The 572,756-nt window shown below is 44.4% G+C and overlaps 10 protein-coding genes and 4 non-coding genes across 18 annotated transcripts; 6 read left to right on the top strand and 8 right to left on the bottom strand.

Annotated features, from left to right (window-relative positions):
• Window positions 1-6,179: 6,179 nt before the first annotated feature.
• On the bottom strand, window positions 6,180-82,771 carry PAFAH1B1 (platelet activating factor acetylhydrolase 1b regulatory subunit 1). 2 transcript variants are annotated; one of them, XM_065896345.1, is made up of 11 exons: window positions 81,640-82,296; window positions 47,915-48,135; window positions 24,276-24,360; window positions 23,894-23,968; window positions 22,828-23,034; window positions 17,862-18,030; window positions 16,007-16,109; window positions 15,061-15,289; window positions 13,534-13,635; window positions 11,014-11,170; window positions 6,180-10,102 (listed from the first exon to the last, which is right to left on the bottom strand). In XM_065896345.1, exons 2-11 carry the CDS (start codon window positions 47,944-47,946, stop codon window positions 10,029-10,031), a joined length of 1,233 nt encoding a protein of 410 aa, XP_065752417.1. In that variant the 5' UTR covers window positions 47,947-48,135; window positions 81,640-82,296; the 3' UTR covers window positions 6,180-10,028. The 2 variants fall into 2 exon arrangements, with proteins under 2 accessions (XP_065752417.1, XP_065752415.1); XM_065896343.1 differs by lacking the exon at window positions 81,640-82,296 and adding an exon at window positions 82,464-82,771 and having other exon boundaries at window positions 9,732-10,102.
• Window positions 82,772-156,366: 73,595 nt separating this feature from the next.
• On the top strand, window positions 156,367-211,216 carry METTL16 (methyltransferase 16, RNA N6-adenosine). Its single transcript, XM_065897452.1, has 10 exons — window positions 156,367-156,464; window positions 161,428-161,555; window positions 174,135-174,334; window positions 179,077-179,217; window positions 180,859-180,974; window positions 184,374-184,516; window positions 197,783-197,852; window positions 198,936-199,025; window positions 209,655-209,828; window positions 210,339-211,216. Exons 2-10 carry the CDS (start codon window positions 161,428-161,430, stop codon window positions 210,960-210,962), a joined length of 1,686 nt encoding a protein of 561 aa, XP_065753524.1. The 5' UTR covers window positions 156,367-156,464; the 3' UTR covers window positions 210,963-211,216.
• A 14,016-nt stretch (window positions 211,217-225,232) lies between these two features.
• Window positions 225,233-241,103, top strand: MNT (MAX network transcriptional repressor). The gene is made up of 6 exons (XM_065897438.1): window positions 225,233-225,305; window positions 230,727-231,285; window positions 231,854-231,895; window positions 232,041-232,152; window positions 237,236-237,428; window positions 237,567-241,103. The coding sequence occupies exons 1-6, from the start codon at window positions 225,233-225,235 to the stop codon at window positions 238,313-238,315; spliced, it is 1,728 nt and encodes a 575-aa protein (XP_065753510.1). The 3' UTR covers window positions 238,316-241,103.
• A 5,886-nt stretch (window positions 241,104-246,989) lies between these two features.
• Window positions 246,990-282,624, bottom strand: SGSM2 (small G protein signaling modulator 2). Of its 2 annotated transcripts, XM_065896598.1 has the most exons (24): window positions 282,568-282,624; window positions 277,776-277,851; window positions 263,465-263,627; window positions 263,025-263,186; window positions 262,696-262,763; window positions 262,453-262,598; window positions 261,997-262,131; window positions 261,351-261,475; window positions 260,867-260,934; window positions 260,564-260,724; window positions 260,257-260,383; window positions 258,575-258,709; window positions 253,742-253,895; window positions 252,941-253,005; window positions 252,688-252,833; window positions 252,032-252,160; window positions 251,622-251,804; window positions 249,597-249,974; window positions 249,232-249,356; window positions 248,717-248,799; window positions 248,444-248,553; window positions 247,929-248,025; window positions 247,274-247,441; window positions 246,990-247,078 (listed from the first exon to the last, which is right to left on the bottom strand). In XM_065896598.1, exons 1-24 carry the CDS (start codon window positions 282,622-282,624, stop codon window positions 246,990-246,992), a joined length of 3,150 nt encoding a protein of 1,049 aa, XP_065752670.1. The 2 variants fall into 2 exon arrangements, with proteins under 2 accessions (XP_065752670.1, XP_065752671.1); XM_065896599.1 differs by lacking the exon at window positions 258,575-258,709.
• Window positions 282,625-283,945: 1,321 nt separating this feature from the next.
• On the top strand, window positions 283,946-294,306 carry TSR1 (TSR1 ribosome maturation factor). Of its 2 annotated transcripts, XM_065897655.1 has the most exons (16): window positions 283,946-284,065; window positions 284,253-284,356; window positions 284,680-284,899; window positions 285,019-285,153; window positions 285,527-285,951; window positions 286,725-286,884; window positions 287,310-287,467; window positions 287,726-287,922; window positions 288,683-288,845; window positions 289,195-289,305; window positions 290,048-290,180; window positions 291,489-291,605; window positions 292,016-292,156; window positions 292,261-292,335; window positions 292,461-294,055; window positions 294,177-294,306. In XM_065897655.1, exons 1-15 carry the CDS (start codon window positions 283,969-283,971, stop codon window positions 292,637-292,639), a joined length of 2,415 nt encoding a protein of 804 aa, XP_065753727.1. In that variant the 5' UTR covers window positions 283,946-283,968; the 3' UTR covers window positions 292,640-294,055; window positions 294,177-294,306. The 2 variants fall into 2 exon arrangements, with proteins under 2 accessions (XP_065753727.1, XP_065753728.1); XM_065897656.1 differs by lacking the exon at window positions 294,177-294,306 and having other exon boundaries at window positions 283,963-284,065; window positions 284,680-284,730; window positions 292,461-292,862.
• LOC136139600 (small nucleolar RNA SNORD91 family) lies at window positions 289,447-289,541 on the top strand. Its single transcript, XR_010657120.1, has one exon. It is a non-coding gene; the product is annotated as a small nucleolar RNA SNORD91 family (small nucleolar RNA).
• Window positions 290,313-290,407, top strand: LOC136139599 (small nucleolar RNA SNORD91 family). The gene has a single exon (XR_010657119.1). It is a non-coding gene; the product is annotated as a small nucleolar RNA SNORD91 family (small nucleolar RNA).
• Window positions 292,108-307,629, bottom strand: SRR (serine racemase). Its single transcript, XM_065897657.1, has 8 exons — window positions 307,533-307,629; window positions 297,974-298,145; window positions 296,437-296,563; window positions 296,144-296,247; window positions 294,545-294,664; window positions 294,338-294,412; window positions 293,526-293,735; window positions 292,108-293,193 (listed from the first exon to the last, which is right to left on the bottom strand). Exons 1-8 carry the CDS (start codon window positions 307,541-307,543, stop codon window positions 292,996-292,998), a joined length of 1,017 nt encoding a protein of 338 aa, XP_065753729.1. The 5' UTR covers window positions 307,544-307,629; the 3' UTR covers window positions 292,108-292,995.
• Window positions 305,882-541,441, top strand: SMG6 (SMG6 nonsense mediated mRNA decay factor). Its single transcript, XM_065897653.1, has 19 exons — window positions 305,882-306,118; window positions 308,727-310,461; window positions 311,011-311,203; window positions 311,678-311,788; window positions 315,106-315,212; window positions 315,445-315,523; window positions 323,647-323,757; window positions 324,125-324,337; window positions 356,473-356,534; window positions 364,004-364,149; window positions 405,228-405,344; window positions 413,786-413,954; window positions 426,037-426,238; window positions 519,132-519,308; window positions 523,027-523,173; window positions 532,682-532,835; window positions 535,817-536,028; window positions 536,341-536,422; window positions 539,705-541,441. The coding sequence occupies exons 1-19, from the start codon at window positions 306,031-306,033 to the stop codon at window positions 539,833-539,835; spliced, it is 4,236 nt and encodes a 1,411-aa protein (XP_065753725.1). The 5' UTR covers window positions 305,882-306,030; the 3' UTR covers window positions 539,836-541,441.
• On the bottom strand, window positions 337,258-337,330 carry TRNAW-CCA (transfer RNA tryptophan (anticodon CCA)). Its single transcript has one exon. It is a non-coding gene; the product is annotated as a tRNA-Trp (tRNA).
• LOC136139552 (U6 spliceosomal RNA) lies at window positions 484,023-484,131 on the bottom strand. Its single transcript, XR_010657075.1, has one exon. It is a non-coding gene; the product is annotated as a U6 spliceosomal RNA (small nuclear RNA).
• Window positions 541,442-542,425: 984 nt separating the features above from the next.
• Window positions 542,426-546,258, bottom strand: HIC1 (HIC ZBTB transcriptional repressor 1). 2 transcript variants are annotated; one of them, XM_065897313.1, is made up of 2 exons: window positions 546,045-546,258; window positions 542,426-544,602 (listed from the first exon to the last, which is right to left on the bottom strand). In XM_065897313.1, the coding sequence occupies exon 2, from the start codon at window positions 544,580-544,582 to the stop codon at window positions 542,426-542,428; it is 2,157 nt and encodes a 718-aa protein (XP_065753385.1). In that variant the 5' UTR covers window positions 544,583-544,602; window positions 546,045-546,258. The 2 variants fall into 2 exon arrangements, with proteins under 2 accessions (XP_065753385.1, XP_065753384.1); XM_065897312.1 differs by lacking the exon at window positions 546,045-546,258 and adding an exon at window positions 544,922-544,958.
• An 8,557-nt stretch (window positions 546,259-554,815) lies between these two features.
• OVCA2 (OVCA2 serine hydrolase domain containing) lies at window positions 554,816-556,199 on the bottom strand. Its single transcript, XM_065896673.1, has 2 exons — window positions 555,993-556,199; window positions 554,816-555,642 (listed from the first exon to the last, which is right to left on the bottom strand). The coding sequence occupies exons 1-2, from the start codon at window positions 556,174-556,176 to the stop codon at window positions 555,143-555,145; spliced, it is 684 nt and encodes a 227-aa protein (XP_065752745.1). The 5' UTR covers window positions 556,177-556,199; the 3' UTR covers window positions 554,816-555,142.
• Window positions 556,200-556,365: 166 nt separating this feature from the next.
• DPH1 (diphthamide biosynthesis 1) lies at window positions 556,366-565,384 on the bottom strand. The gene is made up of 12 exons (XM_065896672.1): window positions 565,315-565,384; window positions 563,345-563,497; window positions 563,161-563,224; window positions 561,459-561,580; window positions 560,892-561,049; window positions 560,641-560,762; window positions 558,731-558,799; window positions 558,169-558,325; window positions 557,936-558,036; window positions 557,013-557,091; window positions 556,626-556,766; window positions 556,366-556,455 (listed from the first exon to the last, which is right to left on the bottom strand). Exons 1-12 carry the CDS (start codon window positions 565,382-565,384, stop codon window positions 556,366-556,368), a joined length of 1,326 nt encoding a protein of 441 aa, XP_065752744.1.
• Between the last annotated feature and the right edge of the window lie 7,372 nt (window positions 565,385-572,756).

Here is a 572,756-nt window from a genome sequence, read left to right as displayed (position 1 = left end):
TCGAAGAGTATACGACGCAGAGGCCTAATTGAAGACACGTGAATGGAGCGCGTGGGCATCAGTTCCCAGCTGGCGGACAGGTGCCCCCTCGGGCCCCCCATCCTCAAGCAGGTGTGCGCGAGTGCGTCTGTGCCCGTGAGTGTCCTGCTCCGCCCTTCCTGACTTGTACGTAGCCCCGAGCCGGTTCCGAGTGGGTGGGTGATGTCCAGGTGAGATCTCTCAGGTCATTTCTATGTTTGACATTATGGCTGCTGCTTTTGCTGCCACTACCCCCGGGCCCGACCTGGCTGAAAGTCCAGGTTTGAAGCCGAAAAGAGGGGAGCTTTCCTGTGTCCTGGGTTGGGGAGCCAGAGCTCTGTGGCAGGGCTGGATGGTTGGGGAGCACTTTATGGCGGGGTGAGGGCCGCAGCAGCTTTACTAACCACGGGTGGGCCGGGCCTGGCCCGGCTGTGCTCGGGGTTGGGAAAGGGTTGGGCATCGGTGGCTCCCCAGACACCCCTGTGCCCAGCCCTGGCTTGTCGGCCCTTGGGCCCCAGCAGGAGGTGCTGCCTTCCCACTCCCCGCACCCCAGCTGGGGCTAACCTTGGGGTATAGTCTGAATGTATCCTTCTCCCTGTTGAACAACCTCAGCTGCCTAATGCACAGGGGGGTGGGGGGGGAACCCGGACTGAATCATGGATCCCGGGGGAGACGTCACAGATACAGGAGTGACTGTCCCTTGTTTGTGGAGCTTAGCTCCCTACCTGGTCCTAGGACACACAGGCACCTCCTACAGAGAGGAGCTCTGGGAGTGGAAGGGAGGGGGCTGCCCGTGCCGCTTCTCTGGGCCTGCTGTCAGAGCCCTAGCAGGTGGGCGGAGACGGCCACCCTTGGGAGCTGGAGGGCGCGGTCCTGCGGCTGGGGCCTCCACCTGGTGGCTCTGCACGGAGCCGCGGCCGGGTATGGCCTGTCCCAACGCCTGGTTTCAAAGGGAGTGGGTGCGAGCTAGCAAGCGAGGCATCCCCACAGCTGATCAAGAACTTTTTCTTGTTTTTAAACCATCAGTCTTCATTTCACATTGGAATAAAGTGAGTTTTTGAAACCTGCTGTCCCGGCCTCTCCTGTGTGTTCTGTACCAGTCTTGTTTGGTTGTGAGAGCTGTTTCCAGAAGTGGTACTAGTAAAAGAGTTTAAGGCACATGAATGTGTAAAATTAGGTCACACTCAAAGCTATCCTTATAATGTCATTTAAGTGGGAGGAAAGCGGGTAGAGCCGCAGGCACCCACCTAGGGCTTACCAGTCTGCCCATCAGTAGACCCATGGGAGTGGCATACAGATGAACATAACCTGTTGTTGGCCACAGAAGAAAAGGCTGAGAATCACTCCTATACAGGGTCCTGTGGTTCCGGCTGGGGTGAAGGGTGCTGCAAGGTGAGGGCCCAGGCCTGGGCGTGCTGGCCCTGGTAGGCCGTTGAAGACCTAACTGGGCATCTGCCCATGTCCCTTTGCTTGTCAGGAGGACTGGGCGGCGCCCCTCAGAAAACTAGGAGTGCTAGAATGGGGGGGTGTCTAAAGTTTGCCGTCCTAGGTGGGCCCTCGTGGAGATCTAAGGAACGGGGGGAAGTGGAGCCCACCTAGGTGGGCTTGAGAGGCCGGGCCTGTGAGATGGGAGGGTTGTGGGCAGGAGGCCTGTCTCAAGAGCAGAAGTGTCTACAGCAGGCGAGCCCTCAGCCTCATGCGTAGTTAAATGCCTTTTTGGATACTTGGAGAGTCCTTTGTGTCTGACGTGGTGGAAAAAAAAAAATTCCAACCCTGACGTCTGTTTTCTGGAGCCAACTGAAAAAAAGATGTCCCTGACATCGTCGAGGTTTTCTTCTAAGTGATGCCCAAGGATGCTCGCTCGTACCCCGGTTTACAGTCTCCTGGTTGTGTTCTGAACGTGCATCCCTTCCTAGAGCATCTATCCTGTGAACGCCAGTCACATGTTTCTCAGCACTTCTAGAATTGTGGGCATGATCTTGTAAAGCTGAGAAGGGATCAAGTGTAATTACCGTTGTACCTACTAGTCACCTGAGAGGCCCATTTTTCATGGTTGATCCCTTAAGCGTATTGGTGCTGTCAGGTGCCTTTTGACAACCAAAATGACGAGGGATTGTTGTTTTATGAAGGATGCAGAGGTGTGAAATCCACCTTTTCTCCTCTTAGTTGACAGGTGGCAAATTTTTGAAAAGGGTGAACAGTGGTATCCAGGAAGGGTTAGTGTGAGAACTGGCCTGCAGGCCGTGGGGCAGCTGTGCGAGGTGGAACACAGGTCTAGCTTGTGTGAGCCTCTTTGTGTCCCCCACGCTGGTCTTTCCCTTTCTGCTCTACTTTTCTTCCCTGTTTGCATTTCTCTTAATATGCATATTACTTTTACAACTTAAAAAATATTTTTAAAAGAACTGTTACTACTTTTAAGTTGTATCATCTGTCTCCACTTGCTCCTGCCTTCCAGACTCATTGTTTTTTTTTTTTTGTTTTAATTGAAGTATAGTTGATTTACAATGTTGTGTTTCTGGTGTACAGCAAAGTGGTTCAGTTGTACATTATCTATACCTATGTGTGTGTATGTATGTGTTCTTTCTCGTATTCTTTTCCATTATGATTCGGTACAAGATGTTGAATATAGTTCCCTGTGCTACACAGTAGGACCTCGTTGTTTATCTGGTTTATGTATAGTAGTTTGTATCTGCTAATCCCGAACTCCTAATTTATCCCTGCCCCACCCCCTGCCCCTTTGGTAACCATAAGTTTGTTTTCTATGTCTGTGAGTCTGTTTCTGTTTTGTAAATAAGTTCATTTCTGTCATATTTTACATTCCACATATAAGCAGTATCATATGGTATTTGTCTTTGACTTAACTTAGCATAATAATCTCTAGGTCCATCTGTGTTGCTGCAAATGGCATTATTTCATAGTTTTTATGGCTGAGTAGTATTCCATTGTGTATATGTACCACATCTTTATCCATTCATCTCTTGATGGACACTTAGGTGGCTTCCGTGTCTTGGCTACTGTATTGTGCTCCTATGAACACTGGGGCGCATGTGTCTTTCTGGATTAGGGTTTTCTCCGGATATATGCCCAGTAGTGGGATTGCTGGATCACTATTTTTAGTTTTTTAAGGAACCTCCATACTGTTTTCCATAGTGGCTGTATCAATTTACATTCCCACCAACAGTGTAGGAGGGTTCTCTTTTCTCCACACCCTGTCCAGCATTTATTATTTGTAGTCTTTTTAATGATGGCCATTCTGACCAGTGTGAGGTGATACTACATTGTAGTTTTGATTTGCATTTCTCTAATAATTAGCAATGTTGAGCATCTTTTCATGTGCCTGTCGGCCATCTGCATGTGTAGAAATGTCTATGTAGGTCTTCTGCCCATTCTTTGATTGGGTTGTTTTTTTTTTGTAATTGAGTTGAATGAGCTGTTTGCATATTTTGGAAATTAAGCCCTTGTCGGTGGCATCATTTGCATTGTTAAATATGAATATTGAGAGAACTGTTAGACTTAGTTGAGGAATTCCTACATATCCTAAAGGTGAGAATAAGGTATCCTGATGTGGCCCGAGTATTTCCTGCCCCCCCCCCCCCAACTCCCAGTATCTACACTAGCGATCAAACAAGGCATGCATGATCAGGACACCTTACAGAGGACAGGAGGGCCTCCTCAAATGGAAAGAAATACCCCCATTAAACAGGGAAATCCACTGATTAAAAAAAAGAACTCAGACACTGGGATGCAGGCCATTCAGGACACAGTTGCCCTGAGAATAGTCATTTCATATAGAATGAGTGAGGAGCCTTCCTATGTTGCAAGTGTGGGCAACGTTAATTCTTATCCATTCCCAGCCTCTGCCCCATTCCTCATGGTCACCCCACAGTGGAGCTGGCAGTGTGGTGACAGAGAGGGGCTTGGGGATGGGATGAGGGTCTTTCCTGTATGGCTAAAAGTAGGTTAAATGATTGTTTCAGAGATGTCAGAAGGCCCTGCTTATACTTAAATAGCTAATTATATGCTTAATACACGCAGAAGCAGATAAGGGAAGGAGCTAGTGCATTTGGGTTCAGGTCCCAGCTCACTAATTAGCTTAATACCCTTGGCATATGACCTCACCTTAAGTGAGCCTGTTTTCTTGTCTGTAAAAATGTGCTAATATCCACCAGCAGGGGTTGTATGTGAGGAAGACGGTATGTTGAGAATAAGGGTGTTGGCTTGACAGGCATTCAGATGCTGGGTATTTTCCTTCCTTTAGTCCCTGCACCAGCCACTTTCATTTAAGAGGGCTGGTGACCAAGTGGGACTGATGACAAAATGGTGTTTTGTGAAAGTGATGGTTATTTATTATTATTTATTCTTGTTCAGAAGCAAACAGTGATCTCAAGACACTCTTAGGAGAGTGTTTGCATGATGTGTCTAAACAATTGCAGGAAAATGAAATCTTTTTTTAAATGCAGGTGTGGCAAAGTGCTGAATTTATTCATTTATAAAATTCACTTTTAGAAGTTTGTGTTTCTGATATGATGGGGGAAAAATGCAGTGTTTCAGTTCAGCCTTTTCATTTACTGGATTTATGTATAAAAGATCTTGGAAAGGCAGTTACTTTGGTGTAAGAGAAAAATCCTTGCCCTTTGTCCCTGGATGTAACTATCCTGTATGTTTACATAAGAAATAATAAACTGGAGATGTGAGTGGAAGAAAAATATTCACAAAGGAACAAAACTCCATGTATGAAACTGTTGGCGAAAGAGAGGTTTGAGTTCAAACCCCAGCTGGAGGGCCCCGGGACCAGTGACTTGTCTAAATTTTTGTCTTCGGTTAAAAGTTAGTTCATTTAAATCAGTGGTTCTCAAACTTGAGCCTGAATCAGAATCATCTGGATGGTTTGTTAAAACGGATTTGCTGGGTCCCACCCTGTGACAGATACAGCAGGTCTGAGCTAGAGCTCAAGGACTTGCATTTCTAATGAGCTCCCAGGTGATGCTGATGCTGGCACGGGGAGCACACTGAGAATGACTTTCCTAGAGGGTTCTGGTACATCAGCAGTGGAGAATCGTCAAGTCTGCGGGCAAGACAAGTTCCACCAAAGACTAACAGGGATAGAGCTGTCTCACCCAGGATGCAGCACCATTTCTCCAAGTCTCCCATGTTCCAGTCCTTGTCCTACACCAGGGAAAGACGCAACCATGAGTCTTAGAAGGAAGCTTGATGTGTGTGACAAACCAACAGGTTTTGAAGAGCTAAGTGCACTTCTGGATAGTGATACTAAAGCTGGTAATCTCCACTCTCAGTGGTTCGGCTCATCATCTGGATCTCAGCCTAGGGGAAAAGAGGAGCCCTGCAAAGAAATGGAAAAGCTGCAAAATGCAGGAAACTAACTTCAAGCAAATTACTTTGGTGCTCTTGGCCCAGCTTCCTTCCCATTTGGAGGAGGGGGGTGGGTAGAGAAGCTACCTTCTAAATGGCAGGATGACAGTTGGGCTGTAAGAAAAGAGCCACCACATCATTCAACTTGTCCTTTGCGGGAGACCTCACGGGTGCCCTAAAACACTTATGCATGCTAGCTGGTCAGTAGCCCAGGGATGAAAGGCAGGACACGGCCGACATATGTAAAGCACATAGAAAGCCGTGGGGCTTCTGGGAAAAGGGTGAAGATTCTTGGTACATTTCAACCAAAATTTTAAAAACAGTATTAATAATCTCCAAGAATCCAAGACCACTGGGCAGAATTAAAAGGCTCATTCATTAACAGAACAAAGGCAGTTAGGGTCACTTCTCCCCGGGGCCCTGAGGCTGTAAAAGATCCTTCCTGGCCTCAGCTGTAGTCACTGTCAGAAAGGGCTGCTGGAGGGCAGGGTGGAGCCTTGGAAAACAGTCTGGAGCTGCCTGACCCAGTGCGTTGTGCAGGCCCCTCAGGCAAGAACCCCTGCAGCTATGCTCCTAGTTCCCTCCTGCAAATAGGGTGAAGGAAGCAAGACAGCAAAGGCAGTGCTGGCCCTGCCCTGAAGAAAGGCCTTCCATCCAGGCCCTGCTAGCAACTTGCATATCTTATTCTCCATATGACTGGTGCTGAACACAACCCTGCTTCCTATTAGGACTCAATTTGAAAGGTTTTAAATCTGTGCACAAAAAGACTAAAAAAAAAAAAAAACCACATCTAGTTTTATAGGCATTTAATAGTTTACCAATTGGTACAATAAGATTTTTTTAATATGCAGAAAACATGAATAAATCTTGTTTTACACAGTCTGAGAGCAACAAATCTTACTGTAAAACACAAGAGCAATATTATATACATTCCTTTACTGATTTTTTTAAAATTGTGTCAATATCTTCAGTTAACTCTTATAATCTGGGGAACTGTTTTCTCCAATCACCACCTCTGTAACTGTTCGTATGAAATCAACGTTCGCCTTCATGTCAGTGTCAGGATCAACTTCTAACTCGAAGATTGTGTGTTTTGTTTCTACCATCTTCAGAGTGAGCTTTAGGGATGCTTGAAGGATAGGCAGGACAAGAAAGCAGCCACTTACATTATATAGTGGAAAGATAAAAAGGCCAGTTCGGTCCAGTCGTGACTTGTAAATCCAGCTTGCCCTCCCCCTCCCCCACTGAAAAAAACCAAAACCTTTTTCACCGATTTCGTACATGTTGCTTCTCTACCAGGCGATTCTTCTTTGCATCATCTAGGTTAGTTAACACACTGGACTTATATACAGCTGGACAGAGAGGAACCATTTTAAGTGCCTTTTCCTTCAACAATTTTATCTTCAGTTGCTTAAGGATTATCAAGCCACCACTGTCAACAAAACAAAATATCCTTTACTTCTAAATAGTTTTTCTTTAAATAAATTAAAAAAAAAACTATTTAATGAGTGATATTATCTGGACGTTCACATAGAAACAGAAAGAGGCAAACAGGAGAGCAGGGCACTGACAGTAAGGAGACTGGGCTTGGTGATCTAGAGCCAAAGCTTCCGAAGGCTACAGCGAGCGCCCACAGCCCTGACGACGTGCTAACACTAGTGAGTTTTAGAGCAGTGCTCTGGGCACACCATTGGTCACACCACAATGGACAAAACAGGACAGTCTCAGTCTCCTAAAGTGCAAGAGGCCATGTCAAAAAGCAACTATTCTCCAAGCCATGTCTAAACCAGTTTCCGTGGCTTGCACTTTCAAGAGTGCAGCTAGGACTTCTTGGGCACGTTGTATTAGGGTGGCAATGGAATGTCTGTTTTCACACACACAAAAGGTCAATCATCATCTGAGGATGCAATTCTACCAGCTTTTTATTTCTTAAGTGGCCAATTTGATTGAGACAGTGACAAAGCAGCAGTGAACCTCTAAACCAATCAATAAATTCCTCTACTTACAATCCAAACCAGTAACCTCATCATTGTACTTATCCCAGGCAAGGCACAGGGTTAGACAGCAGACAGAGAAAACGCAGGAAACAGGAAGAAAGGGCATCAACAGGGCAGTGTCAAACAACAGTGCAGGAAACCTCTGCAAATCTGCTTCCGGATTGTGGATGGATCACTCTCCCCACCCCCTTCATTATTCAAACAGGGCTCGTTACACTTGGATCCAGTTGAGGACCATCCCTGAGATTCAACGTTCGCTGCTTCGTAAATGGAGGATGTCTGGTAACTCAACTAAGCAGCAGGCTGTGGCAATCTCCCAATAAGGATGACTGTTTACAGAGTGATAGCTTCTCCTTGTCAGTGGAAGTCACTGCAGGCTGCAGGGAAAACCCAGCGACAGTGGCTTTGTTTCCTCCTAAATCGGTACCATTTTTTTCCTTTATTGTTCGTATCTAGGAGTGATTTCTAGATGTTGTGGCTTACCCTTAAACAATTCGTGTTGCTACATGCTAAAAATGAATTAAAATACAAGACATTTATACATGTACAAACAAATGTTAAAGATGCACCATTTCTATGTATTTATATTTCTTAAAATAGGACAGGAAATAGCAGCAAACAAGAACAAAGATATCTTCCATAGCTTCTGTAGAAAAATCCAGTCAGAACAGCTAAGGGGAAACAAAAAAAGACTTCTTAATGTGAGCAGGGTTGTGAGGCAATATTGTCCTGAAAGTTATTCTACTGTATTTAAGAAATTAGCTTAAGTTGTAATTTTTGTCCTCAAAAATAGCCATTAGTTTTCAAAACACTTCCTTCCAGAGACATCTCTCAGGAATTATTAAAAACAAACAAGCAAACAAAAAGACAAAAGCTAGACATAAGGCTGCTTCTAGTAAATATATGGCCTGTTCTCTGTGTGTGTATCCACAGGACATTAACTCTAACCCTTTGTCTTTTTCAGGAACCAAATTTCCACTGAATACTAAAAGGGATATTTTTTTAAAAAATCACATATTACACAAATGAATAAATGCAATCCAGGATAAATTTCTTTGTTAAACTATCTTTGTTATTTCATTGTTCTGTTAACTTTTCAAATGACCTTCTTTAAAAAAATGTTGGTTAGCTAAGCAATGGGATTATTTATTAATAATCTGCAAGGGAATATTGTTTTCAAAGTCACAGATAAAAATTATCTTAAACCTACTTGTAGTAACTTTGGACCACAATATACAGTATATCAGGGATGTGTAAAATGCTCAACAGCCAAACTGGGGGTGGAGGTGGCGGATAACGGAAGTGATTTTCCTTTAGCTGGGAAAAATTCCCACAGAGTCAGACCTGGTTTTCAGAAGCGTTAGGATCAAAAAGGATTTGTTCTAAAGCATGGTATTCCACAGCAAGATTTATTCTATTTATATGTTTTAGCACTTCTTCAAAAACCCAGGACCCAAGGACATGGAGGTTGTATGTGTGTGATATACATACATATACAGACTTATCCACTTATAGATAGGCCCATATACTCATAAACATTTATACATAAACAAAAGGTGAAAACACAGTACATTTTTATGCACGCTCCATTAAACCCTGTCTTTTTATAAACTTGTAAGTTAAACACAGTTCAAATCGATATCAGATTCATGTTGAAAAACAAACTGCTGTATTTCTCCCACTCCCTTAAAATGGGCAACATAACCTTTTCAATATTTCTTTGTCATTATGTTATGCACATTGCACATCCCTAAAAAACATCAAAAACAAATAGTGATTTGTACCATGACACACTCAATGGGAAGACTAAACTCTACTTGGAAGTCACATCACTACACAGTCTAACAGTATGGAGAATACAACTAGAAGTGTGTCTAGTGTGGAAAACAGAAGCTTAGAGTATTACAGTGTTTTTTGAACCTGTTTACAAAGCATTAAGACCCAAATGAAATAAATGATTTGTTATTAGCTGCTGAGATTTTTCTTATTTCAGATTTACAGTCATTTTCTTACATAAATATACCACTAGCCTTTGCTTGATAGGCTGCCAAAACAAATGTATCCTACTGATTTGGCAAATGTGTCATGACAAAAATTCCAATGTGTAATCCCCATTAATTACGTAGATGGTTCAGAAGATTCTGAATTGTAGCCTTATTATCTAACATCCTTAAAGAAGAGTTATTAAGCACACTTAAGTGATGTTACATAGATACACATTTCAGAAAAAGCCCTAATAACCACCACTTTCCCCCAAATGAGGCCATCAAGTCAGGCACCAACAGACAGCAGAAAGGAAAACAGGAATTAATAATCCAACATAAAACGACACTGTCAACTATTCAGTTTAGTGCCCTAGTTCAATTTATTCAACTTCTGCCTTCTTAGGCCTGGTGTGACCAATGCCAGCCCAGGTTTTTAAACCCTATGGTACTTCTAGACAACGTATGTAAATTTACAGTATACAATTTGGATTCACCATGCATGAATACTTTGTGTGTAACATTTAATAAGCTCAATCTACATCCAGAATAATTTACATGAAAGGACAATATTTATTTAAACAGAGCTCAATGGGGTAACCATGGTATCATCAGAGTGCATCCAGAGGAAACAAGGGAGGAGGGGCCAAATGAAACTCAATCAACGGCACTCCCACACCTTTACTGTTTGATCTACACTGCCAGTAACCACATATGGTGCCGTCTTATGGAAATCTGAAAGAAAAAGAGAAGGCTTATTTTAAAATCAGACTGAGCCAGATACAACTTTCAATAAGCCACAAAATAAGCACATCCAAGTGCCAGGAATACTCATTCTTTTTCTCTACACAGCCACACATCTACCCCTAGCAGGTATATCAAGCTTATCAACTAGGTGAGGGAAGCTGAGCCTTCATGATTATATCCTGTACTACTAACACCCTAAAAAAATACTTCCCCCACTATCCTCATCCCAACTGAGGCTGAATGAACACTGAATTCTAACAACAAGGCCAGCCTCAATGTATCCATTTATTGAACACTTACTGTGTTCTAGGCTTAGTACTAATGCTTTATATTCACATTTGATCCTTCTAATGGCCCTGTAAGGTTAAGCATTAGCCCTGTTCTACTGAGGCTTTACCTTCATTATCAGATCCATCATACCCTAGTGTATTGTATTTTACTTTATTCACATCTTAAATTCTAGATTCAGGTCCAGATGATACTGAGGATGTTTATTAAGTGTAAATACAGTTCCCTGAGTTTACAATAGTATATATCTGCCAGAGTAAAAAGGTTGAGTAAGAGTTCCTCTGAGAAACTTACAAACTAGTAGGGAAGAAAAATTACCCATCAGAGTGCTCAGTAAGCATCCTCTTCATAATTCTAGCTTCCAAACCAATGTTGTGCAATGGAGAAAATAATTTTTTTTTATTATAAGGCTGATGATGGAAAGAGAGAGTTAAGAAAGGAGAATTTAAAACAAATGGCAGGAATCCATAAGGTTTTTAACCTGTCTTCTCTATTCTGCCCTGAAAGAACATGTTCATTTCTTACCTGGAAACATCCACATGGTTACATAAAACTGTTAGGTCTGGCACCCCAAAACCTAACTGCTCAGAAACCTCGTAACTTGTACATACCCAAGGAGGTAACAAAGTGTTCATGCGCGTTGAGGGTCTTCATGCATCGCTTGTTCTTGTAATCCCACACACGCAGGGTCTTGTCATCAGCGCAACTCAAGATAAACTTCCCCCCAGAATGGAACAGAACTCCACGTACCCAGTTATCATGACCCACCTTAAAAACAAAGAGGTATTTGACTTAATAAAGGGATAAATAATTTAAAAAGCATCTATGAAAACAGCAAGTCATTACTCAAAGTGGATTGGAACTACATACACTAAAAACGTCAATGCCAAAAAAGACAAAAGGGGGAAAAAGTCTAAGGAATTCTAGGTTAAAGGAAAGTGGAAACTAACAATATATGACCAGTAAATGCAACATATAATACTTGATTGGCTCCTGGACAGAGGCTAAAATAAAGTTATAAAGGACACTACTGGGGTAAATGGAGAAAATTTAAATACGTAGTGTATTAATGTTAAATTTCTTCAGTGTGGTAATTTTATTATAGTTATACAGAATACCCCTTGTTTTTAGGAGATACATGTTAAAATATCTGGGGTCAAGTGTCATGATGTCTATAAGTAACTTTCAAACTGTTCAACAAAATCTACATATACACACACAGAGAAAAGAAAATGTTGACAACTGGCGACTCTAGGTGAAGGATATATAGGTATTTACTGCATATCTTTATTCATCCATTCATCTATCTATATCCCCTGTCCAGCAGTTTCATTTCTTGCAATCAATCCTAAGAAATAATTAAGAATGTGTCTAGATGACTTGGTTAACGAAGACGTTCAGCAAAGCACTGTATGTAATAAGTGTATCTGATGATATGAGCAACTGCCACATACCTTCTAAATTAGAAGTCTGCTGCAAAGCAGTACGTACGGTATACCATTTTTACATAGAAAACCCCCCACCATATTCATCTACATAGTAATTTAAGAAAAAGGTTTAGAACTGCACAGTCCAACAAGACAGCCATTAGTCACGTGTGGCTATTTAAATATAAACTAAAATTAAATACAATCAACAATTCAGTCCTTCAGTCTCTAGCCACATTTCAAGAGCTCAACAGCTGCCCGTGGCTAGTCGCTACCATGCTGGATAGTGTAGACACAGAATATCATCACAGAAAGCTCTACTGGACAGCTCTAGTCTACGAAAATACACTTGGTAGGTATTATTAGGTATGGTAAAGTGATCTGAGGGTGATTTTTATTTTCTTTTAACTTTTCTGTTTATTTCTCAAATTTTCTAAAATGTAAATAGCTATATTGCTTTTGTAAAAGAACCTCCCTCCCAAAGAGCTAAAAAAAGAAAAAGAAAAGAGACAACCAAGGTGACATATCTTTTGCCTTGGTTTACTTTTTTTGCCTTTGCCCTTACTTAAAAAAATACTTTGTTGGGCTTCCCTGGTAGCACAGTGGTTGAGAGTCCGCCTGCCAACGCAGGGGACACGGGAAGATCCCACGTGCCGTGGAGCAGCTGGGCCCGTGAGCCATGGCCGCTGAGCCTGCGCTCCGCAACGGGAGAGGCCACAACAGTGAGAGGCCCGCGTACCGCTACAAAACAAAACAAAAACTTTGTTATCTGTAAAAGCCACCAATCACTGGAGTTGTAGAAGCTTCAACAAAAATCAAATCACATTTCTTGTGGCCACACCAAAATAAAGCAGAGAAAAGAATCCTCCTTCAGTTGAAAAACAGGAGCCAGAAACCTCCAGGGAAATTAATGGTGACCTGTGTTGTTACAGAAGAGAGCACGTGCTTTCTGATTTTTAAATGTAGATCATGTTTTCTAACAGCAACATAGTATACCTGAACTCAGCTCAGAATACTAAGAGGAGAGTTTAATTTTCTAATCAGTTCTTGATGATACTTCCATATGTGTCTATCATATGCTACAGAGAGACAATCACTTCAAGGTATGATTAGCACTTAAAGAATCTCTAAACCAACATGGATACCAAATTAGAAAAACTGCTACTGGATTAATGTCCACGGATCCCCTACTATCATTTATATATCCTCATACTAAAATCTAGATGAAATAGGCTCCTAAATGAAATAAACATTTCCAAGTCATAAAGCTAACACCATTAATGTCAGAATGTAAACCAAATGAACTCCAACATGCAAATATATAGGTAATAATTAGAAGGATTCATATTAAAATTAAATATAATGAAATCGAAAAGCAAACAGCTTCAAAAAATGAATGAGTCTGTAATATTACTGTTTCCCCTCCTCAGGAGATGTCACATGATTTTTAGAGGTACAGTGGCTAGACTCTCCCTCCTAGCACTGACTGGCTTTGCAGACCCTTTGTATAACATAATATTCTACAGGAATGACCTCCATATCACTGCAACCATGGACTTAACGACAAGAAGTCTATTTATAAAGAAGTTATTTTAAAACCTCAAATAATTCAGATTATTTAATAAGATATCACAATGCATCTGACCCAAAAAGATATGCACACAGTAAAAATGCGAAAGCAGCAGTAAGATGATGCAAACTTACAAGGGTCATAAGGCACATGCCAGTACTGACGTCCCACATCTTGATAGTCTTGTCTCTGGATCCAGACAGTAAGAATGGTCCAGGCTTGCCACTTTTTTTAGTCTACAGAAAACATATAAAAATTAAGTTTCCCAGGCAAGAAGTTAGGTAAGGACTTTAAATGACAACTACCTAGCAATGATCTATATTTCTAATTTGGTAAAAACCATTTTCTGACAATAATAAAAATTGTATCTATTCAAGGTATATATACAACTTCATGTTCTGAGACATGTATACGCTGTAGAATGGTTACTATAATCAAGCTAATTAATGTAAACATCACCTCACAAAACTACGTTTTTTTGTGTGTGATGAGAACACTGAAGATCTACCCTCTTAGCAAATTTCAAGTATACAATACAGTACTGTTAACTTTAGTCACCATGCTGTATGTACATCAGATATCCAGGACTTATTCATCTTGTTTTTCTCTACTGAAATACAGAAGTCTTTTGACATACCTAGGTTACACAGGAAGGACCTAGATAATATAAAAGTAGAAAATTTCCACTTAGATTAGGATTCAGTTTCTACAACACCAATGGATGGTAAATTTACTGCTCAAGACTTCTGTAATCACAAACAATTTAAGAACTATTTAATTTATCCTTTATATAAAGTCCAACCACAACGAATTTATGACATATGGTACATAAACACCACCAGGTGGCAGTAAAAAAAAAAAAAAATCTGAAAATGCAACCAAGCCAGCCAACTAGAAAGAGATTACAATAGAAGATTCATTTTGAAAAATAATTGGGGGGTGGAGGGATGGGGAATCCTCCTTCATTTATTAAAATGTAATTTTAAAAAACCCATGATAGGAACGTCTCTATAAAAAAGAAATGTGAAAGAAAGAAAAAAAAAGCAATGTGGTCAATTTTGGCTCATACAACTTATTCACAGAATTAATTATGCTGTAATTTTAAGGTAATAATTACAAAGAATGAAATCATGAAGAGCACAAATTAAGAATCATGAAAAAATAATATAACTCCAGATTCAGCTAGTGTTTCTAATGATCAAGAGTATCAGAGGCCTCCATATAAAATATTCATTTAAAACAAATATTTAAATGCTGAACTGCATTTCACCATAAATTTATAAATAAAATAATTATGTTCATTAAGGAACACTATTCTTCTAAAAGATAACTTAAACCTCTCCCATAAGTTTTATTTTTTGCATTGGTATACTCTTATAACAATGACATTTCTGACTAATTTAAATGACCACTTTTACTCTTCAGGAGAACCCCCATCCCAGCACACATCAAGGGTCAGCTGACAGCAACAGTAACCACTAGTTAAAAAATATAAACACATCTATCTGCAAGTTGGAACAGTAAAGAGTTTCAAGATTCAGAATTCTGGGATGCAGATTTTTAAATGCATTAATGGCATGAAATAGAGAATCAGGAAGGTTATTTAAAGTTCTGAGATACTAGCAACAAAATCATGACATAACATATAAATCATACAGTACCTCAGATCCTGTCGCTTCAGAGATGCAAGAATAGGAGCTTTCTGGAGCCCAGGAAATGCATTCTACCACATGCTCATGTTCTCGAAGCTCAGCCTTGCATTCCTTTGTTGCTACGACCCACACGCGCACAGTCTGGTCGTTGGAACAACTGGCTATCAGAGTGCCGTCTTGATTTGGCCGCACCATACGTACCCATTCTCTGTGTCCTGTGAATGTCTTCACACAGTAGCTATCAAAATAAGTAATAGTTTGCATCGTGAATGGCAATCATTGGGACCCTTCCCAGAAGTGATACAAAACTAGCTATGCACTGGAATGAAGAGAATGGCATCATATGCAAGTCAACAGAATACACATACATTCCTGGTTAATAAAAGATGGGGACAGGCTGGAAAGTCAAACATCAGTTAAAATAAGCTGATGGAAGTATCATTAAGGAGCTAACCAAATCAAAATCTACAAGGTAAAAAATAGAGAGAAATAAAATCTTTTAACTAAGCACACACAGTAAACCTAACAAAAATATTTCTAGCCATGTTGGGGAAAAGGCATGCTCTTACTAATCTGGACAAAACCAGTAGGTTAAGTAAGGTTTTATTATAACAATCATGTAATTCTAAGCACAACCAAATTAAGCCTAATAGGGGCATACCTGCACAAATGTTATTTACATTTTAATTCAACCCAGAGAGATAACCTAAAAGAAGACCACAGAGAAAATAAGCCATCACACAGAAAATGGCTCTCAAGGATATAGTTTCTTTCATAATTTCTGTTCCTTTTGGATAGACATTTAGAGATTGAAACTTAAGTTTTAAAATATAACTGTCATGGTGATCATTCTGGGTTACAGCCAAATTTACTGGAACAATCAGAATATAATTGTGGGTTTTTTTGTTGAATATTATCTCTTTAAGCTGACGCCTTTTCAACTAAATCTACTTACCCAGTTTGCACTTCCCACATTTTTATAGTTTTATCCCTTGAGGCAGATACTATATGATCTCCATTGGGCATGATGGCTACTGAAGAAACATTGTGGTCATGGCCTAAAACACAAAACACAGTAACATATTAAGTAATATATCATCAACAGCAATTAAACCTCAGTTCACCTGAGATTTCATCATGGGATTTCAAATATCACAGCAACTTTAAATACAATGGAGTTTTATATAAATTTGATAAGAAACCTGGATTTACACAAAAAAAGTTAAGGGATTAATAACAATAAAATAATCCACAATGAAACAAGCAGCCAGCTCAATTTATAATTACATTTCAACCTGTACAACTGTTTTAAAATCACAGGGAATCAGTATCATCAGCATTTGAATATATTAACACACTGAATGTTTATGAACACTAAAAAAAAAAATTTTCTATGGTTGTTATTCTAAGATATAAGATAGAAATAAGATTTACAGAGATGAACAGAATGGATAAGAAAAATGGGGATTTGGTTCCATATTTAAAATAGTTGTTAAAAATTATTTTTGTTGTTGTTGATATTCATAGGGGTAAAAAAAATAAAATGCATTATTCACAATGCTAGTTAGCTATCCTTTGCAAAAAAGCCTCAGAGAATCCTTATAAGTATCACATTATTTTAAGCAACATAAAAGAACTCTTTAAGTTAGAGCAATAAGATACAGGCTACTTAAAGAAACAAATACAGATTTTACAAAAGGATTCAACAGAACTCCCTTGATCTGTAAGCTTCCCTAAGGCACTTAATTTGGGGGAGTGGGGCGGGGAAGCATACCATTCAAATTACACCATCTGTGTAGTCACACAGCTTACTCAAGTGCTAATGTCACTGGATAATAATTAAAAAAAATTTTTTATTAACACAGTATGTGTTCCTTAAATAAAACCCAAACATTCATATTTCAACATGTTTAAAAAAACAACAAAAATCCTTATCTAGTGAGCACCTCCTAAGTACCAGGTACTAAATCAGATGATTTGAGTATACAATCTCATTTTATCCTCACAACAACCCTATGACTTCAATTCTTAATTCAATACTTAAGTATTATTCATCTTATAGATTAGAGCTTACAATTTCCTAATGCCGTTAAGTAAACAAGTAGGAATTGGAACCCAGATATCTGATTCCAAAGCCCATGCTCTTTCCATAAAGCCAAACTGCTTCAGAAAACAGTCTCCATGACAAGGGCTGGGAAAACAACTTAACAATGAGACTATAGTATATGTGGAATATTAAAAAGTAAGCAAAGGAATATGGGTTCCAGCTTTTACTACATCTACTCTGACTTCAGTTTCCCAACTGCAAAAAATGAGAAACAACAATAAAACAACCCCAATAAATTCATTTTCTCTTCTTCTCAAGAACACATAGATGTCCTAGCAGTTTTTCTCATTCAAAAATATTTGTGAAAACAAGTATTTTATAACCACTAAGAGATACTTAAAACCTCATAACAGAAAACAACTCTCAATTACCATGATTATCCATGGACTATCTACATCATATGCTCCTCCACTACAGACAATAAGAATTGAATGTAGGGACCCAGTTGATTGCATGACTGATTTGACCAATAAAAGAGTGATGTGAGTAACAAAACAAACAAACAAACAAAAAACACAGTCTGTTCTAGAACCATTAAGATTTCTGTGTTTGACTACTGTTAACACTGTAAAATTAAAACCCAGTAAAGAGTAAAAAAAAAGAATGGAATGTAGGAAACTTGCACACTGTTAGAAAACATTATCCTTCTCTCTGGAATACCATGTTAGAAACTAATATCAAAATGCTATCCTCCACCTCTTACCATGCATGGTTCTGATGCATTCGAAGCCCTGAAAATCCCATAGTTTAATGGTCATATCCGCAGAACATGAAGCCAGAAGCTTGCCACTATGGTCGAATGAAATATCCTGTACAGAGTCTGTATGCCCCTTAAGAGTTCGTTCAAAATCTCCAGTCTCATAATCCCACACCTGTCAAGTGAACAGAAAATTGGTTAGCATCGTATCACTGCTTTCTCAGTTCACATCTGCACTCGGCAGGCCAGTCTGGCACTATACTGACTAAACAAGTAACAAAGGGTAACTCTCTTAGAAACAGCACATCTTCAAGTATAAATTGGACTCTTCTCTATAGAGAAAATCGATTATTAAATAGACCTCTAAAACCACATTTACTAAGCATCTACCATATATCTAACCATGCTAGTGATTAGGTATATAATGCAACAGGACAGAGTCCCATCCCAGTCTGACAGCAGGCAACAGACATGTTAAAAAGTAAATATAAGTACCGGAAAAAAAAAAAAAAAAGGGTTTCAGAGTCCTATGACATGAATTTATATGTAGAATATTAGGGGAATGATAAAGGAGTATTCAATTCTACTAGACAAGCAAAGCTCAGACATCTAAGAGGCCAAGGAAAGACTTCACAAGATGTAACTATCCTTAAATAGCAGATTTACAGAAGCATATGTCATTATGATATAAAAACACTGAGCCACAGTCACATTCTTAAAGATAATTTTTCTAAAAAAATAAAAATAATAAGCTATCAAGAATAATTACTATTAGAAACAGATCTCAAGAACATACTAAACTTCTATCCTGGTGGCCAAATACTAGTCTGAAGTTAAGTCTTTAACCAACACTAATTACATGCTCTAAAATCAAGTGACTGATTTCATTCTTTCCATAGTAAGTTCAAAGGTATCTGTGGTAGAGTGTATTTCACCCAATTTAGAGAAACTTAGAAAATGTATTTTGAAAATATGGAAACAATCTAAACATCCAATATTAGGGAAATGGCTACACAGATATAAAATTTGCTACTGTAAGGAATTTATGGCATGTATACAATAATGTTATATAAAAAAGACACAAAATTACACACGATTACAACTCCTGAACCTACTATGTTTTTTTTGTTGATATGGTATATCACACTGATTGATTTTCAAATGTGGAACCAATCTTGCATTCTGGAATAAACCCTATTTCCTTATGACATATTAACTGTCCTTTTTATGAACTACTGGATTCAATTTGCTTATAATTTGTTAAGGATTTTGCATTTATGTTCATAAATGGTATTATATCGGTCTATAGTTTTCTTTTTTTTTGTAGTATCTTCACTCATTTTGATATCTAGTCAACTCTTCAACACCAAGAGTTCAGATGAATACTTTACATACTGAAAATAAACAAGGTATGACCTTGAAGTTCACTTCCATTTAAGTTAATTTTCCTTCCATGCATTCATTAAAGAACACTGAAGCATTTTCCTCTAAAATAAATATACCCAGAATATGAACTGTGTCTCTTCATAAATGGTAAGCAAACAGAGCATTTTAGTGTTTATAAATGTCAGGAATTAATGAGAATTTTTTCTTTACTTGATATTTACCTTTTGTATGATTATAAAATAAATGCTCATGATAAAAATATAACGTACTGATATAAAGGCAATAAAAAATATCCATTATCCTACCAATGGCATAGTTTTTCCATTTTTTCTATGCTCCTTTTAAAAAAGTACGGTGACCGTGTATACTTCATTATCCTGTTTTTCCCTTTGCATCTTATCATAAGGATTTCTCCATGCCATTAAAAACTTATTAGCAAACATTCTTTTAAAAGTAATTCCTAATATTTTCTAAACAAAAGGAAAGACCTTTTCATTATAGAAAACATTATAGTGAAAACCTTTGAATAGTGAAAAATATCTGTCCTCATTCTGCAATAGTTAGGTCAGACAGTGATGGTGAAGAATTGAGTCAGAAAGTGTAAGCTTTCTAGCCCTTCATATATTCTATTAAATTGTTCTCCGGTAAGATTGTATCAAATGTAATGAGAATGCTTGCTTCATCAAATTCTTATCACCTCTGGGAATTCTCATTTAAAAAGTAAAATATCTTGGCAGATTTGATATATATTTTAACCTGCATTTCTTCTTCTATTAGTAGTGACGCCAAAGCTCTACTGTTGTTGGTTAGCCACTTTTTCTTCCTCTGAATTGTCTGTTCATGTCCTATAGTCCATTTTTCTGTTGAGATGTTACTGTTTTCCATATTTGTTTGAACTCTATATATTAAAGTTGGCAATCCTTGATCTGCTTTATTAGTTGAACGTATTTTTCAGTTTTGTTTGCTGTTCATTTTTCTTAACATTTAAGAACTAATTCTAAATGACAACCAGAAATAATGTTTCAAAAATTTAAATGACGCAATTAAAAAGTCATGAGCTATTCCAAATATCCATCCTCTATCATTTTTCTTAAATTGTTGTAGTTCAAATGTTGATAATGTAAATGAATGACTCTAAAAGGAACATGTTATATTTACTAGATGCACAAGAGAAATTATATAATAAAATTTTAATTTTGTTATAACTATAACATTATCTACAGTTTATTGGTGACTTACCATCCATCCACCAAACACTGTACCGTTATATACATTATGTATATATTACTTCATTTCAAGCAAAAGAATCTTATAGATATTTTTAATCCCCCTTCCAACAAATGAGAAATTTGAGCCTTAAACATATCAAGCACTTTGCCCAAGATAGTCACAAAATTACAGAAAATTCTGTCTCTGTGTGCTCCTTTGAGTTTTTGGAAGGTAGTTCTGTCTCAATCATCATTTAGGAATCCCCTAGCTTTACCGTAATTGAAGAATGAAAACCACTGGTAGAAACAGGTTTCTTTTCATTCCACAAAATATCCAACAAAATGAGAAAGACTTATGTATAAAATAGAACAGTATTACTTAAGATAGTAGATGACTGGAAATAAAAATCCAGTGGAAGATTTGTTAATGGTGTTGAGACACTGCTGACACTGAGTACTCCTTCAGTATTTTAAGCAGTTTCCATGTATTATTTAATCTTCCCCAAAGTCCTGTGACACAAGTACTAATTATCTTCATTTTACAGATGAGAAAAGAGAAGTACAAAAAGTTAATTTGCTCATATCACATAAATCATTAAGTGGGGGGGTCAGAACTTGAACCCAGAGCTTGTGCTCTTGACCATTAACTACTCTATAAAGTCTCCACATATAAGTAAAAAGATCAGTTTAAAATCATTAAAAATGATGATTCATTAGAAACAAAGAAAAGTATTTCTAAAATAAGTTTAATCAAAGAAGGAAGCAAAACTAAATACAAATGTTTTTCGTATGTGTGCACATTAAAGACTAAATGGAAGGGAGAACTTTTACTAGCTGTTGACATACATGGTATGGTTATAGATAAAACTTTTAAAACTTCCATTTGTAATATTTTAAAGTTGAACCAATAGCTAATTTTAAGATGGCATATTAGTGGTTTTATTTACGCTTTTAGACCACTGCTGCAAAATCAATAGTTAAGACTGAGTTTTCCATCTATTTGATAAATCTATCTTTACCCCCATGCTTCATGACAGCAGTGCAGTTTTTAGTAGACAAGAGCATCGTGAAATTAATAAACTAAATACATGTCTACATAATTTGAAAGACAGTAATATATTAGTGTATTAGGCAATCATCTCAGCCTACAGAAATATTTAATGCAAATAGAATTTAAGACTCTCTTCCAATTACTTTGCAGCCCGACCCATGGATCACCAACCCACAGGATGAAAGTAAGCCACTGATTTAGAAACTAAAGAATCCACAAAAAGAAAACATACAATCATGTTTAAAGAACAGGTTAAGTATATATATTTAAGTCATGCCTGCGTTTTATGCTGACTGCTGCTATGTGATAAATACAATCTTAGCAATCTACTCACATTTTCTTATTTATACCTCTACAAATGAAACTTAAAATCTAGAACTTGGGAGCTTCCCTGGTGTCGCAGTGGTTGAGAGTCTGCCTGCCGATGCAGGGGACACGGGTTCGTGCCCCGGTCCGGGAAGATCCCACATGCCGCGGAGCGGCTGGGTCCGTGAGCCATGGCCACTGAGCCTGCACGTCCGGAGCCTGTGCTCCGCAATGGGAGAGGCCACAACAGTGAGAGGCCCGCGTACCGGAAAATAAAAAAAAAAAAAGAAAAATCTAGAACTTAATCTGAAATAAGCTTTAGATAGAGAAACCTACTTAAATTTTTAAAACTACATTTTACTTATCTTTCTGTACGTGGTTTATACAACTATCACTGTATTGTGTGTCTGAATCAAAGGAAATTATAAAAACAACTTTTTTCCTGATTAAAAATATTAAAATGTATATGCTTATCATGAAAATTTTAAAAAATGACAGAAATAAATAACTTATAAAATGGAAAGCTGCTACATTTCCATACCCCTAGAGAGAATTACTGTTTAGTTTGGAATCAAAACCATCAAGGAGAGTGCAATTTAAATAAATCCTCTATTGAATTTTTTTGTGGAAGATATTCACCCCCGGAATCACTAGTTTTGTAATCCTGTATTTTCATCTATCACCTCTGCTAATAAGTAAGGCACATACGTATACTTTAATTCTTCAAGAACAAAAGTTATTCGAGCACTGGGTGACCTATATTTGTCCAATGTTACATTAGTGACACCCAATTTTCTCAAAGTCATCAGTGAACTTATTTGGCAGCTTGTCTCTCAGGAGCTACAATGAAATTTTATTCTGTCTTTTAAGGTTTAGAATCAATCACACAGTTTCAGAGAGGCCCTCCTGTTCCTCTGCATAGGTCCTCATTTCAGGATCTTTTCATTTCTTTCACTCAATTTAACATTAAAGTTGCTTCTAACAATTATCCTATTGTATCTTTCAATTTTGAAATCACTACCTTGATTGTAGCATCCTCTGAAGCAGAGACCATAACACTGAACACAGGATGGAAAATGACTCGAGTGACTGGACTCCTATGACCACTCAATGCGTATTTTTCTGGTGGACGGGGAATCCATTCTTTTGGGTCTCTTTTTTGACCAAGAGGTCCACCCGACGTAAATTCTTCTTTTGCTTCATTTAGCTTTGATTCTAATTCCATAACCTTAAGAGGAACACATAGTTATGTACAGATAAATTCTGATAAAAATAGTATATTTTTAAAAACCTGCCTTTATTTTGCATTCATATACGCAGAATAAAATTTCAGTAATTTACAAAGCATTTGTCAGATTTAATTGAAAATGATCTATATTAAATATATCACTAAAATCTTAGTGTGACAAAACTAAAAACTGAGAAAAATGCAATACAATTGTCTTACCTCCTTAACTCAAAGAAAAATTTGGAAGGTGCCAGGATACAAATTAGAGGAAGAGTAGGGAACCTATCTTGATCCTTTCTAGTTTACATTGTACATGCTAATCAGAATATTCATATTAAAAGCTAACATTACTGAGCATCTGTGTGGCTAGGCACTTTTCTAAGGGCTTTTTATGGATTAACTCATAACAATATTATTCTAATTTTGCCTACTAAAAGTATAAATTTTAGGACCAGAATATTACCTATTGCCTTCACTTTATAGATAAAAATAAAAGGTCAGAGATGAAAATGACTTGTCTAAGAGCACACTTTAGTGCTCTTTCCCCAGCATCATATTGGCTCCATGTGTTCTTCCCATCTAAGTGCATAAATGGGTTCTTCAGTACCAATTCCTTGAAGTCAGGGTTGTGTTAGATTCAACTCAGCCAGTAGCCCTGGTTGCATAAATTACCATTTACCAGCAATGATCTGTATAGGTCATAATGCATAGAAATAATAATGCATAGAAATGTATTTTTATTTGCCTTTTCAAGGTTAAATATAATTATTAATGTAAAAGAATAATTTATGTTGTTGATATTTTCAGTTTATATAATACTTTGAATACAACTAACTTAAAAGAAAAAAGACTTAGTTACCTTCTTTTGTAATCTAATAACAGATGTCCATTTTTTTTCCAAAAGACCAGCATATTTCTTATCTAATTCTTCATTCTAGAGAAAAAAAATGAGAACATTAAAAAAAAAAAAAGGCAAAAATACAATAGTTCAAGCCATACAAACCATTCAAGCTCTAGGTTCAAACGTTACGAAAAATATCCTGATTATAAAAATAAATAAATAAAAACATCTGATTATACCAAAAAAAGGGGGGGGGGAGGGTGAATACTAGGTTTAGTGTCAAGTAAACCACAATAACAAATGACAAGATCTGTGAATAACTCAGGTGACTGTTAACTAGGGATACCTAAGTAAAGTCCACTCATATATACTATGAATAACTGTAAAAAGTCAAACATACCATATCTAATTCAGCTTCCTTTTTAAAAACTGAATATGCTTCTTCATAGCCATTTGAACGAAGATAATCTGCTATAGCTCGATTTCTGAAAGAAAACAAATGCAAATGACTCCTAATAAACTCTCATTTCTATTTTGAAGAAAGAATATTTTATTTAAAAACTCATAAATCTTAAGACACTCTTTTAAGAGTATTACCTTCCAAATCATACAAGTATTTCACAAGAAAAGGAACCCCCCCCAAAGCCTCTAAAACAGCTAATCCTGTCATAGTACATCCTTAAGATTATAACACTGTTCTTGAGCTTTTAGTTATGTTTCTAATGTGCTGCTTGCCTCACAAGCTGTAAGATCAAGATGTGGCTTATATAATTAGTTATCACTTTGTGACAGTAATGAAATTTAGTTTTGTAAGGAGAATTGTTCTGATAAAATTACAATTAATAAGTATTTTAATTTTAGAGACAACTTTAAACCATGAGAGTGGGTTAAAAAAAAGGCATAAGCTACAAACTTAGCATATTATCATAGAATGAGAAATTAATTTAGAGTTAGAAAGAACTCAAAGGTTAGAGAAGCTGAATTAGCAAATGAATTTCATGCTCTCCTTATATTCTTTGAAGGCAAAAATCAGCTACCTGTCTCCTAAGGCAACCTATTCCAGTGTCTCTCAATATTTTTGAGCCTAAGTCCCACTGTGATAGAAATAGTTGTTTCCTTAGTATTGCCTTTAAAACATTTCAAATTAATTTAAATAATTTAAAAGTTTATACATACACAAGGTTAAACAAACTTTAAATATATAAGTATACAATAAAGTGTGGTTTCCACCAATGACCTCCAATATTCCATCCCAGAAGCAACCACGTTACCAGTGTTTTGTGTATTCTTTCAGTGATAATCTACCTATAACTACATATCCTTGCATAGTCTTCTAGAGATAATATGTGTTTTTAAAACAAACTGCAGTACACTACAGATAGTCTTACACACAATGTCACATAAACTCATTTAATCTCAGCAATCATTATCAGATGTAAATCTGCCTCTTCAAAAAAAATATTGTATTCCATTACAGAGAGACATATGCTTTTACTACTACAAACAATGCTGCTAGGACTATCCTTGTATAAATGTCAATGCTACTGCCCACCTAATGCTTTAGGAAATAAAACACTCTAGCAGTACTGTAGAATTGGTGGGACTAAGTTTTAATTCAATGGCATGTTAAGAACAAACAACGGAGAAAGATAATATGGAATTTGAGCAAACACTTCATATTCCAGGTAATTATTAGCATACCAAAGATTAAAGTACAATAACTAGGGACTTCCCTAGTGGCGCAGTGGTTAAGAATCCACTTGCCAATGCAGGGGAGACGGGTTCAAGCACTGGTCCAGGAAGATCTCACGTGCCGCGGAGCAACTAAGCCTGTGTGCCACAACTCCTGAGCCTGTGCTCTAGAGCCCGTGAGACACAACTACTGAAGCCATGTGCCACAACTACTGAAGCACGTGCACCTACAGCCCATGCTCCACAAGAGAAGCCACTGCAATGAGAAGCCCGTGCACCGCAATGAAGAATAGCCCCCGCTCACCGCAACTAGAGAAAGCCCGCACACAGCAACCAAGACCTAATGGAGCCAAAACCAAATAAATAAATAGATAAATAAATTTATTTATTTTTAAAGTACAATAACTAGTGGAGGGGCCTAATCCTCCAAGTGATGGTATTTGGAAGTGGGGCCTATGTGAGGAGGTCACAAATGGCGTTAATGTCCTTATGGAGAGACTAGGAACCAGGAAGTGAGCCCTCACCAGACACCGAATCTGCCAGTTCCTTGGTCTTGGACTTACTAGCCTCTAAACTGTGAGAAATAAATCTTTGTTGTTTATAAGCCACCCAGTTTATGATATTTTGTTAGAGCAGTCTAAGAACAGACTAAGACAAAAAAGATATACATTTTTTAGGACATTTTGATAGCGGTTGTCAAACTGCTTCCGAGAGTTGTAACCAGTTTATACTCCTACCAGCAGTTGCGAATGTCATCCCTTTACCACCTTTACTTTTCAAACATTTGGGTTAGCATTTACTGACTTAAAACAAACAGTTGATGCCCTTTGATTCTGCTTATATAGCTTTTAAGAAAGTGTAGACGTTAAATTTTTAAGATTCTGCAATATTTCCAAATTCTATGTGGCCTAACCCAACATCTATATTTTTAAAAAGATGCTGTGTGGTAAATGTGATTAATTAGAAAGATATAGGTAATTCCAAATGTGCATAAAACAGCACCTCAAAAGAGTTGTATGTTACATTTATACTTTTTATAAAATGTTAAATCTAATTTAAAAAACAATATTCACTGTCTCTTTTGATCCTAAAACCATCCTGTAGAAAAGTATATTACTCCTATACTATGTAACTGACAGACTGATTTATCCAAAGTCACAAAACTAAGATGAAGTGAAATAATTTAGGATAATAATTCCAATCAACATTCATTAGGTAGGTGGGGAAGAAACCGGCTAAGTAGGTGGAATGCAAAACCTTCCTCCTTTAACTAGAATTGTTCCATTTTCATATACTTCCATATATTGTATTTCTTCATAAGTGTTTTAAAAGTGGATCTATACTGCAATTAAAAAAGCCTGACACTCAAAATTTTTTTATTGAAGTAGAGCTGGTTTACAGTGCTGTGCCAATGTCTGCCGTACAAAGTGACTCAGTTATACACATACACACACACACACACACACACACATATATATATATATATTCTTTTTTTAAATATCCTTTTCCATTATGGTTTATCCCAGGAGATTGGATATAGTTCCCTGTGCTATATAGTAGAACCTTGTTGTTTATCCATTCTATTTTTTAAAAATTTCTTTATTTATTTTCTGGCTGTGTTGGGTTTTCGCTGCTGCAGCAAGTGGGGGCTACTCTTCACTGCAGTGCACGTGCTTCTCACTGCGGTGGCTTCTCTTGTTGCGGAGCACGGGCTCTAGGCGTGTGGGCTTCAGTAGTTGTGGCACACAGGCTCAGTAGTTGTTGCTCACAGGCTCTAGAGTGCAGGCTTAGTAGCTGTGGCGCACGGGCTTAGTTGCTCTGCAGCATGTGGGATCTTCCCAGACCAGGGCTCGAATCCATGTCCCCTGCACTGGCAGGCTGATTCTTAACCACTGAGCCACCAGGGAAGTCCTGTTTATCCGTTCTAAACATAATAGTTTGCATCTACCAACCCCAGACTCCCAATCCATTCTTCTTCCTCACCCCCCCTCCCCGCCGTGGCAACTACAAGCTTGATCTCTATGTCTGTATGTTTCTGTTTTGTAGATAGGTTCATTTGTGCCATATTTTAGATTCCACATATAAGTGATATCATATGGTATTTGTCTTTCTCTTTCTGACTTATTTCACTTAGTTTGATAATCTCTAGTTGCATCCATGTTGCTGCAAATGGCATTATTTCGTTCTTTTTTATGGCTGAGTAGTATTCCATTGTATATATGTACATCTTTATCTATTCATCTGTTGATGGACATTCAGGTTGTTTCTATGTTTTGGCTTTTGTGAATAGTGCTGCTATGAACACAGGGGTGCATGTATCTTTTTGAATTATAGTTTTGTCCAGGTTTATGCCCAAGAGTAGGATTGCTGGATCATATGGTAATTCTATTTTTAGTTTTTTAAGGAACCTCCATACTGTTTTCCATAGTGGCTGCACCATCTTACATTCCCACAAACAGTGTAGGAGGGTTCCCTTTTCACCACACCCTCTCCAGCATTTGTTATTTGCAGAGCTTTTAATGATGGGAATTCTGACCAGCCTACACACAAATTCTTGAAACCAAGAATGACTCATACTTTTAACCATTAAGCTTTTGTTTTGGTAACTGACTAGATCTGGGAGATGGGAGAAAACAGTTGATTTACAAGTTTCTGGTAGATGGTAATAACATTTACTTGGACAGGAAACAGGAGAAGAGGAGGAAGGAAAAAAGGGCGGGGCAAGAATATTATTAGTTCAGTTTTAAACCTTTTGACTTGAAGTAGCTATAAGATATTTAAGTAAAGATATATGATACAGGAGGTAAATGAATATACAGGTCAGAAGCTTAAAAGATCGATCTGATGTAAGGAAAGGATTTAGGAAAATTACTAAACAGGTAGTAGTGATTCAAACCATGTAAATGGTGAAAGACACTTTAGATGAAGGTATATAATGGGAAGAAAAAAGGAGACTAGAAAGTAAATGATGGAACCTTGAGAGATACCAATAATTAAGAAGCCATTAGGGAGTGAAGAAGCCTAGTGTGAGAATTAAGAGATGTCAGCAAGTCAATGTAGAAGGGAGTTTCAAAGAAATGGAAATGGCTAACAATGACAAAGATTTGAGAGAGGTCAAGTAGAGTCTAAAAAGTGTCCAAACAATCTGGCTACCAAGAGGTCCCTGCTCACTTTAGCAAGTGCAGTTCCAGAACTTAAAGTAGCCTCAGTATTCCACTCCACAGTAAGGGTTCAAATGAGCACTCTAAAATACTGGAGTTGGGGAGGAGCAGTGAGATTTGAGAATATCAGGGATGCATTCTCCTTCTATCTAATGAAGGTTAAATGTTAACAGTATTACTTGTTAAGAGTTTAGAAAAAGAGCTATTACATAGCATTAAAATATCATAATACTGAACTACCGAAGAGCAAGGGATATATACAAAAATATGGCAAATAAATTAAAACTGAAGTTTAAGCGAGTATGATACCATTAGGGGTAGTACAACATACTGATGATGTACACAAAGTCTACAACCCAGTCCCAGAAGAGTCTAGTCAATTTTATTTCCACATCAAATATAATTTAGACCTCTTAGTCACACTTCTAACCACAATGTCAGGTGAGTGGTGTTGACAGAGTCAAAAAACTTAAGTCAGGTTCCCATGGCCAGATAACCTTGGCACTACTGCCCCTGTTACCTCATCACTCAATATCTAAGCTAACTATCTGATCCAGAGAATGTGGAACCTCTAACTCAGGCAAGGTGTACCACCATCACTTAAAGTAAGAATAAATAAGACTGAAGAATCTCTTGGTTCTAACAGCCTAAAAGGTGCTTCTAGAGTTTGCTACTAATTTCAATTGTTGACCTAGAGTTGATTTTCATCAGTTTTATTAGGATGGAAGATTTATCCCCTTGGAAACAAGTGGACATCAAAGCACAAGTTTATAATAATCTCTCAAAGAAACTTCATACACATGAGTTAAATAAATCTACTAAGCCTTAGGAGATGAAGAAAAACAACTATCACTAGAATCAAAGAAAAATTCATGCAGAAGTGCAACATTCTGAGTAGAACCAAAACCAGTAACCCCATGCAGAATCAGAGAAAATGGTTAAAATCAAAAGAATGAATTGAGATGAAGGACTTTTATGTATGAACAAACAGAATTGGTTAGACAGAGTTTAGGCTTACATATGGAATAGTACCACATTGGATATATTCTACTGCTGTCCTTTGAAATTATTATAATAACAAATGAGATTGTGTTTGTTTTCCTAAACTATTTCAAGTTTTTTAAAATGCAAGGATTATATTCTAAGCATTTTAGCTGACTTCTTACACTCTCTTCATTGTTCTTATATCCCTAGGATAATTTTTGTAGCTGTGGTATCAGTCATAACATAATATGCCACAGTACCAATCCATACACACCCTCACACTCTTATAAAGGGAGATAAGAGTTTCAAAAGTTTTTCTAAATGCTATGAACTGCTAGTTAAACAAAAACAACTCTAAAAAGACTGGATAGCACCAACAATAAAGGCGGAATACTTCAGGGTCCCCTGAATCTCTTACGAATATAAATTGAAGCAAAAGGTATTACAGAGCATGCGTTACGGGAGACTGAGATGGAAGCTGTTTTTCACAGGTAAAGAAACTGAGGCTCACAGAGCTTAACTGGTATTTTTGGCTAATAAATGATGAACCTGAGAATCAAAAATTCGGCCTTTTGAAACCAAAATGACAATAACAGTATTTCTTCAAACTGTGTACTCTATTTTGTTTATTTATTTTTTGTGGTGCACGGGCCTCTCACTGTTGTGGCCTCTCCTGTTGCAGGGCACAGGCTCCGGACGCGCAGGCTCAGCGGCCATGGCTCACGGGCCCAGCCGCTCTGCAGCATGTGGGATCTTCCCGGACCGGGGCACGAACCCATGTCCCCTGCATCGGCAGGCGGACTCTCAACCACTGCGCCACCAGGGAAGCCCTAAACTGTGTACTCTAGCATTCTAAGGTTGAATAAAAATGTTCTAGGAATTCTATAAATAGTTAAAATTTATTGTTTATATGAGGAGAAACAAGGTTAAGTCAGTAGCTGACAAACAGATGTTTTCTTACCAGGCCCATCAGAAAAGATACACTGATCTCACATATTCAAGAATGAGGAAAGCAATGGAGTTAATGTGCACTGTTCGAAAAGTCTGCAGTGGCCCAATGACTGTGGGATGTCTGCAGGGTTAGGAGGGCACACCACTAAGATAATGAGAAGACCCAGCAGGATCAAGCATACAAGTTCACACCCCCAGAAGTACATCATCATCTTTAGTGCCCTGTTCCAGAAGACAACCCTCACAACACCCCAGGCTATGCCATTTTAGACAAACACCAAGATGAACTACATAGTACTGGGGAAGATGTGAATAAAGTTCATTTCAAGTGCAGAGACACTACTGCAGGTCATTCCATAAGCTGCTGCCATAGGATATTAGCCAAGTCTTAGACAGGTAGGTAACATGACTTCTTAAATATGCTACAGCCACCCACTGAATCTCTGGGGAAAGGGGAGCACTGATATGATGAGTTCCTGGCCATAGGTCTTACACCTCTCCAACCTTATGGGCCCTGACAAAGGGTTACAATGATCATCCTTCATCATCACACTTGAAGATAGTTACCCCAAAAGGGTAGTCCAGGATTCAACTACTACCAGTCTTGGGACAAGTATAAGCACAGCAAGAGGTTACAATGAGACCTTATTCTGGCAGTGATGAAGTAAAGGAAAGTAAATTTGGGTGAGCCAGGGTGAGTGGACCTTTATCTTCATCATTAAGCAAAAGAATATGTGCCTGGTATACTAGCCTGTCAGTTACCATTTCTCTTCAGCAGAGATCTGGGTCTGAGGTAACATCCATCCCTCACTCTCCATACCACAGCAGCAATAAAATGGTATATAAGTATGCCATGTTGGATTTCTTTTAAAAAGGCAAAACCAAAAACATGAACACACAAAAAAAGCATTATTACTTTTCATTCTCATATTTAGACGAAATTTTTTGAGTAATGGAATGACAACAAAGCAGAAGGCACCACTGAACAGTTCAGTTTTGATCCTCCCCCTCGTTTATGTCTTCTTCTTTACTCTTTTAATCTGTTAAGAAAAGTAACCTTACTGAGCTTCCCTGGTGGCACAGTGGTTGAGAGTCCGCCTGCCGATGCAGGGGACACAGGTTCGTGCCCCGGTCCGGGAAGATCCCACATGCCGTGGACTGGCTGGGCCCGTGAGCCATGGCCGCTGAGCCTGCGCGTCCAGAGCCTGTGCTCCGCAGCGGGAGAGGCCACGGCAGTGAAAGGCCCGAGTACAGCAAAAAAAAAAAAAAAAAAAAAAAAAAAGGAAAGGTCTTCATTAACATTAAAAAAGATATTTCTTATTCTTTTGACAAAATTCAACACCCATTTATGATAAAAACCCTCCAGAAAGTAGGCATAGAGAGAACTTACCTCAACATAATAAAGGCCACATCTGACAAACCCACAGCAAACATCATTCTCAATGATGAAAAACAAACCATTTCCACTAAGATCAGGAAAAAGACAAGGTTGCTCACTCTTACCACTATTAACTCAACATAGTTTTGGAAGTTTTAGCCACAGCAATCAGAGAAGAAAAAGAAATAAAAGGAATCCAAATTGGAAAAGAAGAAGTAAAGCTGTCACTGTTTACAGATGACATGATTACTATACACAGAGAATCCTAAAGATGCTACCAGAAAACTACTAGAGCTAATCTATTAGCTCTAAACTAGAGCTAATGAATTTGGTAAAATAACAGGATACAAAATTAATGCACAGAAATCTCCTGCATTCCTATACACTAATGATGACAAATCTGAAAGAGAAATTAAGGAAACACTCCCATTTACCACTGCAACAAAAAGAATAAAATACCTAGGAATAAACCTACCTAAGGAGACAAAAGACCTGTATGCAGAAAACTATAAGACAGTGATGAAAGAAGTTAAAGATGATACAAACAGATGGAGAGATATATACCATGTTCTTGGATTGGAAGAATCAACATTGTAAAAATGACTATACTACCCAAAGCAATCTACAGATTCAATGCAATCCCTATCAAACTACCAAAGGCATCACAGAACTAGAACAAAAAATTTCACAATTTGTATGAAAACACAAAAGACCCCGAATAGCCAAAGCAATCTTGAGAAAGAAAAACAGAGCTGGAGGAATCAGGCTCCTGCACTTCAGACACTACTACAAAGCTACAGTAATCAAAACAGTATGGTACTGGCACAAAAACAGAAATATAGATCAATGGAACAGGATAGAAAGCCCAGAGATAAACCCACACACATATGGTCACCTTATCTTTGATAAAGGAGGCAAGAATATACAATGGAGAAAATACTGCCTCTTCTACAAATGGTGCTGGGAAAACTGGGCAGCTACATGTGAAAAAATGAAATTAGAACACTGCCTAACACCATACACAAAAATAAACTCAAAATGGATTAAAGACCTAAATGTAAGGCCAGACACTATAAAACTCTTGGAGGAAAACATAGGCAGAACACTCTATGACATAAATCACAGCAAGATCCTTTTTGACCCACCTCCTAGAGAAATGGGAATAAGAACAAAAATAAACAAAAGGGACCTAATGAAACTTAAAAGCTTTTGCTCAGCAAAGGAAACCATAAACAAGATGAAAAGACAACCCTCAGAATGGGAGAAAATATTTGCAAATGATGCAACTGACAAAGGATTAATTAATCTCCAAAATTTACAAGCAGCTCATGCAGCTCCATATCAAAAAAAACAAACAACCCAATCCAAAAATGGGCAGAAGACCTAAACAGACATTTCTCCAAAGAAGATATACAGACTGCCAACAAACCCATGAAAGAATGCTCAATATCACTAATCATTAGAGAAATGCAAATCAAAACTACAATGAGTTTTGCATTAGAGAAATGCAAAACTACAAAAACCTCACACCAGTCAGAAGGGCCATCACCAAAAAATCTACAAACAATAAATGCCGGAGTGGGTGGAGAAAAGGGAACCCTCTTGCACTGTTGGTGGGAATGTAAATTGACACAGCCACTGTGGAGAACAGTATGGAGGTTCCTTAAAAAACTAAAAATAGAAGTACCATATGACCCAGCAGTCCCACTACTGGGCATATACCCTGAGAAAACCATAATTCAAAAAGAGTCCTGTGGGCTTCCCCGGTGGCGCAGTGGTTGGGAGTCCGCCTGCCGATGCAGGGGACGCGGGTTCGTGCCCCGGTCCGGGAGGATCCCACGTGCCGCGGAGTGGCTGGGCCCGTGAGCCATGGCCGCTGGGCCTGCACGTCCGGAGCCTGTGCTCTGAAACGGGAGAGGCCACAGCAGTGAGAGGCCCGTGAACCACAAAAAAAAAAAAAAAAAAAAAAAAAAAGAGTCATGTACCACAATGTTCACTGCAGCTCTATTTACAATAGCCAGGACATGGAAGCAACCTAAGCGTCCATCGACAGATGAATGGATAAAGAAGATGTGGCACATATATACAATGGAATATTACTCAGCCATAAAAAGAAACAAAATTGAGTTATTTGTAGTGAGGTGAATGGACCCAGAGTTTGTCATCCAGAGTGGAGTAAGTCAGAAAGAGAAAAACAAATACCGTATGCTAACACATCTGTATGGAATCTAAAAAAAAAAAAAGGTTCTGAAGAACCTAGGGGCAGGACAGGAATAATGACACAGATGTAGAGAATGGACCTGAGGACACCGGGAGGGGGAAGGGTAAGCTGGGACGAAGTGAGAGAGTGGTATGGACTTATATATACTATCAAATGTAAAATAGATAGCTATTGGGAAGTAGCTGCATAGCACAGGGAGATCAGCTCGGTGCTTTGTGACCACCTAGAGGGGTGGGATAGGGAGGGTGGAAGGGAGACGCAAGAGGGAGGAGATATGAGGATATATGTATATGTATAGCTGATTCACTTTATTATAAAGTAGAAACTAACACACCATTGTAAAGCAACTATACTACAATAAAGATGTTAAAAAAAAAAAAAAAGCTCTAACTCAAAAAACAAAAAAAGACATCTCTTATTAACATTTTAGAGATTTCCCTGGTGGTCAAGCAGTTAAGACTCCACGCTCCCAATGCAGGGGGCCCGGGTTTGATCCCTGGTCAGGGAACGAGATCCCACTTGCCTGCTGCAACTAAGAGTCCACATGCTGCAACTAAAGATCCTGCATGCCTCAACTAAAGATCCTGCATGCCTCAACTAAAGACCTGGCCCAGCCAAATAAATATTTTTTTAAATGTATTTTAAAAAGAAACCCCTTAAACCTTCAACCAACAAATGTTATAGTTAATGGTAAAGCACTAGAAATATTTGCATTAAAGTTGAGAACAAGAAAAGCATGCTAAAATCACTTTTACTTAAAATTGCTCAAAAGTGATCTATCTAAATAATAGATATAAAAATGGAAATGAGACTAAGATATGAGAAAAATGGCTGAAAGACAGGACAAAACAGATTATGAAGGACATGCAAGGCAAGAAAAGGTAGTTTAGTTTAAGTGATATTTTTAAGACTTACTTATCAGAAGCATATAGGAAGATTAGATGGGATACTAACTAACTAAAGGAAGAGCATCATAAGTTAGCCAAGCCCTAAAGCATAAAAGTAAAAAGTAAAGATCCCTTAAAATCAAGTCATAGTCACAACAAGCATCCTCAGAATTACCTGGCTAAATACAAGTTCCATTTGCTGACGGAGCATAATTTTAATTCTGCACTGAACAGCAAGATGGTCAATGATCTACAATACAGCTAATAATGGATTTGTATTTTTAGAACTGGTATGAGTCAAGTGGTTGTCATTCCAGTGCTGCCTGATGAATCATTCACTTGTCCCTGGTCTCCTTTTTGCACACTCAAATACCTAATTGCATCCCACCTTTCAGTTGACCTTCAATCTCACATAGACAATAGGAGCCACTCAGCATATAATTTTCTCCACTTCCTTAATAGTATTGGTGGCACTGCCTTCCTCTCTTTTACAGTATGACTTCTCTTCTAATACAATCCTCTAGAATACAATAAAAAATTTCAGTGAAATGAAATGTCATATGACACAATAAAAGCTTTGTATGAGTTCTATAGAAAAATCAACAATTTTGAAATTGATGACCACATCTTTACTATCTTTAGAGATGCCTACATTTCACTCTTCCCTATAAATGTCAAAATATAGTTTTTGAAACATTCAGCAATTTTATAATTTTGGTTTAATTTCACAAATGAAGTATGTGTTTTTGTTTACTAGGTTATTGTTTTGACAAGTCTAACATTAACAACAGGAGAAAATACCAGTACTCCTAAATTATAGTTAAGTCATTATTTGTTATCTGGAATGATGAGAATATGATGCATTCTACTGAATGAAATATTTCAATTAAAAACTTACAAAGAATAAAAAGATTAAATATAACACAAACTGAGAATATTTTAATCTTCCTTTGAAGCCTCAGAAGGCATCATACTCTTTCACCCCAAGGAAATATGGTTACAGGTTTCATTATTATCAACCTTTTAAAGTTTAAAAAGCAGCAGAACCTCAAAACATAAGCCAGATGAAAGCAATATATTAAGAAGTTTATGTTTAAATATATACTTATTTTTATAGTCAAAGAAAATACATAGCTTTTTAAAATAAAAATTTGAAACTGAGAGGATATGAATTAGTTACAGTCTCATTTCAGTCCCAGCACCCAATTCATGTATTTTACTTTTCTTACGCAGTATTAGGAAGATTCTAATTCACAGAGGTAGTAGTGTACTCCCATGTACAATTTTAAGTGTGTAGGGAAGTACAGATCTTTACTTTTTTTTAAAGGCCAGGACAGAACCACTCTTTAATAGATACTAAATATATACAATGTTCAAATGTATGCAGAAGAGAAACTTGAACACCTCAACTAACTGAAGAGGTTAGTTTTTTAAAGCAAAACACAGCTTAAAAATATAGTAACAAAAAGACATGAAGGAACCTTAAATGCACATTGCTAAGTGAAAGAAGTCATTCTGAAAAGCCTCATACCACGTGATTTCAACTTTTGGAAATGGCAAAACTACAGAGACAGTAAAAAGATCAGTGGTTGCCAGGGGTTTTGGAGAGAGGAAGGAGGGACGATGCAAGCACAGGGGATTTTTAGGGCAGTGAAGCTGTCTACAGGTAAAGCAGGATTTAAGAGAAGGGTAAAGAGAATTAGCTTTACACGAGCCGGCCAGAATTAGCTAACAGAGACAAACAATAAATTATCCAAAAAAGCCTTGAGATCACTTGAGGAAGATTAGCTCACCTGGGAAGGTCGTAGAAAGCTGAGGTAAAACACCCCAAGGGCAAAGGACTGTACTAATATGGTAGAAAGGTATACTAAGACAGCACACTCAATTTCAAGCTATGCCAGCTTTGTCTCACTTTTTCCCACGAACAGAACTGCCCTCAAAAATGCCACAAAGGACCCGTGCAAACTTTTTTAAGAGGAGAAGAGGAAAAGTAGCAAAGCAAGTAAAATAGAAAAGCATGCTATAGAGAGGAAGAATAACCCCTGGAAGCAGCAGAAAATTATAGATGAACACTCTATACCTTCAAAAAAAATCTAAGGTAACATAAAACTAAAAATAAATCAAAACAAAAGGAATCCAAAAAGACATAATACGATATAACCAAATACTGATATAATAAGAGCAAATGTTCTTAAAATAAAGAATATCCAAAACCTACCTTGGTGAACATGAAGATAAGTGAACAAATACTATGGATACCCTAGGCAGAAAAGCAAGGAGAAACAGGCTGACCTAAAGCTTCTCCACTGCAACCTATAATGCCAGAGAAATACCTAAGGCTTCTCCATTGCAACCTATAATGCCAGAGAATATTAATTATCTACAGTTTTGTTTAAAAGAAAATCCATTATTTTATTTACACAAAAAGTAAATATATTTGCTTTCTAAAATACTGAAACAATACTGTCAGAAATCTTCATTCTACCTTTATCCAATTTCATTCTTCTCTTCAGAGGTAACCACTGTTAACAGTTTAGTGTATATCCTTTCAGGCCTTTATCTGTGCATCTACACAGATATAGGCACAAAGAGAAATGCATAGTTGTGTGTGTGGGTGTTTAACAGAAACGTATCATACCATCTTATTTAACAACCAGATTATTTGACTGAACAACAGATTTTACACCTCTTTATGTGTAGATACACATAAATATACCACATTTTTAAGCTGATATACAGTATCCCATAGAATGGATGTACTATATTTAACATACCCCTAATGATAGACCGTTTTAGGTTGTTACCAGTTTCTTACCACTGAAAACAATGCAATAAACATACATAATTTTACACAGCTATCCATACAGAAATATTTGCATATGTGCTAAAAAGAGCTCTTTATAAAGAAAACTGTTAGATCAAAGAACATATTTTAAAAGATACTGTCAAACTGACCTTTAAAGAAATTATAACAATGTATACATCCATCCGGTACCTAAGAGAAGCCATTTCCCTTCACCCTTGCTAGCCAAGGTTATCATCATTTTCATTTTGGACAATTGTTTAAAGAACAAACTGTATCTTGTTTTGTTTACAGATGTTAAATACTATGTCACATGTTTACTGGCCAATTTTATATTTTGTTTTGTTTGTGAATGGCCTTAGTAATATTTTTTCTTTTTTCTACTGGTTGTTTGTGATAATTTTTTAATCAATTTTTAGGACTTCTTTATATACTCTAGATGCCATTCCGTTGTTATATGTGTTGCAGATATTTTCCACAGCAGGTCGCTTGTATTTTAATTTTGTTTTAGGTCTTGCTTCTTATAAAAATTTTATAATTCGATATAGTCAGATTTACCACTTATTTTGTTTTCCACATTTGGTATATTTAGGAAGTCTTTTCCTACCAAAAGGCTGCATTTTCTTCTACCATTTCTATACCACATTTATTTATTTATTTATTTATTTATTTATGGCTGCGTTGTGTCTCCGTTGCTGTGCTCAGACTTTCTCTAGTTGCGGCAAGCTGGGACTACTCTTCGTTGCGATGCACGGACTTCTCATTGCAGTGGCTTCTCTTGTTGCGGAGCACAGGCTCTAGGCGCGCGGGCTTCAGTAGTTGTGGCATGCAGGCTCAGCAGTTGTGGCTCGCAGGCTCTAGAGTGCAGGCTTAGTAGTTGTGGCACATGGCCTTAGTTGCTCCATGGCATGTGGGATCTTCCCAGACCAGGGTTTGAACCCCTGTCCCCTGCATTGGCAGGCGGATTCTTGACCACTGTGCCACCAGGTAAGTCCTCTACACTGTAATTTTTATGTGTTTAACAACATTTGGGCTTTTACTTCATCTGAATTCAAGTTTATCTTAACAATGTGCTGTACTAACACTATTTGCTGAACAGTACATCTTTTCTCTATTGATGTGAAAAGGCACTTTTACCATACGCTTAATTTCTATGGATAAATGGGCCTGTCTCTGAACTTTATCTGTCCCCTTAACCTATTTGCCTAGTCCACAAATATTTTACTTACCACCTTTGTATTAATGTTTGGATATCTGGTACAATTAGTTGCTTTCTCATTAATCCTTTATAATTTTTTCATACCCATTTTTCTCTTCCAGATCACTTTTCAAATCAAGCTGGTCAAGTTCATGAAAAATTCTATTTGGATTTTGATTGGGATTCTATTTAATTTTATTAATAATATGAAAGTTCTGACGCCTTCCCATTATTCACATTTTTCACTAGAAACAGGGCAAAGTAATCTTTTCTACTGTATTACCTGATAATAAAAACAATTTATTTTTGAATGCCATCTTGTTTATGGCCACCATACTAAACCCAACCATTCTATAGTTGATTCTGTTGGATTTCCTATGTAGATGCTATCACCTACAAATATATTTGGTCTTTTCCTTTCCTGTAGTTTTATCTAATTCTTTTTGTTGCCTCACTGCATTGCCTAGAATCTCAAATAAAGTTTAAATGGTAGCAGGAACGTAGGAATTCTGAACTTCTTCTAGACTTTAATGGAAATGCACTTGATATTTCTAATGTTTGCTGTAAATTTCTGGCAACAAGCCTTAATCATGTTAAGAAAATATCCTATTCCTTATTTTCTCAGAAACTTCTAACAATCAGGATTATTAAAAATACTATTTCTGTATTTCCTGGATTGATCACATTTTTTTCTCCTATTTATTAATGTAGTAATTACACTAACAGGTTTCTAAATATTGAAAAATCTTTGCATTCCTGGGATAAATCATACTTGGCCATGATTAACTTTTCTCATATGCTACTGGATTCAGTTGTTACATTATTTAGTATCTTTATATCTGAGTTCACATAAAAAATTAGTGTGTAATGTTCGCTGTTATTTTCCTTTTGCCTAGTGTCGCTATCAGGGTTATTCTATCTACCCTTACAAAATGAGCTCCTAAGTTTTCCACCTTTTTCTATGTTCTGGAATAGACAACATAATCTGGGAAGTTACTGGTCCTTAAAGACTTGACAGAAAGTCTAGGCTTGAAAATCGTCTGGACTTGGTATCTGTAACTATTTTTACCATTTCCTCTACAGTCAATTATCTATTCAAGTTTTCCACCTCTTCCTGAACAAATTTTATCATATATATTTTCCTAGAAAATCACTCAGGTCATTTAGATTTTCAAATCTAATAGGATAGAACATTCTCATAATTCTGAAAATTCCCTGAGTTCATTTTATGCTGCCTTTTTCATTACTATATTGTTCATTTGTGTCTTTTTTCTTTCAGTTTTGTCTATTTTTTAAAAAACCTTTTCATATTTACATACTCTGTAACATCCTTTTTTTAGACTTTATTTTTTAGAACAGTTTTAGATTTACAGAAACAAATTGAGTAGTTAGTGCAGCATTCCCATATTCTCCCAGCCCCACTGCAATTTCCCCTACTATCAATTTTTTAAATTAATTTTTGGCTGCGTTGGGTCTTTGTTGCCGTGCACAGGCATTCTTTAGTTGTGGTGAGTGGGGGCTACTCTTCGTTGCGGCGCGCAGGCTTCTCATTGCGGTGGCTTCTCTTGTTGCGGAGCACGGGCTCTAGGCATGGGGGCTTCAGTAGTTGTGGCTCGTGGGCTCTAGAGTGCAGGCTCAGTAGTTGTGGCGCACGGGCTTAGTTGCTCCGCAGCATGTGGGATACTTTCTGGACCAGGGCTCGAACCCGTGTCCCCTGCATTGGCAGGTGGATTCTTAACCACTGTGCCACCAGGGAAGCCCCAGTTTTGTCTATTTTTAAAGCTAGTTTTTAATTTTACCAAACAAGTTACCAAGTTATATTTTCTATTTCATTAATTTCAGCTCTTATTATTAATTCCTTCCCTCTGCTTCCTTTAACCTTATTTTCCTTTTTTCTTGAATTGAATGTTCATTTCTCATCTTTGTTTTTTTTTTCTTAAGAGTAAAGACCATCTAATTTTCTGTATGCTATGTAGGCTATACAGAGGTGAGTACCCTCACTGAGGTGAGTACCCTCACTATTACTGATTTCTTCCCTTCCTAAGTTTTATTTTTCTCTCTTTATTCCACAGTTATTTAGAAGTATATTTTAGAAGTATATTTTAGAAGTATATTTAGAAGTATATTCCACAGTTATTTAGAAGTATATTTTTAAATGTTCACATGAATAGATTTCTCTTTTCTCTCCTTTTGCTATTAATTCATAGCAATTATTATTATTAATCTCTTTTCTCTCCTTTTGCTATTAATTTATATTTTTATTGCATTATGGTCAGCAAATGAGCCCTATGTGATTTCTGCTTTTTTGGAATTTGAGATTTTCTTTGCAGTCTAATGCATGGCAATTTTTTTCCTTAATATTTATAATATTATAATATTATAATATTTATAACTCTGATTGGGAAAAATGTGTAATCTAAAAATTGTTCACTTTTCATTTGTCATTCATTTTGGGAGCAAGAAAAAATTAGTCTCTAGCATGCAAAGACCCACAGAGGTCTATTTATGAGTCCATCTTCAAAAAGGTACATAATGACAAAATCTACCCAGCAATAGAGGAATCAAAATAAGAATACAGGGGCTTCCCTGGTGGCGTAGTGGTTGAGAGTCTGCCTGCCGATGTAGGGAACACGGGTTCATGCCCCGGTCCGGGAAGATCCCACATGCCGCGGAGCAGCTAGGCCCGTGAGCCATGGCCGCCGCTGAGCCTGCGCTCCGCAATGGGAGAGGCCACAACAGTGAGAGGCCCGCGTACCGCATTAAAAAAAAAAAAAAAAAAAAAAAAAAAGAATACAAGAACGGTCCAAACTCATCAAATTGTACACATTAAATAGGTACAGTTACTTGTATATCAACTATACTTCATTACAGCTGTTAAAAAATACAAGAATGGGAAAGTTGTGGCACAAAGGAACTAGGGGTGAACATCAAATCAAACAGTACAAATATTATCAACCAGGACAACATAAAAGTAACAGACTTCCTTCATCTTTCATAGGGGGAAATCAATGTGGAAAATTTGATTAAAAAAAACAATAGAGGGCTTCCCTGGTGGCGCAGTGGTTGAGAGTCTGCCTGCCGATGCAGGGGACACGGGTTTGTGCCCCGGTCCGGGAAGATCCCACGTGCCGTGGAGGGGCTGGGCCCGTGAGCCATGGCCGCTGAGCCTGTGCGTCCGGAGCCTGTGCCCCGTGGAGGGAGAGGCCACAACAGTGAGAGGCCCACATATCGCGAAAAAAAAAAAAGAGGTATAAGTTTATTTTGCTATAAGTAGCTATTAGATGAACTAACAACAGATAGTACCATTTCCAAACTCAAAGAAAGGGTGACAAAAAGTATTAAAAACAGGTTGTAAAGTATAATTCTATCTTACAACTCTTAAGGAAAAACAGATGTTCATGTAAGTTTTGTAAAAACATGAAAATATGTGAAAAAATTATAATATACAGAGGTGATGGTGGACACTTCTGGAAAGTGGGACTGAGAAAGTAGGGGGTTATGTTTACTTTTGACATATATTAGTTTTGGTAATGGAATTTTGTTTAATGAATAGTGAACTTAAAGTCAGAAAACTGCCTCTATTAGTGTCATAAAATTGGATAATTTTAATTTCTCCCATCCTCGATTTATCTATAAAATAAAGATGTTTGTCATATCCACAAAAATGTTTTCATGTTATTATTCATGTTTATATGCCCTAGAGTAGTAAGAACACAGAGGGCAGGCGATACACATTTGCTGAGCTGAATCACAAATTACCTGTTTCAAGTTTGTTAAAATTAATTTCATTTCTTTTCCAAAAACACCTCAAAGAATTTTATAGCCTAACTGCTATCCAACCTTCAGAAATGCTAAAATGTTACAAAGGCTAACAGAGGTGCCAAAAAATATCCTACTTGTAAGAGGGACATAAACATTTGTTTCTTGCTATCATAGTAAATATATGTTCACATCATTTTCAAAAACAGGAGAAAAAGCAAATCCCTTCATTTTATTTCCTTACTAAAAATTGGAAGACACTAAATCTACTTCCCAAATTTACATTTAGATCTGTAAGACAATTTTTTTTTGCTTGATGAGCACTTTTAAGTCAATTCTTATCTCAAATTCTATAAAAACCTGGCCACCTGAAATTAGGTTCTCCCCTTTCTCAACTGATTTTTAGCCAAATTACAAGCTCTATTCTTGGGCCTTCTCCGGTGGCACAGTGGTTAAGAATTCACTTGCCAATGCAGGGGACATGGGTTCGAGCCCTGGTCCGGGAAGATCCCACATGCCGCGGAGCAACTAAGCCCGTGCGCCGCAACTACTGAGCCTGCGCTCTAGAGCCTGTGAGCCACAACCACTGAAGCCCGCGGGCCTACCACAACAAGAGAAGCCATCACAATGAGAAGCCCGCACACTGCAACAAAGAGTAGCCCCCGCTCGCGGCAACTAGAGAAAGCCCATGTGCAGCAACAAAGACCCAACGCAGCCAAAAATAAATAAATAAATAAATACACACACACACACACACACACACACACACACACACACACACACACACATAAGCTCTATTCTTGGCCATGTTTAAACATTCATCCTGATTATGAGAGTAATACGCATGACTTGCAGTCAGCTCACACAGGTATCTAGAAGAAAAGGATCTGAAGTGACTTAGAAACAAGAATGATTAAAAACCAGACATGCCTTCAATAATATAAAAGTACATTTGTAGGCTTATAAAAGTACATTTACAGGCTTCCCTGGTGGGGCAGTGGTTAAGAATCCACCTGCCAACACAGGGCACACAGGTCCAAGCCCTGGACTAGGAAGATCCCACATGCCCCGGAGCAACTAAGCCTGTGTGCCACAACTACTGAGCCTGTGCTCTAGAGCCCGCGAGCCACAACTACTGAAGCCCGCATGCCACAACTACTAAGCCTGCACATCTAGAGCCCGTGCTCTGCAACAAGAGAAGCCATCGCAATTAAGTCCGTGTACCGCAAGGAAGAGTAGCCCCAGCTCGCGGTAACTAGAGAAGATGGGAAGGGGACGTGATGCAAAACACAGAAACTGAAACACTAGAATACATGAACCTAACTGTATTTCAAATGAATGATATAACGACATGAAGAGTGAAGAAAAAACAGTACAAAACAAATCCACGTAACTTACAAACACAGTATTTGATTATATACTCTCAGTCTTGGGCAGGATGGATGGGGGGATAACTGCATACAAACTCTGGACCCTTTCCAGGAGATTTGTTTTTTGTAGTAGTATGAGCGTAATAATTCTAAAACTATTTTGGAAGTATGACAGCCCTCCTAGAGGACAGTGGAAACATCTGGAGATATTTTTGGTTGTAGCACCTAGTGGGTAGAAGCTAGGGATGTTGCTAAACAACCAAGAGCGTACAGGACAGCCCCCACAGCAAAGAATTATTCGGCACAAAACGTCAACTGTGCAAAGACTGAGAAACTTTAGTACACATATGAGCTAGGGGGTCTGTATATGTATTAATACATACATGTATGTCCGAGTTCTGTCTACTTAAAGCGCCCAGAAGCAAAGACATCCCAGTAGTAATGAGTACACTTAGTGCCCATATCTTGGTCTCAAATACCATTCCCCACTAAGAGGAACCAGGGCTTTCTAGAGCAACGGCTGATTCTAAGGTTAAGACAGGATAGGTAAACGATAAGCTTGGAATATCCTGTTATCCTAGAAAGTAAGGAGGTGCTCACAAAAAATGACAGGGGCATAGATAAGAGCCAACTGAAGAGGCTCCTATGGGACAATCTGGGACAATTCAAGCACCAAAACAGTACAATAGTAAAGAATGATAACTGAAAATGCAAGAACCCATGAATTAATACCAACAATGAAAAGAGAAGTATATAAAAAGGAGAAAAAGAAGGTCCACTGATTACAGTAAAATGCTGAGTGCTAACAAATACAGAATGAGTAGTGGGGTTAGAAAATCATCACTTTGCCACCACTGTAGTATAGAATCATTCAAGCAAGAATCATCAATGGATGTTAAATCTAGGAGAGAAATTATCGACAGGAAAGAAAAATGTTTGCATGATCTTAAAATATCTCCCCACTTATCTGCTGAAAAGGAAATAAAAGCAACTATATAGTGGAGACATCAGACATTTAGACTGAGTGATCAAAATTAACATCATCATTGAGGGACAAGTGGACATTCTGTGTCCCTAAATATGATATCCTGAAAAGAATACAAAATTATTTATGTAGTATTCTGTCCAAGAATGCATAAACTGGGTCTAATCATGAGGAAACAGACAAACATAAAATGAGAAATACTCTATTAAAAAAAAAAAAGACTCACAAATAACAAACGCTGGCAAGAAAAGGGAACCCTCATACACTGTTGGTGGGAATGTAAATTGGTGCAGCCACTGTGGAAAAAGGTAAGGAGGTTTCTCAGAAAACTAAAAATAGAGCTACCTTATGACCCAGCAATTCTACTCCTGTGTACATACTGAAAGAAACAAAAACACTAATTTGAAAAGATACATGCACCCCAATGTTCATAGCAGCATTACTTACAATTGCCAAAGTATGGAAGCAACCTAAGTGTCCGCCAACAGATGAATGGGTAAAGAAGATGTGATATATATACAATGGAATACTACTCAGCCAAAAAAAAAGAAAGAAAATCTTGCCATTTGCAGCAACGTGGAAGGACTTGGAGGGCATTATGCTAAGTGACCTAAGCCAGACAGAGAAAGACAAACACTGTATGATATCACTGATATGTGGAATCTAAAAAAAAATACAACAAACTAGTGGATAAAACAAAAAAGAAGCAGACTCACAGATATAGACAACAAGCCAGTGGTTAGTTACCAGTGGGGTGACGGAAGTGGGGAAGGGGCAACAACTTAGGAGTAGGGAGGAAAAAAGGGTTACTATGGGATTATATAAAATCATGTGTGAAGCTTCTGAAAACTGTAAAGCACTATAGAATTTAAAGAATCTTTCATTCAACAAAAAGAATTTTTTTAAAGACTATTCAAAAATATTAATGTCATAAAAGACAAAGAAATGTTGAGGAAATGTTCCAGGTTCAATGAGACTAAAGTGACATGACAACTAAATATACCTAATCCTAGACTGGATGGTGTACCAGAGAGGGGGAAAAAATGCTATAAAGGACATTATTGGCCCAATTAACAAAATTGATGTAGATTAAATAAAAAGTATTGTGATGATGTTATATTTTACTGAAATTGCTAACTGTACTGTGGTTTTATAAAAAAATATAGTTATTCTTAGGAACCGCACAATGAAGTACCTGGGGGAAAGGTCGTTCATGCATGCAACTTACTCTCAAATGGTTTTAAAAAAAATACTGTGGAGTGAAGTAAGTCAGAAAGAGAAAAACAAATATCGTATATTAACTCATATATGTGGAAGCTAGAAAAATGGTACAGATGAACCTATATCCAGGGAAGGAATAGAGACGCAGATGTAGAGAACGGACATGTGGACATGGGTGGGGGGAAGGGGAGGGTGGGACGAATTGGGAGATTAGGATTGACATATATATACTACCATGTATAAAATAGATAGCTAGTGGGAACCTGCTGTATATAGCACAGGGAGCTCAGCTCAGTGCTCTGTGATGACCCAGATGGGTGGAATGGGCAGGGCGTGGGAGGAAGGTCCAAGAGGGAGGAGATGGAGGTATACATATAGCTTATTCACTTCATTGTACAGCAGAAACTAACACAATATTTTAAAGCATTATACTCCAATTTAAAAAAAAATACTGTACACACAACTAGAGTGCAAATGGTAAAAAGTAACAGTAGGTGAATTTGGATAAAATGTATGTGTATTCTTTGTACTAATCTTACAACTTCTCTATAAATTTGAAATTATTTCCAAATGAAGTTTTTTAAAACCCACAGAAAATCTTTTATTATATCTTTATTTTTATTTATTTATTTATTTTTGTGGTACGCGGGCCTCTCCCGTTGCGGAGCACAGGCTCTGGATGCGCAGGCTCAGAGGCCATGGCTCACGGGCCCAGCTGCTCCACGGCACGTGGTATCTTCCCGGACCGGGGCACGAACCCGTGTCCCCTGCATCAGCAGGCGGACTCTCAACCACTGCGCCACCAGGGAAACCCAGAAAATCTTTTAAATACCTAGAACATGAAGTTAAATGTTCCCCCTATTTCCTCACCTACAAAAATAGAATATTATAAAATATGGGATGCTATAAGATACTATAAAATAGCAGTAGTCAAATCATTTCATGCTTCTTTCATTAATGCACTTGCATTAACTATACTAGCCACCTCATAAAGTTCAAATACAATAGCCATTGGATGATAAAAGATAACACAGTAAGACAAAAAGGAAAGGCATTAGCAGTAAAAACAACAAAAAAGCTTTCATTTTTCTAATACATGGATTCCAGACAAAAAAATTTTGAAGAGCTTTGAAGCACCTACCTTCCTATTAAACATAAGATAGTTAAGACACGCTTAGGATAGAACTTATCCCAACTAACTTACTTGTTTGCTCTGCTTTAAACATACACACGTTTATGTCAAACGGGTAAATAATAGTATGTCAAAATAAGATCCGGTTTTAAAATCAGACCAAATAGTCCAAACCAATATTTGAACTCTCATAACAATAGTTTTAATTTAGAATATGTCTCCCAAAGCTGTATTTTAATTTACTACTTTGTCCTTTATGAGAGGATTTTTTAAAAATCACAAAACAGAGAAACTTACAGTTCATCTCGTTGTCTCTGGGACAGCACCATTTTGGCTGTAATGTCAAGCTTATTTGATATAGTGGTATGTCCCTCCTTTGGGAAATCAAAAAACTTTGCAATCCCTGGATTTATAATTAAATATGCCACTAAGTGGCTTCCACGCAGGGGAAAATGATTCTTCCACAAGTGAATCCAACGAGTAACCAGGAGATATTCAACAGGTAAGGTTCATTCCACCTAAGAAGAAAGAGAGAAAGATTATTTCTTTCACTTAGAATTTAAATTATTTCTAAATTATTATTTGCAGTATACACTTTCAAAGGTGAGGTATTACTATGATGGTAATATGAGTATCAGATGATGTTTTTTAACCTACTGTGAAAATCAATGCTAAAATAGTCATTTTACGAATTTTAAATTATCTTTAATAGTTTACTGAGCCAAAAGAACACTATTTTAAAATTTACCCACTCACAACCATGTCACCTACTAGATATATTGATATCAATTTTATTAAATTTTGAATATTAACATACAACTTCTAGAGAAGACAATAATTTTCCATTAATGATAAAAAAACAAATTTTCTAATTTACAAAAAGAAGCATTACCTGAAAAAAGTAACAAAGATAAGTACGTCAGAAACTGTCCACAAGCCAAAGGTTCCAACCATAACTGAAGTAACCTTCAAGATTGAATATTAGTTACTAGTGATCTTAGAATAGCTGATATTACTTATAATGTAAACAAGCCATTTAGCAATCTCATGCCTTCTTAACCAATGCATTTAATCAAGAAATAATTTTGGGACTTCCCTAGCGGCACAGTGGTTAAGAATCCGCCTGCCAATGCAGGGGACACGGGTTCGAGACATGGTCCAGGAAGATCCCACATGCAGCAGAGCAACTAAGCCTGTGCGCCACAACTACTGAGCCTGTGCTCTACAGCCTGGGAGCCACAACTACTGAGCCTGCGTGCCACAACTACTGAAGCCCATGTGCCTAGAGCCCATGCTCTGCAACAGGAGAAGCCACTGCAATGAGAAGCCTGTGCACCGCAACAAAGAGTAGCTCCCGCTCGCCGCAATTAGAGAAAGCCCGTGTACAGAAACAAAGACCCGATGCAGCCAAAGATAAAATAAATAAATTTTTTTAAAAAAGAGGTAATTTAGCATTATTTCAATTTATTTTGTGTGCTTAAGAAGTATGTGTTTAAAAAAAAATTGAAAACTGAATGAAGTACATCCTTCTTTGTGCTCACACAGTAATCCAATTCTGTAACCCCATTACCTAATATTTCAGAGCCCTTTCTTTACACTTGCAACACTATAAAGCCAATTTCTATACAACATCTAAAAAGTACTGTGATCAGCTCGATGAGAGGAAATGTAGGTAAAAGAAAAATCAAGAACTGTTTCTTAAAGAATTATTCTTCAGGGACTTCCCTGATGGTCCAGTGGTTAAGACTCCGAGCTCCCAATGCAGGGGGCCCGGGTTCAATCCCTTGTTGGGGAACTAGATCCCACATGCCACAGCGAAGATCCCACATGCCGCAACTAAGACCCAGCACAGCCAAATAAATATTTTTTTAAAAAAAATCATTCTTCAAATCTCCTGTATAAACTTACAAAAGTTTAATATTAGTGTGTCTCATCACACCGTATAAAAATAGCTAGACAGAACGTCCACTGTAATTAGGAAATACAGTTGACCCGTGAACAACACGGGTTTGAACTGCATGGGTCCACTTATAAGTGGATTTTTTTCCAATAAATATGTACTATGGGACTACACAATCTGAAACTGTGGATATGAAGAGTCAGCCAACTGTAAAATTATACGCAGATTTTTGACTGTGCGGAGGAGGTTTGATGCTCCTAGCCCCACACTGTTCAAGGGTAAACTATATATCTGAGTAAGTTTTACTTAAAATGCAGACTACTGGTACCTACAAAATTCAACTGGAAGGGACACTTCAAAGAAATAGGAAATCATCTTCCACATGAAATTAACGTCTAATGAAGGGCATGTAGAACCACCTACTAAAAGACACATCATGGACAGAGGAAACAAAAACTATTTCTTTTTGTTTTAAATACATCACATCTTGGACGTTCCTGGCAGCCCATGGTTAAGGCTTTGCCTTCCAATGCAGGGGGTGTGGGTTCGATCCCTGGTCAGGGAGCTAAGATCCCACGTGCCTCGCAGCCAAAAAACCAAAACTTAAAAAAGAGAAGCCATTGGGAGGGCGGGAGACGCAAGAGGGAAGAGATATGGGAACATATGTATATGTATAACTGATTCACTTTGTTATAAAGCAGAAACTAACATACCATTGTAAAGCAATTATACTCCAATAAAGATGTAAAAAAAAAAAAAACAGAAGCCATAACAAATTCAATAAAGACTTAAAAAAAATAACCCTTTAAAAAATATATGGTATCTTTTTAAAAACTGAAATATATTTGACATATAACATTGTGTAAATTTAAGGTATATGTTAATTTGATACATTTAGAGATTATAATATTATCATTGCCTTTGTAGTGATAATTAGTACCTCTATCTTATTACATAATTTTTTAAAAAGTGGTTGGAATAATTAAGTTCTAGTCTTTTGTTGAGCAAGTTTGATGATTATAATACATTACTGTTGTCTACACTCACTATACTGTGCCTTAGGTTTCTAGGACTTCTTTACTACTCATTGCGAGTTTGTGCCTTTTTTTCAATTTTTATTTTTTATTGCAGTAACACTGGTTTATAACATTATTTTAGTTTCGTGTATACAGCATTGTACTTCTACCTCTATGTACCCCACAGCGTGCTTACCACCAAAAGTTTAGGTTCCATCTGTCACCATACAGTTGATTCCCTTTACCCACCCCTTCCCCTCTGGTAACCACTACACTGTCAAAGACCATTTCTTGAGTACCCTTCCCATGCCATGTCAGGCACTATTCCAGGCACTGGGGATAGCGAGTCGTGAATAAGCCAGTCAAGGAGGAAAAATGAGAGAGCAGACCCTGCTTTTAAAGAGGAGCCCTGAGTCAAAAAGTGAGTACTCATATGTTCCCAATGGCAGCTGCTGATTTCAATGGAGATCCTTCTCCACTGAGCAATACTAGTAAATATAATCAGAGATTTATTTTATAATCTTGAATGATTCTTCTGACCTGTAGCCCAGTTACCTCAAAATAATAGCTGAAAGCCACCACTACCACTATGTCTAAATCCAGAGAAATGTGACTAATGTGAGTAATAAATAGTGGATTGAGAACCAAGCACAATGGACAACTCAGAAAACCCACCATCTTTGGTATTTAACATCTCTTAATTATTTAAGCCTCACTTTTCTAAATCTCACTAGTCATGCCAAGCCAAACTATCTTGGAACTCATACACTCTAACGAAGGTTACAGTAGGGTAAGGATTATCTGATGTTGGTGACTGTGTGAACTGTCTACAGATTTCCATTATCTGGGACAATGGGAATCCACTGACAGAGAATTAATCATATAAATCAGAGTAAAAAAGAAACATAGCAAAAATCCCTGTTTTAATCAGGAAAAAACTCTACTGTATTAGATACATTACAGGGTCCAATTTAAATATGGAGAGACTGCCTCTAGACAAAAAAGCAAATTAATGCACAAGAATTACAATAGTACTGGAATACTAGCATGATCTAATAACAATAAAACCAAGGCATGCATAAATCACTGAATGTATAATAGTGTACAGCACAAGTTTATTTATTCAACAAACATACACAAAACAGTTACTATGAGCCAGGCATCAGGTTTAATGAGGGAAAAGACAAGACTTGGTCTTTACACTGAAGTTACAGTCTACTGGAAGAGTCAGCCAAGAAACAGGCAATTAAAACTGCGTGAAAAGTGTGACAAGTACTTCCACATAGCGGGTGATGATTCAAGATAAAGCTGAAGGGGACCTCCCTGGTGGCACAGTGGTTGAGGGTCCGCCTGCCAATGCAGGGGACACGGGTTCGAGCCCTGACCCGGGAAGATCCCACATGCTGCGGAGCAACGAAGCCCTTGCGCCACAACTACTGAGCCTGTGCTCTAGAGCCCACGAGCCACAGCTACTGAGCCTGCGTGCCACAACTATTGAAGCCCGCGCGCCTAGAGCCCATGCTCCGCAACAAGAGAAGCCACCGCAACGAGAAGCCCACGCACCACAACGAAGATTAGCCCCCGCTCGCAGCAGCTACAGAAAGCCCACGCACAGCAACGAAGACCCAACACAGACTAAATAAATGAATGAATGAATGAATAAATAAATTTTTAAAAAGATAAAGCTGAAGAGGTAAGCACAGGCTAGGTCACAAAACAAGCTCTGGTCTTTACAACTTATCCTAGGGACAATGGTAAACCATTAGATAAGTTTTTTAGAAAAATCATTCTCATTTGTATAGTGAAGAATGGATCATAAGGACGGGAAAGGAAGAAACCAGATAGAAGGCTTGCAGTAATGAAGGTGATAGATGATGGAGATCTGCACTAGAATAGCAGCAGTAAATAAAGAGAACTAGAAAGGTGAGAGTAAAAGGTCAGTCAAGGAGTCAACTCAAAAAACTTCTGGATTTCTAGATTAGAAATAAGTTGAACTAAGTAGAACTATGTGTGAGGGGATGAAGAAGTAAGTGTAACTCATTCCATCTTTAGATACACTGAATCCAAGGTGCCTGTGAGATTTCTAGTCAGAAGCTGTACAACCAAGTCAGTTCTGAAAATAACCAACCTATGTGGGGGGAAAAAAAGGTCTGGTACTTACCAGCTAAGAGACGGTATAACTGAAGCCATGACAAAGGATGAGATAACCTATGGAGAATGTGTAGAGTACAATGAGCAGAAGCCCTAGCCTAGAGCCAGGCAGAGCAACACCAACACTTAAGTGTCTACAACAGAGGCTAAGAGGAAGCAATTAAAGAGGTAAAAGTAAAAAGAAGAGAGAATATGTCACAAGCCAAGGAAGTATTTCAAGGAGAGGCAACCAACAATAGCCAAAGTTACCCAACTGTCAAGTAAAATAAGGTCTGAAATGGGTCTGTTCCATTCAGTATAGAGCTCCCACTGATAACCTTGATGAGAATGGTTTCAGTAAAATGGTAAGGGCATGGTTCAACACCGCAAAATCCACATCCAAATGGGCTGATGAGTGCAAGAAGATGAAGTAAAGATGGTACCATGAATAAAAATCTTAGAAACAGATGGAAATGTTAAAAAGCAGTTTTTCTGGGTTGTTGTTTTTCTCAACCAAGCGAGATGCTTAAATGCTAATGGTGGAGAAAAAAAAAGACTCAAGAGAAATAAAGGAATGAATAATTTTAATATGACCATTTTCACCCCCTAATTAACCAAAGGCAAACAATGCAACAACCAGACATGATGTATCCACTGACAGAATAACAACACGCCACCTATAAAGTATTCTTGCCACAAAATGAAATCTGAATCTGTTCAAGTCTCTGGCTCCAACTATCAATTTGCAAGAAGTATACAGGGCAGAAGAATATGTTAAAGACACCATGGGGATATAACCAGCAAAATCCAGATTGTGAAAAGCCCTATAAAATGACCCAGTTTCTTCAAATAAATTCCAAGGAAATTAAAAAAAGAGTTGGAAAGGGAAACCTATAGATTAAAAGAGATAAGTGATATAACCATTGGACTTCACTGACCTTACTTAGATCTGAACTTTTAGAAAGTGTAAAATAAATAATTTTTGTAAAACCAATTAACAAACATTTGGGGAAATGTGAACATTGACTGGATGTCTGATGATATTAAAGAATAACTGAGTTTTTCAAGGGACAACAGTATCGTGATTATTTTTTAAAGTCGTTTAGAAATATACAATGAAAATTTTATCAGTGGAATAACATGTCTGGGATTTGCTTCAAAAAAATTTGGAAGTGTGGATGGAGGGACATATATGAAACAATATTAGCTTTGAGTTGATAACTGCTGAAGATGAATAATGAATGGTTATTATTCTCTACTTTTGTTTATGAGTCTGATGTTTTCCATAATAAAGTCTTTTTTAAAAATCAGAACAGGGAAATACTCAATGGAAGGAGGAGGAAGAAAAAGGAATGAGAGATCCAGATATAAAGATGGTTTACCTCTTCTACTGTATTAGAAAGGAGAAAAAGATGCAAAAATTTTTATATTCCGGGAAAACAGGAAGTAAGGTCATTTGCTGGCTGGGGGAGAAAGGAAGAAGGCAATAAGAGGCTTGAAAGAGCTGCTATGAAGAATGAGGGCAAAGAAACACAACAGGAAGTACAGGAAGGACATTTTTAAGATCGGAGACCATGAATTTTTGCTGGTGCCAATCTACAAAGATGTGATTTTTCTGTAGCAAGTATGTATAGTCGTCTGGCTACAGAAACAAAAAAGTCATACATTTAGAGATCTAGGATTGGGTTGAGGGTTGACAGGATATGTGAGATGAATGCATAATGAAGGGAGTTGAAACAATGGATCAAAGAGCCTAACTACATTGTGCAGAAAGTGATAACAAGAAAGGCAAATAAAGAGTAGAGGGATTAAGAACGCAGAGGTCTCTATCTCCTGGGAGATGAACACTTGAAAGGTTGTAGTAAGAGAGTGGGATGATTAAATTTAAAACGTCTCAATTTGCTAATTATAATTAATTATGTTATTATTTACTACTATAGGTTAATAATGTTTTTATTACAACTAGCTAAGTATTGATGACAAATGGTAGAGAGAGACAATAAGTATGATGAGCCCTAAATGCAAATTAAGAAAGAAGATGTGGGTTCGAGCCAGTCATCAACTCTATAAATCTGAGTAATTCATCTAACTTTTCTGGAAAGAAGATAATATCTAAGGTTCCTTTTAACTCAGATTATTTTATCCTCTATTAATTTCCTAGCTTTAAACTTTCTTGCCTTTATTTAACATACATATTGGTTACCAGAAAGCCCAAGTATCATACTTAAGAATTTAATATAGACAAGGTACAGTATTTCTCAGATTTACCTTTGCAGTTACCTTTTAGCTTAATATTTTAACATAATTGCAAAATATCCCATAACAACAAAAATAAATGGTTCTCAAATGGAGCAAAAGACAGAGTTTAGAGTACTTTGCAATGAACAATCTATATTTATAACCAACAGTACAAATAAACCAGGCAGTATTTTCATACCACCTAGTGGAGGAGTTCTAAATCTTTTGAGGGGTCACTGGACTCCTTTGAGAATGTGATGAAAGCCAAGACCTCTTCCCTCATAAAAGGACATATGAAGATAAACAAAATATTACATACATGCATTTTAAGGGGGTTCAGAAATCCTTCCGAAGTCAACATAATGAATGAAAAGACTTATTTTTGAAATGTACTTTGGCAGTACTTCAATAATCCCCTCTAAGCTACTTGTATATATCACAAACATATTTCAAAGAGTTTGGTTTGTTCATTTGCAAAGAAGAGTTTGGTTTGTCAATATCCAGACGTTCTTAAGAGATCAGATCTGTGTTGCCTGAGCACTAGAAACAGAGGCTTCTTCAGTATGCTTTCTGGAATGCAGAATTCTTAAGTATTCTGTATTCTAATACTATATCCACTTTTCTGCTACACCAGTGCAGCTCTCCTAGACAAGTCATAAACAATGTTTATGACTTGGATAAGTACCTCACCACAGAAAGAGAAAGAAGAAAAGTAAAAAAGAAAAGAGAAGTAAGAGAATATTAAAAAATAATCTTACAAATCAGGATGGTGAGTAAATTATTAAAGTTCCTCTCATTTTGTTTCAATGTGTTAAAAACACTGGCTAAGGTTTCACACTTAGCCAAGTTTGCAAGTTCTTTTATCTCCCATGGACTTCCCAAGGACACCAAGGCTCAATGCTAACGGATTCACACTTGAGACAGATATTTCAACAACAATAATACCGTCCTATAATCTCTGAGCAAACGATTTGAAATTTTTCTCCTGTCAACTTCTTTTGTATTAGGCTGTGTATCAATAGTTAGTTACGTTAAAAAATTACCTGGAAAACTACAATAGAAAGTGGTAACACACTGAAAGAGACTACACGGACAGGACAGAGCTACAAGATCTGCAGAAGTCCAGTTTTACCAAGGTGGGAAATAAAGTCCACCACACAGCTCTCAATTTCACCCCATTGCAATGAGAGCTTTTGGTCCGAAAGTTAGGGACTTAAAGCTTCAAGGCTAATGGGAATTTTCTGCTCAAACAATATTGTTTTAAATGCTAAAGCCTTCAATATTAACATATTGATTGGTAAGGTCTTACCCAGGGATTTTCCAGTTGAATATTTATTAAAAAGAAGAAAATCACAATACTTAGACCATTCTTAAAATGGGACAATCAGCCTCATGTAAAATTGGTGTAAATCAAAAGAATATCCTAGAATTTGAGGCATTGTCATGTTAAGGCTTCAAATTTTGAGATCAGTTTCCAGCTTCAAGGAAACTAAAGCAGAAGGTTGTTACATTTTTTTATGAAAGGCTTTTAGTAGTTTTTTACAGTTTGATTTTAGCAGAGTTTTATTTCTATGCAATGCAGAATTCTTCTGTATTATTCTCTCTCTTCCTGGTAACACAGTATTACATACAGTTTTGAAGTAATGATGCTTACACAACAGCATTTTGGGGGAATGTTACATTGATCTCAAATTATAAACACTACAAAATGTCAAAATTATGAGGACTGACACAACTTTGCCTTAAAGAGTACTAGACTGGAACTTGTCATATTATGTTTAAGGAAGACTTAGAGTGTTCACTGATGTTTATGATTTTAATATTTCTGAAGGCCATTATAGTGACTTGGATATGTGCTGAAAGCCAAACTTTTAAATTTTTTGGCTTTTTAAACAAAGAACTTTTTTTTTTTTTTGATTTATTTATTTTTGGCTGTGTTGGGTGTTCGCTGCTGCGCGTGGGCTTTCTTTAGTTGCGGCGAGCGGGGGTTACTCTTCGTTGTGGTGCACGGGGTTCTCACTGCAGTGGCTTCTCTTGTTGCGGAGCACAGGCTCTAGGTGCGCAGGCTTCAGCAGTTGTGGCATGTGGGCTCAGTAGCTGTGGCTCACGGGCTCTAGAGCGCAGACTCAGCAGTTGTGGCTTGCGGGCTTAGTTGCTCCGCGGCATGTGGGATCTTCCCGGACCAGGGCTCAAACCCGTGTCCCCTGCACTGGCAGGCGGATTCTTAACCACTGTGCCACCAGGGAAGCCCAAACGAACAACTATTTAAAATAAATCCTATGTCAACACAGACACACACACACACACACACACACACACACACACACAAAACACCTTTATAAAATATTATTTCACTAAAAATCTACATTGTTCTTTGCTAACCAGGAGTTTATGAAATAGGGGAAAACAATACAGAAAATAAAGGATGTGTCTGAGGGAAAACATAAACAGCCAATTATATGGTAACAGTAGAGGTGTAGTGACATAAAAAATGGAAACTGTCAGATTTACTTATTATTAGATGTACATTAAGTGATTACCAATGGTTCCTGCTCTCATGAAATTGTCACTCAACAATGCCTTATTTAAAGAGGGTCAGCATGGCTTCCCTTGTGGTGCAGTGGTTAAGAATCTGCCTGCCAACGCAGGGGACACGGGTTCGAGCCCTGATCCAGAAAGATCCCACATGCCGTGGAGCAGCTAAGCCCACGTGCCACTAATGAAGCCCGCACATCTAGAGCCCATGCTCTGCAACAAGAAAAGCCACCGCAATGAGAAGCCCGCGCACCACAACCAAGAGTAGCCCCCGCTCGCTGCAACTAGAGAATGCCCTTGCACAGCAACGAAGATTCAACGCAGCCATAAATGAATGAATGAATGAATGATGACAGCTAAGAGAAAGGGGTATATTTTTTTAAAAAATAAAATAAAATAAAGAGGGTCAGCAAATTATCTACCTTCCTTGAATAGCACATATTATATTATAGCTCATAACCCTAATCCAAATAATATATTCCAGATACAGCAATGAGGCAAGGCAGAAGAATTATTGAGTACCTTTTCATACTAGTTTTCTAGAGTTAAACAGAATCTCCTGTTTCTTCATAAACTGTGCGCTTCATGAGAAATGAAAACTGAAGCAGTCATCTCCCCAAACATGGTCCTGGTCCCTGGATGAGAAATGTTTTTTCACTTGTGCTGTCTTCTCTTCCTCTCACCATCCCCAAATTGTCTGCACCACCCAAATCATTCTGATTTCCGTACAACTAACCCAACAGAACATACACATATGTGTTTTGATTTGCACAGTCCTCACTGTACGGACTCATCCGTGTCAATAGTGGTGGGTATTTTGGGTGTGCCAGCAAATTCTTCATCACTTCAGATGATGCTCCTTACCACAGCATCAGACATGAGGTTACAGGTTTCTCTAAGTTCTCAATATTTGACTTTGACTATTATTCTAGGTAAAAACAATGTTTAAAACTACATCATTAGTGCCATACTGCAATGCAGTCAAATAATGAAAAAAAAATAGGTACACTTACCTATGAAATCAATGCATTGCATATTCTGAAAAATACCCCAGTCAAACTTAAATTTTTAAATTTACAGTTTAATTCTGTAAGATTACATCAGACAACAAAGTATCCCCGAAAGTAACTTCATTTCCTTAAATCAATTTTTGTCATTTCCTCACTCTCCCACCTACAGAGATAAGCTTCTAGAGTTCTGAAACTGTTTTCTAATAAAAATAAGATGACAAAAGTAACTAAAACATTAATTGTCCTTGCAGTATCTTGTGGTCTGCATGAACAATTAACATGAAGAAGTTAGATTTCCCCTATCCTCACAATTTGAAAATGTTAGATCACTGAAAGTTTTTAATCAAATACATAGGTTTTTTGTTTGTTTGTTTGTTTATTTAGTTATTTGGCCGCACTGGGTCTTAGTTGCAGCATGCGGGATCTAGTTTGCTGACCAGGGATCGAACCCAGGCCGCCTGCACTGGGAGCACGGAGTCTTAACCACTGGATCACCAGGGAAGTCCCTCAAATACCTAGGCTTTAATGTCTACTTGTTCTTATTCTCCTTCAGCTTGGAGGTCCATGATTCACTAGGACCTGCTATTGGCAGGCAGTAACAAAAACTAAAGCAAAAAAAGACCAGGTTGGTTCATAATTGAGGGACAGACTAAGCTCAGGCATAGTTCACTTTTTGAAAAAGTAAAGTTCTTCCAACAGCTGCACCATTTCCTCACTTTCCTATTAGTTACAACTGACTACCATATCTCATTTTGCAAGATTTAAGTCACTCATCCAAAATACTTTGCATTTTTCAATTAGCCTTGGACCAATGACTAAGATATCACCTTTTCTACTGAGAATTACTCCTACCAACCTCAAGTCTAGTAACTCTTAATATTAAAGGCAAGTGTTGCAAATAGATGCTCTACAGCTTTAGATTATAAATCTGAAGAAAGGAGATAAAAGTATTTTTAAGACGAGATGAACATTTCCATCAGTAGACTCTGAGTAAAGCAGATGACCCTTCATAATGTGGGTGGGCCTCATCCAATCTGTTGAAGGCCTTAAGAGAAAGACTTACACATCCCCCGAGATGCCTTTGGACATGGAGCTGCAACATCAACTCTTCCCTGGCTCACCAGCCAGCCAGCCTACCCTGCAAATTTTGGACTTACCAACCTTCACAACCACATGAGCCAATTTCTTAAAATCTCTCCCTCCCCTTTCTCTCCCTCTCCCGGCGATTGACTGTGGTCACTTTTTCCTTTTAAATTTATACGTAAATCCTATTGGTTCTGTTTTGCTGGAGAACCCTAATAAAGTGCCCCCAAAACCTCAGTTCTGTTATAATAATATAGCAGCCTTCATTATTATAGCCTTAGCCTATCACTAAACTCTACTGGAATGAATACTCTTCACCCCTCATACTGCTTAAACCCTACTCCCTGGATACTCTCCAGGTAAATCAATGCCTTCAACGGTTATCAAATGTAAAATACTGAGTCCCACTTAAAAGTGACAAGAGAGATGTCCTGAACAAAGGGTTACTACTGAGGTACAAAACAGATAACTGAGAACTCTCCTATCCTCTGTTTCTTCATCACTCTCTCCACTAAGTTTTTGATGTTCACTGCCATTGCAACTTACAAGCGCCATCTCATTACTGTTGACCTTTCAGCTCTTCTCTTTCCTCTCCTTGTTTCTTTTTCTTGGCCAGTCTACCTCATCATTCTTGGCTTTCCCTTTATGGACATTAATCAGGATGCCTCCTCATTCTCACAGCACACCCATCAAACTCATGCTAGATATAATCTTCACTTCAGCAGTGTTCACTTGTTGATGGGTGCTCAAAGATCGCTTGTTTTTTTCTTATTTATTTTTTGACTACATTGGGTCTTCGTTGCTGCATGTGGGCTTTCTCTAGTTGCGGCAAGCAGGGGCTACTCTTCGTTGTGCTGTGTGGGCTTCTCATTGAGGTAGCTTCTCCTGCTGTGGAGCATGGGCTCCAGGCGCACAGACTTCAGTAGTTGTGGCGCGTGGGCTCAGTAGTTGTGGCTCGCGGGCTCTATAGCACGGGCTCAGTAGCTGTGGCACACAGACTCAGCTGCTCCATGGCATGTGGGATCCACCTGGACCAGGGATCGAACCCGTGTCCCCTGCACTGGCAGGTGGACTCTTAACCACTGCACCACCAGGGAAGTTCCAAAGATCGTTTCTCTGTTGATTAAAATCCCTCTCTGACTTAAGGCATGAAGCCATTTGGAACACCTGATGGTTCCTAAGAAATGGAATTCTGACTGACCTGTTTAGATTTTATTGTATATCGCTTTCTAGTGCTTTTTATCTCAAATCAGTTTTCTGTGTGATACAACTGTGTATGCCTATAAACAGTGAAATAGAATGTGAAAAAAACCAAACACTTGTTGTTTTAGTATGCTCTTAGAGGTTGCAGGTCACTTTTTTCTTTTAACTTCACTCTGGTGTCAAAATACACTTAAATGAAAACAAGAGGAAAAGATCTACTATTTAAACAGTTGTTTTACAGACATACAGCCTGACAGAACTACTGACAAAACAAAATGAACTATTCCTTCTAAAAATATTGAGTCTCATATAAACTGTGTTCTACCTCATTAAATCCATTATTTCCAGATTCACTGGGATTCTATGATGCCAAATAAATATCTCATAAAAATAAAGAATACTGAATTATACTACTTGCTCTCTAATGTGAATTCCAACTTGTATTCTACTATTCTATTGAGTGACATCAAAAGAGAAAATGAATTTACGAAACTGATGCTGATGAACTCTGTGAGTATACATAAATTTAGGCAATGAAAAAAAAAATTTAGGCAATGATTCTTTAGGTTGAAAAACACCTCTGGGACACAGAACAATAAATGCCACATATGTATTTTTTTTCAAATAGGATTTACTAAAATAGTTGAAGGAAGTAACTATGGATTTTAACCAGGAGTGTACGTTAGAACCCCCTGAGAAACATCCTGAAAATAATTTTGGCTAGACCTTATCCTCAGAGATTCTGAGACGCCATCTAAATTTTAAAATTTTCTCCAGATGATTTTGATACACATCCTTAGCAGAGAACCATATACTCAACATTACAGACTACAGCCAGTCCTAAAGGGCCAAAAGCAAAATTATAAAGAAGGGGAAATTGAGAAATCAAGTGTCAGAACTCATCTGTGTTCCAAGGGCAAAAATCAAATCAGGAGGCCAAGGTACTCAGATTTCAATGGTAACTGCAACAACTGTCACCCAAATTCAAAGAAATATTTACAAAGCCCTTCAGATATATCTGGAGGAGAAATTTTATATCAACAGGAAAAAGAGGTCAATACAACACTTTGAAATAACTAAATATTTTTCATTATAGTTAAGCTGTTATTAAAGATTTTTTTTAATTCTTCAAGAAAATACTGCTGGCTTGTTCATCATACAACTCTGTGTCGTCCTCATATTCCTGGTATGTTCTAATAAAGACACATTCTTTTGTAACTATATTATTTTGTCGCTTTTTGTCTGGATTCTATCTCCTTTCCTTTGTATCTACACCAGGGGTCAGCAAACTTTCTATAAAGGGCCAGACAGTAAATATTTTAAGTTTTTGGACCTTATGGTTTCTGTAGCAAGAAATTAACAACAATAAATAATGTATGTGGAATATGTGGGTCTCTGTTTCAATAAAACTTTATGGACAATGAAATTTCAATTTCATGTAACTTTTAAATAAATTATTGATTTATAAAATTAAAATTTGAAATTATTTTAGAAAATAAATTGTATAAAAATTTTTACAAAATATTATTTTGCTTCTTTCCAACCACTAAAAACTGTAAAAATCACTCTTAGCACGAAGGCACAGTGGTTAAGAATCCACTTGCCAATGCAGGGGACATGGATTCAAGCCCTGCCTGGTCCAGGAAGATCCCACATGCCGCAGAGCAACTAAGCCCGTGTGCCACAACTACTGAGCCTGCGCCCTAGAGCCTGCATGCTACTACTGAGGCCGCGTGCCACAACTACTGAAGCCTGTGTGCCTAGAGCCCATGCTCCGCAACAAGAGAAGCCACTGCAATGAGAAGCCCGTGCGCCACAACGAAGAGTAGCTCCCACTCGCCGCAACTAGATAAAGCCCACGCACAGAAACGAAGACCCAATGCAGCCAAAAATAATAAATAAATAGATGTAATCTCTCATCATTAAAAAAAAAAAGGAGGCAGAATTTGGCTTGCCAGCCATAGTATGGCAAGCCCCCTTATCTAGACAAATGAAGTTATCTGATAGTCTATTTTTAATAACAGTAATATCTCTTTCATAGGGTTGTCAGGCAGATTAAATGAGTGGATACATTTAGAACAGTAAGTGCTGTATGATTTTACACACACACACACACACACACACACACAAAGGAGATACAGAAAGACACTAAGATAGATATTTCCATATCTTCTCTATTTTGTTTACTACACCTCCATTTGTTAGCCTATCACACTGAAATGTTTTGCCTAAAATCTGATTGTTATAAAAAAGAAAAATCAGGGGACTTCCCTGGTGGTCCAGTGGTTAAGAAGCCACCTTCCAATGAAGGGGACAAATCCCTGGTCAGGAAACTAAGATCCCATGTGCCGCAGAGCAACTAAGCCCGTGTGCCGCAACTACTGAGCCCGTGTGCCTCAACTAGAGAGCCTGTGCACCACAACTAGAGAGAAGCCTGCATGCCACAACTGAGACCAAAAAATATGTAGCCAAAAAATAAAGAAATAAACATTTTAAAAAATAATAAAATTTTTAAGTTAAAAAAGAAAAATCATTGTTGAGGTAGAAAACGCATCCAGTGATGTTTCATCAGCTTTTGTTGAGGTAGAAAACGCATCCAGTGATGTTTCATCAGCTTTTTCTAGAAACTAATTTGCTAGTTCTCTTTCTCAAAATCCAAAGTAAATACATCCACCTGCAATTTATCCACAGCAGTAGTCTCATATATGAGTCTCAGGCAAAAAAAAAAAACCCTTACCTACTTACTGAAGTAAACATTTACAAAGATCTATATTAAGACCTCAGAGGAGGACACAGGGATCCTAATTTTCAGTACACTAATGCAACTGCAGTTAGGAAGGACTTTGTCTATAAATGCACCATTACATTATAACCAAGACACGGCTTACAAATTCAGGTTTAGAGTACTTTTTCCTTTAGTTAAGTAGTCAATTTAATTAACCAAGGAAAGTCAGCGACTCTCAACCTGGCTTAACCCAGCCTAATACTAAAGTGTGAGTCAAAGAATGTAAGGAAAAGCTATGTAGAACTCAGGTGAGGCCATTTATCTCCAGAAAGGGATAATGAGGCAGCATTCCACATACCGAAGTCTTCATTATGGATATATTTCACTTTCGGTGCATGCCTCTCACCCATATGTTTTGCAATTTTTCATTTCCCTTCAAGATTCAGCCTGGAGGGGACTTCCCTGGTGGCCCAGTGCGTGAGACTCCAGGCTCCCAATGCGGGGGGCCCGGGTTCAATCGCTGGTAGGGGAACTAGATCCCGCATAGCCATACCACAACTAAGAAATCCACATGTCTCAACTAAGGCCCAGGCGCAGCAAAAATAAATAAATAAATACTTTAAAAAAGATTCCGCCTGAAGGCAGCGCATCACCACCTCTGTGAAGCCCTCCTTAGCTAGCCTACTCCCTACTCTTCTTTAATCTCACTGTGTCATGTACATATAATCCTAGTAGCTACCACTTACGGAATGGCTTTATATGCTGGGCCCTTTTCCTGTAATGTTTAATTCTTACAACACCCAGCAAAAAAACTAATATACTTATTTAACAGTTGAGGAAACAAGTTCACTAAGGTTAAAGCATGTATTCAAGGTCAAACAGCTAAACAGTGGCAGGGCCAGGATGCAAACCCGATTTGTCTCTGACTTCCACACCAATGATTTCAAACAGTAGGAATGAGGACAGAGAGGAGGCCAAATAGGCAGGATTCTGTTTTTTATCTGTTTATATATTGGATTTCTGCATAAAAGCTCTTTGGAAAAGTTTCCACTGTTAAAATAAATTTGAAAAATCACTGATTCTACCCTGTGCTGCCTCCCACAATCTTTTTAACTATATACATGCTGTCTCTAGTACCAGACTGATCTCCTTGGGGCAAACACTGAACTGAATTTCTTTGCCTCTCTAGTGCCAGGTACAGTATCTAGCACCCAACAGATGTTTGTATGGAGTCAAGCTATGAAAGCAAAACTTTCCAAAGCAAATAACTATATTTCCATGGTTACAAGCAATTATAAAATAACTACACAGCAATTTATAGTTACTAAAATTCTTTCATATATTATCTTTTAAAAAAGAGAAACCAAATGAGCTTTAAAAAATGTTTTCCAGGGCTTCCCTGGTGGTACAGTGGTTGAGAGTCCGCCTGCCGATGCAGGGGACACAGGTTCATGCCCCGGTCCGGGAAGATCCCACATGCCGTGGAGCGGCTGGGCCCGTGAGCCATGGCCGCTGAGCCTGCGCGTCCGGAGCCTGTGCCCCGCAATGGGAGAGGCCACAACAGTGAGAGGCCCGCGTATTGCAAAAAAAAGAAACAAACAAAAAAAATGTTTTCCAAAAATGGCACATTTATTCAATATTCAAAGCTTTATTTTAATAAAATATCAATTATCTAACAACTGTCAAAACAGTATTGGCAAAAGACACTAAGCATGTTTCATTTTCTTGTTTTAATTGCCATACTGAAATACTATTAGAGTTAAACCATATAAAATTGCCAATAATGGCAATTACACAGGTTCAACCTAATGCTTATCAATGGTGCTTAAACACCATTAGCAAGCTCTCAGCAGCTAGCAAAAAGAGAACTTGCAGGATTTATTTACATAGTTTTGACAAAAAAATTAAGCAGAGTAACTCGCTCCTCTGTGATTTTATAGTTCTTTGTACATACATATATTTAACACTTCTCACACACACAGTAATTATCTGCCTTGATGTCTCCTCAACAACACTCCTCCAAAGCTGCAACCCTGACATATTCCTCATTATATCTCTACCAAATGGCATGGTAATTAACACACAGTAGGTACAGAGTGTTTCTAAATGTCTGCTACAGGAATCACAGTAAAACTGAGATAAAGATTTACCATGTTCGCAGAACTAAAGATGCACTATATCACTTTATTCTCAGCTTTCTTTTTTAAAATTCCCAAAAATCAAATTCTGAAACATGGGCAATAAAATACATTCAAAGTCCAGCTGCTTGGAGCTGGTTTCGATGTAATTATTTTCTTTTAAAAGATTTAACACTAATTAATATATGTCAGAGAAAGTATACCAATTTAAAAATCCTGTAGAAAATCAACTGTCTCAAACTTAATACTAAAACTTTAAAACTTAAAGGCCTTTTAACCTTCTACCATGCATATTACTCTTTTGGCTTTTGCTTACAAAGGCTACATTTTCAAGTGACAATTAGACAAACATAGCTACAGCCTGTATATCTTTTTTTTTAAATCAAAACTAAGTCACACACACACACAAATCCACTGCCTTAAAATTCAGAGGAAAAAAGCTTACTAATACTTCTAAGCATACAAACAATAACAGAAAACATACTGTTCTGTGTACCTTTTTTTTTTAAGTACAAGTTATGGTGAATATTAATGCAGATAGCCCAAAGGAATTATGACAATGCAGAAATCACTGCAATTCTTAAGCAAGGGAGCAATGTTCTAAAATTGATGTTTCATGGTGATTTTTTTGGAGATGTATAGGAGATATTAGAACAAGGGAAGGCTACAATTAGAAGATAAAAGAGGCCTGGACTAGGATGGAAGCAGTGAGAATGATTTGGGGAAAAAAGAGCTTTAGAGTCAAACGGCAATTATGCAAGAGTGTAATTTTTTTTTGACCTCGTCTACTACTTGCTCTTGGTCTTAAAGATGGCGTTCTCAAGGATATGATTTGGTCCTAACGGTGGATCCCCTGTTTACAACCAAAGCCACTGTCCAGGTGTTGTGCCAATCCAACTGGAAAACTTCCATTGTCTCTCAAATGAACTGATTTCTAGTTTACTACTATCCACACCAATACTTGACTCCAATGAAACAAATAATGAGAAATAACTACATTCTCAGTGTCAGTTATTCAATTTATTTACTGAGGATCTACCAAGTGCCAAGTATTCAAATCAAACAACACATATCTGTGTTCCGTGTAACTTAAGTGTCTCATCTATGGAAAACTACATGTGACCTAAAAGCACTGCTGATAGATAGTCCCTGTCCATAAGAAACTTACAATATGGTTGAAGATGTGAGCTATATATACATATCCTTTAATTCATTCATTGACTATTCTGCTAGGCTCTGTGATATAAGGTTTTACTATAAATAAAGGTGAATAAAATGGAATCCACCCCCCTAAGAGAATGTACAATCTAGAGTAAAATGGGAGAGTGGAGAAAGGAAAGGAGGTGATAAAGTATATAACATGAGCCCAGGACTGACTGAGTCAGCTTTATAAACTGAAAGGCTAAAGATGGAAATGACTGGCAGTTTTTTGAGGCAGGTTTTAGAGGAAGGGAAAATAATATGTTGAATATAACATGAATACAAAATAACCAAATGCAAAATTATTTTAAGCAGCTGAAAAATACAGTATTGCTAAAAAGTTGAGGCTACATATGGCAAACTGAGAAATACAAAGGGCAGTCATCAGTAAGAAAACAGAGTGGTATAAACACTGAATTCAAGAGATTCAGTAGTGAAGGTAACAACATAAAAAACTGAGTTCCAGTAGGGTTGAACAAAAAAATCTTACTTGGGGAATCGAGCACATGTAAAGAAAGAAGGGGCAGAGCCACATATTAGTATGTTTCTTGAGCGAAGAGACCATATCTATTATAAACATAAATAAAAACAATACCTCCTTACATTTAATCTATGCTAAAAACCACCAAGAGTCCATTTTCACAGGAATGGTCTGCTGAAGCAATTAATTTCCAGCAGCATGAAACAGAGTTGTGTACTGACCCCCTTTCTCTTTAAATCTATTTCTTAATGATTTTACCAGTTTTGTATACTCTGGAAGAATACTGCTCTTGTCCACCTTCAAACAAGACAGGAATGTAGCAGATTCTAAGAAGAATCTTAACCTTCAAGCAATCCCAGTTTTATTTGGGTAAAACTAAGTTTTCACAAAAGTATTTAAATCCTACAAATGAATGGTCTGTGTTTGATATATGGAACACCTGCACTTCAGGTACGTGTCAAGGAGCTTAATCTCAATAAATATCAACAACTGGATTGAGGGAAACTATATCCATTGGTCAGACACCAAAGGACAATCTACCCACTCATTCAGACTGACTCTCATGTGATGTGGTTGGTCTTCCCATATTGAGTGCTGTTAAATACTAGACATCCATCTATCTTAGAGATGTTGATGAGGGAAATGATAATTACACATAATCCTCTTTATGAGGACCCCTATGAGAAGTTATAGTCCGATAGTATCAAGTTAGTTACCTTTCTGAACTGTTTATTTTTATCTTACGGACTTTATGAAAAACGTCACCTCATAGAAAAGCTCAGAGTCAAATCTGTGCTCTCTGCCTGCAACAAGACCATTGTGATAGACCTTTGTGGCCTAGATTCTCATTCCATTTTGTCCTTACCCTTTGTTTTCGTTTCTTCTTTCTCTTTGTTTTTAATTTGTGGTATTTTCTAGTTTATACATCTTTATAAATTGCCTTAAATAGGTTACAAATCAAATACTTACAGAGACTAGGCAGGTAAAAGTGTGAATCAGCTAGAAATAAGGCAACAGTGGTAGAACTGGGTTTTTAAAATAAGTCGAATTAAAAACAAAAACACTGAGCAGACAAAACGCATTTTTGATCCAAATCCTCGACCATCCATTTGTAGCCTCTGAAAAAGGTACTTAATAAGTACAGTGCTGAAAGGTAGGATGGTTGAGAAGATTAAACCAGTTTCAACCCCTCTGCTTAAAATCTTTCTGGAACAAGGGTGTATGTAACAGCTAAAAGAACAGGTAAATATCCTGCATTCGCACAAAACTTCACAATTTACAAGCCATCTTCATATCCTTTTTTTTTTTTTTTTTTTTTTTTGGCGGCACGCGGACCTCTCACCGCTGTGGCCTCTCCCACCGCGGAGCACAGGCTCTGGAGGCGCAGGCCCCGCGGCCACAGCTTACGGACCCAGCCGCTCCGCAGCATGTGGGATCCTCCCAGACCGGGGCATGAACCCGCGTCCCCTGCATCGGCAGGCGGACTCCCAACCACCATGCCACCAGGGAAGCCCCTTCATATCCTTTTGATCTTCAACTTCACTATGTGGCAGCCCTCACAGCTATGTGCACAAAATGCAGAGATCACAAACTCAAAACAATGCAGGTAATATAAACCAGTGAAGCAGGAAAGGCTGTGATCTTTCCATACAAGACTCATTTTGTTTCCATATTAATCATGTTACAATATTCTTCACTTCCAGAGAAATATGCTATTCTACTTTTCTTGAATATTGCAGTTGTCTAGCTACACTTTCCCCCCATTTTTTATAAAAACATCAATAGAAAAGTATTTCTTCACTATAAACAACAGTGCAAGGGCAATAATAAACAGTAACAGGAAGTGGTAGGAACTTGTTTTCCTGGAGAGCTTATGCCCATCTAAAGGAGGGCAGCTGTGGGAGTTCCCTGGTGGAGCAGTAGTTAAGACTCCACACTCCCAATGCAGTGTTCACATGCCACAACTAAGGAGCCCTCCTACTGCAACTAAGACCCATCACAACCAAATAAATAAATTTTTTTAATAAATAAAAAACATAAGGGAGGGCAGCTGTGACTCAGCTTAGGCCAACTGTTGCCATGGGAAAATGTGGGCCCCACTGTTGCCAACGCTTCTAATTTTTCAGGATAATCCAAAAATAGAGACTTTACACAAAATACTTAACTCCAAAATATTGACTCAAAAAAATTTTAACGATACAAGGCCAAGCATTTACACTGAGTTTGTCCTACAGGCCGCCAGTGTGCAACTCCTGGCTCAATAATGAGTTAAACACAGGTTTTTGAACAGTTGAACAGACTGAGGAAAGTGGTACAAAATTTAGGAATTTATGGTCTAAAATCAATGTCAATATTATTCATTCTATTTATTCAATTCAAAGCATAAAAATTACTAAAGAACAAATATTTAATTAACCTTAAGATAAACTGTGCAATGAAAAAACAAAAAACAAATTTTATCATCTTATCTGCAGATACCTTTCCCATGTTCACTGCAGCACTGTCTGTAATAGTGAAAATCTGAAAACAATCTAAAGGCCTATTTCTGTACTGTAGGTATAAACTATAGTATGATTATATATAAGAAATTCTTTAACATAATAAACTAGATCTACATATACCAATACATCTAGAAAACATTTTTTAGGTGAAAAAAACAAGTTGTAGAATAGTATACAGTATAACATTCATGTAAACTCTAAGCATTATTGTACATTGTTTATGGATACATATATGTATAGTAAAAGTATAAAAACAGAACAAAAGAATATATGCAAACTTTAGGAGGAACTTTACCACTGGGAACAGGGAGGGAGGGGAGTAGGATTAGAAAGAGGATATCAACTCTAACTGTAATGCCATATTTCTTTAAAAAACAAAAACTCCACAAAAACTCTAAAGCAAATATGATAAAATGTTAACATCTGTTAATTCAGGTAGTAGTTACGTGGATATTTTGTTATATCACTGCAGGTACTTCTCCTGCATGGTTGACATATTCCATAACAAAAATAAACAAACTATAAATATGTTAAAAAAAATTTAGAAGAAAAAACAAAAGTACTTTCCTATGTATACGTCCCATGATAGGCCCTCTTAAAACAAGCTGAATATGTAGATGATATGAAAGCAATGAAGGAATAAATCCTACACTTTTGAGGTCCTACTGTGTAGAATTTTGGAGTCAAATAGTGGAAGTTCAAATATCAACTCGGCCACCTACAAACTGACCTTGGGCAATCTTCAAACTTCCTAAGCCTGTTCGCCCACATATAACTGGAGCTACCACCACCACCTACTCAAACAACTGTCGTGAAGCTTAACGAGATAATCAGTGTTAACGGCTTGTCTACCATTTTACTTCCCTCAGTAGAGTTCTAGAATAGTGAACATGTACAAAGAGAATAACTTCACTTTGAAGATGATACAGCACAGTACCTTTTGCACTTCTATATACATTATCAATGTAAAAAAAACACTGCTTTCCTAGTGTCCAAGGACAGAGAACGAATCAGTTTTGCCATCACAAGAAGGCAGAAGGTAAAGGCAGACTGCCCTATTACTATTACATCAATTTGTTTTAATCATCTTAACATCACCATAATAACAACCACCATTTTCTGAGTACTATGTGCAAGGTACTGTTCTAGGCTCTTTAAATACATTAACTCACTTGATATATCAGATAAAGTTTTATATAAGCTATAATAAGAAACAAAATAGTAGATACCTTAAGATTATGAATTCAAAGAAAATTTCTTTCAGGTAAAAAAAAAAAAAATTAGGGAAGGCTGCCTGGAAAAGGAGAACCTGGTATGCAGATGTGAAGGATACATAGGTCGGAAGATACACAGAGAAAAAGAGAAGGGAGGGAGTGGTAAAGAGTGAAAATGCCATAAGGAACAGAAAGTATCTTCATAAGGCTGAATCATAGGATACATGACAGGCAAGAAGAAAAAGAATAAGCAAGTGAGCTACGACACCAAAGAAAAGACCTTGAGTGTCCATTTAGGATTAAACAAACATCTATTAAATACCATGTTTCTAGTAAGGTACCCTTTGCATTTATTCATATACAAAGCTGATTAAATATAGTAAAAACCTGGCAATGGGTTTTTGGCAAGAAAGTGACTTGAGAACCGTGGTTCAGGAAAATTAATCTGGCACTTTATGTAATATCCCACACATAATTCCTCCTCTTAATCTCTACCATGGATGGCTAATGACGCCCAGTTTCTCAATTCCACCCAGACACCCAAGCCACAAATCTGAGATGTCTTCTAATACTTCCCTCTCCTCATCACAGACTACTCATTCACAATTCTACCTCCTAAGCCTTTCTCCAATCAACAACCTTCATTGTCACTGTCTTATTTCAAGCACTAATCATTCTTTCCTGAAAAAGCCTCCTAAGTGACCTTCAGACTCCCATCTGTATTCCTCACTGCCACCTACATAAACTACCTAAATACACCTGATCAAAATGCTCACCTTTGCTTAAAATTGTGTCTTCCAAATTGCCTACAAACCACACAGACTTTGTAAATTCTATCAATCTGGCTCATATGTACCTTTCCAGTCTCATATTCACATGTACCCTACAATGCCCTCTGCAAACTACTTTCCAGCACACACATAATAGTTTTTCATGCTTTTGTACCTGTATATGTTGCTCTTCCCTCTACCTCAAATGACATTCTCCCATGTCCACTCCAATTATTCATTCAAGATTCAGTTTAAATATCATCCCTCTCAACTGTCTTTAGTGGGGAGATTTGATGAGCCCTGCAATAGCGTAATTGACAGATATCATACGCTATGTACACCACTACAACCCAGGACCCAGATTTAAAATACTATATGAGGACACTGAATTTCCTATCCATTTAATAATTTCATTAAGAATCTAGAGAAAATTCAAATTCAAGAAAGTTCCAACTTCAACCAAGTTTTCCCCTTTTTATAAAACTGAATGGCAAGAAAAAATATTCTTAAAATTTGACAAATCTAGATTTGGGGAGTTAAGATTTATCAAAGGAATGAACAGGTGATGAATATTCTGCCTATCAAAGTTATTTACCATATATGAATAAACAATGAAAAATTAGATATAATAGAATTAACAAATTTTAACCTCTTTAATGATTCAGCAGTCACTTCAAATTTTTACAGCATTACTATGGTGCTATATTTTTATAATCACAAACCTTAATATAAAGTTATAATATAAATACATAAAAAAATCAATATTTAAGCTTTCTAGCTCTTTGGACGTGGGCTAAATGAGAGTTTTCCACATAATAGTGGATCTTTAAAGAGAAATTTCTCTCCACCTACTGAGAAAAACAGCAAAGGCCTATACATTAAGAGAAATTAAAAACTATCTCAGGCCATTATTTCTCATTTTTATGGAAGCATCATAACATACACCAAAGCCTCAAATATAACTAGCATAGAGGACATCTAAGATCCAAAGTACGTGAAATGAATACTGCTTTAAAAATGTTAGAGATAATATCTTATGGGGGAATCAACCTTGACTTTTTTCTTTCTTCTTCTATATTCAATCAATTACCTGGATCTGCCAAGTTTACCGCCTCAATATTTGTTGAATTATTCTCTGTCTACCCTTAACAGTACTACCACAGTTCACACCATCATCTCTCACATGGACAGGACCAATTTCAACAGGTCTTCTTAAACCTAGCCTTGGCCTATTAACATCTATCTTCTACTCAGCCCCAGAATCATCTATTTAAAATACAATCCGACCATATCTCTTCCTTACTTAAAAACAACCCTTCACTGGCTCCCTATTTTTTATTTAACAAATATTTAAATAGCACTTACTATATGTTAGTCACTGCTTTAAATGTTTTAGAAGTGTTCATTTACTCCTCACAACTACCTATGAGAATTTAAATAACGAGCTTTTATATTGTGTGTGTGTGTGTGTGTGTGTGTGTGTATGTGTGTAATGTAACACAGCTATGTAAGCAGCAGAGTTGAACACAGGTATCTGGGCTCCACAACTGGGGCCTTTATTCACTGCACTATGCTGCCTCCCTATTTCCTGAAGTCCACATGCTTCAACACAGTTTATAAGGTCTCTGATTAGTATCTGGTCCCTTCCCACATTTCAAGTCTTATTTCTAACCAAGCCCCACTTTGCTCAAACTCCAGTAACACTGAGCACCTTGTAATGCATGCCTTCCCTCTCCTCATTTTGTGACCTTTATGATTTTACTGCTGCTGTCCCCTGTCTGGAGTACTTTCTAGCACCTCAGCACAGTTCTTGTAACAGAGTGCACTGAACACACTCTGATGAAAGAATGAATTTTTAATGCGTCATAAGAAATAATAAACAAAAATGTTCTACTATTAATTACACTGGTAGACATATAAAACATGAAAACACCAAATATCTTAGAATTCAAGTCTCCAATACACCTAATAGTTTTCCTGTTAAAACACATACAAACAACAACCAAAAAATCTTCCCCCGACCTTCGTTCTCCTCAACTCTTTCTTGCTCCTTCCGAACACCCATATCTGCTCAACAGCCCAAAACAAAAAACACCTCAATTCTTCACCTTCCTCATTCCTTGTTTCTCTTACTTCCCATATCAAACTGGTTACTAATTTATACATACTCAATCCCTTTCAAATCCATTCTTTCAACCTGCACTGCCTCTTAAGTAGTCTCCACAAGTCTATCTACCTCCATCCACTCCACAGCTGCATCTTCCACAATGCTGACAGTTGGCTTTTTAAAAGGGAAATCTAATGATGTCACTTATCATAACTTAAAATCATCCGCTGGCACCTCAAGGGTAAAAACTGGTTTCAGTAAGCTTCTCAACTAGGAAGCTTACTGACAATGCAGATATCCCTGGTGCCCCCCACCACGGAATTTTTATTGCTTTTTATTGCATGAGTCTAAGATGAAGTCTGCAAACGAAGATGGTCCATGTGCCAACCCACTTCACAGGCCAGATCAGGGTAATGTCCTCACTCCTCTATACTCACCAATCACTCCAGCCATACTGAACTACAGCTACATGTAACTTCCCTCACTAACCAAGGTGTACTTATGAGACTAGGTACAAATTACTCCCCAAACAACATGACAAGATTTCTTCAAAAATGTTTAACCAACATCTTTGTGAAGACTTCCTTAAAAACTCTGGGCCCTCAGGACTTCCCTGGTGATCCAATGGGTAAGACTCCTCACTCCCAATGCAGAGGGCCGGGGCTCGATCCCTGGTTGGGGAACTAGATCTCACAGGCATGCTGCAACTAAGAAGTCCGCACAACGCAACTAAAGATCCTGCGTGCTGCAACTAAGACCTGGTGCAACCAAAATTAATAAATAAATATTTTAAAGAAAGAGAAAACTTTGGGCCCTCATCTCATCAAGTACATATTTTGATTACAGCACTATTATGCTACCTTTGCATGTTAAATATGTGTTCATAAATTTTAAGATCTTTGAGGGCAAGGGCTGACAATCATGTTTGTATCCCCAATTCTTAGAATATAATATATCTAAATAAATGTTTGCTGGAGAGAAAAACTGATGAAAATTTAAAAGAGAAACAAAAATATGTAATGGTACTGAATAAGTTATTTTTAAAGTAGAAGCCCAATGATATTTTCTGTACAAGTGATACAATGGAAGGGCAAGATATAAAAACAACTGAAAGAACTGTAATAACTGCAATTCTCAAGAATTACCTTGCACTCAAGTTATAAATTCTCCTTAGGGTAAAATAAATATCTTTCAGGACACAGATCTACCAGTTCTGTTTTTAAAATAAGAGTCCAATTGGTCAAAAATACCATCTTTTCTGCTGCAGTATTTACCAGCTTTTTGAGGGAAAGGGAAGAACAAGGAGGATTCAAATACTAGCACAGCACCAATGAATAAGATACCCTATTTGCTTTGCTTCTCAGATTACAGCAGTCTCCCTCCAAACAAGCCCCCAAATGTGGAGCTCTTCTCTAAAATCCCAACACTGAACTTTACTCTCAGAGTAATTTCTAGACGGATATATAATTCACTTAAACATAGCTCCTTCAAAGGCTTTCTCAGATCTTTATTCTCCAAACCACTGTTAAAATATTTTATATTTTTAAAAAGCTAGAAAAAATTGGGGGTTATTTAAATTAATAATATTTAAAATTCTAAACAAAATTTTCCTGATAGTTAAAATAAAGATGTAAATTGTTTTAATAAATGGGGAAGAGGAGGTGAATCCACCTTACAGAAGAATTCCAAATAACATATGTAAACAGACACTCCCCCCCCACACACTCCCACCGCCGACATGGAACTGGAGTCACTTCCAAAGGATAAAGTAAGAGAAAGGTAAAATAATAACTTTATAAGAAAACTGGCAAACACTACGTTAACCAAGTTGTGAAATATCATGTAGCCTCTGACATGATGTGATGACAAGTGCACTTCACCTCTGTGGTATTTTTTCCAAAAACCCATAACCCATCTAATCATGAAAAAACACCAGACAAACCCAGTGTGGAGGACATTTTACAGAATACCTGACCAGGACTCCTCAAGACTGTAAAAGTCACGAAAAACAAGGAAAGACTGAGAAACTATCACAGACCAGAGGAGAGTGAGGATAAAAGACAACCAAATGCAACGCGGTACCCTGGATTAAATCTGCAACAGAAAGAGGCCATTAATGGAAAAACAGTGAAATCCAAATAAAGTCTGGAGTTTAGCTAATAGTAAATACCAAGATTCACAAATGTAGCACAGAAATGTAAGATGTTAACAATGGAGGAAATTGGATGCAGGGTATACACAAGAACTCTCTGCACTATCTTTACAACTTGACTACAAATCTAAAACTATTCCAAACTAAAAAGGTTTCTTTAGAAAGAAAAACAGAAAAAAACTGTTTGGGATTATTTAAATTAATATTTAAAAGTACAAACAAAATTTTTCTTAAAATAAAGATATAGGGCTTCCCTGGTGGCGCAGTGGTTGAGAGTCCGCCTGCCGATTCAGGGGACGCGGGCTCGTGCCCCGGTCTGGGAGGATCCCGCGTGCCGCGGAGCGGCTGGGGCCGTGAGCCATGGCCGCTGAGCCTGTGCGTCCGGAGCCTGTGCTCCGCGGCGGGAGAGGCCACAACAGTGAGAGGCCCGCATACCACAAAAAAATAAAAATAAAGATATAAATGTACTCTGCAGTTTAAATAACATGCTTAAGAGCAATATAATTTTATATTAAACAAAGGAATTAGTCCATTTGGCATTGATTTACATAGCACTTCTTGCCCTACTAAGAAACTCTGAAGTCATCTCTGGTTTCAGATACACATAATGGATAAAGGGGAAAGAATCCCTAATACTAATTCTTAAGAAATACATTTAAAACTATAAGAGCTATATTAATGTATTAATAACTGCTTATTTATGATTAAATTGTATGTTAATTCTCTTCCTTAAAAAAAGTCTCTAACAATAAAAAATATCTACTGAAGGGTTTACAGGCCTTTTATCCAATAATAGCAACCACCCTATGAGTTACATACTGTCAATGTTATCCATTTATAGATTAGGAAACTGAGGCTTATTGCTCAAGGCTCATAGCTGATAAATTGTTGAGTTAGGATTATAATCTAAAATATTCATTTTTGGTTTTAGTCAACAGCTTTATTTAATTTTCTCTGATAATGTTAAATGTATAGCTTTTTCCCACCCTTAAAAAATAAGTTAACCAATAATAATAATAATAATCAATACAATTGACTTTTTTTTTTTTTTTGGCCACATCACATGGCTTGCTGGATCTTAGTTCCCCCACCAGGGATGGAACCCAGGTCGGTCCCCGGTAGTGAAAGCGCAGAGTCCTAACCACTGGACCGCCAATGAATCTCCAATACAATTGACTCTTTTATCTTCACTTTCCCTTCTTCTGCAGTCAGCATATTTTTGATAAAATAAAAACAACTATGGAAGGGAAGATGAAAAGATAAAATATATGCCTTACACATACAAAATACTAAAATCATATCCTTTTATTCTTTGCCGCAGATTAAAAGTGAATTTAATCCACAACATGCAAATCCTTAATAACATAAGCTTTCAATTAAATTCCTTAAAAATTTCCCAAATTCTTAATTTCACTGTTATCAAAAGACAGTCTCTCAGAAAATTTCTTAACAGCCTCAGTTAACTGTCAGTAATTCTTGTCAGCACATAAGCGCTCAAGGACCAGCTAATCAAAATGCAAAGAACAGAAACGCAAATGTAATTTATCCAGCTGGGTTAATTCATTTCTTATAGGTGAGAGTTTTGTGGCCCTGAAACAACTATGTCATAAGTATGACCCTGTTCCTGGGACAACATAAAATCTCTATAAAGGAAGTATGAACACTTTTCCCTCCTTCACCTTAATTCCAGAGAGATCACTGGAAGTTAGCCACTACAAAGAACTATAGGATATCTCATTTCCTTTCACATAACCCCATATTCAATCAAATGCAAAAAGTATTTATTTACTTATTAATACCACTTGTATGTATTTAAATAGATTTAATATTGATTTACTGATATTATTACTACTACTTGTATGTATGCAGCAAGTACTTATTTACTTATTAATATTACTATAAAGCAGTATTAGGCATTTTCTGCAAGTCCCTATTCAAATGCCTTATGCAAGCAAAATAGTTACAATATAAGACCATGTTAATAAATGCGAATTTAAATGATGCAGGCAATAAATGCCACCAGTTTTCACCATTTTAGAAAAGAAATTAACAAACATAAAAATAGTTATGAAAAGAGTCCATTCTGTCAAAAGAAAAAGGAATGTTTGTTTGATCATGCAAGGCAATACCCAAGTGATTCACTGACTACAATATTTACCTCATTCTAGCTACTAACCCAACATGTGACCTTGGGAAAAGAAATTCTCTGAATTTTAGTTCTCTCATCCATAAAAAATACTATTCTATCTCAAAAAGTAGCTGACAGAACAAATGCCATGTTCAATATATTTACAAAGTTCTAAGAAAAGGTTTAACAACAATGTTAGATGACAGTAACTTTAGAGGATACTTTTCCAGAAGTATCCTTGACAAATCCACAAATCAATCCTAAATAGGTAAGTTTCAACTAAAAGCCACCAACTTTTAAAGAGAAAACAATAAATCAAAATAATAAGCCCTTATGATACCTGCATCCAATGACTATAAAGCATTTCACCAATATCAATTAAAATTTGTAACTGCTGTGGCAAGGTTAAAAATTATACACACAGCAGAAGTTAAACTAAGGTTCCACTTAAATGACTAGCCAACATGCCATATCAAACCAGCAACAAAGCTAAAAGAATTCAAAAAGCCTTCACTGCAGTTACCTGTTACGCTTATGTAATATAGCATCTTTCTTCATGAAATACAGATTTCTCAAAACATTTGGACTTCAGCAACTAAGATTCACTCTACAGCTAAGCATCTTCAGGAGAATAGGTTTACTTTTTCTTTTCAGAAGTCCCTATATCATCAGTTTTTCTGTTTGTTTGTTTAGTTTTATTTTAAATAGAGCAACTTTTAAAGTTAAAAAAAGTTGTATAGTAAAAGTGGCAAAGAATTCCCACTTTAACTATTTCTCTCTCTCTAAAGTGCATAAAAACAGATTACCCATCATAATGAAATATTTTCACAACAGAAACTTACAACCAAGTAAAAAAATCTCTTTTAGGACCACAGCGGACATGACAGGCGTGGTTTAAAACCAACTGAGCCTCAAGTCCCTTTGGCAAAAGAGTGCATGACTCACTGCTTTAGAACTCAATGGGAAGAATTGGAAAATTCACTCTGATTGCCCTAAGATTTTGTTTTGGATTTGTTTTTTAAGATATCTCCACGTCCTAATGCTGACAACTGCCACAGTTTCTATGGCTTACCTATTGAGATTAAGATGACAAATTCTGGATAATATGAACCACAGGTAAACAAAAAGTAAGGTCCTATTTTTTCTTGGACACCGAAAATATGAGCCATAAGGTAAAGTCATATATACAGTATTATTTATTGCATAAGAGGGAGCAACACTTACACTGAAAAAACATAGACAATGAAACATGGGTATTCTAACTGGAAAACCAAAAATTATCAGATAGTTATTTTTCCCTTCCAGAAAACATCTCTAAATCTTTTATATACCAGAGTAATTGTATCTGGAAAAAAAGATACCAAGTAAGTCTACTAAAAAATTAACCCATCCCAATCTCATTATAAGTTTTATAAGTATAGAATTAAGAATTTTAAAAACTGCTCTCCAAATTAAGCAAAAGATTCTGCCACATGTACCAGAAACACACACAGATACACATTTGTAAGTAAAAGCTCTCTTACTTAAGTCAAATTATTTTAAACTCCTAATCAACTAATAATCTACTGAAAAATCTCAGCTCTTAGTATGCTTTTATAGCTAGAAATACTAGGGGTGGGGATATGTTAGACACATAACAGTGAATTATCATACTAACCTCATTCCTCACCACATGAACCCTTCTACTTTCTAATCACATTAAAAATAACAAAAATGTAAAAATATATCATACACTGACAAAGTCATAAGGCCCATCAAAATCACATTTACAACATGAATTTGACATTCTTCTGAGAACATCTATTCACATGAATGCTTGATACAAGACATTAAAATGACCTACCCTCTCTTACGGTAGTACCTTACTGAAAGGTCTCTTCCAAAGGACAACACAAGAGAAAGGGTCTGTATAAAGAGCATTTAACACAAATTATCTTATCCTTTCTTACTCACTTTGATGTTCATTATTTTGAAATCACAGATTTACTGTTTTAATGCAAACTAAAGTTAAAGAAAACATCTGCAATGTTCTGATTAGATTTTTGCAATATTCCTACTACTATTTTTTGCCAAATATTTCTGGCATTAGTTAATCTACACTTAACTAAAACAATAAAAAACATTAAGAAGTGTGTATATTTATGTGTGTGTGTATGTATACGTACAGATACATAGAGACAATAAGTATTTGCTTTAGAGCAGGGACATTGCTTTTTACCCCAATCATTCAATACCCACCTTGCAAAAAAGGTGGAAACTAAAAACACGAGATTTTAAGATTTACTACAGAGAAACGCCTTTGTTGTAGTACCAATTAGCATCAAATAACCTTACAAAACATAAGCAAGAGAAAAATGCTATGAAAGGGCAATCTAGCATTTCACAGCTTCTGCTCTCTTACTCCACCCAGTCTCCTCGGCTCAATGGCTGTTCACAGCAACCACAAATATTAGCCCATTTTTAAAAAAGGTGTGGGAGAGGCACCGAAACAGGGCTAACTCCATCAAAATCAAGATATACAGAAATATTCTGTGAAAAATTAAGTTCCATTCTGATTTATAAAAATAACAGCTTTGTTTCATTTAGGAGATCCTCCCCTTGTGAACAATCCAAACAATGATCATTTATAATAGAACATGAAAGAATAAATCACCCTAAACACAGATTACTCTTCTGCTTTAATAAAAACTGCAATTTGCAACTGCCAATTATTTTGCAAAACTGTGTCCTGAAAGATACCCATGAGAGATTAAAAGCTAGCTAATGCCTTAGACCCAAATCAGAATTTTTTAAGTAACAGCTTTTAATATATTCAACATTATATCACTACCGACATATCCAACCAGGAAATTTTCCCGATTAAAAGACTGGACCCTGCAGCAATCAAGCTTGCTGCAGAAAAAAAGAAAAAAAAAAAAATTTCAAGCAAATACTACTGTGGCAAAAGGGGAGGGATGACATTACTGGTATGAAAGGCCCAAGCACTGTCTCCTCCGCCCTAGCCTCAAAATGAAATTCACACAAAACGATCCCACCTCCGAACAAAAATAGAATAACCAAAAATGGCACAAATTTTTTGTTTAGCCTTTAAAACGTTATAAATCTCAAGGACTGTGTGTTAAAGTAAAGGTCGGAACATCGGTAATATCTTTATTCTCTCCCGACTGCCTCTTAAGGGGGAGGGGGGGACCTTGGCATGACATCGCCCATTGAGAACGAAACCACAAATCTGGTTCTTCGCTTCCAAAGCACAATTTCCTAACCAAAGGATTGATATAAATTGGACCCAAACCCCAGCCCCAAAAGAAAATCTCCTGCCCTGCTCCCAAGGAGTTTCTTGCTAAGTCACCGAAGAAAGGCAGAATCACAAATACAGCCAAGGCACCTTTCTGTCTTGTCTCACGATATTGAAAACCTCCTCCTCCTCTCCACTCTTCTGTCTAGAGAGAGAGAGTGAAAATTTGCCCACCACCTCAAAGGCATTTTCTCACCTGGGAGGCTACGGAAGGCACTGCGTTTCCTAAATGAGTGGGGAGATTAGATTAGAAAGAGAATGGCTGAGGGCCTCGAAGCTCAGTGCTATAACGTCAAAAGGCAACTCCCGTTGAAGGAGCCGACGGCAGAAAAGAAAATCCTGCCTGATTTGGTGGGTGGGTGCTGCGGATGGTTCGGTGGGTCGGGCCGCTCCTCCTCAGTGGGTGCAGAGGCTGGACCACTGCACAGGGGGACCAGGGAAGGGCTGGACCATCATTCTCAGGTCAACCCCATCTTAAGGACAGGTGGGGGACAGAACGCCTGAAGGCCTGTGAGTGCCGAGGCGGCTTGGGGCTGAGCCCGGTCCCTGAGCGCCAGCCGCGGGTGGGGTGGGGACTGCGGAGCTCGCCTTCCGCGGCGGGGGAGGAGGGCCGAACCCTTTCCCCAAGATCAGAGAGAGACCTGCTCTCCACGCCCTTCCTACCCAAGAATACTTTTCTTGCTAAGTCACCAAGGGAGGAGGGCGATCCCTTCCCAGGGAGGGCCGCGGGTGGAGCCGCGGCGGCCCTGGCAGCCCCCGAACCCGAGCCAGGGAGGAGGGGAGCGAGGGCAGCGCCCTCCCCGGCCTGTCCCCCCTCCTCCCGTGTCTCTCACTCAACGGCCGTCGCGGCCGCCATTTTGAGAGCGAGAAGAGAAGAAGAAGGAGGCGGCGGCAGGGGGAGGGGAGTATGGGAGGGAGGGGACCGGCGCAGCCACATCGTCAGGCCGCCGGGCCCGGCCCGCAGCCGCCGGAGCGCGGTGGAGAAGACAGAGGGGAGGGCGCAGACCCTTGCCGCCTTACCGGAGCGCTGCACCGCCGCCTCCGCAGGGCCTCTTCCGTCCTTCACTCCCATCCACCGGCGGGGGAGGGGGAGAGGGAGAGGGAAGGGAGGAAGGAGGGAGGGAGGGAAGGAGGGAGGGGGAGGATGGCGCGCTGGGCCCTGTCCCGGGGAGGGGGAGGGGAGGGGAGCGGGCGGGCTCCTCAGCCGTTCCGGGGCTCGAGCCGAAGCCTGGCGCTCGCGGTTTCTCCGGCTCGCACCCGAGCGCTCCCCTCCTTCTCCTTCTCGCTCCCTGGACCCCGGCGTCGCTGCTCGTTCGCTCGCTATCTCGGCCGCCGGACTCCGCCGCCGCCCCGCCGCTCCAGCTCCGTCTGTCACAGGAGCTGCCCCAACGCCCTGACGTCACCGCGCCGCCGCCGCCGCCGCCCCAGACCCGCGGGGAAGAGGGAGGGGAGGGAAAGGGAGGGGTCCCGGAGCGGAGGAGGGACTGCGGCGCATGCGCCGGCCTGGGCCGGGCCCTGAGCCGCGCTGCCTTTCGCTTTAGGCGGCGGGTTGCCGGTGCGGCTTGGCTGTACCTAGGGGTAGACGGATGAGTTTGCGCGCGAGGCGCTTCTTCTCGCCCTCAGCACGCCTCTGTAACCTGGAAAAAGGCTCTCGGCTCCCTTTTTCTAGACCCTCGTCTGACTGCTGCGGCCCCTCACGAACTCGGACTCTCTTCACGTCCCCGCCCTGGTCTTGGCCACGAACGGCGCTCTCCCCTCTTCCCCCCGGCCAACAGAAGAGACCAGCTGGCCCCGGTGGATTCCGGGCCCCGATAGGCTTCAGAAAGCGGAGCCCGGACCAGGATGTCGCCCCTTCTACCTCCGGCCTTTGGGTTTTATTTCCCAGGGGCCGGGGGCGGGGGGGAGGAGAGGGGAGAAGGTTGGCTTGGCTTGGGGAGAAGAGCTGTTGAGGTTGAAAGGCTGATGGAATGCCTAATTATCTTCATTTTTATTATAGATTTCTAATTGGGAGGATTCGCTTTTAGATGTGATTCAGCTATTCTTTTCCTTAGTCACACACACGCACGCACACACACATCTGCGACTCTGGAAGTCTCGAAACTGATGCCCAAAGAAAGACCTGGAACTTTATCCCTACAAGGCTTGAGCGCGCGCGCGCGCGCGTGTGTGTTTGCTAATTTATGGGTTGAAATACTGAGGACAGGTCTTGGGGATTTGTAGTCAGTGTTTTGCACACAGACATTTGATTTAAAAGCGGCCAGGTTTGAGGTTCTGAATTATCCAATGTGGAATATCCTTTTAGTAAGAGTTGTTTAGTGTGTTTATCTCATCACTAATTTGTATTGTCCAAGGAAACTCTTTTCCTAAAACATAGGTTTAGGCTTGTGTTTATTGATTTTATTGCTTTCCTTTATTTAGGTAAATACATACACTGCTTTTGAGAAGCAGCTGGGTTAATGAGAGAGAGAACTTGGGTATGTGTAACTGTGACCTTGGGTAAATTACTTTTTCTGGCCCCAGTTTCTCTATAAAATAGACCTAATAAGTAACTTGTAAGGCTTTTGTGAGAATTAGGAGATGCTGCATGTGTACAGTATATGGTAATTCATGGTTACCATATACTGGTAACTCACAGGTAACTCATGTAGCAATTACTGTTACTTAATACCAAAAGAAGTTTCCTTTTATCAAGAAAGATTGTATCTCTAACCCTGCGGGTGTTCAAGAAGAATATGAGTGAATTGCCTGGAGGGGTTGGGTTCTCTCCTTTATGAAGGCAGGGAAGGAAATCAGAAGGTCTCTGGAATGTTTCTTCCAGGTTTACAGTTCTGTGATTCTCTAGCTGGGTAAGGACAGCAAGAGAGGAACAGAAGTTTGGTCTGTGCCACGTCCATAACAGTCAATAAACATGGAATAAATTAACATCCCCTGTTCTAAGAGTTGGTTCATTTTTACCTTTTAAAATATTATTGCCTGACATCACACTATTAAGATTTAATCAGCTGAGTATATCAGTTCTTCTTTCTTAAATCAATGTTCTAAAAGCCAAAAAAATTGCCCAGAAATCAGAATCACATTAATAAACACTGATTTAATACAAACAGCACTAACCCCCCTAAACCTTGAGCTCATAGACTCAGGTATTCAGAATACTTTAAAATGTGTATTAGGTAATTATGAATTAAACTGAGATCACGTTTTATTTCTATAGCAATCCTTCAAAAAACAACGGACTCCCTTGGGAGGAATGCATAAAAGCTTTCTCCCTGGATTATAATTTTTCTGAAAAGAAATAAAACTGTGTTACGTGCTTAACTTGATATGGAGCGATGTGTTCTAGTTCTGTGCACTTTCTTTTCAATTGCTAAAATGATAGATGCATCTTAATAAACACTTGTCTATTGAGAATGGAGAATTAGGACATCTATGCTATTAATCATAATTCATAAGGACTTATACAGAACCTACTACATCCATCCAGGAAACATTTAATAACGAATATTTTGGGTGATGTTTCTTGAAAAAAAGTAAGTATAAACATCGATTTTACTTAACACAATCTTACAATCTCCCCATTCATTTGAATTGCAAATCTTTATTTTTCCAGCAGACATTTTCAAAATGGAAACATTTGTTTCAGTTGCTGCAGTAAAATTAGTGTTAGTTTAAACAATTCTGCAAATAAGCTGACTGGAAGAAGCACTCTAAAAATATTGCTATTGGGGAGTGGACAAAATATCTTCTAAAAGTAGCTCCAAAGCAAAAATCTGTTAACAATGAGCACAAATGTTAACACATTATTCTGAGAATGAAACTGTCCTCTGTTTGTAGGCAAACATACATCACTGTATGTGTGTACCTGATAGAAAGCAATTAGCAAATGGTGAGAAGATAGCTTTCAGGCATACAAGTTATGTGTATCAATGTCCCATTTGAAAGAAAACCATGAACCAACTGGCAAGACTCACTCTAGGAGATTTTGGCTAAATAATTTGTGTACCTGCATTTCCCCAAAGCATGGACATGTCAGTGAGGGCAAGTCCAACTAAACCAGTCATTCTTCATCTCAGCATCATGACATCCTCATGTGTCATGAACATCGGGAGGCCATAGAAATAAATGACAGACTATTAAAGGAGGTGAAACTCACAGCCTGGACATAGAAGAAATATTTAGAAGCAGCACCTGGTAATCTGAAACCTTAAAAAAAAATACATATATATATATATATACACACACACATAGAAAATAATTTTTTAAAGTGCTAACATAAAGAAACAATACAAAAGGATGTATCAGATTCATTCTAGATGTCACCTCAGTAGACCAGGCAAAGGGTAAAACAAGCTTTCTTCCCCTTTATGCCTGTTTGTACGCCCAGTAAAGTAAAAGATTAATTCTCACCTAGAGGACTCAAAGCTTTATGAAGGAGGTGATTTAAAGCAAACTTTTTAAAAACGACTACAGGGCTTCCCTGGTGGTGCAGTGGTTGCGAGTCTGCTTGCCAATGCAGGGGACACAGGTTCGTGCCCCGGTCCAGGAAGATCCCATGTGCCGCGGAGCGGCTATGCCCGTGAGCCATGGCCGCTGAGCCTGCGCGTCCGGAGCCTGCGCTCCGCAACGGGAGAGGCCACAACAGTGAGAGGCCCACGTACCGAAAAAAAAAAAAAAAAAAAAAAAAAAAAACGGCTAGAGTTTTCATTCATTCATTCAACAAATATTTAATTGAGTATCTTCTATGTACCAGACCCTGTGCTGAGTGCTCAGTATACACAATGAATAAAACAAACAATCCCTGAGCTCATAGAGTTTATATTCTGGTGAAAGACAGAAAAAAGGTGACAAAGCTATGAAGGCAATAAACAGTTTTGATGGAGAAAAATAGGAAGGACCACATGAGTCAGTGTGGTAGAAGAAGACATTTCTGAGGAATGAGTGACATTTAAGCTGAGACTTGAGTAGCCAAGAGATTCTAGATTAAGGAACAAGTGCAAAGACCCTGAGGCAGGAAAATGATTGCTGTGTCCTAGGAAATTAAAGTCCAGGCAGGTGTAATGAAATGATGGTGAGAAAGGAGGTCTCTTGACTGCACTGGTCCAGGGGACACCCTTCACATTTTATTCCCTGAATAGCTCAGAGAAGAAAGAAGAAGAGAAGATCAGAGAGACAGTTTGGAATCAGATAGTACAGGACCTTGAGACCATAGTAGGGAGTTTGGATTTCATTTTAGTAGCTGTGGATAAAGGTAAGGACCAAAAAAAGAGCACATTTTGACTATGTCTTTTGATCTTAAGGACTTTAAACAGATAATTATGCTATTATCTTACCTTTTTAATGTGTAAAATTTCAAATATATAAAAGACAGAGTGATATAATGAACACTCATATACCCATCACCAGGTTTGACAATTATAAACTTATGGCTAATCTTGTTTCATTTATATTCTCACTCATTTCCCCCTTCTTATTTTGAAGCACTTCTAAATATCACACTATTTCATTCATTAACAGTTTAGTATCTCTAAAAGAAAAAAAAAGCCTTTTCTAAAAAACATAATCACAATACCATTACTACACCTAAAAGAATAACAATAATTCCTTAGGATATTTTGACCCTGCCCTTTGATTTTTGCCTCACCAAAGACATGGCGTGATCAGAAGTTCTGGAGAAATTGGATAAACAGTGCAGTTAAGCAAGCTTGGACAACAGAACTATCCTGGGTTATTTGAGATCTCCCCACTATTTTCTCATGAATAAGTCTAAAAATTAATATAAACAATTGGTTTTTTATCCAATTAAAATGAACATTACTGGTAGAAATGAGTTGCCTAGCATATAAGCAGCAATGGCTAAAACTGCACACAGTGAAATTTGACCGAGGAAAATTGCATGTGGTGAAAATCATGGCCATGAAAGGATTCTCACAGCAATAGAAAAAATAAAAGAGAGACTGAAAGAAAAACCCTGATAAGTACATCAAACTTCCTTTGTAAAAGTATTAGAGGAAAGAACGTTTCCCCAGTGAAAATAATTTCATTAAAATAAAAATGAAAATAGAAAACTTGGAAATGGTTTTACTCTGCAAAATAGAGAATTGATCAAATAATTGATTTGACTAGAGTCTGTTCTAATAAACACATTTGCCTTAAAAATTCACTGAAGTTGGTATAATTATGATTACAACACTAGGATTCACAAATGCTGAGGTAACATGTCCTTATACATTTACCTATATCAATATATTTTTTTTTAAAATTTTGTGGTGACCACATTTTAAAAAGTTAAAAGAGATGAAATTAATTTCTATCTTTTCTTTGTACTCTTTGAAATCCAGTGTGTATTTTACATTTACAGCGTATCTCAATCCACACTAACCCTATTTCTAGTAGCCCATGTGGCTAGTGGCTATCCTACTGGACAGTACAGGTCTAGAAGAAAGGTGATCCAAGTGGAAAGAGTGGTTTAAGCAAAGGCGTAACATTGTAAGTGTGGAAGGCAAGTTCTGGAAACAAGTAGTGATTCCAGGGTAGATGAAAAGGAGTGTATATGTATGTGAGAGAAGGATGTGGGGAGAGTGAAGGGTTGGAGAGGGAAGAAGGGAGAAATGTACGGGCTCTAAGACTGGAAAGATAACCTGGACTGGAAGGTTTTGAGTATCTTGATCACTAGTCTGTCCTGTTTGCTAAAGGGCTGCTTATATTTGTCTTTGTGCAAGACCATAAACCATCTTCCAAAGAGAACTTTTCTGACTCTCTTCAGTAGTGTCCTCTTTCCCCCTCCCAGTTGCTGTTTCTACTGTCCCTTCTTCCCCTATTGACTGTTCAGAGAAAGGAAGGACTGAATTCCAGGTCTCCAAATGATGGTCCAGGAAAAACCACTAATGCTAGGTTACATCAAGACATAACTTAAATCATGGCTTTTTTACTTTCTTTTTTTCCAAAGCCTTTTTTTTTCAGACAATATACTGTACAGAATGCCCATGTGCATATAAACAAACAAACACAGAACTTCCCTGTTTGAAACAGAGTTTGGGGCACAAACTGACACCCCCTCTGCCATACTATCCCAGCATCTCACTGTGCATCTTTGACAGCATTCAGAACTCACAACAGATTCATTTCTTCATTTAAAAAAAAATTAGTACACTAACTCTTTCCTTCTTTAAAGGTGGATAGATTATGGCTGCATATCTAAAATTTTCTATTTCTTCCTGGACTACAGTGCACAGTACTTAGATAAACAAAATAATATTCTTTTTTCTACAATCACTTTTGATACATGTATATATAAAAGTATGTAAAATTTTGTTCCAAACTTCTTCCTTATAAAATCGGGGTTCGTTTTAAACACCTATGCATCTTCTAGGACTGCAAACATTTTAGTGGGAGCACTCTGACAGGTGAGATAGGAAATTAATATAGGACAGAAGGCCCGTTTGGCCCACAAATTACCACCTGCTTATTTTAGAGAATGCCTTTTCCGTCTCACTAGATATATGTTTGTTTCCTTATTTCATTTATTTATGACTCATGCTATAGCAAAAATTTTGGAAAATTCAGAAACCATGAAAAGAAAATGAAAAGTCTCAAGTAATCCCATAATTCAGATATAACCACAGTGAAAAACATCACATGTACCTTTCATTTTTTTTGCAGATATTGTCAATATTTTTCACAAAATCAAGATCTTAGTTTAAATGAAGTTTTGAATCTTAATAGTTTTTAGTTGAAGGTTAAAAATCAACAATTTCCCATGTCATTAAGTAGTCTTCAGAAACACAATTTTCAATGGTTGCTGAATAGCCTATTGTTTTAGTGTTTATCCCAAGGCCATGCTCCGCATTTTGGTTGGAACAATACTTTTTTTTTTAAGTTTTATTATATTTTTTATCTTGAGATAACTGTAGATTGACATATAATTGTAAGAAATAATAGAGAGATCCCTTACACCATTACCCCCTACTCCAATGGTAACATCTTGCAAAACTATAGTACAATATCACAACTAGGATATTGACATTGATATATTTCCATCAATGGGAGGATCCTCCACGTTGCTCTTTTTTACCCACAGCTACTTCCCTTAACTGTCAATTTAAGAATGTTATATAAATGGAATCAAGTAGTATATAATCCAGTCCTTTTGAGATTGGGGTTTTTTCTAACTCAGAATAATTCTCTGGAGATTGATCTAAATTGTTGTATGTATTCAATAATTCATTCCTTTTTATTTCTGAGTACTACTCCATGGTATGGAGGTAACATAGTTGAACTATTCACCTGTCAAAGGGCATCTGGTTGTTTCCAGTTTGGTGTGATTACTAATTAAGCTGCTATGAACATTTGTGTCTATGTATTCCTGTGAACATGTTTTCATTTCTCTTAATTTTCATTGTTTTCATTTCGCTAGGATAACTGCCCAGGAGTGCAATTGCTGTATCACATGGTAGTTGCATGTTTAGTTTCCAAAAAAACTGCCAGACTGTTTTCCAGAGTGGCTCTACTATTTTATATTCCTACTAGCAATGTATGAGCAATCCATTTTTCCAAATCCTTGCCAGCATTTGGTGTTGTCACTAGTTTTTATTTTAGCCATTTTTATAAGTTTTTTTCTTTAATTAATTAATTTATTTTTGGCTGTGTTGGGTCTTCATTTGTGTGCGAGGGCTTTCTCTAGTTGTGGCGAGCAGGGGCCACTCTTCATCGCGGTGCGCGGGCCTCTCACTGCTGTGGCCTCTCCCGTTGTGGAGCACAGGCTCCGGACGTGCAGGCTCAGCGGCCGTGGCTCACAGGCCCAGCCGTTCCGTGGCATGTGGGATCTTCCCAGACCGGGGCTCGAACCCGTGTCCCCTGCATCGGCAGGCGGACTCTCAACCCCTGCGCCACCAGGGAAGCCCATTTTTATTAGTTTTTGTGATATCTCATTGTGGTTATAATTTTCAATTACCTAATGGCTAATGATGTTGAACATCTTTTCATGTGCTCATTTGCCATCTGTATATCCTTTTTAGTAAAATGGTTCCTTGTGTCTTTTGCCTACTTTCTAATTGGTTTGGTTTTTATTGTTGAGTGTTAAGATTTCTTCCTGTATTCTAGAGACTAGTCCTTTGTTGGACATGTGGTTTGCAAATATTTTCTCACAGTCCATAGCTTATATTTTCATGCTCTTAACAGGATCTTTCACAGAAAAAAAAGTTTTCAATTCTGATGAAGTTCAATTTATCAATGTTCCTTTTAAAAACTGAGCATTTGGTGTCAAATCCAAGACCTCTGCTTACCCCTAGATCTCAAAGATTTTCCCCTGGTTTTTTCTTTTCTGAAATTTTTCTTTTTACATTTTACATTTTTACATTTTTCTTTTCTGAAGTTTTACATTTAAATCTGTGATCCATTTCAAGTTAATTTTTGTGTGAGACTTAGGTTGAGAATTTTTTTTTTTTTGACTATGGATGTCCAATTTCTCCAGTACCATTTATTGAAAAGTTCATTTTTCTTCCACTGAATTGTTTTTTACACCTTTGTCAGTAATCAGTTGGGCATATTTGTGTGAGTCTATTTCTGGGTTCTTTATTCTATCCCATTGATCTATGTGTCTATCTCTTCACCAATCCATCAACAGTATACAGTCTTGATTACTGCAGTTATATGATAAAACACAGCATTGAGAAGAGTGATTCCTCCTACTTGATTCTACTTTTTCAAGATTGTGTTAGCTCTTCTTGTTCCTCTGCCTTTCCATATAACTTGTAGAAAAATCTTGTGTATAACTACACAAAAACTTGTTGGAATTTAATAGTATCAATAGTTGCATCAAGCCTGTATATCAGTTGAGGGGAGTAGACACCTTTACTACATTGAATCTTCCAATTAATGAATACCATATGTCTCTCCTCTTTAGGTCTTCCTTCTATCAACAGTTTGTAGTTTTCAGTACATAAGTTCTGTACACGTTTTGTTAGATTTACGTCTAAGTATTTCATGTTTTTTGAGTGATTATACATGCACTGTACTTTTTATTTTGGTTACCACATGTTCATTGTTAGTATATGGAAATACAACTGATTTTTGTATGTTTATCGTTTATCCTGAAATTTTGCTAAAGTCACTGATCAGTTCCAGGAGGTTTTCTTTGGAGAATCCTTGGTATTTTCTGTGCAGACAATCATGTCATCTGAAATCAGGACATTTTTATTTCTTCTTTTACAATCTATGTGCCTTTTATTTCTTTTTCTTGCCTGTTGCCCTTCCAACCCTATGTTGAATAAGAGTGATAAGAGCAGACATTCTTAATTTGTTCCCAGTATTTGGAGGAAAACATTCAGACTTGCTTGCTTGCTTGCTTTCTGTCTGTCTTGGCTGCACCATGTGGCTTGCAGGATCTTAGTTCCCTGACCAGAGATTGAACCTGGGACCTGGCAGTGAAAGCACTGTGTCCTAACCACTGGACAGCCAGGCAATTCCCCATTTAGACTTTCAATGTTAGCTGTAGAGTTTTCGCAGATACTTTTTCAGGTTGAAGAAGTTCTCCTCTATTCCTATTTTTGTGAGTTTTTATCATGACAGAGTATAATATTTCTTCATTGATTTTCTGTAGCAATTGCTATGATCATGTGATTTTTCTTCTTTAACCTGTTAATATGGTAGATTACATTGATTGATTTTCACATATTGAATCAGCCTTGCATGCCTGGAATAAATTCCACTGGGTCATGATGTATAATTATTTTTATATATTGCTGAATTCTATTTGCTAATATTTTGTTAAGGACTTTTGTGTATGTATTCATGAGGGATATTGGTCTATAGTTTTTTATACTGTCTTTTCTGGTTTTGGTATAGGGTAATACTAGCTTCATAAAACTAATTGGGAAGTGTTTTCTCCTCTTGTATTTGCTGGAAGAGATTATCTAGAATTGGTGTTAATTTTTCTTTAAATGTTTGATTTCCATCTGGGCCTGGAAATATATTTTTGGAAGTTTTTAAATTATAAAAAAGAGAGAAGACACAGTTTACCAATATTAGGAATGAAAAAGGGGATATAACTACAGACCATGCAGACATAAAAAAGATAATAAAGGAGCATTATGAAATATACTACGCACATAAATTCGACAGTTTATAGATGAAATGAACCCGTTCCTCAAAAACCACAAACTACTCCAGTTCACCCAATATGAAATAATTCTAATAGCCCTATAACTATTAAGGATATTGAGTTCAAATTTTAAAACACCCAATCCAAAACGGTCTTTGATCTATTTTGAGTTGTTTGTGGGTTTTTTTTTGTTTTTTTTGCGGTACGCGGGCCTCTCACTGTTGTGGCCTCTCCCGTTGCGGAGCGCAGGCTCCGGACGCGCAGGCTCAGCGGCCATGGCTCACGGGCCCAGCCACTCCGCGGCACATGGGATCCTCCCGGACCGGGGCATGAACCCGTGTCCCCTGCATCAGCAGGTGGACTCTCAACCACTGCGCCACCAGGGAAGCCCTTGAGTTGATTTTTGTATATGGTGTAAAGTAAGGGTCCAACTTAATTTTTCTGCAGGTGGATATCCGTTTTTCCCAGCACCATTTGTTGAAGACTGTCCTTTCCCCATTGAATGATCTTGGCACCCACAACGAAAATCAGTTAACCATGTATGCAAGGGTTTATTTCTGGACTCTTTCTTCTATTCCACTGGTCTATATGTCTGTCCTTATACTAGTGCCACAGAGTTTTGATTACAGTGGCTTTGTACTAAGTGTTGAAATTAGGAAGAGCAAGTCCTCCAACTTTGTTCTTTTTTGGCTACTTGGGTTTCTTTAAGATTCCACATGAATTTTAGGGTAGGTTTTTCTATATCTGCAGAAAATGCCATTGAAATTTTGATAAGGATTGTATTGAATCTATAGATCACTTTGGGTAATATTGTCATCTTAACAATGTTAAATCTTCCAATCCATGAATATGGGATGTCTCTCCATTTACTTAGGTCTTGTTTAATTTCTTTCAGCCATGTTTTGTAATTTTCTTTATAATCTTTCATCACCTTGGTTAAATTTATTCCTAAGTATTTTATTCTTTTTGATGTTATTGTAAATGGAATTGTTTTCTTTTTAAAATTTATTTAATTAATTTATTTTTGGCTGCGTTGTGTCTTCGTTGCTGTGCGCGGGCTTTCTCTAGTTGAGGCAAGCGGGGGCTATTCTTCGTTGAGGTGCACGGGCTCCTCATTGCGGTGGCTTCTCTTGTTGCAGAGCACCTGCTCTAGGCACGTGGGCTTCAGTAGTTGCAGCTCATGGGCTCAGTAGTTGTGGCTCACAGGCTCTAGAGCACAGGCTCAGTAGTTGTGGTGCATGGGCTTAGTTGCTCCGAGGCATGTGGGATCTTCACGGACCAGGGCTCGAACACATGTCCCCTGCATTGGCAGGCAGATTCTTAAACACTGCACCACTAGGGAAGCCCTGGAATTGTTTTCTTAATTTCCTTTTCTGATTGTTAACTTTTAGTGTATAGAATGCAACTGATTTTAATGCACTGATTTTTTCTTCTGCAACTTTGCTGAGCTTATTAACTCTAACAGGTTTGCATATGTGTGTGTGTGTGTGTGTGTGTGTGTGCATGCACATGCGTGCATGTATAATCTTTAGAGTTTTCTACATTTAAGACTATATCATCTGCAAATAGAGATATTTTTACTTTTTCCTGTCCAATTTCAATGCTTTCAATTTCTTTTTCTTATCTAATTGTTCTGGCTAAGACTTCGGGTCCTAAGTTGAAATAGAAGTAGTGAAAGCAGGCATCCTTGTCTTTTTCCTTATCTTAAGGGAAAAGCTTTTAGTCTTTCACCACTGAATATGATGTCAGCTGTGGGTTTTACATTTATGGTCATTACCATGTTGAGGAAGTTTCTTTTCATTCATAATTTGTTGAGTGTTTTCTCATGAAAGGATGTTGAATTTTGTCAAGTGCTCTTTTCTGCAACAATTGAGGTGATCAGGTAGGGTTTTTTTTTTTTCCCTTCATTTAAAAAAAATGGTGTATTACATTAACTGATTTTTATATGTTGAACCATCCTTGCCTTCCAGGAATAAATCTCAGTTGGTTATGGTGTATAATCTTTTAAATATGCTGCTGAATTTTATTTGCTAGTATCTTATCGAGGATTTTTACATCAATATTCATAAGGGATATTAGTAGTTTTATATCTATTGTAATGTCTTTGGCTTTGTTATCAGAGTAATGCTGACTACATACAATGAGTTTGGAAGTGTTTTTATGTTTGTTCACAGTATTCAGGGTTTCCAGTTGCACTTAGAAAGAACAACAGGGAAAAGTACGCCTACTCCATTTTTCCAGAAATGAAAGTTGGGACAATCCTTTTTTATGAAGGATGTGTCATGTCCCTGGTCTCTGGGCATTAATGCCCAGTACTCCTCAGTCATTGTAGCCCAAGACGCTCTGATTGGATTTACAATTATTCTTTCATTGTGCATCAAGGTTATTTCTAATATTTCATTAAAACATAGAATATGATGAAAATTCTTGAACATAAATCTTTGCTGCATTGCACTAGTTATTTCCTTATGACAGGAAATATCTTATTCTAATCCAAAGATTAGGATTACTAGGCCAAAAAGTGCATACTTTTTTTTAAGACTCTTAATGCACATGCAAAGTTACTTTTTAGAAAGGCAGTGCCAGTGGCTTCACTCCCCCTTAAAACACTGAGCATTATAAATTATTTTCTGAAAAAAAGATTCTCTTTCATTCATTACAGAATAATCAGGAAACAAACATGTAAACAAATAAAAAGACAAGCAACATGAAAATAAATCCTCTCACACAGGGACAACCCCTTTTTCTGTCTTGGTATCTATCTTTCCATAAACTTTTTTGTTTGTTTGTTTTTGTTTTTGGCTGCGTTGGGTCTTCGTTGCTGTGCACGGGCTTTCTCTAGTTGTGGTGAGTGGGGGCTACTCTTCGTTGTGGTGCGTGGGCTTCTTATTGCGGTGGCTTCTCTTGTTGCAGAGCACAGGCTCTAGGCATGCAGGCTTCAGGAGCCACAGCACGTGGGCTCGGTAGTTGTGGCGCACAGGCTTAGTTGCTCTGTGGCATGTGGAATCTTCCTGCACCAGGGATCGTACCCGTGACCCCTGCATTGGCAGGCGTATTCTTAACCACTGCACCACCCATGAGCTTTTCATTGTAGTTATATAGTTACATTTGCATATATATTTTATTTTTTAAAAATTTAATCATATCACATATGCTGTTTTGTAGCCTGCTTTTTCAATTCAGCAATATATCATAACTATCTTTCTATGTCAATAGACAAATTTCTACAACATATATATATATATTTTTTGGCCGTGCTGCATAGCTTGCGGGATCTCAGTTCCAGGACCAGGGATTGAACCCGGGCCATGGCAGTAAAAGCCTGGAATCCTAACCACTAGGCCACCAGGAAACTCCCAACATTATCTTTCTTTCTTTCTTTTTTTTCCCCCAACATTATCTTTTTAAAACAAACATTACTATCTTATAGTTCCTGTGAATCAGGAATTTGAAAGCAGGTTGACTGGGCAGTTCTGGCTTGGGGTCTCTCAAAAGGCTGAAATCAAAATGTCAGCTGGGGCCATACAGCACCATTTCAAATAACTGTTGTACTAGTACTCTTCTGGTTGCAAGGAACAAATACAAATTGAAATAACTGAAGCAAAAAGAGGGATGTATTGGTTCGCATAACCAACCATAGAAAAGGTAGGAATGAAGGACTAGAACGATAGATGTGAGTTTTTCCAGAATTCACTCTTCAGCCTCTTGTCAGTGCCTCTTTCTGTGTGTCAAATCCATTCTCTCAGATTGGCTTCTTCAAAACATTTGGAGAAATGGCAACCCATAGTGCCTATGCTCACACCCATTGCAAACGTTCCACTACATGATTGTACTTTTTTTTTTTTAATTCATTTAATTTATTTTATTTTTGGCTGCGTAGGGTCTTTGTTGCTACACACAGGCTTTCTCTAGTCGCGGTGAGCCGGGGCTACTCTTCGTTGTGGTGCGTGGGCCTCTCATTGCAGTGGCTTCTCTTGTTGCGGAGCATGGACTCTAGGTGCACAGGCTTCAGTAGTTGTGGCCTGCAGGCTTCAGTAGCCATGGCTCGAGGGCTCTTGAGTGCAGGCTCAGTAGTGGCACACGGGATTAGTTGCTCCACCACACGTGCGATCTTCCTGGACCAGGGCTCGAACCCATGTCCTGAATTGGCAGGCAGATTCTTAACCACTGCACCACCAGGGAAGCCCATGATTCTACTTTAATACATGGATATCCAGTAATATATTAAGAACTTCTACAAACCAACAATAAAGAGACAACCCAACTCATACTTTTTTTTTTTTTTTTTTTTTTTTGTGGTATGTGGGCCTCTCACTGTTGTGGCCTCTCCCGTTGCAGAGCACAGGCTCCGGACGCGCAGGCTCAGCGGCCATGGCTCACGGGCCTAGCCTCTCCGCGGCATGTGGGATCCTCCTGGACTGGGGCACGAACCCGCGTCCCCTGCATAGGCAGGCGGACTCTCAACCACTGCGCCACCAGGGAAGTCCACTCATACATTTTTATACTTGAAAAAATTTAAACATAGCACAGGAATGATTGATTCCTTGAAAGTTAGAAAGAATTTTTTCATGAAGCTATCTGTACATAGCACTTTTTTGAGTAGTTGTTTGACAAGGACCTCAATTTCTCCTGTGATCATTGGTGTTTTAGATTTTTTTGATTTTGTTTTGTTTTGTTTTGTTTTTTGGTTGTGCTGCACGGCTTGTGGGATCTTAGTTCGCTGACCAGGGATTGAACCTGTGCCCTTGGCAATGAAAATATGGAGTCCTAACCACTGGACCATCAGGGAATTCCCAGTATTTTAGGTTTTCATCTTTTCCTAGAGTCTTTTTTTCTTTTGGTAAATAATACTTCTCTCTCTCCATCAGGTTTTCAAAATTTTGACATAGAATTATATAGAGTAGACTCATATTTAAAATAAATCTTAGGGACTTCCCTGGTGGCACAGTGGTTGGGAATCTGCCTGCCAATGCGGGGGACACGGGTTCGAGCCCTGGTCCAGAAGGATCCCACATGCCGTGGAACAACTGGGCCCGTGTGCCACAGCTGCTAAGCCTGTGCCCTAGAGCCTGTGAGCCACAGCTACCGAGCCCGTGTGCTGCAACTACTGAAGTCCGTGTGCCTAGAGCCCATGCTCCGCAACAAGAGAAGCCACCGCAATGAGAAGCCGGCGCACCGCAATGAAGGGTGGCCCCCGCTCGCTGCAACTAGAGAAAGCCCACGCACAGCAACGAAGACCCAACGCAGCCAAAAATAAAATAAATAAAATAAATAAATTTAAAAAAAATAAAATAAATCTTATCTGGGATTTTGACTGGGATTTCATCAAACGTATACCTAAAATTTGGAAGAATTGATACCTTAATTTTAGCCTTCCAATCTATTAAAAATGGTATGTATCTCTATATATATTTGTATCTTCTTTAACTTCTCTCAGTAGTTTTCAGTTAGAAGAAATTACATATCTTTCATTAGATTTCTTCCTCCATATGGTGTTTTTGATGCAGAAGAAATTACATATCTTTCATTAGATTTCTTCCTCCATATGGTGTTTTTGATGCTGTTATAAAGGCTGTTTTTGTTTTGTAATTGCTTAATGTGAGTATACAGAAATAGAATTGATTTGTGTATATTGACCTTGTATTTTATGATCTTCATTTATTAGTTCATTCATTTAGCTAATTCATGTATTAGCTCTAATAGGGCTTTTTTGGGTAGATTCCATAGTGTTTTCTACATGCACAATCATGTCATCTGCAAATAATAACAGTTTTACTTCTTCTATCTAATCATTATGCCTTGTTTCCACTATTAAGAGAAAATAGTTCACCATTAAGTACAATGTCAGCTGAAGTTTGCTTTAGATTTATTTATTTATTTATTTTTGGCTGTGTCGGGTCTTCATTGCTGCACACGGGCTTTCTCTAGTTGCGGTGCATGGGCTTCTCTTGTTGTAGAGCACGGGCTTGTAGGTGCACAGGCTTCAGTAGTTGTGGCTCGCGGGCTCTAGAGCGCAGGCTCAGCAGTTGTGGCGTACGGGCTTAGTTGCTTCGCAGCATGTGGGATCTTCACGGACCAGGGCTCGAACCCGTGTCCCCCACATTGGCAGGCTGATTCTTAACCACTGTGGCACCAGGGAAGTCCCAACTGAGGTTTGCTTTAGATGCTTTGTAGCAGATTGAAAAAGTTCCCTTCCATTTCTGATTTGCTGAGGTTTTTCAAAATTATAAATATATAGTTTCGAATTTTGTCAATGCTTTTTTTTAATCTATTGAGATGATCGTATTTTCTCCTTTATTTTGCTAATGAGGTGAATTACATTGATTACTTTTTAAAATGTTAAACCAGTGTTGCATTCCTAGTATGAACTCCACTTGATACTCTAAATATTTTGTTTTCTTTGAACTTTTTACCCTGTGCATATATATTTATTAAAAATTAATCACTTAAAAATGTTTAATGTATACAACTGTAAATGAATAGGGCTAGTTCTGGGCATTTACCCTAAGGAAAAACAGGACAAATGCACAAGCATGTGTCTATTCAAGGATGTTCATTTTTGCTTTTTTTTTTTAATACTATCAAAAAAAATTATAAACAACCCAAATAGCCACCATTAAGGAAGTGGTAAATAGATTAATTTATACTCAGGCAATGGCATAGTAGTCGGCCATTAAAACTCATAACTTATGTCCATATATGAGCATAGAAATACGATTAAGATAGCTTACCAATTTAAAAAGAAGGTAACAAACCATATGCGTAGAGTGACCCCAGTTTTTAAACATATACACACACACACCAAGAAAGAGATCTAGAGGATTGAGGTAGATAAATAGAAATATTGACATGGAGAAATCTACAAGGCATATAATTAAGTGAAAAAAAAATCAAGTTGCAGGACAGTACATATAGTATAATCCCATTTACGGCAAAACAAAAAAATATACTGTATATAAATATACAGTTTTGTGTGTCAGGGTTCTTTGCTGGCAAGCAACACAAACTGATTGGCTAATTTAAGAAAACAACAATAGGAAGAGTTTATTGAGTAATTAGGGATCCCCCAGAGACTTAAGGAAAATGTGAAGAATCAGGTCTCAGAAAAAACAGAAACAGCCCTAAAGAGCCGGCAAGAAGCAAACCTGTGGTAGGCTCCTCATGTTACCACTCTTAGAAGAACACACTCATATAATGTTTTCATTTTCCAAACCAATATTCAAATTACAGGGAAAGAGAGTTTTGATCAGCCTAGCTTGGGGTCATGCACATGCCCACCCTTTGGCTGACAACCCAAGAGACTATATCTAATATGGATGGTAAAATTCGAGGGGTAGTTGTACAGGCAAAAACGAGATGATCTCTTTGGTATACAAATACACACTTTTCTCTGGGGAGTGCATAGCCTTTCACGTAAACTATGATGAAATGGCACCCCCTGGATTTGTGCAATTCAGCTGCTGTGGAAAGCAGATTTACAATAGTTACTTTTGAGTTTCTATGTTATCTGAATTTTGTTACAAGGAGAATGTATTCTTGTGCTCTCTGTGCTGACTGGGGCCAAAGCTGCCTGTGGCTCCAGTCCATGACAAATGCCAATATTAGACAATGAGCCTCACACAGGAAAAATGGCAGAGCCAAGAAATAAAGAGAAGAAAGAACCTGATGGGCTCTACACCCTGGGTCCAGTCATGCTTGAGGGCACTTCCATCCCTTCCCTTTTTAAGATTTAGAAGTGTGAGCCACTAAATCCTCCCCACCCCATTTTTTCTTAAATTAGTTTGAATTTGACTTGTAATTGAAAGAACTGCAAGTGGGAGTAAGGAAAGATATCAGTGCTATTTGTATAACCACAGTAGCAAATAAGCTTGTCAAAAATAACATTAAAAAAAAACAGGCCAATACCATATAGTTAAAAATTGTAAATATACAGTGAAAAGTTAACCTATGAAATGGGAGAAAATATCTACAAATCATATATTTGATAAGGGTTTGACATCCAAAATATATAAAGAACTCCTACAACTCAGCAATACAAAATCAGATAACTTGATTTAAAAATGGACAAAGGACTTGCATAGACATTCTACAAAGATGATATACCAATGGCCAAGAAGCATACGAAAAAATGGGCAACATCATTAATCATCAGAGAAATGCAAATCAAAACCACAATGAGATATCATCTCACATCTATTAGAATGGCTGCTATCAAAAACAAAAAAAAATAGGAAATAATAAGTGTTGTCAAGGCTGTGGAAAATTGGAACCTGGAAATTGTGCACTGTTGGTGGGATTGTATGGTGCAACCACTATAGAAAACAGTATAGTGGTTCCTCAAAAAATTGAAAATAGAAGTTCCATATGATCCAGAAATCCCACTTCTGGGTATCCAAAAAAATTGAAAACAGGGTCTCGAAGAGATATTTGCACACCCATGTTCACAGCAGCACTATTCACAATAGCCAAGAGGTGGAAGCAACCAAGATGTCCGTGGCAGGATGAATGAATAAAGAATATGTGATGTATACATACAATGATGTATTATTCAGGCTTAATAAAGGAAGGAAATACTGTCACATGCTACAATATGGATGAAGCATGAGGACATTGTGCTAAGTGAAATAAGCCAATCACAAGTACTGTCAAACATCCTAAAACAGTCAAATTCATAAAAACAGAAAGTAGAATGGTGTTTACCAGGGTCTAGGGGGAAGGAGAAAAGGAGAATAGTACCTTAATGGGTATATAGAGTTTAAGTTTTGCAGAATAAAAAAGTTCTGAAGGTCTGTTTCACAACAATGTAAATATACTTAACACTTTTGAACTATATACTTAAAAATGGTTAACATGGAAATTTTGTTATATGTTTTTTACCACAATAAAAACATTAGCATATCAAATCTAGAAAGCTCATTAAAATAATAACATTATGACCAAGAATGATTTATTCTAGGGATGTTAGACTTTTTGACATTTGAAAATGTATTAATATAATTCATCACACTAATTGAACTAAAATGAAAAACTATATGATCATCCCAGTGGGTACCTTTAATAAAATTCAACAAACACAATAAAAATATCCAATTGAATAAGAATGTCAGAAAACAACAGGCAATATTAATTGAAAAATATTAAAGAAATTACTATTAAAGTCAGGAACAAGACAAGGATGTCATTTGTTACTACTTTAGTTACAACTGTTCTTAAAATTTTTAAACTAATGCAGGGACTTCCCTGGCAGCCCAGTGGTTAAGACTCTGTATTTCCACTGCAGGGGGCATGGGTTCGATCCCTGGTCAGGGAACTAAGATCCCATATGCCACACAGTGCAGCCAAAAAATAAATAAATAAAAATTAAAGTTCCAAAATAAATAACTAATTTAAAAATAAGCTAAGTTAATAAGATATACACAAACAGAGAAAGAGGAGACAAATTAATTTCCCCCTTTTTAAATTTTTTCCCCCTTTTTTAGAAGAACAAATGCTCATTAAAATATTTAAACAACGTGTAAGGTAAAAAAGTAAACATTACTCATTATTCTGTCAATTCTGTTATTTAGAGGTAATCACCTTCAATAGACCCTTTTCTATGTATATTTCTGAGGTATATACTTGGATTTTGAATAAAATTGGGATCGTGATCTATTAATATCTTAGGACACGCAATGGTTAAGAATCTGCCTGCCGGGCTTCCCTGGTGGCGCAGTGGTTGAGAGTCCGCCTGTCCATGCAGGGGACACGGGTTCGTGCCCCGGTCCGGGAAGATCCCACATGCCGCGGAGCAGCTGGGCCCGTGAGCCGTGGCAACGGGAGAGGCCGCCACAACAGAGAGAGGCCCGCGTACCGCAAAAAAAAAAAAAAAGAATCTGCCTGCCAATGCAGATTCAGAGTATGGTCCGGGAGCCCTGGTCCGGGAAGATCCCACATGCCACAGAGCAACTAAGCCCGTGCACCACAACTACTGAGCCTGTGATCCAGGCCCGCAAGCCACAACTACCGAGCCCACGTGCCACAACTACTGAAGCCCATGTGCCTAGAGATCATGCTCTGCAACAAGAGAAGCCACCGCAGTGAGGAGCCGGCACACTGCAACGAAGAGTGGCCCCCTGCTCATGGCAACTAGAGAAAGCCCACACACAGCAACAAAGACCCATCACAGCCAAAAATAAAATAATAAATTTATTAAAAAAATAATAATATATTAATACCTTGCTAAATATTTTTTAAACATAACAAAATAGCATGGACTGATTTCCAGGTTGGTACTAGAGATTTACCTTATTCTCTTTAATGGCTTCTCAGTATTTCATAGCATAAATGTACTATAATTTATTTAACCATACCCTACTGATGAACTGTAAGTTGTTTGAAATTTTTTTGCTATTAAAAAAATGCTTTGATGAATAGCTGTATGCATATATCTTTGTTCACTTGTGCAGGATAGTCTTTTAGAATTGAAATTGCTAGGTCAAAGGATACACAATTTAAAAATTTTCACAGAAACTCTCAAATTATCCTTCAAAAATACTAAACAAGTTACAGGCAGAGCGTTTGAGAACATCCACTTATCCATATTTCCACCAACAATGAAATATTATAATTCTTGCCACTTTGCCCATCTGGTAAATGAAATCCCCCCTAAAGTCATTATTTGTAGATTATATGGTCATTTTCCCGGAAAAACCAAGAAAATAAACTAAATAAAGTTTAGACTAGAGAGCCGGGTATGTGTGAAGGAAAGCACTTCATACCTGAAGGAAGTATGAATTGTACTCTGGATGGCAATTTCTCAGCATGAGTAAAAAATATTAAAAATATGCATCTCTTCTGATCCAATAATCAAAATCCAGGATTTTTTTCCCTAGGGAAATAAGGAAATGTGCAAAGATTTAGCTACAATAATTTTTACTGACGCATTGTTTATGGCTATGAAAAACTGAAAACAACCTAAATGTCCAACAAAGAGACAAGTTAAATAAATGAGGGTTTGTTCATACAGTCACACACGACACACCCATTAGAAGTGATATTGTAGATTAAAATATGTTGACAAATTAATATTTTCATGTTACAGTGCTCATGAAAAAATCACAAAACAACACGTACAATACGATGCCAATAAACATGTATATATATAGTACTGTATCATCCATCAAATTAATTTTGGTCAAATGTAATCTGCTCTAAAGGTAAATTCATTTTGAAGCCCAGGACAAAACACCAGTCCAAGTATAAGCTGAGCTTCCTGACATCCCAGTTAAGGTACCAGGAGTGCATGTAAATATAAAACTCAGAGATAATCCTGACCTCAAAAGAAATGTCTGTTCTGGGACCTGAAAATGAGGCCTCTTAATGAAATTAACAGCTGTTTGAATGACCTCTCTCTGTTTGTTTACAAAGAACACAAGGTCTGCCAGCGTATCTCTGGATTGTTCTAAGTACCCCTGGGGACCCCACATTGCGCCTGTCATTTAGAAGCTTATCCCTTGGTTGGAAGAATCCAAACAAGATGCTTTCAGCTCAACATTGCAATAGCCCCAGCAAAAAGGAGGGCCACTGTTTGCTCTGTGACAATTCCCTGTTTTCCCAAACCATGAATCAGCCCCATTGTCCCACCCGCCCCTGTGCATCATTCATTCTGTTCATCACAGCTAATGGCAAAAGCAGGAACACGGCAAAGAAAGAGGAGAACACGAGACCCCAGTATTTAATTCTGCTTGTAAAGAGAGAGTCAGGATTTCACTCTGCTTCAGAGAAATACCTGGAAATGTGTCAAAAGGCTAATTTCACGGAGAGTATCTAATTTACAAAATAATACTTGGCATTTGACCAGCATTTTTCATCCAAAGGTGGAGGTGTTTCCAAATGTGAATGTATAAAGGTGTTCTGGGCACCACACCATGTCAGACTTTTCCTTTCCTCCTCCACTGGCTTCCCTTCTACCCCAGTTTCTCTCCTCACTCCTCCTCCCTGTTCCATCCCAGTTGTAAACAAATGATAGTTTAAGCTGGGTAATACTCTCTCTTGTTCTCATTGTACAAGCTGATTGTTCACTCAGATGGTCTGACCCTTTCATGCAATTTATTTTATAAAGAATAAAAGGGGAGAAATTTTTATCTCCCGGTTATAGCACCCATTGCCCAAAAAATCAGCTCTCTTTTAAAATTACCATAAGCCAGTTCAAGACCATGTTTTTCTACTCCATGATAACTCAATTTACCTCCATTGTATTAGTTAGGACTCTTTGGTTGTAAGTAACAGAAATCCTTTTGAGCTAGCTTAAGGAAAAAAAAAGGGGCGGGGACAACTTTTAAAGGATAGAGAGGTGCTTTCATAGCACCAAAGGACAGGTAGCAGAGAGGCCACTGAAGGGTCTGGAACCAGGAACAGTTAAGCAGTCTTGAGCCTCCACCTTTTCCCTCCCTGCTTTATTCCTTTTCTCTCTGAATATCTGCTTTTCTTTCTCCTCTGATCCATTTGACATGCAGAATGTGGCTGCTGTATAGTTCCCAGTTCACATGTTAAAATTCCAGCCAACTGCAGAATGATTATCTGTTTCAGTTCAATCCTGAATTCCCCAAAGAAGAAATCTAATCATTAACAAGGGTGGCTTGTCCCCCTCTGGCACAAACAGCCAGGGCCAAGGAGGCAGAGTCAGGTGGTAGCAAAACAGTTCCTAAGGGCCCACTCCAATGATGTGATATGTGGGTGTGCTTCCCAGGGAAAAGGGGGTGGCTAGTGGGCTGAAGAAATGACTGAAAATCTAAGCCAAATCCATTTATTGCTTTGATACTGAATTATTTATTAACAGATTATTTTTTCTTGTTGAAGCTCAGGAATATCCTTTTAAAATATTACTAATTACATTTTTAAATAAATTTATTTATTTATTGTTTATTTAGTTTTGGCTGCGTTGGGGCTTCATTGTGGCGCGTGGGCTTTCTCTAGTTGCGGCAAGCGGGGGCTGCTCTTTGTTGCGGTGCGTGGGCTTCTCATGGCGGTGGCTTCTCTTGTTGTAGAGCACGGGCTCTAGGCACGCAGGCTCAGTAGTTGTGGCTCAAGGGCTCTAAGCGCAGGCTCAGTAGTTGTGGCGCACGGGCTTAGTTGCTCTGCGGCATGTGGGATCTTCCCGGACCAGGGCTCGAACCCGTGTCCCCTGCATTGGCAGGTGGATTCTTAACCACTGCGCTACCAGGGAAGCCCCCTCTAATTACATTTTTATACAATGAAGTTTTCATGACCATGGCCAGTTCACACATGACCACTTCTCATGGGTAGTGCAAATGGCAGTCCTCCTGGATCCCAGTTGCACCAAATCTCTTAGCTTTTCCAGTTTTCAAAGACCAGTAGCTCCAAATTAAGTAATGAGTACTGACTTTTGCTTCCAGTGCTCCTGAGTACTGGGCAGATTTATGGGAATAACTTGGATCTTGGAAAAGCAGCTCAGTGTTTACTGAAGATCGATAATGTATTGAAAATACCACTGAAAGCTTTGTCATCTTGGCTGAATGCTTAGCTTCTCCGGTTCCCTTCTTCTGTAAAATAGGAGTAATAATATTTTTATTCCTACCTCTCAGGGTCGATTGTGGGTCAGAGAGAGTATATAATCAAAAGTACTTTGTGGGGACTTCCCTGGTGGTGCAGTGGTTAAGACCCAATGCAGCCATAAATAAATAATTAATTAATTAATTAAAAAAGAAACCCTATAATGAGATACCACACCACGTACCTACCAGAATAGCTAAAATAAAAATACATTGACAGGGGCTTCCCTGGTGGCTCAGTGGTTGAGAGTCCGCCTGCCGATGCAGGGGACACAGGTTCGAGCCCCGGTTCGGGAAGATCCCACATGCCACGGAGCAGCTAGACCCGTGAGCCATGGCCGCTGAGCCTGTGCGTCCGGAGCCTGTGCTCCGCAACGGGAGAGGCCACAACAGTGAGAGGCCCGCGTACCGCAACAACGATAAAAAAAAAACAAAAAAAACGTTGACAGGATGGGACAGGGAGGGTGGGAGGGAGATGCAAGAGGGAGGGGATATGGATATATGTATACACATAGCTGATTCAATTTTTTATACAGCAGAAACTAACACAACATTGTAAAGCAAGTATACTCCAATAAAGATGTTAAAAAAATAAAAATACATTGACAATACCAAATGTTATAGAGTATACAGAACAACTTGAACTCTCATGCATGCTGGTGGAAATGCAAAAATGGTATAGTTTCTTTGAAAAACAGATAAACAATTTAAAGTAGTTAAACATACATTTACTGTTTAACCCAGAAACTGCACTCCTAGGTATTTACCCAGAGAAATAAAAACACAGGTCTGCACAAAGACCTGTATGCAAATGCCTACCGCAGCATTATTCATAAATGCCCAAAACTGAAAACAAACCAAGTGGCTGTCAACTGTGAATGGATAAATACATGTGGTATAGCCAATCAATGGAATACTATTCAGCAACAAAAAGGAGCAAATTCTTTATACACTGTCATGGATGGATGAATTTTGAATAAATTGTGCTGATTGAAAGAAACCAGGCTCCAATGATTCCATTTGTCTGACATTCTGGAAAAGTCAGAACTATAAGGACAGAAATTGGATCATCAGTTGCCATGGGATAGGGGTAAGGGTCTGGGCTAGACTGCAAAGGAGCACAAGGGGACTTTTGGGGTCATGGAACTGCTCTATCTTGATTGTGGTGATAGTTACATGATTGCATGTGTTGGAGAAAGCGCATAGAACTGTACACCTAAAAAGTGAAGTTTACTGTATGTAAATTATTCCTTAATAAACCTGACTTTAAAAAAAAGAACACGGTTTGTCAGTTCCTCAAAAAGTAGAATTAGCATATGATCCAGCAATTTCACCCCTAAGTATATACCGAAAAGAAATGCAAGTAGGGACTAAAACAAACATAGCAGCATGATTCACAATAGCTAAAAAGTGGAAACAGCCCAAATGTCCATCAAGAGATGAACAGATAAACAAAATGTGGTATATACAAACAATGGAAATTGTTTGTATTATAAGGGAAAACCATGAAAAAGGAATTAAATTCTTATCCATGCTACAACATGGATGAACCTTGAAAACATTATGCTAAGTGAAAAAAGCCACATACCAAAGGACAAATATTGTATGATTCCACTTATATGAGGTACCTAGAATAGGCAAATTCATAGAGACAGAAAGTAGAATAATGGTCACCAGGGGCCAAAGGAGAAAGTAATGGGGAATTACTATTTACTGGGTAGAGTTTCTCTTTGGAATGATAAAAAAGTTCTGGAAATGGAAAGTGGTTGATGATTGCACAATATTGTACTTAATGTCATTTAAAATTATACACCTAAAAATGCTTTAAATGGTAAAGTTTATGTTATGTATATTTTACCACAATTTTTAAAAAAGAACACAGGCGGACATGGGTTTGAATCCTAACTCTGCTGTGTACTAGCTGTGTCCCCTTGGGTAAGTTACCCAGACCCTCTTGGATATGATACAGTGGCCAGGTTGTGTTGCAGTTAAAACCAAACCAAAACAACCCTGAAATCTTGTTACCACAACAAACAAAGATTTATTTCTCAGTTATAGTGTATATCTGACATGCAATAAGGGTCAGTGGGGGAAGTGGGGGAGTCTGCTCCAAAAGACACTCAAAGTACCTGGTTGGGGCTTCCCTGGTGGTGCAGTGGTTGAGAGTCCACCTGCCGATGCATGGGACATGGGTTCATGCCCCAGTCTGGGAAGATCCCACATGCCGCGGAGCGGCTGGGCCCGTGAGCCATGGCCGCTGAGCCTGTGCATCCGGAGCCTGTGCTCCGCAACGGGAGAGGCCACAACTGTGAGAGGCCCGCGTACCACACACACACACAAAAAAAGTACCTGGTTGATGCTGGCTCCACAACCCCATCTGGACACTGTCCTTCTGGGCATCATGCAGGGGGAGAGTAGAGCTGGAGAGTCACGCACAGGCTTTATTCTGCCTGCATATCCGGCTCCACCCAACTGCAAGGGGTTGGGAAATGTGGGGAGCAGGCGGAACGTTGGGGGAGCAACATTGTCTCTGCCATACTTCTCCATGATTCAATTTCTTCATATATAAAACAAGAATAGGAATTTTTTAATCTCAGGTTGTTGTGTGGATAAAATGGTATGATGTAAGTAAAGCACTTAGTACACATAGTGAATGCTCAATAAAGTGTTATGTTTCCAAAAATTAAAAATAGAACGACCATATGATCCAGCAATCCCATTTCTGGGTGTACATCCAAAGGAAATGAAAACAAGTTATTGAAGAGACATCTGCACTCCCATGTTTCTTGCTGCATTATTCACAGTAACCAAGATAAGGAAACAACCTAAGTTTCCATCAAGAGATGGATGGATAAAGAAGACGTGATATATATATGTGTGTATATATATATATATATATATATATATATATATATATATATATAAAACAGAATAATATGCAGTCATGAGAAAAAAGGAATTCCTGCTATTTGTGAAACAAGGATGGACCTTGAGAATGTTATGCTAAGTGAGATAAGTCAGACAGTGAAAGGCAAATACTGTATACCATCCCTTATATGTGGACTCTTAAAAAAACAAAAACAAACTTGAAAAAATAGAGAGTGGAATGATAGTTACCAAAGGCTGGGAGATGGGGGAATGGGAGAGATGTTGTTTAAAGGTACAGACCTGTAACTAGTAGATAAATAAGTCCTGGAGAACTAATACACAGTATAGGGACTATAGGCAACAAAACTGTACTGTAAACTTAAACTTGCTCAGAGACTAGATCTTAATTGTTCCCGTCACTAGAAGAAATGATAATTATGTGATGCAGTAGAGTTGTTAGCTAACAATGGCAATTGTACTGTAATACAAATGTATGAAATCAGTATGTTGTACACCTTAAACTTACACAATATTATATGTTGATTATATCTTCACTTCTTAAAGAAAGTGTTACAGTTCATCCATGATTTTATCCTGAGGATCAAGAGCAAGATGTGGAATTACTGGATCTGTTTTTTAAGGTGTCTGATATTGGACTCCACATCTATGAAAGCAACCATTTTGTCTCTGTCTCAGCGGTGTTGTGTTCTAGTCAGAGGTCCTCTGGTTGTAAGAAAAAGAAATAGCTCAAGGTTGTGAGTTCCCTGGCAGTCCAGTGGTTAGGATTCCACGCTTTCACTGCCAAGGGCCTGGGTTCGATCCCTGGTCAGGGAACTAGGATCCCACAAGCCACACAGAGCAGCCAAAAAACAAACAAACAAAACCTCACACTGAAATAGCTCAAGGTAAATGAAAGTTTAGTGTAAATATAGCTTGGAGAAAAGCAAAAATGAGCCAGCAGCCTCAAAGAAGGGCAGGAGCCAGTCATTTTGGGACCAGTGATCCTCTCAATCCCTCTGTGATGGTTTATCTGCTGCAATAGGGACATCTGCTCAGCCTTCTCCTAGCTCCCTCGCAACTGTCTTCCCCGATCTTATTTCTTCCCAACTCTGGCTCACATGTGCCTGCAAACATGCCGCACCATCCTTGATTACACATGGTGCTTCCATCCCATTGGCTACCTTTGATGAACAACTTCCCTCTGTGTTATTTCCCAAGAGAGGACTATGTTAGGTCAAGCTCATCTTTTCTAACTTGGCCACATAAACCACAAATAGCTCACCTGTTGGTGGATTGGCTCCATTCAGATAAGGTGTTTGTTCCTTGACCAATCAGCTTCAGTCCTTCACACTTCTTGATTAGTAGAAGTGAATATTATCATAGAAATCTATCACATTAATTTGATATATGAAAAATGATTCCACTTTAATTTGCATTTTTTATTAGGAAGATTGAACATTTCCCCCTCTATTTATGTATTTGTAATCTCTTTTTGCTTGTTTAATTTTAATGTTCTTAGTGTATTTTTCTATTGCTGTTCCCATCTTTCCCTTGTTGATTAGTAAGACTATTAACCATTTGTCTACTCTACATATTGCAAATATTTCCCCCAGTTTGCCATTTGTGTTTTAACTTTGTGGTGGGATTTGGCATAAAGAAGTTTCCGTTGTTTTTTTTGGTAGTCAGAATTGTTATCTTTTCCTTCATGTTTTCCACCCTTAGGGTAATATTTAGAAAGTCCTTCTGCTCCCCAAATTTATAATAATGCTCACTTATTTTCTTCCTGGAATGTTTATGGTCTCATTTTGTACATTACTTTGCATGTGGTATAGGGTAGAAATAATAATAGCTAACATTTATGAAGCACATTTTGTGTGATAGGCACCATGTTTTTATTTTTCAACACCCATTATCTCTTTTAATCCTCATAATCACATGAGGTTGTCACTTTTATTACCCCATTTTTAAATATGGGAGAAATGAGGCTTAAGGAGGTTAAGCATCTCGCCTGCAATTACACAGCTAATCAGTGGCAAAAGTGGCATTCAAACCCTGTATATCTACTTAATTATTGCTGTGTATATTTTCTCATTTCCTCCAAAAGTCATTAGTCATTTGTTGTAAAATCCAGCATTTCCCTCACTGATTGAAATGCCACTCTAACCACCTAGTAGGTTTTGCTAAGTTCTTCAGTCTATTTCTGCCCTTTCTTTTCTGTTCTATTGATTCTTCTGTCTATTCCTGTGCCAGTAACATACTGTTCTAGTGACTGCTGCATTATTTATACATTCCATTATCTGGTAGGCCAAGTCATCCCTAGATGTTCTTCTTTTTCAAAGTTTTCTTAACTTTTCTCCATTATTTCTCCTTCCAGAAAAACTTTAGAATTATGTTGCAAAATCCTCAAGACTTTCCACTGAGACATTTGCTGAAAATGTTGGGGGCTAGGGATGCCTTGCATGCTGAGTTGCGTTCATCAGCTTCCTCAGTTCAGAGAGAGCATGGCTCTGTAAGTAAGGCCCTTTGCTTATTTTAACCCCTCCCTTATCCTTGGTATACATTCTCCATCCCCTTCCACAGAAACACCCACCATTACGTGTTTGAAATGCACCCTTGGATATGTATGTATTCTTTTTTTTTTTTTTTTTTTAAATTTAAGGACATATTTTATTGAACTGAATATATTCAGATATTATCATTTCAACATGTGACACAAGCCTCATTTCTTTTTGCGGTACGCAGACCTCTCACTGCTGTGGCCTCTCCCGTTGCGGAGCACAGGCTCCGGACACGCAGGCTCAGCAGCCATGGCTCATGGACCCAGCCGCTCCGCAGCACGTGGGATCTTCCCGGACCGGGGCACGAACCCGCATCCCCTGCATCGGCAGGCGGACTCTCAACCACTGCGCCACCAGGGAAGCCCTGTATGTATTCTTATAAAGCACATACTGCTGCTCTGTGCATGTGTCTTAAATTTACATAATTGTATTGGTCTAAGGATCTTTTTTGGTTTCCTTTGTTTTTCTGTACTCAACACATGCCGCTGCACGTACATCTAGCTCATAGATCCTCCTACTGAAGAATTTTACACAGGATGTACCCAAATATTCCACGAGTGATGGCGCCACAGATGTTCCCAACTCATTTTCACAACAGAGGTGCAGTGAACATCCTTGTACATGGTTCGTTTTTGCGGTACGCGGGCCTTTCACTGCCGTGGCCTCTCTCGTTGCGGAGCACAGGCCCTGGACATGCAGGCTCAGCGGCCATGGCTCAGGGGCCCAGCCGCTCCGCGGCATGTGGGATCCTCCCGGACCGGGGCATGAACCCGTGTCCCCTGCATCGGCAGGTGGACTCTCAACCACTGCGCCACCAGGGAAGCCCTCTTGTACATGGTTCTTTATGGACCTGAAAGCTCTCTGGAGTACATACCCCAGGTTGGGATTGCTGGCTGTTGAGTCTTTGCATCCTTGAGGTCCCCAATTCTGCCAGATTTCTTTCCAGAACATCTGTACCAGTTTGCACTCCCAGAATGACAAAAGGATTTTCATTTCTCTGATTCTCCTAATCACCTGAGATTTTCTAACTCTCATTTTGTCCCTCTGTAGATACCAAATGATATCTCATTGCTTTAATTTGCATTTCATTGATACCAGTGAGTTTGAACATCTCTTCTTACGCTTCTGAGTCACCTGCATTTCCGCTTCTGTGAATTACCTATTGACAGCATTTGCCCATTTTTCTAGTTCATTTCCTTCCCTCTTTTTTTTTTTCCTTGTGGTTTTTCATCTTTCACGTATTAGGTATTTAATCCCCCTGGAGTGTAGATTAGTGTAGGAATGATAGGAATCATACTTTATTTTTCTCCAAATAGTGAGACAGTTTCCCTGACATCATCTATGGAATAATTCGGCTTTTGCATATTGACTTGTGGTGTCATTTTCACGTTATATCAAATTCCCATAGGTTTGTGGGTCTATTTCTGAGCTCTATTCTGTTCCTCTGGTTCATGTATCTATTCCCACAGCATCACCATTCTGGTTTTATGCCTATGGCTTTATATTATAGCGTAAGATCTGATTGAGCTAGTCCCCTCTGTTGCTCTGTTTCCAAAATAAATTTAGTTATTCTAAAAAGAGTAAGTTTGTGCAGTTTCTCAAAAAATCCTGATGGCATTTTGGCTGGAATTGCATTTAATTTATGGATAGATTTTAGGGAGAATTGACTTTTTAAAGTAATATAAGTGCATACATTTTAAAATAAAATAAAACTATAAGGTTTATAATAAGGTTCAGCAATCCCTTGCTCTATCCTTCTCTGACCTCAAGCCCCACTCCCCACAAGCCACCACTTGCACCCTCTTAGCTCTTTCTTCTGGATATTAAGATATTTACTCTGTCTTTTTAAAATGTTCCTATTTTGTATATTATCTACTGACTTTTTACCATAGAAATAGGATTTTGCTCTATTTTACAGCAGATGTAGACACATAAACACATCCTTCCTCATCCTCCCAATAGAGTTCTACAATTTAAAAAAATTGATACTCAAGTCCTTAACTTGTTATAACCGTGTAACATCGTTTACAGCTGAGTCATATAGTAATATGCCACGTTTAAATATCCTTTCTTTAACAACAACTTTCTGTTTTCCCTGACATTAAAATGACCTTGCTTTGTTCTGCTGGTTGGTTTTCTACGTACCTATCACATGCTCAAAGTCTGCAGCAGCTCTAAAACTGTTCTCAGAGAGCAGTTTAGAGAGAGTCTAAAACTGCTCTCGGCACAGTCAAACACAGCTGTCTTGGTGATATTGCCTCTGAAGCGTCCCATCCTCCTGCTCCAAAATATATTAGTGACTCCTAGCATCCACTGAAAAACTGGACTTCCTTACATGTACATCCTTGGTCTCTACTGTATGTTGGAGCCCCTGTTACATGGGCCCATGGTATCCTCATTGTGGTGGAGATATCCTCCTGGAGCTTCCTGAGAAATTTACTTGCATGGGAGATACATTTTTGGAGACCATGCATGTTCAAACATGTATTTATTAACCTTTCACGTTTGAATTATGGTTTGACTAGACTTTCATGTTGGAAATAAACTTTTCCTCAGAATTTTGAAGACATTTCTCCATTGTTTTCTAGCTGCCAATATTTATGATGATATATTCAGTATCATTCTGATTCCTGACACTTTGTATGAGACCTGTTTTATTTCTCTTAACAGTTCCATTGTCTCCAGTGCTCTGAAATTTCATGAAGATTGGCTTGGGTGTGGGTCTTTCCTCAATAATCATGCCGGGTAATTGGTCAGTCCTTTCCATTTGAAAATTCATCCCTTAATTCTGGGAAATTACCTTGTGCTTTAATATTTCCTCCCGATTAGATTACTCTGTTCTCTTACTTCCTGAAACTCCTATTATTTAGTTGTTGGACTCTCTAAATAAGTAATCTTGTCTCTCTCCTCTCTACTCTCCCCACCCTCTCTCTCCATTTTAGATTTCTTTAGCCTTACCTTCCAATGCATTTTGTTTACATATTTTTGCTTTAAAGAAAAACTTTTAAACTTTTTAAGAAAAACTTCTTACTTGCTAAATGTTCCTTTAAAAAATCATCCTGGGGCTTCCCTGGTGGCGCAGTGGTTGAGAGTCCGCCTGCCGATGCAGGGGACACGGGTTCGTGCCCCGGTCCGGGAGGATCCCACGTGTCGCGGAGCGGCTGGGCCTGTGGGCCATGGCCGCTGAGCCTGCGCGTCCTGAGCCTGTGCTCCGCGACGGGAGAGGCCACAGCGGTGAGAGGCCCGCGTACCGAAAAAAAAAAAAAATCATCCTGTTCTTATTTCATAAATGCGATGTCTCTCCAAGCACTCTGGGAATATTAATCATAGTTGGGTTTTCTGTAAAGTATCTTCTCTGCATTGTCTCTATTTCACCTGAGCTCCATCAAATGTCTGATCCTTATCTATCCGTTTATTTCTAAGAGTGAGGCAGACAAAAGGTCATTAGAAATTCTGTAAGGAAGCAGACTCGCAGACATAGAGGACAAATTTGTGGTTGCCAAGCGGGTGGGTGGGGAGGGATGGATTGGGAGTTTGGGATTAGCAGATACCAGCTATTACATATAGAATGGATAAACAACAAGGTCTTACTGTATAGCACAGGGAACTATATTCAATATCCTGTGATAAACCATAATGGAAAAGAATATGAAAAAGAATATAAGTATGTATAAATGAGTCACTTTGCTGTACAGCAGAGATTAACACGACATTGTAAATCAACTATACTTCAATAAAATTTAAAAAAAAGAATTTCACTCCTCTTAAAGGCTAATTAATATTCCACTGGATATAGGCACCACATTTTGTTTATCCAGTCATCTGTTTATTATTATTGAGTCTTTTTTAAAAATTTTATTTATTTATTGGCTGCACCATGAGGCATGCGGGATCTTAGTTCCCCAACCAGAGATCAAATCCATGCCCCTGCATTGGGAGCGCAGAGTCTTAACCACTGGACCGCCAGAGAAGTCCTTATTATTGAGTTTCGTATGTTGATCTTCTATCTGGCCTTATTGCTAAATTCTGTTTATCTCTAAGAACTTGATTCTGCTGGGTTTATATACAGATGATTATACCATCTATAAATAATAATTTTGTCTCTTCTGTTGTGTATTAGTTTCCTATTGCTGCTATAACAAATTACCACAAATTTCGTGGCTTGAAGCAACCAAATTTATTATCTTATTACAAAGCTACACAGTTTCCTCTAATTATTTATTTAACTCTGTTCTATATATATTGATATATAAATTCTCTATTGTTGATTTAAAAGATACATCTATTTTTATTCTCCTTTGGGTTATCCCTAAATAGCTCAGTGCTGATAAATATTTAACAACTGGTTCTCTGTGGAGAAAAAAAGGCCCTTATTTGTAGTGTTTTATAATTTCCATGGTGTAAATACTTCCATCATGGCCACTTCGAAGCTTCCAACATGACATCACTGGACATGGAGTAGGCAAGAGAGGGGCAACAGCACACCATTATATAATATTTTTACCATGCATATAAAATAGATGTAGGGATTTCCCTGGTGGCGCAGTGGTTAAGAATCTGCCTGTCAATGCAGGGGACACGGGTTCGAGCCCTGGGCAGGGAAGATCCCACATGCCGCGGAGAAGCTAAGCCCTTGCACCACAACTGCTGAGCCTGCACTCTAGACCCCAAGGGCCACAACTACTGAGCCTGTGCGCCTAGAGCCCATGCTCCACAACAAGAGAAGCCACCGCAATAAGACCATGCACCGCAACAAAGAATAGCCCCCGCTCTCCACAACTAGAGAAAGCCCGCACGTGGCAACGAAGACAAAACACAGCCCCTCAAATAAATAAATAAATAAATAAAAATAAATAAAATAAAATAGATGTAAATAACCTCACAAACATAGATAATAGTAAAATGAGTTTTAGCAGTTTTTACTTTTTTTAAAATATAATATAATAATAAGTATATATAAATTAATTGTTAATGATATCTGCATTTAACAACTGGCTCACTGAAAATATAACCATCAGCTCTCACAAGCTGCGTGAGCCAGTTCCAGCACACCACTGTCCCTAAATTAGTAAAATCCAAGTTTATATTTACTTTCTCTATCAAATTTTTGACAGTTTTATTGAGGTATAATTGACATATGATAAGATGCACATATTTAAAGCATAAAAATTTATAAGCTTTGACATATGTATATATCTGTGAAAACATTACTATCATCAAACCTAAGTTTTAAGTCACCTTACTTCCCATGTATTTCAAAGCTGCTAGAGGTATTTGCTGTTGTTGCTGGAATGCTTCATCCAGGGATGTTTTCACGGGGACTCTATGTGATGAACATTCTGATGCTTGGTTCTTCTGCTGACCTTGCCTGGAGTCATTCATCTATTTGTAGTCATCTGGGGTCTTAACTGGGACTGAATGGTCTAAGATGGCCTCACTCACATGTCTGGCAGTTGGCCAGTGGGACATAGGCCGGCTGCTGGCTGGGCGTCTTCAGTTCTCCTACATATGGCCTCTCCATTGAGACAGCTCAGGCTTGTTCACATCTTGACCTCAGGGTTACAGCCACAGCCAAAAGGGGGTAAACCCTTTTGCACAAGCACTTTGCAGGTTTCTGCTTACATTGGTATTTTCTAATGTCTCATTGACCAAGCCCAGATTCAAGGAGTGAAGGAATAATTCCCATTCCTTGATGGGAGGCACAAAGTCACTTTGCAAAGGGACTTGCATATAGGGATGGGAAAAATTATTGCAGCCATCTTTGTAAACAAATGACCACTCCTACCATCTATTCAATATATTTTCATTTAGTAAATATTATGCGCCATATGCTAGGACCCATGTATAAAAAGAAAACAGGAATATTTTCTGTCCTCAAGAAGATGTGATTTAGTGAAGAACACAGACAAACCAGCATCATAATCCAGTGCAACTGGAGTCACAGCAAAGTTTAGAGGATACCATGCAAGTAGGTGGGAGGCCACATGATTCGCCCTGGGTGGAAGGCATAGGAAGGCTGCCTGGAGAAAGTGACTGGTGAGGAGAGTCTGGAGACCCTGTCTACTTTGCCTTCTCAGTAAGTAGAGAGAGAGGATGGAACAGGGGAAATGAAGTTAAAGAACTAGCAGCCTTACACTATAGCACAAGGAACTGTATTCAATATCCTGGGATAAACCATAATGGAAAAGAATATAAAAAAGAATGTATGTATGTGTATAACTGAGTCACTTTGCTGTACAGCAGAAATTAAGACAACAATGTAAATCAACTATACTTCAATAAAAAATAAATTAAAAAATGAACTAGCAGCTTCAGTCAGCCTTCAACCTTCAATCATCCTACTTTTGCACATAAGTATGAAATCATGAAGTGAAGACGGAAGCCTGAAGTCAAGCAGAACCAAAGAAGTACACCGAGACCATTTTTTCCTGGAGCACCCCAGTCTCTCAAAGTTTCATCAGATTACGTTCTCCATAAAAGATCCTTTGTCAAGGTGACTTTCCTAGACCACATTGTAGGCAGAGTGGCCGCTGCTTACAGCTTTGGGTCTGGAGACAGTCTTTGCCACTCATTCTCAGCGATGCCACTTGTCGCAAGTTTCTGGGAGAAGGCACCATCAGGGACTTCCCTGGTGGTCTAGTGGTAAAGGATCTGCCTTCCAATGCAGGGGACTCGGGTTTGATCCCAGATCCCGCATGCCTCGGAGCAACTAAGCCTGCATGCCACAACTAGAGAGAAGCCCCTGGGCTGCAACAAAGTCCTGACGCAGCCAAAAAGAAACAACTAATAATAAAGAAAATAAAAAAAATTTTTTTAAAAGGCACCATCAGCAACACAGCCAAGATGCCCTAAAGCACAACAGAAGAATGAGGCTGAAAACGTAACAGTGGTACAAAGTACATGGCTGGTGCTCAATAAATGATTGTATAATTTTAAAACAATGTTCAGAGGAGGAATATATACCTAATAGTTATCTGTGTTTACCTCTGGTCTAGTCACTGGAATTTAGGGGGAACAGGAAATTTCATGATTTCCTATATTTGCTTCTATATTTGAATATTTTATAATCAGCAGAGAGTATTGCTAGTACTCTAAGCTTTAAAAAAATTTTTTTTTTGGCTGCACCTCATGGCTTGAGGGATCTTAGTTCCCCAGCCAGGGATCAAACCTGGGCCCCTAGCAGTGGAAGCGCAGAGTCCTAACCACTGGATCACCAGGGAATTCCCATCTAATTTTAAAAACTTTGAAAAAAGCCAAAGGTCTGAAACATTTCCAACTGATACCGTTATTTTTAATTAATTAATTAATTAATTTTTGCGGTACGCGGGCCTCTCACCGTTGTGGCCTCTCCCGTCGCGGAGCACAGGCTCCGGACGCGCAGGCTCAGCGGCCATGGCTCACGGGCCCAGCCGCTCCGCGGCATGTGGGATCTTCCCGGACCGGGGCACGAACCCGTGCCCCCTGCATCGGCAGGCGGACTCTCAACCACTGCGCCACCAGGGAAGCCCTCTGATACTACTATTAATACCAATAATAATGCTTTAAATGAACCATTGGTATGTGCTAAGCATTTTACAAGTATTAAACATATAAATAACTCTGTGAATTAGGTACAAGCATCCTTCCTGTTTTATGGATTAGGAAACAGAGACTCATAATTTCCCCAAGATGACATACCTAAGAAGTATCAGAGAAGAGTCTGACTCTGGGCCGTTTGGCTTGAGAGTCTATTCATAAGTACTGTCCTATACCAAAATACCAATATCAGCAGGGAAAGGGACAAACATTCCTGGAAATTGGAGAGTAAGGCCCAAAGCAGCAAGTATGACTTCTTCAAAGCTTCCCACTTTACCCTTAAACTTCATCATAAGTTACTTTCTGTCTCATAATACATGAAATTTATTTAAAAATAAAAGCATACAGGGACTTCCCTGGTGGTCCAGTGGGTGAGACTCCGTGCTCCCAATGCAGGGAGCCAGGGTTCTATCCCTGGTTGGGGAACTAGATCCCGCATGCATGCTGCAACTATGAGCCCGCATGCCGCAACTAAAGATCCCCGTGTACTGCAACGAAATCCCATGTGCCGCAACTAAGACCCGGCGGAGCCAAAATAAATAAATAAATAATAAAAGCATACAAATTATTTCCCATCAAGTCAAGTAGATGCTCCAGGCAGATGCCCCTTGTCTGTCCCAGAGCTTCATGTGTCCTGGACACCCTACTGTGTACATTGAGAGAACTGTTTGCCCCAGGTTAATAAACACGGACAAAATTGGTTCTCTGTATCTCTGGCACTCTCTGGTAGATCAATGAGAGCAGAATGTTTTCCTAAAATCCTGGAAGTGATCAAACATCAGTTAACTCTGGACTCTTCCTAGTTCAGGGCATAAATTCTTCCTCGTAAGTAAAGACACACCAGATGACCTGTCTGGTGACAGCTGACAGATTGGCAAACCTGCTGGCCTAGATGTCCTAGATGTGAGATTCCTCAGGCTGGCTCCAGCTGTCTCAGACTTGGTCAACCCCTCCTCACAGACCACAGCCCACTTTCTAGGAATTCACCCACAATGACTGCTGCAATGATGCAGTGCAATCCAACACTTGGTTGTTAAATGATTAATAAGCACAAAAGTTATCCTCAAAAAAAAAAAAAAGGAATTATATAGTGGTAATGGTTGCACAACTTTGTGAATGTAATTAAAGTTACTGAATTGCATACCTAAAAATAGTTAAAATGGCAAATTTTATGTTACATGTTTTCCCACAACAATAAAATAGTAAAACAAAACAAAAAACCCTAAACTTATCCACAAGTAAACAATATTCAGTTCCGGCCTCAAGGATATTCTGGGGTTGTGGGGGCGGTAACTATGTTCCAAGTGGATGGAACTACCAGCCATGGGGAGAGCAAATCTAATCTGATAATCTCTCACTGAAACCCCTTCAGTGGCTCCTTATTACTCTTGGGATAAAGACCAAAAGCCTTAACAGGCTTATGAAGCACTTGGTGGTCAATCTTTCTGACCTCATTTTGTGCCACTTCCCTCCTTGCTTTTTCTGTTCCAGCCACCCTGACCTTCCTTCTCTTCTTTTCAACATACCAAGTTCCTTTCCACTTTAGGGCCTTTGCATGGGACTTTACCTTTGCTTGAAAATCTTTTCCATCCCACTATATTCTTGGCTAACTCAATCCAAGCATCTCTTCCTCAAGGAAGCCCCCCAGTATGGGTCAGATTCCATGTTATATATGTTTCCAGAACTACATATCTTCCTGTTATAGCTGCAGATCACAGGAAAACTCCAAATAACAGTGACTTAAACAAAATCAAAGCTCATTTCTCTCTTGTGTTCTGAAGTCCTGGGTCTATGGTGCCAGGGACACAGGCTTATCTTAGTGTTCCACTTTCATTCCCAAAGTTACCTCATGGTCCAAAAGAGCAGCTGGAGCTCTAGCCATCGCGTCCACATTCCCTCAAGTGGAAAGAAGAAGGAGGGGGAACAGGCAATTTTCCTCCCTTTAAAGACATTTCCTGGAAGTTGTGCATACCACTTCTGCTTACAGAATTTAGCCACATGACAACTTCTAGTTGCAAGAATGGTAAATAAAATGTTTATTCTAGGTAAGCGTATATTCACTTGGAAGTGGAGGATTCTGTTACTCATAAAGGAGGAGAGAATGGGCATTGGGGGACCACTAGACTCTGCCACAACAGCAGTTATCTTATTTTGTAACCATACATTCACTTATTTATTTATAATAAATTTATTTATAAATAAGGTGATTATTTAACTAAAGTCTTTCTCCTTCACTAGATTGTAAACTCCATGACAGCTGGGCCTTGTCTGCTCTTGTTTATCATTGTATTCTCTGTGCCTAGCATGGTGCTTGGTGCACAGCAGGCATTCCATAAATATTTGTAAATATTTGTAAACCAAATGTGGAAAGGAGGCTGTCTTAGCTTGGGCTGTTATAACAAAATACCATAAACTGGGCGGCTTATAAACAACAGAAATTTATTTCTCACAGTTCTGGAGGCTGAGAAATCCAAGATCAAGTCACCAGCAGATCCAGTGTCTGGTGAGAACATGCTTCCTGGTTCAGAGATAGCCATCTTTTTTTTTTTTTTTTTTTTTTGGATTCTATTCTTATCAAGGCACTAGTTTCATTCATGAGGGCTCCACCCTCATGACCCAGTCACCTCCCAAAGGCCCAAAGGCCCCACCTCCTAATACCATCACATTGGGGGTTAGGATTCAACATATGAATTTGGGGTGGGGGGACACCATCCCTAAGTCCATAGCAGAGGCCCTGGTGCCATTAGGGTGGGCCTAAAAGCTATAAAATTTCCTGGCAAGAGTAAATAAAAATAGATAACATTTATTGAGTACTTACTATATTCTGGACATTGTTACCTAATCCTCAGAACTGCCCTAGAAGGGAGGTTTCAGTGTTATTCCATTTGTTTAGAGGAAGAAGCTGTGATTTAGAGAGGTTAATGTTTTGCTCAAGGTCACATGGCTGGGAAGAATCAGGGTGAAGACTTGAACCAGGCTCTGGCTCTGATGTCAGTGCCATTAACCATCCCTCAAGTCTGTTTCAGGACGAGGTTGCAAGGTGGTAAACCCCATCTCCCTTAGTCCTGCCTACCAGTCACAGGCTAGCTCAGTATCTCCCAGTGCTGTCTTGGCATCTTCAGCCAGCTCAGCCTAATTCAACACATAGTCTTCCATTATAACTAAACCACTGCCATATGGAGAAAGACTAGGAGAGAAGAGGGGAAAAAGTCAGTGCTCACACCCACCAGAATGGCTATTAGTAAAAAAAAAAAAAAAAGAGAGAGAGAGAAATAAGAAATAACATGCATTGGATGGGTGTGGAGAAATTGGGACTCTTGTTATTGCTGGTAGGAATGGAAAATGATGTACCTGCTATGGAAAATGGTGTGGCAATTCCTCAAAAAATTAAACATAGAATTACCATATCATCTAGCAATTCCATTTCTGGTGTATACTCAAAGAAAGTGAAAGTGGAACTGGAACAGATATTTGCACATCAATGTTCATAGCAGCACTATTCACAGTAGCTAAAAGGTGGAAGCAACCCAAGGGTCTGTTGACAGATGAATGGATAAACTGAATGTGGTATATATGTACAATGGAATATCATTCAGTATTAAAAAGGAAGGAAATTCTGCAATATGCTACAACATGGATGAACATTGAGGACATTATGCTAAATGAAAGAAGCCAGTCACAAAAGGACACATATTGTATGAGTCCACTTATATGAGGTTCCTAGAATAGTCAAATTCATAGAGACAAAGTAGAATGATGGTTACCAGATGGTTACAAAGTAGAATGATGGTTACCAGAGACAAAGTAGAATGATGGTTACCAGATGGTTACAAAGTAGAATGATGGTTACCAGATGGTTACAAAGTAGAAAGATGGTTTAATGGACACAGAACTTCAGTTGGGGAAGATGAAGACGCTCTGGATATGGATTGTGTGATAGTTGTACAACACTATCAATGTACTTAATGCCATTGAACTGCACACTGAAAAATGGTTAAAATGGTAAACTTTATGTTATGTATATTTTAACACACACACGCAAAATCAGTGTTTCCCAGTAGAACTCCTGGGCTGGGCTTCTAGAGGGAAGAAACTGGAGAAGCAGAAGGGGACCTTTGCCCAAGCACCTGGTCCTGTCTTCCTTAGGTGGTCTGCTTCCAGTGGGGGTGGGGCAGGGGGCGGGGGAGAAGGGCTGGATGGATGTTGTTAATTTGTCCTGGTCCCTGGGTTCTTTAGCAGAAAGCCCAGCGAACACTAAGTCCTATCTGTCCACCTGAAGCTCTCCCACCTCCAGCTGCAGCTCGCTCACCACTGGGCCCCAGTGGGACGTGCAGGGTCAAAGTAATTAATTGACAGAACCACACCCTGGGCTCTTTCCCTCCTCTCCTCTCCTGGCACTGTCCTCTGGCCTTAAGGTTCCTCCCAAGAGTGACTGTCTTGCTGCTGTGTCAGCCTCAGCCCTTTGATTTTTTTGTGGAAGAGGCCTTTGCCATGTGGCTGTCAGAGCCACAGGGATGTGCGGGGGAGTCCTTTCCCACCCTCTTAGTCATTCAGCCTGCGTGGGTGAGATGTGCCATCTTGGTCACTGTGCCCAACAAAAATGTTGCCCAACCAGGATGAGAGGAGGAAGCAGGGATCCACTTGACATCACTGGGAGGAGAGAGAGCCAAAGCAGTGCCACAGCTGTTTTCAGATCATTGAAGGGAATTTTTTTTTAATTCCATTAAAATTTTTATCTTTGAGGGACTTCCCTGGCAGTCCAGTGGTTAAGACTCTGTGCTTCCACTGCAGAGGGTGCAGGTTTGATCCCTCGTTGGGGAAACTAAGATCCCATATGCCGCAGGGCGTGGCCAAAAAATAATTTTAAAAAAGATTTTAGGGCTTCCCTGGTGGTGCAGTGGTTGAAAGTCCGCCTGCCGATGCAGGGGACACGGGTTCGTGCCCCGGTCTGGGAAGATCCCACATGCCACGGTGCGGCTGGGCCCGTGAGCCATGGCCGCTGAGCCTGCGCATCCGGAGCCTATGCTCTGCAATGGGAGAGGCCACAACAGTGAGAGGCCCGCATACCGCAAAAAAAAAAAAAAAAAAAAAAGATTTTGAAAATAAAATAAAATAACATTTTTATCTTTGATAAAATAAGTACAGAGCTAAAAAGTCAAATAAAAGAAAAAGGCCTAAAGGTTAAACAGCAGCCCTCTGCCCCCACACTCCCACCCCAAGTCTAGCTCCTCAGATTTAACCACTTTTAACTCATTTTTAGCTGTTTCTTCTAGTATTTACCCCCATATATCTAATAACAAGCTTATACTGGTGTTTCTTGAAATTTCATTTGCAGGTATTACCCACGGCTTCCTGTTATGGACTTGGAGGATTTAACTTTTACTTCTCCTACTCCTCTCCCTTCTCAACGTCTTTTAACCCAATTTTGGTTAAAGCCATACCTCATGTCTTGATTATTAAATTACAACCCCCTCTCCCCACCCCTCCCCCACCTCTTGCAGCCCCTCCCCCACCTGGACTGGTTGCTCTCTGGGCCTCTGTGAGGTTCCCTTCCTGAGGCTTTCCTTTGCTGACCACCTGGGAATTCCAAAGAGAATTGTTTTATAACTATTTTTAAATTATTTCAAAAGGCCTACTTGTTTGTTGTAGAAACTTTTTAAAGGCACAAGAAAGAAAATATAGATAATATATTCTTCTACCTAAACATAACCATTAACATTTTCGTGTATGTCTTTATAATCTTTTTTATATTTATCAATATACATCAAAGAGGGGAAAATACTGTCTAGAAAATAAAACCCACGGCTGTTGCATTTCTACACCTGGGAGAGTAGCATGATTCCTGTCTGAGCAGTAATTCTTCCACAGAGGAAAATAGCTCGTTGGACCCCATGAATCTACGAATATAAAAAATGCCACCTTGGGACTTCCCTGGTGGTCCAGTGGCTAAGGGTCTACGCTCCCAGTGCAGGGGGCCCGGGTTTGACCCCTGGTCAGGGAACTAGATCCCACATGCCGCAACTAAGATCCCACACGCTGCAACTAAGACCCGGTGCAGCCAAATAGATAGATAAATATATTTTTTAAAGTGTCACCTCCCCCAGCCCCACCAGAGCATGGTTAAAAAAAGGAAGGGGACAAAATCTTTTTAAAAAAACAAAGAGATCACTCTCACCTTCTGAGATGGCCCACACTCTGTCTGTGGAGTGTATTTCTCTCTAAATAAATCCACCTCTTACCTATCACTTTGTCTCTCGCTGAATTCTTTCTGCGATGAGACATCACGAACTTGAGCTTCATTAAGTCCTGAAACCAGATACTGAAACCCCCACCAGGTGGGAGAAGTTAACTGTCTGCTGCCGCAAGCACATAGACCACGGACTGGTTGCAACCAGAAGGTTGATGATGCTGATTCCTACTTTCCTCACCACCAACCAATCAGAAGAAGGTCCATGAGCTGATCACGCCCTCCTCTTTGAACCATTGCTATAAAACTCCTCACTATCCCCTCCAGGTCGGGACACTCAGTTTTGAGAGCATTAGCCCTCTGTGGCCCCCTTTGCGTGGCAAAGCAATAGAACTATTTTTTTCAACTTCACCCCCAAAAAAAGGAAAAAAAAAAAAAAACCAAAGAGAACGAATTGGGAGATTCGGATTGACATATATACACTACTATGTATAAAATAGATAACTAATGAGAACCTACTGCTTAGCCCAGGGAACCCTATTCAACGATTTGTGATGACCTAAATGGACAGGAAATCTAAAAGAGTGGATATATATATGTATAACTGATTCACTTTGCTGTACAGCAGAAACTAACACAACGTTGTAAATCAACTATACTCCAATAAAAGTTAATTGAAAAAAAAGCGAGAGCAATAAAATGCTCTGCCAGGAGGAAATGGTAGGAATTAAGACACTGAAAAATTAAATTGAAAAAATTAATGTATTGAAAAAACTGACAGCTTGAGAGAGGAAAAGGGTTTAGAGCCACATTGTCCAATACAGTAGGCACCAGTCACACAAGGCTATTTAAATTTAATAAAATTAAAAATTCAGTTCCTCAGTTGCACCGGCCGCATTTCAGGTACTCAACAGACACGTGGCTAGTGGCTACCATATTGGACAGCATAGAGTAGAACATTTCCATCATTGCCGAAAACTATTGGGGGGACTTCCCTGGTGGCACAGTGGTTAAGAATCCGCCTGCCAATGCAGGGGACACAGGTTCAGTCCCTGGTCTGGGAAGATCCCACATGCCACAGAGCAATTAGGCCCATGTGCCACAACTACTGAGCCTGCACTCTAGAGTCCCCGAGCCATGCGTGCTACAACTACTGAAGCCCGCGTGCCTAGAGCCCGTGCTCCTCAACAAGAGAAGCCACTGCAATGAGAAGCCCACGCACCGCAACGAAGAGTAGCCCCTGTTCACCGCAACTAGAGAAAGCCCACGCGCAGCAACGAAGACCCAACACAGCCATAAATAAATAAATTTAAAAAAAAAGAGCCCTCATCCTTCCCTCCACCTCTTAAAAAAAAAAACTCTGTTGGATTGCCCTGGTCTCTAACAAAGATCAAAAACTTGCAGTGCATGGACCAAATTTAGTTCATAGAAGTAAAGCATGATAGTTAAGAAGTCAGTTTCTAGAGTCAGATGCCTGAGTTCAAATCCTGCTCTGCAATTTATTATCCATATGACTTCGGACAACTTAATCTCTGTGCCTCAGTTTACTCACCTGTAAAGTGGAGATAATATTAACTACCTAATAGGTTGTTATAAAGACCAAACACTTAATATCTATAATGTGCTTAGGAATGTACCTGACATATAGTACGTACTTAACAAATACTTTGATTTGCCTGTTAGTTACTAACAAATGAAGTTGAGGATTTCTAAGTAAAAATCTAGGTTTCTGATCTTTTGGGGTTTTTTTCCTTTTGTAATGCCTAGTAACCCTGGCTGGAATTCTTGCAATGCTGCAGTTGGCTGGAATGGAGTAGCAGTTGCCCAGTTAAGGTGGAGCACAAATCTCCAGGTGCCCACGTGTTCTTCTGGGGCATAGTTTACATCAGCTTCACTCAGAGCAGGCATTTTCCTCTTATTTGCACAAAGAGACGGGGTAGGCTAGTGGGCCGCCCTGGGGGAAGTAGCAAACACACGGGCATCAAGAAATGTCTTTAGGAGGGAGAATGCAAGTGGTTATCTGGGACACTGTTATGTCATGTTCAATTTGGAGCTATAGCCCAGACTGTAGAGTGTGGTGATTCTGAGCCTCACATCTTTAGTAAAATCTGCTTGCACACAGAGTTTGAGGTTAACGGTGTAGTATTTTTTGAGAAATGAAGGAATAAGGAACAAAAATAGTGATGAGGGGGCTTCCCTGGTGGTGCAGTGGTTTCTTTACCGCCTGCTGATGCAGGGGACACAGGTTCGTGCCCCGGTCCGGGAAGATCCCACATGCCGCGGAGCAGCTGGGGCCCTGAGCCACGGCCGCTGAGCCTGTGCGTCCGGAGCCTGTGCTCCGCAACGGGAGAGGCCACAACAGTGAGAGGCCCGTGTACCGCAAAAAAAAAAAAAAAATTAGTGGTGAAAACAGAGTGAAGACAGAAATTTTTTTAAGTGTCCAGAGGACCAATGAGCCTCTTGAAAAATCTTAGGAGCTTTTTTGAGGGTGGTCACCAGAGAATGTGGAATAGAGGCTAGAGTCATTCTATTTGAATAATCAGGAAAGCATGACTCTCTAAGGCTGGAAATAGTGGCAATCTCTGCAGACTTTTGGGTTATAGACTCATGCACATTAAGGAAGGAGAGCAGAAAATCAGACTACAGTATTGGCAACTTTGTAATTTCCTGTTATCTCAGTGTATCCTGAACCATGCCATTATTCTTTTACCTCAGTAATTCTCAACGAGGGGAGAAGTCATATCAGAATCAAACCATAGGAAAAAAAAAAAAAGAATCAAACCATACAGGTGCTTCTTCAAGCCACACAGGTGTATCAGTCAGGGATTGGGTGAGGAAACACAACCACTTCCAGTGTTTAGATCAGAATGGATTCAGTACAAAAATTAGTGAGCGATAACCAAATCCCTGGGTGGGTGGGCGGAGAAGGCTCAAGGGGGGCCATTCCCTCTGCCACTCTTAAGAAGCTTGAGTTCTAGGACATACTTGTCTTGCTACAATCCAGGTAGCAAGGGACCAGAAAGCTGGGACCACAGGGCTGCTGCCACCACACTAACCTGGACACTGGAATGTGGAATTCTGCCATTGTTGCCTCTACAATTTCCTCTCAACATCCTTGAACCTGGAGAATGGATGTTGGCATCTCATGGCTTTGTTTGCCAGAAGCAAACAGCCCAAAGCAACAAGAATATGGCATGACCTCCACCTCACTTCCATTTTTCAAATCTCGTAGAAATGCATCTAAGTGGCAGGACCTAATTTGTACCCAGAATCCTAGCTGTGTGCAATCTGGGAAGTAAGTGTAGCTCTATTTTCTCAGCGTCTGTAGCAGAGGAAGGACCGCTGGTGTAAATGCTGTGGGCCCATCAACCACATCCAGCATAGAGATTCCAGTATGTCACCTCAAGAAATCGTCTCTGTTATGGGCAGAGCTATTTTTGCCCTCCCTGGGGTCCACGTCCCATTCTAATAATAGTACTTCAGATTTCCTTGGGAGAATCACCTCTCCCACTTGCAATCCCTGTGGTTGGGTGAGGCTGATCCCAGACCCCAGTCCCAGGAGAGGTACATGTACTAACCCTGGGCAGCTAGTGTACTTCATCTCCTGCTCTTGTTCAGCACGTAATCACTCAGAGAATATTTGAAGGGATGTGATATCATATCCCTGGAGACATCAGAAAGAGAAAGGACAGTCATTATGTTGGACTGTTGAGACATTCACCAGCCTAGAAGCTGGGAGAAGAATACTGGCTCATTGTCACTTTCTGCTGTACGATTTGGCAATTGTCTGGTCTGGGTGATACAGATGAGCAAAGGCTTCACAGATATCTTTCAGAGTTTCAAACTATCTACAAAGAAAACAATCCTGATTTTAAATATTCTGCCCTTTAATTAAATGAAGCATTAGATCACAACCTCAATAATATTTGAAAAATGTTGCCCCCATAACACCTTCAGACTCGGCCTAATTTTCCCCCCAACACACACACACACACACACACACACACACACACACACACACACTTATTCTAGCCCTACCTCTCACTTTCTCTTACTTCATTCTTCCCAGGTTGGGATCTGCATTCCTCAGCACCAACATCCACACAAGCTGGGTCACTTATCTTCCCAGGAATTAAACACAAGCACACAAAACTAAAAGGAGGAAGGAGAGGCAGAGAAGAGTGATCTGTTTAAGAAGTTCCTGGTCACTATGTGTACTTGGAGACACAAACCCGCTTTCCATAGGGTCCAGTCCTGTTTGGCTGAGGGCCTGGGCAGTCTGTAGTGGAAACAGCTGTGAATGACACCAGACGCCTGGCTCCAAACATGCACAGCCAAGGGACCCCGGGTAATCTCTGTGGGTCTCTGTTTCTCACTTATAAAATGAATAGGTTGGACTCATTTATTTTCTCATTTTGATGGTTTACAGTCACATATTGAGTCAGCGTTTGATTTGAGGGTAAGATCACACAAGGCATGACAGTTTGCTTTAGAAATACCCCATTTGTAAAGAAGACAAATAGTATTAGAGAAAAGCAAGAGATCTGAGTTAGGAGTCAGGAAACCTGGGCTGCATCATAAACTGAGTATCACTGGGCAAGTCGCCGGGCTCCTCTGTGCTGTAAAGGGAGAGGCTTGGAGCAGGCGGTATCTAATGGCCTTTATAGCTCTGAGGTCCTATATGAGCCCATGATCGAAAAGTCATCAAGAAGGTATCAACTTCAATGTTTCACTGAGAAGTAAATCAGAAGGGAAAGTGAATGCCCTCAGCTGGGGGAAGAGGCTTGATGGCCTCCTGCATACATGGGAGGCTTCCCTGCTGTTTGTCCCTGCCTCACTCCCAATGTCCAGATTTAAGGGTGGATCTGGCACATCTGAGTCCCGAAGCCAGCTAAATGAGCAGGACCTTGAGTTCTGCTGAGTCCTCCCATGGCTAGAGTGCAAGGGTTGAAGACCAGACTTTCTCAGCCACTTATCAGGGCCCATTAGTGGCCCAGCCCAAGTGGCTACTTGGCAGTGAACTTTGGTTGGTCTATTAAGTGCCCCAGAAGTGCCACTTTGGCTGGCACCTGCATCTAGGCCAGGCCCCACACCACAGGGAATTTGTGACCTCCAAGTCTGGCTGCAGTGAAGGTCAGTAAAGGGCAACCATCCTTGGAGATTTTCCAGGCTGAGCCACTTCAGGGAGGTGTCACATGGACAAGGACCACTTCTGAAAAGAACATGGAGTAAGGAAGCCTGGTGGGAACAGAACAGGGGCCCGGGGGAGGAAGCAGAGGCTACAAGGGAGGGGGAACAAGGGTGGGGAATTCTGGATTTAACGCCAGAGGAAGAGCAGGGCTTGGGCTAAGTGAAGTGAAAAGAAGTCCCAGAAATCGGTTCCAGTGCAGGTAGATCTTTATGTGAATAACAGATTAAAATGTGTAAAATAGCATTCCAAGTAGCCTAATTACATACGCTACCTTTCACTGTTTGTTTCCCCTGATTTTAAAAGTAATGTAATTTAAGGTAAAAAATACAGAAAAGAGTAACCAAGAAAAGAAAATAATCTCACCACCTAGTGATAACCACAATTAATATGTTGGTGTGTTTCCTTCTGGTCTTTTATGTGTATATACACAATATAAATTTTAAAAGGATGATACTATATAAGATTTTTTCTAATCTGCTTTTTTACCGGGCACCATATCATGAATTTTTTTCTTCTCAGTCAATACTGATTCTTGCCATCATTTTTAATGACTGCATGATGTTTGATCATACAGATGTACTATTTTTTATTTAACAATCCTTTATCATTAGATATTTAAATCATGTCTATTTTTAACTATTAAACACATACTTCTTTGAACCTCCTGGCACATACATCCTTGCATATCTGTCCAATTATTTCCTTCAGGTAAATTCCCAAAAGTGGAGGTGCTAGGTCAAAATGTGCTATACATATTGACATGTTGACGAATTTCTTTACCACCAGTGTCCGATGCTTGATCACCTTGTTTTGGGAGGGCCAGGATTTATTTATTTATTTATTTATTTGGCTGTACAACCCGCTGTGGCACTCGGAATCTTCGTTGCCTCGTGCAGGATCTTTAGTTGCGGCACGCGGGCTCTTTTAGTTGCGGCATGTGGGATCTAGTTCCCTGACCAGGGATCGAACCTGGGCCCCCTGCTTTGGGAGCACAGAGTCTTAACCTCTGGACCACCAGGGAAGTCCCCATGCTTGATCACCTTTGAGTTAACAGCTTTGCACTTTTTGTATTAAGACCATGAATTCTTTAACATCAGAATTACACAAGTTTTATCCTTTGACCCCATAATTTCACTTCTCAGAAAATTTCACTTCTGAGTAGGGGCTGTCTGAATAAAGTAGTTGTTTTGGGCAATCATCATTGTCCCTGTGGACTGGAAAGGGCAACCTTAAGTGTGTCAAAGCCTTCTCCCCATCTTTGCTCACTGAGGGAGGAGGGGCAGGCAATTACTCCTAGTTCCTTGGATGGTGCCACCATTGTGCCAAGGGTGGACCACCTGCTTATACCGCTCTCTCTACCCTCAGCCTCCAGAACCTTCCCTCACCTTCCTTAATGACATCAGGCCTTGGTTCATACACACCTGCCCCACCCCATCTGTCAAAGGTCACCAGTGATATGTACTCAAGTATTTTTTCAGCATTATCATGAGGCAGGATGATAATTTAAGATGATAACTGGTATGTTCTTTCCCTTCCTCAAAATCCCATTTAGTCTAAGACCACCATCCCTCCTTTGGGGTTGTGAGACTTGAGGGCACCTAGAGAAAAAGAGTCAACAAAATGTCGGCTTTTGGGAATTCCCTGGCGGTCCAGTGGTTAGGACTCAGCACTTTCACTGCCGTGGGCCCAGGTTCAATCCCTGGTCCGGGAACTAAGATCCTTCATGCCATGTGGTGCAGCAAAAAAAAAAAAAAAAATTAGGCTTTTAGGGACTTCTCTGGTGGCACAGTGATTAAGAATCCGCCTACCCATGCAAGGGACACAGGTTCAAGCCCTGGTCCCACATGCTGCAGAGCAACTAAGCCTGTGCGCCACAACTACAGAGCCTGTGCACCACAACTACAGAGCCCGTGTGCCACAACTACTGAAAGCTGCATGCCGAGAGCCCGTGCTCCACAACAAGAGAAGCCACCGCAATAAGAAGCCCACACACCACAAGGAAGAGTAGCCCCCGCTGGCCACAACTAGAGAAAGCCTGCACGCAGCAGTGAAGACCCAACGCAGCCAAAAATAAATAGATAAATAAATAAATTTATTATTTTAAAATAAGACCTTATTAGAGAGGGAGGACAGGTGGAGAGTTTGAAGAGGAAACAAAACAGCAGGAACTGTGTATCTGACCCCATCTGAAGTTCAGTAAACACCCTTTATTGATTCCTAGGCAAGGCTGAGGCAGGCAACAAATAAGCTTTATAGGCAAATCTCCCACCATTATGTGAAGACACTATGGAGTAGAAATGACAGCTTTGCATGTCTAGGCTTGGGACCAGAAACAGTTTCTCCCAGCTTCTACACCCTACTCCTGGTAGGGGTAGTGGGTGGGGACTCCTGTCTGGGTTCGGAGAGGCCACATGGAAAGATAGGATGTGGCTACACATCAACAGGTTGTCAGGATAGAGGGGGAACCTTTCCCAACTCCCACTGACACACCACCACCCCTGCCCCCTTTCTATGGGCCAGACAGGGATGGCTCACCTGTTACACTGGAATAGGAGGCCACCATGGGACAAAGCAGATGAAGGTCAAGGAGAGGTTGTCCCTTCCCCATTTACTCCTTGGTGACATTTGTATAACTCCTTCAGAAACAGAGAGGTGAAGAGCTAGAAAGAGCAGAAAGATTCTGATTATGACTGAGTTTACCTAGAAGTGATTATTGATTATGTTTTTTGTTCTAGAAACCTGGGGCTTAAGAAAGAGATTTAGTTCAATTATAGGAAAACAAAAAGTTATATTTTTCTGCACTTGAGGTCATGCAACTGTGAACTTTGAACCTCCTTTTTTTACAATAGTGAAAAATTGCAAAACCTGGAGTATCCAATAAAAGGGGAACAATTGCAGTGTTATGCAATCATTTAATGTTGACAAATACTGTACAATAATATAAAGATGTTTATGAAAAAAAAGATGTTTATGATATGATGTTAAGTGAAAAAGTAGGATATAAAAATGTATGTCCTGGGACTTCCCTGGTGGAGCAGTGGTTAAGAATCCGCCTGCCAATGCAGGGGACACGGGTTCGAGCCCTGGTCCAGGAAGATCCCACATGTCATGGAGCAACTAAGCCCGTGCGCCACAACTACTGAGTCTGTGCTGTAGAGCCCTCAAGCCACAACTACTGAAGCCTGAATGCCTAGAACGTGTGCTCTGCAACAAGAGAAGCCACTGCAGTGAGAAGCCCGCGCACTGCAAGGAAGAGTAGTCCCCGCTCGTCTCAGCTAGAGAAAGCCCACGCAACAACAAAGACCCAACGCAGCCAAAAATAAATTTAAAAAATTAAAGAAAAATACTGTGCAAGCTGAAACCCATGCATAGCAATCTTAATCATCAATGAGAAAAAAAATCAATGAGAAAAAGTATGATTGTTCTGTGACTTTTAAATAGTTTGGTCAAAACATTAAAAGCTCGACTGTCAGTTATAAGTGTTCAGGAAAATGAAAAAAAGAAAAGAAAGTTAACATTTACTTAGTACACTGTTATTTAAAACACTAGAAACATTGAAAATTAAAATGTTTTATTTCTCTGTAAAAGTTATCACTGCTTACCTTCTCATATGATTTATGATACAGAGCAAGCACCTTTTCTATGACTTGGCCAATTGTTATACCCCTTTCTAAGTTCAGATCAGCTTCCCACATTTTATCCTTTGAACTTTCAATGTCATGAAATATCCCTGAGACTTCCTTTAATGAGGCCACCCAGCTAAGCTCCTCCCAAATTCCTAACCTATAGAAGCTGTGTGAGACAATAAATGTTTGTTGTCGTTTAAGCTGTTAAGTTTTGGGGTAATTTGTTGTGCAGCAATAGGTAACAATCAGTAGTTACAATAAGACTAAATACTTCAATTAAAAGAGAGATTCTCAAACTGGATTAAAAAGGAAGCATATGCTTCCTATAATAGGCACATCTTAAATATAAGGACGCAGAAAGGATGGTTGTAAAATAATCCAAAAAGGTATACCACGCCCTAAAAAACAACAATAAAACCCCCAAACAACCCAATTAAAAATGGGCAAATGACTTGAATACACATTTTTCCGAATAAAATATACAAATGACCAACAAGTTCATTGAAAATATGCTCAACATCATAACCACTAGTGAAATGCAAATCACAACCACAGGGAGATACCTTCTCACTCTCATTAGGATGTTAATACTTAAAAAAAAAAAAAACAAGCAACGACAACAAACAGAAAATAAGTATTGGTATATTGTGAGTTGACTGATTTTCCAATAAAAAGGAGGGCTTCACCATGCATATGCTAACAATAACAACAAAAAACCGGGTGTAGCTATCTTAATATCATACAAGGTAGACTTTAAAGCAAAAAGCATCACTAGAAATAAATAAGGACATTTCATAATAATAAAATATTCAACAATCTGAACAATGTAAAAATTCTAAATTTCTATGCTCTTAATAACACGGTCTCAAAATTGAGCAAGCAAAAATTAATGCAACTGAAAGTGAAAATAGCCAAATCTACACTCACAATGGGAGGTTTTAATACCCTCCTGTTGTGGTAAAGATATAAAAGATTTCAACAAAAAATGAAAAAATTATTAAAGCAAACAAAAAAAATTAGTAAAGATATAAAAGATTTTAACAAAAAAATCAGTAATGATATAAAAGATTTCAGCAACCAACCTGATTTATTTAACATGTATAGAACACTCAACAATTGCAGAATACAAACTAGCATTTATTAGGCAGATGAAACATTTGCCAAAATTGAGTATGTGACAATATTTGTGAGTCTTCATGAATCGTAGAGTATTTAAATCATAGAGTATTTTCACTGACCACGATGGAATTAAACTCAAAATGAACAACAGAAAGGTTAGCTAGAAAATCTCTGTATGCTTGCAACCTTTTTGATATACTTCTGTATGAGGTACAGGTCAAAGAAGAACTCCCAATGGACATGAGAAAGTATTTGGAATTAAATGATAATACAAATATGACATATCAAAGCTTATGGAATGTACCTGGGCTAAAGGAAAGTTTACTGCCTTAAATGCATATATTAGAAAGGAAGAAAGACTGAGAATTAATGTTCAAAGGAGCCATGTCAAGAAATATTTTTAAATGACAGATTAAACCCAAAGATAATGAAAGAAGAAATAATTAAGATAAGAACATACTTCAATAAAGTAGAATGCAAACATAAAGTGGAGACTATTAATAAAGACAAATGTTGATATTTTGAAAAGACTAATTGTTAAACCCTTGGCAAAACTGATAAAAAAAAAAGAGGAGAAAAGGTTTAAATAACTATTATCAGGAATGAAAAAAATATATCACTAGAGAGTCTACCAATATTTTAAAAATGATATTACAGACAGTTTTATTCCAATAATTTCTACACTTTGGTGAAATGGGCAAATTAAGAGAAAAATTTAAACAACAACAAGAACACAAGAAGAAATGGAAAAATCTGAATAGTTCTATACTTATGAATAAAATTAAATCAATACTTAAAAACATTCCACAAAATCATTCCAGGCCCAGGCGGCTTTGTCATTGAATCCTGCCAAAATATTAAAGGAAGAAATCATGATAATTTTACATTAACTTCATTTCTGAGCCTCAGTTTCCTCACTGGTGAAAAGCAGGTTGGACTAGCGAAGCTCAAAAGTGTCTTCCAAAAAAAAAAAAGTGTCTTCCAGTGTCTGCCCTTGATATCTCTCTTGGTGCCCCTTCTGGGAGACCCCTGTCCAAAGGTGAAGTTGAGGACATTTGTCTTTGGTGGGAAAGGATTTCAGAATTCTGCTTTATAGTACACGCTGACCAGCATTGGGTGAATGGAAGTCACCTGGGCCGTGTTCTCCATGCTCTATAATGTGGTATGGATGTTGCCATCTGAACTGAGATAGGTTCCCCTCCAGTGGTCCCATAATGCCCACCACTGTCCTTTACTCCCAGGGAAGCATAGGAAGCTGAATAGTGTCCTGTAAGAAGAACCACAGGATGAAGCGGGCAGAGGGTCGTGGGTGTAATATTAATTTCAAAACCTCAGTTAGCCAGAATCTTCATATATACCCTTTAAGCATTAAAACTCTATTTTAACCATCTTGATTGGACATTATGCTAAATATATTTTATCCATCTTTTCTTTCCTAAGTATAGATGAACAAGTTTACTTTCTTTAGCTTTTTCTTCAGAATACAGGGTCATAGTGATGAATATTAGACATTGTAATCTCAGAGAAGCAATCAGGGAAATTAAAATACATATAGTTATTTGATTCTATACCAACTAAATCTTTCCAATCTTCTGTGATTTTTGAATTCTCGTCTGCCTTAAAAAAAAATCTTCTTCCTACATTTCAGGCTGTTTGCAGTCTCACCTTGGGTAATATAAATGTGTTTTCTTAGCAGGAACTTTTCCCTTTTTCAAATGTGCTCCTATTTTTCTGTGAGTTAAGAAAAGAGACTATCAGGTATGTTAGGATTGTGTGTAAACTAGGAGTAAATAAACCCCGATGAAACTAAGATGGAAACGTTTTACTGAGATATTAACCTATGCACGTACATTCTTCCCCTTCATTCAAGCAGATAATAGACCTTGTGCTACTAGTCTCAGGGAGAGTTTGTGGCTCCTACTGAAGAAACAGGGATTAAGAAGAGATGAATTTCTTCTGATCAGGGTTTCTTATGACCTGGGGCCCTTGAACTTGGATGGGAAAAAATTACATTTTTTTTTCTTTTCTCTAACCTGTATCTGAAAAATAGCATTTCCTTCAATTTTGAGTGTAGGCAACAAATTCCTGTTGTATGAACAGTATCTGTGCCTTTGTCATCAGCAGAAATTAGCTATTCTCATATCCTTTTATGGTTGTTGCAATATGTTGAAATATTGTTTACATATATCACTACCTAAAAAGTATGAAGTTATTAGACCATCACTAGATCTCGGTATTTAATGTGCTTTTTAGAAAACCCACGTGTTACTTTATCATAAGTCTGTTTTTAAGAATATTTTCATAATCGTGCATCAGTATTTCCCCTCAGGCTGGTGGAAGGAAAGAAAGAAAGAGCAGAGAGGGCTGTGATACTGAGAGCAGGAAGGCTGGGTCCTTGGGGAGGGTACAGCCGCTCACTGCATCTAGGGACAGAGTCCCAGGTCATCAGATTAGAATGCAAACAGTTGACAGAGCCACTGCAACCTGCGGGGACCAATGCCTGAGGGCCTGATGGACCCCCCCAAAAAAACCCTTCCCAAACTGTATATAACCTGTGGGAATGGGGGACCCCCTAAAAAACCAAACTGTAGTTCTTATAAAACTGAGTTTGGGAGCTGAAGTATGTGACAGCTACAAAGGTTTCTCTACTGACTGAAAGGCATGGCTTCAGTTACAAGACTTCTATGCACTGTAAACACAAACAGCCCGGAAAAGGTTAAACACCTGCGTCAGGTTGTAAGATCTAGCCCAGGTTTGCTGTGTATATTGTAATGTTAAATGAAAAAAGAACTCCCTTCTGTGTTATAGTCATTTGGTCTCATATATGATAGTTGAATAATTAAAAAAAAAAGAAAGAAAGAAAGAAAGAAAAAACAACCTCTAATTGGACTGCTGAGGGCCTTTGATGGAATTCCTGAATAGGGGCTCTGTTTCAGAGAGGAGCTCAAGTATGGCAGCCTGCATGAGTCCAGAGCTGGGAGAGGCCGTGTATAGCCCTGGCCTCTCTGTTTGCTGCCTCACAGGTCAGGGGATCAAACTGGGACCCCGGACATCTTTACACTGAGCCCAGTCTCCACTGCCTCCATCAGAGTCTACACTGGCAGCCTCACAGACCAACTCAGCTCTCTCTCTCACCTCTTCCCATTTCTCCATTTCAAAAATAAATTATCAACTCATGGACTGAAAGCAGGACCAGGCCAAAAGCTTCTTCCTGTTTCTTTCTACCTTGTCCACAAATTCCCTCCCCCAAATAGAAGACTCCTTTAGGGGTGAGGAGGACCAGCCCTGCCCCTTCAGCTCGTGCAGAAAGCTTGCTTTCCCACCCCTGTTTCCTCTCCTCAGGCCTCTCTTACCCTCAATGCACCCCAACCCCTGCCGGGAGGGGGAGTAGGGTCTGAGGGAAAGGTAGAGCTAGTGTCCAACTTTTTTTGTTATTCCCTACACCCTGACCTTTCCCTTCTTAGCCGAGCCTAGTATGGGAAGAAGAGTCTCAGGCCTCAGCTTGCCAGATTGTGCAATGGACCAGCTGAAAGGTGAGGTGGGCACTTCCCGCCCCCAGGTAATGTCAGCAGTTTGAAAAACAACATCTTCTAAGGTTGAATGCCTTGGCCTTGGATGGAGCTGGGAGGGCTGAGTGGCTGCAGGTTCCTCCTCCCACACCTCTATGCCTCAGCAAGCATCAGGGAGGCAAGATGATGGAGAAACAGGAGACCTGAGTTCTAGCCCATTATCTGCTAATAAAGCATCCCTGGTCCATCCAAGTCTCCACCTCATCCTCGTCTTAGTTTTTCCATCTTTAAGACAAGTGGGTGAAACTAGATGAACTTTAACATCCTTTCCATCTTTTAATGTCCTTACACATTATTAACATCCCCAAAGACAATATTCTCTATCTTACAGGCAAGCCAATAGGGTCCGTGAAGATAAGGGGCCTACCCCAAGCCACACAGTCAGGTGGGAGAAAGAGGGGGCATTGAAACCCACCTAACCCATTCAACTGCATTGGCCAAGGCAAAACCTCACCTCAGGAACTCTGCCCTCTTCCAAAGGTTGGGTGGTCTTTGAATTAGGAAATATGACAGACAGAGAACATTCAAGGCCCAGGAGAACTCCAGACCTGCTGAGTCCATGGGCAGTGAGGAAGGGAACAGGAAAAGCTCATCATCAGGGATTCGAAAGGAAGCCTGGAGACCCAGTCAGATGTGAGACCAGCAGACAGAATAGAGTGGGTGCCAGGGGTGCTACCGGATAAGAAAAAGTAGGTGGTAGGATGGCTTGCTTGTTCAGAAAACAATGTCCCAAGTATAGTCTTGCTGTCAGCAGAGAAAAATGCCATATTAGCTAAACATGCAATCAGCTTGGCTGGGTCTAAAAGAGGCCATTACTTAGTGACAGATACAGTCTATGAGAAACAGATTGGGAAGAACCCAGTCTCTGAATGGTGAGATGGAGGTGGATTTTAACAAGCTTCCATTGGTCTCTTTAGGCCTGATGTCTTGCTTCCTGGTCCATAGTGCCTGTCGGAGGAGAGACGGGGTACCCAAGGATTAAATAACCTTGAGAGAACACAGTAGTGGCTAGAGGATTTCATCTTTCTCTCTTATTTTTTAAGTTTTGAGATGTTTGATATAGCCAAAAGAATATATGTTATGTATATATGGTCATATGCATAATAATAAAACAAACACCTATGAACTCATGGCCCAACTTAAGAACTAGAAAACACTACCATTGCTCAAAGCTCTCATCCCCTGCCTTACCCAGAGGGGACCACTATTCTGAATTTGTCCCACAATCTTCTGTTTTTCTTTATATTTTCCTACATATAAATGTGCAAATAATAAATTGTTTAGTTTTGCTTATTTTTTAATTTAACAAGAATGTATTTTTTCTAGGATTACTATTTTCACTCATTATGTTTCTAAGATTCATCCATGCTGATGTGTGTATAGTTCACTCATTTGTAATATGCATAGTGTTCAATTGTGTGAATATACCACAATTAATTTATCTATTCTTTTGTCCAAGGGCATTTGGATTCTTTCTATTTTTTGCTGTTTTGAAAATGCTGCTAAGAACATCCTGGATGTTTATGTTTCCTGGAGCCCAGTATACAACAGTTGTATACAAATATACAACTTTCTCTGGAGTATACACCCTGGAGTGGAATTATTGGGTCAAATTTTTTTTCTGAGTGGTTAGAACAATTTACATTTCACTCACTAGAGCTCCTGTTGCACTACATCCTCACCAAGACTCGGTGTTGTTCTCCCACATTCCAGCACCATCCCTAACCTCGGTTATCTCTGCTGGTAATCTTGGGGCGGCTCCCATCTTTCCCAGCCCAAGCCCATGGTCTTTTAATGCCTTAGTGAATGTGGTGAGATGTTTCTATGTATCCCTATATTCCTAACTGAGTAACATCGAGTACAAGAGAGGAAATAACAGTTTAGGGATAGACTAGGGGTCTTAGGGGGGTCTGTGTGAACATCAGAATCACTGGATCCTTTTGGAGAATGAAGGTCAGCAGGTAGATTTGTTAGTTCTATCCGAACCCAAAGCACACTGGAGCCTGGTCCCCTGGGGTGACAAAAGATGCCTAATTAATTTCCTTCCCTATCTGCCCCCCACAGCCTCTCCTGTTTCTCAAGTGAACGCTGTTTACCTCCTTCCACTTTCTCCTCCACTCTCTAAGTCAGTATTTCTTCAAGTCAGTATTTCTCCTAGTGGTCCACCAGCCACCTACATCAGAATCAGCTGGGGTGCTTGTTAAAAATGCAGATTCTCAGAATCTAAAAAAGAGTGGATATATGTATATGTATAACTGATTCACATTGTTGTACACCTGAAATTAATACAACATTATAAATCAACTATGATTTACAACCTTGGGGTATTGTATACCCCAATAAAAATTTAAAAATTAAAATAAAATTTTTAAAAAATGAAAAAAAAAGCAGATCCTCAGACCCTTCCTCATACTGAAGCAGACTTTCTGGGGTTCAGCTCAGGAACCTACTGTTTAACAAGTTCACCTGGTGCTCCATGTGCACATTGAGGTTTGAGAGCTGTTGCTCTAAGCACCACCATCAGGGAGTTTAAGCCAAGGTCATCTCCCGGCAAGTTCAGAAGCTCTCCCAACAGCTCCTCCATAAAGAATGAGTTGAATCCCATCTTCTCATGACCCTTCCCCTACTTCCACTGTACCCTAGGGCAGCAGGGATAAGACCACTTAAATGATAGCATCTGTGTGTACCAGATGTGCATCCCACCACTGTTTACAGTAAAGAGAAACTGAAAATGGCTGCCTGCTGGTAGAGACCTGGTCAAATTCATTATGGTACATCTTTCCAATGGAATGCTATACAACTAGTAAAAATGACTTTATGTCTTTATTATTGCATCTCCACTTTCATGGAATCTTTAAAAAGCATGTTTACATGTTTCCAGTTTTGTTTGAGTTTTCTACATAAGTGAGCATTATCTTTATGATCAGAAAAACACAATAAAAGACAGAAACATCCAGAAGTGTTTGCTGACTATTTTTAAAGGAGCTGGTTTAGATTATTCTACCAGCCCTGAAAACAAAAATCTCTTTAAATGATCAAAGGAAATACTACAGGAAAATTTCCCAGATCTGAAGGGCCTGAGTGTTCCAGATTGAAAGGGATCACCAAAAAGCTAGCACAACAAACAAACAAAAAATGCAGATATTTGTCATCACATTTCAGAACTCCAGGAATAAAGAGAAGATCCTAAAGACCTTCCAAAGAGAAAAAAGGAAAAACAGGTCAAAGACACAGCCTTAAGAATCAGAGTGACATTTGGGCTCCTACAAGAGTCATTGGATATTAGAAGACCATGAAGCTTTGCTTTCAAAATAGTGAGGAAAAATGATTTGTATATCTAAAATTATTTATGTGTGATGGTAGAATGGAAACGGACTGAGACATACAAACGCTCCAAATATTTAATTTCCCAAGCACTCAATCTTAGAATACTCCTGAAGGATGTATTTTAGCAAGTTGAAGATGTGCAACATTAAAGAGGAACTCATAGACACTGGAAACAGGAGATCAATCCAGGGCACTTGTGAGGGCAGGCCCAGCAGGACCCATGTGTGCACAGGACCCAGGTGGGTGCAGCTAGTTCAAACTGGGGCAGGAGGAGAGGGATGCCTCCAGATTCAAAAATGCAAATGGGGGCTTCCCTGGTGGCGCAGTGGTTGAGAGTCCGCCTGCCGATGTAGGGGACACGGGTTCGTGCCCCGGTCCGGGAAGATCCCACATGCCACAGAGCGGCTGGGCCCGTGAGCCATGGCCGCTGGGCCTGCGCGTCTGGAGCCTGTGCTCCGCAACGGGAGAGGCCACAACAGTGAGAGGCCCGCGTACCGCCAAAAAAAAAAAAAAAAATGCAAATGGAACCAACAAAGGGTTCAAACTGTGTTTGAGTGTATGGAAAAACTATTGAAAGTCATGTGACACATCTTTTGGAGCATATGGGAAAAGGTAGTGAAATGGAGACAGGCCATGGACTACTAAGCCAATGAAAATATGACAACTGATAATTTCAGGAAAACCAAAAATTTGTACAAGAAAGAAAACATAATTAGAGTACTGGAAGTCACAAGAATGCCTAAAATTGATAAACTATGAAACTGTAGCAAATGCATATTATTTAGAAGTATGGAGAAAAGCAAGTGAAAAAACAGTTAAAAGAGTTGAAAGTAGTTGCCTCTTGGGAATGGGACAGAGGTATGCATAAAGGACAGTTTTATTTTGCCATAAGCCTTGTAGCACTATTTTTTTAAAACTATGTACATTACTTTGACTGGAACACTCATACACTGCTGACTGAACATAAAATGATGAGCCATTAACTTTAAAAAGTTAAACAGAGAGTTACCATAGGACCCAGCAATTCCACTCCAATTCCAGAGAATTGAAAAGAGGTGTTCAAACAAAAACTTGTACAGGAATAGTTCAGTACTACTCACAATAGCCAAAACATGGAAACAACCCAAATGTCCATCAGCTGATGAATGGATAAGTAAAATGTGGTATATCCATATAGTGGAATATTATTCAGCCATAAAAAGGAAAGAAGTATTGATACCTGCTACAACATGGATAAACCTTGTAAACATAACCCTAAGTGAAAGGTGTCCGACACAAAAGGTCACATATTGTATGATTCCATTTATATGAAATGTCCAGAATAGGCAAATCCATAGAGACAGAAAGTAGATTAGTGGTTGCCTGGGGGAAGGGAGAGAGGGAGATGAGGCGTGTCTGCCTAAGGGCTATGGGGTTTCTTTTGGAGGTGATGAGAATGTTCTGGTAATGGCTGCACGACATTGTGAATTTACTAAAAACTGAACTGCATACTTTAAAAAGGTCAAATAGTTTTTGTTATGTAAATTCTACTTCAATAAGGATACATTCACTTAGAACACACAGTTCGAACTGCCTTAAACAATTAAAAGAGATGTGTTTTGAGTCGAAAGTATTTAAAAACAAATACAACCCAATGTGCATGTTTTCCTTCCACTCTTCCAGGGCCTAAAATCCACTTTGCTCCGAGACCCTTGATCACAAGCCCTGCAGAGGTCCTGGGGAGGACAGCACATGGTAGAGGTAAATAGATGTCTGAGAGCCAGACAGTTGGGGTTCGAGCTCTGGTTCCACCACTACTGCAGGACCTTCTGAAGAATTCTCAATCTAAGTCTTAGTTTCTTCATCACTACAATGGGGCAATAACAGTCTCCATCTTATCCGGTGGTTGTGAAGATTAGAGGAGAGAACGTCTTTGAAGCCCCAGGCACAGTGCCTGGCCCATAATAAACACTTAGATCAGCCGTTTAATATTAGTATTGGACAAGCCCCTAAACACGACGTTTGGGAACGCCCCTCCAGCTCCCAGAGTGAGCGATATTATTAAGCCTAATGAAGCAGAGCGGGTAGGAGAGGATTTCAGGGAAAAGCATTATTAGCGAATCTTTTTTGAGCGCTCACTCGGTTGCAGGTTCTAAGGCCCTTCCGCGCGTGAGCTCGGCTCCCTACCCACCTCGCCTGTGCCCCCGGCCCCGTCCCAGGAAGAGATGAGCCGGGGACCAGGGATGCAGGCGGCCGCGGCCCCGTCCCAGCTGCAGGGAGGAGGCTGGCGCGGGGCTGAGAGTTGGGGCAGTGGTCTGCGGCTTCAGCCGGGTCTCGGCCCGGGCAGAAGCAGCAGCCCGCGCCCGGAGCAGCTCGGAGCTGCCGGCGAGGAAGGCCGCCCTGAAGGGCCCGAGGGAGGCGGGGACCGAAAGGACCAGGGGATGGGAGGGCGCGGGGGCGAAGGGTGCAGGGACCCAGGGGCGCGGGAGGCGGGGGGCGTGAGGAACCTGGGACCTGAAGGAAGGCGGGGGTGGGCTAGGGGGTCGCGGGAACCAAAGGGGCATCGGAATCCGCCCGGCGCCGCCCCCACGAAACGCCCTTGACCGTGCTCTGCGCCCTTCCCCTTCCAGCCCACATTCTGGGCTCCGCGCTAACCCTCCCTGTTCACAGGGCTGTGGTTACTCACTTTGTATCCTCCACTACTCTGAGCTTGTTCTCGAAGTTGCTTTTATTTTGTTTTAAACAGTGGATACAGGATCCAAACTGTGTCCCTCTCCTGGGCTCCAGCAGAGACCTCTGGGCTCCTTGAGAGCAGGGCTGGTCTTTTATCTCTACATCCCCAATTCCTGGCACATGGTAGCCTCTCGGTAGATGGTGGGTGAATACATAATGAATGGCTGTGTGATTGAACTGCCTTTCTTGGGACCCAGATCGCACCCCTGGGACTCTAGAAGCAGAAGTGGAGGGATGGGGTGGAGGTGGGGTGGAGGCTGGCTCAGGAATGCTAATATTTACTACAGTCCCTTCTGTGAATGTATTGGTGGACAATGTCAGAACACGCTCATCGTTCTTCCCTCTTCTGAGCCTCACACTATCCTTGGGAAGTAGATGTGGCTAATGCTGTTCTCATTTTACAGGTGAGAAAATAGGTTCAGAGCTAGATGTTATGTAGAACCCAGCCTTGCCTGCTTTCTGAGGCCAGCCTTCCTGAAATTCCTGCACCAGGCCTGTAGCTACTGATGGCAGGAGGGCTGGCATTTCTCCTGCTTCTCCTTTTGCCCGCTGCAGTATTCACGGCTACAGGGTGCAAAGGGAGTGCCCTGGACTGGTGATTATAGTCAATACTAGGTGAAATGTTGGTAAAGGTATTGAAATAGAGAGAGCAATGCTGTTTAATACCAGTCCAAGTTTGATTCAATGCCAACCCTTTATGGGACTATGTACTTGGGGAGGAGTGCAGGCCGATGAATGAGACACAGGACTTGCACTCGGGGAGCCAAAACTTGGTAGGACATTAGCTTTATATATATAGGATATTCAGGAGTTCATGAGGTTTATCTAAAAACAGCGATTCTCAACCAGATGTACACAGTATACCTGTGGAGATTTTTAAGAATACCTATGCAAAATACTGATATCAGAACCCCACCTCAGACCTACTGGGTTAGAATTTCCTGGAGTGGGATCAAAGCATGTAGATTTTTAAAAAAGCTTTCCCTGGATTCTGATGTGTACTCCTCGTTTAGACCTGTTGCTCTAATTCAAAATTGTTGTTAAAAAAAAAAAAAGATACAGGGAATTCCCTGGCGGTCCAGTGGCTAGGACTCTGTATTTCCACTGCGGGGGGCCTGGGTTCAATCCCTGGTGGGAGAACCAAAATCCTGCAAGTCTTGCATGGCGGCCAAAAGTAATACTAATAATAAAAGATACAAATGAACTTACATACAAAACAAATAGACCCACAGACATAGAAAACAAACTTACGGTTACCAAGGGGGAAAGAAGAGGGAGCGATAAATTAGGAGTTTGGGATTAACATATACACACTACTATATGTAAAATTTATAATCCACAAGGACCTACTGTATAGCACAGAGAACTGTACTCGATGTTTTGTAATAACCTGTAAGGGAGAAGAATCTGAAAAAGAATATATATATAGATGTATGTATAACTGAATCACTTTGCTGTACATTTGAAACTAGCACAACATTGTAAATCAACTGTACTTCAATAAAAAAGAGAGAAAAAACCTCTCTTAACCAGAGAAAAAAACATAAACAAAATTGTTGTTAAGTGTGGACCAGTAAGAGAAGCACACAAATAGCTGTAACAGGGAAAATTGAGGTGAGCACTTCATAAAGTGACAAACCAAGTACTATGGAGTTTAAAAGGAGGGAGAAGTCACATCTGCATGGAGGAAGCAGGGTAAAGGGGCAATCTGCGATGGGATATAAAGTATGTGTAGGATATGGACCAGCAGAAATTGTGGGAAGGAGAAGAGGAGGACATTTCAGGAAGAGGGAGGATATTTCAGCTTGAGCAAAAGAAAGGAAGAAAAGAACATGAAGTGTGTTCAGGGTCCAGGTCATAGTGAATTCAGCTGGAGGGTGGGTAAACATGGGAGGAAAAGGAAGAGTGGGACTCTGTTGTGAATTTCTTGTATGCTGAGGTGAAGTCTTATTAAATATAAATGGAAGAGTCAATATTGTAGAGATGCCAATCCTCTCAAAATTAATCTATTTAATGCAATACCAATAAAAAAATCCTAAAATGATTTTTGTAGAAAACTTAATAAAATGGTTCTGGAGTTTAGTTGGAAGCATAAACATGTGAGAAGAGTCAGGCAACAGAAAGCTACAATAATTAAAACAAATGTGTACACGTGTAGAAATAGGCAGACAGATCAACGTGAGAAGTCTAGAAGTAAGCCCAAGCATATGTGGGAACTGCATAATTGTCCAAGAGGACAATTCAAATCAGTGAGTTAAAAATTGTATTCAGATGAAATATTGTGAATGAATTTAAGTCACAAAAAGATATACTGTATGATTCCACTTATATAAGCTATCTGAAATAGTCAAATTCATAGAAACAGAAAGCAGAATGGTGGTTACCAGGGCCTGGGGGAGGGGAAAAGGAGATGCTGTTTAATGGATATAGGGTTTTCATTTTGTAAGTTGAAAAAGTTCCAAAGATCTGTTTCACAACAATGCTCAATGTTAACACTACTGAACTGTACACTTAAAATAATTAAGATGGTAAATTTTATGTTATGTGTATTTAACCACACACACAAAAATTTTTATGTGTGTGGTTAGATACATAACATCCAGCTAGCCATTTGGAAAAAATCCATACCACACTAGATTCTAGATAGATTAATGACAGCAATTGTGTGGACTTCCCCGGCGGCCCAGTGGTGAAGACTCTGCGCTTCCACTGCAGTGGGCACGGGTCCAATACCTGATCGGGGAACTAAGATCCCACATGCGGCACAACGTGGCCAAAAGAAAAAAGCAATTGTGAATATTTAAAGAAAAATTAACACCAATCCTCTTCCAACTCTTCCAAAAAATTGAAGGGGAGGGAATACTTCCAAACTCATTCTATGAGGCCAGCATTACCCTAATACCACAAGACAAAGATACCATAATAAAAGAAAAGTACAGATCCCTTATGAACACTGATGTAAAAATCTTCAACAAAATACTAGCAAACTGAATTCAATAGTATATTAAAAGGATTATACACCATGACCAAGTGGGTGTGTTCTTGGAATGCAAGGATGGTTTAACATACAAAAGTCAATCAAATAATACTCCACATTAACAGAATGAAGGGGAAAAAATGCATGATCTTCTCAATTGATGAGGAAAAAGCATTTGACAAGGTTTAGCACAATTTCTTGATAAAAACATTCAACATACTAGGAACAGAAGCAAATTACCTCAACATAATAAGGGCTATATATGAAAAACCCATAGCTAATGTCATTTTCAGTGGTGAAAGACCAAAAGCTTTTTCTTTAAGATTAGCAACAAGACAAGGATGCTTGCTTTTGCCACTTCTATTCAACATCATATTGGAAGTTCTAGCTAGAACCATTAGGCAAGAAAAATAAATAAAAAGCATCCACATTGGAAAGAAAATGTAAAATGATCTCTGTTCACAGATGACTTGATCTTATACATAGAAAACCCTAAAGAATCCACAAAACACACATACACACACACAAACCCACAAAAAAACCTGTTAAAAACTAAAAAATTCAGCAGTTACAGGATGCAAAATCAATCCATGAAAATCAGTTGCATTTCTAGAGACTAACAATGAACAATCCAAAAAGGAAATTTAGAAAAAAACTCCAGGGACTTCCCTGGTGGTCCAGTGGTTAAGAATCTGCCTTCCAATGCAGGGGACTTGGATTCGATCCCTGGTCGGGGAACTAAGATCCCACATGCCATGGGGCAACTAAGCCCACGCGCTGCAACTTCTGAGCCCGCGCACTCTGAAGCCCACCCACCACAACTACAGAGAAGCCCGCTCGGGGCAATGAAGAGTCCGCTCGCCACAACGAAAGATCCCGCGTGCCGCAACTAAGACCTAAGGTAGCCAAATAAATAAACTAATTTTAAAAAACAATTTAAAAAACCCCTCCATTTACAATAGTATCAAAGAGAATAAAATACTTATGAATAAACATAATGAAGGAGGCTCTATTCGTTTGCCAAGGCTGTCATTGAGGGCTTCCCTGGTGACGCAGTGGTTGAAAGTCTGCCTGCCGATGCGGGGGATGTGGGTTCGTGTCCCGGTCCGGGAGAATCCCACATGCCGCGGAGCGGCTAGGCCCGTGAGTCATGGCCGCTGAGCCTGCGCGTCCGGAGCCTGTGCTCCACAGCGGGAGAGGCCACAACGGTGAGAGGCCCACGTACCGCAAAAAAACACACAAAAAACCATTGACTAGGTGGCTTAAACAACAGAGGTTTATTTTTTCACACTTCTGGAGGCTAGAAGTCCAAGATCAAGCTGTCAGCCGTTTTGGTTTCTTCTGAGGCCTCTTTCTTTTGCTCACAGATGGCGTTCTTGCTGTGTCCTTTCATGGTCCCTCTGTCTGCATTATCTGTGACCTAATCTCCTCTCCTTATAAGGACACCAGTCACATTGGATTAGGGTCTACCCTAACAATTTGACTTGGTGTGGCTTTTTTTTTTTTAATTTTTATTTTGGCTGCACCGCGTGGCTTGCGGGATCTTAGTTCCCCGACCAGGGATTGAACCCAGGGTCACGGCAGTGAAAGCACTGAGTCCTAACCACTGGACTGCCAGGGAATTCCCTGGTGTGGCCTTTTAAAATTCATTCAGTTTGGTACACAGTAAACTCTTTCAATATGAAGGCTTGTATCTTTCTCAGATTTAGGACATTTTCTTCCATTATTCTTTTATTCTGTTATCACCTTCTGGAACTCCTACTAAACAGAGTTGGAGCTTCCGGATATAGCTTCTAAATCTCTTTTATCTCATATTATCCAACTTTTTTTAAAAAAAATAAACTTATTTATTTATTTATTTTGGCTGTTGGGTCTTTGTTGCTGTGCTCAGGCCCTCTCTAGCTGGGGCGAGCAAGGGCTACTCTTTTTTGCGATGTGCAGGCCTCTCACTGTCATGGCCTCTCCTGCTGCAGAGCACAGCCTCCAGGTGAGCAGTCTTCAGTAGTTGTGGCACGCGGGCTCAGCAGTTGTGGCTCGTGGGTTCCAGAGCTCAGGCTCAGTAGCTGTGGTGCACAGGCCCAGCTGCTCCGCGGCATGTGGGATCCTCCCAGGCCAGGGCTTGAACCTGTGTCCTCTGCACCGGCAGGCAGATTCCCAACCACAGCACCACCAGGGAAGCCCCATATTATCCAACTTTGCTTCCCCTCCAAACTGTCTTTTCCTGCATGAGCTTTCAGGATGCGGTTTTTTTTTTTGTTTTTTTTTTTTAGGATGTGGCTGTTTTGACAAGCCTGATTTTGTCTTCTTTTCAGGTTATTTTTATTATTTAGAATCTATTTTTAAATTATACAAATGTATATCGATTCATTATCATTGTAAAACACTTAATGCAGAAAAAAATTTAAACTCTCACATCCTACCTCTATCATTCCAACTCAGTTTCCCCAGAGTAACCACTGTTTTCAGTTTAGAGTTTTTCCCTTCAGATTTTGTCCTATGGCTACATTTACATGTTTACATTTTCATATTGAAATATGTGTTTTGTTTTTGCTTTATATAAACGGTTTCAAACTGAAACTACTGTCTCACAATTTCCTTTTACCTTATTCTGTATCTTGGAGATTTTCCATGTCAGCAGATATTTGTTTATTTTTAACACCTACATAGCATTTCATAATACAGATGTACCATAACTTATTTGCTCATTCCTGTACTGAGGAGTATTTACATTGTTCCTCTTTTTTTCTCTTTTATAATGTACAATGAACAGCGTGTTTGGTTTTTTTTTAACAATGAACATCTTTATACCTACCTCAACCTCACTGTAAATATGTATTTCTCTGGGACATAACTTAAAAATGGAATTGCTGGTTAGAAGAATATGTACACATTTATTTATTTTTCAGTATACCCTTAGTATAAGATTCAAAAGGTACAAAATCAATCATACTGAAAAGTAAGTCTACTTCCAGCTCCTGTCTCCCAATCATCAGTTCTTCATTCCAGAAGCAATCACTGTTATCAGTTTCTTCCTTTCACGGATATTCTAAGATTGTACATTTTATTTTATTTTATTTTTATTTTTTTAAAACAAGTTTATTTATTTTTAATTATTTATGTATTTATTCATTTTTTGGCTGTGTTGGGTCTTCGTTTCTGTGCAAGGGCTTTCTCTAGTTGCGGTGAGCGGGGGCCACTCTTCATCGTGGTGCGCGGGCCTCTCACTGTCGCGGCCTCTCGTTGCGGAGCACAAGCTCCAAACACGCAGGCTCAGTAGTGTGGCTCACGGGCCTAGTTGCTCTGCGGCATGTGGGATCTTCCCAGACCAGGGCTCAAACCCGTGTCCCCTGCATTAGCAGGCAGATTCTTAACCACTGCGCCACCAGGGAAGCCCGATTGTACATTTTAGATTTTAATATATATTGCCACATGATCCTTCAAAAAAGGCAATTTATTTTTTCTGTTCCCCTCATCCAAAAGTGAAGTCTATTTCCCCACTCCTTGCATTGGGTTGCCCTAGGCCTTAAGAGCTATTTTATCCATAGCTTACTTTCTCACTCTCTTGGAATGTTGCTGCCAAGTGAATAAACCCAGTCTATCTTACTGGAGGGTGAGAAACAATGTGAAGTAGAGATAAATACTCCAGATTAGGTTCCCTAGACCAGGGTTGGCAAACATTTTCTGTAAAGGACCATATAGTACGTATTTTTAGATTTGCATGCTATGTGGTCTCTGTTGCAACTATTCAACTCTGCTGTTGTATTGTGAAAGCAGCCATAAAACAATATATGAATAATAAGCTGGGAAAAGACTTGGCCCACCTGCAGTTCTTTGCTGATCCTTACCCTAAACCAACCAGCCTGCCAACTGCCAGGCACGTGAGTAAGGTCATCCTAGACCATCCAAACCCCAGCACAACCTCCAGCAAACTGCAGACATCAGCTGAACCAGCCCAGAACAGAATACCTGTCCAGCACAGAACTGTAATAATGTCTGATGTTTAAAACCATTAAGTAGCCCCTGGCTAGCTCAATTGGTAGAGCATGAGACTCTTAAAACCATTAAGTTTTAGGGTGGTTTGTTACACAGCAAAAGCTAACCAACACACTAACCAACACACTTTGCCATTATTGGATACTATTAATATTTTTATTAATCTGATATATTTAAAATGATATAGTTATGTTACTATGCCTTTCTATGGTTATGAATGCATTTGAGCATTTTTTCATATATGTTCATTGATCAACTATATATGCTCTTTTATGAATTTCCTTCATATCCAGTGCTCATTTTAACACTGAATTATTTTCTTGTTGATTTGTCATTTTCTGAGAATATATCTTGGATTTTAACACTTTGTCTGCTATATTTATTGAAAATATTTTCTCCCTGTTTGCTGTCTATTATTTTAGCATCTTTTTTTTTTTTTTTGAGGTACGGGGGCTTCTCGCTTGTGGCCTCTCCCATTGAGGAGCACAGGCTCCAGACACGCAGGCTCAGCCGCCATGGCTCATGGGCCTAGCCGCTCCGTGGCATGTGGGATCTTCCCGGACTGGGGCACAAACCCATGTCCCCTGCATCGGCAGGTGGACTCTCAACCACTGCGCCACCAGGGAAGCCCTGTAGCATCTTTTATTATATTGAAGTTTGAAATTTTTATATAATCAAATTTAGCAAATATTTCCTTTATGGTTTTTGAGTTTTGTGTCTTCAGAAGGCCCTCCCTATTCTAAGCTTATAAAAGTATTCTCCTATATTCTTCTAACACTTCTATAATTGATTTCATTGGTTTTTAATAATTGTTCTATTATCCATATAAGATTTATTTTATATGTGATGTCATCTTAATTTTTTTCCAAGGGGAAAGCATAATTACTAGCTATCCTTGCACACTTTGTTTTCCAGATAAATTTCAAAATCATATGCATTTCCATATAAAAATCTCTTGGCATTTTAGTTGTTATTTCTATTTGTTTCCTATTTTCTCAGAATGTCTTCAAATTTTCTGGTCTGTCAATGGCACTATTTCTGGGTTTTCAGTCCTATTTGGAATTTATATTTTTATTTTTTTAATTAATGTCTTCTGTTTTGTGGGACCTGGAAAAGGAGGGAAAGTAGTCAGAGGTACATTCAGATCCAGCTCTTCCACCAGCTATTAAATTTTGAAATTTACTTTTCAGATTCTTGAAAGAATTCAGCATTATTTATAATAATGAAAAATATGGTGTCCTAAGTGTAAACATCACTTGAGTAGCTGTCAGTTATATAAATGTAGGCTGAGAAATAGTCATTTTTCTGAGATTAAGGTATAGCTTTTGTGACTTAATTAAGGGAGCCATTAGAACTCTGATATATTAACTTGGTCCTTAAGCAGGAGCTGGATGAATTTACATAAGGAGGCCAGCATCTTCTGGGCTAGAAGGAACTGGTACTCCATCATTGCTCCCTGAGACATGAAGCTAGAGAGACCTGTGGATGTTGACTGCCTGGCCCTGGCCAGAACAGTAGCAGGGAAGAGCAACATGGTCTTTGAAATAATTAACTTCAGTAAAGTGGGAATCCAGGCCCTCAAGAGTTGAGTTCAGCACAATAGGTGGCTGATGCTAACAGCAGCTCTGGTAGGAGCTATGCAACGTATCAGAATTAGCAGCATTACCCGCTGAATGTGCAGTATCAATTTCCTACTATAAAGAGGCAGCAAGGAGCAAAGTTTGTAACTGACTAATTGGACACCTATACTGTCCTTGCTGAGTGTGGAACTTGGACAGACTTCTACCAGATTAAATCCTTAGGGATTTGACAGTATGTCAGAGATATAAGCCCTAAAAGGCAGATGTTGAATATCTTATTAATCTATTTTGTGGAGTCTCTAGACAATTTCATTTTATGTAAAAAAAAATTGTTTTTAAGGAGATGTATTTATAATTATACCACAGTTTTGTTTTTTTTTTCTATACACGGGCCTCTCACTGTTGTGGCCTCTCCTGTTGCAGGGCACAGGCTCTGGACGCGCAGGCTCAGCGGCCATGGCTCACGGGCCCAGCCGCTCCATGGCATGTGGGATCCTCCTGGACCGGGGCACGAACCTGTGTCCCCTGCATCGGCAGGCGGACTCTCAACCACTGCGCCACCAGGGAAGCCCTATACCACAGTTTTGAGAGCAGGCCAACCTATGTCCACCCAGAGAGAAATGAGTTTAAAAAATCTGTGGCACATCCATGCAATGGAATACTATGCACTTATTACAAAGAATGGTATAGAGCTATATTAACTGAAGTAGGAGAACCCCCAAGACTTGCATTTTGTGTGTATATATATATACATAAATATATATAAAATGCTATTACTACAAAAATTATTTAGTTATATATCCTTATGAATATATACAGGTCTAGAAGTAAGGTTATCAAACTTTGATGGTGATTGACTCTAGGGGGTGAGAGTTTAGATAATTTTTGCTTTCTTTTTCATATTTTCCTATATTATTTAAATTTCTTACAAATTTTCTTAAATGAACATGTTTTATCTTTATGAAATAATTTTCTAGAAATGGAAAGTGACCACAGAAGTCATCAGGAATAAAAATAATAATAGCTTACTATGAGCCAGAAATTACAAGTGTTTTACACGCATTATCTGATTTACTTCTCACAGCAACCCTACGAGAGAGATTTGCATATTGAACAAAGCAAGGCTTGAATAGTTTAAGTAAATTGCCCATAATCAAAGGGTTAGAAAGTGGTGGGAGCAGGATTAAAGCCCAAATTCCCTGGCTGCAGAGCTATGGTCTCTCTGGTTTGACCCACAGAGGAAATGGAGCTGTTTGTAGCTAACAGAGAAATTCACCAGCATTTTACAGACAATCCACTTTCAACTTTACCAGCCTTAACTTCAAGGCCATTTTCTCTTTTTACCTTTCCAGAAGTAAGCACTAAATACTGTAAAAATAAAAAGACACTACCAATTAAAGACATAAAACTTTCTGTAGTATTCTGTTACATTGGGGGACCCAGCGAACCATGCCTTCCAGTACTGGAAGGTACCCTGGCATAGGCCTCTACTCTTGAATTTGGGCTGGCCCTTTGACTTGCTTTAACCGACAGAATATGGTGAAAGCACCAGTCCTGAGGCTAAGCCTTAAGAAGCCCTACCAACTTCCACTTTTGTCTTTTTGGGAGTCCTAATCCAACATGTAAGAGATATGGCTTCTCTGCTGAAGAATTATGTAGAAAGGTCATATGGAGAGGGAGAGAATTTGAGACAACACGAAGAGAGAGGCCCAGTCATTCCTGTGGAACCAGCCCCCAGCTGATGCTACGACCTACAGCAAGGCTAGCAGAATGGCCTGGCTAATCCCAGCCCAGATTTCACAGTGAGCAAATAATATGGTTGTTGTTTTAAGCTATACATTTGGGGTGGTGGTTAAACAACAGATAATTAAAACACCTCCTCACCTCTTCTGGAGTGACAACTGGTACACTCAGTTCTGCATAAAGCTGAAGTCTCCATCCCTATCTCTTAACTGTATTACAACAGTTTGCCAGAAGCTTTCACATTAATTGCTAGGACATAGGGAAGCTTTTTTTTTTTTTTTTTTGCGGTACGCCGGCCTCTCACTGTTGTGGTCTCTCCCGTTGCAGAGCACAGGCTCCGGACGCACAGTCTCAGCAGCCATGGCTCACGGGCCCAGCCGCTCCGCGGCATGTGGGATCCTCCCGGACCGGGGCACGAACCCATGTCCCCTGCATCGGCCGGCGGACTCTCAACCACTGCGCCACCAGGGAAGCCCGGGAACCTCTTTTAAAGGAAAGAGGTACTAGATAGGGGTCCAGAGGTTCAGCCTTTAGCCCTAGTTTTGTTACTTATTGTATGCCTTTTGAAAGTCATTTACCTTTTGGTTTCAATTGTACAACGGGGAGACTAATATTCACACTACTTACCAGAGGAGGGTAAAAATTAGTATAACCGAGTTGAGAAGAAAAATGGAAAGCATTTAACATTGCTTCCAGCTGAAGAGGCAGGTGAGGAAACACGTGGATTTGATGTCATCTGGATGTAAGATATTGAACAAACGACTTCATATTTCTGATCCCCAGTTCTTTCTCTGTAAATGAGACTACCCTTCCTCACCTCACAGGTTTATCTGTGATGATCAAGTGAGGCATCGCACGAGGAGAGACCTATTGCAGAATAAACGGTAATTGCCGCCGTGTAATCCAAAAACACCCCTCCCCCCTTCCCCGCGCAGCCATCCTTATATTCTTCGCCCAAACCCAGAGAATGTGATTTAGTAAATCTGGAGTGGGGCACAGAAGGCTACATATTTTTTTTTAATCTACATGTTTAAAAAACAATATCCCTAGCAGATTTAAAACCAGGCGTCCTAACCCAAAGGACTCTGCTTGCTACCACGCCCCCTCCCTCTGACAGAAGGAACCGCGAAGTCCAGGTTCTCGCGACAGTTTCTTCTTTCTCCAGAATCTGCCGCAGGTCGCGCGAGAATGGCTCGTCCAATCACGAGGCTGAATGGAGGCCCAAGATGGCGGCGCACTGACAGCGTAACATTTGCGTTTCTAGGATCTTCGGGCTGCTGGTGGCTTAAGACTCTGGGGTTGTAGAGGCCCACACTAGACTAGTCGTCTGGAAGCAACTTAGACCTCAGAGGTGAGTCCCTTAATATGTTTCACGCGGGTTGCGAGTTCACTTAACCTGTGCATCGCCTAGGTTCCACATTCTCCTGTTCTGGGCCTGTGAGGTGTTGGTTTCGGGGTCTAGGGAGAGAGACCAGATGGTGTGTGTGTACATGTGCGTGCGCGTGCGGGGGTATATGTGTGTTGAGGTGGGTAAGAGGAGTTGGCAAATGGAGTGGCGACTAGTGCTGAAGTAGGAAAGACCGGCGGGGCGGAGGAGGTTTACAGAGATCCAAAACTGAGGCGGGAAGATAGTCTGAGGGGGTAATATGAGGGCGTGGAAGGAGTGGAAGGGATGGAGAACTGGCAGTGGTCGAACTAGTGGAAAAAGTCGGATTTATGAGGGAAGGAGAGGAGAGAAAACGGAGATTAGGAGTGAAGTGGTAGGGATCTGTGCAGAAGGAATTTAAAGTTCTGAAAGCGGAATTTAGATTATTTTACAGACTTATGTATTAAGACACATGGTAGTTGAAGAGGATTATTAAGGGTCAGGAGAAACCAAGGAAACAAAAGCGTGGAGATGGGAAAGATCAAAGAAAGTCGAAGCGGAAGCTTAAGTGAAGGTCTACTACTTTGGCTTTCTGGACTGACTCGGGTAACCGGAAGAAAAAGGTCCAGCCCTAGGCCTGAGCCTTTTAGAGACTTTAAGATGGGGACTGCTTATCAAGAATGAGGGTGCTGTGTTTCAGTGTCCTGGACAGTGTAAAGAGTTCCATCGTGCTTTCAATCAAAAAACACTTATTGCATGCCTGCTCTCCAGGCCCTACTTTAGGCTCTGGGATATCGTAGTGAATAATAAGATAGAAAAAATATTTTCCCTCATGAAGCTTACTGGCAGGGCAGATTTTAAAAAAATAAGTAAAATATATGGAATGTCAGATGAGTAAGTTTTATGTAGAAGACTGAAGCTACTAAGAGAGACAAGGAGTGTGTTCACTCACTGCTTATTTAAATGGAGGTACTCAGGAAAGGCATCAATGAGGAAGAGACGTTTGATCAAAGACCTGAGTAAGGTGTGAGGGTACCTTGTATGTATGTATTTCTGAGGGAATAACAGTTTATGCAGACCAAACAGCAAGTACAAAAGCCATGAGATAGGAGTGTGCCAGACTTGCTAGAGAAACAGCAAGGAGGCCAATGTGGCTAGAGCAGAGTGAGCCAGGAAGAGAAAAGTAGATTAGGTTAGAGAGAAGTGAGGAGTGACAATGCTGATGCCAGGTAAGCGCTGATACTCAGTTAAACTCTGAGGAATGGGATAGATTTAGCTAAGAACCCATCGCCTGTATTGGGAGCTTGGTTAGCAGAGAAGTGGCTTTATTGACTCATTGTGCATCTGTTCTGACCAGAAGGGTTGAATAATGAAGGAAATGAATCTATCATATTTGTCATTTAATTTGTCCACGTGTGTTCAGAGTGTGCACTGACATCAGGGTACACGCATGACACTCTGAACAGGGAGGAGAAAGTGGCAACACATGAGTTTGGAGGGGTAGATTATGTGTGCCTTGTTAATTATTTTGGACTTTATCAGCCTAAAAGCTTTAGGAAGGCACTGAAGGGATTTACCAAGGAATGTTCAGTTTTGTATTGGGGCAGGAGGAGGGGGATGTTGTTGCTGGGGTGAAGTGGATTGCTGGGGCAAGAGTGGTTAGAGAGGGCTTCCCTGGTGGCGCAGTGGTTAAGAATCCACCTGCCAATGCAGGGAACATGGGTTCAAGCCCTGGTCCCGGAAGATCCCACATGCCAGAGAGCAACTAACCCCGTGCGCCACAACTATCGAGCCTGCGCTCTAGAGCCCGTGAGCCACAACTACTGAAGTCCGTGTGCCTAGAGCCCGAGCTCCGCAAGAAGAGAAGCCACTGCAATGAGAAGCCCGCGCACTGCAACGAAGAGTGGCCCCCGCTCACCGCAACTAGATAAAGCCCACGTGCAGCAACAAAGGCCCAACACAGCCAAAAAAAAGAGTGGTTAGAGAGACATCAGTTAGAGGCTATTGTAGTCATCCAAGAAAGAGATGATTATGGTCTGTGGCCTAAAGATATGGAGTTATGAAGGGCGAAAAATGGATAGGGTCAAGAAATAATTAGGAGATAGAGAATATTCAGGACATGGTGTGTTTGGAATGAGGGAGGCAGGGTGGAAAAGGTGCTAAAGGTTTCTCGCTTTTGTGCCACAAGGAAGATAGTGGTATCATTCAGCAAAATAGTGAAGATTAGAAGAGGACCAGTTTGGGGTGGGTAGAAGTGATTTAATTTTGGACATGTTGTGCATGAAGTACTTTTGAGCCTTCCAAGTGAGTAGTCTGGTGGGCAGTTATATGCATGATTTGGAACATCTCGATAATTCTCTTTTGGACATGGTTGTTAAACTTCCAGTGTGGAAAGCTGTCAAAAACCTTCTGAGTATTAACATATTTATTACCATGTAAAGTTACATCTTTAACAAAGCCTGCAAAGGAACGGTACTTACTGCTAAGAGACTTTACAATAGCGGATATGACTGAACTGGGGAGATTACGGAAGGAAAGACCTTCCTGAAGAAGAAATGCTTGAACTGTGGTAGTAAGGATGAGTAGGAATTCATCAGGTGAAGAGGGGGAGGAAAGAACATTATAGACAAAAGGAGTAACCTGGGTAAAGACCCTATTGCCAGAGTGGAGGGAAAGAAAGAAGAGCAATGGGTGAGACTTAAGCTGATGGTGAAAAAATAGGTAAGGCCACACCATGCTGGGTCTTATATGTATGCTGAAGTAATGTAAAGTTTTGAGCAAGAGGGCATGGGAGGAGGACACAGTGAAATTTACGTTTAGAAATGATCACTGCAAGGTGGAAAAAGGAATGGAGAGAAAAAGTGTGGGGTCATGGAGACCAAATAAGAGGCTGTCTGGGCTTCCCTGGTGGTGCAGTGGTTAAGAATCCACCTGCCAATGCAAGGGACACGGGTTTGAGCCCTGGTCCGGGAAGATCCCACATGCTGTGGAGCAACTAAGCCCGTGCGCCACAACTGCTGAGCCCGCATGCCACAACTGAAGCCCACGTGCTCTAGGGCCCGTGCTCCACAACAAGAGAAGCCACCGCAATGAAAAGCCTGCGCACCGCTATGAAGAGTAGCCCCTGCTCGCCACACCTAGAGAAAGCCCACGTGCAGCAATGAACACCCAATGCAGCCAAAAATAAATTAAATAAATAAATTAAAAAAAAAAAAGAGGCTGTTGTAGCAGTCTAGGCAACTTGTACTGGGCTGCTATTGGTGGACATAGGGAAAAATAGATGGATTTGAGAGGTATTTAGCTGGTAAAATCCACATACTTGATTTCTTGGAATATGAGAGGGATAGAGAACTATCAGGTGACTCTTAGGACTCTGACTTACACAATACCATTTAGATGAATGCACATTATGAAAAAAATGGAAAATGCAGAATGACATAAAGGAGAAAATAAAAATCACCTACCATCCAGAGATACACACTAAAATATTTTTTAAATTACCAACTGCTTAGAGATTTACTCAACCACTGCAATGTGTTTTTTCCGGTTTTTATTTCTTGCTATAAATGTGTTCACTTTTTTCCTTTGTGTATTTTCGAGGAAAACAAAATTGCTATGTTTGTTTTCATTTGGTTTTAGCTACCTGGAAATGACAAGACTGAAATTTATAAAAGAAGTTGGAATAGAGGATTTTTTTGGTAGAGTTTGAAGTCGGGAAGTTAAAAAAAAAAGATGTTTTTTGAAACTTTAGTGACTTTATGGTGCACTACCAAAGAGTCAGTCCATGCAAGACCACTGTAAAAGCTAACCTCTGACTACAATATTCTTGGCTGTAGATTATGTTGCCTTCTGTCACTTTGATGCATTTAAAGGAATAGTTTCCAGTTTTCTTCCCTTGGTTTAAAAGAAAAAGATTCATCATATGTTGCATACATTTTTAAAAATTGTGGTAAAATACACATAACATTTAAAATTTTTAAGTATACCGTTCAGTGGCTTTAGGTGTATTCAGTGTTGTGCAACCATCACTACTGTCCATTTCCAGAAGTTTTTCATCATCCTAAACAGAAACCATGTACCATTAAACAGTAATTCACCATTCTACCCTCCTCCCAACCTCTACTAACTTCTTGTTTACTCTCTGTCTGTATGAATTTGCCTATTGTTGGCACTTCATATAAGTGGAATAATATAGTATTTGTGCTGTAGCGTGTGGCTTATTTCCCTTAGCATAATGTTTTTAAGGTTCATACATGTTGTAGCATGTGTCAGAATTTCATCCCTTTTTAGGGCTGAATGATATTCCATTGTATGTATATCCCACATTTTGTTTATTTATCTGCTTGTGGACACTTGGGGTTGCTTCTACCTTTTAACTATTGTGAATAATGCTGCTGTGAACATTGTAAGTATCTGTTTGAATCTCTGCTTTCAGTTCTTTTGGATCTATACCTAGGAGTGGAATTGCTGGGTCATATGGTAATGTTTAACTTTTTAAAAAACCACCAAACTTTTCCACAGCAGTCATACCATCTTCATTCCCACCTGCAATGCCTGAGGGCTCCAGTTTCTTTACACACTTGCCAATACTTGTTATTTTCTTTCTTTCTTTCTTCCTTCCTTCCTTCCTTCCTTCCTTCCTTCCTTTCTTTCTTTTTCTTTCTCTTTCTTTCTTTCTTTCTTTCTTTCTAATAATAGCCATCCTAATGGGTATGAAGTGATATCTTATTGTGGTTTTGACTTGCATTTCCGTAATGACTAAATGATGTTGAGCATCTTTTCATGTGCTTATTTGTTGTTGCATATTTTCAAAATATAACTTCTTTTTTCTCACTTGGTTGGCAAAGATGTATTGGCTATAACTGTTGACTTGGCAACCACAGCTTTTCCTGTTGACTTTTTTTACTAAATATGCGATCCCCCCCCCACCCTTTTTTTCTTTTTAAAGATGGCTCTGAGTAAATCAATGCATGCAAGAAATAGATACAAGGACAAACCTCCTGACTTTGCATATCTGGCTTCCAAATATCCAGATTTTCAGCAGCATGTTCAGATAAATCTGAATGGAAGAGTGAGGTAGGTAACAGATGAAGAATTCTTTTTTTTTTTTTTTCAGATGAAGAATTCTTGATACAGTATTATTCTAGTGTAATTTGAATGGACACAGCATAGTGGAAAGCGTACTGGACTGATAGTAGGCCTGAATACTAATTCCAGACATTTTCTTAAACTTCTCATCTGACCTTGGACAAATCACTTAACCTCTCTCAGTTTAAGCATTTTAACCTATAAAATCAGAAGATTGGACCAAATGCTTTCAAGTTTCCTTCTGGCTAAAAAAAAGAAAAAACAAAAAAATTTTCTTGATGTCCAAATTATTGCTTACCCAACAGAGATCCCAGAGTGCCTGCAGAAACCTTAGGATTGTACTCTAAAACTTGGTGACTGGTGAGGGTCTAAAGTCCTTATTTTAAGTGTGTGTTTATTTTGATGTGAAGTAGGAAAATAATAACCAGGATATCAAAACTGATTTCACTTCATTATTACTTAGAATGTCACTAAATTTAAGTTTAAAAGTTAATTATTAAAAATTAAGAAAATAATAATATGACGCTTCAGGAAATGGCAAGGATTATGATAGTGGTATGGTAGGAACTGATGTTTGTGTTATACCCTTGAGAAGGAGATCTTTGACTGCCATCCTAAACTCTATGTGAGTTACAGAGGGGATTGGAAATTTCAAGCCTGCCTTGGGAAAATATGGTGCTTCACCTGTGGGGAGGAGGAAGAGCAGGATTTGTGGAGCACTAGGAAGGTTGGGAGTAATAGGATCAGAAGGCTTGAGGCATTTTGCTGACCTCATCCTTCCTCCTGGCAGACTTGTAGAACTGGAGGCCCTAGGCCAGGACTTAACCTGGGGGCCAAGGTACCCTAGAAATCCTAAAACTTAAAAAAAATATATATAATACATATTTATTTACATTCATTTTTCTGGGAGATAATCCTTGGTTTTCACCAGATTCTCAGAGAGATTTGTGACCCCCACCAATACACAAAGGTTAAGTCAAATGCCCTAGAACTGTGATTTCCAAGCTTTATTGTCTATTCCACTCAGTAAAAAGTTGAGCACAGCTCCATATATGAATGCTTGTGTTACTTACCATGTTACTATATTAAACACATTAGAAAACATACTTCAAACTGGAAATTAAAAATATATTTAAATAAGAGTTCTAATATTTTCTTTGCATACTCTAAAGTTTCATCTTTGGCACCTTACTTTGGAGATCACCCCAGAGATACAGAATTGGTGTTTCTCTTTGTTTAGATCATCTCTACCCATTTTTCTTAAATCTTTGTTTCATAGTTATGTATGTGGATGTTATTTATCCTAGTAGCTTTAGAGCAGATACAGTTTTGTTATTCTTTGTTTCCTCTCTACACTTATTTTTGTACTTAATTATTTAACAAATATCTGTTGATTAACCATTTTGCTCTAAGTTCTGGGAGAACCATAATAAACAAGCAAGACTTAGTCACTGCCATATTTGGAGTAAACATACTAGTGGAGGAAGTCGACAAACAAACAAGCAGTTAGCCTTTCAGTGTGGCAGAACCTGTGGAGTATACAGTGGAATCACACAGAAGGGAGACCTGACCCCAGCTTTGGGATTTAGAGAATGATTTGAAACAGATACAGTGTCTTAGTTGTGTTCTAAAGAATGAGTCTGAGTTAGCCAGGTAGAAAGAAGAGTGTTACAGGCAGAGGGAGTAGCGTGTGCAAAGAGCACGGAGTAGTGGGGGACTGGAAAAGTTGAGCATGCCTAGGGTGTGGTGGACAAATGACAAAAGATGAAGCTGGGAGGATGATGCTTGCAGTACTTTATAAGGGCCAGTAAGGAGTTTGGAATTTATCTTAGGGACATGTACAGAGAGTTCTTGTGTCTTCAGAATTACTCATCCCGGGCTTCCCTGGTGGCGCAGTGGTTGAGAGTCCGCCTGCCGATGCAGGGGACATGGGTTCGTGCCCCGGTCCGGGAAGATCCCACATGCCCTGGAGCAGCTAGGCTGTGAGCCATGGCCACTGAGCCTGCGCGTCCGGAGCCTGTGCTCCGCAACGGGAGAGGCCACAACAGTGAGAAGCCCGCGTACCGCAAAAAAAAAATTACTCATCCCCAGTCTTATGCACTAAAGTTTTAAAGCAGGGAAATAACATTCAGAATTGTGTTTAGACAGGTGACAGGTGTATTCTAGGAGCATAGTAGAAGATGGATTGCAGGGGGAATTAAGACTGAAAGTATAGGCAAGTAAGTAGGAAATGGTTTTAGTAATCTACATTAGACATATTGGTGGCCTAACTAGGTAGAGGGAGGAAGGACAGAGATCACTGGATGAATTTGAGAGAAATTCATGAATATAATTAGCAGGACACAGTAGAAATTAAGTATGAACCAAGTATGGTGCTTGGTGTTCCAACTTAGCAAGAGATTAGGTGGTAGTGCCATTTCTGCAGTAAGGAACAAGGGGGAATGAGCTGGTTGGGGGAGAGATGATATATTTTCAGTTTGGGGCATGTTGAATCTGAGAAGTCTATGTGCAGTTGAAAATGGAAGTCAGAAGAGAAGGACACAGCAGTGGTGTGGAAGTGGTATTAGTGAAGGCCTTGGGTCTTTGAATACTGAAAGATGAATAGAAGGGGGGAAAGAGTTCCAAGTATAGAGAACAGAATTTTTTGAAAGACCTGGTAAGTTTGCAGAACTACATGTAGATGGGGATGAAGTGGGTATAGAATAACAGCTTAGGGAATACTAGGAGATGAGACTGAAAGGAAAACAAAGAACAGGTCACAAAGAGCCTTTCATAGCTCTTAGCTCATGCAAAGTAGAATGGACTTGCTTGCTCAGACTTTGAGGAACCAGAGGAAGATTTTTAGGATGGTTAGGATTTTTAAGATGGCTTAAGATTTATATATTTTAAGAAAAATCAGTCAGAGCAGACCAAACAGATCTGTTATCACAACATATCTGAATGGCTTAAGGGTGTCTGACAAGTAATAGACATTCAATAAATATTTGTCAAATGCATGAGAATAATTCTTCTATAAAATATAACTGTATGCCATTTACAGATGGCATAACTAAAACAAAATTGCAGATAAATAAAAAATAAAGGGATGGGCAAAAATATACTAAACAAATGTGAGTTCCCTCCAAATTAAAAAAAGGTAGAAAAAACCTCAAATTCGAAAAAGAAAACTAGTTTGTATTGACAAAAAAATTACGTTCAATGAAGACTTAAATAAAGACTTAGCATATTGAAAAATGTAACGTAAGAAATATCTTTTAAAAAGTGTTTGATATAATTCAGAGACATTTTTTCTTTGTCTTTCCAACCAAGTAGAGAAAAATAAACAGAACAATGGCCTCAGGGACTTTCAGAGGATCAATGAATGCTTCAAAGACAATTAGGTAAAAATACTCTGTGTATGTTCTTTTTCTTGGGGAGATAGGGTTTAAAGCTTTAACCTATAATTTGAACTTCAGTTTTAAAAGAGTAACTGACCCAAAAAAGGTTAAGTACTGCTGATAGCCTAAATAATATAATCAATGAATTTGATTTAGTGATATATTTTAAACTTTTAATCCCCTCCAGGGAAGTCCCACACATTCTTTTTAAATAGTGACTGAGTTGGAACTCTCTCTGGCTCAGTCTGTTGCTTCCCTTATTTATTTAGAGTTAATAAGATTAGAAGGAAAAAGAATTACAATTTTACAGATGGCTTGATTATTGTCTACCTGAAAAAACATTTGAGAATTACCTAAAAATATTCAGATGATTGCTGAATAAAACATACATATAAATATTTTTAAATGTATATAAATAAATAGAAAATTGATAGGTTTCCAGATATTAGTTGGAAAATATAGTTGCAATAAAAGATCCCATCCACAATAACAAAGAGGAATTGGCAGAAACTTGGCAAAGAAATATGTTAAGATCTATGTGGATAAAGCAACAGAATTACCCTCAGGGGTCTAGGGGAGACAGTGAATCTAGAGACACCGTGTGTTTCTGGATGGGGAGGCTCAGTATAGTTAATATGTCGATTCTTCCCCAAATCAAAATCCTTCTAAGGTTTTTGGGAGAGAAAGCGACATAATGTTTCTTCTGTTCAAAGAAAAGATACTCAAAACAAATGTTATAAGTGGGTGATGGCAAGGTGAAGGGGTGTAAACTTTCCCAGATGGGTATTTAAATATATTGTGAAGTTCGAGTAATTAAAACATTAGCCCAGTAGTGCCACAAGAATGGGCCATCAGTTGTCTGGCACAAAGTGGCATTCAAGTCGCAACAGCATGTGCACATTAAATAGGGTGATTCCAGCCTGCTTTCTACTCAATAGTATACCTCCCAGAGGGAGGATAGAGTGGGAGTGTAGAGTGGACAGGGTGAATCTTCCTTTCTTGATCAGTTTTGACTCCTGTGTGTTTCTTATAATGTGAATATCTTACAGTGCTATGAATGATTAAATAGCTTTTTCAGTGTTCTCTTGGATTTTCACTTTATATGCTTACTTTGGAAGCTGACTCCTAAGTAAGATACCACCCCACCATGTAAAGACTGTAACATAGAATAAGGACATTTCAGGTTGTTAAGGGTGGAGGCAGACACCAATGGATTTTTAATAGATGCATTGGAACAGCTGTGGGGAAAGTGTATTAGATTCCCTTTCCTATATATTATGCAAAATAAATTCCTGATGGTTTGATGATTTCACTATATTTATTCTATTGAAGTACTAGAAAAAAATACATAGGTGAACTGTTTAACTTTCGGTGTAGGGGTGGTCTTTCTGAGTAAACTCCAAGGGTAGAATTCATAAAGGAAATTTTATGGATTCAACTACATAAGAAGTAAAAACTTTTACATATCAGGAAATAGTAAAAGGTGACAACACAGTATAAATATTTAGCTCCCTTAATATAAAGAACTCTTAGAAGACAATAAGAAAAAGGAAAAAAACCTTAATATATAGGTTAAGGATAAAAACAGGCAATTTACAAACGAAGAAAGACAAATGGACCAAATTAGCAAAGAAAAAATATGCAGTATCCATCAATGGCAAAAATGTAGTCAAATAGGCATAGTGATAAAATGCTGGTAGAATTGCAGCTTTGAAAGTTCTAAAAGCATACTTAAATGAAATAATGTATGTTTGAGGATGTTTATCCCAAGGCTGTTTGTAACAAGGAAAATTGGAAATAATTTAAATTTCCAAAATTGTAGGTTCTTACCGTGCAGTTCCATACAGTGGAATACCACATAGCCTATGGAATGGGTGTTGCAGATTATAAAACATCATCATTTTGTTTCAGACTGAAACCAGAGTATCTGTGCTGATATGCTGTGTATAGAAAAGGACTAAAAGTTATGAACTTGATGTTCAAAGTGGTGGTTTTGTGATAGGCAAAAGTAATTTTTAAATTTCTTGCAAGGAAAAGCAAATTTGTCTGTGAAAGGATGGCAAGAGGATGAGGCAAGCTTGAGGAGAGCTCCTCTTCTTTAATAATGGGAGCAGTATGAGCTTCCCTATGGTTGGTAGTACAGCATATTTAGAAGCAATCTATGATAGAGGAAGAAGAGAAGATACGTACTTTTTTTTAAATGTAAACAACCTACCTGCTCCTGGACATCATCCTCCTTGTTGCTTACTTAGGTAAGAGTTGTTGATGATTATATGCGTCAGTAGAATGTTCTTTATTTTTATAGTGGCTTTTTATTTAACTCAAGAAGATATGTGAAAAAGAATGCTCAAAATGTAAACCCAGGTAATGATGGAAAAGGAATACCAGGCAGAACATTAGACCTGAGATGGATTGAAGTGTCATTTATTTGCTCAGCCCTTAAGTGCTCTCTTAAGGGAAGCAGGGTGTGATATGGAAAGAGGGGCACTTCTGAGTGAATCATCCTAAGGACCAGTCTTGAGAGTGCCACTTACCAGCTGTGAGGTTTTAGATAATTTTCTTAGCTTTACTGAGACTGAATTTCCTCATCTAAAAAGGAGGGATAAAAGGACATACTTTGGATGATTGTCATAAAGGTTAGCAATGATGTGTGCAAAGTGACTGACACATTGTAGACACTTAGTAAAGGATAGATATTGTTATTAAGCCTGGTACACTTGATAAGGTACTGAGGATTGCTGGTGTGATCTCTCTCTCTCCCTCTCTCTTTTCTCTCTCTCTTCCCTGCATCCCTCACTGCTTTGTTGTAATCATATCTGACTGTTTCAATTAAATTTTAGTTTGTGCTTTTTCACAGAAACCAGCCCTATAGGAACATCCTGCAATTTACTTGAGCCCTGTCAGTTGAGTTTGAATAGAGTATGACACTTAACTGATTTGTTTTTAAATCAAAGACCTGGCATTGAAGGGCTGTGTCATAGTTTGTGACTGTACCATTTTTAGCACCTCAGTGAAGATCTAATGAATAGAAACCAATGTTGGAGTAGGGTGGGGAGGCTTCAGCCTTTATTGTTACATAAGGTTCAGCCTCTACAGTATTAGAATGATTGTTTCTTTAACCATGGTTACAGAATGTATCTTTCCAAACGCCATCTAATAATGGTAATACTGTATTCATCAATAGCAGAGCAAGAGTCATCATGGGGAAATCAGACCTGAGCCTGTTGACAATAGGCTGTTTTGTTTTACGAAGCTGGATGTGTTAAACAAACAACAAAGACTGATGGTATAAATTGCTAATTTCCACGTGAGAGCTAATTTTAGTCCCTGTGCCTCTCTGTGCTCTCAGAAATGAAAATGAAAAAAGATCTTGCCTGTGTTCAGGAATTTTGAATGTCCCAGGGTGCTAAAGTGACCTAGATATTTAACTAGTGAAGTCAGATGACTTCACTTTTGTCCTACAAAAAGATTTCCAACCCTCAGATTAGTGTCTGTATTTTCTTAAAAGTAAGAAAACAAACACTCATTTTGCTAATAACAAAGTCTAAGAATCAGCTCTTCATTGATTTTTGTGTATTTTCTTCAATTAGACTAGCTTCTGCTTGATGACTTATACTTTTTGGTGATTAGGATGTAGTTCCTTAGTAATAAGTTGTATGCTCTATTCCATCAAAGTAAGCACATTTTTTAAAATAGTGAGAATTGTTTATATAAACAACTCTGTTTGAAGGCACTAAGAAAATATATTAATTATATCGCTGTTTCTCTTGCTCCAAATGTTTCGTGAAGCCATATAATCAATGCTCAAGCTGCACTACTATCTTTTGGGGATTGCTGTCATTGTGGGAAATACGCTGGTTTGGTCTCCAACAGAATTGGCCCCCTTTCATGGAAAACAAGTACTCTGGAACCAAGGATCTATTTTCCTTTTTTGAAAAAGGAAGTGTTTTTTTTTAATTATTCTACAAACATTTATAGAGCCCTTAATGGGAAAATTATAGAAATATATCCTTCCTACCTACATTTATAATGGGAATGTTGCATACGTAGAAGAAAAAAGGTCACGGTTCTTCCACCCCAGAGATCAAATTACTTGTGTTCCTTTTTAAGCCCTGTCCTTATGCATATATAGTAATATTTGTGGTTGTAATTTTGCTATAAGTACAAACAAAGGACTTCTTTTTACCCACACTTGACATAAGCATTTTCCATATAGTTATAAAACACTTATTGTTGTTATGAAGGTATTATGTAACATGTGTTCAGATAATACAAAAATATGAGAATTTCCACATCCAGAGGTGGTTCTGACCCTTCCAGATTGTTTTCTCTGCATGTTCACATATAGGGTCTTTTTTGTCTTGTTTTTATTTTTACAAGAATGTGATCATAATGTACATATATGCTTTTACCCAAACTTGTGGGAGTTTTTTGTTGTTGTTGCTGTTAATTTATCAAGGAACCCTCTTCGTACAAGACTGTGTGAATCAGCCCAGTCTTACTCCTTATCATGACTGCAGAGTATTCTCTTGTGTGGATGTGGTATAGCTTATTCAGTCAACTCCCTAATGACTACTTTTAGATTGTTCCTAAATTTTCTGTAATGCAAAACTTAAATATATTTAACTGTTTCCCATACTCTTGGACTTTTTTTTTTTTTTTTTTTTTTGAGTTTCACTGAATTTAGGGCAAGTCACTGGGCTTAGCTAGAAAAACTGGAGTACTCTTAACTGTAATTGGAAAGAGCAAAGAAGTGTTTGGATGACTAAGTTTTTCTTCCCTGTCATTTGCTCTTTAGCTAGCATAGCAATCCACATTTAAGAGACCAACTTGATTGATCAAGGTAGTTTCTTACTATTTTGCATGTAGGATTTTGGGTTCTTTGGCTAATATAGGGCTAATAGTAATGGTCATTTACAACTGTTCCAGGATCTTTATTTTTATATGATACTACTATCTCATTGCTTATTTGACCATAGGTGTGATAAAGTTAAAAAACAAAAAATTCTTAAACTCAGTTGTGGGCAGGTATGAGTTGGTGGAAAACACAAAACACCATAGGTTTGGCTTTTGGTTCTGTTTGACAACCTATTATTATTATTATTAAGTAGTAGTAGTATGATACTCGAATTCAATTAAATTCTCCATCTGTACTTTGGATCCCATACCCTCCCCCATCTCAAGAACCTTACATAGTCCAGTATTCCTTTAGTTAAATATTTAATGTCTGTCAACTAGTTTCTTCTTTTTGACTTATTAAAAAATTTAGATACAACTCATATATCATAAAATCACCATTTTAAAATGTACAATTCAGTTCTTAGTATGTTCACAAGGTTGTGCAAGTATCACCGCTATCTAATTCCAGAACATTTTCATCACCCCAAAAGAAACCCTATACCCATTAAGCAGTCACTCCCCCCTGCTGTGTCTCATCAACCCCTGGAAACCACTCATCTGCTTTCTGTCTCTACAGCTTTGCATGTTTTGGATATTTCATGTAAATTGAATCATAATATGTGGCCTTTGTGACTTTCTATTGACTTTTAAATGTGTTTAAATCTTCCATTAAAAAATTAGTAAAGAAACCTCTCTGTCAACCCTACCACTTCTGCCCCATCTCTCCCTTGCATAACTCAGCTTCTTGAAGAATTATCTATTTTTACTGTTTCCATTTTTTCATACCATACTTAATCTTTAGCACATTCCAGGGTGGATTCTGAATTCTACCACTACGAAGGCAGCTCCTGAAAAGGTCTCCATGGTCTCACATCACTAAATCCAGTTTCAATTTCCAGTTGACTCCTGAGAAGCACTGGGGTAACAGACACTCTTACCCTTCATGGACACCCTCTTCCCTTGGGCTCCTTGGCACCACATCACACTCTCCTGGTTTTTCTTCTTCCACCCTGTCTCCTGGTGTAGCTTCCTCTGTAATGATTGTAAGTACAACCATTAAAGGATTCTTCGAGGCTTAGTGTTAAGTTGTCTTTTCCTCTCACTTTGTGTTTTCTCCTTAAGCACACTCTCATCTGTGCCAGGCCCTCATTTGTTTGTTTGCAAATCACTTATACATTTTTTCCAGATTTCCAAATCTCTTTTTCCAGATTTTCTGGGCTCTATACCTAGAGATCATACTTACTCAATATCTCTACTTGGATATCTCAAATACAGTCAAATTTATGATATTTCTCCTCAAAAATGGTTCTTTGCCTGAGTTCCCAATTTCAGTGAACGGCACTGTCTATCTTGTTGAACAAGCCAGAACCCTAGGAGATGTCTGTAAACGCATCCTCCCTCACCTCACATATCAGTCCATCAACGGATCTTGTCAATTTTCCCTCCTAAATGTCTCTAAATTCCTTTCACTTTTCCCTGTCTTTGCCACTGACACCTTTGTCCAGCTTCTTAACTCAGATGACAGCAGTAGCTTTCTCATTGGTGTCTCTGCTTCCACTTGGTCCATCCTTATTCCATATCAGACATAAATCCTTAACATAGATTATAATTATCCTGGTGTGATACTTTCACTTTCAGAAGTGTCCCGAATTAATTGATAAAATTATATGGTTACCCTAATTATAAGGTCCTATATAATCTGGCCTCTATCTTCCTCTCCAGCCTCATTTTAAACCATGCATGCTTACCGTGCTATCTGCATTTTAGACACAGTTGTTAGAAACAGCTGTTTCTCAGTATGCCCCATGAAGTCTCCTGCCTCAGGGTCTTTGTACTTGCTCTTCTCTTTACCTAGGACCCTAGAATACCATGTTCCCTTCCCCCTGTTCTTTGTTAATTTTTATTTCAGTCCTCAGGGAAGCCTTCTCTGACCTTCCTAAGGCAGTCCCACTTATTATGTAGGTTTCCTAGCACCTCGTATCTATCTTTTATAGCAATCATCACGGTGACAACTTTACATATATTCGAATGATTCTTAAATTAATACCTACCCTCTACCAGACTGTCAGCTTCATGAAGGGAGAGATTATGTCTGTATTTGCTTTTACTACAATATCTCCAGCATTTTGCACAATGCCTGGCATGTAGCTGACATGTAATACCTGTTGAATGAGTAAAGGAATGAATGCCAGCAATCACAACCTCTTAAAAATTCTAACCTATTCCATATAACTCAGTTGTACAAAGTAGTGCCCAAAGAGAGTGAAACACTTTTATACTTCTTTAGAAGTTTGGAGTAGCCAAGTACCCCAACTTTCTTTATAATTCTGTTATTTACAATAGAGGTTGCCACCTGTCGGCCTGTGAATTATATAAGGTTTGCAGTTATTTATTGTCCACATATATTTTAAGAATCAATGAAATTTCATATAAAAATACGGGTTGCTGGTTTCATTTGGAAATTTTAGAGATCTAGCAGAACTGGGCCAGCAAACCCACTTGACATTAATTACCTAGAACTGAGTAGTGACCATCCCCTTTGAAATGGTCACTTGTGTCATCTGGCATAGTGCTACCGGAAGTGTGGCCATTGGTCTGCCTGCTCGGCCACAAACCATTTATTACTGTCCACAGAGGCGAGGACCTTGTGCCACACGTTTAGTTCAGCAGACATGTCTTTGGTTATGACTCTCAGTGTGTTGATTTACGTTCTGGCACAGGTTCTGTATCTTGTCAGGGACTGGCATTTTGAGTAGTATGTTGTAAATATTTGAGTTTGCAATTCCTGAATTTCACAATTTTATTCAAAATGTCAGTGCAAAATAACATTCAGAAATTTTAGGTTAACAATGCTGTAAATAGGTACTGCTCTTAGATGATACTGCTCATCGTTTATTTTATAAGGTATCTACGTTATTAAGTTTCTTTGATAGAAAAATTCTGAAATTTCACATTTCAGGTTTTAAGGCTTTGAACATAGACATCAGAATTGATTATATTCCTTTTGTGCGTCTAGCAATGAAGCTTAGTAATAGATTGGGCTACCGCTATAGAATAAAGAATGTGAACTTGTTTGAATGCTTTAGTGTGGTACTCAGATGTGAACTTCTTTCCATGTGTAAAAATTGACTATCGGGCTTCCCTGGTGGCACAGTGGTTGAGAGTCCGCCTGCCGATGCAGGGGACACGGGTTCGTGCCCCGGTCCGGGAAGATCCCACGTGCTGCAGAGCGGCTGGGCCCGTGAGCTACGGCCGCTGAGCCTGCGTGTCTGGAGCCTGTGCTCCGCAACGGGAGAGGCCACAACAGGCCCGCGTACCGCAAAAAAAAAAAAAAAAAAAAAATGAAGTACTGACACATGCTACACCATGGATGAACCTCATAAATATTATGCTAAGTGAAAGAATCCAGATGCAGAGATCACATATTATATGATTCATTTGTATGAGATGTTCACAAAAGGCAAATCTATGGAGACAGAAAGTACATTAGTGGTTGCCTAGAGCTGAGGGTGGAAATGAGGAATGACTTGCAGATGGGCACGAGGTTTCTTTTTGGGGGTGACAGAAGTGTTCTAAAATTGGATTGTGGTGATGGTTGCACAACTCTGGGAATATACGAAAAACTATTGTGTACTTACAGGTGAATTTATAGTATGTAAATTATTCCTCAGGAAACCTGCTAAAAATAGTCACATTTAAAAATTTGGTGCTTGTAGTATTTGTTATATTTAAATATGTTAACCTGTTTTCATTATTAAACATTTTATACTGCTTCCTTTCCACTTTTAAGTATGATTTTCAAAGAATGCTACCATCAAATCATGTTATTTGATAATAGTAAAAATAACCAGCACTTGTAAAACAGTTACTATGTAGTAGGCATTATGCTAGTACTTTTCACAGATGATCTCACAGCAACTCTACATATAGGTATTATTATCCCCATTTTACAGCTGAGGAAACGGTCTCATAGAGGCTAAATAACTTGTCCACAGTCACATAACTAAGTAAGGAGACAATTAGGCAGGAATTGGAACAGAGGTACTCTTGTCCTCTGTGCTTCATGTATGAAGATGCAGTATTTTTGGTGGAAATTTATGCTGTCTTTCACATACTGTGACTGTTAAACGCCCATATGTGTATGCCACTGCACTGAATGTGCTACGTAACTATTTATATGTGTGATCTCCTAAGAAACAGGTGGGTGTTTGGTCCTACCTGGTTGCATTAAAGCTTGTAGAGCGCAGTGAGTCTTACTAATCAGTTTTACTTCTTTTTCTCCACCCCTCAGTCTTAATTTTAAAGACCCTGAAGCAGTCAGAGCTCTGACTTGTACTCTCCTAAGAGAAGATTTTGGACTTTCTATTGATATTCCGCTGGAGAGACTAATTCCCACAGTTCCCTTGAGACTCAACTATATTCATTGGGTAGAAGATCTGATCGGTCATCAGGACTCTGACAAAAGTACTCTCCGAAGAGGAATTGACATAGGTACATGGTTTTCAATTATGTTTTGGCTAAATATAAGTTTTATAAATTTTGCGAGGTCTTTGCAAAGTCTTTGAAAACTTCTGGGTATTTGTTGTGTGAAGGAAGCTGGCTACAGATATCACTGTTCTTATTTGGGATACCTAGGCTTTTCTGCTGTCACCTTCTCTTGAGAAGAGAAGGGATTGTCAGCACCAAATGGAGCAAGGGGATAAGAGAAGTGCAGAATGAAAGTGAGGCCCTTGTTTTCTTAGCTTTTCAGATTACCACGTTGATGTCTGTGTCAGTTGGGCATTATTTTTACTCTGAATTATTTGGTGTTAGTACAGTAGTCCCTATATTGGGATTTTGTGGTGATGGTCACTTAATAAAAGATCATGTAGGACTGAATACTTTTAGGAATCTCTTAGGTGATTATTTATAGAGAGTATTTAATCCAAAATTAAAGGGAAGAAAAAAGACATCGAGTTAAAAGAAGATGTTCTCTTAATTGTAATCTTCTGCAATGGGGAGGACTGTCCTGTTTGATTCATTTGGGAATGTAAGTAGAGAAGCAGAAGGAAATGAAGCCATGGTATGTTTTGTGATTATAAATGCATTATATGTTTTGTCATAGCCAGTATTTTCATTTGATAGGGTTTGAAATTTGTTAATCTTTTGGCCTTTACTAATCCTTTATAGAAAGAGTGAAGAATTGAGTTAAAAACTGTGGACCCTATTTCTAAACATAGTTAATAGGAAACAGTTTCTAGATAGTAGTAAATGTTCAGCATTTGTGTGTGTTTTCAGTGCTCATCGTACATGAGCTTTTCAGCAGCATTTATTGACCCCCTCCTTTCTCCTTTATGCACTCTCCTCCATTTTCTTCCACGACACCAGACTCCTCTGGTTTTCTGTTTTCGTTTCTAGTCACTCTTCTCCCCTTTTCAGGCTTACTTTCTTGTATTAAATGTTGAGAATCCCTAAAGCTCAGTCTTTAACCCTTTTCTTATTCAGCACTCTACCTCTAGGCAATTTCATCCATATCTATGACTTTATTTTCTGCTTCCATGCAGATAACCTACAAATTGTTTATTCCTCCAACTCAGATTACTTTTCTTGAACTCTAGTCCCAAATATATGAGAAACTTGGATATCTCAAAAACTTCTCAGACTTCGTGACGTCCAAGACCAAACTCATATTCTTTCTTCCTAATCTTGTCGTCCTTGATATTGACTTCTCTCCATTCTCACTGACAATGTCTATCACCGTTTCCTGTTTTTCTCTCTTAAATATTTCTTAAATCGTCTATTTTTCTCCTTCTCAGCTTCCACCATCCCAGTCCAAGTCACCATCATTTCTCCCTGTCTACAGAATAGCTTCTCAACTATTCTGTTCTTGTCCACTCTGTTGCCCCTCCATTCCATTCTCCAGAAAGTATGTATAAACCATATCTGAGCACATCTTTACCACTTTAATGGCTTCCTATTGCTTCTGTGATAAACACCTGAAACCTTTATTAGGCCTATTAGAATTTTCATTGTCTGATTCCTGCCCTCTAGGTCTCTCTCTAGGTCTCTCTAAGCCTCATAGATTTCTCTTTTTTAATAAATTTATTTATTTTAATTATTTATTTTTGGCTGCATTGGGTCTTCATTGCTGCGCGCAGGCTTTCTCTAGTTGCGGCGAGCAGGGGCTACTCTTTGTTGTGGTGCATGGGCTTCTCATTGTGGTGGCTTCTCTTGTTGCAGAACATGAGCTCTAGGTGCGTGGGCTTTAGTAGTTGTGGCATGCAGTCTCAGTAGTTGTGGCGCACGGGCTCTAGAGCTCAGGTTCAGTAGTTGTGGCTCACGGGCCTAGTTGCTCCGCAGCATGTGGGATCCTCCCAGACCGAGGCGCGAACCTGTGTCCCCTGCATTAGCAGGCAGACTCTCAACCACTGCGCCACCAGGGAAGTCCCTGCAGGCAGATTCTTAACCACTACGCCACCAGGGAAGTCCCTCTAAGCCTCATCTTATATTCTTCTCTTTTTTGTTTTTGGCACTTGTTCTAATAAGATGTCATGATTCCAGGCCTTTGTACATGTTGTTCCTTCTGCCTGGAACTTCCCACCTTCACCTCATTAATTCTTATTTGTACTGTAGTTGTCAACTCAAGCCTTATTTTCTCAAGAAAACCTTCTCTGACCTTCCAGCATAAGACAGGTTCCTTGAATATGAGCTTTAGAAAACCATGTTTTTTCCTTCATGGCATTTTTTTTAGTTTTAAACTACACATTCACTTGTCTGATTGATTAATATCTTTCTCTGCCACTAGATTACAAAGTACAGAGCCTATTACTTTTTCGCCTACTATAATATCCAAAAGCCTAGCAAAGTTTCTGGCACACAGTAGGTGTTCAGTAAATGATTTGTTGAATGTCGATGTATAAATACATCATTCTTTCAACATTCAAAATTCTGAACATCCAATATGAGCTAAGCACTATGTAAAAATAATGGGGTTTAACAAAAGTTTTTTTTCTTTTATGTTCATGGCAGAAGATTGGCTGATGGGTTATAAAAAGCTTTAAAAGCTTGAGAGCCTATTTAGTACTAATTTATTTTAATTATGCCCCAAACCCTCTAAAATAACACTTGGGGATATAGGAGGTTAATGGATTTTAGCTCTTCACAAGGGGCACTCTTGCTGAAATCACATTCATTCTAATTAGGGTTTTATATAAATTCTTCCCCCAGACTCCATTAGTTTGCTCTAATTCTATGGTTATACACTTTTCATTTTTATTTATCATTACAAGGATTATTACCCATTTAAAAATGTCATTCATGGGCTTCCCTGGTGGCGCAGTGGTTAAGAATCCGCCTGCCAATGCAGGGGACACGGGTTCGAGCCCTGGTCCGGGAAGATCCTACATGCCGTGGAGCAACTAAGCCTGTGCACCACAACTACTGACCCTGCGCTCTAGAGCCCGCAAGCCACAACTACTGAGCCCATGTGCTGCAACTACTGAAGCCCACGTGCCTAGAGCCCATGCTCCGCAACAAGAGAAGCCACCACAATGAGAAGCCTGCACACCGCAATGAAGAGTAGCCCCTGCTCGCCGCAACTAGAGATGGCCCGCATGCGGTAACAAAGACCCAACACAGCCAAAAATAAATAAATAAAAATTTTTTTAAAATGTCATTCACCTTTCAGAGGGGATCAGGATGTTAGAATGCAAGTCTTCTGGTCTTAAGAATTGAGAAACTTGATTTTTTTTGGCGAAGGACAGGTCTTTTACCTGCGTTTATTACCCTCTTGGCACCTGATATTAGGGCAGCTGAGGGAAGGTGTCCTTTTTTCTTTTTCCTTTTAAATGAAATTGAAGTACGAAGAGAGAGGTAGTTGTATGAGAATCAAATGCCTGGGATCTGGTTTGGATTTTTTTTTCTACAGAGCTGGAAGTGCTACTTAAATTTCCTTAATTTCCTTATTCTGAGTGGCTAGCAGGGGCTAAATAATTGTGAACTCTGAGAGGAGCTTGAGTACCCTTTACCACTCCTTCCTGCACCACCTCCCACATCCCCAAGGAGATGTTTGCCCAGTAGCATCAGGGCCAGGATGCTGTTAGGTGAACATGATAGGGAGTGTAGCAATCACTGTAACTGTCAGAACTTAAATGTTCTGGCTATCACTTGTTGTCATGTCTTTTACTAGTCTGTTCTGAGTACTTAATGAGAAAGCAGTAAGATGAGACTGGCTTTCCTCTGGGTTAGGAGTATCTCTGGCCTCCAGCTTTTCCTGCCAAATCCTTAGAAGGCTAGACTGGCACCATGATGTGGTCAGTGGAAAGTGGGCGTGGAATGGCTAGTATGGGCTGACTACTGTGGGCCTCCGAGAAGAACACCAGCTTTTCTTCTCTTGAGTATGCTCTTTAGGATCTTATTGGCCAAGATCAGTTAAAGTTTGTAAAAGCAATTATTTGTGGTTAGTATATACTCAAACATATACTTGTCCAGTCTATGGTTAGAGGTTCTACATGCAAGTTTAGAACCAAACCCTAGTTGTCAGAGAGATTTTTGCCTGGACCATTTGCCTTTGAACGTCTCCCTTGAAACTATGGTGGGGCAAGCCAATGACTGATGTTTTGGATCTGGATCAAATGTTTTTCCATGTCTCCACATCTAAGAAATGAATCCTCTCTTTAGTTTCAGGGTTTTTTTGTTTTGTTTAACTTCTGGTTTCCTTCAGGTAACAACTTACAGATAGATATGAGGGGAATTGGGTGGTTTAATATTATAAAAATTTTATACCCTATGTATTTTTTTCTGCTTTTGTAGAATGGGATGTATACATTGATCTATTTTAAGATATTACTGTGGTGTTTTAACAAATAACACTGATTTCTTTCAAGAAAATCAAGTTTGGGAGAGATTTAAAATGAAGACTTTTTATAAAGTAAATTAAATTGCTTTGACAATTTTCAGTTAGTCAGTCATGTATTTCTTGATCACCAGCCAATTATGCATACTTCATTTTACATACAGCATACAAAGAAGACAGCAAGGTTTATACCCTCTAGGAAATTTGAATCTAATTATTATGAGTTAAGACTAACATACAAGAAGCCAGTAGCCACAGTATGTGTGTAATCAGTACCAGCTTGTGGTTTAAGCTGTTAAGGCTATAAGAAATTCTAAGAAGTGAAGAATGGTGTTTTTGCTTGTTGGTCTCACCTTCCTCTCAGGTGTGAGCAATGTGTTTTGAATTCCTACCGTACTAGGTACTGGGGCATCCTGCATCTATCCTTTACTTGGAACAACCTTAAATGGCTGGTATTTCCTTGCAACAGAAGTAGATGACATGTGCTTCAACTATGCAAAGAAGAATGTGGAACAGAATAACTTATCGGATCTTATAAAAGGTTAGCTCTGTAGAATAAATACTCCTTTCAAGCTTTGTTTATTAACCTGTCTTTCTAATTTAACACATCTCATTGTCTTCTGCTTTAATATACAAACTTTGGTAATTTAAAACAATCTGGTACATTGTAATTTGGTTTGCTCCTTTGTTACCAGACTTAACTCAGAAAGAAACAGAGTAAACACAGTCGATCCTCATAATTTGTGAATTCTGTGTTTGTGAATTTGCCTACTTGCTAAAGTGTGCCTCCTAGGGGCTATTTTTAGCCTCCACATCAATACTCATGGTACTTTTGTGATCATTCACAGACACGTGCAAAGCGGCAAAAAATTTGAGTCATCCAGCATGCGTGTTCCCAGCTGAAGTTGGACAAGGCAATGCCCTGCTGTCTTGTTTCAGCTCTCATACTGTAAACAAGTGTCCTTTTCATGGTCTGTTTAGTACCACTTTTTCTTTTTTTTTTTGCAGTTTTGTGCTTTTATTGGTGATGTTGCTGTTTATAATGTCCCCTAAAATAGTGCTTAAGTACTGCCTAGCGTTCCTAAGTACAAGAAGGCCATGATGTGCCTTACAGAGAAAATTCATGTGCCAGATAAGTTTCGTTCAGACATGTTATAGTACTGTCGGCCATGAGTTCAATGTTGATGAATGAGTAAGGATATGTATTGATCGGTTGATTAAAATGTTGGGATCAGAGGCTCAAACTTACCTAATCATGTATTTCTCTTAGGAGCTAGTGGTTCAGTATTCACTAATGCAGTGTTCGTGGTGACTATAGAACACAGCTACCACTAAAGATGAGAATCAGTTGTGTATAAAGTAACCTAGTCATCAAGATTTTTAAAAGGAAGACAATCCTGCTTTTGATTAAACTATGCGTCTTTTTTATTTTAGTACATGGAACTGTGCTACAAATAGTCAGATCTCCTTAATGCTTAGTTAATTTTTACGCCTGTGCTTATTGTATATATATAAAGGGCTGGGTTTTTTGTTTTTGTTTTAGTTTTTTGTCATTAAAGAGACTTTATATCTCTCTGGAAGAAATAGGCTTTTCTTACTAGTGTTAAACATATCGCAAGGGGAGATATTAATATATTATTAATGAGTTTTTTAGTTATCCATTCCTGTGTTACAAATTACTCCAAAATCTGGCAGCATTAAACAATAAACATTTATTAATAATCTCGTGGTTCCTGTGGGTCTGGAGTTTGGGTGTGGCCTAGCTGGGTGGTTCTGGTTCATAGTCTTTCATGAGGCTGCCCTCTGAAAGCCTGGGGGTAGAGATGTGCTTTCCAGATGGCTCACTTACATTGCTTTTGGCAGCAAGCTTTAGTTCATTGCCATGTGGATCTCTCCTCAGGGCTACTTGAGCATCATTACAGCGTGTCAGCTGGCCTCTCCTAGAGCAAGTAGTTTAAGAGATAAGGCAAGGAGGAAGCCAGATTGCTTATTATGACCTAGCGTCAGAAGTGATACCCTATCACGCTCATCACATTCTCTTCAGTGAAAGCGAGTCATTGAGTGAAGCTACACTCAAATCGAGCTCTACCTCTTGAAGGGACTAGTAGCAAAGAATTTGTGGACATATTTGAAAACTACCACAGTCGTAATCGTAGTTAACAGTCTCTGTTTTTTCTCCTAGTTGTAAAAGTACCACAGAAGACACTCCTGATGGATGCTCTTAAAGAAGAATCTGAGATAATCTATGACTTTTGCATGTGCAACCCTCCCTTTTTTGCCAATCAGTTGGAAGCCAAGGTAAGATATCTTCTGCTTTAAAGTAGTGGAATATTTAGTTAAGTTTTCCTTGTTGCAAGATAAGAGCAACTTTTATTTTGGAAGCTGTATCAGTTAGGATGCTTCTGGTATCAAGCACCTGAAAACCCAATTCAGATTGACTTAACAAGAAAGTTTATTGGTTTACATATCTGAGAAATCCAGCAATAGCATGGACTTCAGGAACAGTTTGATCGAGGAGTTCATAATAATATCAAAGCTGAGACTCTTTTTTCAGGTTCCCCTTGGCTCTTATCGGGCCCTTGGTTGTTTTTGTTCTCAGGCTGGTTTACTTGTGGCAGAGTAATATTTGGGGAGTGGGAGAGGGTGAGAAGAGAGCTCTTTTCTTCCCCAAACCATTTAACATTTGGATATCTTCTGATTGGACCAACTTAGGTTACAGTCTACTCTACTGCATTGGGCGTATTGGCTTAAGGAGAGGGTCACTGTTTTTACTGCCAGCTGTCATCTGATAGCAAACAAATGTCTTATTTAGTCTTTCCAACTTGAAATGAATATATTCATTTCATGAAATAAAATATATTTGCTTATAAATATGGAAAGAGATACATTGGCTAAGAAAACTAACCTATTAAAAATCAATAAAATATTATTGATTTAACCTAAGTTTTCCTTCATCTAGAGAAGAATTAATAGAAAGTGAATAATATTAATCAGAAGGAAACAAGGGGGTGTGTATGCTTAAAACTTTGAGAGAATAAATTGTTTTTAGAATCACTCAGATACTCTTAAGTACCATTTACATACCTCATAACAAAATAAATTCCAGGTGGATTAAATTTGGTTGCGGGCAGGGAGGGGAAGTGGACAGAAATTTATTAGCAATACCAACATTCTAGATTGGAACATGAAGTGAGGCAGGATTTAAGAAATCTAAATTTTAGCCTTCAGTGCAGATAAATTTGAGAACTATTGATAAAAGAGCCACATCCTGGTGTACATTTCTTTTAAAAAATGTTGAGATACATGGGCTTCCCTGGTGGCACAGTGGTTGAAAGTCCGCCTGCCGATGCAGGGGACACGGGTTCATGCCCTGGTCCAGGAGGATCCCACATGCCGCGGAGCGGCTGGGCCCGTGAGCCATGGCCGCTGAGCCTGCGCATCCGGAGCCTGTGCTCCGCAGCGGGAGGGGCCACAGCAGTGAGAGACCTGCGTACCACAAAAAAAAAAAAAAAAAAAAAAAAAATGTTGAGATACAACATATATACATAAAAGTACACATGCCATGAGTGTAAACTGGATTTTCCAGAGTGAATATTCTTATAGAACCAGCATCCAGATGAAGAAATAGACTATAACTAGCACCAGAAATAAATATCTTTTTATAGCAACTTTACTGAAATACAATTTACGTGCCATCAATTCACCCACTTAAAGGGTAGAATTTAATTATTTTTAGTATATCCACAGAGTTGTGCAGCCATCACCACAATCAATTTTAGAGCATTTTCATCACCCACCCCGCGAAAAAAACAAAAACCCACACCCATTAGCAATTACTCTCGGTTTCCTTGCAGCCCCCTTAGTCCTAGGCAACCATCAGTCTACTTTCTGTTTCTGTGGAGTTGCCTGTTTCGGATATTTCATTAAAATGGAATCATATAATATGTGGCCTTTTGTGACTGACTTCTTTCACTAAGCATAATATGTTTTCAAGCTTCATCCATATTGTAGCATGTATCAGTACTTCATTTCTTTTTATTGCCGAATAATATTCCATTGTATGGAAATATCACGTTTTACTGATACATTCATCTGTTGATGGACATTTGGGTTTTATTCACTTTTTGGCTATTTTGAACAATGCTGCTGTGAGCATTCATGTACAAGTGTTGTGTGAACATGTTTTCATTTCTCTGAGGTGTATACCTAGGAGTGGAATCACTGGGTCATATGGTAACTCTATGTTTAATTGTTTGAGGAACTGCCAGAATGTTATCCAAAATGGCTGCACCATTTTTTATTCCACTATGAGTAGTGTATGAGAGTTCCAGTTTCTCCACATCTTTGTCAACACTTGTTTTTATCTGTCTTCTTGATTATAGCCATCCTAGAGAGTATGAAGTAGCATCTCATCATGGTTTTAATGTGCACGTCCCTAATGGCTAATGATGTGGAATATCTTTTTGTGTGCTTATTGGCCATTTGTGTATCTTCTTTGGAGAAATGCCTATTCAGATCCTTTGCCCATTTAAATTGGGTTGTTTTTCTTTTTATTATTGCTGTAAGAATTCTTTATGTATTCTATATGCAAGTCCCTCATTAGATATATTATTTGCGAATATTTTCTCCCATTCTGTGGGTTGTCTTTTCATTTTCTTGATGGTGTCCCTTGCAGCCTGGAAGTTTTTACTTTTGAGGAAGTCCAGTTTATCTATTTTCTCTTCTGTTGCTTATGCTTTTGGTGTCATATCTAAGAAACCGTTGCCTAAGGCAAGGTCATGAAGATTTACTCCTATATTTTCTTCTAAGAGTTTTATTGTTTTAGCTTTTTACATTTAAATCTTTGATCTATTTGGGTTATTTTTTATATGGTGTGAGGTAGGAGTGGATTAAATATTTAAATTTTAAAAGTGGCACCATAGGGCTTCCCTGGTGGCACAGTGGTTGAGAGTCCGCCTGCCGATGCAGGGGACACGGGTTCGTGCCCCGGTCCGGGAAGATCCCACATGCCGTGGATTGGCTAGGCCTGTGAGCCATGGCCACTGAGCCTGCGTTTCTGGAGCCTGTGCTCCGCAATGGGAGAGGCCACAACAGTGAGAGGCCCGCGTACTGCCAAAAAAAAAAAAAAAAAGTGACACCATAAAATACTAGAAGAAAACAAAAAAAAATTTATATAATCTTTGGTTGGAATATTTTCAGTGTATGATACCAAGAGAGAAAACATAAAGAAAAAGTGACAGAATTGGCTAGATAAAAAGGTAAAATGGGGCTTCCCTGGTGGCACAGTGGTTGAGAGTCCGCCTGCCGATGTGGGGGACACGAGTTCGTGCCCCGGTCCGGGAAGATCCCACATGCCGCCGAGCGGCTGGGCTCTTGAGCCATGGCCGCTGAGCCTGCGCTCCGCAACGGGAGAGGCCACAGCAGTGAGAGGCCCGCGTACCGCAAAAAAAAAGGTAAAATGTTAGTATGTTCAATCACAAAGATGGAAGGTAAAGACCCTGGGAGAGAGTATTTGCATGAATGCCATTGTTTCAAATGCCAAGATTATACGATTTTTAAATCCCAAATCTAGCATGATACCTGGAAATGGAAATTATGTCTAAGCATTCTTGTGTAAAACTAGGTTACAGTCAAAGAGCTGGCCTTAAGGTGTAAAGGTTTTTCACCAGGGTTTGTTGTTGTTGTTGCGTTGTTCAGGGAGTAAACTCTCGAAACCCTCGAAGACCCCCACCTAGCTCAGTAAATACAGGAGGGATCACAGAGATCATGGCAGAAGGAGGCGAATTAGAGTTTGTTAAAAGGATCATCCATGACAGTTTACAGCTTCAAAAAAGATTAAGGTAAGTTGGTAATAAGAATATTATCGACTATGTAATTCAGGAAGAAACCATGTCAGTGAGAGGAAACAAAATCACTGTGGTCTGAAGAATAAACAGATAAAACCTGAAAAGGTAGAAGGTCCTACGGTCTGCAAAGACCTTGTTTCTGAGGATGCTCTCATGCCTTTAATTGATTTGTGTTTCCTGTAATCATCTACAGTGCATGGATAGAAAGGAGGAAAATACCATATTATTGTGTTGCTCCCATTGGTATGGTCCTGTGATGGAACAAAACTGATTCAAATATGGCTTTTGATTAGAAAACAGATGGGTTCAGATCTGCCCCATGAACCAGAATAAATTTGTTGCCTAGTCCTTGAAGCAATTTATGTTCTTGGAATCCGTCTCTCAAACGATGACAGATGTGAGGACATTGAGCTGTCAAGAACTTAATGAAGGGAAACTGAAGTCACTAACCAGCTCCAGAGGAGAGTTAAGGCTATTCCTTTTTAAAAGCTAATTATTTCGGACAACACACCTGTCATTAAGCAGCATAAGGTACTCAGAAGGAGCTATTTGTCTCGCTTGACTTCTCACCCTGCCGAGTGTCGGTAAAATGATGGATAATGTGGTAGTTCAGACTAAACGGGCTTTCAACCCTAGGATTTAGCTTTGTGACATAGAGAAGAATTTTTAAAAATTGTGGTAAAATATGCATAACATAAAATGTCCCATCTTAGCCATTTTTGAAGTGTGCAGTCCAGCGGCATTAAGCACATTGTGTTGCCGTGCAGCTGGCCTCCAGAACCCTGTCTTCTTGTAAAACTGAAACTCTACCCGTTAAACAGCTAGTCCCCGTTCCCTCTCGTCCCGTCACCCCTGGCAACCACCGTTCTTCTTTCCATCTCTGTGAATGTGACTATTTGAGGTACCTTATGTAAGTGGAATCATATTTGTCCCTTTATGACTGGCTTCTTTCCCTTAGCGTCAGGTCCTCAGTATTCATCCACGTTATAGCATGTTTCAGAATTTCCTTCCTTTCTAGGGCTGAATAATATTAATATTACATTGTATGTATATACTACATTTTGTTTATCCGTTTATCTGTTGGTGGACACTTGGGTTACTTCCACGTTTTGGCTATTGTGGATCACGTGGCTAGGAACATGGATGTACAAATATTTCTTAAGACCCTGCTTCGAATTATTCTGGGTGAATACCCGGAACTGGAATTGCTAAGTAGGGAAGCCTTTCTTTTTCCACCCCTTTTGGATTTATACGTGTTTAAAGCCGCTTATTTTAGTAGGCCAGTTCCAAAATCAGCAAATATCCTGATTTGTTAAATGTGAGTTTATTTAAATATGGAAAGCAACTGGATTCTTGGATGATCTGCCTCAGAAAATTTACACAATATTAAAGCCAAAGGTTAATAAATTTTTGCCTTAAATTGATTTCTTCAACGAAAAATGGTGCAGATGAACCTGTTTGCAAGGCAGAAATAGAGACACAGACATAGAGAACAAATGTATGGCCAGCAAGGGGGGAAGAGAGGGGTGGAGTGAATTAGGAGATTAAGATCGACACATATACACTAATATGTATAAAATAGATAACTAATGAGAACCTGCTGTATAGCACAGGGAACTTTACTTAATGCTCTGAGGTGACCTAAATGGGAAGGAAATCCAAAAAAGAGGGGACATACGTATACATATAGCTGATTCACTCCACTGTACAGCAGAAACTAACACAACATTGTAAAGCAACTATACCCCAATTAAAAAAAAAAACACATTAGGGTGTAAGGAAGAAAGAGCCTTAAGTTATACTGAGCATTGAGAAGAGTCTGAGTAAGTAAAGTAAACTTAAAGCAACAGAGCACTGAGACTCATGACAGTAGGTAACCAGGGCCACGTGGCCATTTCAGTATCTGTCAACTTTTGAGGGAACTGGAGTCATTCAACAAAATGGGGAAGGTTGTTTTCAGGAGCCTATTAATCAGTAAGTTTCTATTATTTCCAAAGTTCCATTTGAACTGTAAAAAATATGTTTTAAATGAACACCATTCTAAGAGAGAAGAAATTGGTCAGTACGTTCCAAGTACGCCTATACCTGGCTCTGTGGCAGCCCACAAATTGAATGAAAGGTGAACGTTTGCTGGGAAGGGTAAATTGCTAGAGCCCATCATGTCTCTGAAGAGTCAACCGTTTCAAGGTTGGTGTCACGTATAGGAAAAGTTACCCAGTTACGATTCATACAAAAAAAGGGTTCAGCAGTCTTGTCTGCTCTGTTAGGACTCAGGCAGGTTGAGAGGGAAGATAAAAGGAAGAAAGGAAGAATGAAGTGATTTTCATTGAAGAGAAAATAGAGCAATGTTTTTTGAAAGAGTTTTGCTCGCAAATATTGTTTACAATTTCATGTCATACTTTGGTGACTTTCATTCGTATATGTTACCAGTTCATGTCCTGCATATTTTTGTAGTTGACATAATGTTTATACCACTATGCAACTCTCAAATTTTAAAATGCTGTGGAAACTGCATATTTTGAAGCTATGAAAAATAAGGGATTGAAAACAAGTATTTAAACCCCACCATCTGCTTCTTATCCCCCTTCTTGTTCCTGAAGAAATGCAGAAATTAAGCCAAATTTGTAGCATTATGGAGTGAAATAAGTTAAATTTGTTGGACTGATCTTAGTGATGGCACTCCAGATGCCTCACCTCCCCGTTATGATTCGTGCCTTGCCTAAGTCACGCTCAGCAGCAAGTGCAGTTTTGTATCTTAAGGAATTTTGCAGCTGGGAGGCCCTTGAGAGAGAAAGTTATCCAACCTCTTAGTTGTACAGATTAGAAATTTGGGACCCAGATCTCCTAATTCTGGTCCAGTGCTCTTTCCACCACTCTATGTAGCCTCTGTAGCCCAGACTGCAGTTAGACTTCTAAGTACACAGCCTTTTCTACTCCTTTTCTTTTTTCTTTTCTTTATTGTTGAGGTATAATTGACATATGACATTATTAGATGGCCTTTCTACTGTTGATGAAGATTTACAAGTGCTTGTCCTAATAGCATTTTCTTTTTTTAGAGACTCACTCACCTAACCTTCTAAATACATTAGCAGACTTTATCAAACCCCTTATGGCCTGGATTTTACACTTGTCATTGGTTATTAGGTCTATAGCTGATGCCCTTTATGGCAGTGATTCTGTGATTTTTCCAGGAACCAGATTTACCAAGTTCCAACTTAATACTGGTTTTACTCCCTGTTTTTGCTTTTTCCTTTCCATTCCTTACCCCCTGCCAGATGGTGGAGACTTCTTGATTCTGGGTAAAATCCACATATCTGGTGATGGATAATAAATTAAACAATCTAGGCCTTTTGAAATGTGATTCTTTGACTTTTTTTTTTTTTGATGTGGACCATTTTTAAAGTCTTTATTGAATTTATTTCAATATCGCTTCTGTTGTATGTTTTGGTTTTCTGGCCAGGAGGCATGTGGGATCTTAGCTCCCCGACCAGGGGATCGAACCCACACCCGCTGCATTGGAAGGTGAAGTCTTAACCGATGGACTGCCAGGGAAGTCCCTCTTTGACTTATCTTTTAAATTTTTTCTCATTGGTAAAGTGAGATAATAATAGCTACCTCATACTTCATAGGGTAGTCATAGAATTGAATGAATATGTATTTGATGTAATTAAAAATAATAATGAATAGTAAATAGGATCTTTTAAACTCTTGACCATTTTAGGAATCCAGTAGATTTAAATGCTATGGTCTACTGTGTTGAAAGGAAATGTTAAGAGTACTCTGTTATTTTACTTTAATGCAAAGTCCCCCTCCTTTTTTGTTTTTTTCTTAAAACTAGGTGCTAGCATAGTTATGGGGTGCTGTAAGTGATGGTTGCAAGGAACAATTGTAGGGCTTCCCTGGTGGCACAGTGGTTAAGAATCTGCCTGCCAATGCAGGGGACACTGGTTCGAGCCCTGGTCTAGGAAGATCCCACATGCCGCGGAGTAACTAAGCCCGTGCACCACAACCACTGAGCCTGCGCTCTAGAGCCTGCGAGCCACAAATACTGAAGCCTATATGCCTAGAGCCTGTGCTCTGCAAGCCTTGGCACAACAATGAAGAGTAGCCCCCGCTCACTGCAACTAGAGAAAGCCCGCGTGCGGCAACAAAGACCCAACATAGCCAAAAATAAAATTAAAAAAAAACCAAAAAGGAACAATTGTAAATTTTATAACTGAGCTTTTAGTTAACTTTCCAGCTGAAAGACTGTCCAGTTCTACAACAAACTTTGACTTACCTTTATAAAAGGGTAAGCCACTTCATTTTCCTTGTCTGTAAGGTTGGGATAATACCTTTTACGGTATTAAATGTTAAAAGAACATAGGAGCCAGCTCCCACATTGTTAAAAGAACAATATGGGTCAATATAAGCTCAGAATGAATAATGACAATAATGGATTATAACCCACTGAATAAAGTAAGCAAATAAAATGCAAAGGGGATAGAGGAAAAGCTCCTCTAGAATGCCAGCTAATAAATGTAGAAGGAATAATAAAATTAGAAAAATGACTATTTTGCAATCATTATAGTAATAATTGATTCATGGAGGAATCAACAATGGAAAGTTTGAAAAGGAACAGGATATTTTCATAGTTTCAAAGTATTTCCCCAGTTACAAAGTATTTCAGTTACAAAGGGATATATGGTAACTTTATAGTGGAGAGACTGAGGGATACCACCTTGACCAGGTGATCACCTCCTGATGGGGGTCAGGGGTCACCTAGAAGGACACGTAGCACCTCTGTGCTCTTCATGCCCAAAATGTTTTACCTGAATCTATGAGGAAATTTCAGAGAAACCAACTTGAGGGGTTTTGTAAGACAATTTTTCAAAAATATTAAGGTCGTGAAAGTAAAAAAAGACCACAGAACTGTTCCAGATTGAAAGAGACTAAAGAGACTTGACACGTAAATGAAATGCATGATCCTAGATTGGATCTTGCATCAGGGGAGAAAATTGACATGAAGGACGTTATTGGGATAATTGGTGAAATTTGAGTATGGACTGTATTCCAGATAATAGTATCATATGAGTGTTCAATTTTCTCAATTTGATCATTGTTCTGTGGTTATAAAAGAGAATGTCTTTGTTTTTATTTTTTGTCTTTGTTTTTAAAATGTACATGTCAAAATATTTAACATTAGGGGCATTATGATGTCTGTAGCTAACTCTCAAATGGTTTAGAAAAAAACAGAGCAAGCAAATGGGGCAAAGTACAGGGAATCTGGGTGAAGAGTGTACTGGAATCATTTGTACTAACCTTGCAATTTCTATACGTTTGAAATAATTTCAAAATAATTTTTCTTGAAACCTGCTGTCTCTAAGGAATTACTAAATGCTGTAATGAGTGGAGTGCTACTTTCATCATTAAAATAGTATAATGGGTTCAAAATCTCTTGGGTAACTGATCTTCCTTTTCATTTTTTTTCCTACATGCGTTTTGATTAGTTGTCACAAGATGCCTGTTGAGAGTAGCTAGGATCTAATGGGTAGGTTTTTTTTTTTTTATCTGGCTGCGTCAGGTCTTAGTTGCCTGCGGCACACAGGATCTTCGTTGAGGCCTGCGGGATCTTTCGTTGTGGTGCGTGGGCTTTTATCTAGTTGTGGCGCACGGGCTCCAGGGCGAGTGGACTCTGTAGTTTGCGGCACATGGGCTCTAGTTGAGGCGTGCGAGCTCAGTAGTTGTGGTGCACGGGCTTAGTTGCCCCATGGCATGTGGGATGTTAGTTCCCTGACCAGGTATTGAACCTGTGTCCCCTGCATTGGAAGGCGGTTTCTTTACCACTGGACCACGAGGGAAGTCCCTCAGTAGGCATTTTTTTTTTTAAAGTGAAGCTAAAACAATGTTTAATACACGCAATTACTTCTGCTTTTTCTATAAGAAATATAACTTGCAGAAAACAGTTGATATATTGATGAGATTCAATCTTCAAAGATAGGGAATTCCCTGGTGGTCCAGTGGTTAGGACTCTGCGCTTTCACCATCAAGGGCGTGGGTTCAATCCCTGGTTGGGGAACTACGATCCTGCAAGCTGTGTGGCCAAAAAAAAAGAAAAAAGAAAAAAAAAACAGAAAAGATTCACGATATACTGTTTAGCTTACAGTAAGAGTTAAAAGAAATGAACTCTGCCAAGCCCATGTTAAGTACCAATGACATATTACAAGCCTGAGTTATTTAAATATTTGCTTCCCTTCATTTCCTGAGGAAATTTGTAGCATCTTTTGTCTCTGTTCTGGGCCTTTTCTTGGCTTCTGGTGACTCTGATCTAATCTGTTCAGGACATGGATGCAACTGCAGATTATCATACTAAGTGAAGAAGTCAGAGAGAGAAAGACAAATACCATATGATATCACTTATATGTGGAATCTAAAATATGGCACAAATGAACCTATCTACGAAACAGAAACAGACTCACTGACATAGAGAACAGACTTTTGGTTGCCAAGGGAGAGAGGGGATGATGGAGGGATGAAGTGGGAGTTTGAAGTTAGTAGGTGAAAACTATTACATATAGAATGGATAAACAACAAGGTCTTACTGTATAGCACAGGGAACTATATTCAGTATCCTGGGATAAACCATAATGGAAAAGAATATAAAAAAGAATGTCTGTATGTGTATAACTGAGTCACTTTGCTATACAGCAGAAATTAACACATTGTAAATCAACTATATTTCAATGAAAAAAATTTTTTAAAAATCTGTTCGGGCTTCCCTGGTGGCGCAGTCGTTGGGAGTCTGCCTGCCGATGCAGGGGACGCGGGTTCGTGCCCCGGTCTGGGAGGATCCCACGTGCCGTGGAGCGTTTGGGCCCGTGAGCCATGGCCGCTGGGCCTGCGCGTCGGCCGGCGGGAGAGGCCACAACAGTGAGAGGCCCGCGCAAAAAAAAAAAAAAAAAAAAAATCTGTTCAGGAATGCTAATTTTAAAAGAAAGGTGTTAATTAACCTATTTTATACTGTTACTTTGTGAGCACTAATTGCTCTTAATTTCTTATCCTTCATCTTGTTCCTAACATACCAAAGGCTTTTAATTCCTGGTTAATGATTTCTCCACTGCCTTCTTAAAGGGAGCATATTCTTTTTCTTCCAGACCTTGTAAAGCCGCCAAATGAAATAGATTATGCTCTGAGTAAATTTACCCAGGTTTGTTTAAAGTAATTTAGGTAGGACAGTTATTTATTTCAAATCAGAAAAAGGATTGATTAAACAAAAATAAGGATTGTCATCCGTTGTTGAACCCACAAACAATAAAAACAAATAAAATATTGGTTAATGCACACTACTTCTAAAGGAGTATAATAGTATTTGTCATACTTTTATAATTAATAAGATTTTCATCTGTATTATTTAATGTATTAGGTTGAACCATATAAAATTGCCAGTACAACTTATAAAAATGGAAAATTTTTGTAGTTTTAACTTAGCATGTGATTTTAGAGGCTCTTAAATTCACTTACAGTTTTTGTCACTTTAAAATTCACCTTCAGGGGCTTCCCTGGTGGCGCAGTGGTTGAGAGTCCGCCTGCCGATGCAGGGGACGTGGGTTCGTGCCCCGGTCCGGGAGGATCCCACATGCCGCGGAGCGGCTGGGCCTGTGAGCCATGGCCGCTGAGCCTGCATGTCCGGAGCCTGTGCTCCGCAAAGGGAGGGGCCATGGCAGTGAGGGGCCCGCGTACTGCAAAAAAAAAAAAAAAAAAAAATTCACCTTCATAGTAGCTATTTTGCATACAGACAAATACATATTGAATGTATAGCCCCTTAATCTGAAATTTCTCTTTAAAACTAATATGCAATTAGATGAATTTCAAATGACAGGAGTAATTATGATGCTTGGTGAAAAAAGCAGGATACAGATTATGTATTGCTAGTATAACTAAGCTATGTTATAAAGCAAGAAATATGCAAAACATTACTGTATTGTTAACTATTCTTTATGTATATTTGAAGATATAAGGTACATCATTATTTAGAAATTTATATATTTAAATCAGTTCTATTGAGGTATATAACTTGCATACAGTTACATTCTCCAATTTAAGTGTATGATTTGATGCATTTTGACAAATGTGTACATTACCACTACCACAATCAAGATATAGAACATTTCCATCACTGTAAAAAAGTTCCCTTGGTGGCGCAGTGGTTGAGGGTCCACCTGCCAATGCTAGCGGACGCGGGTTCGTGCCCCGGTCTGGGGGGATCCCGCATGCCGCAGAGCGGCTGGGCCCGTGGGCCATGGCCGCTGGGCCTGCGCATCCGGAGCCTGTGCCCCACAACGGGAGAGGCCGCGACGGTGGGAGGCTCGTGTACCGCAAAAAAAAAAAAAAAAAGTTCCCTTGGGCTTCCCTGGTGGCGCAGTGGTTGAGAGTCTGCCTGCCGATGCAGGGGACGCGGGTTCGTGCCCTGGTCCAGGAGGATCCCACATGCTGCGGAGCGGCTGGGCCCGTGAGCCATGGCCACTGAGCCTGCGCGTCCGGAGCCTGTGCTCTGCAACGGGAGAGGCCACAGCAGTGAGAGGCCCGCGTACTGCAAAAAAAAAAGAGTCATGTACCCCAGTGTTCATTGCAGCTCTATTTACAGTATCCAGGACATGGAAGAAACCTAAGTGTCCATCAGCAGGTGAATGGGTAAAGAAGATGTGGCACATATATACAATGGAATGTTACTCAGCCATAAAAAGAAACAAAATGAGTTATTTGTAGTGAGGTGGATGGACCTAGAATCTGTCATACAGAGTGAAGTAAGTCAGAAAGAGAAAAAGAAATACCGTATGCTAACACATATATATGGAATCTAAGAAGAAAAAAAAGGTCATGAAGAACCTAGGGGCAAGATGGGAATAAAGACACAGACCTACTAGAGAATGGACTTGAGGATATGGGGAGGGGGAAGGGTAAGCTGTGACAAAGTGAGAGAGTGGCATGGACATACATACACTACCAAACGTAAAATAGGTAGCTAGTGGGAAGCAGCCACATAGCACAGGGAGATCAGCTCGGTGCTTTGTGACCACCTAGAGGGGTGGGATAGGGAGTGTGGGAGGGAGAGACACGCAAGAGGGAAGAGATATGGGAACATATGTATATGTATAACTGATTTACTTTGTTATAAAGCAGAAACTAACACACCATTGTAAAGCAATTATACTCCAATAAAGATGTTAAAAAAAAAAAAAAAAGAATCCGCCTGCCAATGCAGGGGACACGGGTTCAAGCCCTGGCCTGGGAAGATCCCACATGCCGTGGAGCAACTAAACCCACGTGCCACAACTACTGAGCCTGTGCTCTAGAGCCCACGAGCCACAACTACTGAGCTTGTGTGCCACAGCTACTGAAGCCCGCACGCCTAGAGCCCGTGCTCTGCAGCAAGAGAAGCCACCGCAATGAGAAGCCCGTGCATGTCAACAAAGAGTAGCCCCCACTCGCCACAACTAGCGAAAAGCCCGCACGCAGCAACGAAGACCCAATGCAGCCAAAAATAAATTTTTTTAAAAAATATTGCTTAATTTCTCTTGAGATTTCTTCTTTGACCCATGTGTTATTTAGAAATGTATTGTTTAATATCCAAGTATTTGGGGATTTTCCAGCTCTCTTTCTGTTACTGATTTCAAATTTAATTCCCTATGGTGTAAGAGCAGATGTTGTATGAGTTTTATTCTTTAAAATTTGTTAAGATGTATTTTACGGCCCAGAACACGGTCTGTCTTGGTGAATATTCCATGTGAGCTTGAGAAGAATGTGTATTCTGCTGTTGTTGGATGAATAGTTAATAGATGTCAATTAGAGCCAGTTGATGGATGGTGCTGTGAGTTCAACTATGTCTTTACTGATTTTCTGCCAGCTGGATCTGTCCATTCTGATAGAGGGTTGTTGAAGTTTCCATCTCTAGTAGAGGATTCATCCATTCCTCCTTGCAGCTCTATCAGTTTTTGCCTCATGTAGTTTGATGCTCTGTTGTTAGGTACAAACACATTAAGGATTGTTAAGTCTTCTTGAAAGATTGTCATCTTTAGCATTGTGTAATTATTCCTGATAACTTGCCTTGGTTTGAAGTCAGCCCTGTCTGAGATAAGTATTTCACTCCACTCTCTTCTTGCTTGCTTGGTTTCTTAAGACAAGTTGGATGTAATTCTTATCAATAGGTAAGGTGTATCTTTTTCTAGCTTCTTTGAGGATTTTTTCTTTATCTTTTTGATTTTCTGTGTTTTAAAAATCACATGCCTAGGTGTAGTTTTCTGGGCATTTTTTCTGCTCAGTGTTCTCTTAGCTTCCTGGATATGTGGTTTGTGTCTGACATTAATTTGGGGGAAATTCTCAGTCATTGTTTCAGATTCTTCTGTTCTTTTCTCTTTCTTTTCCTTCTAGATTTCCATTACACATATTTTATACCTTTTGTAGTTGTCCCACAGTTCCTGGGTATTGTATTCTGGTTGTTTTCCTTTTTTTTTAAATCAACATTTTAAAAAAATATATTTATTTATTTGGTTGAGCTGGGTCTTAGTTGAGACAGGCGGGCTCCTTAGTTGCGGCTCACTGGCTCTTTAGTTGCGGCACTTGGGCTCCTTAGTTGCAGCATACATGTGGGATCTAGTTCCCTGAACAGGGATTGAATCCAGGCCCCCTGCATTGGCAGGTGGACTCTTAACCACTGTGCCACCAGAGAAGCACTGGCTTGCATTATTTCTGATGAGAAGTCTGATATTAAATATTTATCTTTATTCTTTTGAACAAAAAGTGTCTCTACCCTCTCCCTGCTTTTAAGATTTTCTTTTTATCTCTAATTTTCTGTAATTTGATTATAAGTTGCCTTAGTATGTTTTTTGTTTTGATTTTTATTTTATATTGGAGTAGAGTTGATTAACAATGTTGTGTTAGTTTCAGGTGTACAGCAACGTGATTCAGTTATACATATAGATATATCTATTCTTTTTCAAACTCTTTTCCCATTTAGGTTATTGCAGAGTATTGAGCAGAGTTCCCTTGTGCTATACAGTAGGTCCTTGTTGGCTATCTGTTTTAAATATATAGTATGGTTTTCTTTATGTTTCTTCTGTGTGGAGTTCATTGAACTTCTTGTATATGTGTTTATAGTTTTTATCAGTTTTGGAAAATTTTTGACCTTTTTTTTCAAATATTTTTGTCCTCCTTTTGCCACTTTTCTGAAACCCCAGTTATGTGTACTGCTTGATATTGTCCCATTGGTCACTGGTGCTGCGTTTTATTTTTTTGGTCTTTTTCTTTTTTTTTTCCCCCCTGTGTGCTTTATTTCAGGTAGTTGTTTTGCTGTGTCTTCAAGTTCACACATCTTTTCTTTTGCAGAGTCTAATATGCTGTTAATCCCATCTGTGAATTTTTTATTTTAGATATTATAATTTTCATGTCTAGAAGTTACATTTGGCTAGTTTTTATATCTTCCCTCTTGCTCTTCATCATGTCCATGTTTTGTTATGGAGCATATTTCTAATAGCTGTTTTGATGTCCTCATCTCCTAATTCCATCATCTCTCTTATTTCTTGGTCTGTTTCTAATGATTGATTTTTAAATTCTGGTTGTGAGTCATTTTCCTGCTTTTTTTATTTTTTATTTTATTTATTTATTATTTTTGGCTGCATTGGGTCCTTGTTGCTATGCGCGGGCTTTCTCTAGTTGTGGCGAGCAGGAGCTTCTCTTCATTGCGGTGCAAGGCTTCTCATTGCGGTGCGTGGGCTTCTCATCGTGGTGGCTTCTCTTGTTGCAGACCATGGGCTCTAGGCTCACGGGCTTCAGTAGTTGTGGCACACGGGCTTAGTTGCTCTGCGGCACATGGGATCTTCCCACACCAGGGCTCGAATCCGTGTCCCCTGCATTGGCAGGTGGATTCTTCACCACTGTGCCACCAGGGAAGCCCTCCTGCTTCTTTCAATGTCTGGTAGTTTTTGACTGGATGCTGGACATTGCATATCTTATGTTTGGGGGTGCTGCGTTTCATTCTATTCTTTTAAAGTGTGTTAAACTTTGTTTTGATGCTTACTTCAGTTACTTGTGATCAGTTGGATCCTTTCAAATCTTGCTTTTAAGCTTTATTAGGGTAGATATAGAATAGGCTGTAGCCTCATTACAAAGCAGTATCCTTTCCAGGACTCTACTAGATGCCCCTTTTATTAACAGGGTCTTTCTGCTCTGGCTAGTAGATCCACAAACTAGTCCCAGATGTCTGAAATCCAGGAATTGTTCAGCTTACTGCTTTCTGAGAGTTCTTTCCCTAGCCTCCACCCCACAGATGTAGATCATCCTGCAGAATATTCCAGTGACCTCCTCTGCAGATGCCCAGAATTCTCTCCGTATGCAGCTCCTTCCTCTTATATTTTGCTCTTCAAATTCTTACTGCCTCAGCCTCTCTGAACTCCAGTCTCTGTCTCATCAATTCAGCAAGATTATTAGGTTCTGTTTTAGTTTCCTTTCCCTGCTTTGCAGCTTGGGGATTTCCTTTAGGCAGTAAGTTCTGGCAGTTATAGGGCTCACCTTGTTTTGCTCTCTGAGATCATAGGTCTTCACTGCAGTTGTCCAGTGTCTGAAAAATTGTTTCATATATTTTGTCCAGTTTCCTAGTTTATGGTGGAAGGGCAGTTTCCTTACTAGTTAATCCTTCATATGCTGAAGCAGAAGTTCTGTATAAATTTTATACTTTGCAAATGTTTTAGAATAATCAGAAGAAATAAAGTCTGTCCTTTTACCTTTTAACCAGTTTACTCCATCTTCATACTCCCTCTTCTGGATTTGTATTTGCTATAGAAGAAATTGATTTCATGTTCTGTTGAAACTTTAATGCAATATAGATTCTTAAGTTATTTGCAAGTGAGTGCATCTCAAAATACAGGTTCATGCTAGATTTTACAATTTCTCTTAATATGGTGGGGGGGGTGTGTATGCATGTTTTTTCTGTTGTTTATTAACTAATTTCTGTCCCAAAGCTAAATGATCTTCATTCTGAGCATTGCAGGTGAGACCTCTCTCTCTTACTCTCTTTCCACATACATACAGCCCTAACATCATTGGAGAGGCTAAGTGGCTTTTTGTTTAAGTTGCTTTGGGCTATTGATACAATTCTTGTTATTGTCACTTGTAACTTAACTCAATATTTGTTTCCTACTCTTATCTTTTTCACTTGAGTAATGCTAATGTAAAAATGTGTAACCACATAAACAGTGTTTGACTTGCCTGATTTCCCGCCCCCTACAGGTGGTATAGCTGTATGCTGGGAAAGAAATGCAGCCTGGCTCCTCTGAAGGAAGAACTTCGGATACAAGGGGTAAGGCTTTGTCTTTACTATTCTGGTGTATCCACTTTTGATGGTACTTGGAGTATAGATAGAACTTTCCTTTATACCTAGAAGCTCTAAATGTGTTTTTTGTTTATTTTTGCTTGTTTATTTTTTAATGTTGTAATTTTGGGGCTAAAGGGAACTTTTTATAAATTATTAAAATAAGGCCTTCTTTGACCAATCAGAAAAGATGGGGAAAACAGGATGAGTAGAATGTCAGAGAGAAACCAGACATCAAAAAACCTGGTGTCTGCCTACCACTGACCCCACATCTGACTCCATTATAACTGCAGAAACTGAAGGTAAGGGGCTTGTTCCAGGTCACACGTCTAGTTCACACGTCTAGTTATCAACGAACAGCTGAAACCAGAACAATTTTCAGTCCGGTGTGCAATCTTCACCCCACTATGGTGTGACCCACACAAGTTCAGCCCCTTGCTTTTGTTTTGAAAAGCAGGTGACAAATACATACTTCCCCAACTCCCCTCCCAGTTTATGGTGTTTGGGCGTGAATAGGCAGGAGCAGGATGACTTTTCAGAGAAGGGGGTCAGATGTGGGTTCAGCGGTAGAACCAAGTTTCTGATTTCAGTTTTCTTTCTGACTTTCTACTCATTCTATTTTCCCCACAACACCTTTTCTTTGTTAAAACTGTAACAGCTAGAAAGTAGTTCTGTTTTCTTTCCTAAAATCTGGTAGACAAAAGGGAGACTACATAGCTGTGTCTAGCTAGGCCTTAGAGGCTCTCTTTCCTAAACAAAAGAAAACAAAAGAACATTTGAATCATTTTACCAGTGGTTCTCTGAAAGGCTGTGTTTTGAGTGTTTCATATATTGGACCTTCAGGCCAGAACTATAAATCCTCTCTCGTGTTTTATGGCAGGGAGAAAGCCCACAACTTTGTCGAGAGGTAATTTATTCATTGATTATTAGGCAGCTGTGCATAACTGTTTTGGGATGGTAGTGTTTGTTAACTGATAAAAAGGACGACCAACATATAATTTAACATGAGGCAGGAGCCAGAAACATAGTAGAATTACTAGAATGATGAGATGCTGTGTTTGCTGGTTTCAGGTTCCTAAAGTCACCTACACTGAATTCTGCCAAGGTCGGACAATGAGGTGGGCTTTGGCTTGGAGTTTTTATGATGATGTAACAGTACCAGTAAGTAGAGACCTTCCTTTAGCTTCTCTGAATTCCAGCACATGGTGGGTTTTAGTAGGTCATAAATGAACTAAATCTGTACTGTCCTGTTTTCCTGAAGTTTGCCCCAAATGCTTATGTCAGAATGGAAAGTGGAGGGGCTGCAATGGGGAAATGAGATGTTGGTCAAAGGTTATACTTCCAGTTGTAAGATGAATAAGTTCTTAGGATCTAATGTACAGCATGGTGACTATAGTTAACAATACTGTATTATATACCTTAAAGTTGCTAACAGAATAAATCTTGCATTCTCACCACAAAAAAAGAAGTAATTATGTGAGGTGAATTGAGGTGTTAACTAACCTTATTTGGTAGTCATTTCACAATATTTGTGCAACAAATCATCACAGTTGTACCTTAAACTTACACAATGATATATGCCATTTGTACCTCAATGAAGCTGGAGGAAAAAAAAAAAGAATGGAAAGTGGTTGTAAACCAGACATAGTCCTGGAAGCCTGACTGTGGTGACTGTGGAACCTTTCTCTGTGAGTTTGTGCACCTCATTGATTCTTACTCAGCAGACATAAATGAGTTGGAAATGCATCTTTTAGGAATTAAAAAATTCAGGTACAAAAATTTTGTGGGTATGATTATTTTGTTAGATATTCCTCAAGCACTGAAATTGAAGTCTGTTTATTTTCTATTAACACTGCTGTTTTCCTAGAGTAGCTATCTCCTGGGGTTCCTGGTGGATGTAGAAATTACCATTTGGGCTTGCAGGCTTTTGGTGTGTAAAACTTAGAGATCATTCCAATGAAGGGTTCTGTCTCGGCTTTAAGGTTAGCACTGGAATACTAATGAGTTTTGAAGCTGGGTGATAGTTCATTACCCTATTTTGTCTACTTTGCATGTGCTTGAGCTTGAACATTCTTCCGTAATAGAACGTTTTAAAACATGATTTGTTCCACAAAATTGTCTTTGTCCTCTGTGTTGCTATATGCAAAAGAAAAACGGTTCTGAACTAGTTAGACCGAACAATTTTTCTGGGCCGTGCTAATAGGTGGTAATAGAATAGCATCTGTTTGTTCTCACATTTCCCTTGGAAGAATGATTGACTTACTGTTGCCTGGAGCTGTCCGCCTTAATGTTCATGCACACGTTGCTCAGCGTGGGCTGCTTCTTCCCACAGTGTTTACGGAGGCCTAGTACCTGGTCCTTGCTGTCTCTAATCCCCTGTCCACACCACAGGCTTGTTCTGGGTGCTCCTCTCCCAAGGTCTTGGCCACGCTTGGTCTCCAGAGCCTCTCTTAAATGTTGCTGTGTCTATGAGGCCCTTTCCTTCTCCCATAGGGCAGAGGAGTAGAGACATGTGCAGAAGTACAAGGGGATGATTTGCAGATGTTTCTGAATACATGAGCTCAGATTTGAAACAGCCTTTCCTTTCTGTGTTCTGCAGCTAGGTGTGCTGCTGGATTGAAATAAGTTTCCCAGTCAAGTCTGATTGGCCTGCCTGATGGAAGCCTAGACTTGCCTCTGTGCCATGCAGTAGGGTATCTAGAGGTTTGTGTTTGAAATTCTCACTGGTTAAAAAAGATGGTTCTGCTTTTTTTTTTTTTTTTTGATTCTGCTTTTTTGACCTCCCTGAGGGATTATCCTTTCTGTTGTCTTCTAGAACACTAGGGCTTTCCCACCAAATGGTTAAAATCATTAGTAATGTCCTAGCTTATCCCTGTGCAGACACTAACAGCTGCAGGAAAATGGAACTGCACCTGTTTCCAAATGCTTCCTGTTTAACCTGCTTTCTGCACTTGTTGGTACCACGGGCAGAAGAGCTGATAATGAGCTCTGGCACTCTTCAGGCCATCTCAGGGACCAGCATCACCCTTGCCCTCTTGGATTAGTAGCTATTTCAGATCAGAGTATCAAAGAGTACTATGTTTCTGTGTAGCAAAATCAGCTTACTTCATTTGCTCCCTCCCTCCCTGTCTTTTAGGCCATCCTTGAGCCCTGTTCATAGTTTCAGCCATCAAAGGATGCCTCTTGCTGAGGGCTTCAGGTTTCTCCCATGCCAGAGTACTCATCCCTCCCCACCACTACCCCCAACCCAAAGTTGTTAATAATGCACTCCCAAGTGTTCCATTAGGTACACTTAAACTGCTACAGGGGAAATGGCAATTTCTGATTTGTGGTAACCCAGCAACAGTTTCTTAGCACTGGTGCCCTTGATCAGCATCTGCTTTCCCAGGGGTAGTCCCAAGGCACTCGGGACGTTTTTAGTGGACTGTCCTCTTGGTTCACCTTCCCTCTACCTGGACCTCTCTCATTCCTTGCTTTTTGAAATGGTCACTTCATTTCCTCCCCCTTGCTCCTGCTGGTGGTGGGGAGGGAGGAGGATATGCTGCTTTAGGTGAGGAGAGGAAGCCAAGGACTAGAGCTAGTTAAGCAGAAGTATTGACCTACTTCCGCATCCCACCCCCACTCCCGCCTTTTTAGGGTAAATGTGCAAGTTACTATGGCAACTTCTGTTTTCACTTATCTCAGGCCTACTGACTCGTTTCTGTTGGTGCTGAATGCTGAAAAATTCCAATTCACTTTTGATTCAGGTGCCCACACTAAGCCCATTGCTCTTGTCTGGATTTATTTTAACAGCAAAAAGACGAGTCCTAGTGTTGATAGAATTTTGTACATTCATTTTTGACTGATGACAAATATAAGGAAACATATTGTAAGGATGGTTCTTTACAGAATTTTAACAAGCCACTTATAATGCCTCTTTGTCCGAGCTTCTCCTCTAATTGCTCAAGGCATTATTTTAGGTTTGCTTTGCTTTGCTTTCAGACGTTTGACACTTGTTAAAAGAAAAAGAGAAAATAATGTAGCCATAGTAAATTGTGCACTCTTGGTCTGAGCATTGCCCAGGAACTCTGGTTTTAAAAAATGACCTCCCTGGGTTCAAGACATTTCCTTTGAGCCTGGGTCTTTCCTGTCTAGGGAGTAATAACTAGAGGGCTTTTTGGAGAACAAATGGAGGGAAGGGGTCAAATTAATTATGTAACCTTGTTAGTGTCAGAGTGGGGGTCCTCTGATAGTGCTCCACTTCTATTCCACAGGTTCTCAAACTAATTCTAGGTAGAGGAGGGATTCCGTGTTGGTGCCCAGGGGATGACAGTTGGGGGCAGATGTAAGGCTCATACTTCAGGGCTGTCTCTCATTTTAACCAGAGCTGATCTGCTTTTGTCAGTATTATGTATTAATTTTATTTATTGAAAGGATTCTGCTTTTAAGACATGGTTAGAAAACCAGTACTCTACCAGACTGTATATTATGCTGTAAAACAGATGTGATGGTTAGGGAGCTGAGCTCTTGAACAAAACCCAAGCTAAGGCTCCTCCTCTTAATTACTTTTCTTATTAAGTGTGATGTTCATTGTGATAATACCGAAGAAATAAGATACCATTTTCTGTACCTTATGATGATCAGTTGTATGGGAGAGAAAAACATGTGAAGTATTGATACAGAATTTTATATATGAGTAAGTAATGAAATGAATGGTAGGGACCAGAATGGTGTGGAATTAGGGAGTTCAGAAAAGGAAATGGTTCAGGCTGGGCTAGCGTGGGGGACTTCACGGAGGAGGAATTGTCAGTGTCTGACTCATAGTTGGTGCTTGGTAAGTATTTGTTGAATGTTAAAAGGAATGATGTAGGACTTCTACTAAGGAGCAGCATTGCAAGCAGGACGTTAATAGGTATAGTAGATTTAAAGCAGTGGATATAGTGCTTCAAATTGTGATGTGAATGCTTCGCACACATTATGTCATTTTATTTAAACCTGACAAGTTGAATACGTGGTATTATCCCCACTTCCTAGGTGAGGAAATTGGAGGCTCTAAAAAGTCAGGTTGGAGCCCAGATTAGTCTGATTTCACAGCCTAAGCTCCTACTCACTGTACTGCCAAAGGACTGCCTTTTATTCCAGCCTAGCCATGTATTAACCTACTTAAGCAACCCTTCATCATGGCTTATAGGCCATCCCAACAGCCTTCCATGTAACAGTCACTTGGATTCATCCTAAACTCACCATTCAAAGAATGTATAGCTCCTCAGTGGCTCCTTGGGCCTCCCAAATCTGTCTTTGACTTTCCCTTCCATCCTAATTGCTCCCTGTTTTCCTGACTGTACTGTCTTCTATGATATTATGATATTAGAAGTTCCACAGTCTTTTCACGATGCCAGAGTCATAACTGACTTTGTACAGCCTTTGCTCACAGCCCTTTCTCTGATCCATCCTGTGAACTTCCCTCCACTGCAGCCCAGCTCAATTCCCGCTTCTGCATAAAGCCTTCTTAACCATGCAGCCCATAGAAATCTCTCTGGACTTATCTCTTTCAGTCATTTATATTCTGCATGAACTTCCTTGTGACCTAGTAGTTTGTATTGGTATTCTGTTTAACTGTGGCATGGTGGATGACACCAAAACTATTGCATAGTGTATAGAAAAAGCCTTTTGCGTGCTGGCCCCTGTCTAGCTTTATGTTGAGCAGGTTACTTTTCTAAGTTTCAGTTTCCTCATCTATAAGATGGGGGTAATAATAGTACCTACCACATAGGGTTTTGAGGATTAAATATAATTAACACAGTGCCTGGTATATAGTAAATGCTCAGTAAAATATATTGTATTGTCATTCCCCACCATTCCTTCTCACCCACCTCCATATTTGATGCCCCAGTAATGTTGAGCTTCTGCTCTCTGATCCCTCTCCAGGAGATTACTCTCTGACCATCAGACTCCCATCTATCAAGTTAGTTCAGATACTGCCACCTGTGAAGTTTGCCCTCACTCTTCCTAAATTGATATTGGGATTCTGCTCCTGTGTTCACTCTTTGTCCATATTGTGTCTTCTACATGGCATCAACCTAGTATAGTGTCTGGTCCTCAAATAATAATTATTAAATAAATGAAAATGAAGGAATAAATGATGTGGTACAGTGATTCTCAGACTTTTCCACTGAAGTATCAGCTATAGGAGGAAATGTTTTCTGACAAATCCCTGGGCATCAAGGTGACAATAAAGAATTTCCCAGGAAGCACTCTGTGCTCTTGAAGTCTCTTCTTTTCTCTTTAATATGCATTTGAATTTTGTATTGTATTCCATAATATATATCTTTGTTTTTAGTTTTTGAAGTTAAATAATTTTAATACTGAGTTGATTGACAGTCTAGGAAGACACCTAGTGTTTACCTATCAATCACCTACGTTGACTGTTGACAGCTCATGGCTATTCTTGTTTCATCTGTATTCCATATACTCCTTCCCCCTGCCCTGACGATTCTGAAGCAAATCTCAGACAGTATATTATCCATAACCATTTTCATATTTATCTGTAAAAGGTAAAGATTCTTTAAAAAAAAACATAACCACAATAATTTATAATTCCTTCATGTTGGCTGTATAGTTGATCAAATTTTTCTTACTGTCTCAGATGTTTTAAAGTTTGTCAAACTAGAGTCTTACTAAGTTTTATGTGTTGCAGTTGATAGATATATCCTTTGAATTGCTTTTAGTATGGTTGTCCACCCCCTCTTTCCCCCTTCTGTCACCCACTCCCTTGTAATTTATTTGTTAAAGAAAATGGGATATTTGTCCTGTAGAGTTTTTTATATCTGGATTTTTCTGAGTGCATCTCCGTGGTGTTAATATGTTCCTCAGACCCTGTCTTTCCTATAAATTGGCAGTTAGAGCCAGAGGCATGATCAGATATTGTACAGTTTTGATGGGGGGTGGGGGGGAGACTGCTTTCTAGGTGGTGTGTGGTATGCTTCAGAACTTCCATCAGGAGGCACATAATGTTTGCTTTTGTCTTCTTACAATGTGAGCAGTCATTGATGATCATTGCCTGGATCCATTAATTCATCTAGAGTTGCAGAATGTTGATATTCCGATTCTATTACTCCTTCTTTATTGCTAAAGTACTTATAAAGAGAAACTTCCCCTTATCAACTATTTGGTTATGTTGAGGTACAGTTCATCTGGTAAAGGCAGGATAAATGCTTGATTATTTTGCTTTACTTTTCAGTTTTAAGAATAATGAGTTAGTGGTTCCCTAGCATCTCCCAGAAGTGACCAAAGACGGTGGTTTAGGTTTTGTTTTTAGACTATTATGAACTCATGGATTTACACTTTCAGTATTTTTCAGTCTGTTACACTTATTATCTTTATTGATACACAGATTATGTCCCATCTTTGCCCATGGAGCGTTTATTCAAGTTGGATGCTGAGTCGTCTTATCATACTAGAGTCTTGGGTAGTAGCTCCCTTCCTGTCTAGTATGACAGGTTGCTCCCCCCAAAAATACGTTTTTTTTCTTCCCCAGAGCTGGCAGCAACTATTTTTCGATTTTGTTTTTAAAGATAAAACACATCCTAGTTCCGACTTTCTATTTAGTTTCTACTTAACTTCACCAATTGTCTATCTATATCTCCCGTTCAAAAATTCCATGCCAAAAATCTCAGTCCTTGACCATAATTAATTACTCATTTGTTTTGGCCCATGATACACCACAGCAGTCTCAAAGTTAACATCACCAAATGATTTGTGAAAATAGCTTTTTTTTTTTTTTCATTCTTTTGTCCTTGGGGACTGTCTCATGATGGATTTTAAAGTCATTTGGAATGTTTCCTTTTTGTGGGTTTATGCCACCAGTCCGTACACAGTTACGTTCATTTGTTTCATTCTACTTTATATTTTTAGGGATTGCCTCTTTTTGTACTATTTAATTTTGTAATTGTAAAAGATATTTACCCATGGTTTCAAAATCAAATATTGAAAAGGATATAGTTAGAAGTTTAGCTTCTTTCTCTTGTCTCTTTCACCCCAATCAATCCCTCTTCTCCTTGGGTTACTATTTAAACGATTTTATAATTCATCCTTCCATTGTTTTTTGTTTGGTTGTTTTAGTATAAAGAAACACACATGTAGTTATAGCCACCCCTTCTTAGATAGGTAGCATTCTACATAAACTTTTCTTCCCCTTGATTTTTTACTTTTTATTGTTTTTGAATATATCTAGGAATGATTACAGGGACATTTTAGAAACAGTAACCTGGCAGATTAGGTAACAACAGAAATGCCACTGGGCTGTTAATAAGGAAGCCGCACTTTTAGACAACAAAATATTTTGTCCACTTCATGGCAGCAGAGCTGATACACATTTGAATAAGGCAAGATGGTCTGACTGTCCTTCCCAGCGCACCTCCTGTGTGTATTCCAGCCAGGTGTCAGTGTTGGCTGCTTGGCTTTGTTTCTCCATAAATGACAGCCTGTGCTGAATAACAGCTTACAGACATTCTGCTTGTTCCTGGAGGACCTGGGGCAGTAGCCATTCAGAGTATGGTAGAGCAGGGAGGACCCCAGTGCAGTAGCCAAGAGCACTCCTTTCCCCTCCAGACCATTCTGGAAGCTGCTTTGTCTAAACGAGGAGGCTGTGACTTCATGCTCAGCAGATCTTAGTGAATGACTCCCTTTTCCTGCAGATACGAGGGAGCTCTTAAAGCTTTCATGCAGCCTGTGGCTTCATTGGAAGTTTCTGCCTTAGCTGTAGTTAACAGCAGAGCTTCAACAGCATAGCAGATGCTACACGGGATTGCGTCAGGTTACACCTAATTTGAAAGTCTCCTGACTAATTGTACCACTGAGATCTAGAAATTAATATAAGAGTGATGATTTAAGAAATTTAAAGACGGCTCTGCTAGGTAAAGCATATTTTAAAAATTTAAGAACTGTTTTTGTCCAATTTATGGTTTCAGTATAGTAACACTTGACGCTCCTCCCCCTGTTGATTTTTATTCATTGAATCCTTGCAGTTCAAGCAATACAAAACCTGTATCCGCTGCGGGACTTACAGCTCCCCAGCAAACGTCTTTCACATTGTAATTTCAGCTGGGCAATGCAGTAGTTCATCTTCTAATCCAAAACCAGTGGTAAATTCACTTTCTGAGTCTTTGCACTAAACTGAATTAACCATTGTAAATTATTGATTTTTAAATTTATGCTTTAAAATGTTGAATTATTTATGTTACTTTGTCTTGTAAACTATATTATGACAGTTTGAGTGTAGAACTCTTCATTGAAAATATTTGTGGTTTGAGATTTAAAAGCATATTAGCAAATTAAGATCATCTCAATTAGGGAAAAACAGATAGCTTCTACTTACTGGTGTTGTAACAGGGTATATATACAGTTACCTACTGTTGAACCTGTGGAGTTGAATTTAACTGTTAATTTCTTTAAGACCTGCTCCTGTATTTTACTCTGGCCCTGCCTACTAAGAATTTACAGTACGAACGAGAAAGGGAGAGGAATGATTGCTGTAAGCCAGGCTTAAGTTAATCTTTAATCATTTAAAAACTTTGAGAATTTCTAAAGTATAAATTATCTGTCTCTTTGAGTGCCTACCTAGTTTCTATAATAGAGTAAAACTAAAACAATCCTGAGAATATGTGTGTGTATTAAAACAATTCACTAAAAATCTTCAGAAATACCAGATTTGTTGATTGACCATTGTATATGGAACACTGGAGCCAGGATGCAAGGTAAAGGAGCAATATATGAGATAGAGAAGGTTACATTTTAGTACTGGTGTAAGAAGACAATAAACTGTTTTGTTGTTTCTGACTCCCTTGGAACTTGTAAAGTGGATCCTTGATAGAGCTCTTGTTAAGTTTGGGGAGGATGCATTTTTCTCCTTTAGTTCTAGAAATGATGATGAGTCCATTCTTACTTTTGGAGAAGAATAGTGCAGGAAATGAGAAACACAGCAATATCTTCACTTTGTTGGTTGGAATTTGTGAGCACAAATGATTACCACCTCTGTCAGAAGAGAGATGGGGCGTTATCCTTCTAGCCATATTTGTAGATGACCTTTGGTGTGCTGTCAGGGATGGCCCTGTGACGGTGACCTTTCCATGTTAACAGCCTTGGATGTCAGGAAGTGGAAAGGGAATCTGATTCTTCTCCCCCATCCTCCTCCTACAACACCACCATCTTTTTTCACCCCCAGCTTAATAATCATATCTTAAGCTCCTCTTAGTGCAAAGTGTTAGGCTGTCCGTAATTGTAGAAATTATGTTTCTTATGCTGGGTGATTGAGTAATAACAATACTACTATCTTAATGTCAACATAAATTTGTCTCATCTTGTCTGAAACATTAACTGAGCAAGTTCAGACTCAGGGCTTAGAGTCCACCATTCATTTCTCAAGAGCAGGTTTCTGACTCACACACACACCCTTTGTTTTTGGTCCTTTTCTTCTAAGCTTCTTTTCTATTGTTCTTTAATTTCCATTTTTTATTAGTTAGTATCTGGTGTAAAGGGAAAATGTAGCTTGTTTCTAAGAAATACCATCTAAAAGTTTTCTAGCATAGAATAAACTGGATATTTTGTTGTGTATGTGTGGGGTAGGGAGTTACTGGTTAGTTCCTATAAGGCCTCACCCAGTAACTGGACCTGACTATGTTGTGTATATGGACGTGCTCTGTCACTGTTTCCAGGCAGAACTGGAGTTAGCAGCACAATTATCAGAGGCCTTTCTTTAGGAGAAGATCTTCAAAGCTGACTAGGTGTTTTCTTTTTTTGAGCCTTTCTTCTTATAATCCTGCTCATTTTGACCCATTTAACCTTAGAATTAGCTTAATTTTTTTTAAGCTTTGATAAAAGTTGTCTACAAATCTGTCTCTTAAAGTATCCATAATATATCTGGTATTAGCTGAGTCATTTTTAAAAATTTAGCAAGTTTTTACTTTAAAGAAATAAACTTTAAATACAGCAGTGTCACTTGGTTTTTAAAATGGAACTTGAGTCCCTCTAGTGGGTAGAGTGTAAATCACTTTCCAAGCTTGAAATTTAAAGAAAGACGACAACCTTGAGTTATGTGGAACCGGCTTTCAAATCCGCTGTTCTCTTCGGTGCTGGTGTACCCTCTCCCCAGCTGAGAGGCAGTGCTTAGCTAGCCACTGGCTTGGCCCTAATGTTAACCAAGATTCAGCGTCCTTTTCCGCCCATGTAATTCTGATGGCCCTGGTCATTCCTAGCATGTGATCTCCCAAACTGTGGCTCACCAGCTGCTTTCTTTCAAGCCTTGGCAAGTATAAACTCAGGCTACAAGGTGGTGATTTTAAGCCATGCATTTCTTTATAGAAAATAACACAATGCCCTTGGGGTCCTTGAGGTGCCATGAAAGAAATACTTGCACAGGCCTGTTTTGGGCACAACAGGTAGATTAAGGACCTTTAGTAAGTGGAGGAGTTACGTACTGATAGCCAGAACACAGGCAGCATGGTATGGCAGAAAAGAACCTGGCTTTGGGGTTCAAATCCTAACTTGACAAATACTAACTGTGCGACCTGGAGCTGATTACATAGGCTCTCTGTATCTTAGTTTTTCCCTTCTTTAAAATGGGGAGATGATAAACCCATTTTGCAGGGTTGTTTTGTGTATTAAACATAAAGATGCAAAGGCCTTTGTGTTTTTAGTGCTCTGTGATTGGTAGCAGAGGTCATGGTTATTTCCCAAGCTGAATTCATTATAAGGCATGAGATTTAGTTATTTGGATAACCTTCCCTCTTCTCCCATGCCTTCTTTTTCTTTCAGTCACCACCAAGTAAGCGAAGAAAATTAGAGAAGCCAAGGAAACCCATTACGTTTGTAGTATTGGAATCTGTGATGAAAGAATTATCCCTCAAAGCATCGTCTTTGGGCTCTGAGACAGTGGAAGGCATAGTAGTTGTGACAACATGGATTGAAAAAATTCTCACCGATCTGAAGGTACCTGGCTAATAAGCACATTGAAGAAGTACTTATAATAATCTCTCTTTTTTCTTTTATTTTTTCTTCTATTTTTTAATTTTTAAAAAAGTTTATCTGTGGCTGCGTTAGGTCTTCATTGCTGTGCGCGGGGCTCTTTCTAGTTGCGGGAAGCAGGGGCTACTCTTTGCTGCGGTGTGCGGACTTCTCATTACAGTGGCTTCTCTTGTTGCGGAGCGTGGGCTCTAGGTGTGCGGACTTCAGTAGTTGTGGCACGCAGGCTCAGTAGTTGTGGCTCGTTGGGCTCTAGAGCACAGGCTCAGCAGTTGTGGCGCACGGGCTTAGTTGCTCCACGGCATGTGGGACCTTCCTGGACCAGGGCTCGAACGCGTGTCCCCTGCATTGGCAGGCAGATTCTTAACCACTGTGCCACCAGGGAAGCCCTCTTTTCTTTTTTAAAAAAGAAAGTTCTAAGGAGTTTTCAGAGGGGAAAAGTGATTTCCTATAAAATTCTGTTTTTCCTCCAAACAGGTCCAGCATAAACGAGTTCCCTGTGGAAAGGAGGAAATTAGCCTTTTCCTAACAGCCATAGAAAACTCCTGGATTCACTTAAGGAGGAAGAAAAGGGACCGAGTGAGACAACTGAGAGAAGTTCCCCGAGCTCCCAAGAACGTCATCCAAGCCTTGGAAGAGAAAAGGTCCCCCGCTAAAGAGTCTGGCAAGAACCAAGACTTGGCTCAGGGTCCCCAGGAGAGTGCTCTGTGTGGGCCTGCTCTACAGGAAGGCGAGTCTGCCACTGTGGAGGGCCATGGCCCAAACCAGGACTCGCTTTCCCAGGAGGAAAACCCAGAACCCATGGAGGATGAAAGGAGTGAGGAAAAGGGAGAGATGGAGGTTTGGGAAAGTTGTAAAGGCTCCAGTAATGGAGCCCAGGACCAAGAGGCTTCTGAGCAATTCAGCAACCCAGTGTCTGAAAAAGGGAACCATCTCCAAAGAGTGGCTGGATGTTACCTATTCAAGTGTTTGATAAACGTTAAGAAGGAGGTAGATGATGCCTTAGTTGAAATGCATTGGGTTGAGGGCCAGAACAGGGATTTGATGAACCAGCTTTGTACTTATATACGTAACCAGATTTTCAGGCTTGTTGCTAGTTAACTCCAAACTCCTTGCACAGTAAAGCAGCTTGCTTTGGAGTGTGGCCTGTGGGGTGGCAAGCTGAACCCCACCATTGGCCTACTGGAATTATCTGAAACAAATTAATCCATTTTAAACATCCCCCTCCCTTTTTTTTTAAGTTAACAGGGCACTGTAGTATGGTAGTTCAGAGGAAGAATTGTGATTATTTGCGTCAACAAAAAGCCAGAAGTAAACTCACAAGGGATTTAAACCTGACTTAAGCTGATCACCTTAGCTTTAGACCGGTTTTCTGTGGCCAAAAGGATTATTTTTGCAGTCTGATCCTGGTCAGAACTTACAGAGCATCACACTCTGTCACCCCTGGTTGCTTCCTGGGAAGGGGTGACTTTCTCAACCCCCTGGCGGAGGTGGTATACCAGATAGCCCTGTACCTTCTTCTAAAGTCACCTTCAAGACGGAAGACTTTGGGTACATATAATTGATGACCCCTGTGTCAGTCCTGAGAAGGGAACTGGCCTAATGGTAGGTGGCGGGAGAGTCAGGGAGAGAAAGCTCAGTAATGCCAGGAAGAAGGGCCAATCAGGAAGCGCCTGGAAACGTTGGAAACATTGGCATATTCCTGACTCTTGTCTGTTTTTATGTTGGTTATTTCAGAAACAGAATTAGGGAATCAGAACTGCCAGATGTGACTGAGATATGGCAGAATGAAGCCATACCCCTACCTCCAAGCTGTTTAAAGTACTATTTTGTAGCAGTTTTACTGGTGTGTGATATTTTTTAATTTGTTTCGACATTTGAAGTGGAGCTAATATAAGAGTATTCAGAATTGAAAACTGTCAATCCTGTTTGAATCCTGGGGTTGGGGAAAATATTTTCTTGGCTTTGAATGGGTAGGTGATTGATGATAGAAATAAAAATGGAGCAAGATAGTTATGTGTAGTAAGTTGCTTAAGAAAGTCTCATCTATTGGCCGATAAGTTGTCGCTGATCAAAGACGGTTTTTGGGGGTTCCCTTGTAATCCCTTCTTTGTTTACCTGTTACCATTGGAGAATTCTAAGGCTGAGGTAACCATGTTCTTAAAACATGTTTCTAATTGTAGTGTCAGGGCTTGGCAGGAATGTCTCTGGAAAAGGAGTCTCTCTTTTATTCTCTTGGTGTCTCAGTTATCTTCTGCTGTGCTTGACTTTTCATGGTTTGATTTTACACCAGCAGCCTAGGGTTCTATTTAGCCTGAAATTTCTGAGTATGGTGCCAGAGCTCCTTGCTATCTGCAAAGAAGACTGCATAGTTAAGCCACACTTTTAAAAGGTGACATTGGTTGGGGCAGAAAACTGATGACCTTGGCATACTTTAGCAGCAGCTAGACCAGTCCCTCAGCAAAGATACAGGAAATGGAAATAGGACCATATTATACCTCCCTGTGGCCGTGGAGACAGAGCTGCAGAAGAGAACATATTAACCAACCAGTGTTCTTAACCTGGTCCGTGAACCTCTGGAGAACCCATAGCCTCCTGGATTATTTCCGAAAGCTCTGGACATATTTGGGGTTTTCTTCTGGAGAGAAGGGTCCCTGACTTAGAGAGAGCAGTTAGTAACTCACTGAGGATTAGGAACCACTATGCTAGTCCAGCCTCTTCTTTGACAGGATAAGGAAACCAACACCCAGGGTCCCACAGAGCCAAGATTCATTGCAGGGCCCTAGATTCCTGTGCTCATCTCCTGTACTGACCCACACCATCCTGCTCTGCTTACCTCTTAGGACACATTGGAATCATATGCTGGACCCAAACCTAGTTTATATCTTCATAAAATTTTAGGATAAGTGAGTTAGGTGACAACCATTCACTCGATAAGTGGTCATTAAGTATTTGCTTGTTTGTTTCACTATAAAAGAGTAGTGTATGCTCATTATTAAAGATTTGGAAAGATGAAAGGAGAAAACAGCTTCAAAATCACCCCTAATCTCAACCTTCTGAAGCACAGCCACTATTGGTATTTCAGTGTTTCCTTCTAGTCTCTAATCTCTTTCTGTAGATGGGGTGTGTGAGTGTGTGGGTTCAACTTTGGTTGTGTTCATGCTATAGTTTTATATTATGCTCTTTTCTCATCTGATGTATTTTTCCATGTTGTCACAGGAGTGCATTATTTATGCTCCTCGCCTGTTCAAAATGTCCTTCAGGTGCAGTATTAGCCTTTGTTTAAGTCTGATATTTAGAGGTCTCCAAAGAATCCTCTGTGGACCTGCAGGCCCAGGAGATGTGTCTTGTGTCTATATGTGTTTGGTGCCCCAGGTTTAAGGCCTGATGTCATGGAGGACGTTTTGTAGGTGTTAAGGTAATGCTCTTAGAATTTAAAAAGTATGTGACAACAGAAGCTTCCAGTGCCAGAGCTGTGAGTGCCACTTTTGCACTTGTGTGTCTTCGTTTCCTTCTCTGAATAGCTATTTCTATTTAATGAGAGAACATTGAAACTTTTGAAAAAACATCTAAAAATTCTTTCACTTATGCCTATACTTACAATGCGTGTGATATGTGGTAGCCTACACCTCTGATATGGGGAAGAGGAATTTTTTTAGAAGAAATAGGTTATTGACCCAGGTATCATAATGTTGAGTGATACTTGCCGAAGTGTCTAGAGGTCAAGTTCATGTTGATGGATTGGTGTGGAATACGATCTTTGTGGTATTATCTTAAATTCTATTCTGGTCCCTTGCATTGGCTTCTGATCTCTTGATAACCAAAGTGGGAACAGAAGCTGAACTTGTTTTCCAAGGAGGGGAATAAGCTGCTTTTGTTCTTTGGAATCTGCTTTGCTTCCAGCAGTTTGGTCCCTTCACCCCACATCGTTGCCCAGGTATTTACATGCCAGAGCATCGCTGCTTGTCCTAGTGGGGTTAGTGTCTCTGTGTTAGAGTTTCAGCTGATCTTAAGGGTGCATGTGGATTACTTAAAACTTTAGTATATATTTTTAAAAACACGAAACCTTTCTTCTCTTGATAGAAATCAAAGCTTACCATGTGAGCACAGCAACTTCTAAGCTCTGACAAGTAATAAAACTGCAGGGTGTGAAAAAGATGCAAAGGCCTGTAGAAAATTCGAGGCCTCCTGTAAGCCCCTCCTTCTTACTTAAACCGAGGCATTTTCCTCTGTAGCCACATGGGGGCGTATTTGGCCCTTTTATCAACTTCACTGTGGAGTGGATAAAATAGTGTCCTTGCTAGTGTCTTGAAATATCCAGTTGCTACTCAGATAAACATTTTTATGGAAGCAAGTATATTTTAACATAAAAAAATTAGAGAGATAAAAGTAGAAAGAAAGAAAACCCTACCCCCCTGCAGTCTGGGCATAAGCTTTCAACCTTTTTATGTTTCTTTATGGTACCAGTTGACTTGTCCTGCTACTCTAAAATATATCCAGGTTGGGTCAGTCCCTTGGATCAACTTTTTATTGGTCTCTAGTTAATGGGGGTACCAGAGGGGGATGTTTAGTGATTTTAAATAGTAACTTTTCAAAAGCTTTATGTTGCAGGAAGAGTAATATAGAGAGCCTTAAGAAAGAAGCTGCTTTCAATCTTCTTTTGTCTTTTAATTCTTGTTTTGGTTTATCTGGCTGGCTGGAGAGCATGCATGTGCTGTGTTATTTACATAAAACATTGTCACAGTTGGTTCTGTGTTAGGTATATTATACAGGTTAACTGGGCCTTCTTTTCCACAAGAGGTGTTTCTGTGTGGAACATGTCTGTCACTAACCCTGGGTCTGTGTGGGCTCAAGGGGAAACTCCATCTGCCCTTATTTTTATGGCCCAGGAGGAACAGATGTCCTAGGTGGCCATGCAACAGACCTGTACATGAGGAGGAAGAAGGTCCAGTTTGGAAAACTAAGGAACCCTCTGAGAGAAGGAAGGTCTCAAAGGTGCAGCAGTTTTACAGCCAGCCAGGAGGTGCCCCTAGGAAAGGGACGTGACCACAACGTTTTTGGAGAAGTTACTGCTCAGGAGAATCAGTTTGCTGAATGGGCATTAACCCCAGGAGAACCCAGAAGAGGCTTTACTAGTGAGAATGGATTGGCCTCTGCCTCTTGGAGCAGGGCATTGATGGTCTTGAACTTTCTAATGCTCCCAAGTACAAACCTCTTGGTGCTCGTGCCAGTACCGTATTAGAAAGCCCTGCATGAGGCTCACCCACGAGCAGCAGGGCCTCACACACATACCAGAGAGTTCCTGCTCTGCTCTGTAAAGACATTCAGATCCTCTGCTGTGACTCACCCAAATGACTAAAACAGCGGTTTATATTTTTCAATTGCTGGTTGGAACAGCTAATGCTGCCTTTCGGAGGCTTTGCTTTTACCCCAGGGGACTGTGTTGTGACTGAAGGCCTTGCAGCTCTGCATGCCCTTTGAGGTGCAGCCTCTCCGCCTCTCTCAGCCCCAGCAGAGATATGGGGGGCTTCGGCTCTCTTCAGGGGAGTGAGGGACCGCAGGTGCTTATTAGGAGCCGGGGAACGGAGATAAGACGGAGTGGACCAGAAAGTGCAGGGGAGCGGAAAACAGAGAAGAACACAGCCTTCACGATTCATCAGACCTGGGTCTGCGTTCCAGTTCTACTTACAGGGTCAGTCATTCTCACTAAAGCTTGGATTCCTCATACAAACTTTGAAGAATTCTTGCTTCCCAGAGTTGTAGCAGCAGTTAAGTGAGAGAAATACTAAAGCACATGGTAGAGTCCATGAACAAAGAGTAGGCTTCTCAACTTGCTCACCTCTTTTTAGTCTCCTTTGAGTTTTCAATCTCTGGTCAGAAAATCTTCTACCAAGAGACTCAGGTGAAAAGGCTGAGACCTCAAGTGTATAACTGCGGGTGTAGACTGCCACTCTCTGACTGAGAGCAAAATCCAAGCTCCTGTGTACTGGGAGGATGAACAGGGAACCAGTACTTATTGTCCGTCCTCTATGTAAATTGTCTGACTTAGTAACCCTTCAAAGAGGTGTGGAGTCCCTGTGTGATCAGTTAAAGAAGTGGCAGCTCAGAGAGCTTAAGTGACTTGCCCTAAGGTTGTTCACAGAGCTAAGTCACAGAGGTGGGACTTGAACTCTGGTCCAGAGATAAGAGACTGAGATTTCATAGCAAATCTCAAGATTCATAACAAGTGCTACACTGAGGGTGGAAATGGACTTCTGGGCTTATTTGACCCATCTCTAGGGAAGGAGACTTCAATTATATGACACAGGGAATAGAAAAGCATCTCTTACCCACCTTCACAATGTAGCATTTGAAGGTAATTTTCCAGCCTATGATCAGTGAACAAGATGTAATAAGTGAAATTGCTTATAATTAGTTCTTAACTTATGCTACCAAATCTTTATAGAATTTTGTATTTGGCAGTAGTACAGATAATTAAGTAGATAGCAAAACCACAAAATAAAATGTCTAATGCAAGCACATGTTGCATCAGAATCAACGTAAAATAACCGATAATTAGGTAACGACTCTTTTGACAATATGTAATTGTATAATAACAGAAGAAAGATTTTTTTTTTTTTTAGGCAGCATCAAATATTTCACTTACAGAATGCAAAACTGACGTATTCTCTGATCTTGCTGGAGAAGGTAACAATCGTTATAAAAATAGCAAGTCGTCTTCCCCAGGTAGAGGAATGGACTGTGTAAATCTGGAGAGAAGGAAAGGCTGCCTGCCATCGGGTGGGCCCATTCAGGGAGTGTGGCTGAGCGTCTGGGAGCAGAGCCGGGAAGTCCCCAGCTGGGGGCGGGCCCTGGCAGCCATGCGGGGAAGCCTGTGCTGCTTCTGCCCAAAAGAAGGCTGCCCAGGGAGCGCCGCTGAGCCTGGGGCAGTGGGTGAGAGTGGGCTTGCTCCCGTACGTTTGTAATTCCAGGCGCTCTTGGGTTTTGTTCTCTTTTGCTTTTTTGTTTTTTTTTTAAATTTATTTTATTTATATATTTTTGGCTGAGTTGGGTCTTCGTTGCTGCTCGCGGTCTTTCTCTAGTTGTGGAGAGCGGGGGCTACTCTTCGTTGAGGTGCGCAGGCTTCTCCTTGTGGTGGCTTCTCTTGTTGCGGAGCACAGGCTCTAGGTATGCGGGCTTCAGTAGTTGTGGCTCAGAGGCTCTAGAGCGCAGGCTCAGTAGTTGTGGTGCACGGGCTTAGTTGCTCTGCAGCATGTGGGATCTTCCCAGACCAGGGCTCGAACCTGTGTCCCCTGCATTGGCAGGCGGATTCTTAACCACTGTGCCACCAGGGAAGCCCTCCAGGGGCTTTTGATACGATGTCTCTTGCTGGGAAATGGGCATTCGCAGTCTGGTCAGGATCCCTAATTCAGGTATGTTTGTCCCAGGATTTGCCTTCGGGGGCCAAACGTGGGGCTTATGGGTCAAACGCTGGCCTCTATTTCAGTGAAGTCTAGATGAGCACTAATGAGGACTTTCATTCACAAAGGCAAGTATTTCCTCATCTTCTACACCAGGGGCCAGGCAAGAAGGGCTAGAGCTCCCACTAATGGAGTACTCCTGCTATGAAGTAGCTTTTTTTCAATTCCGGTTGTTATTGCCATGCAGAAATAGCTGCCCAGTGTTGTTGGATCTTCCTCTTCTTTCTTGAGGAAATCCAGAAATCCAGATTTAGGAGAAATATGTAAACCCTAACAGCGAATTCAGTATTTTATAGAGACCTGGTAGACCACCAGTTTGTGGCCTCTTCTACCACCAAGTGGTAGAAGTGTCTACGTGTTTGCTGCCTCCACTTTCCTCACTCTTTATTTCAGCTACTGAAGTCTGGTTGCTGCCTACCCTCCCATTTTAAGAGTTCTCCTCACCTCTTAAAGGGAGAATCCCAAAGATTCTATCCATGGGCCTCACTTTTTTCTCCCACTTGTGGCTGACCGTGTCCACTCCGTGACTTCAGTCCTGCTCACTCCTACGTTCATCACGCCCAAGTCTAGGCCTTTCCTCAACTTCCAACACCCACGTAGCTAGCCACCCAGTGGACACCTTCCCCGGGTCTGTGGCTGTGCAAACTCAGCTTGTCTGCACCTGCTTCTCTCCTGTGTTCTCGGCCACCACGCACCCAGCCGTCCACGTTAGAAATCTCCGCGCCTCCCTCTCCTCACCCCCTTCGAAAGAGCCCCCGAATCCAGCCCAGCCTCTCCAGCCCTGGTGCCAGTGCCTTAGTGCTGTTCCACACCTCTCACCTGGACTGCGAGGGAAGCCTGAACTGTCTCTGGGGGCTTCAGGGCTAAGCAGCACAAAGAGCAGGTTTAGACGAGTTGGGGGAGGGGTGAAGAAACAGAAAGAAAAGCTAGGTGTGAGGCCTTTCCTGAGGAAGCACGGGAGAACTTTTCCCCTTTAGCACAATTTCATTTTACGAAAGTAATGTTTTCATTGTAAGAACTTTAGAAAATAATAAAAGTTTATAATTCCACTACTCAAATGGAGTTATTTTACATTTTGTTATCTTAGTATTTTTATAGGCATATATATTTTTAAACAGCAAATGTGGAGTCACATTCTGTGTTACTATTTTATAAACGTTTTCATTTAGCAATATATTGTGATACCCTTTTTCTGATTATAAAATTAATCCATGTGTGGGAAAACTTGTGAAAATAAAAATTACCGGTAATTGCACTGCCCAAAGACAACCACTGTTAACACTTTCGTTTATTAACAACCCGGTTTTCTTCACGTGCTGTATTGTGAGCATCACTTCACGAAACCAGTTGTTCCTTGTTGGAAATTCAGGCTTCCTGGTTTTCACTTCTGTAAATAATGCTTAGTGAATACGTTTGTACAGAAGTGTTTATGTGTTTTCTTCTTGCTTTAGGATAAATTTATGTAAGGATTACTGAAGCAGAGGGATAACGCTCTTTTAAAGGCTTTGCATATATATTGCCAATTTGTTCACTGAAAAAGTTGTGCTACTTTACATTTCCACAAGTGTCTGTTTTTACCACACATTTGATAGCACTAGAAGGCCAGTTTTAAAAAGTCCTTTATCAACTGATAAAGAATATTTTCTGTTTTAATTTTATCATGGTATTGCAAGGCCAAACATTTTCATATATATATTATGTTACTTCATATATTTATTGTTTTATGAATTTTAAATTATGTTCTGTGTTCACTTTTCTATCCAAGTATTCTTTTTGTTATTGAAATTGCAAGGGCACATCTTGCCAATATTTCCCTCCATTTTGTCATTTAGCTTTTCTCCTTGTTTATGGTGGGTGATAATTATTTTGTTTTTACAGTCAAGGAGCTTCTAGAGGGCTTGTATGATCACATCTGCCAGAACTGTTCCTTTATATTTTCTTTGTTTGCCTTTCACCACCCTCGGAGCAGAAAAATGTTTGCCTGTATTTTATTATGGCTCTTTTTGACATTATTTTTTACATTTAACACTTGCATTTATGTTGGTGTATGGTGTAAGTTATAAGGACTTAATTGTGTTTAGTGAATGGTTCAGACTTATCACAGAGTAAACTCTTCAGAGAGATGACTGGTGAACTCTAGCACTGCTGTGTGAGGTGTCTGTGATGGGAACAGGGACTCAAGTGGGCTGGGGGCTGGGGGCTGGGGGCTCGGGAACAGGGGTATGTACTATCCCAGCCCCCAGCCTGGAAGTGGGAGGAGAGGCACTGGCTGGAATGTGGCTCCTCGAGAGTCCTAGAGTGTCCCCAGCACTGCCCAGTATAGACTCTCCCAATGGGCCCCGGTCCCTTGGTAAGAAATCTGGTTGTGGGCATGGAGCTGAGCCCTGGATGGAGGCGGTCCAGCCAGTAAGAGGCCACTGGTCCAGGCCCTACATACTCTTCTGAGAGAGCATCAGTCACTGGCGCAGGTAGCTGATATCTTGAGTTTTAAAGACTTGATCTGCAGGCTTGCTTTTACGTGTGAGCTTGGATTGGCTGGGACCGAGGACCAGAGTCCTTTGTGTGGGGCAGTGATTGCATTCCAGCCCTTCTGCCCTGGGAGGGGCCTTCCCTGTCTTTGACATCTACCACCCCCACTGATCCAGCTGGCTCTTGACTCTCATTGCAAGACTCCACCTCCCTCTACTAATAACTTCGCCCAGCCTCACTCCCATGACCTGAATTAACTTACTCTCATAAAGCCACCTCTTGTTTGTCTTCAGAGGAGTAACTGAAGTCCTCATCCTTTCCCTTGTGCCTTTCCCCTTTGATCAGCTTCCTCCTTCCCAAGTCATCCATGGACCCCATCTCTCTAGCTGCACTGCTTGCTTGCTAGCCGCTTTGGTTTCTCAGAAAAGCTCAGAGTGTCTGTCTCCTCCCTTTTTGCTTCTGAACTGCATTTCTTTCCTTACTACTCAGTATCCACACCCAGGGCGGTTGCCTGGATAAAAATCTGCCCCTTTCCCCCAGTCACCTTTTCAAGCCAGACATAAACGCCAGTGAAGAATGGCTGTCTACCTGGGCCTGATCTTCATTCCTCAGAGTGGCCTGAGGCAGTACAGTGTCCTCTGAGTCCCTGGATCCTAAGTTTGATTCTCTTTCCTTGCCTTCTCACCTTCTCACTCACCTGCTAAGCTTGTTTATTGGGCACCACTAAGCAAAGTCAATGAGTATTTCTGTCTTCAGCCAGCTCCCCATCATCAGCCATTTCTGTGAGGTTTTCAAGGACCCTGGACCCTCCTCCCCAGGCTGAGCTGTCCCACACATTCCAAAGAGAACCAGGCCACTTCTCATCCCAGCTAACACTAAGCAGCTTTGTGACCTTGGATAAAACACCTCTTGGGAGATGGGTCTAGGTGATTGAAACTCTTCCAGTTCTGACATTGTGTGAGCCAATGAAGAGGAAGTAGGTGAACGGGAAGGCTGAACTTGACTGTATCAGTTTCATAGGTTCAGGAGAGGTCCTTTGACAACTCACCAGGAGTAGAGGAAGGTGGGTGAAGACTTCAGTGAAAAGAGTATATCAGTACCCTTCCTTACAGATCTTTATATAGTCCTCTGATCTCTTGTGCTACATCCAGCATGGTGGGAGAGAGCAAAGCTTTACCTTTTCCAGGTATCGCTGTGGAATTGAGTTCAGCTCTGTGATCTTTCACCCCACTCTGGCTTACCAAAGTTCCCCTGGCCTTGGCTATGAAGATAGCCCAGTGTCTGGCACATGTTAGGCACACAGTAAATATTTGTGAAAAGAACGTCGTGTACTGTTGTACCGTGTCCCTGGGTGTACTAGTCTTCTGTCTTTCCCTCTTCATCTCTCAGCTTTCTCCCTTTGGTCTTGTTTTAACTATAATAGGTGAAAAGCTCTCCAAGACAACTTGCATAATTTGAGAAGTCAGGCCTACAGGGTTAGGACATTTGGGATCTGGTATACTTGTACTATGGCTTCACACTCTTTCCTTCATCTTATTATTTTTATGTTTTGGAGGGTCAGGGAATTGATCTGCATAGCTCTTAGGGTTGTGTATATATGTAGAGTTTTGTTGGGGTGAATGGTGGGGGGATCGGAGACAGCCTCATTAGGGAATGTCACTAGCTCGGCATATTAAACAATTGAGGGGGTTGGGAACTCCCTGGTGGTCCAGTGGTTAGGACTTAGCACTTTCACTGCTGTGGGCCGAGGTTTGATCCCTGTTCGGGGAACTAAGATCTCACAAGCCATGATGCCAAAAAAAAAAAAAACAAAACATTCAGGGGGTTGAACTGGGCCTTGGGGTACAAAAGACTTGAGGAGGAAGAGTGGAAATAGAAAATCCTCCCATGAGAATTACACAATGATGGATGGGCCAGGTTTCCTCCTGCCCCAAAGGTACTAAGCACTAGAAGCCATAAAGAAACTTCAGGAACAACTTTTGGGAAATGGCTGGGCTTTGGATTATTCCCCAAACATGCTAACCTTTCTACTGAAACATCAAAAAGACTTTCCCTTGACTGAGTAAATTACCAGCTTCTACCTGAGCTCCACCCCCTTGCAACAGGAAGCTGGCTAAAATGCAACAGCCCTCCTATTCACTCCTCTCCTTTATCCTCCCCCTTGCCACCTAATAGGTATCCGTCTCCCATCCCCACTGTCCATTCCCCAACAAGAATAACCTTGGTTCATGAGAAACTCTGGTCATCTTCAGGCTCCTGTTGGCAGCAACAGGCCCAGGAAAAGCCTCCTTTCTAAACCCTTGCTTTTTGCCTAACATACCCTGGCTGCTGTCCCCACATGACCCAAATAAACAGATGATCATGTGAAGCCAGGAGGGCTGTTTGTTTTAAATAACGAGCATCTCCACTAAGCTCTGGAGCAGATGGGTTACTGGGGACAAGGGAGAGGTTGGCATTTGAATTCTGTGTTCACCCCACTTTTATCTCCTGCTTCCCCACCCCTGAAGGAAAAGCTGTCTTCAGAGCACTACTTTTCAGAGGGGTGCCTTTGTGATGTGACAGAGCTGGTCCCTGACGAGTCAGAAAAATTGGACTTCAGCCTCTAGAAGAGACTTAAGGGCTGTACGAGTGCCATGACCACTTGAGGAAGGCGGAAGGGTACAGCTGGAGGTTGCTCTGAGCGTCCTGGGCCACTGGGCAGAATGGTACAGTGTTGACCCCTAACAAAATGAGAACTTGGTCAGCAGCATTATCTCAAGTCACTGTTACATGTGTATTAGACTGTGTGTGTGTATATGTGTGTGTGTGTATACACACACACATATACACACACACAGCAGGTAGCAGACACCTTAAAGGAAGCAATGTTGGGACCAGCACAGATCTAGCCTTCCAAGGAGAAAAGCATTCATCCTGCAAAGAAGAACTTGGCTGTTAGTTACTGCTCTGATCCCCTGTTGCTTTCCAGCTTCATCATAAAGCCAGTGTCACCCTGTCATTTGTGTGTAATGGCCCCTCTCTGCTCAGCTACAGATGCTGGGGCATTAAGTGTGCAAAGATCAGAGGCTCCTGTAGACTGGTTCTGGCAAACTACCCCCTTCCTCCTGTTCACTAGGTTCTTGATTTCCAGAATCTGTGCAGATTTTCTTTCCCTGGCATGCATTATGACCTCAAAGGAAAGGCACAAAGCCAGCAAGCATCATTTGTACACCTTTTAAATGTGTCTAGCTCTCCTCTAGTTCCCCAGATAGGACTGTACTCCTCTAACGGCGAAGAGGGGATGGAATGGGATGGATTGATCTGCCACTCAGCCAACCTCATAAAGGTTTGCTTTCTGGCTTTGTATGATGGTGAAGCCCAGGCCACAAGATCCTGAACGAAACTGGCACTGTCCCACTCTAATTAGAACTGATTAGCAAAGAAAGGAATCTGGGGCCAAGATCCAGGGGCCTTAGGCTTGCGGGCATTGGGACAGCAGAGCTGGACATGCTCCAGGGAGCCCCAAATATGCCTTCAGCTTGCCTATGCCTGTCACTACCAACTGTACAGGTGGGGTTTGTGTGGCCTCCTGTGCAGTCCAGCAGGGTTTCAGGTGAAGATTTTTAGTGTCCCCCTCCCCCATCACAATATGTTAAGTGGTCAGACCCCCCCCCCTTCCCATGCGAGCAGTTTGATAGTCCTCCACTTTTTTCTGTTTGACCCAGAACTGCCTTCAGAACAGTCATCCGCGGGGTAAGGAATAAATGCTGCTCCTGCGGGGCAAGGAGGAACTGGAATACTGAGTGACCTTAGACATGTCCCTTCTCGTCTCTGGGCCTCAGTTTCCTTATCTGCAAAATGAGAGAATTTGGGCAAGCTGACCTCAAAAAGGACTTTCTAATTGTACCCCCAGGCGCCCCCAAACTCTAGCACAAGAAGAGGCCGTAACGAGTGCCAGCCGGGGTCCCGGCCCCCGCAGCGAGTACGGTTGTGGCCGGGCGGAGTGGCCCCGCCCCCGCTCCCCGCCCGCGGCCTCAGTCGCCCAGCCACTGGGAGGGCCGAGTTTCCGCCTTACACGTTGTTGTTCCCGATTTGCGCCACGCCCCCTTGGTGTGGGCTGTGGACGCTTCGCCGTAACCGCCCTCAGCCTGGCCCCAGAGCAAAGGGCGGCCTCTTGGATGGCACAGTTGGAGTCTCCACCCGCATCAGACACGCGTGGACAAAGACGAGAGTTTAGAGGAAGGAGAGAGAGAGGATTGGTTTTAAAGGGAGGGTGGTGAAAAGGAAAGGGTAGGTCAGGGCACAACTGCAGAATTTCTCTCTCAGCGTCCCACCCTCCACACAGTGGCCCCATCCGCACCGGCGAATGTGACCCTTTAGACACTGGCCCTTTAAACAGAGGGCTGGCGGCGCGGGGTGTCCATGTGGAGCTGCTCCATGCCGTGTTGTCCTGCCCGCCCATTGGCCCGCGGCCCGGTGACATCGCCTAATAGGATGCGAACGCACTGCGGGGGGAGGGACGGAGACAAAACGCGGAACCGGATCTCCACTCCGCTCCCTCCGCCTGTTCTCTGGCAGCCTCCTGCCGTCAGCTCCGCCCAGGGGCGGATCCCGGGGGAATTGCGACAGCCCGGTGGTTGCAGGAATTAGGTCACGTGTGGGTAGGGAGCGGAGACCCAAGGGTCAGGCCAATCTCTACCATTCTAAGGTTTCCCTGACCTGAAATATCTTTATTTGAGCTAACTTAAGTCCTGAATTTTCCACCCCTCTTTCCCTCCAGCAGGACAAATTTCGTTGTGAATGACCCAAACACGCCGCCGTTGCTCAACTTGTGGCTGGCAATCGGGGCGGGGCGAGGCGGGAAAGCGGAAATGCAGGGCGCGAACCCTGCTGGAACTTCTCCCACCCCCACCCAGGCCACGTGTGCGCGCGCCGTCTCGAGTGGGCGGGGCCAGCCCGCCCTGGACCCCGCCCCTCCCTTCAGGAGACGCCGCGGCCCTGCGGGCGGGGGCTCCGGTCCGGGCTTTGGCTGCGGCCCCGGTGTAGTAGCGGGGGCGGCGGCCGGGGGCAGCGCGGCTCCTTCCCTTGTTGTGTGTGTCGGTGCCTCCTCGCCATCTTGTTGCAAAGCCTTTTCTTGTCGGCGGGACTCCTGGGGGCAGCGGGGCGGGAGGCATCAGAAGGGAGGAAGAGAGGGAGGGGAAGGAGGCAGGCAGTGCCGCCTTTTTTTTTTTTTTTCTTGCATCAATTTTTTTTAATTTGCAAATTACATTTTGCAAACATTTGGGGAGACCTTGATTTTTCTCCCCCTGCTCCCCCGTTCTTCCCTGTGGAGTGCGCTGTGCCGCCCAGTCCTGTTGCCCCCCGGAGGTGATCCCTCCCTCCTGCCTGCCCGCCAGCCTGACCTGTGCCCGGTTTGCGGGCCGCAGTCTCGGCCCCGGCGCGCCCCCGGCAGCTTTCGGCGCGATGAGCATAGAGACGTTACTGGAGGCGGCCCGCTTCCTGGAATGGCAAGCGCAGCAACAACAGAGAGCACGTGGTGAGCGGCCGGGCTGGGCCCCTGGGGCACCAGGGAAGGGGAGGCGAGCGACCCCGGTCCCCGATCCTACGCGAAACCGCGAGCGGTATCCCCCTCCCGGGCGGCCCGCGAAGCCGGGCAGTGCAAGAATCCACGCAAGAGCCGCCGCCCGGGGAGGAGTGTTGTGGGCAGTGAGATTAATGAGTTCATTAACATGCAGGGAGGACCCGGCTCCTGTGGACGCCACCCCAGCTGCCTACCACCCCTTGTGCCACCTTTCGTGGGGGGCTTCCTTCCCGTGGGCCAGCGGCGCCCTCGGTAGGGCTGAGGATGTGCGAGCCGGGGGGTGGGGCGAGGAATGGTGTTGCGTGGGGGTGGCAGACCCGCGCGTGTGTGCGTGTATGCACGGGGGATGTGTGATGCGAGGCTCGATGAGAGCGGATGGATGGACGTGTACACGGGCGAGTGTCTAGTGCACACGAGTGGGCGTGTGTGTAATGGAGTGGGGGGTGGAATTACTCTACGCGGAGCAGCTCCCCGGCTTCCCTGGCCCTGTGCGGGGGGCGCTCCCGGCATATCTACGCGCCGCTTGGGGCGGAGGCGGCCTTTGCAGAATAAAATGACATCGCGTGTCTTATGATCCTGGCCAGCCCCGCCTGACCCCGCCTCTCAGAGCTGGGCTGGGTCGCGCGTCAAGGGTTTGGGTGAGAGCCGGACTGATTGGACATCTGCGAAACGGCCCGCAGGTCTCCAGGGGCAGTCCCCGGGCCCCCCTTGCTGCCCCCCACTTTAGCCGGTGTGGAATGTGGCGTGTCTGCGCGTTCCAAACCCGCTCTCGGCTGGAATGTTGCGTGTGCCTGCGTTCCAAGCCCGTTGGTTACACCGGGTGGTGACGTGGACCGGCCCCGCCCCCGACCACGTGCACGGGGGACACTCCCGCTGGGGACGGCGCAGCCCAGCCCCTCCCAGCCGCCTCGCGCTCGGCCGGGGGCGGGGCCTGGGCGGGGCTGGCTAGGGGCCTGGCGCCGGGTTGGGCCCTGGCTCTGGCCGCTGGGCATCTCCTTGGGAGAGCCTTTGCCCTACGAGGGAGGAGCCGAGCTCACCTGTCGGTTCTCCCCCCAAAGTCCTGTTTTTGATCCTGGGGCTAGGGAAGCCCTCAGAATCACTGGACATATAGAGCTCACATACTCCCACTGACCCTCCCAAGACGTTCACACCAGGGCTCCCTGGCAGCACCCCTGGCCGCGGTGTGGAATGAACTAGGCGAGAAGGGGCAAACTTTGGTGCTCTCTAGACAGCGGGGAGACGGAGATTTGCGATGCCCCCTATCCCCACGCGCCGTTGTTGGTAGACCCCAGCTTCAGGGTACTGCAGAAATAGGGACTGGGGGAAGACCTCCTTTTTCCGGACTGCTGCGAGGGCCGCAGCCCTGGCTTGGCGTGCGTGCAATATCCGGGGACTGCTGTTCTCTCCAACCGCCCCCCACAAGGCCTTCGGCCGGGTCGGTTGTGGTGGAGAGAGTGCTTCGCCCTCCTTTCCTTTCTCTCTGCCTATTGTTGCTTCAATGATGAGTCATGCAGGAGGTAGTAGTGTGTGTTGTGTGTGCGCGCGCGCGCGCGCCTGCAGCGTGTACCGCCGCCGCTGCCGCTGCCGCCGCTCCGGCGGGCGGGGGAAGCAGCAGTGGACCAGGGGGAGCGGCGGGTCAACCGGCCTCTCAAGGTCAAGAGTCACTCGAGATATGATGTGAGACCGACAGTGCTTGGGTTTTCGGAACTGATGGGCCAGGACGTCAGCTCACGCGCCCCTCCCCCTTGTCTTCGAGGTCCAGAGCAGGGTCAGGTGGTGGGCAGTGCAGGTGGTGACCGAGAATGTCCTGCGTGCCGGACCAGCGGCACGGGGAGGAGCGTGCACAAGATTTGGAGAGACTGAGTCACCTGCTGCCACCATCAACACAATGCAATTCAGGAGTTCCTATTGTGTCCCCACTGTGTACCGCCCACTGTGCTAGGAGGCAACAGGATTGACCCTGCTGTTGCTCCAAGGGAACACTCACTTCAGCTTCACTTTACCCGCAGGCTGGTTGGCCATATGGGGGAGGGGAGGAGACCCTCACTGTCATGTCTACCATGCTTTCCAAAATAAGTCAGTCCAGAGCTGACAGTAAGAACCACAGGGATGACTTGAGCAACATTTGGAAGGAACATGGGAATGGCTCTCCTCTAAGAAGTTGCAGAGCCCTGTCCCTCCTCCAGGTGGTGAGAACTGGGGACAGGGAGCTGAGGTGAGCCTTCTTGTTGGTGGGGCAGGGGGACTTAGGGGATGGATGGATGGATGCTGGAAAGCCAGGTTTACTCCAAACACTCACGTGTAGATAGCCAGACCTGGCTGCAGCAGCTTAATCTCTGCAATTCATTATTTTCTCTTACTAGAGGTTCTGTCCTCTAACTTGGGGTGGGAAAAAATGGGAGAGAAGGGGGTGCTGGTGAGCCGGCTGACCAGAACTGCTTTCTGGGGGTGTGTACCTCACGGGCAGCCCTGAACAGGGATCCTCTCATCTGGGGCCCCGTTCAACCTCAAGCCTCAAGTGACAGTTTATTGACCTAGACCAGCCAGTTTGCTCAAATGATGAACCGAGGATGTGTGTGCACGTGCGTGTTTGTGCACGAGGGGAGAGAGGAAAGGGCAAGGCCATCCTGGTGGCCAGCAGGAAGGCCTGGTCATTTCCAGCAGTCATGGAAGTGACTCAAATGGGACCCTCTTCTACCTGAGCTAGTCGCACCCTGTGCCTGCCTCATGCACCAAGCTCCCTGTTACGTGTAGAAGGGGAAAACGCCCCTGAATATTGGGGGCCACTACCTGACGTGGACTCCTCTGGCCCCAGGTCTGTGCCTGCTGAGCCTCTAGGCCACAGTGGCTTTGGGGACGCTCAGAGCCCATACTCTCCACTGTCGGCCTGGACCCTTGGCCCCTGGATCACCCAGAAGGGTCATGCAAAATTCACTGGGGGCAGCTTCTGGGCAGAGCCCAGGGAAGGTGCCAGAGTATGTGTGTGAGACAGGGTGCACCCAAGGGTGCAGCAGAGCATTATTTTGAAGAGCCTAAACCCATATTTACTAAAACTCAGTTTGCTCTCCCCACTTTGTTTCCCCCTGCCCAGTGCACAGGAAGGGGGTCAGTGCTGGGTGGGGAATGAAGGCAGGAGGCTGTAGTGGGCTGGATCTGGCCTGGGGCGCCCCCTCTTCTTCACCATCAGTTAAGCTTTTTCATGCTGATCCAGGTGTGATAGAGCTTGGCCATTCACCTGGGTCCTTCCTGGCATCTGTGAAGCGTGCCTGCCTGGCCCTGGAAGAGAGAGGGTAGGTGAGAAGGAGGTTGCCATCTCCTGGGTGCGCTTTGGAGTTGACTTAAAATATGGGGAATACGAGGTTTGCCTTCATTCTAGGTTCCCAGAGCACCTGGCCTTGGGGTTCGGGGCCCTGTCTGTCCCCCTGCTTGTGGGAGAGTGGAATACTTGCTCCAAGGCCAATGAAAGTTCAGGTCCTGGCTCAAAGGAATGGAGATGGGGCTGTTTTGGGCCCTGAGCTCCAGGACCTTGTCTTGGGGGTGGGGTGGGGGGAGGTGGAGAGCGGACTGGGGATGTCCCAGGCTGGGCCTGAGAAGGGTTCCTTTCCCAGTGTGGCCTGTGGGAAACAGGAGCGCAGAGAGCTGGTTTTCTCTGGGCCTGTAACAGAAGCCAGTGCTACTGGCTTATAGCAGCAAGCTGGTGCAGGCCTGGTAGCTTCCCTTCCTGAGGGGCAGGGGAGACACGGAAGAGGCCGTGCCTGCTGACTCCAGCCCTTGAATGCTGGCTGCTGGGAAACCACTGAGTGCTTGCCCTCTCAGAACACTTCCCCCGTACTTCCTCCTTCGCCTCTTCTTCTCTGTGGGAGGGAGGGGCTCTGAGCAGGCCTGGCTCACACTCAAGTCGTTGATTGGCCAAAGGGCCCTGAGGCCTCACGTTTTCGGTGGGGGGGGGGGAGCTGAGCCCAAAGACCTGTGTGGTGGGGTGCTCTTCTCCCCAGGGGGCACTTAGCTAACCTTGCCCCCTAGTCCCACCCCTTGTGGGTGGTGTGTTGGGGCGTGTCGGCCCTGTGCTGTCAGCTCTGTTAGTCAGCAGCGTGGTGAATCGGGACAGGAGGGAGGGCTGGTTGACCAGCCTGCTCCCTGGCCTGGGGGCTTCAGCCGCTCCCCTGGGCCCTGGCCCAAACCTGTAGCCTGGGAACTAGAATGGTGGGGGCCAGGGTGGGGATGGAGAGGGGCCTCTGGATCGGGAGGGGCCTCTCCCTTTGCCCTGTTCTCAGCCCGCTGCTGAGCAGGCCTCTCTTTCTGGCGGAGCTCTCGGCAGAGATGCTGAACTGAGGCGTGCAAGGTTGTCGGGGCTCACTGCCCTGTTCAACCCCCGTTTAAAAGCCCTGCTTTCCTTTCTGCCTGCCTCTTACTTTTGTAGTTTTTGCTGCTGGTGGTGGTGGGGAATAAGTTCCAGCACAACAAAGGGCAGAGAAGGACCAGGTGCATTTTGAGTATAGACCTTGAGGAAACAGGCTTTGGGACCTAGCCTCGGAGTCCGGAGTCCTGGGCCTAGTTTCCTCACGTGTGAGCTGACGGTGATATCCCTGCCCTGCTTGCGCTGTGGGGCTCTTGTGAGATACAGGGTGTGTGTGTGTGTGTGTGTGTGTGTGTGTGTGTGTGTGTGTGTGTGTATGTGTGTATGTGTGTACGCGCGTATAGACACCTAGTGAGCATACGTTGGCACAGCAAGTACCAAGCATTCACCAGGTGTCAGAAGACCTGGCTGGGTTTAGCACCAGTTTTACCTTTGACTCACAGTATGACCCTCAACAAATCATTTTGCCTCTTTGAGCTAATTTATCTCATCTATGAAATGAAGGTACCGTCTGCCCTCTAGAAGGTACCTCCCCAGAATCTAGGATTTGACCACTTCCTCTCTTCTCCTGGTGGCCTGTGAGGTCATTTGCCTTTACTCACCTCATCTATCACTCCCTCCCCTTAGCCTTGCAGCCCCTGCTCATCACCTGCTTAATCCTTCAACATTCAGGGTGCCCGGCCTCCAGCACCCTCACTGACAGCTCCTGCTCGGCCTCTCCACAGCGTCTTTCTTCCCCCAGCCTGGATTGTTATGCCTGTTATTTGTCATATCCCCTCACCCCACCCCCATCTATGAGCTCCCCAACAGCAAGGACCAGGAGTCTGTTTTATTTGATCACTAATGCGTCCCCAGCGCTTAGCCCAGTGCTGAACTATCGAGTGTGGATGAGTATTTGTGGTGTCACCGGGTGCTGCCTGGGATGGGGTCAGAGGAGGGGTTGCACCTGGAGGACAGGTGAAGCTGGGGCCCAGGACCGCCGGCCCTGTTGAGACACCCCTGGCGTTCTCTCTGTGTAGAGGAACAGGAGCGGCTTCGCCTGGAGCGGGAGCGGGAGCGGGAGCAGCAGCAGGCCAGCAGCCTGGCCAGGCTGGCCCACGCCCTGCCGGTGGAGGAACCCCGCATCGAGGCACCGCCCCTGCCTCTGTCGCCGCCCGCGCCCCCGCCGGCACCCCCGCCCCCGCTGGCCACCCCCACCCCACTGACTGTCATCCCTATTCCTGTAGTGACCAGCTCCCCTCAGCCTTTGCCCCCACCCCCACCTCTGCCCCTGGCACCTCGCCAGCCGGCTCTGGTTAGCGCCCCTGGACTCAGCATTAAGGAGTCGGCCCCCCTTCCCACCAGGCCGCAGGGGCCCACTCCTGCTCCTCTACTGCCGGACTCCAAGGCCACCGTTCCACCCACTGGCAGCCCCAAGCCTTTGCAGCCCCTCCCCACACCCATCCTGACCATCGCCCCACACCCTGGGGTCCAGCCCCAGCTGGCCCCCCAGCAGCCACCCCCATCCACTCTTGGGACCCTGAAGCTGGCACCCGCTGAAGAAGTCAAATCCAGCGAACAGAAGAAGAGGCCTGGGGGGTGAGTGAGGTGTGGCACAGGGGCTGGTGGGATGGAAAGGAGAACCAACGGCCCACAGCCTGAGCGGTGTGCAAGAGAGAAAGTACCCTCCCAAGCTAGCCTGGCAGAGCCACGGCCCTGCCTCCCCAGCCCAGAAGCGCCTTCCTATATTTGGATATGTCCTCACCCTGGGAGTGGGGAATGGTCATTGCCCTCTGTTGTTCTCAGGCTTCTGTGTTTTCTGACGCCCTCCAAGGTTGAGGCTAATGGCATTTCGAGGCCTTTGGACAGGGTATTGGATTATGGGGCTCTTGGGTAAGGGCCGGGGTCCACTGGCTATCCCAGGAGCCCTTCACAGGTGCATGGATGTGATGGAAGGTAAAGGGGTTGTGAATTACAAGCCTACATGTGCCCTCCAGGGGGTGTATGCCCCACGAAACAGGGCGAACAACTGAACAGCTCTCATCGCTACTTCTCTAGAGAGACAATGTCAGGGACAAAAAGCCTGTGACATTTGGGGGGGGCAGGGGGTGGGAAGGCCGCCTAATTGGGCCCTCCTCCCTGAGCCCCCTGTCTGTCTGGATTTCAGAATCGGAACCAGAGAAGTCCACAACAAGCTGGAGAAGAACAGGTGTGTGTGTGTGAGCTTGTGACTCTGGGCCCGCCCCGCGAGCTACCGGGACGGTCCGTCCGTGGTCCCCAAGCTCTCCTTAGGCCTTCCCTCCCGCCCCTGGCCCCCTGGCGTCCGGCTGACCGGCGCTGCTTCCTCTCCCCAGGAGGGCCCATCTGAAGGAGTGCTTTGAGACCCTGAAGCGCAACATCCCCAACGTGGATGACAAGAAGACATCGAATCTGAGCGTGTTGCGCACGGCGCTGCGGTACATTCAGGTATGGGGGAGGGAAGCAAGGCCCAGAGGAGGGCGGGCGACTGACGCTGCGCCGGCTTCCTGCGCGCCCCGCCTCCCCTCCGCGGCCCCGCCCTCGCTCCCTCACCGGCTCCCCCGCCCGCCTCCACGCGGGCGCCGAGCACATGGCCCGGCTGACGTCAGCGGGGCTCCCCACCCGGGAGGGGGCGGGGGACCGGCGCGCGTGCGCGGGGGAGCGCGGTGGTGGCGCTTGGCTCCCATCCCCCGCCGGGCTGCCCCGCGGAGCCCCGCGATCGGCACGGTCCCTGCGGCTCAGTGTCAGCTCGGTCCGCGGCCCTGCCTTACCGCCTGCCGCGCGTTAGTGCCCCGGCGGGTGGGAAGGGCGTGGGGTGGCCGGCGCCTCCACCGCGCCCGCCCGCAGCGCCTGGGCGGGAACTGGTTTCAGCCTGAGACTATCACGGGGTGGGGGGGGGGGGCTGGGCGTGGCTCGTTCCGCAGGGTGGCGCCCTTGAAACACCTTCCCCCCCCAGCCCGCGACTTGTAGCCCAGACGGACCAAGATCCTTGCAGTAAGCGCACGGAGGTGCCACCCCCTGACTTTGGGGGGTAAACCTAGGGGAGGGTGCAATGCGGCAGTCTGGACGACGAGAAGCCCCGGGGTCACCGAACCTAAAGACTTACGTTCTCCTTCCCTCAGGGTTTAAAAGAAGCTCCTTTTTAAGGGACCCTCCTGGCCGTGTGCCCCTTGCCTTTGGGCATTGGCTCCTCTCCGCAGTACGGGCGGGGGGGCACCGCCAGATAAGACCGTTGCCGTGACGGCCCGAGTTTCGGTTTCCCTGGAAACCGGCCGAGGGTTCCGCGTGCCGGGAAGGAGGCTGTGGGGGTGGGGCGAACGGCCATGCTCGGCTGCCCTGGAGACAGCCGGAGGTAGCCGTTGGGGAGTGGGAGGGACTTAGGGCTCCCGGGCTGCGGAGGCGGGGCAGCCTCAGGGTCTCCCAGTCGGCGCTCTTGGGAAGCTTGGGGGCTGGGCGGCATCACGCCTCGGGTGGGCCACCCTTTCCCCGGCCTCAACTACCTCAGGGGTCACAGCCCTGAGGTAACCGGAGCCAGACTTGTTGAAGGAGGGGGGCGGAGGCGCTGCTTCGGGCCTGCTCCCAGCCGGCAGTTCCCTCCCCGCCTTCCGCGAACGTGCGCCCTTCCGCCCGCCCTCCGGACGAGGTGGAGGGGCTGGCGCCCTTCCAGGCCGCTTCCCGGCACGGGAGGGGAGGGGCCGGGCCCGCCGATTGGCAGAGCTGGGCAGGGGGCGGGACTCCTGCGCGCGCGGAGGGAGGGTGCGGCCTATGGGGAGTGACGCAGCAAAGCCGGGTCCGCGTGGGTGCGCGCGTGCTCCGGGAGGGGCGGGGCCTCGGCAGCCTTGAGGGAATGGGAGCGAAAGAAAGGGGGAGGGGACCCAGCCTCGGGTTTCAGAGGCAAGGATCTCCGGGAGGCTTTTTTCTGGGATGTTTCTGCAGAACTTGGGTTTGAGTCTAAATTGCTAGTCTTTCAGCCGTAGGAAGTCATGTAGCCCGGGAGCAAACCCATGTCTAAATTATTTGACATTTTCTGTCAACATCGGTTTCCTCTTCTGCACTGCGATGATGCTAAGTGGGAAGAAGCAATAGTATCTTCGTCAAAAAGATGTGAGGAGAATGGGCCGTCTATAAATATTAACTTGATAGCAATTATTGAGAAGTAGGAAGGATGGAATGGCGCATTCCTCCCTGTAGGCACGTACTTAGGTCCGGAAGCCTTGATTGCGAGACGGTGGATTTGAAAGTAAGTCAGAAATAAGAGACTCAGTAGAGCCAGCAGACTTGGGATTTGGGGCTGGGCTGAGTGGGAAGCAAGGTGGACCCAAGCTATCCATAAGAGATGCTTGTCCTGGGGCTAGCAGTGGAAGCAGAAATGCTGGAAAACTTAACAAGCCTCCCTGTAAATGCTCAGCTTCGTTCATTTACGCATTCAGGTACTTTTGGACAGCCCTGTGTCTGATTGGGAGGCTAGAAAGTGGGGAGCAAAGGAAGAAATGTGGATCTCTGTCCTTAGGTTGGTCTTGCCCCAGAGTGTCACATAACCAAACAGAACTCTTTTACGAGGGCATAGTAGGGATAGGGGTCACAGGATCTGTTCTGGGGAGTTAGGGAAGTTGCTGCTGAGGAAGGGGCATTTGAGCTGGGACCTGAAGGCCAGGGTGACCGAGACAAGTGGAGGGCAGAAAGCCCAGTGCAGACCAAAGTTTCTCCAGTAGGAGGAAACGGGATGCATTTTTGGAAGTTAAAGGTGGTCAGGAGGGTTGCTGTGCAGAGATGGAGGCAGCAGGGCACCAGATGGGAGTTGGAAGGGAGTACTGGAGAGACCACGTAGGGTGGGGAGACTGAGGGCTTTGGTTGTGTGCTGAGGTGGGAAGCTATGGGAAGGCTGTAGCCCCCATCCAGACCCACAGTACCTTGGAGGTAGTAAAGGATTTGAAGACAGTGTCAGTGAAGTGGACAGAAACAGGAAGAGGAGTAGGCAGGTACCAAACCACGCATCCAGGTAGTCTTAGAAAGGAAATGGGTTTAGAATGAAGCAATGGGGACAAAAGTTAGACCCTGGGAAAGCTTTCCAGGGATCTCTAGGCCTGTGGAGAGCTGGACTAGGTGAGAACTGGAGGTTTGGGCCCCTGACATCCTCTCTTACTGAGCCGGCAGTCTACGCTCCCCACTAGCTAGCAGGTAGCATTCCGGACAGGCACTTCCAGCCCCCTGCATCCAGGTTTGAGTGAGGGCTGACACACCCCAGGCCTCATCATTAATGTGGCTCCATCCAATTGGCACGTCTAGCACTGGCCTCTCAGGGTAGAACCAGGTGAGAAGCCAGATGTGTGTGTGTGTGTGTGTAAATCAGGGCAGCGGCGAATCTTTGTGGCAGAAATATGGGGAGAGACAGGTTAATCTCAAAGCCAGGATGATAGAGCTGTGTGTGGCCTGGGACAGGCAACAAGTATAAAAGGTGTAAAGCTGCCAGATCTCAGGTCAGTACAGAACATCGCTGTGTCTGGGTTGCGTGTCACAGGCATTACCGTTTGAGGCATCTCTGACTTGTGAGGCCAGGAATGTAAGCAGTTTGGGGCTGCAGGAGGGAGCGTGGGGAAGTTGGGCCTAGTTGGTGTGTGGAGTTGAAGACGTTGCTGTGCCAGGGAGGTCAGGTGAACAGTCAGAAAAGGCTGTTGCAAAATTGCCTGAAGGAACTGGAATCAGGGGAAACTCAAGTCTAATGAGAGACTGTGATTCTCCTGTAATGAGGCGGAGAGACAAGGTAGAGGTGGGTACCAACACCCTCGGGTTGTCACAGATCGTTCCCCCGAGGCTAAGACATCACTCATGGCTCTGTCCTGGCCACTGGTAGCCTTAGGGGATGCAAGGTAACCGCAGAACAGTCCTTGCCCCGCTCCCAGGGTTGGACAGGGACAGCATGTATTGAGATGGAAGAACAAAACGTGGAATATTTAGGGGCTCGTGTGAGCCAGTGTCAGTCTCAATGCTGACAGTCTCATTAAACGCTCAGAGGTGTGGTGCCAGTGCCAAGAAGGGCTTGAGGGTAGGAGAATGTACCGGGAGGACGTGGGATGGGGATGGAAGTGAGGAGGTGGGGGCCCAGAGGTGGGCCTGGAGCACAAGCAGGTAAGACCTGGAGGGGTGAGAAGGGAGGATGTGTGTGTGAGCCAGTGGGCTCCACACTTGGCTGTGAATGGCAAGCCTTGGAAGCTAGAATCTCAGGAGCAGGTCAGGTAAGAGACTCAGGGAGCAGGAAGCAAGATTGTCCTTGCTGTCTGGTGGACCCAGCAGTCATGACGTGCCTGGGCTGAGGAAAAGCTGGCAACAGGGAGGCCTGCAAGATTTAAGATGAGATGGTTGAATGAAGTGTCAGTCGGGAGGTCACAGAGGACAAGGAGAGAGTCTCGGTGTGGAAGGGAGTTGAGAAACAGGACAGGAGCCGGCAATTCAGAGCTGCTAATAAGCATCGTTCGAAGGGAAGCTGGAGACACTTCTGACAGGGGAGCGTTGCCACAGTCTGGGTAGCGGGGCATCCAGCACCTGCGGGAGGGTCGACCTGAGAGCTTGCCTGTGGCCCTGGGGGAGTTGAAGGGGGGATGGTGCCGTGGACAAGGGAGCTCTCTCCAGTGTTCTTGGTGAAGTGGGTAGCCTCAGTGTCACGGGGGAGGAGCTACCTGCGACCTGTCGTAAAGGACGGAGCCTCTCCAGGGGTGCTCAGGTGGAAGCGACGGTGCTGTCCTCCCAAGAGCTGTTTCTCATTGGCCGGGGCAGCTCAGGGGCAGGTGTGGAAGGAGGGGCACATTGCAGGGCCTGGGGTAGCTCAACAACCTGGGGCGTCTGGAGGGCTGCGGGCAGCGTGGACGTAGTGCAGTATGGAGAGGTGGCACAGGTGGGCACCGTGGGGAGGAGCCGAGGAGGTGCACAGCCAGCAGCTGTTAGGGACGACATAGAGAAGGTCAAGGAGATGAGATGGGGGTCTCAGAATCTGGTGGCTCATCCTCCAAGGGTATTGAAGTTAAGGAGACTAGTGAACGATGAAGGGGAGAGAAGGGCAGGATCGTCTGGGGATCTTTGAGGCATGGGTTCCATGGAGGGTAGCTTGTGCCATCCGTGAGTGACAGGATGGTGTGAATGACAGTGGGGGCCTTGGGCACCACTGAGAAATCTGTTACCCTTTCCGTTCTGCTCCTCAGAATGGAGGGAGGTGCCACCAGGACGGTGGATGGGGCAAGAGGCAGCGAAGCCCCTCAAGACGGAGTTGATGTGGGAGTAGGGGAGGGACTGACCTGGATCCACACCTGCCTGAGGGCCCACGGTTGCCAGATGCTGGGCCTCCCTAGGCAGAGCCGTGGACCAGAAGGCAGGTGTGTTCTCCAACAGCCCCCGTCCACCCGGGCCCCTGGTCACTGCGCAGCTGCCCCTGGGGGCCAGGTGATCTGGAGGTGAGGGCAGCGGTGGGAGGTGTTTGTGGTACCGTGGGCCCCGTGGCTGCCACTCAGGATACCTTGCTGTTACTGGCTCTGTTCTCCAGTCCCTGAAGAGGAAGGAGAAAGAATATGAACATGAGATGGAGCGTCTAGCGCGGGAAAAGATTGCCACGCAGCAGCGGCTGGCGGAGCTCAAGCATGAGCTGAGCCAGTGGATGGACGTGCTGGAGATCGACCGCGTGCTCCGGCAGACGGGCCAGCCTGACGATGACCAGGCCTCCACCTCCACTGCTTCCGGTGAGCTCCACCCCCAACCCGCTCCGTGTCGGCCCCGCCCCAGCCCCAGAACGTTCCGGGCCCCCAGGGTCATCTGCTCCTTCAGGCTCTCCCTGCCAAGCCCTTCTGACCTGTGCCTATCCGCGTGCCCCCCCACAGAGGGCGAGGACAACATAGACGAGGATATGGAGGAGGACCAGGCCGGCCTGGGCCCACCTAAGCTGAGCCATCGCCCCCGCCCGGAGCTGCCGAAGCCACCACCCAGCACTGCGCCCACGCCTCTGCCTCCGCACCCCCAGCCTGTGGCCCTGTCTCCTGCCCACCTCCCTGGGCAGCAGCCGCCACCGCCACAGCAGAAGACACCTCTGCCAGCCCCTCCCCCCCCCCCAGCTGCCCCGGCCCAAACGCTGGTGCCCGCTCCAGCCCATCTGGTGGCTGCGGCTGGGGGAGGCTCCACGGTCATTGCCCACACCGCCACCACCCACGCCTCAGTCATCCAGACTGTGAACCATGTTCTGCAGGGGCCGGGTGGCAAGCACATCGCCCACATCGCCCCCTCGGCCCCCAGCCCTGCTGTGCAGCTGGCGCCCGCCACACCCCCCATTGGCCACATCACGGTGCACCCTGCCGCCCTCAACCACGTGGCCCACCTTGGCTCCCAGCTGCCCCTGTACCCGCAGCCCGTGGCGGTGAGCCAGCCCGTGGCGGTGAGCCACATCGCCCACACCCTCTCACACCAGCAAGTGAATGGCACGGCCGGGCTGGGGCCCCCGGCCACAGTCATGGCGAAGCCAGCCGTAGGGGCTCAGGTGGTACACCACCCCCAGCTGGTGGGCCAGACAGTGCTCAACCCCGTGACCATGGTCACCATGCCCTCCTTCCCGGTCAGCACGCTCAAGCTGGCTTGAGGATGAGGCCACTCAGAGGCCCCCTGTGGGGGCAGGGAGGGAGACCTGTCCCCCACTCTCCCACCCACCAGCTCCACACATTCCAGCCAGGCCCAGGCCCGCCCCACCCATACCCACCCCCAGGCCTCCTAGGGGAAGGGGGTGCAGAGACTCTGAGCCAGGGGAGGGAGGGGCCTCCCCAGGGAGCTGGGCACAGGGCAGGGGGTCACCCCACTGCACTAGGACTTGACAAAGTGATGAGAGACGCTCTGGCAAATGCGCCGCCTGTCCGGCCTGGTGCCAGCTCCAGAGCCCTTCCCGCCCCCCATCCCCGGAAACCAGTGCGATGTGGACATCGTGTTCTCCCGCTTCCCCCTGCCCTGCCCACCTTCCTCTGCCGCTGCTGCTGCTATTGCTCTGTCTGGTGAGATGGCTGAGCGCCCGGGCCCTCCCCCCCAAGCTTCAGCTTTCTCTTCCCTGGGTTCTGGAGGGGAAAGGGGGGAAGCAGAACTGAAGCACCTTGGCCCGGAAAGCTGGGGACTGAGTGTGGCCCTGCTCTGAGTACAGGTGACAGATCCTAGGATGTGGCTTGTGTGGAGTCCCACAGACTCCAGACAGTGGGTGCCCCAGCCTGGAGCTCTCCAACTGGTTGCAGTCATTGTGACTCATCACAACAAACGAGTAAAGACAATTCTCTCCTAATAGTAAACCAAACCCAAGCCCTTGCCAAGCTTCCCAAGCCCCTCAGCCCTTGCCACTGGGCTCCTGTCTTAAGGAAGGCAGGCTGAGGGCGGGGGTGGGGAATGAGGAGCTTGGCTGTCTCCTCCTGCCCCCTCCTTGACCTCCAGCCAGGTCTGGACTGAGAGGAGGGTGCTCTGGACCCTGTCCCCATCCCTGGACTTGACTCTTGGCTTCCAGAAAGTAGAGAGGAGGTCTGGCCTCTGTTTGGTACTGTGAACTCCCTGGAGGGATGAGTACACCTGGATGCCTCCTTGCTGCCTGGGAGATGGACCAGCGTGTGGTCTGGGTTCCAGGAGCCTGAAGCCACGCTGTTGAGGTAATCAGGAAGTTAAAATCCAGGGGCTTGGCCCTGGGGCCCTGTGGGAGGGAGCATGGCCAGACCCGGGAGGACTGTTGTTTCTGACCCAGCTTCTCCATCTCTGGCACCATCTTTCTTTGCTCTGAAAGTCCCCCTTTCTCCAGCAGGCTGTTCTGAGCCTGCCCTCCCCAGTGGGGGCTGCTGTGTGCCACCACCTTCCTGTGAGGAAAGGTCCTCAGCTGGGCCAAGGGCGGGGCTGAGCTTGCAGTGGGGAGGAGCAAGGGGGCCTGTGTGTAGGGGACGGATTTCCCTGCCATCGCCTCAGCAGCCCGCTTTGGCTTCTCTTTTTACGTGCATATTTATTACAAGTGGCCTTGTGTCAGACACACTCAGTTACACATGTGCACACTTGGCTCCCCACCTGGACACACTCACCAATGGCCTTTCAGAGTGTCTGTGGAGGGGGAAGCCAGTGTTCCTGGGTGTGAAGTTTGAAATGACAGCCAGGGGAGGGGGACACTGAGGAGGCCAGCAAAAGTCTTGAACAGATTGAGCCACCTAAGGACTCACTTTCAGTTCCTTTTGGTCCTGGAGACCTACCTGGGGACTGTTTCCTTGTCTCCTGGGGTGGGGAAAGGGAAGGCTTTCTGGACACCCCAGAGGTTTCTAGGAGGGCACCCTGTACCCCCCCCAAATTGCGGCTCCCACCTCACACTTGCCGCCTTTCTGCACCTGCAGCCACTGCCACTATCACCCTGTTTTGGGCGGAGCTGGTTTCACTCTTCCTGGTGTGATTATGTTAGAAAGAGCAGAGGGAGAAGGGCAGGCCTGGCCCCCAGGAACAGTCAGAGAAGTACTGGCGAGCCGTCCTCCTCTCAGCTCTGCTCACCTTGAAACTGTCCTGTTAGCCAGTTGCCCCTCGGGCCTGCACAGATACCTCATCCGCCCGCGCCCCTGCCCTTCCCCGCCCCCACTGCAGCAGTGCGGGCCTCGGAATCTAGTGCCGAATGACTATGTCCAGATCGGTGACGATGGGTGTTGTTGCTGTTGTTTTTGTTGTTTTCGTGAACGCTGTGACGCTGTGTGCCCAAGAGGGCAGCCTCCACCCAGCCCTTCCTTGGGCATCTCCCCTGAGAGCTGCCAGGACCACATCTGTCCTCGCCCCGTGGGACCGCCTGCCCCTCCCCTCCCTAGCCCTTCCAGCCTGGGGGATGCGTGCACACGTGCGCACGCACACACACACACACACACACATCTTACCTCTCATGCGTGTTTTACTTTTTGATGTTCAGAGTGGCTCACTGGCTGGGAGTCTTTACCTCGGGGAGATGGGGAGGTTGGTTCCTTGGGGGGCCAAAGAAGGGCAGGGAATTCCTGGAAGGGAATTAGGGGTCACCATAACCCCTGCCCTTTCCAGGAACAGCTTCTTCTTCCCCCATCCCAGAGTCCCACCCCCATGCCCCAAAGAGGTGGCCCTTGTTTACAGTGAGGACTTGGTCACTGTGTCTCTGTTTCCTAAAATATAAATCGTAGCGACCCCAGACTGTAGAGATTTTTATGTGTTTGGATACATCTGCTGTGTGGGAAAAAACAAACAAAAAAACTACAAAAACCCTAATTTTGTACATATTGTATTTTTACTATTGAACTGTATTCTAGTGGCTGTTCATGCTCCAAGACATTAGGTATTGAGACATGAATACTATCCATGTAATAAGCACTTGCCTGGAATAAAATATAAAATTGAAATAAACCTGCACTGAAACCCGAGACGGAGCTGCCACCTGCAGCGTCTGGGTCATTTTGTTGCAAAAGGAGGCAGAGACCTTCAGGGAAGGACCTCCAGCAAGAAGCAGTAGCATCCTTTCCCTGTTGATGGGTTGGGGGCAGAGTCTTCAAGTAGGTTCTAGGCTGATGGAGTTTAGAAAAAAGATGAGGGGCCTTACTGTTCGGGTCCCAAGGCTCAATCCCCAAGCTCTGAGAACTGCAGTTCTGGTCGTCCTCATGCTTTTGCAATACTTTACACTTCCTCAAACCATTTTTACCAACACTATCTTGTTTCATCTCCTAACAGCTCGTTGAAGAAAATAGGCCAAGAAATAGCAGATGAGGAAACAGGTTCGGGGTGGCTGAGTGACTTGCTAAGGTCACATGACCAGCCGGGGACCTTGTGGAGCTGCAGTCCGATCTCAGCTGGTGCAGAGCTGTCCCCAGGCACGTGCCACCCTGTCCTGGGTCTGTCATGGAGTCAGGGATCCTGAACTCCAGAAAGTTCCAATGGGAAAGCTGGAGGATCCTTTCACAGGAGGGCTTCCTGAGACAGGGTGTACTTCTGGGGTTGTAGTTAGGACAGGTCATCTGGGGAGTCAATAAGGCTGTCCTTTCAGGGAAAGGAACAAGAAGATGAAGTTGGAGGTCAGGGGTCAAAGAGCCATGTCCTAGGCTGAGCCTTGAAGACCTTGGTCCTTGTAACGACATCTTTTCTCCCCAGTTTAGGAGAAGCCACCCATTTGGCAGGCTGGTAGGTGGGGAGGTAAGGGAGAGTGAGATCAGGGAGCAGTTGGCTGGGCTAAGCTGTAGACCAGCAGGCCACTGCTCTAACTCCCTGACACTTGCCCCGCTCCCAGCTGCAGCCCGGACAACTGACTCAACTTCTCTTCCTGGGGTGGGTCTGAGGTTGCACGTGGGGATGTCACCATGGGGAAGGGACTGGTGGCCACCAATGCCGCAGGGTCCCGTTGTCTGAAGACCCGACCTCAAGAAAGGCCGGGCTCGGTGCTCCTCCCCACTACCCTGCAACCTGCCAGCTCCTTTCATTTGTGAGATGCTTGCTCCCTCTGCTGGTAGCTCCAGGAAGTGGTCGGTCCCTTCCACTTTAGGGAAGGCCTGGGGTAAGGGTTAACGTAAACTGAGTGTCAGATGCTGTGCCCAGCGCTGGGGACAAAGCTGAAGACTCTACCCCTGGCCGTGATGACGCAGTTTCAGCTGAGGGCTATAGTACCTCCTTACTCATGCTTCCTGCTACTTCTTTCCACACACAGCCCCCAGCAGACCCATCGTTTTGGCTGTGGGATTCGCTCTGGCCCTAGAAGCTCAGTCTGGGGTCTGGGAGTGCCAGCACTTCTGGGTGGAGCAGAGAAGAGGTGGGAGTGTGTGAAGGAACCAGCCACTTTCCAGGCAAGTTATCAGGGGCCTTTGGTGAACTTTCAGGTGGTGTCACAGCAGAGGGATTGTTTTTTCTTTTTAAGTATACTTGATTTACATACAATGTCATGTTAGTTTCTGGTGTACAGTAAAGCAATTCAAACATATATACACATACACACACATACATGTAGATCTTCTTTCACATTCTTTTTCATATTCTTTTCCATTATGGTTTATTATAGGGTATTGAATATAGTTCCCTGTGCTATACAGTAGGGCCTTGCTGTTTATTTTTAAATTTTATTTATTTATTTTTTGGCTGCGTTGGGTCTTCGTTGCTGTGCGCGGGCTTCCTCTAGTTGTGGCGAGCGGGGGCTACTCTTCGTTGTGGTGCGCGGGCTTCTCATTGCGTTGGCTTCTCTTGTTGCAGAGCACGGGCTCTAGAACGCAGGCTCAGTAGTTGCAGCGCACGGGCTTAGTTGCTCCGCAGCACTTGGGAGCTCCCCAGCCAAGGATTGAACCCGTGTCCCCTGCATTGGCAGGCGGATTCTTAACCACTGCACCACCAGGGAAGTCCCTTGTTGTTTATTTTTGTATATAGTAGTTTGTATCTGCTAATCCCAAACTCCTAATTTATCCCTCCCTCACCCCCCTTCCCCTTTGGTAACCATGAGTTTGTTGTCTGTTTTGGTATCAAATTTTAGATTCCATGTATAAGTGATATCACATGGTATTTGTCTTTCTGTGCCTGACTTCACTTAGTATGTTAATCTCTAGGTCCATCCGTGTTGCTGCAAATGGCATTATTTCGTTTTTTTAAATGGCTGAGTAGTATTCCATTGTATACATGTACCACCTTTTATTTATCCATTCATCTGTTGGTGGACATTTAGGTCGCTTCCATGTCATGGCTCTTGTGAATAGTGCTGCTATGAACATTGGAGTGCATGTATCTTTTCAAATTAGAATTTTCTTTGGATATATGCCCAGGAGTGGGATTGCTGGATCATACGGCAACGCTATTTTTAGTTTTCTGAGGAAACTCCGCACTGTTTTCCATAGTGGCGTCACCAACTACATTCCCACCAACAGTGTAGGAGGGTTCCCTTTTCTCCACACCCTGTCCAGCATTGGACTGTAGACCTTTTAACCAGGGCCATTCTGACCTGTGTGAGGTGATACCTCATTGTGGTTTTGACTTGCATTTGTCTTATAATTAGCGATGTTGAGCATCTTTTCATGTGCCTATTGGCCATCTGTATGTCTTCTTTTGAGAAATGCCTATTTAGGTCTTCTGCCCATTTTTCGATTGGGTTGTTTTTTTTGTTGTTGAGTCGTATGAGCTGTTTGTATATTTTGAAGATTAAGTCTGTGTCGGTCGCATCATTTGCAAATATTTTCTCTCAGTCCGTACCTTCTTGTTTTGTTTGTGGTTTCCTTTGCTGTATAAAAGCTTATGTTTGATTAAGTCCCATTTGTTTATTTTGCTTTTATTTCTATTGCCTTGGGAGACTGACCTAAGAAAACACTGGTATGATTTATGTCAGAGAATGTTTTGCCTGTGTTCTCTTTTAGGAGTTTTATGGTGTCATGTCTTATATTTAAGTCTTGAAGCCATTTGGAGTTTATTTTTGTGTGTGGTGTGAAGGAGTGTTCTAACTTCATTGATTTACATGCGGCTGTCCTGCTTTTCCACCACACCACTTGCTGAAGAGACTGTCTCTTCTCCATTCTCTTGTCTCCTTTATTGAAGACTAATTGGCCGTAGGTGTGTGGGTTTATTTCTGGGCTTTCCGTTCATCAGTTCTAGTAGCTTTTGTGTGGAGTCCTTGGGGTTCTCTCTCTATAGTTATCATGTTATCTGCATATACTGACAATTTTACCTCTTCCTTTCCAATTTGGATACTTTTTTATTTCTTTTTCTTACCTGATTGCTGTGGCTAGGACTTCCAATAATGTGTTGAATAGAATAGGTGAGAGTGGGCATCCTTTTTCCAGATTTTAGCAGGAAGGCTTTCAGCTTTTCACCGTTGAGTATTATGCTGGCTATGGGTTTGTCATAAATAGCTTTCACTATGTTGAGATACGTTCCCTCTACACCTACTTTGGTGAGAGTTTTGAATCATGAATAGATGTTACAGCAGAGGGAATTCTGATTGCTCCAGGCTACAAGGTCAGCTAGGGGGTAGAGAGGCGTTTCCTTGAGGGGGCTTATAAGGTCCTGGCCACAGGGTTCCTGGTGTGAACTGGTTTCCTTGCCTGGGCAGCTCTGAGTGAGTTGACAGCAGGCCCTAGTGCCCAGGAAGCTAGTGTCCTCTACACCAAACAACATGCTGGTGACTGCAGCCCTCTAGCTGGAACTGTGGCTGATGGGGCAGTGGCCCTCTGAGGCGGGGGAAGGCAGATGGGAACCTGCTGTTTGAGTCCAGCACTCTCCATGCCTCAGTGAGTTTGACCTCTCCTGCCACTACACCCTCCACACTCCCGCCTGAGGCAGGCATCTCAAAGACAGTGCTCAATGGGCTGGAGCCAAGGCCAGAGAGGCCGGGAGGTCTTGTAGGTTCCCCATCAAGCTCCAGCTCAGGGGGCAGAAAGGCTGGAAAGGGGCGGGGCGGGGCAGGGACTTACATGCCATCCAGAGGCTGGAGAGGCCATTGGTCAGTCTAGGCCTTTCTCTTTCTGACTTACTTCAACTCTCTAGGTACTTAGAGCCTGGCTATCACCCTGGACCATTCCACAGCCAAGGCCCCTCTCTTCTGGAAGCTTTGGTTCTCTCTTTTCACCATCCTTGCCTTGTGGGGCTGGCCCTCTTTACCGCTCAATCCGGAGCTTACAGAATTCCCCAACACAAACACTGACGGTCCAGTGCCAGCCCACAAATAGCCACCAGAGCTTCAAGCATTGCCAAATGCTGTGTTTATTGGTCTGTTACATTGAAGAGTATAGTTTCTGAGCCAAAAAACATACACACACTGCTCCTCAAAAAATCACTAAGGCAGGCACACAACGGCCACTGTGCTTGGTGGAGGCCAAGGACTCACCTGGTGGGTGGGCAATGGGGCAGGCTGGCCTCCAAACAGGTGGTGCAGTGCCCGGGGCAGGGCTGGGCTGGGGAGACTGTGCTGAATGCAGAGGGGTGGCTGGGCCCTTTCTCGTGTTTCTCAAATGCAGGAAGTCTCCAGACCTTAGTGATAGCTGGGCAGGCCCAACCCCGGGGCAGAGTGGCCTTCTGGCCCCAGAACAAGGCCTATCCTGCATGTATTGATGAGATGGGAAGTGGGGATGACAGAGCAAGCAGTGTGACTAGGCCTGGGGTCAGGAGCTGGGCCCTTCCTAGCACCTCCATGAGTGAGGCTCCTCTAAGGGGGTTTGTGGGTCCCTAGCGTCCTCGGCATCCTGAGAAGCATGTGGAAGGAAGAGCTAGCCTTGCTTCTCACCAAGGACAAGCTGGGGAGATCCAAGCACCCTCCCCTCCACCTCAGGGACTCAGCAGGTGCCTGGGATAGGCAATGGGCTGCCCCAGCCTCTGGAGCCCATCCCTGAGAGGAGGCCGTGCCAGGACTGCCTCCCTAAAGAACGAGCCTGGAGAGCGGGTGCTTCTGCCACGTCCCGGGTCATTCTGCCCTCTGGAGCCCGTCCCTGAGAGGAGGCCGTGCCAGCACTGCCTCCCTAAAGAACCAGCCTGGAGGGCGGGTGCTTCTGCCACGTCCCAGGTCATTCTGCTGGCAGAAGGACCACTGACACACAGTTTTCGGGGATGCAGCTAATGCATAAAGCAAGAGCAGGGTGGTAAGAGTGAGACTACAGATACACATGGGTGCACTGTATAGGCCGGCGGGGGGGGTTGGTGCATGGGGTCGCCTCGGGTGGCCAAAGGCAGTGGCAGTGCTGCTGAGGTGGGTTGCTCCCACCCAGGGCCCATGTTGTTGGGCTGTCCCGCAGTCTCAGGGGAGGGCCTGGAATGCAGCCCAGGTCTCCTGCACCCAGGGCACACACCCAAACTGGCAGCCATTCCGGCTGCTCTAACTGGGGCTGGTGCATGCACAGGCACTGGGCCTGCAGAGGGACGCTCAGAAGAGATACAGCACAGAGTCCCCTTGACCCACCCAGGTAGGGTCCAGGCAACTACAGCCCTCCTAACTCTCCAGGGCCTCAGCAGAGGCCATGGGGAGCTGTCCAGGCTGGGGCTGCCAGTGGCAGTGGGACTCTCCCCAGGTGTTTGAGAGGGGAGCAGGCTAAGTGTCCCCCAAGGCAGCCATTCCCTGAGGCTGACCCCTCCCTCCCCGGTCCTGACCTGAGGGCGTCCTGGCCCCTGACTCGCCCTGAAGGGCCGGCACTGCCCGGAGTCCGATCCCAGGCTCACAAGCGCTTTGTTAGGAATACGGTTGGGCAGGTGGCTCAGCTGGGGGCTGGGGCAGTCTTGGCTCTGCCGCGCCTGCACCGCCCTCTGTGGGACCAAAGGGGCCCGGAGCCCAGGCTCTGGTGGCTGCTGCGCCCTGGCCACAGCCCTCACTTGTTCTCTATGAGCATCTGCACCTTGTGGACGAGGTCCCGGGCGATCCGCAGGAGCTCCTGGGCGTCGTGGTGCTCAGCCCGCTCTGGGGGAGACATGGGCAACTGAGCGGGGGCAGCAGTCTGGGAGGAGCCCTGGGGCTGCCCACCCTGCTCCGCTGCTGCATTTGCTTACGGGGCAGGGGCCAGTATTCCCGAGGGCCCCCCAGACCCTGTGCCAGCCGGGACTGGAGGCCCCCACGGCCCTGCTGAGGCAGCCGGAATGGCCGAGTGGCTCCTACCGTTGAAGAACTTGATGATGTCAGTGAAGTCCATGTTGTTGTCACGGATGATCTCTCGGTAGGCCTCCACCAGGGCCAGGGCAATGAACAGGACAAAGTGCTCCGAGGAGATGTGCCGGGCTGCCCAGATCACCTCCCACACAGCAAACACATCCTCATACGGCAGCTCTGGGGACGGTGAGGGGCTGAGGCTGGGCCTGGCTGTCCACAGGCCTCTGGACAGAGCCTCGTGCCGAGACAGAGCTCCAGGGGCCAGAGTCCTGGGACTCTCTCCACCACAGGAGCCGCTCCAGGAGAGCAGTTCTCTGCCCCAGGCCAAGGCCTCACCCTTCGCCCTTGTAGTTCCTGCACACTGGCCTCCTGCAGAGGCCATGTCGCACTAGAGCAGCCTTTTATAGGCCTTGGTGCTCGGGAAGAGTTGGTTCGAAAACAGTTCTGAAAACCATTGCCTTTGGGTGATTTTCAACCCTAGCTGCACTGTGGACTCACCTAATGGCTTTTAAAATCACCACACTTAGGAAGTCTGGGTCTGGGTGGGGCCCAGGGCCCCCCAGGGGGTTCTAAAATACAGTGTGGGTTGAGAACCACTGACTTCGGGGAAGAGGGATCTCCCACCGCCCCTGACCCCAGGCCCACTCTCCGGCCCGCCTCTTACCTCTCTTAAAATCCAGCAGGAACCAGCGGTAACAGAAGTAGAAGTGGGTGTAGTCTCCATTCTGATGCATCAGTTCAAACAGCTCTGAGTCCAGGATCTGGATTGAGTGGAGAACGGGAGCCAGACTGAACCCGTGCTGCCTCTCCCCAGCACCCTGCCGCCCAGGCCCCTCCGCGGGGCCTCCCCGGCTGCCTAGCAGCTGCTCCCGCCCCTCCCGTCCAGGCTGCACTCTGCAGCCCCACCTGTCTCTCTGGGACGTACTCTTTGGAATGATGCCACATTCTGGGTGATTTCATCATCAACCACGCTACTCGCCAGAACTTCCACGAGCATAAGCGTTCACATGCTGACGCTCCTCAGTTAGTAAGGTTGAAAATGGTGTGTGTGGGGGCGTTAATGAAAGAAACTACGCACACGTAAGAAACATTTTGGGAGCTTTCCCTGGTCTCCCCGCGGATTGATGAACAAGCCCAGCGCTGCCCGGTCACTTGCCCCCGGGCTGCTGCCAGCCTCACCTGGATGAGGGAGCGCATGTTGGCAAAGTGGGCGTCCATGGCACCCCCGTTGGGGAAGTTCTGGCTCATCCTCTTCATGAGGTGGCTGAAACAGCTGTAGGCCAGCTGGTCTGTGGGGAGGTGGGCGTGAGGCCGGCAAGGCAGGAGACCCCAAAGCTTCAGTCCGCAGGGGGACAGGGCCGGCTCACATGCCCACCCATGAAGACCGTGCCGTCCCCTTTTCCTTTCTCCAGCTTGGGTCAGCCCAGGCCCAATGCAACACCCCCTCCTCACCATTGTCGAGGACAACCAGGAGGGGCGCCAGCAGGTCGCACATGCCCTGCACGTAGCCCACGTCCAAGTGCTCCCACACGTAGCTGAAATGGCAGGGAGGGTCACTGTGGGTGTGTGCCATCCTCCCCTCCCCTCAGAAACTCCTGGGGAGACGGCCCCTAGAGCAGCCTGCTCCCCAGAGGTCAGACTTTCTGCGACCCTAAAGCACTGGAGCACGACGGCGACCAACCCATAGCCTCTGTCCTCAAGGCCCTCAGGGGCTCAGGGAGAGAGACTGGACAGGCCATCACCACCTGACATGCTGGGTGGGGGTCCTCTAAGGCTTCCTGGATAAGCGTGGCCAAAGCTGAGATCTGAAAGACCTCGAGAATGACGAGGGGGTGGGGTGGGGGGCACAGCAGACAGAGGGAGCCAAGCGCGGGTCAGGGACAGGGCTGGGGAGCAGGGCGCCGCCGGGTCTAGCCTTTCGCAGAGCAGGGTCCCCGCCTCCCACGGAGCCCAGCCCGCAGTGGTACCTGCACATGATGTCTCTGAGCCGCTCGAGGTTGGGGGGTGTGAAGTACCAGTAGTTGCGGTCACATCGCTGCACGTCCTTGTCTATGCGGTGCAAATTTAAGGCCACGGTGTCCAGTAATTCTATCTGGAGGAGCGGAGGGCCCTCAGGGGTGAGTTGGGGGCTGGAGGTGATGCCCAAATAAAAAGGAAGGCAGCAAAGGCAGGGAACCAAGGGACTCAGAGAACAGGGCCCCGTGGGGTTGCTGAGAGATGGGCTCCGTGCCTCCCTCCAGGACAGTCCAGGCCACCCCACCCTCTGCCCCGCCAGCCCCTAACCCCAGCCTCTGGGGCCGCTGAGAGCAGTGCCTGGGGAACGACCACATACAGTGTAGGCAGCAGCACACACGGCGGCGAGCTCCTCCCCGGCCTCCAGCTGGCCGGCCCGCGAGGCCTCCTGGCCGGGGTCCTGAGGCTTGGAGACCTGGGCTGCAGGGACCAGCCCGTCAGAGCCTTCCTCCCCACCTGCGTTCTCCTCCTCACAGCCCAGGCTCTGGCCCTCATCTATGCTCGACTGGATGCCCGAGGCCACGGAGTAATTGCGGGAGGAAGGCAGTCCTGAGTCTGGAGAGTCGAACTCCACCGACTGTTGCTCCACCACGGTGGTGCCAGTGGGCCCGGCCCCCGCCCCCTGCTCAGGCTCTGGTCTGGGATCTTCGGGGCCCAGGGGCCTTGGAGGCTCCAGGTCATCCACAGAGACAAACACCTGGTGGGGGCAAAGGTGGCGGGGCTCACACCTGCACTCCAGCACCGTCCCTCAGCTCGGCATCTCCTTCCTGGGTCAGAACTGAGAGGGATGGAGAAGTCTCCTCACACCCCTGCTCCCACCCTGTGGCCTCTAGCACTGCCTCCCCCGGATGCCAAGTGCCCCCTTTGACCCAGCTGACCAGGCTCCAGGAAAACATGAAAACACCGTCTCCAGCCCCATCTGGTCTCACACTGGTGAGAAAAAGCGTGAAGCGCTTCCTGTGGCTGCTGCAGGGAAGAAGGGGAACCGGAGGCCTGGACGCTCGATGGCCAGCGTAAGTGTCACTCTACAAACACAGAAGTCATGAGGCTGCCTCGGGTCAGGACAGCTTCCATAGTGTCTTTGGTGTGGCCTCTGGGGCAGCCTATGGATGCGGCAGACTGGAGGTGTTAGGAAAAATAAGTTCTTCCTTATTTTCGGTACTGAATGTTCTGTAGAAGGCAGGAAACCTCTCTAGCAAATACCTAATTGGTTATATTAGCTGCAGACAAACTGAGGAGAGGTAAGAAGTGAAAAGAAACATATTCTACTGATTGAAACAGTCCACACTCCCACAGATAAGTCACAGGGAAAAGAAGAGACGTATGCAGACAGTTTTGTTTCGTTTTGTTTTTCTATTTGGACTATGTAGGGAAGCGAATGCTTAAAAAGACTCTTCACTTTGGGCAAGAAGCATGAAGCACTGTTGGGTTAGTGTCAGGTACGGCCATGATTCTGAGGCAATTCAGAGCCTCAGAATAGTGCCAGTGAGAAAGGATACTTGAGTCCATAAGCTAAGCAGCTGGGGCATTGGTACAGACTCAGGATTTTACAAAACCCAAAGCAGAAAGAGTGTTACGTTCACAAATAGGGGATTACGAACAAAGCCCATGGAAAGGAGAGTGTACCTTGGTTATATTTCTTTAAGTCTTGCTCCAATTTGAGTTATCTGTTAGTAAGGAGTTAAGTAACAAGAATATACACTATCTAAAGAGGCAATTTTAAAGAAAAAACGTAAGTTAATGAAACAATGTCCTGATAACTGAAACTTATCATTTCTGGTTGGGCCCAGCAGCCATAGTTTGGGACTTGATGTTCACCTAAAAGTCAGGGGTGAGGCCAGAAGAACCACACAGGCTGTGAACTGGCTTTGCATAGTCAACTCTATAAGGTGGGACTGCTGTTAAGTGCTCCCCTGGTCTCTGGCCAACAGCTCTTGCAGGAGCTTCTGCAATCAGAGAGTAGAGCTGAGAGGGGGGCACTGAGGCCCAGAGATGGGAAGAGAGGTCACTCGTCTTGTCACTAGTGGACCTAGGACTAGAACCTAGGGAGGCCCATTCCTAGCCTTCAGCTCTCTCTACGAAGAGGGAGAGCCTCCCTAATGCCCCATAAATTTATCCTCCTCTGCTAGTCCATTAGAACAGAACACAGCGCGCCACGTCATTTTATTCCTGCCACACCCAGAGAAGTGGGCAGCAGGGGACCATCATGCCATTTTTCAGTGGAAGAAAATGAGACACAGACGCACTAAGCTGTTCTCCAGGGCTCCACTGCCAGCGAACACTAGAGGGCAGGCCTACAGTGCTGGTGGCCCCGCCCCCGGCCCCCAGGTCCCCTCGGGCTCACGTCATTGCTGATGGTGGAGTCTCGGTGGATGAGGTGCTGCACGTGGCTGTCGATGCTGCTGCCTGAGGAGAACTTGGTGAGCGTAGCTGGGTGAGCCTCCCGCTCCCGCTGCCTCACCACCACCTCGCAGGCCTTCCACTCCGCCAACACCCGCTGGTACCTCGCTGCCACCACTGTGTCCACCTGTACTCAGACCACAGCGTGACCATGGCGGGAGGGGTGCGCCAGGTCCTCCTCTGCAGCTGTCCTCCTGGGACAGCTGGAGACTAGGGTCGGGCCTCGGGGTGAAGACAGTGGGGCCCCCTGCTAACATCTTCCTCTGCCCTGTTCCTTTCTGGCTGGGAAGAGGCTGAGGTTTCTGAGGCCCCCTCCCTGCTTCCCGTGGCCTGGCTCCCCATCTCCCTACCTACCTGTTCCATCTCCTTCTTGCTCATGCCAAACTTGTAGTGGCCAAGCAGAAACGGCCAGACGTCCTTGCGGACCTCGTGCTCCACGCCGCCAGAGTAAACCTGCCGCAGCAGCTCCAGCTCCTTGTAGTTCTGAGGGACCCAGGGGGGAACGACTATGCAGCCCCTGCTGTCTCTGAAGCCCAGCTCGGCGACCCCATGCCCTGAGAGCTGGGGCTGGGGACGGTGATTCGTTTGGTCACTCTGCTGAAACCCAGGCAAACCCAGGCAAACCCGGCTTTGGGACCGTCACATCCTCCCTGCCCCCAGACTAGAGCTGGATGCAGATCTACTTCAACCCTGCTTCCTTCCAGGGCAGAAAAGGAGCCCAGAGAGACGAGGGGGTTTCCTCAAGGTCGTGGAATAATGCAGAAGCAGAATGGACTTCCTGTCCAGTCCCCTTCCTGTGGAAACCCACAGGTCTAGTTGTGAGACTCTACCTTGACCCAGGCACTCCAAGGCCATCAGTCCTGGCCTGTCACCTCTGAACCTGGACCACCCTTTTACCTGAATGCCCATGTAGTCTGTGAAAGCCACTCACAGAGCAGGCTGGTCTGCTCTCCCTGCTGGCCCCCAGCCCCTCGAGCCAGCCTCGGTCCCTGGCACCCCAGAGCGTGCACCTTTTCGTTCTTTTGATACTTGCTCCACATGTCCTTGGTGAGGCCCCCCGAGGCCCCAGGTGACCGGGCGGGTGGGATGATGTTGTGATGCACCAGCGCTGACAGGTGGGTCCGCACCGTGGACAGGTGGCGGCAGTATGCCAGCCCTGTGTGTGGGGGGGAGGGGGGAGCCGGGAGGCCGTGACCCTCTGTCCCGGTGCCTCCCCCTGCCCCTGCTCCCACCCCCTGCGGCCCCACCTCAGCCCACACTCACAGCCATAGAAGGCCCGGGACACGATCTGCTTCTTCATGCTCTCACACAGCAGCCTGAGGGGCAACCTGTGGAATCAGCCTGACTCAGGGCTGCTTCTCTGGAGGGAAGCTGAGAAGGAAGGACCTTCTGGCTCAGAGGGCGGGTGGGGCAGGGGGCCGGATCTACAACCCAGAAGCATGTCAAGGGCTCCCTGGCCCTGCCAGCTACCCTGGGTAGAGCTGCTGGGGGCCCGGCCTGGCCCCCAACCACCTAGGGGATCTTGGGCAACTAACTTCTTGTTAGTGAATCTTGGTTTCCTCATGTGAAAATGGAGAGAGCCATCCGAGGGTCAACAGGTGCAACTGGTGAAAAAGCCGTCGGCAAGCATCAAGTGTGGGCACGTGACCCTCACGCAAATGCCATTCACACACTGTTCCTGGCACGTGGCAAGTGCCCAGATACCTGCTGAGTGTCCTCAGACGGCAGCCTGACGGCAGGATCCAGGTCCACCTGGGGAGCTCCAGGTACTGAGCACTTGGTCTGTGCCGGGCACAGCTCTGGGCACTCACGTGGGTCATATACCTCATTCAGTCCTCACAAGTACCTTAGGGAGAAGGGGGTATTATCCCCATCTTACAGATGAGGAAACTGAGGCTCAGAAATGGAGAAGCTCAGAGAGACTCAGCAGCTTGTCAAAGTCACATGGGGAGCAGAAGTGAACTTCGAACCCAGGTGTGTCCAACTAGAGATCACCCTTCAGGCAAGTGACACAGCCCCAAAGGACAGACGGACACATACACACGGAGGGACACACCCACTCACCGGTCGGGGACACAGCTGCAGTGGCTGGGGGGTACGTATGGGGAGCTGCTGGTGGAGTAGGAGAGGCAGGAGGAGCCCTGGCTGCACAGGGGCTCCAGGTGCCAGGCTGGCAGGCTGGGTCCAAAGCCCTGCATCTCGATCATGTCGCCAGCATCTGAGGGCAGGAAGGGGGCCATGGTCAGGGACCGGCAGGTCTCCTCCCCCAGGTACCCTGCAGCATGCCCACCTCTGTGCCCAGAGCTGCAGCATGAAGTCACCCTTTGGTGGAAAACCACAGGGGTGGTGCCTGCCTGGCCCAGGGTCCAGAGCCCAGAGTTGAAAGTGGTGGAGAGAGAGGGCGCCTGACACTTCCCAGCGTCCACCTAGTCTTTCTGAACGTGGTAAGATACTTTCACTGAGTCATGGATGATTGTGTCTATTCTCTCCATCTTGCTATAAGCAATGGAATAGACACTTGTTTTTCTAGAGGGAGGAGAAAAAAGAAGGAACGAGAAAAGCCCGAGCTCTCTGTAATGCTGCCAGCCGCCTTGGCCTTCCAGGATTCAGCCTGGTCCTCTTGGGCAGACTCTGGGATGTGCAGGAAGGTGCCTGGAACATTGCAAACTTTGAACCTTCCCATGCCAGGAGCGCCCACTGATCAAAGCCCCTGAAGGACCCCTGAGCCACCAGTCCTGGTCCACAGACCTCATCCCCGAGGGTTCTAGACCTGGCGGCCGGTGGCTAAGCAGGAGCAGTACTCCCTGCCCAGGCCAGGTGCCCCCAAGTTCGCAGCAGTGGGTGAGCTCTCCATCCTTGCCTAGCCTGACTGCACTGCATGGTGGCCTCCTGCAAACACGCAGGTGAACTGGCAGGAAGGGCAAAGTTTCCAGGGCTGCCAGGCCACTGTGGGGATGAGGGTGGCAGCTGGGCACGCACGTTCCACCATCCAGAAGATTGTGCCCGGTGCAGCCTCAGAAGACAGCTCCTTGGACAATTTTACACCACAGCAGACCAAGCCTCCTCAGCCGGCCCAGCTAGGCTGAATCAGAACTCAAGACCCTTGAGAGCTTCGAAGGCCCACGTGGGGCAGGCACTGCTCGTGGGGGACTCTGGTAGGTCCAGTGAGCCACAAAGATGAAGCAAAGTAAGGGCAGAAAGTGAAAGGACCAGGAGATGACGCCAGGAAGGAGGGAGAGAAAGAGAAGAGTGAAGAAGACAAGGAAAGAGAGAGAGCTGTGTGTGTGATAGACTTCTTTCAAGCAGTAGTTCTTTTCTGCGAATTATGGCCTGGGCCCTGGCCTGCTATGAGTCTGGAGCAGACCTAGGCCTGTTTTTTGTGGGAGCCAGACTCCAGCTCTGGGTGTGCCTTGGTGGGGAGGGCTGAGCTGACCCCCTCCAGTCCCCTCAGAGGCTGCCCTGTCTTGGCCCCAGGGCTCTCTCCCCAGACCCACGGCTGGGATTTTTATAGATATCTGGCCCTTCAGCTCCACCAGGAGGCAAATTAAGGGAACACACTTGGTGTGGAGGGGCTGCGGCTCTGGGAGTGAGGGATTGCAAGCCATGCCTGAGACTCTGGGAAGAAGAAGGAGGAGGGGGCAAATGCAGGTGGGATGGGGCAGGAGCCCAGCTCAGGCCCCTGCAGCAGGCAGGAGAGAGGCCAGTGGTGGGAGGAGCCGGGGTGGGGTGGGGTGGGGTGCGGTGGGCGGGCGGTGTGTGTGGCAGGAGCAGGCCCAGCCAGGTAGGCAGCAGGTAGCAGGCGGGCAGGCAGGGGGTTGCCAGGTGCAGAGGGTGGGCACACAGGGAAACGAGTTCATGCCCAGAAAGCAGGGCCCAACCAAGGCAGACTCCTGGGTCAATGCTCTTCACCTTAATTCTCCAGGAAGGAGCTGAACCAGCCAGCATTGAACACTGCATCTCTGAATTAACCCAGTGCAGACAGCTGGAGCTCTGGAGTGACTGGGCGAGGGGCAGCAGGCTGGACGGGGGTCTGCCGGGCCAGCTTTGACTCTGACTCTCTCCTCTGAGCGTGAGGAAAGTTTGAAGCAAAACAATTAGGGTGATTGAACCCCACAGCCCCTAAGACTCCGAGTGAAAGGTGCCTGGCCTGGAGCAGAATTAGAGTGAACAGCATCTCTGCTCTGTGGGGAGGCAGCGGGAAAAGGAGGAGAGGGGGGAAAGGAGAGTCTGGACACCCGCCACTCGATTCACATGCACAAGTCAAGCATGTTGCAGGCCTGGAGAGCAACGGCTAGCAGAACGGACTCAACAGTGTTGTCATTACGGACTGGAGTGGAGATGGGGGCTCCCATACCATCTCCCCAGCCACCTGCTGATTCTGCTTCCACACCTCCTCCCCTTTCTCAAGTGTTGGGGTCCCAGGCGCTACACACTGGGTCGGTCTGACCCCTGAGTTCCCCAAGAGGATGCCCAGACAAGCCCCGAGGCCTCTGGACCCTGTAAGTTTCTCTGACCCTGGAGGCCTCAGCTCTTAAGAGCAGCCAGGGATGGCTTCCTGTCTCCAGGTCCACTGATTAGGGGCTCTACTGGGACTCCCGCCCCACCACAGCCTCCAGCCTGACTATAATTTGTGGGGCGAGAAGGGGCTCCCTGGCTTTCCTGACTTAGCTTCCCCACACGGCTCCAAGTCAGCTAACCTGGAAATAAGCATCAGCCTCAAGCCCAGGTTTGCAAGGAACCAGGTGGCAGGCAAAAAACATGACAAGTGAGGAGGCTCCCCTGAGTTCCCACCAGCCGGCCTGCAGGTCCCACTGGAAGGGCTGGGAGCGAGGGCCGGCACAAGGACAGGAATGTGATGGGTAAGGGGGCAGTTGGCAGTTGTGCTGAGGGTGTGCTAGGTGTGTTCTAGGCCGTGGACTTGGTCGCCCATTACAGGCTTGGTGGCTGAGCTACGGAACTGGGTTCTTTGGTAGAATTTTGTGGAAGCATAAGGAGAGTGTCACATATTCCTAGACGCCCCCTGTAGGGGCAGGGAAAGGGGAGAAGGAATTAATCTGTGGCCAGGGGCAGAGGGGAGAGATAAGTTAGGAGTTTGGGATTAACATATATATATATATATATATTACTATATATAAAATAAACAAGGACCTACTGTATAGCACAGGGGACTATATGCAATATCTTGTAAAAACCTATAATGGAAAAGAATTTGAAAAAAAGAAAAAAAAAATGTATATAACCGAATCACTTTGCTGTGTACCTGAAACTAACACAACACTGTAAATTAGGGACTTCCCTGGTGGTGCAGTGGTTGAGAGTCTGCCTGCTGATGCAGGGGACACGGGTTCGTGCCCCGGTCCGGGAGGATCCCACGTGCTGCGGAGCGGCTGGGCCCGTGAGCCATGGCCGCTGAGCCTGCGCTCCCCAACGGGAGAGGCCACAACAGTGAGAGGCCCGCGTACCGCAAAAAAAAATAAAATAAAATAAAATTGTAAATTAACTATACTTCAATTTAAAAAACTAAAACTAAAAATTAATTAATTAGTGAGAAGAATGGTAGGGAATTATTCAAATGGATTCAGGGAGGCATAAACAAATTGGAAGATATTACTGTAATAATCTGCCTCACAAATTCGATGTTCCAATATTTAAAAGAAGCTGAAATAAGGGGTGGGGTGTGTGTGTGTGTGTGTGTGTGTGTGTGTGTGTGTGTGTGTGTATTTAATAGGAAGCTATTGACTTCCGAGCGTTGGCTATAATGTCTGCAGTTGGATGTGGCTATGGATAGCAGTCATGCCCCCTGCACCAAGGTGCTTTGGTAGGGCAATTGGATCAAAGGGTTCCATGTTTGCATTAAGGTCTGATGAAATAGAGATGGGTTGACACTTCATTCTGGACAATGGTGTCCTAACTTTCTTCTACTTGTTGTATAAACCCTACCCTCATCTCCTAAAAGGCTGGGGATTATATATTTAATTGGTCATTCTTAGAGAGACGAAGCTTTTCCCACTAGCTCCTATATGGACAATTAATACTTTTAATGAAGAAATTCACCTGTGGCATGGGAATGGTGGGGGTGGGGAGCCTCCCCTAAACTCCAAGACAGGTGGCCTCGGCCCTTCAGAAGCAATCTTCCCTGAGCACCTGGGCCTGGCCCTCGCTGGTCCCCTGACCAGTCCCTCTCTACAAGTCTAGCTCTGCACTGAGTGGTGGACAGAGGAGCTGTGGGCACTGTCCTGTCATTTCCAATGAGGGGGCCTTGGTAACCCTGGAGTCAGGTCCATGAGGGCGGGAACACACCTGTCTTATACCCTTGGCACAGATATTTCTAGATTTCATGCTGAAGTGCCAGCTGGGTAAACTGAGCCCTGGGCCTCTTTCCATGGTGACCCTGACCCCTCACCTGACCACAGGTGACTCCTGTCCCCATGAGCTGTCCAGCCCCTACCCCTGCTAAAGAGGGGCCTGGTACTTTTGTTCTGTTTCCGTTAAGTCAGGAGTCAGAGGCACAGGACCCGTCTTCCCAGCCAGCAGGAGAGAAAGAAAGAGACACTGTCCTGGGTTTGCCAGCATGACCCCTCCAGAGTGGGAACAGGGCTCTCAGAGAGCCATTCCTTTCCAACAGGGAACCAGATAATCAGACCTTCCCACCAGTCAATCTCTTCCCTCTCGGGTGCAAAGCCCTCTCCTCATGTTCAATGGGGAGCCCAGAGTCAACTGCAGTTTGTACTGTCCCCTCCTGCCAGCACCTCCTTCCACCCTCCCTGATCTGCCTCCTGGGTGCAAGTCCCATAATGCCAACACTGCCATTTGAGCCCCTGCGGTGGGTGGCAGGTGGGCCCAGGGGGGTGGGGCGGGAGGACGGGGTGGGTCAGGGAGAGGGGGAGGGATAAAAACCTTTCATCGGATTGGGAGCTGTGAGGTTCCGCGAGCAGATCATTGAGAGCATCGCGTGTAGTTTATCCTCCTCTTCCTCATCATCGTCCACCGAGGCCGCGCGGCTGGCCGCTAGGTGGTGGTAGTTAATAGTGACTGCTCAAAAAGAATAGCAGAGATGCAGAGGCATGAGGACCCTAGTCCCGGGGCAGGAGGGTCCGCACTCCCTCCTCAGGGAGAGCAGAATGGAGTCTGGGTCACCTTGAGCCTGCAGGGCATGGAAGAGGGGAAGGGGGGACCTGAGAGTCTTTAGATGAGTTACTGGGCAAAGTATGGAAGAAGGTGAGGACCCGGCGGCAGCTCCAGAGCTCCACTCTTGGAGGATGCCCTCTCTAGGAAGAACAGAAGAGAGAGAACTGATGGGGGCGCCAGGGTAGTGAAAGACAGGGACTCCCCAGCCCTGGCTGAGGCGGGGCATGACTGCTGGCAGATGGATCCCAATCATTCTTCGGCTCGTGTCATGGTCAAGCTGAACCACATCTGAGGGTTACCCCAAACCCCCCGCTTCAGACTATAAACCCGACCTTCTAAGGGCTTCCCAGAGCTGCTCTCCAGGAGCCTGAGTCACCCCGCTGGGCTTCAGCTCCTTGAAGTGACTGGAACTGGGAAGTACCAAGGCTTGAAGAGGGCAAGTGGAAGCTACAAAATCTGAGGCAAGCAAGAGCCTGAGATTAAATGCCAGGTCTGCAAACACGTTCTGGCCAAAGCTGAGTCTCCTTCTCTTCATCAGGCACTCCTGGGAGGGAAGGGGGCCCCAGGTCTCCTGCCCTCCGAGCCTGTTAACAGAGAACTCACGCTGTGGCTGTGTGTTTGCAGTCTGGGCAATCTGTCCACTAATATGGAGACAACTTGTCAACAGCTTATTGGCACGAGTTAGCACATTTTGGGAGCAGGTGGTCTGGCTGGCAATAAATGCTCTGGGCTGGCAAATACCCTGACCTTATCCCTGAGATCAGCCATTCTGGCCTGGAGAAACCTATGGGCAACAGCAGTGCTCTGACCAGAAAGGGAGCTCGTGTGTTGGTAGATGCCTATGGACAAGCCCCCTGGGGCCCAGAGGGGTTATTGTCCACGTGGGGCAGGACCCATGAGGGTCAAGTCACCTTTCAACTCCTGGCCCCACAGATTCCCACTGCAGCTCCAAATCTCACCCCAGACACCCCCCTACTCCTGCTAAGGCTCCCCTCATCAGTAGCTGGTTGGGGGAGGGTTCTGGCTCTAGCAGAGTCAGTGAACAATTTGCACCATCTGTAAAGACGCGCTGACCCTGCACCCAGGCCGCCTTGTGGGGGTCAGGTGGCAGGCTGAAAAGAAACCAAGAGTTCTCCACCTTCTATGTGTGGTCTCACCACACTTTCTCCCTGGGGCAGGGCATGAAAGGATGACCAAGAGAATATTGTACAGTGTGACACCTGGATCGGCTGAGCCAAGAGTCTGGGGTCACGAGGTGGGGAGAAGACAGCTAGGTAGACAAGAGGCCACTTCTCCGAGGGATGATTTTGGGGGGGAAGGTCCGGTGAGAGGCTGAGTAAAGACCTGCCTGGGTTAACCGGGCCTGGGCAGTGGACCCTGCCTGCGGCCCCCTGGGTGACACTACACCCCCACCTCTCTCTTCCTCCACGAATGACGTTTGGGACACTTACTGTGCTCGTGCCTGTGGCCAGGGTAAATGATCCGGAACACGTAGTCGGTGGCCCGCCCCGAGCCCACGTCCTCCACGTCCACGGACCGCATGCTGCTGCGCTTCCGTAGCCTGGGGAACACCTTCCCCTGCGGGGAGAGGGGTGGGTGGTCAGCCTGCCCAGGGCGGGGTCCAATCCACGGCCCCCCCCCCCCCCCGCTAGGCTGCTCCTAAGAGCTCCGTGTGGGGAAAGGACGGGAGGCCAGCAGGTGGGCGGAGAACCCACCCCACACACCCCCTCACCCAGAGCCTCCCAAGCCCCGAGGTACCTTCCCCTGCTGGGTCCAGAGTGGGGGCTCCAGCTGTCCTCGAGGCAGAAGCCCGTTCTCCAGGCAGGACAGGAAGGACAGCAGGTGGCCCCCCTGCGGGAAGTGCAGTGGTGGCCTCTGGATGCCATCCTGGCTCACCAGCACGAGGGTGCCGCCGTTCTCTGGGGGGTGAATGTGGGCCAGTGAGGCTGGGTAGGAGGACAGTGGGGTGGGAGCGTGGGGACGGAAGGAGGGGGACAGGAAGTCCGTGCACGGCGCAGGCTCTCTCCCCTCACCCCCGTGCCCAGGACAGGGGAGGCTCACTTTGCTGGTGGCAGTGGATGCAGACAATCTGACTGAAGGGCACAACAAGGGCGTAGTCCCAGTAAACGCTGGAAAGGAACCAGTTTGGTGTCGCTGTGTCCCAAGACCTGCCATCCCACCTTCCTCATCTCCCGGCCCCGACACCCGTGAGACTACCCGGAATAGTAGTATTCAGGGTACTACTATTAGTACCCTGACCGTAGCCGAGAATGTGACCTCGGCCAGCCACCTTGTCCCTCTGGGCCCCATGCTGTCCTCATGGCACAGAGCCTGGCAGTCTCAGCTGCCCAGAGCTTGGCTCAGGCAAACCTCTCCGTGCCCAGGCCCGGCTCAGTCCTAGAGAGCTCGGGAACCTGTCCAGGCTGCCTCCCCCTGCAATTCTTGGCATCGGATAAGGAGTGAGGCCTGCCCCCTGGAGCAGGCTGGGTCTCGCCATCCCCCGCCCGGGAGCGAGGCTCCTTGGAGGAAGTCCCACAGCCCCCACCTCTTTTCCAGCTCGGAATCCCCCAGAGTCCCGTTCATGAGCTGGTTGGGGGTCCACTTCAGAGTCAGGCTGCCTGCAGACTGGTGCAGGGAGAGGTAGCCAGGGACAGCCTCCACGTCCCCTTTCTGCAGGGAGCAGAGACACCAGAAGATGGAGAAGATGAGGGCCTGAGAGGCTCCTGGGGATGGCCTACGGAAAAGGAGCTCCAGGTGCGTGCAGGGAGGCCAGGCCAGGCCAGTCACAGGATCCTGGACTGGGGGCCAGGAGGAAGTAGGGGGCATCACGTGCTACACGCAGATGTGGGCGCCTCCTTCCCCTGGCTGGCCTGGGGCCACTGGCTCTGTCCTGTCAGCCTCCTGGATGCCAGGCGTGTCCGGGCCAGCCATACCCAAGCTGGGCGTTCACCCTGCCTGCTGGCTGACATTCCTACTCCCGGACGGCCTGGTTCTCAGCTGGCCAGAGCAGATGCCATTCCTGGCTCCTGCCAGCTCAAGGCTGGGCGTGAGGCTATGAAACAGTGAAGTAGCGGGTGGGGCCCTTCTCCCCCTTCTCTCTAGTCAAGCCCCTGGGAAAAGGCATGAATGTGGCTGGAGGTCTTGGTGCCTCTGGAAAAGGGAGAGGAGGGCCGGGCGTTAGGCTCTCCTACCGGCTGTACCAGCACGTTGTTTTTGCCATAGAGCAGCCGTGTCCTCGAGTTCTGGTGCAGGGATTCCACGTACTCACGGGCGCAGGCAGCTAGCCTGTCCTCCGATGCGCTGCCACTTGAGTGCCGCTTCCGGATCTGCGCACAAAGTCACGGCTCTGCCCTCAGCCCCCGGAAGTCAGCCGTGGGGGTCAGCCCTAGGCCTCCCTGCAGACCCTCTCTAGCTGACCCCAAGGGTCCTTCCTGTCCCCAGTTTGCTCTCAGCCACGGACCAGCTCTGTGCTCCTGGCATTTATGTGAGCGCCAGTGTGGGGAAAAGGCTCTCCTGGGGTGGCCACTACCCTGGGCATCTCCGAGGCCCAGCCTATATCTGCCAGGAGCACACAGCCCAGCTGCTCCTCCCCAAAGGCCCAGGGGCATATCCTGGGTGAGCACAGGGTGAGGAAGAGTGACACCTACTCCTAGGGCTGGGCGCTTCGCAGGGGAGTCCTGGCGATTTGGGGGACCCCGGATACGGTGCCTCTGGACCAGCTCATCAGCCGAGGGGTCGGTCCAGTAGTGATCGGCTGTCTTGAGCTTGGTGTACTCCAAGGCACAGGGTCCCACTGTGGAGACAGGGACAGCCAGCTCAGGGGTGCCCCCTCAGCACTTGCCCTGGAGCCCCCACTGGCCCAGCACAGGCCTGTCTGCTACTAGGCTTACCTAGAAGAGAGGCCAAGATGGGGCCAAACACAGGGTCTGCCAGTAACGCCTCCTTCTCGTAGTACTTGCTGCCAGGGGAGAGACAGACAGGGTGACCACTGGGGCTCCAGAACTCATTCCATGGCCGTCAAGCTCACCAAGGAGATACATCCCCACAAGGATCAAATTCATGTCAGTTACCAAGAAGAAATGAGTCCACAAGGACAGAGCTTTGTGGGGTGCCTGGTGTGGTCTCTGCTTTCGGGATGCTACGGGGGGATGGCACAGGCCTAGGGACTGTGGTGGGCAGTCCAGCACAGGGAGGGGTGGGCTCAGGGAGGGGCAGTCACCTGCAGTTCTCCACCAGGTACTGCACGACCCTGTCCAGCACTTTCTCGATGAGCGCTGTGCGCGCCCATATGTGTTTCAAGGCCGGCAGGCTGAGGGCTGGGGCCTTCCCACTGGCAGAGCCCTGTCTCTGCTGGGTCTCCTGGTTGCCCGCCAAGGGTTTCCTGCAAAGAGGGGGTGGGCTTCAGGAGTGGGAGGGCTTGGGGGTAAGCCTCATCGCAGACTGGTGGCACTGGGAGCGGAGTTTGGAGCTGCAAGACAAGAACCCAGAGGACTGATTGGGATGGGGGGTTGGAGGTGGTGGACAGGACCTTGTGCCTGAAAGGGCCACCCCCCACCCCCACCCTTAGGCTGGCCCGTCATCCGAGAGGTGAGGCCCTGCAAGAAACAGCAAATGGAAAGAGCAGAAGGGAGGCATGGGAGGGGCTGGTTCAGGGCTTACCTGCCCTCTACTTGCTGCTGCAGCTCCTGCACCTTGTGGCAAACCTCCCCAGCCACTGGGCACGCCTTCCCCACCTTGGTGAACAGGGCTGCCATCTTGTCACTGCGCAGGAAGCCGGCGGCACGGCGCCTCAGCTGATGCAGGAGGCAAGCCTCCACCGCACCTGGGCCACAAAGGGAGCAGCAGCTGAGCCTGGGCGAGAGCGGGAGAGAGAGAAACGCTCCCCTCCCCCGTACCTATGGAGAGCAGAGAGGCGAGGACAGGCCCTGGCTCTGCTAAGACTAGGGGGTGAGGTTCGGGCTTAAGACAGGCCACGGAGACATACCCTGACCTCTCTCCAAAACGCTCCCGCGGGCCCCACCCCGCTCCTGCCCAGGGTGGACCTGCGGGGGCTTTGCTGTGCCACACCGTCCCTGTCCCTCTCTCTCATCTGGTATGTATGTGCCTCCTGTATGCAGCACCGCCCTGAGGCTCTGAGGACAAAGCTGCCAGTGCCAGTTGGCATGGGTGGCTCCACCCCCTGCCCATGAGGGCAAGCACGGACACCTCCTACAGGACAGGGGATGTGGGGAGCACACAGCCTGGCAGCCCTCCTGTAGAGCAGAGATGATGTGGTTGCTAAGGAACGAGGCTCTGGAGAAGGAGCTGAAATATTGAGGAAGCCACTGCGGAGACCGGACCTGACAGCAGCCCTGAATTATTGACGAGCCCTGCAGCCAACAGCGAGGGATTTCTACTTCCCATGCAGGGAGGGCTTCCCTTCATTCATTCACGTTTTTAGGGGCTGGGCCTACACTCTCTGTCTGGATTCTGCTTTCAGCAGACAGGCCCCATAGGAAGGAAAGAAGGGCTTGGTGGGGGAGGGTGGGGAGCTGCCCTGGGCACATACAGATTCTAAAAAACTTAGTGTGCAGGTGTGGGGGAAGGAGGGGCTTGGCCATTATTGAGGACAAGCTGATTGTTTTCCAGCTGAGGAAGGAAAGGCCCAGAAAGGGGAAGAGAGCTGATTCGAAGTCACAGAGTGGCAGAGCTGGGCGTAGACACAGGGCCCCAAACACTGGCTCAGCCCCTTTCACCTCCTCCAGGTGTGTTGGGGGGTGGGGGCCCACAGGTGGGAGGAGGCCTCCCCTCACTTCACAGGTACTCTTTTGACAGGGATTGTGCTGGAGGTGGAGAGTCAGAACAGGGTCTGACGCGTGGTACCACTCGCTACTTCTGGAAAACATGGGTAAGTGACCTAATGCTCTGAGCCTGTTTTATCATCTGTGAAATGGGGGACACTTCTTAGGTCTGGTGTGAATTGTTACACGAGATGAAGTATGTAAAGCCCTCATGCCGGAGGCCCTTGATGCAAGTCGGTTCCTGACTCCTAACCTCCTTTTGTCGAGATCCTGTTCTATGGCTAACCTGTAAGGGCTGGGTTTTTGCAAGTCCTCTCATGGGAAGAGAGAGGCGAGGACACACTAGAGGGAGAATCACAGGCTGCCCCAGAGGTGGGTGGAGGTGTCATTCTCTTAGGAACAGGGGAACTGAGGAACTGAGGCCCCATCAAGCTTACTGTGACTAGTGTTGTTAGAATATGAAACCTGGGGACTTCCCTGGTGGCCCAGTGGTTAAGGTTCTGTGCTTCCACTGCAGGGGGCATGGGTTCGGTCGTTGGTCAGGGAACTAAGATCCCACAGGCCACACAGTGTAGCCAAAAAAAAAAAAAAAAAAAAGAAACTTGGACTTAGGAAATAATCACTGAAAACAGAGGCTCTCACCTGTTTTCTGCCTTCATTGTTACTGACAGACAGTCACTGATGACCTATATAAGAGTTTTGTTTGGCTTTCTCTTGTACTGAGGTCAAGAAGTTAGAGAGAGTCCCTGGGGCCAATGTGGAAGCTGGCCAGTTCACTGAGAGCATCCCAGGGAAGGGGAAACAAGACAGGACCCCCTCCCTCTCCTGGGAGCTCAGGCCTCGGAGGACTTTATTTCACAAGTTGCAGCCTTTCCTTCATGGCATGTTCATATATCGATGAGCACATGCGTACGCAGACAGATGTATCCACAGGTATCATGTGCGTATGGGACATGTGGGGGAATCTTTGCTTAAGTGTCCACATATTCCCCTCCATGGCTGTCCCCTTGGTCCCTGGAGGTCCTGCGTGGCCCTGAGGCACATAGGTGAGTGACCTTTTTGTCATAGTCTCTTGGTCCTGGGGCTGCTGCCGCTACAAGTCCACAGCTGGAAGAAGGGGGTGACTATTTCCTGGGGTGGCACTCCCCGATCAGAGTGGGAGAAAACCAGCACTGAACAAGGCCAGGGCAGCAGCAGGTGGCCCCAGTCCTGCAGAGAATCATGGGCCTTGGTGACGTGACTAATTGCCGGGATAATGAGTCATTAGCTTTCCTACCTTCCCCAGGCGACTGCCCATGTAGCCAGGCTGGGGAGCCTGGGGATGCAGGCAGCAGCTTGGCCTCACCCAGCCTGCCAGGAAGACTGTGAGCACAGGCCTCAGGGTTCTCTGGGGTGGGTGGAGGCATTCCTCAGCAATTACTGCAACTAGGGAATATTGAGAGAAGACCAAACAACACACCCAGTGCCCCCGCTCACCCCATGGCCCCTAAGTTCCTTCTGTGAAACCCGGGCAAGGTGCCAGGCGACATCTGCAGAGGGAAAAATCTTTCTCAACTCTCTATGTTCCAAGCAAAGTAAATGACCCTCTATGCCAGGTATTCCGAAGCTGGTTCCATGGGCTCCTTGGCCAGTTAGTTGTTCAAACTATACTAGTCCTTCCGCATTCCCACAGGGCTGTCCCCCACAGGGAAGGAGCACGTCACTGTGTGCAGTGTGTAGGCAAAATAATAATATAATAACACTGATAATATATAATTGAGAATTACTCTCCTAAGAGGGTTTGTTGATAGGCTTCTAGACCTTCGAGACCCCCTAAAACTGCACACAGAATCACGGGTCTGTTTCTGCATGCTTAGGTGAATGTTTTTATTCTGGATAAAGGATCCTTGGCTTTTAGTTTCTAAAAGGGGTATCTAATCCCAGAAAGTTTTAAAACCCTGCTCTAAGACTTTTGAGTTGAGAGGAACCCCAGACACTTCCACTGATCGACACTTACAGATATGCAAGTACAGAGATCCCCCTGGCCTCTCCCCACATACAGAGAACACCACACTCAGAACTGCAGTTGTAGAGCTATCAGCAATAATGCCCGACTCTCCAGCTGTCTGTGCTCCCCAGGGAGGCCCTCTCACAGACCAACAAGCACCCTTCTCCAGGGAGAAGGTCACACAGAGGCCCCTGGAGGAGACGCCCATCACAGCCAAAGCACCAAGTCAGCCGAAATCATCCCCCTTCTAACTGAGCTGTCTGGGCCCTGGTCCCCAGCCGTGACGTGAAGGTTTCAGGAGCCCCTGTCTCAGGGTTCCCAGCACCACCCGCAGCCACTCTGGTTGCCCCAAAAGAGGGGAGAGACAGCCCTGACATCATTTGGATCCCTTCACATAGGAAAAACACGTACTAATTGATAAAAATCAACACTGTTTTTGGTCACTAGTTGGGATGGGAAGGTTTGGGTGAATGAACTAACTGAAACAGAGAAACAGACATGACTCAACAAGCATGATCCTCTCACTCCCCACCTCGGACTTCCAGTGGCCTTTGGAGCTATGGTACCGGATGAGCCCAGGGTACCCTTTCTACTCTGTCATCCTATCCAACTGACAGCAAGGCTCAGGGAACTGCAACTCGGAGTGGGCAGGAGTGGAAATAGTTTTAACTTTAGCACCCTGCTGTGGACATCCCACCCTGACAAGGTCTGGCACCATCATCCCAAGGAAAAGCAGTGAACTACAGCCCAGACAAGCCCTGGGACTGTCCCTCACCAGTCTCTGACATGCCCCTAAAGTCTATTAAGATACGGGGCTCAACAAATGCTACATGGATTGGAGACCACGAGTGCTAATGGAATCTTATAGGGCCCCTCACGCAAACTCCTTACTTACTGATTTAACCATTCCAAGGAGTCCAATTTAGAACAGAGGAGACATCAGTAGATAGAGAGGGAAGGGACTTGGGAAGTTACTGAATGTTCTCAGAACTTGCTGGATTGGCAAGACCCCCTACGGTGGCAATGTGGCACTATTAACATTGCGAATAACCTCTGACCTAGTAACCCCTCTTGTGAGAATCTAGCTTACAGACAGAATCAAGCTTACTTAGTTACCACAGCAGAAGACTGGAAACTATCCCCTTGTCCATCAATAGAGGACAGATTAATACGGCACATTCATACAGTATAATATTATACCACTCTGAAAAAGAATGAGAATGATCTCCAGGAACTAATAACGGAAAGGTCTCCAAAAGCAAGATGCAGAGCAGTTTGACTGCATGATACCTTTTGATTACAAAAAGGGTGGGGTAAACAAAGAATAGAATTAAAAAAAACAAAATCAGGACAAAAAACTTGGAAGGATGCACAAGAAGGAAGAGTGGTAGTATTACTGGTGTGGAAACTGGTAGGTGGAGGGGAAGTGGGTGAATGGGGGCAGGGAAAGGAGTGAGACTTTTCACTGTGTACCTTTTGTATAGTTTTGATATTTGAGCCAGGTTACCGATTCAAAATAATAACAATAATTCCATCATGAAAGGATGCTAGAGATTCTCTCCAACCTGGAGGTGAATTGAAAGTCATGAAACTCAGCAAGGCTGGGTCTGTCCATGGGCACCCACCCCATCACCAGCTCCCACAGCAAACAGGGTCTGCAGATTAGCTTGGTTCCCCCTCCCACAGGATGATCTGGGCTCTGCTTAGGGTAGCCACTGGTGATCTGAGCTGCGTAGGGACCGGAGAAACAATTCAGTGGACTGGGACAAGCTTAGGTGTCTCAGGAGCCCACGAGAATGGACTAAAGCCATGGCTGCCAGGAAACGCAGCAGTGGTTGAGAAGGGTCCTCAGTCAGGCCAGCGGGCCTCAGAAACAACCCCCGGCTCTCACACGCATATCCACATTGAAACGGTGTTCAGCGGCCAAGGGGCCTGGACAAGCCCAGCCTGGAAATAGGGGGACCCACTGAATGGCCTTCAGAGAACTAGGTCAGTTGGCTGAGGTAGAGGGACACAGCACCCAGTTAGCACAGCCTGACATGAAGGCTGGGCCCAAGGCTCTGAGCCAGGAGGGGTTGATAATGGGAGGAGCACGTGTGTCCTGTGTCCCCTGCTCCCCACCTCTGCCAGCTGCCATCTGTGCAACAGGCGAGTTCAGCTTCCAGGTGAGCAAAGCGCTGGCTGGAGCAGCTAGCCACAAGTGGCTTGTTTTGGTCCTGGAGTTTTGGGGGACATTACTCAGAGCAGAATTTTTAAAAGCCTTGGATGGTGAAACCAAGATTTCCAGGAGAGGAGCGGCCTCCCTGGAGATAAAGGAATGGGTAGGATGGGCGGCCTTATTTTAAGTAGGAACTTCCTCAACTGCCCATGGAGGGAGTCAACATTTCACTTGTAGCGGATGAAGTGAGGGGAGGAAAGAGGCGAGGCCAGGCATCCTACGTCTCTCCCCTCCCCACTTCCCCGGCCAGCTATTTCCACCAGGGATTTGTGACGGCTGCCTCCACGTGGAACGAGCATTTCTATGGTAACAAGGGTACATTTTTCCTTCCGCCTGCACTGGTGATGCTGGCGGTTCGCTTCAGCTTTGAGCGGGGCGGGCGGGCGGGGGGCACTCAGCCTTGTTCAAAGCCCTGAAACAAGAACGCAACTCTCCCACCCAGACTTTCACTGGGAGGAGAAAGCACTGCCCTGATACTCTGGAACCAAGCAAGTGAGAGAAATGAAGTTCATACCACACATACCCATCTTCCTTGCCCTGCTGGGGATGCAGGGCAGAGTCTGCATGTGCTCACACTGGCTTGCCAGGGAACCAGGCCACTGCCAGCCTCACCCAGCTCGACAAGAGACCCGCCGTCTCCCAGAGTATCTCTGGACATCATGAGTCCGCTGTTTGGTGATCCAAGCGACGCCTCCAACTTCTCCTCAAGGCCCCACACCTCCAGGCTCCACTCCTGGGTAGGCCTCACAGGGGGACCCATCCCTGGGCAACGCAGGCTTTAGAGTCAGACAGGTGTGGGTTCAAACCCTGGTTCCTTTCCTTACTAGCTTTTTGACTTTGTGCAGAGCACTAAGTCTCTCTGAGCTTCACCTGCAGGGAGGGAAAGGAACAGGTCCCACCTCAAGGGGTGCTGAGTGACTAAAGGCAACAGCCTGTGCAGAGGGGCACAGGGCTCTTTGTAGCACCCGGAACATGGAAGGTGATGGATGAGCATTAGTGCCTTTCCTTCCTGCGCTGTGTCCGTCCCCTGCCCTCCCTCTGGTACCTACAGGTGCTTTGGCTGTGATCCCCTCTAAGGCCACCCCTCCCACCTGCGCATTGGATTTCAGCCCCTTTCACCTCTCAAGGACATCACTCCAGCAAACTGGTCCCTTCTCTTTCCTGTATCGTTAATTTTTTCCTATTAGATACTTTCCATTTGTACATAACTGTTCTGTAATTTCTCCAATTAAAAAACACCACACCACCACCTCCCTTGGCCCTACATCCCCATTTAGGTGTTAAACCATTTAGTTGCTTCCCTGCACATAAAATTTCTCAATAAAAAAAATTTCTCAAAAAGTTGTGTATGTGCCACGCAGCTAGATATTGTGATGACTGTTGTGACAGGTCATCCGGAGCTGCCTCCCTGAAGAAGGGCTAGGTCTTGATCTCAAGGGAAAGACTCTAGGTGCCCTTCCTCGGGCCTGTCTCCATAGAGGGCCCCCTTGGCAGCCTGAGAAGGCAGGACAGGGAGGGGAGGGAGGACGTGTGCTGTGGTCACCAGAGCTCTCCCCACCCCGCTCTAGACAGGCATGGCTGTGGCTCCATCAAGGTCAAGGATTTCCCATGGGCAGTGACTTATAGGGAGAGGGATCACGTAGAGCTTTTCTGTTGGGACAGGAGAGCTGCAAACGCTCGTTTTTCTTACAAAACCAGCCTTCAGGGGCTTCCCTGGTGGCGCAGTGGTTGAGTCCACCTGCTGATGCAGGGGACACGGGTTCGTGCCCCGGTCTGTGAAGATCCCACGTGCCGCGGAGCGGCTGGGCCCATGAGCCATGGCCGCTGAGCCTGCGCGTCCGGAGCCTGTGCCCCGCAATGGGAGAGGCCCCAATAGTGAGAGGCCCGCATACCGGTAAAAAAAAAAAAAAAAAAAAAACCAGCCTTCATAGCTCGCCTCAGCGGTTATGGTCAGCACTGAGGACTCAGGACTTTGGCCTTCCCTGTAGAAGCTCCCTCATGGTGGGGGCCCAGTGTCCTGGGTTTCTACTCTTCCTCCTCATTTTGGATTTCACCATGACTGGCCACCGCATGACTGACCATCCTACTGTCTGGCAGCCAGGTGATGACTGGCCTGGTGTGGGCCAGTGAAGGGCTGGGTTTGCGTCCGTCTCTTCTGTGTTCTCTCTCTAGAACTACCCAGGTCCCCCACCCGGACCCTGTCGTTGGTTTAAAAGACCAAGGATGGGAAGGGAAGACAGCAGCCTCAGCAACAGGAGGTCCTTCCTGACTCCAGCTGGGGGTCCAGGATCAGGGAGGACCCTTCAGCAACATCTGCTCCCTTTCCCTGTTCTCCCCGCTGCCCCTGGGCACAGGTTCTAGGCTGTGAAGCCTCCACCACTAACAGATGTCTGTACATGGACTTGGGGACAGAGGCTGGGCCAGCTCGGGGGTGGGACTATCTCTATGTGTTGGATTAAACGCAAAATTAAATTACGAAAATTCAGTGACTAGCGTTTAATGCTGATCTATTCCTATAAAGTATTCTAGGACTTCCCTGGCGTGGCGGTCCAGTGGTTAGGACTCCACGCTTCCACTGCAGGGGGCATGGGTTTGACCCCTAGTGGGGGAATAAGATCCCGCATGCCACGTGGCACGGCCTTAAAAATAATAATAATAAAATATTCTATATTTATGTGACTCCGGACCCAACCCTCCAGTATCCAACATCCAGTGCCAACACCCAGAAGGTGGGGCAGATTTCCATACTTATTTGTCTGTTTGGCAGGCTTACGTGTCCAGAATCCTGTTGAAGGTTTAAGGATGCATTCAATACATACTTTTTGAAATAAAAAATACCCTATAAAAAAAAAGCGGCATACACTTGCTATCTCTATCTCTTCCTCCACCCATCCTCTCCTCCTCCTCTTCCTTCTTTTTAAAAAAACCATTTCATTTTGGAAAATTCCAATCATATACAAAAGTAAAGAGAATGATGTAATGAACCCCCAAGTACCCATCACACAACACAAGCCATGATCAAGGAAGGACCAATCTTGTTTTAGTTATACCACTTCCAACCACTTTCCCCCTTATCCCTAGATCATTTTGAAGCAAATTTTACATATCATATATTTTTGTCCGTAAATATTTTCGTGTGTATCTCTGAAAGATGACTCTTTTAAAAACATGTACCTAATACCTGCACTGCACCGAAAAAATCAATAATAATTTCTTAATATTTTCAAATTCCTTGACTGGGTTCCCAGAGTTCAAACTGTTCTGATTGTCCAGATGCTCACAACTCTCAGAAACACGGATTCCTAAATGGAATCCTGGAGAAGGTTCTAGGAGGCTTTATGGGGAAGGTTAAAAGATCACTTTCAAGAACAAAGTAGAACGTCACTGGTGGTGATGACATTTACTGAGCACCTACTGCATACCTGGCTCCATGCTGTCTGCTCTACCCGCATCACTCTTTTAATCCTCACATCAACCTTATTCCGTAGGTTCAGAGTTGCTGAATAAGTGGCCATGGTCACACACTTGGTGACATGGTCAGTCTGTGAACGCAGGTCAGGTCTGCCGGACTCCAAAGTCTCTGCTACAGACCATCACCACGTGCCCTCAGCCATGCCCCAAGACAGGGCGAGGGGAGCCAGTCTCCCAGAGGGCCTTTCTTCCTACTGGATCGTTACCACATGGAAAGTGGAAGCCAGTTATGCTGAGAATGAGCTGTTCATTCAGTGTGGGTGGGAAGAAGAGAGAAGGAATCCCTTTCACTGAAGAGAGACAGAGTAAGAACTGGCTGGTGCCTGAATCTCAGGAAGTGCTGAAATACCTCTGGCTGCAGTACCCCAGGTGGGACGCACCCTCCCGTCACACCTGCTTCTCTCCCAGCTCATTAGCATCTCCTTGCCATTCCCCGGAGGAGCTTGCTGCGGCTGAACTTCCCGGCTAATGAAAGCCGCTTAGCAACAGGCAGCGGGTTAATAAAGCCCTGGTGTTGTTCCCAGCTCCACAGACTCCACCCCCGTCTCCCATTACAGCTCATCCTCACTCTGAAGCAACCCTCAGGTGGACGGATCAGCGCGGGGAGGGCAGGGAACCTAAGGACTGAGGGGCAGGGCTGGTCTGGGTCCCGCCCCCAGTGCCTGTGGCTAGAAAAAGGAGATGTTTACAAGTCTAAGAACCTGCTCTGCCAGGCCGGGAACCTCTCTGTGGGCCTCCTAAAGCCCTTCTACCCACCAGTGGTTAAAATCCAACCTCAGCGCCCAATTAGAATGGAACAAACAGAGACACTGTGGAGGGAGATGCTCCCCTCTGAGCCAAAGGGGAGGGGAGGCACCGTGCTCCTCGGTTAAGGCCTAAACTACCCCAGACCCCTTGATGGGAAGAGTAACTGGGCACTCTATGCGCAGTCATATTGCTATTACAAATGTGGAGCTCAAAGGTGAAACTTAGGGCAGTCTGCTGTTTAACCCTGACCTTGAGTTACCCACAAGCAAAATTTAAGAGCACCTTGCCCTCTGGGGGTTGGGGTGGCAGGAGATAAACAGCCTACGCCCGGGGCGTTCAGGAAGCCACAGAAAAACAGGAAGCATTCATTTCATTCAGCAGCACAAAGTTTCAGAGGCCATATTATGGAGCAAAACGCAAACTTGACATGACTTTTTTTTTCATTTTGCGGTACGCGGGCCTCTCACTGTTGTGGCCTCTCCCGTTGTGGAGCACAGGCTCCGGATGCGCAGGCTCAGCGGCCATGGCTCACGGGCCCAGCCACTCGGCGGCATGTGGGATCTTCCCGGACCGGGGCACGAACCCGTGTCCCCTGCATCGGCAGGCGGACTCTCAACCACTGCGCCACCAGGGAAGCCCTGACATGACTTTTCAAGATGAAGACGAGATATCCAAGAACCTTTTCCCAACGGTGGGGTTTGGGCCTATTCTCCAGTGCACGGGTACAGTCACACAGGTCCTGGCGGCTGGCAGGGGGTGCCTCAGAGCAGCAATGCAGCCTTGCTCTGTGGTAGGAGAACAGCACACATAGAACCCCTCCCTGCCAGCTAGGTTTGCCAGCAAGGCCTCCTCACAAGGTTCCTACTGCTGGGGCCTGACCGGCTTCTAGACAGACAGGTTTAGGAACAAGCACAGCAAACACAACACACGCACGTTTCTCGTCAGTCCTGGGAGTGTCACTCCTCCCCTTGAGGAACAGGAACTTTCCTGGGTTTGCCCAGGGCCAGGTCTTGACCCAGGGATTCTTCAGTTTCATTTCTAAGGCTCTCCAGAAAGGTTCTGTTTCCGGTTCAAATGTCTGTATTCTAAGGAAGCTCAGGGAAGCTCATCTTGCTCAGGCCCTGCACTCTTCGGTCATCCCCTAGCCACCCTCTGCGATGAACAGAGGGGCCAAGGCAGGGCAGAGGGGCCCAGGACCCCAGCCCTCCACAAAGCTCTAGTAAAAGGGGTCACTCACTGCACAGTTAATCCAGTCTCCACAGCCTTCACTCTGTTCCCTTTCTCTCAGCACTCTCTCTGCTCTCCCACTTCCCCAAGAACAAAGCTGAATCCTGGATGTGGCTGGGACAACTGCAAGACCCAGGGTAAGACTGGGACCACTTCAGACTAAAAATGCACTTCTGAGCATTTTTCCAGGGGGTGAAGGAGCCTGGTATTTCAGAATCTCCAAAAAGCCAGAAGAGTGGAGTTTTCCATCAGTACATGTCTATTCTCTCTGCCTCCCCCTAGGAATCCCTGATTATGATTTCACTGTGTGATGCAGGCAGGAAAAACGGTTGATGATCACTGCTTTTTTTGGCCACATTGGGTGGCACGCGGGATCTTAGTTACAGTACCAGAGATCAAACCTGCGCCCCCTGCAGTGGAAGTGCGGAGCCCTAACCACTGGACCGCCACGGAAGTCTCGATAATCACTGCTTTAAACCAACCTTATTTGGAGCCCGAACCGAGATCCCCCTCACCACTGAACACCATTTTCAACAAAGTATAAAGATTCCTTTTCCCGTGGGTCTCAGATGCCCCGGCTTGACCTAGCTTTGTACTATCGGGAGCCCCTCCTGCTAGCATTCCCTTCCGTGACTGTGCACTAAGCCCAAAGCAGAGGCAGCAAACTGGCAGAGGCTTGCAGATGCCTTTTGTTTAGCCCACACCATTTTTTTTTTTTAATGGGAATTAGTTATCAGCATTTAAAAATTGGTTCATTTCATGTAAAAACCCAGACTTCTGGCTTCTCTTAAAATAAAACAAGGGCCATAGCAAGCCAGGGCCAGTATTCCTTCAGAAGCTAAGTGGTGGCTGCCCCCTTCAAACATGGCAAGTGCTACCCATTTCACCCCAGTCCCCACCATTGCCTGCTGTCCCACACCCGGACTTTTCTTGTTCGACCCTGTGGGCATTTAAGTTTGCACTTTGACCTAAGGCACCTCCCGAAATCCAGCAGGACAGGGCTCCTCTTGCTTTGGGGCTGATCTTAGAACCCTGGAGACCTGGGTCTATTTCATAGACCCTTGTTCTAGTTCCGTGACTGAAACTGGCTGAAAGTAGAAGAATCATTCCTTTTGAAGGTGCTATCCCTGCCTGCTGGAAAGAGCCATGGGCTTCAAGGCAAGAGGCAAAAATGAAAGGCCTACTGCTTCCTGGGGGCCCCTGGACTCATCAGAGGAGAGCTGACAGTTTCTCCTCACCCTAATGGACCTGATGGTGGGACGCCAACAGCTTTTTCCCCTGCCTCTCTTCCCCCATTTACCTACGGCCGCCCACATGTGGCACCCAGGCACAAGCTGTCTGTGCTATTTTATTCTGTTTTCTGTGTTTGCTGTGTGTGCTCTGGACGAAGCCTAGCACCATGCCATGACTAATTGGCCACCAGTAGAGCCCTTCTGGTGACAATGACAGACACTGGCTGACGTCAGGGGAACACAGCACAGGTGGAAGGGAGTAGGGTTCTAGTACTCGTCAAAGTCACCTATGCTTTTCCCCAGCAGGGCTTCTGCCCGAGAAAAGTAGGATCAGACTACTCCTGCAAACCTGAGAATCGTTATATCATCTCAAAGAACCAGGGAAACTTACCCGAAAGGGAGATAGTAGGACCTCAAATCCTGCAAACCTAGCTTCAGGCTTAACATCCAAAAGAGGAGAAAACACAGACATTTTTCTCATCTCTTACAATGCTAGGAACCTTTACATGTATCATCTCAATACCCACAAAAATTCCTTAAGTTGGGAATCACCACCGTGTTTTTAGAGGAGCAAACTGTGACAGAAGTTAAGAAACTTGTCCAAAACAACTTGAGAAGTAAGCAGAGCACCAGGGTTTGTCTGAACCCTCAGTCTGTCACTCGGGCTCTGCTCACAGGCTGCCTCTCCCCAGTCGCCCTCCCATATTTCTTTTTTTTTTTCCGTAGCTGTTGCCACACCTGTTATTGAAGGATATATTCACGTGTACATTTGTTTTCTGTCTCTCTGCCCACAGAATGTAATCCTCCGGGGCAGAGACGCTGTCCATCTTGCCACTGCTGTTTCCCTACCTGGAGAACAGTATCTGGAATCTGGGGGACCTTCAGTGTTTGCTGCTGGACTGATGGGAGGGGCAGCTCTATCGGCCTCACCATGCTACTGTCAAAAGTGTTCCGTCCCGTATCTCCTCCTTTCATTCCTTCACCTCAGAAATGCACAACCTCCCTTCAATGAACACCAATCTCAGAGGCCAAGGAAAACAACATAAAGGTGGCAAATGGGGGACTTCCCTGGTGGTCCAGTGGTAAAGACTCCGCCTTCCAAAGCAGGGGGCGTGGGTTCGATCCCTGGTCAGGGAACTAAGATCCCGAATGCCGCGGAGCGACTAAGCCCGCGCGCCACAACTACAGAGCCCACGCGCCCTGGAGCCTGCGCACCACACCTAGAGAAGAGAAAACCCACACGCCACGACTAGAGAGAAGCCCACGTGCTGCAACAAAAGATACTGCATGCCGCAACTAAGACCTGGCACAGCCAAAAATAAATTAAAAAAAAAAAAAAAGATGGCAAACGGAAGGTCAAATTCCTGGAAATCCAAGAAGATTCAGTTGTGTGTAGGGACAGGCTTGCTCCTACAAAAGCAAAAGTGTTCACACTGAGGCAGAAGCGTTGGTTTATTACAGACTTTCTCCTTTCTAAGGTGGGAAGGCTTGGCTATCCCTCCTTTACACTCATGTTGTTTTGCACGCAATCGAGTGCTTGGATAGCTGGGATGCTGGAGCAACACAGGTGGGATTAATTAGAAAATAGATGTGGGGCTTCCCTGGTGGTGCAGTGGTTGAGAGTCCGCCTGCCGATTCAGGGGACGCGGGTTCGTGCCCCGGTCCGGGAGGATCCCACATGCCGCAGAGCAGCTGGGCCCGTGAGCCATGGCCACTGGGCCTGCGCGTCCTCCGCAATGGGAGAGGCCAGAACAGTGAGAGGCCCACGTACAGCAAAAAAAAAAAAAAAAAAAAGAAAATAGATGTGGCACAGAAAGCATCCAAAAGCACAGACCCTTCCCCAAAGTTAATGTAAAGATAAACCAGAGCAGTGGTTCCCAAACCCAACTACCTAGGACAATGGCCCTTAAAGTGTGGTCTCTGGACCAGCAGTATCAGCATCATCTGTGAACTTGTTAGAAATGCAAATTCCTGGGACTGCCCCAGACAGACTAGAGTCAGAAACTCCAGGGTTGGGACCCAGGAATCTGTTTTAACAAGTCCTACAGGTGACTCTGATGCATGCTAAAATTTGAGCACTACTGTCCTTGGGAACTAGACACATAGAGTCGACTCTTGGGCCCTGGGGATCCTGATTCAGTAGGTCTGGGATGGGACCCAGAGATCCCTTTCATAAGCTTCTGAGTTGATTCTGACTTGCAGCCAGATTTGAGAGCTACTAAACCTGAGGACTCATCTTTCCCTGGCCCCAAGATAGTGTCCTCAGTTTTTAAACGCCTCTCCCATTATCCCCCGGTCGCTCACTCACCACATAGAGTAAGGATGTGGCTGCTATCTTCATGCACAAACTTCCTGGTGACAGCCTCCTCCATGATTTGCTTCACCTGTGAATAAATGGGCAGCATCGTTATTGATTGATTGATTAATTGATTGACCAAAGGCCTGTGAGCAAGTAAACGGCTTGGCTCTGCCCCCCTGGTCTGGGTTCAGACACCTGCAGAGTAGATGATAGGAAAGGGAGGGGTGAGGAAGCAAAGTTTCTTCTGTACAGATAGCACCAACATCTTGGAAAGGCAACCGGGAAAAAAAGATGCTATAAACCCACCAATCAATCAGTACAGATATTCCAACCCAGGAGGAAGTGCCCTGCTATAGAGAACAGGGGTGGGATGCTATTTGCACATCTGAACTTAGCTGCAGAAGGGCCTGTGGGCAGACACACTGTCCTTTAGGGACAAACTGTTTCAGTACAGGCTCCAGATAAACAACCTGACCCTCTTATTCTCCCTTCTCTGCGGGTAGGGGTACACGTCCGTCTAGGCCTCAGGGACACTCCCCACATGCTCACAAGCCCAGTCTTCTTTCTGTCTAGGTAAAGCCCTATGTTTGGGTTCCTACCTGGATGTAAAAGCTTCTGAATGCCTTGTAAGGTAAGCGGTCACAGCCTTCTTTAGAAAGCACTTAAAAAAAAAAAAAAAAACTTTAAAATTGATGTACAGGGACTTCCCTGGTGGCACAGCAGTTGGGAATCCGCCTGCCAGTGTGGGGGACACGGGTTCGGGCCCTGGTCCGGGAGGATCCCACATGCCGCGGCGCAACTGGGCTCGGGCGCCACAACTGCTGAGCCTCCGCTCTAGGGCCTGTGAGCCACAGCTGCTGAGGCCCGCGCGCCTGGAGCCCACGCTCCGCAGCGGTGGGGGGGCCACTGCAGTGAGAGGCCTGCACACGGCGGCGGGGGGCGGCCCCCGCTTGCCGCAACTAGAGAACCCCCACACCCAGCAGCAGAGACCCAACGCAGCCAAAAATAATTAATTAATTTTAAAAAATTGATGTACAAATAGAAAAGGGTATATATCATATTTACACAGCTTGAAGAATTTTCACAAATTGAACACACCTATGAAACCAGCATCAGATCAAGAAACAAAACGTGACCAGCACCCTAAAGTACCCCCAGACTCTGCCATGTTTCCTTCTAGTCACTACTTCCCTCAAAGGTACCCACTATCCTGACTTCTAACATCATAGAGCACTTTTGCCGGGTTTTGTACTTTTTATAGATGGAATGGCTCACTGTGTAGTTTTTGTGACTGGGTTTCTTTTGCTCCTTGGTGTGACTGTGAGATCTGTTCATGTTGTATATGGATGTGCATTGTTCATTCTCCGTTGTGTGAACAACTCCCAGTTGACTGGCATTCGGGTAGCTTCCAATTTGGGGCTATTATGGGTAGTGCTGCTGTGAACATTCTAGACATGTCTTTGTGTGAACACGGGTGCTCATTTCTTTGGATTTATATTTTTAGGCAAGGAATTTCTGACGAGTATATTCTGTATTATTAGATTTTGCCAAGTTGCTCTCCAAAGTGGTTGTATCAATTTACACTCCCAGCAGGAGTATATGAGGTTCTAGTTGCTCCCAACACTTAAAACCATGCACTTTTGATGCCTTGGGGGAACCTGCCAGGAGACAAATACTAATACTGAAGATTAGAGGGATGGAGTACCTCAATCCCAACATTAAACCTTACAGACACAGTAAGCTCTGGGAGAGCTAGTCTTTGCCATTCTTTGGACAATGTCCTGTGTCCAGTGTCCTGATGCTGCCCTTGCTCCCCAGACCCTCACTTTGGTTTGGAGGGTGGTAGAGCTTCTGAAGTCTGGGGAGGAGGGAGGAAGGACCCGGAGTCTCCTCCCTGCTGCAAAGTGCTCATGGTTAGCGGTTAGGTAAAGGTGGATCGGATCGATTCTGCACTCTATTTTTTTTTTTAACATCTTTATTGGAGTATAATTGCTTTACAGTGGTGTTAGTTTCTGCTTTATACCCAAGTGAATCAGCTATACATATACATATATCCCCACATGTCCCCCCTCTTGCGTCTCCCCCCCACCCCTCTAGGTGGTCACAAAGCACCAAGCTGATCTCCCTGTGCTATGCAGCTGCTTCCCACTAGCTATCTACTTTACATTTGGTAGTGTATATATATCCATGCCACTCTCTCACTTCGTCCCAGCTTGCCCCTCCCCCTCCCCATATCCTCAAGTCCATTCTCTACCTCTGCGTCTTTATTCCTGTCCTGCCCCTCGGTTCTTCAGAACCTTTTTTTTTTTTTAGATTCCATATATATATATGTTAGCATACGGTATTTGTTTTTCTCTCTCTGACTTACTTCACTCTGTATGACAGACTCTAGGTCCATCCACCTCACTACAAATAACTCAATTTCGTTTCTTTTTATGGCTGAGTAATACTCCATTGTATGTATGTGCCACATCTTCTTTATCCATTCATCTGTCAGTGGACACTTAGGTTGCTTCCATGTCCTGGCGATTGTAAATAGAGCCTGCACTCTAAACTATTAAAACCTTCCTAGATTACTTCCCAAGGGGTTTTGCATTAAACAGAGCATAATGTCACAGCTCAAAGACCTGCAGGCATCTGAAGCAGGCTGTTGGGGCAGATTTTTGGATTACGAGGACCTATAGATACCCTGGGAATTCCCTGGCGGTCCAGTGCTTAGGACTCGGCGCTTTCACTGCTGGGGCCCAGGTTTAATCCCTGACGGGGGAACTAAGATCCCACAAGCTGTGCAACACAGCCAAAAAAAAGAATTATAGTAAAAGTCCTTTATGAAAGGCCAGACTTGCCTACAATTACCCGCACTGTCCCTACTTGTAGGACAAGAAAGGATTTTATTTCTCTTGAAATCAAGCACTGAAGGGGGAAGGGAACTAAGAGTTCAGAGCGGGTCAACCTCTGTCAGGTAATACACATAGCTGTGGCATATTCTGGACATTTCTTACATTTATTTAAGAATCATTCTGGGGGCTTCCCTGGTGGCGCAGTGGTTGAGAGTCCGCCTGCCGATGCAGGGGACACGGGTTCGTGCCCCGGTCCGGGAAGATCCCACATGCCGCGGAGCGGCTGCACCCGTGAGCCATGGCCACAGAGCCTGCAGGCTCCGCAACGGGAGAGGCCACAATAGTGAGAGGCCCGCGTAACGCAAAAAAAAAAAAAAAAAGAATCATTCTGGGAGTAGTACAGACAGCCTTCTAAATACTGCCTTTCCCCCAAATCTTTCCCATCATCCCTGAACAACCCCAAATTTGGAACAGAACAACAATCCTAGCACATGTACCCATAGTTTGGGTATGGCTACATTTTTGTTCTCGTTTATACTGTTCATATAAGTCTCTGTCACTAGACTATTTGTTTCCTGAGGATAATTACTGAGGTTTGAGATTTGTTTTTTCCTTGGGGAGACCAGAGTTGGGGCTTAAATTCTAATTTGATGTACTCCTGGCCTAAAAAACCTCTCACTTGGCCACTTCACAGCAAAGGCACAATAGAGCTTCTCACACACAGCTGGAAAAGGTGATGGCTTCAACTACTTCTTTGCCAACAGAAGGGAAGGAAACAAAAGTTAGGACACAATAGCCAGGCCATAATTAATGCGGGAGAACGATCTAGAGCCTTCCAGGATTTTATAAGAACCCAGAGTCTTCTCCAGTCCTGAAACTCTAGGAAAGGGTAAAGGAACCAATATGGTAAACTTTTATATATGAGGTGAATATCACTATCCTTATTTTAGAGATGAAGAAATTGAGACTCAGAGAGGTTAAGTAACTTACTCAAGGTCACAAAGACCTGGTCCAGACTATCCCAAAGTTTATGCATTCCCATCAGACTTTGCAGTCTCCAAGATCAGCAGATTTATTTACCAAATAGTCATTGAGTGCCTATGCGGATACAGAGTTCTGGACAAAACGGATGGGTGTCCTGCCCTCATCGAGTTTACACATCTGGCAGACAAAGAGGTAGGTTGGGAGGAGTTCGTGGCTCCATCCAGAGGCCTAATCCATTCTAATCCACTCTGTGGGTTTGAACTCTCCAGCTCTCATTTGCGGGTGAGTCATACGGACATCCCCCACCATCACCACCATGAAATTGAAATGGCTTTTAGGGCAGGGTCAAAGTAAAGGACATTAGTACAGAGAAGGACTTTTTCTCTTTCTGACGTGGGCGGGGGTACTCCTCAAAAGAGGAAAATAATCTTGAGTCTTAAAAACCATTCTCAAAACACCCCCTGGCCTCTGGGTAGGGAGGTGGGCGTGGAGTGAGAAGCAGTGAGGTGTGCGGCGAACCCTCCTGCAGCCGAGACTCGGTTCCCAGAAAGATAACTGAATGGGGTGTAGGGCAAACCGGAGCTAAACCCCCAAGTCACCCGTTTAGCGCTCTAGGAGGCCTGCGAGGGGCCCCGCCCCCTCCTCAGGCGGCGCAGGCAATGAATGGGCAGCTCGGGTTCTCCAGAAATTGCCGCCACCCCTCCCCCGACCTCGGTCTCCCAGAGCTGCTGCCTTCACAGGGCGGGGAGCTGCGGGATCGCGGAGCAAACTAACCCTGAAGCGCCGGCCTAGCCCCTGGGGCCGAGGAGAGCTGCCCCCTGATCCGGGAGTGGGGCGGAAACCGCAAACCAGTCCAGGACCCCGCCCCCGCCCAAGGCCAGCGAGCGCCCGCGCCCCGGAATGGGCGCAGATCTTTCTGTCCCTTGGGCCTTGCGGACAGGGACGCGAGCCCCCGGGGGTCCGTACCCCGACTTTACCTCCTTTTTCACGTTCCACAGCAGTTTCTCTTTGACTGCGTCCTCCGCGCTGCCCATCGTGCGGCGGCTGACGGGAAGGTGGTGCCCAGCGGCCGCCTAAGCCCCCCACGCGCCCTCGCTGCCTCCGCGCCTCTCGGCTCAGCGCCCCAAGCGCCAGGAGGAGACCCCGCCCGCCGCGCTCCCCGCCCGCCGCCGCCGCAGCCACTGCCCGGTGCTGGGCTCTGCAGCCATCTTCCGAGCCCCGCACCGACGTCAGGAGGCTGGCCCGGCCCCTTCCCACAGCCGGGGGCGGGGGGGTGATGCGCTCAGCCACTGGAGGGGGGGGTCGGGAGGGGGGGCACCGTGCCCGGGCGCGCGCCACGGTGGCCGTTGTCATGGCAACGCGCCCTCTCCAGCCCCGAGGGCGCGAACCTGCATTGTGAGAGCCAGCAGCCCGCCGCGCCCAGTGCCGGGCGGGGAGGCGAGGCGCGCCCGGCACCCCATGGCTGAGGGGTGAGTCGCTCGGGCCGAAGCTGGTCCCCATCCAGCTAGACGTCCCCTGATTCCTACCCGCTCGTCTTCCCGACGGGAAGGGCCGGGGCCCCCGCGCCTCGAGTCTGGCCACGGGGAAGCCAGTGTTAGTCCCCTGGCTGGGAGAAAGGCCGCGGAGCGCCATCGTTTCTCCAAACACCTCTGCCAGCCGGGTGCCCTCAGCTGCAAAGCTTTTGGGAAGAGGAGTGGGAGCTTAGCAGCCCCCGTCTGCAGAGGCTCGGCTATCCCTAAGGGCGCGAGAGTCACGGTCAGCCGTCCCTCCCCCGAGGGGTCGCCACGTCCCGTCTGGCCCTTCACACACACACGTGAGAGGTGGGGGCGCAGCTTGGAGTGACTGGGACCAGCAGGAACTTGTACGGAATCTGTGGAGGTGAGACAAGCGCCTTCTGCACGATTTGCCTTGTAGACTTAAGCAGCCCCACCTGGGCACTGAGGGCGAGAAAAGGTTGCTTAAAGTGACAAAGAACACCTGCTGCTGCAAACTGAGGAGCGGCGTGCACAAAGCTAGGTGAGAGGAGTGGCTTAGCCCTCTATCGCACAAATGGAGACTCTCCCTAAGTGATGCAACCTGATAGCGCAAAAAATAAAAATACAAGGGAGCAAAACAGCTCTCCGAGACTGAAAGCCCAAACCTCGAGTCTACATCCAGCGTTTTAAAGCCCGCAACAGCGGACCACCGCCTGGTAAAAGTTTACGAGCAGGTTTTGTGGAGACTCGGACGCCGTGCCCTCAGAAGCGGGTGGAAATAACCCTCGCGGGAGGACACGAGGAGCCTGGCCCCCCCGGGCGAGGACACGCCCCCAAGGCGGGGACCGGAAGCGCTCGGTTCGGCCCGGAAGTAGTGCCGAATTGGTACACGTGAGCGGCAGCATGGCGGCTCATCGCTCTGGCCCGCTTAAGCAGCAGAATAAACCTCATAAAGGCGGGCGGCATCGGGGTCGGGGATCCGCGCAGCGGGACGGCAAGGGTAAGAAGGTAGGGTTGGAGGAATAAGGGATGTTTAGTCTATATTAACTGCTTTTCTTCATGCCCAGAATGAGCTCCTACCTACTCCGGCTTGGACCCCGCGCAAAGGCTCTGAGGAGAGCAGAGAGGGATCTCCTTTCTTGACCTGCTAGTGCCCTGCGCAAGAGCCTTTTCTGGTCTCCCTACAGGCCGTCTAGCACTGAAAACCCTAAGCAAGAAGGTGAGAAAAGATCTCAGCAAAGTGGACCAGAGGCATCGTGCCAGCCAGCTCCGAAAGCAGAAGAAGGAGGCGGTGAGAGGACGCGGGATTGGGGAATGGTGTGGCTTCACAACCGTTCTAGGCGGGTAATGCCTCGAACTAGAAAATGTGACCCTGGGAAGGGGCCAGGGATGGAGAGTAACCCTAGAGCACGTGTCAGGCGTGCTGGCCCAGACTCATGCTAGAGCATTCTTTGCTTTGTTCCTAGCTCCTGCCCACCTCCTTGGCATACATGACACCTTTCACAAGAGAGATGCTGGTTGGAGGGTCGGGGTGGGCATCTGTACTGGTGGAAATGCAGTACTGAAACAAAGTACTGAAACATTGAGATGTTCTCTGATCCTTTCTTTCCTCAGGTTTTGGCAGAAAAGAGACAGCTCGGCAGCAAGGATGGTCCTCCTCATCAGGTACTGGTGGTTCCCCTGCACAACAGGATTTCCCTGCCAGAGGCCTTTCGACTCCTTCAGGATAGGGACACTGGAACAGTGCACTTGAATGAATGGGGAAGCACCCATAGCTTTATGCTGTTATGCCCCCGCTTGAAACATCGGTGGTTTTTTACATCTGCAAGGCCAGGTTAGAGCATGCAACAATATTTTCTATCACTATGTTTTGTGTATTAGTGGTAATATTTTTTTAGTATAATGTGCTGATGTCAACCACCTCTTCCTACTGACTTTGTCTTCTGTTTCCAGGGGATCTGCACACTGTGTTAGACATGGCTAAAGTGGCTGATACCATCCTGTTCCTCCTTGATCCACTAGAAGGCTGGGATAGCACTGGGGATTACTGCCTTTCCTGCCTCTTTGCTCAGGGCCTTCCCACCTATAGTAAGTGAGTTGGGAGTAAATGGAGGCCAAGGAAGGAAGTGAATTAGCATGTATAGTGCACTTACAATTTGCCAGACACTATGTCTGATGCTTGATACTATTGGAGGGTTGTACATGTATGGCCTTAACTTGGTCCATTGTTTACAAGTTACCTACCAAGATGTCTTTTTATTTCTGGACTGCCCATTGCCCAGAGAAAGAAGAAGAATGTGAAGTTTGGTTTTATTGTGAAATTTCTTTAGGGTAGCGGAGTGTTGGGTTTCCCAGTGATCTCTGGACTCACAACTGAACTGTTAGCTTGTTTGTGAGCCACAGGGGGGATTTTCATATAGTGAGGCAACAAGTCATGATACCCTTTCTCTTTTGTTCACAGCATTAGCTGTCCAGGGGGTTTCGGGCCTCCCACTGAAGAAACAAACAGATGTCAGGAAGAAGCTAAGTAAAGCAGTGGAGAAGCGCTTTCCTGATGACAAACTCCTCCTGTTAGACACTCAACAGGAGGCAGGGATGCTGCTCAGGCAGTTGGCTAACCAAAAGCAACGGCATCTTGCCTTTCGAGATCGGCACGCCTACCTATTTGCTCATGCTGTTGACTTTGTGCCTAGTGAAGAGAATAACTTGTTGGGCACCTTGAAGATCTCAGGCTATGTTCGTGGGCAGGCTCTGAATGTAAATAACTTGCTGCATATCGTTGGACATGGTGATTTCCAGATGAAACAGATAGATGCCCCTGTGGACCCTTTCCCTTTAAATCCTAGAGTGATCAAATCCCCAAAGGACCCAGGCATGGCAATGGAGGTAAGATTGGTGTTCTTAAAAACTATGTATTGTAGATTCACGTGTAAGCTGGCAGAGGATGGGAACTACAGAGAGGGTAGTCTGTCTGCACACTTGGACAACTATCCTAGTCCCTGGAGGTAATGGCTAGTTCGAAAAAAGGCAGTAGTCAACTACAAATAAGTTGCTATATCATATACTTATCCAGTACTTTGTAGATGCCTTGCATAGCAATTGGCTCTGGATTTACAGAAGGCACACAGGTTGTAGTCTCTTTCCTTAGACAACTTAATTAGGTCAGAAAAAAATGGCAAAGACCTGTGAAATAAAGATTGAGAAAGCGTGGTTGAGGTGCACACCTGCAGTGGAAGTTGAGAGAGAAGACTGGCAAGCTTCACAGAAGAGATCAGACTTGAGCCAGGTGTTGAGAAGGATGAACGTGATTTATGAGTTGAAAAGAGATGGAAGAATATCCTAGCAAATAAAGACTACATGAACCTAGGCAAAGTGATGGATCAGAGGGTTTCTTTGAACTCTGAAGATAACAGCTTGATGGGAGTAAGGTATGTAATAAAAAGGTAGGCATGAGACCAGATTATGCAGGGTCTCAAGAGCCAAGCAGAGGTAAAGACCTAGGATGGTAGGAAGTAGAACCATTTGAAAAATTCTGGCAAGTTTTCACTTTCTATTCTTCTATTTGAGGACTGTTATTTCTAGATCTTTCTGGTTATTATGTTAGATTTAGTCGATTTTTGGCTAATATTTAATTGACCATCAACTGTTTGGGTTTTCAGGTTTGTGCTACAGATGCTGTAGTTGATATGGAGGAAGACCTGAAGGTCCTAATGAAGGCAGACCCTGAGAGACAAGAATCTTTGCAAACAGAGGTTATCCCAGATCCAATGGAGGGGGAACAGACCTGGCCCACGGAGGAGGAGCTGAGTGAAGCAAATGGTTGGTATTGGCAAACTTGAAATTCTGGCCTAGAGTTGTGGGTTTTGTCTAGCTGCTCAGTGAGGACCTTATAAGGTAGAGTAGGATGAGGAAGTATTTGGAAGTCTTCTCTTACCTCCAAAGGCTATGTGTTTTCACTAAGCAAACACTGGACACAGCTTTACTTCGTTTCTCAAAATTACTTACGTTATTGTTTCCTAATGAACAGATAAACAACTTCTGATTTATTATAGGACTTATTTAGCTGTGTTAAGTATTGCTAGTTCTGAGGCAGCTGAATTAAATTGGGAAGTAGTCTGTTCTATTTATAGTGCCTGCCAGAGTTCCTGGTTTTGGTAGCAATATCTTGCCTATGTGAGAATGCCCAAAGAAATAGGGGAGGGAAGGAGGTATATAATTTACTTAACTCATTTGGGCTTTTACAGACTTATTGAAGGAAGCTTCCAAGGTAGTAAAGAAGGTTCCCAAAGGAACATCCAGTTATCAAGCTGAATGGATTTTGGATGAGGATGGCGAAAGTGGTGGGGAAGGAGATGAGTATGATGATATAGAACGTGAGGATTTTATGGAAGAGGAATCTCAGGTAAGGAAATGGGCCCTTGGGCAACTTCTGTATACAGCCCCAAATGCAAGGCAAGGTGCATTCCTGACCTTAAGGGGTATGTGTGGTCAGTTTCTTAGGAATGACTTTGTTGCCGGGAATGAGACTTTGTTTTATAACTTAGTCTCTATTAGAATTGATATTGGTTTGGACTAGGTATCTAGTAGAATTATTTTAGCTCGATGGCCTTTAAGGTAGAGATATGAGTTTCCTCTGAAATTGTAATCCTTCGTTCTACAGGATGAGGGTAGTGAAAAGGAAGAAGAGGAGGAATGTGAAACTGTGACTATGGGAGAGTCCGTGCATGATGATCTGTATGATGAGAAAGTGGACGAAGAGGCTGAGGGGAAAATGCTGGAGAAATACAAACAAGAAAGACTGGAAGAGATGTTTCCAGATGAAGTAGATACCCCCCGTGACGTGGCTGCTAGAATTCGGTTAGTCAACAAGTCTAAGATCAATCAGTATGTTTTTATTCAAAACTTAACGTGGCTCAGAACTATGTCAGTGTGATGTAAAAGAAGAAAAATACATTGTTCTTGCTCCTGAAGGGCTAATACTATATGGGAAGGTAAGACAGACATACGGGAAACAATGTTCATATTCTAGACTGTGTAGTACACAGACTAATAATGTTACAGTACATTACTGAATGAAATGCTGTGATTAATGCTTCCTTTGGAGCTAAGACTCAAAGTATATAACATTTGGAGATTTGGGGAAGTTTGGGTAGAACAGTGAGAATAAAAGAATGAAGATGTAGATGATCCTGTTTGCTCTAAAGGTGAGTCCAGAGAGTTTATGCTGGATATTAGAGAGACAAGGCTTTTATCGAGGATCTTGCTAGTCAGGTTAAAGAGCCACTCCCTGATATGCACCAGGGGGCCGCTGTAAATACTTCTAAGAAGCTGGGGTTTGGTGCTGAAATACTTGTTTCAGGCTGTTTTGGAGTGTGGTTCTGATTTAAGCTGTTAGGTTATTTTGAGAAATAGTGAATTCTTTTAAGCTAAAGCCTTAGGCATTTTATTTATTTACCTATTTATTTTTCAAAAATTAAAAAAGAAATTGTTCTTGTTTTTTCTTTTTTTTTTCTTCTTTTTAAGCCTTAGCCATTTTAGAAGTGAGTTGAGTGAAACGGTTAAGTAGCACCATATAAGTTTCACTATTGATTTATTTAAAATATCCTCTGTATTCTAGATTTCAGAAATACAGAGGCCTCAAGAGCTTCCGGACATCTCCATGGGATCCTAAGGAAAACCTCCCTCAAGATTATGCTCGGATCTTTCAGTTTCAGAACTTTATTAATACTAGGAGACGCATCTTTAAAGAGATTGAAGAAAAAGAGGTTGAAGGAGCTGAGGTATCTGCCTTCCTTTGTGCATCGCTATAATTTGTTTTTGTTTGCCAAGGTGCCCCCTCTACTCCTCCTGTTGGCATGAGTACCTTAATTAGTTTTGTGCTGCCTACAGCTGAATTAGAGGAGCTATCGAGTCATTGGTAAGAGTGATATTGGGAACAAAGAGGTATCAGGCATATTAGCTGAAAAAGCTTAATCTAGGTAGTTGAGGCATCTGTGCAGGGCTGTCTTGAAGGCTGAGGATTGGCTTTATGGTAGTCTGAGAGACTTTTTAACATATTTGGATAAATGCTTCATCATTATTGAGACCTTAAGGGTAATTGCATGACTGTTTTCTGCTTTCTTCTGGCAGGTTGGCTGGTATGTCACACTTCATGTCTCTGAAGTCCCTGTCTCAGTGGTTGAGCACTTCAAGCGAGGTGCACCCTTGATTGCATTTTCTTTACTACCTCATGAACAGAAGGTGAGTTAGCATCTTGTGGGAAATGGGAGTTATGACACTTTCCAACCAGTTTTGTCTGGCAGTCTGAAGTTTTATGTGACTGACATTTTGCTCATTGGGATGCAAAAGTCTGCCTGTATGATTAGAAGTCAGAGAGGAGGACAGAGAAGTCGATGATAGTTTTACCCAACATGTCTGAACCTGTCTGATACATCTCAGTGACGTGATCTCTGTGTGGTTCTGAGACTTCTCTGAGATAAGTACGTTTGTCAGGTCACACTTTAACAAAGGGTTGGCATCCATGAAAATAAACAGGGTTACTGCCAAGGTATAGATCTTTTTTCTCTTGATGGCCAGCAGTCATGTAGGTTGGGATATATGTGAGAGCTCTGGCCTTTTGGTCACTGTGAGTAAGGGTTGAGGCAAGAAGGGTCTTGAATGAGTGTGGTTTAGAGGTGTGTGATGAGTGAGTGACTTGTAGGCACTGATTTGGTGGCAGATGTTGAGCTCTTGCATGTTAGACATGGGAAGGTCACCTAGTGTAGCAGGGACATGAAAGCTCTGAAAACCAGCATATTTTCGATTTGAATGCCAGTTGTTGGTGAAGGTACAAGGTGAATTTGTGTCTCTTCATCTACACTCCACCATAAATTAGTACTGTCAATTCTTAGAGTGAATCTAGTCTGCTGGTTTGGTTTGCCTTCTTGCAGGTTAGGCTATTCTATTCCTGATATGAAGTTCTGTTTTCCTATTTGGTCCCCAGATGTCAGTTCTTAATATGGTGGTGAGCCGGCATGCTGGCAACACTGAACCTGTGAAAGCTAAAGAGGAGCTGATCTTCCACTGTGGATTCAGGCGCTTCCGAGCCTCACCTTTATTCTCTCAGCACACTGCAGGTAAGCAGTAGGGAAGCTTCTGGGTTCTTGTCCATCTTACTGTCTTTTAGGGGACTGAGATTTGGGGAGAGATGCAGAGTACACCATTTCAAACTCTCAGTCTCTGGGTTAGAGGTATTTTCAGTACTCTGGTTTAGGAGCCAATGATGTTTCCATTCGAAGTGTCTGAACCTGTCTGAAGCATCCCAGTGATGCAACCTCTGTGTGGTGCTGAGGCTTCTCTGCCATGAGTATTTGCTGCAGAGGCGGTTTTGGATAGGAGTTGGCTGCTTCCTAGAGATGATGTGTCATGGAACCCTTGGCATCCGTTGTGCCAGTGGCCGTGTGGGTGAAGGCTAGGGGTGCCCTCAGTTGGATAAAGCAGAGTGTGTGGCTTCTGAGATGTTGAGACTGCATGAGAATTTAGAGAGTGGTGACCAGGAATACTTTTATGACAAAAAATGATTGTGCTCTTACGTATTAGGAGTGGGAAGATGTTTGCATTAACTTGGGGGCTTCTGAACATTACCTACACTCTCAGCTCTCAGCAATGGCCGGAGGAAGGTGATAAAGGCAGCATTAATGGATGCTCTGGATAATTCTTTTCTCACCAGCCTTGCTGTCTAAATGAAGGAGTAATTTCTCTTTCCCTTAAAATATTTTGTTTCCCTATAACTTTCAGTATTAAAAAGGGTTAATACTGTATTAAAAAGGGTTTCTGTTGACGGTAAAGACAAGATCTAGATAGTCCCCAAGAAGAGATTAGTAAAGTTTGGCCCTTGGCCAAATCTGTCGCACTGCTTGTTTTGTTAAGTAAAGTTTTGTTGGAACACAGTTGTGCTTTCTTGTTTAATTTTTTTTAAATGTCTGTGGCTGTTTTTGTGCTACAGTGAGAGTTGAGTAGTTGGAACAGAGACTATATGGCCACAAAGCCTAAAATATTTACTATCTGCCCATTTACAGAAAATGTTTGCCAATCCTTGCTCAAGACTAAGAGCTGTTGAATCAGTGAAGTGTTTTTCTGTAAAGCACTGGTTCTCAAATGAGGCAGGGGTGATGTGTATCAGAATCACCTGGAGAACTTTTTCCAACTCCAAAATAAAGTTTAAGCTCCAAGATTCTGCCTCCAGTTGAAAAATCACTGATAGGATTGGGTTTTATCTTTCAGTTGTATCGAGGCCAGAAAATGTTTGGAGAATTAGTGGGATAAAGAAACACTAGTTGCCTTAGGTTTAAGAGTTGCAGTAATACCGCTTTTCACAGGCCTCTGGATTACCTATTGTTTCTCAAAATATTTTTTGGTTTTTATTTTTTTAACCTTTATGGCAGCGGATAAACATAAATTTCAGAGATTCCTGACTGCTGACTTGGCTCTGGTGGTGACAGTATATGCCCCTATCACTTTTCCTCCTGCATCTGTGCTGCTTTTCAAACAGAACAGCAATGGTAAGTTGAGTTCACAGAGGTGAATAGGCCTGTGGGTTCTTAATAAGATTAACTGCTTTCTGTATTTAAATTTGGGGGCCAAATGGCACAAAAAAGGTAATGATGATTTTCAAGATATCCCAATCTCAGCCTCATATTGGGTCTGAGGCAAGGATGACGAATGGGGTTTTATCTTGCTTGCAAACCATAGCTAATTGGTAGAGGCTGCTCAGAGTGCTGTATTTAGGGTAGGTTCTGAGGATAGGCTCAGCAGGAATATCACTTAGTGATCTTTGCCATGAACCCAGGAGGGGCAGCATAGGACATCCCTATTTTGTTTCCCTAAGATCTCACATAGATCTTTAAATAGACTGGACAATAAATGAAGGCTTTGACCTGTGGACTCCTGCTGCCCTGCTTTTGCCCCTTAGGAATGCACAGCCTCATTGCCACAGGCTATCTATTGTCAGTGGATCCAGACAGAATGGTCATCAAGAGAGTTGTTCTGAGTGGTCATCCTTTCAAAATTTTTACTAAGATGGCAGTGGTGCGTTACATGTTCTTCAACAGAGGTAGGTGCGACAGATGGGATCCAGTTGCCTTTGTGGGATGAAGGTTGGATTTATATATTATGGATAAATGTTTCATCTTGGTCTTCTGTGTGTTTGATTCTAAGAGGATGTGCTGTGGTTTAAACCGGTGGAACTGAGAACAAAGTGGGGCCGTAGGGGACACATCAAGGAGCCTTTAGGTGAGAGAATGTGGGATTTGGGATCTTGTCTAGATTTCCCCAGTGCTACTAAATGACTGTTGGGTTAGACCACTGCTTTACAATTTCCTATTGAATTTGACCAACTCGTGCTGTTTTCTTTGTAGGTACTCACGGCCACATGAAGTGCAGTTTTGATGGGAAGCTAAAATCTCAGGACACAGTACTGATGAACCTCTATAAAAGAGTTTTCCCCAAATGGACTTACGATCCATATGTACCAGAACCAGTACCTTGGGTGAAAAGTGAGATTTCTTCAACAGTGCCTGAAATGGACATGGAATAATGGATTCAGTGGGATTCTGTCTCATTGCTACTAGTTAGCACTCTAGGGTTGGGAGCCTGTAGATTGTGACTGGGCAGTTTATGTTTTCTACTTAAGCCTACTTAAGGTCTGCTGCTCCTTGTAGCAGAAGACTTTTCTTGGCCTTGACAAGGTATCTCAGTTAAGTATGGATGTTTTTCTACTGCAACTTAGTCCAAAAAAACTATTAAAACTTACTGAAATATACATTCTCCATTAGGATTTTGAAAGCTCTTTAAGAGGGGAAGATAGGAAGTTGACAATGACCAGGAGACAAAATTTCCAAGTGTCTAGACACTGAGTCCCTTTCCTTCCTTTTGCACATATTAAACAGATTTCTAAAGAGCTGGCTTTTCAGCCTGCTTCACCCAAGTTAGGGAAGTTAAGTCTACATTTCCACCACTGAGCACAATACAAATGTTCTTTACTTCTGCGGAAACTGTTTGAAAATGCTGAGACAGCACAGCGGCCACTCCAACACCAGCTGTAGGTTCAATAAGCAATTTCATCCTCTCCCACACCAGCTGGGTTGCATACTGTTGGTATAGAAAGGAGTAAGAATTAGTGAAATGGGAAAAGGGGAAAGAGCCTAGTTGGTTGGCCGTTATAATTAAAGGCCACATGGGGATATAATATGCCTCATCTGAATCTTCCTACTGCTATATGTTTGTGCTTGCCAATGAAGAGCAGGGCTTTTTTCATTCCAACTCTGCTTCTACGGTCTTAATACATCTAGGGCACCCTCCTATGTGTCATGAAATCACCTAGTTGAGTCCCTAGTGGGTGAGTTGCTACTTACAACAGGAGGGTTTTTTGCCTAAGAAGTTGCTCCATTCTTTTGTTGTCTCCTTTCCTCTTGGGGCCTCACCTTAATTTCATCCTCTGTGACGGTGAAGACGTCATCCACGAGGTCCCTTATAATAGGCCAGGTGTTTAAGCCAATGCTGGATCTGACACCATCTGCTATGGTTTCTGGAGGATAGGGATTGGGGGCCAGTTCCCCTTTCAGTTTGGACTGGTAGCAGTCATTTGCATTCAAGGGTTCAGCAGCATATACCTTGACACTAGGTCTCAGAGCCTAGGAAGAGGAGTATTAGATAGCTTACAACTAGCCACAGCATTTTGCCTGCATGCTTGCAGTAAAATGACTACTACAGTTAACATTTCTGCCCAAGAGGCTTTCTTTTAACCGATATAATGGAAATAAGGCCTTTAAGCACTTGAAATTGTTTTCCATTCTGGCCTCGGTTGCCTAGATCACAGCTGGTTCTGCTGGTAACTTGGGAAAAGAGTAGCCACTGACTTGGATAGTAGGTTGGTAAGATGGAACTCAGAGGACTGTGAGGGTGCCACTCATTGTAATGGCTTTTGTGCTGTAAAGTTTTCATTAAGAAAAGGGCAGTGAGGGACTTCCCTGGCGGTCCAGTGGTTAAGACTCCGCCTTTCCACTGCAGGGGGCACAGGTTCAGTCACTGGGAACTAGGATTCCGCACGCTGTGCGGCCAAAAAAAGAAAAAAGGGTAGTGATGAAGAGAAGGGCCTTCTATCTCAAGTGCCAAGGGATGATGAGAAGGAATGGCAATTTGGGGGAATGTTGAGCAAGTATTCACAATGTACTATGATGTAAAATAAACTCTTCTATGCCTGAAGTAGGGAGTCCTTCAGAAGCTGTTTTCTTACCTTAACTGTAATTGCTATTCCAGCAACCATTCCTCCTCCTCCTACAGGTACCACCAGTGCATCTACCAAGGGAACCTTTAATGAGAAGAATATAAAGTATAAATATGTCTATTAATAACCATTTTATACGTACATATAAAATAATTGGTTCTATGGCCAAACAGCATTACCAGTAAGTGGCTAAACAAGAACTAACTAAGCTTTTACCTGGTTTAGGACTTCCATGGCAATTGTCCCTTGCCCAGCTATCACTGCAGGCTCCTGGTTGGGATGTACCATGATGCCTTCTGTTTCTTCCACAATTCTTTTTGTAACATTTTCTCTGGACTGAAAGAGTACATTAATTTAGCTTACTTGATTTGTATTTAATAGAGTTCCCAACAAGTTAGATTCAGTCATTTAACACTTTATTTGCCATCTACTTTTTTCAGAATTTGTTTTGGCACTGGGGATATAACCGAACAAAACAGTCCCTGCACTCAGTGGAGTTATGTTCTAATATGGTGAGGAGGTGTGGGATATAAGTAAATATATGGTATGTCTAAATGCTTTAGAGAAAAATGAATTTATTTTATATAGGGGGCTCGGGAAGGGCCACTGGTAAAGTGACATTTTAATAGATTTGAACAAGTCCTGTGTACCTCCAGAACATTCCAAGGAAAGAGTAACAGCAAGTACGAAGACTACAGAGAGCAGTGCTTGGCTTTCTGAGAAACTAAGTGTGGTTTGTGTGGAGTGTTTGGAGGAGAGTAATAGTGGGAGATGAAGTCAGAAAAATAGAAATGGGCCAGTTCATCTGGGCCATAGATGATTGCAAGAACTTTGGTTTCCACTGTGTATGAGATGGGGAACCACTGGAGGATTTTGGGCTGACAGACACATTCTGACTTACCAAATGGATAGCTCTGGTTGCTCTTTTGGAAACAAGACTTGTGGGGCAAGGGTGGAAGCAGAGGACCAATTAGGAGGCTACTGAATCTAGGTGAGGACTGACATTGGTTTGAATCAGGGTGGTGAAGGTAGAGGCTGTTAGAAGTAGTTGAATTGGGCTTTTCTGGTGGCGCAGTGGTTAAGAATCCACCTGCCAATGCAGGGGACACGGGTTCGAGCCCTGGTCTGGGAAGATCCCACATGCTACAGAGCAACTAAGCCAGTGCACCACAGCTACTGAGCCTGCTCTCTGGAGCCTGTGAGCCACAACTACTGAAGCCCACGCGCCTAGAGCCCGTGCTCTGCAACGAGAAGCCCGCGCACCGCAACAAAGAGTAGCCCCCACTCACTGCAACTAGAGAAAGCCCGAGCGCAGCAACAAAGACCCGACTCAGCCAAAAATAATTAATTTAAAAAAAAAAAGTTGGATTACGGAAATATTTTGAAAGGACTAAGATTTGGATGTGGGGTATCAGAGTTATCAAAGATAACTCCATGTTTTGAGGATAATGAAGGATAAAAGTTGCCATTTACTGAGATGGGGAAGACTGGAGGTGGAACAGTATTAAGATGAGGAGTTTGGTTTTAGACAGTAAGGTTGAGATGCCTATTAAGGCACCCAAGTGGGAATGTACAAGTCTGGTTAAGAGCAAAGTTCAGGGCTGGAGTTAGAGTGTAGGTGATATTTTAAACTATGAGACTAATGAGATCATCTGAGTGAGCGTAGGTAGAGAAAAGGTCGTGCGTGCCAACACTTAGAGAAACAACAGAAGAAACAACAAACAGACAGAAGCTGCAGCCAGTAAGGTAGGAAGAGAAGTTTCACTTTACTATGAAAGCTGTTAAGGTGGTACTGAACATTGCTCTCTTCCTTACCTCGTCGCTTTGTTCACTGTATACTATAGAGGCTCCATAGCCTTGTATCGCCAATTTTTTACAGTTGGGAGCTGTTTCGGGCACTACAATATAAGCAGGAATCCCTGGGAGGGAGAAGCATGTTTGGTTAGTACAAATCAGAATTTAGGATAGAAATTTATGTTCAGTTTGCTTGTAATCAGGGACTTGGAAATTTGTTCCCTCAGCTATCACCAACCTCACTGAAAGTTAAGGCTGCTTTTCCAGTCCTCTCTGATGAGCCTACCCAGTACCCTGGGAAATTAATCAAGTACCTTGCAATTTGGCAGCATAGGAGAGAGCCTGGCCATGGTTTCCACTGCTGTGAGTAACAACAGCTTTGGGCTTCTCTTCTGAAGTGGCAGAAATCAAGCCTCTGATTGCATTAAGGGCACCACGAATCTGGAATAGGGGAATGGTGAATTAATATATTTGATTAAAAATTCTTTTCAAAAAACCAAGGAGCTTTTTCACATTTTTCTCTTCCAACACTGCACATCCACTCCATGACTAAATCTTATTGAGTCTATCTCCTAAATATCTCATGTTCATCTTGGCCACTACCTTGGTGAGGCCTCATTTCTCAACTTGGTATCACCAAATCTCAGCTGATCCTGCCTCAAGGATTATTCTCATCTAATAGTTCCACTAGATTAGGAAAGTGAGCTTTTAAAAAACGTTACCTTTTTCATTGATTGCCTATTTTTGCAAGAAAAGTACAAATCCCTTACAAGCTGCAGCCTTTCTAAACATATCTACCTCTACCGTTGTAGCCATCCTAAATTGCCTCTAGTTTCCATCCTACCAGGTTAGCTCACAACTCTGTACCTCTTGGCATGCTGATGCCTCTCCCTGTAGTTCTTTTCCCCTACTCCCTGATCTGGCTAAAAGTACTCATCCTATAAAACTTGGATCAAACAACACCTGGTTCAACCTCCTTGTTCTCCCAGGCAAAATTAGGTACTTCATTCGTTTCCGTGGCCCTTGTTTGTAACTCTTTTAAGACACTTGTCATCAACCTATTTTGTCTTCCGCTGCAAGTATGGATATGGGGCAAGGCCTAGCGTACATATACCTAGTATAGTTGGTGAAAATAAGTGCTTGATGCATGATGAATGAAAAATAAACGATGGCAGAAGCAAAGGGCAAAAGAGAATGGAGAAGTTTTTGTTTGTTTAAAATAAAAGTTCTCAGTTAATGGGTATGGAAAAAGGTAAATTCCTGAAATCCTAAAGCTACCACTTAATGGGTACTAACAATACCTGTTAGGCACAGTGCAAAATGCAGCTTTTCAGATTTTTACCTGAATGGATCTGAAAAGTTCAACTAACGGTCAGAGAATTCGGGTAACAAATCAGCACAGAAATCTATCTGTATGCATAGGAGAGGCACTGACGTATTTTGTAGAAAAAGGTCCTGTTATATGAGGGTTGAGCTAGGGTTAGATCGTTTATATTCATAATAAGGTATAAACAAATAGTAAGTTGACAAAGTGGTGATCACACATGTCCAGGTTGATGACTGTGGTCTTGGCTTAATCGTTAGAAGTTCCCCCTTTTCATTCTCAAACATGTCCTCGTCTGGATAGTAAATTATATGTGATCACCTTAATTATACGGAATTTTGAGATTGTGTAAAAGTGGCTCTTGTCAATGCCATGATGCTAAGTAACCAGGACTTGAGCAAAGGAAAATTTCTACAACACTTTCTTTAGCTGTAAAAAGATACTAATTGTACCTACCTCACTGGGTGGTCAAGAGAATCAAAGTGGCTTGAAAAGAAACATGATACACTATCAAAAGAGATTGTTACCTTAAAAGATCCAGTTTTCTGGAAGAGTTCACATTTGAAGAAAAGATTGCGCCCTGTTACTTGATTCAAAATGGAGCTTGTTAGCACTGGTGTGAGGTGGATGAAATCTCGAATGTTGATATGTGCTTTCTCAACATCAGCAAAGGAGATGCAGTACTGATCACACATGGTTCTGAAACCCAGGAATAAGAGAGGGGTCAAAGCAAGCCTAGACGATGTATTTAAAGTGGATTTTGCAAATGCATAACACAGACCCATGGAATGTACACCACCAAGAGTGAACCATAATGTAAACTATGGACTTTGGTGCTAATGGCATGTCAATGTAGGTCCAGCTGTAACAAATATACCACTCTGGTGAGGGATGCTGATAGTGGGGGAGGCTATACATGTGTGGGGGCCGGGAGTATATGGCAAATTTCTGTTCCCATCAATTTTGCTGTGAACCTTAAACTAAAACAAACAAAAAACCCAAAAAACAACCAAACAAAAATCTTAAGAAAAAAAAAAAGAAAATGCATAACATAGGAAAATAGACTCAGGGTCTGTGGTGTTAATGTGGGGACTGTCTCCATTACTGGGGTCCAGAATCTCTGCATAAGGGAACTTCTCTTGAAGCTGAGTTTCTTGGTGTATACGTTTGCTTTGTTGAAACCTCATAGGAGATAACTGGTGATGATTATTGAAGGCTTAAAGCTCAGCCCTCACCCCTACCATCCATCTCTTGGCACTGCCACTGGTCTCTACATTTTCATGACTGTGAAGCTTGAATAAACTGGGTTCAAAATCTGCTACAAATTTTTATTTTAAAAAATTATTTCTCAATTTACCAAGGGGAAAAATTGCCTACAATCCTACCATCTTAATAAATTATGTTCACTATGTTTCCTTCTGTTTTTTCAATATACATATATGACAGTTAAAATCAAAGCATAAATAACATTTTTACTCCTTTTCCATTTGGCTCGTTCCTCAAAGTTTTCATAATTATAATTTTCAGTAACTGTATTATGCTTCCACTTCTTACTATTTTTACTGTAGTGTTTAAACATGAAGTTTCTCTTTATTTTTCCTTATTAGCAAAGGTAATGTATGTTCAATAGAAAAACAATTTAATCTGCTTTCCTCTCCAAAGACAATTGCTACCGAACCTCTGTTGTCTCTCTTTCCAGGCCCACATACATATGCAGGCAAAACTTTTTTGACAGGTTAACTTGCTTTTTTCGGACAATATATCTATCAATCTTTGCTTATCAATAAATATATTCATGTGACTTTTTATTTTATTTGATGTGGAACATTTTTTAAAGTCTTTATTGAATTTGTTATAATATTGCTTCTGTTTTTTGTTTTGTTTTTTTTGGCCACGAGGCATGTGGTATCTTATCCCCGACCAGGGATTGAACCCGCATCCCCTGCGTTGGAAGGCGAAGTCTTAACCATTGGACTGCCAGGGAAATCACTATGTGATTTCTAGTGAAATGACTTACTAGTACTTCTTTTTACAAAAATACCATAGTTTTAGATAACTCTGTTGTTGAACATTTAGATTTCCTTTTTTTTTTTTTTTTTTGGCTATGATAAATAATGATGTAATGAACAGCCTTGTTGCAAGATCTCTGTTTATCTCTATACATGCTTTGAGTAGATTCCACCAGTGGTATTTTACATTAAAAGGCATACACGCTTCTAAGGCTTTTGATACCACTGCCAAACTGATCTCCAGAAGAGTTATAGATCATATCAATTTATACACCAACAGCACTTTCTAAGGAATGACTATTTTCCTTCACCCTTACGGTATCATTTTTATCTGTCAATTTAATGAAGTATGTCTAGTAGTTTACATTTCTTTAATTACTAGTGACTGAACTTTTATTTTATTGAAGTAAGGTTGATTTGCAAAGCGACTCAGTTATACATATACATACACACCTTCTTTTTCGTATTCTTTTCCATTATGGTTTATCACAGGATATTTAGCATAGTTCTCTGTGCTGTAGGACCTTGTTGTTTATCCATTCCTTTATATATATATATAAATTTATTTATTTATTTATGGCTGCGTTGGATCTTCGTTGCTGCACTCAGGCTTTCTCTAGTTGGCGGCGAGCAGGGGCTACCCTTCGTTGCGGTGCCCGAGCTTCTCATTGCTGTGGCTTCTTTTTTTTTTTTTTTTTTTTTGGCGGTACCCGGGCCTCTCACTGTTGCGGCCCCGCTCCCGTTGCAGAGCACAGGCTCCGGACGCTCAGGCTCAGCGGCCATGGCTCACGGGCCCAGCCGCTCCGCGGCATGTGGGATCTTCCCAGACCCGGGCACGAACCCGTGTCCCCTGCATCGGTAGGCGGACTCTCAACCACTGCGCCACCAGGGAAGCCCCAAGATAAGGCATTTTTAAAATTAGACTTTTAAACTGCTTACTGATGATGTATATGAAAGCTAATAATTTTTGTATATTTATCATGTAATAGGATACTTTACCAGATTATCTTGTTAGATCTAATAGGTTTACAGTTTATTCTCTAAACCATCATGCTATCTGCAAATCAAGATAATGTCTTTACCTTAAAAATGTACCTCTCGTAACTTTTTCAATGACTTCATAGTTACTGGTTTATATGGATTTGCCATCTCCTCCTGAATTAATTTCAGTAATTTTTTTTTGTAAAATCACTTAATTTAAAATTTATTAGTATAAAGCTGTACATATTAATATTTCTAAGTATTTTTCATATCTGTGGTATTCATTCATTCAACAAATTTGAGCACCTTCTGTGTCAGATACTGTTTGATCTGGGGATATAGTATTAGAAAAGTAGACTTGTTCCTCCTCTCAAAGATTACAATGTATTGGAGAGGTGTCTAACAAATAATCCAATTAAATATGTATTTACAAACATTGATGTGTTAACTTAGGGAAGTGTATTATGATAGGATACTATAGCAGGAGGCCTTATTTAGATCAGTGAAGGAGGTCAATGAAGACCCTCTATGTAGAACTGAATTTTTATTATTTTATGAATAGTTTTTTTTTTCTTGAGAAGTAAAATTAAATTATAACCTAAAAGATGAATGGGCAGAGTAGTGGGGAAAGTGTTTCAGATAGAGGGAATATTATGTGAAGGCTTTAAGGAGGGAAAAAGATTGGCATTTTCCAGGAATTAAAAGGTCAATGTATCTGAAAATGTGATCAATGTGAAATGTGATAAGAGATAAGGAGAGTGAAGTTGGCAGAGTCTAGATCATAAGGGACCATGACTCATGGAATTTTTTTTTGGCCGCACCTCACAGCATGCAGAACTTCCCAGACCAGGGATTGAACCCAGGCCCCCAGCAGTGGAAGCGTGGAATCTTAACCAATGGACCACCAGGGAAGTCCATGGATTTTTTTTTTTAAGAGCAATAAAATGCCATTGGACTTGTTACCAGGGGAGGGGGCGGGGAGGGATAAATTGGGAGATTGGGACTGACATATACACACCACTGTATATAAAATAGATAATAAGGACCTACTGTATAGCAGAGAACGCTACTCAATACTCTGTAATGACCTATATGGGAAAGAATCTAAAGAAGAGTTCACTTTGCTGTACAGTGGAAACTAACACAACATTGTAAATCAACTATACTCCAGTAAGTTTTTTTAAAAATGCCATTGGAGAATTCTGAGCAGGTGACATGTTAGAATCCATATTTACAGAAAATCACTTGCTACATGGCAATGAATGAAAAGGAAAGAGAGAAGAGTGGAATCAAGGTATCCAGTTATGAAGTATTACAGTTGTCCACACGAAAAACAACAGGGGGGCTTGCATGGTGAAAGTGGAGGTAGAAAAAAATAATCATTCAAGATACATTTTGGAAAAACAAACGCATCAAAAAATGGGCGAAGGACTTGAATAGCCATTTCTCCAAAAAAGATATACAAAGGGCCAACAAGCACATGAAAAGATGCTCAACATCTCTAATCATTAGAGAAATGCAAATCAAAACCACAGTGAGATACCACCTTATGCCTATTAGGATGGCTACTATTTTAAAAACCCCCAAACTGGGAAAATAACAGGTGTTGGCAGGATGTAGAAAAACTGGAGTCCTTGTGCACTGTTGGTAGAAATGTAAAACGGTGCAGTTGCTGTGGAAAACAGTGTGGTAGTTCCTCAAAAAATTAAACAGTATTACCATATGATCCAGCAATTCCACTTCTGGTTATATACCCAAAAGAATTCAATGAAGGTCTCAAAGACATATTCGTACACCTATGTTCATAGCAGCATTATTTGCAATAGCCAAAAGGTGGAAGCAACCCACGTATCCAGCGACAGATAAACGGATAAACAAAATGTGATATATACATACAACAAAATATTATTTAACCTTAAAAAAGGAAATTCTGACATGTGCTATAACATGGATGAATCCTGGGGATATTATGCCAATTGCAATAAGCCAGTCACAAAAAGACGAATACCATATGGTTACACTTATGTGAGGTACCTAGAGCAGTCAAATCCATAGAAAGGAGAACGGTGATTGTAAGAGGCTGTGGGGAGGAGGGGGCAATGGGAAGCTGTTTTTCAATGGGTACAGTTTCAGTTTTGCAAGATGCAAAGAGCTCTGGAGATTGGTCGTACAACAATGTGAATGTACTCAACACTACTGAACTGTACACTTAAAAATGGTCACGATGGTATATTTCATGTTACATGTATTTTACCACAGTTAAAAAACACACACGCACATACATTTTGGAGATTATAATTAGTTAGACCTCTTGGTTACGAGTGACAGAACCCCAATTTTAACTGGCTTAGGCACAAGAGGGAGGTGATGAGAATTTACTGGCTCATGGAATCCAAGGAAGAGTTGAACCATGGGAAGGGCAGGAACATGGCACATCAGGAACAACTGGAACTAGGGACTTCGAGATTTTCCAGGACTTTCTCATTGTTTCTCACCTCTGCTGCTTTCTGCATGTCGGCTTCATTCTTTTCACTGCAGACCAGCTGGTTCCGCATGGCAGGACACATGGCTGCTGACAGCTCCTATGTTTTACATTTTACGGCTTCCAAACTGGAGAGGGATTTTCTTTTTTTCTTAGTTTCAGTTAAAAAACATTCTGGGTAGGGACTCTGATTGGCCCATCTAGGCCCAGGACCAGTGGCCAAGGGTGTGAGGTCATTTAAGACAATACTATGCAATAGAAGTATTTACAGAAACATGAAACAATGATTTCTATAACACAATATCAAATATGTACATTTAAAACACATACATATATAAAACAATACTATATATTATTCAAAGATACATGTATATCCAAGGACATATATCAAACACATTAGAGTGGCTACTGAAGGAAGAGGGAAGGAACATGACTGGGAATTATAATGAAGGAAAAAAAGACAAAATGAGAAAGGCCTTGTTGATGATAATGTGAACTGAACAGCAGGACTGCCTCAAATCTCTGCACCTGAGGGAAAAATAGGAGCAAATGAAGGGAGTAAAAGAGGAAAAAAAGGAAAAAAGGAAATAGACAGAAAAAGGAAAAGAGAAAGTACTTCTGAGTGAGAGTAAGGGACAGTGTTCAAGAGAAAAGGAAGGTGAAAATGTTGAGGTGATGAACTCCATATGTCACCACTACAGATATAGAAGAGACATATCCTGATATTGGATTGAATGTGGGGACTGAGGGAGATGGAGGTGTCAAGGATAACTCTTGGGTTTTGACTTAGATGGTGGTATAATTTACTGAGATATAAGGCTGGCAAAGAAACAAATATTTTAGGGGAAAATCAGAGATTTGATGAGCTAAGTTTGCATTACCTAGGAAGCATTTGGTAGGATATCTTGAATTTTCAAAATTTTTTGCCAGAAATGTGTCTATTTTAATGTCTATTTCTGAAGAATGAGTGCTTCAATTTATCAAGTGTTCTTTTTCCTTTATTATTTCTGATTTTATCTTTATTTCTTCTATTTTTATTTTCTTTTTCTACCCTTATTGAATACGTAGCTTATTAATTTTCATTCTTTTTACTTATTTATTTATTTATTTGGGTGCGCTGTGCAGCTTGTGGGATCTTAGTTCCCCAACCAGGGATCGAACCCGGGCCCTTGGCAGTGAGAGCTTGGAGTCCTAACCACTGGACTGCCAGGGAATTCCCAAGATAACCATTTTAAAAAGTTCGGTATGTATTCTTCCACATCTTTTTTGATGTATTTATATAGAAATTTACATATGCAATAAATGGCTTTGCTGCACTCAGACAGAACCATACTCTATATCTTGCTCTGCAATTGGCTTAAAAAATTAACAATGTATCTTGAATATATCAGCACATATTTTAATTCTTTAAACTCAGCTTTCATTGTGATACAGGTCTAAATATGGTTGTCTTTTCACTTATTTCTACCTGGTATTTCATGAACCTTTTAAATCTGAGGGTTGAATTTAAGTCTTAAATCCAAATTTTTCATCAACTTGGTAAATTTTCTTCTATTATATATTTGATTATTGCTCCTCCTCAGTCAGTTCTGTTATCACCTTCTGGACTCATATTTGATTATTAGTTTTCTGGATCCATTCTCCATATCTCGTACCTTTACCTCTCAATAGTTTCTATTATATTTTCCCTCTGAGTTCTCATAAAATTTTTTGAGCTGGTTTAACTTTTGGCATATCTCATCTGCAGCTCACTGATACTACTGTATTAATGTGGCAATGGTGTTTTTCCTAAGAAAGTTTTCTTCAGATTATTTTTCCATTAAAAAAAAACTGTTGCAATGTCCTCATCAATTTCACTATGAAAACAAATTAGTTTTAAACATTTTTTTATTTCTTTCATATCTGTTTTAAAGATTGCCATTTGCTCTGACCACTCCAATCACTCCTCTTCTTTTGCTATCTACTGACTTTCTCCAACTGTTGAGAACTTCGTGGAGGCGAAGCGTCTGCCACCTAATAGGAATTGAATGAGTTGTCAGAGATTGTTTAAATCTTTTAAGCCCAGTCTAAGGAATAATCGGTAACTATTCTTTGATGGTGTAGAGGTCCAATAGGTTGTGTGGGACTGGGAAGGAGCTCAAGAGGTGGAGGGAAGCAGCCTTGCAAGAGGAGGGAGTTCCACCACAGTTCTGAACACGGGGCTCATGAACAAACAGGTAAAGTACCAGTCTTCAGATCCAGTTACATTTTAAAGATAAAAAAAAAAAAAAATCAACCTGAGATCCAGGAAAGTCAAGTAATTTTCCCCAGAATCCACAGTGATACAGAAATTCCCAAATCGACTCATAACACCTCCTGACTTATTTCCACACAACCCCTCCCCTCAGCAAGAGCCATCTATACTGTATTTAAAAAAAAAAAGTCACGAAGTTTGGGATGTAGATTGCCATAAAGAAAAAGACTTTTGAGTCTCTGGTAATTATCGATTGTGTCACCCTGGGCAACTTGCTACGGTTCTCTGGGATTCAGTTTCCTCATTTAAAAAAAAAAAAAGAAAAGAAAGAAAAGAAAGGGACATAACACTAACTATCCTACAAGATCTTGACGGTCGCAAAGTAAAAGCCTGGGGCAGTAGTCCGGGCCTGTGGCGGGAGACCCTGGCCTAAGATGACTGGAAAGGGCCGGACGGTGGAGGCCCCCGTCAACCCGAGCCCCAGGCTGGTACCGGTGTCCTCGAAGGCCACCACGGCAGCAAGAGCAGCCACCGCAGCGAACGCCCACCTTGCCTGGCCTGGCTCGGCCGGGCCAGACCTCACCTCACCTCCCAGGCGCCGCGCCTCCAACTCCAGCCTCAGCGCACCTTCCCGGCCACACCTCTGCGCACGCGCGGTGCCGGCCTGCCCCGCCCAGGCTCGCGGCCCGCCTCTTCCCGACCGAACGTGCGTTCGGCGCTTTTCCTCCCAGTGCGGCCACCGTCGTTTGGGGAGGGGGGCAGGAGGGGGCGGGGAAAAGGGTGGGAGGTGGGTGAGCGCGCGCGCCACCCGTCCGTCGTGGTTTCCTGGCTGCGCGCGGCGCTGGTGGAGTAGCTGCAGCTGCAGCAGCAGCCGCGAAGATGGCGGAGGGGTTGGAGCGTGTCCGGATCTCCGCGTCGGAGCTGCGAGGGATCCTGGCCACACTGGCTCCGCAGGCCGGGAGCAGAGGTGAGTCGCGCCGCCCAGCTCCTGGGCCGGGCCTGCCCGCCCCGCCTCCCTCTCCTCCTCTGCCTCCTCCCCGCTTAGTTCGTGGTGCTCCAGAGCCCCCGCCCCTTCCCCCAACAGTGGGGGCGGGGGCCGAGGGCGGTCCCTCCCCGCTCTACCAGCCAGAAAGCCGGTGTGGGGTCTGGCTCTGCCGGCTCCGGCCCCTCCGGGAGAGCGTAACCCGGGTTCCTTCCTCCGCCCCCTTTTCTCACGGCGAAGGTGACTGCTCCCCATTGCCCCAGCCCTCTCACAGGGTTCCCAGCCGTCAGGGGACGCCGAAAGGAGTGGGCTCCGGGGTCTGGTGGAGGCCCCCGGGGTGTATGGTTCCCCGAGGAGTCATTCGCAGGCCTGCCCCGTCGTTTCTTTAGCGTTGGAAGGAGCTGGGAACATCGAGGAGGAAGGTTCAACAGCTTGGGACTTCGTTGCTGAACTTTTTTCCCCCAAGGCAGGCTTCTGAAGGCTGCGCCACCGGAGGGATCCAGGACCTCAGAGAGCTGACTCTACTCTGGTTTGGCTTTGGCATGTGTGGGAGCAGTTTTTATCAGGGAGAATGTTCAACTTGCAAGTTAAAGTCTCCAGCCACACCAGGAAAGCACCAAGGAAGATTCTAGTGTCTCACCTCTCTTTGGTTAGGCAGTGGAGTCGTGTAGAATGGTAGTTATATTCCTGCAGGCTTGTGGCAGAAGTCTGAAATTGGTTTTCATGGGTCATGTGCACTGGATTATTCAGGTTGTTTGCTCCCTTCTCTCTGGAAAGTGGTAGTGGCTCTTCCCACCCCACCCCCCAGCTTGCACAGGCTGCTGAGGGTGAGCTGTTCTGGAGTTAACTGCTTTCCCTTTGTTCGTAGTGGATGAAGCAGTCTTTTAGACTTCAGAAAATACTGAAGCAGTATCTTAAACTTAAGGGTTTTGTGGGTTTTTTTTTTTTTTTTTGGCGGTACGTGGGCCTCTCACTGCTGTGGCCTCTCCCGTCGCGGAGCACAGGCTCCGGATGCGCAGGCTCAACGGCCACGGCTCACGGGCCCAGACGCTCCACGGCATGTGGGATCCTCCCGGACCAGGGCACGAACCCGTGTCCCCTGCATCGGCAGGCGGACTCTCAACCACTGCGCCGCCACCAGGGAAGCCCTGTGGTTTTGGTTTTTTTCCAATTTCGTTACACCCATGGGTGTAAATGCTGGAGCGTGTAATCCCTGTTATGAGCTTCTTTGCATTTGTGTTTATAGAACAGTAATAGGATTTTCTATAAAATTCCATTTTGAGTGTACTCTGTAATCTCACTAATTCCTGTTTCTTCCCCACTGAACAGTTTAGTGGCTATTTACAGTAGACTCTCCCCTTAACAGATAAACGTAACAGGTAAAAAAATTGATGCTTGCTTATCTGTCATTCTGTAAGTTCCTGGAGCCTGGAGAGTGGTTTCTAAAGTCCTGTTCTCTTATTCTTGAGTGCCCCAGTCGTTGGTATTTTGAGAGCGTGTCACAATACTTCCATCATCCTCCAGGGAAAGCTCCTTTATGGAACTTTTTTCTTCTCATATAACATCATCATAGTAGCAGTTAGTCTCAGTATTCTAATGATGACAGTCTGAGCAGTATTTCCTTGGAAGGACCCTGCTGGCTGCTGTTAGAGAGTTGGTGAGCATGAGTGGAGTTGAAAAATGTGAAAGGAACTGCTTCCTGTTTGCTTCAACAGGAGGTATGTGATTGGGTGGTTGAAATCCTAAAGAAGAGGATTGTCCTGGCCAAGTTCAGTGACTGGAGTTGCAAATTTTTTCTCCAGAGATGTCCAGAACTGTGGATTGTTATGCATACTCCTCTTCTTCTCTGCCCACCCCCCCCCCACCGCCCCCGACCCCTTAGTATGTTAAAAGGACTCAGCCACACTGGAAAAATGTTAGAGGCAGAAGAAGAGACCAGGATGGAGCTGAGGGCTCTATAGCAGAGAATAGTCCAATGCAGAACTGGTTAGAGATCTTTTATTCTATCAATGATTAGGTAGTTTGGGATCTTGTGGATCCGAATATGATTTGGGTAACAAGAGAATGTAGGTTTTATTCCTTGTTTCCCCAACTCAGGTGTAGGTAGCTCCAACACAGTTAAGTTCTTAGTTTTGCCAGTTGCTGAAAAAATATTGTAAACTTAGTAGAATTTCTGTTTCTGCAGAAATTTCCTTCCTTGTCCACCAGTATTAACATATCAATGTGTAATTCTTGCTTGACTTTTTTTTTTTTAATGTTTGTTTATTTTTTGGCTGCATCGGGTCTTAGTTGTGGCATGTGGGGTCTCGTTGCGGCGTGTGGGCTCTTTGTTGCAGTGCGCGCGGGCTTCTCTCTAGTTGTGGCACGCAGGCTCATTCGTTGTGGCGCGCAGGCCTAGTTGCCCCGTGGCACGTGGAATCTTAGTTCCCTGACCAGAGATCGAACCCGTGTCCCCTGCACTGGCAGGTGGATACCTAACCACAGGACCACCAGGGAAGTCCCTCTTGCTTGACTTTTAATGACAATTCCTTTTCCTTTCCTTCCCCTTTATTCTCCTACCTCTTCCTCCCCAACACTCTCTCCAACATCACAGAAAACATGAAGGAGCCCAGGCAGCGCAAAGATAACAGGCGCCCAGATCTTGAAATCTATAAGCCTGGTCTTTCCCGACTAAGGAACAGACCTAAAATCAAGGAAGCCTCTGGAGGTCACGAATTTAAGGATGAAATTGTTAATGACAGAGATTCTTCTGCTGTTGGAAGTGGTACACAGCTCATTAAAGATGTCTGCAAAGACAGCCCACAGCAAAATGGTCCTGTAGACCCAGAAAATACCCGGGCACAGGAGTCTTTTCCTAGGACTGTTGGACAAGAGGATCGAAGTCTAAGAATTATCAAGAGAACAAAGAAACCTGACATGCAGATCTATCAGCCTGGAAGGCGTTTGCAGACTGTTACCAAAGAATCGACCAGCAGGGTGGATGAGGAAGAAATCGTCAACCAGGTAGAACAACTGAGAGTAGAGGAAGATGCATGTAGGGGAAATGTGAAAGAGGAGGTTGTGAACAAGCCAGACAAAGAGGAGGCAGAAAAGAGCCTAAGTGGTGACAGAATAAGGGCTGCAAAGGGGGAAAAAGGAAAGAGGGTTGAAAAAGGGGAGGGCGTGAAGAAGGTGAATGATGACCCAGCTCAGGGGAAGCCAGGTTCTGTGAAGCGCTACTCCCGCTCAGACAAACGAAGGAACCGCTACCGCACTTGCAGTACCAGCTCAGCGGGTAGCAACAACAGCGCCGAGGGGACTGGCCTGACTGATAATGGAAGTCGCCGCCGCCGCCAAGATCGGACCAAGGAGAGGCCACGACTGAAGAAACAAGTATCTATGTCCTCAACTGACTCCCTGGATGAGGACAGAATTGATGAGTCTGATGGGCCACAGAGGAGCTCAGAAAGGAAGAAACATTTAGAAAGAAGCTGGTCTGGCTGTGGGGAGGGAGAGCAGAAAAGCAATGGTAAAGAAAATCGAGGCACTCTTCGCGTTACTTTCGATGCAGAAACCATGAACAAAGATTCCCCCATGGTGAGGTCAGCCAGGGAGGATTCGGATAGGTTAAAGTCAGACAAAGGCTCGAGCAATGTGGGCAAAGGCTCTGAGAAGCAGGAGTCCAAAAACCTGAGACAAGAACTTCGGGGTCGTGGCCGTGGCATTCTGATTCTGCCTGCCCATACCACCCTGTCTGTCAGTTCAGCCGGTTCTCCAGAGTCTACGCCTTTGGGACCTCGGCTTTTATTTGGATCTGGTAGTAAGGGATCTCGGAGTTGGGGCCGAGGAGGCACCACTCGACGATTGTGGGACCCAAACAATCCTGATCAGAAACCTGCTCTGAAGAGCCAGACACCGCAGCTACATTTCTTGGACACTGATGATGAAGTCAGCCCTACCTCTTGGGGTGACTCACGCCAGGCCCAAGCATCTTACTATAAGTTTCAAAACTCAGACAACCCTTATTATTACCCCCGGACACCAGGCCCTACCTCCCAGTATCCTTACACAGGCTATAGCCCTCTGCAGTACCCGGTGGGCCCTACAAATGGTGTGTACCCAGCGCCTTACTACCCAGGCTACCCAGCCCCATCAGGACAGTATGTCTGTAGCCCCCTCCCTGCCAGCACCATGAGTCCTGAGGAGATGGAGCAACACATGAGGAACATGCAGCAACAGGAACTACATCGGCTTCTCCGGGTGGCTGACAACCAAGAACTGCAGCTCAGCAACCTGCTCTCCAGGGACCGCATCAGTCCTGAGGGCCTGGAGAAGATGGCTCAGCTCAGGTATGGTGGGTTCCATCCTGGCTAGAGGGGAATGGGGGTAAGCTGGAGGTGTGCAGGCCCCCATGGCTGAGGAAGGTAGAAACCTTTTAGGTAAGCTGCCGGGTGTTATCTCCCTTTCACGTTGATTTTTGTAAGGGAAGGGGAGTTGGAAAAAACAACAGAAAATTTTGTCTCTAGTCCTAGAAATGATTATGTTTCCCACTTTTTCTTTAAGAAGAAAAAAATCTTTTAAGAGAACATAGAATCTGGATATGGAAAAGGAAAGACTTTCTGAAGTGCCAAGAAATGAACAACGTAACTTGTGGTGAAGATTTTACTTTGGCTGTTAAATTTAGGTGGAGGCATATGGGGAAGAACTACTTTCTTAGACATAACTGTCTTTAGAATGACATTCTGCTGTGCAGAATGGAAACTAGAGTGAGTACTATACCTGGTGGCATTTTGGATTTCCTGCCAAGGAAGGTGTTTGATTTGTAGGAACCTCAGATCTTGAGTCTAGCCTTTCCTGTGGTGTATTTGGAGCTAGAAGTTGCATGTATTTTATTCCAGAGCTGAACTGCTGCAGCTATATGAGCGCTGTATTCTGTTAGATATCGAGTTCTCTGATAATCAGAACGTGGATCAGATCCTGTGGAAGAGTGCTTTCTATCAGGTGATTGAGAAGTTCAGGCAGCTTCTCAAGGATCCGAATGTTGAGAACCCAGAACAGATTCGGAACAGACTTTTGGAGCTGTTGGATGAGGTAAACCATCATCTTTATGTCCTCAGAATAAAGACTTCAACATCCTTTAGTGGTGATGGGTTTTTACCACCCAAAATACTATGTTTTATAACAACATTGACAACAAACTGTATGCTCTTTTCTTGGGCTTAGGCCTACCCTATGTCTGTTACTTCCTTGACACCATAACTTACTGACAATTGGAGTTAGTTTTGAGTTTGGAAGCTTTCTGAATGTCATAGCTGGAGTGTGTGTGTGTGTGTGTGTGTGTGTGTGTGTGTGTGTGTGTGTTTTCATATCTTTAAAACCACGGAAAGGCTTATGCTATCAATTTGTCTTGTGCTTAGTTGGTGGCCACTAAATACTGTATATGCCTCCTTTTACATCAGATGGCTGAGCATTAACAAAACTGTGAAAGGGTCACTTGCCCCACTTTCTGGGTAGATTGGATCAGAACAGGCTGATTCGGCTGATTCTTATTTTTTCTCTTTATAGGGTAGTGACTTCTTTGATAGTTTGCTTCAGAAGCTGCAGGTTACTTACAAGTTCAAACTGGAGGACTACATGGACGGTCTTGCCATTCGCAGCAAGCCATTACGAAAGACAGTAAGCCAGCTTCTTTATCTTAAATTTATTCACTCACTCAGTAAGCATTTATCTGGTGTTAGTTATGTGCTAGGCACTATGCTAGGTGTTGAGTATACAAGAATGAAAAATACAGCCCTCTGGGGGAACAGACCAAGTAAACCAACAACTATAACGTAATGTCATGAGTACTACGGCAGTGGCATATATAGAGTGTTGAAGGGGCATGGAAGGAATTGAATCTGCTTTAGACTGGTGGGAGTCAAGGCAGGTTTCTTAGAGACTGTCAAGTTGAGTTTTGAAACATGACTAGGAGTGGAAGGGGCAGTTTTGATACAGGGCACAGTGAGAGACTCATACCTTGCTGGGAAAGTATAAGAGGTCAGCATGCTGTTGTCTGTGATGTGGATTGGGCTGTTGGAGGAGGTAAAGCTGATGAAGTAGGAAGGGATGGATCATAATCTCTTACATGCCACGCTGAAGAGTTTGGATTTTTTCCTGAAAGCAGTGAGAAGCTATTGATCGATTTTCAACAAATGGATAGCATAGATTTGTTCTTGGAACCAGTCAGTCTGGCAAATGGATGAGTTTGGGCAAGAGTAGAAGTAGGAGGGTCAGGTGTGGGCCTGAACTGAGGTAGAGGTGGTGGAGGTGGAGAAGAGGAGACAGATTGGAAAGATATAAGGGAGTAGAATTGAATTGCTGGCTGGTTGGGTGTGAATGATGAGATTGGAGGCATGAGGAGACCAGATCATCTCCCATTTTGTGCCCTAGGAGAGAGGCTGGGAAGGAAGAGATTAGTTTTGGATCAGCTTAGGTGGAGGAGCTTGAAAATGAACAAATGAATGTTATGGTGTGTCTGGAGCTCAGGAGAAAGAGCTGGGCTGGTGATAGAGATTCAGAAGTCATCAATGTGTAGGTGATAGTTGAAGCAGAAGTTGGAAACTAGGAAAGCTAGCCAGAGAGCAGGGGGTCAGGTTTTTAAGGTGGTGGTGGGTAAAATTGTCAAGTGCTGTAAAATCCTCAAATGTTAAGATTACTAAAAACTGTCCATTGGATTGGATGACCTTATCATGAGTTATATTAGTTGGAGAGGATGGAGACCAGATTGTGGTGAGTGAGAAGTGGGGCAGCAGATATAATGAGAGGGTAACTTAGACTGTTCTTTTAAGAAGGCTGTGAAGGCAAGAAGGGAAGATAGTAGTCAAAAGACATAGTGTCGGGCTTCCCTGGTGGCACAGTGGTTCAGAGTCCGCCTGCTGATGCAGGGGACGCGGGTTCGTGCCCCGGTCTGGGAGGATCCCGCGTGCCGCGGAGCGGCTGGGCCCGTGGGCCATGGCTGCTGAGCCTGCGCGTCCGGAGCCTGTGCTCCGCAACGGAAGAGGCCACAACAGTGAGAGGCCCACGTACCGAAAAAATAAAAAAAGACATCGTGTCAAGAGAAGTTTGTTTCTAAGCTTGGAAGAGACTTTAACGTAATTATATGTTGAGAGGAAAGGGCCAGGGGAGAGAAAATAAAAAAAGACATAGTGTCAAGAGAAGTTTGTTTCTAAGCTTGGAGAGACTTTAGCGTAATTATATGTTGAGAGGAAAGGGCCAGGGGAGAGGAAGAGGTAGATTCATTAGAGAAAGGAGTGTGATTTATGGAGCAGAGGCTTCCTCTTGCCTTTCTGCTCCTTCTGATGAATTGCCATGCACAGGTTCTATTACTAGTCAGCAAGTATCTATTGAGTCCCTCCTCCATGCCAGGTGCCATTCTAGGCACACCTAGTTGAGTGTGGAACGAGAAAGCCATGTTCCTAGCTCTCAGAGTTTAGAGTTTGATTAGGGATGAGTACAGGTGTTGCATTGGTAATTGCAGATGCATTGACTTCCGTAGAGGATGTTGGGGGGTGTGGTGTGAAGGGGCTTGGAGGATCATAGAGGCCTGAGGAAGTCACAGTTAAGCTGAGGCTGAAGACCGGAGACCTTGGCCAGGTGAAAGGTGTATTCTCGGCAATAGGAACGGTACATGTGAAGGTCCTGCAGTGGGAAAAGCACCATGTGATAGGGGAACTGAGAAAAGCCTAGTCTGAGGCACAGAGAGTGAGAGGGGAAGGGGTGCTGGAGAGGTGAGCAGCAGAGGCTGGACCATCTAGTACTTTATTCTGAGGATAGTGGAGAGCCTTTGGCCGAATTTGTTTTTTTTTTCTTCCCCCCGTTGAGGTAGCAAAGTGGCTGTAGAGTGGAAACATAGCAGTTTCCTTGGTGCTTTACCGGTTAAATACCAAGGATTCTTGGTGTTCATTCATAGGGAGAATGTGTGGAGTAGTCAGAACTCTGAAGGTGTATGACATGTAGTGATGTATAACTTTGCTGAGGCATACTTTTGAGATATGTGTTAGGAGGCTGATGTGCAGTAGCTACTCACTTAGCTAGTAAATGAGCCTTCCTGTGGGGTCAGTGTCTACTACTTTATTCAGTGACATGGTAATTTCTTGTCTGTGGGTGGAGTGGTATTATATCTTATGAAGTGATGTTCCTTAGGAAGGTTTTTTTGGTTGGGTATGTGTCTTGGGATTGTTAAGGGTTTACTCTTTCGTTTTCTCATTGAGTGACAGATGCCAAGCCCATCAGTGAGGAAACATATGTAGTATTACTCAGTCCTGGCACGTTGCAGGTGTTTGCTAAAGGGTAACTTATTGTTTTAGGGAATTATTACTGTCTTGCAAAGGGGATGCAATGCAGTAACACAATACAGTTGTATTAACAGTTTGAAGAGAGAAAGATGATGGCAGGAAAAGAACAGAGTAAACAATTATTTTAATATTTGTATATCACTTTTTTTTTTTTTTGGCCGCACTGCGTGGCTTGTGGGATCCTAGTTCCCCAACCAGGGAACAAACCCAGGCCCACAGCAGTGAAAGCATCGAGTTCTAACCACTGGAGCTCCAGGGAATTCCCTGTATGTCACTTTATAATTTGTATTTTTACACTTATTCCCTACAGTTTCCCTATGAAATAGATATTTTTATATTCCGATGAAGAAACTGAGTCCCAAAGACTTAGCTGAGATCACACAGCTACTACAAAGAGAGTCAGAATGTTTTCTTCCACTTGACTGGGACTCGAAATAAGAATGACCTCCTTTCCCTTTTGCACTCTTTCTCGGTAAATTTTGCATCACATTGTTGGCTTTTTTTTCTAGTCAAGGTTAGACTGAAAACTTTTTGCTTTGTTGAGGACGACTGGTGCCTTATTATGAATGCTGCTCTGTTATTTTGACCCCATCCCTGTCCTTTGGGGTTGAAGTTAGAGTTTCTTGGGTATATGCTACTGACTGATCGTTTTTCCTGAAGGTAAAATATGCCTTGATCAGTGCCCAGCGATGTATGATTTGCCAAGGAGATATTGCCAGGTATCGGGAGCAAGCCAATGACACGACAAACTACGGGAAAGCACGCAGGTACTGTTGCCTCTTGTTCATGACTCCTCTTCCCTGTGTGGCTTTAATCCAAGCCCTATTAAGAGCAATGGGCCACCTGAGCTGCCTCCTATATATATGTCCTACAGGTGACCCTATTTGCCTCATGCTTTACCACTCCAAGGTTACAGCTTAATTAGTAAGGGCTATCAGGTGATGAATTGGGAAAATGTTGATAGAGAACTTTTTTTTTTTTACTGTTTTTCTGTTACAGCTGGTACCTGAAAGCCCAGCACATTGCTCCCAAGAATGGGCGCCCCTATAACCAGTTGGCCCTGCTGGCAGTGTATACGGTAAGAAATCTTGGATGGGGAAGTTATTTTGCAGGCAGTGTGTTAGAAATATGAATTTTGATAGCATCAGCTCCTGGAGCTAGATTTCATCTGAACACTATAACCCAAAGCATATCCCCTTCTGCCTCCCATCCCCAAACTCCTTTTGTTACTGTTACTTTCAGAGGTAAGTTGTCAGGATCCCTCACTTCAGTTAAATCCACTTTTACTGCACTTAAGTTCCTAGGGGAATGCTTATTCTCCAGCCAAACATCACTCTTTGTTTTTGACCAAGGTTTCTGCTCTGAATCTTGTATTGTTTCCCTTCCCTAGGTTGAACTAGGTTACTCATTTCTGGAAGGAAAATAAGGCTCCCTTTATCTCTCCCCTTTAAAGTCCTCAACTAGTCTGAAGTACATCCTTCCTTCCTTTTCTCAGATCATCCCCTCGTTCATCTTAGCTTTTCACCTAAGGAGTCTCCTTAGCAGAAGCACAGTAAGTGCCAAATTGTACCTCTTTAGATCTTACCAAACTCCTCTAAATGTGCCTCTAAAGGTGAGCCTTGGGAGCTGACAGAGCTCCTAGTGAGGAAGCTGACTTCAAGGGAGACGGGGAGGGGCCACTGGTAAGTACCAAAGGTTTAAGAAGCAGCTAACGTGCTCATTAGCAGGGAGAGTTTTCTTAATGCTGTAAAATTCATTGCCCAAATAAACAGTGCTTGAATTGATATTTTTATTCTACAAAGATTCAAAAATATTCCTAATACTTATTTATGGATGGAAATTGTTGATTAAGTAATGTGGTTTACAGATACACTTCGTGCAGAATCTATTGAATCTTTCTGTCTCTCTGCTTTTTACCTCTGTCCTGTTCTCTTTGTGATATGCGTTGAGATTTTTTTTTCACCCCTCTTTGTGGCTTTATTTTTCTCTCCCCTTTATTCTTATCCATCTTCTGTTTTCCCTTCTCACTCATTTCTTGTCTCCTTTCCCAGTTTTTCTTCTTTGTAATAATCTAATGAATTGTGTTTTTTTCTTGTTAACTAGAAAATATAATTAAAAAAATTTTCCCCTCAATGGCTTTTAATAAAAGTTGTGGTAAAATTCATGTAACAAAATTAACCATTAATTATGGTCCGTACCTAGGAATGGAATTGCTGGGTCATATGGTAATTCTATGTTTAACTTTCTGGGAAGCTGCCAAACTGCTTTTCATAGTGGCTGCACCATTTTACATTTCCACTGGCAGTGTAGGAGAGTTCTAGTTTCTTCATGTTCATGCTAACGTTTGTTACTTTTCATTTTTTTGATTATGACCAACCTAGTGGGTATGAAGTGATACCTCATTGTGGGTGTTTTCTTCTTTAATATTCTTTTTCTTTTTTGGTCAGTTTTAGGTTTATAGAAAGTTGAGCAGAAAGTGCAGAGAGTTCCCATATACTTCCTCAGCTCTCAGTTTTCCCTATTATGAACATCTTGCATTAGTGTAGTACATTTGTTACATTTGATGAGCCAGTATAGATACGTTATTATATTACTAAAGTCCATAGCTTACACTAAGGTTCACTTTTACTGTTGCACACTCTGAGTTTGAACAAATGTATAATAACATGTATCCACCATTATATTATCACGCAGAATATTTTCACTGCTCTAAAAATATCCTGTGCTCCAACCTCCACCTCTTTATCCTTCTTCCTTCCCCCAAACCTTTGGCAATCACTGATGTTTTTACTGTCTCTGTAGTGTTGTCTTTTCCAGAATGTCATATAGTTGGAACCATACAGTATGTAGTCTTTTCATATTGGCTTCTTTCACTTAGCATTTAGGGTTATTTTTGTGACTTGATAGCTCTTTTCTTTTTATTGTTGAGTAATATTCCATTGTATGGATGTACCACAGTTTATCTATTGCCCTATTGAAGGACATCTTGGTTGTTTCCGGATTTTGACTGTTATTAATAGAAGTGCTGTAAACGTTCGTGTGCATGTTTTTGTGTGGACATAAGCTTTCGTCTCATTTGGGTAGATACTTAGGAGTGTGATTGCTGGGTTGTGTGGTTAGAGTATATATAGTTTTGGAAGAAACTGTCAAACCGTCTTCCATAGTGGCTGTACCATTTTGCATTCCTACCAGCAGTGGATGAGAGTTCCTATTGCTGTGCACCCTTGTCAGCATTTGGTGTTGTCAGTGTTCTGGATTTTCCTCATTCTAATAGGTGTGCAAAATCCTATTTGTGTTAAACTTCGTTTTAACTTGCAGTTCCCTAAAGACATACAATGTAAAGCATCTTTTAATATGCTAATTTCCCATCTGTGTATTTTTGGTGATGTGTCTGTTTAGATCTTTTGCCCATTTTTAAATTGGGTTGTTTGTTTTCTTATTGAGTCTTAAGAGTTCATTTTATGTTTTGGATACCAGTCCTTTATCAGACATGTATCTTACAAATATTTTCTCTCAGTCTGTGGCTTTCTTTTCATTTTCTTAGTGTTTTTCACAGAGCAGAAGTTTTTAAGGTTAAGGAAATCTAACTTAGCCAACTTTTTCTTTCATGGATTGTGCTTTTGGTGTCGTATCTAAGAAGGCATGACTAAACCCAGGTTACTTAGATTTTCTCCTATGTTATCTTCTAGGAGTTGTAGAGTTTTGCATTTTACATTTAAGTCTACGGTACATTTTGAGTTAATTTTTGTGACAGGTGTAAGGTCTGTGTATAGATTCTTTGTTTTGCATGTGGGTGTCCAGTTGTTTTCAACACTATTTGTTGAAAAGACTATCCTTTCTCCATTGAATTGTCTTTGCTCCTTTGTCAAAGATCGACTGACTGTATTTGTGAGGGTCTACTTCTGGGCTCTGTATTCTGTTCCATTGATCTATTTGTCTGTTTTTTGGCCAGTACCACACTGTCTTGATTACGGTAGCTTTATAGCAAATCTTGAAGTCGGGTAGTGTCAGTCTTCCAACTTTTTTCTTTTTTTTTTTCTTTCTTCCAGCTTTTTTCTTTTCCTTCAATATTGTGCAGGCTATCCTGGATGTTTTGCCTTTCCATATAAACTTTAGAATCAGTTTGTTGACATCTACAGATCTAGTGAGTGTGAAGTGGTATGTCATTGTGGTTTTGATTTGCATTTCCCTAATGACTAATGATATTGAACATCTTTTCATATGCTTATTTGGATGTTTGGAAAAATGTCTATTCAAGTCCTTTACCCATCTTTTTAAAAATTAAGAAAATTAAAAAAATTTTTCTTAATTGTAAAATACACATAAAACCAAATTTGCCATCTTACCCATTTTTTAAAATTAAATTAATTAATTAATTTTTGGCTGCGTTGGATCTTCGTTGCTGCATGCGGGCTTTCTCTAGTTGTGGAGAGCACCTCTACTCTTTGTTGCGGTGTGCGGGCTTCTCATTGCAGTGGCTTCTCTTGTTGCAGAGCATGGGCTCTAGGCACATGGGCTTCAGTAGTTGTGGCACTCAGGCTCAGTAGTTGTGGCACTCAGGCTCAGTAGTTGTGGCTTGCGGGCTCTAGAGTGCAGGCCCAGTAGTTGTGGCGCACGGGCTTAGTTGCTCCACAGCATGTGGGATCTTCCCGGACCAGGGCTCGAACCCATGTCCCCTGCATTGGCAGGCGGATTCTTAACCACTGTACCACCAGGGAATTCCCATCTTACCCATTTTTTTTTTTTTTTTTTTTGCCGGACGCGGGCCTCTCACTGTTGCGGCTTCTCCCGTTGCGGAGCACAGGCTCCGGACGCGCAGGCTCAGTGGCCATGGCTCACGGGCCCAGCCGCTCCGCGGCATGTGGGATCCTCCCGGACCAGGGCACGAACCCGTGTCTCCTGCATCGGCAGGCGCACTCTCAACCACTGCGCCACCAGGGAAGCCCCCATCTTACCCATTTTTAAGTGTACTGTTCAGTAGTGTTGAATACATTCACATTGTTGTGCAATCACTCTCCAGAACTCTATTCATCTTGCAAAACTGAAACTCTCTACCCATTAAAACAACACCTCCCTATTTTTCCCTTCCTGTAGCCATTGGCAACCACCCTTCTTCACCTTTCCACCTCTGTGAATTTGTCTACTCTAGTTACCTAATATAAATAGCATCTAAAAGTATTTGTCTTTTTGTGACTGGCTTATTTCAGTTAGCATTATATCCTTAAGGTTCATCCATGTTACAGCTCATGTCAGTTTCCGCCTTAAGGCTGAATAATATTCAATTGTATGTATCTACCACATTTTGTTTATCTGTGCATCTCTCGATGGACACTTCTACCTTTTGGCCATTGTGAATAATACTACTATGAATATGAGGGTGCAGATACCTCTTCGTGACTCTTCTTTCAATTCTTTTGAATATATACTCAGAAGTGGAATTGCTGGGTCATGTGGTAATTGTATTTTCAGTTTTTGGAAGAACCACCATATTGGCAGCTGCACCATTTTACATTCCCACCAGTAGTGCACAAGGGTTCCAGTTTCTCCACATCCTTCCTAACACACACTATTTTCTGTTGTTGTTGTTGTGTGTGTGTGTGTGTGTGTGTGTGTGTGTGTGTATTTAAATAGTAGCCAGCCTAACTGCTTCAAAGTTGTATGGCATTGTGGTTTTGACTTGCATTTCCCTAATGAGTACTGATTGTTTAATGTTCTTGTTGGCCATCTGCATATCTTCTTTGGAGAAATGTCTATTCAGATCCTTTGCATATTTTTAAATTGGGTTGTCTTTTTTTGTTGTTGAGATGCAGGAGTTCTTTATATATTCTGACGTTTATCAGATATTTGATTTACAAATATTTTCTCCCATTTTATGGGTTGTCTTTTCACTCTCTTGATAGTGCCCTTTAATGCACAAAAGTTTTTTTTTTTTTTTAAAGATTTATGTATTTATTTGGTTATGCTGGGTCTTAGTTGTGGCAGGTGGGCTCCTTAGTTGTGGCAGGCGGGCTCCTTAGTTGTGGCATGCAAACTCTTAGTTGTGGCATGTGGCATCTAGTTCCCTGACCAGGGATCAAACTGGGGTCCCCTGCATTAGGAGCTTGGAGTCTTAACCACTGCGCCATCAGGGAGTTCCCCACAGAAGTTTTTAATTTTGATGAAGTCCAATTCATCTATTTTTTCTTTTGTTGCTTGTGCTTTGATGTCATAGCTAAGAAACTCTTAACCAAATTAAAAGTTAAGATTTATTATTTATTTATTTAGAGGAAAATACAGGGATACATTTTTTATAGTTTTAGTTCTTATATTTAGGTCTTTGATCCATTTTTGGTTAATTTTTGTATATGGTGTGAAGTAAGGGTCCAGTTCGTTCTTTTGCATGTGGACATCCAATTCTCCTAGCACCATTTGTTGAAGAGACTGTTCTTTCCCCATTAAATAGTCTTGGCACCCTTGTCGAAAGTCAGTTGATACATGATAGGTTTATTTCTGGACTCTAGATTCTCTCACGTTGATCCATATGTCCACCTTTGTGCCAGTACTACGTTGTTTTAATTGCTGTAGCTTTGTGGTAAGTTTTGAGATTGGGTATGTGAGTCTTCCAACTTTGTTTTTCTTTTTCAAGATTGTTTTGGCTATCTGGGGTTCCTTGGAATTCCATATGGATTTTAGGATCGGCTTTTTCATTTCTGCCAAAACAGTCATTGTGATTTTGATAAGGATTGCACTGAATCTGTGGATTGCTTTGGGGAGTATTTACATCTTTACAGTATTGTCTTCTGCACAAACACAGGATGTTTTCCATTTATTTAGGTCTTCTCTAATTTCTTTCAGAAATGTGTGGTCGTTTTCAGTGTATAAGTTTTGCATTTCCTAGGTTAAATTTATTCCTAAGATATAAATATTCCTAACATATAAAGGTATGTTATTATTTTTGATGGTATTATGAATGGAATTATTTTCCTAATTTTTCAGATTGTTCACTACTAATGTGTAGAAATACAAGTGATTTTTCAGTGTTAATCTTTTTTTTTTTTTTTTTTAATATGTATTTATTTGGCTGTGCTGGGTCTTAGTTGCGGCATGTGGGATCTTAGTTATGGCATGTGGGATCTAGTTCCCTGACCAGGGATTGAACCCAGGCCCCCTGCATTGGGAGTGCGAGTCTTAACCGCTGGACCACCAGGGAAGTCCCTTGAGTGTTAATCTTGTGTCTTCCCTCAGTGGTCTGTTGCTACACTAATTAAATTGGTATGTGTTTCTTTCATGGACCTCTTACCTAAGTTAGTACTCTTTTCAAGTTCTTTTCCTCTGTCCCTCCTTTTCTGTCTCTGTGTTAACCCAGTTGTCTGTTTTTTTGGCCATGTCAAGCGGCATGTGAGATCTTAGTTCCCTGACCAGGGATTGAACCCATGCCCCTTGCATTGGAAGTGCAGAGTCTTAGCCACTGGACCACCAGAAAAGTGCCCCCAGTTGTCTTTTAAGATCACTTTCTCAGCTTTTCTGTAACCTTTCATTCAGTGGATTTACTGAGAACATGCTGTGCACAGTGCTTTGCTAGGTGCTGTGAGTGGTAAATATTTGATATGGTTTCTGTCCTGAAAGAAAACATTGTTGAGAAGACAAGTGAGGTGTATAGACAATGATACAAATTAGACTTGATGCAATATGATGCAATTGATTGTTAGATACATCATTTCCTATACCACTAAGAAAGAAGAATGTGAATTAAAATAAGACATGATGATAGATAGTGATTGAGTTGTATCTTGATTTCAGAGATGTTAAAATATGAAAAAGGGCTTCCCTGGTGGTGCAGTGGTTGAGAGTCCGCCTGCCGATGCAGGGGACACGGGTTCGTGCCCCAGTCCAGGAGGATCCCGTGTGCCGCGGAGCGGCTGGGCCCGTGAGCCATGGCCGCTGAGCCTGCGCGTCTGGAGCCTGTGCTCCGTGGTGGGAGAGGCCGCAGCAGTGAGAGGCCCGCGTACTGCAAAAAAAAAAAAAAAAAAAGAAAGAAAAGAAAAAGATCATTGTAGAACTGATAAAATACTGTAAAATCAAATGAGTGGCGTAATTGGAATAACATTAAAGATAGCTCCCACTTAACTGACTGAAACTGAGTACCAGATATTCTGTTAAACTGTATATATTATATGAATTTTAATCTTTTCAGGAGCCATATATGTTGGTGAATATATTCATTTTACAAATAAGGAAACCTTTCTAGGTTGACTTTCTTAGGGTTATACCTAATAAATGGCAGGACCAAATTCAGACTCAGGCAGTTGAGCTTAGAATGTACACCTTTAACCATGCTAGATGAATGCAAGATGGGTCTTTTAAAGAGTGAGTAGGTGCTGGGGAGAGAGGGAAGTAGTAGTCTAGGTGCATTTTGAGACAGAAAAGGTAACAATGTATATGATAGAAAGATAGAAAGGCTTTTTGATATTCTTTCCCCCTTTATTTCAGTGTTTTTCCTTCTTTCTGACCCTCTCCCTTTCTTTTACTTATTAATTGGTTTTAAAATGGACTTGAAGTGTTTACTTGCTGCATGCATTGGATAATAGTTTGTTTCCTTTTCTTCGTGGAGTCAGTATGTTGTAGTGAAGACATAAACTTAGGAGCCAGGCAGACCTAGGTTCAAATACTGGCTTATCTGGGATTTGGCTTTGAGACCTTGTTGGGCAAGTTATGTAATAATCTTCCGAGCCCCTGTCTCTTCATTATTAAAACGGGAATAGTAATCCCTGTGGGGCAGTTTCCTTAGGTTTGGAAATAATATCATAATATCTATGAAGTGCTGATCATTTACCTCACACTTAGCTATGCTTAATCAGTGATATTGCCATTGTTATTTGTAATGTTTTAAAAGCAATAATTAGTACATGCTGAACATTTTCTTTCTCTAAAAAGAAAACATAATTGGTTTCGTATTTTGTGAGCTCTTTATTCGTTTCTCCTGCTTTTAAGCATGTGGCTTTACAAGTACCTCTACATGTGAGACATAGTAGTGGGCAAGAAGAGAGCTCTGACGCACTCGCCATGGCTTCTCCCGTGGATGGTTGTCTCATTTTCATGCTGGAACTCCTCACAGCTTGGAGCACAGGCTGGGAGGGATGGTAGGGTTTCCTGGGTCTGCTGACTCAGGCTGGAGTCCAGAAGAGAACTGGTTGACTCAGTGTCTCTGACCTCTTTCTGCAGAGGAGGAAGCTTGATGCCGTCTATTACTATATGCGCAGTCTAGCTGCCAGCAACCCTATCCTGACTGCCAAGGAGAGTCTCATGAGCTTGTTTGAAGAGACCAAACGGAAGGTGAGTGGGGATGCAGGCAGAATCATTCCTTCCTAGAAGAATGTGTTTCTCTTAGTGTCTCTGTGTCCTTAAGGAAACGACTGATAATGTCCTGAAGGGGTCCCCTCGGGCTGTGCTGATGGGAGTCAGTCAGTCTCTATGCAGAACGAAACTCAGTTTTAGGAGAGCTCTCCAGGGCCCACAGCATCTGGTTTACAGAATTAATAACTTGTATGAGACAAAACAGATGATACTCTGCTACTGTGGAACTATGGCAAAGTCTTTACTTTTTACAGTTCTTGGGCAACAGACTCAGGTGAGATGAGCACTTCTCTTGATTGGCTGAATCCCAGGACAGTCTGAGCTTATATGTTTGTATGTCGTACAGGCAGAACAGATGGAAAAGAAGCAACACGAGGAATTGGAACTGAGCCCTGACCAATGGCAGAAAGCAAAGAAATCCACTTTCCGGCATGTTGGAGATGACACCACTCGCCTGGAGATCTGGATTCATCCATCCCATCCCCGGTCCTCCCAGGGCACTGAGTCTGGGAAGGATTCTGAGCAGGAGAATGGGCTGGGCAGCCTGAGCCCCAGTGATGTAAGTTCCTGAGGGTGATGTTATGAGCAAGACTAGCTGAGTAAGCGTGAGTGTTCTGGTACATGCAACCATGGAGCACGGCACAGACATTCCCATTCATCTCAGGAAAGGAAGATCACTTCAGGCTCCTTGATGTTCTCATTAATGTCCTCCGCCTACACTTCCTTTACCTTTGCTATTCGCTTCCCTCTCTCACCACTATGTGGCACTGTAGAATTTAGTAAAAGTAATTTTTCTAAATGAAGATTAATTTAGGATTTGTATAGGATGACAGTTTTCTGTTGCTTTGGGTTTATAGTCATCAATATGATGCTTTAGGATTCTGTGTGGGATTTTTGAAGCCAGGGAGAGGACACAGTAGTTGGAAAACTGCAAATGGAGGGTTCATTGTGCCTTGAGGGTAAAATTTATAGAGGAGTGGGTGGTGGGGTAATCTGGGACCAGGCCTTGAAGGGTCATGTAATAAGTAATTTGACCTTTATCCTGAAGGTAGTAGGGAGCTACTGAGTGCTTTAAATAGGGAAATCTCAGATGTGCACTTTAGAAATATGACTCTGGCTGCTTTGTGGAAAATTTGGAGAAGGGAAAGACAGAAATAAGAAGAGTAGGAGCGTGCTACAGTAATCCAAGTGAGATGTGAGAAGGACCTGAACCAGGAAATGGCTTTGCAGATGGGGAGAAGTGAACAGAAGTATATTAATGAGGTAAAATCCAAAGGACTTGATTGGACATGGGGAGCTGAGGGAGAAGAGGGAATCAAAAGTAACACTTAGGTTTCTCATTTGGAAACTGGGTGAATGATGGTCTTGGTTTTAGGAGAAAGATGATGAGTTTAGTTTTGGACATGTTGGAATTTCTATAGGACATTGACATGGAGATATTTAGAGGCTAGCGGATATCTGAAGCTGAGGAGAGAGATCTATGCCAGAGATGAAGATACTTGAAGGCATCTGTTATAGATGGTACTGAAGTCATGAGAGAGCTGCTTCACCTGCTCAAGGAAGGAACATAATGATAAACAGGTTCGAGGTCTAAGAAAGAAAGGAGATAGATGGCAGGGAGAAGTCCTTGCAGTTGATGAGAAAGAAGTAGGATCCAGAGCACAAATGAGGGGATTAGCCTGAAAGAAGGTAAGAAAACCCCTCTTGTGCTTGAGGGCAGGTAGGAACAGATAACTGGGGATGCAGGTAAGTTTGTATTATAGGAGGAAGGTGAGGGAGGGCCTTTTGATGATTTCTGTTTCCTCTTTGAAGTTGGAGGCATGGTTGTCTAAGAATGAGTCAAAGGTGGTGGGATAGGAGGACTTGTCCTTTGAGGTTTAATTTAAAATTTCCATTTATCTTCCTATATCTTTAGTCTTTAGCTGTTTTCGGGATGACTTGGAAAGCAGTCATTGCTTATAAATGAAACTACCAACTTCCTATACGTCATGGTGTACATGGGGCCCCAGTACATCAAGGTGCCTTCAGAGGGGTTGCTGCTATGGTAGAATCCCTCACTACTGCCTCTTCTAGTTTGAATATTACCACCCCAAACTGGATGCCTATTTGAATAAGAGATAAATTGTTCTATTGATTAACTCCACTGTGTGTCTTTAAAATGAAAGCAACAATGACAGTTTGAGAAAGCATTTTATGGCTTTCTTTGGTCTTGGCCTCAAGCTTAGGGAGTATCTCTCATAAAAGTTATAATTAATCTTTTATAGCTTTCTCTCTTCCATTAGGTGTTTTATTTATTTTTTAAGCAATGTGTTTGTAAGTTTATATTTTTATTCTTTTTCATTTTTAAAATTTATTGAAGTATAGTTGATATACAATGTTATGTTAGTTTCTGGTATACAGCAAAGTGATTCATTTATACATATATATACATATTCTTTTTCATATTCTTTTCCATTATGGTTTCGTACAGGATATTGAATATAGTTCCCTCTGCTATACAGTAGGACCTTGTTGTTTATCCATTCTATATCCATTTGCATCTTCTAATTCCAAACTCCCAGTCCATCCCTCCCTTACCCCTCCTTCTCCCTTGGCAACTGCAAGTCTGTTCTCTACGTCTGTGAGTCTGTTTCTGTTTCGTAGATAAGTTCATTTGTGTCGTATTTTAGATTCCACATATGAGTGATATTATATGGTATTTGTCTTTCTCTTTTTGACTTGCTTCACTTAGTATGATAATCTCTAGGTCTATCCATGTTGCTGCAAATGGCATTATTTTGTTGTTTTTTATGGCTGAGTACTATTCCATTTTTTATATATGTATATATCACATCTTTTTTTTTTGGAAAAGGAAAGTGATTTTTTTAAATAGATCTTTATTGGAGTATAATTGCTTTACAATAATGTGTTAGTTTCTGTTGTACACCAAAGTGAATCAGCCATATGCATACACATGTCCCCATATCCCGTCCCTCCCACCCTCGCTATCCCACCCCTCTAGGTCATCGCAAAGCACCAAGCCGATCTCCCTGTACTATGGTGCTGCTTCCCACTCGCTAACTGTTTTACATTCCATAGTGTATATATGTTGATGCTACTCTCACCTCGCCCCAGCTTCTCCCTCCAGCTTCTCCCTCCCACCCCGTGTCTTCAAGTCCATTCTCTATATCTACATCTTTATTCCTGCCCTGCAACTAGGTTCATCAGCACCTTTTTTTTTAGATTCCATATGTATGCCTTAGAATATGGTATTTGTTTTTCTCTTTCTGACTTACTTCACTCTGTATGGCAGACTCTAGGTCCATCCACTTCACTACAGATAACTCAATTTTGTTTCTTTTTATGGCTGAGTAATATTCCATTGTATATATGTGCCACATCTTCTTTATCCATTCATCTGTCGATGGACATTTAAGTTGGTTCCATGTCCCGGCTATTGTAAATAGTGCTGCAGTGAACATTGTGGTACATGTCTCTTTTTGAATTATGGTTTTCTCAGGGTATATGCCCAGTAGTGGGATTGCTGGGTCATATGGTAGTTCTATTTTTAGTTTTTTTTTTTTTTTTTTTTTTTTTTTTGTGGTACGCGGGCCTCTCACTGCTGTGGCCTCTCCCGCCGCAGAGCACAGGCTCCGGACGCGCAGGCCCAGCGGCCATGGCTCACAGGCCCAGCCACTCTGCGGCATGTGGGATCTTCCCGGACTGGGGAGCGAACCCGTGTCCCCTGCATCGGCAGGCGGACTCCCAACCACTGCGCCACCAGGGAAGCCCTATTTTTAGTTTTTTAAGGAACCTCCATACTGTTTTCCATAGTGGTTGTATCAATTTACATTCCCACCAACAGTGCAGGAGGGTTCCCTTTTTACCACACCCTTTCCACATCTTCTTTATGCATTCATCTGTCGATGGACTTTTAGGTTGCTACAATGTCTCGGCTTTTGTAAATTGCGCTGCTGTGAACATTGGGGTGCCTGTATCTTTTCATATTAGAGTTTTGTCTGGATGTATGCCCAGGAGTCGGATTGCTGGATCATATGGCATGTGTTTTTATTCAGTGTGTAGCTTCTCGGAGCTGCACATTGGATCCATTACATTTTATTATTTTATTTTTAATTATACAAATAACATACGAGTGTATTTTTAGTAAAAATTTCAGATGATCACAGATGTGTGCAGAGTAAAATGTGGTAATTTGTTTTCTAAACTATTGTTGAAGCTGTTTATATATTTTCAGCCTATACATCATCCTTGGGTACATGCACCATCCTTAATTTTTTTAAATTTACATCTCTGGGTTTGGGCTTTTAGTTCTATACTACCAGCACTTGAGGAAGAAGGCTGCAGTTTCATAGCTCTCTGTTTATCCAGTTAGGAAACCACACTGCCTTTTTTACCTGCTTTCTCAGGTTCCAGCCATCTTCCCATATCCTTTTCTTTTTTTTTTTTTTTTTTTTGCGGTACGCGGGCCTCTCACTGTTGCAGCCTCTCCCGTTGCGGAGCACAGGCTCCGGACGCGCAGGCTCAGCGGCCATGGCTCATGGGCCCAGCCGCTCCGTGGCATGTGGGATCTTCCCGGACTGGGGCACAAACCCGTGTCCCCTGCATTGGCAGGCGGACTCGCAACCACTCCGCCACCAGGGAAGCCCCCATATCCTTTTCTTTCATACAGCAGGCCCCAAGAACTTAGCTTGCTTTCTCTGTTCCCTACAACAGGAACATACAGTTGATGGGAAGTGGGAATCTATTCACAGACGTTTGAGTAATTAGGCTTTGGGGATACAGAGATTAAAACAACCAAAAATGATTTTTAACCTTAGGGAGCACTCAGTCATGTGGGGAAGACAGAAACATATGATTATATTATATATTATAATGCAGTGTGCCAAGTGCTGTGATAAAGGCAAGGCTGAGAGGCTATGGAGCATAAATTAAAGCATCTAATGGGCATGATTAGGTAAGGTTAGAATGAGGAGGCACTTTGTAGCTGAAGGATGATGTAAGGGCATTTCCACTCTCAGGCTGAAGGCTTAGGGAGCTGCAAGTCATTCAGTATGGCTGGAGGCTAGGATGTGAGTGGTGCTCTTGCTAGAGACTTGAGTCATCCTTTACCCCTTCCTTTCCTATACCCCACATCCAGTCAGTATCAAGAGCTGTTTGATCTACCCCTAAACATAATTTGAATCTATCTACTTTTTTCTATTTCTACTACCACTATCGTAGTACAAGCTATCATTCATTATTTCAGTAATCCACACACTATTAAGAAGTTCTTAATGACCTTTCCACATTTATTCCTGGTCCTTCTTAGGCCTTTCTTTTTGGGCAGTAACCCAAATGAGCTTTCAAATACATATTTCCGGTCATGTCACTTCCCTATTTGAAAGTCTTCAGTTGGTTCTCTTGCTCTTAGAATCAGGTCCAAAATCCTTAAAGTAGTTTACTGGGCCCTCCAAGATTTGGTCTCTGCTGCTTCTGACCTTATTCTGTACCCCTGTTCCTCGCTTTGTTCTTGTTCTGTAGGTATACTGGCTTCTTCCTTGAAGGGCCCAAGTTCTTTTCTGGCCCTTGGCTATGGCACATTCTCTTTGCCTGCAGTGCTCTTCTCTCTTTGTCAGCTCCATTTTTGCTTTTCCTTAAACTCTCAGCATAAATACCACTTCCCTTTTCCAGGGAAGCTTTTCCTGATCCCTGAGCCTGGTTGTTTCCCCTTTGTAATGCCATATTTCTGATTAAGTAATTTTACAGTTACTTAAAAACTAGGTGCAGTTTTGTTCTTGTTGGTTAAAGCCTCTCTCCCTTGCTAGATTCAAGCCTCTGTGAGGGTGGGGTCTGTATCTGGTTGCTCATTGCCTTATCCCCATTGCCTGCATATAGAAGATTCTAAATAAATCTTAGTTGAGCATATAAAGGAGGGGAGGAAAAGTGAGGGATGAAGCTGGAGAAGATAGGAGGGGCCAGATTATTCATAAATATTGAGGAGTTTGGATATCTAATATTAAGAATTTTAAACAGGGGATCATATAACCAGATTGTGTAATGATCACTCTTTTCAACACTTCTACTATCAGAACAGATTTATTTGTTTGTTTTTAAAATTTTTTTCTTCTTATTTTTTGATTTATTTGTTTTTTAAAGGGAATTTTTTTAATTGCAGAAGTAACACCAATTCACTGTATCTAAATCAAACAGAAATGTACATAAAGTTTAAAATGAGAGTCACTTGTGTTCTTTCCTTCAGAGACACCACTATTAACTATTTGATGTAGGTTCTTCCAGACCTTTTTCTAAACATTTATAGGTGTGTATGTATACATACATACCTGCAGACACATGAAATATATTTTTTTAACAAAAATGAGATTATACTATATATACTGATATACAGTTTGCTTTTTTTAAAAAAATTATTTCTTTATTTGGTTGCACTGGGTCTTAGTTGCGGCAGGCGGGCTCCTTTAGTTGCGGCTTGCGGTTTCCTTAGTTGCAGAACTCGGGCTCCTTAGTTGGGGCATGTGAACTCTTAGTTGCGGCATGCATGTGGGATCTAGTTCCCTGACCAGGGATTGAACCCGGGCGCCCTGCATTGGGAGTGTGGAGTCTTAACTGCTGTGCCACCAGGGAAGTCCCACAGTTTGCTTTTTTGAATTTTCCATTGGACATGCAGTCAGTTCTCCTATAAGGTAAGACATGCATTCCTAAAAATCACTGCTATACACAATTGCACAGTAAAAACTACAGAGCTTACGGGGAAAATGGAGTTAGGAGCACAACACTCAAAAACTTCCTCAGTGACATATTTAAAAAAAAAAAAGATATAAACCTAATAAAGCAGTTGTACAGTTTTATACATGTTCATTGGTTAAGAAGTATGTAGATACTATCTTGAAAAAGACATGAGGTTTGCTTGTAGAAGTGGGCTTTGGAAGGATTACTGCTTGTGAGTTATTGTGAAGTGATGGAAGGAGGGTTTTTTGAAATTGGACCGGCAGGTATAACACCAGATGGGGATAGGCGTGGCTCAGAATGTAAGTTTACATGGTGAACTGCAGTAGCTGGTGGATGTTTGGGGGGGTGTGTGTGTGTGTTTTGTGTGTTCCTGTGCAGCTCGGTTCAGCTGGGTGGAGTTTTCTGTGTTTACCTGTTGTTTTTCCTGAACAAAAGAAAAATTAGTGTTAGGTTCAAATTGTTCCCTAATATGTTGATCATGATGGAACAGATAGACATTTTCAAAACAAGCTTGTAGCAGAACTGACTGTGTTTCCACTTGTCTAAGAGTGTCTTTTCTTAGTAGTGTGGCTGCATGATGTTTCATTATAAAGGTGTGTGCCATTTATTTATCTGTGTAATTAAATGTGTGTCGTGCTTTACTTGCGTGTTCATTTCAGTTGTCCTTTTTGAGTGATTAGCCTTGATAGGAGTTGCTCCTTTGGCAACTCCTGGAGAGTTTCTAGCACAAACTGCTAAAATTCAGATCCATGAATAAGAAACAGAAAATTTGGCTTCGGGTGGTTGTTAGTCATGATAGTAATCTCCAAACTGGTTTGTCCTGTCTCTGCCAAGCGTGAGCTTTTGCTGTCTCTCTGCGTGGCTGCAGGAGGTTAGCTTGTGGGTTGCTGGTTTTCAGCCTTGAGATGTGGTTTGGGTTGAACATGCAACCTGGGGAGGGACTGCCAGCCTCAGCTGTAAGTGGCATCCTCTGAAACTATTGAGCCCCGCATTTAAACTCTCTCTGTCAGCTAGGCCACTCAAATTCAGTGTCGACAGGGTTCCAAGCATTCTTTATTTAGTGGATGTGCCTTCCACTGTGTCTCAACTCCCTTTGGAAATCAGAAAAGGGTACTGCTTAGCAAATGAGTTGTTGCTGAGAGTGAGTTAATCTAAGGATATTAAATTAATGGCTTCAGAAATAATGTTCATACTGAAAGGTGAGAGTCTCTGATGGAGCAGCTGAGGATGTTCTCAGACCTGATTGCTCTGTTATCAACATCTTGAATGCAGTGTAACGTGTGTCTGTTTGCTGGGGAAGAATGAGCTGTTGATAGATGTTTGTCTCTCAGACTTCAGTGAGTTCTCCTATTGTGGCATGGTTTGGCTTACTATTCCCGGCATTTTCCTCAACCCATTGTGATTGTTATATGTACAACATGCGTGGTGCTATGTGTAGAAAATATGTCTTTAGACAAATGAAATGTCATTGTATATTTGGCCAAGCTCTTGCAAAACCTTCCTTCTCTTTGACTCTTCTGAATATGTTTTAGGGTTCAGACTAGACTGGACCTCAGTAGCTACTAATACCTGTTATTGGGTCTTTCCTTATTTGAATCTCTCAGATTATTTCACCCACCAAATGATATTGTTTGCCTTGGTCTTTTTCGTTTTGCTCCTCATCCTTCTGTCACATTCCATTATTTACTTTATTTCTTTGCATAGTATCTTTTTTTCAAGACTTAATCAGATCTGCAATTTGGTGCAGTTACCCCAGACTTCTTAGAGCAGAAGGCTGTATTCTGGGTCCAGTGCTTAATCAGACTGAAGTTTGATTTACCTGTCCTATTGTGCCAGCTTTGTGCTAAGATTGTAAAGATGAATACAACATTGTTGTTTCCTCAAAGAGCTTAGAGTCGGGACCTCCCTGGTGGCACAGTGGTTAAGAATCTGCCTGCCAATGCAGGGGACATGGGTTCGAGCCCTGGTCCAGGAGGATCCCACATGCTGTGGAGCAACTAAGCCTGTGTGCCACAACTACTGAGTCTGCGCTCTAGAGCCCACGAACCACAACTGCTGAGCCCGCGTGCCTAGAGCCCATGCTCCGCAATGAGAGAAGCCACCACAGTGAGAAGCCTGCACACCACGACAAAGAGTAGCCCCCGCTCACTGCAACTAGAGAAAAGCCTGCGTGCCGCAACGAAGACCCAATGCAGCCAAGAATAAATAAATTTTAAAAAAGAGAAGAGTTTAGAGTCTAGTGCATGGGTCAGCAGCCTTTTTTTGTGAAGGGCCAAATAGTAAGTATTTTAGACTTCGCAAGCCATATGGTCTCTGTTATTACTCACCTTTGCTGTTGTGGTGCTGAAGTAGCCATAGACAAAATGTAAATGAGCGAGCATGGCCGTGTTCCAGTAAAACTTTGTTTACAAAGACAGGTGGCAGGCTCGCTTTGGCCTGTGGGCCTTACTTTACCAACCTCTGGGTGAATGGAAGGAATGGCTACATAAAGAGAATGTTTCAGTATACAGTTTATTGTTGTTTGCAGTAGTTATGTTCTGTAAAGTCACCATAGACACTGAATTAGTAGGTTCTGAACCATTGCTCCTAAGGGAAATACAAGGTTAGGTTCCTGTGAGCCCCTGGTTACAAGATTTTCATCAGCTGATCAGTACATAACCTTATTTTATGTATGCTTCTATTTAAAGACACCTTATTTAATATGTTGTTTATTCATTAACATTGAACTCATGGCCAGCAGCGCTATAACTCATGCCCAAGCCACTTATCTAGCACACGTATTTTCTCATTAAGGCACATCACAGCCTTCTCGTGTTTAGGAACACTAGATAGCATTTTAGCACTGCACTTGGGGACCATTTTAATCAGTGCACAAAGATGTGGAAAATGTGGCACTAAGTAGGCCACAGAAAGGACACTAGTTTAAAGTATGAGAGAAATCACCTGTTTGATCTCAGCTGGGAATGTGCTTATGTGGAGACTCAGATTTTTTGCTGCTCTGTACATGTTCACAAATGACTGTGAAAGCACCGTGAGTATTGATTTTGGGGTCGCTAATAAGTTTTAGTGAGTGGGTGAATTCATAAATACGAAATCCACAGATAATGAGGACCAACTGTATTGTGTGAGTGTCATGAGGGAGGTATGTCTTGGGTGCCTTGGAAGCACAGAGAAGGGCACTTGGTCCAATCCTGGTGGAGGCGTGGGTTGTGGTGGCGAAAGGGAGGGTGAATTCAGAAGGCTTCCTGGAAACGTTAACTAGGGAGAGTGAGAAGAGAGTGTTCCAAGTAGGAGGAACAGCCCGAGCAAAGACAGAGGTGGTGTGACACAGCAGAAGCTTTGCAGGGTATCTAAATCTGTGATGAGTTTGGAGGATAATGTGAGAAAGTTGGAGTGGTGGAAAGACTGAACCTTCTGCAGGAACCACTTTCTTGTTTGGTGCTGTGGATGCCTGGGTGTGTGGTGGTCTGTAGGCTGGTCCCGTATAATATCCTTCTGGATTCTGGAAATAACATTTTGTTTCTGGAATTTCTCATTGTTTACTTGTCACATCTGCATTGTTAATTCAACAAAAGCAATACTCTTCCATTCATTAAATTTGGTAGGGTGAAAGTGGACTGAATTTTTTGCCCCATAGTTTGCTGATTAAAATTTGAGGACTGCTCTCTTAGATGGTGCTTTAGGCATTCTGAGCTCAAACCTGGAGAAGGTACTAGTGTCTCTTTGTGTCTTGGTGGTTGGAGGAAATTGCTAATGGCTTCAATCAAGAAGGGCAAAGCTCTTTTCATTTTCATATTTTTATCGCTTTTAAAAATGCACAAGGCCAACACATGCTTGTTGTAAAAAAGCTTGAAAATGCAGATAAATATGTTTTATCACCTAGAGATAGCCACTTTTAAAGGGGACTTCCCTGGTGGTGCAGTGGTGAAGACTCCACGCTCCCAATGCAGGGGGCCTGGGTTCAATCCCTGGTCGGGGAACTAAGATCCCAGTGAGATGCCACAACTAAGTCCATCCACCACAGCTACTGAGCCCACGTGCTCTAGATCCTGTGCGCTTCAACTAGAGAGCCCGCACACTGCAATGAAGACCCAGTGCAGCCAAAATAAATAAATAAATAAAACATTTTAGGGTATGCTCTTCCTGCATATTTTTTTTTTTTTTTTTTTTTTTTTTTTTGTGCAGTACGCGGGCCTCCCACTGTTGTGGCCTCTCCCGTTGCGGGGCACAGGCTCCGGACGCGCGGGCTCAGCAGCCACAGCTCACGGGCCCAGCAGCTCCGCAACATGTGGGATCCTCCCGGACCGGGGCACGAACCCGTGTCCCCTGCATCGGCAGGCGGACTCTCAACCACTGCGCCACCAGGGAAGCCCTTCCTGCATATTTTTATAGGGCACAGCATTTAGATTGGAAATGTCGAGTGTCCATTATCTTGGGATATCAGAAGAGAAAAATCCATGCCTAATTTTTAACCTAGAATCTGGTTGGGAAAGTGGTATTCTAATATCTATGGTCAACACAGTTATCTGTATCTTGGTCTTTATCAAAGTAGCACAGTTAGAGTGACACCATAATGTCCTGTCTCTTGTGCATAAAGAGAAACTTCTCAAGCCACAACAATAAGGAAGAGTGAGTTCAAGAAAGGTTAGACATCTAATAGGACTGATTATTGTTGTTTTGTTTTTTATAAATTTATTTTATTTTTGGCTGCGGTGGGTCTTCATTGCTGCGTGCGGGCTTTCCGTAGTTGTGGCAAGTGAGGGCTACTCTTCGTGGCAGTGTGCGGGCTTCTCAGTGCGGTGGCTTCTCTTGTTGTGGAGCTCGGGCTGTAGGCATGCAGGCTTCAGTAGTTGTGGCATGCGAGCTTCAGTAGTTGTGGCTCATGGGCTCCAGAGTGCAGGCTTGGTAGTTGTGGCGCACGGGCTTAATTGCTCCATGGCATGTGAGATCTTCCCGGACCAGGGCTTGAACCCATGTCCCCTGCATTGGCAGGTGGATTCTTAACCACTGCGCCACCAGGGAAGCCCCCTGATTATTGTTTTTGAAAGATTGAGTCTGAAAGGATCCATTTCATGAGGCAGCATCTTGAGCTAGTAATAAATTGGGGGCATGAGGGATTAATGTGAGGCCCCCTGGGCATAGGAAGTTTGTGACCTTGTTTGGAAAGCTGGATTCTTGTTGGAGAAATTTCTAGGCAGTTATGTTAGGGTTGGTTTCTAGGAAGGTGGGAATAGAGATTGACAGATCTAGTAGAGGAGTGATTGCCTATTTAAATATTTTAATTAAAGAAATGTATTTTTTAAAATGTTTTATTTATCTTATTTTATTTATTTATTTTTGGCTGCGTTGGGTTTCCGTTGCCGCACGCGGGCCCGCTCTAGTTGCCTTGAGCGGGGGCTACTCCTCGTTGCGGTGCACGGGCTTCTCACCAAAGAAGCAAAGGTGGCTTCTTTGCTGCAGAGCACAGGGTCTAGGTGCATGGGCTTCAGTAGTTATGGCACGCGTACTCAGTAGTTGCGGCTCACGGGCTTCAGAGCACGGGCTCAGCAATTGTGGTGCGTGGGCCTAGTTACTCTGTAGCATGCAGGATCCTCCTGGACCAGGGCTTGAACCCATGTCTCCTGCCTTGGCAGGCAGACCCAACCACTGAGCCACCAGGGAAGCCCAAGAAATTTTTGAATGGGGTAATATAGTATATGTGTGTTTATATGTAATATAAATTGTATATATAAGACAGGTATATGATTGTCCATTAGTGGCATATCATACACACTGTTATTCACCTTTGCTTTTTTTATATTACTTATAATTATATAAGTAATTTTTTTATATTACTTATAATTATATTATAATTATATAATTATATAATTATATATATTACTTAAAATATTACTTATATTACTATTGGACTTGGGAGTTGGGAGATCCTTCCATGAGTGATTGCCTACAAGTCCATTATATTTCTTTAGGGTTTGGAAGCTTGTTAGCTTTCATTAATTTTGTCCAGCATTCTGTATGTCAGAGGCAGGATAGTGCAGGAGTTAACAGCTTGGGTTTTGGGAAGTCCTAAGTTCAAGTCCTGGTTTTATCAGTTATTAGCTGTGAGACTTTGGGCATGTTCCTTAATCTGCCTGCGCTTCGGTTTCCTCATTTGTAAGGTGGTGATAACGATAGACTAAATGAGATAATACATGTAAAGAGCAATGAGGCTTGATGATTCGTAACTTCTCATACAGTGGTGGTAGTTGTTACTGACATATTTTTGTTACGGTGTTCTTTTAAGCTATTAGGCTTGATTTTGCAATTTTCGCTTTCTAACGAAAGTGAACAATGAGGCTTGATGATTCACAAACTGACAGCCCACGGTCTAAATGCAGACTGTTCATTTGATTTGAAGAGTTTTATTTAATTGTGAAAAATTTCAAACACACACAAGAAAATAGCGTAATGAACCCCCATACCTGTCATCCACATTTGTTTCAGCTTTTCCCCTTCACCCCCTGCTGAAGTATTTTAAAGCAAACCCTAGATCACTGCATCCCTACATATTTCACTTCTCTACATGCCTTTTATTTTCTAATTGAAAAAAAAAATATATGTTTATTTGGCTGTACTGGGTCTTAGTTGTGGTATGCAGGATCTTCGCTGCTGAGTGTGGGATCTTTTAGTTGCTGCATGCGGGATCCTTAGTTGTGGCACACGGGATCGTTAGTTGCAGCACACAGGCTCTTAGTTGTGGCATACGGGATCTAGTTCCCTGACCAGGGATTGAACCTGGGCCCCCTGCTTTGGGAGCGTGGAGTCTTAACCACTGGACCACCAGGGAAGTCCCCCCTACATGCCTTTAAAAAAATAATGAATGTTTTCTTACATACCACAGGGCCATTGCCATGCCTTTCCTTGGCGTCATTCAGTATCTGATCTATGACTTCATTTCCCAGATTATCTAACAAATGTCTTCTTAGAGTTGGTTTGTTCAAATCAAGATCTATATATTATTGTTTGATTGTTTTTTTCCTAAGTCTCTTTTAATCAAGACCGGTTCTGCCTTCCCTTTTAAAAATTTTCTTTATGTCACTAGCTTGTTAAAGAAGCAGGTCAAAAAAAAAAGAAGAAGCAGGTCAATTGTCCTGTGGAATTTCCACATTCTGGATTTGCCTCTCTTTCCTTGTGGTATCATTTAACCTGTTCCTCTCTCCCCGTATAACTGTAAATGAGAGTTAAACACATGGTTAGATACTTTCAGCATTTTTGGTAAGAGTACTTCATTGGTGGGGCCTCATTTTTTATTGCGTTAGGAGGTGTCAGATGAGCTCACTAACCAGAGTTCAAGTGGTACAAATAGTGGACTTTTGTTTGTTTTATTTTAAAATTACAGTCAGTTGCCAGCTAATTCTCAAAAGAAATCAAGATCTGGCAACAATTTGCCAGAGCTGAGTAGTACCTACCCCCTTTTAGTTTGCCACTAGCCCCTTTACCTCTCCTACGCTTGCTTATATGTGGCTTACTTATATCACGCACCTTGCCTCTGTAGGCGTTTGATTTTGTGATCCATGCTTTAAAAGTGCCACCAAAGTAAGTTATTACAATCAGGTTTTTAAGAGGCATTTAAGTGGTTTCTCAGAGATTCAGTTTAAGATTGACAAGAGCACCCAAACGGGCCTGACTTTGGGCACAGGGAAACGTCTTAATCATTGGGCCATAGGTGTTTTGCTGGGATTCACGTGACGTTGTCATTGGTGTTGACCCAGAAATCAGTGAGCAGTATGTCCTGCTACCTGGCTGGGTTACTCTGTCTGCTGTCCAGTAGTGAGCCTAAGGAATCTGAAGGTATCACTGCTGTTTCTTAATGAAATTTGTACCTGTGGGGATTGAGGCCTACCCACAGAGCTCTGGGATAGAGCTCTTTCCTCAGCATCCTGTTGCAGCCAAGCTTGGTGAAAAGTGAGAAGTTGCACTGCGTAAGCGTGTGAACTGAGAAGCTTCGGGCTGTGTTTTAGTAAAGTCTGCATGGCACCCACCAAACCAGTTGGTCAGAATAAGCTTTTCTGGTCTCATGTAGTTTTCCTTGTCCCCAGGCTTTTTAATAGTTATGTGAAATCTCTGGCAGAGTGAGAACCTTATTTGCCAAGGTTTGGGAATCATCTGCCTGGATTTTGTGTGCTGCCCCTGCCTGAATCTCTTGTGTCCGTGTTTCCATGGTGGTTTTTCCTTCGAGGATGATGATTTTCTTTCCGACTCTGATAACATGGCTCTACAAGGCTGGATAGTATATGAGTACATTTTTTTCTTGCCGTTAATCAAGAGTCCAGCAAAGTAAACATGGGCCAAAAAAGGAGCACAGCTTCACTGTGGGAAATCCAGGTCAGGTGGCCTGTTGCAGAGAGCTTTCACATGCTCAACTTATTATATTTGCTTGAAGGCTTTTTTTAAAAGTGTGGTATGCAGGTGGCATTTTCTTCAGACCCATCCTTTGTCTTGCTTTTCAGTGCCCCTTGCATAGTTTGTGCACTCCAGCTGCTGCTGCCACGGCTGCCACCACCGTGCAGAAGAAAGCTGTGATGTGTGGGTGATACACATCTAATGCCTCCACCTTCCCCTCACCCCTCTGCCCCCACCCATGAACTATACGTATACGTAACTATAGATGAGAGCGTATACGTAACTATAGATGAGAGCCTGGTTTTAGAAGGCCTGCTTCCTTAGGCAGGATGCCTTGCCTTGTATTAGAGTGAGTTCCAGTTCCTAGAGTTGTATCACGATCCTTCAGGTTGGCGCTTCCAGAACTCGTGCCACCGTGAAGCTCAAAATAGCTTGTGACCTGATTTCCTCTGGATAGCCTTAGCATGGACTTCATTTGCAAGGATAGAGAAGAATTGAGTCTCTCTGCTAATAGGTAAATGTTTTGTCCATGATAACTCAGTTATTGCATTGCCCCATAATTATATCATCAAAGCAGAGAAAGTTAGCTTAATTTTTTGGCCTCATGAATACAGAGATTTTATATCTGTAAGGTGGGTACCATGTATTTTTTCGGGGTTGCTGTGGGCATTTTATTAACTTCATGTCACTGATGTGGCCCTTTACTTTTGTAAAGTAGCTTACAATATGTTCCCCGTGTCATTCTCCGCCACCCTGGCAACTCTTTGAAAGTATTCTTCTGTCAACTGAGATTTGGCAGCATGTGATGACAGGAGTTCATAAGAGCCTCTTTTTCTACAGGAAGAGGCTACAGATTGGCTTTCTTTTTCTCAGGCCATAAGAAACAGCTTGGTGAGATTACTTTCAAAGAAAGTCACAACTGGGACTGGGTTTTTTCGGATATTGATCCTATGAGTTTGCTGTGAGGAATAGCCTCTAACAGACAAGGTCTGGGGCCACCTGCCTGGATCACTGCTGGACTCTCGGGCTGACGTCTGTCTTTGTCTCTTTGTGGTTAGCAGTGAGTGGAAGTTTCTCAAAGTACATTGGCCCTAACTACAAACCCTTAACGCCCCATATGACCTCGGTCACCAAACCACTTCAGGGCTTTATTTTTATCCTAGCAGTTTTGTTTCAAGATGTGAGGTTGGTTTCTTTCCTCTAGCAGAGCAGAGTTCTCTGGGGGGAAGAAACAGAGTGCCAGGGTGCAGTTGAGGCTGGTTAGACACCAAAACCACACTCTTCGTCTTTCTGGGCTTGAGACGTGATATAAGCCATGCTGCAAACACCAGCTTCCACACGGTGAAGAAACCTCGTCAGATACTCGCTTCATTTATTTTTTGTGTTTGTTTTATTTATGTTTTTAGACAACTAAAATGTGGAGGAAGAGGAGGTGTACCTTCCCATTCTGCTTCAGCCAGAAATCTAATTCTAAGAATGAATGCTTTCTTAAAATCCAGTATTTCCCAGCTTAAGGTTTTTCATCTTCCGCAAGAGTGTTGATGAGAACTCTCACAACTCACCAGGTCTCAGGAAACCGGATTACCAACATATCCTGTTCGCGTGCATGTGTGTATTCTGTGTTACCCACAGGCCACTTTCCACCCCACGTGACCTTTAGTTACCATCCGGAAAGTCAGGACCCAGATACCAGTCAGATTTTCCAGGCTTTGGTTTGGTTTAGACATTTTAGAAAATGTTAAGGGTAGTAATTCTAAAGAGACTTTTTGAGTGGCACGCATAGTGAATAGGAAGTTATATACCCTCAAGGGAGGGGGAAAGGCTGCCTCTGTGCTCTTTTCAGTAACATGTTTGAAATCGAACATTCACAAGAAAACTTGCTACTGAAATGCACAGGGGAGGAGAGGAGAGAACTGTTCAATCGATTAGAAGTCACATACATGCCTCAGTTCTTAGGTTTTAAGACTAAATTCTGAAGCTCTTGTTGCATTCTTTAAAATTGTAGTGTTCATTATTGGGGTTGTTTATAACACACGGCATCGAATTTTATTTTAGTCAGCATCTCTCAATATAAGTGGACTTTAATGAGTCAGGTAGTGAGTGCTCTGAACAGGGGTAGATACAAGACTGCCAGTGGCCTGCAAGCTAAGAAGCGTTTATTACCTTCCTATGTGAGGAGTTGTTTAAAAAGAAGAAGAACATGTGACAGAGAGACATATGTGGCCTGTAAGGCCTAAACTATTTACTGCCGGACCCTTTACAGGAAAAGATGGCCCACCACTGCTCCAGAAGCTGGGCGGGTGAAGGCAGTTAACCCAGAGGTCCTTTAGGACCTTGATTGTTAATGAGGGTGTTATTGCCTTTTGGGGGCACAGTTCATTTTTCTGGCCTGTCACCATAGGATGTTTAGCATTCCTGGGCCCATCCACTAGATGACAGTAGTTGGCCCCCATGATTTTCCAAGGACTCCCTGGGAGGGGTGGAACTGTTTTGGTTGAGAACCTACTGAGATTAAAAAAACACCTTGTTAAGGTTTCTTCCTTCATTTCGTCTCAGTCAGAGAAACAGACCTAGAATTTGGCCCTTCGTGGCATAAGGATCAACCACAGTGAGAGAGAATTCCAGTCACTGGGGGAATAGGGAGAATTTTCAGTGTAGAATAAAAAGGTTGTAAGGAGGCCATTTAATGAGTGTGTCTGTTGGTTGTTCACCCTTCAAGACTTGTTCAGGTTGATGTATGATTTATGAAAGGTTTGTTTTGATGTTGGCCATGCTTTGGAAAGCATGTTCCTCTCTATGTGGGAAGAAGAGTGGCCATCTTTGGCCTTAAATGTCCAGATGATTTTGAGATCTGTGGGAATCCGTATGGTGTACTTGAGAGACTTGTTCAAAGCCAATGTAAAGACGTAGTTTTGGCATCTCCTGAATAACCTGATATCCAGACTTAAGCCAGAACTCTGGGGTTAGAGAATTTTCCAGCCTGGGAGAGTCAACTGAGAAAAGTCCTCCTTTGGCTCCTTACCAAGTTAGACAAGGGAGCAATCAGCTGCTGAGTTCCAGCCAACTGGAATGTATGTGCGGGTGTACTATAAATCGTCCCTTAGGATCCAGCTCCTAGTCTGTGAAGAGCCTTCCACACAAGAATGAGACCCTTACACTGGATCCATGTTCAGTCTGCAGCTGCTATAGGAGGGGACAGAGTAGTGAGGCGATGTTACTAGTAGTGAGTGGGAGCAGCCCACTTTATATAGAACGTATTGTCTGTTGTGTGGGCTAAGAGATTGCACTGAGCTTTTTGTTTTCCCCATGTTACCTTTCTCACCAGTTTCCTATGTTTTTTTAAGTTTCTGACCATACTCGTGGGGAGACGTATCTGTAGTTCTGTTATTTGCAATCCCTGTCTGCTCTTTAGGGTCCCGGGATTTCATCTGTTTACTCTGTTTTCACTGTCTTGGGTGTGATGTTTGGGCTAAGGTAGAGAATACGAAATAGTTGTCTTCTTGGCTTGTGATCTTACCCCAGTCGGTAGACCCTTTGTTTGGCTCCAGGGGGAAACTCAGGTTAACTCAGGTTAAAACTCAGGCTTCCTCCTGGAAGCCTTTCACTTTGCTCATGAATATTTAATATTGAAGTTACTGCTCAGTTTTATTTTCTGAGTATTAGTATATAGACTCCCTAGACCAGAAGGAGCTTAAAATGCTATCGAGATGCTTTCTGATGCTCAGTTCCCCGTAAAATGTATTTATCACACATTTTTATTATTAAGAGCTTCAGTGATTTTTCCAGTTGTCTATCTTCTGTCTACCGATTCAAAACTTACTGAGTGTCTGCTCTGGGAATCACTAGGCATCTCTCCTCCTTTTGCTCTTTCCATGTCATTCATTCCTAGAACATGTACCTAGGTGACATGTTGGTCCGTGGTAGTATTGCTTTGACTGAATTGTACTTTGGTGTAAGGTCATCAGCCTATATTAAGACAAATAATAAAAGAGGCCTAGGGAATCACTGCTATTTGCATTACCTGGTATCTTCTTTGTGGAAACCCACGGGAGAAATTTTTGCTTTTAGTATCAGAGATAGTTGTACTGTGTGAGGTTTTTTTTAACCTCATGCACATTTACGAGTTTGTTATTCAGAATAATTCTCTATTTTAATTGTTCCAGAGGTTAGAGCTGAACTCGTAACTGGCTTTAATAAGTGTCAGGGATTTCTGGCATGCATTTTGTGTCGTGTCCTTACTGCTCCTGACCTCTAATCGTTTTCTTGTTGGCTCCTCTTTCTTTTTTGTATTCTCTCTTGCAGTACGGTATATACCTTTATATGTGGACTTAAATAATTGGCTTCACAGTTTTATATGGACATTTTTCTCTTTTCTCTTACTTATCCAGTTGTGAAACCTCTTTCTCAGGTCAGCTAGTCACCTCTGAGGGGATCAGGGTTTTTCCTGTCCCCATTCAGGTCATTTCCATAAATATTTAGTGAATAGCTTTGTATGCTGGTCATTATTCTAGGCACTGCACCTAGAAAGGTAAATGATATTGGTCCTTCCTTCAAAGATACAGTGTAGTAAGAAAAATGGATACGTAAGTAAATACTTGTAATGAAATGTTACATGTTATAATAGAAATATGTATACTGTATAGGGGTAATACAGAGTAGAAAGAAATTAACTCATGATAAACAGGGAAAGCTACCTAGAAAGGTGATCTGTCCTTAATTTTGAAAGATGAAGGAAGTTCTTTAGGGAGATGTGGGTAGCAGACTTTTCTGGCAGAAGGAATAGCATGGATTAAAAACGTGGTGTGGTTAGAAACTGAGTGGTTGCTTCTGAGATTCCTAGCCAGGAGTCTGTCATTAGAACATCTTAGGCCACGGTACAGATGTCCACACCAGTGCTGTCTAATCAGTCAGCTGGAACTGAAGATTCATCACAAAGTAGATACTTCTGGGCTTTTGATTTGGCCCAAGCTTAGAAGTGAATCCTTCAAATAGTTCTTCTTTGCTTTATTTTATGCATTAGCAAAGGTTGAGTCATCCTACAGTCATGCCTTCCATCATTCTGGGAAGCTTTCTGAGCCAAGCCTAGCTTGGCTTGGGAATAAGTTATGCACTGTGTTGTAACTGTTGGCAATAAGTCCTGTTCTTGCTCTTCACACGCACAGTAGGACTGCAACTACTGAAGCATATGGAAAAGAGGAGTTGGAATAATACCTCTGTGGATTTGCATTTTTCTGGGGTGTTTCTTGGTAAAGATACAAAAGTCTGATTATATCTAATGAGATTTTGAGCTGACTTGTGCCACAAATCTCTGAGATGCTAGCCCCTAATTTGTAAAGCAAACTATTTGTAAGTCAGTTGACATTCTCTTTGAGGAATTTCTTTGGCATATTTTCTTTTAGACTTCCGGACAGATCTGTAAAACAGTATGGCTTTTAAAATACTTTGAAGTGATACATATCAAAAGGTTGGATAAGACACTAGTAGATGCCCTTGGTGCCCCCCTGAGAAGCTGTCCCTTGTGGCTGATGCAGACTTGGAGTCAGATCTTCTGGGTCATATTCCTAAATTTCTTTTTATTTCTGCCGACACGTTTCTCAGTCTCTTTCCTTGTTTCTACATCTGTAAAATGGGATCTAATTTACACCATCAATAGATCTGGTATTTAACACCAGCATAGCTTTCTGCGCCTAGATGGAGCCACAGCCTTTTAGCACAGTCACCTTCATTTTTTACCACCTCAGAGTTAGAATCTTGATGGGGGTTAGGACATATAGGACAAAGGATACTGGCATGAAATAAAGGCTTTTTGTGGAACAGCAGCAAAGGTTGTGGTAATTTGAAGAAAACTTTATTACAGTATAATATACATACAGGAAAGTGCATGTGTCAAAGCCATACAGGTTGATCAATTGTCACAAACTAAGCAAACTGTGTAACCCAGTGTAATTGGTTTTTATTTATTTGTTTGTTTGCTTGTTTGTTTGTTTTTGGCTGTGTTGGGTCTTCATTGCTGCACGTGGGCTTTCTCTAGTTGCGGCGAGCGGGGGCTACGCTTCGTTGCAGTGCGCGGACTTCTCATCGCAGTGGCTTCTCTGGCTGCGGAGCACGTGCTCAAGGTGCGCGGGCTTCAGTAGTTGCGGCACGTGGGCTCAGTAGTTGTGGCTCGGGGGCTCTAGAGCACAGGCTCAGTAGTTGTGGTGCACGGGCTTAGTTGCTCCATGGCGTATGGGATCTTCCCGGACCAGGGATCAAACCCGTGTACCCTGCATTGGCAGGTGGATTCTTAACCACTGCACCACCAGGGAAGTCCCGGCGTAACTGGTGTTTGACTCGTCATTTTCGTGCTTCTCTTTCAACTCTAAACTCACATTTTCCCTATACATTTCATAGTAACAGTGAAAGGGATAAAGCACTGTAAATAAGTTAGGAAGAAGTTAATGTTCATGATTTACCTGCTTTCTGGTGTGCCTAAGATTGATTTTCATTGTTGAGAGAAGGTAAGGAAAGTGAAGAGGAGAATTGGATCAAATACAAGGAATTTGAAGGTGTTTGCCGTGCCTTTTGAACTAGATATTTTGAGTCTGGGAACCAGCACAAAAAGGATATGACTGACAGAAAACTAGATGGAAGCGGGCCTTCCTCCAGTCACAGTGAAACTGAGTCTCTCACCAAAAGTGCTGTGGTTTTTGGCCTTAATGTTGAACTCTGGCTGTTGGGGGAAAAGTGACATCATGGCCAGCCTGCTCCTTGGCGACGCTTGGGTCCGGCTGGGATGTGGGATCCTGCAAGTTCTGTGTTGCATGTTTATAGCCTTGTCTTTGGTGTCCAGGTAAATGCCAGGCTGCGTCAGCTCATTTTGTCATCTATGTGCAACCCATTTTTATTCCAACCATTTTCTTCCCTTTCTACTGCTAGCTGCCAGTGAGGTAGAGGTGCCTCTGTTGATAAAGAACAGATACAGAAGTTCACATCCAAACCTGAATAACCATTTTTAACTTGAAACACTTTTCCTAGGAGTTGATGCTCCAGAATCCTTCCCTTATTTGGTGCCTTGCTTAAATCTGAAGCTCACATGAGGTTGTCAGAGCGCCCTGTAATGCTGGTTATTTGCTTTTTGGTGCCCACAGTAGAGTGGTTTGTGAAACCTTCTTTGTGACCACATCTTTCTTAAACTGAAGCTTCGTTCTTCTCTGGGTTCTTAGATTAGTTCTTACTCCTCCCTTTCCTGAGATATTCAGGGGTGTTCCTGTATTGTGGTAGGTGGGTAGGCAGGAGGGTATGTTTTCTGATATTTTCTCTGGACCATGCACAGTCCCTTGATGATAGTGTGTAAATGCACATACATTCTTTGATTCTTGAAGAACTCCTTCCTTATTAAACAGGCAGGTTGTGGATTTATCTAGAAAAATATTAGGGTTTTTATTTTACTAGTTTTATTTCTGGTATTTTACTGCTATGGAGAACAAGCTTTTATTCACTTTTCCCACTTTTCCTTTTTCTCTCTTCTGGCTGGCATTATCCTAGAGTACAGTTGTTAAGTGCTTCCACCGACTTTCATGGTATGATCTGGACTGGAAGTGTCTACTTCCCTTAATCTGCAAGAGTTGTCGGTTGGTTTGGCCTAGCGGTCTTTCAGTGAATGATAGCTGGAGCCATTGGTAGGTTTTTGCTTGGGGTTGCTTTAGCTTTTGGCCTTTATAAACATCCTCAGTGTGATTCTTGGTTCTGCCAAAAAAGTTGCCCCTTTTAAAGGTGGAAGATTAAGAGCTCAGACTCTGGAACCAGACTTGGGCTGGTCACTTAACCTCTCTGCTCAGTTTTCTCATCTGTAACATAGAAGTAATAGTAGTGCTTACCTCACAGGATTGTTGTGAGGTTAACTGGGCTAATAGTCATAAAGTGCTTACAAATGTGCCTTACGCAGAGAAGGTGCTGGAGAAGTTTTGACTGTTACTAAGGTGGTTGAGTATGACACACTTGTTTTGCTCAGCTGGGAAACCTTGAGCTCTCGGTGTCTGAGTTGTGTCTTTGTAGGTTGGGGTACTTTTAACTCCTAAAGCACAGAGCCAGCTCTGTAAATTCAACCTGTCCTTAGTCGGGAGCTGCCCCCAAGCTTCTGAAAGGTGCAGTCCAATAGTTAAAATCAGGTGTGAGGCCACACTTCCACGCTATGTGGATTATATATCTGGGCAGAAGAGTAGAATAGGTTCTTCCAATCCTTTGCTCCCATTGGCTGAGCCTTATTTGTGGTTCAGGATGTGTCTTTTGCTCCGATCATATGGCAAAGCCAGAAATTATAAAAGTATGGGTATTATAATCTTTGGACCAAACTCATATCCATCCATCTCTTCAATCAGCTGTCCCTCACTATTGATAATTCCTGTGTCCTGGTACATAGAAACGAATCATTCACTAAAGGACATCAGCCTAGAGCTGTGCTGACCGGTGTGGTAGCCACTAGCTATATGGGGCTATTTAATTAAAATGAAATAAAATTAAAAGTTCAGTTCCTCAGTCACCGTAGCCACCTTTCAAACACTCATTACTCACCTGTGGCTGATGGCTATTGTATTGGTCAGTGAAGATAAGGAACATTTCCATCATCATGGAAAAATTTTATGGACAGAGCTCATATAAAGACAGACGTGTGTATATAATAAAGATGTACCATGACACCCAGTATCACAGAGGCATGTGAAACAGTCTCTGAGTCTGGAGGATAAGGTGTCAAGCTCAGCCTGGAGGTAAGAGGGTTGGGAAGAGGGTCTTAAGCAAGGAAAAGACGGGCTTTATTAGATATAAAAAGGAGTGCGTGAGAAGGCATTAGATGGAGATGGGCCATAGCAGCAGGAAGAACATGGTGAATTTAGGGCGTCACAAATTGTTTGTTGCTGAAGGGTGGGCTGTATCAGCAAGAGTGGAGGCAGGAGGAGCAGCCAGAGACCAGGCTAGAAAGGCTATTTGTTCAAGTATTTATCGGTTACCCTCTAGGAGTCTCTGGCTGTGGTGAATGAAACCCACAAGGTCCTTGCTGTCATGGTGTGTGTGTAAAAATTGGTGATAAGTGCTATAAAAACAGTGTAAATTAGAGCAGTCGTTCTCAAACTTTGGTACAGTACTATCATCTGGGAAGCTTTTAAAAATCATCATGCCCAGGTTTCACCTCCACGCCAATTAAATCAGGATATCTGGAGATAGAAGTCAGGCGTCCGTATTTTTTAAAGATTCAGAGGTAATTCCCACGAATCGTAAGGGTTGGGAACCACTGGGCTAGAGAGAAAATATCGCCCCCCCACGCCCCCTGCCCCACGCCCCCTGAGTGGGAATGTGCTTAGCATATTCAAGTATCAGGAAGCCGCAGGAGTGGAGAATGATTATTACACAGGACTCTTGTAGGCCATTGTAAGGACTTTGTCTTGTATTCTGATGTTAGCTGTGGTCTCTTCTTGTCCAGTCTCTTGAGCTGGAATGTAGCAGATGGAGCTGCTGTTACTCAGGATCAAAATCCTTAAATCTCGATAGTACTCTGTTTTCTTTTCTTTTTTTAAAATGTTATTTATTTATTTTTGTCTGCGTTGGGTCTTCATTGCTGCGCGTGGGCTTTCTCTAGTTGCGGCGAGCGGGGGCTACTCTTCGTTGCGGTGCGCAGGCTTCTCATATTGCAGTGGCTTCTCTTGTTGCAGAGCACAGGCTGTAAGCACACGGGCTTCAGTAGTTGCAGCACGTGGGAGGGCTCAGTAGTTGTGGCTCATGGAGCACAGGCTCAGTAGTTGTGGCTCATGGAGCACAGGCTCAGTAGTTGTGGTGCATGGGCATGTGGGATCTTCCTGGACCAGGGCTTGAACCTGTGTCCCCTGCATTGGCAGGCAGATTCTTAACCACTGCGCCACCAGGGAAGCCCAGTACTCTCTTTTCCTTTGAGTACTTTTGGGTTTTGCCAAATTATCCTCCAGAAAGAGAAATATTTAAATTCTCATAAACAGTGGTGAGTGTGCTATTTCCCTTCAGCATTAGTATTAGTATTAGTACTGTCCTGTTTTTCTTGTGAGTTTTTTCTGTGTATTACCTGGATAATCTATCTTACTACTCTCAAATCTATATATTATATATATATATATTTTTAAATGTATTTTTGGCTGCATTGGGTCTTTGTTGCTACACACGGGCTTTCTCTAGTTGGAGCGAGCGGGGGCTACTCTTTGTTGCAGTGCATGGGCTTCTCATTGCAGTGGCTTCTCTTGTTGCGGAGCACAGGCTCTAGGCGCGCGGGCTTCAGTAGTTGTGGCTCGTGGGCTCTAGAGTGCAGGCCCAGTAGTTGTGGCGCATGGGCTTAGTTGCTCCGCGGCATGTGGGATCTTCCCGGATCAGGGCTCAAACCTGTGTCTCCTGCATTGGCAGGCGGATTCTTAACCACTGTGCCACCAGGGAAGCCCCTCAAATCTATGTATTTTAACAGATTCTTCAACAGTCACTTACTGAATATGTATTAAGTACCAGACACTATGCTAGGCTGTTTAAAAATATTATTGAAAGGAAATAAGGTAAGAATATCCAAATTATTTCTAAAAATGAAATCAGTGTTTCACTTAGTTTGCGTAAGACTTCTGTGTGATTCTAAAGACTTCTGCTTGGTTCTGGGCCACTGCTGGTCTCTGTAAATTGAGTTACTTAGAACTAGAACTGTTGGGAGTTAGGGACAAGGGATCCTGATTGATTGAGCGTGGAATGATGGTTTTCTTTGTCTTCCCTCTTTTCTCTGTCTCTACTGCCAATGGATGATTGCAGCAGCTTCTTAACTGGTCTCCTGGCCTGTAAACATTTTACTCCGTACTCCCTCCACCCAACCAAAAAAAAAAAAACTAAAATTTCTAAACAGTTGTCAGAATGTCCTTTTAAAAATGGAGGTTTGCTCATGTCACTTCCCTGCTCAAAACCCTTCAGTGGCTTTGACTAAGATCAGACTCTTTAACAAGGACATCTATAACTTGGCCCAGCCTATTTCTTTAGCCTCCCTCTTGCAGAATCACTCACCTGGCCATGCCAGTCTACAACGTTCTACTCTTGGGACCATCACACATGCTGTCCCCTATGCTTATGAAACATAGGCATGACTCTTCACCTCTTTTCCTCTGAGATCTCTGATGCTCCTGCTGTGGAAATACACAGCATCCCATCCTTCGCCAATCATGGTACTTTATAATTGTGTCAACCACAGAGGAGGCATTTTCTCTGCCTTGTTCATAGTTCATGCACAGTGTCATGTCCCTAGAAGATGGCAAGAAAGTTTTTGTTGAATGAATACGTGAATGGGTGGACACAGTGTGAAAAGGACCTCACCATCATCAGCGCTCTGTTGATCCATTCATTTAAAAGAGGGTTTGAGCTTGTGTATGTGCCTTTGGAAAACTATTTTCTGGTGCCCAACTCTTCACCAAGTGGGAGCTTCAGCCCTGTCCTCTTCTCTCCCACTTTGTGCAGTTGCAAAGGTGTCCCATCTCCCCCATTTTTTTGGGTGGATGGGCATGAGAGTTCCCAGGCTCTGAGAGAGATGAGTCAGAAAGAGGAGTCATTCAGAAAGTAACTCAGTCAGAGCAACAGTGTCGCCCTTTGGCTGAACTTTCTCTCTTTCCCTGTATACCTTGAGATGCTAAGCTGGTGGCACTTCTGAGCTCTAGACTGTCAGACCACACAGCACAGGGATTCATAAGCCTTACTCTGGCACTTTCCCTTGAAAAGTCCTGGGGCCCTCTGACCTAAGTGAAATATTGATTGGGCTTGGGTGTGTTGTGTTTCCACCCCATAGTGGCTTCCAAGGTGGAAACCTTGAGAGCCCCTTTTATATTTCTCTGTAGCCTTTGGGGTGTTTGAGTTCAGCAGTCTTTTGGCATTTGGTGTATTTTGTGATAACATAGAATAGGATGGTGTTTGCCCAGAAGCTGGTAAGAAAGATTAGATTTAGTTAGAACTGTTCATCTGTGGGCTTTTAGAATTGGAAGGAACACTGTGGTTTGGTGATTCCCCTGAGGTGATAGGTGGGAGGGTAGGTGTCAGAACATCCAGAGAGGTGGGGCTTGCTATTTAACAGCCTGTGAGATTCATTGCTGTTTCCAGTATGTGTGTGGTAGCCCTGAAGTGTTGTGCAGGTACAAACATTTTTTTGAGACCCCAGTGTTATAGATGAGATTAAGGATCAGCATACTTTTTCTGTAAAGGGCCAGATAGTATTTTAGGCTTTTGGGCACACTCTCAGCTACAGCTGCTCAGCTCTGCCTTTGTAGGGGGAAAGCAGCCACAGACAATATGAAACAAACAAGTGTGGCTGTGTTTCAATAGAACTCTATTTGTGGACCCTGACATTTAAATTTCATATAGTTTTCATGCGTCATGAAAAATTCTTTTGATTTTTTTCAACTGTTAAAAAATATAAGAGCCATTCTTAGCTCATGGGCCACACTAAAAAACGCTTCGGCCATAATTTGCTGACGCGTGATCTAGCCCAGGGATTCCCAGATCTAGCTGTCTTTCAGAATTACCTGGAGACCTTTTAAAGATGCTGATTCGCAGTCCCCTTCTCCCCTCCCTGAGGATTCTGATTCTGAAGGACTGGGGCATCTATATTTTTTACAGACGCTCTTCTTGTGATGCATACACACTCAGGGTTATAGAATCACCGATATTGATCTCACCCTGCCTTCCTGTTTTATAGTTGAAGAAACAGCCTTAGAAAGTTGATGTGATTTGTCGATAGTTATATAGAAAATAAATGGCATAACCAAAATTTGAACCCAGGTCTTGAACCCAGATCAGTGGTCTTTGTTCATATTATAACGTACTACTACTCCCTCCCCCACAGTAAACAAAGGAGCGATAAATACAGAATAGTCACAAATTCGTGGTTCTTTCTTTTCTTTAGACCTAGTGCCAGTTTTCCTCCTGAGAGCCAGCCCGGTACTCTAAGCTCAGCTGTCCCTCTGCTTGCTGGCGGTTTTCCGGAGCTGACTGCTGATTTGACATTTAGCCCAATTTCCCTCCAGTTTGCTGGCTTTAAGTAGGAGAGATAATGAAGTAACAGCAAGTAAATTGCTTTAATGTAAGACTTTGTTGAGGCAGCACCAAGCTGCAGTGTGAGAGTGAGAGCTGTTGTTTCAAGGGGTGCATTGGTTTTAAGAGGCACGTTTTACACTTGAATTCACATGGCTTAGATCCAGCCATCTAAGTAGGACAGCTCTACATGGAACTTGGGCTTAATTAGAGCTAATTGAGCTGTCATCCTGCCCAGAACAGTTCAGGGGTGAAGAAACTGAAGGTGAAGAGTAATCACCATACCTGCTCTACCTCAGCCTCAGTGTGGCTCTTTGGGATTCGAAGATGGACTTTTGTGATTTGCTTTGTCTCCCTACAAGGCATTTGAGTCTTGCTACTTGACTTGCCTATGCATTTTTATTTATCTATATCCTGGAAAGAGGAATACTGAAAGTTCTAATGAGCAGTTTTTATTCCTGCTATATGAGTATTATACTGCTGACTTACCGGTAGGCTTCCATGTTTTGTGTGCCGTGCCCTCCTTCCTCACTTTCTCTATCATCTCCTTAGATCTCCCTGCCACAGACTTTTCCTGGCTGAGGGATAGTGACAGTAAGGGAAGCACAGTCCCTCCTGGCACCTTCATAGTCAGAAGGCCTTGTCTTAGGTTTTGGAACATAAATGGGGAGTTGGCAAGTTGGTTTGTTATTTATCTTTTCTTCTTGGGCTACAAGTTCTTTGGCTTTGGGGACCCTGTCTTGTTGGTCTGCTCTTGATTGTGCCTGTCAGGGGAGCACAGGGATGAAGGTGGGCAGCTTCACCTCTGTGCTCACATTCTTTTCCACCTGTGATCTCAGTGCTTTAGGGAGATAACTGGGCTTTGATGGCAGGCTCTGAAAGTCCTGGATATTTTCTAACAGGTACCATTGAAATTTGGTCTTCACCTGTGTTGTCTCATATCTAAGGGGATAGAGCCCCCCTTTTAAAACACAACAAAGTTTTTTTTTTTTTTTTTAGTGCTTGGTATATAAAAGTAGAGACATCCCAGATGAATAAATTAGAGAATGATAGTTTATGTTCCCCAAAACGCTTTAAAGACGCATGCCGGAATTCCTCTTAATACTGAGGAATTCCTCTCAATTCCTCCTACTGTCCTTAAAATGATTCACTTTTCAGAAATTCAGTTTTCCACACAACTTTTTAGAAGCAGGAACAACTATTAGGAATTAAAATTGGGCATATTTCAGAATCCTCTCCTCTGGTGATGTCTTGCTGCCTCTGAGGAGCTTCTTTCTCTTTCCTTGCTACACAGTTCATAAAGCACTTAGGCAGTTCTGAGTAGTAATAACCGGGGCTTGCATAAGACATTTATTCCTCAAAATGCTTTAATTTGTATTACTTCGTTTTATCCTTTCAGCTCTGAGTTAGGTACCGTCAGTGGTAGAAATTCCATTTTACAGTTGAGGAACAACCCAAACCATTTTACTCATAACCCCATAGTTAATGGAAGGACAGACTTTGTTGTGAGTGTCCAGAGACCTACCCATCCAACTATTGCCATTAGTGTCTCTTTGGGTCCTTGCTTTTAGATGGTACAAAAGGCCCAAGAGTCCCTTGTGAGTCGGCTGTGGACTTAAACCAGAGAGCCAGGAGCCCTTTAATAATTCTAAACACTGTCTCTTAGGGCTACACCCAAGAAGCATTTTTAGTTTCTGGTGAACAGTATGTAATTGCACGAGGAAGATCTGGAGACAGATAGTCTCACCATATGCGGAAAAACAGTTCTTTCTCTACCTGAGTGAGACCATCTGAGTGTATTGTTAAGAATCAAAAAGCTCCAAACATGAAGCCAATCCATGGTGATGTGCTGGAGAGGGAGGAAGCTCAGACTAAGACCTTCCTTTTTTGGGCTTGGTATCAGTTAGGTTTTCCAGAAGCTCTGCCTCAGCGCTTGCTGACTTCATGTTATTAATTTACGACAGTGCTTAGTCCCGTTTTGATCAATGTGTAACAAATCTCCTTCCTCAGTATAACGTGCTTTACCTCTCTCTAGAATGTATCTACATTTTAGCTCCTTTCCTACTCAAAATGTTGGTGACAGATAAAGAGAAACTATATTTAGGGTAACAGGTACTTTCAGACTAAAAATAAAGCAGTGGTTCTCAATAACCAAGGTCAGAGAGAATGTGTGTATAGTTTGACAAAGTTTGCTAAGATTCCCTTCACTATCACTAGTTGAAAAACAATGCATTGAAATCCTTTCTTTAACGAATCCTTTCTTTAACTAAAGATATATAACTATATCTTTCTACTAGATATAGTTAAAATGTGATAATGGCAGGTGTGAAGTCAGGTAATTAAGTAGGCTTCATCTACTACCCTAAGAGAAGGATCTTTGGGAAGTATAGCTAGAACTCCAGCATTAAAAAACCTCATGGTGCACTCATTTTGTTCCAGGAGGCACTGTGAGTTACACACTGTTTCCTACCTAATGGGTAAGGAAAACTTAAAGGTAAAACTGAACTGCTCTTTTTAGTTGCTCTTCCCCCCTCATTGGCTCTTCATGAATAAGCTCACCTGTTCTCTTCCTGAGATAGATGGCAGTTTAAGGGGAGGAGAACTGTTTTGGAATCGGAAGACCTGGGTTCAAGTTCTGTCATTCACTGGTTTAAGTTGCTTGAATTTCTGAGCTATCTTGCGGCTTGGGGGATAGTAATTGGCTTGAACGAGATGGGTTAATATCGTTCTGTTTCTACCAAAGTATCCTGTATGTATAAATATAACTAGTTGTGGATGAGTTAACCAGTTTATGATTGGCAGCTGGAAAAAGGGACAGTTGAGTTAAAACAAGAATAGAGAGAGAATATATATTTTTACCTTTTTATTTTGAAATAATTTTATACCCATAGAAAAGTTGCAAGAATAATACAGGGAACTCCTGTATATCCTTCACCTGGAATCTCCAGTTGTTAACATTTTACCACTCACTCTACCATTCATTGGGAGAGAATGTTCAGCTGACACTTGAGTGTTTACAGATGCTGAGCATGTGCTTTTAGTTGCCTTATCTCATGCACCAGTCCCTTAATGTATAGGTACTGTTATCTCCACTGCGTAGAAAGAAAAACTTTGGGAGGTTAGATCAGTTGCCTGAGACCCCACAGCAGGTAAGTGGCAGAGGTTTGAGGGGTAAGTTTTTCACCACCTTCCTTTGCATTCTAGCCCAGGCCTTGCCACTAACAGTGGCGGAGCCCTCGGCCATTTATTTTGTGGCAGGTCCTCATCTTTCCCTTCTGTTCATGGAACCCAGTGTTCCCTGCCCTGACTCACCTCACTATAGAGACAGGTTACTTTCCATGAAGTATCCTTTTTAACTACAGAAATCAGAGTTTTGTCTGGTATTGCTGATTAAGTGTAATTTGTTTAAGCAAATATAAAGACTGAAGATTGTTTGCAGTTTGTGGTTGAAGTCATTGGGGAGGTGAGAATGCCCTCCTTTCCTCACACCCAGCTTCCTTGTGAAATTGGTGGAACTGCCACAATTTGAATGGTTTTCTGTTTTGCAGGGGTGTAAACCAGAAGAGTATTTTCCTCTTGGGCACAGCATCCAGGGTGCTGGACTGTTCTTGCCCTAACCACCACCTTGAGATCAAAATCCTTTATCTGTCTTCCCTGTCTGGCTACAGGGCCCTGAGCATATTGCTTCCAGGAGACCAGGGAAGATGACAGGGTTTGGTCTTTAGATTATTTCCACTTTCTTTGGAGTTGAATTTTTTTCCCCTGCCTTGTTTTGCTTAGAGGAATGTATCCCCTAAATTTTGATAGAAGTAGATTTTCTAGAACCTTGAACTGAGATTGAAAATTCGGTAGCTCGTGGCTGTGAGCCAGATGTGGCTGGCAAACGTGTGCTTTTGGCTTGCCTAATGTTTAAATTTTTTTTCTTTAGTAGCCAACATTTAAAAGCCAGAGGATTTCACATAACCCCAGCTTTCAGTTTTTCTTTCAAAGAAAAGAAAAGAAAAAAAAAAGGAAAGGTTTGAACTTTTATTTTCAAAGCTGGAGAAGTACAATTTGATAAGCTAGTTAGTGGTGGGATTACCTTACCCTTGGTTACCAAAGAAGAGTTGTTTTTTGGGTAGGTAGAAAAACAGCTCATAAGAAGGAGAAGGGACTTATCCAAGATCATCATCATCCCTGTCCTGTACTTGTCAGTGTTTCATTTCCGTCATTATGGGGACAGAGTGACTTCTAGATGGCAGAGGGTGACAGCCATCTACCCAGCTTAGTTGGAATTCAGTGCTTCGCTCCCTGCACACAGACACTACTGCCAGCAGGGGGTGCTGTCCGTTCACCGAGCCTGCTGTCATCTTGGCTCAGCTGAGCAGCAGCTGTTGGGCATGGGCTCTGGGTCTGTGTGAGAGTTTGGGCATGTTCATTTGGTTCCCATCCCTAGTGCCCACCCCTTAGACCCTGGCCAGGTTATTGTGTCACTAGGGACTCTGTTCAGTGACAGGAAACTGGGGAAAGTTTAATTGTTTTCTCCTCTCTTTTTTTCCCATGCAGCTGAACAAAAGGTTCATCCTCAGTTTTCTCCATGCCCATGGGAAGCTGTTTACCCGGATTGGGTAAGTGTGCAGGATGTTTATTTTATTTTCCTACATTACAAGTCATTTTGGAATTTAATATTGTTAGCAACTAGACTGTGTTTGTAACTGAGGGCACAGGGTGTGAATTCTTAGGGGCCTCCAACTTCTCTCCTCTTCCCTTCACTCACTCTCCTACTGTGCTCATGAAGTTTGGGAAATATTACTCTCCATCCCTCTGGCTCCCCCTTCCCTACCTTTACTAAAGCCCCCTTTTAACCACAATCTTTTCCCAGCCCCCACCCCTAATCCCTCTGGGTTTCTCTTTCCTCTGCCTTCCGGCTCAGCCCCTAGTGAGCTCCGCAAGGAAGTCATGCTTAGTCCCTGGGTGCAGCTGCCAGGGGTCCTCCTTGGGGGAAAATACTATCCACTAATTTTCCCTTGAAAATTAGTGGACAGTAATTTCTTTCTTCCAACATTTTCTCTTCCTTCGAACCATACCCCTTCCTCCTGTGCTCAGTTTCCTGCACCATATTGCTGACCTCAGTAAATGCTAAGACTTCTCTATGGTTTCACCATTCACCACGGGTTTCCATATAAATCTCAGGGAAGGTGGTTTCGGTGAGACCCTGTTACTTAATCCATTAAGTCTCTGGGAAGAGATCAGGTTTTGAGTATCCCTTTGGTGGATCCGAGTTTCTCCTCACTGTGTAAAGCTGGTGCCCCTGTGCTGAGTGCCTCGTTATTCCAGGAGAGGAATGGGTGGCAGTGCCCTCAGGTCGTCTCTGCATTTTAATATTTTCTGAGTTGGAGGTTTTATTGTGAACTACCCTTTGAGGTGATTTGCTTTGGATTATAGTTCCCCCAGTTGTTGTCAGTGTTTGCCTTTCACTTTCTTTTTTTTAAGATTTTAATTAATTAATTTTTTTGGCTGTGTTGGGTCTTTGTTGCTGCGTGCGGGCTTTCTCTAGTTGTGGTCAGCAGGAGCTATTCTTTGTTGCGGTGCGTGGGCTTCTCATTGCAGTGGCTTCTCTTGTTGCAGAGCACGGGCTCTAGGCATGTGGGTTTCAGTACTTGTGGCGCGTGGGCTCAGTAGTCATGGCTCGCAGGCTCTAGAGTGCAGGCTCAGTAGTTGTGGCGCATGGGCTTAGTTGCTCCGCAGCATGTGGGATCTTCCCGGACCAGGGCTCGAACCCATGTACCCTGTATTGGCAGGCAGATTCTTAACCACTGTGCCACCAGGGAAGCCCCTCCCTTTCACTTTCTGTCATAACCTTGTAAGTGTATCTGTAATGCTCTAGAAGGTTTCCTTAGTGGGAGAAGCTGAAAAGCTTTGTCCTGCTTGAAGAAACACGGTTTGTGGATGGTAAACTAGACACTGTACCTTTTACATATTCATTTGTCATCAGCCTGGGCAAGAGTGACAGGGATGGCTATAGTCTTGATTTTGAAATGACTTGGGAAACTTGGAGTAGTGCCAATAGATGCATCTCTACCAGCAGAAATAAGTGTGACGTGATTTACTCAGCAAAGTAAACTAGGTGCATCAGTAACAACCCCTCACCCCACCCCCATGTCAGCGTTTTTGCTTAAGACTGTTGTATCCCTAGTGCCTGGCATGTAGTAGGTGCTCAGTAAATATTTGTTGTAGGAATAAGTGAATTATTACAAGAAATGGGTAGATTGTGAAAGACTGGAGAGAAGGATCTAGTATTCTATGGGTCGTAGTAGGCCAGTCAGTAGTGAGTAATGTAAAGTTGCAGTTTCAGGGTGGGTGCAGTTTCAGGATTATTATCTTATAATAAGAAGATATTATTTCATAAAATAGCACATCATATCAGAAATACCACTGTACTGCACTTAAAGTAGGTGCTATGGTTCCTTATCTCTTTATTTCTTTTAAAATTCTCATTTAAAAAATCTTTTTTCCCCCTTACTACCTTTCTAGTCAGTATTTTCTCCTTTTTTCTTTTTCCTGTGTTTATTCTTTAACTTTTTATGTACCCCATGTTTGCCCTAAGTCAGGATTTCTCAACCTCTGTACTGTTAATATTTTGAACCTTATAATTCTTTGTTGTAGGGGCTGTCCTGTGTAGGATGTTTAACAGCATCCCAGGCTTCTACCCACTGCATGCCAGTAGCATTCCTTCTCTTCACCCCCAGTTATGACAATTAAAAATGTCTCTAGACATTGCCAAATGTTCCCCGCAGTGCAAAATTGCTCCTGGTTGAGAACCACTGCCCTAGGTATTTCTTAGCTCTGTTAGAGACTCTTGGGACTAAAAAAGTTATAAATCTTGGTCCAGAGTATACGAATGTTTAGGAGATATATATATATATATATATATATATATATATATATATACACACATACATATACACACACACACACACATATATATATATATTTTAAATCAGTTTAAGCATTAGTTAGAACCTTATTTTTTCCCCTTTTTAAAACTCTCATATTAAGATATTTTGAAGGAAGTTTGAGAAAGGATCACAATAATGATTAAAAAGCTAGAAATTGATTTCTGAGAGGACAAATTAATCTTTAAAAAAATAAGGTAGGGCTTCCCTGGTGGCGCAGTGGTTGAGAGTCCGCCTTCCGATGCAGGGGACGCGGGTTCGTGCCCCGGTCTGGGAAGATACCACATGCCGCCGAGCAGCTGGACCCGTGAGCCATGGCCGCTGAGCCTGTGCGTCCGGAGCCTGTGCTCTGCAGCGGGAGGGGCCACAGCAGTGAGGGGCCCGCGTACCGCAAAAAATAAAAAATAAGGTTAAAAAAAGTTTTATTTGGAGACAGCTGTTGGGGGTACCCTAACTGTGTTTAAATGTTAGGGTCATAACCAAATAGTTTTGACTTCTTTAGGATGACAGCAAGAGAAAAATACAATAGGCTTATGTTGCAGCTGGAGAGGTTTGGGTTAGGTGTAAGAAGATTTCACAGAGGGAAGACGTTCAGGAATTTTCTTCTCTGGAAGCCTTTGCGAGCAAATAGATTATCTCATTTGTCAGAGGTGGTTTGCTGTGGTCCAGATTATTTTTCAAGATCTCTTCCATTTCTGCATATAACATATTCTGTTGGCAAAAAGATAAGGCCAGTCTAGTTGCACCTTCATGAACAGCGAGTCGTCGTAGTGTTCATATGAGGAAAATGTACGTAAATTCTAGGCACCCCAGCCCCTCGGTGAGTACTCCTCTTGTGCTCTCCTAGAGGTAAAAAGAGAATTGAGCCCCATATTTATTCTGGAAGGCAGAAACAGCAATAATTTTTCTATTGGAAAAAAAGAAGTATAGAAGTCTGTAAGACTAGAAAAGCAATGAGCCCGAGCCACACACAACAACATGGACTGCTGCCTAATTACCAAGAAGATGTGAAATGTGGGAGGCGTTGAAAACGAATTAAGAGTGAGGAGATTGTAATGGGGAGCAGCTGAAGACACATCCACTGTCCCGCCTGCCTGCTGAGAAAAGCCCCCCGTGGCTCTCCCAGTCTTCATCTTGTCCGTGCCCCGTGTTCTCCGTTGCATCCGCGTACGCTTGAGGGCCTAATGTGTGCAACGCTGGTCTCCTTCCTCTCAGCAACCAGCGAAAAAGAGGTGCGGAGTGTTAGATGGAATCAAGTGCCAAAAAGAGTTTGTTTTTCTCCGCTGACTAGTTCTAAGACCTCGAGAGGGAACAAGTCAGAGCCTCTGTGGGCTCTGGTTTCCTTATCAGTAGTTTAAATAGATGATCTCCAAGGTCTGTTCCAGTCCTTATGTTCTGTAGCACTATGACTTTTTTCCCCTCATTGTTACCCTGTCAAACGGCTTAGTTGTTTTGTTTTGTTTTTTGCTACTGGTTCGCTCCTATCTTGTTCAGTTTTTAAAAATTAAGGTGTTAAGAAAAGTTAGGGAGCCTGATTCTTTTCTGCAGAGAATGTTGTCTGGCCCAGCTGTGTTCCCCAGCATATGAGAGGTTGGGTCCGGCCCCGTTAGTCACTATCTGAGTCACTCACGGGTCTAGGTCCCAGTATTGTCTGAAAGAATGGTTTCTTGAAACTACCATTCAAATGAGACAAGGTATCTCTGGAGATCACTTCAGAAAGCAGTCACTTTAGCCAGCGAAACTCGTATCCTGAAAGTGACCGTACCTTCTGCAGCTTTAAAGGATGGGGCCGGAATCCTCTCAGGCTCAGGAAGGGGAATAGGTCAGGGTGCCGTGTGGCTCCTGACAGACACTGGCTTTCCCCGGGAGAGGCAGATCAGACCTGTGCTCAGACTCCTCTGAGAGAGGTCGGGAAGCCGGCAGCCTGTAGACTTTTGATTTGTGACAAACAGAATAATTTTGCTTCCCATTACAGCCTAGGTTGAAGTTACCACTTTAGTTTTTACTTGCTTGCCGAGTCATGCTATTTGCACAGCTTCAAGATCTCTTGGAATTCAAAGGCTCATGTTTATTTTGGACTCTGAATTGTTAAGAATATAATGTTTGTGTCTTGATTTTTTTAAAATTATAAATGTATTATATACAAAAGCCAGAAGTATTCATTGTAGGGGAAATCTTTTTACTATATACAGTGCTTATTGTAAAATATTTAGAAAAACCAGCAACAAGAAGAAATAAAAAGTTATTCTCACTATCCAGAGACGACTATCTACCACTAACACTTGGTGTATATTTTATCTTCTTTTCTATACATCACGCACACACATTTTCTTATTTATTTTCTACAAATATGTATAAAAAGGGATCGCGTTAAACTACTTTAAAACTGTCCACATTTAATATATGTTGGACTTTCTCCCACATGATTAAAAAATCTAATACAGCTTTTAAAAAATAGAATTCAGTTGTATGGATGTGCCATTTTCATCATCGGCTGTTGTTGGGCGTTTTAGCATGCTTCCAGTTTTGGGCTGTTATAAATTGCCGTTTTTTTATGCTTTCTCTCCTCTTCCTCTGCTGCTACTACTGCTGCTGCTTCTTGCCTAAAACTTTTACAATTATTACATAAGTAATATATAAAATCTCCTTATAAAAGTATAACATTCTTTTCTAAAATTTCTTTCAACTCTCCCCCAACCCCTGTGCCTTCCAAAGAGATAATGCCGGACATCAGGTTATGTATTCTTCCAGACCTTTTTACTATATTTACATACTTACATATGTAGCCATAAAAACCATAATTTTATTTTGTGGGTTTTTTTCCTAAACAAATTGTATACTGTCATTATCTCAGTTTTAGTATAATTTTCGTTCTGCAATATGGGGTGGAGTGAAGAGAAAGAAAGAAAACTACTCACAGGTAACTTGAGGCCAAAAACAGGCATCATTTTGGTTACGAAACTGGGCACCAGAAACGCTGTTATTGAGCTCTGAGGAAGAATCTTTTATCTGTGTGTCCTTCAGTTGTGGCCTAACAAAACTGATTTTTGTCTGAGAATGCCATCTTTCCTCATATCTCAGAATTGAAGTTACTCTAACTTATGCATTTGATTTTTTTTTTTTCTTTCGTTTTAATCATGTTGAACTAGTTGAAAGGCGAACGGGGGATTTTTTTTTTTTAACTTTCGAAAAAAAGAAGATGTGGACATTTGGCCTGGTGCTCTTTTGAGACTTCATTCTGACCTAGGGAGTGTTAATGGATCTGTTTCAATTCCCATCCAGGGAAGAGGCTTCCTCAGACACAGCCTCGAAGCAAGACTGTCCCACGTGACACTTCTGTCATGTCGTTCTGTGTTGGCTCTCTACCGCCTTTCAACACGGAGACACATGGCTCTGAAACTTGCCCAGTGTGGCTGCTTTTCAAGCAGAGTGAACTCTGCTATTCTCGTAACGAGAAGTGCTAGCCCCCCTCCCCACCTCTACCAGAAAGAGTGCTGCACAGTGTCAAGATTTAAAATGAAACCTTTGTTATAGCCCATGGGGAAAAATGGATCCAGTCCAGCCTCAAACATATCACTGTCTGCCATTCCAAACTGACCAAGAGTTTTAATGGTTCTGAAATATTTTAGAGGGGGGGTGAAAGAGTGTGTTTCGGTTGTTTTGTTGTTGTTGTTGGGTGGTGGCAGTGGCATTTGAAATGGCATGTGGGGGGAAGAAAGCCTGGCATGTTTTGTGCCAATGAAAATGAGGGCAGCTCAGCAGAGAAGGGCACTGGAGTATAAACTGTAATTGACCCATAACTGTGGCATGACTTCTGGGTACTAGGAGGTCAGTCATAGGAGTTGCCTCCAAGGGCAAGGAATGAAGATTGCCAGGAGGCCAGAAAGCTCTGGAGTTTTCTGACCTGAGGAAGGTACTACTCAGCGGGGAAAGGTTCAGGTGAAAGTAGAAGCACCTTTCCCTAGGACTTGAAACGGTTTTGCATCTTTTGAGGAGGATTCCCTTCCCTGTGGCTTTCCAGAAACTATTTATTAATCCAGGCTGGAGCTCTCCCTCACCCCACCCCACAGTGTATCACAAGCAGTATGTTTGTTTTTGAGGGTGGGGGGGCGTTGAGGATGGATAAAAGATACTCTGCTGACCACGAATTGTTCGGCATGGCCCTAAGGCCCGTGTGCCTGGTTTCTCTCTCTAGCACCAAGTTCAAATTTGCTTTTTATTTCTGAGGACTTCAGCTGTGGTTTGTTCCTGTTGCCAGAGGAGCTCCAGGCATGCACCACTGTTTGTGGCCACTTTTGGCAGGCATTGGTTTGAATGACCTCTCTTTAGGAGCCCTGGGTCACTGGCTAGATTTCTACCTCCCTACATTACAGGCTCTTCCTGTATTGGGAGTGGCAGTTGGCCAGGGCATTATATTTCCACTGGCCTGAAAACATACAGACCCTGATGAGCAGAGGCTTGTGAGAGGGAGGAGGACAGCAACACAGGAAAGACTGAAACAGATCATCAGGGCCCTAGGTCGAGGGATTCTTCCAGGGGAGATTTGGGATCCTCAGGTGGAGCGATTAGTGTGAGAGTCCCTAAGTAGACGGCAGCAGAACTGCGTCTGGTTTTCTGAAGTAAAGCTTCGAGTGAAGAATCTTTAGATTCACGTACCTCTTCATAGAATATGGTTTTCATACCAGAGAGTTTGGGGAATATGCCAGTCTTAGAGCTTAAAGGAAATTTGTTCACTATTTAGAAAAACTGATTGTTTCAGAGAGAAACTTTGATTTCAACTTGAATCCAGTTATTGCCAGAGGTTAGGAAATAGCATACCAAAGCATGAAAACTCATGGCGATTTGTCCAAAAATTGAGTTATTTCCATCTCTAAACTCTGAACTTCTTTCTCTTAAATTTGTTCACAACCTTAGGGTGCTAGGAAGGTTTGTGAAAGTAGCAAAGAAATGTCCTAGGCGTTAGCCATCTGCTTTTCCGGGAGGGGGGAGCGCAGAGAGAAAGAGAGAGAGAGAGAGAGAAGAGAGAGAGAGAGAGAGAATGAGTGTGTGTGTGTGTGTGTGTGTGTGTGTGTGTGTCTGTGTGTGTGTACGCCGAGTTCTCTTGGGGATGTGCCTCGCTGATGGGCTGGCTGTATTTGTAGGATGGAGACATTCCCTGCAGTGGCTGAGAAGGTCCTCAAGGAGTTCCAGGTGTTGCTGCAACGTAGTCCCTCTCCTATTGGAAGTACCCGCATGCTGCAGCTTATGACCATCAACATGTTTGCTGTACACAACTCCCAACTGAAAGGTAAGGAATGTCCAGTTTCTTTATCTAGACAGATAAAGATTAATCTAGCTTCTTTCCCATGCTACCATACCACTACACAGTCCCCCCAAAACACACACACACACACACACACACACACCCTTTTCCCCCGTTGCCTTTCAGATCTTTAATTTACTCTCTGAAATCTGTGTGACTCTCTAGTGCTTGGGTGGGATGGTTGGAGGGAATCATGGGTATAGAGCTTAATTTGCAAACCCAGAGATGCTGTTGCACATCTGGCCATGCTAAAGGCAGCAGCAAGGCCTTTTGGAGGCTGCAGACCCAGAGCCTCTCCCAGGGGGGGAGGCATTGCTGAAATGTTTCATTGCAGAGACCATACGCTTGGCAGGGATTGGGAATAGCTGTTTCTGGACTCATGTACCCTGTTTGTTCAATATGGAAAAGTCTAGTTCCCTATGGGATATCCCTTGTGGGAGTCTGCCAGGGAGTAAGAACAGAGAATCGATGAGCTTTGGTGACTCAAATCTGGAAGCACAAAAATCACCAGGCCCAGAATTTGGCAAATGTACTAGTGTGCATTCCGAAATGCTTTTCTGAACACTGGGGGTTTTTTAACATGAGGTGGGGGCTGGGGTAGGAGAAATGGGGGGTGGTGCTGATTGGCAGGATTTTTAAATGTTCTGATGACCAGGTCACAGTTGAAGGATGTTACCGGATCCCTCCCCTCCCCTTCCCTTTCCTCCACCCCACTGAGGTAAGGATGATGGGGTTTGACTTGATGGAAATCTGTAGCATGGAGGTGACATTATTTTGTGTGTTTGTTTGCAAAGGAGACTTGGTCCTTGCTGCCAAAGAATCATTTCAGAGCACTGGCAGAGAGTGTCTGGTCTCAGGGCTGGAAGCTTATCATCTGAAATGCCAAGAAGCGGGAATTACCCTATGGAGAGTCCGTTGTAAAACAGACCTGGTGTTTCTGGACAGAGGATCACTAGTTCTTTCATCGCACCTTTGCTTAGTGATTTCTCACTCCGAAGTTGATTTGTTTCCCTTCCCATTTGTATTTAGGTTATGCTTCAGCCTGCTGCAGGGGGGTGTTCTCCCCTGATGAGCGGGTATTCTGCACTTTCCCTTGAAACTTGGCTCCTCCTGGGACTCTGCAAGGTCCTCTGCTAGTTTGCCTGGGTTTTCAATCACATCTGAATCCTAAGGGGTTTTCTGCTTTCACGCTGCCTGCTGCAGCACTTAGAATTCCCAGAAGAAGGTGAGATGCAGAGGCTTAAGTGCCATTTTGAACTTGGCTAAATATTCCCAAGAACAGTTCTGAGGAAGCATGCAGTCCTGAGGGGCAGTGGAGGTTTCCAGGAAATGAGGAAATAAAGTTTGTAAAGTGTGGTGAGGCCGTCAGTCCAGAGGGCAGGGAGATTGATCCCTTCATCGTTACTCCGCTGGTTGGGCTACCAAGTGGGAAGCTCACTGGACTCAGGGAATGGGGCCTCCCGAGGTGCCTTCCTCTTCACTTTCCTGACTCCCTCTAACAACAGCAAGCTGCCTGTCACAGGGCTGCAGCCTCTGCCAAGGCACTGTTCCTGCATCGAGTGACCTGGAGGTGGGGATGTAAAGACCCCGCAGCTCTTGCCTGTGGAGCATCTGTTGTCAGCAACTTCTGCTCCATGGAAAGGAATACGTTGGCCCTTTCATAGGCCACCAGTGAGTCCTTTTCCTGGAGCTGTTGTAAAGTAAAAGTTAAGAAAATATGGGTGAAAGGAAGGTGAGATGGTGAGAACAGAGAAAGAAGGAAGTAAGTGGTTCCCCTTTTGAGGCCAGGGTACTTTTTCTAGGACTCTTTTCCATGGTCGGTCATAATGAGGACCTGATAGCCAGGAAGGACATGTCGCAGGCCGTGCGTGAGACCCTACCACCGGTTCTGGCTTTGTCCTGGCGCTCACCTCCCTGGGGCAGCTGGGGCTGAGAGGAGTATGAGCTGAGGTGGTCAGAAGCTCCCAGGGTGTTTCAGGGAAAACAGCCTGGGCCACAGGATATAACACTCAGCCAGGACAGAGCGCTCTGCGGACGTGCTGCCAAGTCCCCGGTGTGTAGCTGAGGCGGCCGTCCAGACCCCACTGTGTGGGCTGCCATTGGGAGAGGGGTGAGCAGAGCACTCAGCAGAGCTGGCTGGTGGGAAGATGCGCTTTTCCATTTCCCAGCACATGAGTCATCTTCTCTGGGCCCCTGTGCTGTGCTTGCACGGACAGTGGCAAGAAGGGGGTGTTGTGGCTGAGCAGCAGCATCTGTGCCGGGGGTGGAGAGGGAAGGGGGTTGGGGAGAGGGTAAAGATTTAAATCCTTCACTAATCAGCAGCAGTTTGAATCACATTTTTATGAGTAAGGAAGTGATAAATCAGCGCTGAGTGTTCAGCCCCCAAGTCCCGTCAGCCGGTGCCCTTCTGAAGGCTTCTCTCCAGGCCAGTCTGCTTGCTGTCGGAGTCGCCACCCAGCCGCGGGACCCTGGCTGTCTGAAACCAGGAAGCAAGGGCCTGCTGCTGCCTGGCCCTCCCAGGTGCTTGGGGTCTGTGGTGATTTGGCAGTCACTGCAAGTTACAGAACATCTGGGCCATCATTTTTCTTTCCGTTCCTTCTTGGACGTGTCCTTCTGGGTGGGTGTTTGCATATGTCAGTTCCTGGACTCCGTGGAGAAGGAACGTTCCAGCCTGAAACAGCGGTGATCTGTGGCCCCCCAAAGCAGTCAGAATCCTCTCAGTCTGTGCTTGACCCTTCCCTGTAGATGTGGTACTTAAGGAGGGCAACAGGGACGTCCTTACTAAAAAGTACATCCTTTGCTGATGGCTCTGATTCTTTTTTGTGTGTGTTTGATGCTACCCTTGCATAAGCCCTCTTTTCAAAATACCAGTAGTCCAGGGTGGAAATGATACCGTTACAAACACTTTAGTGTGATTACTTTTCAAATGTGCTTTCCTTGGGGTCAAGAGACATAGAACTGTTTTAAAGCTTTGGACACCTCACAAGCCAAACGGAGGGGAAAAACTTAGATGGTGGTGAATGACAGGCATCTTTCCCCTTTTCTAGGTTATAGTTTTTCCTGGAGCTCAGGGAGGCAGAGGTTGTGAGATTTGTCCCCCTTCCAATAAGGGAAAATGAGTTTTGCCACATCATTTAACCAACTAAACTTTCAGGTCTCAGCAGTGATCTTAAAACTCATAAGTTCAGGGCTATTGGTGGGGATACCTTTATCTCCTCCCCTCATATGGGCCCTATGCAAAAAACCTACTTCAGTGGGACTACAGAGAGTCTAGAATCCTAATACCTACACTGAAGTGGTTGGGGACAGATAAATTGGGGGGTGTTTGGGGCCATGAGCATGGTGCCTGGTGTTTCTTAGGCACTCAGTAAGTATTCATTGAATGCATGGATGAGGAAGGCCAGGTTCTGGGCAGGCCAGCCCTCATTGAACAGTGTGTTTCCTTCCTGGCCTTTGTCCAGAATTACCCTTTGGCGAGTGATGGGTGGTGGTGAGATAGGTGGTTCCCAGAGTGATGTCACAGTTGGTGATCTCTCTGCAGCATTCCTGAAGGGAGAAACGGGGCCTTCTCCATGTGCCTCAGCATTTAACACTTCAGTAGCCATCTGATTGGCTGATGTGGTGCTGGAGGGGGAATGGTTGATCTCAACCACAAGCACTCTAAGAATTTTAATTTTTTAAAAAATTCTGTAATTTAAGGAAATAAAACTCTAGTTTCTTGAAGAGGAATAATTGAAGCAATATTTGTGGTAGGGCATCACTGAAACCCCATTGCACCCCCCATCTGTGCCCAATTTGCTCCAATATGGCCCCCTTTTTTTCCCCCTCTTTTTCTCTCCCCCTCTTGCGCGCTCTCTCTCTCTCTCTCTCTCTCTCTCTGTCTCTGTCTTTTTAAAAAATGTTTTATAATTCCTGGAATCAAAACCATCTCAGGCACACACTGTTTTATTTTACTGTATTATTGGATTATACTTCCTATAAATCACTGGATGTTATTCATTGGCCACCACTGGAATAACTTCCCTTTTCTGTGCCCTGGCCCCCTCTTTTTCCCCCTCTTTTTCCTCCTCTTTTTCCTCCCCTACCAGTTCATAGAATAGGCCTCCACTGCAGCCTTGCAGAAAAGCCCTGGTGGCAGCAAGAGGGCACCCAAGAGACACTGCTTGTGCTCCCTGTTCTTAGGGAACATTTAGGGCCTGGGATTGAGGCAGGGCTAGGCTGGCATTCCTTTCTTTATCATTTATGCTTGCTTTTATGGTTTGTTAGTAACCCTGAATTGCGGGAGGTGGTAGGAGGGAGTGCCACATGCATGCCTCCAGAGGGATAGAGAATCGCAGCTGTTAATATGGGACAGATAGAGCTTAACCCCAGTGTGTGGGATGCTTGAGATGGGAACCACACACCTTCACGCTGTGGTTGTGTATGCAGGTTGACTCCGGTTGAGAAGTTCAGTTCACAACCAAAATGTCTTTGTCTGTGGCATATAACCACCTTAGAGACCTACTAAGTAAAGCAGTTTGCTCCTCTGTGACAATTCACTTCTGTCTGACTCTCTTAGCCGAGCAGAATATGTGAAGTGCGTAATCCTCTGCTTGTCAGGACAGCTGTACAGGAAATCCACCTTTCATAAAGGGCTAGGCTTGAGTTTAGCTGTGTAAACCGCCCCTCTCCTTCCTCCTTGTCTATCCCTGGTGGTAGAAGCCCTTGGGCTCTTTCTCCTCAAGGATCTGTGTGGGTAGATTTCTACAGGTAATCAGCACTGCCTGACCTTCGTTTTCAGGACTGCTCAGTTTAGAGCAAGTAAACGAAGAAACAGCCAGCTTGGCCGACAAATTATGTGAGAGATAGGTTCAGAGGTCAGAAGAGGCAAGGCTTTAGGAGGCAGGCCAGGGGAGGGTGCGTCCCTTAGCCATGCCCTCTATCCCTCTGGGGGAGAGGGAACTATCAACAGGTTGCTTAGCACGGACTGCTTCCCTCCGCATTCCCTGGAAAAGAAGAAAAAGTTAAGGAAGTGAGTTTGTCAAGGGATCTTCCTATCTTCCCTATTCTGAATTCCAGGGTCCTTGTTGTTTTCAGAATGAATCCATTACTTTAGGCTGAGGGAGGAGAAGCAGTTGTGAAAAGCTAAAGAAATGAGAAAATTCACTCATATCAATGAAATTAAGCCTCTTACCATGTCGGCTGACGAAATGATTTCTGGTTTTGCCCCAAGGTGATTGTGTGGTTTGGTGTCCACGGCTGCTTTGCCTTGCAGTGCAGAAGTGCAGTATCCGATGGTGGCCTGGTCATTAACGTGGGCTAGAAACCTCATCTCTGTTGCCACTTTATAGCTTCTCAACTTGATTTTTTTTCCTCCTGGATGGACTTATTCTGAAAGGGAGACATTATTAGGGGTTAGGGTTGATGCTGGCAGCAGGACTTCCAGCTCCCTTTTCTGAACTCTCTCTTTAAGCTTTTCCCGAGGAGTAAAATTATAAATTTACGGAGGGCGCGGGCCAGATGTGTGCTATTTGTTGAACACACAGGGGAAATGAGTGTGTTCTGGGGATGGGGGTTAGGGGGAGTAAGTTGTACTTTGGACCCTAACCAACTAAATGTTGATCTGGGGAAGAATTGTAGCTTTCAGAGGTAGTGGCCAGTAATGACAACAACAGAACAACACTGTGATAATACCTGATGACATTTTATAGTTGCTACATATGTATTCTCATTTGATTTCTCCCATCAGCCCTCTGAGACAGGTGGGACAGATATTTTGTGTCCTATTCCATAGGTGGTGAGAAATATACCAGAAAAGTTGAGTAACTTAAGCAAGGTTGCACAGCTAGTAAATTACACCTTAAGGGTCAAGCCTTCTGTATGAGAAGGCACACGAAAATTTCTTTGGACCTAATTGAGACAGCTAAACAAAGCAAGGAATCCCACCCCGCGTCCCCTCTCCCCCCGCAATCTGAGCAGCTGCTGTTCTTTGATGAAGAAAGTGATCCTTGAGTCTGATCTGAAAAGAGGAACAGAAGTAGAAATGAGGGAGTTGAGGGAGTCAGAATTCTCCTAAGTTGCTTGAAGCTCAACTGGAGCCACAGGTAATAAGCTGGCAGAAGGACATGGTTTGAGCAAATCAGGGTTGTCTGGGGTCCATGTTTACCACTGTCATAGGTGAGGGCACTCTCCCCTCACAATGGAAAGCATTTTTCATGACCAGTTGGTAAAAGAAGTGTTGAGTCTTTCTCTTGCTTGGGATATGTAGTGTCTCTTTAAAATAAAAAAGTACTTTTAAGGAACATTGTTGCTTATTTTCACCATCTTTTCTAGTATCCGCCTTGCTTTTTGAAAAGAGGTTTTTCACATGCCGTTCTTTTTTTTTTTTTTTTTTTTTTTTTCGGCACGCGGGCCTCTCACTGTTGCGGCCTCTTCCGTTGCGGAGCACAGGCTCCGGACGCGCAGGCTCAACGGCCATGGCTCATGGGCCCAGCTGCTCCGTGGCACGTGGGATCTTCCCGGACCGGGGCACAAACCCGTGTCCCCTGCATCGGCAGGTGGACTCTCAACCACTGCGCCACCAAGGGAAGCCCTCACATGCCATTCTTAAGTGAGACTGTGATTCTCTTTTTGGCCTGAAGGGAAGGTGGGTATGTCATTCATACTGAAAAGGGTATGAAAGTATAAAATATTTGAAAGAACAATAAAGTGAATGCACATACAGCCAGCACCTAGGTTAAGAAATAAAATATTGTCAGTACCTCAGAACTGTTCCCTGTGTTTTTCATCCTCACGGTAGTTCCCTCTCGCCCTTGCAGGAGCCATCATCCTGACTTGTGGAATTAATTCCTTAGCTTTTCTCTATAGTGTTATCATCTAAGTATTGTATATACCTCCAAACAGAACATAGTTTGCTTTTGCTTGCATGTAAATGAAATCATGCTAATAATATTATTTATATTCTTTTTTCTCTGGCTTATTTTGTTCCAGGTAATGTTTGTGAATCTGTCCCTGTCAATGTGTGTAGTTTGTAGTTCATTCATTTTGCATTGCTGCAGTACTACATTTTATTCATTTATTGCAGTTTATCCATTCTTCTGTTTGTGGACATTTGAGTTGTTTTCTCTTTGAGGCTATTATGAGCATTGAGTCCATTGACAGTTACGTAATACCATCCTATTTTTTTAAAATCAATTCTATTGAGGTCAAGTTTACATACACTAAAATGTACCCATTTTGAGTGTGCATTTCAATGAGTTTGGCCAATTTATATACCCAGGTAACTAGTCATCATCACAGTCAAGATACAGAACGTTTCTGTCATCCCAAGAAGTTCTCTTTGTGCCCATCCCAGTTGATCTCTATCCCTACCCCTGGCCCCAGGAAACCACTGATCCACTTTCTGTCACCATACATTGGATGTGTCTTTTCTAGAGTTTCATATAAATGGAATCATACATTGTGTACTCTTCTGTGTCTGGCTTCTTTTGCTCAGTGTAATGTTTCTGAGATTTATTCATGTTGTTATATGTATCAGTATTTCATTACTTTGTATTACTGAATAGTATTCTGTCTTAACGGCTATACTACAGTTTTGTTTATCTAGTTACCTGTTGACGAACATTTGGGTTGTTTCTAGTTTTGGGCTACTATGAATAAAACTGCCATGAACATTTGTATGAATGTCTTTTTGTGAACATAGATTTTCATCCCTCTTGGGTAAATACCTAGGAGTGGATTTCCTGGGTCATAAACGTATGTTTAACTTTATAAGAAACTGCTAAACTGTTTTCCAAAGCGGTTGAACTATTTTACGTTCCCTCCAGCAGTGTGTGAGAGAGTCCCAGTTTCTTTGCATCCTTGCCAACATTAGGTATTGTCTGTCTTTCTTACTTTAGCTATGTTAGTGGATGTGCAGAGCTATTTCATTTTGGTTTTAATTTGTGTTTCCCTAATGACCAAGGATGATGACTTTCCATGTGCCTACTTACCATTTGTATATCTTCTTTGTGCCTATTTAAATATTTTTGCCCTTTTTAAAAAAATTTTTTTCTAGTTTTATTTTATTTTATTTCAGACCACGCCATGTGGCTTGTGGGATCTTAGTTCCCTGAGTAGGGATCAAACCCCAGCCCCCTGCAGTGAAAGCACAGAGTCTTAACCACTAGACTGCCAGGGAATTCCCTTGCCCATTTTTAAAACCAAGTTGTTTTTATTATTGAAAAAGTTTTAAGAGTTCTTTATATAATCTGAATATAAGCCCCTTATCAAATATATATTTTGCAAATATTTTCTCCCAGTGCTTTTCCATTCTCCTACCTATTCTGTTTCTTTTTTTCTCCTTTCTTACTTTTTTCTGGATTTTCCCCCTGTTCTTTCTCCTCGTCCCCCCACTTGTTTCCTTTTTTTTTTTAGTGGTTACTCTTGGAATTAAAGCGTGCATATTTACCTTGCCAAAAGTCAAAAGTTTTTCAGCATTTTCACTCTCCTAAATAATACAGATACCCTGGAACACTTAAATTCTGTCTGTTCTCTTCCACCTTTATCTTCCCAGGTTATATTCTGCCTTTGTCAGCTGTTTTAATTATTTTTTTCCTTTTAAACCCTACAAGACAAGTATTACTGTTTTCATTTCTGTTTTTTCATTATTATTATTGTTGCTGTTGTTTTTATGGTAAATATTTGTTTAGACTCACCTATATATTTACTACTTTCTTTTCATTCCTTTTTGCATTTCAGACCCTCCACCAGGGATCATTTTCTTTTTTTTTTTTTTGGCCACACCACGTGGCTTGTGGGATCTTAGTTCTCCGACCAGGGATGGAACCCAGGTTCTTGGCAGTGAGAGCGTAGTGTCCTAACCACTGGACCACCAGGGAATTCCCTGGGATCATTTTCTTTCTGCCTGAAGTATATTCTTTAGAATTTATTGTGACATTCTTTTGATGACAAACTTTTTCAATTTTTGTCTGAAAAGCCTTTATTTTCCCTATTCCTAAAAGATCTCTATTCACCGGGAATAGAACTCTAGGTTAACAGTTCCTTTTCTTCAGCCCATTGAAGATATTTCACTGTCTCTGGGCTGTTACTGTTGCTGATTAAAAGTCAGCCATCAGTCTAATTGTCCTTTTAAAAGTCATCTATTCTTCCTGGGTGCTTTTTTTAAAACGCTTTGATGTTCTGCAGTTGTAATGATTTGTCTAATAGGTTTGTACTTATTTAAAAATTGTTCCTGCCAAGGATTTGTTGGGCTTCATGTATCTGTGAGTTGATTTCAGCAGTTGTAGAAAACTCTTAGCATTCTTTTTTTAAATACTGCATCTGCCAGTGCTTTCTCTTCTCCTTCTGTCTTTCATGTCTCTTAAACCTCTCTTTCATTTTTCTGACTCTTTTTTGGTGTGTGCCGCATTCCTCATAATTTCCTTAACTCTGTCACTGAATCTTTTCTTAGCTGTATCTAATCTGCTAAACATGCCTTGCTGAGATTTTATTTCAATTATACATGTTTATTTCCATTTTTGTTTTTTTTTCCCCTAAATCTGCTCTTTTTCTATAGTTTCTTGTTTCCTGAACATATTTGTGAGCTTGTCTTTTATTTTTTAATGTATTAACCCTGGTTATTTTATGGACTCTGATCAAGGGGTCCTTTTAGGTGAGTTTCTGCTCATCTCTTGTTTCTGCTGGTTGTTGCATATGTGCCTTGTTGCCTCTGTAATTTAATTTTTTTTCTGTAATCTGCTTATTTTCTGTGGGATTTCATAAGTGGGAACTCTTGGAGACCTGGGATGAAAATGGGGAAAAGATTTGAGTTTGCTTTTGTCTACAGCCTGGTGGGGGGGAGTCTAGAATGATCATTCTAATTAAAATATCTGCTTGAGGGTTTTTGGACCACTCAGATAATGTGAATTCAGGTTGCACACCCCTGTGAGGGCTAGTGTATAGTCTATACTTTCAATACAATATTTTTTTCTCTTCTAGTCAGCCCCAGGGTTTGATATAGTCAGTTTTCTAGCTGTCTTATCAAGGGTCTGAGGGTTACTTCTTCCTTTTTAAAAAAAAAAAATTATTAATTTATTTGGCTGCGTTGGGTCTTCGTTGCTGTGCGCGGGCTTTCTCTAGTTGCGGCGAGCAGGGGCTACCCTTCATTGCGGTGCACGGGCTTCTCGTTGTGGTGGCTTCTCTTGTTGCAGAGCATGGGCTCTAGGTGTGCGGGCTTTAGTAGTTGTGGCGCGCAGGCTCAGTAGTTGTGGCTCGCGGGCTCTAAAGCGCAGGCTCAGTAGTTGTGGCACACGGGCTTAGTTGCTCCGCGGCATGTGGGATCTTCCCAGACCAGGGCTTGAACCCATGTCCCCTGCATTGGCAGGCGGATTCTTAACCACTGCGCCACCAGGGAAGTCCCAAGGGGTTACTTCTGACTCACCCTTATACTTGGGTGTAGCTCTGTGGGATCTCAGCTTTATGTCAGGGATCTTGGGCATCCTCTTATGTTGGCTGCACCCATGAAGCCTTGGAAACCAAAGCTCAAGTTCATCAGGTAGCAAATGTCCTCAGGGTGAAGTCTGGCCATATTTCACACTTACAGCTCTAGTTTCCTGTCTTTACTCAATTCCTGACCAGAGGATTCCTTTTTAATTTACTAACTCATCACTGCTTTCTAAAAAGATTTTAAAACTACTTTTCCAGGATAATTAGTTGTTTCCTTGGGAGAGTAGACCTAGGTTCCTAGTCTGCCTGCTGTGTTACTAGAGGAAATGGTGTTATTCCTTTTTCCTTTGAAGCATCAGACTTGAGCATTTTTTTACCTGTGCCTGTGAGCAGTGTGATTGGGGCACCTGTATCTAGGGTGGCAAGGGCCTGGTAGGCTGCTTTTTCAAAGAGCAGCTCCTTTTCAGCTGCTACAGCCTAGTTTTATGGCACATAGTGTTACTGGGCTCAAATTTTTCAATTTTTCCAAGAGGTGTTCAAGGTATAGACTACTTAGAGGACTAATTGGTTGGGGAAGAAAGGTAAAGGGAGGGGGAGGGAGGCCTGCATCTGAAATGATAGAAGCCATTTATTGCCAAAAGGGTGTGAGCTAGAGATCTGGGAGAGCGTGCTCTCTAGTTTCAGCTGCGTTACACTGCAGAGCTGGTAAACTCTGCTGGCCCATAAAATCCTTTCCATTAGTCAAGGTGCTCTGTGCTTTTGTTCTTGACTACTGCTGTTCTTAGAGCTGTTTGGTTGGCTTGTAAGTCTCAGTTTCCTTTCTAGAAGGCAGATTGTCATATATTTAGGAATTTATTTACAGTAATCGGGAGTTTTCTGGCTTCTCTAGTCCCCTCTTCAGATATAAGACTCCCATCTTGAAGCTTATTTCAGAAAATGCCTATGTGATCCCTTGCCCCAAGTGCCAAGAGCAGATGCAGCAATTGACACGCTGCAGGGAATTTCCAACTGCTGGGCAGGTTTCTGAAATCCAGACACGTGCTGTTCACACGTTGGCTACTGAAGCAAGGATCAGCAGTTGAAAGAGGGGAGGGGCTGGCAGGAGACTGGAGGGAGAAAGATCTTATAATGCCTGCCCAGGGCTTAAGGCTGTGTCAGCTTTCTTCATCCCTCCTCCAGCTGGCGTTGGCAGGGTAGGGTAAATCACTGTGGAGTGGTTATGAGCCGAACTCACTGGGGGCTTCTCTGAGGCACACCTGTGACATCATCCTGTTATCACTGCTTGTTCTGCATAACCTCTTTTCACCTCTCCCTTGAGAGAGGGTGATGCCCAGAACTCATGTCAGGGCAATGAGCAGAGATAAATGTTTGGTAATCATTATTTTGAGATGCCTGCTGAGGACACAATTGCAGACCATTGACACATTCTTCAAGATTCCACACTGGAAGCAAAAACCCTCTTTGCAAACATGGCCTGGATACCCCTTGTGAATAAAACTTCTTTTTAAACACGAAGAGAAAGACAATCCAGAAGATTTGAAACTCCTAAGTGTGGTCTCTCTTGTTCCCCTGTCTCCCTCTACTCCAAACACACACACACACACACACACACACACACACACTCTCTCTCTCTCCCTCCCTCCCTCCCTCTCTCTCTCTCTCTCTCTCTCTCTCTCTCTCTCTCTCTCTCTCTCTCTCTCTCTCTCTCTCACTCTCTCTGTCTCTACTCTCTATACAGCAGTGATTCTTTTAAAAACATCATGTCCCTCTGTTCAGAATCCCCTGCTAGGTTCCCATTTCTCTCAGAGCAAAAGCCATGGTCTTTACAAGGCCTTCCTATGTGGAACTCCTCCTCCTCCCCACTCCTCCTTGCTGTCTCTGGTCTCATTCAGACCAGACCCTGGCTTACTTACTTTGCTTTAGTTACTCTGGTCTTCTTGCAAGTCCTCTGAACAGCCAGGGCTTCTCCCACCTTTGGGACTTTGCGTTAGCAGTTTTCTCTGCTTGGAAATGCTCTTCCTCCAGCTGTCTGCGTGGCGTATGTCTCATCTCCTGTAAGTCTTTGCTTAAGTGTTGCCTCCGTGTGGCATACTCTGACCATCCTGTTAACACTGCTGCACTCCCACCCTGTTCTCCCATGTCCCCTATCCTGTTTGACGTTCCTTTTTTATAACACAAATTTTCTAAATACTAGATAACTTATTTTTTGTGTGTATCTTTGTTTTCCCTTACTACTCCTCTGCAAGATTGTAAGCTCCCTGCAGATAGGGATCCTTGACCTGTTTCATTCACCAATGTATTGCGAGCATCTAGAACGCTGCCTAGTGTGCCGTAAGTTCTCAATAAGTAGGTTTTGAATTGAGTTCAAATCAAGAATAAAGTTTGTCAATAAGTCAGTCTAGACACTGAAAGCTGAGTGGCAAGGCCAGGAGGCATCTGCTGTTTGGGCCATTGCTTATAATCATGTTTTCTCATCAAGGTGACACTTCTGAATATGTAATTTCCAAGTGCGTGTTTTATATTCTGACATTAAATTAAAATGCATTAAATGTGCCTTGGTATTTACTGTTAATACTGGAGTCAGTGTCTTCAGGTCTCTGGAAAGCAAAATTTCTTTTAATACAGCATGAGTTCTGTCCTTTTTCATCTCCTGAATCTTTCATCATTAATTCTCTATCCTTCCTGCCCATAAATATTCTTTTATTTCTCTTTCTCTACTCACTTACCATATTTTTTACTCTTACCTTACTGGAGCAACTCTGTCCTGTTTTATGTAAGCTAAATAATAATTAGCGTACATAAAATCTTTTAAAAGATTTAACCTTTTAGGTTTTGTTGAGTACTAGAAAAAATAATATTAAGAAAAAAGGTGGAAACCACCTGTAAACCAGCTTCCCAGCAATGACATTCCTTCCTATGTGTATGTGTGAATATTCAAGTTTTTATTTACACAGTTGAAAGTATACTGAATATAAAATGTTTGATTTTACTGTTTTCACTTATTATAAGTATTCAGTTATAAAATTCTTTGTAAACATGTTTAATGGCTGAATAATATTCTCATGTAAATATGTTAACATTAATGTAATCATTACCCTGTTTTCACACATTTTTTCCACTTTTCTAGAATTATAAATAATGCTTTATTAACATCTTTGTAACATTAAACCATTTTCTGCTTTTCATATTGTTTTATTGGAATATATATATATATGTTTTTAAATTAATTAATTTATTTTTGGCTGCATTGGGTCTTCGTTGCTGCGCGCGGGCTTTCTCTAGTTGTGGTGAGCGGGGGCTACTCTTCGTTGCGGTGCACGGGCTTCTCAATGCAGTGGCTTCTCTTTTTGCGGAGCACGGGCTCTAGGCATGCGGGCTCAGTAGTTGTGGCTCGTGGGCTCTATGGCGCAGGCTCAGTAGTTGTGGCACACGGGCTTAGTTCTCCGCAACATGTGGGATCTTCCTGGGCCAGGGCTCAAACCCGTGTCCCCTGCACTGGCAGGTGGATTCTTAACCACTGTGCCACCAGGGAAGCCCCCAGAATATATTTTTAGAAGCCAACTTTTGGGTTTAAAAGGTTTGAAGTCTTTTAGCGCTGTTGATAGCTGGATTACTTACTTAAGAAGCTGTGCCAGCTTGCAGTCTTAGCAGCAGTGTTTGAGAATGCCCAGGGACCACCTCTTGCTAGCATTGAGTATTGTTAATGTTTAATAGTCCTTAGCACAGTGTAGCCGTTCATATATTTGTAGAATAAATGATAGAATAAAACCTATCTTTATTTTTTTAATAGACTTTATTTTTTAGAGAAGTTTTAGACTCATAGCAAAATTGAGTGGAAAGTACAGAGTTCCCATATTATCTCCTGCCCCCAAACACGCACAACCACCCTTACTAGCAACATCCAGAACCAGAGTGGTTCATTTGTTACAATTGATGAACCTAATCATCATTATCACCTAATGTCCATCGTTCACCTTAGAGTTCACTCTTGGTGGTGTTCTGTGGGTTTAGACAAATGCATAATTACACGTATCCACCATTATAGTATCATACAGTATAGTTTTATTGCCCTAAACCTTTGTGCTCTGCCTATTCCTCCCTCCTTCCCTCCCTCCTCTTAACCCCTGGCAACCTCTGATATTTTTACTGTCTCCATAGTTTTTGCCTTTTCCAGAATGTCATAGTTAGAATCATACAGTAGGTAGCCCTTTCAGATTGGCTTCTTTCACTTGGTCATATGCATTTAAGGTCCCTCTATGTCTTTTCATGGCTTGATAGGTCTTTTTTTTTTTTTTTTTTTTTTGCGGTAAGTGGGCCTCTCACTATTGTGGCCTCTCCCGTTGCGGAGCACAGGCTCTGGACGCGCAGGCTCAGCGGCCATGGCTTCCGGGCCCAGCCGCTCCGTGGCATGTGGGATCTTCCCAGACCGGGACGTGAACCCGTGTCCCCTGCATCGGCAGGCAGACGCTCAACCACTGTGCCACCTGGGAAGCCCCGGTCATTTTTTTTTTTAAAGCACTGAGTAGTATTCCATTGTCTGAATGTACCACAGTTGACTTATCCATTAACCTACTGAAGGATATCTTGGTTGCTTCTAAATTTTGGCAATTATGAATAAAACTGCTATAAACATTTGTGTGCAGATTTTTGTGTGGACTTAAGTTTTCAACTCATCTGAGTAAATACCAAGGGGTGTGATTGCTGGCTCATATGGTAAGACTGTGTTTAGTTTTGTAGGAAACTGCCGAACTGTCTTCCATCCTATCCCGTTTGCAATTGCATTTCTTTGATTATTGGTGAGAGTGGACATTTTTTCCTATGTTTTATTACCCATGTATAGTTCTGTGTGGTCTTGTTCTCTGCTCATTTTTCTATTCCAGCCTAATATTTTTCATACCAATTTATTTGAGCTTTACAGATAGTAAATATAGCAAGTACTTTTTATATTCATTGGAGATTTTCTTATTTGTATTTGATTTTCAATTATATTTACTTTTTTAATGTATAAAAGTTGTAAAATTTTATATAGTTAAAAATGCCATTCTTTATGATTGATTTCATTGCTCTTAAGCTTAAAAAGGTCTTTCCATTGGAGAAGTTTTTAGCCGGCCCTTTAACCGTATTTTCATTTCCATCAGCTGGAGGGAATTCTAGCATCGTTTGTAATTACATTCAGTTGGAAAGAGATGTGAGGAACCCTACGTGCTTAATTAAATAATGTGACATGTTGTGAGAGTAGATCTCTTGCACCCGATATAAGAGTTCCCAACCAGCGTATCAGCCCACTTTTATCCATTACTTGGAGTGAGGTAAGGTTGTAGTCATCAGGGGTTGCATTGTCAGAGTCAGACCTTTCCCCTCACCTCACCTTAGGTGACTACTTTACAGCTGGGAATAGCTCAAGCCTGGAAAATTAGCATAGGTATGTAGGTGAGTAGTTGTGTGGTCTTGCCATTTCAGGGAGGAAAGAATACTGTTGCCTTTTGTGGCTGTCCTGCTTTTCATTGATGAATGAATCCTAGGTGTGTAACAGAATGTTACTAAGGAAGTACCATCTTTATTTTGGAGTAAAAGCTCTTGGAGTAAACTGTCTATTGAGCTGAAAGCAAGGAGGTAAGGCTGTGCCAGTGGGGGCCCACAAGCCACCAGCACATGGGACCAGACTCAGCCAGAGACATTTGGACACAGATGTTTCCCATAATCTCCGATGGCCCTTTTCGTTGGTTAGTCTTGGTTTTGGAAGCACTGTGGAAGGTGCACTGAGGGCAGCATTTCTGCTGAGTGAGTCAGTGCACCTGATTATTTTGGGCTCAGGGATGTGCAGAAGGAGGGTAGAGGAGAATGAAATATCTTTGAAATTTCTTTGCTTTAAGGAGCTCGGAGACTTATAGGGATGGAATAGATGTATGCTGCCAGGTATAGGGAGTCAGATATCACATTTCTGTTTTCTGGGTGATTGACTCTTAGGGGGGCGGTCAGCTGCCAAAAATGTGATCTCTCTCTGAAGGCCATGTGGTCTCATGATTATGAACTTCGCAACTGATCACATTTTTGTAAAATAATACTTGTTATATACACATTCAGGGAAGAAGACTGAGGGATATACATCAAAACTTAATCATAAAAAAAAAAAACTTAATCATGATTCTCTAGGATGGTAGAATTAAAGGTGTTCTTAATTTTCTTCTTTTGTTCTCTGCATTTTTGTAGTTTTCTGTAGTGATCACAATATTTTTGTAATAAGAAACGTAATTGGGGCTTCCCTGGTGGCGCAGTGGTTGAGAGTCTGCCTGCCAATGCAGGGGACACGGGTTCGTGCCCCGGGTCTGGGAAGATCCCACGTGCCGCGGAGCGGCTGGGCCCGTGAGCCATGGCCGCTGAGCCTGCGCGTCCGGGGCCTGTGCTCCGCAACGGGAGAGGCCACAACAGTGAGAGGCCCGCGTACCACCAAAAAAAAAAAAGAAACGTAATTTTAGAAATTGTAATGACAAAAAATTTGAAGTTAGATAAAACTACGTTCTAGTTCTGATTGTGTTATTTGCTGTATCATGCAAATTAGTTAACAGTTTCTAAATCTGTTTCTATATCTAGTACCTTGTGCATAGAAGACATTTATTAAATATTTGTTGAATTAAGCCTTTTAACCATAATATGGTTTGCCACTGATTGCCTGTATTTCTTTCCTTCCCTTAAGGGAAGATTCTGTTTCCTCTCTTGAACTTGAGGTTCAAACAAAGCAACTTTGGTTTTGAGGGTTGTTTTGTTTTCTTTTGACATTGCTGATTCTTCTCTCTTCTTTCATTCCAGAAGAACTAGTAACCTAATAGACCAACTAGAGAATGTTCAGCTATTCTAACAAATGAAATTATTTTAGTTTCATGAAATACATAGATCCCTCAACTAGAGTATGTACTCCATGAGGACAAGAGAAGACTGTATATTTTGTGAAATCCCTAACAGTGTTCAAGGCTGACTTCAAAATTAAGTACTTAATCAACAATGACTGATCGATTGAGTAACTTACCAGGGTCTGGGGTTGTATAAAATGAGTTTAGGCATGTAAGAAATTAGCAAGCTGTTAATTTTTTTATTTTTATTTTTATTTTTTTTAAAAAATTTATTTATCTTTGGCTGTGTTGGCTCTTCGTTTCTGTGAGAGGGCTTTCTCTAGTTGCGGCGAGTGGGGGCCACTCTTCATTGCGGTGCGCGGGCCTCTCACCGTTGCGGCCTTCTCTTGTGGAGCACAGGCTCCAGACGCGCAGGCTCAGTAGTTGTGGCGTACGGGCTTAGTTGCTCCGCGGCATGTGGGATCTTCCCAGACCAGGGCTCGAACTCGCATCCCCTGCATTGGCAGGCAGATTCTCAACCACTGCGCCACCAGGGAAGCCCTGTTAATTTTTTTAAAAAATTAATGTCTTTTTTGCAGCCAAGTAACATGCCTGGTAAATTTTTTTTTTTTTTTCTTTCCCATCCGTCCCACGCAGCTTGTGGGATCTTAGTTCCCAGACAGTGATCAAACCTGGGCTCCCTGCAGTGGAAGTGTGGAGTCCTAACCACTGGACTGCCAGGGAATTCCCTAAAATGTTAATATGGTTTTTTTTATTTTAATTTTTTGTTTTTAGTTTTTTAAAGGAAAACTTTATTGAGATATAATTTACATGTGACAAAGTCACTCATTTTAAGTGGCTTAATTATAATTCAGTGATTTTTAGTAAATTTACAGCATTGTACAGTCATCACCACAATCAAATTTGAGAACATTTCTGTTGCCTTGAAAAGAGCCCTGTGCCCATTTGCAGTCACTCACCTTTTGAGAACCGATTCAGTGAATGATTTTCAGTCCACAGCTTACCTAACTGCTCTGAATACATTTGGCCGTACTGACCATACCTTTCCTTTTGAAATTTTCTCTTCCCTTCTTTCCGGCCCAAAATGTTAATATGTTTTTAGAACATTCTTTTAAGATGGCCTTATGCAAGCTCCATGGTGATAAAGCTACCAGAACCCTCAGTTTGGGATGGTAATGCTACAGTGGACTGCTTTGAGAAACCAGGAGTTAGATCTATAACATACTTCTCTCCCTTTTTGCTTAGCCCCAAACCCTGGGGGCCTCTCCCACTGAAGACAGTAGAAGCCAAATTTATAAAGACAGTCCTGTTAATTAAGTAATGCTCTTTAGCCCATGGATGCTGCTCCTTTCCAAGGGAGGCGGAGCAGCTCGTTCAGCCATCGTGGTACCTGCTGTCAGTTTCGCCCTTGCTCTGAAGCCCTTAAAAGCAAGGAGAGTCCTGTTGGGAAGTGGTGGAAATGCCTCCACATATGTGTGCTATTTCTTTAAAAGAAAGTCGAGCGGAAGTGATGCTGTAGGGAACATCTGCACTTGGGGCTGAGTGGAGAGCGAGATGCGCTGCAGCTGGTGTAAGGCCCTGGCAGGCTGAGGCGCTGCTGTCTGTTGGGGTTTACTTCTGTCTACATTGAAACATGGCTTTGGGAGGGGGTTGGTGGCCTGCTGCCAGCCTCAGTTAGCCTGCCCTTCTCTTTCCTCTTTCCTCCTCACCGCCCTCCTCCCCCCCAACTCCCCTCCCTCATGCTTTAAAGTCACATTTCCAGGCCAGACGTAGAATTAATCTCTGGGCACTTCACATTGCTGGCAGCTGAAAGCAGGATGTGGGATCTTTTTTTCTCTCTTTCTCTCTCTCTGCGTCTTGGCTGACTTTTTTACCTCTCGAAGAATTTGGAAGGCCGTGAGATCCCCCCCCCCCCGCACAAGTACTGTGGAGTTTTTCAGCACGCTGATCACCCTGCTGTGGCTTCACCCTAATAGACTTCATATGTTGATGCAGTTGACATCAGTATCAAACTATTTTACATGTGATCTGGTGTATTTCCTGAGGAAATCTGCAAGATATTTATTAAGAACTAATAAAATAAACCTCGCCATGAGTTTTTAGGTAGTTTTCAATTTTTCATGTCTCTCTCGTTTCCTCTTATCAATGAGTTGCTATTTTCTCTCTCTACTCTGACCATTGCAAAAAGGAAACAAAAATAAATGTTTTAAACTGTTCCTGAAGGGACAGAGAGAGAATAGTTCTGCCATGATGTATCAGCCGGGGCTGTATTTTTAGTGCAGCATTGTAGAAACTAAAAATATCCTGTTATAGTGGATCCTTTTTATAGGTCTGTGTGTGTGTGTGTGTGTGTGCGCGCGCGCGCGTGTATGTGTGTTTATAATGTTGTACGCACAAGTGCCTTTGTGCATCGGCAGCCGCTCTTCCCATTACAGCTGGACTCCATTAGTCCTTGAAAATTAATGTAATCCCAGTTAAGAAAAAAATTAATTACTCTACCAGAGCTGCATTTTATCCAAAGCTAGTGTTAGCTCCCTAGCTGGCAGCTTAGTTTGAGAGGCTCCGGGGGCCCATGGAGCTGTGGCTTTGGTATCACAGCACTTGCTGCTGGGTTTTTCCCATTGAGATCATTCCATCCCTTCAGGGTCAGGCATGTGATGTGCGGAGAGTCAGTGCAGATCCTCCACCTCAGTGAAATGCCAGGTTTCAGTCTGGTCATCCCCAGAAGGCGTGTCTGCCACAGGCTTAACTCATCTGCCATGGCAGGTTTTCTTATCAGGATTCTTTAAAAACGAGGTTCTTTGGCAATGGTTGATTTTCAGTTCTCTCTGGAGGAGAAATACTGTTTATCAAAGTCCCAGAGATGCATAGGATTTGCCTGGGAGGGCTCTTCGTGGACAATTAAGAATGCCAATCACGTTTTGTTCTCACTTTTTGTCCAAGGTTGGACTAGTTTGTTTAATACACACCTTCTGTTGTAAGTGAGTGTGTCAGAGTTGACTGCTAGTTTCTAGTCAGACTTCTCAGCACCAGCCCTGGATGAGGGGGCGCTGACTGGCTCAGTGTGTAAGGAACGTTTCCAGCTCTGTAATCATGTTCTGGGATGAGGTGCGGGGCACAGCCCAGAAGTGGTTGCAGTCAGCCTCGCCTTCGTGGTACAGCTCTTGTGCAATTGCCTGGATTTGTTGTTGTTTTGTGTATTTTTCTTCTTTGGGGGCCTAGATTGGGGTAGCAGGATAGACAGGGGTAGGTGGGAAGGATGGTTGTTTGTTTCCTTACTGGTCAGACTCTCCAGGCTCTCTGCTGAGAGTCCGGCCAGGATTCATCTGTCTTGGACTGCAGTTCTCTTTTTCTGCTGAGCTGGGGCGTGGGCAGCACAGGCCTGTGTAACCCGTGACAGGCCTCCCCAAGTGCCATGATGGCATGGATCCTCACAGTGCTGTTCAGAACAAAAGCAGGGTTAGTGCCCTTTTGTTTCTTTTTGGGCATGGGCTCTGAGGCTCGTCTGTGGATGTCATATTCTCTCCCTCTGGTGACTCTATCTAGGTCCTCCCCCGCCCCCCGCCCATCATCCCCTAGCTGACAACTGGTTGAGCCCTTGGCTTCCTGTACTTGATCCCCAGGCAGTGTACTTCAGTAAAAGTAGTAATTAGGCCTTTTACAAATTTATTTTATTAGTGAAGAGAGTTAGTAGGTAATGGGCTGTAATTCTAACACAGCCAGTTTGGAGATTAATAAAAAATTTAAAAAGAGCAGTTTTTACCAGAGGCAGTGGGCCTGTTATTTTGAGTTCTCAGCTGAGCCGAAATCAGAGCAGCGTGGGACCCATGGCGGACTGTGCTGCTGGGAGGATGGAGAGCCACGTTCCTTGTTGTTACAGTCTGTGCAGTGCCCGTCCTTGAGGGTGTTTTACACTGGCATTGGAAAAAAGGAAAGCTTGTTTTCCAAGAACTCTGCTCTCTCTCAGCTTGATAAGCATTTAAAAATAAAAGCTGCACAATTGAAATTGGCAGTGCATCCTCATTCTTTTGTCTCTCTGTTTATTTTTTTCCCTCATCCCTCAACATGTGTGCTACAGCCCATGGTTATTACACCCTCAAGAATGATGGCCTGGAACTCAGCAAACTTGCACCAAGGTCTGCCCGCCCTCCACTCTCTGTTTGAAGCTGGCTGAGGCATCCGGGCCTAGCACTGAGAGGCCTGGTGGATCAGCCTCAACAGCTCCATCTGTGGCACATTTCCCTTTTCCCCTGAAGCTGCTGCCTGGAATTTTTAGCTTCTCCAGAATCCTGATTGTCAGCCCAATCTTTCTTGTTAGTTTTTGCAGTTAACTTAATTGATTTGTTTACCTCTCCATTGGAGGAGCTCAAAAAGAAAGTGCTTTGGCACTAATCAGGAGCAGTCCTGGCTTTTTAAAAAGATTCTTCCGAGCTAAAATTGTAAAATACTGACCCAGGGAGAAAAAAAACTACTATGGCTTAGTCTAGGGTGACGGTAAGTCCTGGTTTGCCTAAGGATAGTCCCTGTTTATGCATTATTAATAGCATACCCTTTCGCTCTCACAAATATCCCAGTTTAGGAGATAGATTTTAGCATCACCCTACCTTACATGAATTTAGAAAAAGATTTAAAAAACAAACAAACCCAAAATTGAAAAAACAACTCACTCACTACAAACTGTTAATTCTTTGTCTAGAAATGTAATGGGTTGTAAGCGCCAAACCCTGCCCTAAGCATTGCAAGCAGATTCCACTGGAGTCATGCACATGTGACCTCAGAAAGAATTGCCATATCTCTGGCTCTGTGAGCGAGGACTGGCCTTCTTGCTTGAGTAGGTCCTGGTAAAGCCAACTTTGAAACACCATGTCACTTGTTTTAGCATTTCTGGTTATCATTGCCTAGTTGGTTGAGTCAGAACCTGGAGTTAGTTTTTGGTGGGGTGTGGTTTCAGGTTTGCAGACTTCCCAGTTGATGCCTGTGAAGGGTTGGTGCCTGATGTAACTGAATAGGGTGTTACTTCAGGTTAGTAGTCCTTGTTTTTGCTTGGCTGGTTGGGCTGAACCTGGTATTACCGTTTCCCAAAGAATATTTTTGGTTTGAAAACTGAAGGTCAGCAGTTCGCAAGTGCCGAACTTGAAGCCAACTCTGTGGTTTGTCTTGTGCCACTGGGCCAGCAGCACTGCAGCCCGGATCGATTGATCTGCAGCAGTATGAGACCACGAACAGCAACTGCCAGACAAAACTCCATCTCACCCCACTTCACCGTCCAACCTGTCTCTCTGCCCAGATCCCCTTTCTTTTTCCTTGTATGTCTGTCTCACTCTTGGTTATGTATTTCGCTTTTTTGGGTCTATCTTTTTCCATCTCCCTGTCTCTTTCCATAACAGTTTTTAATAATGTTTTAGTTAGTTCCAGCCTTTTCCCTGAATGGATCCCATTGGAAAATGCATTTGAAAGGAAACAGTTATACACTTCCCTTCCTTTGAAACTCTGTTGGCACCTTTTCCAGTGCAGTAAACCATACAACATGTATTTTCAAAGTTTCCAAACACAGACACGCTGGCGTTAAATTTATGAAAAAATATTTTATTCAGCTGTATGGTAACTGTGACTTTCAGAGATCCTGATCAGATTTGAAATTGGTACTGACTTTTGGAACTCCAACAGGTTTTCAGATCTCTGCAGGAAATACAGCCACATTGGCTCTTGGGCATCTGTGATGCCTTGTGCCTTGGCCTTTGATTGCAGGTTGGGCAGGAGGAGTTGGGGCAAGAGACACGGATGTGGGGATCCCCCAGCCATACCCAGAGGAAAACAGGGAAAGTCAGTGAGTCATTGAAGAATGTTGCATAGCTGTGTTGGGCACAGGAGCAGAAGGTAAATTCTGTTTACTCCGGTCTAGGACTGGAGGTCAGATAACACCTGTTTGTGTGGTATGTCATTTACTTTAGGGTGCCGTGGCTAAGAAGAATTGTTTTATTTGTATTCAAGGCAATGATGATGTCACTAACGTCTATAAGTGATTGCCTCACTCCTCCCTCCGTATACCTATGGTCTTATGCCCCCCCACCCCTCAAAAAAGTATGCTAGAATCAGTCTATTTAAATGTCTGTGGGTTTGAATTTGGTGCATAGGGACAGTGATCCTCTTCAAGGATCCCAGCTGTTCAGAAGATCCCTGGGAATGCTATTTATGTATGTATGTATGGCCGCATTGGGTCTTTGCTGCTGCATGTGGGCTTTCTCTAGTTGCGGTGAGCAGGGGCTACTCTTCATTGCAGTGCGTGGGCTTCTCATTGCGGTGGCTTCTCTTGCTGCGGAGCACAGGCTCTAGGCACGCGGGCTTCAGTAGTTGCAGCATGCGGGCTCTCTAGAGCGCAGGCTCAGTAGTTGTGGCGCACATGCTTACTTGCTTTGCAGCATGGGGGAATCTTCCTGGACCAGGGCTTGAACCTGTGTCCCCTGCATTGGCAGGCAGATTCTTAACCACTGCACCACCAGGGAAGTCCCTGGGAACGCTCTTGAAAGAAGCCTTTCAGAAGGTTTCTTCCAAATTGCTTAAGCAGCTGAACTCTGTCTTGGCTCACTTATGTTCATGTACTAGGCCATTTCAGCATTTCTTTGCTTGCCAGGCTAACCGTGGATCTGCTTCAGGGCACACAGGTGGATTCTGTGCCTACGGCCATAGGACGGAAGCTGCTGAAGAAAACCCAACAAAAGCTGATCATTCTGCAGGCCACTTGTCCCACTCAGCTCAGTTAACGGGTTTGTTAAGCATTTGTTGTGCCTCGTTCTTCTTAGCTTTTCTGGTAGCATTTGCCTTTGTTGACAGGAGACTTTCCAGAAGTGCTTTCAGTGATAGTAACTCTGTATTCTCTCTCTTCTTCCCTTCCTCTTCCCCTGTTTCTTGGGTCTTCCCTTTCTGATCCACACCCTAAATATCAAGGCTTACTAAAGATATTACCTTGGCCTTCCTCTCTTCAGCCTTTCCTCATTGATGTATCATAAAATCCCATGGTTTTAACTGTCACCTCTCTGTGGATCGCTTCCAAATCTCTTTCCTGCTCAAATCTTTTTCCTAAGCTCTAGCCCGCATTTCTAACTTCTTGTTGAACGTTTTCACCTGGAATCTCAAGCTTATTAAAAATCGATTCATCCTATTTCTCAAGTGTTGTAAGTCAGGTTCCCCAGGAAGCAGACTCTTAAGATGGAGGTTTGCATCCCCAGGAAGTTGGTTGGGGAATGCTCTCAGGATCAATACCCAAAGGGGCATGATGGGTATGCAGGATGGGGCACAGGGAGCAGTTGAACTGCACTGCAGATGTAACAAAGGCCTTAGCCAGTCTTGTAAGGAGCTCTGGAGCTGCTTAAAGGGGCTAACCCTTCAGAGTAGTCCCAGATTGGGCCAAAGGGGCTGAATCTTTACACCCCTTCCTGCCCTCCAACCACCAGTCGATGAATGTGAGTTACTCCTGGGAAGGGGCAGTGACATTGGGAAAACGCCTTTCTTCAGCTGAGAGCAAGTCTGGGAGAGGGATCAGCTGAGATCTACTGCTGCCAACACTCTCGGCAGCTGGGAGAATGAGTGCGGTAGTCCCGGAGGGGATCTGGGCAGTGCACCAGATCACCCCTGCCCTGCTGGAACTCTTCCTCCTGTGTACAGTTTTTCTGTTATTGGTACCAGTGTCTTCCATATATTCAGGCTGTCTTGGCCTCACTGTTTCTGTTTTTAAATTGAGGTATAATTTACATAAAACAGTAATGCACAGATTTTAAGTGTTCAGTCTGATGAGTTTTAACAAATGCCAACCAACCCCACTTCTTATTCTTTTTTACCGTGTATGTTAGGAGTGTTTGAAAATGACAAGAACCATCTTGAAATAGCTTAACACAAGAAGGGAAATGTATTGCAAGGAACTTGAGGACAAGGATATTATCCTACGGAAGGGATTGGAACCAGGAAAGCCTTTTTCTGCACTTCTGCTTCCTTCTGCATATTGCTTGCCCCTCTGCCTCGCCCCCGCCTTCCTGGCAAATAGTAAAGGTTCAGTAAATAGTAGCTTTAATTATTATATCATTTTTGTATACTTGTATTTTTTACAAACAGTTATCTCACCCTTTTAAATGGCTATTTTATTGGATGTATGTCCCATAATTTAATAAGCAGTCCTCTATTCGTGGACACTTAGGTTGTTTGCAGGCTTTTCCTTTCCAAGCTATATAATAGTGAATTTCCTCATTCATGTCATTTCACACATTATCTTTATCTCTTAAGATGATTTTCACTTTCTTCTTCGATTTATAGTTAACTACATGCTGGAATCCTATTAGATTTCAGCTCCTTGAGGGTCCAGTTCATGTCTGACTTATCTTTGTAAGCTAAATGCCTAGCATAGGGCCTTGCATGTAGTAGCTGCTTAGTAAATGCTGACTGTGTGAATAAGGAAAGGAATTGATCCAGCACTTAGTGGGTTACTACTCAGAACAGATAGTCTCCGATGACCAGGCACCGTGGTAAGTGCCTGGGATTTACTGGAGTCTGCACTACAGACCCTGCCCTCATGGGATTTCCAGCCTAGTGGGGAAGCTTGATAAATTGTAAATCCTGTGCTGGAGTGGCTTTGAGCCACCTGCCTGGTGCATGTTATGGGTGGAACCACTTTGAGTCGAGAGAAAGGAGGCTTATCAGGCAGCACAGTACAGGTTTAGTATATGTTGGTTCTTGAAGGAGGGACTTAGATAATGGAGAGGAGAGAGGTGGGCTTTAGAGAGCGAGGGCAGGAGAATGGCCATTCATTGCTATGGAGGTGGCAGGTTTGCTATTTTATTTCTTCTTGGCTGTTGTCATTCACTATCCTTTGGTGTGGGCCCTCTCTGAGGGGCAAGGCAGTGCTCTAAAAATAAATCTGTTAGGTCTTTTGAACCAGGCAGAAGCAGGTCAATTCTGTCCTCCAAAGGGAGGAAATCTCACCCAGAAGATGAAGTTGAGTTGGTGCTTGAAGACTGCCTGTTTGGCAGGGGTGCTAATCCCAGAATTACGGAGCTTTGTTCTCTGTACCAATGTTCAAATATAAATTTAGCTTTTAAATCTCTTTGCTTTATAGCATGCTGTTGTACTTTTTGTTTTGTAAACATCCCCAAAATTTACATAAATCGAATTTTACAGTTTTGACCATTTTCCTTTCATATCCATACATCTATGTTTATATATGTATATATTTGATAGCATATATATTTTAATATATCATTTGGTCTTCTTAAAATAAGATTTTTATAGCATATTGTCACATTCTCATTTATCTAAAATTCTTTAAGATTTTAGGATACTTTAGCCTTTTGTTATCAATTGCAAGTAGCTCTTGCCCTTGGGTTTCTCTGGCCCTTGGTCTCTGTCACAGACTGAATGTTGGGCAAATATGTTAGACATCAAGGATTTCTCTGCTTAAAGAAACCCTTCATGGATCCTTTTTGAAATAAGAATTACAATCTCCTAATTTAGCATTATTTTAACTTAGCATTATATATCTACCTATATATAAAATATTCCTAGATCTATGTTTTTGGAAAAACATTCTTAGATTGTGATACACAATGTATTTTGTCTCACAATAGAGATAACTTTAGGGTAATATTTCTTGGATATCTTTTAAGAGTATGTGGTGATAATGCCATACGTTGTAAAGGCCTTTTCAAGGTTATTGTTCATTTTTTCATACAGTATCCCTTGCATAGAGTTCGCGTTACAAAAAGTATTTTAGAGCTCAGTGCTGAGAAAAGATTTGTTTTTCCTGAGGAACTGATATACTTATTCCTTTCCAATAATGACAGCTATACAGTTGTTGGTGTTTCCTTTTCTGCTTTGACTGCCAGGAAAATCAGAGGCAAATTTTAAGTTCATTCATCGAAGACTGTTAACCCACATGATTGACATATTTGTATTTTCCTTCTTCTTGGTCCTGATTTTCTACATTTACTTTAATGTTATCTCATGGTAGGTGATTTTGCCCTAAATTGTCACAAATCTTTCATGGAATTGAGGTATAAAAGAATAAATATAAACAAAAAAATTTTAATCTAGTTTAAAACAATGTATATAGGTTTCAGTTAGTATTGTTGACAAACTATCAAGTCTGCCAACTGAATACAAATTCTAAAGGGGATCTCCTTTCTAGAGCTTCTAATTCAGGGGACTAGCTGGTGCCTCTTGGGTTTCTAGGCACCTTCACTGAGTGCTAACTTTCTCACTTTCTTCCTTGGCATAATTGCTTTATTTACCTATTATTCTATTGATCTCTTTTCTACTTTAAAAATACATGTTTCGGGCTTCCCTGGTGGCGCAGTGGTTGAGAATCTGCCTGCCAATGCAGGGGACACGGGTTCGAGCCCTGGCCTGGGAAGATCTCACATGCCGCGGAGCAACTGGGCCCGTGAGCCACAACTACTGAGCCTGCGCGTCTGAAGCCTGTGCTCCGCAACAAGAAAGGCTGCGATAGTGAGAGGCCCACGCACCGCGATGAAGAGTGGCCCCCCGCTCGCTGCAACTAGAGAAAGCCCTCGCACAGAAACGAAGACCCAACACAGCCAAAAATAAATAAATAAAAGCCATTAAAAAAAAAAAAATACATGTTTCACAATGGGTGGGGTTGGATAAAGTCATTGCTTGCTTGATCTAGTTTGGGCATTGATCTTGGATTGTAAAGCTTTGAGGAACTTTTTAGGGTGAGTTGCTGGAGCAGAGCAGGATGAATGTGCAGATCTGGATGTTCAAGAGAAATCCACCCAGGAATTATGTTTTATCATTGGCCTCATTTTTCAGTACTGACTCCTTAAGATTTGTTTGATGGCTGTAATCTTTGCATTCTGGAAGCTTCTCAAAAGGACTCTAAGAGAGCCTTCCTATCGTGGGTACCTCTCTGCCCTACTTGTCTCAGAGTTGTTTTATTTTTGGCCTTGTTTGCAAACTGTCAGACTCTTTTAAAAATCCTTCAGGAAGCCATAAAATGAAAAGAAATTGAGTTAATCTGTTAAAATGAAAGCTGAGCACTTCTCTGCCTCTCTGCCTGCCATATCAAAGGAGCTTCCTCTGAATGAGGATGTCTGCAGGCATTATCTCTCACTAACTTTTACTTTGAGCCCAGATTGCTCCTGAAGCATCATACCAGCAAAGGCAGGTTTCAGACTGTTTGAATCTGATGCCAAATCTCTGCCCACTCTGTCAGAAGGGATGTAGCTGTATTAATTCCTTCTCACTGTTACAGCGAAAGCTTCCTTCTAGGTTGGCCAGCAGGCATGCCTCTTAGGAAGCCTCTTCGCTTCTCTTCTCCTCCACAGCCTTAAGTAACTTCTGACACAAGACACTCCAGATCTCCTGATGGAATTCCATAGGGATTTACCTGCCTGATATAAGTAAAAGCTGCCCCTCTTTTTTACTCCTCCTTTGCTTTCCTCAAATGTTGGGAGAGAAGCAAGCTTCCTAAAACCTCTGGCAAGAAATGTAGAAGCAGAAACTCTGTCCTCCAAGATCTACTTGTAACTCCTCCAAATGCGATGCTGGAATGACAGGTGCTCTTCCGTTGGGCCCCATTCCTGAGAGGCTTGGCTGGTGCCAGCATGCCATCCTGCTGGCAGCAGGTCTGCTTGCCCAAGAGGGGACATGTATTTGAATAACCCTGGAATCAGGCAGGAAATTCTGAGCGACAAAAGTATCAATCCAGAGATACAACTAAGGTGGAAATGGCCAGAGTATGTTTTGATTAGTGATTGGTTTAATTTTTCCAGGAAATCTATAGGAATACCATTTCTAAAATTGCATGGATATTCCCTGGAGAAAGCTAAGCACTCATTGAGAAGTGTTTTCATTTTTCCTTGTAGAGAGTAGAAATGGGTTGCCGTCTGTCTTGCCAAGATGTATCGATAGAGTTCCCAGGACATTTCTTTGCTCTAGAGCTCCATGTCGAGGAGGAGGGAAAGCCAAGCTGCCCTCTGGAGAGGGCCTAGCACCTCTGGAGGTCATTTTCATACCTTCAGAAGGTAGCAGTTGCGTTATAGTGCCATAAGGAGCTTTGCAATCAACCAGACCAAAGGTTTGAATTCTCCACTCAGCCATTTATCAGCTGTGTGACCTTGATGAACAAAGTTAACTTATCTCCTCTGAGGCTTAGTTTTCTTGTCTATGAAGTAGGGAATATCAATGCCAGTTTGTAGTGTTTTTCTGAGTATCAAATTAGGTAGTGTATGCAAAACACCTTGCTCAGGGCCTTTGTATGTATTAGGCACTCAGTAGCTGTCCAGCTTTCTTGATTAAATCCATCTCTAATTATAAACTCTTAAAATCTGAGGAGTTGAAGCAATCATTCCCCTATTTAAGAAATCTGTTTAACAGTTTTACTGAGATGTAATTGATGTATTTTATATTTTTATTATTTATTTATTTATTTGGTCAGGTTGGGTCTTAGTTGCGGCACGCGGGCTCTTTGTTGCGGTGCGCGGGCTTCTCTCTCTCTAGTTGTGGTGCCCGGGCTCCAGAGTGCCTGGGCTCTGTCGTTGTAGCACCTGGGCTCTCTGGTTGTGTTGCGTGAGCTTAGTTCCCCGACCAGGGATCAAACCAGTGTCCCCTGCATTGCAAGACAGATTCTTAACCACTGGACCACGAGGAGAGTCCCTGTGATTGATGTATTTTAGACCACACATATTTAAAGTGTACAGATTGGATGAATTTAGACATATGTATACATTTGTGAAACCATCACCACAATCAAGATAGTGAACGTATCCTTCACCCCTTAAAGTGAAAGTTTCGGTGCTCCCTTGTAATCTGTTCTTCCTTAACCTTCCCCTTCCAGTCCTAGGCGACCACTGATCTGCTTTCTGTCACTGTAGATTAGTTTGCATTTTCTAGCATTTGACAGTAAGTTCTCTCCCTCCCTCCCTCCCCAGCCTCCCTTTGGCCTGCCTTCTTTACTCCACATTGATTTTGACATTCATCTGTGTTGTTGAGTGATACAGTAGTTTGCTCCTTTTGGTTGCTGACTGGTCTTCCATTGTGTGGATATACCACAATTTGTTTATCTGTCCCCCTTGTTGATGGACATCTGGTTTTGTTTTCCAGTTTTTGGCTGTTACGCATAAGACTGCTATAAACATTCAAGTGTAAGTCTCTGTGTGAACATATGCTTTCATTTCTCTTAGGTAAATACCTAGGAATTGTCTACCCAGGTCATTTGGTAAATGTGTATTTTAACTTTTTAAGAAACTTCCCAACTATTTTCCAAAGTGGTTGTGCCATTTTTAATTCCCAAAGCAGTGGGTGAGAGCTGCAGTTACTCTGCATCCTCACCAACACTTTGTTATTCTGTCTCTTTTTGATTACAGACATACTAGCGGGTGTGGAGTTTTTCGAGGTTTAGATTTCCCTACTGATTAATAATGTTGAGCGTCTTATCAGAAGTACATGTTCATTTGTTTTGTTGGTGGGTTTTTTTTGTTTTTGTTTTTTTTTTGGCCGCACCGCAGGGCATGTGGGATCTTAGTTCCCTGACCAGGGATTAAACCCGTGCCCCCTGCAGTGGAAGCTCAGGGTCTTAACCACTGGACCGCCAGGGAAGTCCCTAGCACGTACTTATTTGCCATCTACATAGCTTCTTTGCTCATTTTTTGGTTTATCTTATTAATTTGAAAGAGTTCTTCATATGTTCGAGACATGAGTCCTTTGTCAGATATATATTTTACAAATATTTTCTCCCAGTGAGACAATTTTCTTTGTGGCTTCTCTTTTCACTTTTGTCTTTTAAAGAACAAGCTTTTTTTTTTTTAATGATCTTTACAGATTTGTTGGCAAAGGAGCAGTTTAAAATAGTATTGTAGCTGATGCTGCTAATTAAAAAAAAAATCTTAATATCCATCTGATTAACAGTCTGAAGCAGTGCAGCGCTGAAAATGCATAAATAAGCAGCTTCGTTTATGAAGAAAACAGTGCTAGGGCTCATGTGTTAAACAACTTTTTTCCCCTGACTGCCCTTGTTTGAAGAATGTACATACCATTGGTTTGAGATTTATACCTTTACTTATTTTTTGAGGAGCAAGAACATGTTTAAACAGCTCACTTAGCTTCTGCAGTTCGTTCTTCTTGTCATCTTTCGTCACTTTCTCATCACCTTCACTTTGTGCTGTTTGACGTGGATTTTACTGATCCGATGAGTCATAGCCTTGATGATGAAGTTCTCTTGCTTTACTCCTTATTCTTTAGACAGAAGTTCTGTCTTCAGTGAACTTTCCCTTCTTTTTTCTTATTTTCCTTTTGGTTGCCCCTGGCAGTTTCTTGCTCAGTCCAGTTAAGGAGCCACACAGCTGGGCATCTCCATCAGCTCAGGCCAGTCAGCACACGATGAGAACAAGGGGCTGCAGCATCTGCACAGAGTATTCTCAACTAACGGAGAAACCGTCCTCAAAATGTCTTAAGAACCCTTTTCTATGTAAAAGAGAAACGTTTCTGGAATCCTATGTCAGATCTTTTTGGGTATGTTTGTTGGCTTACTTTTGTTTGTTTACTTGTTTTAAAATTTTCATTTTGAAATAATTATAGATTCACAGGAAATTGTAAAAAAGAAAAAAAAAGTACAGAAGGTCCTGTTCACCCTTCATCCCTCCTTCCCTAATGTTAGCATCTTGCATAACTTCAGTGCAGTATCAACACCATGAAATTGACATTGGTACAATCCACAGACCTTATTCAGATTTCACCAGTTATACGTGCACTTGTTTGTGTTTATGTATAGTTGTATGCAGTTTTATCACAACGGTAGTTTCATGTAACTACTTCACAATCAAGATGCAGAACTGGGGCTTCCCTGGTGGCGCAGTGGTTAAAAATCCGTCTGCCAGTGCAGGGGACATGGGTTTGAGCCCTGGTCTGGGAAGATTCCACATGCCGCGGAGCAACTAAGCCCGTGCGCCACAACTGCTGAGCCTGCGCTCTAGAGCCCGCACGCCTAGAGCCCGTGCTCCGCAACAAGAGAAGCCAGTGCAACGAGAAGCCCACGCACCGCAACGAAGAGTAGCCCCTGCTCACCACAACTAGAGAAAGCCTGCGCACAGCAACAAGACCCAGTGCAGCCAAAAATAAATAAATTAAATAAATAATTTTATATATATATATAAAAAAAGATGCAGAACTGTTCCATCACTACAAAGCTCCTTCATGCTACCTTGTAAGAACCATCCCTGCCCCCTTCCATCCCCAAACCCTAAGCCCTGTTTTCCATCTCTATAATTACATTATTTCAAGAATATTATATAAATGAGATCATATAGCCTGTAACCTTTTGAAATCAGCTGTTTTCACTCAGCATAATTCCCTGACGGTCTGTTATTGCGTGTACCAGTTGTTCTTTTCTTTTTATGGCTGAGTAGTATTCCATAGTATGGATATTCCACAGTTTGTTTAACCATTCATCCAGTGAAGAACATCTGGGTTGTTTCCAGTTTTAAGCTATTATCAATAAAGCTGCTATAAACATTAGCATACAGGTTTTTGTGCAAACATAAGTTTTTATTTCTCTGGGATAAATGCCCAGGAGTATAATTGCTGAGTCATATCATAAGTGCATTATTAGTTTTAGAAGGAACTGCCAAACGGTTTTTCAGAGTGGCTGTACCATTTTATATTCCAATCCGCTAGGTACGTATGATCCAATTTCTCTGCATCCTCATCAGTTTTTGGTGTTGTTACTATTTTTTGTTTTAGCCATTCTGATAAGTAGTTTTTTGTGTTTTTTTTAAAATAAATTTATTTTATTTATTTATTTTTGGCTGCATTGGGTCTTCATTGCTGCACGCGGGCTTTCTCTAGTTGCGGCGAGCGGGGACTACTCTTCGTTGTGGTGCGTGGGCTTCTCGTTGCACTGGCTTCTCTTGTTGCAGGGCACGGGCTCTAGGCGTGCAGGCTTCAGTAGTTGTGGCACACAGGCTCAGTAGTCGTGGCTCGCAGGCTCTAGAGCACAGGCTCAATAGTCGTGGCGCACAGGCTCAATAGTCGTGGCGCACAGGCTTAGTTGCTCCGCGGCACGTGGGATCTTCCCGGACCAGGGCTCGAACCCGTGTCCCCTGCATTGGCAGGTGGATTCTTAACCACTGCGCCACCAGGGAAGCCCCTGATAAGTAATTTTAACACTGTAGTTTTAACTTTGATTTCCCTAATGGCTAATGCTATTGAACATCTTTTCATGTGCTTATATTTCACCTGTATATCCTTTTTGGTAAAATGTCTGTTCATGTCTTTTGCCCGTTTTCTAATTGGACTGTTTGTTTTCTTTACTGGTGAGTTTTGAGAGTTCTTAATATAGTCTAGATACTAGTCCTGTGCAAGATATGTAGTTTGCAAATACATTTTCCTAGTCTATAATTTGCTTTTTCATCCTCTTACAGAGCGAAAGATTTTAATTTTTATGAGGTCTAGCATACCAGTTTTCCTTTTATAGATTGTACTTTTTGCATCAAGTCCAAGAATTCTTCACTTAGTCCTAGATCCTGATGATTTTTTTCTATTTTTTGTCTAAAAGTTTTATACTCTTATGTTTTAGATGTAAGTCTTTGATCCATTTTCAGTTAATTTTTGTATAACGTGTGAGATTTAGGTCAAGATTCTTTGTTTGTTTGTGGATATCTAATTGCTCGAGCAAATATTTGTTGAAAAGGCTATCCTTCTTTGTTTGACTTAACATCGGGAGCGATAATTCCTCCCACTTTGTTCTTTTGCACAGTTGTTTTATCTATTCTAGGTCCTTTGCCTTTCCACATAAACTTTAGAATAAGCTTGTTTTCGTCTACAAAAAAATTTTGCTGAGATTCTGATAGTAATTGTGCTAAATCTTTAAATCTTTGTGGGAAGAATTGACATCTCTGTTATATTGATTCTTCCAATCCATGAACATGGTAAGTCTCTACAATTATTTTGGGTCATCTTTTATTTCTTTCATCAACACTTGTAATTTTCAGCATAGGATCCCATTCGTATTTTGTTAGATTTACACTTAAGTATTTCATTTTCTTTGGCAATACTGTGTTTTTAATTTCAGTCGCCACACAGTTATCTCAGAGCTTTTTGTGCAGAACTGTGGAGTGGTGTGAGGTTTTCATGTTCATGGCAAAGGAGAGAGGAGGAGTTGGAGTTTGAAACTTGAATCACAGGCATTTGAAAACCAGGTATGGAGAATTCCCTGGTGGTCCAGTGCCGAGGGCCCAGGTTCACTCCCTGGTCAGGGAACCAAGATCCTGGAAGCCGCGCAGCATGGCCAAAAACAAAAAACAAAAACACCAGGTATGGAAACAGTGTAGGTGTAAGAGCAGACAGACTTGGATTCAAATCCCATCTCTGACACTTAACTGACTTTGTGACCTAGGGCAAGTCATTTAACTTCTCTGAGCCTATTTTCTCAACTGTCAGAAAGGGAGAATAATACCTCCTGTGCAAATCTTTTGTAAAGCTCTGAGATAATATATATATATGAATGCTCTGTGTCTAACACAGCTCTCCCTATATCTTAGTTATTATTTCTGGCCACAGTGGAATCATCATTTATGATCCACAAATGGAGAGGCAAGTGTACCTGCTGTTAAGAGCAGCAAATGTTTCTTGAACCCCTTCATGGTGCTAATTTTCAAAGATGTGAAGTCTTGACATAGCTCTGGTCCTCAAGGGGCTTATAATTTTGTTGAGGAAACATGTTATATGTATAAAAATTCCAGGACTAGGCATCACTTGTTAAGTTCCAAATGTGTGGTGCGGACAGTGGGTGCATCAAAGAACTTTTTCTTCCTGGGTTTTGTTTCCCCTTTTGTACCCTGTTCATCAAGGTGGCTTCTGGGTGTTGTTGATGAGAGAATGTGTAGGGGTGGGAGGGGGTGTGTACAGATTTAGGGGAGGGGAGTCATGTGGGAATATGTAATTAATTTTTATACTTTCCCCAGTAAACCATCGACCCTTTTTATGATGTCATGAGGGATTCCTTAATTTTGCAGCTGCTTCCTGATTACGTCAGAGAGGAGCCTCTCACCCCACAGCCTGGAGCTGCACTCATACAAGAATTGGAAACAAATGAAGTGCTGAATATCTAATGGCTTCCACAGGGAGAACCGTTCAGACTTCCCAGGCCTCCTTCTGCAAGGTCTTCCTCAAGTATTTCTGACCCCCTGAAGTGTCTTTGTTCTGGAAAGACAGGACTGGCCCAGAGCCAAGTGGGCGGGAGCCTGGGGACTCCTCCCTCTCTCCAGGTGTTCTGCATTCCCACATTTCTACCCCTTTCCTGGATCTCGTTTGGTGGGTGTTACCCTTTTTGAGGTCTCAGGATCCTCTGGAACTTGCTGAGATTATCAGTGAGAGTCCTTCCCTCCCCCACATCATCTCCACCTTCTCTTCTCTTGATTTTCCTTCTGCAGCATTTCTCACATCTGTGCACTCCTTTCCATTCCCTCTCCCACCTCTTATAAGAAAGATGTTACATTTATTTGGCATTATAAAGTTTATGAAGTGCTCTACATGTAATTCCTCTTAATTCAAACAAGTTCATGTCCTCTTAGCTTCCCAACCAGTTTGCCTCCCTGTTACTTTTTTTCCAGCCATGCTAATCTGTCCTGAATGCTTTAACTGGATTAATCTTCATAAAATACTCACCTCTGCCTTCACTCAGGAACCGTGAGCGAGTGCCCTCCTCGCTGCCTGTTGGGTCAAGCCTGTCGTTCCTTGCTGTGGCGTCGCAAGCCCTATGCTTTGTGGTCCCTGTTTTACCATGTGCTGAGTACGGTGCTTGCCGTCTGGGTACATGCCTGGTGTGTCCCTACCTGCGTGCCTCTTTAGCACGCTCAATCCCTCCTTCACCCTGCCCAGTTCATCTTTTGCAGCCCTGCTCAGAAGTGCTCTCTTCTGTGAAACCTTCCCTGATATACACGAGCTAGAAATGATTTTCTTTCCTTCTGGTGAGAGAAAGCATCTTATTTCCACCTTCCTGTGGCATGTAATAATACATTGTCTTGAATTACAGCTATTTGGGTGTTTGTGTGTTCTTCCTGTCTTCCTCATTAGAATATCATCTTCTCATGGACAGTATCCTGTTTTCCTTTACATCCTCCACAATTGGGCTAAATAAACAACTTTGGAATTAGTCGGAGAGGTCACTTTGATAGGAGGTTGGGATTTCCTTTGCCCCGACATCTACCCGCTAGAAGAAGTCAGAGTTTTATAATCCTAGAAAATCCAAAAGGAGTAGGGGCTCTTAGGGAAGGAACATTACCTTCCATGTTCCTTTGTCTTGTCTCAGACGTACGTTGTTCAGGGATATGTCATGGACTGCCTTCCACCCAGTCGGCCTGTGTTCTGCCATTATGCATGAATACTTTGCTTGGGTGTATTGGTGCCTGGTTTCTCTGACTCATTCATTCTCCTCCTTGGGCAATAAAATGATGCCCTGATGGCCTGGACATCTCTGCTTTTGCTGTGAGATTTTTGTATGGTTCCTATGAAACAACTGCTTCTTCCACCTCCCTTTCAGCCAGCAGCTGCCACAGGGAACTCTGTGGCTCACACAGCAGCAGTCGAAAGATGCTCTCACTGCCCACTTCCTGTAGACGAGGAGGTTTTGGTGGGCTGCTCAGGAACACTGCCAGCTCTGTGTCTGACTGGTGACTGACTCATGAGAAAAGCAGCCTCATGTCTGAAAGATAAGAGCCAACAAATCGCCTCCAGGTGGTGTTAGTTTGGAGGTGACTGACCATTCATTTCCTCTCTCTGGGAGGAGCCGGTGGGGACGGGATCAGTGAATAAGTGGTCTTGCCTGCATTTTTCTCCGGCTATTAGTGAAGCAGCTGAGCAAATGGTTGGTTCTCTCTGCTGGAGTGGTGAGTGGACCCCAGTGCCTTCTGGATGCCTTCTGCGGCTGTCAGGGTAGCAGACTTATGTGTCATCCATCCTGTGTCTTCCCTTCATTACTCTTCTCATTCTCTTGCTAGGAAGTTGGCTGTGTGCACCAGGCGAACCCTGCTTGTTCCATTGCTGCCAGGTTTCTCTGTGACCCGGCAAACCTCGTCCCTACTGATTTGGTGTCCTCCAGATCTCTCCGTGACCCAGGCGTTGATCAGAAGCAGTGGTTCTGAACCACTGTCCCTTGGCTGGGCTCGGTGGGTCCGGGCAGGTGGGCCTGCCTCTCCTGCCGTCCTCTTCCCTCTCCCCCCTCCTGCCTCGCTCCCATTTCCTGCAGGAGGACGCTCTGCCATCCTGGAGCCGTCAAGCACAGCTTTGCTTTGGCAGCACCGTCGCGCACACACTGGTGGGAGAGGGGACGTGTTTATCACTTTTCCTGGAGATTATCTGTTTAAGCACTTCTCTGACAGTTACAATAACAAGGGCAGTGTGTTGTGTTTCCCAGCAGAAGGACACTTGCTGTTGAAAGATGTATAGCACTAATTAGAAATACATAACATCCGGCCACATGGCAGCCTTCTCCCGGCCGCTCCATTTCCTGATTTCATACAACTTTGACGACAGTTGGTTTATGTTTTCCATGAATATGTTCTCAGAAAAATGAGAAGGTCTCCCTGTTACATAGGAGCGGGAAGAGTGTTTCTGCTTGAGCAGGTATTTGGCCAGAGGAATAGTGGGAGATGTGGTCACCTGCCCATCTGAGAGCATGTGGGAAGGGGCAGAACCAAGTTCAGACTTCAGGTGACTTTCTTGGTAAGAAATATTTCCATCTGACTTCCTTAGCCAGAACCATCCCCCTACACCCTTGAGCAAGCCTGCTTTTGGAAAGAAGGGAAAAGGCTGTTTCACAATGTTAATGAGTTCCTCAGTTCATGTCAGGCTCCAGCTACCTGACACAAAGCCAGAGGAACCCAGGCAAATACCAAGGCGAACAATGCTTTTTCCTTCCCCACCCCACATCACGTGCTAGCCTGGCCCAGCCCGCTCTAGGGATATATATGGGCATCTGTAAGACCGGGACCAGTTTCCTAACCCTAGAGTGGGCGGACCTGGGAATCTGGATGCTGTTTTACTACCCACTTGCATAAGCGTGGGTACGTCCCAAGGACTGGCATCTTACAGCTTTCAGTCCACAGAAGCCTAAGTGAAGCACAGAGCATCTCCTGAAGATACCATAGCACTTAATACATTTCTCCCTGGAGGCACTGGGTCTGAGTTGCCATGGTTACTGGGGGTAAATAAACCGTTTGCAAGGTCCTAAGATTGCAGGGATCCCGTCTTATTTGTAGCTTTGTTCTTCAGCACAGGGTCAAGGACACTGTAGATGCTCAGTGCCTGTGGTACCACCGAGCCTTGGAGGAGGGCAGGCCTTCCAGAAAGTGCTCTGTATGAAGAGCTGACGGAGACCCAGGCATTCTGACCCCCAGATAGCTGTGATATCACCACCTGCTTGATCGGAGCAGAACAGCTTACTGATTTGTACCTCCCCATCAGTCAGACCAGAACACAGCAGGGAGTGCTGTCAGGCCCTTCCTGGGGAGATGGAGGGGTGGGGGTGGGTGGGTGAAGGGTTGAGGTGACATAACCATGGCCAAGAGCAGAGCAGTCATGAAGCTACCTTTTAGCTGCTGCCCTGAGAGGTAGTTGAGCCCTTCCAGACACAGCTGAGAGGCTCCAGTTGTCGCTTCCCCACCTGGTCCCCAGACCTTATTGCAAGAAGCTTTAAAAAGGAGCCAGCCTGGACTCCCCAGAGGCCTCAGTGTCATTGTTCTTAAGCAGTTAGTTCTCCCCCTTGAGCCCTAGCCCTGTGCACTCTGAGAAGGAGTCTAACCTGAGGTTGACGTTCATCATAAAAATAGAAATGGTCTTGGTGAAAGTAATCTCCCTTTGCCCCATCTTATCCTTATCGAGGCTGATGAGAGTGTCTTGTAGTCTTGGGCTTCTGCCAGTCCTTGGAGCTAAGATACCCGCCTCCATCCCTTCTGAGGGCCTTCTGTGTGCAGGTAACTTCTGCCTAAGATGCCCAGTTGATGAGGGGACACTAACGTGTACTCAGTGTGTCAACTACCAGGATGTGGCCTCTACTCCTCCTCTCCTAGTTCCCTCTGTTACGGACTTATTCTCCCATTCTGGGATTTGTTGCTAATTAGAGGCAGGCTGCTGGCAGTGCTTGGCAGGGGCCTGGGCTGAGCTGGGGTGGTACAGACAGTCCTGTTGCCTATAGTAAGGGTGGAGGAGAGAAGTTGGCAACTTTTCCTTGGGATGGCTTACACATCTTCCCCTTCCCTACTTTCCATCCTCCCTCCGCTTTGTTCTTAGATGCTTGTTTTTTGTCTCTCTAGCACAGGTTTAGGGCCTTACCGGAAGAAGAATGAGCCTGGTGATCTGTTCTAATCACATGGATTGTTACCACTTCCTTACTGCCTGCCACAGTTGAACTGGAAAGTTAGAGGGTGACATTTGGGACCACTGGGCATCTGGAAAGATGGCAGGAAAGCCACTATAGAAGAGTTGCTACACTGATGCTATTCATATGTTGGGACCTTCTGAACAGCAGCCCGTTCCTACTCACCCCCAGGGCTTTCTGAAGTGGTTTGGGGCTGGCTTTGCATACTCCAGTCATGTTTGCTCCTGTGGCCAAGACGGTTAGGAATAACTGTGGTTGTGTAGCATCTCCTGGAGTAAAGACTTCAATTAGGCCCCACTGGAAAGATGAGTATCAATGAGGGGAGAGGCAGGAGGGCTCCCCCTTGGCTACTGAGGTTAAAATGCAAGCAGGGACAGAGATCAAACATGTGGCTAATTATCCTTTTAACACCTGGAGATTCTGGGAGTTCTCCTGTATTCAGACAGAAGGAATTAACAGATCAGCTGCTGCCAAAGCAAGCGAGCCTGGCCCCTGAGTCCGTCTCCTGTGCGTATAGGGTGTCTCCTGCGCCGAGGCTGCAGGCTGGACTGCTGCCTGCTGTTTGTCGCCTGTTTCTCTCAAGTCTGGATGATGTGCCTATCAGGGAGGGCCACGGACCAGGGGCAGGTACAGGCAGTGGTTTGAAGGTGTGTATGTAGCTCCCGCTAAAGAATAGCCCTGGCCACCACCAAGGTGGCTCCTTTCCCTGACCTGCAGCCAGAGGGAAGTTGGGCAGGCTGAGAGAGTGAGGGGGATAGGGTGCTAGTACTGGAAACCAGATTTATTTCTTAGCCCTAGGGGAGAGAACTTGTGAAAATTAAAGCTAACACTGATTAAGTGCTTATTATGTGCCATGCACTGTCCTATGTAAAGTTAACTCATGTGGTGAAAATAGGTTATTTGTTTCATGTGTGTTCTCTGAGGAGGAGGAACAGAGAGAAGGTAAGGATGGAACCAAAGCTTGGTGATTCAAGAAGATAACTTTTAAATGTGTATTTTTCTGATCTTAATTGGTGATTGTATTCCCGCTATGTATACATTAGAGAGACTGAGTTAATTGAGTATGACTTCTTGTTGCTGTTGCTTCACATCCTCAGCAGGCAGCTAAAGGCAGAGAGCATGCAGGTGTGGCTCAGGCTGCTCGCCTTGGGGTCGCTGATGCTGGGGAGGTGATGTGATACAGAATTTACACAAGTGAGCCTTAAAATAACCTTATTGAGTGCTTACCCACAGGCCGGTCATCGTGGTAAGTGCTTCACGTGCATTACTTTATTTAGCCTTTCGACTACCCTTTGAGAGAGGGAATATTACAACACCAGTCTTAGATGAAGGGCAAGGAGCTCGGTGATGCAAGCAAGGACTCGCACCTAGTAAGGTAGGGAAGAGGAGCCCTTGGCCCCCGGGATACTGATGGACTTCCCTTTGCTCCTGCTCAGACTGCTTCTCGGAGGAGTGTCGCTCTGTGATCCAGGAGCAAGCCGCAGCCCTGGGCCTGGCCATGTTTTCTCTCCTGGTGCAGCGCTGCACCGACTTACTGAAGGAATCAGCCAAAGGTAAGCAGATGAGGGGCCCTGACTGGTGGACGTCCCAGCTCCTGGGTCCTGCCCAGACAAGCTCAGAATGCCATGCTGCTTTCTCTGCGTCTTCTCCCTCTACTCCAGGCTTCCTTTTGCCCACCTAACTAGTCCCATTTCCTCTATGGCCCTCTTTCCTCCTTGTAGAAAGGAGAGGAAGCGTCTTTCCTCCTCTATCTTTTCACCTTTAATAGTTAGGATTTTCAGTGTACCTCTGAACTACTGCATGTTCCTGCAACTTAAAAAAAAAAAAAAAGAAAGAAAGAAAAATGAGTTTCCCTTGGTGTTCATAATCCATGTTTTGGTTTTCCCCTCTATCTGTATGTCCCTGTTTGTCAGGTACCTGGTGGGGGCTATAACCACTGTGGACCAGCCATCTCGGTAGACTCACTGGACCAGAGCAGGGGTTCTTTTTAGCCCTTTGAGCAGTGTCCCCTTATCCGTTAAGGCTGCCCTTAGAATTCCAAGCCTGATTGCTGAGCCGTGTAAGGTAGGTCTGAAGGGTGTACCTTTCTTTCAGCTTCTGGATTAGTTTTGATGAGTGGTGAGGCCCGTCTGTTGTTCCCCTGCCACATCGGCTTTTTTTTTTTTTAATTTTTAAATTTAATCTAATTAATTTTTTTATACAGCAGGTTCTTATTAGTTATCCATTTTATACACATCAGTGTATACATGTCAATCCCAATCTCCCAATTCATCCCACCACCACCACCCCCCCCCACCTCCACTTTCCCCCCCTTGGTGTCCATACGTTTGTTCTCTACATCTGTGTGTCTGTTTCTGCCCTGCAAACTGGTTCATCTGTACCATTTTGCCAGGTTCCACATATATGCGTTAATATACGATACTTGTTTTTCTCTTTCTGACTTACTTCACTCTGTATGACAGCCTCTACATCCATCCAGGTCTCTACAAATGACCCAATTTCGTTCCTTTTTATGTACCACATCTTCTTTATCCATTCGTCTCTCGATGGGCATTTAGGTTGCTTCCGTGTCCTGGCTATTGTCAGTAGTGCTGCAGTGAACACTGGGGTGCATGTGTCTTTTTTTTTGTATGTATAAATTATTTATTTTATTTTTGGCTTTTGGCTGTGTTGGATCTTCGTTGCTGTGCACAGGCTTTCTCTAGTTGCGGTGAGCGGGGGCTGCTCTTTGTTGTGGTGTGCCAACTTCTCATTGTTGTGGCTTCTCTTGTTGCGGAGCACGGGCTCTAGGCGCGCAGGCTTCAGTAGTTGTGGCACGTGGGCTCAGTAGCTGTGGCTCGCGGGGTCTAGAGCTCAGGCTCAGTAGTTGTGGCGCACAGGCTTAGTTGCTCCGCAGCATGTGGGATCTTCCCGGGCCAGGGCTCAAACCCGTGTCCCTTGCATTGACAGGCAGATTCTTAACCACTGCACCACCAGGAAAGCCCGCATGTGTCTTTTTGAATTATGGTTTTCTCTGGGAATATGCCCAGTAGTGGGATTGCTGGGTCATATGGTAATTCTATTTTTAGTATTTGGGTTTTTTTTTTTTTTTTTTTTTTTTTTCGGTACGCGGGCCTCTCACCGCTGCGGCCTATCCCGTTGCGGAGCACAGGCTCCGGATGCGCAGGCTCAGCAGCCATGGTTCACGGGCCCAGTCACTCTGTGGCATGTGGGATCTTCCCGGACCGGGGCACGAACCTGCGTCCCCTGCATCGGCAGGCGGACTCTCAACCACTGCGCCACCAGGGAAGCCCTATTTTTAGTTTTTTAAGGAACCTCCATACTGTTCTCCATAGTGGCTGTATCAGTTTACATTCCCACCAACAGTGCAAGAGGGTTCCCTTTTCTCCACACCCTCTCCAGCATTTGTTGTTTGTAGATTTTATGATGATGCCCATTCTAACGGGTGTGAGGCGATACCTCACTGTAGTTTTGATTTGCATTTCTCTAATAATTAGTGATGTTGAGCAGCTTTTCATGTGCTTCTTGGCCATCTGTATGTCTTCTTTGGAGAAATGTCTATTTAGGTCTTCTGCCCATTTTTTGATTGGGTTGTTTGTTTTTTTAATATTGAGCTGCATGAGCTGCTTATAAATTTTGGAGATTAATCCTTTGTCCGTTGATTCGTTTGCAAATATTTTCTCCCATTCTGAGGGTTGTCTTTTTGTCTTGTTTGTAGTTTCCTTTGCTTTGCAAAAGCTTTTAAGTTTCCTTAGGTCCCATTTGTTTATTTTTGTTTTTATTTCCATTACTCTAGGAGGTGGATCAAAAAAGATCTTGCTGTGATTTATGTCAAAGAGTGTTCTTCCTGTGTTTTCCTCTAAGAGTTTTATAGTGTCCGGTCTTACATTTAGGTCTCTAATCCATTTGGAGTTTATTTTTGTGTATGGTGTTAGGGAGTGTTCTAATTCCATTCTTTTACATGTAGCTGTCCAGTTTTCCCAGCACCACTTATTGAAGAAACTGTCTTTTCTCCACTGTATATCCTTGTCTCCTTTGTCATAGATTAGTTGACCGTAGGTGCGTGGGTTTATCTCTGGGCTTTCTATCCTGTTCCATTGATCTATATGTCTGTTTTTGTGCCAGTACCATATTGTCTTGATTACTGTAGCTTTGTAGTATAGTCTGGAGTCAGGCAGTCTGATTCCTCCAGGTCCATTTTTTCCCCTGAAGACTGCTTTGGCTATTTGGGGTCTTTTGTGTCTCCATACAAATTTTAAGATTTCTTGTTCTAGTTCTGTAAAAAATGCCACTGGTAGTGTGATAGGGATTGCATTGAATCTGTAGATTGCTTTGGGTAGCATAGTCATTTTCACAATATTGATTCTTAAAATCCAAGAACATGGTATATCTCTCCATCTGTTTGTGTCATCTTTAATTTCTTTCATCAGTGTCTTATAGTTTTCTGAGTACAGGTCTTTTACCTCCTCAGGTAGGTTTATTCCTAGGTATTTTATTCTTTTTATTGCAATGGTGAATGGGATTGTTTCCTTAATTTCTCTTTCTGATCTTTCATTGTTGGTGTATAGGAATGCAAGAGATTTCTGTGCATTAATTTTGTACCCTGCAACTTTACCAAATTCATTGATTAGCTCTAGTAGTTTTCTGGTGGCGTCTTTAGGATTTTCTGTGTATAGTATCATGTCATCTGCAAACAGTGACAGTTTCACTACTTCTTTTCCAATTTGTATTCCTTTTATTTCTTTTTCCTCTCTGATTGCTGTGGCTAGGACTTCCAAAACTATGTTGAATAAGAGTGGTGAGAGTGGACATCCTTGTCTTTTTCTTGATCTTAGAGGAAATGCTTTCAGTTTTTCACCACTGAGGATGATGTTTGCTGTGGGTTTGTCGTATATGGCCTTCATTATGTTGAGGTAGGTTCCCTCTGTGCCCACCTTTTGGAGAGTTTTTATCATAAATGGGTATTGAATTTTGTCAAAAGCTTTTTCTACATCTATTGAGATGATCATGTGGTTTTTATTCTTCAACTTGTTAATATGGTGTATCACACTGATTGTTTTGCATATATTGAAGAATCCTTGCATCCCTGGGATAAATCCCACTTGGTCATGGTGTATGATCCTTTGAATGTGTTGTTGGATTCTGTTTGCTAGTATTTTGTTGAGGATTTTTGCATCTATATTCATCAGTGATATTGGTCTGTAATTTTCTATTTTGCAGTGTCTTTGTCTGGTTTTGGTATCAGGGTGATGGTGGCCTCATAGAAAGAGTTTGGGAGTGTTCCTTGCTCTGCAATTTTTTGGAAGAGTTTGAGAAAGATCTGTGTTAGCTCTTCTCTAAATGTTTGATGGAATTCACCCGTGAAGCCATCTAGTCCTGGACTTTTGTTTGTTGGAAGATTTTTAATCACAGTTTCAATTTCATTACTTGTGATTGGTCTGTTCATACTTTCTATTTCTTCCTGGTTCAGTCTTGGAAGGTTATACCTTTCTAAGAATTTGTCCATTTCTTCCAGGTTGTCCATTTCACTGGCATAGCATTGCTTGTAGTAGTCTCTTATGATGCTTTGTATTTCTGTGGTGTCTGTTGTAACCTCTCCTTTTTCATTTCTAATTTTATTGATTTGAGTCCTCTCCCTCTTTTTCTTGATGAGTGTGGCTGAAGGTTTATCAATTTTGTTTAGCTTCTCAAAGTACCAGCTTTTAGTTTTATTGATCTTTGCTATTGTTTTCTTTGTTTCTGTTTCATTTATTTCTGCTCTGATCTTTATGATTTCTTTCCTTCTACTAACTTCGGGTTTTGTTTGTTCTTCTTTCTCCAGTTCGTTTAGATGTAAGGTTAGATGGTTTATTTGAGATTTTTCTTGTTTCTTGAGGTAGGCTTGTATTGGTATAAACTTCCCTCTTAGAACTGCTTTTGCTACATCCCATAGGTTTTGGATTGTCGTGTTTTTGTTGTAATTTCTCTCTAGGTATTTTTTGATTTCCTCTTTGATTTTTTTCAGTGACCTCTTGGTTATTTAATAACGTATTGTTTAGCCTCAATGTGTTTGTGTTTTTTATGTTTCTTTCCCCGTAATTGATTTTTAACCTGATAGCATTGCGGTCGGAAAAGATACTTGATATGATTTCAGTTTTCTTAAATTTACCGAGGCTTGATTTATGACCCAAGATGTGATCTCTCCTGAAGAATGTTCTGTGTGCACTTGAGAAGAAAGTGTAATCTGCTGTTTTGGGATGGAATGTCCTATAAATATCGATTAAATCTATCTAGTTTATTGTGTCATTTAAAACTTGTGTTCCCTTATTAATTTTCTGTCTAGATGATCTGTCCATTGGTGTAAGTGAGGTGTTAAAGTCTCCCACTATTATTGTGTTAGTGTTGATTTCCTCTTTTATAGCTGTTAGCAGCTGCCTTATGTATTGAGGTGCTCCTATGTTAGGTGCATATATTTTTATAATTGTTATATCTTCTTCTTGGATTGATCCCTTGATCATTATGTAGTGTCCTTCTTGTCTCTTGTAACATTCTTTATTTTAAAGTCTATTTTATCTGATACAAGTCTTGCTACTTCAGCTTTCTTTTGATTTCCATTTGCACGGAATACCTTTTTCCATCCCCTCACTTTCAGTCTGTTCATGTCCCTAGGTGTGAAGTGGGTCTCTCGTAGACAGCATATATATGGGTCTTGTTTTTGTGTCCATTCAGCGAGCCTGTGTCTTTCAGTTGGAGCATTTAATCCATTCACGTTTGAGGTAATTATCAATATGTATGTTCCTATTACCATTTTCTTAATTGTTATGCATTTGTTTTTGTAGGTCCTTTCCTTCTCTGTGTTTCCTGCTTAGAGAAGTTCCTTTAGCATTTGTTGTAGAGCTGGTTTGGTGGTGCTGAATTCTTTTAGCTTTTGTTTGTCTGTAAAGCTTTTGATTTCTCCACTGAATCTGAATGAGATCCTTGCCAGGTAGAGTAATCTTGGTTGTAGGTTCTTCCCTTTCATCACTTTAAATATATCATGCCACTCCCTTCTGGCTTGTAGAGTTTCTGCTGAGAAATCAGCTGTTAACCTTATGGGAGTTCCCTTGTGTGTTATTTGTCGTTTTTCCCTTGTTGCTTTCAATAATTTTTCTTTGTCTTTATTTTTTGCCAATTTGATTACTATGTGTCTCGGCGTGTTTCTCCTTAGGTTTATCCTGTATGGGACTCTCTGTGCTTCCTGGACTTGGGTGGCTATTTCCTTTCCCATGTTAGCGAAGTTTTCGACTATAATCTCTCCAAATATTTTCTCGGGTCCTTTCTCTCCCTCTTCTCCTTCTGGGACCCCTATAATGTGAATGTTGTTACATTTAATGTTGTCTCAGAGGTCTCTTAGGCTGTCTTCATTTCTTTTCATTCTGTTTTCTTTATTCTGTTCTGCAGCAGTGAATTCCACCATTCTGTCTTCCAGGTCACTTATCCGTTCTTCTGCCTCAGTTATTCTGCTATTGATGCCTTCTGGTGTATTTTTCATTTCAGTTATTGTATTGTTCCTCTCTGTTTGTTTGTTCTTTAATTCTTCTAGGTCTTCATTTCTTGCATCTTCTTGATCTTTGCCTCCATTCTTTTTCTGAGGTCCTGGACCATCTTCACTGTCATTATTCTGAATTCTTTTTCTGGAAGGTTGCCCATCTCCACTTCATGTAGTTGTTTTTCTGGGCTTTTATCTTGTTCCTTCATCTGGTACATAGCCCTCTGCCTTTTCATCTTGTCTATCTTTCTATGAATGTGGTTTTCCACAGGCTGCAGGATTATAGTTCTTCTTGCTTCTGCTGTCTGCCCTCTGTTGGATGAGGCTATCTAAGAGGCTTGTGCAAGCTTCCTGATGGGGGGGACTGGTGGTGGGTAGAGCTGGGTGTTGCTCTGGTGGGCAGAGCTCAGTAAAACTTTAATCTGCTTGTCTGCTGATGGGTGGGGCTGGGTTCCCTCCCTGTTGGTTGTTTGGCCTGACAGCACTGGAGCCTAACGACTCTTTGGTGGGGCTAATGGCGGACTCTGGGAGGGCTCAACCAAGGAGTACTTCCCAGAAGAACTTCTGCTACCAGTGTTCTTTTCCCTACGGTGAGCCACCCCCCGCCTCTGCAGGAGATCCTCCAACACAGGCAGGTAGGTCTGGTTCAGTCTCCTGTGGGGTCACTGCTCCTTCCCCTGGGTCCTGATGCACACACTACTTTGTGTGTGCCCTCCAAGCGTGGAGTCTCTGTTTCCCCCAGTCCTGTCGAAGTCCTGCAGTCAAATCCCACTAGCCTTCAAAATCTCATTCTCTAGGAATTCCTCCTCCTGTTGCCAGACCCCCAGGTTGGGAAGCCTGACGTGGGACTCAGAACCTTCACTCCACTGGGTGGACTTCTGTGGTATAAGTGTTCTCCAGTCTGTGAGTCACCCACCCAGCAGTTCTGGGATGTGATTTTATTGTGATTGCGCCCCTCCTACCAGTCTCGTTGTGGCTTCTCCTTTGTCTTTGGATGTGGGGCATCTTTTTTGGTGAGTTCCAGTGTCTTCCTGTCGATGATTGTTCAGCAGTTAGTTGTGATTCCGATGCTCTTGCAAGAGGGCGTGAGTGCACGTCCTTCTACTCTGCCGTCTTGAACCCCGCATCAGCTTTTGTGAATGCCTCTAGCCTCCGGGACTGCCTGTTTTTTGGAGGGACGGTAGGGGTAACTATTTGGAAACAGTTTCAAATTTATAGAAGAGTTGCAAGAGTAATACTAACAGCTCTCTTACATACCCTTCACCCAGATTCCCTAATTGATAACATTTTACCATATTTGCTTTAAGTTCTCTCTCTTTCTACACACACACACCTATACCTAATGGTTATTGTTACTTATTTTTTAAATTTATTTATTTTTGGCTGTGTTGGATCTTTGTTGCTGTGCGTGGGCTTGCTCTAGTTGTGGCGAACAGGGGCTACTCTTTGTTGTGGTGCACGGGCTTCTTGTTGCAGAGCACGGGCTCTAGGTGTGTGGGCTTTAGTAGTTGCAGCACGCAGGCTCAGTAGTTGTGGCTCACGGGCTCTGGAGGGCCGGCTCAGTAGTCGTGGCTCATGGCCTCTGGAGGGCTGGCTCAGTAGTTGTGGCACATGGGCTTAGTTGCTCCGTGGCATGTGGGATCTTCCCGGACCAGGGTTCGAACCCGTGTCCCCTGCATTGGCAGGTGGAATCTTAACCACTGTGCCACCAGGGAAGTCCCTGTTATTTTTTTTTTTATGAACCATTTGATTGTAAGTTACGGACATGGTAGCTTTTTCTCCCCAAATACTTGACTGTGTATTTCCTAGTCATGAGGACATTCTCTTATATCACAGTACTCTTATCACAATCAGGAAGCCAGCATTGATACAGTACTATTATTGAATCTACAGGCCTTATTGAGTTTGTACCAGTTGTCCCAAAAAGAATTTGAAGAAAAAAGTTTCTTTCTGGTCTAGGATCCATTCCAAGATCCCACTTTGCATTTAGATGTCATGTCTCTTCAGTCTCCTGCAATCTGGAATGGTTTTTCCGTCTTCCTTTGTCCTTCATGGTCTTAACATTTTTGAAGTGTAGAGGAGATTTACTTTGTAGAACGCCCTAAAATTTGGGTTTCTCTGATACGTCCTCACCATCAAATTCAGGTTGTACAGTTTGGGCATGAACCCTGGTGCCATCTCAGCACTGGGCTGGAGGAAGGCTAAAAGTGGGTGGGGGCAGGGGCTGGAGGCCAGGGTAGCAGCTACAGCCAGGTCACAGGTGGAGCAGAGACAGCTGTCTGCAGGGCGGACCCAGTGCCCTGGTTCTCTCTTTGTCCTGCTTTGCGGAATCCTCTCAGTTGCTGGCACTTGTTCTTCGCTTCTGGGCCCAGCTCTCCTGTGGACTTGGTCTCCCTTCCCTAAGAGCTTGCTGCCGACCCAGTGCCCCAGGCCTCACTCGGGGGCCGCAGCAGGCCTAGGCCCAGTTCTCACCCTTTGCCTCTGCAGCTCAGCTGTCCTCTCCTGAGGAGGAGGAGGATCAAGATGACATCAAGGTGTCTTCCTTCGTCCCCGACCTGAAGGAACTGCTCCCCAGTGTGAAAGTCTGGTCGGACTGGATGCTCGGCTATCCAGACACCTGGAATCCTCCACCCACATCCCTGGATCTGCCCTCACAGTGAGTCAGCCTTGCCCACCCGTGTGCCCACAGCCCCCATCCCGCAGCCCGCTTGTGTCTGTCTTCCCTTTTCATTTGAACTTGGGGTTTCCCCTTCCCTGACGCCCTCCTCGTCCTCTGACGTATTGGGTTGTTTCTGCCTGTTCTCCAGCCTGTTGCTCCTCCTCTCAGTCTCTCTTTCTCTCACACCATAGCTTGCTCTGTTTCGTTCCGTCCCCTTGATCTTGCTAATTTTTACTGTGTACTGTTCATACTCACCGTCTCGGCAGCTGCCTGCTGAGTCTGGGTGGGTGTCAGTCAGTGTGTGTGAGAGACTGTTTCTCTCTCTCCCTTTTAGTCTATCTCTGTGCATCTCTCAGCCTCTTGCTGCTTCTTGTGCTCTCCTGCGCACTCTGTCTCCTTGCCTTCCTCTCACGACGTTGTAGTATGTGGGGAATGGTGAGAGCGTGCACCCCTCTCTCCCACTCACTTCGTCCCTGTCCCCGCAGCACATCCCGCCCCCTCTCCCTGTCTCTTTGTGTTGATGTGGGATGTGTTGGTCTGGAGGGTATGTGTGTCTGCTGGGTGTTTCTCTGTAGATCTTTCTGTTTGTCCATATGACATGTGGTAAAATATATATATATGTGGCAAAGTTTGCCATCTTAACCATTTTTAAGCATACAGTCAGTGGCATGGTACATTCACGTTGCTGTGCAGCCAGGTAGGGCTGTTTCTTGTGTTTGTAGCGATGTGTGAGTTGTTGATCTGCGTGTGCCTGTTTGGGTCTGGTTGTCTATGTGTGTCTGGTTGTGTGTGTTTGAGTGTGTGTGTGTGTGTGTGTGTGTGTGTGTGTGTGTGTGTGTGTGTCTGTCCCCGGGGATTTGTCTATTGAAGGCTCTTTTTTTTTTTTTTTTTTTTTTTTGCGGTATGCGGGCACTGCTGTGGCCTCTCCCGTTGTGGAGCACAGGCTCCGGACGCGTAGGCTCAGCGGCCATGGCTCACGGGCCCAGCTGCTCCGCGGCATGTGGGATCCTCCCGGACCGGGGCACGAACCCGTGTCCCCTGCATCGGCAGGCAGACTCTCAACCACTGCGCCACCAGGGAAGCCCTATCGAAGGCTCTTTTGATGTGCCTTTCCATGTCTGTCTATGTATGTGGGTCCATGTGCTGTGTCCATATCTGTGTCTGCATCTCTGTCAATCCTGGTGTGTGGATCTCTTTACAGGGTTCCTGCGTCCCCGTGAGGAATCTCTTTCACTGTGTGTCTGTCTCCATGTCTGTTTGTTCATATATATGTCTATGTCTGATTCTTGGGCCATGTCAGTCCATGTCTGCTTCGGTCCTGTCCATGTCTCTCTGCGTGTGGCTGTGTCCTGTGGGAGTGTTTGTATATGTTCCTTAATGTCTGTGCCCAGGACTGCCTGTGTCCATGTCCATATTTGTCTGTGAGTATGTCTCTGTGTGTCAGTCTAGGTCTCTCTGTTGGGGGCAGGGGATTTCTGTATATGTGGATACAGGGGCTGCCTGTATCCACCGGCCTCGCCTGTGTCTCCCTGCCTGCCTCTGCCTGTCCCTCCTGCCTGTCTCAGCTTGTCTTGGCTTGTCCCTGCCTGCCTCTTTGCTTGACTCTGTTTGTCTCTCTCTGCTGTTTGTGTATCTGTTTCAGGGGTCAGCAAGCTATGGCCCATGTGCTCAGAATGGTTTACATTTTTAAATGGTTGGAAAAATAAAATAAAAAGAGCAAGACTTCATGACTTGTGAAAAGTACATGAAAGTCCCATTTCAGTGTCCATAAAGTTGTATTGGAACACGGCCATGCTTGTTTGTTTACACTTTGTCTATGGCTGCTTTCACACTGCAGCAGTGGAGTTGAGTAGTTGTGACAGAGACCGTATGGTCTGCAGAGCCAGAACTATTTACTCTCTATCCCATGATAGAAGAAGTTTGCCAGCTCCTCATCTATATCTACGTTCCTATGTGTCTTGTTCTTCTGTACGTTAGGGTCACTGTGTGTGTGTTTGTGTTTGCGTAAGAGTGTCCTAATGTGTGTGCACGTAGGTGCCTGTTTCTGGTCAACTCTGTTGACTGTCCATCTCTCTCCCTCCCTCTCACTTACTCTTTCTCTCTTCCTATCTGTCTCTCCCTTGGTGTTTCTGTCTCTCTTTCTCTCTGTTTAACTTTTCCTTCTCCCTTTCTCCCCTCCCTCCATTCCTCCCTCCCCCATCTGCTGTATTGTCTCTGGCAGGTGTAGTGCACTCAGGGCTCCTTCAGGCTCTGTGTTGGGTGTATATATGTGTGTTTGGGAACAAGCATCCACACCCAGCATCTCATCATTCTTCTCCAGTGCTCTTCCCTGGGAGGGGGAAAATACTGGACGTTGGAGGATGGATACCTAGGATGGTGCCAGTGGCATTTCTAGGGAGTGGGGAGGGGTGCTTCTCTGGGCTGGGGACCAGCCATGTGAGTCTCCCAGACTCATGGGTGACCCACAGAGGGAAGACTGCAGCAGAGATTTCTGGCCAGCAGTTAGACCCTTCTGTGTGGACTATATAGTCTGACTCTTTCCTACATTTCCTTCGTCCCATTTCTTCCGTGCTCCTCACCCCAGGAAGCACCCCTTGACCATTAAGCCTGCCCTCCCCGGGCAGCTCTAGCTCTGTAACCATGTGAGTGATGCTCACAGCATCAAACAAATCTTTGCATCTTTCCTGTGAACCCTTCTAGGTTTCAAAATGCACTCCAGGCTGAGGCCACGTGAGCCAGGGGTGAGCTTGAGCTGGGAAGCTGTGGACACACAAAGGAACAGACCAATCTGCTGGCTAGGGGGCAGCTGTTTGCCAGCAGTGTTCACTGAAGAGTTAACATGTACAGCCTCAAAGTGTTCAGACCCTTAATCTAAGATGCCGACTAGGCAATTTGCAGTTCTGGAAAGAAACTGACAAGGAAGGGCTCTGCTCTCCAAGTATCTGAAGCCACTGCTTCTGAGCATGTGCAGGGGTCACGGAGTGTTCCTCCCTTCCTCTCGGGGGGTGGGGAGGCAGACCATCTGTCCCTGGAGCTTGGGCCTTCTGGGTCACCCCACCTCACAACCTTAGATATGGTCCACCCAGCCCCTGTTTGCCCATATCCTGGCCATCAGGCCTGCTAACTGTCTTCTGCGACCTGTCTCCCTTTATCCCTCCTCCCTCTCCTGCTCCCTTTGGCTTTTGTTTGGCTGAGGAAATGGAAACCTCACACAGGAAGTGCTGGGCTTCATTTGCTTGAGGTGCTGAATCTGTTTTCTCTGTGGATGCTGGAGCAAATGGCCCATTGCCGGCTCATGCGAGCTGCTGCCCATCTTTGGGCAAGGGCTCAATCTGCAGCTGGGCACGTGGTCCAAGTTACATCCATCGCCAGCTGGGCTTCACCTCCAAGGCTACAGAAAGGCAGAGGGGGTTGGGACACTCGAATCAAATTTGCTTAGTCTTTTCAGACTTTTCTGCACAAGGATAGCAAATCTGACCAAATAATACGTTGAATCTGATTGCTTAGTAAACAAGTTCCTGTAGCTGTAACTTACTTTTTGATGAGTCCAGTTTAGGCTAGAGAAGTCAGTGTGGTAGAAGATGGAGTCCCCTTCTGCACTGCCTCCCTTTGCAATCAGGATCAGCGGCTGGTTGTCTGTGGAATGCAAGTTTAAGTATAAAGGAGGGGCTCTGCCATCCTGGGGCCTGACCACAAGGCATGGTGGTTTGAGGACTGGTGCCACTGTTGGACAGAACAAACCTGGTCTGACCACCACTGAGGGTCATCCCACCTCATAGCCTTCAGATCCAAGCAGTGGAAAGTGGAATAAGAATCTACCTCCCTTCTTTCTAGTTTCTCATGTAACTGCCTAACACTCACCGAGTGAATACTGTGGTTGAGAGATTGGCAAGGTACGGTAGGTGGTTCTTCTGTAGGTTTCAAAGTGACATCTTATACCCACTGATATTCCATACTGTGGAGCCTTTTCTTTTAAGGCCGTAGGGAATAACATACTCCAGACAGTTCTGTAGATGTCAGAACAGTCATCCCTCTGACACTCTTAAGGTCCTTGTGCTGCTCTTCATTTTGGAGGGTTTAGGAATGCTCTCAAGAGAGTAGGAAGGAAATGGCTTCCACTTAATGCCTCTCCTTTGCATGTTTTCATTGGTCTTCGCCTACATTTGTTCTCTGCAAAGACAGATTCCTCACTGATCCTATGCTAAGGTGACCAGATAGCCTACATTGTAGTTTGCTTCTCCTCCAGAAATTCCCTACTCCCAAATTGTCTCCTTGACACATTTGGACCCTTGTTTAATCTTGCTCCCTTCATTCTCTTTCTGTCTTTCATTGTGTTTACCGTCTGTCCTTGCACAGTTAGTCATTTCGAAGCACCTCCACTTTTTCAGGGGAATTCTAAAGCGCATCAGTAGTCTCCTTGGTTCTCTCCCCTTTGCCCATATTCCTCTTCTTTCTGGTCAAGTTTACTTTTCCTAGGCAGTAGCCACTTAGGCACATATGGACCACTTAGAATGATGATGACAGAACTTCACTGACACTGCAGAGTGACAAGGGCAGGATTTCAGGGCTGTTTGTGCCTTCCCGCAGCAGTGGCACTTAGTAGGTGTGTGTGCTGGAGTCAGCACGGAAGTACGTTGACTTCCCGTTTGTATCTGTTAGGAGTCATAATAGGATGGCTTTATATCCCAGGAGATTTTGGTACAGAGGATTGTAGCAGGGTGTGGAAAGTTGCCTAGAGCCACTGTAAAAGGCAGTGTAGAGTGCTTTGGTCTGGTTAGAACAGACCACAGTGTTTGGAGGGGCCGTCTACTTATGGGGGTGGGGATGGAGTGGGGAGCACAGTTTCTGTGCCAGGCCTCTTGTTAGAGGGGAGGGGCAGCTACTCCCCGCTTTACCAAGTGAGCATGAGGCAAGCTGTGAATGTCAGGTGGTGGAGAGGAGCAGAGCAACAGGCTTCCACGAGCCTAAGCATAGCCCCCTTGCACCCCAGGACCTTTGGCAAGGCTGGGGCAGTGGGACAACCTACCTCATTGCATAGTCTCTGCTGAAGCCAAATCTTCCCTCATCTTGATCTCTAGTTCTCAGTAAGTGAAAGAGTCAGGGGACTTTGAGAACATCCAAACCTAGCCCAGCTGTGGCAGTTGGTTTATTGCTTTCAGCTGGTACTTGAACCCAGGTCCTGGTCTTGGAGGCTTTCCCAGGTTTAATCCCCAGAGCTTTCTCTGCAGCTGTATGACACTGCGCTGACCCCGAATGAGGATAGGAAAATAGAACCGGTGCCAAGCCAGAGTCTCTTTTTCATTTGGAGTCTGGCTGTCTGCCCATGACCAGGGTTACATAATGGGAAACATAGCTGGGGCTCTGGAGAGCCCGCGTTTCACCAGGCTGCCCAGACCTTCGCATTCTGATGCTATATATCTTCCTAATTGTAGCTCGGATGCATTTATCACACTGTTGGATTGGAGCACTGTTAAAAAAAAAAAACAACTCCAGAAATTCCTGGACTTGCTGCTTTTCCATGGCTTGTCTTGTGTAGTCTACAGAGCATGCTGGAAAGGGCTTGTAGGGAGCCCTCTGAGGTGCCGTCACATAGGGAGACATGGGGATATGGAGGGAGTATGCAGTAAGCTCATTTCCGCAGGGAGCCTACACGTGTTGACCCTGTAGACGAGACAAATTCTTGAGTTAAAAAGCAGCTCATTCACTCGCCCTCATAGGGCAGTTCTGAAATAAGAACTAATCCCAAGTCTAATCGGCACCCCTTCAAGGACGCTTAATACGTCTTCCCAGAAGGGCATTTTGGGAGGTCACTAAGTAATAGTCCATCAGCACTTCCCTGAAGGAAGTGGTGGTGACTGTGGGAAGCCCCTTTGCTACCCTGGCTCCCCACCCAGTCTCCCTGGCTCCGGGTTCGGGCGTCAGCACTATAGCCTGGCACCAGGGGGTTCCTCTTCCTCCAAGTGCTGAGTGTGGGGCACACGTGATCTCTCCCACGGCAGGAGCCGCTGTCCCCTCCCCACTCCTCCCACAGGACTTCTTGTGAGAGGAAGGGGTGTTGGCCCAAGGCTCCAGTCTGACCCCAGCAGGGTACAGCCGCTGACCCCAGAGAGAGTACTTTCCAGCTCTGGGCTGAGGTTATTTGGGTCCAGTGTGTGCTAAACTAAGAAGACGTGTTGGAGTGGTTACAGCTAAAAATTTAGAGAGGCAGGAACCGTGAGAATCCGCACCAGGGAGGCCGCCGAGGGCTCCACTCATGCCGTGGCGATGTCAAGGTCCCCTGGGGGCTGCTCTTTCCCAAACACACAGTGCTGATGGGTTTAACACACCACGGTGATGCGACAGAGGCTATACATCTGAGTAGCTTGGGAGAACTGAAGTCAAATAGGCACTGACCTAGAGAGAGGTTGAGGGAGGCACAGTTAGAGGTACTTGAGAAATCCTGGAATAAGGTTACCGTGACCTGTTGTTGGCCATAGGGCTCCAGCTGCACTGCTTAGAACATGAAGTTTGTGTTCTTCGGGTAGTGCAGGGTGACTGAGCTGCAGATTGATTTTGCCCTATTGGGCAGAATTAATTTAGGTTGGGCACTCTTCCAAGGGCCCAAGTTGACTTGTTTGTATAAATTAGGAAGGCAGAAAGGATCTTCTTTAACTGAGTCTTGTATTTTTTAGCGGTCACCTAATAAGCAGCTATTATTCTTGGAGGATGGTATCTTGCTGCCCGTGTCTTAACTCCTAGAATAGTGATCCCTGATAACTTTGTCTCCGGTTTATATCATGGTGGCATCTGGAAAATACACTGTAGTTCCTAAATCTCAGAGGGAGCTGCATAGTTCTCCTCCTACCCTCCCCCAGTCTCTACCCCATTCTGTTGAGCTGCCTAGCCCCGATACCAGAACCAGATCCTCGGCCTACTGAGAACAGAGTTGGCATGACATCCTGGCTTTCCAAGGAGCTTACTAAGCTATTTCAAACCCAGGTACTGTTCTTTTGACTCTACCAGACTCGTTGGATTCAGGTCTATTTCTGTTATTATCTGCTCACTTCCTGCAGTTTTGTCCAGTTGGGTGGGAAGTCCTCCAGGGCTACAGTGGTCTCATGTTGGCCATTGAACCCCACGTGAAGAGTTGTGGGCTATACTATGATGGTCCATAGGCAAACAGGTTTTAAAAAGAGGATATTACATATCTTAAGAATATTTCTCTTGCTGTGGCCTTTTGCCTTTCCCCTTTTGTGTTTATAGTTCATGGACTTTCTCTTTTTCAGTTTCTTTGTGCCTAGTTTCTATGCCATCTTAGCTGTATTTCCAGAGCGTCTCACTCCAGAAACCAAAAGACCCAACTCGTTTCCCATCTGTACTACTTCTCTGATCTTCCGTAGCTCTAAAACACAATGCAGGACTTCTTCTCACTCACCTCTTTCCGGGTTTGTTCTGCAGCTGTGGAGTTTGAATGTTAGTGTTTAAACAAGCTGGTATTACACAGGAAATGGCCACCTCCACAGGCCCCTGCAGGCTTGTAACATGGGGTCATTGTACTTGATATTAATCACCAGTCAGCCTGTTCCCCCAGTAAAAATACGAAGGGGTGTGTGAGGGCTCAGTCCTCCTTAGACTTGCCAGAAGGATGGCCTGAGCCCTGGTCGGGCCTTAGTACTCCATTCTCCAAACTGTCTTCCTCCTTCAGTCCCGTCCTCGGATGGAGTTTGCAGAAAAGTTCATTCTTGACCTCTTCCCTATAAAGCTGGCAGATCTGCCTTTCTTTCTGAGTTCTAGGAAAGACATAGGTTGTTGTGGTATAACTTGCCTCGCATATCTCACACCTTAATCTTTCCGAGCATGACGTAGTTGAGTAACAGATCATATGAGAAGACTCCAAAATGGTAGAAACACAGAAACCCACTGGTCCACCTGAGATCAGGACTTCTCAGTTCCTTGGACTGAAGCTGCTTTTCTAATGCTGTTTGCAGAACTAACCCCAGCCTGAAGGTTTAATCTGATTCCCCAAGTCAATATCCCCTCAAACAACCAGCCAGCAGTGTGTATATTGGTGCATTTCTGTGAAATGTGTTTCCCTAGTCACCTGGGCTGGCCTGGGCTGCATTGTATCGGCTGGCAGCTGCACGGCGCTCAGACTGACAGCTACATTAAACCTTGGAATTCTGAGGCAATAAAAAGTAAATTAACTCTTATTCTTTTCCTTTCCTGGTGGAGTAAGTGAATGCATGTCTGTGGGGAAGTGGGTGAGCCTTGGTCCTGAGTGCATACCTATAACTAGCCACTGCTGGTCTGTCCCAGGCTAGGATCTGGTGTTCAGACTCCAGCCAGAGGTCTGCTTTCCTGGTGTGTGGTGTGTTCTGTGGGGTTGGGCCACCGGGTCACCCTACAACTGCTGATCCTTGCTCACTAGTCACATCACAGCTGCTTGAGAGGCTCCCTTGCCACCATTCTGAGAGCCATGAACAGACTCACTGGATGCAGTTTCATGTTCTCTGGCTGCCTTGTGTCTGTTTGGTGGGATTTTTTTGGACTCTGGGAGCTTTCCCAAAGTATGAGTTGGGACCACAACAAGCCAGAGGGACTTGCCCAAGCCTATAGCACCCTAGAGGGTCCATTTAGAACCAAAGGTGGCTTGAGAATGTCTGAAAACTCTTTTGGGGAGTCATTTCCCAGGCATTTCTAGAAGATTGGGAGCTGTTTAAAGTTCCTCTCGGCCACCAGAATTTGACTTTGGGCTCCTTGGCCCAGGCCAACCTTGAATCCTTAGAATCCAAGGACTAGATTGGGGTGAAGGTTGGAAGGCACTCCCAGCTGGGGTGAGGACTAGAGCAGGAAAAGGCGAACTTTTCCCCTTCTCAGACAGGAAACCCTGTGTTCACCCGTGGAACTGACCTCTCAGCCCAGAGGCCTGATCGGGGTAAGCTGAGGTGATGTTGCCCAGGTTCTAGGAATCACCTCATACTTCTGCAAATATCTTAACTTCTGAGTTCAGACATCTCACCTAGTTTTTCAGAGTACCTCTTCCTTTTAGTCTTAGTTTCCTGACACTCCCCTCTGCCCCACCCTCTGTGGGGGTCACCGTATGGTCCATGGGTGCCCAGTCAGCTGTGTTCATGTTTGTGGTGCTCAGTGAGAGAGGAGAGAACTGATGATATGTGAAGTGATCGGGGGCCGTCCCACTGCAATACCAGAAGAAAGTGGCCACTCAGAATCACACACCAGTCTGACGGGATCAGGGCAGAAATGCCCTTCATCAGAGCATTTTGTGTATTCCCTTGGTCCTGCTCAGTCTAGCTTGGCCCTTGGGCCACTTTACAGTTCTGAGTTGGGAACTCAGGATACTTCCTATGTCTTTTGGCATCAGCTGCTATCTTACAAATCAATACTAGGGTAGGAACAGTCATCCGCTTCATTTTTGCAGTGAGTCTTAAGGTTTTGGCACAAGGTGGGTGGTAATGGGCAAAAGGCAGATGTGGGCAGGGGTCCCTAGTAGTGGCCAGCAGCCGCTGGGAGGAGTCAGTTTTGGTTTATCTGAGCCTTAGGGGACAGGGAGCATGGTAATGAGAACCACATGGTACCACATATTCCTTCGTCTTGGATCCAAGATGGTAGGGGTGGGAGGATGAGAGAGGGGTGTGGGGCCTCCCATTGTGGCAGCCGTGGGTAATTTTCTGCTGCCTCTCCCCGGCTGGAGATGCTGCTGCCCTCACCCCCCACCCCCTCTACGTCCTGAAGCAGCCTTGACCTGCACAGCACCAACCAAGGCCCCCAAGCCAAGAATTCAGCTGGGAGACTTTTCACCTTCTTCCTTCTCACTGTCGTCTTTCCTGTTTATTTTCCAAATTGCTGCTCTGCAGCCGAGCAGTGCCTGTTGGCCAGAGCTCACCAGCGCTGTGGGATCAGACTCAGGCAGTGGGCTCAAGTGGCCAGCAGGGCACTGGGGGAGGAAGCGGGGAGCTGGAAGAGCCTCCCTGTGCGTCTCCCATGGGCAGCGCTAACCTCGGAGGCGGCCCTGAGCAGCCCTATCACATCCGGTGCTTGTCTCTGCAGCCGGGACCGGAGGATAAACTATCAGAGCTGTGGGGCAGTGCATCATTCCTCTTATTATTTTCTTCTCTGCAGATGGGGTCGTGGAAAGTTCAGTTCCTTTTAACCCTCGAAGTTCTGTTTATTCTACAGCTGGTAGCCTGAATGCTGCGTTTCCCATTACATCACAAAGGGGCTCAGGCAGATCTCTGCACTAAAACGTGTTGCAACTGTTTATTTTTTTCCATATTTAAACATTTCTGACAGCCAAACTCAGCCGAGCCAAAAGATGGAGCTTTGTGAATGAGCCTGGTTGTCGGTGTCTGTGCAGAGAGAGGCTTTAGAAAACTCTTGTCCCTCCGGTGATTCTTCCCAAACATGTTCTTTTTCCCGGGCAAAGCCTGTGAGGCGAGTTACTTGTGCAGTACATGTGTGTTGATTATGTGCCGTTGTATGATTAATGGAGCTGTGTTCCGCCTGGTTCCCAGGACACTCTTGAAAACAAGATGTTTCATTTCATTGCCTTTTCCTAGTGCAGTGATCACAGTAAATAAACCAGTGCAGCCTCCTTCCACCTGGAGCCAGTCAAGGAGTCCCCACACCTCTATCGCACTTTCTCCCCCAGCATCACCTTCAGTGCCATGTCCCTTGAATGCCCTCTTCTCTGCCACCTCCCAAAGGCTCCCAGTCTCCAGGAGAAACACGTTGCTTGGGTCTGAGGCCCCTCCCTAGCAGAGTTGGCTCATGCGCAGTAACTCCTCTGGGAAGATTCCAGGATGTAGCTCGCTCTTGTAGCTCTCTTTGCTTCTTGCCTCTTGCCGCTCCACCTCTTGAGCCTAATTGTAAAGCTTTTCTTTGTTCTTCCATGCAGCTCACTCCTTTTAGAGTACAGCTTAGCATCCATAGGGCACTCCCTGTTCCAGAGTCCCTGGTTAAGGTAGTCTTCTGGAAAAGGGAGCCAAGTCTTGTACAGCCCAGGGCCTATAGATTTGGCAAGCCCTGGATCTGACTGCAGTTTGGCTATTTGAGCTGCGTGCGTCCTGTGCAGACAAAAACGAAAGCTCTTCAGGATCGTTAGCACCCATCAAAGCAGGGATATGAACCACAGTAGATTTTTGACAAATGATGGTGACAGAGAAATGAACCTTCTTTTTCTAATTCTGCCCTGGAGTTTGAAATGGGGAGAGCTAGACTTTGGATTTTTCAAGATTTGTTAGGTTGACCCAGGACTCGGTGATGTGCAATTAGGGGTGAGCAGCCATCCCAGTTTCCCCAGGACTGAGGGGTTTCTGGTGACATGCGACTTTGGGTGCTAAAATTGGGACAAATCCCAGGCAAACCAGAACAGTTGGTCACCCTATAGCTAACCTTCCACAGGTGAGGGAGAGGGATGGCCAAGACAGCACTGATACTGGTTTGTCGGCTGAAATGCATGGGAAGCTTTACCCTCCTGGGAAAATCTTAGCAGGCCAGGAATGTGGTTTTTGGTGGGTGTGTTTGATTGGTGTGTTTGATTGTTTTCCTACTTATATGTAGGAAGAGATTTCTAAAGCATTGTAGGGGACTGGGGTGGGAGGTAATAACCACATGACTCTTTGCCTGGTGTAACTGGCCCCTCTGGCTGTGTGGGAAGAGGGGAGATTGGCACTGTGTTGCTGTCTGTGTGGCATATACTTGGCTGGACAGGAGTAGGGGAATTCTGGGAGCTGCCTCAGGCACTGGTTGTCTTGAGTGTTTGAATAAGTGTCTCAGGCACACTGTCTGGAAAGGTGACAGGACCTGCATTAGGCAACTGATTCTCTTAAGTTCTTTTTCCTTTCTGGTTAGGATTAAAAACGCCCCCTAATCAATTTCAACTTTGCATAGATGGACACACACCCACCAGATTACTGCCACGGGCGCAATTTTGTATCCTAGCGTTTGGGGTTAGATTTCCTGACAGATGCCAGCCGTAGACAGCAAGTGCCACGAGTACCTCCCTGCCCACAAGTGCTTAGAATACTTTAACTGGTCCCTCTTTAGAGCTGCTCTTCTTTTCTTACCATCTTTCTCACAGGGTTGCTGTGGATGTCTGGTCGATGCTGGCTGATTTCTGTAACATACTGACTGCAGTGAATCAGTCTGAGGTGCCACTGTACAAGGACCCGGACGATGACCTCACCCTCCTTATCCTGGAAGAGGATCGGCTTCTCTCGGGCTTTGTACCCTTGCTGGCTGCCCCTCAGGACCCCTGCTACGTGGAGAAAACCTCGGATAAGGTCAGCCCCAGGCCAAACATCCCTCCCCATTCACCCCTCCTCTTAATTCTCCAGACCTTTTTATTCTTGGGAAGTTTTCTGTGCAAACGGAACATGATTAAGTCATTGAGAAGGGTGTTAAGGGAAAATATCGACCTTTTAGCCGCTGACATCCAGCTCTGCGTCCTGAAAAAAAAAGCCCTCTCGACTTCCTTTGGTGTGTGTGTGCGCTCACTGGCATGTTGTATATACGATCATTTCCTCACTTGTTTAAATAGTGCAGCTTGTGTTGGCAGTGCTCTCACTCAGCTCCAAATGGTTTGCATCATGCTTAAAGCACCCTCCTTCCTCCCCCCTTTCATCCTTCCCCCCAGCCACAAAACTCTGCACTAGGAAAACAGCCAGGGCTTTTTCCCTTCTCTGAGGAGGAGAGTGATAAATAGGTGACTAGAGAGAAGCAGACACCATGTGTTAACTTACAAAAAAAGCTTTTAGGAGTATGAAGCATTCCCCGCTGCCTGGTTTCTATTTTTCTTCCTCTGAGGACTGTGTTTTAACCTGAACTTTTTCCTCGTCTGTCTGTTTATAGAAAACAAAGCCCATTGCCTGTTGCCCTGGTGGGGACTGTGGAACTCGTAGTCTCTGCTTAACAGTTGGGTCTGTGGCCAGGTGTGGAGAGGAGAGCAGTCCATTCTGCCTCACACTCCTGTGCAGCGGTTGCTGGGCTGGGGAAGTCGTGCCCACAGACCCTGGGAGCAGGGTCTCCTGTGCTGAGCAGGGGAACTCGGTGACTGACCCCTCTGTGGAGTTGTTAGCATCACACCCCCTAGGGGAGAGCCCTTTGGTGGAGAGTCCACGAGTGGCTTCTCAGAAGGAAGTCTTTTGACCTAGATGAAGTATGTATAGAGGTGTAGGTAGTTGTTTTTTGTTTTTTTAAATGTCAGATAGTAAAAACTAAATTCTAAGCATAAACTACAAATATGAGAGATTTTATGTTGAATATAAAATTTTTTTAACTCAGTGAAAAAAGAATATATGTTCCTTGTGGACAAGTAAAAAGAAGAAAAACGTATCCACAATCGTTCTACCAACTGGTAACACAACTGTTATTTTTGCTAATTATATACAATCATATTTAACTTATGGTATAAACACACACTTTTTTTAAACAAAAAAACTGGGGGTCATATTATACATGTTATTTATGATTTGCTTTTTTCATGTAGTATCTTTTAATGTATTCTTATTTGGAATCATTTTTGATGATCACTTAGTATTCTTTTCTGTGCCAAGATTTCTTTAACCAGTCTTTGCTTTGTTGAACCAAGGGACTGTCCTGAATTTTTGAACTACTATAAACAGGTGATTCCTTATAGCAGAATTTTTTTCATATATTCCCTATGATTACATTTCTATATGTAGATAAAGGTTATAGACATTGACACATCAAAAGCTCATACTCTTTGGGTACATTTAATGGCTAATATTGGGAATGTGAGAACCTTTGTCTCTCAAAAGGAGTACTCATTTTATACTTTTCCAATGAAAAGTTGGAATAAAATCCTGCTCTTCTAGTCTCAGAAGGGAATAATAATGGGGAGTTGTAGTGTGTGAGGCAGAGGACAGCTAACAAAGTTCAGAATTTGTGGAAGATGTTCGGTTAGAAAAGTTGGAAGAGAAACTGGGTAGCCATGGCTTGGGCCAGGGGAATCCTAGTACATACTGTTTTTCTGTGATCACAGGGTGATCTTGACACTGGAGGGTGCTTTTGGGAGTTGGCGACTGGGTCAGCTGTCTTTCAGTGCAGAACAAGGAAGGAGTCCTGTCCAGCTTTAGACTTGCTAAGCCCTGTTCTCTCATCAGCTCTCCCAGCTTTAGTGTTAGCATATGATACATGTGTATGGTACAGTGTATGGTAAATACAATATATGACCTGGCAAGAAGAACACAGAGCCGGTGATCCATGCCCTCAGCCTGTGGTCGTGAATCACGGGCTGCCCGGGGCAGTCACAGCTCTTTGAGACCAAGGTGGGTCTCCACTTCAAGGACTGTGAAATAGGTGTGCCCAACACAACATCTCCCCCAAACATGGTCTTTCTTCAGTCTTCCCATCTCAGTAAATGGCAGCTTTGACTTTGGGGGTGCTCATGTCAAAATTCTTGGGGTTATTCTTGGCTCCTCTCTTCTTCTCACACCTCCATAGCTAATCCGTCAGCAATCCAACTCTTCCTTACCCTCAAAATAAACGCAAATGCAACTCTTTCTTACCACTACACCCTAGTTCAATTCAACAGAATGCCTTCTGACTGGTTTCTCTTATTCCTCCCTCCTCCTACTCTCCAGTCTGTTTTCAACACAGCCACTGGAATGATCTTTTTAAAACATCAATAAGATCATGTCACTTCTTCGTTCACGGTCTGATCCAGCTCCTGCTGCTTTCCTTGTGCCCAGTATGCCCTAGTCACATAGGCGTCCTTGCTGTTCCTCAGACAAGCCACACACTCGTGCCTCGGGGTCTTTGTACTTGCTTTCCTCTTAACCTGGAACACCCCGTCCCCAGATACCTGTGTGGCACTCTCACTGCCTTCTCAATGCCACCTTGTTGGAGAGGTCTTCCCTGGCTACCCTATATAAGATGTTACATGCCTTCCTTTTCCTTTTTCTCTGCTTTATTCTCCATGGCAGAGAAAAATAACACCTCTTGAATATCTAGCATGTATCAGTCCCAGGACGAGGTAATTCTGTCCAGGATTTCATTAAGTCCTCGCAATATGCCTGCCAAGTAGGTATTCGTACCTTCATTTTATAAAAGAGACAACTGAGGCTCAAGAGAGGAGTGAAGAATGATGGAAACATAGGAAACATCTCCATGGTTGACCTGGAAGATTAGTATGGATGTGTCCAGAGGGACTTTTTAGGAACTCTTGACCTTTTAGATATCTGAAGAAGATAGACATCTTCTCCAGCTTCTAGTGTTCACTACTAAGAAACGTAAAGTATCTCAAAGACTCTGTAGCAGCAACACAAGCCGTTTCACTGCTGGTGGAGATTAGTTACCATGTTTGGTCCAGCCTGGGTGCTCACTCAACAGGCATTCACTGAGTGGCCTGTATTACACACCTGCACACACAAGAGAAATCCAGACATACAAGGCAAACACCCTCCTAGTTTGGGAGACAACTTACGGCATATACAAAGATGTGAGAAGCAACCTAAGTTAATTTGAACCTATAGGAGGAACTCTTGAAATTTTGTGGAGTTGGTAGTTTCCCAATGAAGGCATTGCTCAAGGAGCACCGATTTGGCATTAACCTATCACTGTATTTCCCAAGCATGTTCCCCGAAACTCTAGTTTTATAGGTTCTTGATAGTTAGGTGAAAAAAAAGAGTTTCACAATCATGTAAGTTAGGGTAACACAATATTAGACAGAATCCATTACTGAAAGACTTCTTGGAGTTTTAATGTGGTGTACATTGGGAGGGGGATACCCTTTGCTATCTTTCCCAAACTTGCTTCACCCTTGATCTTTCTGATTTACTGAACATCTTACAGGATGAATATTCTGCCTGAAAGCAACAAACCATGGTAGAAAACCCAGGTATGGGATGAGTAAGAGGTGAGAAAACAGGTTGCTGTTGGGATTATCCAAAAGTAAGATAAAGAGTACAGATTAGGGTAAAAGCAATAGAGTGGAGCTGGTTACGTTTAGAGAGAAACATCACAGATGTTGAAAATAAGAGCCAACTAGGAGAAAGTGATCTTAGGTTCGTTGAGTGGCTGCTCGGCACCTAAATTCAGAGGTTAAGTAGCTTAGCCAAGGTTATGTAGCTAAGTGAGGAAATACAGGATTAGGGTCCTTGTCTGTATGACTTCAGAACATCATGTTCTTATGAATGGTTTGACATCTAGGATTTGCTTCAAAATAATGTGGGAAGGAAGGTAGACAGGAATGTAGATGGGGAAAAAGAGGCCAAATATTGATCATTATTAAATCTGAGTAAGGGGTACATGGAGTTCAGTATTCTACTTTTGTATATATATGAAATTTTCCATAAGAACAAGTTTTAAAGGAATAAGTAAATAAAACTCCATGTCCTTTCTGCTGCATTATACTTGAAAAAGTAATCAAACCATAATAAGAATAAATTTAAGATTTTGCAGTCAGTAATCATGTTCCACGCACTGTGCTAAGCTCTTTACATGTATTTCCTCATTGAAACCTCAGTAGCCCTATAGGCAGATAGGAGAAGTGATAAAAAGAAAACTGTTTTAGGAGAAAGATGTTAAGTTCATGTTACATGTTAGTCAGTATCAAAACAGCTTGATTGTCATCTTCAAAATAAATGCATGTGATTGTATAGCTATAGGTGGTACTGAACAAGGATTTATTTAGTGATAGGCTGTGTCTTTCCTTAGGCTCTAAAGTTACCATTTAATGATAAGCAAAACGTTGATGTCATAAATAGATGTAAGCAATCCTCATTCTAGCATCCCCAGGAAGATTAATCCGTGTGATCTTCTTTGTTTCCCTTCCCATATTATCTGATCAAGAACTAAGTGAAGAACTTTCCAACAAGCTAATGCCGGGGCTACCCTTTGGCTTGATTAGGGAATAAATTATAGGTCATATTATATGGTGATGTTATAAGTCTCACGATCACATCCCATTCATTCTTACAGTAATCTTTGCTTTCTATCTGGATGTAGGATCCCAGGAAGCTTTGACATTAATGAAATATGTCATTGAGGTTAAAGATGAGGTTTAAATTGTCCAACTTTTTTTTTTGGCTGCGTTGGGTCTTCGTTGCTGTGCGCGGGGCTTTCTCTAGTTGCGGCGAGTGGGGGCTACTCTTCGTTGCTGTGCACGGGCTTCTCACTGCAGTGGCTTCTCTTGTTGTGGCTCACGGGCTCTAGAGCGCAGGCTCAGTAGCTGTGACTTGCGGGCTCTAGAGCTCAGGCTCAGTAGCTGTGGCGCGTGGGCTTAATTGCTCCGCGGCATGTGGGATCTTCCCAGACCAGGGCTCGAACCCACGTCCCCTGCATTGGCAGGAGGATTCTTAACCACTGCACCTAAATTGTCCAACTTTTGAAACTAATGGCTTGTCTGTTTGTTAAATGATATTTTTGGCATGTTTGTTGTGCACATAATTACTCCCAAATATTTTAAATAGAAAATATAGAAAAGCACAAGAAAATAAAAATCACCTACAAACGACCACCTAAAATTAGCTGGTGTTAAGGTTTCATATATGTCCTTTCAGTCTTTTCCCCGCCCCCATGCTTATATGTGTGTACTTATTCTTTTCCTTTCATAAAATTGGGACCATACAGTATATGCTTTGTTCTTGTTTTTTAAACACCCTTGTTTTTGTACACACACACATACGTATATACATACATACATATATAGTTTGGGGGGATATGTTGCCTTTGTTTTTTGGTGGTCTGGAAAATATTAATTTTAAGTGCTACCAGTGACTAATTTTTTGAAAAACATACATAATCTATTCTCAAAGTATCAGCATCAAGAGTGAAAGGGGAAAAAACAAACAAACAATTGACTATCCCATATTTAAGATGTGAAAATTAGGACTGTTTACAATATGTATTTTCTTTTCACACAGTTGCATTTTGTTTCTAAATTTACAATCGTTATTTAGAATTAATTTTATAGTGTTTTCAGTGTTCAGTTTTCACCGTTTTTGTCTTTTTATTCTATGGCTTTCCCATTCTTATGTTCTTTACTTTGATTCATCTGTTATTCAGATGCAACATTGTAGAATTTTTTTCAGCAAAGATAACATGGAGGCTTTTTAAAAATGAAGGTGATTTTTGTGAAACACAGTAGTAATATACATGCTCAAGCAAAAGGGTCAAACAATTCAAAAAAATATATAGTCAAAGTCACCCTCTAGGGATAACCATTGTTAACAATTTGATATTTATCTCTTTAGACCACTTCTATGCCCATTGAAACATATTTATAAACATATATACATATATGATCAAAATGATAGTGCGATATACGTTCTCTTCCTTACTTTGTTCTTTTCATTAAACAGTATATCGAGGACATTCTTCATGACTACTTTTTGAACACTTGTGTTTTGAAAGTGTTCTTATTTTGCCCTTGCACATGAATGGCCACTTAGCTTAGGTCAACTTCTTTCCCCTTTAAAACAATAGCTATTATTCCATTGCATTAATGCTTAGGAAAAATTGGAGAAAAGTCTGGTTTTTCTTCCTTTGTAGGTAAACTTTTTTTTTTTTTCATACAGCACGGGTAACTTACAACTCTTTAAATCTTGAATTTCCAATTGAGGGCCCCAAGTGGGGCTCTGTACTTTAATTTTTCATGGCACGTAATGAGCTCTTTAAATAAGCAGATGCAGTTCTATCTTTAGATCAGAAAAGTTTTCATCTCCCATGTCTTTGATTACTAATGTTTGTTCTTTTCTTCAGTAATTTCTTTTCTCCTAAAATGTATATTAGACCTCTGTTCTTTGTCCTGTACATATTTTTCTGTCATCATTTTAATCCCTTTTTGCTTTGCCTCTAATCTCGGAAGGTTTCTCAAGTTTTTCCTGTCTTTAATTGGTTCAGATTTTTATAGTGCTGATTCTACTCTTTACTGCTTCTAATTCAGTTCTTAAGTCTGCTGTTGCATTATTCGTTGCCTTACGTTATTTCCCTATTTTATCCTGTAATGTTTATATTTTTGCCTGCCTTTTACCAAGGTCTCCTTTATCTGTTTTGTTCTGTCATTTATTTTTTAGCATACTTCACAGAATCTATGATTTTAAAAATCCAGTTGTAAGAGTAAAGCAGATACTGTCTCCTTCAGCTAACATTTTCCCCCCAAGTATTCTCTATTTCTCTCTTTCTTTGCATGCTCTGTTCCCTTTTTTATCTTGCAGACTCTTTTCATAGGCCCCCACTTGTATTTCTCCAATCTGATTCTGGCCTTTTATATTTCTTTGAACAAAGAAAAGTTTACTCAGTTCTGATATTTTCTCCACAACTGGTTAGGTAGATTCTCACTGGATGCCTTCTTTACCTACAAATATCATTTAGAATCCTCTTCTCAAGTCTAAAACTGGTTGATATATGTTTGTATTACCAAGTCACCACCCTGAAGCAGCTGGGGAGGAGGCCAGGTGGTGTGCATTCTCAACATATGAATTTATTTTCTACATTTTCTTTCCTGTATATAATGGAGCTACGGTACCAGAATGAGTATCCCATGTCCAGTTTCTGTTTCACATAAATGATACAGCAATTTCTGACCTTCCTGGAGCTGTGGCCTGCCATGTCAAGAAGAACTTCCACCCTCCGGCCACTTCCCACTTACATTTACTTGGGCCTCTCTGAACTGCTGGTTGTGATTGGTACTGATTTGTAGCAGTGAAGTCTTCCAAGCGGTGTTCTGCATCTGCCCCCATGCCCTCACATTCTGTGATAGGCAGAATAATGCCCTCCCCTAAAGATGGTCCACATCTTATTCCCCAAAATCTGTTAAATAAGTTACGTTACAAGGCAAGAGGGCCTTTGCAGATATGTTTAAGTTAAGGATATTGAGATGGGAAGATGACCCCAGATTATCCAGGTGGTTTAACGTAATCACGAAGGTCCTTGCAAGGAGGCAGGAGTGTCAGGGTCAGAAGAGGGAAATGTGGTGATGGAACCAGAAGTCCCAGAGAGAGAGAGAGAGAGAGAGAGAGAGAGATTTGGAAATAGTATGCTGCTGGCCTTGAAGATGGAGGAAGGGACCATGAGCCAAGGAGTGCAGGTGGCCTCTAGACACTAGAAAAGGCAAGGAAACAGATTTTCCCATGGAGCCTCCAGAAAGAGCACAGCCCTGCCAACATCTTGAGTTTAGGACTTCTGATCTCTCAGACTGTAGAATAATAAATTGTTTTGTTTTAAGTCGTTAAATTTGTGGTATTTTGTTACAGCAGCAATAGGAAACTAATTGACCCTTCCAAACTGGAGAATTTTGCCAAGCTTTTCATGGTTTCTTCCCTTGCCGCTTCCTTTTTCTTTTTTAACCTTTTTAATTATGAAATATACGTATGGAAATATGTAAAACAAAAAGACTCATCACAAAGTGAGCAACTGTATTACCACCAAGCATGTCAAGAAATAGAGATAAGGGTGATTAATTACCAGTTTCATTCAGCTTATGTTGAAGGTTCTAACCAGTACAGTAAGATAAGATAAAGTACTAAAAAGACGATTGGAAAGGGAAAAAAATAAAGCTATCTTTAATTGCAAATAATGTGATTCATATGTAGAAAATAAGGATAAATTATTCAGATTAATAAGTGAGTTTAGCAAAGTTGCTGGATATAAAGTCAGTATACAAAAATCAATTCCACATCTACATACTAACATCAAGCAAAATGAAAATTTTTTTCTTTTAAGTTGCTTTCTTAGGAAGGGAAGCTGTGAATTGGCTCTTAATGACCTGTTTCCAGCTATCCTCTATCCATCTGGCAGTAATTCTTTATGGTTTACGGCAGATGGATGGCATTTTCCCATTTAATAGCTATTGACTGCTATGCGTCAGGAGCTATTCTAGATTCCGCAGCCCTTGCTGTGAACACAGTAGACAAAGAAGGCATCATGGGGAGTGGGGGATATACTCTGTGTATTCAGTTTGGTCACTTCATTTGGGATTTTGGAAGTAGAGTTATTTAACTCAGAAATGTATGCTTTTTAAGGTTTTTTTTTTTTTTTAACTATAAAAGTCTTTGTATTACAAAATAGATGTTCATTTAAAGAAATATTAGAAAAATCAATATTAGCAATAAGGAAAATGGAAGATTCCTTGATTTTTCTATCTTCTATCCTGGCTGGAGAGAAGGATGGACAGATAGATATAAGCGAAGTTTTTTGCTTTTTAACAGAAATAGAATAAAACTGTGTATACTGTTTTGTATTCCACCTTGTTCACTTAGCAATAAATATATCCTGAATATATTTCCATGTTCACTCACAGTGTGAATTTTAATGGCTGCATTATATTAACATGTATGGGCATACCATAATATTTTTAGTCCTTAATCATTAGGCATTTTAGAAAGTTACTGACTTTTCACTTTTATAAATGATGCCATCTCAGGCAATCTTTACATATCTATTTTATCAGTTCATAAGGCAGATTTTTGAGTGGAATTACTAGGTCAAAGAGGGTGTGCAGGGCTTCCCTGGTGGCGCAGCGGTTGAGAGTCCGCCTGCCGATGCAGGGGACGCGGGTTCGTGCCCCGGTCCGGGAGGATCCCACATGCCGCGGAGCGGCTGGGCCCGTGAGCCATGGTCGCTGAGCCTGCGCGTCCGGAGCCTGTGCTCCGCAACGGGAGAGGCCGCAACAGTGAGAGGCCCGCGTAACGCAAAAACAAACAAACAAACAAAAAAAAAAAAAAAAAAAAAAGAGGGTGTGCAGATTTTTAAGCCTTTTGATAGATAATGCCAAATTGCCCTCCCGAAAAAGTTATAGTTGTTTAAACTGCAGAATATCATATCTGTTACCTATCATCCTCACTAATCATGAATAGTTTGATTTTTTTGTAACTTTGCCAAAGATGGGCAAAAAACTGGCATCTCATTGTTTTGATTTTCATACTTTGATTACTAATAAGGCTGATTTTTTTTTAAGTATTATGCTTACTAATTATATGTATCGGTGACACATTTTATAAATTACCTTATGTTCTTTGCCTATTTTACCATTAGAATGCTTATCCATTTTTTGTCTTAATGATTTACAAAAGCTTTTTATGAATAACTTTTGAACTTTCTTTGGTTACCCTTGTACAAGAGGTGTTTTATTTTTATACTGAATGAGATAAGAACTTTTGGAAACTTGGAAGGGAGAGCACTCTATTTTTTAGGCAATAAGACACGTATGTTCCTTTGTCACACCATGCTGGATAAGATCTTTTGTTTTCAACTTCTGAATTAGTTTCTCCTTCTTGCACTTCCCTCTCTATCAGTCTGTAGATATCTAAGGAAAAATTGTTTCCAGCCAGATATTTAGAAATGAACTATAAGCTGTATTTATTTCCTCTATTTTGCCTGTTTAATCAAAGGAGCCTTTGATATTGGTATAAACTTAGTAAAAGATATACAGTGTTTTGAAAAGTCCTCTGGTTTTATATCTCAAAAAATAGACTCTTTTTTTTTTTCTTTTCTTTTTGCTTCTTCTCACTTTAGGTGCAAAAATACTTTGATGGGCCACTTTGTTTGATGACTCATTTCACCAGTGGCCCTTTGACACTGATCATTTGTATTGTATATTTCTCTCTGTCTACTCATTGTTGCCCTCCCTCACCTTTTTTGTGTGCTGTCTCCCACCTCTTTACTAATTGTATATTAATTTTATAGAATTGCTTATTACCACTTCCATTTACTTCAGTCCCTTCAGATTATATCAGTTACTGCCTAATTTATAAATCTAATTCCCCAAATGGGCACTGTTGACTCAGTTACCTTTAGGCCCGTGCTATGGATAGTTCAAGGACTAGGTGTTCTTTTTATTCTAGGATATTGATTCTCACACTTAGCATTCATCAAAACCACCTGGAGGGCTTGTTAAACTTGCTCGGCTGCATCCCCAAAAGTTTCTGATTAGTTAGGAGAAGGAGAGACTGAAAAATTGGATTTCGAATAGGTTCCCAGGTGATGCCAGTGGTCTGGGTTTCACACTCCAAGAACTACTGTGTTTTAGGAATTTGGTGGCTGTTGCGGCCATTAGGCAAAGATTTTGGTCGAGGTAAAAATATCATCTCTGGTATAAGTAGGCTTCCTAATTCTATCTTTAACTCTGGAATGTAGAGCATATTACCTGACAGTTCATATACTTTGCCTTCATGTTGCCATATAGTTTTCTGAGGTCTTCAGAAGTTATATTCAGAATGCTAGAAATACATTTATCCTGAATATGTATGAAAAGTCACATGTCTGGCTCTCCTTTCCCAAGAGGACCCAGAGCAAAACAGCTGACTTTTAGTGAGTGCTTATCACGTGCTAGGCACTGGATTATTTTGGTTTGTCTTTTGTTTGTTTGTTAATTGAAGTATAGTTGATTTACAATGTAGTGTAAGATTCTGGTGGCTAGGCACTGTTTTAATGCTTTATATTATTTCATTTAAATTTCACAAAAGCCCTATGGGACTTTGACTGTTAGGAAGAACTTGCCCAGGCTGACACAGCTAAGAATTAAGGAATCAAATCCAAGTCTAGGACACACACACTTTTTCTTAAATTTATTTATTTATTTATGCTTGCATTGGGTCTTCGTTGCTGCGTGCGGGCTTTTTTCTAGGCTTCATGGCATGTGGGATCTTCCCAGACCAGGGATCGAACCCGTGACCCCTGCATTAGCAGGTGGATTCTTAACCACTGCGCCACCAGGGGAGTCCCTAGGGCACACACTCTTAATTGAATATAAGTACAGTAGTAGAGTGGTTGAACAAACACACTGCCCAGTACATACTTCCCGTTCTCTTCTCAACTTTGACAGTTCTGTTTTCACTGGGAGCTTGATTTCTCACCAGGAGCTTGGGAACTATTGATCTGGTTTAGGGAGATCATCTGATCTCCCGTAATAGTTCCTGAGGATGAACAAAGAAGTAAAAGTTCATATGAGGGGAGTGGGTGCTCAGATTGAATTTTCCTGCTGCTTTCTCTCTGGGTTGGATGGTCTTCAAATCTTTGAATGCCTTGGGTCCAAAGATACCTGAGTGTCTAGAATATGAGTCTTTGAAAAGACAACTTGATTTATCTTTTGGCAACCCTTGAGACTGCTCTAAGAGGCACTGAATATATGCACTGGATGAGCTACACTGTTTTGGAAGTGTATTCAAGGGCAAAAAAAATCTAAGAGTAGGGGCTTCCCTGGTGGTGCAGTGCTTGAGAATCTGCCTGCCAACTCAGGGGACACGGGTTCGAGCCCTGGTCCGGGAAGATCCCACATGCCACGGAGTAACTAACCCGTACGCCACAACTACTGAGCCCACCTGCTGCAACTACTGAAGCCCATGCGCCTAGAGCCCCTGCTCTGCAACAAGAGAAGCCACCGCAGTGAGAAGCTCATGCACCACAACGTAGAGTAGCCTCCTCTCACTGCAACTAGAGAAAGCCCACACACAGCAACGAAGACCCAACATAGCCAAAAAAAAAAATAAAAAATCTAAGAGTAGTGGTAGTGCAACCTCTAAGGACCAGAAGATCAAGACAGTGCCCTGGATTCCAAGCTTTGCAGGCAGGATTGCTTACAGATGAACAGTGACGCTTAGAGTTGGCTGATGGGGATAACTCACGCATAAAAACCTGAAAGTCAGCGATGTAAGTATGCCTACCTATCTACATACATCCACAGAAGTAATCTTTGGCTCAAGACTTAATAAATATGGGCCATAATGAAAAATTAAAATTGAAATTGATAAAGGAAAGATGTATGATACTTAGAGAAAAATCCTTGATATTGACATAAACTTCTGCCTCAGAACTTCCTGTCCCACCCTTTTTAATTTTCTTTACTAATGTAGTCCTTCATATCTGTAAAATAATATGTATTTTTACTTCATAATTTTAGATATGTGAAGAAAATAATTTTATTTAAAGTTCATACCTTCACTTTTATTAATTTATTGATATGTAACCTACATACAACGAAATCATACATTTGAATGCACTGATGTATGTATGCACCTGTGTAAGGACCACCCCAATCAAGATACAAAATATTTCCATCTCCCCCAAATATTCCCAGATGCCTCTTTGCAGTTAATCTCCCTCATCCACTCCCCACCCCAGGCAAGCAGGCATCTGTTTATTCTCATTATAGATTAGTTTTATATGTTCTAGAATTTCATATAAGTGGAATCATACATTTATGTTTTGTTCTTCCACTCAGCGTAATTTCTATGAGATTGATCCATGTTGTTATGTTTTTCCAGCAGTTCATTACCTTTTATTAATTAATAGTATTCCATTGTATGGATATATCTCAGTCTGTTTATGCATCCACTTGATCATGGCCATTTGGGTTGTTTTTATCTTTTAGGTGTTATGAATAAAGATGCTGTAAACATTAATGTACAGTCTTTTGTGGACAAATTTTTTCATTTCTTTGGGGTAAATTGCTAGAAATAGAATTTTCAGTTATATGATAATTATATGTCTGACTTTAAGGAAACTACCAAACTATTTTCCAAAGTGATTGCGCAGTTATACTCCCACTAGCAATGTATGAGAGTTCCGGTTGCTTCACATCTTTGCCAATATTTGGTATTTCTAGTTTTTATGATTTTAGCCGTTCTAGTGTATCTCATTTTAATTTTAATTGGCATTTTCCTAACTAATGATGAGCATCTTTTCATGTGTTTATCAGCAATTCATAGATCCTCATTTGGGAAGTGTCCAAATCTGTTGCCCATTTTTAATTAATTAATTTATTTTTATTAAAAAATTTTTACTTTATTTTAATTTAATTAATTATTTATTTTGGTTGAACCAGGCCTTAGTTGTGGCCAGCAGTCTCCTTAGTTGCAGCTCACTGGCTCCTTTAGTTGTGGCACGTGTGCTCCTTAGTTGCAGCTCTCAGGCTCCTTAGTTGTGGCATGCGAACTCTTAGTTGCGGCATGCATGTGGGATCTAGTTCCCTGACCAAGGATTGAACCCACATCTCCTGCATTGGAAGGCGGATTCTTAACCACTGTGCCACTGGGGAAGTCCCGCCCGTTTAAAAAATTGTTTTCTAATAGAGTTGTAAAACTTCTTTATATATTCTGGACAAAAATCCTTGTGAGATTTTGTCCTGTGAATATTTTCTCTCAGTGTGGCTGGCTTTTTTTTTTTTTTTAAACAGAATCTGGAAGAACAAAAGTATTTAATTTTGATGAAGTTCAGTTTTTCAGAATTTCTCTTTATGGTTAGTGCCTTTTCTGTTTTAAGAAGTCTTTGCTTTTGTCATCTTAATTATACCCCTTTTAATTTCCGCCCCCCCAGTGGTTGTTCTAGGGCTAACAATTTGCATCTTTAGCTTTCCAGAAGATATTTAAGGTCAGTATTGTACTTTTTTACACTTCACACCTTATGCTTCCTGTTTCCTGCTTCACAATTTACAGATGTAATAACCTTAAAACAGCATAATTCCATATACCGTTCCCTCTTGTTTTGCGCAGTTGTCTTCTCTTTTACTTATCATGTTATAAATCCTATCATACCATGTTATTATTTCTACTTGAACAGTTAGTTGCCTTGAAGTAAATTACAAACAAAAAAAAGACATAGACTTTTATATTAATCTACTTATTTAATGGTGCTCTTCGTTCTTTTTAGTAGATCCAAGTTTCCATCTGGTATCATTTCTCTTGAGCCTACAGGACATAAGCAGGTTGGCTGGTAACAAATTCCCATAGCCTTTCTTTATCTTAAAATGTCTCTATTTCTTTTTTCTTTTTTTTTAATCTTTGTTTTTGAAGGTTTGTTTTTTTTTTTTTAACTGAATAGAGTTCTAGATTGAAGCTTTTTCTTTCATCATCTTCAAGATGTACTTCTTCTATTACCTGATACCCATTGTTTTCTCATGAGAAATCAACATTCTTTTGCCTCCCTATGTAATGCATCTTTTTGGAGAGCTGCTTTGAATATTTTCTTTTTATCTTTTGTTTTCAGAAGTTTAATTGGGATGTGCATAGGTGTAGTTCTTTTTACATTTATCCTACTTGATGTTCACTGATCCTCTCAGAGCTATAAGTTGCTGTTTTTTAATCAAACTTGGAGTGTCTTTCAGACATTTTTTTCTTACCCCAGATACCCTCTCTTCTCTTCCCAGAATTCGAATTATGTGTATGTTAAACATTTTTGTATAATCTCACAGATGTGTAAAGCTCCATTTATCCTCAGTGGTTTTTCTCTCTACTCTTCAGATTACTTACTTTCTATGGTCTGTCTTCAAGTTTACTGATTCTTTCTTCTGCCGTTTTCAGTACACTATTAAATTTATCCAGTGAACCTTTAAATTTAATTATTTCTTTTCAGTTCGAGAATTTCTACTTAGTTCATTTCCCTGATTTCCTTTTCTCTACTGACATTTCCTATTTGTTTACTCATTAAGACCATATTTTCCTTTAATTCTTTGAACATCTATCCCATTAATATTTTGGACATATTTATTAAAATAGCTGTTTTAAAGTGTTTGCCTGCCAAATTCAACATCTGGGCCATCTCACATTTGATTTCTATTGAATATGGATTGCATTTTACTGTTTCTTTGTGTCTAGTGATTTTCGTTCAAAATCACTGAACCTTGTGGATAATTTGTTAAAGAGATTCTGGACCTTGTTACCTTCCTCTTTTTTTTTTTTTTTTTTTTAATTTTAACAGGCAGTTATATTAGTGCTTGATCATCTTGGATTTGCGTAGGCTTGGCTTTTACACGTTATTAGTGCAGCTATGTAGAAACCTAGGATGTTTCCCAAGCCCCAGTAACTTGGTAATAGTCAATTTCCAAGCCCCGACTCCCTTGCAGATTGTCTTAGGCTGGGTTTAAGGAACAATTAATGCAGATTCAGATTAGGTCTAACTCTAGGGTGTGGCCTTTCTGGAGTCTCAAATGGTTGTCAAAGATGTTAACAAGGTATTAAAATCTCTTCACTCTGGCAGTGTTGGAACTTCAACTCCCTCATCCCTAGGCAGTGTTCTTCCCCTAGCATTGCTGGACCTCTGCTAGCTCTCTTTTCCACTCTTAACTCTGTAGCAGCTGCCATCTGGTAAGTTCTGGTCATCTTGGCCTGCATATGTACAGTCTAGCCTTCAGCTACTTGTGAACTGAGGATTCTTACATGTACTTCATGCCCTTTCTTTGCACAACTTCTTTCTGTTCATTTCCTTACTCGCAGATTCAGCCCCTTCAGCTGCCTCAGATTCTGTTCTGTCTCCTTAGCTCAACAGGATCACCATAATATCCTTGGGATTCAGCTTTCTGTGTCAAAGTTGCAAAATCATCCCTAAGCAGAGGACAGAGTGATTACAGGCTCATTTCATGAGTTTCTGTTCTCTCAGGGATCACTGTCCTGCACTGCCTGTTGGACACTGCCTGTTGGGCACTGCCTAAAAACAGTTGCCTTACATAAAAACAGTTTCCTTACCATCGTAGTCAGAAAAAGAAGGTGGACTGTCTACTTTTTAATTACAAAAGTAATTCATGCTCTCTGCAATAATATTAAAATAATGTAGAACTATAGAAAATAAGAATACAAGTCCCTCCTCCCTTCCAAAGATGATTGCTGTTAACAGTTTGGTAACCAAGTATTAATTTTTCTAATAAATTTCAAATACATGCCACGTATACATTGCCTTTTCTTTCTTTCTTTTTTTTGCTTAATATACCTTGGAACTGTTTCTAAATCATAACATATAAATCCACACTGTTCTTCAAGTTGCATCATGTTTCATTGTATAGGTATAATTTATCCATCTGTCTTTCAGATGATACTTATGTCCAATTTTTGTTATTACAAACAGTGCTGAAATGAACTTCCTTGTGCTTAAATCTCTGTATGCTTACAGGACTGTTTCTGTGGAATAGATTCCTACAAGTGGAATTGCTTTGTCAAAAATATACATGTTTACTGCTTTGACAAATACTGCCAAATTGCCCTTCAAAATGATCATACCAGTTTACACCCCCATTCACAGTATACAAGTTGTTTCTTCATATTCTCAGCAGTACTGTTTATTATTATATTTTCAATTTCTGCTAATCTTCTAGGTTTAAAAAAGTATCTCACTTTAACTTGTATGTGCTTGCTAGTGGAATAAAGAATCTTTCTGTATATGTATTGCATGTTTATATTTCTTCCTCTCTGACTTGCACATATATATATTTACGGCCTTGTCCATTTTTGTGCTTTTTTATTATACTTTTTGATATGTAGGAGTTCTTAATACACTATAGGTAGTTTTATATGTTGCAGTATTTTCTCCTGGTTTGTAGCTTGTTTTATGATCTTGTTTACGTTTTTTACAATGTATGACTTAAAGTTTTTATAGAGTCAGATCTGTCTGTCTTTTCCTCTGTGACCTCTGGGTTTTCTTGTTATGCTTTCTTCATCTTGGTGCACACCTGTTATTGTTCTTGTTAACTGTTTAACATGACCTGAAAAGAAAGGTTTGTGATTAGCAAGATGCACTGTGATCTACCCAGGCCTCTATTGGAATTTTGGCTGTATAATAGGAACCGCCACTTTTAACTGCTCCAAATATTCCAGAATTGCAGTCATTCAGAACAAAGGCTTTTGAAGGTTTGATGTTTGTGTGGACAATTTTTTTGTGATATCATTATTGTCAGTGACAGGAAAAAGGAATCTTTAGCTGCCTAAGAAAAAAATCCAAATGTTTCTTAACTACCAGTAAACTCAGAAATAACCAGATGAAATAATGTAAAACCTCATTTGTAGTGAATGCTTATCTAGCAATAGTTGGTTTTTTTTTTATTTGGGTGGTTTTTTTTTTTTTTGCTCAGGGACACACAGCCCCCTCTAAAGTGAAGAAGAGAAAAATGAGAAACTGTTCTTAATTCTAGAGTGCAGTGGAAAACGTGGTTTTCATATGTGCAACGAAAAGCTTTGGAAGGTTGGAATTGCACAATGAGTGTAGGTTGAGCAATTGCTTAACAAGGCATCCACATTGGGGGGGGTTGTCCTTTGCTCTTGTGCAATTAGGGAACTCCAGAGCTGCCTGAATAGGGGATTTCCTTTTCTTTCTTACATGCCATTTAAAAATTTTACTTTTTCCCTCCTTTTCAGTGTTCTTTTTATTTTATTCTCTCAAAGTCTTATTTGTGGGGTTTTCTTCCTGTTTTTTTGATGTTGTTGTTGTTTTTGGTTTGTTTGTTTTGTTTTTTTAGGGAAGAGATTAATTAGCCAGACATTCACATGTCCCTCCCTCTGTGACTGTGACTAGAAGTAAGCCTGGGCCTGATTCTGCAGATGGTGGGAGGATGCTTACTGATGGCTTACGGATTTCTAGTTCAGCTTCTTCTCACAGTTGCCATACTCAGCTGGTTCTGAGTATTTGAAATAGGGATTACTGATCAGCCAGCATTCCTTGATTTCTTAGTACTAGAATTTTGCAGACTCTGTAATGAGTTTTCAGAGGTTTTTGCCTGCTTTGCTTTTAATGGTGACTGACACCTCCTGATGATGATCAGCTGCAGCCTTTACTAGACAGTAAAGCCAAACTTTAAGCTTGAAAGCATAGGAGCCAACCAATAAGAGCCAGAGCTGTATGAGACTTGTTTCTCTCTTGGCAAAAGTAAAGCCCTTGTTTTCTCCCTTCTTCCCTTTAGCCTACATCAGCCACACTCATGTTAGACGGTACTTAGTGAGCGTGCTCCTTATTCTGATTTTCTTCCCCCCCTTACCTTTGTGCTGGGGGTATTGGAATCTCTTCACTCTCAACTTTGCTGTGTTCCAGAGGACCAGGAGAGGTAGTTGGGTCAGAGTGCCAGAAAAGCAGAAGTTAAGTATGTGGATTTCATAGCCGCATGTATGAGTGTTTGTGGGGCAGGGAACTTCTAATGGAAAACATTTGTGTTGCATCGAAAACAGAGCGAGGCCTGGTTAGAGTCTGTCTGCTCTGTCAGTCTGTTCCCTACCAGCACTAGTCATTGTTCTCCTGGGAGTCTCAGGCTATTGTGGTTTCTTCTGCTCTCGCTAGTCCCTAATCTTGCCAGAGTTTTTGTGTCACGGGTGGCCCCATTCGCAGTTTGGAGTGAGACTGCAAGGGTGGTGACTAATGGCTTTGAAGGTACTCAAGCCCACATATTGGCTTGGAGACCCTTTTTAGGGTGACCCTGAGGAGAGGGAAGGGTTTCCAGCATAGACAGTGGGATAAGCATGCTTAGACTCATACAGACACCTTTTTAGTCCCTGCTCTTAACTGCTAGCAAAGCACAAACCAGAAGAATGGAGACCGGAGGCAAAGGCTTGCTGTTTGGGCTTGCCATTTCATTTGTAAATACTCGTAAGGGATGCACCTGGGAGCCTCTGACAGGCTGATGTCAATCAGGTTGTGTGGCTGGATCCCCTTTGGGAAATACAGAAGAGAAAGTGCTAATTTCCCTGAGGATAGTGTCACTCCAAGATCAGGAGGGACCTGTAACTTGAGCTGTTTCTTTTTTTCCCCTCCAGACCCTCTGAAATTCACATTTGTTCATCATTTTTTAAAAAGAAAGAAAACAATAAAAAAGCAGCAGCTCAGAGTTTTCTGGGTCCCCAAGAAGGCACTTCACCAATGTGGTTTTCACATTTTCAGGTTTTTGGCTGGTGAATAAGATTGAGCAGAAATGCTCCTTCCCCTGATAACAATACATTCAGATGCAGGATCAGGAGCGTGTGGATTAAAACCAGACGGTGGATGATTAATATTTTTGCTTATAGAGGTAGACATGGCAGCTTCCTCCATTTAAATGGAAAAGGCCTTTCTCTGCATTTGTATGTGTGCATATGCTTACATGCCTGTGCTCTTCGAAGGTGGGAGCTAAGAGAGTCTAGCTTAGTTATTGTTTCCAAGTACCATTTCCTTCCTCTCGCCTGAAGCACCCAAGAAGTACTAAGGATTAAGCTGTGAAGCAGAGGTGTGAAGGTAAGCCACTAAAATGAAAGTGGGAATATGTTCTCTTCTTCAGCCTAACTGCTTTCACAGCTCTCCAGGTACTGCTGTAACACACACCTTTATCCACTCGACCTTCTCACTCCCTGTGGTCCTATGACCACATTATAATAAGAGGTATAATATATTTTTTAACATCTTTATTGGAGTATAATTGCTTTACAATGGTGTGTTAGTTTCTGCTTTATAACAGAGTGAATCAGCTATTCGTATACATATATCCCCATATCCCCTCCCTATGGCGTCTCCCTCCCACCCTCCCTATCCCACCCCTCTAGGTGGTCACAAAGCACCGATCTCCCTTTGCTATGCAGCTGCTTCCCACTAGCTATCTATTTTACATTTGATAGTATATATAAGTCCATGCCACTCTCTCACTTCATCCCAGCTTACCCTTAAGACGTATAATCTTTCTTTCAAAATATTGCACCTTTGGAGATGCCCATAGTTTCATTATTAGATCATAATGATATAAAAAGAAACTTTAGTATTACAGGTGTACTTTAAGTTTTTTAACTTCACTCACTGACAACAAGACAAAGATTTCTTGAGAATACTTGTAATTAGACCTTGGCAGGTGTTTGTTCACTATTTTAGAAAATATATTTGGGGATTTATTTTTATGAGGTTCTGTGCTCATTAACCCATTTAGGCCAAGAGACCTCCAGTTAGCTTAAACCTCTGATTTCCCCCATGATTTTTAAACTTGTATACACTTTGCCCTTTGTAGAAACAGAGACCTCTGCCCAAATGAAACAGGAAATGAAAGGGGAGGAGGAAAACCAAGCTGGGACTTGGTATCTTTTTATCTGCATATGGAAGATTGCATTATCTCCATAACAGTGAAAAGTTTTGGGGACAAAGGGTATAAAGTTCCTTTTATTCCAACAGAAATACAGGTCTATTTTAATGTTGCCTCCAACTTAGGGTGAAAATGGGCTCTGTGTCAGCGCTGTCACACTCTAGTTATACTGCATCCCCCAGGTAACACCACTTACAGAATGGAGTGGTATTCCTGAAGTTCATCCCCTTCCCCAGAGACCAAGATTTGTTTGTTTACATACGTTAAAATCCACTCTTTGTTATACAGTTTTGACAAACACACAGTCATGTAACCACCACTACAATTAAGATGTAGAGCGTTTTTATCACCCCCAAAATACTCCCTCATGCAACCAACTTCTCCCTGACTCCCAGTGCCTGGCAGCCTCTGATCTGTTTTACTCTCTAAGACTGCCTTTTCCAGAATGTCATATTTATTTATTTAAATCTGTTTGTTTATTTTTTTAATTATTTTAATTTATTTATTTTTGGCTGCACTGGGTTTTCGTTGCTGCGCGCAGGCTTTCTCTAGTTGCGGCGAGCAGGGGCTACTCTTGGTTACGGTGCACGGGCTTCTCATTGTGATGTCTTCTTTTGTTGTGGAGCACAGGCTCTAGGCACGTGGGCTTCAGTAGTTGCAGCATGCAGGCTCAGTAGTTGTGGCTCGCGGGCTCTAAAACGCAGGCTCAGTAGTTGTGGCGCACGGGCTTAGTTGCTCCGCGGCATGTGGGATCTTCCTGGACCAGGGCTCCAACCCTTGTCCCCTGCGTTGGCAGGCGGATTCTTAACCACTGCGCCACCAGGGAAGCCCCAGAATGTCATATTTAAAAGCCATATAGTAATTAGCTTTTTAAGTTTGGCTTCAGTCGCGTAGCATCACGCATTTGAGATTCATCCATATTATTGCCTGTTATCAGTAATTCATTTTTGTTGTTGCAGAGTAGGATTCCATTGTATGGATATACCACAATTTGCTTTTCCGTTTAGCAGCTGATGAACGTTTGGATTGTTTGCAGGTTTTGGTAATTATGGATAGAACTGCTACAAACATTCCTGTATAGATTTTTATGTGAACTTGAGTTTTCATTTTTCTTGGGTAAATACTTAGGAATGAATGGATGGGTCATTTGGTAAGCATAGGTTTAACTTTGTTAGAAATTGCCAAACTGTTTGCCAGAGTGGCTGTCCCATTTTGTATTCCCACCAGCAACATATGAGAATTCCAGTTGCTCCACATCCTTGCCAGCAGCTGGTACTGCAGTTTTGTTTTTTTAAGTCATTCCAACAGGTATCCCATTGCAGTTTTAATTTGCATTTCTCTAATGGCTAATGATATTCAGCATCTTTTCATGTGCTTGGTAAAGTGTCTTCAAGTCTTTTGTCTGTTTATAAATTGGAATGTTTGTTTTCTTACCGAGTTGTTTTTTTGTTTGTTTGTTTGTTTTTAAATTTATTTTGGGCTGCTTTGCATTTTCTTTGCTGTGCGCAGGCTTTCTCTAGTTGTGGTGAGCGGGGGCTACTCTTCATTGCGGTGCGTGGGCTTCTCATTGCAGTGGATTCTCTTGTTGCAGAGCACGGGCTCTAGGTGCACGGGTTTCAGTAGTTGAGGCACGCGGGCTCAGTAGTCGTGGCTCGCGGGCTCTAGAGCGCAGGCCTAGTAGTTGTGGTGCACGGGCTTAGTTGCTCCGCGGCACGTGGGATCTTCCGGGACCAGGGCTCGAACCCATGTCCCCTGTCCCCTGCATTGGCGGGCGGATTCTTTCACCACTGCGCCACCAGGGAAGTCCCTTCTTACTGAATTTTGAGAGGTCTTTATGTATTTCATTGCAAGTCCTTTGTCAGATATATATGTGTTGCACATATTTTCTCTCAGCCTGTGGCTTGTCTTTTCACTTCAGAGACTAAGGTTTGACTGATTAAATGCTGAGCGCTAGAGGTTTCAGGCTCTCTTGGTAGAAGAAAGTAAGGAAATTGAGACCTTAGTCAGCAGAATGATGTGAGGACCACCCCTTTTGAAGCTGTTTATTTAAAATACCAGAGTGGGGAAAGGGGTGCACCAAGACTGAGTCGTGCAGACAGATGTCTGAAGCTTTCTTTGATTCCTTCTCTCTCTCCTGTCCCCACCTATGATGTGGATTCTGGGCTCTTACCTTGAGCGGGGTTCTTCAGTTCCTGCTATCACTCCAAACCCATTGAGGCCTCTCCAGCTCCACAAACACCAACGGAATACCCAAGAGGGCAGGCCAGCTTCTTGCCAGAGTATATTCCAGACTGAAATAGTTTTTGATAAGTAATCATTCCCAAGCCCTAAAGTGATAGCCTCCAAGGAGTCACCCACTTTGAAGAGCTTCTTTCATCTCCAGCTGGACTCTTTTCCAAACAAGCATCGGCAGCGCCTAAGCAGGGCTCTGCCACTCAGGGCTCTGCCATGAGAAGCAAATTGGCAGCAACAGACAGCCCCCTGAGGCACTGGAATTCAGTTCTCGGAACATACATTAAATGTGGATGAGATATTTATTTATCATGGGACTCTTTCATGTTGCATGGAATTCCTTCCACAGGGCAGCCCACTTAGGTACAGGGGAGGAAATATGTTCTGCCCCTTTGGACAAAAGTCAAGAAAAGGTACTATGTGGAATTTTTAATTGCTGACATTCTCAAGGTGTTTTTCTGGGAATTCCCTGGCAATCCAGTGATTAGGACTCCGTGTTTCCACGGGGGTTCGATCCCTGGTCGGGGAACTAAGATCCTGCATGCTGCGTGGCACAGCCAAAAAGAAAAAGAAAAAAAAAAAAGGTTTTTTTCTTAAACAGCATTGCCACTGGCTAGACACTAGCAGAGTTTCTTTTCTCTGCGCATGACATGGATCACTAACACTGCATGTGATGGGAGGAGGAGGAGGCCTGCTTTAGTCTTAGAGGTCTGCCCATTTCTCCAGGATAATGCAGTCTGGTCAAGGCTCTCTGGCTTCTGACCCCAGTAGGAGTGATGTGTACAGAGAAGAATTTCTGACCCTTTACTAATCTCAGTTATTTGAATGCCTTTTTGTAAACAAAGCATCTTTTAGGCAAACTTAAAACTTTTCCTGCTCATGTAGGTACAAGTTTCCCACTTTCCTAAGAACAAATAAATTCAATTAAAGATAAAACTGTAATGTGGAATAATAGATCAGGCTTTAAAAACAAAGGGAGGGGTTAAAAACAAGTTCTGCAATAAATCTGCAAGTATGGAATCTAAGGGAAATGATCCCATCTGGAAAACTCTACCAGTGGTGCCGTGGCTGGTTTGTGGAGCAGTGTGCGGATCGTGGAGTGAAAAAAGACCCCGCAGTCTTGAAAGATGACAGGCTCCTTAATTGATGTCCATTTCAGCTGGTGCTGTGCCAGCTTATGTTGGCCCCAGTCCAGCGTGCCTGTAATTTGGGAGCCAGGTGTGAAGCATTTTTGTTCCATCTTGTTCCCCAGCATCTACAGAAGCCTCACGCATCTTACTTGAGGCAGCAGCACTCTGTAGGAAACAGATGTACAGGTAGAGGTGGAAGGAAGTGTCACAGCTGGGTTATGGATATTAAAAAAAAAAAACCCAAAAGACAAAAACAAAACCCACCTCCTCCACACTCAAGTGAGATCTGGGCTTGAGAGTTGGGGGAAAGAGTATTTCACAGCCTCAGTATAAGGTGTGACTACCAAGTACCCTAATTGCTCTGATACTCATTTGTGATTTTTAAAAACACATCTTATTACTTTAGAGTTACATACACTTCATATGGACAGAGATCTGTAGTGATTTGCCTTCTGTCTAACTCTTGGAACAGCAAGTGCAATATAAAAAAACATCTCAAGATGGCCATCAGAGTTGGGTCTGATTACTTCCATAGCATCTGAGAATCAAGGAAACATAACCCTCTGAGAGGTTAGCTACCCCTGACTAGGTGGGGACACAGCTGTGTTCTTTGGGGGATCTTGATGAACTCGGTGGAAGACATCTGTCCAATGCATTGATATTGGGACCTTGATGCTCAAGGGCATGGATGCATTTGGCCCCAGAAGACATTTTTCCCAGAATCCAACCTATATTCTTTCTAGCCCTCAGGCTAAACTGAACATTAAAGAACAGGCAGTTCTGCCTTTCAGGATTACAAAACATAAGCAGGATCCTCCCTGTGGGAACATTAAAGTCCTGTGGCCATAGAATTTCAATGTTGGAATTGGTGCTCTGCCCCGGCTTACATTTTGGTATAAGGCAAGTTTTAGCCTTCTAGAACTAAGAGTCAGCTGTTTCCTGGGGGCCCAGCCCATAAACAGACAACTGAAGGAACTGAAGGAATACTTTGTTTTTCCTTCTTTTAACTCAGAATCCCACACAGACAGAGCTGAGGATAGTTTTTGGCCTTGAGAATCAGACCATGCAGTCAAGGAGTAACTACAAGCCTGCCTAGGTTGCTTTTTGCTCTGAAGGTGCCAGGGTCACAGGGCAGCCTTTGGTTCACTGATAGCTTTAATTTGTTCTTCCTTACATTGTCAATACCAGCAGCTGGAAAATCCCTATACCAGACCTTTCAAGAGGATGAGGAGCTAGGAAGGGTAGTTTTCTTCTAATTAGGGCCTTACTCTTTAAAACAGGCTCATTCCATTTTTTTAAAAAAAAGTAATTGTTTGGGACTTCCCTGGCGGTCCAGTGGTTAAGACTCCGCGCTTTCAATGCAGGGGGCATGGGTCCGATCCCCGGTCGGGGAACTAAGACCCCACACGCCATGTGGCACGGCCAAGAAAAAAATAAATTAAAAAAAAAAAAAAACTAACACAACTGATAAAATAGGAAAATCAGTTTACATTGCCTCACACTTGGAGGTCAGAACGTATTATGTGTGACACAACTACATTTAAAGGTAAAGTTGAAGACATTAATTCACCAGCTCTGATAGACGTGGTTTAAAACTTTTTTTTTTTAAAGTAATTGTTAGGACTTCCCTAGTAGCACAGTGGTTGAGAATCCGCCTGCCAATGCAGGGAACACGGGTTCGAGCCCTGGTCCGGGAAGATCCCACGTGCCACTTAGCAGCTAAGCCCGTGTGGCACAACTACTGAGCCTGCATTCTAGAGCCCACGAGCCACAGCTACTGAGCCCATGTGCTGCAACTACTGAAGCCTGCGCACCTAGAAGCTGAGCTCCGAAACGAGAAGCTACTGCAATGAGAAGCCCGCGCACCGCAACTAGAGAAAGCCCTCGCGCAGCAACAAAGACCCCAGTAACGAAGGCCCAATGCAGCCAAAAAAAAAAAAAAAGTAATTGTTAAAATATATATAATATAAAATTTACTGTTTCTGTTTTTGAAGTTTACAGTTCTGTGGCATTAAATACATTCACAGTTGTTTTTGCAACCATCACCATCCTCCATCTCCAGGACTTTTTCATCTTCCCCAACTGAAACTCTGTATGTTAAACACGAACTCCCCATTTCCTCCCTCCCCCCAGCCTCTGGCAACCACCATTTTACTTTCTGTCTCTGAATTTGACTCTTTTTCGAACCTCATATAAGTGGAATCAGACAATATTTGTCTTTTTGTGACTGGTTTATTTTACTTAGCATAACATCTTCAGGGTTCATCTCGTTGTAGTACATGTCAAAATTTCCTTCTTTTGTAAGGCTAAATAATATTCCATTGTATATATACACTACATGTTGTTTATCCGTTCATCCTTGGATGGACGCTTGAGTCACTTTGACCTTTTGGCTATTGTGAATAAGTGCTGGGAGATCCAAATATCTATTCAAGTCCATGCTTTCAGTTCTTTTGGGTATATACCCAGAAGTGGAATCACTGGGTCGTATGGTAGTTCTGTTTAATTTTTTGAGGAATTGCCATACCACTTTCCACAATGACTATACCATTTTACATTCCCACCAGCTATGCACAAGGGTTCTAATTTTTCCACATCTTCAACACTTGTTATTTTCTATATATTTGAAATTAGCCATCCTAATGGGTGTGAAGTGATATCTCATTGTGGTTTTGACTTGCTTTTCCCTAATGACTAATGATGTTGAGCATCTTTTCATGTGCTTATTTATTGTGTGCATTTAAAAAATATAATTTCTGCTTTCTCATTTGATTGGCCTTGGGATGCCTGAGCATAAACTTTTTCCCTTTGAGGCAAAAGAAGGCAGGATGGAATAAAAGAAGGTGTCAGGGGAGTTCCCTGGTGGTCCAGTGGTTAGGACTCAGCACTTTCACTGCCGTGACCTGGGTTCAATCCCTGGCTGGGGAACTAAGATCCCACAAGCCATGCAGCAAAAAAAAAAAAAAGAAAAGAAAAGAAAGCAAGCATCCGATGTGGGCTCTGATCCTAACTCTGCCATAGGTTGGTTGTATTGCCTTGGACAATTTATATAGCCTCTCTGGGTGTCTGTGTCTTTTTCACTAAGACTAGGAAACGTACAACTGCCCTATCCAACTCAAAGAGCTGTTGTGACGATAAACGATCAGGTCTGTGAAAGTACTTTGTAAAGATTTTCTAAAAGTGGAGAAATGCGTATCCAAATAGTTTGCCTATTTTAAAAATCGGATTATTTGTCTTTAATTGAGTTGTAGGAGTTCTTTATATATTCTGGATAAAAGTCCATTATCAGATACATGATTTGCAAATATTTTCTCCCATTCTGTGAGTTGTCTTTTCACTTTCTTGAAATATTTAATTTTGATGAAATTCAGTTTATTTTTTCTTTTGCTACTTGTACTTCGGTGTTGTAAAAACTTTTTTTTTTTTTTTCTTTTGGCCGTGCCGTGTGGCATGCAGGATCTTAGTTCCCCGACTAGGGATCAAACCCATGCCCCCTGCATTGGGAGCGTGGAGTCCTAACCACTGGACTGCCAGGGAATTCCCGTAAAAACATTTTTAAACAATACAAACTGGGAAATTTTATCACCAAAATATCCTAATAAAGAAAGTTCCTTCTACCTGACTTGCATGCTTTAGAAAACTATCCCAGATGCAAGAAGGGATGGTTTGCCATAATAATTATAAAATTAGATCAGGTTACAAAAGAACCGTGGAATTGGGAGGCCCTTTAGAATAGACATCACAGTCAGTCTTTACCTAATTAAGAAATAGTGTCCCAGTGTCCTCAAAGCTTCTGCTTCAGATACTTCCCAGAGTTTACTGTGTCATGAGACAGTCACTATTGAAAAGCTGTTTCTCAAACTGAACACGATCTGCCTTTCTGTAATTCCCACTTACTTGTTTTAGAGAGGCTCTCTGAGAGTCACAAAGCCTCTTTTTCTATATCTGACACATCTTAATATACTTGAAATTCTCCTTAAATTTTCTTTTCTCTAGGGTAAACAGTTCACCAGTGCAATCAAATAGATTCTTGACCAGCGCTATCAAATAGAACTTCTTTTGATGATGGTGCAGAAAAATCTATTTCCTTACCAACCTGTATGGCAGCCACTAGCCACATGTGACTACTGAGTACTTGAAATGTGGGTGAGAAACAGAAATTTTAATTTAATCTTAATTAAACTGAACTATCCACATGTGGCCAGTGGCTACTGTATTAGACATTCCAAGTCCAAGTCATCCTCCTGACCAGATTCCTCTATACCACTGGTTCTCAAATTGTGGTACTGGACCAGTAGCATGAGATTCACCTGGGAGCATGTTAGGTATATAATGTTTTAGGCCTTACTCCAGACCTGTGAATCAGAAACTTCGAGGGTGGAGCCCAGCAGTCCATTCTGGCAAGCTCTTCTGGTGATTCCAGTGCACGAACAAGTTCTAGTTCTTCAAGGTTCCTGTTAAAAGCAGTGCTTGGACATGGTCTGACCTGCAATGATTCTACCTGAAGAAAGTTTCAATGGCTTAAAAATAAAGTTTGAATACTATTACCTAGGTAGCACATTGGCTGTATGTTATAAAATAAATAATACGTGGTTATGAAGAATGTTTTAAAAATAAAGGGCCAGCTGCAGTTCAGAAGAAAAAGAGTTAATGAGAACTTTCCCCTTAATCTCACATGTGGCCTTGTAGTGCTGGAGTTAGAACCCTGGGCAGAATTTGATTCTCGGCCTGGTATGCTTTCCATCTATCAGGCTGTTTCATGAAACAGGACCCACTACTTGTTTGGTTCCGTGTCTCCCAGAAGAGAAAAATCTGATTCCTTGGCATGTATTTCACTCTACCCCCTTTGGGGGGCGTTCCTGCCTGCTCTTCAACCACTTCCCCACTGTTAGGGTGCTTCTGTAGTCACACCCGATGCCCTGGGAAGATCTCCCCTTTTTAGGGTTTAACAGACTTCACCTATAAAGTTAACTTGCTTTAATATTATTTTTATCCTGTTAAGCTTGCAGTCTAGAAGAGGAGCTGGCTTGTTCTGTTGCTGGCCTTGAGCCAGATGTCATAACTTCAGGCAGTGCCACGCTACATATCTCCAGCAGTTTGAAATGGAGAACGGAGTTAGAGATAAGATCAGCAGCTTTAGGTGATGGCATTGTTTCAAATAAACCATGCATGACCCAAAGCTTCCACTTCAAATGGGGAATGAAATTGCTTCATCCTTTGACAGCTTGCTCCATGAAAGAAATTTATCTTCACTTAATTGCTTTAGATCCCAAGAGGCTACATACAGTAATTTCTAGGAGATAATTATATCAAAATTTTAAAATATGTGACTGTGAACGTGAATATGCAACTGCAGTGGACAGGGAGGGACCAAAGGTCCTGCTGAACTTGCTGCTAGGTTTCTGTTCTCATTCCTGGAGTCCCCTTGGGTCCTAGACCACTTCCTGTCTGAATCTGCTGATTGAGATGCCAGGTCCTCAGTGTAGCTCTGTACTGCTAGGGTTAAACCTTGTCTGCTACTCATGTAGCTGGGTAGCATTTTGCTCAAACTCCTCCCAAAGCTGGGAGGTGTCAGGCTGGCTGGCTGACTTCCGGCTGCATGTCTTCATCTAGTCCGGCTGGGCACAGTCTGTCTACACTGTGGGCCAGAGACACTGGGGGTTCCAGTCAGTGGCAGCTGAAAACCAGAAAACTTGTTGATTTTAAAACATGACTATTTAGATGTTAGAGATAAACTTCCTGTAGATGGGGACAGGCTCCTTAATCTAGGCATGTTTGAATTTCCAGGCCTCCTTTTCCTGGCCTTTCTATTTGAGTCTAAAGCTTCCACTCTGTCATTTTTACTAATCCCAACTACTACCTGCCTTTACCTCACATTTTTTCTCTCATTTCTGAAATTCCAGGGTTTTCCCCCCCGCCCCGCACCTCCTGTGAAATAATTATGTTTCCACGTGATAGAACAGTCCCTAGAAAGACCGGAGGCATTTTCTGAGTACGCACATGGTTCTCCTGGGTCATCTCTCACCCCTTTCTGCCTGCATCTGCCTTTAAGATTACACACTGAACATGAGATTGTGAGCTCCTTGAAACTGCTCTCTTCTAGACATCCTCAGGTGTCTAGTGTGGTGCTTCCGATCTCACAAGGGCTTGATAAATACTTCCTTAGTGAGTAAGAGCCAGTGGGGCATAGCTGGGTGACAAGGTTTACAGGCACGCCTGCCATAAAGACGAGGGAGAACTGACTTGGAGGTCTAGGGGACTTTCGGATTCTGTACTAAGATCAGTGAATACCTGAGTCGATGTAGGAGGAAGGGGCTGCGAAAATTAAGGTGGTTCAACTCAAGCAAGAATCTGCAGAGCCAGAGATTTCCACTTCCCGTCGAGTTCTGCCCAGGCCAGTCCTGTGGAACCTTCTGCTCACTGGGGTCATTCTCCAGGTGGCCTTTGTCCCTCTTTCTCACTTGCTCAGGGTCAGCCATACTCCTCAGGCCAGTCAGAGGGGAGTGTTGCCTTTTCTTTTAAACTCCTCCCCAAGAAACCTGACAGCTGTAAAGAGTAAGCCAATTTGCATTTGAAAAAGGTCATACTGGTTTGCCTCTAAGGGAAATCTACAGCAAGTACTGTCACATCATTTCTTGGATTAACATCAAGGAGTTTTTGAAGAAATTACACTGTTGCTCACATCTCAAACACGAGCACCTGAATAGCAGCCTGGAGGGGTCATCAGGGTCAGGGTGTTTGTTCTAACGTGTGTCTTTCGAGCTAGAAAAACATTTGTCTGATACCCTCTTCTTCTAGAGCTTTTTCTCTGTCCTGCCTGTCAGCCTGATAGTAGAAACCTAAGTTGCCCAGTGCTCAGCTGAAATACATAGATCATAGTTAGAAATGTCTAGGGCTGTCCACACAGATGGAGCAGGCCAGTAAATTGTTGATCACTTGTCCTTTGTGGAGTTGGGTTAGCGTTGTTGAAAAGCATCAGCCCTTCACTAAGAGTTAAATCACCTGCGGTATTATTTTAACCAACTTCCCATCCCCATCATGAAGATACTAATTCTTCAAGTTGACAGATCGCTTATTTTGACAGTTTTATTTGCTTTACCAAGCCTTCCATGGTCAGTAACCTTGCTTCAGGCCATTTCTTTTAGTTTGATCTTCTCCTAGGAGCAGAATTTGCCTGTTTCTCCTCCTCCTGTTTTATTTAATGAAAAGAACATACTAGATTCATATTGAATACATAAGGACTTATCAAGAAGGATAATTGAACTTCAGATATCTTTGGGCCAAAAAGCCAAAGTAGAGTCTGGCCTTTTTGGGGAGTTAATCATCTTTGGAGCTTTTTTTTTGGTGGATTCCATGAATCTAGTTATTCTGGTGTGTTCAGTAAAGCTTTGCCCTAAGGATGTCTGTCTCAGGAGTGTGTGTGTGTGTGTGTGTGTGTGTGTGTGTGTGTGTGTGTTTTGAACAAATCTGTCTATTCTTCTGGAAAGAAGATAATTGACCCAAATCCCAAATAGGGAAATGGGTACACCCCCAAGGATTTAGAGGCTATATCAGGAGTAGGCTAAGAGAAAACATTTTAGCATAGGTATTGAGAAGGAATGGGATATATCAAATAGAAATGAGGAAATGATGTATAATTCTCTTTCCTAGAGCTCACTCCATAGGCTGCACTGTCCAGTGACAGTAGCCACTAGCCATGTGTGTCTATTTTAATTAAAATTAAATAAAGTTTAAAATTCAGTTCTTCAGCCATACTAGCCATATTTCAAGTGGTTAATACCCACATGTGACTAATGGCTACCATATTGTCAAGAGTAGGTATAGAAAACTTCCATCATTGCTGGAAGTTCTGTTGGACAGCTCTGCTTTAAAGTCAAGAAATATGACTTGATGATTAAGGTTGGGGGTAATGACAGGAAGGATGTAGAGAGGGAGACATGGCAGAAGACCTAAATAGACATTTCTCCAAAGAAATACAGATGGCCAAGAGGCACATGAAAAGATGCCCAACATCACTAATTATTAGAGAAATGCGAATCAGAACTACAATGAGGTATCACCACACAAGGGTCAGAATGGCCATCATCAAAAAATCTACAAACAATATGCTGGAGAGGGTGTGGACAGAAGGGAACCCTCTTGCACTGTTGGTGGGAATGTAAATTGATACAGCCACTATGGAGCACAGTATGGAGGTTCCTTAAAAAACTAAAAATAGAATTACCATATGACCCAGCAATCCCACTCCTGGGCATATACCCAGAGAAAACCATAATTCAAAAGGTCACATGTACCCCAGTGTTCATTGCACCACTATTTACAATAGCCAGGACATGGAAACAACCAAAATGTCCATCGACAGGTAAATGGATAAAGAAGATGTGGTACATATATACAATGGAATATTACTCAGCCATAAAAAGGAATGAAATTGGGTCATTTGTAGGGATATGGATTGACCTAGAGGCTGTCATACAGAGTGAAGTAAGTCAGAAAGAGAAAAACAAATATCGTATATTAACGCATATATGTGGAATACAGAAAAAAGGTATGGATGAACCTACTTGCAGGGCAGGAATAGAGATGCAGATGTAGAGAATGGACATTTGGACATGGTGGGGAAGGGGAGGGTGGGGTGAATTGGGAGATTAGGTTTGACATAAATACACTACCATGTGTAAAATAGATAGCTAGTGGGAACCTGCTGTGTACAGCACAGGGAGGTCAGCTCAGAGCTATGTGATGACCTAGATGGGTGGGATGGGGAGGTCCCAGAAGGAGGGAATATATGTATACATACAGCTGATTCACTTCATTGTACAGCAGAAACTAACACAACATTGTAAAACAATTATACTCCAATCAAAAAAAAAGGTCATCTTATTAGGAATGAATCAGGATTAGAGATAGTGGACTCCAAAGAGTGGAAAATTACTAGATTCTTATCGAGATAATTTAGTAATGTGTTTAGCAAGATTCAAAATACGAAGTATGGGAATTCCCTGGTGGTCCAATGGTTAGGACTCCATGCTTCCACTGCAGGGGGCACAGGTTCAACCCCTGGTCGGGGAACTAGGATCCCACATGCAGCACTGCACAGCCAAAAAAAAAAAAAGAGGAGGAGGAGGAGACTGGGTATTGGGAGGTAACTGGCAATCTCTGTTCCAACAGCAGTTTAATTTTTTGGTCTAGTGCTTTCCCACTGTTTCATGTTGCCTCTGTTTCATTAGCTAATGATTTAGTCATCCAGGCCTCCAGGGCTAGCAGTTTTTCCAAAGAATTAAACATAAGCGCTCTCTCTCTCTCTCTCTCTCTCCCAGTTGAATAATTACAATAAAACCTACCGTTAATTGAGGACTTGCTATGTCTTAGTTATTATTCTAAGAGCTTTACATGTATTAAAACATTTAATCCTCAAAACAACGCTTCGTGGTAGGTACCATTATTAGCTTCCACTTTATATTTAGGGAAACTGAGGTACAGAACTATTAAGTTGCCCAAGGTTACACAGGTAGTAAATAGCAGAGTCAGAATTCAAGCCCAAGAGAATTCAAGCTCCAGAGCCCATCCTCCGAACCACTGCTACTCTACACGGCCTCTTGGGGAAGTGCTATAATTGCCTAAAAGTAGATGGTGGCTTTCATCACACTACAGACATGCCGTTCTCCTCCTCAGGATTATTCATAAACTGTGTTAAAAGCAGCATGTCTGTTGTGTTGTCTTACTTTTGCATTCCCTATCTTCTTCTGTTCTTCTCCCAAACCTGAGGCTGAGAAAAGAGATTGTGACATGCTTTAGGTTTTTAGAAAGTTCACATCCCTGAACTCCTGTTGGAACTTGCAGGAGAAGATTTGCTAGGTAATTAATTAGGTGTCTGTAGAGAATCCAGAGCAAAGTTTCTTTATCTTGTTAATAGAAATATTGTTTCCAAATATATTTTAAAATTTTCTTTTCACTCCCACTCCCCCAGCTTCAGTGTTCTAGTTCTAGTTGTGGCTAGTAAGGGTACCACCATTTATCACTCCACGTCTCTTCCCATGGATACCCCACAGAGATTGGTGCTTGAACATACAGTCAGAATATAGCCTGGGATTCTCTGCAGGGTCAGACATCTCCCCTAACTTCCTTTGGTAGGCTTGACTTGTGGCATTCACTTAATATTAGGTATTTATTGAGCACTATTTGCCAGGTAGTACTTGCAGTTCTAGGATTTCTGTGGTGAGTGAGGCAGACACAGTCTCTTACTCATGGACCTAATGTTCTAGTTGAAGGGAGACAGGCAGTTAAAAAAAAAGTAAATAAGTGAAATAAATTCAGCTTGTGTTAAGTACCATGAAGGAAATAAAGCAGGGCAATCTGATAAGAGACTAATTGTGGGAGTTGATTTAGTCAGTCACATAACCACTTCGAGCTACAATTTTACCTCCCTAAAGTAGAAAGACCTAGGGCCACTGATGGCCATAGACGGAGGTTGAACTCTACCCTTGTGCAAATTAGAACTGTCTTGATAATTGATCCTAATCTCTACCCAGTTGTTCGTTTTTTGGTTTTGGGTTTTTAAAAAATCTTTACTGGAGTATAATTGCTTCACAATACTGTGTTAGTTTCTGTTGTACAACAAAGTGAGTCGGCCATATGCATACATATATCCCCATGTCCCCTCCCTCTTGAGCCTCCCTCCCACCCTCCCTATCCTACCCCTCTAGGTCATCACAGAGCACCAAGCTGATCTCCCTGTGCTATGCAGCTGCTTCCCACTAGCTAACTCTTTTACATTTGGTAGTGTATATATGGTGATGTTACTCTCACTTCGCCCCAGCTTCCCCTTCCCCATCCATGTCCTCAGGTCCATTCTCTATGTCTACCCCTTTATTCCTGCCCTGCCACTAGGTTCATCAGTACCACTTTTTTTTTTTTTTTTTTTTTTAGATTCCATATATACGCATTAGCATATGGTATTTGTTTTTCTGTCTCTGACTTACTTCACTCTGTATGACAGACTCTAGGTCCATCCACCTCACTACAAATAACTCAATTTCGTTTCTTTTTATGGCTGAGTAATATTGCATTGTATATATGTGCCACATTTTCTTCATCCATTCATCTGTTGATGGACGCTTAGGTTGCTTCCATGTCCTGGCTATTGTAAATAGTGCTGCAGTGAACATTGTGGTACATGTCTCTTTTTGAATTATGGTTTTCTCAGGGTATAAACCCAGTAGTGGGATTGCTGGGTCATATGGTAGTTCTATTTTTTGTTTTTTAAGGAACCTCCATACTGTTCTCTATAGTGGCTATATCAATTTACATTCCCACCAACAGTGCAAGAGGGTTCCCTTTTCTCTGCACCCTTTCCAGCATTTATTGTTTCTCAATTTTTTGATAATGGCCATTCTGACTGGTGTGAGGTGATACCTCATTGTAGTTTTGATTTGCATTTCTCTAAAAATTAGTGATGTTGAGCATCTTTTCATTTGCCTCTTGGCCATCTTTATGTCTTCTTTGGTGAAATGTCTGTTTAGGTCTTCTGCCCATTTTTTAATTGAATTGTTTGTTTTTTTGATATTGAGCTCCATGAGCTGTTTGTGTATTTTGGAGATTAATCCTTTGTCCGTTGTTTCATTTGCAAATATTTTCTCCCATTCTGAGGGTTGTCTTTTTGTCTTGTTTATGGTTTCTTTTGCTGTGCAAAAGCTTTTAAGTTTAATTAGGTGCCATTTGTTTATTTTTGTTTTTATTTTCATTACTCTAGGAGATGGGTCAAAAAAGATCTTGCTGTGGTTTATGTCAGAGTGTTTTTCCCATGTTTTCCTCTAAGAGTTTTATAGTGTCTGGCCTTATACTTAGTTCTTTAATCCATTTGGAGTTTATTTTTGTGTATGGTGTTAGGTAGTTTTCTAATTTCATTCTTTTACATGTAGCTGTCCAGTTTTCCCAGCACCACTTATTGAAGAGGCTGTCTTTTTACCATTTTATGTTCTTGCCTCCTTTGTTGTAAATTAGGTGACCATATGTGCGTGGGTTTATCTCTGGGCTTTCTGTCCTGTACAATTGATCTATATTTCTGTTTTTGTGCCAGTACCATACTGTCTTGATTACTGTAGCTTTGTAGTATAGTTTGAAGATGGGGCGACTGATTCTTGCAGCCCCATTTTCCTTTCTCAAGATTGCTTTGCTTGTTCAGGGTCTTTGGGTTTCCATACGAATTGTAAATTTTTTTGTTCTGATTCTGTGAAGAATGCCATTAGTGCTTTGTTACAGATTGCATTGAATCTGTAGATTGCTTTGAGTAGTATAGTCATTTTCACAATATTGATTCTTCTAATCCAAGAACATGGTATATTTCTCCATCTGTTTATGTCATCTTTGATTTCTTTCATCAGTGTTTTATAGTTTTCTGAGTACGAGTCTTTCACCTCCTTAGGTAGGTTTATTCCTAGGTATTTTATTCTTTTTGTTGTGATGGTAAATGGGATTGTTTCCTTAATTTCTCTTTCTGATTTTACATTGTTAGTATATAGGAATGCCAGAGATTTCTGTGCCTTAATTTTGTATCCTGCAACCTTCCCAATTTCACTGATTAGTTCTAATAGTTTTGTGGTGGCATCTTTAGGATTTTCTAAGTATAGTATCATGTCATCTGCCAACAGGGACAGTTTTATTTCTTCTTTTCCAATTTGTATTCCTTTTATTTCTTTTTCTTCCCTGATTGCCATGGCTAGGACTTCCAAAACCATGTTGAATAAGAGTGGACATCCTTGTCTTGTTCCTGATCTTGGTGGAAATGCTTTCAGTTTTTCACCATTGAGTATGATGCTTGCTGTGGGTTTCTCATATATGGCCTTTATTATGTTGAGGTAGGTTCCCTCTATGCCCATTTTCTGGAGAGTTTTTATCATAAATGGGTGTTGAATTTTGTCAAAAGCTTTTTCTGCATCTATTAAGATGATCATATGTTTTTTATTCATTAATTTGTTAATGTGGTGTATCACATTGATTGATTTGCATATACTAAAGAATCCTTGCATCCCTGGGATAAATCCCACTTGATCATGGTATAGGATCTTTTGATATGCTGTTGGATTCTGTTTGCTAGTATTTTGTTCAGTATTTTTGCATCTATGCTCATCAGTGATATTGGTTTATAATTTTCTCTTTTTGTGATATCTTGTTCTGGTTTTGGTATCGAGGGTGAATTTGGAAGTGGTCCTCCCTCTGCAAGTTTTGGGAAGAGTTTGAGAAGGATGGGTGTTAGCTCTTCTCTAAATGTTTGATAGAATCGGCCTGTGAAGCTGTCTAGTCCTGGACTTTTGTTTGTTGGAAGATTTTAATTACAGTTTCAATTTTATTATTTGTGATAGGTCTGTTTATATTTTCTAATTCTTCCTGGTTCAGTCTTGGAAAATTGTACCTTTCCAAGAATTTGTTTCTTCACGGTTGTCCATTTTATTGGCGTGTAGTTGTTCGTAGTAGTCTCTTATAATCCTCTGTAGTTCTGCAGTGTCAGTTGTGATTTCTCCTTTTTCATTTCTAATTTTATTGATTTGTGTCCTCTCCCTTTTTTTCTTTTTCTGTGGTACATGGGCTTCTCACTGTCGTGGCCTCTCCTGTTGCGGAGCATAGGCTCCAGATGCGCAGGCTCAGCGGCCATGGCTCACGGGCCTAGCCACTCCATGGCATGTGGGATCCTCCTGGACCGGGGCACGAACCCGTGTCCCCTGCATCGGCAGGTAGACTCTCAACCACTGCGCCACCAGGGAAGCCCTCCCTTTTTTTCTTGATGAGTCTGGCTAAGGGTTTATCAATGTTCTTTATCTTCTCAAAAAAACAGCTTTTAGTTTTATTGATCTTTAGTATTGTTTTCTTCGTTTCTATTTCATTTATTTCTGCTCTGATCTTTATGATTTCTTTCCTTCTACTGACTTTGGGTTTTCCTTGTTCTTCTTTCTCTAGTTGCTTTAGGTGTAGGGTTAGATTGTTTTTTTGAGATTTTTCTTGTTTCTTGAGGTGAGATTGAATTGCTATAAACTTCCCTCTTAGAACTGCTTTTGCTGCATCCCATAGGTTTTGGATACGTCGTGTTTTCGTTGTCATTTGTTTCTGTGTATTTTTTAATTTCTTCTTGGATTTCTTCAGTGATCTCTTGGTTATTTAGTAGCACACTGTTTAGCTTCCATGTATTTGTGTTTTTTACAGTTTTTTTTTTTTTGTTTTGTTTTGTTTTGTTTTGTTTTGTTTTACTGTAATTGATTTCCAGTCTCATAGCATCATGGTCAGAAAAGATGCTTGATACAATTTCAGTTTTCTTAAACTTTCCGAGGCTTGATTTGTGACCCAAGATGTGATCTATCCTGGAGAATGTTTGGTGTGCACCTCAGAAGAAAGTGTATTCTGCCACTTTTGGGTGGAATGTTCTATAAATATCAATTGAATCTATCTGGTCTACTGTGTCATTTAAAGCTTGTGTTTCCATATTTATTTTCTGTTTGGGTGATCTGTCCATTCGTGTAAGTGGGGTGTTAAAGTCCCCTACTATTATTATTGTGTTACTGTCGATTTCCCCTTTCATGGTTGTTAGCATTTGCCTTATATATTGAGGTGCTCCTGTGTTGGGTGCATAAACATTTATAATTGTTATATCTTCTTCTTGGATTGATCCCTTGATCTTTATGTAGTGTCCTTCCTTGTCTCTTATAACAGTCTTTATTTTAAAGTATATTTTATCTGATATGAGTATTGCTACTCCAGCTTTCTTTTGATTTCCATTTGCATGGAATATCTTTTTCCATCCCTTCACTTTCAGTCTGTATGTGTCCCTAAGTCTGAAGTGGGTCTCTTGTAGACAGCGTATATATGTGTCTTGTTTTTGTATCCATTCAGCCAGTCTGTGTCTTTTGGTTGGGGCATTTAATCCATTTACATTCAAGGTTATTATCAATATGTATTTTCCTACTACCATTTTCTTAACTGTTTTGGGTTTGTTTTTATGGGCCTTTTTCTTCTGTTGTGTTTCCTGCCTAGAAGTTTCTTTAGCATTTGTTGTAAAGCTGGTTTGGTGGTGCTGAATTCTCTTAGCTTTTGTCTGTCTGAAAAGCTTTTGATTTCTCTGTTGAATCTGAATGAGATCCTTGCTGGGTAGAGTAATCTTGGTTGTAGGTTTTTCTCTTTTCATCGCTTTAAGTATATCCTGCCACTCCCTTCTGGCCTGCAGAGTTTCTGCTGAAAAATCAGCTGGTAACCTTATGGGGATTCCTTTGTATGTTATTTTTTGTTTTTCCCTTGCTGCTTTTAATATTTTTTCTTTGAATTTAATATTTGTTAGTTTGATTAATATGTGTCTTGGTGTGTTTCTCCTTGTGTTTATCCTGTATGGGACTCTCTGTGCTTCCTGGACTTGGGTGACTATTTTCTTTCCCATGTTAGGGAAGTTTTCCACTATAATCTCTTCAAATATTTTCTCAGACCTTTCTTTTTCTCTTCTTCTTTTGGGACCCCTACAATTCGAATGTTAGTGTGTTTAATGTTGTCCCAGAGGTCTCTGAGATTGTCTTCAGTTCTTTTCATCCTTTTTCTTTATTCTGCCCTTGGCAGTTATTTCCGCCATTTTGTCTTCCAGCTCACTTATTTGTTCTTCTGCCTCAGTTATTCTGTTATTGATTCCTTCTAGTGTACATTTCATTTCAGTTATTGTGTTGTTTATCTCTGTTTGTTTGTTCTTTAGTTCTTCTAGATCTTTGTTAAACATTTATTGTATTTTCTCAATCCATGCCTCCATTTTATTTTCAAGATTCTGGATCATCTTCACAATCATTACTCTGAATTCTTTTTCAGGGAGATTATCTATTTCCCCTTCATTTATTTGGTCTTGTAGTTTTTTACCTTGCTCCTTCATCTGTGACATATTTTTTTGCTGTCTCTTTTTTTTTTTTAATGAGTGGGATTGTGTTCCTGTCTTACTGATTGTTTGGCCTGAGGCTTCCAACACTGGAGTTTGTAGGCTGTTGTGTAGAGCTGGGTCTTGGTGCTGAGATGAGGACCTCTGGGAGACCTCATTCCAATGAATATTCCCTGGGGTCTGAGGTTCTCTGTTAGTCCAGTAGTTCGGACTCAGAGCTCCCACCGCAGGAGCTTTGGCCTGACCCCCAGCTTGTGAACCAAGATCCCATGAGCCGTGTGGGGCAGCAATTAAAAGAGAGAACAATAACAAAGTAAAAAATAAAATTAGATTAGGAAACTAACAAATATGTTAGAAAGAATATAAAAATAAAAATATAGGTGAAACAACAACCAGAAGGTAAAACAGAACCACAGTAGTAAAAAAGATGAGAAAAAGGCCTTGGCTGTGGAGGGTGGGGCCTAAGCAGGGGTGAGGTTTGGGTGGTGGGCAGGGCCTAGGCTTAGGACCCACAGGGCTGGAAAAGGTCCTGGGAGGTGTGGGGCGTGGGCCTTAGGCTTAACAGAAGGGGCCAGGAACAGAAGGATCCCAGGCATGCCTCCCTCCTCTGATCTCAGAGAGCAGGGGACCCTACCTGGGAGCCCAGCAGGCTTCCCAGGCTCGAGTTGGTGGGGCACACCCCCTCTCCTGCTCCTCCTCCTGTCCTGGAGGGAGCCTCCTGCCTGCCTCTCCTGATCTCCCAGCCTCCCTCCTATGCCCCCAGGACCCACACGGCCTGGAGAGGGCTTTGGAGTGCTGTTTGGTTTTCTTTTTAAAGAAATGATTCTTACATAAAAATAGAATAGTTAACAAACAAAACACCTGGGTACATTCCACCCAGCTTTAAAAGAAATAATACATCATAGATACAGTGGGAGCTCCTTCTGTATCCCTGTTGGAGCCCATTTCTCTTTTTCCTTCCTTAAAGGTAATCACTATCCTGAATTCATTATATCTGTGTATCTGGGGGGTTTTTGAAGATTTTTAAAATTCATTTATTTTTTATTTATTTTTGGCTGCTTTGGGTCTTTTTTCCTATTTATTTATTTATTTTTGTCTGTGTTGTGTTTTCATTGCTGCACGCGGGCTTTCTCTAGTTGCAGCGAGTGGGGGCTGCTCTTCGTTGAGGTGCACGGACTTCTCATTGCGGTGGCTTGTCTTGTTGCGGAGCACGGGCTCTAGGCACGTGGGCTTCAGTAGTTGTGGCAGGTGGGCTCAGTAGTTGTGGCTCGTGGGTTCTAGAACGCAGGCTCAGTAGTTGTGGCGCGTGGGCTTAGTTGCTCCGCGGCATGTGGGATCTTCCTGGACCAGGGCTTGAAGCCGTGTCCCCTGCATTGGCAGGCGGATTCTTAACCACTGCGCCACCAGGGAAGCCCCTTTGCACAGCTTTAATTGCTATTTTGAATATTATATTTTCTAGTTGGCTATTAATGGTATAAACGTAAGTGCTATTTTTTCTATTGCTATATCTACCAACCCTAGTAGCATTAGTTCTAATGATAGATGACAGAATAACAGAAATCCTTACTTTTTTCTGACTTAAATAGCAGTGCTTCTAATCTTGTGTCATTAAATCTGCTGTTTGCCATAGATTTCTGATAAATACCTTTCATCAGGTTAAGGATGTTCCCTTCTATTCCTGGTTTGCTGAGGTTATTTTTCATCATAAATAAATGAGTTAAATTGTAGTAAATATTTTTCCTTCATCTGTTGATGATCATGTGTTATGTCTTTTTTGACCTGTTAGTATGGGAATATACATTAATACATTTCTGATGTTGAACTAAGATTACCTTCCTAAAGTAGCTCAGTGTGTTCTCATTCTTACTTTCACCCCCCCCAAAATGAACATATTCTGGACTATACTTGTTTAATGGGAGACACATCTTATTGTTCATTTATTTTCTTAAATGTCTTTGCCCTGCTGCCTACATGCCATTTATTCTTCCTTATATTTAAAAAAATATATGTAAAAAATATAATGTTAGGGAATCACATGACAGAATTGGAGATACAGAGGACTAATCTGGTGGCAGGGTTTAGGAGGGGAGAAACAGTAAAAGCAAGAGGCCGGTTGGCAGTATGTTATCTAAGATTGTGGTGATGAGAATCTAGCTCAGACCAGCAGCAGCATTACAATATGACTTGGTTTTCCTAAAGTACAAGGAGGGTAAAGGAGGGAAGAATTGAACACTTTTATAAAGTTTTGAGGCTAAATAACAAGTATTTGAGCTACTGTTGATTAAAATGGGCAGGTTGGAAAAGGAAGCCTTCGGGGATATAACATATTTGAGGTTGGAAACTTCTAAGGAGAGGATGACCGCCATTGTCCAGCCTCCTGGACGTCAGCATGTGTAGCTCAGTGAATGCTTTTTGGTGATGTCAGTGCTGGTGAGAGTGACAGAGCCCTCTGAGAGGCAGTGTGGTGTCGGGGTGGAAAGAACACAGAATTCAAAATCAAGCGTTTGCCTCCCAGCTCCACTTACAAAACTGTGGGCCTTAGTTTTTAAGCCTAAGAAAAATGAGTAACACCACCATCCCCATCAGTACTGAAAATTCAATGAAATAGCACTTGTGAAATAGCACAGTCAACGTTCAAATTCACACTGCCAAGGGGGTTTACATGGTTAGAGAGGAAGCAGGCAGGCTAGTGGTGCCCTGGAATAAGGGGTAAGGCAGCTAGAGGCAGCTTTTAGGATGGTTCGGCGGAAACAGGATCAGGTGGTCTTAATATAGCTCTAGAGCAGTGCTGTCCAATAGGACTTTCTGCAGTGATAAAAATGTACTACTCTACACTGTCTAGTACGGTAGCCAACTAGCCACATATAGCTATTGACACTTGTAATGTGGCTGGTGCCCCTGAGGAAATGATTTTTTTTTAATTTTTTGAAATTGTGGTAAAATATACATAACATAAAACTTACTGTTTTAACCATTTTTAAATTGTACAATTCAGTAACATTTAAGTACATTCACAATGATCTACAGTCATCACTCATCCATTTCTAGAACTTTTTCATCATTGCAAACAGGAACTCTGTATCCATTAAATAAGAAATTCTCAAAACCCCCCCCAGCCCCTTGTGACCTCTAGTCTACCTTCTGTCTCATGAATTTGCATATTCGAGGTACCTCACATAGGTTGAATCATACAATATTTGTCCTTTTGTGTCTGGTTTATTTCACTTAGCATAGTGTTTTCAAGACTCATCCATGTTGTTGTCTGTGTCAGAATTTAGTTCCTTTCTATGGCTGAATAATTCTAACGTATATATATATATATATATATATATATATATATATATATATATATATATACACCACACTTTTTTCATCATTCATCTGTTGGTGGACACTTGGGTTGCTCCACCTTTTGGCTAGTGTGAGTAGTGCTACTATGAACCTTGTGTACTAGTGGTGTACAAGTATCTGTTTGAGTCCTTGCTTTCAATTCCTTGAGTATATACGTAAGAGTGTAATTGCTGAATTATATGGGAATTCTGTGTTTAACCTTTTGAGGAACCGCCAAACTGTTTTTCACAGCAGCTACACTATAGGCCCACCAGCAGTGCACAGTGGTTCCAGTTTCTCTACATCCTCACCAAAATTCTCTTTTTTTTCTTTTTTCTGGTTTTCTTGATAATAGCCATCCTAGTAGGTGTGAAGGGGTGTATCATTGTGGTTTGGGTTTGCATTTTCCTAGGGACTCATGATGTTGAGCATCTTTTAATGTGCTTATGCCATTTGACAATTTTCTTTGGAGAAATGTCTTTTCCAGTCATTTGCCCGTTTTTGAATCAGCTTGTTTTGTTGTTGTTGAGTTGTAGGGGGTTCTTTATATATTCTGGATATCAATTCCTTAGCAGATAAATGATTTACAGATATTTTCTCCCATTCAGTACGTTGTCTTTTCACTCTCTTGATAGTGTCATTTAGTATATGAATGTTTTCAATTTTGATAAGTCCATTTTATATTTAAAACATTTTTTGCCTTTGTATTTGCTGTCAGATCCAAGAAATCATTGCCAAATCCAGTGTCATGAAGATTTCCCCCTGTGTTTTCCTGTAAGAGTTTTCTAGTTTTAGCTCTTACATTTAGGTATTTGATCGATTTTGAGGTTTTTTTGTTTGTTTGTTTGTTTTGTTTTTTTTGCAGTACGCGGGCCTCTCACTGTTGTGGCCTCTCCCATTGCGGAGCACAGGCTCCGGACACACGGGCTCAGCGGCCATGGCTCACGGGCCCAGCCACTCCGCGGCATGTGGGATCTTCCCGGCCCAGGGCACGAACTCGTGTCCCCTGCATCAGCAGGTGGACTCTCAACCACTGCGCCACCAGGGAAGCCCTGAGTTAATTTTTTAATATGGTGTAAGATAAGGCTCCATCTTCATTCTCTTGCATGGGAATATCCAACCTTACCAACACCATTTGTTGAAGACTCTCCCCACTGAGTGGTCTTCGCACCTTTGTCAAAAATTGATTGACGGTATATAGGAAGGTTTATTTCTGGGCTCTGTGTTCTGTTCTACTGGTCTCTATGGCCTTATGCCAGTATCACACTGTTTTGATTACTGTAGCTTTGTAGTAAGTTTTGAAACTGGGAAATGTGAGTCTTCCAATTTTTGTTCTTTTTCAAAATTGTTTTGGCTATTTTGAGAGTCCATACGAATTTTAGGATCTGTTTTTCTGTTCCTGCAAAAAATGCCATTGGGATTTTGATGGGGATCGCACTGAATCTGAAGATCACTTTGAGTAGTACTGTCATCTTAACAATATTAAGTTTTCCAGCCCATGAACCTGGATGTCTTTCTATTTATTGGAACTAAATTTTTAATTATATTTAATTTTAGGTAATTTAAATTTAAGTTTAAATAGCCACATGTGGTTAATGGCTGTTGTATTAGACAGCACAGCCCTAGAGAATCATCCTCAGATTTTCTTCTTTTTTTTTAATTAACTTTTATTGGAGTATAGTTGATTTACAACGTTGTGTTATCTTCTGCTGTACAGCAAAGTGAATCAGTTACACATATACATATATCCACTAGATTTTAGATTCTTTTCCCAGATTTTCTTTCCTTTCTAAAACATTGGGCAATGGTGACACCTGCAGAGGCCTTGTAGTACCTGAATCATCTTTGGGCTCAGGATGACTGCACATATGGAAAGCATGCCTAGAGAGGCCTGCCTCCAGGAGGGGGTAGGTCCCGCCAGGCACACGCTCTCTCTGTCTCTGTCTCTGTCTCTCTCTCTCTCTCTGGGATATGAGACAGCCACAAGTCATGCAGCATCAGATCCTATTTCCTTCTCTGTTTTCCTTTTGGAAGTGTCTAGTTTGCTCCAGAACTTAAAAAGAACCTATTGCTGGACTTCCCTGCTGGTGCAGTGGTTAAGAATCCGCCTGCCAATGCAGGGGACACGGGTTCGAGCCCTGGTCTGGGAAGATCCCACATGCCGCAGAGCAACTAAGCCCATGCGCCACAGCTACTGAGCCTGCGCTCTAGAGCCCGCACACCACAACTACTGAAGCCTGCGTGCCCTAAAGGCCACGCACCACAACTACTGAGCCTGCGTGCCACAACTGCTGAAGCCCGTGCGCCTAGAGCCCGTGTTCCACAACAAGAGAAGCCACTGCAATGAGAAGCCCGTGCACCACGAGGAAGAGTAGCCCCCGCTTGCTGCAACTAGAGAAAGCCCACGCAACAACAAAGACCCAAGGCAGCCATAAATACATACATACATGCATAGAGAGAGAGAGAACCTATTGCTTTCAAAAAATTAGCAAAAGACAGACTGTCTCTGGCAGAAATGGAACTCCTTCTGCCTCTTCTTATTTTCATATAAACAGAGACTGTGGTACCGAAAATGGGTCAACTGTTTTCAAAGAAATTTCCTTTCTAAATGAAAATATTGATTATTTTAAAGCATTTATACCTTGTTCATCACTCTGATGCTATTCTCATGGGAAAAACAACAGAAAGTGCTTTCAGATGCCAATAATTGTCATACTTCCAATTCCATTTTCCATGAGGGTCGAGAGTCCAAGAGAATCCTGCACATGAGAAACAAAAAAATAAAGGATGAATACTAGAACTAACTAATTAAATAGTTAATTAATTGAACAAACTAGGGAACTCCCTTTCCATGTCCATTCTCTCTTTCCTGCCAGGTAAGAAGTAATGTTAGGGTGTAAAAGAGTTGTGTCCTTAGTACTGTTCACAGCGGTCTCCCTGCTCCCCTCCTTAGCATCTCTCTAAAGACTCCCTAGGGAGATCTGCAGATCTTCTCAGAGTAAACAGGAAAACTCAGTAAATAAAATTGGGTGTCTTAGAGCTTAGAGGCTATCACACAGCTCTTCTGGAAGAAGATGCCTTTGGCCTTGGATAGCCAGGAGCAGTAGGTTTGTGGTGTCTGTGTATCAACATTTTATTACGACCGTCTTGCAGAGGAGCCCTCCAGTCAACTTCTAGACCAGAAATGGAACCTGTTTGTCCTGGCCTGCACATAACCACTCTGCATCAGCCTCTCCTGAAAAGAGGCTGGAACATCTCCTGTGTATTCAGAATTGGACTAGCTCAGCAGCTACCCAGTTCTCTAAATATGCTTTCTCCACCTTACTACCCTCTAGCCTACACCCCACCCTCATTCTCATCTCTCTCCTTGTATACAGATAACTTTTTTTATTATAGCATTTGGGCTTTCCCACACTAGAATTGATCTATCACCACTCTACCAAAATTCCTATGCTAACCACTTGGGTGTTCTGGTGTCAGAACTTAGAAGTGTCCCAACTGTCCCACCCAGCTTCTTCAGCTCTCCTCTTTCTCTCCTGGGTTGTTGTGCTGGAAATGATAGTCCTCTTGGATTTCAGTGTGTGCAGTCTTCTTTGGGTGGATCCTTGAGCTGTTCACAGGAGTGCTGGTAATGTCTGGCCTTCAGTGCTGCCAAAGGCAAAAAACTGGCCTCTTCTCAGTTTAAAGCACATAGTTGGATTGCTGGGGCAGTGTTAGATGGAGGGTGGGGTGAGCAAATACCACTCTCTTCCTACTGTGTTTTCAGGAAATGATTATAAAGCAGCTATAAGTGCGAATGAAGTCTAAAGAATGGATTGGCATCCTCCCCCAACCCCTGGAAAAAAAAAAAAAAACATTATCACACACACACACACACACACACTCGTACACTTCTCCATCAGGCTCCATCCCAGATCCACACCCTTATCGTTCTTCTGGGCTTAACGTGGTACTCTTTCAGAGCAAAGAACCTTTGTTAAACTATCTCGTTCTCTTCCCTGAAAGAGAACTCAACCATAATCTGCTGAACAAGAGCTGAACTTTCCCTTTAGGCAAACTGTGAGTTCCACTTCCCTGTCCTCTGCCGTCCCAAGAGCAGTGTGGGCAGAGGCATATAAATGGGAGGAATAACCAGTGCCAAGATTTAATCCCTCAGTTAGGGCGTGGGGTTTTCAGAACTGGTAGTAAAATTGTTCGCAGAGACAGTTGTCAGTGAAGGGCCTCTCTGTGCCATCAGCATACCTCCATTCCTTTCTTCCAGCTGCCTCTTTCCCTGTACAAGCCTTTCTTCTGGTACCTCCGTGAGGTCTAAGCCATAGGGTTCTTACGAGTCTTGTCTGGAGTCTCCTAAAGTGTCAGATGTTGCTGTGCAGAGCACAGCATCCCTGGGTCTGCCCCTCCTCTCTCAGCAGCTGTTCGCCACTGACCGAGGTGGCGACTGAGCCTGTGTGTGGCCGGAGTCAGTGATGAGCCTCCCACCCAGGCCTGGGGAAGCCCTCAGCCAGTGTGGTTCCTGTGGCCGCAGCCAACACGCCAGAGCCCCTCAATACCTTCAGGGCTGTGGTGTAACAGCCAGCTTCGTGTGGTGGCACTGTTTAGTGTTGGCTCACTTGACTTCTCTGTCCCCACCCTCTGTGTTTAAGGGAATCTGGCCATCGCCCAGGAGAGAAGCTGGCACTTGCAGAGTGGCTTCCTGCCGCCTCTCTTGTAGTAGGAGCCAGGTCCACCTTCCATCTCTGCCTTCCTATCCGTGTGGCAAAGGCGAAGGGCCCCTCTGTGCTCAGCCTCCCGTTGTGGGGTTTCAAGTTGCCTAAGATCAGGACGCGGCTATCTGCCAGGTTATCTGCCCAGATAAACATTTATTGTTTACAGGGACGTGTTTCAGCTGCTCTGGCTGATCCCACTGGTGAGATCTTCTAGTTTCTTGAGGTTTTAAGCCAGTATGTGGGGCCGACATCCAGACAGAGAACTGCTGGAGCTGGCGAGGGTCTCTGTGACTGGCCACCTCTGACCTAGCTCAGTCATTGCCCCCTCCCCACCGGGTGCCAGAGCCAAATTTATAAGTCTCAGTTCCCAGCCCTGCCTTCTGGGTATTGAAACTGCCTCTACATTTTCAACATCTCTAGTCTTTCAAATCTGAAGAATTATATCAGAGCCAATGTTATGACACAAGCAGCTGAAGACTTCTATTAGGTGGCGAAACCAGCATTCTGACACCCCGTTTTCCTTAATAGCTACGGAGACAAACATTTAGTGAAGGCAACAAGGATAAAGATGGATTCTCTTTTGTTCGTCCAAACAGCCACGTCCACTGCATCCAAATATACATTGTCTTTTTATTTTCTAGTGATATAATTGATTTCCAACATTTTATTATACTGCAAAGTTGAAAGAATTTTACAATGAGCTCACTTATCCTCAGCATCTGGATTCTGTCATCCTCATCTTACGATACTTGCTTTGTCATGTATCTGTCTATCCATCCATCTCTCCATCCATCATGTTTCTTTTTGATCTATGTCGTCAATACATTTTCTCTAAATCCTTCAGCGTGAATATATATCATTAACTAGAGTTCAATATTTGTTGATGGCTTTTTTCTTTTGAGGTAAAATTTACATACAGTGATAGGGACAAACAGTAAGTATACCTTTGCTGGGTTCTGGCAAATGCATATACCTCTGTAACCCAAAACCTATCAAAATTTAGAGTCTTATTATTATGCTCCCTTATCTCCACCTTTACCCCCAGAGGCAGTCCCTGTCTTGATTTTTTTTTCCACCGTAGATGAGATTTGCCTTTTTCAGAACTTCATAAAAATGGAACCATACAGTATATACTCTTCTGAGTAAGGCTTCTTTCATTCAGTATAAAGTTTTTGACATTCCTCCATGTTGTTACATTTATCAGCAGTTTATTCCTTTTTGTTGCTGAGTAGTTTTCCATTTTATGAATATATCACAGTTACCCATTCTCTGATTGATGGATTGATGACTATTTCCAGTTTCGTGCTATTATGAATATAAAGTTGCTATGAATAGTTGTACACAAACCTTTTTGTGGACATGTGTTTTCTCTTGAGTAAATGCCTAGGATTGGAATTGCTGAGTCATAGGATATATGGATGCTTTTTATTGGAGACTGCGAGATCTTTTTCCAAAGGTGATTGCACCATATTACACTCCAACAATGTACAAGAGTTCCAGTTGCTCCACATCCTCATTTGGGGGAGGAGGGTGGTACATCATTTTGGTTTTTAATTTGCATTTCCCTGATGACTAATATAGAATTTACATAGTTTTTTATGTCCTTACTGGCCATCTGTATATCTTCTTTGTGAAGGGTCTGTTTTAGATCTGTTGCCCATTTTCTTTGAGTTGTTTGTTTTCTTGTTATTGAGTTATAAGATTTCTTTATGTATTCTGGACACAAGTACTTTGTCAAATATATATGTTTTGTGAATGTTTTCACTCAGTACATGGCTTGCCTGTTTGTTTTCCTAACAGTGTCTTGCTGAACAGAAGTTTTTAATTTTGATGCAATCTAATTTATCATGTTTTTGTTTTATGGCTATTACTTTATGAGAGCTTGAAAACCCAAGCTGTCCCCCGCCACCCCTCCCCACGGCAGTTTCTCCTATTATTAACGTTTTGTATTAGTGTAGCCCGTTTGTTACAACTGATGAGCAAATATTGGTACATTATTATTAACTAGAGTCCATTAGGGTTTACATTATTTACATTACTTACATTAGGGTTTACTCTTTGTGTTGTACATTCTGTGGGTTTTGACAATATTTAATGACACATATCTACCATTATAGTATCAGACACAAGATACCCTGTCTGATACTAAAGATACTCTGTGCTCCACCTGTTCTTCCCTCCCTCGATCTTCTAGCCCCTGGCAACCACTGGTCTTATTTCTGTCTCTATAGTTTTGCCTTTTCTAGAGTGTCATACAGCTAGAATCATACAAGCTTTGGAATCACATTTAGCCTTTTCAGATTGTCTTCTTTCACTTAACTATACATTTAAGGTTGTTTTTATGGCGTGATAACTCATTTCTTTTTATTCCTGAATAATATTCCATGGCATGAAATAATGATATTTATTTTTATTCCTGAATAATATTCATGGTATGGATATACCACAGTTTGTTTATCCATTCACCTACTGAACATCTCGGTTGCTTACAAGTTTTGGCAATTATGAATAAAGCCACTATAAACATTTTTATATGGAGGTAAGTTTTCACCTCATTTAGGTAGATATGAAGAACTACAATTGCTAGATCATATGGTAAGATTATATGTAGCTTTGTACGACACTGCCCAGCTGCCTTCAATATAGCTGTACCATTTTGCATCCTGCCAGCAATGAATGAAAGTTCCTGTTGCTTCACAGCCTCACCAGCATTTGGTGTTGTCCGTATTTTAGATTTTAGCCATTCTAATAGGTGTGTACTGGTAGCTCGTTATTGTTTTAATTTGCAATTTTTTAATGATTTATGATGTTGAGCATCTTTTCATATGTTTGCCATCTGTATATTTAGTTCATTGAGCTATCCAGATTTTTTGCCCATTTTTTAATTTGGTTGTTTGTTTTCTTATTGTTAAGTTTTATGAGTCACTGATTGATTTTTAAATGTTTAAACAACATTGCATTACTTGAATAAACCCTATTTGCTATATTGTATTTGCCAATATCTTGGTAAGGATGTTTGTCTGTGTTCATGAGGAATATTTGTGTTGTTATATCTTGTCAGGTTTTGGAATTAGAGTTATGCTGACCTCATTGAATGGCTTGGGAAGTTTAATCTCCTCTTTCTCCTCCATTTTCCAAAAGAGTTTGTGTAATATTGGTGGGTTTGTTTTTTTTTTTAATATATTTATTTATTTATTTATTTTTGGCTGTGTTGGGTCTTTGTTGCTGTGCACGGGCTTTCTCTAGTTGCAGCAAGCAGCGGCTACTCTTCGTTGTGGTACACGGGCTTCTCATTGCAGTGGCTTCTCTTGTTGCGGAGCACGGGCTTTCTAGGCACGCAGGCTTCAGTAGTTGTGGTGCACAGGCTCAGTAGTTGTGGCTCACGGGCTCCAGAGTACAGGCTCAGTAGTTGCAGTGCACAGGCTTAGTTGCTCCGTGGCATGTGGGATCTTCCTGGACCAGGGCTTGAACCCTTGCCCCTGCATCGGCAGGTGGATTCTTAACCACTGTGCCACCAATATTGGTGTTAAATCTAAGTTGGCAAACTTGTTGGCATAAAATGGTTCATAATAATGTCTTGCTATTATTTTGATGTCTGTAGGATCTGTATGTAGTGACATATGGATTATTTAGATGTGTGTGGTTTAATTTCCAAATATTTGGGGTTTTCCTGGATATCTTATTGTTACTGATTCCTAATTTAATTCCATTGTGATCAGAGAGCATACTTGGCATTATTTCAGTCCTTTTAAAATTTATTGAAACTTGTTTTATGGCTTAGCATGTATCTATGTTGAAGACCATAACTATGTACAATGGAAAGAATGTATTCTGTATGTTGGCCATATTGTTTTATAAATATCAATTAGGTTGAAGTGGTTGATAGTGTTGAGATCCTCTATGTCTTTACTAATACTTTGTCTAGGTGCTCTATTAATTTTTGAGAGGAGGTACTTCCCTGGTGGCGCAGTGGTTAAGAATCTGCCTGCCAATGCAGGGGACATGGGTTTGATCCCTGGTCCAGGAAGATCCCACATGCCGTGGAGCAACTAAGCCTGTGCGCCACAACTACTGAGCCTGTGCTCTAGAGCCCGCGAGCCACAACTACTGAGCCCACCTGCCTCAACTGCTGAGCCCAGACACCACAACTACTGAAGCCCACGCCCTCTAGGGCCTGCGTGCTGCGACTATTGAAGCCCACGCATCTAGAGCCCATGCTCCGCAACAGGAAAAGCCACTGCAATGAGAAGCCTGCTCACCGCAACGAAGAGTAGCCTCTGCTCGCCACAATAAAGACCCAATGCAGCCATTAATTAATTAATTAATTTAAAAATTTCTGAGAGGGGAATGTTAAAATCTCCAAATACGATTGTGGATTTTCTGTTCTTCCCTTTAACTCTGTCAGTTTTTGTTTCCTGTATTTTGCAGGTCTCTTACTAGGCACATACACCGTTATGACTGTTATATCTTCCTGATGAATTGACCATCTTATCATTGTGAAATGCCCCTCTTTCATCTCTGATAATACTTTGCCTTGAAATTAATTTCTTTCTGATATTAATATAGCCACTCCAGTCTTCTTTCAATCATTTTTTAAAAAGTATTTGTTTATTTGGTTGCACCGGGTCTTAGTTGCAGAAAGCAGGCTCCTTAGTTCAGGCTCGCAGGCTCCTTAGTTGTGGCTTGCCGGTTCCTTAGTTGCAGCACGTGGGCTCCTTAGTTGCGGCAGGCGGGATCCTTAGTTGTGGCATGCGAACTCTTAGTTGCAGCATGCATGTGAGATCTAGTTCCCTGACCAGGGATCAGACCCAGGCCCCCTGCATTGGGAGTGTGGAGTCTTATCCACTGCACCACCAGGAAAGTCCCTCCAGTCTTGTTTTGTTTATTATTTGCATGGTGTATCTTTTCCCATCCATTTGCTTTTAACCAGTCTGTATCTTTATATGTAAAATGTGTCTCTTATTGACAGCATGTAGCTGGGTCTTACTTTTCAATCCATACTGACAATCTCCTCCTTTCAAGTGAAGTATTTAGTTTATTAACAGTTAATGTAATTATCCCTGTGGTTGAATTTAGGTTTACAATTTTGTTCGTTGTTTTCTGTTTTGTCCCTTCTGATTTTTTGTTCCTTCTTTTTTTCTTTTCCTCCATTTTGTATCTTCCTTTTGCACCTATTTTTCTGACTTCTTTTAGATTATATGATTTTTCTCTTAGAATTCCATTTTAAATTATTTATTGGCATTTTAACTATTTGTTTGTAGTTTTTTAGTGGTGGCTCTGTAGATTATAGTATATTTAATACATCCTTAACTTTTCAGACTACTTAGAGTTGCTATTGTACCACTTCACATAAAATGTAGAAATCTTGCAACCATACAGTTCCAGTTACCCATTGCTTTTTTATTATTATAGTTGTTATATGGTGTATACCATATACTATAACATACATATGTATATAATATACTGTATACATTATAAGCTCCACATGACAGTGTTATGGGGTTGTTTTTGGTCTTTGGATTTTTACTTCAAAGACATGCAAATTTTATTTCTACTAACTTAATATTAGCAAACATTTGAAATAATGCTAAATCCTTGTGTTGATAAGGTGTTGTTTGTGTATCTGTGGTAAAATATATGTAACATTGGGAATTCTGTGGCGGTCCAGTGGTTGGGACTCCATGCTTTCACTGCTGGGGGCCTGGGTTCAGTCCCTGGTCAGAGAACTAAGATCCTGCAAGCTGCTGGATATATATAATAGATAGGTAGATAGATAGATAGATAGATAAATAATAAAATTTACCATTTAATCTATTTTTTCTTTTGTTGAATGTGCTTTTGGTGTCATATGCAGGAAATCATTACAAAATCCAGTGTCATAAAGATTTTCTCCTGTTTTATTCTAAGAGTTTTATAGTTTAAGAGTTTATAGTTTTATAGCTCATAAGTTTAGATCTTTGACCCATTTTGAGTTAATTTTTATGTATGGTGTTAGGTAAGGAACCAGCCTCATTCATTGGAATGGGGATATCCAGTTTGTAAAATGTTATAATTTTGCATTAAACAAATCTATATATCTTTTTTAATTTAAAAGGGTAGAAAAATTGTTGTTTGTATTTACCCAGGTATTTACCATTTCTTTGTGAAGAGCCAAGTATACAAGTGGTATTGTTTTCCTCTGGCTTGAAGAGCTTTTGGCTTTTCTTGTAAGGCATATCTGCTAAAATTCCCTTAGTATTCTTTTATCAGAAAATGTCTCTATTTCACTTCCTTCTTTAAAGGTCTCTTCACTGGATGTAGAAAATTTTCAGTACTTTAAATATGTTCATCCATTGTCTTATGGCCTGTATAGTTTCTGGTAAGACATCAATCAGCCCTTGTTCAAACTGTTGTTCTGTATATGTGATGGGTCATTTTTCTCTGGCTGCTTTCTATATTTTCTCTATAATCTGGTATTCAGTAGTTTGACTATGATATTCTAGGCATGATTTTCTTTGTATTTAGCCTGCTTGGGGTTCACTGTGCTCTTGAATCTACAGATTGTCTTTCACCAAATTTGGGGGACTTTCAGACATTATTACTGAAGTTAATTTTTTCTGCTCCAGTTTCTTCTTCTGGGATTCAATTACATGTATGTTAGGCCTATTGTCACCCAAATCAGGGGCTTTATTAATTTTTCTTTTTTTCCTCTTGTTTAGATTGGATGATTTCTATTCTGACTTCAGATTTACTCACTTCTTTGTCATCTCCATTTCCTTTTTTTTTTTTTTTGAAACCTTTTTTTGGCTGCATTGGGTCTTCATTGCTGCGCACAAGCTTTCTCTAGTTGTGGCGAGCGGGGGCTACTCTTTGTTGTGGTGCGCGGGCTTCTTATTGTGGTGGCTTCTTTTGTTGCGGAGCACAGGCTCTAGATGTGTGGGCTTCAGTAGTTGTGGCACGTGGGCTCAGTAGTTGTGGCTCTCAGGCTCTAGAGCGCAGGCTCAGTAGCTGTGGCGCACGGGCTTAGTTGCTCTGCAGCACGTGGGATCTTCCTGGACCAGGGCTCAAACCCATGTCCTCTGCATTGGCAGGAGAATTCTTAACCACTGCACCACGAGGGAAGCCCCTCCATTTCCTTTTAAGCACATCCAGTGACTTTCTTACTTCAGATATTAGATTATTGGGTTTGTTTTGTTTGCTTTTGGTTTTGTTTTGTTTTTGTTTTTTCAGTCCTAGACTTTACATTTGGTTCTTTTTCATAGTTTCTGTTTCTCTGCTGAGATTTCCTATCTTTTCATTTATTTCAGTCATTTTCCTTTTTCTCACTGTAACTTTTTCCATATTAGTAACTTTTTCCATAGTTTTAGTAACTTTTTCCATAATCATTATAGTAACTTTTTCCATAATATATAGTAACTTTTTCCATAATCATTATAGTAACATTTTCCATAATCTCGCTGTTAATTCTAACATTTGTGTCATTTCAGAGGTGATCTCCATTTACTGTCTTTTCTCTTAAGAATAGGTCACATTGGGCTTCCCTGGTGGCGCAGTGGTTGAGAGTCCGCCTGCCAGTGCAGGGAGCGCGGGTTCGTGCCCCAGTCTGGGGGGATCCTGTGTGCCGCGGAGCGGCTGGGCCTGTGGGCCGTGGCCACTGGGCCTGCGCATCCGGAGCCTGTGCTCCATGGCGGGAGAGGACACGGTGGTAAGAGGCCCGCGTACCACAAAAAAAAAAAAAAAAAAAAAGAATAGGTCACATTAAATACTGTATGACATCACTTATATGTGGAAGCTAAAAACTACAGCAGGATTTCCCTGGCAGTCCAATGGTTAAGACTCTGGGCTTCCACTGCAGGGGGCACAGGTTTGATCCCAGGTTGGGGAACTAAGATCCTGCATGCCATATGGCATGGCCAAAAACAAAAACAAACAAACAAAACTAGTGAATATAACAAAAAAGCAGCAGACTCACAGATACAGAGAACAGACAAATCGCTACCAGTGGGGAGAGGGAAGGGGGGCGATATAGGGGTAGGAGATTAGGAGGTACAAACTATTAGGTATAAAGTAAGCTACAAGGATATATTGTACAACAAGGGGAATATAGCCAGTATTTTATAATAATTATAAAATGGAGTATAACCATTGCAAATTGTGAATCACTATATTGTATACCTATAAGTTATACATCAAGTATACTTCAATAAAAAAATGTTTAAAAAAAGAGTAGTTCACATTTTCCTGGTTCTTTGTATATTGAGTAATTGGGGGTTTTATCCTGGAATTGTAAATGTCGTGTGGATTTTGTTTTATTCCTGCAGAGAGGGTTGATGCTTCAGTGTATCAGGCTTTTCAGTTGGTTGGACTCAAACTGCAGTAGGTCAAACATCCATTCCGTTTGTCTGGGTTTTGTTTGTTTGTTTGTTTTTTACATTTAATCTACACATACATGATTCAGAACTCAGTCATGAACTTGAGTATTGTGTATACACAGAATATGGGGCTTCCTCTCTCTATGGCTACCCCCTTTATGGGATTTCCTCCCTTGATTTTTAGCAGCTGTGATTGTCTTGAATTTTGTCCTTTGTTTCTTCAGGCTATTAAAGACTGGATTTTTCAGCAGAGTTTTAGCTGTGCTGTATGGTGCCACCAACTGTCCCAGCTCCTTCTTCTGAGTGTCAGTATCCCTCACAGATCTGCCTAGTTTGGTTCATTCTCTAGTGCCTTTGGGTATTTGTTTTTATAATTTTACCCTGAGTTTATCATTGTTATTCACAGGAAATTTAATCCAGTAGGAACTTACTTAGTCATATTGGAAGCAGAATTGCTGCACCAGCTAATTTAGAAGTTTGTGCGTGTGTATATTAGAGCTATTTCTACCACCAGAGTTTTGGGATCTCTGCTTTCTGGAATCCATGAATCAATCTTTTGAATATCCTTAAAGGTGGCAAATCTTCAGACTTTAAGTCTCACTTTGATTTTTTTAAGTTAATTTTTATTGGCGTATCGTTGATTTACAGTGTTGTGTTCGTTTTTTTGTTTTTTAATTTAAATAGCCAGAATAACACTTGGAATCAAGAATAGTAAACATTTTTTCCAGTAAACAATAAATACAGTGAGCAAGTTGAGTTATTCCTTTTTAAGGTCAAAAATAACATGGGTCTTTGAAATAAGGAGAATTACCACTAAAATTAATAAACTGATTTTGAAAATGTTTAAAAGAGGAATTCTCAGGTACTTTTTACCTTCCATTATTTATGGGATCTTTCTCAAATGTAAATGATTTAAAATTTTGTGTAGCTAAATCTTCTGTTTTCCCTTTATGAAATTTGTTTTTATGTTTTAAAAAGTCTTCCTAACCTCAAACCAAATGAATAATCATATTTTCTTCTCATTATTTTACTTTTTGAAAAATTATTATTAAAACTTTTATCTGAATTTATTTTGCTGAATGATGTAACTTAATTTTTTCAAAATAGTTTATAAAATAGCATCATTTATTGAATAATTCTGTTTCTACTTAACTAAAAGTTAAGCTTCATCATATACTAGATATATGTATACACTATACTAGAATCTATATGTATAGATAGATATAGTGCATCCTAGCATGTGTTTCTAGGAATTTTTTTTGTTTTATGTTTGTCTATTCTTGAAACATAACTTTGTCGTTTTAGTTACTCTAGCTTTGTAATGTGTTTTAATACTAGTGATGTGAGTTTACACACATTCCTTTATATATTTTATTGCAATATACCTTTGGCTTTTTCTACCTACTTATGCTTTATGCAAACTTCAGAATAATTTTAAATCCCACTCCACCTCCCCCAAAAAAATCCTCATGGTATTTTTTTTATTGAGATATAATTAGCATACAGCATATTAGTTTTAGGTATACAATATAATGATTAGATATATAGATATATTGTGAAATGATCACAACAATAAGTCTAGATAACATCCATTACCACACACAGTTACAAATTTCTTTTTCTTGTGATGAGAACTTTTGAGATTTACTCTCTTAGCAACTTTCAAATATACAGTAAAAATATGAAACATATCACAAATTTGCACATCATTCTTGAGCAGGGGTCATGCTAATCTTCTCTCCATTGTTCCAGTTTTCACTATATGTGCTGCCAAAAACGAGCACTCCTCATGGTATTTTGATTGGAATTGCATTCACTTTAAAAATATCTTTGGGGGCTTCGCTGGTGGTCCAGTGGGTGAGACTCTGGGCTCCCAGTGCAGGGGGCCTGGGTTCAATCCCTGGTCAGGGAACTAGATCCCGCATGCATGCCGCAACTAAGAGTTCACATGCCTCAATTAGTCCGCATACCGCAACTAAAGAAGTCCTCATGCCACAACTAAGAGGCCATATGTCGCAACTAAAAAAAGATCCCACGTGCTGCAGCGAAGATCCCGCATGTCGCAACTAAAAACCAATGCAGGGACTTCCCTAGTGGCGCAGTGGTTAAGAATCTGCCTGCCAATGCAAGGGACACGGGTTTGAGCCCTGGTCCAGGAAGATCCCACATACCATGGAGCAACTAAGCCCGTGCACCACGACTACTGAACCTGCACTCTAGAGCCCGCAAGCCACAGTTACTGAGCCCACATGCCACAACTACTGAAGCCCGCGCGCCTGGAGCCCGTGCTGTGCAACAAGAGAAGCCACCGCAATGAGAAGTCCATGCACCGCAACAAAGAGTAGCCCCTGCTCACTGCAACTAGAGAAAGCCTGCGTGCAGCAACAAAGACCCAACGCAGCCAAAAATAAAATAAATAAATAAATTTATATTTTAAAAAGCTAGCGCATCCAAAATAAATAAATAATAAATACATAAATAAAAATTTTAGAAATAAAAATATCTTTGAAGAAAATTTTACATCGTTATAAGTTTTATAAGTTTTCTTATTAGGTCAAAATATTCTCTGGATATCAGTTCTTTTATGTCTCCACGTTTTTTCATTGATTTTCTTGCTATAATGAATGGAATTTTTTCCATTCCACCTTCTACGTAGTACTTGGGAAAAGCTAACGTTTATATTCAGCTATCACGTCAAATTCTCTTATTGATTCTTTTTTTAGCCAATCACTTATTTCTTTCATTAATTTATGTGATGTGTTTTTTCTTTTTATTTTTTATTGAAGTGTAGTGTAGTTGAATTACAGTGTTGTGTTAATTACTGCTATATAGCACAGTGACTCAGTTATATATACATTCTTCTTGATATTCTTTTCTGTTATGGTTTATATATAGTTCAGTGTGCTGTACAGTAGGACCTTTTTGTTTATCCATTCTATATACACCAGTTTGCATTTGCTAATCCCAAACTACCACTTGTACCCTCTCCCACCTCCCTCCCCCTTGGCAACCACCAGTCTATTCTCTATGTCCCTGATTCTGTTTCTATTTTATAAATAGGTTCATTTGTGTCATATTTGAGATTCCACATACAAGTGATATCAAATGGTACTTGTGTTTCTCTTTCTGACTTACTTAACTTAGTATGATAATCTCTAGTTGCATCCATGTTGCTGCAAACAGCATTATTTCATCCTTTTTTATGGCTGAGTAGTATTCCATTGTATATATATGTACCCATCTTCTTTATTTATTTACTTATTTTTAATAGATCTTTATTGGAGTACAATTACTTCACAATACTGTGTTAGTTTCTGTTGCACAACAAAGCAAATCAGCCATATGCATGCACATGTCCCCACATCCCCTCCATCTTGAGCCTCCCTCCCACCCTCCCTATCCCACCCCTCTAGGTCATCGCAAAGCACTGAGCCAATCTCCCTGTGCTATGCTGCTGCTTCCCACCAGCCAACAATTTTACATTCACTAGTGTATGTATGTTGATGCTACTCTTACTTCACCCCAGCTTTGCCCTCCCACCCCATGTCCTCAAGTCCATTCTCTATGTCTGTCTCTTTATTCCTGCCCTGCAACTAGGTTCATCAGTACCATTTCTTTTTTTTTGTTGTTAGATTCCATATATGTGTGTTAGCATACGGTATTTGTTTTTCTCTTTCTGACTTACTTCACTCTGTATGACAGACTCTGAGTCCATCCACCTCACTACAAATAACTCAGTTTTGTTTCCTTTTATGGCTGAATAATATTCCACTGTATATATGTACCACATCTTCTTTATCCATTCATCTGTCAATGGACATTTAGGTTGGTTCCATGTCCTGGCATTGTAAATAGTGCTGCAATGAACATTGTGGTAAAAGAGTGAAATTAGAACACTACCTAACACCATACACAAAAATAAACTCCAAATGGATTAAAGACTTAAATGTAAGACCAGACACTATAAAACATGTAGAGGAAAACATAGGAAAAACACTCTTTGACATAAAGCACAGCAAAATCTTTTTTGACCCACCTCCTAGAGTAATAGAAATAAAAACAAAAATAAACAAGTGGAAAAAAAAAAAAAAGTGGGACTTAATTAAACTTAAAAGCTTTTGCACAGCAAAGGAAACCATAAACAAGACAAAAAGACAACCCTCAGAATGGAGAAAATATTTGCAAATGAAACAACAGACAAAGGGTTAATCTCCAAAATATACAAACAGCTCATGGAGCTCAATATCAAAAAAACAGTCCAGCTAAAAAATGGGCAGGACTACCTAAATAGACATTTTTTCTACGATGAAATAGACATTTCATCATACACATGGCCAAGAGGCACGTGAAAAGATGCTCAACATCACTAATTATTAGAGAAATGCAAATCAAAACTACAATGGGGTATCACCTCACGCCGGTCAGAATGGTCATTATCAAAAAAGCTAGAAACACTAAATGCTAGAAAGGGTGTGGTGAAAAGGGAACCTTCCTACACTGCTGGTGAAAATGTAAATTGATACAACCACTATGGAAAACAGTATGGAGGTTCATTAAAAAACTAAAAGTAGAACTACCATATGACCCAGCAATCCAACTACTGGGCATATACCCTGAGAAAACCATAATTCAGAAAGAGACATGCACCACAATATTCACAGCAGCACTGTTTACAATAGCCAGGACATGGAACCAACCTAATTTCATTCTTTTACATGTAGCTGTCCAGTTTTCCCAGCACCACTTATTAAAGAGGCTGTCTTTTCTCCATTGTATGTTCTTGCCTCCTTTGTTGTAAATTAAGTGACCATATGTGCGTGGGTTTATCTCTGGGCTTTCTGTGCTGTACCCCTGATCTATATTTCTGTTTTTGTGCCAGTACCATACTGTCTTGATTACTGTAGCTTTGTGGTATAGTTTGAAGTCAGGGAGCCTGATTCCTCCAACTCTGTTTTTCTTTCTCAAGTTTGCTTTGGCTATTCAGGGTCTTTTGTGTTTCCATACGAATTGTAAGATGTTTTTGTTCTAATTCTGTGAAGAATGCCATTGGTAGTTTGATAGGGATTGCCTTGACTCTGTAGATTGCTTCAGGTAGTATAGTCATTTTCACAATGTTGAGTCTTCCAATCCAAGAACATGGTGTATTTCTCCATCTGTGTATGTCATCTTTGATTACTTTCATCAGTGTTTTATAGTTTTCTGAGTACAAGTCTTTCACCTCCTTAGGCAGGTTTATCCCTAGGTATTTTATTCTTTTTATTGCAGTGGTAAATGGGATTGTTTCCTTAATTTCTCTTTCTGATTTTTCATTGTTGATATATAGGAATGCCAGAGATTTGTGTGCATTAATTTTATATCCTGCAACCTTACCAAATTCATTGATTAGTTCTTGTAGTTTTCTGGTGTCATCTTTAGGATTTTCTATGTATAGTGTCATGTCATTGACAAATAGTGACAGTTTTACTTATTCTTTTCCAATTTATATTCCTTTTATTACTTTTTCTTCTCTGATTGCTGTGGCTAGGACTTCCAAAACTATGTTAAATAAGAGTGGCAAGAGTGGACATCCTTGTCTTGTTCCTGATCTTGGTGGAAATGTTTTCAGTTTTTCACCATTGCTTGTGATGCTTGCTATGGGTTTGTCATATATGGCCTTTATTATGAGGTAGGTTCCCTCTATGCCCATTTTCTGGAAGGCTTTTATCATAAATGGGTGTTGAATTTTGTCAGAAGCTTTTTTGCATCTATTGAGATGATCATGTGGTTTTTATTCCTTAATTTGTTAATGTGGTGTATCACATTGATTGATTTGCATATATTGAAGAATCCTTGAATCCCTGGGATAAATCAAACTTGATAATGGTATATGATCCTTTTTTTAAAAAATAAATTTATTTATTTATTTTAAATTTATTTATTTTTGGCTGCGTTGGGTCTTTGTTGCTGTGCGCAGGCTTTCTCTAGTTGTGGAGAGCAGGGGCTACTCTTTGTTGTGGTGTGCGGGCTTCTCATTGCAGTCATTTCTCTTGTTGCAGAGCACGGGCTCTGGGTGTGCAGCTTCATAGTTGTGGCATGTGGGCTCAGTAGTTGTGGCTTGCGGGCTCTAGAGCGCAGGCTCAGTAGCTGTGGCACACAGGCTTAGTTTCTCCGCGGCATGTGGGATCTTCCCAGACCAGGGCTCGAACCCCCGTCCCCTGCATTGCCAGGCAGATTCTTAACTACTACATCACCAGGGAAGTCCCTGTGTATGATCTTTTAAATGTGCTGTTGGATTCTGTTTGCTAGTATTTTGTTCATTACTTTTGCATCTATGTTCATCAGTGATATTGGTCTATAATTTTCTTTTTTTGTGATATCTTTTTCTGGGTTTGGTATCAGGGTGATGGTGGCTTCATAGAATGAATTTGGGAGTGTTCCTCCCTCTGCAATTTTTTGGAATAGTTTGAGAAGGATCGGTGTTAGCTGTTCTCTAAATATTTGACAGAATTAGCCTGTGAAGCCATCTGGTCCTGGACTTCTGTTTGTGGAAGATTTTTAATTATGGTTTCAATTTCATTACTTGTGATAGGTCTGTTTATATTTGCTAATTCTTCCTGGTTCAGTCTTGGAAAATTGTACCTTTCCAAGAATTTGTCCATTTCTTTGTGGTTGTCCATTTTACTGGCATATAGTTGTTTGTAGTAGTCTCTTGTAATCCTTTGTATTTCTGCAGTGTCGGTTGTGACTTCTCCTTTTGCACTTCTAATTTTATTTCTGTGCATCCTCTCCCTTTTGTTCTTGCTGAGTCTAGCTAAGGGTTTATCAATTTTGTTTATCTTCTCAAAGAACCAGCTTTTAGTTTTATTGATCTTTGCTATTGTTTTCTTCATTTCTATTTCATTTATTTCTGCTCTGATCTTTATGATTTCTTTCCTTCTACTGACTTTGGGTTTTCCTTGTTTTTCTCTCTCTAGTTGCTTTAGGTGTAGGGTTTGATTGTTTATTTGAGATTTTTCTTGTTTCTTGAGGTGAGATTGAATTGCTATAAACTTCCCTGTTACAACTGCTTTTGCTGCGTCCCATAGGTTTTGGGTAGTTGTGTTTTTACTGTCATTTGTTTCTATGTATTTTTTAATTTCTTCTTTGATTTCTTCAGTGATCTGTTGGGTATTTAGTAGTGCACTGTTTAGCCTCCATGTATTTGTGTTTCTTATAGTTTTTTTCACATCTTCTTTATATGTGATGTGTTAAATTAATGTTTTCTAAACTTGTCATTTTCTTACTGGGATGAACACTATTTGGGTTATATATATATATATATATATATATTTTTTTTTTTTTTTTGCTGCATGCGGGCCTCTCACTGTTGTGGCCTCTCCCGTTGCAGAGCACAGGCTCCAGGCGCGCAGGCCCAGCGTCCATGGCTTACGGGCCCAGCCGCTCCGCGGCATGTGGGTTCTTCCTGGACCGGGGCACGAACCCGTGTCCCCTGCGTCGGCAGGTGGACTCTCAACCACTGCGCCACCAGGGAAGCCCTTGTGTTATATTTTAATGGTCTGCTACATTTGATTTGCTATGGTTTTACCTAGGATATTTACATCCATTTCCGTAGTGGGCCTGGCCTCTCTTTTCTGTCTTTGCTGTTTTTTCTTTGAGTGTTGGAGTATTTGGGTGTACTGACTTCATACAAAGAAATGGGAAGCAGCTTTTCTTTTTCTGTGACCTGGCAAGTATATAGTGTGTATTACTTAAAGAGTCCTTCTTGACTCTCTCTCTCATACTCTACCTTCAGCCTCTCAGCAGTCGTCCTTTCACTCTACCTTTGTAATCTGTACAGAATCCAGCCATTTAACCATTTCTAGTAGTACCACCCTTGTCCAAAATGTTACCTTCTCTTGCTTAAACAATTACTGTAGGCACGTTGTGATCTTTGCCCCCCTTCAGTGTAGTCTCAACACAGCAGCCAGTGTGATCTTTTAAGAGGTAAGCTGGACTGGTTAACACCACTGGTTAACCAGTGGTGTTAAGCCCCTTCAGAGGATTCCTATCTCACTCATAAAAGATATCAAGCCCTTACCAGGGCTTACATCCTTTCTGACCTCATCTCCTGCCACTCTCCTATTCACTTATTCTTCACTGGTCAAACTGGCCTGCTCATTCTTTAATCATGCCAAACAACTCATGCCTCTGGGCCTTTGCACTTCTGTTCTGCTGTTACCCCCCTGCATAGTTTACTTCCTAATGTCCTTCAGATTCCTGTTCATGAGCCAGCCTTATCAGAAAGTTTTTTACCAGTAATCTATAGAAATGAACAGTCTACCCCAGGCACTCTCTGTCCCGTCACTGGACTTTATTTTTCTTCTTAACACTTACCATCACCTACCTGACAATTGGTTTTTGTTTTGTTTTTGCTTTGCCTATTTATTGTCCCCCAGTAGAATGTAAAAACTGTGGTTTTATTTACTGTATTACTCCCCAGTGTTTAGAACAGTGCCTGGAGAATGGGTCCCTCCCCATACCATTAATAAATATTATTGGCTGAATAGGTAAATGAACTGAAGGAACTTACCTATAAAGGCATCTCAGCCTCTAATAGTTTTGGAAAGAAAACCTTTGACACTTCCTGTTTCTGTTTCTTCCTTTGTTATGTGTTTTTTAAGATTCCTTAGTTCTTGCATCAAATTTTTAGGCAGGATTATTGAGATATAACATAAATACATATAATAAATAGTTCAACAATTTTAAGTGTTCAGTTAGATGAGTTTTGACAAAAGTATACAGTAGTGTAAATATCACCACAATGAGGATATGGAACATTTTTATCACTTCTTGTGTCAATTTTGTTGACTGACATTATCCAGAAAATCATCCATTTCTCTAAAATCTTCACATTTTAAAAAAATTATTTATTTATTTATTTTGGGGGCTGTGTTGGCTCTTAGTTGCAGCACACAGGATCTTTCATTGCAGCGTGTGGCCTCTTTGTTGCAACATGTGGGCTTAGTTGCCCCGCAGCATGTGGGATCTTAGTTCTCCGACCAGGGATCGAACCCATGTTCCCTGCGTTGGAAGGCGGATTCTTAACCACTGGACGACCAGGGAAGTCCCTTCACATTTCTGATATCTCTTCACTAATTAAAAATTAAGGATTTGTTATAAATCTGCTTTCCATTTCTAATTTAATTTCTGTGTTCTTTGATTTTTTTCTTAAATTTGTTAGCAGTATGTGTTTCTTAGTTTTTAAAAACTAGCTCTTATATTTATTGTCTTCTAATTCATTAATTTTTATTTGTATCTTTATTTTCTTCCTCTTATTTTTCTTAGACTTGTTTTGTTCTCCTACTTGTGTTGGATCTTCTGCGTTCATTTGTTTCTTATTAGTTTACTTAAAAGCTTTATGGCTTTGAATATGAGATTACTAATACTTTGGCCACATTCTAATTCATTGAGATGTGTACTGTTCTAATGACCATTTTCTAAGTAGTCTTTGATTGTCATTTTGATTTTTTCTCTTTGATTCTAAAGTTATTTGGGAGTTTTGTTTTTATAGTTGGATTTCTTAAACTTTTGTTACTAATTTCTACTTTGGGTTTTTTGGGGGGTTTTTTTGTTTTTTTGCGGTACGCGGGCCTCTCACTGTTGTGGCCTCTCCCGTTGCGGAGCACAGGCTCTGGACGCGCAGGCTCAGCGGCCATGGCTCACGGGCCCAGCCGCTCCGTGGCATGTGGGATCTTCCCGGACCGGGGCACGAACCCGTGTCTCCTGCATCGGCAGGCGGACTCTCAACCACTGTGCCACCAGGGAAGCCCTACTTTGGGGTATTTTTAAAGATTTAATTTATTGAGGTGAAATTATATGAATTTATGTAACATAAAAATTAACCATTTAAAGTGAAGAATTCAGTGGCATTTAGAACATTCATAGTGTTGTGCAACCAACACCACTATGCTCATGGCATTTTAATTCCACTTATCTCTGATTTTTAAAATAAAATACTTTAAGTTCTTTTTCTCTACTTATCAAGTAGAACAATTAAATAGGATAGAACTGTCTCTCATTTTAGTTAGGATTATGTTCAGCTGTAAGATGCAGAAAATCCCAAAATAACAGTAACTTAAATAAGATAGAAATACATTTCCCTCTCAAAACCAGAGGTTTTCTGGTTTGGCGCTCCATGGTGTCATGGACCAAGTTTCTTTCTATTTTGTTGCTCTGCTATACATGGTTTTCATTTCCAAGGACCCCTCATAGTCTAAGATGGCTGTTGGAATGCCAGCCACCTCATCTGTATGCAAGCCTGTGTGAAGTAGAAACAGTTAAAGAAGGAATGCATTTAAAAAAAAAAATAGATGTCTTTTTCTTTAAGGGCCTTTCCTGGGAGTTCATGCACATTACTGCCTATATTCTATTGGCCAGAACTGAGTCACGTGGCCAAACCTAGCTGCAGTGTAGACTGGGAAATATTTTTATTCTAGGTAGACCATATGCACAGCTAAAAATCAAGAGTTTTATTACAGAGGAAGAGAAGGAGAGCAGATAATGGGAAACAAGTAGCAGTTTCTGCCACGCACCCCCGTGTGTAAATGTAGGACTTCCTGCTTCCTCCTTTTCTTACCACTTCTCCATTTCCTAGTTAGTATAGGTATCAGTGAGATTTTAGATAATAGTAGCTATTTATTGAAGGTTTACAATGTGCCAGGATTTAATCTTCCCAGCAACGCTACCTGTGTAAGTACTGTCATTATCCCCATTTTATAGATGAAGAAAAATGAGACACAAAAAGGTTCAGGTTTTTAACTAAGGTCATATATCCAGTAATTCAAACATATGCTGTAGGTCCAGATTAACCACTATATACTCTCAACCCTATTATCATTAAATGTTTTTACAGTGTGTGTACATTGTGTGTACATTGTGTATCTTTTCTCTGAAGAGTACTTTTTGACATTTGCACTGTTTAAGAATCCTATTAACATCACTTTTATAGAATTAAGTATCTTTTACTCTTTTTGCTTTATGCCATTTTTTTTTTTTTTTTTTTTTTTTTTTTTGCGGTACGTGGGCCTCTCACCACTGTGGCCTCTCCCGTTGTGGAGCACAGGCTCTGGACGCGCAGGCCCAGCGGCCATGGCTCACGCGCCCAGCCGCTCCGCGGCATGTGGGATCCTCCCGGACCAGGGCACGAACCCACGTCCCCAGCATTGGCAGGCGGACTCCCAACCACTGCGCCACCAGGGAAGCCCTGCCATTTGTTTTTTAATACAATTTATCTACTATGTTCCTGGGTTTTGTTTGGTTAGTTTTTGTTGTTTGGGGTTTTTTTGTTTTTACCTTTTACTGTTGAAATTTTCAGACTACAAGAAAAGTAAAGAGAATAGTTTAATGAATCACCACGTAAGTTAAACAGTTGTCAACATTTTGCCAATATTTTTTCAATCATTCTCTTTGTCCCCCTGCCAGATTTTTGTTCTTGGAGGTTTTAAATCAACTTCCATTCATTATAACGGAAAATACTCAGTAAATATGTCTAACTTGTAAGGCTTTCTTTCTAGCATAACATAACATTATTATACATATCAAAATTAATAATTTGTTAATATCATATAGTCTATTTTCAGATTCTTCAGATTATCTCCAAAATATCATTTCACAATGGGTTTGTCAGAATTAAAATCTAAGCAAGCTTCATACTTTGTGTTTGGTTGATATGTCTCTTAAGGGTCTTTTCATGTATAACAGTTCTCCCACCTCCCTTTTTAAATTTTTATTTATTTTTTTAACATGTTTATTGAGGTATAATTGCTTTACATTGTTGTGTTAGTTGCTGCTGTATAACAAAGTGAATCAGCTATATGTATACATATATTCCCATATCCCTTCCCTCTTGCATCTCCCTCCCACCCTCCCTATCCCACCCCTCTAGGTGGTCACAAAGCACCGAGCTGATCTTCCTGTGCTATGCGGCTGCTTCCCACTAGATACCTGTTTTACATTTGATAGTGTATATATGTCCATGCCACTCTCTCACTTCATCTCAGCTTACCCTCCCCCTCCACCTGCTGTGTCCTCAAGTCCATTCTCTACATCTGCGTTTTTATTCCTGTCCTGCCTCTAGGTTCTTCAGAACCTTTTTTTTTTTTTTTTTAGATTCCATGTATATATGTTAGCATACGGTATTTGTTTTTCTATCTCTGACTTACTTCACTCTGTATGACAGACTCTAGGTCCATCCACCTCACTACAAATAACTCAATTTCGTTTCTTCTTATGGCTGAGTAATATTCCATTGTATATATGTGCCACATCTTCTTTATCCATTCATCTGTCGATGGACCCTGAGGTTGCTTCCATGTCCTGGCTATTGTAAATAGAGCTGCAATGAACATTGGGGTACATGACTCTTTTTGAATTATGGTTTTCTCAGGGTATATGCCCAGTAGTGGGACTGCTGGGTCATATGGTAGTTCTATTTTTAGTTTTTTAAGGAACCTCCATACCGTGCTCCATAGTGGCTGTATCAATTTACATTCCCGCCAACAGTGCAAGAGGATACCCTTTTCTCTACACCATCTCCAGCATTTATTATTTGTAGATTTTTTGTTGATGGCCATTCTGACTGGTGTGCACCTCTCTTTTTTTCTAAATGCCTTTTATTTGTTGAAGATGTTCTTGATTTTTTTTTAACAGTGGTCTCAATTTTTTTCTAATATCTTGTTATACTGGGATACATATTTAAGTAGTATTTTTTCTGAAAGAAAAATGTTTATTATGTTTCTAAGTCTTAGTTTATCTGAGAATGTCTGTCTTTTGCCCTTCTACATGAATGGGGCAGTTTGGGGGCACAAAAGTCGAGCCTGAGGCCAATCAGATTTGTGTGGGGTTTTTGTTGTTTGTTTTTTTGTTTGTTTTAATGCTTACAGGATTATTTTTTCTCGTTGTCCTTGGAAACTAAAGACTGAACCAGGGTATGTCTGGGTCAAGGATGGCAAATGTCTGATAAATATGCTTTCATTCTGTGCCAAAGACAGGCATTAATAATTGATCACAGCACTCTTTCCCATTGAATACAAATGAAGTTTCAGATTCATTTAAAAAAATAATAAAACAAAGCCCCCCCAAACCCACTTTTTTTGCCAACTCTAATGAAGGTGTTGGTCTCCCGTTATTAAGTTTTTTAGCATGTCCTTTGAATATTCAGGCCTTATTCACTCAGGAAAGTTTACTTTTCCTTTTTTTTTCCCCCCCCTTTCCATTCTCATTTTTTAAAATAATTGCTCTTCTCCTGTCAGTCTTGATCTTTCTGGAATAGCTTTTAAAGATTAGGGTTCTATTTTCATGTCTTTACTCCCCCCACCATTATTTTCATCTCTATATTTTCTTTTGTATTGTAGAAGAGGCTCAACGAAGTCATTCATTTCACTAATTTGGTTTTCTATTACTATATTTAACTGCTGCTTATAGCCTTACCTGTATTTTTTCCTGATCATTTTCTAATATGACTGCCAAAATCTAGATTGAAATGCAGTTTACTCTGTGTGTTTTTTGTGTGTTTTTTTGTTTTTTACTTTTTTATTGAGGTTTAACCTTCATTAAGTAATATGCACTACTTTTAAGTTTGAGCTCAGTATATTTTTACATATGGTTATATGTATATGTATAGCTGATTCACTTTGTTATACAGCAGAAACTAACACAACATTGTAAAGCAATTATACTCCAATAAAGATGTTTTAAAAAATGTCATCTGTATTATTAATAAAAGATATTGTTGAATGTGACTTATACCTATTTCCAAAATTGCATGATCTGAATTAAAGAAATATCCTGCAAAGAAAAGAAAAAAGACATGCTAACTGCCACCCAGCTCAAGATACAGAATATTTCTCAGATCCCAGCAGGCTCCTTTATGCCCCCTCTCATTAATACTCTCCGTTACACAGGTAACGGTTATTCTGATCTCATTCACTATCCATTAGTTTTGCCTGTTTTTGAACAGTACATAAATGGAATCATATAGCACATACCCTTTGTTTGTCTGTTTGTTTGTTTTTAAAATATTTATTTATTTATTTGGGTGCACCAGGTCTTTGTTGTGGCATATGGGACCCTTAATTGCAGCGTGCAGAATCTTTAGTTGCGGCATGCAGGATCTAGTTCCCTGACAGGGATCAAACCTGGGCCCCCAGCATTGGGAGCTTGGAGTCCTAGCCAGTGGACCACCAGTGAAGTCCCCCCCTTTGTTTCTTTTGTTCAACACAATCTATGAGAGATTTATTCATGTTATTACATGTAAGAGTAGTTCATTCCTCATTATTGCTGTGTAGTATTTTGTTGTATAAGTACACCATAGTTTACTACTTCTACTATTGATGAAAGTTTGTTTCTTTTACCAGTCTTCGCTACTATGAATAAAGCGGCCATGGACATTTTTATGTATGTCTTTTGGTGGACATATGCTCTATTTCTCTTTGATATATACCTAGGAATGGGATTGTTAGGTCATAAGGTAGATGTATGTTTAACTTCAGTAGACAATGCCAAGCAGATTTCCAAGGTGGTTGTACCAATATACATGACCGTCTGCAGTATATGAGAACTTCAGTTGTTCCACATCTTTCCTTTGCCAACTCTCGGTTTTGATTTTGGTTTTGGATTTCATTTTAGCCATTCTGGTGGGTGTGCAAAAGGATCTCATTGTGATTTTGATTTTCATTTCCCTGGAGAATAATGATGTTGAGTACCTTTTCTTCTGCTTTTGGTCACTTGGATATCTTCTTCTGTGGAGTGCCTGTTCCTGACTTGTGCCCATTCTCCTTTTGATGGCTTGTCTTTTTCTTATTAATTTATAGAATAATTTTTAAAATATTCTTTATATATAAGTACTGTGTTGGATATACATTTATGTGTTAAAAATACCATCTCTCGGGCTTCCCTGGTGGCGCAGTGGTTGAGAGTCCGCCTGCCAATGCAGGGGACGCGGGTTCGTGCCCCAGTCCGGGAGGATCCCACGCGGCTGGGCCCGTGAGCCATGGCTGCTGAGCCTGCGCATCTGGAGCCTGTGCTCCGCAACAGGAGAGGCCACAACAGTGAGAGGCCTGCATACCGCAAAAAAAAAAAAAAAAACCCATCTCTGCCTTGGCTTATGTTTTCACTTTTTTTTTTTTAATTTTATTTATTTATTTATTTAGGCCGCATTGGGTCTTCATTGCTGCGCACGGGCTTTCTCTAGTTGTGGCGAGCGGGGGCTACTCTTTGTTGCGGTGTGCGGGCTTCTCACTGTAGTGTCTTCTCCTGTTGCGGAGCACAGGCTCTGGGGGCACAGGCTTCAGTAGTTGTGGCACGTGGGCTCAGTAGTTGTGGCGCACGAGCTTAGTTGCTCGGCGGCATGTGGGATCCTCCCGGACCAGGGCCCAAACCCGTGTCCCCCGTATTGACAGGCGGATTCCTAACCACTGCACCACCAGGGAAGCCCCCATGTTTTCACTTTTAATGGTGTCTTTTGATAAACACAAGTTCTTAATTTTAATGAAGTCAAATTTATCAATTTTTTTCTTTAATGATTAGTGCTTTTTGTGTCCTATTTAAGAACTATTTGCCTAAAAGATCATGAAGATATTCTTCTGTTTTTTTCTTCTAGAAGTTGTATTATTTTACCTTTCACATTTAGGTGTGTAGTCCATCTCGAATTAAATTTTGTTTTTGGCATGAGGTAGAGACAAGGTTAATTTTTTTCCATACAGATATCCCATAGATTGAGCACCATTTATTGAAAGATCAGTTTTCCCCACTGACCTGCAGTGGTGGCTTGTCATAAGTCAAGCGATTATATATGTTTGGGTGTATTTGTAGACTTTCTGTTCTGTTCCAGTGATCTTATTTATCTGTCCTTGTGCCGTTACTGTTGCGTATGAAATTGAAAGTTCCCAAAGTTTTCACAATGACTGTTCTAGAGGGATACTTATTCCTTAGATTGGTATCCTTCTGTTCAATTTAATACCTTTTCGCACGTTAGGTGATTTTTTTTTCCCATCCTTTTTTTAGGCAGTCTATACTTGTTCATATTGAGATCTCAGATGGATGTCTGTTAAGATTTTCAGGTGCAGATAAAAGGAAAAGAGGAACATTTAATTTACACTGCAGGCGTTAAATACTCCTAGAGGAGTGTAGAAAGGAAACTAGAGCTAGAGATAGTCATGGCAAGGAGCTAAACCCTCCGTTTGCTGTAATAGACCAACTTAGTGTTCTCATCCTGGGGTTCTTCCCTCTTTAAGAAGCCAGACTCAGCTCTGTCTTCCTCCTGCCTCATGCGGCCACCCACATCAACTGTAAGCCAGCAGCCTGTAAGTTTCTTCTGATACCCTGGTGGGATTCAGTTGTGCCCTTCTAAGTGTGTCAGAACCCACCTTGGCTCTTGGCCTAGTTGCTCCAAGGAAAGGGCATCAGTGGGGTATGGCTGCTGAAGTCTCATCTATGAACCTATCAAGCAGGCAAAGGGTTGAACATCAGTTGTTCTTTTCTCATTCCAGTCCCATCTGCAGTTTGTCTTGTAGAAAATTTCTCATAGTTTCTGGTATGTGTTTGCCTAGTACTGATATATACCTTCTTTCTTTCTTTTTCTTTTTTTTTTTTTCCAGTCATTTCAGTGGAAAACTGGAAGGGTAGACAAAATAACTAGATGCATGTACTTAAAGCCATTCTAATTACAAGTCAGTGCTAGTATGGAGGTTCCTTAAAAAACTAAAAACAGGGCTTCCCTGGTGGCGCAGTGGTTGAGAGTCCACCTGCCGATGCAGGGAACACGGGTTCGTGCCCTGGTCCGGGAAGATCCCACATGCCGTGGAGGGGCTGGGCCCGTGAGCCATGGCCGCTGAGCCTGCGCATCCAGAGCCTGTGCTCTGCAACAGGAGAGGCCACAACAGTGAGAGGCCCGCATACCGCAAAAAAAAAAAAAAAAAAAAAAACTAAACTAAAAACAGAACTACTGTATGACCCAGCATTCCCACTACTGGGCATATACCCTGAGAAAACCATAATTCAAAAAGAGACATGTACCCCAATGTTCATTGTAGCACTATTTACAATAGCCGGGACATGGAAACAACCTAAATGTCCATTGACAGATGAATGGATAAAAAAGATGTGGTACATATATATAATGGAATATTACTCAGCCATAAAAATAAATGAAATTGGGTCATTTATAGAGATGTGGATGGACCTAGAGTCTGTCATACAGAGTGAAGTAAGTCAGAAAGAGAAAAACAGATATCATATATTAACGCATATATGTGGAAATCTAGAAGAATGGTACAGATGAACCTATTTGCAGGGCAGGAATAGAGAGGCAGATGTAGAGAACAGACGTGTGGACACAGGGCGGGAAGGGGAGGGTGGGGTGAATTGGGAGATTAGGTTTGACATAAATACACTACCGTGTGTAAAATAGATAGCTGTTGGGAAGCTGCTGTATAGCACAGGGAGCTCAGCTTGGTGCTCTGTTACGGCCTGGTTGGGTAGGATGGGGAGTGGGAGGAGGTCTAAGAGGGAGGGGATGTGTCTTTGCATATGGCTGATTCACTTCACTGTGTGGTAGAAACTAATACAACATTGTAAAGCAATTACACTCCAAGAAAAAAAAAATAGTTTTTTAAAAATGAGTTTCTCTTCGTTTTTTTTTTTTTTTTTTCTTTTTTCTTCGCCGCACCGTGTGGCATGCGGAATCTTAGTTCCCTGACCAGGGATCAAACCCATACCCGCTGCTGTGGAAGCACAGAGTCCAAACCACTGGACCGCCAGGGAATTCCCCCTTTAAATGAGTTTCTAGGCTTCCACGTTGAATACTTTGAAAGTCTATTCATTTTATGAAGGTGAGCGTTGGTCTTTCTGTGTTGGATCTCAGCTCTGCAGCTTGGTATCTCCCCACCCCCTGAAGCCTGAATATGAGTAGAACCATAGCCCAAAGGCCAGGTAAGCTGCACTGCAGAAGATGGAGACAATGACAGATACCCAGAACGAGGTAGGAGAGATTGTTTCGAAACTCATGAGTTTCAGACGATCTGCTTGTATGCCTTTATTTAATAAAAATGCCTCATGGCTCTTCTTGCCAGTTGGACAAGAGAAACTGACCCTGGGATTCGGAATGACCCAGAATTTTGTGCTCTTGTGGAGCCAGAGCCCTTTCCCAAGCCAGCTTGTTGCAGACCCAGCTGGGGAGCAGGGACTGTTTCCTATATTCTCTGTAACTCTAGTGCTGCTTGTAATTCCCAGGAATTGGTAAGTAAATAAGAGTACACATTTAGAAGTTTAGGGCTCTCTACGCATAGCTTTTTTTGTTTGTTTTTCCTTTTAATGTAGCTAAAGTATGTAGATTTTCTAAGTTTTATTTTATTTTTTATTCTCTTGTGGAAAAAACAGTAATTTAAGATTTTTTACATTGTAATTCAAATACAAGAACCTGGAATAGACCCCTCAGTAATATTTTTTGAAGAAAGAAGTAATAAGAAATTTAACTAGGAAGACCCTAAGCTTCAATTGTAAAGATATCTCCTTTCTCCAAAAATTAGGCCTGATCAGGGTTCAGACCCACTTATACGGAATGGGAAGGGATAAATCACAACTAAAGACCTTGGCACTTCTATAAGAAATTTAAATAACAGACAGACATATAGAGATTCGTAAATGTGTACTTGGTGCCAGCTAAACCACAGAGAAGATACTGCATTTGTGGTCCAGGGAAGTTAAATATTTGTGGTCAACTTAAAATTCAACATAAAACTCTCATCTGTGATGGAAACTATCCAGAAACTGCATGGAAGGCGTGTGAGCTGCATGCACTCTCAAAGGCCTCTCCTCTCACTCGGCTGAGCTAGAAGAGCCTATGCCCCTTCCTTCACACTGCATAGCTGGGAACCCTTGTTAGGAGAGAAGGGGCTCCCTGGCGCTCTGGTTACCTGCCCAAGAAGGTACCCAGAAGGTAAGGCCCTCTCTGCTTTGTGGCTCACTCCTTCACGTCTGATCAAATGGCACTTTATCCAGGAGACTTTCTCTGTCCGTGTTAGATTAAATAGCAATACTGTCCCCTACCCTGTTGCTCTCTGTCCCTCTTACCCTACGGTATTTTTTTCCTAGTACTTCCCACTGCTTGTCCTGTATTTGTTCGCTTGTTTCTCAGTTTCACAAGAATGTTAAGCTGCATGGCAACAGGAACATCACTTTATTGACTGCTGTATCCCTCGCGCCTTAAGTAAGCCCTACCGTGCATAGCGGATGCTTAGTAAATATTTATGGAATGAATTCAGTAGGATACTTGGAAATGTTTTAGGAAGTACTGTTTCAGGAGCAAAGAGTTATTGTACCCTGACCCCTGGAATAGGGTACTGTCACACGGCAGAACCTCAGACTGTGAGATCGGCCTGGAACACCTCAAACATCCTGCTGTTCTGTGGTATCTGCACGTAACCCCTGATAGGGAGACTGGCGCTGGCAGACAGTGCAAAGCCTTCAGACGTACCAGGCGCCTCTTGCCATAACACCTGGGTTATGTGTAGAGACGTAATGAACACAATTTAATTTTCACATTAAAAAGTGTTACAGTGTTTGTTTCTGGCCTTCAGATTTGTTGAAGACCCTCCTGGTGTTGATTGCTCTGGTGTGGGAGCCCTTCCCGGGCAGCATGCAGACTGGAGTGCATAATGTACTTTCACATTCTTTTTGGATATGTAAAGGCAGTCCCCGTTGCCCAGCCTATTGTCATTTGAGACCCTGCCTGCTTGAGGGGTCTGTTGTTGCTGACCACTCCCAGGCCTGTTGGACCTGATGGTGACTGACGGACTTTACTGATGAACAGTTTTTCTTCTGTCTGCTTTTCTTTGCTGCCTTTGCTGGGTCTTTCAGTCATCCCAACACAGAGAAATTCTGTTGGAATAAACATGGTTGGTTTTCTGGATCTGTTCCAGAACCTTGCTGTTGATGATCTTTAGCATTTGGTATGAAATGTGCTTCCCAAATGATGTTGATGATCTCTAAGATATGCTGTTAAGTGGCAACGTATATACATTTTATATAAATGTATATAAAAGGTATAGGTCTGGGACTTCCCTGGTGGCGGAGTGGATAAGACTCTGGACTCCCAATGCAGGGGGCCCGGGTTCGATCCCTGGTCAGGGAACTAGATCACACATGCATGCCGCAACTAAGAGTTCACATGCCACAACTAAGGAGCCGGCGAGCTGCAACTAAGGAGCCCACCTGCTGCAACTAATACCTGGCACAACCAAATAAATAAGTGAACAAATAAGTATAGGTCCATAGTTAATCATATATGGCAGTATATGCATAAATATCTCTGCAGGCCACACCAGAAACTGGCAACAAGGCCGGGAAACAGAGACTTTAGAAACCAGAGGTGGGAAGATTGTTTTTAAAATTCAGCCATATGTACTCTCTGGTTGGTTGGTTGGTTGGTTGGTTTTTACCATGTGCCTCGTGTTTAAACTACATGTTACTGAACAGCCTCAGTTTGTCCTGGTACTTGAAGCCCAGGTGCCACCATATCTTCAGTGCCTCCTAGAAGAGATGCTGTCATTGAACTTCTTTTCTGCTTTGTCAGCAGCAAGAATGACCTTAGGCTAAGTGACAGGATTCAGTGACAGGATTCAGTTTTAGCTCTGTGTTGTCAATTTAAAAAAAGTTTAGGCTGTGTGTAGGCTTCCCTAGTACAGGCTGGTACAGAAATTTTGTCTCTCTGTCTTATCAGTACAAAGCACTGAAACTATACTAAGTAGTTTATAATTGTTTGTATGTCTTTCTGTGTGTGTGCTTCAGAAGTTGCGTAAACAGCATTCAGAGTTGCTGGCTTACTGTCTCTAAGCCTGTCTTAGACTAATGACTTGGAAAGACTTAGTGAAGAATCAGAAATAGACTAGCAGCAGCTTTCTGATCTCTTTTTTCAAATCCTGTGAGGACATGCTACATAGGCTTGGCGATCAGGAATGGATCAAATGAGATACCATCAACGTCAGTGCCATTTTGCCAGAATGACCTGCAGAAAACTCTGGTTAAAAATCTGGTTGCGAATCATAGTCTTCATTCTGCTCCGTTCTGATCATAAGAAAACTCCATATAAGTTATTTATTCCGTCTGGGCTTGAATTTACTCTCTGTGAAATGGGGATGAGAATAGTCCCTTCCTAAGATTTCGGTAAGGATTAAATGAGATAACATAAGTGAAAATATCTATATTTTAAAAATAAAAGTCTCTCTCAGTGTGTATATGTTCTTTATAGTGATTGGAGGGGGCGGTTAAGAAGACTCCAAAGAAACGACCAGGTTCAGTCCAGTTCTGCACCAGATTCCTATATATCTTCCCAGATCGCCCTGCAGTTTCTGTTGCTGTTTTCTGTAACTCATAAGGATTCCCTCAGATCCTCCACCATCTCCCTTTTCCACCCTTTCAGCTCTTGCCATTACCTTGTGGCTTTGGATGTCAAAAAACTGTTGGATTTGCCTTTTAGGCTAGGACACAGGCCCAGCAAGAAATTAGGCAGAATTCAGGTCATTTTTCAGATGGCAAATCAGGTGTGCTTACAGTTATACTATCCCAGGATTCTCTTGTAATGGACACCCACAAGTGAGGGTTTGTGAGCCCTTGAAGGAGAACAGCAGAACACCACTTAGGAAATAAAATCACACTGTCCTGGGTGTTCCAGCACTTCCCGTGCTGGCCTCCTTTCTGCAGTCCCACCCTCCTCTTCACCCTGGCACATAGTCCCATGAACATGCCACCTGCCTTCTCTTGTCTCTCTGGCCCCATCCTTTGGCTGCTCAGTTTATTTTTTCCACATCCTAACCCTCTTCCAGTTCCAAACTAAATAACTCCCACAGATGGCTTGTTCCATCAAAGTGTTTAAGAACACAGGACAGTGAACTGGAGTCCAGAGGAGCTGCCAAAGTCCAAGGCTGCCCTTCCCACGGAGGCCCAAGACAACGTTGCCATTAGCTCCCTAGCAGTCCACAGACAGTGAGCAGAAAGGCTGGCAGGTTGGGTGGTGGGATGTCTCTTTAACACTATAATCCTCTAGCAGCTAGCAACCAGTTCTCACTTAGATTCACAAGTTAGAACTGGAGCCGGATCCATTGCTCTCCATTTTCCACAGGAGGCAGAGCACTTTGTAGTTGGCATTTCTCCCCCACGCTTTTACAGCATGGAAACCCAACAGGAAGTGGCAGTCCCATTTGTGTTTGGGATCGTGGTTTGAATCCTTACTGGACCTCTTTGTGAACTCTTGGAGAGGTCTAGATCCCTGCTCTGCCTGACCTGAAGGGCAGTATTCCCAGCTGTCAGCACATCCTTGGGAAGAGGGTGGACTTCGGACGCCTATTAGAAATCCTGCAGATGAGAGAAGACCCAGAATTTCACTCTTTCTTTCCTGTCAGCAAGGACATGTAAGTTTCCTGTCTGCCTTGTCATCAGCTTTGGAACACTTTTCTCCTACATTTCCCCATGTACACAGTGGTCTGCGAGCTTCTTCCCCCAGTCATCATCCCAGCACTTGCCTTCCCTCTGTCATAATCAGACGGGTGTGGTTAATTTTGTCCTCGTGACAAGCGGCCTTTTCCTTGTCCTCGCCATTATTCCTGTGGGACTTACGACCTCTCTGGTCATGGTCTCCCTCTCTTTCCCTTCCTTCTCCCTCTTCCCTCTCTAACTGCAGCCTTTGTAAGTAGATTCCTCCAAGGTCACTGAGGAAGGGCAGTGTGTGCCGTTTGCTGCTGTGCGAGTCTCTTTTCCCTCGGTAAGCCGAGTTCCCTTGAGAGAGCCCCTCCCTTCCTCCGTTAGAAGCCATGTTGGCGGCTTATCTGCTTGAACTTGGGCATAACAGGGCAAAGGAACGATGGCATCTGTGGAGTGGTCTGGCCAGACAAAGGGAAGTTAACTCTCAGCTGGGGAGAGCAGGCAGTTGAAGAAGCTTCCCCCGGAAAGAGCAGAAGAGAAGGAAAGAGAAAATTCTGTGGCAGGGAAGTACTCCCTGAGAACTCAGTCAGAAATCAGCATCGCCTCCCTCATCCTGGTCTTTCTACTGAGAAGGAAACTATTGTTCTTTCTCTTCCCTGCCTTCATACATTGCTCCAGGATCAAGGATTGCCAGATGAACAACGCACCCTGTTGCTCTCACAGTAAAAGTTTCTCAGACTGATGGATTTGTGGAGCCTTTGGGTGCCAGGTGGAAGGAGGGAGCTTTGACTTCCTTTGTCTTGTCACCATGCTCTCTGATGGACTTTCCTCTTTACAGCCCATCCAGAGTCCAAGACTGTGTAGTGCAGAGAACTTTCTGGGGACACTCATGCGTAGGTTTTAGCTTGGCATCCAGTAGTGACGAGTTTCCCATATTCGTTCAGCTCATCAGCTGACCAGGTGAGGTCTTATCCATGCCGTGTCCAGGGAAATGAAATGAACTGGATGAGAGAACTCCTTTTAGGCCAGGTACCCTGAGAAGCTTTTGATTTCAGTATCTCTGTTCTTGACCGTAGCTCAGCCAAGCTCCTATTTGGTTCGTGTTCATCTAAATGTGAATTCATCAGAACTGTTTCTCTTGTCCTGGGGGCCGGCCCTTGGGCCAGTGCTGAGCTGGTGGGGGGTGGGGGGCTGGATATACCCTTTAGTAAAAAGGACTTGAAGTAGGTCCCTTTCTCCAAGAGTACCATTACTTCCGGAGAGGCTACAAAGTATAATGGACTGAGCACAGACTCTGGAGTAAGACACATGTGGGTTCAAATCCCCGTTTTACCACTGACTGGACGTTTGTTTCTTCCAAGCTCCAGTTTCTTCTTCCTCTTTCTATCTCCCAGGATTACTGCGATAATCAGATGAAATAGCATAACGCCCAGCAACCATCAGCCACCACTTCATCTCCACCACAGCTTTCCCAGAAAAGTGGGATATTTCAGCCAGCGAGAAACTGCAGAAGAAGCAAAGCGCCGACTTGTTCCGCATGCCACTACCCTGAACCTCCTTAGCGGCGTTCTTGCGTGCTCATGCGTTTTTATTTCTAGAACGTTCCCTGTCCTGAGTTTGTTCAGTTTTCTTTTTCACTTGTGAGAACTTCTTTCATGATCAGTACCCAAGGGCTTTAGAATGTCTGGACGGTAGTTCTCCTAGAAGGCAAGCCTGTTTCCTTTGTGCCATCCCAGAGGCCTTGCTGGCCGACTGATCTCCAGAGACCACTCCTTACCTCTTTGCACCTTGGCTTTTCTTAAGGGGCCCTTCCTGGCTTCGAATCTGGTGACAAGTGATCCAGAAACCTTGTCCTCAGCCTCTTACAGGGCACACTGGTTTGGCTTGTACCCTCCAGGTGGCCTGGAGGGAGCTGCAGGGTGTCAGAGATGGCCATGGGAAAGAAACGGCTCACAGAAAGAGCACAGCGCATGAGCCAGCGGTTCCCACTGCCTGCTGGAGCAGGCTCAGTGAGGCTGCTGACAAGAGTCTTCAGAACACTAAACAGGTGATTAAAACATCAGTATAAGTCTTTCCAAATCTCACAGAAAGCCAAAAACTTAGTTTGGACACCAACAGAAATTTTCCGCTCTGGAGCTCTATAAACTGGTCTGCTGTTTCTTCCTCTGCTCTGTGGCCAGAGGGGAGCTCTGTGCTAATGATTCCATAAAACCCTCCAAGTCTTCCTGAGTGGCTTATCGTATGAGAAGAACCTATACCACCTTTTTCCATCATGAATTATCTCCAGGCTCTCACTGTTAGTTCAGATTCTGAATCTTCAGCCCTTCCTTCCAAAAAGGCCAAGCCCAGCTCTTGGCACTGTCCCCTGTGACAGAGCTGAGCTCCAGCATCAAGGTCAGAGGCAGAACCGTCTTTCCTCTCCTTTCCAAGATGACTGCCCAGAGTCATAGAAACCTTTAAAAATGGAAAGAGGTCTCGAGAATCACCTGCATTTTGCGAACAGGGTTCGGTAACTTGCCAAAGATCACACAGGAGAGCATGAAGTGAACGTTCCTCTAGACCCTGCTTCCCCTAGACCTGTGGCAGGTCAGCTGCCCAAGAGAAGTGCGGCGAGCCCAGAAGGAGTTCCGTCTTCACGAGATGAGCAGCAGGAGGCCGCCCCCTTGAATTTATGATCAGCTCTTTGCCCTTGTGGAGACTGTGAGAGTCTCTGCTCGAAGCACAGGCAGGTGCTCTGGACCCGTCGAGAGCTGTGGGCAGCCGGAATGCGGGTTAGGAGCAGAGGCACGCTCCAGCCCCTCCACTTACCGGCTGCCTGAAGTTGAGTGAGTTACTTAACTTCTCTGTGCCTTGATTTCCTCATCTGTAAAATCGAGGTATTGACAGCACCTGCCTCCTGGGGCTGTTGTGTGGATTAGAGGTGGTGGTGCATGTCAGCTTTTGGCACAGTGCCTGGCACTGGCAGCCGTTCGCTTAGCGTTAGCCATGGCTGAGGAGGGTAGAGGAGCACGCGCCGGGTTTTGTTTTTGTGCCTTAGAAGCCCCAGTGGTGCTCTCGCAGGAAGTGGCTCTGGTGAGGTGGCCAGAGCACAGGCCTACGAGGTCATTGCATCTGGCTTCAAATCTCGTTTAACTTATGTTTTCATCTCTTGTCATTATCTGAATGTAATAGTAACTGCTTTGTAAGGTGCTGAGGAGTCCTAGATTCCGAAATGGCCATGAAAAGCGTAGCGTGTTTTTTTGTACCTTAGCTAGAGTTGCACTTGAAGAGTGGACTAAACTTGTGACCACCTTCACTTAGTCTTCTAGCCTTTAAAGCAGTGATTCTACAACCTCAGTGTTCATAAGTACCCGGAACACTTACTGAAAGTACACATTCTGGGGCCCTGTCCCCAGAACAACGAACTTATTTAGTCCAAAGTGCTGCCCAGGAACCTGCATGTTTAACAAGCTCGCTGTGCGATTCAGATGCAGGTGGTTTTTTAAATGCTTTTTAGTGCTCATAGGTGAAGAAAGGGGCACTGGTATTTATTGAAGTCCTTCTATATGCCAGGCATTTGGCTTACTTATACCTTATCAAACTATAGACTTTAGCTAGCTTTAGTTAGCAAAGCTTGTCTTGTCTCCAGCCATGAGGCGTGGACCACTTGAGACTCAGGACTCTAGATGGAGGACCTGAAAATACAACTTAAAGTGGCCTCACACCTCAGCCCTAATCTCAGAATTTCTCTCACCGTATTTTTAATATGCTGTGGGGATTCTCGAGATACAGGTATAATTTTTTTCTCAGAGCGTGACATCAGTGCTTTGAAGAAGATAAGTCTCACCTCTTGCTGAGGTGTGTTGTACCTTGCCCTGGGGCAGCAGCCTGCAGTTAAGACAAGGCAGGACATGCCCAGAGCTTGGCTTCTTGTGGTATCTTATTTCAAACTAGAAACTCTGTAGGCAGCCTGTCAAAAGAGAGCACCATTCCTTATGGAGCCTAAATCTCCGTGGGGAGCATCACTTGAAGCAGAAAGAAGCATCTCTGAGTAGCCTGTCCAGGGGTTCACATGGCACAACACAAGGAGCGTGATTCACGGTGTACAGTGTGACTGGCACCCCCTCCATGATCGTGATGTCCTCTGGGATTGTCCTAAGGTCCCAAAGCTGCCGTCAGCCTCCCATGATCAGTCATCCACGTTGTCCGACTACCCATAGTGTATATTAGATGCTGCAGATAGACTTTTCTTTAAATACACACACACACACACACACACACACACACACACACACACACACACGTCCAGATTACGGTGCCTGTCCTCAAGAGTCTTACTCAGGAGAGAGAACAGGACAGCTTAATAGGAGAAAGATATTGCGAAGCGTAAACAGATCAGATTTATGGATGTCATGAACTTCAGAAGGAATACATTCTCGGATGACAAATTGAGGATCCAAAGAGAACTTGATAGGCTACAATGAAAGAAGTAAATAATTACATGAACTCAAATATGAATAAATGTAAAATCCTACTTTATCCAGAAAGTCAGCTGTACACAGCAAGTAGCATAATACCAAATAATAGGGTTTTTTTAATAGCATGGGGAGACCTCAGTGAAGGAAGGTTATAAAAGGAAATAGTTACTGGAGGGCTTGCTCACAGTTGGGGAAGATATTATTTAGCCACATATGTGAAAACACTTTGGGGATTTGTTGATTAAAAGCTCACAATGTGTCATTAGGGCAAAGTGGTGAACAACAAAATGTATGCTTTTTGGCCTATTCACAGAGGTGTCCAGAACAGAACGAGGAGGAGCTGTTTGCTCTGTTCTCTGCTGCTAAGTCACACGTGGGCACTCCCTCCAGGAGACATTCGTCTCAGTAAAAGTCTTAGTGAAAGAATAAGCAGGATGTTAAGGAGACACTTGAAGTGAGGAACAGTGGAAGGAAGTGGGACCGTTTAGCCTAGAGAAGGTATAACATAGCAGACTTCAAAAAATTGGAGGCCGCTCAGGTAGAAGCAGAGTTAGAGGTGTTTGTGGCCCAGAGAACAGGATTAGAAGCACTGGAGGCAGATTTGGGCTTAAAAAGGGATAGACATTTCCACTGATGAGAAAAATCCAGAAGTGGAATGGGCTCCCTATTAGGAAATGAACCCCTTGTAGACTCAAGACCGTAACAGACCTCTCATACAGCATGGTCAGGACTGGAACTTAATAGGGAAAAAAGTCTGTTAAGTATGTAATAATAAAAATTACTTATATGTGTCTTAAACATGAAGGGATGATGGTTTTAAAAGCTTCCCCAGGGTCTTGAATCCTTTCCACCCGACATACTCAAGAAAGGGTTGGATCTCTGGGAGATGTTGTAGCAGAGGTTCTAGGGTGGCTCTGAGTGACTGGTAACTCACTTTCTGGCATCTAAGTGATACAGGTGTTGAGGGCTGCTAATGAGGTCGGAGAAGAGGAGGACGTGTAGGCCTAGCCCGTAGGCGCTGGAGGGGCAACTGGGGATTTGGAAGAGGTTAGTGCCAGGTTACTGTGGAATCCCTCCATGGCCTGAAAGTTCTGTGAAGTGTCAAGGACTACATCTGCCTTATTCTCTCTTGTGTGCCCAAAATGTCTAGCATGTCACATAGCAGGGCCTTAGGAAAAATTGGTGGACAGTGGGCTGGTGGGCCGGACAATGACTTCTTGAAAAGACTTTTGGGGGCTTCGCTGGTGGCGCAGTGGTTAAGAATCCACCTGCCAATGCAGGGGACACGGCTTCAAGCCCTGGTCGGGGAAGATCCCACATGCCACGGAGCAACTAAGCCCGTGCACCACAACTACTGAGCCTGTGCTCTAGAGCCCATGAGCCACAACTACTGAGCTCGCGTGCCACAACGACTGAGCCCGCGTGCCACAACTACTGAAGCCTGCCTGCCTAGAGCCCGTGCTCCGCAACAAGAGAAGCCACCGCAGTGAGAAGCCTGCGCACCGCAACAAAGAGTAGCTCCCACTCGCTGCAACTAGAGAACGCCCGCGCGCAGCAAGGAAGACCCAACACAGCCAATAAATTAATTTTAAAAAAAAGAAAAGAAAAGAAAGACTTTTTATCAAACTTAAAGGAAGGTGAGGGAATGAATTGATTGCATAAAGGTAAAGGCCTTGTAGGCTGGGTAGGTTTGGGGAATAATCTGTAAAGTCTCAGAGGTGCCAGGGGACAAATGGCCCACAGGGGAATGTTGAGCAAGGTTGCCTGGGCCTGGAGCTGGGGATTAGGGAATACCAGCAAGAAGGGCCGTGGTGATGTACAGTGGGGAGGGCTTGCACAGGTCATGGAGAGCGCTGAGAGACATTGGGATTTCATCTGGTACTAAGGCTGAGCCCAAGGGGCTTCTCCATCCTGACTTCCTCAGGGCCTATCTGCCTAAAAGGGATAAAGGAGCAGTGTGCCCAGTCTCTACAAAGAGCTTTTCTTCTCCCCAAGCTGCCTCTTCCTCCTCTCTTGAAGGAGGAGAAGAGGAATGAGAACTCTGCCCTTTTGCGTGCTGTAGGTAATGGGGGCAGCGGGGAGGGGCGTATTTCTCTCTTGGGAGTCTTTGATGCACCTGCTCTGAATGTGCCCCACCCCCCTCCCGCTGAATCCTCAGGGTCTAGAACGGGCCCTAGTGCACACAGTAAACACCTAGTAAATATTTGTTGAATTGAATGCTGACTGGATGTGTTGAATGCTGCAGGTCTCAGCATTCTTACACACATAAGATAAATAAAAGTAAGAACAGATCGGGTGAAGGAGTCTGCACACGAACCTAAGGGGCGGCCCCTGATCCTGGCTGTCTGGAAGGCAAATAAGAGCGACCAGAGCACAAGAGACAGTGCTCCTGGCCCAGAACTAAGCGGCAGTGTAGAAACAGACTGCATGTGGATATTTGCAGACTGAGACAGACTCAGGCCTTTCCTCCCCAGGGGCTGAGCTTGTAGCCTCCCCTGCTGGTTAGTGAGTGAGGGCCCCAGTGCCTGTGCTCCAGGTTTCAGAGCAGCTGAAGCCAGCCAGACCTGAAAGGCTTGTGTTGGCAGTGCCAGTATCCGCCCAGCCCCTGCCAGTGCGGGTGGCTGCTCTCAGAGCCTCTGCAGGGGAAGCAGATTGGACCGCAGCCTGAGCTACTGCTGCCTATAGCTTGCTCTCTACGACGCCCTCACTGTTGAGAATGCACCTTGCTCGTGCAGCCGGAGCTTAGAGCTCCAGAAAAAAATAGTTTCTTTCCATGAGGGAACAGTTCAAGAAGAGCCAGCTGCCCTCTGCCCAGGAGAGCCAAGACTCCTCTCTGCCTTTGTTTAGAATGTCCAAGCTTAGGAAATTCAGGTGGGTAGAAAATACCACCTGAGAGCATGAAGAGGATTTTCTCATCATTTCTCTTGTATTGAAAGACCTGGAGCAAGGATCCAGCTGGTCTCATTTAAGGAGGATACCATTAACAAAGGCAGAGTCGCCACCCACACCCCAGTGTGAAGAGGCGAGATGGGCAAGGTGGTTGTGATGTTCACCACAGGACCTTATTTCTGATGTGTGCATTAGTGCCGTGCTTGTCCTGCAGCCCATGCCCTAGGGGCCCCTCTGGAGTCCTGCAGAATGCACGCATGCCCATGGTTAGGTCCAGGAATCTTTGTAGAGAATAGGAAGGGGGCAGCTGCAGAGAGGCCGGGGCTTCCCTCCACCAGCTGGCTTGTCCAGCAACCTGGATCCAACACCTTAGCTCCAAATAAACTATTTCAGCAGCTTCAACAGCCAGGTGAGCATTCCAGGACTTTTCCCCTCAGCCCTAGGCTGTGTGCCTGCCCCATGCTTCCTTCCTTACCTCTGAGCCTGGCTTCCACACACTCAGTGGTGTCAGGCAGAGTTCCCCTCCTGTCTCTGAGCAGAGTGGGGCAGCGAAGAAGAAAAAACATAATAGCCACTCAGTTACTTAGCACTTTCTGAGCCCAGACACCTTGCTAAATATATGATATGCATTATCTCTTTTAAACAACTTGAGCCAAGGCTCAGAGACATTAAGTAACTTGCCTAAGGACACACAGCTAGGAAGTGGCAGTTAACTCTTGAACTTAGATCTCTGACTAGGAAGCCCAAGCTCTTGACTGACCCCCTGTATTGCCTCAGCTAGCCTCTTCCCAGAATGGACCTGTTTTTCCTTCTGTACTTACCTTCTCACCACCAGTGTATGCTCCACATCTCTTCTGTTCTCTCAACTCTCCTTCCAGTGTGAACATAATCTCCCTCTCAGTACCCCTACCCTTTGGAATCTTCAATAAAAATAATGGAGAAGCCTCTCCCCCACCCCCACCAAATCTTCCCACCTAACCATTTGCCAGTTCCCAACCCCCCCCCCAGGACACTTAAGGCCAGTGCGTGCACACGTGCGCGCACACACACACGGTGGGGGGAGGTATGGGTGGGGCTAACAGGCTGCCATCCACTCTGAACAGGCATCTGTGCGTTGCCAGCTGATTGGTAACAGCCCACATTGCCTCCGCTAAGAAGAAAACAGCTGTTGGGACCAGACACGTGGAATGGTATAGCTACTGCGGGGTGGGTTGGCCGTTGATGTTGTGACCCACTGACCCCTCAACTGGCACTAGGACTAGGGATGGCTGAGTCTGGACATTGGGATCAAAAGTGACTGAGGGGGGGCTTCCCTGGTGGCGCAGTGGTTGAGAGTCCGCCTGCCGATGCAGGGGACGCGGGTTCGTGCCCCGGTCCGGGAGGATCCCACATGCCGCGGAGCGGCTGGGCCCGTGAGCCATGGCCGCTGGGCCTGCGCGTCCGGGGCCTGTGCTCCGCAGCGGGAGGGGCCACAGCAGTGAGAGGCCCGCGTACCGCAGAAACAACAAAAAAAAAAAAAAAAAAAAAAAAAGTGACTGAGGGCAAGGCTGTGCTTAGCTGCCTTGCGAAGAAATGCAGTCCTGCTGCTGCAGGGACAGCGAACAAGTGACCCGCTGAGTGGATGCCCTTGGACAGGATACCCGGGGCTTGTCAGGATGTGTCTGGCACAAGGATCCATGCCTTTTCTCCTTGTCCACTTTGTCATTCAGTGCCCGCCAAGTTCTTCCTTTCTCTCCCCTCTGACCTGTGACCCTCTCAACAAATCAGTACCAGTCGTCCTGATTCATCTAGGCTGGGAGTGTCTGTTTCCCCATCATAAGCTACTGCCTCTGTCTTCAGAGTGAATGTGCATCCTCGTGGCCAGCTTCCCTCCTGCCTGGAAGCCCCTCCTCCAGGAATGTGAATAAACTGTTTCCTCTGTCCTCCAGCTCCAGAGGATTCCCTGTGTCTGAACTTTCATTGGCAGACCTCTTCTCAGGCTGACCCACCCTTGGCCACTACAGAATCGTCCTACCCACCCTTCAGTCTCCTGTGAAGGCGAGTCGTGTATAACTAGAGGTTCTCAGTTTGTGAAAACACTTTAGTCTGAGTTCAGTTTTCTTGTAGCCAATCCTGTAGGCTGGGCTCATTAGAGATGGTAATTAACCCATTGCTAATTGACCTCAGAAGCCAGCCAAGCAGCCTGTATTTTACCAGGATTGGTAATGGATTTATAGGCTATTTTAAGACTTTTTTTTTCTTTCTTTCTTTTTTTTTTTTTTTTTTTTTGCGGTACACGGGCCTCTCACTTTTGTGGCCTCTCCCGTTGCAGAGCACAGGCTCTGGACACGCAGGCTCAGCGGCCATGGCTCACGGGCGCAGCCGCTCCACGGCATGTGGGATCTTCCCGGACCAGGGCACGAACCCGTGTCCCCTGCATCAGCAGGCGGACTCTCAACCACTGCGCCACCAGGGAAGCCCATATTTTAAGATTTCTTAATAATTTCAGCAAGGCTTCACTTTTCTGTCTGCATCTTATTTGCTCTAAGGATATTCTGTAAAATTAACAAGCTATAAAGTTTGATTGAAGGTTTCAACAAATGTGAGAATAATTGGCACCATTTAGAGAAACAAGAAAAACAACCTGTAAACTGGAGTTTGTAGGGGAAAAACCCGTGTGATTTTTCTCTGTAACCAGAGGAGCAGTAGCAAGCAGGACTTTTTAAACCAGAAAATAATCGAACTGGCTGATAGCGCAGATTTGAATTCTGACTCCCCCAAACCAAAAGTTCAGAAAAAGAAATTCTGCAAAATCTAACCAGTCACTGTAGTGTTTGTGCCTTCCAGGAGGCCTGTTTGAATAGGGACCCAGTAAAGATGGAGTGAGTCTGTCGTTCCCTGGAGCTTGCATCCAGAGACCTGCTTCATCTCTCTGACCCCTCCTCCTGTCCCCTGGCTGGATCAGGGCTCTTCTCCCTTCCCCATGGCTAGTGTTAAGTCTTGCCACTTAACATCCGTCTATGGTACCTGGTGCTCAGTTCCTTCTCTCTCTCTCTCTCTCTCTCTCTCCCTCCGCCACTTTCCATAGGACTGCTTGGACCTCTTTTTCTGTTCCTTCCTAGGCATTTCTGCCCAGGCTGGGCTGGTCCTCTGCCGAGTGGCTATGGAAGGTCACCAGTTTTCAGAAAACAACATTCGTTTCTCATCCACCGGCCCACCTAAGATACCCCAGACTGCCTTCCCTCTTCTCTCCTGCCCTAGAGGTTTCTTCCTGCTTTCCTCAGGACCTAACCTTCCTCTGAGTGCCAGCCTCTGCTTACCATGGGCATGCTCACTTTCTCTCTCTCTCTAAGGAACTGAGCCTGCGACAGGCCAGGCTCGCACATCACCTCGCCACATCTCACTTTCAGTTTTCCTTTCTGCTTGGTTCTTTGCGTGTGGACCTGATCTGGGTGGTAGCTGGAGCCCTGAAGCTAGAGGTTTCAGTTCCCGCCAATGGGGCACACTGCCTCAGATGGTCTTCAGGGGGAGGGAGAGGGGCTTTCTCTGGGCGCCTATCTTTCAGCCCTTCCCTGACCCACAGCCCCAGTCTTCTTTCAGAGCCGACTGGGCCATCAACTTTGCGGCTCCCAATGGTCTACACAGTGAGTCTCTCCAGAAGGACCGTGACTGCCCCTGAGAAGGTGCTGGGTCTCAGGTTACCCAGGTGTTCCCTGGCCAGCAGCCCTTTTATTCAGCTCTAGCCCCTGTCCAGCCCCACCTGTTAACAGCCCAGGAAGGAGGCCTCTGCAGCCCAGATCCTTCTCCTCTAGAGAATCTAGAATTTGCCCAGAGCTGCAATGTACATACCACTTACATTCTCTGTTTTTCATTGATACAGAATGGAAAAATGTACTCATGAACAGAGCTGTTGTGGGGATTATGTCATAGACTTCATCTGGACTCCCTCCTCTCCGAGCCGGGAGCCTAGCTTTAACCCCTCTCCTACCAGGAAGTCCTCCTTGGCCAGACAGAGATCATCTTGGAGTTGGCTCTCTGTGAATGGTTTAAAGGGCATCTTCCTTCGTGATATCCCTTATTAACCATGTTCAACTGGGTTTTTTCCCCCCCAACTCAAGTGCTGGAGGCTTTGTCTAGGAGGAATCCACCCCGCTGGGCTGATTCCTCCCACCTGAGAGCAGAATGCTTCAGCAGACAGGCCAGCAGGCTGGAGACCGAGGGTTTCTCTGTGCCCCGGAGAAGCCCTAGACTTTCTGCCCCTCAGTCCCTGCATCTCCTCAGTAGCTCAAACCCCATTCCTCACTCCACTGTGCACTTTGAAACCTAAGGAGACCATACAACATCGGCTATCCTCCCTGCTAGTTGGATTGCAAAGGCGAGAACACTCTTCCAAAAGGCTAGGTGACTTTTCTCTCCAAACATGTAGAATTCTTTTCTACACCCCACTCAGAGACCCCACTGGATCAAAGCCCTTTTGAGAATCATCCAGGAGTTCCTTTGCCCTCAGGGAAGAACTGATGGCCATAGCAGACAAAATCCCCCGGAAATCAGGTTCCTTCCAAACAGAGTGAAAACTAAAATAGGGGGCAGGGGCCGGGGGAGGGAGGTGGCACTCCTTTTTGTTTTGGTGTCCACGTGAATAACAGCTCCCCCTGATCCTCTGAGGATGTGCCGCAGGCAGGCTCAGGATGTCTGCATCCCTGGGTCCTGCTGTGCCCTGGAAATCCCCGTCTCCAGGAGACCCACGTCCACACATGTGGCCTTTCTCCCCCTTTCTTCCTGAGCCACTCAGCATGCCATCCAGCTCATGCCCTAACAGCAGGAATTCTGCCCGCCTGTCAGCACACACGCCCATGGGCACACTCTCCTCTCCTGGGCAGATTTCTGCAGCACACTCAGCAGGAGTGCCAGCATACCTCTCACCATCCAGGTGATGCCAAGGACCACTGTAAGGTTTTCCTCTGTCCTCCTCTCACCCCTTAACCCCCACCTCCTCTCCATTCAATGACAGCAGCCTCACACCGAAAAGGAAAGTCCTGGACCCATTACATAATTCTCCATAGTGCAAGCAGTAACTAGGGCATAAGGTCAGAGGTCATAGTGGGGTCAGGTGGCTGACACACACTGTAACGACAAGGTGGTTAAAATTAGACCACTGAGAGGAAACTGGCAGTCTTGTGGAAATGCAGAAGTTTCCTCTGCAAGTGAGAGGCTGGGGATGCAGGGAGGCCACTGTGCGTGCTGCCTGCCAGGCTATTACTCATTTCAGCTCTGTTCTTTAATGCCTTTTAGCCCCTGCTTCTGTATTTCTAGCCTTCCTCATCACATGTTTGCATACACGCGATGGAACCCATGGTTACCTGCCCTGGCCCAACAAGTGTTTCTTTCCTCCTTTTAAGCACAGGACTGGGCACCTCAAGCTCAAGACAGCTGTCCTTTCCTAAGCCTTTTCTGGGTAGCCGAGCGCCTTTTGATTTAGCCTCTCAGGTGGTCGAGGTACTTAGCCTGCGATTCAGGCCTCAGTTGTTATCAAGGCCATTGGTGGGGCAACGGGCGGGGGTCCACTCTGAGGTTGGGAGAGGTGGCAGAGGACGGAGTCATGGAGCGCAGGGTTGACAGCTGTGTGCTGAACATCCCCTGGCCCGCCAGCTGCCAGAGGGGAGCTCATTTCCACGTCTCCTGGAGGACTTGGGTCGCACCTGCCTCAGCTGCTCCCTCTGGTACCCAGCCGAGCTTCCCTGTGCCTGTCAGCCCTTACTGTAAACTCCCGGGTGCCCTGCTTGGGAAGTAAGATGTAGTCTCTGCCACCAGTGGAGTTATTACCCAGGCGAGGGATAATAAATGCACCTGTGAAACAAAGAGCAAGCAGTCAAAGACAGTCTCCAAGTTAGTTACTTTACTGTGTGATACAGCCAGGGACGTCCCTGTCATGTGACAGGATGGGAAGCATGGGGTTTGGGGGCGGGGGCAGGGGCTAGAGTCAGTGATGATGGAGGGGCTGCCACCCTGTGACATATCTGGCCACTGAAGTGTTTCCCTATGGGAACGGCCTTCACCACTTGTGAGCTCCAGATCAAATGGGCCCCTCTTCTCCCTTGGTGAGCGCCCTCCCAGAAGGGAGGAGAGGACCCCAGAGGCCGGGGATGAAGAGTAGGGCATGAGAAGGTGCAAAGCAGGTGGGTTTGCAGGTCTCGCAGGAGAAGGACCCTAGACAGGGTGACTGTGGAAACTTTCTCTGAGCCACTTACAAATTTGATGATTGCTCAAGATACTGAATTTCATTTCAGCTAAATCAGCCCCAGCTTCTCTGACAGCACTGGCTTATGTGCTGACGTGGCCACATGGGAGCAGGATGGCCTAAACCCCTGGAGGAGCAGACCTTAGTGAAACACCCACACACACACACACACACACCTGCTTTGCCTGTCTCCCTTCTCCTGACAAAAATCTCCTGCCGGACCCCAGTCTCTTCAGCGTAAGAAGCTCTTAGGTGGGGCAGGAACCTGTCAGGGGAAACCCAGAATGACCTGAGTGAAATGAACCAGCCCAGAAAGCACTCATCATTCATTTCACACTCAGGCTGGAAGTTCTCCTCTTGGGGGTCTGGCAAGAGGGGAGCTGGGAGAAGAATGGAGAGCGGCAGTGAGGGTACCAGAGAGCTATGTTCTGTGACAGCCAATAGTTTACATGCCACCCTTCCTTCTGTCAGCTAGATACCAAACCTGGAAGACTTTTAATTTATTTTTTTTTCAGATCAGGACTTGAGCAAAAGAAAGGCGAAACCCCAGAGGATACCTGTCATTGGCCCTGGGGTTGTCTGCTCCCCCAGAGGTGACCTAAGGGGAGATGGTGCTGTCTTCCTTCAGAGGGTCTTGGCCCTCCTCACCTCACACGCACGCACTCCCGCTCACTCTCTCCGCCTTCCCTGCCCAGTAGACACATTGCTCGTGTGCCCCTCAGCCAACAAACAAAGTCTCTCATCTTCCCTTTCAGAAAATGCTGTTTTTCTTCTCCCTCTCGCCCTGTAGGTTATTGCAGCCGACTGCAAAAGGGTCACAGTGCTGAAGTATTTTCTGGAAGCCCTTTGTGGACAAGAAGAGCCTCTGCTGGCATTCAAGGGTGGAAAATATGTGTCAGTGGCACCCGTCCCAGACACCATGGGAAAGGAAATGGGAAGCCAAGAGGGAAAACAACTGGAAGATGAGGTACAATGCGGGAAGAGCCCGCTGTGGCCGAAGGAAGGCTCCCCCATCCCCCCAGCGCTGCTCTGCCCGGGCTTCAGCCTCTACCCCTGGTTATTTATAACCACTCAGAGCGCTGGCGATGTTGACGTGACCAGCCAGCTTCTCAAGAGTGCACTCTGCTGGTGCCCCTTCCTGCCAGTCCCACCCCGGTGCCCCCATCTCGCTCTGCTACGAGTTCCAGATGCTTCTTTTTAATGTTGCAGTGGAGGAGAAGGGAGGGAAAGAAAGAGTTTAATAATGTGCAGCTCTGGAGGCTTAGGAAAGGGAGCTGGGGGGGGAATGTTAGGGTTCAGGCTGAGGATCAAGTTTATGGATGTGTGGAGCTCAGTGTAGCACAGGCCTGAACTGCAGCCTCCAGCACACGTACAGGAAGAGCTGACATTGCTGGCCCCGTGTGGAAAATCACCCCCTCCCTGGCCTACCCTCCCTCCCTCCCTCCTGCACATCCTGATGTGATTAAGGAATTCTCCTCTTGTTTGTTTGCCCTTGGTTGTTCCTGTAGCCCTTGCTTCACTCCAGACTGCGTGTGTGTGCGTGTGTGTGTGTGTGTGTGCACGCACGCTCGTGCCAGCCTGAGTGCCCACCCCTGCCAAACCCCACTGACATTTGCCTTGCCGTACCTGTGTGTATCTTTCTGGGGGTGATTGTTACTGTGGTTCTGTGCACAGTGGGTTTGTGTGTCAGTTTAAGTTGAACACTGCTGCCAGCTTCCCTGCTGTCTGTGGGTTCTGAGCAAATGTGAGTGTGGACGGTGTCGGTGCCTGCGTGCGTTTACTGCGCTTACTGTTGCTGCCAGCTGCCCTGCTATGTGTCTGGGTGTGGGTGTCTGGGTGTGTATGCACACATAGCTCACTTTGCCTGATGGTTGACTCTTTCCTTCTTTTTGCCCCACAGTATTATAGACAGAGGGGACTTAGGTGGGAAAGAACGTGGGACTCAAGGAAGGGACGCAAGCGTCTGTAGCCAGAGGCCAGGTCACCCGTAGGCCAGCACAGTCATTTGGCCTGCAGCAGTCTCAAGCGCCTGGTGGAGCAGGGTGGGGTGTGGGGATGAAATCAGCAGCAGGCCAGGGAAGCCAGATGTCAGCTGGAAGCTGTCGTTGGTGATCTGAAGCAGTGATAGAGTGGCCACCTTTGGTTCAGAGTCTTCAGAGCAGCAAAATCTTGGACGGGCTTCATTAAAATAGCTGGAGAACCCCACCCCACCCCTGATGACACAGGATAGAGGTGGTTCCAGGGATAAAGCTGAGCCCATGATTCCAGACTCTCCAGATGAAACCTGGGCAGGGAGTAACGGGAAAGAATGAGCTGTCAGTATGGGAGGAGACAGTGGGGTTGCTAAAGCCATCGAGGTGTCCAGGCTTCAGGCAGGGCAGCGCAGTGCCACCCAAGCCCTGGGCAGCGTGTAGGGAAGCGTGGGTTGGGTAGCGCCCTGGTCAGCTCTCTCACCCGCGCTTCAAGGCTGAGGCGGGTGGTAGAAGGTGAGCAAGCTGGCTCTCCAGGGATGCTGCAAGAGATGTCCCCTGGCCCAAGGAGCCTGCAGGACCGAATCCAGGGAAGCAGGCAATGCCCAGAGGGAGGGGCTCCTCCACTCTCACAAGGAACAGACCAGCTCTCGGTCCCAGATCTTGGCTGCACCACGCTCGCTCCCTCCTTCTTAGGCTTATTGACCAGACAAAGGTTGTGACCCATGCCATGCTGCCCACTTCTTCCTTTTCCCACGAGCCTCCTGGGTTCCGTTATGTTAGTGGCCCCTGGGAAACCCTACTTACCCTGGTCTGTGTAATTTCACAACCCTGCACTTCCTCGTTTGCTATGAGAGCTGAGCCAACCTCAGACAAGCCTCGCTGACCCTCTTTTGACCTCAGTCAGGCTCAGTCCAAGCCCCATGATAACCCCGTGTATCCCTGGTCAGAGCAGGCAGGGGCAGTGTCCCCCACAGACCAGCCAGGGACCCTACTCCACTCACTCTGGTCCAGGTTAACCCCACGAACAGGAAGTAAATGTGCAGAGAGAGTCTTCCTCCTTCCCACGGCCTGGGCCTCTCTGGAAGTGGGCCCTGTGACACAAGAGCCCGCGTGTTGTCAGAGGAGTGGTGACTGCAGACAGCATCCCAGACCCCTGAGACCTCTTAGGAATAGTGGTAGTTCTGGCACCATCCCGAGATCTCATCTTCTCCTAACTGCAAGACTGAGTCCCTTAAGCTGATTGGGAGAGGAAAGGGGAGCTGTTTCTTCAGACATCATTCTTCATGAGCAGAACAGAATCCATTTCCTTAAGGATGCTGCCAGAACACCTTTCTTTCCACCCCTAGATTCTACTCCTAAGACAAAGCGTCACCTACCCACTCACACACTCTTGCTAACCACTTTCCGCAAAGAGAGTCCTTCAGAATATCATTGATACGGACAGCCAGAGGAGAGAGAGTCTGTATGGAACAGGGTCCCTGTGGGTCTGTGGGAGGCCTGGCGAAGGGCCGGGTCTGGGCTTACCCTCTAGATCCAGGACCGCACCTAGGCTGCTGGGTCTTATTGGCAGGAGCACAGACTTTGGAATCAGACTCACTAGGGTTTGAATCCCTGCTCTGCCACTTACTAGCTTCGTGACCTTGAGCAAACGGTTTAACTCTCTAGACCTCAGTTTGTTCATTTGTAGAATAGAGATGATGATAGCGTCTGTGTACAGGCTATTGTATTAGATGAGTGAATGCATGAAAAATGCTTAGCCTGGTACCTGGCCTCATAATAAGCGCTCAGTGAATGGTAGCCGTTATTGTCATAATCATGGTCACTGTTATCACCCAGTTATCATTCAGACCCAGGAATCTTCTCCCACTAAGTCACCCCCTATTACCCGTGCTAACCCTGTCCCTCAAAGGAAGCGCTCTTGGGTAGCTGCATGTTCTCTGCTGACCAAGGCCAAAAGTGAGAGAGTGAGAAATGGAGCCTGGGACCACCCGGGGAGTAGTGGCTTCTAAGAGCTGAGGCTGCAAGCAGGGAGGTGCCACCCCTGGGGAAGGCTCCACCAGCCTGACAGGAGACTCCTTAAGCTAGCCAACCATCTCCCAGTCTGTGCAGGCCCCCAGAGGGCAGCTGAGCAAGGTCATGGCGTGTGAATCCCTATCATGGGGCACCCGGCCCCCACACCGCCAGGCTGTGGTCTTAAAAAGAAACCAGGGCAGGGTCTGCTGAACTTCAGCATCTGCGCCCTGATGCCGTCTGGGGCAAGGGAGCTTCCGTGCCGAACTCCCAGTGTTGGCCAGAATGATTCCTATCCGATCGCGAGCATGAATGAGGCTTCAGTTGGGTGGTTTAACTTTCTGTGTTGTTTTTCCCTTTGGTGAATTTCAAAATGAAAATGGGCCCAAAGTTTGACATTTTGAGTGTGTGCAAAGAAGGAAGGGCTGTGAGTATAGGCATGGAAGTAGATAGGGTGTGGACCTGTGCGTCTGTAAGAGGAGGGCCCTGGAGCGCAAAGGGGAGCAGTTGCCAGGGGAGCAGGATGACAGCTTCCCCCGACCTGCCTCTGCCTCAGCTGGGGCAAGCGCACACCTTGGGGCGCTGTGCGTGGAATGGTCCAGACAGGCCTGGATTGGGATGCAGGAGGGACGGGAGGGTGGGTCTGGTCTGTGCTGTGGGCTCACAGTCTCCTCTCTCCCCTGGCCTGCACCACCGGCAAAGGAAGAGGACGTGGTGATTGAAGACTTTGAGGAAGATTCGGAGGCTGAAGGCAGCGGGGGCGAGGATGACATCAGGGAGCTTCGGGCCAAGAAGCTGGCTCTGGCCAGGAAGATAGCGGAGCAGCAGCGTCGCCAAGAGAAGATCCAGGTGGGGCCTGCCTGGGGAGGGTGGTTCCCGTGTGGCTGGTGGTCTGTATAGGGCATGAGGGAGATGGGAGTAGGGATGAGCAGGACCCTGTCACTCAGGAAGTCTTGCAGTGTCCGGACTGGTTCCACCACCTGTTTTCCTCCTCTGCCACTAAATTCTGGTTTGGTGCCTGGAGTCTCCCTCCTCCTGGGCTGCAAGCAGGGCCAGGTTCTTCTCAGAATCTGCTGAAAACTTCTCCCCCGGTGATGATCTATGAACACACACTACACATGCCCAACCTTTCACACAGTTTCAGGGGGTTCAAAGTTCCCCTGAACGTTGTCCAGACGCTCTCGGAAAAGCCGTGGATTCTCTGTTGAGAACACCTCTTCTCAGGGGGAGATGGTGTCATGGCCACAGTCTGCTTGTCTGGATTCCCACCGTAGTGGCCGAGCCCCTCTGGACAGCACACTCTAAACCCTAGGGAGAAACTACTCGATCGCCACGTAAGGATTCCCGCATCATCAGCCCTCTCGTGGACCCGTACCTTCACTTCCAACAGGCTGTTCTTTATGGCTCTCCCAGGTCTGACTCGTGCGCCGTAAGCTCACTTCTTCTCATCTAGGGCGCGGGGCAGACGGGGAAGAGCCGGCCATGCTCCCTGCTTTAAGACTAACTGTGTACGTGGGGAAGCGTCGGTCGTCTTTAGGAATGTCTGTCTTCAGCCCTCTCTTCAGCCACCTCTGGCCTTCGGCGTGGAGCGTAGTGCATCAGGTCAGGCCGACCTGATCAGGCTGGGCTCCGCCACCTACTAGCCTTGTGACTTTGGGCACATTGTTTAACTTCTCCCAACCTGTTTCCTCATCTGCAGAGTGAAACTGGTGACAGCACCTACCACCTGGAATGGCCGTGAGGCCCACAGGAGCCAGTGCACGTAAAGCACGCAGCATCGTGCATGACACACCGTGATCTGATAGCAGTCTGACCGCTTATCAGACAGAGTCCTGCCCTGGGAAGGGGAATGGATACCAGTTGGGACCCATGGTCCTTTAGACGTGTGCATATGAGTCTACCGGTTGGAATTAAGCCTCTGCCAGCATCACTGCTGTGGTGGGGTGGCTGCCTTCTCCACCTTTGCGCAGTCTGTGTGAACCTCTTTCGTGGCCCTCGAAGCTTCGTCTGCAAGCTGTCTTTCTTCCTGTCCGGTAGCTCTTTTCTTCCTCACCATCAGTCTTCCCAAAAGTTCTGTCCATACTACCACTTCCATTTCTTGACTCTCAGCCCAGCAGTTATAGAGGCGATTGCATCAGAGGTCACCAGGTACCTTTGTCGGGTCTTCTTCACACTTGACTTCCCTGTAGCTTTGGACCCCAAAACCGCCTCCCTCCAGCCTCACTTCAGCACACGAGGACCTTCGTCTCCTCTCTGTCTGGTGACCACACCACCCTCCTGGGCTTCCTCACCACCATTCGTTACTTGGTCTCCTCCTCCCTTTCTCTTACTTCTTAGTCTCAGCACGTGGAGTTGGCCCTCAGCAAGTATTTTCATTCAGTGAGTTCATAGATGGTAGCAACGAGAACATGATCTGAAGTTCCTCACAGGCTTTTAACCCCTCGTGCCTGATTTCTTACCAGATCCTATCTGTTCACTCATTTATTCCCTGCACTCTTCTCCATCCCCATTGCCACTACTGCTGTTCTAGTCCAGGTACTCCCTGCATTGCACAAGTCCGGGGGGTCCCCTTTCCCTTGTAGTCTGTGAATGCAGCTCCTGGAGTTGTGTGGTACACGGTCTGCATGCCAGGCTCCCTGCCTGCAACGCATCTTATGTGGTTTCATCGTTCTCTTCCCAAAAGAGCCACTCCCCTGCTCAGGAATCATCAGTGCCTTTGCTTGGCTAATAAAGTCGAATTCCTTACTATGGCATCTAGGGCTTTCTCGTCTGTTCCCAGTCTATTTTCCCAACCTCTTCTCCCGTCCCCCATGAGCCCTCACGAGCTATATGATATTGGGCAAATCACTTAACTTCCCCGAGCCTGTTTCCTCATCTGTCAGATGAAGGTGGTAACAGCAACTCCCTCAGAAAGACAGTGCACGCAAAGTGCCTGTCCAGACACTCCAGCCCTCCTGCCTGGACAGCACTAACCCTCCTTTCTACCCACTGTCCCGTCCCCAGACAGCTCTGCCCTTTCCCACTCTCATGTCTTCGTTCCTGCTCTTCGCTCAAGCCCGAGTACCCTTTTTCTGCTCCACATTTCCTGTTACCTGTTGAAATTCTATTCTTCCTTCGGTCTCCAGATGAAACCCCATCTCCCCAGTGAAGCCTCCCCGGATTCCCCCTAGGAGGAATTCGTCTCTCTGCTCAGTGTTCCTGTAGCACTGATTTATACCTCATTTGTGAAACGTATATCACGTCTCAAATTACACTTATTTCTGGACTTGTTCCCCCCGCCGTACTGTGAACTCCTTGGAATCAGGGACCGTGTCTTCCACTCAATTTAGTACATGGTGGTGAGCGCCTACCAGGCTGGTGGTGAGGGGACACGGGAGCGAACCAAGAAAGTCCTGTCCCAGAGTCTCCACTGGCGCGGAGAAGTCAGTGATTTGAAGTGTGAGTGAGCCTTGTGACCAAAGGGAAGTGCAAGATGCTGTGGGAGCATGCACTGAGGGGACATGGCCTTGTCTCAGACAGCGGGTTCAGCCCAGCCTCTCCAGCGACCAGCGGTACCTGACAGAGACCTTGTATGAGGCTTGACTTCCGGTGCCCGCAGCTCCCCGGAAGCCGGTTCTCCCTGTCAGCTCCCTTGGAGCAGGCTGCTCAGGCCAGGCAGCGATGGCCTGCTGCGGGCCGTCCGGGCTGGGGTGGCTGTGGCCCCTTTAAGAACAGGCCCCACGTGCAGCACTGCTGGCGGCCCTGCCTCCTGTCAGCCTTCTTCCTCCAGCCTCACAGCCACAGGAGGATTTCTCAGCAGAGAAGAACCCCCCTCCCTTCTCCCCGCCCCCTGTTTAATGCCCGGGGCCCTTCACTTCCATAATTCTTCATTTTCCAGCCTTGAACGTAAGCCAGACACATCTGTCTGGCCATATGCGTGAACCCTGGAGTCTGTGCCGAGGTGGCTGTAAAACAGGGCCGGTGAAGGCCCTTCTGGGAGAGCACACACATGTGTGTGCCCTCGGGCCATTGGCTCCCTGCCCAGAACCACGGGGCTGCAGGGCTCCAAACCCATGTTAACCTCTTCTTATTTTCCCTCTTTTTGTTTAATTTAAGGGGGGAAAATCCCAAGGAAAAGGTATAAATTGTCCTGGGAGTGGGGGAGAGGTTCCTAGCTGGAGAGGCCATTATTGTTGGCAGGTACCTGGGTCACACTAATACAATAAGGAAGAGAGGAGCATCGGGTGAATTAAGATCGGAGAGATGGGCTGTAAATTACTCTGCTCCGAACTCCGTCAGTCTCCAGGGGTGTTAACCGAGAGGTGTAAGGCAAGTCCCCAGCTCCCAGCGCCTTTTACAGATGCAGCAAAACAGGAACCACACATGTTTGGGGAAGGGGATGTGAAGGTGGGGTTGAAAAAAATCCTCCCGGCCCCCATGCTGGCTGTAAAGTCCAAACGAGATCTGGGGCCCTAGCCACACCCCCACTTCCCCGCTCCCACCGAGACCCCCGGGCCTAAGCTCATCTGTGGGATGGGGGAGGTGAGGCCTGGCCTCCCTCCGCAGCCTGTCCCTCCCTGCTTCCGGTGTTGCACAGAGGCTGGTGAGTGGGGCCGACTGGAGGTCAGAAAAGGGGTGTGGGCAGCTCTCAGGACCTGTGCAGCTGGAGCCTCGGCACCCGGGCAGGCCTCGGATGCTGGGGGCCAAGTCCGCCCACCCAGGGCTTCGAGGCCGCACTCTCCGGCTCAGCCCAGGCTCTGCCTGTTGCCCGCGACAGCTCTTCACCTCGTGCTGGTTGAGCCCACCTTGCTGCTTTCCTCCCGAGCTCTTTCCGTTCCCATTCTTGAGAGGCGTCCAGAGACCAGAGCAGGGTACACGGTTTGCCTGGGATACTGGTCAGGAGTGTTTCTTTCCTAACCGGGCCCTCAGGGCAGAGCAGTCGCTGACCGTCCTCCTCCGGGCCTGAGGCGTGGCCCTGGCCCTGTGCATCCCCACCTCCTCTCTGCCTCCACGAGGCTTTGCTGTGATTTGTGCTGCTGTCGGGCGGGGTCAGGTTTCCTGAGCAGTTGCAAACATCCCACCTGAAACATAACAGGCTCTTCCTCTGGCCACAGCTATTGTTTCCTCGGCATTATGGCCACAGTCTTGCTCTGTAGCCAGCAATGACATGTGTTCTGAAAATAGCTTCACTCCCCTATCCCCTTCCCGCCCACCCACCCTCCTGAAGATGCAGTCACTCCTTTGTGGTAGCCCCAGGAGTTTCACTCTAAATATAGCTGCAGCCCATTCACATTGCCACCCAGCTGGGGGGGGGGCCGCTGTGGAACAATGGGGCATGCACAGAGCCCCCCACACCTGTATGGAATCTAGCGGAAGGCAGACACTCAGCCCTGGCTCCTAGCTGTCGGAGACAGGGTGGGAGCCAGCGCACTACCAGGCCAGGGGCACGTTCACGCCAGGGCAGGAAAGCCTGTGGGGCCAGGCGGCCGCCCTCCCCACTCCAGCACATTCCAGAGCTTGCTCCAGCCATTCTCACCTCCCCGGTTCCAGCAGCATCCACAGGGTCCTGTCCTCCTGCAGAAATGGTCAGGCTTTTGGCTGGAATACCCTTAGGCGCTGCTTGTAGCAAGCTCAGGGGTGTCATGCTTAGCCCTGCCATTCCCTGTCTCTCTAGAAAGGACAGTAAGAAGTAGGAAGCAAATCATCATAATTATAACCTTGAAACAGATAGCAAGTATGTGTGAAGCTTTGTGGTATTGACTTTGGATGTCCAGAGAAGGGATCCTAAGCAGAAACTTGCCCATGAGCAACCCACCCCAAATGAAGATGCTAACAGAAACCAGTGACTCTGCCTGCTTTCTATAGCAAATGCAGAATCTGCGCCCTTTGGTTTTTGCAGCTCAAGAAGGAGTGCCTGGGACTTCCCCGGTGGTCCAGCGGTCCACACTTCCACTGCAGGGGGCACGGGTTTGATCCCTGTTCAGGGAACTAAGATCTCGCATGCCACGCAGTGCGGCCAAAAAAAAAAAAAAAAGGAATGCCTGTCTGCACTGCTGGTGGTTATCTCACCAGCTATTCCTGTTAATATTTCATTTCCATTTTTCCATTTTTTGTTTTTTAAAAATACCTCTACATAGTTAAAGAAAAAAGGGGAAAAAAACCCAAAACACCAAGAGTACCACGAGTTTTATAATAGAAATCAGCAGTGCACTGCCTCACCCCTCCCCAGCTCCAGCTCTGCTCCCTAGTGGTTTCCCCAGATATTTACCCCCCCTGGATATATAAAAGATGAAAAATGGAGTTGGGCAGAAAGAAAGGAAACTGAAATTTGTTAAGTTACTAATACGTGTATCAGGCATTTAGCTAGATACTTTGACATGCAAGATGAGGGTGGAAATTTGCTATGTTACCAGACTTCTCATTTCTGGTGAAGACATTGCTCTGGCCAGAGAGGCCCAGGTGTAAATGATTCCATCACCCTGTAGAGGGAAGGAAGCAGCCACACTCCCTTTGGAGCCCTGCGCAGAAGGAGGACCTAAGAAGGCCTTCTCTGGATCTGGCTCTGCTTCGTGATCTGAGTTCTTCAAGTTCCACAGCTCCCGTGTGAGCTAACTGCATTACTTTTATTTGTAATTCTCAGTGTCTCAATTTCCAAAAGGGTCAGTCATCCCCAAATCACTCCCATCATCTAGAAGAAGGAACTTAACCTGTGAAAGAGCCCTTCCTGGGGACCCAAGCCTGTTAGCTTCCTCGTCAGATGTTACTGTGGACTGTCTCTTTCCCAGTTCCCCACCACCTTGCTCAAGGATGCCTCCGTCCTTCAGAGCAAGTTGGTTACTTAGCGCCTTCCAGAAACAGAATTAAGTTCTTTTCTTCTTCACACTTACTGACTTTATGGTCCATGTTGCCACTGGTCTGATTCAACATGTCCTTGCTTTTCTAGGATTCCCAGCTCACTGTCCAAGGACCACTGTGGCCCAGCCTTAGCTGCAGTGAGAAGGGTTCCTATGGAACTCTCCTTCCGGGTCAGCACACTTGACTCCAGGCCAGGGCCAGTCCGTCTGAATCACAGCATTCCAGTTGCACCCCCCTCACCCCCACCAGAGGCTTCTGCAGCCTTTTGCTCATACAAACAAAAATAAATCTCACTACCGGCCTCTGAGCCCCACAGCAGCATGCTTCCCGCTTCTCCCCAAGCATCCCATGGCTGTGAGTGGGGACTTGGCGCTCTCCCCACCGACATCACTTTTTCACTCCCTGCGCATCCTGTGTCCTTCTCTCACCGTGCGACCCAGAGATCAGAATGGGACGTGACGGCCGGCACAGGCGCCGTGCACAGCTGCCAGGAATCTGACGGGTAAAATCTGGAAAAGTTGGGAGGGCAAATGCTAAACACACACAAACACACACACACACACACACACACACAGCGCCACTCAGAGAGGGCCGGAAACACCGACACCCACAGATGAGGGGCTGCGGATTCCCAATCCTTCCTTGTCTGCCATTCTTTTAAGGCGACTGGGCCAGTCTCCTGACCCAGGTATGACCCCCCAGAGTTCCACTGGTACCCCAAGAGAAGGGGGAGCAGCTTCAGTGAATCTCCCGAGACTCCAGGAGGGCATGTGGGGAACAGGAAGCAGTTGTGCAGTGACTCACTGGGCAGAGCCAGGTTAAGGGAAGTTGTCTGCGGGTGTCCCTGGGACCGGATGGTGGCAGCACAGCTCTGACCACCCTCAGCAGCTTGATCCCGCCCACCCCTGGGGAACCAACAAGGCTGCCACCTCCCAAAAAGGCTGTGGCCTCTGTTCACCTTTCTGGCCCTGAGCCAGATCTCAGAGAACTCAGACGGCTAGCGCTTCCCTGGACCTTGCACCTAGATTTTTCTTCCATCCTGTCATCAAAACACCCAGGCAGGCTCAGCCCCCGCCTCCCTCGGCCATCTGGCCTAAAGGCCCTCCTGCCCATGGCCAGCCTTTAAGGAAGGGTGGTCTGAGGTCTTAGGAGCTCATCGTTCCCACAGGGTAAAAGGGGCAGCCAGTGCCACTTCCTTAGAGTCAGCCTTAGGGCCAGAGGATCACTTATGGAGGCCGGAAAACTAAGATGTGAAAGGGGTCTGAGTGGAACGGTGGCAGAGATGCTGTGCTCAGGCCCAGCCGGCTTCAGGGTTCGTCCTGCCCCTTCTCACTGAGAAAGACAGAGGTTTAGGGGCCTGTAATGCCAGGAGAAACGTTCCAGGCAGTGGAAAGGCTGCACAGAGCACGCCGAGACCTGGGGAATCGGCAGCAGGGGTGCTGATGTTCCCTCTGTGAGGAGAGAGACGGGAGAGCTCACTAAGCCTCCGTGGGGACTGTTTCCTCTTCTCACAAGATGCCCGCGCCGTCGCACGTGTTATATATTGATGATATCTCAATAAAAAATAGGGGGTTTGGGGGCTTCCCTGGTGGCTCAGTGGTTGAGAGTCCGCCTGCCGATGCAGGGGACACGGGTTCGTGACCCGGTCTGGGAGGATCCCACATGCCGCAGAGCGGCTGGGCCCGTGAGCCATGGCCGCTGAGCCTGCGCGTCCGGAGCCTGTGCTCCGCAACGGGAGAGGCCACAACAGTGACAGGCCCGCGTACCGCAAAAAAAAAAAAAAAGAAAGAAAAAGAAAAAAGAAATAAATAGGGGTTTTTTTAATGCCCAAGTTGAGTTCGGTAGAATGTGTGTCACCCTCTAGTTGGCAGCCCCATGGGGAGGGCCAGTGACCCACATCCCCTGGGAAGGTGGCCTGCAGCAGAGGTGCTTTCCCTTCGTGAGGTGAGAGCAGTAAGACTTCAGCAGGCAAGCCCTTCAGCTGCGTTTCTCATGCCTGCCAGCGTCCTGTGCCTTCCACCAGCTGTGGTGGCAGTGGCAGCAATGACTTACTCATAGGGAGAGGTCCCCAGCAGGTCACAGAGGAGCCACCCCCAGCATTCAGAGGCATGCCCTTTCAGTTTTACTGTCATTGCCAGTGAAACCTGATCACCTTTCTCGCTGACTGTTAGTGGCCAGGGCCCAGCCTGTGGGCCCCATCTCAGTTGGCACACACACCCCCTCCCCTGCTCCGTGCTTGTGTCTCTGTCCCTGCAGGTTGGTGTGCGGCAGGAGGCCATGGGAGGGCAGGACAGGGCTGGGACCTGCTCGCCAGGCCCCTACCGGGTTTGTTTCAGTGCCCTCTGGCTCTGCACACAGGGAACACACTGTCTGGGCAGATGCCCTCAAATCAGTTTGCTTCTTGGCCATGGTCCCCAGAAGAGGAAGCAGCACAAGAGTGACCATGTTCTATAGTGACAGGTGTACCCAGAGCCAGTCTCACAGGGCTGCCGCCACACAAGGCCCTGGCAGACTTGAGAAGATCGGGCTTTTACAGATGAGCATGGAACTTCCCTGAAAGATGTGAACATCTGTAAGACTCACAGGCGCGAGACCGTGTGCCTTCCGAGATGTGGTGCCCAGACCACTGGTGCTACGTGAGGGATTTTTTCAATGATGCATAGAAGACATTCTGACTCTTCATTGCAGAAATGCAGCTTGCGCTGGTAAACATATTCCTAGGCTCTCAGGCTCCTGTTACCACAGATATTATTTGCTGAGCCACAAAAACGAGTTGACATAAAGTCAATTTAAAGAAAAACATCAAGTAAACAAGAGTATAGGTTGTACAGAATCGTGGCAAAGGAGTGCAGGTAGAACACAGAAGACTGCCGTCTAGGGATCACCGTGCTGGTGGGGGAAGACGGTGACGATTCTCATCAGTCTGGATGGTGGTCTTTGCACATCCTGTGAGTTGGGTCCTAAACCATCCCACCGTGTGGGCTCCTGCCGATGTGGGAGACTTCGGTGTTAATTATTAGTTGTCAGCATCACTCTTTTTGTGTAGACTGTGAGTTTATTCTTTTTCTTTCCTTTTTTTAAGTACACAGTGAAGTAAATTGAAATAAATTCTGTTTGGGATATACATATACGTAAAAGTGTCTGGGTTGAGAAGTACCCCCTGTATAATGCTGCCTAGATAACGAATGTGAAACCACTTTCATATCCAAGGAACCTAACTCTCCCTCGCTGATTTTCAGCCCAAGGTCTTACTTTCAGAGACCCGTTATTTTTAATAACCATCAAGGTCCCTTCTCAGTCCTGTGCGAGGGTTTTAGTCACGCCGGTTTCCCCAAGCCATTTGGTCTACACTGATTTTTACTGCAGTGCTTTGCCCAGCCCTCGGGCCTGTCCCGACAGGGACTGGCTGTATCTCTGGAGGGGGCAGGGGCAGGATGCTGACACACCGTGGACTCAGGGCCCTGACTCGCCCACCCCTTGCCTACTCACTCACTGGCTCACTCACCGTTCTGTGTCCCTGTAGGCTGTCCTGGAGGACCAGAGTCATATGAGGCAGATGGAGCTCGAGATCAGACCCTTGTTCCTCGTACCAGACACCAACGGCTTCATTGACCACCTGGCCAGTCTGGCACAGCTGCTGGAGAGCAGGAAGTACATCCTGGTGGTGCCCCTCATCGGTGAGTCAGGCCAGAGCAGCCCTGCATGTGTGCAGTAACCCTCTCTACACACATGCCCCACAGCCTGGGGGCCAGGCAGGCAGAACCCTGCTGTGTGTAAGACAGGATTTGCAGGGAAGTGGGGAATGTGTGGGGCAAGGAAAATTGTTTAATAATCAAAGCAGTTCAAATTATTATGGCTGATCCGTGGCTTAAACTGCTTGAGCAAATGGACTCCTGTGTCCCAGCAACCAGAGGCTGCATGAGCCCAGCCCTTGTTTTTATCCTTATAAAGCTTGCAGTAAAACAGCAAAGCTGGTTCCCGTTATTGGTAAACACTCAGCCCTGGCAGATAGCGGCAGTGCTGCTGGGTGGTCTGGCAGGGAGGCTGGGAGGGTTTTGAAGTGCTTAGATGCCTTTGGTCTGATTGTCTTGTAGCTTTTCATGATCGTTCTGTTGGTTCGAGGTAACATTCTTCTGGCCAATGTCACCCTAAGGCCAGGCTGATGGAAACCCTCCAGAGCAAGCCCTTGGCTCACGCGTGTGGATTCCTGCCACTTGGGCTCTTACCACTGTCTGGTCATTGGTGCTGGTACAGGGTCGGCATCTCAGGACCCAGCTAGCTTGCTTCCGCCCTCAGGCCAAAGGAGCCCAGCTGGGCTATCTCCAGAGGGCTGTCTAAGGCACCTCTGGTTCTGGGAGCCCTGTGGTGGGTCAGCTGCAGGATGGGCTTTGTGCTCCGGGCTGCTGTCTGATGTAACTGATACAGCTAATATCACTGATAGCTGTCCTGTGGAGGGAGAGTATCTGGGAGACGGCTGGCAAGCCCAGGCTTTTTAATGTCCCCTTCTCACCAGCCACTTGGAGCAAGGTTAGGGGCCCTGTCCTCTGGAAGATCTGCCAGACTGGCAGTCTGCCTGCCAAGCCACCTCTGACACTCATGCCAAGATGTTCCGCTGGGCCTTCCCTCCCAGTCCCTCATGTCTTAGTGCCAGATGAGAGTGGAAACAAAGGGCAGGAAGCATCCGCCCCTGCAGAGGCTATAGAACCCTGGGGGGTTGTGGGAAACACGTTAGCACCACCTGAGAATGTTGGCACTGAAGCAGCCCTCGTCCCGCCTCCACCCTCCCTGTCTTCCTTCCCCCTCCCCATGTGGCCTGGCCAAAGCCTCTTCAACCCAGGCCCTTAGACCCAAGGGAAGGTTTTCTGTTCTTCAGAAGTAGAGCAGCTTGTCTGCCCAAGGTAGAGCCAGACTATCGAGTTGTTGCAGCTTCCCCTCTACCCTCACCAGGTCCCGGGGTGGGGCAACTTTAAGGATAGCATGTCCCTGTGCTCTCCTACCCAGGAGATTTTCAGGGATAAGAAAGTGAATTGGTCACTTTTTGCTAGGTGGTCAGGAAATGGTGTAACTGAGAGGTTGCTGGTGTCTCAGGAGCCCCCTAAGTCTTGGTAGGAGCCTCAGACACCATCCCAGGCTGGCAGAGCCCTCAGACACCAGCACCGATTGTGCCCCTACTGTGTGCTCAGTCTTCTTGTTCCCGAGGGAGCCAGTGAAAGGCAGAGCTGCAGCCCCTTGGCCTTGAAGAGCTTATGGTTCAGTGGGGGAAGCCAGGTTCAGTGGGGAGGGAGCAAATATATGAGAAAACTCAGAGGAGACGGTAGATAGAGAACAAATGGTCGACCCCCAGGGGCACTGGGAAATGCCAACTGTGTCAGGGCATCCAGGCCAGCCTTTCTGAAGCGTCCTCAGCTGGGCAGGCCTTGACTCTCAGGGGCTGTAGAGGGGGCTCCTGTTCAATGAGGCGCCGCAGGGCCATCTTGCCCTGTGCGCGGAGCACGAAGGGTTAAGCCGGCGGCCTCGTCTGCCTGTTTCTTGTGCTCTTTAACCTGCTCCCTGATCCTTAGGTCTGACCCCAGCTTCGAGAAGCCCCGCCTGGTGCAGAAGCACAAACAAGCTTCCCCTTTGAAGCCTGTTTAGTTTGGAAGCAGGAAAGCAGATTTGGGGATAGAATACCAGTTTTTCATGTTTGATGTTCTGTTCGCTGTACCATACACCCATCCACCACTACTCCGCGACCTCAGCCATACATCGGGTGGACACTGCAGCCTCAGGTTGCCGAAGGCATGGGGTGTGTGTGTGTCTGTGTGTGTGTATTCCCACGTGGGCCTTTTCCAGAAAGTGTCTCTGAATACCCAGACGGTGAGTGCCAGGCTCACCATGGAACGGCATGCTCAGGCCGACTCCCCGAGCCATGAATCACTGCACTGAGAGGCCTCAGACCCCAAACTCTCCCGGAGCCCCCAAGGAGTGCATATTTCCCACTTGACCTCAGGCTTTTGGCTGGAATTTTGGAAAGAATCTTCACCAGAAAATGAAGCTGTGTCCCAGACACATAGGCAGGCAGACACACACACACACACACACACACACACACACACACACACACACACGTGCACTATCAGAGGAGGTAGATGTGCCAGGGGTTTAGGGGAATAGCAGGGTCCTTGCGAGTGAGGCTGTGATCCCCACTTGCCACCTCGTGACCTCCCTGCGCTCTGGCAGGGGTGGGCATGGAACTGGGCCCCTCTTGGACTGCCGTGGTGGGGGCCCAAGCGGATGAGGGAGAGTGCCTCTTTCCTCTAGCCGCTACATACCCTCGCCTCTCCTGAGGGACCCTCTCGATTTGATTCTATAACTGAGGAATGCGATAGAGGGGCCAGGTTTCTTCCCCTGAATACAGCAGCTCCAGAAACTCCCTGTAAGTTCCTCCCAGGAGGAGGGTGGGGCCCAGGGGAAGAGGCAGAAAGAAGATAGAGCATTGTGGAAAGTCTAGGGCATTTCTTGCCCCCCAGGATCCCCTAGTTTCACTGGAAGACTCCTGTGGGGCAGGATGGCTTCTGTGGTCTGGGGAGGGGCTGGCTGGGAAAGCGAGGCCTCGGGCGAAGACAGACGTGATTGCTGATTGCCGAGGCTGACTCCTTGCGGGACTGTGTCTCGTCAGTGATCAGTGAGCTGGACGGCCTGGCCAAGGGGCAGGACACAGACCACCGGGCTGGGGGCTATGCCCGTGTGGTGCAGGAAAAGGCCCGGAAGTCCATTGAGTTCCTCGAGCAGCGATTCGAGAGTCGGGACTCTTGCCTACGGGCCCTGACCAGCCGTGGCAATGAACTCGAATCCATCGCCTTCCGCAGTGAGGACATCACTGGCCAGCTGGTGAGACCCAGGGCAAAAAGGGAGCACCTAGAGCCAGCCTTCAGAACAGGGTCTCCGGGAGGGAGGGGCTAGAGGAAGGCCAGTTGGCCTGAGCAGCCGAGGGGACGGCCACCATCGAGGCCCAGGAGGGGGGAGTTCCTTGTCCCCTAGATCACTCTTGGCACAGTTGGACCTGGCCAAGCAGGGCCAGGGCATGTCTGGGAGGGACACTGGGAAGTGACCTTCCCCAGGACCCCAGAGGCAGAGCATCCCTGTGCCTGCTCTGCATGGCGCCCCCTCCTGCCCGGTGGCACTTATCCTGTCTTCCTCCAGGGCAACAATGATGACCTGATCCTCTCCTGCTGCCTCCACTACTGCAAAGACAAAGCTAAGGACTTCATGCCCACCAACAAAGGTACAGCACTGCCTCTGCCTCGGGCCCATCCCTTCCCCTCCCTACCTTGTCCTGCCCTCCTCAGCCCTAGGGAAGGGTCCCTCCACTGACTCTGGCCTGGGAAGTTTAAGGAATCAGGGTTCAGGCCTGACAAAAGCCTGAGGCCAGCCCAGTTTCCTCCCCTCCTGGAAGTCAGACCTCCCTGTCACAACTCCCCCACCCTCAGGTGGACCCTCGGCCAACTAGGGATGGGCCTGGCCCAGGAAGCTGGGCTCTAGACTGTGAACTTTCCCAGTGTGCATGCATCCACTTCCTTTCTTTGGTCCTCGGTGAGTTCTCTGACAGCAAGAACGTCTTTATGATTCAGTGTAGCTTATTCGGGGCATGGTCTCCTGAGCCCAGTCCTCCGCCGCTCTGAGGACAGTCCCCGGTGGTCCCTGGGGCCCACCGCCCTGTCCTTGGCCATGCTCATCCTCGCAGTTCATCTGTGAATGTTCACCCTGTATGGGGGGTGGGGGGTGGGGGTGGAAGTGCTTCCCCACCTAGTAGTGGGCCTTTCCTTCCTGTCTCTCTGGTTCTGTGACATAGCCCTTTGGAGGCAGGTGAGAGAGCTTGTGGACTGAGCCCTCAGCCCAGTTTTCAAAACGCTTTTGGTGAGCAGAATCCCATCTGGGGACCAGAGGTTCTCTTCCGGGTGCTTGAGCACCTCACCCTCAACCCAGAACCGTCTCTCCTCTGAGGCGGCCCCTCGGCCCCTCAGCCCCTCAGAGTCAGCGAGGCTCAGGTGTTTTCTGCTCCCGGCTCCCAGGACTCTGACATTTCTTCATTTGGAAGGATTTCCTATCTCGGTGTCATCAGCAGAGCTGATAATTCTCACCATTTAGTCTGTGTCTGTGTGTATGTAGCCTCTTGTCATTTTCTCTTAGTGCTCGCCCATCTCTTGTCTCTGCTTGCTTTCCTAGCCTTGGCTTCTAGGCTGGCCTGGGGATTGTCTTCTCTCCAGCCCTTCTCCCAGCCACTTCAGTGCAGCCCCTCACTGCTGCCCAAGTCTCTGTACCTGAGGCTGGTAATGAGCCCACAGCTGCTGTTCTTCAGAGGGGTCCTGCCACGTGGCTTGCATGTACTGTCCCTTAGGGCCAGATTTGGAGCATTCAAGTGGTAAAAAGGAGTCCTGGCTGAGCCCAACAGAGGAGGTTGGGCTCTGCTCCCAGGCAGCTTCCTAGAGGGGCACCTTGTGAGGGAGAGGTAGGCAGGAGTGCAGAAGGCCTTGTTGGGAAGTACGGTTCAGATACTGCTATGGCCCCACCCAGCCTCAGAGCTGTTTCTTTCTTAGCAGAGACACATTTTGGCTTTGGCCCTAGTCTCCCCTCCCCCCGCCCCCCCCCCCCCCCCCCCGCTTCACCCCAAACAGCCTACAGGAACCCATTGCCATCCTGGGGACCGCCCCTATCAGAATTACATCAGCAACGGCTGGTGTAATCAAACCCCATTTGTCAGTGTGAATTCTTAGCAGATTAACTTGTCAGATTCACAGAGAAACCATCACCAAATGTTTATGTGTAAACGATGTTGAATTTTAAAATCATGTGGATTATGGCGGATGGGGCCTGACAAGATGACAGTCTCTGGTTTCTAACAAAGTGAAGTTACCAGTGTCAAAACAGAGGATGTTTATTGTTAAAAATGTCTCAAAGTATCCACAGAAACCCCTGCAGACCCCTGCCAGCAATGCCGGGCCTTGGTTGGCTGACCTGAGGCCTGGGACTCGCCTGGTCTGAGTCCCAGGGCAGGACCAGTGGGGCTGTGGACAGACTTGGGCCGCCCACTGGGAGCCCCACATGGCACTGCACATCACCCCACCCCAGCGCACACACCCCGAGGGGCCAGGCCCAAGCAGCCAAGCAGTCTCAGAGCATCTCCTCTCCCCGTGGCTGCCTTCCTCTCCCTCTCTGTCCGCCACAGCTGCTCACCTCCCACCACACCCTCGTTCCGCCTCTCCCCTTCTCTCACCGCCATCAACCCCACAAGCCTCTCCCTCCCTCTTCCCCCCAGACTCCTCCCAGGGCTGACAGCCAGTTCTCAGCCTCCCTGCCTGGAGCTGGCAAGCCTGAAACTGCTCAGGTCGGCATGGATGTTTGCAGTCCCCCAGCCCCGCCAGCCCTCACAGTCAGCAAGCCCCGCAGGACATTTCCTGTGCCTCACTGTCTGCCGGGCCTCCGTCAGCAAACACCCAGCCTGGGACCGAGGAGTGGACCTGCCACCCAAGGGGCCTTAGCAGGGGTGGGGATGTCACTTGTGTGAGTGCTTGGCCCCAGCTTAAATTCTCCCCAATACATTATTAAAAGGTTAGGGAATTAGGGGGAAAGAAGTGGGGGAAGATATCCTGCTTAAAAAGAACGAAGGCTATCCGTTTGTGTGTCCGTTTGTGCTCATATAGAAAGAACTTTAAAATCTTTAAAATTTGAATGAAGTAGTACGGTGAGTATGATTGTAATGTTATAGAAAAAAAGCTTATATAACAAGTGTATACACTTGTAAATGTGCATAAAGAACTCTGGAGACATACACAGCTCTACCCTGGGAAACAAGACAGAGAGACATGAGGGAGAGAACAGGGAGAAGCATACGACTTCACCTTTCCTTTCTCTGTACCTAGAGGTTGCTACCGTACACACGGATCACGTTTATTTAATAGAGGGAATCTTTTGGCTCTAACCTCAGGGCCACCTTGGCTGGGCGCTGCCGGGACCCTCGCCCTCCTCTCCTCAGAGCTCCCTGAGCTAACCCCTCTCCTCACTTCCCGGGAGCCCTGGATACATTTTGTATTCCATCGTGAGCTTCCTACCTCTGAATACCTAAAGCGTGGATCTGCTGGCCTTGGGGGGGGATGGGGGCGGGTGGAGAAGATGTGCAGAAGAGAGGAATATTTGGCGTCCAGGACTAGCCGTGAAGTCAGAAGGAATAGGAGGGCCGGCTCTGCTCTCTCAGCTCAGAGTCCTGAGAAGAGGGGTTTGCGGAGGCTGGCGGGTCGGGCAGCTCTCAGGGCACGAGGCAGCACAGCCCTTCGCTGGAGGCGGGGGTCCAGAGCAGAAGGCCAGCCCTGGCCCATCCTGGCCCTCCCTAAGCCGGTAGCGGAGGGGCGCCCTCGGCTGATAGTCGGCACGAGGGAAAGGACCTGTGGAAGGGCCAAGGTATGGCTGGCCTTGAGCCCCCAGGACTGCTTTCCCCTCCGGAAGAGGAGAGGCAGCCAGTGCCTCTGCCTCCTGCCCTCAGTGAAGTCCCTCTGCTCTCTCCTGCCAACAGAGGAGCCGATCCGGCTACTGCGGGAGGTGGTGCTGTTGACGGATGACCGGAACCTGCGTGTGAAGGCGCTGACCAGGAATGTGCCTGTGCGGGACATCCCGGCCTTCCTCACGTGGGCCCAGGTGGGCTGAGGGGGCCACAGCGGGGCCCACCCCCATGGAACCATTCCCGAGAGGCCACCAGGCGCCCAGAGTAGCACAGGAGATGCCCGCGTGCCTGAGCCACCAGTCCACCCAGACAGTAAACTACCCTCTTCCCCCCACGCGTGGCCGCGCTGTGGGGGCAGCTGCTCCGCACAGAGCCCCTCCCAAGGGCCGGGCGGAAGCCGCTGGGACCCTCCTGGGCTGCCGGGATTTAGCAGGGAGGTGGCTGGCTGCAGTGACAGCAGGTGGGCGAGCCAGACCGACCGCCGGTGCTCAGCCTTTCTCCCTCCCCGTGTCCGGTTCAAGGGCTGGGGGAAGGCCTCTTAGCCCGGGGACTCAGCCACTTTCTCAGCTGGAGATGGGGCAGGGGGTTAGAGTTTCCATCAGATGCAGGTGAGATCACGGGTCCCTTTAATCTTCAGAGCCCCTGTCCTGAAAGCGTCCAAGAGGCTTTGGTCACGCCATGAAGAGAGTGCTCAGGGCGTCTCTCTCCCCCTGAGGCCTGGATTCCCCCATGGACCCCACTTGGGTTCTGAACAGCAGCCCTAGGCCCCCCCCACACACGCCTGTCCCACTGCTCTTCCCGCCCTTATCAACCTGGGTCCGCTGTGCTGGGCCACTGGTTTTCCCCTCGGCGGGTCGTGGGTCTGTAGGGAGGACATCTGCTCTTAGGCCCATGCTTCCTGGGTGGCCTTGGCCTGCTCCGTCTCCCTCCATCGGCCTTCCTTTTGCTCTAGTTCCCACTTCACAAGATTTCCTCAGACTCTTCTCAACTCGCCTCCCTCTCCCCCTCCCGAATCATCCTCCGCACCCTCCTTCTCTTTCTAGTTGGTCCCTCTCACCTTCCTGGCCCCTCATTGCCTTGCCATGGAGGTTCTCACTCTGAATGCTTCTCCCGCGGTACCTGTGGCAGGAGCCTAAGAAAGCTTTCCTGCCGCAGACCACCTCTCCCAGGCCCCTGTGCTCTGGGGTGCTTCCAGGCTCCTCCAGCCCAGCCTGAGGGAGGGTAGGGTGGGCCAGCGCCCGGGAGCAGCATTGCCTAGCCTGGAGTTTCTAGGTCTGCCCTAGAAGAACTTGACCCGGGGGCCCTTCGCCTTGGAGTTTTTTGTTGCCTCTTCAGCTGGCACCTGTGTTCAAAGCTGCACTCAGGCGGCTTCCTACTGGGAAAGCGTTCTCCCAACCCAGGGACAGGGATGGAGGGGGACTTAGGGGAAGACAGGGTTTGGAGGCGGAGCCAGGAGTAAGTTTTGATGGGACCAGTGGGGGAATCCCCCAGAGCCCCCCCCCACCCCGTCTGACTATACAGCCTGCCCAGAGGATGGGGGCAAGGCAGTGCCCTCCCGGAGGCCCGAGATTATGCCAGAAGGAGGGGGAACTGTACGGGAGAGCCATGGCCGACGATTTGGGGCTGTGAGTCCCCCAGGGCCTCAGAAGACTGGGCGTTTTGGGGTATAGGGTCCCTGGCCTCTCCTCTGAGATCCTTTCCCCTGGGTGAAGGCTGACGACTGGGTGGGTGGGAGACCCTGTCTCTCCTTTCTGTCCCATTTGCAGCACTGGATTTGTTTCCTTAATAAACTTTTAGTTATGAAACGTACCTGAGCTCTTGCTGATCTGTCTCTGGGACCGGGGAGGGACGGTCCAAGCCACCGCACCTGTATGAGGGCGCTGCTTCGGGCCCCTGCACCCACCCCCGTGCGGCCCACCCAGCTCCCTGTGCAGGGCGAACAGAGCCGCTGGGTCCAGGGTCCTTGGTTACTGCTTTATTGCTGTTTGGTTCGAGTATAGAAAATGGAAGCGGCTCTGGAAGAGCCTGTGTACAAGGTAGGAAATATACAAACGAGGAGGAGGGAGCTAAAGAGACCACGTTCCAGCCCAGCCCAGCCTGGGCTCGGGGTTGGGGGGGCCGCCCAGGGCGCATGCAATAAATATGGTCCGGGGCCCCAGGGAAGGGAGGGGGGGGGACCACCGCGGGAGTGGGAGACCGGGTAGGCCAGGGCTGTCTCAGCCCTCTGACTCCAGAGGGAGGGAAAGGTTAGCCCTGGGGCTAGTGCCACTTGTGCAAAATGAGGAACTTCACATTATCAGTCCCGAGGCGGGCGGGGGCGGGGGCGGGGGGCCCTCCGGCCGGCTCAGTCCCCTCCCCGCTCCCCAACTGCCCGACGCTCCGACCCCAGCGGGGAGATTCACAGTGAGAATGGGTGTGGTCGCAAGGGCCGGAGGTAGGGCTGGGAGCGCCCCAACAGTGACACCCCTTCCCCCAAGAGCAGCACGGAGCCGGGGGAGGGGGCCAACGAACCACAGGAAGAGGCGGAGAAGGGCCGGGGGTCTCCTTTGGTCAAAGCTGATATCAAAAATATAAATCTCCCTTCCCCCATCCCACCCCCGTCCCGGGGTTTTCTCCCCACCCCCACCCCCGGGCTAAGGCACAAAGCAGTGAGGCCAGGTGGGGCCGCCGCCCCTGCGGCGACGCTGCCGCAGCTACTACAGTCGTCGGGCGCGGTGTGCCTGCCTGCTGGTGGCCCCCGCCGCCGCCGCCGCCTAGGGGCGCGGGCCGGGGCCACGCGGCGACAAGACCGCTCTAGGTCGGGGAGAAACGGTCGATGGTCCGGCCGTCGGGGCCGGCGGCCAGGTGCGCTCCCTGGCTCAGCACCTCGGCCGCCTTGTCGGGGCTGAGGCCCAGCTCCGCAGTGAACTTGGCCAACGGGTAGAGGCTCTCGAGCGCCACCTTGGGGTCGTGCAGGAAGTGCGTGGTCTGGGCCAGCAGCTCGGCCGCAGCCGCCTTGTCCTGCTGCTTCAGGCTCAGCTGTTCAGCCGTGAGGCGCGCCACAGCAAAGACGCCCTCGGGGAAGTCGAGCTTGCCCTTGCCATCGGGGCCGGGGACGCCGGGGAGCCCCCCCAGCCCCGCCAGCGCCCCGGCCGCGCCGGCCGCGCCACCCACGGCGTGCATCTTCATGTGGCTGATGAGGTTGCGTTGCTGGGCGAACTTGCCGCCACACACCTGGCACTCGTAGGGCTTCTCGCCCGAGTGGATGCGCATGTGCTCGGTGAGGCGGTACTGGCGCGTGAAGCGCATGCCGCACGCGTCGCACGCGAAGGGCTTGAGGCCCAGGTGGCTGCGCATGTGGCGCGTCATGGTCCCGCGCTGCGTGAACTTCTTCCCGCAGATGGTGCACGGATAGGGCCGGGTCAGCCAGTGCGTCTTCTCGTGCTGCCGCAGCGTGGCCGGGTCCTTGTAGCTCTTGTCGCACGACGCGCAGCGGTACGGCCGCAGCAGCTCGCCCAGGCCCCCCGGAGCCCCAGCGACCTTGTCCCCACCGCCTCCAAAAGGGGGCCCGAGGCCGGCGGCCCCTGCAGCCACCTCAGCCGCCTCGGCCCTGCCGTACAGCGCCTCCTCCTCCTCCACGTGCGCCTCCACGTGCGCGTTCAGCTGCTCCGAGCTGGGGAAGCCCTTTCCGCACGGGATGCACACGTACAGGTTGTCGCCGAAGCTCTCGGGCTCGCCATAGGCCAGGTGCGGGCACGGGTAGCCCTCGAGGTGGCCGCCGGGCGGGCTGGGGTCCTCGCTGCTGCCCGTCTCCTCGCTGCTGCTCTTGTAGTCGTCGCCGTCGCCGCCCGCGCCAGGCCCGTCCAAGCTGCCCGGGTAGCGCGGCGGCGGCGCCAGGCCGAGCGGAGGACCCCCGGGCGAGGCGGCCGGGTCCCCGCCTCGCTCCTCGCATCGTTCGCTGGGGGAGCCGCGCTCGCGGCCCAGCTCGTCGCCGTAGCTGCCCAGGCCTGGCTCGTGCTTCATCCAGCGGTAGAGGAGGCTGGGCCCGTCGGGGCGGCCGGGGGGCTCGGGTCCCGGGCTGCCGCCGCCGCCGCCGCCGCCGCCGCGGAATGGGTCCGGAGGCGGTCCGGCCTCCTCCAGCTTCTGGAAGGGCAGCGGCGGCAGGGGCGGCAGGGCGAGGGGTGGCTCCTTGTAGGCTGCGGGGCCGGCGCTGGGAGGGCTGTCTGGGCGCGGGGGCAGCTCGCGCTCGCCCGGCGGCCGCTCGGGAGGCGCGGAGCCCGGCGGGCTTTTCTTGGACAGGTCCAGGCCGCAGAGCGGGGAGCAGCGGCGCTCCGGGGCGCAGAGCGCGGCGGCCGGGCCGGGGCCCGAGGCGTACAGCTCGGCGCAGTGCGTGTTCACCGCGGCCTCGGGGCCCGACGGCGCCTCGGCGGTGGGCGGCGGCGGAGGCCCGGCCGGGGACGAGTAGCAGGCCTGGATGACGGGCGTGGCAGCCCTCAGGCCCCGGCCCGGCCTCCCGTAGGGTGCGTAGCCGCCGCCGCCACCGCCGCCGCCCCGCAGGTGGCAGTACTTGCCGTGGCGCTTGAGGCGTTTCTTGCACAGCGCCACGAGGTCGGGGATCTGCAGGTAGCTGGCGGCAGCCAGCACGGCGCCCAGGCTCGGCTCGGCCCCCGGTGCCACGGCGGCCGCCGCCGCAGCCTCCGCGCCATCAGCCAGGCGGCCGGTGTAGATGAAGTCCAGCACCAGGCGGAACACGGCCGGGCTCACCATGTCATGGTCCAGGTTGAGCAGGTTGTCATGCACCACCAGGGACTTGAGGTAGGCGCTGCTGGCCGCCAGCACGTTCTTGTGTGCGCGGAAGAGGGCGTTCTGCACCACGATGATCACGTCGCACAAGAAGCCCTTGGTGCGCTGGTTGTTGAGCTGCAGCAGCAGCTGCCTCGAGTGGCCGGGCGCCTCCATCGTGTCCAGCATCGTCTGCCCAGCACAGTCTCCTGCGGGGACACACACCAGCCGGGTCAGAGCCGCACCGAGCCCTCGCTGCCTGCACCCAGTGCGGCGCTTCTCCCCTCCACTTCCCCTTCCCCTCAGCTGGGCAGGGGCATTGAGCACCGCGGCCTGGGCACTGGCGGAGGATCCGCGGCCTCCAAGAGTGGGAGCCTGGGCCGGCAAAGGAGCCGAGACCGGCTGGCGGAGAGGAGGCCAGGCTGGCCTGCACCCCCAGGCCCGATACCGCCGGGCTCACCGCCTGGGTTCTGGGGGCTTCTGAGGAGAAAACTGTTCGGGCGAAGCGACCCTTTCGGAAACAGTTACCCGATTTGAGGAAAATGTCCGCTGCAGGAAAAGTCATTCAGGGCTGAGAAGTTTGCCCAAGTGGGATACAAGGGAGCCGAGTAAAAAAGCGCCTCCCGCCTCGAGAGAAGTTGCCCCAGTTGGGGGAAGAGGTCCGGAGGAGGGGAGCGCGGTGCCCGCCGTGGCGCCGCCCTGGCCGGGGGCTGTCAGGCCCTCAGTTGAGGCCCGGGCGGCGGCCGTGGCGCGGGAAGCGGAGGCAGCGGCTGCCGTGGCGGGCAGAGCACGAAGGCCGGCCCGGCGCGGGGAGGGCGTTATATCGGGGCAGGAGGCTGAGGCAGGAAGCAGGTGGGGGGGAGGGGGGAGCCACGCAGCTCCCAAGGGAGGGAGGGGGCAGCGCCCCGGGCGGGCACCGCGCACAGCCGGCTTCGGCCCTGACCCCGGCCTGCGCCCCACCCGCGTCCCGGCCCCGGCCTCGGCCTCCGCTCTGCATTCGCGGGCCCGGCGCCTCCCTCCCCAGCTCCCCTCGGCCCCTTCTCCACGGGACCTTTGCCGCCCCAAACTTGGGGAAAAGTTTCCCAACTTCAGACAGGCCGGGAGGAGCGCACCAGACGCAGTCCCTCGGCTCCCAGCTTTTCCTCTCGGCCCCCAATTTCGGCAGCCGGGCGGCCGCCGGGCCTGAACCGAGCCCTGAGCTCCCCGGCCGTCCGCTCGCCCGCCCGACCCTATTCCCCGCCTGGCCCCCAGGGCCTCGCGGCCCGTTACCTGCGGCCGCAGCCCGGCCGGGCTTCCCTCCCCGTGGCGGTGGCAGCTCCTAGTCGGCGCCCCACCCGCCCCGCTGCCAGGCGCCGCGCTGTGCCAGGGAGGGCAGCGCCCCTGCCAGCCCCGCCCGCCAGCTCCCCTTCCCTTCCCCTCGCTTCTCTAGCCCATGTGCGGGCAGAGCCGGCCCCGGGCCGCTGACCCTGCCGTGAACCCGGCGCAGAGCAGCGGCCCGGCAGTCCTGAGTCCTCTAGGGGCGACACCCGGAGCCCTGAACGCCAGCCGCGTTGGGACGCCCGCGCCAGAGGATGCGCCCGAGGCGGCCAGCGCGCGAGGACCGGGCTGTTCGGGTCCCCTGTCCCTCCCGGTCCCCACCCCTAGAACCTACCTGGGGGGCATGTCGGAAGCCCCGGGCCCGGCTGCCGGCGGATCCAGGGGGGACGTGGCTGCGCTGCCCTCCGCCCGCCGGGCCCCCGGTCGGTCTGTCCTGCTGGTCCGTCCTCCCCGCGTCCTGGTCGCGTCTCAGCCCCGCCGCGCTTTCCGCACACTCTTATCTGGAGCGGCCCGGGCCGGCAGGCGCTGCTGCGGCTATGGCGCCACCTCGCGGCCGTGAGGGGCTTTGCGCGACACAGCCACAGCCTCCTTCCTGCGCACCTGGGCCGGAGGCGCCCAGATGCGGAGCTGGACTCAGGAGGGGGGCCTATTGGCAGATTCAGCCTCCCAGATGTGCCCACCTGGAGGCCCCAGCCTAGGACTTGCGAGCCCCACAAACCCCGGAGTTTTGAGCTGAATGCTCCCCTGTACATATTTCTAAATTCTCACATTGCCCCAGTTCAGTTAAGTCCTGCCCGCAAGGACGGGACAGTAGATGGTGGGAGAGAGGTTTTGGAAATCCTAAGGAAGAAGAAGATAGACAAGATCTTAGGGGACCCTCCTTAGATATTCCTGGTTGGGACTGTCCATTTGTAACCCCCCAACACACCCACCCTCACTTAGCCACATGGGATAGGTATGCACAGAATAAACCCATTTGCACCCAGACCCTCTCCAGGAATTGACACCCGCGGGCGCTCATGTTTGCACAGACACACACCTGCCCCCTTCCAGAGTCCAAGATCTGGCTTTCTGGCATACTCAGGGGACTGTCATGTAGGGCCCTCCATGACCTGGGCAGAGGTGGTACCCAAACAGCCCACCCTGAACTTGCAGGCCTCTGGAGGGACCCCAGGATATGCGACTGGGAATGGCTGGACAGCGCCTCTTGGGGGTCCCGCAGAAGCGACCCAAGCCCCCAGATTCCCTGTGTGAGCCGTTCTGAGGGACGACCCGCTTGAACGACCTCGTCTCCAAACCCACGGACCCGAGAGAAAAGTCACAGGACGGCCTGCAGCCCGGGATGCCCCGCAAGGTCCTGCACCCCACGTGAAAGGCCGGGTTCTTGCAGGTGACGGCCCTTCTGGGAAGGAGGGCACCCCGCACTAGAGCGCGGGCGTTCGCACATCTAACTCCGGAAGTGTCCCCGAGCCGCCCCGGCACATCAGGCCTGCAGCCAGCGCCTGTGTGGCTGAGTGGGCCTCCGCAGCCCACGCTCCGCCTCTTCCCCGCACCTTCTGACCCCCGCCCACATGGGGGGGTGGGAGTGGGTCCCCAAGAACGCCTGCAGTTTCTGATTGGCTGCGCCTCCCTCAGCCGCCGAGCGCGAGAGGCTGGGGCGCAGAGTTACCATAGTAACCGATGAGGTTCGCCCATATCGCGTCTCTCCGAGGCCTTGGAGAGCTTAGCAACCGCGCAGGGCCGCTGGGCGGTGGGGGCCGCGCTCGCCGCCCACCCACCCCCCACCCCTCCGCCCGCCCCGCGCTCCATCCTTCGCCCCCACGCCCGCGCCAGAAGTAGTGGCTGAGTCACTCATTGAGGGGCTGCCGGCGCGGCCACTCGCGGTCCCTGACAGACACCAAGGTCTCGGGCGCCCCCCAGAGGCTCCCTTTCCTCAGCAGGGGACTTCATGGCCTCGGGGCCAGGAGGCGGCTCCTGGTCCCCAGAGGTACTTCTGACTCCCACTCCTTCCCGAGTCTGCCCTCACCCTGTTTCCACTCTGTGTTCTGGGTCCATCTTATCCCAGTCCTCTTCTCCGTCTCCCCCACCCCTGCCCCAGAGTCCTCGCTAAGGAAGCAGTGAGGTTCCAAGAATGAAAATGAGCTGACAGCCTCCAGGGAAGGTGGACCTCAACATCCTGGCGGAGAGACGTGCTGTGTGCTGAGGTGGAAAAGTGTATGGAGTGCTGGGGGGAGGTGGGAAGACACCTGAGCAGTGCTCTTAGATCTTAGGGCTTTGATGGATGAACAGGAGTTCTCCCCCCAGGCAGGAAGGCATTCCTGGAGAAGAGAACCAGTGGGACAAACGCTGGGGGCCAAAAAAAAAAAAAAAAAAAAAAGGCGGGTTGGGGGCACTCTAGGAGGCCAGATCCTAAAGGGTATGCAGGACCTCTTTGACCCCATTTCTGCTGTAATCTTGTATCCCCTTGATCCTAGCCCCACAAGGATCCACTCAGCCCTATCTCTGTTCAGTGGAGTCTGTCCACTGTGGACCCACCCTAGGGTCCCCTGTGCCCACTATTTTTGTTTTTCTTCAACAGTCTCCCCAGATTCCCACTTCCCCACCCCTATTCTCACACTGTCCTTACATCTGTATGGGAGAGTCTGACAGACCTGCCCCCAGCATAGCTGCCCTCCTGTGGACTTCACTCTTCCTCAATCTTTGACCTTTCCCTCCCTCCCTAGTTCCACCTGCTTTGGCCTGGCATTGTCCCCTCCCCACCCTAATCCAGTTCCTCTCTCTGGACACACTCCCCTCCCCCACTGATGGAGCTAGGTTGGGCCAGGATCATTCATTTCCCTGATCCTGTCCAGGAGAACTCTGCCTCACATTGCATGGACTCTTCCTGCCAATTCTGACCTCCAGGAACTCTAAATCCTCCAGGAAGTGGTCTCTTCCCTCCTACCCCCAGAGACTCTTCTCTGCTAAGCTGCCAATGTCCCTCATTCCACAAATGGGTGTTAAACGCGGTTTGCTGAGTGTCAGGCTCTGAAACTGGCATTGTGGACCAGTCCTCCTCCCCTCCAGTTGCTGAGGCTTCCTCTTCCTCTCCCTCCCTTCTCCTGCCACCTTTCCCCCACCTCCCCCATAGAGGACCCTCTTGCTCATTTCTGGGGAGTCCAAGCCGCCCTCCTCAACTTTCTGCCTTCCCTCGCGTCTCCAGCTCCCGTCTGGTACCTGGACTCCCACTGAGCCTTTCCTTCCAGGCCCAACCTCCTCCTACAAAGCCTTCCAGACCCCTGGGCTCCCCCACTCCTCTTCCCTCATGTCCCTGACACCACAGCTCTAGATGCTGCCAGAGGCCCCTCTGAGGGTCCAGCTTCCTCTCCTGCCCCCTACCCCCCAAGGGTGACGACATCGGAGTGGCCTTGTGGGGTATAACGCCGCCGCGGGGCATCTTGTGACGTCACAGAGCCGTCGGGTGCAGGAACTGAAGAGTGGGAGTGGGGGCTACTGGGTGAGGGCCTTGGAAGGCCGGGCGATGGTGGGGTTGCGCCCCCAGGTGTCCCAGAGTGAATAAATCTGTAATGGACCCGTCCCCCTCTCCCCGCACTGTCCTCTCGCGGGCCCCCAGCCCGCAGTTCCGGAAAGTTAACCCCTTGTAGACCGGTACAGGGGGCTCGGGCTCCCCCCTCCCCGTTCCTGCTTCCGTGCGCCCTCCTCCCCCTCCCAGCTCCCCGTCGCCTCGGTCCCCACCCCCCCCACCCCACCCCCCGCCTCGCCACTATAAATAGCCCCTCTTCCCGTTTCCTAAATTCCCTGCTGACGTCGGCAGCGCGTCAGTGTGTAGGAGCCGCGGCCGCATGAATGAGCCGCCGCACGAGTACTATGCGCGCCTATAAAAGCCGCCGCGCCAGCCCGGCTGCGGGAGGCGAGCGGGCGCGGACGCAATACAGCCGACAGGTAAGCGGGACTGACCGACCAACGGGCGACAGATGGACCGATGCACGGACACGGACTGGAGGGCAAGGAGGAGACCGACAGGCTGCAGGTTAGAGGGGCCCCTAAGGGGTGGGGTTGGGGACAGGGTGGAGGGGACGAGGGTCCACTCGCAACTGCTGGAGCCGGAGGCGTACGCAGAACCCTGTGCAGCACCTGCCTGCGCCCGGATGGAGACGCAGCCACTTCGGAGGAGCGTCGATCAGAGGACGGACCTCAGAGTCCCTGCGGCTCTTCCTGGAGCTCCTGCGCCATCCTCCCAAGAAAGTGGGACGAAGGTGCCGGCGCCCCAGGAGATGCGCCCCCTCCTCTCCTCCCCGCAGAGCGGTGACTCAGCCTCGCTAACCCCCGGTCGGCTGAGCTGGGGCGCCGGCGAGAGACAGACGCCCACCTACCCGCCGCCCTGGCTGCGGCTTTCTCGGGACCCCTCCCCTCATTCAGCCGGGGGCGCCCCCTCCCTGTCCCGTCGAGCTGGTCCCTCAGCGCCCCCAACTTCCCGCCTCTGCAGGAGGAGCTGTCCTCTCAGGACCAGGCGGGGGCGGGGCCTCAGCCGGACTGCCCCGCCCCCATCGCCCTCGCCCTCCCCCTCCCCGCAGCCGGAAGTGCCTCTCTGCAGGGACATCTTTGACGTCACAGGGTTTTGACGTCAAGGGCCACGTGCCTGTCCGCAAGCGCTGGGTCAGAGAAGGCCTGGAGACGCGGGGGAGGAAGAGCAGCAGCGCCCCCAGCTGCGGGCGACGGAGCCACCCTGCCCGGGCAGCGCGCCGGCACCTTGGCTCTAGACTGCTTACTGCCCGGGCCGCCCTCAGTAACAGTCTCCAGTCACGGCCACCGACGCCTGGCCCCGCCCCAGGACCGCGGACCCGGCCACCTGCCGCGCCCCCGGCCCCTCTGTCCCCGAGGGTCCCTCAGCCCCGAGCTCGCTGCCCGCGCCGCCGCTGTCCGCGGTGCTGATCCGGCGCGGGCACCGCCATCGAGCAGTCCCGTCCCCGGTCCCCAAGGGCTACTGAGGGGCTGCCGGCCTACACGCACATCTCATAGCCCCAGGAGTCCAGCGCCCGGCCCCTGCCGCGAGCGCCGTCCCCCGCCCGCGCCGCCGCCGTCCCCCCACTCCGCGGTCCTGACGTCAGCCAAACTGGAGCTGCCGTGGTGCCGTCAGCAGCGCGCGCCCCGCCCCCGCGTCTCCAGGGCAACCGTGGCTTTCGATTGTTACTGTGGGAACCGGAGGTAACAGTCTACAGCCATGGTCGCCCCGCAGCACGCCCACGCGCCGCGCCGCGCAGCGCACAGCCGGGGCCGGGATGGGGGAGGCTCCGAGCAGGAGGAAGCGGAGGCGGCGAGTCGAGAGCCCATGTGTCTGCGGGGGTGGCGGGAGGTGAGGCGCAGGGAGGGCGGGCTACTCCGGAGCCGGGCATCCACCCAGGCAGAGAAAGAGAAAGAAAGAAGCGCGGTCTGCGGAGTATGCCTGACCGTCCCCCTCAGTGACCGTCCTGTCCTCCTAGCCGAGGTACTGCACCCAGGGGATTGTGAGAGAAGGGGTAGTTCTGGGATTTGTGTTCTTTTTAACTCCTTGGTGGGAGGGAGGCTGCTAGGACCTGGAAAAATGTTTGCATCCTGGGTACCGAAGTGGGTAGGCGGAGGAAAGTTTTCCTGAATGCGCCACGACCTCATTCTTCCAGGAACCCCTAGCTGAGTAGGCAGAGGGCAAAGGGTAAACCTTGAACCCATGTCCTGATGGAGTCACAGCCTTCCCTCACTCCTCTTCCCTCTTTTTCCCTCTGGGTCTTGAAGGATAAGAAGGGTTCCCCAACCCTCAGGAAGCCATAAAACTTGTAAAGTTAACCAGTCCTTAAAACCGTTGTCTGAACATACCAGCATCCTCACCTCAGTCTATCTCTAGATGCTGTATTCCAGTTTTAGACAATGTCTCAAATTAACCCAAAAGAGGGGGAGTAAATATCAGAGGAGCTGAAGTCCTCTTGGGCCAGTGAAGTGTAAGCAATGACCTCTTCAAAAACATTCTGCATGTCACCTGCCGCCACCATCATCACCCACGGGCTGACTGTTGGATATTGGGTTCAGGACCTCCCAAGGGACAGTGTTGGGAATGGTTAATGCAGCCCAGCCCTGCCACCCATTAATCCAATTTTTCTCTACCTCTCCATATCCCCTCCTTTTCTAAACTACTTCTAAGGCAGCTGGTGCTGGTTTCACAGTTAATCAACACCCACACATTGTCTTCTTCCCACCCAAGGACACTGAGGTCTTGGATTAAAATGCACCTGATTCTGGCATCCGGTGGACATCTGTGGGCAGACTGTAGTGTGTGCACATGGGAGTAGTGCACTGGGAAGCAGGCGGTCCAACCTGGCATCACCATCAACTGGTTGTTAAGGGGCCATGTTGTTTCTGAGCCTTCCGTAAAATGAGATAATAATCCCTCCTTTCTGGCAGGCCTGTTGTGAGGACCAAATAAGATCATGTAAGTAAAAATCTTTGCCAACGGCAGAAAGCTATTTCAATCTTAAGTATTCTCTTAGGCTACTATGTCCTTGTAAGGGGGTGGTGGTGGTGGGAGACCCCAGCTCTGGGCACTTAGAATGAACAGGGGAGGGGGACACATTTCTCTGAGCAGAAGCTCCAGGACTGGGGCTGTTGAGGGTTCTTTGCTTAGGGACTTCTCTCTCCCAAGAGCTTTAGGAACTAAGGTGGAGTGAGAGGTAGAAAAGAGAAATGGTAGGGATGTTTTGAAAAGAAGAGACAGTCTTTTGCAGTCTGAACCCATCTGAAGGTGGTCAGAGAGGGGAAAAAAACCAAAGGACTGACTGTACAATGTTAGAGTGTTTTAGTATCTTGAAAATCACTTAGGGCACCGCACCGCCAACCTATTTTATGGATTAGGAAGGTGAGGCCCACGCAGGACATACTGTCCAAGAGTAGTGAGTGGTGGCCTCTCTGCTCATCTTCTGTGAAGCAGCAGAGAAAACAATGACTAGTAAAGGTCAAGAATCGGAGTTCTTGGATCTGAATCCAACTTTGGGTAAGTTACTTAGCCTCTCTGTGCCTCTTTCCTCAGTTGTAAAGTTAGATCAATAACAGTATCTACCTTATGAAGTTGTGAGATTAAACTAGCTAACTAAAGCTTCTGCTTAGCACAATGTCTGGCATAGTTAGCACTCAATAAATTATATTCCTCTTCCTGTCCTCTAGACCTCATTTTCCTCAGTTGAAAATGTTAGATCAATGATTCTTAACAGGAGAGCTTCTTCCCTCTCCCTAGTGGAGTGCATGAGAATCACATGGCGGGCTTTTTAAAATTACACATATTTACCAGAGACTTACACTCTACTCTCTAAGGCGGTGGCTTTCAAGTATTTCATTGCATGAGAATGACCAGGATGGTTTGTCAAAATGCAGATTCCTGGGTCCCAGTAGCTCTGGAGCTGGCCCCAGGGACCCAAGGTTCACCATGATCCTGATGCAAATGGTCCATGGAATCTGTGTGGAGGGTGGGAGGAATAACCCCTTAAGATTCCCCATTGTTCCTGGAGGGCATGATGGGAGAGGACATATCTCACTTGTTGGGAACCAGTGGACCACATGATCTGTTTCCTCCTAGGTCAGACATTTTGATTCTCAGGGGAATTTTTACCTCCTCACTTCTGTTCCACCGGACACTGCTCTGGTCTTCAACTTCACCCTTCCAACTTTAAACCCTGCCTTAAAATTCATTCCCCAAATGTCTTTCCCTCTCTCCTTTACTCCTTCCAGTAATCCCAAGTAGCAGCAACCGTGGTATGCAAGGTGGCATCATTTTCACCGCTTGGGGCCTTGCTGTGATTGCCACGAAGGCATGTGAGCCCTTAGTTGCGGATCTACTCACTGCTTTCCATTCTGAACTGCTTATTTCCCGAGGAGCCAGGAATCTGAATTTGTGTGAAATTCCAAAATTTTTAAGTATCACAATCCCAACTGTTTCTAAAATTCTATGGGCCAAAGCCAACAGGTCTATAGGAGTAATTCAGTCCATTTCAGAGTCTCTTCCTTTTGCCAAGGAAGGGATCTCCCTTTAAAACAACCAAAAACAAAACAAAAAAACCCCACCAAGAACTAGGCAGTAGCAGACTGTAGCAAGGGAGAACTTTCTCCCCAGCCCCCCTTTCTGCTGTAAAGGTTCCAGACTCAGTAAACTAGGTCTGTCTGGGCAGGTAACTCCTGCTTTTTTTTTTTTTTTTTTTTTCTTTTTAAAAAATCTTGGACAGCTGCTGTCCATTGTGAAGAACTCAGAATTTCCGGTAACTTCAGACTACTTGTCTTGTTGTCTCAGGATGGGCTAGAGTATTTGTGCTACAATCTCCTAATCTCAATTCCTGCTCAATTACTAAGCTACTTGGGGCAGCCATGCTTGAGGGCCAGATAGGGCCTGTTGCGATCTTCCAGAAAAGGAACAAGCTGGTGAGTCTGCAGAGGCAGGGCAGGCTGGGGACGAAGGCCCTGGAAGTGGGGGAAATGGCTGAAGTGAGCAGTCTTTAGAGTGTCTAGGAAAAACAGCACTTTCAAACCAGATGGGCTGTTTAGGCCTTGGCTGCGATCTCTACAGAGTAGCATCAATCTCAAATGCTGCAAGTAGGGTCAAGTTTGGAAGAAGGCTACTTCTGTGCTGTCTTTGGCTTCCATCAAGGTCTAGCACCATCCCACCCTTCAAGCTCATAGTTCGGAGGGGTAAGACTGTTATGGTGGAGAAAGCAGAGAACATATGAAGCCAGGTTTTGACAGGCCAACACACAACTCTTAGGGATCAGGATGGAGGAAGCCAAAACTCAGTATGGCCCAGGCAGAGCCCTGCCAATTGATCTCTTCCCCAAACTTCTCAGATGTAAATTCTTCCCTGCTTCAGGGAGGCCTCCTTTCTTTCAGGTTGGGACTTAAGCCTTCCACCAGTAATGTGTAAGTGTCTATGTGCACATATGCATGAGCTTGTCCTGGGGGTTCACAACTGGAAACACCTCCCTGCTTGGTGCTGCCCTGGAGGCTGTATGGATGGCCAGGAATCCACTTTTTTTTTTTTTTTTTTTTTAATAAAATGAGTTTTGCTGTGTATACCAGGGAAAAGATGCTGAAAATCCAAATCACCACTTTATTGTGTGGCAGTCACGGTGCTGCCCGTCTCTGCTTTTTGTGTTACCGTCCACTCACCCAGGGCTCCACTGACCTTTTTCATATTGAGTATCAGATGCCATGGTCAAAGTCCATTAGGCCACCTAATCCTCTTTTTCTTGAGTGCAGAGCTGGGCTTATATAATTTGAGTCTTAAGTATTGATATTTGTCTCGAGATCACAGTAGGGGAAAGAAGGGGAGGACAGGGATTGTAGAGGCTGCATCAAGGTCATGTGTCTCCATTAGGGGGTGGGGGGTGGAGAGGGAATGCAGAGGCAAAGGCATTTGTTGATCTTTCACTCTGCAAACTGGTCCAAGAACTGGAGGTAGGCCTGGCGCTGGGGTGCGGCTGCCGGAATGAAGTGGCCACCAGAGTGGGTGAGGGCGATGGCTCCAGCGAATTGGCTACACAGTTGCATACTCTCCTGAGAGGGGATGACGCGGTCGGTGTCCCCAAAAACATGGAGGGAAGGCACTGACAAGGGGCCCTGCAGGATGTCTTCCTTGAGGCCAAGGCCCCGGGGACAGAAACCAGATACCAGGATGATAAACCGGGGCAATGGGAAGCGGGGATCGCCGGCTTGGCCAAGGGCACACACAAGGGCTGCTAGCGCGGCCCCCTGGCTGAAACCAAGGATTCCATCGAAAGGCCCAAGCTTGCTCAGTGCCTGTGCCACCGTTCCCAGGGCTTCCTCCAGACCTCTGCACACCGTGGGCTCTTCCAGTGCCGAGAAAACGTCTGCCTCCTGTTTGGAAAACCACCAGCCTCGAGGTTGCTCCTCCGGAGGGCAGGGCCCTACAGCGATGAGGGGGAGAGTTCAGAGTTAGGACAAGGGGAAATCCATGGGGAGAGAAATGAGAAAGGGAGTGAGGGAAAGAGAGGAGGCTGAGGAGAGAAGAAAGTCTGGGGAAAATGAGGCGGGGAACAGACTGACCTGGAGAAGAGACAAGGTGGAAGTCTGGGAGGGCCAGGCTGGAATTTGAGCGAGGGGCTGGGGTGGGAGGGATGGAGGGCATAGGCAGAGTGAGGTGGGAGGGTGGCAGGAATGAGGGGAGGGACAGGGTGGCTGTGTGCAGGCAGGCGTCACGGGGACGAGGCAAGACAGAGAAGACTCTGAGCGCATTTCCGGGCAAGGCTCATCTCACCGGGGTCTGGCCCGGCGCCCTCAGGGCCCGCTGCGTCCGCGACCGGGTGCGGGCCGCTGAGGCACACGAGCTCTGCGCGACCCCGCAGCGCCTTCCGCAGCGCTCCAGTCTTCTCGCGGAAGCCCCGCTCGCTCTGCCGAAAACCGGCCAAACACAAGACGCGCAGAGGCGGAGACGCAGCCATAATTCTAGGCAAGCGCCAGAGGGACCGGACGTGGTCTTTCTCCGAGCGGAAGTTAAACATAAGGGGGCGTGACCCAATGCCGGCACCACCCTGGAGGCGGGCCTCAGAGAGAGTGGACGTTGCCATGACAACGGAGAGAGGGTGCGGCCCGGCCAGAGCTGGGGCTGATACCTGGGACCAAGGAGCGTTTCAGGGAGCGAGCGGCGCGACCTCCTCGTCTCTGCAGCTGCAAGCCTCGCAAGCCACGGCTGGAAAGGGGCGCGCGGGCCTCTCCTGAACCTGAGGTGGCCGACTTTGGTCACGGTCTCGCTTCCGCGACGTTCCCCACCCCGCTGACACGCATTTCCCGTAGCGGCCGCAGGGCGGCGGGCTCGGCTCGCGTCACCAAGGAGGCGGCCAATGTGTGGCCGCGCCCAAGCCTCTCCGCCCTCCTTGAGGTTCCTTCCTACCTTCGCCAGCGCCGGCCGGCCCGGGTGCTGGAGCAGCCGATCCCGCCCGTGGTTCACCGTCCACGGCCCCAAGGAGCTGCCAGCGTAGAAGTCCATAGGGTAGGGCTGCTGCCAGGAAATGTCTCTCAGGGCCACTGCCGCCTAGAGGAGAAACACCGGACAGTAACATCTACCAACATTTTTCTACGCAGGATTATTTAATTCTGCCCTCACGACGGCCTACGAAGGTCCTACTATATCCCTATAGCACAGAGAGGAAATGTGAGGTTCAGAGAGGTGAAGGGACTTCCAAGGCCACACAGCTAGGAAGTGGCTCAGCTGTAACCCACCCACAGAACTAGGAGCAAAGCCCACTCCCTCCCAGGGATTTTCAAAACGTGGTGTTACCTCATAGGGTGTGAGCAGCGGCTTGGGGAAGGCTGTGCCCCAGTCAATGGAGAGGCGTGGACATGCCACCTGCACCCACCTGGGAGGGGAAGTCACGTCAGATCCAAGCGGGGGGGGGGGGGCCCTGTTCCTGGGCAGCATGCTGAAGAACATGGCTGTGTCCCCAACACAGCCAATGCATGCTTACTATTCTAAAGACTGTCACCTACTGCTGTTTAGAATAACACTATGGGAACTTCCCTGGTGGCACAGTGGTTAAGAATCCGCCTGCCAATGCAGGGGACATGGGTTTGAGCCCTGGTCCAGGAAGACCCCACATGCCGCGGAGCAACTAAGCCTGTGGGCCACAATTACTAAGCCTGCACTCTAGCGCCCGCGAGCCACAACTACTGAAGCCTGCGTGCCTAGAGCCTGTGCTCCACGAGAAGCCACCGCACTGCAACGAAGAGTAGCCCCTGCTCGCCGCGACTAGAAAAAGCCCACGCCTAGCAACGAAGACCCAACACAGCCAAAAATAAATTAATTTATTAAAAAAAAAAAAGAATAACACTATGGTGTTGCTTGTTTTCTCCTGTTTCCTCCACTGACTATGAGCTTTCTGAAGGGAGGGCCTGGGCAGCTCATTTGCAATAGTATCTCCAGAATCAAATGTAGTGCCTGGCACAGTGCAGGTGCCAACCACCCCTCCAACTTATCTCATGCAGAATGACTATGATGCTGCCGTTGCCTGTGAGCTCCCAAGCCAGACAAAGTAGGGAAGACCCACAGCCAAAGGTAGTCCCTGCTGGACGAGTGCTCTGTAAACACTAAAATTTCATGATCATGGAAGCACCGACTCCAGCCTTCATTAGGTGCTGGGCAGGACCCAGATTCTAAGCTTTTTTAGCCAGTCATAGCTAGACAGGAAAGGTGGGCAGACGTACACATCCACCTCAGGAAGAAGGCTAAGCTTGCTGGGGAAGATTTCAGAGAGCAGCAGCCTCACGAAGGGAAGTCCCAAGGCTCGGAGCCGAGATTCCAGGTGCTGTTGGGAGAGGGAGGCAGAGCTGGGGTCCCCACGATCAAGCAGCCAAAGCTAAATCCCTTAGGCTACTGATTTTCCCAGCTCGGTTCCCAGTTAGTCCTCTTTTCCAGAGGCCATCCCGAGCCCTCTGACCTCCAGAATCCTGGGACTGCCCTGGCGGCCCAAAGTGCCCAGGATGAGACCCCAGGATTTAGCTGAGCGGGCAGTGGCTATGGCTTCTTGGCGGTTGGCCTGCATGCGCTGGCAGTCATACTGCTCTCTGGAGAGGACTTTGCTGTACGGGTCGTATCTGGAAAAGAAGCTGTCATGGTCACAGTGACAGCCACTTACAGGATTTGTGCTATATACACAGCTCCCCGACTCGGCCCCTTGGTCTCCTGAACCCTCAGTCTCCATACAGGCAAGTAAGAACAGAGGCAAGAGCAGAGATTGTCTTTGGGAAGATCAGTTCCACAACTCGAGTAGGCAAGAGTGGGAGAGGGATCTAGGATCCAGGTGTGATTCCAGGGGATGGGTAGGTGCTGTGCAGCAGCAACCCTTCCCCTGACACCGAGATTCAGAACCCAAGTGCCTCAGATCCTTAGGGCCGGGGGCTGTTAAGTGGCCAAGGGATGAGGAAGTTTGGGCTGATTGAGGGTTTCAGTGGCAGGGAACCCCACCCCCTTCCCAGCTGGTCAGCCAGCTCAGTCCATACCGGTAAGCGGGGACATTGGGGTTGGCAATCATGACAGACTCCAGATGGAAGCGGCCATCTCCAAGATATCTGCAGGGGGGAGAAAGGGGACAGTAAGTGTGGGGTGGGGTGCCAGAAGAAGCAGGCACTGGCTCGGAGGTCCAGAGGACTGAGTTCTTAGCTATGCAGCTGACTGTGTATGTGAACTGGGACACAGCATCATTTCACACACACCGCCCCCCTCACCCCACCCCACACGCCCTGTTTTTTGTTTTTGTTTTGGCTGTATTGGGTCTTCGTTGCTGCGTGCCGGCTTTCTCTAGTTGCGGTGAATGGGGTCTACTCTTTGTTGTGGTGCACGGGCTTCTCATTGAGATGGCTTCTCTTGTGGCTCGCGGGCTCTAGGCACGTGGGCTTCAGTAGTTGCGGCGCACGGGCTTAGTTGCTCCGCCCCATGTGGGATCTTCCTGGACCAGGGATGGAACCCGTGTCCCCTGCGTTGGCAGGCGGATTCTTAACCACTGCGCCACCAGGGAAGACCCCCGTCCTGGTTTTTTCACATGTAAAATAAGTTTGAATTGGATGACCATTAAGGCCCCTCTAGCTATGTAGTGCAGAATCTAAGAACTGCACCTCTACCCACCCCGACCTTCTGGGGGAAGAGTAAAGGGTCAGCCAAGACCATGGTAAGGCTCTAGATCTAGATCCTAACTTGGAGGTGGAGGGACAGATTCTCCCTCACCTAGCTCAATATAGATGTGGGAAGTAGTGTTCAGGGTGTCATCTATGCCATAAATGAGCTTTCAGGGTATATACTGGCTACTCTCTGCCCAAACTAGCTCTTGGGTCCAGTTACTGAGTTGTAATAACAGCCACTGTTTACTGGGCTTGTGCCTTCCGTGTACCAGGCCTGGGCTAAACACCTGACATGTATGACTTCACTCAGTCCTATCAGGTAATCCTCCAAGCTGCTACCTATAGTATCCCCATTTCACAAAAGATACAAGTGAGGTTCAGGGATGTTAAGAAACTTGCCCAAAGTCACACAGCTATTAAGCAGTATATCTGGGACTTGATTCTAGGCTTACCCATCAGGCTGTACCAAGCATGCCTAGGAGATGCTGTCCCTAACAGTACCTTCCCAGACCATGGAGAGGCCAGAGATTGGAAGACAATCTGCACGGCAGCTCCTTCTGTCTTGGAGATCATACCAAATTTTGATGAATGGCCAACACTCAGAGTGTCCCTCCTTCCAACACACACCATGACGCCCCCAGGGGCAGGCATCTATGAGCTCAGAGTTCTGTAGGGACAGGCACAGGGGAAATGCCCCTCAGGGAGCAGGGCTACCAGGTCTGGGCTGGGGAAGGCCCTGATGTGGGCCTGCTAGGGGCAGGGATGTCCTGTGTGGGTGCAGGTGGGGCTGAGTCGGGGGAGTGCCCCTCCCTCCTTCCCTGCCATTAGCTGGGAATGGGGCTCCCCTCCCCAGTCTTAGCCGGGGGAGCTGTTGGCTCTGGGGCTGGCTGAGTTCACACAACATTAAGCATTTCCATTACCTAAAATAATTAGGCAGCAGGAGACATGCTGCTCCTGCTTGTTAGCTGTCCGGATGCTAAATTAATGGGGCTGCAGCCTGGGCGTGCCCATCCATCTTCTCCAATTATATTCCCACCACTTCTAGCCCACCCTCATCCCCCATCAGGCCCTGATTCCCGCTCCACCCTGGGCACAGCCGTCTGGATGTTGGACAGAGCGCTGGAGAGGGAGACAGGAAACCTGAAACCCTATTTGGTCCCCCATCTTGCAAGGTGACCTTGAATGAATGGCTAAGGAGCTTTAGACTCAGTGTCCTTTCCTGGATGATGAACCTGAGCTCCCTCCTAGGGTACGTTTCTTGTGTCTCTATGACTGGCACCCCATTTTTCACTTACACAACAGCCTCCACCTCCTTGGGTAGACGGGGGGACGTGCAGCCCAGGACCTCCCCAGGGGACAGGGGCTTGCGCTGTGGGACACTCACACGATACTCAGCTTTCAGCTCTTGGGCAGCTGCCTGTAGGGATAATGAGGGAAGGGAAGCAAGTGGATGGGGAAGGAGAGGCAGGGCCATAGCACCAGCCTGGAGCGCCTGCCGTGGGGATCCAGGAAGAGCCTGGAAACTGGCCACTGTCTGCCCACTTACCTGCAAAGTTGACACAAACTGAATGGTGCTGACCAGCGCAAGGGCACTGGCTGGGGGAAAGGTGAGGCGGATAGAGTCCAGTAGGTGGGTAGTGTCTATCCGGATGTCCACAAACACATACAGCACCCGGAAGTCTTGGGCCGAGGTGTCCATGGGAACTGGGAGGAGGGAAGAGTTCAGGAGACTGTTCTGGAAGGCAGGAGGGGCAGAGGGCCTGGCCCAGGCCAAGGTTTCTGAGTAGCCAGGACCAGTGGCTTTAGCCTGAGGGTTAGAGGGAGGGGTTGGGGGAGGTGGGGACCGTGTTGTCACAGGTCTTTTAGAAGCTCCATCTCTGTCATTCGGCTGGGGGCCCAGCCTGCTCTACCACCAACAGCCTTTCAAACACCCGCATCTGGGACAGCAGCATGGTTTCCAAGGCAACCAAATCCAAAGGAAAGATCCCCCTGCAGTGCAGGAAGGCCAAGGCCATCCCAGAAACTGTGCATACAAGCAGGACAGGCACTGTGATGGAGAAGAGCGTGCAGTCCCACCTCCCTGCCAGGGTCTGGGTGTCCTGGTCTGCCGTACCCAGGCAGCTGTGGCCATAGTGCACCAGGAAGTCAGCTCCCAGGGCCCTTGCGGTAAAGTCATCCACACAGCAAGCCCCGTAGGTCACATCACCCATCACCATCACTTCGGCCTCCGTGAACCTGTCGGGGTGGGGAACAATGGGACAGTGACACAAGGAGGTAGCAGAGAACCTAACTGTGGAGGTATCTCAGGGCCCAGCTCCACTCTCCCTACCTCTCCCAATCCCTTGGGTTGGCAGCTGCCACTTCTGCCAACAGAGTAGGAGGGGCCCAGCTGCTACCTCCCCCAGGCCTGGCAGCAGCTCCTGGAACCGTAGCTGTATGAGGACGGACTCTGTAGCATCTTTATTCCTCTGCCCAGGCTCAGACTGCAAGAGGGACCCCCAACCCTCAGCCTGGCATACAGGGGGTCAAACACAGACCTCTGCCGCCCCAACTCCTCCCACCCAGAACGATGAACATGCACACAGGGGCGAGGACACCCATTCCCACACCCTGGCACCGTGACGTGTGTGGGCACGCGTGTGTGTATACACATAGCCTCCCCGTCGCCCAGACCCCCTGCTACCTCCCCACCTTTAGTCAGGGCCCTCTGTGCCCGGGATGGGGGGACCCGTGGACAGCTCCTCCGCAGCACATGGCGCCACCCACACACCTCATGTGTCAGGAAGAGTGGGCTCTGGCCAGCACACTGCCATGGGATCTGCTGCCAGGCCTGAATCACTGGGGGATGGGGTGGCTGGGGAAGACCCCACTCTCCCTGAACTCACCACAGGAACGGGGCCAGAGGATTAGCTCTTCCCTGAGACCCATCCCTGGGGCATGGAGTCTGGCTCAGTGTCAGGGGGTCTCCCCATTCCTCTCCTGGGGGTGTGGTGCGAAAAGCTGAGCTGCTGCCAGGCAGCTCCCCCACCTCCCCAAATCAGGCTGTGCACAGAAGCAGATAATTCAGCTCCTTAGAATGCAGCCCAGGCGTCTGAGTCAGCCAGAGCACTTAATTTTTTATAGATTAAAATGTATGCAAATTGGCCCGAGCCCCAGAGAGCATCCCCAAGGGGCAAGAGGGTGGGAGCAGGGAAGTGAGTCTGTGGCTGCTGGGTGGGGGTGGGGCGGCAGCAGGGAAGTGGGAGGTTCCCATCACGAGGTGACCTCCCCTTTCTTCTTTCGCCCTCCCTGTTCCTGTGCTGGTTACAGATGGCTGAGCACTCACCCCCCTCCCAAGGATGGCTCATTGTATTGAAGAAACTTAGATGAGGGAGGTAGAGGAACTGAATACCATCTCCTATGTGCTTCTCCCTCTGCCAAGCCCCTCTTGCCTCACTCCTCCAAATGTGCCAGAGGAAAAGTTTCCCCCAAGCCAGACCCCCACGCTGACCACCCAGCCCACTGCAGGGTCAACTCTGAGGACTCTCAGCTTCTTCCTCAGGCTCCACCACCTGCTGTGGGCCCACCTTTGAAGATACTGGAGTTGACTCCTTTCTCCCTCCCAATTTCTTTTAGGGAAGGGGAGATGTATACAGACAAGCAGGGATTGCAGCAGGCTAGGAGTTTAGTCTGGGGTTTTTCCTTGGTGTGTGTATGGCTGTGGGAAGGAACACGGTAAGGCAGAGGTCCAGAAGGAGAACATGATGTCAACAGGCAGAGCTGCAATGGACGTGGGGAAGGTCTTGGTTCAGCTTCATCAGTGGCCCAAGGCTCACCTTTCCAAGATATCCACAATGGTACAGGCGAAGAGAAGGAGGCCTTCAGGCATTTGCAAGGCCACTGCAAGACAGAGCAGAGACATGAGCAGAGGGCTGGGAAGAGACTGGGATAGGGACACTGCCCCTGGCTCGGCTGGGCAACCTCTCCTCCCCCACCCCCGCTCAAAGCTTACGGGCTCACCCTTCTTGGCCTGGGCCTGTTGGATCCTCCAGATGGTCTTGGGAATCTCAAAGTTATAGTTGGAAGGCAGGACTTGAATGGCTGCCTGCAGCTGGGGATTCTTCAGGATCTCAGGGGGTATCTGATTGGCCAAGCGGCCCCGAGGGGCTCGACCTAGGATGAATGCAAGGCCTGAGTTGTTTGGTGCCTGGCCTAAACCACAGCCAGACCTGAGTGAGCTATTAACACCACCCAAGTTTAAGGCCCCGATCCTAGATGCCAAGGGAATTGGCCCAGCCTTCTTCCCCACTGAGTTCATCCTGAAGCTGGAAGGACAACCCATTAAGCTAGGAGGAAATCTGTATAATTAATTTCCACGTTATGAGATTATTGGGAATCAAGGACTTGAGTGTGTGGCTCAGCTCTTACCTCAGGAGAGTAAGCTGACACCAGGGGACTCAACTGAGAGGCAAATGAAAAAAAAGTCCACACAACCGCTCCTTGATAGAGAACAATCCTGAGAAAACGCCAAGAGTCCAGCCAGCCCAACCTGTCTGGGAAAATGTCCCTCTCCCCCCAGCCCCTGAGAACACCTTGAAGTTCTGAGATCCTAGATATGAGATCTATAAGCAAACTGTTGTAAGTACTCATTTAAAAGACTGCTTTCCTTACTTGAGTCCCACTGACTATGTCTACGCTGGTTAATTCCTGCACTCTTCCCTCTCCTCATTCAAAAGGGAAATAAACACCATACATTTAACTGACTTAACAAATTCCCCAGTTTCGTCATTCTACCCCACTTCCCACCCCAGGAAGGATGGAAAGAATACATACACTCTAGTCAGGACTGTGGGCAAACAGGTAAGGACAGAAAAGTGACCTTGCCCTTTAGGGGCTAGTAGTCTAGTGGCGGCAGATGCAGGTACACAAATAATTACAAACCCCTGATTAAAGGAGAAGAAACATTGTAGCCCTTTAGGAAGGCTGCAGCCCTTCATCTGCATCTTACTCCCCACAGTTCAGTTTAGCCCAACCCTGGTCTCCCTTTAGGCACCAGACAGTTTGGGAATGTGACAAGGAGAGAAATGAATTTATTCAGCGAATATTTATTGAGCCTGTACTATTTTCTGCCAGGGATCCTGCCAGACCTGACACTTCAGCCTCTGTGTGTGTGTGGCGGGGGGGGCCGGGGAGGGAGGGCTGATGCATGGGTGGTGGTGGTGATGGTGCAGTGGAGAACTAGAATGGCAGGTTTGGGACCCTAAGTCCAGATTTGAATGTTACCACTGCTACGGTACTTGTTCAGATGTTTTAAAGGCCATGAAACACATGCCTGCGTCTCTGGGCCCGCCCCTCTCAGAAGCTCCTCTGGCAGAGGCCCAAGTCCCTTGTGGTGGTTGGGGTGTGGGAGCTGCTAGTCGTAGCGGCTCGATTTGTCCCAAGGGCCAGTAGGCGCTTCCTCCTTTTATCATTTGGCAGTAACCTTCTGTTAACCTCAGCATTCCTCAGTAGACTGTGAGATCCCTGAGGGCAGGGCTGCAGTCCAGTCCCTGCACCTAGCACAGGCCTGGCATTCCGCGGGCGCTCAGTGAGTGCCAGGTGAATGACACCTTGTGCATCTTTCCTGAAGCATTCCCCGAAGGCACACTTGTGGAATGCCCGGGGCAACGCGCCTGGCTCCTTCCCTCCCCGTCGGGTACGTCTTATCCGTGAGTCTTCAGGCGTCTGTCTGCCCGCCAAGGCAGGGGGGGTAGCGTTTCCGGCTTGAGGACTACAAGCTCCTAGGAGGGGCTGCTCCCGATCGTGCCCTAAGGCTGCAAAAGAAAGACCTGTCGTCCTGGGCTCCAGCGACAGCCGCCCAGAGCGAGCGACGGCAAGGCCTTCCGGGTCTGGAGGAGAAACGCGCCTCCGCCATTAAAGGGTCCTGTCCCTGACTTGGGGGCCCTACCCCGAGATGCGAGGTCCGGAGGCCGCAGCCTTATAGCACCCACCTCTGCCCGGGCCGTTTCGGCTGCCGGACTCGGTGGCCTCGGCGGCCTCGGCCGCCACCAGCGCCGCCATCACCAGCTGCCCACGTTGGGACCAAAAAGACAGCGCTAGAAGAACGAGGAGAGCGCAGACAGTGCGATCGATCGCCGATCGGCCAGTGAGGGGCGGGGATTTGCGGGGCGGGGACCGTGAAGGAGAAAGATAGGGGTGGGGCTAGAGTGGGCCCCCAGGTGAGCCGGGAAGGTCGAGATTCTCGGGAGCCCCTAGTGGTCCCCGGCCACAGCGGTTGCGTTCTCCCAGCGACCCTGTCCCCTCCTCCCCGTCCGGGCAGCTTGAACCTGGTTCTCCCCGACAAGTGCCCTCCTATTTGCCGACTCCCTACCCCAGTTCTGCGGGCGGGGTCTTGTAAATGGAGACACCACAGGGTCCTCCTTCAGCTCCCCTCACTCTCTCCCCTCCTGATAAGACCTGGATGCCTATGGGTGGGGCCGCATTCCCTGCCTCGGAGGACCTCATTGCTCGGACAGGACAGAACTCAGCACCCACCGAGCCAGTTCCAAGTTGAGTCTTGGTGCCGGTTTCCGGAGCGCTGGGTTGCCCTTACACCTTTAGAACCGACAGTGTGGAAGGTTCACCTGTGATAAACTGCTACCAGGGGAAGGCCCCCAGCCTGAAGGTGCTTTCCTGGGAGAGTGGGGAAGTCTAAGGACTCGACTGCCTAAACCTTCGGGATTCTGGCCAACGTTTGCCCTGCCTAGGCTGCCCCTCAGGCCTAGGAAGCCTCTCTCCTGATCAGTGGCATAAGCTTCTGGAATCTCAAAGAGAAGGCAGGGTAGCCAGTGAGACAGCCTTGACATTTGGAAGAGCAGAGTACCTGCAGGACTGGCTTTCAGCAAGGTCTGCCCCATAGAGCAATCGTCCCCCAGGACCGTTTGCCCACGCAGCCCTCTGCTCTCTATGTGAGCACAGCTGGCCCTTTAAGGCGCTCTGTGGCCTCGGGCTCCCCTGGAGGCCCTCCCTGCTTGGAAACTCCTAATTAAGGTGTAGGGAGAAGTGAAAAACAAGCAGCCAGGCACAGGCTCTGCCTGGGAGACTGCCCAGAGAGGAGAGCTGGCTGGGCAGGATGGGAATGGGGAGGACCAGAAGGGGTCAGTGCTCTGCCCCTCAGACCACCAACTGATGCTCTTAGGACAATCACAGCTTTGGACAGGAATGTGGCCAACGTGGGTCCCAGGAACACCCCATCAGCTTGATAAGAGTCCAGGCTGCACTTTCCCATTCCCTCAGGTTCTCTGGACCCCCAGGGTGTCGGATCTCAATTCCAGGGACCCCCGTGAGTCCAGCCCCTCCCCATTCAGGACACTAAGGCCCAGCCTGCGGACAGCTTCAGCTCTGGCTGCGCTGTGAGTTCCAAGGGGGGAAAATTGGCTCCAGCAGAGTAATGGCTTCTCCCTAGCAGGCCCCGTATCCCTTAGGGCCTTTCCCTAGGCAGAGGTGGGCCCACTGGTGATAGAAGTCCCCCATCCTTTTATAGCACTGCCTCACAGCCCCTGTCCTAAATGAGTTGCCCTGGCCCCCATTAGGAAATGAGCACATGCCCCAAGACCCTGCAGTGCAGGACACTGGGGGCTGTTATTCAACCTAAGTGGAGAACACCTCCATCTGTCCATGGGGGTCTCCCTGCCAGAGTTACTCAGCAGTCTGAGTAATTACTGCCTGACAAGAAGGCGGGCACAGTGCTCCCCCAACATTAAACTACAACACCCACCCACGGTCGCCCCCACTCCCTGGCTGAACTCCAAAACAGCACCCAGCCAGAGGACTGAAATAACTCTGCTTCTCACACTCACGCCCAGCCCCAGCCAACTTTGCCTAAGATACTGGAGATTGTGGGGCAGGGGGTCATGGGGAGGCGGCTTGAGGAGGTGGGAGGAGGATCGGCACACCCTGATTCAGGCCCATACTTGGGCGCTGATCTGCTGTGAGATGCTGGTCAAGTTGTTCAACCTCGCTGACGTTGGTTTACTGGTGGAGGGCCTCTGCAGCTCTCAGCATCATCGAGTTCAGCTAGTGTCTGCCTGGCGGAGCTCAGACGGGGTGGCTCAGTCCAGTTCTGCAGCTGGTGGAGGCTAAGAGAATACCTCACCTTCTTTTCCCACTACAAGATGGACCAATTTTTTTTTTGATGTGGAACATTTTTTTGTATAGATTTTATTTATTTATTTATGGCTGCGTTGGGTCTTCGTTGCTGCACTCGTGGTGCCCAGCCTTCTTATCACAGTGGCTTCTCTTGTTGCAGAGCATGGGCTCTAGGCACGCAGGCTTCAGTAGTTGTGGCTCGGGGGCTCTAGAGTGCAGGCTTAGTAATTGTGGCGCACAGGCTTAGTTGCTCCGCGGCATGTGGGGTCTTCCTGGACCAGGGCTCAAACCCATGTCCCCTGCATTGGCAGGAGGATTCTTAACCACTGTGCCACCAGGGAAGCCCTGATGTGGACCATTTTTAAAGTCTTTATTGAATTTGTTAAATATTGCCTCTGTTTCACATTTTGGCTTCCTGACCAAGAGGCACGTGGGATCCCAGCTCTCCGACAGGGGATCGACTCGCACCGCCTGCTTTGGAAAGTGAGCTCTTTCTCAACCACTGGACTGCCATGGTAGTTCCGGACCAGTCTTCTTAATCTTCAGGACAAGGTTACTCTCTCACCTCCAAGCATTTGCACATTCTTTCCTGCCTGGAATGGCCTTTCACCTTCTCAGCCTGATGAATTCAGCCCTCAAGACCAACTGGCATCTCTTCTGTGAAGCCTTTCTGGATGGTCTTCCCCCCACCACCCCCTACAGAGCTAGCAGAGCACCCTCCCACACTCTGTATCTCTTCCTGTCACATTCTAGGATAGCTTGTGGGTCCTCCCCAACTGTGCCATAAACTACTGGAAGTCCAAGCCTAGGTGGTTAGCACAAACCCAGAGCCTCAGTGTGGTTGAACGCAGGTATGGGTGAATGAATGATAAGGGCCTTCTTTTTGACCTTCTGATCATGACAAGTTTTTCCCCAAGGAATCACACTATTCACCCTCTCACTTCAATTAGATCTCTGCTTAGATGTCACCTGCTCGGAGCGGCTTTCCCTGACCTGCCCATATCAGCTGCAGAACAACACCTGGCTGCTTCTTCTTCCAAGCACACCATCTCATCTGGACTTTCCTCAGTTGGTCCCTATTAACTGTAAACTCCACAAGGGCAGGGACCTTGCCTTTTTCACTGGCTGAATCCCCGGGGAATAGTAGTACTCTACAATGATAGACCCTCAATAAATGTGCCTTTAAAGAGTGACTTACCCCACTCTTTTCCCCCTCCAGGACCCCTCTTATCCCAGGCCAGTAGGGGGTGCCGGCCTCCACCCAGGATTCATCTGGCCTGAACCTTCTCTAAGCTCAGCCCAACTGGTCCCCTGTGGGACCTGCTTTTTAGGCGGTGCCTCCTCCATTTTCCACGAAGCCCCGGGCGGGGTCTGTGTAGACTGAGGGAGAATAGAGCCCCCCACCCTCCCAGGCGGAGATAGCTTGCCTGAGCCCCACATCAGTCTTTCCCTCTCTAGAATATGCAACTGGGCCTGCCCAATGCTTGCTGAGATGTGTAGACCAGCCAGGGGGCACACCACACCACCCCTCAAAAAGGATAGTGTCCTGGGTCTCGGGATGCGATGCGGCTGGGTCTGCCGGAGCTATCCTGGGCAAGGAGGAGCCGTCGAGCCTCCGAGGAGGAAGAGGAGCCGGCCAGGGAGGAGATGGGCAGGGGTGCAGACTTGTGATCGGGGGCTCTGGGCGGCGGTCCTCGCATCCCAGCCGGTGGGCAGAGCGCACGCTTCCAGCTGCCTCTCTCGGTGACCTCCATCCGCGAAGGGCGAGCGGGGGGTGGGGGTGGGGTGGGGCGGCGGGTGCGAGCCCCGGGAAGCCCACGGGGCCCGGGAGGGGCTCTCGAGTGGCCCGACGACTGGCCCGGGGACTGGGGCAGGTACTTGGACGGCCGCAGGCCAAGGCTCGTCCGCGGGTCGGGCGCAGCGAAAACACCTTGGGAGGCGGCGCCGCACGGCTGAGCGCCGCTGCCCTGGGAATAGGACGGCGCTCAGCACCGCGAGCTGAGAGCACTTTCATAAATTTTGTATGGGAGGCGCTCCGTGAGCGGGGGCGGGGAGCGGAGAGAGAGAGGGAGGGAGCTAGCGAGCGGAGGAGGGAAGGAGGGAGGAGAGGTGGGGGAAGCCGGGGGGAGAAAGGGAGGCGCCCCGCTCCGCCGATCGCACGGTCCTGCAAACGCGCGCCGGGCGCTTTCCCCGGAGCTTGGCGGTGCGTGCGAGCGCCCTTTTGCAGCAACCGCGGCGGCGGCTGCGGCCCGAGGGGGCGGAAAGGAGGGGGCCGCGGCGGGGCGGCCGGGGGGCGGCGTCCCCCCTCAAAACCGCCTGCAAAGTGCTCTGGGCTGCAGAAGCAGGCCGCCAGCTCCGCGGAGCAAGCAGCTCGCCCCGGGGTTGCCGGGCAGCGCCACGGTCGCCGGTGGGCGCCGGTGCCCTCGGCGCGGGGCTTGGGCTCACCATGCCCCTGCGGGGCCGGGCCGCCGGGCACAAGCGGATCCCCGGCTTGCCCCCGCCTCGACGCGCTCGGATTAGCTGCAGCCAGCGCCCAAGGATTTGAATCCGGACCCTGGGAGGGAGCGCGCCTAGGCCGACCTCCGAGTGGCGGCCCCGCGGCCAACATGCTTCGCAAAGGTGAGTTGGAGCCGCAGGGGCAAGTTGGAGTTGGATACGCACGGGGCAGAGCCGCGAGCCTGGGAGCCGCCCGAGAGCTGCCAGGCGCCGGGGCTCCGGGCCCGGGAAGCAGCTCTGGGCAGTCTGGCGGGCTTTGCGGGGACGCAACCGGCGAGGAAGTGCTGCTGGAGGAGCTCAGCCCCTGACTGGGGCCAGTAGCGAGACACGGGATTTGCTCCCTGGATCAAGCGGCCAGGCCTAGGGTTCTGGCTCGGCGAGGTCATTTCGAGACCACAGTGAGCTGCCCCTGATGGAAGGGGCGCCGGCCTCCTGGGACCTTAGCTTTGCCAGTATAAAGTTTTGACTTGCAGGCTCCATCCCCTGCGCGGGCACACGCCGCCAGCTTCTGCCGCTTTGGCGGGGCCGGGTCCAACCTGCGCTCCGGTGCAGCTGGCGGTCAGTCACCGCGCGGCCCGGCCGCTCACTCACTGCGCGTCCTGGTTCCCAGGTGGGGCCCGGACCCGGGCACCTTCCCTGTAGCCCCGCTTTGGTGGTCCTCTGCAGCGGGCTCTGGACACCCAGCGGCCGAGGGTTGGTGGCTAGCCCCTGCTGATCGGTTCCTCAAACTTTCCTTCTGCCTGGAGCGGAGGTATGCGAAGGCGGAGGCCGTGCCGGGAGCGAGCGCGGCCGGAGCCAGGCTCAACTTAAGAGACCGCGACCACCTCACGACGAGCCTTGGGCTTGTCGAGCACATAGCTGAGCGCTGCAAAGTTGGCGCGGGCGCTGGGGAAGTCCCGCCGCGCCCCCACGTGGCTGCCGCGCCGGGAGCTGTCCCCAGGGCCCAGGGAGGGCAGGTGACCACGCCGTGAGCCCGCGGGCTCCGCCAACCGCTGCCCGGGCCTCTGCGTCTACCTCTCTCCCTTCCCAGGTCCGGGTGGGCTGCGGCGCCCCGTCGGGACCCCCTCGTCCCTGGCCCGGGCCGAGCGGCTGACGAGCCGCCGGCGCCTACGGCTGGCTGCCCGGGCCCTGCGAGAGCCTGCTGAGGCGGGTGCTCAGGTAGCGGAGGGGCCTGATCCTTGCGCTCCGCGCTCCAGCCTTAATCCGCCCCTGTTTCCATGGCAACAGACCGAGGTGTCGTAAGCACAGGATTCTGACCTCACAGTAGGATGGGGAAGGAGAAAATGGGCAGGGGGGAGGTGGCGGAGGAGGGGGAAGCAAAGCCCGGAGATGGGCAGGGAGGAGCAGATGTGGGGGTGATGGAAGAGACCCCGTAAGCAGGTCGGACAGGTAGGTGAAGAAACCACGCCTGCGCTGGAAGCAGTAGAGGCGGTGTGGTGGTCCCGGCTGTCTCAGGCCGACCCAGGAGCCTCGGTTGCCCCACCATGTCAATATCCACAAACTTGTGTGTGACTTGTGCCCTCCACGTGGGTCGGTGCAGTGCAGGGGGGAAACGCTGACTGCCTTTCACTGTGGGTGGGAAAAGTCTCTGCGGCTGGTTGGAGAAACCACTTCACGGATACACCCCAGTTCCTTTTCCTAGCAGAATGGGACTAAAAGCCTTTTCAGCAACCAGCGGTGCTGGCCAGAGTGTGTCTGCACAGAGAGGATGCTTTTTTACACAGCTGAGCGCAGGCCGAGGTCTGGGCAGCCTGGGCCAGGAGCGTGCAAACTTGCCCCAGTGGGGAAGGCTTCCCAGGCAGTTTTAAAGGCCGCCATGTCTGGGCTGCAGGTCTGTGATGGAGATAATAGAGAGGAACTGACATTTCATCTCCCTTTTGGTCTTTTGTCTTTTGGCAGTTTACAGTTAAAAACGAGCCATGAAGCAGCCCACGCACTTTATTTATATGGTTTAAGTGCCCAGGGAGGCTTGAGCAGCCTCCAGGAGCCTTTTTCTCACATCCTTGCTAGCCAGAGGCCCAGCTTGGGATGAGTCCAATGCATTCTGGGGGCCGCTTCCCAGGGGGAGGCTCTTTACCTTGCCCAAGAGGTGGCCACTGGAGGCTTGGCAGTCACGTGTGTTTGCCACTTGGGCTATTTTTCCCTTCCTGCACAGCTTCATTGGCAGGGGAGGTTCTACCAACCAAAGAGGCTTCCACCTGGATTGGCCTGAGGGAAGCAGAGCAGAGAAGTCCTTTGCTGGGCTGGGCTGGGCTGGGCTCCAGTGGCCTGGAGCCTGCTGGTGGGACATGGTGTGGGCAAAGGACTTTTATTTGGGTCCTTTCCTGGGCAATTTTCTCCCTTGGCCCCTGATCCTGGTCCCCAGGACTGGTCTCTTTTGCGCATACAGGCACACACACACACACACATACACACATACATGCACACAGGCCACTCAGATTCTCTGTGTGGATTCTAGGTGTGTGCCCAGAGACAAAGATATGACTGGGGCTAGTGCCAAGAGAGGTGGCCCTTGAAGTTTCTGCTTCTCAAATTGTTCCCAAAGGCTCCCAGCAAAAATGTCATAGCATGGATTCAGATAGCTGTTGCAGTTTCCCTGCCTATCAGATGCAGAACCCTGGCTCTGAGGGAGTTTCATAGTTTAATTATGATTTGGAAAAGGATTTGAAAGATGAAGAAAGAGTAGCCCTCCCTAGTTCCTGGGAGAAGAGGGGACCACGAGCCCTACCCATCCTGCAAAGAAACCCCAGAGGAGGAAGAAGGTGAGAGTAGGGATTGGACCACAAGGGTTGTCCCTCTGATTGCTGGT

Source organism: Phocoena phocoena, chromosome 19, assembly GCF_963924675.1.
Source record: "Phocoena phocoena chromosome 19, mPhoPho1.1, whole genome shotgun sequence".
Taxonomy (NCBI): Eukaryota; Metazoa; Chordata; class Mammalia; order Artiodactyla; family Phocoenidae; genus Phocoena; species Phocoena phocoena.
Note: the sequence above shows the minus strand (reverse complement) of the source record. Positions and strands in the feature narration are given on the sequence as shown.

Bases quoted from the DNA above. Each gene is read 5' to 3' on its own strand.
- MNT (XM_065897438.1), top strand. From the start codon at position 225,233: ATGAGCATAGAGACGTTACTGGAGGCGGCCCGCTTCCTGGAATGGCAA. The intron at 231,896-232,040 runs GTGTGTGTGTGT...TCCTCTCCCCAG, and splicing joins AACAAGCTGGAGAAGAACAG to GAGGGCCCATCTGAAGGAGT. The intron at 232,153-237,235 runs GTATGGGGGAGG...TCTGTTCTCCAG, and splicing joins CGGCGCTGCGGTACATTCAG to TCCCTGAAGAGGAAGGAGAA.
- TSR1 (XM_065897655.1), top strand. From the start codon at position 283,969: ATGGCGGCTCATCGCTCTGGCCCGCTTAAGCAGCAGAATAAACCTCAT. The intron at 285,154-285,526 runs GTAAGTGAGTTG...TTTTGTTCACAG, and splicing joins TCAGGGCCTTCCCACCTATA to CATTAGCTGTCCAGGGGGTT. The intron at 288,846-289,194 runs GTATCTGCCTTC...TTCTTCTGGCAG, and splicing joins AAGAGGTTGAAGGAGCTGAG to GTTGGCTGGTATGTCACACT.
- PAFAH1B1 (XM_065896343.1), bottom strand. From the start codon at position 47,946: ATGGTGCTGTCCCAGAGACAACGAGATGAACT. The intron at 23,035-23,893 runs GTAACTAAGTCT...GTTCCTCTTAAG, and splicing joins TTATTAGATTACAAAAGAAG to GTTATGGAATTAGAATCAAA. The intron at 18,031-22,827 runs GTAGTGATTTCA...TTCACTTGACAG, and splicing joins CAGAGGATGCTACAATCAAG to GTGTGGGATTATGAGACTGG.
- DPH1 (XM_065896672.1), bottom strand. From the start codon at position 565,384: ATGGCGGCGCTGGTGGCGGCCGAGGCCGCCGAGGCCACCGAGTCCGGC. The intron at 556,767-557,012 runs GTAACACCACGT...TTTCTCCTCTAG, and splicing joins CGCTGCTCACACCCTATGAG to GCGGCAGTGGCCCTGAGAGA. The intron at 556,456-556,625 runs GTAGGAAGGAAC...CGGCCACCTCAG, and splicing joins GCCGGCCGGCGCTGGCGAAG to GTTCAGGAGAGGCCCGCGCG.
- OVCA2 (XM_065896673.1), bottom strand. From the start codon at position 556,176: ATGGCTGCGTCTCCGCCTCTGCGCGTCTTGTGTTTGGCCGGTTTTCGG. The intron at 555,643-555,992 runs GTGAGATGAGCC...TCATCGCTGTAG, and splicing joins GGGCGCCGGGCCAGACCCCG to GGCCCTGCCCTCCGGAGGAG.
- SMG6 (XM_065897653.1), top strand. From the start codon at position 306,031: ATGGCGGAGGGGTTGGAGCGTGTCCGGATCTCCGCGTCGGAGCTGCGA. The intron at 311,789-315,105 runs GTAAGCCAGCTT...TTTTTCCTGAAG, and splicing joins GCAAGCCATTACGAAAGACA to GTAAAATATGCCTTGATCAG. The intron at 413,955-426,036 runs GTGAGTCAGCCT...TCTTTCTCACAG, and splicing joins TCCCTGGATCTGCCCTCACA to GGTTGCTGTGGATGTCTGGT.
- SGSM2 (XM_065896598.1), bottom strand. From the start codon at position 282,624: ATGGGCAGCGCGGAGGACGCAGTCAAAGAGAAACTGCTGTGGAACGTG. The intron at 263,628-277,775 runs GTGAGTGAGCGA...TTTGTGGCCCAG, and splicing joins CCACATCCTTACTCTATGTG to GTGCGGTGGAGGCTTGCCTC. The intron at 248,026-248,443 runs GTGAGGCTGGCA...CACTCAATCCAG, and splicing joins ACATGCGCTCCCTCATCCAG to ATCCTGGACTCAGAGCTGTT.
- HIC1 (XM_065897312.1), bottom strand. From the start codon at position 544,958: ATGACTTTTCCTGCAGCGGACATTTTCCTCAAATCGG. The intron at 544,603-544,921 runs GTAACTGTTTCC...GTGTCCCCGCAG, and splicing joins GGACATTTTCCTCAAATCGG to GAGACTGTGCTGGGCAGACG.
- SRR (XM_065897657.1), bottom strand. The intron at 294,665-296,143 runs GTAAGGAAGAGA...GTACTCTTTCAG, and splicing joins ACAGTGAACAAAGCGACGAG to TCCAGAGAAAATGTTACAAA. The intron at 294,413-294,544 runs GTAAAAGCTTAG...TTCTCATTAAAG, and splicing joins CCATGGAAGTCCTAAACCAG to GTTCCCTTGGTAGATGCACT.
- METTL16 (XM_065897452.1), top strand. From the start codon at position 161,428: ATGGCTCTGAGTAAATCAATGCATGCAAGAAATAGATACAAGGACAAA. The intron at 174,335-179,076 runs GTACATGGTTTT...CTACCGTACTAG, and splicing joins CCGAAGAGGAATTGACATAG to GTACTGGGGCATCCTGCATC. The intron at 197,853-198,935 runs GTAAGGCTTTGT...TGCTGGTTTCAG, and splicing joins AAGAACTTCGGATACAAGGG to GTTCCTAAAGTCACCTACAC.